Consider the following 481,701-nt stretch of genomic DNA (forward strand, 5'->3'; position numbering starts at 1 on the left):
ATGGAATATTACTCAGCCACAAAAAGAAACAAAATTGAGTTATTTGCAGTGAGGTGGATAGTTCTAGAGACTGTCATACAGAGTGAAATAAGTGAGAAAGAGAAAAGCAAATACCATATGCTAACACACATATATGGAATCTAAAAAAACAAAACAAAACAAAATGGTTCTGAAGAACCTAGGGGAAGGACAATAATAAAGACGCAGACATAGAGAATGGACTTGAGGACACAGTGTGGGGGAAGGGTAAGCTGGGACGAAGTGAGAGAGTGGCATGGACATATATACACTACCAAATGTAAAATAGATAGCTAGTGGGAAGCAGCTGCATAGCACAGGGAGATCAGCTCTGTGCTTTGTGTCCACCTAGAGGGGTGGGATACGGAGGGTGGGAGGGAGACGCAAGAGGGAGGAGATATGGGGATGTATGTATATGTATAGCTGATTCACTTTGTTAGACAGCAGAAACTAACACACCATTGTAAAGCAATTATACTCCAATAAAGATGTTAAAAAAAAATACTGCAAAAAAAAAAAAAAGACGTAGCCAAGAGTTTCAGCTCCAAGGCCCTCAAAAATTCTGTTGTAATAGTAAGATTATCTGAATTCTTTATGTATTATGTTTATCACTTATAAAGAGGTACTGAAATATTTACAGATTATGATATGATAGCTGAGGTTTCTGGCAAAATAATGCAGTAGCTGGGGGATATGGAAATAGAAAACAATATCAACATGAGCAGTCATCAGTTGATACTCGTTATAGCTGAGTGATGGTATATGTACCACTCTTTAGTTTTGCATATATTGAAAAATTCCATTATAAAGAGTCTTTTTTTAAAAGAAGAACTCACTTGAACTATAATCATTACAATAATGCAATTAATAGTACCTGGCCACTCTAAGGTTGGTGCCCTACCCTGATCGTCTGTCTCTGCACCTTCTGTTTCTCCTACAGCAGACTTCATAAGGTGTAGTTATTTTGTTTACTTGATTTTAGTCTGTCTCTCACTGAGCTTTAAGTTCAGAAAGAGAAACAGCTCTAATTTACTACTAAATACTCAGCATCTAGCCCAAGGCCTCTGCTGAGTGGGAGCTAAGTTAGTATTGGGGAAGGAAAGAAGGAAGGAAGGAAGGGAAGAAAACCATACTAGCACCACAGAAGGCACTTCATATGTCATTTACTATCTTATTTCATTTAATTCCAACCACCCCATGAGAAAAACAGCCATTAGAAAAGATATATACATGCCTCGCTCTAGGTCATGAGCTGAGAAGTAGCAGGACCAGGATTTGGAAATGACCTGGATCTGCTTGGCAGGACTGAGAACACAGGCATGTGCCTCCACAGCACTCCAAACACACCTGTTGAGTGCAAAGATGATTTCGGCTCACAGAGGGTGAGAATTGAATCTCGACTCAACAAACAGCTAATATGAAAGCAGGCCTGGCAGATTGAAATCAGTCCTAAGTTAGTCTTTCTATTATTGAGTTTACTGTTTAATGAACTCACTTGGAAAACACATCTCCTGGATGGCCCTCCCTGGTATACGATATCTACCAGCAAATCGAAAAATCTGCCTGATGCCCAGACCAAATATTGGGTAAATCACTGCCCCAAATATGTACTGAATATAGATTTGACTTAATGCCAATGAGTTTCTGAAGATACAGTACAAATGTTACATAAGGAACGAACTGAAAAAAAAGAAGGAGCAAAGCAGAAACCCTACAATCAGGATAGAGTTATAGTAAAATAGGGTCAGGCAGACCTCGACTTAAATGTTGCCGTTCAGTTACGGAGAAGCTCTGGGAAAGTGACTTACCTTCCTTGAGTCTGTTTCCTGAGCGTGAGAGAACTTACGTAATGAGCGTAATGAGAACTTCTAAAGTTCTCATGGGTATGTAAGATACTTTTAGATGCGGATTGAATTTATCCTCTTACCTTTTTCGGCCCGCGTTGGTTTCAGCGTATGGGGCACGTCTGCCTGGCCAGCTGAAGATCTTTGGTGTAAACAATAATTTAGCTACTCCTCTTCAAATACAACTCTGACCTTCAGGCGTTTGAACTGATTGGTCAAGAGATACTCTGGTGTGAGGCTCATTTATTCCATCAAAAGGGTCTCCATCGAGGCTTCCCTGGTGGCGCAGTGGTTGGGGGGTCCGCCTGCCGATGTGGGGGACGCGGGTTCGTGCCCCGGCCCGGGAGGATCCCGCGTGCCGCGGAGCTGCTGGGCCCGTGAGCCATGGCCGCTGAGCCTGCGCGTCTGGAGCCTGTGCTCCACAATGGGCGGGGCCACGGCAGTGAGAGGCCCGCGTACCGCCAAAAAAAAAAAAAGTCTCCATCATCCTTAGTACAAATGTGTCTCCTTGTAACTTCTAACTTTTAGTCCTCGTTGTGCTCATCTGAACCTAACATAAGTGGTCATGTCACTCTTCCACGTGACTGAACGTCAATATTTGACAGTGGAGAGTGACCCGGTGCTTCCAGGTAATCCTTCCAGATAAAATAGCAGTGCCATCCACCTCAGTTTTCCTTGATGATTATTATGCCTACACTGTTTCATAGTAACTCTTTAGAATGAAGTATGGTTTTCTAAAAACTCAAGGATGACACACAGCTACATCTCAGCAATGAGAGTAGAAACTTGGTCAACCATTAGTGTGCAGGCTTCTTGTAACACATGTGTGCAATTTTGCCTTTTCAAAAAAAAAAAGAAAAGCAGCTCAGGTGATGGAGGAGGCTTCCTGGGAGATGAGGTGTCCATCAGTGTGCGTGAGGCTTTTTGTTTGAGCTAGTCAACCAGTTCAGAGAAATGAAGGAGTCACCCCAGAAGGTTTCCTCAACCTATCCTGATAAGGATAAGTTTAACATCCCCTAAACGACTCTTGATGTTACTCCAGAAAGGAACCTAAGGAATGATTCTCCCTTCCTTGCTTGTGTTTTTTAACTGGAAGACTGGGATCTATTGCTTGAGCAAGATATAACCATACCAAATTAGACTATGCTGGCTGGAATAAGAAGCATATACATTTTAAAGGAAATAAATGGTTTTAAAGCATGACACAAATTAAGCAATGTGAATAATTACCATCAAGCTTTCATCATCATTTGGGATCCATCTGGGGAAAATGACAGAGGAAAGGAGCTTCCCTCCACAGAAGAAGCCCTAACAGGCTCAGGCTGAGTCTGGAACAGGGATTCTCAACTCTGATTACAGTGGATTCACCTGAGGAGCTTTTAAAACTAGCCAGGCCCACTCCCACATGAGATTCTAATGTGCAGTTAGGGTGGAAAATCACTGGCCTAAAAGGAAAATGGTGGCCTGTGCATGCTGGGGTCACCAGGGGACTTGGGAACCCCTCAGAGGTAGGGTCACCAGTCTCGGCAGAGAGCAGCTAATTCTGCCCATTATCCAAGTGTCTTGGTCCCCTGAGCCTCTTGTCTCCTCAGGTGAATGAAACCCTGGTGGCCCCAGGTGACCATGCTTGTCACCACTTGGTATGGACTCCAAGCAGGGCAACATCATTCTCTCTGCTTGTTTCTCCTGCATCCTTCCTTGGCTTCTAGATTTCCCCAGAGGCAGCCATAGGACACAACGCTAATAGGGAGATACAGGCAGCTGTGGTAATAAGGCCTCCCACCATCACAGACCTCCTTCACAATCATCCCTCGCCTAGGACTGGTCTCAGGTGTAGATAGAGCAGCCTGATAATAGCAATCACACTGATGATTTATGAAGTATCTGCTAGGCGGCAGGGAGCTAGAAGCTTTCCATATATCATTTCTGAAAAAAGATACTATCTTCACTCTGTAGATGGGGATATTGATGTTCAGAGTGATTAGGCAACTTGACCCAAACACACATGGCTGGGACTCAAATCTACCTGGCTCTTTCCAGGACACACTGCCCGTCTTTAAATCTTGCCCCCTGCAGTTTCTTATCCACATCCTCAAATTACATGAAGTCCAACCCATGAGAAAACGAAAAGGCCTCTGGGAAAGTGGAGACTGTGGGGCAGAGAGAGCGGTGAAGACTCAGTGCCTGTGGAAAGGAGGCACTATTGACGGTGACAAGGAAAGGAGGAAGGGACAGGACGAGGGCAGAGGGAGGGATGAGCTGGGACACTTGTGAGAAGCAGAAGCTGCAGGGCACCAGCCGCTGAGGAGGGAAGGAGAGGGGAAGAGAGAGGGCCCGTCTCAAGAGGCCAGATAAGGCCAAGGTACGTTAACATGTATAAACTGAACTTTGTTTTCTCCCCTTAGGACCTGCTCCTTCTTTGGCACCTGCCAAGCAAAACTCACTTAACTCTTATCAGATTTAGCCAAATCTTGGGAAGGCCAGTAAGTCAAAGGCAGTGAACTGATGTCTGGTTTGAGAATATCCACGTCAGAAACCTGGTCAGAACATGGTGAGGGGGAATGGGTAGGGAGGAATGTGGGAGCGCGTTTGGGGACCAAAAGTGTTGTAAGTAAGGGGAAAAAAAAATAAACAGAAGTTAAATTTTACTCTGTGCTGACCTGGATTCCACTCTTGTGACCCTAGCTGGAGAAAAGCCCTTTGTCCCATGGCAGCCAAGTGTAGGGCCAGCTGCTACCGTTCAAAGTAAGCCAAGCGGTGAAAAATCTGTTGGTTTGTGCATGCGACGTTGGTTCCTGAGATCGGGTTGGTCCTTCCCTGCTCTCCTCCTCTCTTCTCCAGGCCAGGGGAGATGGTGCTGACACAGGACCTCCCTGGAGACCCAGGCTGCACGCTGCGTTCTCAGGCCCCTCCTTCGGCTTAATCAAAAGCCACCTGCAGGAAACTGGTGGTCAGATGGACTTTCCCACAATCCTCAGTTAGCATGACGTCAGGTCAGAAGGTTGCCCTGGAAGCCAATAAAAACAGAGCCAGACACATTTTCCCTGGGGGACTGATGTCCAGACGGGTTTCTCAGCTTAGCTGCTGCCCACACATCCATGCTGTTGAGTCAAGGCCGGGGGTTGGTTTTCTAATCTTCCCGAAGGTAGACAGAATGGTTCCCTCAGCAGAGACTCAGACTGAGGGTAACTGTGGGAATCAGGGAAGGGGAAACCTCTTCCTTGACACCCTCCCTGTCCCTGTCGGACAAAGAGGGGAAAAAGAATGTACTATGAGGTGAAAATGATGCCTGAGGAAGGAGCACTGGAGGAGTTAACCTGGAATATGGTGCTAATCAGACAGGAGTCTGAGATTTTTAAGTAACCGAAGTCTACTTCATGCACTTTGAAACTCCACATGACAAGTCTTTTGGGAGCACTGAGGATGGCCTCAGTCCACAGGGTCGTCCATAAGTTCAGCTACAGAAAGACTGAGAGAAACAAGCTATCCAAAACTGCTAACAACAATGGCTAGCACCCTTTCTGGTCCATGTGTTACGTATCAGGCACTGCGACGGGTGCTGCTCAAGCATGATCTCGTTTAATCCTCCACAGCAACCATTAAAGGTAGGTCTTATTGTTCCCATTTTACTGAGGGTAAATTTTAAATGAGGAAACTGAGGCCTCAAGACTTTTAGTACTTCCCCCACAAACTTACGCTCTGTGCCAGGCACTTGTCATACCTTACCTCGTTTACTTCTGTTGAACTGGAGTCGCCCTCAGATTCTAGTTAAACAGGAAATGCTGCAAAGGCACTAGAAGCCCCGCCCTGCGCCAAGGAAGGAGAACCTGTAGGAAGGAGTAAGCCGGTTTTGCGTCCTCTTGTGCCTCCAGGTGCAAATCATGGTGCTGGCACCTGGTTGTGGCCAATAAAGTTTTTGAAGGGAATGAAAATGATCACCTGGGCCCCAGCTTAAAGGTAAATTTTATTCCACAACTTGGAAACCAAGAAGCCTGCAAAACGGATGCCCAAGGATCAAAAGCATGTATCTAGTGCCAGGTTATATGAGATTAATAAGTGTTTCATAAGTGAGTGGATGAATAAATGAATGATTTCTCACTCAAAAGTGTGGCAGGGCAAGGCTGGGCTACATTCCAATACCCATTCCTACCTGATTTTCCGTGTTCGTAGTTTTCCGTGTATGTATTGCCGTGTCTGTGTGCCTCTCTGCTTAGAAGCATTTGGCTTAGAAAAATCAGGCCTGAAGACAAAGCTTAGCGATGTGAAATTAAGGCTCTTAGCTATGCCTTATTGAAAAATCACAGTAATGATTTTTTTAATCCCATGATATATTTTACCCTCTTATCTATATTTATTTCTTCCAGTAAACAAAAAAATTTAAACAAACCCAAGGAAGCTTCTAGATTCTTCTTCCCCTTTTGCAGGAAAGACAGTTCTTCAGACATACTTTCTTTAAAAATAAAGTGCATATAATTGACCACATTCAAGACTTAGAGTTCTCTATTTGTGGAAGATTCTGAAAATAGAAGCATCTGCCACAATATCAGGGCTTTAGAGCTGAAGCGTCTGTCCAAACTCACAGACTGGTATTGCAAAATATTGAGGTAGTCTCCAGCATGGCTGTGATGAATTCTGGAAAAGGCGGCCATTTTCATTCTTGAACCCTCCACCTGGCTTTGCCTCACTGTTGACTTCCGGACCTGCCCGCAGCACTATGTGCGGGCCTGTGCAGGGCCACGCACCATCAATGGAATCCACTGTTTCCCAGCGGGGCACCTGCATGGCAGCCGCAAACAATGAGGCCATACCATAAGCCCCTCCTCTCTCCTCAGGGCACCCAGCGTGAAAGAAAACTTGCTGAGGGAGGCCTGGAAGCCCACTTGCACCATAATTAGACTGCTTGGCCAACAGTAAACCACCGACATCTCCAGGTGAACGCAAGAAACTACTTCCCAATTTTAGGTACCTGCAAAGCTATGGGCCAAGACAGTGTTAGCATGGGACTTGAGCTCTCTCCTCTTGCCGCTGAATGAATGTTAGGAGTGAAGACTGAGGAACACTACCAGGAGCCCTAACTCTGCCTCTGACTTCCAGTTTGGTTTGGTTTTCACAAGGGTATATGCATCTTTAAGCCATCCTCAGGTCTGTGAGCTCATCAAGAGTGGGACCCCATAACACATAACCTGGACCAGATCTTAGCTAGAGCTGCAAAACACTGTATTCCACGCTACAAAAAGTCTTCTCTGAGGAGGTGATAGTGCTATTATGACAATAAATATGGTTCAATTTAAAAATGTTTATTTATGACAATAAAAATTATTCACCTTGAAAATGTTTTACTCGTTCAATATCTTTTAATGATTTGTTGGTTTATTTGAATGTAAAAGACATAACGCAAAGGTAACCATCATGGCTTTTGCAGTCAGGCATACCTGGGTTCTAATCTTGGGTCCACCACATCAAGGATGCGTGAATTTGGAGTAAATTGCTTAATCTCTGAATTCCTCTTTTTTTCATCTGAAAAATGGGGATATTGACAGCTAGAATATTACTGAGAATTAAATTAAATATAGTATGTAAAATATTTAGCACAGGCCCTGAACCACAGTAATAAGTCCTTAATAAATGATCACTATTACTCTATTGTTTCAATATAAGCCCAATGATAAATTAGTAAAGAATATGATGGTAGAATAACATTTTGAATGACACTGAGTTTCCAATGTCCACCTTCACCAAAACTTAATGAGGTTTATAATTTTGCAATTAAAATTGATGACAAACTATCCTCACATAAATCCTGGAAAACAGAGAAGGTCAATGATTGCTTTAATCTGATTAAAGTTGCTTTAGTTCCGATTTGAGGGTAAGAGAATTCTAAGATCTTCAAGTTCTATACTATTCAAAAAAAGATAACCAAATGATTTCGTCAGACCAAATTGTAAGACACATGTTAAGCAATTTAGGGCTGCTCATTGGAGGATATTTAAATCTATCATTTCCACTGTTTGTTTGAACAAGTCACCTCACCTCTGTGCCTCAGTTTTCTCATTGGTAAAACAGGAATAGGATTCAATAAGATAATAGAAGTAAAATACTTGGCCCAGGACCTGACTCAATAATCATTCAACAAATGTAAACTATGCCCACTCTTGTGTTACTGCCAACAAAGCTCTTTCCCTCTTATTTGAAAGTTTCCTGCACTCTGTCATCCTGTTATGTACCTCTGTCACTGTTGGGGTAAATCTTGATATTGTTGATTTGGTGATGATTTGTAACATGTGCTATCAGACTTATTTCTCCACACAAACCTCCTTAAAACTGGATGGAGGGGCTTCCCTGGTGGCGCAGTGATTGAAAATCTGCCTGCTAATGCAGAGGACACGGGTTCGAGCCCTGCTCTGGGAAGATCCCACATGCCGCGGAGCAACAAGGCCCGTAAGCCGCAACTACTGAGCCTGCGCATCCGGAGCCTGTGCTCCGCAACAAGAGAGGCCACGATAGTGCGAGGCCCGCGCACCGCGATGAAGGGTGGCCCCCGCTTGCCGCAATTAGAGAAAGCCCTCGCACAGAAACGAAGAGCCAACACAGCAAAAATAAATAAATTAATTAATAAATTCCTACCCCTAACATCTAAAAAAAAAAAAACCAAAAAACTGGATGGAGAATGTGCCCTGAGAGTTCTCACGGGAGGGGCAGCCAGTGGAAACAGGGCTCCAGAACCAGAAAATCAGAAGGGGAAATCACTGAACCTGGAGCAACCCATGCGGCTTTCGTTAGCACCAGGTAACATACTCACAATTTAATAAGTACTCCCAGTGAGGACATAAGCTCGAGCAGAACCCAGTTTTGATTTCAAGCTACTCAGGCAAGAGGTCAAGGAGAAAATTAATACAATCTCTGCCAGACCTGACGGTTTCTCTTCTCATGGAGGAGAGATCATTCCAGTGCTACACCTTTTATCCCAAGCCTTAAAATAAATCTGGGTCTTTTCTGCTTAAGGAATTTATATGCAGTTTTACAAGGAGATAAAAGTTAAATGTAGCTATATGTTTAGCTGACTAATCAAAATAAGAGTAGATAAAATCAGAACTTCTCTGAAAAACTGAAGGTACATATATGTCGTATTTATGAAGAACCCACAAATATATCCGAAAAAGTCAAGAATACTTAAGAATCCTTTCTTTCATCTCTACTGTATTCCATCTGCTCTAATTAGTTAATCAGTTAAAGGCTAGCTATAACCTTGACTCTCATGCAGCTGGATCTAAAATGGAACAGGTACAAAAAATTTTCTGTGATCTTAATCCTTTCTTATGACCTACAAGTGATATTTACATTTTTTTGTTTATATCTTTATTTTTTCCTTAATTTGATTCTTGCTTTTCCTAGGCTGTGCCTCATACATTAAAATATTTGCATTCATTAAAAGTCATTAATTATATTCTAGTTTGTGTATGGACTTTCTTCCAAATGAAGGAAGCAAAGGACACTATGATTTCCTTTCCTTTCCTCTGCCTGTGTCAGCTATAAGATATGAAGAAAAATTAATTAGGCTTAACCCTTGACTTCTCACTATGTGTGTTTTTCTGAAAGCTTCTCTGAAATGGAAAACAATGTTTATGTGTACAAATAGGCCAGGATATTTTTTAATCTATGTTATTTTTATTTAATCTGAACACTAATTTGGAACTGATTGCTTTGCTAGATTATGAAACAACCCAAACAATATTTCACAAATAAAAGTTCACAGTGAAATTAACGGGCAAGCCACATATATGCCCGCGTACTCCTACTTCTGCACATTCTTGAAATTCCAGTTTACATTTAGTTTTGCCTGGAATATTATTTAAGTATTCTGGACATTTTGGTTTAGTATTGCAAACATTAGGTTGTTCGTGTATTTGTGTTTTTACAAATTAGACAAGGAACCGCAGTATAAATGGATTTGGGGCTGAAATTTCTTTTAAAATATTTTCATTTGAATTTCTCATCATAATGAAGTTCCATCAGTGCCCCTCCTCTTATGTTTCTCTGGATAGGTGTAAAGCCACTTTATTTTTGTACTAACAAAGAGAATTTTGATTCTGGAATAGTAAAAATGTGAGAAACAGTAATTGGGAAAAACATATATGATCAGGACAGGGTGGATTTGACTCACCTTCTAAGTCTCTCTTTCTGAGGAAAGTGTCTTTTCCCTGTGTACCATGAAAGGTACTGGGCGGCTGCTGGAGGGTGCTGGGCATGGATCCAGGGCAGCCCTGGGCTCATTTACATCCACGGTCACACTAAAGGGGGTGGGGAAAGCGCTGAGGGGGCTTCTGGGAGACAGAACAGCCCCCAGCTATTGTTGTTAAATGTGGACACACCCTTCAGGTTGCCAATCCCCACGGTCCCCATTTGTTAACTCTGCCTGTTAACCCAGTTATGCTACCTGCCCTGCCCCCCTGCCCTCAAGCTGTGACCATTTGCATTTTTGACCCCCGCAGCAATAAATTGCACGCCGCAAGGACTTCTTCATATAATCCACCCAGAGAGGAATCATTTATTGTTAAAAAATAACAGTGGTGAGAACTTCTTGGAAAATGCAAGTTTCCCACCTCTACTCTGCCCTCCATCTATCCTTCAGGCCCTTATGTGGACTACTTTGGTCACATTAAAATCCAGTAGCCCAGAGTACCCCAGAGGGGGGCATTTTGTTGACATGGAGGAAAGGACCATTTTAGAATAAGAGACACCATGAGGATCACTGGAGTTTCCAACCCTGAACAGAAAGAGCAATTTTGGACAACCCAAGGATGGTTTGGGGGCATTTGGGACTGGGTGAGCAGGGAGTGAAGGGAGAACGAAGAAGAGGGGAATTCCACAGAGGGAGGTGGCCTGGAAGCAAAGAACAGAACGTTTGCTTCCTTTCCTGTGGGAGCAGCTACGCTGTCCTGTAAAGACTTTGTGGGGCTCCTCTGTATGAAGTCTGGAAAGCTGCATATCTCAGGCTTATCCAATCTCTCCCAGCCCATTGCAGATTTCACCTCCTTATCCAGTCCCCACCTTAAGAGGAAAGAATGGAGTGTCATGTGAGCGGAGCACAGATGCCAGCTGTCAGCTTGTCCAAGGAGGGAAGAGAGTCAGATGCTGCACTCTTGCCTGGGGCTTCCTCAGCCCACAAGGTCCTCCGTTCAGTTCTCGTGACTTTTCTCTATTTGAGAAAACTTCTATTCCTTGCAAATTCTTGTGTCTCCTATAAAATAAAGCTACTTAGAAAATTAACAGACTTAAGAAATCAATGCTTTTCTTCCCTCACAAAGAAAGGAAAGTATTGACATCACCTGAAGGGAACTTCTAGAAGCTAAGGTCAGGTCATTTACAGACGCGCAGTTTCCATTCAAGAAATGGTCTCTTGGAAGGACTCTGTTGGAATATGTATCAGTAGAGACTTGCTGGCTGCCACAGAATTAAAACTAAAAGGGAAAGAAGTAATGTTCTCCAACCAGTAGCAATTCAATTATTTCAATAACACACAACACAAACACACACACACACATGCAAAACCAATTGCTAATGAAAATAATTCATATCTTCATGTCCTCACTCTAAAAGAAACGAATCCATTCATTTCTGACTAATGTGTCACACTGCCCAATGATGAAGCCAATAATAGTAATGATAATAGTAATAATAAGTAACACATTTCCAGCACTGAAAGAGCTTTACACGCACAATCTCATTCATTCTCTCAACAGCCTAATGAGACACTCTCACTAATTTTACAGACAAGGGAACTGAGGCAAAGAAAGTTTATGTAACTGTCTATACAGCTGGCCAGTCCCAGCATTTGGAAGCAGCCAGTTTAACTCTAGAGCAGGGACTTGAAGTAACTGTTGTGTACACTTCCTCACTGCTGTCTCTCTTCTATCCCCAAATCTTGATCGATGCCAACAAAGCCAAACATTTTCATCAGGGCAAAAAGTCGCTCTATACGTAAAAATTTTATTTCAATTATAATATTCTTAAAACTACTTCCCAGGACATTTCTTAATCTTCTAAAAAATCCAATTACCATCTCGTCTTGGAGCCGTCCAGGATTCTCCATTTTTTTTTCAGTAGATAGCGGTCAACTGATTTGCATGCAACTCTACACACAGCATTGTAAACCCACTGTATCAGGGCGGTTTGGGGAGGTGAAAGGGACCCGAGTCATGAATTAAGAGGTGGTGGGATCAGGCAGTTGGATCCGTTTCAGCAAGTCTTTGATTGGGATGGTCAAATTCCAGGCATTTTTATCTCTTTTCAATGAAGCTTGCATTAGTTTTGCTTCATTTGTGCACATCACTCAGATGGATCGCAAAACCCTTTAAGCTCATTCCTTTTCAATTAGCTATTTTTGAACTCCAGCTGACTCCGTTCAGAATTGCTGTATTCAAGGAGTCTGGATTTGGGACCCCATCCTCAGTTTCAGCTCGCGTCCCACCTCCCTGTGCATAAGGAACATCGACCCTGCTCGCACTGAAAAGTAGCACCGCTTCTTGGAAACCTAAGATGCTTCTCCTTTTCAGGCATTGGGAGAAAGAAATTCTTCTCCTCCAGTACTCACAAAACCACTAAACCCACAGCCACAGGGTGGCCCCAGGACTTACCTTTTCTGTTGAGTGTGTGTGTTTGAGGCCCTTGTGGTTTTTCAGTCGAGGAGACCACAGTCCAGTCATCCCGAGCACACGTTACATCTTCACCTCATTGCTGAAAGGCCTTTCTCAGAGAGTGGGGGGCTGAAATTCTAGATCTGCACTTGCATTTCTACTGTCATTGTTTAGAGAGTTTGGGAGGATGATACGTAGTAGGAATTGCAAGAAGGGTTTAAACATACACACGTGCCCAGTGCAATTGGAAGTACCGAACTGAAATAGTAACCATCCCAGATGCTAAGAAATTAAACCCATGCTACAAAATTCCCAGATGGAAGGACCAAGATCCACTTCCAAGATATACTGACCCCAACGCTAACATAGGAAGAGCGGCGGGAAGAGGTGGAGGAGGAAAATTAAAACATGAGGCCAGAGTCTGTAGCATAGCTCATTTTATTGTTTAAACAGTTTTTGCATAGGAAATATATCTGCTTCCAGTAATTGACTGCAGTATGAGCAGCTGCTAGCAGTATAGGCTGGATATAACAGTAACAATCACATTAAGTCAAGCTTGATTTACACCAGTTTAAAACTTGTGGCAATTGAGTTCATTTGCAACCCACAAAAAGTACCCAAAGAACATTATCCTCCAACCGGGCACAATAAAACCTTCGCTAACATTCTGGCCCAGTCTGGGGCTGATCCCAGAGGTCTGAACGCCAGAAATTAAGTAACTGTCATATAATACATCCTACTGCTAAAGGTTTGTTACACGGAGATTGTGCATGTGCCTCCTTTTTGAAAAAATTTAATTAAAATACAAGGTTCTGTATTTATGGCCCATGAGGACAAAAATGCCAAAAGTTTTAAAATGGATCAACCCTGGTGTGTAGCTAGCAAGCAATAACTGACTACTCGTCACCTACAGTTGTACTAAATGTATCTAAAGAAACACACAGTCCTACAAAAGTTGTTCTCAGAGAAATAGCATTGAGGTGAGGGCACCTCTTCCCAGGATGCTAAAAGTTCTATGTGATATAAGCACAAATTAACAGCTTGATGAAGACATAATCTAATGCAGCTTTGAGAAGCCTATGCCTGGGATGGAGTTACCCCTCACATTCTACAATGTTGTAGAGATTTTTTTTTTTTTCCAAGAAAATGTCATTTGAAACATATTTACAACTGAACTCAACAGAGACTGTGAAATTGAACAGGCACTGCTCATTTGTTTGAGTTTTTTGGTAAACATTTTGCTGGTTTTTTTTTTTTGTTTGTTTCTTTCTCGTTTTGCATCAACTTTTTTTCAGTCCATGCAACTTCAATGCCCTCGATGAAGAATGCATAATAAGCCATACTTCTTAAAAAAAAAAAAAAAAGACTTCCTTCTGCATAAAGAGATATATTTGCCACATCAGTCCCTGTAGCACAGTTTTCAAAACCATTCTGTCAAAAATACAGTAATACAAGACTGGCTTTAGTGTCACCAGCTCACACTGCCTTGTGTGTATGTAGGCCACCATTTGTTACTGGTACTGTATCATGCAATAAAAGTTATCAGAGGCTGGGGCTGGCGTGCTCATAGGCTAGTGGCACTGAAGCGTTTTCACAATCTCAACAATTTGAATTGCAACACACAGATATTTCTAAAGAGTCTTAACTAGTGAACCCTTTTATTATTTAAAAAAAAACAAAAAAAACAAAACTACTTACAACCATTGAAGAAAGAATTGCAACAACAACAAAAAAATGTAAAAATTGACCGTCTCCAACTTGTCCCCTTTGACTATATGAACAATGTCACCAACAGATCTGTGGCACGGACACAGTACAAAGAGTTGTCATGGCAATGAGTTTGGCTGATGCAAAGGTCATTGTGCAGGGTCAAAGGGCAAAAATCAGTGGTCCATGTTACCCCCCAACTGCAGTGCTCCACCCCACCCACACAATTTTTAAGGAATTAGAAAAAAACAGGGGAACTACCAGAAAGTGCAAAATATGAAGAAGGCAGCTTTCAGCTCCTTCAGCATGGAGTAGAACATTCAATTTTGAGCTTTTACAGTTGGACTTGAATAGCCTGCACATTTAAGAAAAAAAAGTTTGCAATAGAAACCCAATTTTTTAAAGTCCAGGAAGCATGCAGCTGGTTAATGTTAACCAAAGACCTTGACAGGAACATGTAAACTATACTGAATGTCATGCTTGGGGCCTATCTGCCAGCAATATTGTAGAGTTGTTTCATTACAAATGAATACTGTACACTGAATATGGGATAACTTTCTGCAGCCTTCGTTTCACACGGTACATAGAGTTTGAATCTAGGTAAAGAACACATGTCCTGGTGTCACACCGCTGAAGATGTCCCTGTGCAATCTCTTTTGTTGAGTCCTTATGAAGCTACAAGTCACAAATCCAAGATTCTGCTCCCTGAGGACACGTTATGTGAGACATAGCACGGTTTTGTCATTTTCTGCCTATCCTGAATGCTCTGTGAAACAACCTTAAATACCATCACGTAACAATCACAAAAACTTTTGCTAAAGGCCGTATATACTAATAAAAAGACAGTGGTGCTTCCGACATTCTGAAATGCTCTGAAAACCAACTTTTCCAATACTAAATACAACAAAATAACCTTCATAAAATATAACTTTTCTCCATTTACACTTTTTTAAAGGATTAGTATCCTATGCTTTTCAAGCACAGGAATCTGTGAAATAACTCCTAACATGGACAGATTTTTTTTTTTTTTTAATACATAACTTAAGAGCCTGGAGAGTTTTAACTCAAGTCCAGTCTCCAAACAAGGAATATTCTTGTTTACTTTAAAAATGGAAACAACATATATAGTTCCATTATAATTGTTAAAAAGTTAGCTTTACAAACATGGGAATTTTAATTTAAAAAAAAATTCTTAACAAAACTATACAGTGTACAAATTACTGTCTACAAGGTAGGCGGTTCATGAAGAAGACCTTTCGCTCTTCTTGCTACTCGCAGCTTCACAGATTCATTCACATATTTTTTTTTAATGGAGCTGCCCACCCGAACATTACCCCATAACTATATTGCTATAATTAAGATTTTTGCCATGTCTTTATGTACAGTCTCCTTCACTGCCTTTTTCTTTTTTCTCCTTAGACAAGCCTCAAACGCTCATGTCACTCCAGAGGAAACACTTCAGAGGCACTGTGAGGGGTGGGCTGCAAAGCAACGCAGGGAAAGCTGAACAGTGCCGCGGAGCCGGGGCTGGAGACGCCACCCCCTACTGATGCCCTTGGGTGACCTTCACCATCCTGTAGCTCTGCAGTTCTGGGGAGGGGAGGGGCGTGCAAGACCTGCAAGGGGGGGGGCCCTTAGTCACAAGATACTTCCTGGTAAAAAGAGGAGGAGGCCGAAATGGATTTGAGATTATATAGAGAGTAGTATCTTTTTAAGAGTTTTATCTCAAAAGGAAAGGAGAAAAAAAAATGATTAAAAAAAAAAAAAGCAACACTTGAACTAGGCCTTTGTATTCAAGAGGCAGGCAGGAATACCCACAGTGTGTAACTTATTTAGCTAGAGCTGCTCATTCACTGGCAAAAAAAAAGAGAGCGACTCTGCTCTTAAAAAAATACTGCGTGTCCTGTGAGGTTGATTTGTTCACCTACTAGGTTGAAGAGCTTGGCTGAGATGATCTGTTTTCCACCAGGGCAAGTCATCACAGAAATGACTGGACTTCCTTTTGAACTTGCGCTCCTGCTGTGCTTTTCAGCATTGGGGCTATCAAACTGAATGGGCTAATCAAACACAATTCTCAGGCCCATAAGCATTGTTCTAAAGTATTCATTATTAAATGATATGCTGTGAGAACAATAGACAGTTTATTTTATTAGGCCATGGCCTGGGGGAAGGGGGTCGGGGGCTCCTCAGGACAGCCCACCATGTGTCACTAATTCTAAAAGATTTTCCCCCTGGTAATGAATTCCCTCAATGGGACTGGGTGGGGCGGGGGGGGGGGGGGGGGGCAGGCAGTGGGGCAGAGTAAAGTAGAACCAGCCTCCATTCACCCTCTAGCCCTCCGGGGAAATTAAATCCAATATATACTTGAGGTACCATCCCTTAAAAAAGAAATCCCATCAGCATCTGATGGGCTTAATTCATCCACAGGAAAATTCATTTCTAAAAATTCTCTATTTCCCTTCTAGTCTGGTTCTCTGTTTAAAAAGGGCAGGTAAAATGAAAACTTAACAAGACTTATTATTTTTGTTCCTTAAAAACTGAACTTTGATTTTAATCTAGAAGTCCGAATACATGTAATAATAGCCCTCTGTTCAATCTCCTGGATATTAAAAAAAATTTCCAAGCGCACTACCGTCCGTTTGAAGTAGTGAGTCCCAGGTAAATCACAGACTAACATTCATGAAATGAAGAAATGGGGAAGGAAAGTGGTGGGGAAAGGATGCGGGAGCACCCCCTCCAGCAGGATGGCATAGTTTAGAGGAGAAAGTATGCTCAGCCCCGAAGCTGAAACATCTGCTAGATGTACTTTTCAACGACTATCTTTGCTAACTATGAGACAGGCTCACTCTCCACTGTGGATCCGGAACTTTCAAGAAAAACGACCACGCCCCCCCTAAAAAAGATAAGACCGTTTGTTTTAAGCCAAGTCTGCCTCCAGGTGAATTGGTTGTGTTTGCTTGCTCTTACTCTGTTGCTATGAAAAGCAGAAAGGAGTTCCGCTTGCACCCCAGGTGGGGAGTTTGAGAGGGAAACCTGTGAAGTTGAAGTTTCTCACAGTAGGCAGAACAGTCGCTGTGCAGCCCAGGCCCATCTCAGGGTGCACTGCTTCACAGCTACACTGTAAAGTGTTAAAAATCCTCCCACCCACCCCAGAATATATATATATGTATATTAAAAAAAATCCCCTGTCCATCTCTCAGTACACAAAAGGACCTCATCACACTGCAAAAATAGCAGTACCCACTTTGGTCAATTAAAACAAACAAACAAAAAAAAAGCATACATTATTTTTTTTTTAAATCTGTGTACTTACCTATAATAACCAATACAGCTAAAAGCACTACCTACATAGGCAAAACTTGGTATTGCATAATTCGTATAAATTTGAAATCCCTCCCCCCCAAATATTAATTGGAAGATGAAAAACATGAAAGGTTAATAGAAAAAACACCAAAATACTGAAAATATTGCTGGTCGATTACAATTTTTAAGCGGCAACTATACACAGCCATGATATGCTTTATAAATGTGAGATAAAGGTATAACTGTCTAAAAAATCCATGATGTCACACATTTTTCTTCGTCTGGAGTACAAAATATTTTGTCATAAAAATGGTAAAGATTTAAAATGATAATAAATGCAGCAAAACAAGTGTAGTGATGTCACTTTTTTGTGTTTTTTTGTGTTTTTTTTTGTTTTTTAGATTTCAAGGCAAGGCACGTAATGTGGACATTATATCTTCGTGCAAATTAGGATTACTGGAAAGAGTATTTTTAATTAAAATTTTAAGAGACATAGAGGCAAAAATGTGTCTGCCCATGCACACCACAGATCTGTCAATACAAGAAATTTGTTGAACAAGGCTAATGTCTGAAAGCACCATGCAAGTATTCAGCACCCTGATTACATCTGTTTTCTCAAGAGTGCATTTTTATATCCTACACCCTGGCGTTCCCAGTTTGTAAACTGTAAGCTTTACCCTTGTGACATGGATTTGCCTGCCTCTTTGTCTCTAGAATGCAGATTTTATAGAACCTTTTGTACACCCTATGGGTTCTTGATGCAACCAGTAATTTTAAATAAATAAATTCTACCTCCAAGGAGGCTGCAGCTAAACCAACATAAGTGCTGTGTTTTCATTAATTTTTTTTTTCCTCAAGCACATGATTTGTCTTGATTTAATGCCTTTTTACTGCCCTCAAAAACTGAGGGGAAAATAAATTCGTTCAAAATTATTTTAAATTCTTTTTAATCCCCTCAATTTAGAGTCCAAGGGCTGAAGGACTTATAATCATGATTCCCCTTTAGATATAAATTTATAAATTGCACTTGCCTCTGTTAAGTGTTTCTTTTGTGGGGAAACTATTATATTAATTTTTACTGTTGCATGCAGAGATAACACTTCACCTACATAGAGGCATTTCTTCCATAGAGCCTTTGTGTTCAAACTGTTTTTTTTTTCCTTTTTTCTTTTTCTTTTTTTTTTCTTTTTTTCTTTTTTTTTTCTTTTTTTTTTTAAGATTTCAAACTGGGTTACACACTGGAAAAGGCTGGGTTAAGGGCCAAAATTTAATAAATCTGTACTGATAACTAAAGGCTACAGAGATTTCATATATATTTTTTTTAACTTTTAGAAATCAGAGTGCTTATAAAATGGCTGGCTCATGGCTCTGTCACCCAGCACTTCTGATGCCGCCTCCTAGCCTTAGTTGGTGAGATAACCAGGAATAGTGATTCCATGCGTAAACAACAAGAATACTAAACCAATAAAACTAGCTTATCATGCAAATATTAAGGCATCTAGAAAGTCAGTTAAAATATATTGTCATAGAGACAGAACATCTATTTCCCAGCGGACTTCATGTAACAAAGGCTACTTTGCAGGGGCTGCGATCTACCATCAGTGAAATATCATCGACCCTTTTTATGTCATTACAGTTTCAACCTTAAGGGAATTAGTGATTGTAAGTGCTGCGATTGCTGGTCTATTATCTTCTTTCTTCAGTTTCTTTCCTTTCTCCCTTTTTGTTTGTTTTATTTTGTCCAGTCTTCTCTTTTCCTTTTTTTTTTTTTTAATTTCTTAAACTAGTGTTGTATTTCATGTTTCCCTCAGTTGCTTGTTTCTGCTTGAAGGAAAGGTTCTCCGATTATGTTCAAACCGTAATTTTGGACATTTGCCGGTAGGATGGGTGTCCTATTTGATACTTGGAAAGGAACCAAGCTAGCCCAGGTACCAGGACTGTTGGCAGGAGAGGGGCAGGAGGGAAGGAAGAGAAAAAGAAAAAATACAACGTTACTCTACAGCAATATTAGAAATATAAATTCCATAGGCATCAAATTACTACAATAGCTTTTTTCCAAATTGCAGTTTAATATGAGATACATGTGCTAAATTATAAACATTATACGTATGTAAGCTACATGGTCTATTTCTTTCACGGATGGTAAGACTGTGAAAAAAACTCGAGTAAGACTCATCCATAGTTATTAAACTCTGATTGAGGATACTCTTCCTAAAATACTTGGTCTACTTTGATGTAAATATAATATGATTTTTTGTCAAAAAAAAAAAAAAGAGAAAGAAAAGAGCAAATCTACAACAGTGCCAACATACTTTGCAAGCAATACTCTGATCTTGTTTTAATTCACCAGCAATTGTGATGTATTTCAATTTTTCACCTGCCTATCGGTTGAATAAAATTGAAAGCCGTAATGAAAGAGATTTTTTTTTCCCTTCACAATAAGAGAAAATACATTTTTCGGAAGGCCAGTGCATAATGTGTAGTTGGAAGCTGACACCAGAAGCCAGGGCATCCCCTGTCCCTCCGCATCAGTCATGTCTCCACATCCCAGCTGCTGTGAGTTTGGGAGTCTGGAGAGCAGCCTGGGAGAAGTCCCACAGGGAGGGAGTAAGCAGAGGAGGGGCTTGCCCCTCTCCAACCAACTCTAATTTCACCGATGTTGTATTTGGGGATGTATAAAACAAAAACAGTTCAAGAAACAGTTCTCTAATTGCTACTGGCAAAATCTCTCATTAAACAAGTATCATACAGAGGAAAATAACACGACACCTACGTGTCACAAAACAACCCCATAACATACATTCTGGGTATACCTAATCAGATGCATTATTTGTTCCAACATTCAACTAGGAACTAATGTCAGCTAAGTAACAGCTGCATAAATAATCATGAAACAAGAAAACATCCAACTGACAATTCCATACCCAGTTTTGTCATCGTCTGGCATGGAAATACAACTTCAATGTTTAAATTTAATTTATCCTTTAAATTTAATTTATATCCTTTTCTTTACTTTTGGAGCCATGAGGTGAGATAGATTCTACTATGGTAGGTATCAAGCTAGACACCCTCATTTTTTCATATTTAAATTCCAAAGGTACAAAAACCTTTATGGAATATTACCTTGAAGGAACAATTTTCCTACCTACTCCCTCTACCCCCCAAAAAGAAAAAGCGTGGATTAAAAAAAAAAAAGAACTTGATATGTAACTTTTTACTCTCATGACACTTTTAAACAAATAAAGAGGCTCATTATTACGTCTAGGTACATATTTCTGAGTTAATATTTTAACAGAAAAATATTCACAATGACCTTTTATGCTAAAGGGATTTTGTGATTAGAGTATGAGATCCATAATAACAAAGTCCATTTCTCTTTCTGTTCTCCATCTAATATAGTAACTGGTACATGGTAGGTGCTCAGTAAATTTTTGGATTAACAGGCAAATCAATTAAATATTCCAAATCACACCCAACTATATATTTTTTAAAAGTGTTGCTCATAATCACATAATTTCACGAGTACATTGCAGTTTGGCCCCTATAGTAAGAAAATAGGCATCTCTGAACTTAAAATTAGAGATGTTTAGTATCAACAAAAATTAACTATGCAGGAAAAATCATATAATACTTGAAACAAAAACTTCAAATGAAAAGATACGTCATTATAGGATAAAAAATCATAATTCTACAGAATAAAAAGTTGTTACTGAAACCTTTTCTAAGAGACTTAACTTTTCACATATTTCTCTCTTCCCTCACACATCTTCAACAATTACTTCTGCATTTTGGACCACTGATTGGGCCACTGATTGGGAAGAGTGTTACATGATTCATCATGAAACATTTTCCCTCCACTGTCCTACCGCACTTGATTACATAGTACTTCTATATAGCACTACCTCATATCATAATTATCTGTATCTATGATTATCTTACTTACTGAAAGGTAAGATCTCTAAAGAAAATGACCTTATCTTATCAATCCTTATTGCTGACCATAGCTGATGCTAATTATTTCTCAACAAATAAATGACAAAAATGGATCTCCATTATTTTTAACCTAAAGCAGGAAGCATGTATACAAAACAAAAAGACTAGCTCAAATTGATAATCCTTGACAGTAAAAGAAAATGTCAACGACAAGTAAATAACTTTGCAAAACTAACGAGTCCCAAATTAAATGGGCTCTAGGAAGTCATTTAGAAACTGCATATTTTAGGAAAATAAAGTGTATTTTAATGCTTGAAAATAGATGTGACTCCTTAAATGGAGAAGTCTACTGATCAATGGCAGAAAAGACAGGAATTCAGGGTTTATTTTGCAATAGCTTTCTTACTCAGTTCTTTAGAAGAGACATGTATTGTTAGTTTATGGAAAATCCTTGATAAAAATACATAGATGCTAGTGACTAACAGGACTCTTGCTGCAGAAGAGCTAACAAATTCAATTTAGATGTTTATTTAAATCTTTCAAACCTCCCATGCTACATTATGACCACGTCAAAATTGCAGTGTGTGATATATTTGTCAATACTGTTTATGAACCTTTGGGGGAAAATAAATCTCAGACATTAACACTATGCAGACCCCATATATGAGCTTACAAGTCTCTTATTGCCAATCTGGAGGTTAAATACAGAACTGTAAGGCACAGACATTTTTTAGAGCTTTTTGGTAGTCCCGTTGAAAAAAATCTGGTAAAACTAATTCAAAGATTACGATAACAGTGCAAAGAAAAATGTTTAGCCAAACAAAATAACTTAGATCATTTAATTTCTAAAAGACAATGCCTCAAATCTCATAGTTTTTCAGGTAGAAATTTAACAGTGCTTTTTACATATCAACTCTCTCTACATAAGTCAATGTCAGTGATTGCCAGCATGGATAAAATAAACACACTTTCATATTTATGTACATATACAACTAGTTACATGTAAAATGCTTAATCGTTTTAATTTCTAATAGAATGAAAATTATATGGATAACCTTATGTTCAATCCAATAATCTGTGTCTCTGTCTATTAAGAGATGAGAGTCTCTCAACTGAAAGATTTGAAAATATTCAAAGTCAAATTAAGCTACTTCAGCAATATATCTTCAAACACTCATTTACTTGGTCTTCATTACATTTTCCATTGCCAAATCACCTTTTTTTTTTTTTTTTTAAGGCAAACAGAAGATGAGCATGACTGAAAGTTGAAAGCACAGCTTTAAAAAATATTGGGCTTCCCTGGTGTTGCAGTGGTTGAGAGTCTGCCTGCCGATGCTGGGGACACGGGTTCGTGCCCCGGTCTGGGAAGATCCCACATGCCGCGTAGCGGCTGGGCCCGTGAGCCATGGCCGCTGAGCCTGCGCGTCCGGAGCCTGTGCTCCGCAACGGGAGAGGCCACAACGGTGAGAGGCCCGTGTATCGCAAAAACAACAACAACAAAAACAAAACAAAATATATATATATATATATATACCTGCCATACTAGTAAAAAGAGAAAAGAATACAAGTACTTTGTGGAAAATCAGGCACAAAACAAAGCCCCAAATATTTTGACGATACTTTAACACAAAGCAGCATTCACCCTAGTGACTTCTACTCTATGTACGCTCTAAGTATATAATGAGATATTTCATTAAAAATAAAATAAAGTTAAATAAAAATTACAGGAAAAATTAATACATCTGATATCATGGATCATATTTTCATATGATTCTGATCAAATGTATGATGTGGCTGCCGCCCCCCCACCAAAGGAAAGAAACAAACAAACAAATTACTTTGACCTTAAGATGCATTAATGGTAGGTGATGGGACGGCTTCATTTTATACTGATCAGACTATCTCAGAAGCATTGTGTTTCTTCTAGGCATCGCTCTTCAAGAGAAACAAACTCTATGGCATTTCTTTGGTGAAGAAACTCACCAAATCATGTCATTTGAGGAACATTAAACGGAAACAGGGAAGACATGATAGTTGAGTTGAAAAGAAACATAGACTTGTTCCATACGGTTCAGGTAGACAGAATTAGCGTAAAGGCAGAAACTTCCAGAAGATACCATGCTGAGGGCCTACTATGAACAAGGTGCTATCTTGGGCGTTTTACATATGCTATGTCACTTAATTTTCTCAATGAACTCTTGAAATTGCCATCATTATCCCCTTTTCACAGATGAGAAAGTTGAGGCTTAAACTCATCCAAAGTTACCCACCTAGATCTCAGATATGAATCAGTTCTGATTCCCATGGCCATTTAACTATTATACTGCTTCCCTGGGAAGTTAGACATTGACCAAACATTCAAAAGAACTTATGAACAGAGTTTTCTGAAGGCAAAATGTATTTGCTTCAGGAGACAATGAATTTCCCATGCCCCACACAGCTGGCTAGTGCTGCAGCAGACTTGTGTACAGAATATGTGATCGGTCTGGGTGATCTAGCGAATATGAAATTTGATATATCTATCTCCTTTGAAAACAAAGCTAATTGAGAGTGACGTTATGGTGAGGATTAAGGAGGAAGAAGATACCTCCTTCTTCTTTTTAAAAATGATACACTATTTATATATTTCTTAACCGGGACAAATTGGATAAAATGGCTAGTCTTTGTATCTACAAGAAGTAAAGAGACTCTGTACCTTTCAAAGAAAGAAACTGAGAAAACTCCTCTGGACAAGTCAACATTTGACTTGGTTGTGCTTTATAAAAATTATGCATTCTGTGACTGTGTATTCTAGGCCAAAAAGGGTTGGGTCCTTAGCTTTTAACTTGGTACCCACGCAAGAACCATGGCGTACCAAATAAACATATATGGAGTCATAAGTTTAGTAAAGAACCAAAGTCAAAGGCTTCCTTCAACTATTTGTCCTGAAATAAAAGCTAATTGAAAAATGGCAAAATTCATTTATTACTAGTCTGTGTGCATCTGATAATGGGTTGGGCAACCCATTTGTCAAACATTTTATGAAATGTCAAAGTATCCAGTGTACTAATACTTTTCAGGGGAATAATCGTATCACCCATTCAGATTTTACATACTGATTTAATCATACGACTACCATATTTGCTTTAAAGATAGTAAGTACTCTTTTAAGAAGCTTAAAAAAATATTACGGGAATGAAGCCCCAAGAACTGTATATATTCATACGTACCTCAACTGTACCAGTAGCCACATTACTTATAGACAGCAATAAAAGTAAGCAATGGCCCAGAAAGCATGGAAAATAAATTCAATAAATACCTTAAGTTAAAAGCAGGATTTGCCCTTAATTCCACTGTACCTGTTTCAAATACCCCCAAGAAGGAAAGTTTATTACTTCCTTGGCTAAACCTTTCTAATTTTGTTACTATAATATGAACACACAGGTATTAGTATCTCTCCCAAAATGCACAATAAAAAATTTTCCCTATTAATAGCTAAAATCTACCTGGAAAAACCAATCAAGGGCAGGCTAATTAAGTATTAAGTTAGAAACCATGCTGTCCTGGATGTGTGCATTTGGACTGGCGGCTTATTTCAATATAACACAAATGCTGCAGACTGTGTCTTATGAAAAAATGCTCCATCAGACCAGGGGAAGGAATATATGGGTAGTATTTAAGTACCCATATATTTAGGAATTATTATATAAATTATTATACATAAAGAATAGATCTAAGAATTCATTCATGTATTAGAACAAAGAAAATGGTACTTATTAAATATACTGGTTGCTAGCACTTACCTAGTGTGTGCATTTGCCAGGCACTGATCTATGTGCTAGACCTACTTTAAAGCTTTCAATCCTCATAACACACTTATGAGAAAAGTACCATTATTATTCTGACTTTACAGATGAGGAAACTGAAGCTGGGAAGTTGTGTCTTGCTCAACCCCTGCTGCTGTTAGATTGTAGAAGCCAGGATTTGAAATCTAGCAGCGTGGTTCTAAAACCTACATTCTTACCCACTACACTTCACCTAATCTCCCTCTTCTGTGAAACACACTACTTATATTACTAAGCAAGAATTCATATTATCCTTGAATTATACAAGAGATTCTATGAATTGAGGCCCAAATCATTTAGGCACACTGAAATTCCCAAAGAATATAACTTTTGAGTCCAAATTTCAACACAAATACCTGTATTTTATTTATCCAATTCCAGATCCTTTTCAGCTGAAGGCAATATTTACCTTTTTCGATGTACATACAGACGTGGCTGTATGTCAGTAACTTGCTTGTTGCGTTCCACTTCTGATGCAGCTAGACTAGAAGTGAAAGTGCTTTACACAGGTCTTGGGTTTCTTCAATTTATTTCCCCCATTTTTAAGTATCATTATTGCCATCGGAATGATCCTATTTGCATGCAAGATGATTCCTAATGATTATTACTATTTGTAACAATCTGTATTGGAAAGCTCCCTGGCCGGCTCTTACCTAACTGCAAAGTACTCTTGCGGGCTCTCTGAGAAACACCAAATATCATAAACTGCAGGTGTCTCAATGGAATTATTCTAACTGCAAGCAAGAGCACTTCATAGTAATGAAAGAGAAACATATCTGTTTCTTAACTAAGTAGGTAAATAGCCTGCTTTATTGCTAGCTACTCCTTGGGGACCAACGATTTTGAAAATAACATATCCAATCGGTAGGCTATCAAAGCTCATTAATTTATATTCAGTTGTTTCAGGTGGGTTTTGTTATCAGGGCATGCTGGATTGCGTGTTAACTTTACTATGTGTGAGTACTAGCATTTTCTAAATAAAATAATGGCATATGCCAGTGAAATATGTCATCCAATGAAAAGCACAGGGCAAGAAGAGCCTTTATGTATGGGGCTACTGCAGCTAACTACCTAATGTGTACATTATAATGTCTGTACTCTTTTAGTAAACAGCCCTTACAAAATCCTAGAAGACCCTTCAACAAGGCAATCTATATACTTGAAAGTAATAAAAACTTATTTCCTTAAAATGTTTACTTTAGACATAAGTAGGAAAAATACTCTTCCCCTAAACAGACCAAATTAAAAAAAAAAACCTAAAAACTGTGTTCCATATTTTTCATGTTTTAGAACTGAAAGTGGAAGATAGAGATTTACTATGAAGACGACTAATTGTAAATAAATTACTGTACACAGACGCTTATGTATCTAACAAGCTATGTAGCTGTGTGAGGTTTTAGCCAATTAAAAATATAGAATTATGAGGCTCAAAGTAGCGATTTGATCTCCTCCCACAGACTGCACCACAGCGGAGAATCCTACGTGTGGATTTCCATCCTCTTTCTCTAGTCTGTATTCCTTTCTATCCCCGGGCTCCTTTTCAGTGCTATTGTTACAAGTGCTACAGCTCCCCTTATTAGCATATGTGAGTCTTCAACAGCAGACAAAATTCCCTACAAAAATAGTGCTTCCAAATAGTGCCTTTCACTAGAGAAAATCACCCAAGGCATACCAAATTAAATAGAAATGTAAGTTTTATACAAAAGCAAAATGTGATTCTTTCCCAAATGATTTTCATTGAAAAGCAAAAATCAGTGTTATTTGCACAATTTCACCTCTAAAGGACAGAACTTTTCTGTCTCAGAATTCCTAAGCATAAAATCAAAAATGATTAAGGAACTGAACATGTTTTTATGTTATGCCTGCTACTCTGTTCACATGTGCAAAAAAACCTTCCTTCTCATAAAACAAAGATTAACAGAGGAGAGAATAATTGTAGCTGTCTGCAATTTCTGAATATTCAAAATTTGTGTTCTTCAATTTCTTGAACTTTTTCTCCTTTTGTAATTTGTCATTACGTTTATTATCACGTTTACTCATTCATATGCTTTGCTATCTCAGTAAATACGACTGAAAATTCACTATATACCTCCTAACAGCACTAGCAAACATGAGAATCAAAAAGTAAGTTACTAAAGGGTGCGCTGGCCACTGACAGAGCTGATTTCTCAGGGAACTAATACATATGTAAATATGGTACTTTCCATGAAACATCTTCAAATCAAGGAGGTGTTTAATATACTTCTTTCATGGCAAAGGGTTAATCAGCAAGGTTTACATTTGGGAATTTTCGGCATCATGTTCCTCCTTCTCCCGCAGTACAGCCAAAAATCATCTGACAGGAAACGTAAGATTAAGTTTGTCCTACCTAAGCGAACAAAGAGTGCTCTGAACAGGCAGAGCGGGAACTTTTCTAATCCTGCTGGAATCTGCAGCGCTGCTCAGAAAATATCGCGGAAAAAGTTGTTTTCTCTCCTCTAACATCTTGTCTCTGGGTCATCCCATTTTGGTCCCACTGCAGATCCTGCTGCTTCTCCCATAAAGGTTAACTTAAAGCTCCAAACATAATCATGTGGAAAATGGACATTATTGATTCCTATGGTCCATTGTTCCCCTAGCCTAAGTCCCTGAAGTTCAAGTTCAATCTGGAATTACATCATGTCTGGTTTCTCCTGGTTACCAGACGGCTTGAGACGTGACCACGGCTACAGAAAAAACAAACAGCCTTCTTCACGCTTCGGCTCCCCTATCGATTCAAACGTAAACTTTTTTTCTTTCTCTCAAGTATGCTTCAAGTATGGAGCATGGTTAATTTAGAGATTAAGCTCCAAATTAGATTATCTAATGGCATCTTAATGGATTGCTGACCCATTTCCTGTGGGATGGCAGCATGCAAGTCTGGCTGGAATACAATTAATTTCTTAGGAAGTCTTCTGAAGAGTTTCCTAGATAAAAAGGAAACGCTGTGTTGTGCAAATCTTTCTTTACAAACGGAGAAAGTTAGGCAAAACTGCAACAAATCCCAATGTATTTTTCAACAGCCAGATGACAGATACTGCGTGTGTGTAAACACCAGATAAAGATCAGTTTTAAGAACGATCACATTAAAATTTTTGATTTCATAACAGGTACAAATAATTTTTAGGTAAATGGAGAAGTAATTCTTTTAAATAGAATATCCAAGTACAAAGAACACCACTACTTAGCAGCCCTGGTTCCCAAACAATGGTCATGTGCAATTTTGGCTTTTGCAACTCCCCTCCTTGAACAGGATTCTTCCGTTCATCTACCTTATCAGCATTTCTATCCTAGTCCCAGAGTGGTTCTAGGGGCCCAGAATGGTGTGTAAAAAGTTGAACATTTTGAACACACTTTAGAGCTGACAGCTGAAAAGGAAATTCAGCACTCTGAGAAGAAAGTTCCCCCCAGGAACTCCAGGAACAACCCAGCTGTTGTACCGTAGTTATGTGTCAAGATAACAAACTGAAAGCAGGAAATGCTAACCTAGTGAATTTGTAGGGATGGTCTAGGTATAACGTTGAAATACAGGTTAACTATTAGCATTACGTAAAACCCTTTAATTACATATTACCCTTATCATACATGTGCTGCATGTATACACACACATGCACATGTGTACATGCATGTACACACATACATGGCACACATATATTTACATACAAACATAGTTTGCACCGCAATATTGAAAGTTATTTTGTTTAAATATTCATTCTTGAGTCGTTGAGGACATGTATCTTACAAAGAAATTTTATGGACAAAGCAGTGAAAATGGTACATGGTTGAGGACAGGGTTATGCAAACAGGCTTAGATGTATGAAATGAACGCTATTACTCCTTCTTTTTTTGCCCTCCTTCTCCTGACCAACCAGATTCAAATAATCTTTACTGGCTGCTAAATTTCTCCTGGGAAATCAAGCAACTCTCTAGAATTGCAGTAATAAACGACAATTTCTTACAAAAACACGTGTAAAGTAACTACAGAATGAAGTATTCAACCCATAGAAAGGAACTGCTAACACATGTAACATGGAAAATGGCTGATAAAAGTCTCTTCGGTGCCATTCAATTATGGCATCAGCAGAAACACAAAAATCCCTCCAATTATTTCAGTAAAATCTTCATTTATTCATTATTTCAGAGGCTGAGCAAATGGTTTGTGTAAACATATCCTTCAGTAACACACACATGTTTATTTTAGCCATCTGAAGGCTGCTGCTATGTTTATAGAAGCCATCAGACACATACAGCCACTCACTTGTGGCTTTGCCTTTTCTTGAAAGGGGTGAAGAGGGAGAAGAGGGAATGAAACAATAAATCCAGTTTCTCTTTTGCATAAAGCACTACCTCCAACGTTTTTAAATAACTTCTGTTTATGTTATTCTTGGATTGTCCTTTGGCTTTCTTGTTCATTCAATTATATTGCTCTTTCATATTTGCTAGTACAAGCTATGTTCTGGCTATAGTTTCAAGAAAGAAAGCCAGTTAGGGAGTTAACTGCTGTACTTGTTTATACCCACGTAACTCACATATGTAGCAGTGTAATTTGTCCACATCAGAGGACAAAGCACAGACACAACAGTACCCTTATGAACAACATAAGCAACTCATCATCACCTATTACCCGGCTAAGAGCTGAGCCCCTCCAGCCTCAAGCAGAAGTAAGCCCTCCACCAAGGGATTTCACTCTGGGTTGACTGCAGTACGTGACCTTTGGGTTAGAAAAAAATTCACATTTTCAAGACGCAAGCAACACACACACACACACACACACACACACACACACAAATGGCTCACAAAATTCTAAGGTCAAAACAACAGAACACCTTCAGGGTTGCAACTTAATAAGTCTGTGAAAACTTTCCAACGGAGTCAGCTTTGGTTCCGAAGAGAATGTTTATACATTGGGGGTGGGGGGCGCGTGGAGAGGGAGGAGGGTGGAGGAAGTCTTCCAGTTTTGATTATACTCACTCAGCTCCCTCAGCACTGCCATTTTCAGCCCTGAAGAAGGAGCTGCTTTGACATGGAAACACCTCTACAGAAGGATGGGCACATGGCAGAAAAGGGGGCGACCATGGACAAGTGATTATACGAAGAAGGTAACGGTAGCAAACAACAATCAAAACAAAGCAAAACCAAAACACCTTCTTTGCTTTGTCCTTTGCTACCACAAAGTCTCCGGGGATTGCCTTTTGTTCAAAACAAAAAGCAACAACCACAACCAAAATAACGTGATATTTTCTTTATTCCATTAGGACAAAGGCAAATGATTTAATTCTCTGGTTGGATAGACAGACATTTCTCATGTATTTTTAATTTATTCAGATCATTCTAAAGTTGTAGCAGTGCCCTGAAGATTTTAGATGTCTGTTATCTGCCTTAAAAGTAGTAGTGTTACAGACATTTGTGATTTCTTTTTTCAATATCTTTTCTAGGAAAAAAAAAACTACTGAGTTTCCTAAATAACTATAAGACACACACTACACACCATGAATAAATTACGAATATGTTATGCCACAGACATGACCTATTTTATGATCAAATATGGACTCCACGTGTGCCCATTTTTGATAAGTATAGCAAAGCAAAGCAAATTCCTGTCGCATCTGAGCACGTTTACTCTGAACTGTATGATACTTGGATTTTAAGAACGGTGAGGGTCTGTATCAGTCACAGTGTGTCTGGGACTGCCCACCACAGAGATTCAATAAATACCTGTTGAATGTATGAACGTGATTCCTGCCGTTATCAATTATGTGCCCTCTGAATCATGATAAAAAGAGAAGAAACAAACCAAAAGCTACCTTCGTCAAGCTTTTTGAAGCACTAAGGCCATTCTACATATCATGATCTGCTAATCCAAAAAAATTATTTTTGAGAGAGAAAATAAAAGAAATCTTAAGTACATGAATTCCAATTTTTTTTTCTGATTATGACCTGAAACTGATGACCACACCACTTTTTCACCAAGAAGATGATTTGTAAGATGAACAATGCTCTCCTAAGAACTGAGTTTAGTCGTCATATTAATTCACTCCAATACCTGTGTTCTGTGGTGATTCACTGTCCACTCACCTTTTCCTTTTGGGGATAACAATGTTTGAGTTGAAACATCACTACAAACTAGGTACAGTTATAGTTTAAGTCTTCAATAATTTATATCCTTATTTCGCTTTAATGTACTTTAGCGATACTACCCAATTTTAGATAAGTAAATGTCAATCAGTAATCCACAGATTGGGAAGTTCACACAGCTATAGCTACATTTAAAAACACAAGTTCTTTCCATCTGACTTGCAATTTTTTCTAAATATGTTAAGGCTTGTATGTAGAAATGGGCCATTTAGCCAACCAACAGAGCATGGAATATAAGGATAAATAAAATTAGATCCAAACATTGTGTTATCAAGTTGAATCAAATTAAATTTTAAAATACTTACTAATAAAGACTATTTAAATAAATAGTTTATCTTCTTTCACTGAGTTTATCTTCTTTTTTGTAAGTATATATTGTATTTTTTCCAAATGGAGGAATAATATAAGCTTCGTGGAAAAAAATCAAAATAGGTAAAAATGTACACATTTTAAAGAGGATGTTATACTAATCTTTAAAAAGAGGAAAAGTCATATGGTATTCATTTCAGGTAGTGAATTAATAAAAAGTCAACAGGCTTTTAAAACAGAATCCAACTAATTTTCTTAATTTTTACCTGAGAAAAAAGTGGCATTTCATTAATTTCATTCTTTGAAACTTTACTCTTCAGCAGTTTCTATGAAGCATATGGAGATGCGCAGCACGTTTACAACTGATACCCAAGTATGTACTTTTAACACAGGGATGCTTAGTAAAGAGAGGATGACAGTCATAACACAGTTGGAAAATTATGTTGGCTCTACTTTTGTTGAACTCCTTATGGGATTACCTCACTCTCTTCTGTAAATTTTTATCTCATTACATAAGATTATACCATGAATTTTAATCATTTAATTTGTCAATTTGACACAATTTATTCTTTATTGAAATAATTCATAAGAAGCTGAATTAGCACTACTTACTTTCTAAAACCAGTACATGAGACAATATCAAAACTAGTTTCGAAAATGAAGTTTTAGAATGATTTTCTCAGCCAACCAAATAAAGTCAGCTCTCAGTGATTCACATCAATGTATAAAAAGAAGTTAAAACTTTACTTAAACAAAATTCCTTCTCTAGCTATTGATTCCAACAATCCCCCCACTCCAAAATTCATGAGTGTTGCTAATAACAGTTAAATTGACTGATTTGAAATTTTTCTTTTAGTTAGCTTTTTCCCTCTGAGAGGGGAGTAAATGAATAGTAAAATGGCTTAAAGTTAACAGTAAAGAAAAAGAACTGAAATGAGAAGAATCTATAATGTGAAAACCCCATGCTTTTTCCTCAGACAGCTGAAAAAAAATCTTCCCTAAAACTGTGATTTCATTTTTCAGTTCCTAAAATCTAAGTGTCAAATCCCCTCCTCCCCACCTCCCCCCAGTATTATAAATCGTTTACAACATTTGACAGCACTTAGGAATTCCAGTCACCAATTAGCATATGCTCTAATCTCCAATTAATTTGAAGTTGCATCTAAATGAGAAATAAAGGAAGAGGGTAGGGAGAGAAGGATGATATAGCCAAAACAACTAAAATTTTAACATATATATACTTTCTGTAAAGCTAGTTAGAAACACACACTATAGCTCATGTAATTTTAGGTGTAAGTGTAGGGTTGGAAATAATTAAAATGTTACCTTTGCCAAGTAATTCCCAATGTATCCTCACTGGTACTGGGGTATAAATGCCTGCCGTTTTGATTCATGGTCCAGTCACAAATCCTCAGCTGTCAATTGAAACCTAGCAGTCAGATATGGATCGAGCAGTACTACAGTTTTTAGTATTTAAATGAACACATGCAAACTAGTACTGTACATGGCATTAACCTTACTTTCCCAAGAGGCAACTTAAAAAAAAAAAAAAGAGCAAAAGAAAACCTTACTCTGAAAAGCAAAATTCCTAGACTGTTTTTCAGAAAAAGCTATTGCAATATGCTTCTCTATTAATTAAAGCATACAAGAGAAATGAGTGCTTAGAACATAACAATTAGACATTAATTAGAGTACAAAATGTGCTGAAATAAAAGCAAACGTTAATGTTCAATAGAGAGATATATTTTAGAAAAAAAATTGTAAAAGCTTTTAAAAATATGTAACATACCAAATAATCTGCACTGAGTAAAATAATCAATAACTTTTAAGCATGCAGTTTGCAAAACACAGAAGACATGCAGTTTAGAGGAGAAGGGTCCCACCTTATGAACATCCTCCCTAACTTATGTTTAGAAGCATCAAGGGATTCAGTTTTAGATGTTTACTAATTTTGTTTTATTCAAAGTGGCTTTTTTTTTTTTCAGACAGAGTTGATAAGAGTTTCTACTTTTATTTTAAACTCGGAGTAATGGCATTGGAAATACTTTACCACATCTGAATAGAGTGAGGAATGCGCTGAATACAAGCTGAAACGAATTCTTCCCAGATCTCCAAATCATCAGCTCTGCCCTTCAGAGGTTGTTCCAGTAACCCTATCCAGCTCTGTTTGGTTAACAGCTGCCCTACAGTGCTAGCAGATTTATTGAAAAGATATATTGCTTATTTTTATCCTTAAGAAAGTAAACTTATCTGGCTTTGGGGGGAAAAAACACACTAGAAAATCATGGGTTTTAATCTGTAGAGAGCTATGCTGTAAATTAACTGAATCTTGCATTGAAAAGATGACTTATTCAAAGCAGTCCACTAAACCTTGTTTGCTGCTTTTCAGTAAGAATTTCTAGAAGATGATGATTGGAGCCAAAGTCCCTTTAAACTCATGATAAGTTATTTTAATCCTTTCTGATAACATTATGGCTAAAAAAAAAATTGGCTATTAAGAATCTTTTCCTTTTAGACTCTAGTTTCTATACACTCTAGGTAATAGTGATTCTGGAGTTTCAGAATATTTGGTTTTGCTCATTTTTCTACAGATCTATGAGGCTCCAAAAACACCACCTAAAATTCCCCAAACATGTATTTTAATTATACTGATATTTCAGGTAAAAGTAATTTTATAAATTAAAGAACTGAAAATTAATTAACCAATCAATTAATTAACTAATTAAAAAGCTGAAAAAATTCCCTTAATGTAGACAGATAGATAGGTTGAAAGATATGTAGATTTTGCTTAGAATATATGTCATAAATAAGCCATATATCAGTAAAGAAATTAAATTAGAATGAAAAATATTCTTAAAATGGACCTTAATGCTTGCATAAAGGAGAAAATTTTATGGCAAGATTTTTAAAAAGTGCTCAAAATGGAGCATCTCATCAGAAATGCAATGTGATGGGGCAATTTGAAAAATTATTTCTTCAGTAACAGTAGTCAGTTGGCTCCTTCAAAGTATATTCTTTTCAAGCAATACTATGAAAACAATCTAAAAATAGTTCAAGAAGCTTGGCTTCGTATAAAGATTACCTTAAGGACCACTCATAGATTCTGCTCTAGTCCTAGTTTTGAGTCAAGTAAACATTCTGAAGAAGAGAGGCAGAGTAGAGCAGAGCTCTAGGCAGAGCACATGTTAATTCTGCTAATAATTAATTTCAGGTTAGTTTCTATGAGCCTCTCAGGTTATATTGGAGAAATTTTCATAAAGAAAAGCTATTTTCACAAAGCCAGGTGACCTAAATATCACTCACTGATTGGCTTGTTGTCTCCCAGACAACTGGAGACACTGTTGTCTCCTTGGAAGAATGCATATGTAAATCAGTTAGTTTTTTGTTGTTCATGTTGCTAATTTTTTGTTTGTTTCTTTGTTAATCATCCCTCCAAAATGTCAAGAGGGCTGTCTTTGGCCACCCGTTGAACACTTAAAATCAACATACTTTTGGACTTTCTCTCCTAACAGTAGTCTCAAAGGGATGAAACCTGACTACAACTATTCATTTTCAACCATACTTAAGGTACATATGATCAAAATACCTTCTCCCAAACAGATAATTATACTTAAATACAGAAAAAATGATCACTGAGTATATTTAACAATCTACATGCCAAAGAAATGGGCAGGATATCAATTAGTATTGAATTAATTTCCTTTCAGTTACTGAAAATATAAAATAAAATTTAAATTTATTTAGCTATTTAGATTGTGGACTGGCATTATCAACATTTCCAAAAGTTTCTGAGGAGAAGTACTTATACCTGCTTATATGTTATAACTTACTTAACCAGGTTACTTGACCAAGAGCCTTTGAATTAATAATTAACCTCTTGATTAAGCAAAATTTTAAAGGTGATCGTGTGGACAGGGGAAACAATAAACAATTAAAATAGAAACTGTATATTCACTGAAAATTTCCATGATACTAATTCCTAATGAAATCAATTCCTAAGAATCTTGTTTGAATAAGATAGTCCTGACTCAGCAAATTTTGAACAGATTCTCAGGTGATGAAAGGTTAAGTGTATTTAAGCTTCTTTTTGGAACATGTTAAATATTCTTGGTATTAGCATAATTCAGAATTCCTAACCAAAACGGATTTTAGTTTAGACTTTAAATGTTTAAAATAATAGGTGATAATCTTATTTAAGTTTAGGGTAGTGATTCCTCAATTTCTGTCCTGTGAGAGGGTAGGTGTTATGTAATTTAGCTATCAATTCTTTTTTTAAATTAAATTTTAAATCTTTAATTTTAAGTGGTACATAAATACATGCCTTTCATTAACATAAAAATTTTCTGCAAAGCTTCAACAACGCCCTAGTGATTTTTCCAAGTATTTTTCCTCAAAAAATAGGGAGATACTTTTTCCCCCTATAGTAATCAAGTTTAAAACACCAGGGGCAAAGTAGTTTAGAAATTTAGTTTGTTAAAGTTGTGTTTGTAGCAACTCGTACATTTGTAACAATACAGACTCTTTGACAGATCTGATCATATGCACATCCTCACAGAAATGCACACATATAAATAATTTTAATTCTTTAATTTATATGCATCCACAAACATGACATAAGATTGTCTAGAAAATTAAGGTAAATTTTATATTAAAACAATTATGCCCAGATTTCCAAAAGCAAACAGAAGGTGAGGTAAGGAAGTTTAAGATTCTCCTTCAAAAAAGCTATGAGTGAAGGGATGGGGTTGAAAAAATCCAAACTAAGAAAGAAGTGAAGGTAAAGTTTTCACTGCATATGTTCTTAAGATGATGTCCCTAAAATCTCTGGAATGAGAACCTTGTTCTTAGCCCAACTCAATGAGTTTCAGAAAAACAAGCATGGGGACCACCTAGTTCCCCTCAAAAATCTGCCCAAGGGGAAACACCTAAGATCTGGATCATTATCCTTGCCTACACGACACTCAAATATTCATGCAGGTAGAATCAACATTGCCTGTGATTTCAGAATAAGAGTTTGTTTATTCACATGACGGCCCTCCATTGTTATTAACACGGGCTTTTGTTAAATGCCTCACAATTAGCTTTGGGAACAAAAGAAAGAAGGTAAGAAAATGTTCTACTTTGCTGGACTCAGCAAACAGTACTAACAGTCCCTTATGATGACAACAGCTTTCCGTTGAACCAATAAACCATTAAACTGTAAACAGAATAATCAACACAGGTAAATTTATCTTTTTGCTTTTCTTTTTTTTAAGCTTACAGGGACCCTCAAGGGAATATCTTGAAAGGTGTGTTTTATGTTCTTCTAGGTTTCTTCATTTCTCCAGATAGCCCCCAAAGAAACAGATTTTTGGGGGGTGGGGGTGCTTTTGGGGGTGGGGTGATTAAAACGATTAATCCTTCAGGATTCATATTTTCCTCTTAACTCTTAGATTAGTTGATTTTTATTTTATTAATCACCTACCAGAGAGCAAATAAAATGGCCTCTGAATGAAAAGGATGTAGCTTTACTGAACAAACAAAATGGTCAAGATAAAATTGGGATACAGGTGGAGCATGTAAACATATAAAAATGAAAAAGATATTCAAGGTCATCCTGGTACCTTAAAGTTACATCTAATATCAAATTCTGAAAACCGTGCTTCTTGATATTTAATAAACACGGTAGGATTAAGTTAAATGTGTATGCATAGTTCATGAACTAAATAAACACTACTGACCATAATCATAAGAACTAGAAAATGAAAAGTTTTTTTTTTTTTTAATTTTTAAATGGAGGCTACTTTCATCTGTAAAATTTAAGATTTCAGGGGAATTTGGAGATCATGTAGTTCAACCTCTTCATTTTCCTTTCCAAGATAAGAACAGGACAGAAAGGTTTAAAGGCCTGTCCAAGGTTAGACATGTCCTGTCATGTCACTAAAACCACACCTTCTGACTCCTAATCCCTGTTTGTCTGCCACGACACAAGTTTGCCTGTCATTATTCTTTTCCTACCCTACTTTTCATGTGCAGCTCAAGAATATTTAAGGCTAAAATGTCTATAATTATAACTCTTCATAATTTCCTTTATTTCCCTGATTCTGCTTAGACCTTCTGAAGTTAAAAATTTCAGAAAAGAAAATTGTCTCCCTTGTGATTGCATTGACTGAAATTTAAGGTTAGAGCAAACGATTTTATTTTTATGTTCTCTAGAATAATTTATCTGGATATTAGCCTTTGATACCCAATAAAAGTAAGTGAATGAATGAATGATAAAAGACAGACTTTGGAAGGTTTTTTATTTTATTTTTTTTTATTTTAAGAACTAGCCAAAAAGCTAAACATTTGCATAGCCATTATTTTGAGTGAAACTTCCTTTAAATGTGTTTCCTTTCCAGCTAGCATATGTGAAAGGTGACCTCTTATCCATTTACATACCTACCCAGAAGTCATGTGATAGGGTTTTACGTCAAGCTGTCAATTATGATAACAGACACAATAAGAACAGCCCAAGTGTTGATAGCCTGCTTCCTGACTTTATTGAAAAGTTTGTTGATAGTCTACTTGTGGCCTTTCAATTGCTTGCCTTTAACAAAAGACTACCTTGCCAGTGGTTTTAACATACCTAGCTTTGGCTTTGCCATTTGTCAGGACAAATATTATAAAGAGATTTCAATGAATATCTTAGATAAACAAACATAAAATCGTACAGAGGCAACATCTTAAAAAGGCCATTGGGTGTAACAGAAATTTTTAGTGTCATGAAAAGTCCTTTCAAATTCTAGTTTCAAATTTTTATCAAGAAAAGTGTTGAAATATTTTCATAGAAAGTAGCCCAGTGACTGAAATTGAAATAAGAGCATCATACAATCATGCAAGAGATGTAACATGCGGAAGCCCGGGCACCAGTAAAATCCATGCAACTGTGAGAAGTAATGCAAGGACTTGAGTCGATCAGCCCACTGATTCATTAGCTCTAATGATAAGTAGCATATATAGTCAGGAGATTATAATTTTGAGGTTATGAAAACAAGCCTTGTATTTTATAAACTAGAGCTGGCTTGACTTTGTTGTCTCAGGGAAGGCAAAAGTGACCTCCCATTTGCTCCATCTCAAATCTCAAATCCATATCAAAGGTTAATATGTACCTTAGCCCAACTCAATGAGTTTCAGAAAAACAAGCATGGGGACCATCTAGTTTCCCTCAAAAATCTGCCCAAGGGGCAACACCTAAGATCTGGATCATTATCCTTGCCTACACGACACTCAAAGAGTAATAGTATTTGACACTCAAAGAGTAATAGTATTTGAATAGTAATTGATATGAATAGTAATCGAATTACTTCGAATACTAATCTTTTATTTCCAAACAAGAAGCTTCTTAGCTACAAACTTTTTTTCCAACTTGCAATAAGGGCTTTGTAAATATGTTGTACTGATGTATAACAGTAAGGATTTATACTTTTATTATGGCCTTACACTCTAGTATAACGGTGATCAAATTAACTAGACCTTTTTATATTACCAAACTTTCTATGACTACAAAGAAAGAAGGCCTGCAATTTAGCAAGTTCATTATGAGGCTGATCAATATGAAATTGGTGCTAATTCAAGTAAGCTGTCTCATATTTGCCATTTATACTAAAATTGTTAGACTGGATTATACAAAAATTTCTGTATTTTCTAAGCAATACCCACTACTCTGCTATATAATTCCCATATTCTTGGGGAGATGAAATTTAGGAAGTGTGGTTTCTTCACTGCCTATCATAATGAATGTGCACAGTGTGTTCAGGAAGTATAAGGAGGAAAGGAAACACCGCATTTTACTAAACTTCTGTGAAGTTAAGCCAGAGAGGAGGTCCTTGACACTTCTGAAAAAGTTCCAAATCATAAAAAGACATTTCTCAGCAGAGACTAAAGAGTTCGGTTTGCCAAAAACCCACAAGTTCTTCAAGCCACCACACCATCGTCCAACAGAAAAGTTAAAGAATGAAGTTCCAATTGAAGTTCTGATTTTAAGATTTCCCCCATGCCAATAGTGAATGCATTAAATAAGCCAATCATCTCAAAGACAGTCTAGTTCCAGACCTTGAAAAACACTCAAGATTGAGTTAAGAGATAAAGGGAAACTTTAAAGTTCTGATCAGCTGGCATGAGCTGATTATTTTGACTAATTAGAGGACTGTTTTTAATGGAAAATAATCAATTGTTTTAAAGAAATCTTTTTTGAAATATTCTTCAAGATTATGTGATTTTATTTTTCAGATTCAAATGAGATATCACATTAAGAATGGTAGTGGAATTCCTGTGTCAGAAAAACTATATTTCAAGGCAGTTAGCAACCAGTAATGATCAGTAATAACCATTATAAAAAGGAGCACAGTGATGTATAATTACTAATAACAACTGCATGTATTCCAAGTTAATGGTTATAAAAGCTTATGCTTTTAGTATTCAGATTTGCCAAAATGAATGTATTACTCTTACCAGTGGAGTACAGGGTTAATTTTAATATTTCCCATCTTAATTTAAGAAGTCAGTGTCCTTGTGTGTTAGGAATAATTATATTGAAAGCTCTGCTTTAGTGTCATTGTGTGGAAGGATTATTTATAAGACAGTCAAAATTATTCAACAATTTTAAATTTATTGTTATCTCTAATTTATGTAGGCTATATTAAAGTTCTTTTCTAAGAAAAAAATAGCACTCAACAATGCACATCAATACTTTTCATAACCTAAAAGGATAAATCTTTATAAAGCAGTCGCCAATAAACTGAAGAATGTACCTGGTGACAATATTTATTCTTAAGGGGTCATGTATATTAAAAGCTAAGGGGAATGTTTAAAAGAACTCTCTCAGACTAAAACCATTGCCTTTCTAATTTTGAATTTCTCCCAGCTAATATAAAATGATTGATTACCTTTATTTCATGTACCCCTTGATTTTTCTTTCCATTCATCACTGAGTACTTTAAACCAAATGCATTTAAAACCTGCTGCTAGAAGAGTGGTCTCTTTTAAATCTTTGGAAAGTAATGAAAGGACACAGTAAATCAATCTCATTTCTGCTGTACGAAAGAATAACCTTTACTCTACTGAAGTCATTTAAACTGTTCCTGTCCCTCTGTTCCTGGACAGTAAACATAAAACTTCATCTCTAGGATTCTGTTAAAATTTGAAAGGATTAAAGTAATTGAAAGCTTTTAACTAGAGCCTTAGTTTAGTAATCTACGTGTATAGTATGATACGCATATACACTCATTTTCTGCATGCCTCAAATTGTAGCTTATTATGAATTGGCATATAGGGCTTCTTCAATTCAAAAAGTAGCACTAATTCTTTCACTATACAGAGGACAAATTATCTGTCTGTATGGCACTTAAAACTGAACATTATATTTTTCATTATGAAGCTTATATAATTTTTCTTTCAAAGATCAATACACATTATATATTCCATAAGTGTACACCATATTTGACCCATCTAATCATATTTATATTGTAAGAGGTCTTCACTTGACATTGTCTACTTAAATAACAAGTGGCAGCCTTTGATGAAAAAAGTTTGTAGTTCTAGAACTCATATATATATATATATATATATATATATTTTCTTTTTTTTTTTTTCAATTAAAATGTGCTCAGAACTCTATCTACGTTAAGACTAGTATTTTCCTGATGCTTGTTAAGTTTTCTTGATTTATCCTTGGACATGTGAAAGAAGAAATAACTTTTATATAATCAATTTTTGTGATCATAATTACATGAGGCTCTAATGACAGTCATAAGTTATAAATTAAAAACTTAAAGCTGCCTTAGGTTAGGACAGGAGGATGGGAAGATTGCTTCTAAATACATGAAAGTGGTTATAATATTCTAAATGTGTTTGGGCTAAAGGTTTAAATAACAGAGGCACGATTCTATGAATTAAAAGTTAACTGAAAACTAGAGACATGTCATTAAGAATGCAAGTCTCATGACAAGAATATTTCTGAAAATATGCGAAATGAGTTGTAAGAGAATAAGTTTCTAAACCTATGAATCCTGCATATGTTTCTAAAAAACACAAGGAACATATACATTTGTCAAATAGAACCATATTACAGTAATTATAGCATATTTCATATTATAGCAATTTTAGAGGTGAAAAAAGCAACATTTCAGAAAATTATGTTGAAAAGCCAATGGCTGGCAAAACCACTAATTATTATTTGGTATTTTCATAACTGTGTACAGATGTTTTCAGTTAGCTCTCACTCTTTTGTTTTGTTTTGTTTTGCTTTTTTTTAAACCTGGCAAAACATCAAGTATCTTGAATAAGCTATCATCTTTACGATTTTCTCTGAACTCTGCATGTGGTGACCTTTAATATAAGCAGTCTGCCACCTTGGCCTGCAACTGGGCAGGACTTGAAAGTTCCACATGAGGCACAGATAGGCATGATAAGCATAAACTAGGTGGACAAGTCTAGAACAAAAGAAGCTGGCATGAGTACCTGCGCAGGCTCGCTACATCTGTAAAAACTCAGTTGCACATACAACTTATATTATAAATGAAGAGCAAGCTCATTAATACCAGCTCTTTCTGATTCATTATAGATATTTTCCCTATGCAATATTTTGCACACTGTTAATTTCAAACTGCTCTGCTATCAAAACTTGAGAGCAGCAAACATATGCGTCATAAAATATATTTAAATTTGGAAGCGTTTAGAATGATTTCTGTCATCCCGTAACTAGAATCGTGGGATTTCTGTATTTGTATGGTCCACGCTTTTGACTATGGCTAATTTGTTTATAAGCTACCATTAATCCTGGCTGTATATTTTCACAGTTTGGGTAAACACTTCATTTGCATTAAATTTACAGCATTAATGAGATGTGAAATTTAAAATGCTACTTGAAACATAAATGAGGTAAGAAAGCAGAACCAAAAAAAAGTGTTTTATCACATCCGAAATCAGTAAACCGATTTAAACCTATTAAAATAGGAAGGATGCGTCGCCTGAGATTTTAGCTTCAAAACTCATCTTCTTGGACTAAAATACCAAAATGAGGAGTAAAACATCTGGAAAATATGAAAGAGCTCAAAAAAAAACACAAATTGTGAATTGTGTAGTGCTCCTACTTTAATCGGCTTTTAAATCAATTGACAATTTTTGTCTTTGGAAGGTATAGGCTGGTGAGCTCTCAATAGCCAGTAAAACAGAAAAATACTCTGGCTGAAACACTGTTTATTCATGGATGTTATGAAATATGCTACAGAGAAGGAAAAGGTCTTGAGCCAATTTGAGACACCCTGTTTAGAGAGGCGAGAAACAATGGATAAATGAGAAGATATTTTGGAAAATGAAATGATCAATTTCTTTCTCAGAAGCCCCGTGAGCCCCGTTCTGAGTCAAGATCTGAGAGGCAGCATGGAGAAAAAGCACCAATGCAAAAGCGTGGCTACACCATCACACCTGGGTGAAACTTGCCCACCTGTTGCTGATGTAGGAAGGATGGGTCTCTTGGGCTTAGTCCCACATATCGATTGGCTTGAGATGTGCCTGAGGCTGTGTAGGCTGATTAAGGAAGAACAAAAACAAAGATAAAAATTGCGAACTATCAAATGAACACCCTGTCCACGCCAAAGAAACCCAGAGAAGTGGGACTTGCAACCAAAAAAAAAAAAAAACCAAAAACAAAACACAATGTCTTTCTCTCCTCTTTCGTGTGAGTGAATACCACTGATATAAATGACAGTTGACCTCGAGTTGACTGGTTTATCCCCCTCCCAAAAAATCTATCCAGTAACCATATCCCATCCTTTGGTGTGGGCATCTCACACATGCTCTGGTTACAGTCTTGCAGGAGTACCAAGGACTGGCTAAATAGAAGGGTCCCTTTCCTAGATGTACCTTTTACAAGATCCTGGTTGTCTAATAATGGGATAATCAATGATGGTCTGTGATTCTAAATGTAAAAGCAGACTGAAAGTCTGTCAGGAAAAAGTGAAAGGTTTAAATGATGGGATTTAAGCAGATGTGCTTGAATGATATAGGATGAAAAATGTCTTACAGAAAAGTCTTACTAAAAAGAATATCTAACATTATTAACATAAAGGAGAAGGCTATTTTATTATATCATATAGAATGAATTAGCTCAGTATTTTATTTAATGTGAAAATGCCCTTAAGTTTGATAGAAATGTTTCTGAAAAAAAATCATTTCTTTTCCAGAAGCACAAAAAGTCAATTTTTTTGTGATTGGTCCAGAGAGGGAGTTGACATATGGTGAATACTCCTTAAATTATTACGGTCTCACCTTGCAAGTACTTTTTGTACAGGTACTTTTTGGTGCAGAGTGAATTTTTCAAAGAAAACATCTCCCTAGTCCTAAAGATGTTTGTTCTTTTTCACAAAGGAAAGGACTAATGTATCTTCCCAGCGCTAAGCAATCCCATTGTTCCATGTCAGAATAAACAGAAAAAGTAAATTTTCATCACTTATGTTACATCTATAGGTCTGAAGAAAGCTATAATATTTGGTTTAAAACCATCAGATTAATGAGGAATCCAGACGTTAATTCTTAAAAGGCGTTTTTAAAACGAATACATTAATTCTGCCATGTTCATTTGGCCCATTGAGGCTTTTTTAGGTCAACTTTTTAAAACAGTGAAGATGCTCACAATTCACCTTTTAGTTATTCCTGAATGAAGGGCTCACTCAAGAGCAGCCCTAAGCAGCCAGTGTCCCCTATTCAATCTCCAGACCTCTGGAAGTCAACACACACCATTGAAGAAGAGCCTCACCCTTAGAGAGTGGGCACCAAGTCTGTGCTATTCTTTCTTTTCAACCACGAGAAAGAGGTTTCCTTGGCCTCTGTGTTTTCCTTAATTTTTCTGATTTATGAATTCAATGGCTAATTTCTCATCAGTGGCGCCTGGGGAGGGGCAGCGACAACTTTGTTTCTAGGAAAGAAAAACGACTCACTATATCGCTTTTGTGCAGGAGTGGAAAATGGACTGATGCAGCCATCTTTATACAACCAAAACATTCCTTTGAATATTTTATGATTTTATAAGTCAAATAAGATCTCTTTTTGATCAACCTGTATGTGAGTATAAGAACAATTCATTAACAAACAGGCTGACAGTACTCCCATAGGTGAGCTGTGATCGTTTCGGTCTGATCTTCCCTTGAATGTAATCTATTAATGTCAGTATAAGAGTAGGTACCAGAAGTTTCTGCAACTTTCAACTACTTAAAAAGCTTTGCTTTTTATTTGCTTTTATTTAAAGTGTTGACTTTGTTTGCTCAAAGATGCCCAAGGCATCCACTTTTAAAATTTGGATGTAGCATTTTAGTGACTGTAATGTACATAGCTAACCTGTAGCACAAAGGATTCTTTTTCTTCCTTGACTGGGTCTCATCCATCTGTGCATTCAGGGAAGTGTTCACTAGTGTAGGACCCTCTATCAACAAACCAGTTACTGAGAATTAATGATTACTGATGGGAATTACAAGCTTGTGTGGTTTTATTATTTGATGGGGCCTCATGAACTTTGAGAAAGAAATGCCGAGTTCACTGTACACTCCAAGTATTATCCGTTTTTCTTGTAGGGTTCCTTCCTAGTCTTTCAGAGGCCACAAAAAAAGAGCACTTTCCAATGGCCAAGAAAGAAAGAACCAGTGGTACTTCTAAATCTCTGTAATTTCACACAGGAATTTCCAGAGCATAGGGATTTTCTTGTTCTAAAAATGAAAATAGAAGCTCTGGATTTAACGTATAAGTATAATTGACGAGAAGCACGCTAATGCCTCCCGACTGGAATTTTATCATTCCACTTTACCAACCTGTGCACACCAGCTCCAGTTCTAAAAAGCTGGCAGTTTGGATGAAGCCAATTGAAAAACTGGGTAATAACTCCTGTGTACTTATGAGTACTCTATACAAAGAAGCGAAGGAATCATTTGGGTTATTGGTATGTGCGATGTAAATTCACTGGCTAAATCTCTGACATTTAAAATGTTATGGCCACGCTAAAAATCCTAATACCTGATGCACCATAATAGGCTAAATAATCAAAAAAAATTTTTTAAAAGTTGCAGACAATGAAAGTGCAGGTAGCTTACATGTGCCTAATACTCAGCTCTGAAGTGTTTTCTCCACCCAACATTGTGTGACTGTTCCTCACAATGACATAACCTGCAGTGATGTAAACATGCAATTATCTTACAGAGGTACTGGTTCAGCCTGCCTTGTGAAGGGGCTTAATTTCTATAGGAACGCTCCAATAACTAACAATTACCTAATCTCTCTTCGGGTGATATAAAAACCTTGTACACTGTTATGTTATTCAGTGCATTTTCAATGTATACCTTGAACAAGCAGGCATGACTTATTATTTATGTTATAGCTATTTACTCAAACAAATAAGCTTCTCCCTTTTCAAATAGGATGCACTGAGTGAAATTTGATAAGAGAGAGCTTGCGAGGGCCAGGCCACATTCATGCCTGCTAGTTCCACATAAATGAGAAATCTCCATCGGGTCGGGTAGCTGGAAAAGTTGCCATGTTTTCCACCTTGGATCAGATATCCAACGGCGCCTTTGATGGACATTTCTCATTTCCTACAGAAATACTTACTGGTTGCTGTAGGTGAAGCTGCCTCACCTTCAGTGGATGTAGTGATGGGTTTAGTATCTGTCATGGTCAGGGTCACAGGTCGCACTGCACTGGGATGGGGAGAGGGTGCCAAGACAGGAGTGAAATGGCCAGGCACTTTCCCTACTACTTGACCACTGCTGTTAGGCTACAAAACAAAAACAGAATGCCGGGTGAAACACTCCAAAAGGCAGTCGTCTCGTCCAACAACTCCACTCAGCACACACAGCTGAGTGGACCCCGCGTGCTGTGTGCAACCGCCACACAAGCTCTCTCAGATCTGAGTCAGAGAGGCTCGTCAGTGGTTAGTAGTCATAAGAAGCAGCAGCATTTAAAGAAAGTCTTCAGCTTCAAAGCACTTTATATAGGTTCAGTCATCTTTACAACACCCCGAGAGCCAGGTAGAACTGATCCTTCCACTGAGTTGGACAGAAAACTCAAGTGGAGACTTCAATGCTGAGCCCGAGGCTAAAACAGAAGTCCTTACTGAGCTAGTGAGAATGAGAATCAGTGCTACCTTCTTATCTGCTCTTCATGGTCACTTTTGGCTTTCAGAACACAAAATTTACCTAAATGATGATATCACTGAGACAAGGAAGACAAGAATTTCTAGGAGACCAAAGGAGTCAAACTCAACAATTCCCATCATTTATAGTCAAGGCCCATCCTTTGGCATACAAAAATGCTAGCCCTTGCTCACACACAGGTGCACTCAGAAACACACATCAGGCAATTTTGATCTTAGAATCTCCACTCGACTTGTGACGATTTACTAATATAAGCAGGTAGAATGATATTTTAAATATTTAAAATTCCAGCGTCCACACAATGATATAAAACGCTGAACTAGGTCCAACCCTACACCTACAAATAAAAGATTTCCAACGTAAATTAAAACGTGCTGAAGTGAAGCAGAGGGCAATCAAATATACTCTGCTTTTTGAGTTACTCTTCCATTGCTGGGCATGGAGAGTGACACAAAACACTGATTGTTGACATCTGTGAGAATCAAAGAGAAAATCCGCTAGGCAGTGTAGAAAAGATATTATTATCTGAGTTTTAGCCTAGTGTCCATAGTGGGAGACAAAATTCTAAGGGAACACTGTTTGAAGAAATACTGGAATGTACTTTTCTAGACAGAGAATGGTATTTTTAATTATGCTCATGTTGGAATTCACCAGTACATAACGTACACAACAATTTGCTATGAGGGTGTTCTCCACAAATGTTTAGTCTTTATAATCTGTACCACTTTCAAAGTCAAAAAAGCAATGAAACAGAATATTTATCTAAATGCCTGCACATAAATTACAAGTAGACGTTTCTTTAAAGAAAAAGATAAACAGCTAAGAACACTTCACTATTAGAACTTAGAGACATGAAGTAAGTCTTAGTTGGGTGCCTCAGAGGCCACATTATTTATTCTATAAAGAAAATGAACTTTTGAATATCCTACATATTCATCATGAGTAAATTAAGTATTTAAGTCAGGAAAACTGACCAGATTTTTTCCCCCTATGGAGACCTAGGAGAGAGTTATATCTTAGACTAATTTTATTTAAAATATTCCATTAAATAGCATGACTGTCTCACTCTAATCGGTGTAGCAGCAATGCAATTAATCTCCAAACTGCTGTGGGGAGGACAAAGCATCTCAGTTGCTCGACTTAACAGTCAAAATCAGTGCAGCCCTGGGGGATACTGGAAAGGAACAGTTGACAACAGGTCAACAAGTCCTCATTTTTTCCCGATTTTTAGAGCTAAAAAGGTGAATATCAAGAGCCCTATTTTGAAGTGCAAATTACCTGGTTTTGAGTTGAAGTTAAACATCAAAGCAGATATAATGTTCCTGCAAAAACAACTCTGCAGTTTATAATAAAGACCCACTTTTCCTTTCAAAGGGAAAAAGCAATTTGTTTCTAAAGAAGACCATCAACTTTTGGTTGTGCGACCACTGCAAAAGACTGCTTTGTATATCTCCCCCAAGAAAAAAATAGTGATCATGTTTTATCATCGGTGGTACATTCGATGGTAAAAAGCCTTTCTGTATATTGTGTTCACCAAAACAGTTTGACAGCACCTACCTGAGAGCATAGAAGAGAAAAATAACAATATTGTCAAGAAAATGCTGCCAGCAAATATATTACCTTGCCCACCCTGCAAGCCTTGTCTACTGGAATTGAATCGACATAAACCAACAAACAGATGTTTCTCTCATTTAAAAAAAGTGAAAGTGACAAAGAAAGAACTCCCAAGCCAATAGAGACAACTTTCCTGAAACTCAGGGTCAGAAGAATGGAAAGGTTATTTCTTTTCAGTTTTCTGTTGGTTCAAAACAGATGAAGCTACACTATAAAGCTTGTCTTTTAAGGTTGCTAATAGATGAACTTTCATATTGTAGATATGAAAAGAGAGACATCTTATCTGAAGATGAACAGCATTAGGAAAGGATTATCCTACTTATAGTACATTGCTCCTATTATACAAAATCCTGAGAGGGAATTTTTTTTTTTAATTGAGATGAGAGTAAGATGCTTCTCAGAAGCTCGGTCTTTACCTTGAAAATATGAAGAAAAACTGAGAACAATATAGGCAGATTATCACCTAACATGCCCTCTTAACTTATAAAGAAATTGAAATATACGTAAAACAAGCACTGAATAATTAAAGAAATGCAGAACACTAAGGCCCTGATTTTAATTTGCATAATTTTTCCCCTAACAGCGCCTAATTAAGACATCAGTTAAAAAAAAAAATCCAATGGAACTCTAAGATTTTCCACACTGAATTAACGTTAAGGACTTTTAATGGATGTCTTAATTAGACTTTGTTATTCATGGAAATTCTACACAAATTAAAATCAGACCTTGTGTGCACTGTTCCCAGCTGAGTCTAGCAAAATGCTCTATGGAACTGAGACTTTTGAATCCATGCTCTGACAGCAAATTTTACTTCTAAATTGATATACCAAGATCCTACTGTTTTACTTAGTAATTATTATTACAGTCATTAAAAGTGCTACACCATTTGAACATTTTCTTCTAAAACACAAATCATTTAACTTTAAATTCAAAATTCAAGAACAGTATACTTAGTTTAGCATTACTAGTCAATGGAGCTAAAAGTACAGATAACTTAATGTTAAGTAACCCAAATAGTGCTGGACATGTTGTTACTCACAAAAAAAAAAACAAAAAAAACCCAGAAGGGACCATTTTGCTCCGTGTTAACAATTAAATTAAGACCAAAGGGAATTTTTTTTTCAGATCTTTCTTTGTTAATTCTAAATTAATATACACATACCGTTTACTGGCATTTTAGTAAATGAACAGCATTAATGACAGAACACTTATGAAAATCCCGCAGAACGTTAAAAAATGTGAGAAGAAGTGGACAGGAGTCTTGGAGGTAAAACAGCAGAGCCAAATACCAGACCATAAGATCGAAATTACATTACAGATTTTTGATATTACGATGACTGATAGAGCCAGCTTTGGCAGACTGTCTACTTGATTGTGGAAAATCCTCTTATACCAAATCCCCATGAAGTGACCTCTCCAAAGGAGAAACCACATGTTTAGGGAATGAGGAAGGCACATGAGTCACTACACTTATACAAAGAATCCTTAAAGCCACTGCACAGTGTTTACCACTATAAAAATTAAAAAAAAAAAAAAAGACTTCTGGTAATGTCACTCATTATGAAACATAGTCATGTCTGAGCAAAGAATATTCAAGTAGTCATCAAACACTGAAAATGTTTACATTACCAAAGCTTATTTTAATACCTAATAGTTGGTCTATAAATACAACTGGAAGGTCTTTTGTGTGTGTTTATTTTAGCTCATACTTCGCTTCTGCCTGAAATAAGCACTTTGTCTCTGTGTCAAACCAGGTATTTCAGAGGTGTGAACTCCAGCTCAGAACATTTTTGTCAGTGGACCTTCTGCATTAACTTTCTCTTCACTCAATGAAAATCCCAAAACATCAAACCAAGAACATCTTCACAAATGTGCCCCTTCCTTTGGGGCAACATACTTCCTACCTGTCATTCAGCCACCTTTCAATAAAAACTTAGTGAGTCACCAAGAAACTTCCTGAAGATGGATTTCAAAAGCTTGCTGTTCTGCCAGACACACTGTCTAAGTAAGCTTCAGGGCTTACCGTTAGACCTGTGCTTTAATTATATGTTCTCTCTCATTTTTACCTGGCTGGTTTGCGGACTGGATGGGTCATAAGAAGGTACATAGTTCTTCAGAGTATCCTGAGGATTCAGGTGGGGAGGATATCTGATTGTTGGATGAGAGAAGTAGCTCGATGGGGCTGGAGGGAGAATAGCTTGTGTTGGAAATGGCAACGGTGAGGGTGGAGGTGGAGTCCGAGTTGAGATGACTGCAGGAGACAGGAAAGAAGAGAGGACTCATTAGCTGTTGGCCATACCGCTCCATCCCAATCCTACAGAATCCTGGGAAACTATACAACCGAAGGCTCTTCATTTCCTCCCTCTGATTTAACCAAACTCTCTTAAAATAAGCTAGTCTTTTACTATTAATCTCTATGCCAGGACTGCTAAGCCCACACAGATATCACCTCCAGTCTAGGGAACGAACAATCTTGCTTTCTAGATCTATGAATGGTTTTAAAAAAAGAAGGTTCTCTTTTATAGGTTAAGCCAATAATTCATAAAATATTTCTTTAAGCAAAGTTATTTCCCATCAGAACACATTCTTTGATTAAAAAGTCTTTGTCTCCTAAGTACAGACCAAGTCACAGCATTAAGTAGAGGGCAGGGGACCCACACATTTTCTAACAAAATTCAAAACAGAAGTGTACTTCAATTTTAAGTAAATATTTTGCATTATTTAGACGGGAAGCCAATAATTAATAATGTCCTGAATAATTAACTGATCATTCTATAAATGCTTTGGAATATTTGAACATAAACCTGGGAACTCTTTTTTTAAATGAAAAGGTTCCTTTTAAAACCAAAAGAGTTCTATTTTCTTCCTACTCTAACTTTTACTACATGTAGCTCAAAAGACATTATTGAGATAAGACCAAGAACAAAACCCTCAGAAATGCAAATTTTAACTTTCATATAGGCATATTAACTTACCCATAAATCACATATTTTATAAAGAGAAATAATGTACAAAACATATGTGATGTACATAATGTTTAATTTTACTGTAGTTTTTCAAAATTAGTGTGATCATAATTTATTATTTAGTTTTTAAAATATGATGCTTAAGTTTAAAAATGGGGAAAGAATACAATTGCACAATCATTCTCTCCATAATGTTAAATTTGTACTTTACATAAGTACAATTTAAGAGTATCAACCAGTATAGATAGAAGTGAAGATTAACTGTCTATTTCTGTTCACTATTTTGATCCAGATCATAGGAAATTTATAGGATAAATGTTTAGTGTTTTATGAGACAATGTAGCAAACAATATGAAAAATAAATTCCTTCCATGACCTATAAATGAAAACCATCTGGAATGACTTATTTCCAGCTTTGTAATTACGTACAAAAAAAATTACCCTTAAGGGATATTCCTTATCTTCCCCAAAGAAAGCTTTTTCAGAAGATACAAGAAATTTAAAATGTACATCATAGAAGAATCATAAACATAGTTTTATGGTCACAACTCTGCTCCCTGAATGTCCAGGGAACTCAGAATCCTCTGGATTGTTGCTACAGTACAGATTCCTGGGCCTAACCACAGACGTACTAGATGAGGACCTCCAGGGGTGAGGCACCAGAAAGTGCATTTTAAACAAGTGCCCCACGTAATCTTTGCACACACTGAAGTTTGAGCATCCTCCATCAAAGGGATGCATTTCAGAGAACAATTACCTATTTCTTAAAACAAAACTCCTTGTTGAAATACTACTTTATTTAAGGAGTATACACACTTGAATGTGTAATTTAAGAAAATGCCAACGCCTCAATTAAATTGCACATCTTTTGACTCAGTGTTGAAGTGCTCTTAATCTCAGCTCAATTTAACCACGGTCTTTACTTATATCTGTACACAAACCCTTGGAGGATATATACATAGCTCCATCATGGGTCCTCTGGGCTTTAAGATCATTTGGCATCAGTAGTTTTGGAAGAGATCTCTTTTGATCTGAACTGGTACATAGCAAATCAGAGCTCAAATCTCTGGGCTCCCAAGTACTTATGCTCAAATAAGCTCTGGCTGGCCTGATACAAACTAGATAGAATGCAGAATTCCCAATGAAAGTAAAAATGGCTACTTTCTCAATAAAAGTCATTCTAGTCCTTTAAAGAAAGAAAAGCAAACTACAAGGCAAAAAATGTTTCCCTTCATTATGAAAGAATTCATACATACATGCATGCATACATGTACATTTATGTATTCCTTGCCTAGATATTACAAAGTCTTCCTAATTGCCTCCTTTCCTCCAGTCTTGCTCCTTCCAATATATCCTGTATAGTCTCAAATTAATAATTTTTTTTAAAGTATCATTTAAATCATGGAACTTCTCTGCTAAGAATCTTTCAATGGCTCCCTACTGCTTCAATAATAAAATCCCAACAACTTCACAGGTTTGTACAGACCTCAAGTGCTTTAAGACCCAGTCTTGCTCCACTTCTTTGGCCTCATCTCTGGCCACTCTCTCCTATTCAGGGCACATTTCAACATTTGCGGATCCTTCAACATACGGCAGTTCCTTGCTGCAATGACCTCTACTGCATTGATACACGCTGTCCACTCTGCCTGAAATGACCGCCCCCCGGCTTGTTCCTTCTTGTGGTGAACTCACTCTTCAAACTTCAGTTGAGAACACACCTCTTCCAGGCGTCTAATCCTCCTCCAAGGATGTAATCCTGTCATACTCGATGCCTGGCTGATGATAGGGTCCCTCTCTCTCCCCACTATGCCATGAGCTCTTTAAGGAGAGAAACTGTTTCTCATGATAAGGTGTCTGCCACAGGCCCTAATATATTACATATTGAACATATATATGGTAAAGGACAAAGGTGGAAGGCTTATCTAGATCGCTCATGGTTTATTATGTAAAAATGTACTCTTGAATTTTTTCCAAATATTAGAAATATGAACACTTTAATCAGATATGGGTGATTTGACTTCTAAGTTAATTTTGCCCAGATACTCAACATTACAAATGTATGAAATAGTTACTGACTTTTTTCATCTATCTTAGCAGTACAATAAATGAATGTAAAAAATTTTATATACCACAGCTGACTTGTATATTCTTCTCTTAATTTTATAATTGTCTTAATGGTAGCATTGAAGGCCATGCATTTTTAAGTATAGGGACAATACATATCAATATATATTTATAGACCAAAGCTAAGAACTTTATTATAAACAGATGTCATATCCCTTGAATAAAGGTTTAAAAACTAGATTCAGTTTTTTTGAAGAATAAAGAGTTGTCTCACCATAAATTTAAAGCAATAAGAGTATCACTATAAACATAATTTTTTTTTACATAATAAACTTTCTCCACCTAAAATTCAGACTACTCCTTTCTAGGGTTTAAGAGCAATAGGTAAAAAGTATGGAGTATTGCTTATGAATTATACCTCATTTTCAATTTTAAAAGAGGATTTAACATTAATTGTTCCTCAAAGTATAAATGTGAAATATCGGATTCTTTTTCCTATTTAAATTATGATATTAAACATAATATCAAATGTACTAGCCCACAGGAAGGATTTATGTATATGAAATAATTGTCAAAGAAAAGTACTTCTTTTATTTTTCTGATTAATTTTACTCCCAAATAAGTAGCTAAAATATTGATTTCTGTAGAGAAAATAGTATCTATGGAAATAGTGTCTATATATCAATGCTGCTGGAAATACTCTAACTCAGCAGCATACTTGAAACTCCATCTTTCTCTTTAGTAAAATATATAAAATTAGGACCAACCTGGAAGCTACTGTTAAGATAACTATATATTTTCTTATCTTTTGTGATTGTAATCTTTCCAATACAGGCAATTTAAAAATACATTATGTAGATGCTATTTAATTGTATGGCTTTAAAATCTTTCCTCAAATATTAATAAAAATTTTTTGGATCAGATTACGACCCTCCCTCTTTGGTTGAGAAAATAGGTCACCTTAGCTATAAGGATAGAGTTTTGATCCATCCTTGAGGGTTTAGGCTCTGCGAACAAGAGGGAGGTTTCTCTTCTACGCTTGAAACTCCTTACCACTGTGTGCAACTCCAGGTATTCCGGGATGGTGGTGCTGGGGGAAAGTGCTCAGTCTTGGGGAGGAATCTTGTGGAGATGTAGAGCTGAACAATGGCTTTTCAGGCTTCTTCATAGTAGTCGGAGAAGACATATCTGCCGAGAAAGAGAGGAAAGCCCAAGCTTTACTTAACTTTCTTAAGCTACAAGGTTCACATCAACCTAGTAAGAGATCTCATTTTCCAACATTTTATGATTTTTGTACTTTTTGCTCTTTTACAAAATACAAAACGAGGGTCAAAGACCCAGCTACGTTGGAGCTTTGAAATATCTGTCAGAAACAATCTCCACTGAAGCTAACCCAAGGCTTCATTAACAGTACCATCGGAATTATTCTGACCACTAAATAAACTTTGAACTTCTGAACAACTAAGCATCACGTTTCCCTCGGTCCCTTGGTTCACATCAAGGTCTTTTTTAACCTCAGCATTTCGTTCTTAAATGTATACAATTCAGGGGTTTGTGTTTTGACCGACCTAAAAAATAGAGAAAACCTGGTGCAAATGTGAAAAACAAGCCTTGAGTATGCTGGTAAGTATAATCTATCACTGATTTAACATCTTTTATGGAAAACTCATTACTTGTTTGGCAAAAAAGACATTCCTTAATATGTTCATTCTGCAAATATTTATTGGGTTCCTCTATTTGCCAGGTAAAGGGAGGATGTTACAAAAAATAAAAAAGTAATTGCTGCTGTAGGGATATTCACGGTCAGCGAAGAGAAAAATGGTAAGAAGAAAATGGTTGTCAACAGTTGAGAAGGAGAAAGTGTGTTGAGAGCAGAGGTGCTGTGGTGTTTGCTGCTAATTCTCCAGCCTCACTGCACAGGGGCAGTGATCACCTCAGCTTCCCCAGGTTAAGGATGGTACCCCCAGTGACACCATGTTTAAAACATGAAAAAAATAAAAAATAAAAAATAAATAAATAAATAAAACATGGATGGGGGTGACATTCCCAGAAGGAGGAAATGTTCCAAAGGAGGGGGGCATAAAATATGTAAGTACTACACATAGTCTGTGGAGTGGTGAAGTACAAAGATGAGAGAGGGAGCGAACAGCTGGCAGGACCCACACAATGAGGGGTCTCAGATTTCATGTATAAGTGTCTGAATGCTTACCCTGATAAGAAAACACTATTGATGGGCAAAATAGGATCATATTTGCTGTGTAGAGCAATCCCTCCAGAAACTACATGGAGGATGAATTAGCTGAAATAAAGACAGTAATCCTGGATACTACTTAAGAAGATAGATTAATTACTACATTCATTCCATAGATATTTACTGAAGGTCTAGTGTAGCCAGACTCTGCGCCAGATACTGGGGACACAACTGTGACCTAGATTTGGCTTCAGCCCCTATAAAACCTGAAATCTAGACGGGATACAGACAAGTTAAAAAGGAATTATAAAAAGAGCTGTGACAGGAGAAGTATTCAGGGCTTCATTCACTCATTCATCCCACAAATATTTAATACTGCCAAAAGACAGATATGAGACTTGAAATAAGAGTAGAGATAGAGCTAATGCAATAATAGATATTTCAACAGAATTAACCCAATTCCATAAATAACTAATTTAGAAAGTCATCATCTTGGGTGACCACGAGACTGTACCATACAGCTAGTTGGAATACGGAATTCAGGAGGGAACTCCAGTTGGTAAGGAGAGATGTGCCCTTTTTCCAACACCTAGAGTAATGCTGATTTTTACAGAGGTTTATAAATGTATAGTAAAATGTTCCAAAAATCACATGAGCCATGAAGTTTAGATTTCTATTGTCAGAAACTTTAAATATATACACAGGTAGACAGAATAATAATGGATTCTTCTCCAGTACTCATCACTCAGCTTCTTTAATTATTCAATTATTTCATCTTTACCCCATCTATACTCCCTCCCCCTGCATTACTTTGAAGCAAATCCCAGGCATCATATAATTTCACCTATAAATATTTCAGTTTAAGAAATATTTTCGTATTTCTCCTCATAAAAGGAGAAAATTTTATTAAAAGAAAAAAAACCCAAGACTTTATCACACATAAAATATATGTATACAATTTGCATTTTTAATTAAGAACTTTTTTTTGACATGAGAAAAAAACTTCATGGTGCTATTAAGATAAGAAACTAGTTATCACTGTTTTACCATTTAAAAAATTACCTAAGCTCTGGTAAAGGCATCCAATAAAATTAAATATGTTTTCAGCACACTGGCATGTAAAGAATACATATGCTACTGTAACTACAGTAGACATCACAGTCTACAAAAAAATGACAGGCGTACTTGTAGCTGTAAGCTACAATTTGTGACTAACTGGCTGTCACTAACCTATCAGAACTTTGATGAGTGTACCATTTCCTTATATCTTTCTCAAAAAGAAAAAAAAAAAAGGAAAGAAATGTTTACTAACAGAACCACAGCAACTAATGCTGCTACATAAAAAAAAAAGAAACTTTTTAAACCATTTAAAAAATAGACAAAGGAAGTTCATTTCAGCTAAGTTACCTTAAAAATGCCAAAAATAATATTTGACTCCACTTAAGAGCTATGTGATTTTAAAAGGTAATACACAGGGCCTTCCATGGTGGTGCAGTGGTTAAGAAATCCACCTGCCAATGCCGGGCACACGGGTTCGAGCACCGGTGCGGGAAAATCCCACATGCAGCGGAGCAACTAATCCACTGAGCCACAACTACTGAAGCCCGTGCGCCTAGAGCCCATAGCAACAAGAGAAGCCACCGCCATGAGAAGCCCACACGACACAACTAGAGGAAGCTCATGTGCAGCAACAAATAAAATAAATAAATTAATTTTTTTTAAAAAAAGGTAATACACAAATATAGGTTTTGGCCTGCTGCAAGTTAATCACAGACATATAGATTGTCAGAGGTGGAAAGAACCTCTATAACGTCCCTCACTTTATAGATGATGTAATAAGTTTCCATTCCAAATTTTTAATTTAAAATTAACTCTTAGAAAAAGAAACTGGTAAGTTTCTATTGACACTCTTATGCTTTACTTGTGCTTCAATATAAATTTTGAATTAAATTAACGTGGGTAAACGAGTTCCTAAAGACTCCACAGTATAAGTAATAAAGCATATACTATACATCATTTAAAAACAATTAAATATGACCAGAGTTTGGGAAGCAGAATGAGTGTCATTCTAGTTATGTCATTTCTGGAGAAGATCAACCAAGGCTATTGCAACTACTACAACTATTTCAGAATTTTCATTAAACCCAGGCGAATTCACATGAGCCTCTTTTCATAAAGGGCATATAAATCAGGGGTGTTTGTACAGAGAAATTCAACAATATAGATGATTATGTAATTTTTGAGAAACGAAGCCTTTGCATTTTCTTAGTCAAAATGATACACTTGGCTTTACTGGGTAATTATTACAGGTCCATTTATTTTCTAGTTCTCTTTAGGCATACACTGAATAATAATGGTACCTTCATGTTCAAAACACACAGGGGAATTATAGAGGCCAACACTGCAGAAACAAAATAAAATTCACTCTTCAAATTGTAAAAGGCACCATAAACTGCCTTCTTTTTAAACAACAAAATTAGCTTAAGGTAAGTAAAAATAAGAATGGGAAGGTCCACTGTCCATAGTGAAACAGTTTTTTTAAGAAACAGATAAAGAATGGCAGTATTAAAAAGTAGGCTTAACTGCCTTTGTTTTCCCACTAAATGAAATTAACCTTGGGCTCATTAATCAATAAAAATATACTGCTATACAGCCTGTACAAGGCACTAAGTACTTAAGGTGACACAAAATGAGCCCCCTACCCCCTCACAAAGAAAACAAAAAAAACTCTCTGGCTTGAAGAGAGAATAAAAGTAAAAGGTCAATTATCTGGGAGAAATAAGGGTAGAGTTTCTAGCTATTGCATTTTAAGCATGAATCAAGCTCGCATTGTTTTTATTTTAATTTTATTTTGAATGTCTGAAGTCCAATAGACCTCATGCCAAACTGAAAAATGATATCGTTGCTATTTTTAATGCTCTAGTATGCTACAGAAAAAACATGTTTGAGGAGTGGATAGATGGAAAGATGTTTTTACGTGACCTTTCTGTGGAGAAAAACAAATGTCATGCTTTTCACAATCTAATGTCCTTCAAGCAGGAAGAATCATACATAAAAAGATTACGTTGAAAATAAGTTGAATAATAATAAAGCTGAATAATATATAAATATACAATAAGTTGAATAATAATACATACTATCAATGCATAAGTTGAGGAATACAGGAAATAAAGAAGTTGCAGAGAGAAGCCAGATGATAAGAAAAGGATTAGCTGGTGTTTTTACTGGTGGGAAGGAGGCAGGAGCTGCTGGTGGTGGAGGAGAGGGAAGCAGAGGACAGTGAAGGCTTGAAATCAGGCAAAGAAATTTAAATGTGATTTGGAAAGCAGCACTATATAAATGAATTGACTCCCAAAGGGAAAACTTTCCAAAAGCTCTATTTTTTTCCATTCCCCAACTCGGCCCATTTGATTAAATGGTTACATCAAGAATTTCCTGTCTCTTCTCTTTCTTAAACATTCCTCGTCGTGGTTCATCATAAAAACAGTAGTTGGAATCATCTCCTTCAGATGATACCTCCTTCATCCTAACACCTAGCATGGTACCACATTTTTACTTTAATCTTTCCTTATCATTCTGTTTTATTTAAACTTTAAGCTAATTTGTTTATGGCCTCCTGGAGGAGAAGGGGGGCCCGAAGGGATGTGCTTCTAACTCTGTGCCTTTCCTAGCATAGGACGGTCTCTTGGGCTAGAAAATTGTTTTTCTGCCCTCTTATTCCATTTATAGAACAATATTTTATCCACTGAACCAACTTGACTTACTTTCTCTTTAAGTAATCCCTCTTAAAGAATTTTGGCGGTCTAGATTTCCTTAATGATCCTATGATTGTGTCTTATATTATTTGATTTTTTTTCATTATTATTTTGTACTTGTTATATCCGTAGCATGTCTATACGTATGCTTAAAAAGTTGACTAATGGCTTACCTCCTACAGAAGATGATTTCATCAAGGGCACAAAAAAAAAATGTGGAGGACAAGATCATGCTACTCAGGAAAAGAATTTTTTAAAATCTAGGATTAAAAGAAGGTAGAAGAAGTGGAGCAGACACTGTGTCTAGGCAGTTTATTTTAGAATCTCTTGCATGTGAAAGAAGCTATCTGGGGGAATGATAACCAGTAGCGTAGGATGAGTGAAATAACCACAGTCAGTCTATCTTAAAATGTATGATGCATGAATAGATACCACCAGATGAGAAGGAACTGAATGTAAAGCAAAGAGAGAATACAAAATCAGTCACTGAGCTTCTAATAAGTGTGAGAAACTAAGGAAAGGCATCAAGTTCAAGATGTTAAACAAGACAACCTGCTCCGTGTCCTGGTGATGCTTACGGTTCAGCAGAGAGGACAGACATTAAATACAAAAATTCATTAAATAATTGCAAGTGTGATAATACTGGATTATAGAAAGGATTCTTCTTAATGGCCAAAAATTAGAGACGCTGTCTTTTTAAAGGAGATTCACATTGATGGTGCTCGTCTTCAGTGTCTACACCCATGTTTAGATTTATAATTGGACAATTAGCTATGGCTTTAGAAACCAATTGCGTAGTTAAATACATAATAGAAAACTACCATGTAAGAAAAAGTTCATGTAGGTTACTTATATAAGTCAGTTCCTTTAGACTTACGCATGCCTTTAAATAAGTATTTTGCAAAAGCAAGTTATCACATAATTTTTACTAGCCATACTCTTAAGTTTTTTTGGCACTCTGACATACATACATCCTAAGCCCTGATGTGTCATTCATTCCACCGCAACACTTCAAAGAGATAAAGGCTTAAGCAAATAAAGAGTTAGATCAACTCATCTCCCAACAACGTAATTTCATCCACAAAGGAAGAGCATTGCTGTGAAACACAGCGTATGTACTCGACTAGGCGGCAGCTTGCACAAATGGCGCTCCAGATGTATATCTGTTCAAGTCAGCCCAAGGCAACAATTTTGATCAATTCTAATGTGATAAAAGGCTGCAGGGAAAGTGTGCAGAAACGTGTTTACGTCAGCCCTTAATTAAACTGTTGTTCACTTCCAAAGAACCTTAGGAAACACTAATGAGACACGAGTTTTGGCAATTTCTTCATCAAAGCAAAGACCCCTTCCTCAGTCTGTAGCAACCTGTCATCCAAGTCGCTCCCGGGATAAATGTCACATGACACTCCAATCAGTTAGCCACCTGTTAGTAGAACTTCACTGAAGTCAACTAGTGATCTAGGGCAAGCTCCAACAGCTACCTCAACACCTGCCTGTCTGGGGCACCTGCTCCTTTTTCACATATAGGAGAGCAATATGTTAGCTTTTCCAATATGCTTCAGTGGATTAAGGTTACAAATCGAATGTCTATCGCCTACGTAGAAAACACATCATTTTCTTTAAAAAAAAAAAAAATTCCTTTTCTTCTTCCCTACATGACACTTACAGTTTATAACTATTTGAAATCAATTATGTAAGAGCACACAAGAATTCTTGAATTTCTATGAAGCTGTTCTTTTCAGCATAGCATAACACTAACAAAATATATTAACTGTGCCATTCCTATGATTTAGAAAAACATATTTCTATCTAGTTAACAAAGAAGCAAATTGCCTCAAAATCTTTTAAAATTCCAATATTTTTACATCTTCCTAAGTTGTCTTTCTTATTTACATGTCATACTTGTAAACAAGTCTAAAAGAAGCCTCTTGATACAAATCACCACTTGCCGACTTCTCTTATTTTCCAGTATTTAATGTTAAGGTATATTTTATTATGAGTGCTTATAAAGCTATAATCATTGTTAAAAATGTCTTCCTTATTTTTTACATTATCAAGCTGCTGAGAAGATGTTACAGGATTCTTTTTTTGCAGAAAAAACTCAAGGTGCAATGAAACTTTGGTCCTTTGGTATGAGCATGATACAGATCAGAGAAGAAAAGTGCATATGTGGGAACATTTAGCTTAGGGAGTCCAGTGACTAGGATTTGACAAGATTTTATTATATTGACAAGTCTTACTAACTTAATACCCCTCATAGTTTTCCAAGTTTCTTTATTTTTTACAGGTTTTAGGCTTCTCTAGATTTTAAAGAGCTTTATAGATTTATAAAAACTCTGGATATAGAAAAGCTCTTCAGAGACCAAACTCATTGGAAGAAGGCAAAGGTGGTTAACACGCCCATTACTCCCTTGAAACTCTGTCAAGCAACACAAAACAGACTGACAAGTGAACATTAGCTAAACTGGGTAATTTCTGCTTTCCATTAAAATGTTGGGGTGAAAGCTGGATGACAACATGAAAAAGGAATGACCCATCTGTATAAAATAATAATGCTCTTTATAATACATGAGATAATAAATGAGAGGCTACGAAAGCTGGTGTGTGGGATGAGTTCAGGAGCTGGAAATCTGATACTTGTACTTCAGGCCATAAATCCGGAGTCAGTCCTGAGACAGGGAAACAGCTTGGGCCCTGTGCCTGGAGGACAAGGAGAAGGCAGGGAGGATGACTCTGCCGACTGAGCACTGAAAGAGACCCAGGCTTCCCCTCCTCTGCTTTTGCCTGGCAGTAAATTGTGTGCAGGAGAGGAAAATTTAGAGGAGACGCTATTTATAACTGTATAAGTGTTATGAAAAATACTGCAATTACCAACTGCAGAAGATCCCGGCCCAGAGCTTTGATGGATTTATTTCTATTGTTTCTCTGTGGAGAACCATACTGATCCTTACTTTCCTAAGTTTTACCTGTAGATAAAGGACCCATGTGGGGATACAGCCACTGTGGAGAACAGTATGGAGGTTCCTTAAAAAACTAAAAATAGAACTACCGTATGACCCAGCAATCCCACTACTGGGCATATACCCTGAGAAAACCATAATTGAAAAAGAGTCATGGACCACAATGTTCATTGCAGCTCTATTTACAATAGCCAGGACACGGACGCAACCTAAGTGTCCATCGCCAGATGAATGGATAAAGAAGATGTGGCACATATATACAATGGAATACTACTCAGCCATAAAAAGAAATGAAATTGGGTCATTTGTAGTGAGGTGGAGGGACCTAGAGTCTGTCATACAGAGTGAAGTAAGTCAGAAAGAGAACTACAAACACCATATGCTAACACATATATATGGAATCTAAAAAAAAAAAAAAAAAAAAATGGTTCTGAAGAACCTAGGGGCAGGACAGGAATAAAGAGGCAGACATAGAGAATGGACTTGAGGACACGGGGAGGGGGAAGGGTAAGCTGGGACGAAGTGAGAGAGTAGCATGGACATATACACTACCAAATGTAAAATAGATAGCTAGTGGGAAGCAGTTGCATAACACAGATAGATCAGCTTGGTGCTTTGTGACCACCTAGAAGGGTGGGATAGGGAGGGTAGGAGGGAGATGCAAGAGGGAGGAGATATGGGGATATATGTATATGTATCGCTGATTCACTTTGTTATAAAGCAGAAACTAACACTCCATTGTAAAGGAATTATACTCCAATAAAGATGTTAAAAAAAAAAAAAAGGAACCTATGTGGGGAAGTGCCCCGAGGGAGTGAGTCTGTAGGACAAGAAAGGAGAGAGACCAAGTAGGTGTCTTTACTTGAAAGCTTTGCATATTCCCTGAGGTACCCTCTCCATTTCCCCATTTCCTTCACAATAAAATGGGGCTCTCTCAGCTCCTGGCAAGCAAAGATGTACCGTGATGCCCAATGGTTTAAGTGACATATAAATGACAGAAAAGAGGTGCATGGGTAGAGTCACAAGGCCATAGATTCACTGTTCTTTAAATATATTTCAGAGGACATGCTTCAAAATTGCTTATAGAGCCATGTGCTGTGTCTAAGTAGTATGGATATGATGGTGGAGTTAAACAAACCACTCAGGCACTGCTAGTGAGAATATAAATTGATAAGACCTTTCCAGATTTTGTGCCAATATTTATCAAAAGCCTTAGAAATGGACATAATATTTAACTCAGGAAATCTACAGTAGGAATGTATTTATTCCTTTAACAAAATTTCATTGAGCATCTATGTATTTGGTGACTTAGTGCCAGACAGTATGCCAGGAACCGGGGACAATGAATAGAACTAGACAGGAACAAAATGATCAGATTTAAGTACAAAGATTTGTATGCAACGATGTTCACTGTATCTTTATTAACTATACAAAAACTTGGAAACTATCTAAACATCCACAAGTAAAGCAGACCTTCAAAACTGTATGGTATAGCCAAAGGGTGGCATACTATGCAGCATTACAAAGTGGAAATTGAATGACATTGTAACATGCTATTATATTATAAATAAAAGACCAAAAAAAAAAAAACAAACAGAAAAGAATTTACAAAATAGCATATATTGTATAAGCCCAATTTAGGGCAAAAATTTTACTTGACATAGAATACATAGAATATGCATAGAAAAAAATATATAGAAAATAGACTGGCATATAATATATCCAAATATTAATGTGAGTTATCTCCATGTGATAGAATTACAGGTGACTTTAATTTTCTTGTTTATATTTGACGATTTGTTTTTCAAATCCCCCACAAATAATTTTTACTTTTATAATAAAAAATGGTAAAATATATATTTGGAGAAAAAAATACTGCCTGTAGGTCCATAGAATATTATAAATAGTTCCCAGTGATGGGTGGACAACACAGGATCTTGATACTGTGCCAGACATTATGCTTTAAGAAGGAAATGCCTCACTGGTCTTAGATACTGGATGCTACAAAAATGTAAAATGAAACGCTTTAATGTAACGTTTGCAATTTAGTTGGCTAAAGGCAAAACAATATTTTTGAGAATACAATTGAAAAGAAATATCTGAATATCTGTTTCTAAGGACTCTTTTAGATGTAAAATTTTATGATTCTGTGGCAAATGTGAATAAGTCCTTCCTACACGCTCCAAGTTAACGAAAAGCTCTGAATGGTATGACAAGACATATGGACTTAATCCCACTACAGTAGTTTGATGATGATGCCAGATGATTCAAAAAATAATTAGCTGCCATGTTAAGAAAGTATCTCCATATATATATATTTATCACACTCTAAAATAACTTCAGAAAATCGGCAAGCTACATTAAGGAGAGATAAGATATCATCTTCAATTAGATTTCTCAATCTTTTTTTCTTTTAAGGAAATCAGTTCTTTTTCAAAGGAAAAAACAGAAAATATGGTAGCCTTTGTGTTAAATATACGAAAATTCTTACTTTAATCTTTGAGTTATTTAATCTTAACTGCACAAGCATATTACTACATCCTTGAGCAATTTAAAACCTTTTGTGATAATTTAAGTCTCTCCATATAGTATATTCCAACCCAAGCCTGTAAGTAGCATGTTTCTGCAAGTCTCTGTTTATCACAGCTCTATTTTAAAAAAAAAAAGTCTCCAGGCTACACCAACACCCAATACCAAGTTAAAGCTCAAACCCCTTTGAAGCTCACGAACACCTTCCTGAGACATTAAAAAAAAAAAAGCCTTGAATAATGAAGAACAATGCTGAAAGAGTGAATACTGAATAAATGAAAACTTATTTTTAAAAAATACTTCAAAATACTTTTGTCCATTAAGCAATTTCATTTCAACAGACAGACGATGATAAAGTATCTTGAGTAATGTCAGAAAATCTAATTTGAAAGGAGGAAAAGCACCAAACAATTATGCAAGATGTGGAGTATATTTTAGATGCTTATTAAATATTGGCATAGGTAAATAGCTGCTATTCGCCATGCCTCTGGGGAGAACCTCTGGGCTATAGAGGCTTATTAGTGTTAAGCATCTGAGAGCCATGGACTATAAAATAAAATCAATACCGTAACCTTAACTGTAAAAGTCAGAAAGATACTGGAAGAGTTCTCATTTAACAAGATTACAGATGACTTTTTAGAGAACATTTGGGGAAAAGCCATGCGTTTAGCAACATTTATGCTACAAGACATCTCAAGGTTTAGGTTGTTACTAATGCCGTTATTATACATGCTGGTAATGGTTAGGGTTGATTTTACTGATGTGTTATTTTAGTGGATTTCCAGGAAAGTCCTGGAAATGATCTGGAACTTATTTCAAATAAAATCATTAAACTTAGGTAGTAAACTAATTGCTTAGGAACAATTATGATTTGATGTGGTTTAGTGTAGCAGACAAAAAAAATCATGAAAAAATTTTAAGGTCGTCACTTTGGCAGCTCAATGCAAATATGATTACTCTGCACAATATTCCGTTTCTTTTAATGGAAAAGTAGTCAAAACTGGTATAAGTTGTAGTTTTTAAGTTCAGTCTAAATCTATATTTCTCCTTTAACAAATGTAAACGAAGAAAAAAAGAACATCCTGTCAATGAAATTACTATGATGGCATATTTATTATCTTAATGGTTTTAGAAATCACGTGAAATTGATCAGTAACAAAACCTCTATTTGGTAATGGACCAATTACATTTGTGAGATAATGTCAATGAAACAGAATATTGTCACAGGATAATGGTCTCCTATTGCTATATCCCTAGTCATTTAGAGAAAATATAAATGTTGCCGTCTGGCTGAGTCATTTATTTTCAAAGTAGGAGACACAGATCCCATAACAATGTTCTGTTATAATAACTCAATCTCTCTCAATCATTTGTTGTACCAGAATGGTGCAGGACAGGGCTTGTATTTGTAAGAACTGCACATTCCTCAGGTATAAGGCAAAACATATGATGCCTCCAAGCACCTAAACAGCCAATTATCAAGTTATTCAACAAGAGCATTTAAAATAAACATCTAAAAAATAATTCAGGAAATGGAAAATGTTCAGAGTCTTCAAAAACATTCATGTTAATGAAAGCTCAAAGACTCAAGTATTAAAGATCTATAAATACTCTGACTTCAATTAATTTAAAATCCAGAACATTAGAACACAAAGGAACCTTACTATCCAACTTTATCTCACAGATGAGAAAACTCAGTTTACTGACATTAAGTGTTCTAAGGCCATACCACTATTTATATTGATAGTTTCCTGATCACCATTATAGTGCTCTAGGCATATGGCAAAAAATTAGAATAGAAAAGAAAAAAATGTATACAGCAATAAATATATAATTTTTATATTTTGACACACATAGCTCAATTTAAACTGAATGTATATCACACACCTCAACTAAAGACATTCTAGACTTTAGGATTATTTATTAACATCTTATTATTTAAAGGAAAAGAGATTCTTAACCTGAGTCCAGCCCAAGAACTGCACTCATGAATTCCTGGAGTCTGTGAACCCTTCTGCTATTATATGTATTTATTTGTAGTAAAGTTTCATATGTGTTAGGAAAAAAAAACTGTCATAGAGGTTTTGTAACTAGTTTGCAAAACCATGAACATAGCATGACAATGACTTCTTTGGAAGGCAGTATATACAGTAATAATGAGCGTGGATTCTGGAGTGGAAGAGACAAGGGCTCCCATTCTATCAATGCTAGTTATCTGTGTATCTATGTCAAATTTCTTAACCACTGTAGTGATGAGCTTAATGAGCTGTAAAACGTTTGTTTGTTTTTAAATAGGATTGAAAAGAAAAATATATGTAAAGTCTTAGCTCAATCCTGGAAGGGAGTAAGTGCTCAATAGATGGTAGCCACAAATGGAAGGAGGGTCTGGTTTTCCTCAATTTGAATGTATTTGTTGAACGAAAAGATTTAAATTTATGTGGTGTATTCAACAAATAAATGATATACAAAAGTGAGTAAATATAAAAATAGTTAATAGAACTATTATAGGTTAAAGACAAGTTGAAAATACAAATATGGTATTGGATCTGTTTGGGACCTTCATTTAAACAAAACAACCTATACGATATTCTGGGGAATTTGCACATGGGTTATACAGTATATATTAAGGAATTATTGTTATATTTGTTAAATTAATAATGGTATTGAATTGTATTAAAAATGATAATCATTGTCTATTAGAAACTTAAGTATTTATAAGTAAAATGACACATTATCTGGGATTTACTTTAAAATACTTAAAAAACTGGAAGATACTGAATAAAACAAGATGGGCAAAATATTGATAACAGTTAAAGCTAAAAAATGGTACATGGAAGTTCACTTTATGATTCTTTCTATTTTTGACATTCTCTATAACAAAAAGCTTTTTAAAACTTTAAATATCGTGCTTAAACATTCCATCCAAACCAGCTCTTCTCCACATTTATCCATCAAAAGCACTCATGTCTCCCTTTTTTTTAGTTCAAAAACTTAATCATGGCACAAATATTAAGAGGTTGATTTTTTAAAAAAGAAGATACACAATTTTACCATCTTAAAATTTTGTTTTGACAATTCTTCCAGACCTGAAAACTCATAAATTCACCTCTACACTTATTCTAGTTCTACAAGGTCTAACAGACTCTTCCATGAAGCTCCCTAGAACTGTCCGCCTGCCAAGACTTGTTAAGCAGTGTTCAAATTCTCCTAGTCCATTTCTCCCTATGTAGGTAAGTTTATATATTGCTTCCCCTAGGTGGGTTGCAGGATAACAGAAAAATACAAAAATATATATATCAGGCTTTGAAAAAGAAGACCTAGGCTCTGCTCTTAATTATCTGGACGCTATGGATGAGACAGCCTCTCTGATACTTAGATTGCTTATCTGTCAGATAAGGAGCTTGAACTATGTCTCCCCTAAGGCTTCTAATAATCTGTGTTCTATCCCTGAAAAATCAACTTCTTATTGTATATGATATTGGTGGTATAATAACTCAAAAGAAACTGGCTTTCCAAATTACTTCAAAATAAACTTAAATAGGAAATTAATGTGTAAATGGATTTGAAATAAAACCTTTTACCACTCTAAGAAACTTTTCATTGTACACTATGATAACGAAGCACACTGTCTCCCATGGATTTTCCACTTTCCTAATTTAGACTGTGTTCTACCAATCTAGAGAGCCAGTGTCACACAGCAAGTTGTTATTTTTTTCAAACTAATTATCCACGATGGTTTTTCTACAAAATGCTGTATTTTCAAATCATTAAGCCTCCAGAGGACAGAAATATGAGTATCACTTTCCCCTAGTAAGTAGTATTGTCCCTTCTAGCCATGTACACAGGTTGCGTCCCATCCAAAATGCTCTTCCTGATTAGAACACATGAAAAGAGCACAAACATCTGTTAATTAGTAGGCCAGGTAAGGAATTCTGATGAAAGCCTTCACCAGCAACGTACTGTCTTCCTTTCTGTTTGAAAGATGTTCACAATGTGATTTTTCAACTACAGCAGTGTAGCCGAAGAGAACGAAATACACTACGATGAAGGCATCCCCAGAGTTTGCCTCCAATAACATAATATATGGAGAGTCATTGCAAGTTCTGTAAGAACTGTAAGTTCTTGATTTTTGATATATTTTTTAATAATAAGCTAAACAAAAAAACTTAATTGTACTTAAACATTAAATTCAAGCCATCTCTTCACATGTATCCATCAAAAGCGCTTGTATCTTTGATTCTGTCTGGTTCAAAATTTGATATTTGAACATTTGATATTTAATCCTTGTGATACAAACTCTAGGAATGTAAGGAATTGCTGGTGCTCTATCTGGTCCCCAAAGGGAGCTTAAACATTCTTCCAGGAGATTACCAAGCTGTTTTCTTGCCATTTTCTAGGACTTCATTTAATGTCAGTAGTTACTCAACTATTTGTGAAAGCTGCTCATTCACCCAACTTCTACAGCTAGAAAAACCTTGAGAGTTTATCATTTGTCAGACTGTAGTTTGGGATAGAGCACTGCTTTCCAAAGTCTGAATGTAGGATTAAATCTCCCTATAGATTCTTAGATGGGGGAAAAAAGGTTCTGAAGTCGCAAACTTAATACATATTCAGTCAATATCCACTCATGGATATTCACATTCACAGCACACAGTAGTATATTAAATATTCTACAAACTCACTTATGAATAAAAAAGTTTAAATTTTTGTTTAAATAAAAATTTCCAAACTTGGTTGAATGCTCTTGTATCTAGCATTTTTTAACTTACGAAAGGTTGGTCTCTGAGTCCGGTTCTATCAGTGTCACCACACTCTACTGACTGTTATTTATTTCCTATACTTGATTAAATGCATGATACTAAGCTGGCATTATTACTCTTTAGCCCCCAGTGTCCCCTTGAGCCCTTTGGCTTAATTCATTATTTATTTAATACCATATCCTTACAGAACTCTATAAAGTTCAGATTAAAATTGAGCACAACATATAAGAATCTATTACTAATGAGAACATTTGCAAATTTATCACAAATAAATCTCTAGGGCTTGGAAATATATTAAAACTTCAGAAAAACTAGCTGAAGACTTATTTGTACGACAGAATTTTTTTAAATAGTGCTTTTTTCTGGTACCTATAGCAACCAGAATGCGATGCCTAAATATTGCCTATTTGAGAGTCCAGTATAAATTTTTAAACTACTCTTAAAATTGTAATTACATTCCAATACACCTCTAAGTAGTGCTAGTTTTTGCTAACATACCAATTTATTGATTTTTGTGTAAAGATTTATTTCTCACAATGCTTAAAAGTAAGTTGGGCACGGAGACAGTCCCCTCATAACCTGATTTACATTATTTATTTTCTGTGAAGAAACTTTTTTCATAAATAATAAAAATTTATATTTCTGTTCAGCCGGTCATGGGCTAGAAATTTAATTTATTCATATTTATGTGCCCAATGCCTAGAAAAAGTCCTGGCAAATAACAGGCATTTGATAAATGTTAATTTAGTTCAATTATCACAATTCTAAATGTGTAAGAACTAATAAAATTTTACTGCATTAAAAGTCTTTCTGAATTTACATTTTATCTAAGATTACAAGTTGTTTAAATACTCATTAGACTAAGAAGCTGTTAAATTTTCCATTTAGAAAGCCCAGCTGTATATTACAAATATATTTACCATATCACTAAACGTCTATTAAATAGCATTTTAGGAGTTTTATATTCAAGCTTAGATGGCTCGGGGACTATCAGAATGGCAGGGACAAAGTGATACTAACAAAGAATTGTTTCAAATGTTCAAGCATACCAATTACTAGTCTGTTAAATTTCCAGCCACAAAAATACTACAAGCTTTAGTCCCAAGAAAGTAACTTTGAGGAAAAACCAAGACCTGCCTCTATTTTTCCTCTTACATCAGAAGTTACAAAGGACTACTGTAATGATTTCAAGAGAATTATATCAATGAGGAATTTAGTCTGTGAACTGGCTCAGGTGGGAAAAAATTTAAGGTAGACAAGCTCTCAGATGGAATACTTTGTGGGGTAAGTATTAGAATAATAAAAGAAATTTTCAACATGCAAATTGATAAGCTATCCTGGTTCTATTCATTTAACCATTAAAATGATGGAAAGCAGTATCCAAAAAACAAAGTTTTCAATAGAGGTAGAACCAGTCATGAGGTTTAAGACTAGGGAATTCATCAAAGAGACTAAGCAAGAAAAAAATATTCTAGAATCTAGGAAAGAATGTAACAGCTGCTGTATATCCCTTTGTTACTGGCCCAGTTTTCTTTTTCTTCCTTTATGTATCAAAGAATAAAAAGTTAAAACATAAACATTATGTAATGTAGATTCTAACAAATTTAATTTCTATCACTATTGATCAGAAGAAATTTAAGCAAATTATAAAGATTCCTATGAAATGTTTTACCCTATTAAGCAGTGTTCAGTTTGAAAATGTTCATGTCTATATTCTACAAAATTAAAATTACAACTCTTTTATGTCTAGGAAATTGTAACTTTTTTGTGCTTTGAAAAGCCACAAAGATATAATTATGTCTATAGTATGCTAAAATAAAAACACTTTTTTCATTAAATTATTAAAATACAGGAATATTTGTCACTGCATGAATCTAGATTTTGTATTAAAATGTTGCCTAATTTTTTAAATGAAATGAGTATAATCATTTAGTTACACTATATTCTTTATTTTTGCCTACTTGGAATAAATCTCAAAGGTTTAGGTTTGTGGTTCAGATTATAAGGGAAGGTGGAATGCCACATACTCTCCGTAATTTTGTTATTTTGGATTCGCACATTTCGCTCAGTTTTGTTAAGGGTTACGGTAAAAGTAGATGTTAATGCAAAGTTAACACAAATAACTAAGGCAGACCCAGGAAATAATTCACAGTGAATTTTAAACATTTCTGCCAATTATAAGCACAAATATATTTTAAGCAACCAGTAAGTAGTTATTGCATACAATTAGCGCACGGATTTTTAGACATGTACTAAAGCTATTACAGTATCGAGTGGTACTCAATATGCCCTTTAGAAAACTCCCTTCATGACAGGCAAGTATGTCTGAAGAACATTTGAAGATGGACAAGAACAACCAGGGCATTTTACTTTGCAAGTTTAAAGAAAGCAATTTTCATCAAACAGAAGGACTGCATTTGGCTTAGCAAATTTATAAAGATAGTACTGTCCTGCCCTCATGTTTTCATTGTAGTTGAAGTCTTCTTCCCACAAGGGCTTACTGTGCACGTTACAAAATCTTCAGTCTTCAGAATTCAAGTGACAGACTATTTTTTCTAAGCACACATGAAAATGGATCATTCTTTCTTACTCTTAATATTCCTTTACAGACTTCTCCAATAATTACAGTCATCTTGACAAAAGAAAATCACCAAGACAATACAACAATTTTACAAAAAGAAAGAATGACAGTTTCCCTTCTACTTTTCAAAAATGTTTTATAATACGATTTGAGATTGGCTTTATTCAATAGGCTGAAAGAGGAATCAATTCTTACAGAGTGACACTCTCTATAATAAAGAACACCTACACTTCTGCACAACACATCCATTGCCACACATTCACAATGTTAATGTTATTACCATTAGAATCTTTTCCAGAACAATTTTCTGATGAGGAAAATATGGCTTTGTTTAGAAAAAGCTGACAATGTCAGTAAAACAAGCAATAAAATATAAAGGGTTGAGGGTTTTGTTTTTATTCTTACTTCTGCAAGTCTGGTTAAGTCCCTGTTATTTCCTGCCTTTGCTAATGAAACTGGTGTTCTGCCTATCAATGGTTCATGTAGCCAACAAATATTTATTTGCCCCTACTAAGGACTAAGTGTTGTGCATGGTTCCCAGGCACTGGTTACACAGTAGCCAAACAGATAAAGTCCCCGCCCTCATAGTATAGACAGATTTAGACAATTAATCCCATAAACAAATACGGAACTATTTTATAAGCACAATGAAGGAACTATATTATAAGCACAATGAAGGAACAATACAAGGTGTCAAGAGGTAAAGACCTGATTTAGATTGAAATTCCTCAATTTAGGCTGGGACCTGAAAACTGACCAAGAATTTGTCAGACGAAGAGACAGAAGAGGAGCCCTCCAGAGGGCATGGCTTATATGAAGGTCTTCGGTATTGCATTTCCAAATCTAAACAAAGCAGTAGGCTCAAGTGCAAGAAGGAAGCAGACGGCCCCTGCTGAGGCTGGAGCAGTGGTCAAGAGGCCAGAGGACAAGATAAAGGTCCGTGGATCACAGGAAGGAATTCTGAGCTTCTCCTAAGAGAAGCAGGATGTGACTGAAGTAGGGGAGTGATATGACATTATTATGTTTTAAAAGATGGTTCTGTCTAAAGAATAGATTTGGGAGGTGGAGTGAGATCTCAGAGCCCAAACTCTCCAGCTGATTTTCAAATCCTTCCTTAAAACGATCTCCCTTTATTTCCATCCACACACACAGCCTCCCACCACAGGGCTCATACATGGCCATTCAGAAATTTACTTCCCCACCTCAATGCTTGCCTGTGCTTTTGTCTGTGCCCACGCTGTCCCCTTCTTTACTAGTTAAAAATCTCAGCATGCTAAAGGAGACCCATCTGACTCAATGTCAATTCCTCCATGAAGATGTTTCACCCTTCTTTAAATGCTATGGCACTCGGTAGGAAAACATGGAGCAGCAGAAAAGGAGTCCTGAACTTTGGCTTTAACTGCTAAGCTTCAGAGCTATTTGGTCTCCTGAGATTACTGGACATGCAGCTCCTCAAGCCTCAGAGACACACGCCCAAGTCATGGGCTAAAAAACATTGAGAATGAGCTCTATTTTTTTTTTTTTTTTTACATTTTTAATAAAATGGAGAATTTTATCTAAAAGAATTTTCAAATACATTTTGTGCTGCTGATATGTCATATTTGCATACATACCAACAAAAATTGTTAGCTAATCTTTGTTTCCATGTTTAATAATCTCCTTCTGTGGCAAAAAGGCATGAGTATGTCAGATGAAGTATATTTAATCCAATAGATTTTAAGAATGAAAAAGAGCAAAGTATGAATTCAGAGAGCCAAATAATACCTATTTCTTAAAGTTATATTTTTCCCTAGAGCTGCCCTAGAACTGGGTTATAGTTTTATCTAGATAGAATAACTAGATTGACTCAGACACCAAGTGTCTTACATTACACTTATTTATTGTTCATGTTGTACCTACTTCCAAAAGGAAGTATGGCTTCCTTTAAATGGGAACTTTCAGTAACTAGTACCTGCGAACCGCTTAAAGCCTGGCTCCTCCTTAAAATACCCCATTAAGAGGAGCGGATTGATTTGACTGAATCAGAACTTGTGCTTCTGCTACAATCCAGCCAACTAATGTAGCCTGGTCGTCATCAGTCACACACACATTGAGGGTTCTAAAAAGATCATTTTGTCTAAAAAAAAAGTTTAATAAACACATAAAAATATGGGAATTTTGTAACTTCACTTTAACAAGATTTGACTAGTACATGACCTTAAAAATAATTTTATTGCAATCATTTCATGAAAAAAATATAATCCATATTGATTCAATTATGAAATTTTGACTAAATGAAATTTGTGAAAGGAGCTGACATTTTACTCTACTGTTCCTAGAGGCAACGCCTTATTACTCACCTTGATCTCTTTCATGCCATGTTCGACTTCCAGCAGCTGGTGAATTCGGAGAGGGATAAAAGTCTCCTGTAGGACTTGGTTCCATATTTTCATCTATGGATATAGTTTTGGGTCTTTTGCTGTTAAAATATGACAAGAGTGAATGTTAATGGGATTTCCAGAAAGATGTGTAGCATCTGAAAATACATAATCTGAGAATATTCTTACTGTGGAAATTTCCGCAAACACAAGTAACAGTATCTCAGAACCACTTTGAAATAATGGTGAGTATTTCAGACATCAATAGGAGTAGCAGACATTTCTAGTTGTATGTAACATTTACTATAATATATCAGAACTGTACCTGTCTAACAAATGTGTTTATTATATTTACATGTTGAAATATATTTCCAGTAGTAGAACACTATTTTCAGTACTAAAAAGTGAATTCTTAATGTGATAGGTATACTAATTTAAAAATTGTTGTCGATTGTACCTGACTCATAATTATTATCAATATGAATAACGTTCCTTGGTACGGCACTTGCCATTAAAAATGTAATCCCTTCATGTCAATTCAAAGATAAGTAAACTCCTTAACCTTCCTAAACTCAGTTTAATCATCTGTAAAATGGAAATAATAAAAAGGGGAGTGGTTGAGAGGATTACATGAGTTATTAAATGTAAAGCTCATGCACTTAGTGGCTGGCATTCAGAAGACACTTATAAAATAGTAATTATTAGTAACAACCCTATTTTTAATAATATTAAAAATTTTATAGTACTTTACTGATTACAAACTATTTCATGTATCCTTTTTTTAAAATAGATCTTTATTGGAGTATAATTGCTTCACAATACTGTGTTAGTTTCTATTGTACAACAAAGTGAATCAGCCATATGCATACATATGTCCCCATATCCCCTCCCTTATGGGCCTCCCTCCCATCCTCCCTATCCCACCTCTCTAGGTCACCGCAAAGCAGAGGGAGATCATGCTGCTGCTTCCCACTAGCTAACTATTTTACATTCAGTAGTGCATATACACCAATGCTACTCTCACTTTGCCCCAGCTTCCCCCTCCTACCCCGTGTCCTCAAGTCCATTCTCTGTCTACATCTTTATTCCTGCCCTGGTTCATCAGAACCATTTTGTTTTTTTTTTTAGATTCCATATATATGTGTTAGCACATGGTATTTGCTTTTCTCTTTCTGACTTACTTCACTCTGTATGACAGACTCTAGGTCTGTCCACCTCACTACAAATAACTCAATTTCGTTTCTTTTTATGGCTGAGTAATATTCCATTGTATATATGTGCCACATCTTCTTTATTCATTCATCTGTCGATGGACATTTAGCTTGGTTCCATGTCCTGGCTATTGTAAATAGTGCTGCATTGAACATTGTGGTACATGTCTCTTTTTGAATTATGGTTTTCTCAGGGTATATGCCCAGTAGTGGGATTGCTGGGTCATATGGTAGTTCTATTTTTAGTTTTTTAAGGAACCTCCACACTGTTCTCCATAGTGGCTGTATCAATTTACATTCCCAACAGTGCAAGAGGGTTCCCTTTTCACCACACCCTTTCCAGCATTTATTGTTTTTAGATTTTTTTCCTAAAAACTTAGGTTATTGATCCTTTATTCTTAAGATCAACCATGAAAAATAGGCCATTGCCAAATTCAAACCAAAATAACTTTCAAAGTATTATAATATATTTTAATAAAGAAAACATAGTTTTGTCTCAATTACTAAGAAAAGTGAATATTTAGAGCAGAGATTGAAAAGCTATTCTATGCCACATGCCATATTGCTTGATATACTGCTTTCAAACATCTTCACCAATACCCTATTAAACAGTAAGTTATGAGTAGAGAAATGGATACTTTTTCCTTAAATTAAAAAAAAAATCTTATTCACACCTATGGAAATAAAAACTAAAAACGATATCTTCTGAATGAACTTTATACAGTGATAATAAACCTAATGTCATAGGATTTCAGAGTTGTAATTCACTTTAGAAGCCATACACATAAACCAATCCTCCATTTTCTTACAAGTGGGAAGACAAATTTGGAGAAAATCAATTGCCCAGGGCATGTTAATGGAAGCAGTCTGACACAAAGTAAAGACTTCTGACTTCTGAGACTGTGCTCTTTCTACTACACTGTTTCCAAATCCTGGAAGCATGTGCATGTCTGGGTATATGCATAGATACATTTGTGATTAATATTTGACTCACAACTCCCGGAGTATCAACATGATGCAGGAGATGGCAATTTCTATCCATGCTAAACCACAGTGAGAGTAAATAGTTTCTTTGGTTTCTTTGTAGGGTATCCAAAGTTAGAATGTATTTTTTAAGCCTCCTTTAATCTAATTCTCCCATCTGTAAATCAGCGGTAAATATGTATGGAAAACTTGAAATGAGGGAGAAAAGACTTTCATAAGGAAATAATAGAGAAATTTTTTTAAACCTTTTTTATTTGAATGACGTAGTATCTGATACTGAATGATCATGAGGAAAGATCTGTGTTGACAGCATACCAATCCACCAGACAAAATAAAAAATTACTATTCGCATTTTAAATTTAGAAAAACTAAAGCATTTTTAACACTTCACCATATCACAGTTTTAACGATAATAAACCCTATTATCTTGCTACGCAATCTAACTATATGAAAATATAGTTTGACCATAAATGACATCAAATTGAACTTAGTTAATAAACAAACAAATGTGCATAGCCCCACAATTAATTCAAATGCAATTAATTTTTGTTTTTGAGAATAGGATAGGAATATAGTTATCCAGATTTTTAAATTTTTTAACAGTTGATACTGTGAAATATATGTTTTGCTCTGGAACTCAAGTATGATCTTCTATCTGATCGTGGGTATATTTAATGCCATGGAAATGAGATTGCTCTTCCTATATTGAAGATTCAACTCAAAAAAACCCAATAAAGCTATAATATTTGTCTTATTCACTCAGCCCTCTTCTATCATTCAACAATAGGGGAACATATGAAATCCCATGTACTACAACTTGCCAAGTTAATTTTCCCTCACTTAAATAGGAGATCTCTTTTTAAACTCCTGTGGGACTGAAAGTTACAATCAGAAGGTCAAGAGAGAAATATGAGAATGTCAGCAGAGAACTAAAAGGCAGGGTCACCTCACTGTAGCTGTTCCCCAACAAAGGCTGGTTAGGCCAAATCTCAGAGCAGGTAATACTTTCACTGGTAACTGAGAGTTAACTAAATTATTCAAAGAACATCAACTAACTGAAGAACTTGGCAAACCTGTTGCCTAGAATAAGGCCTTTTAAGGTTAAGTAAATGACACATTTTATTTTTCATGTTTCATTATCCCCAGCTTGGACATGGTATTAGGGTAAAAGTTGGATGAATCAATCCTAAACCAGGGATCTTTGCTATGGCAATACCATTTTTAAAGTCACCAAAAGAATTACTTATAGAGTTATAATACTTCATATAAGGGGATAAAAATATTAATACATTTTCATAGTTCCCTTGTCTCCCCAAAAAGCCTCTTTAAAATGCTTTGAACAACAATTTAACTTTCAAATTTCAAAATAAATTTAACCAGGAAAGATGAAAACTTTGTGTAAAATCAGCAAAAATCTTGAACTCTTTGCTTTATTTCCCCCTTCTCTTTACCTGTGTACCTATCTATCTGCATGTCTACTTATTTACCTATTTGCATATAGACTGAGAACAAAAGCAGCTCCTCTTTCAGTTACCTGCTTGGTGGAGAAGACAGCGACCTCTGAAGATTGACCCCCGAGTTCATGTCATGATAGTATGGTTGGCTTGGGATTTCTCCAATTGGGAAGTTGACTCCAGTTCCCTGGGTTATGGGTGCTGAGGAATGAAACAACAACACCAACAAACATTGGGAATGCCATTTACTGTTGTCATCTCTATTCAAATGTAATAATCTAATATTTTCCATGCCTCTGGGCAAGGAGGAGGGGAACTCTCTTTACCTTAAGAATCTAATACCAGCCTTTCACTGGTTAAGACTTGCAAACATCCTCACGATGCCAATGTTCAAGTGTGGAAACTTGAGGCACGCTATCATCACTGGTTACCCCTTCTCCCACTCCCACTGCCCAAGCTTCTTCACTCAGTCCTTTGTGTTAGTCGTCACTACACCTGTCACCTCACTAGTCTCTAGATGCCCCACAGGGAACAATATATGTTGCCTATCGCTCGGCACCAAGCAAGGCACTCTGTACTAAGTCAGATCTCAAAAACCAAATTATTGTTAAATAAATCGAATTAGAATAGTTTCACAAGAGGCGATTATTATTTTAAAATAATGTTAACGTTAATGTTAGAATGCATTAGAAATCATATTTATAATTATTTGATATAAAAATAATTCTTGTATTAGGACAGGTATATAAGTAAAATTGACAAATATGAAATAAAAGTCAAGATTCTTTTTCCAAAATACATACTCAGGTTTCATATATGAATGGTGAGTACAGTTTTACTCAACAGCTATGTTTTGTTTTTAAAAAAGTTTGTATGCCCAATTTCATAAGTCATTTAAAATATACTCATGGAGTTTTATACTTTAAGGTATTATTTTATAAATCAAGAAGTCTTTTTGAGTTTGTTGATGTATTAAGAACTGAAAATTTTCATGTAATATTGGTTGTTGTACAATGGATTACATCTTTTCAAATTTTTAAAATTGGTTTCTAGACATCTTGAATAAATCTGTCAGACAGCATGTTGTGTTAGAATGAGTAGGATCTTGGGAGATAGACAGCCTTTTAGTTTTAACTCCCTCTGCCACTTATTGGCTATGTGCCTCAGTTTCCTGAACTGTAAAATGAAAATTAGAATAAAATTAGAATAAAATGAAAATTAGAATAACATATGATTATTTTGAGGATGAGATGAGGTAAGGAGTGATAAAAGTCCAGCATCATGCCTAGTGTATAATGGATATTCAACAAATGTGAATTCCCTTCTTTCCTTGCTTTCTTCCCTGAAATTCTTCCCTGGCAACCTAGAGTGGTCAGCAAAGATGAAACAGTTCAAAAACCCACGCAAAGCTGGTGAACTGGTACAAATGAACCTATTTGCTGAAGGTTTGTTCATTCAATAAGATATTGCGAAAAAAAAAAAGATATTGTGCCCATTACTGGCAGGTGCTGCAAGGGACCCAAAATAGTCTAAGATAGTTCCCGTGCTTAATAAGACATACTGGGCAACAGGTTGGGTAAACAAAATACTCATGAAAAACACAGAGATACCAGCATAATGCGTTTTATAATGAAACTTCCAAATGAATGACATGATCAATAAATGCTATAGGATTTCAAGGAAAGAAGAATCTGATACAAGCTTGAATGGTCCAAGAAATCTGTGGAAAAGTCACAGCTGGCCCAGGGCTTTGGAAGATGAGTAAGGTAGTAAAGGGAGGTTACTCTAAACAGCAATTACTACAGGAGCAAGGTCATGGGCAGAGATGACATACAAGATGGAGGCCAGCCAGGTTGGTGTCAAAGGACAATGCTTAAGAATAGTTTCTATTTTTTCACCTGTTTTTATCAGGCCTTCAAGATCTCCAATGAGAGAAAGTGTATCCTATGTGGGGTGGGAAAATTCTGGAGCCCTTGAAATTCACGCTAAGAACACAAAGTCTACTTAACCTTCCCCTCTCTCCAAACTAACCACACGTTGAGTAAAAAATTCCAAAGGGACAGCCGATTTTCAAGGAATTTTTCTTACTTAGAATTTTTAATAAGCATGTGAAATGTGTTCACTATCAGTTGAATCATACTTCAATATCTCAGGCAGGCTGAGACTAACAAAGTATTTTTAAAGAAAATACGATTAGGAGGTGCATGCTTTGGAGAGAAACAATCAAGGAATACACAACGATTATCTCTCCCCATTAAAAATTAATCAGTACATACGAGATTAGTCTCAGCTCTAACACTCTGGAGTTTCTGCTTCTGTTAGGTTGTTCATATTATATAATATGCTTCAGTCTCATTTTACACAGAAAATATTAGCGTTCAATGTGCAACTATGCCTAATGGCTCGAGTTCTTTGGACAGTTAAAATGTAGCTGCTTGTTGTGGCTTGAGGTACACCAGAGGTTAAAAAAAAATGCAAGGTAAGAAATCCCGCAGTAACCACATGCTTTAAAGTTTATTATTAGAACCATGTTCTATGTGACATTGGAAAGCAGAGTATGTGCTGGAAGGAGGCATTTGAGGGGCTCAGTGAACGTAAGCAATCTGTTTGGCTTCCAACAGCAGTGATGGATGCAATTCAAAGAACTGAGTTACCAACGGGAAACTTACAGGTTATATCTTATATCAACTATTTGCAATTTATTAAGCTCATGCAATATTTAGGCAAAGATTTGTAGTTTCTATTTAATAAACATATGGCTTGATAGTCAACACAGATTGCTTGACCGTATGCATACTAGGTATAATTTATAGGAAAATGATAATTAAAAATCTTTGGAAATTTTGTTTTTTTCTAAGTTTTGTTCCAGAAGGATTCTTCCAAAGTATCAAGAAGGCAATAGTGGAATCTAAACAAACAAACAAACAGAAGACCAAACTCAAAGAAAAGGTTACCAGAGGTGGGTGTTGTGGGGGGGAGGGAGAATTGGAGGAAGGTGGTCAAAACGTACAAACTTCTAGTTATAAAATAAATAGGTATTGGGGATGTAATGTACAACATGAGGACTACAATGAACACCGCTGTAGGATATACAGGAAAGCTGTTAAGAGAGTAGATCCTAAGAGTTCTCAACACAAGGAAATAACGTTTTCTCTCTTTTTCGTATCTGTATGAGATGATGGATGTTGACTAAACTTACTGTGGCATTTCACAACATACGTCAGTCAAGTCATTATGCTACACACCTTAAAATTCTACAGCGCTACATGTCAACTAAATCTCAGTAAAACTGCGGGGGTGGGGTACAAGACGGAAAATCAAGCTCTAGTCATGGCTTAAGCGAAACAAGAACAAGAACACCTTGTCTACGGATTTACACACGAGCACCGTAAAATTTAGTGTGCATTTTTACACTAAACGGGAGATTACGGAAATTAAAGTAGATTAATAGCGAACATGGCCAGATTCTAAAACAGCACACAGGCACAAAATTTATCTAATGACAAAGTGCATGAGAACAGCAAGTCCCAGGCAGATGTGCCTGTTTAAAAGCCTCTGGAAAAACTTACATCAGACGCAAAGACCAGTGTTAGCACCTCTCCCAGAGAGCAGCAAGGGGCCCGAAGGCTGCAAATCATGTTTAAGAGGCTGCCAATACCCTCTTAGAAACCAAGCTCAGAAGAACCTCGGACTCCAAGGGTTAGAGGCCAACCCTTAATCTCTCTTATTGTTCTCCTCACTCCAAAAGCTGATCCTAAATCAACTTTTAAGATGGTGATAATATCATTCACCAGAAAGATCACTATCCTAAAACTGAATAGCTTCATTAGCTAAAGTCAACATGCACATTAGAGGGTCATGTGAGAGTAAAACCCCAGAGGACAGAAACCATTAACATACCGTAAACCCTCAAGAAGTCAGAATTTGTGATATACAGCGTAAGGGTTGTGCTGAAGTTGATGTTTACTTAGCAAACCCTTATTTCATAAACAATGAAGTTCAATTGTGTAAATAAGATTATAATGTGGATATATTAAAACACTTAGGAGAATAACTTCTCAAGCATTTCAGAGACACCTATTTACATATGCAGTAGAAAATACATGTTTGCTGAATAAAGTAACTAATGAATGAATACAGATAATTAATCTACTAATTACAAATTAGTAATGTTTGTTATAACAGATAACTTAAAAACCTCTAGGAGATGACAATATGAATCAAGAAAGAATGAATGGTATATGTTAAATTTGCCTCATTTCTGAACTATTATAGAAAGGGTTTTTTTTTAAAGATTTTTTTGATGTGGACCATTTTTAAAGTCTTTATTGAATTTGTTACAATATTTCTTCTGTTTTATGTTCTGGTGTTTTGGCCACAAGGCATGTGGGATCTTAGCTCCCAAACCAGGGATCGAACCTGCACCTCCCGCTTTGGAAGGTGAATTCTCCACCACTGGACCACCAGGAAAGTCCCTAAAAAGGTATTTTTTTTAATCTATTTTTATGTTTCAAATTCAGATTTCTCAAAATATCAATCTGGGCTTTTAAAAGTTCTCATGTGGCTCTCCTACAGCATCTAGCATAATGTTACCTATAATGAGGAACTAGTAATATTTTCTGACAGACGACTCTACTGTCCTTCTCATAAGAAGGGTGAAAATATATCATAAAACTGAGAAAAGTACAAATTTAAACAAATAATTTCATAATGTCTCATAACTGTAGCAGCATAACCTCTCTGCTAAAGAGCAGTATGGGGAAACACACACACACATACACACATCTTTAAATACCCCCTTCCTTACATGATGCCATAAAGTAGTAGTAAGTAAGTCAGGCATGTTCCTTTCCAAATTAAAAATAAACATAAAAAAGTTCAAATATCAGAGGCCTTTGCACAACACATATTGATCAGGAAAAACAAACAAGGCTCATCGCCTTGGTGAATGAAGTAAATGAAGTAGACCATCAGAATCCTCTTGCCCAGCAAATATGAACCCTATAGGTACAGGCATACAGGATATTAATTTGGTCTCCTACACTGCCCCCAAGTCAACAGACCCAGGGCAGAAGTCTTTGGGGCATACATTTATCCACTGCAGAATTACGTCAGAAAGGATGCTACTAAAGTCTTAAATGCTCATGTACAGAACTCTCTGAAATACAGGCTGTTTGCACTAGCCACTTCAGAAATCTGAACTATTTGAGAAACTGCAGTTCCAAAGACAAAGTCACCTACTACCTTGGAGATTACTTCACTCAACGTCATGCTAAAGCACTACCTATACTTACCCTTAGTAACTCATTCTTGTTTGTTCTTTTTGGATCATCATAATTCTTGTTCATGACCTCTGAATTTGACCCAAGTGAAAAACACAACTTAAACAGGCTCCAGAGTGCCCCTACATCATCTGAATAAATCACTCCAAACTGTGACACTCTCTATCAAAATGTCAGGTGAAAATACACCCTGCAAAGTTACATAAATAAGCTAAATCAGAGAAGAGAGCAAGTAGAAATGAGTCACCCCCTTCAGCATAATCAATGAGATAAGAACTGCATCTTACATATATTTGCACACACCAGTAATAACTAAAAGAGTTGATCAAGGAAACGTCCCCCTTGCTTAGTTAGCTGGCCAGGTGAACTTACTCGAGAAAATTCTCACCCAGCCTGTCAAGAATGGTGTCTCAGGTGAGGTGTCCAATGGAAACAATTGGACATTGTTTTGGATAACAATGCTTTCTATCTATATCCAGCTACAATCTGCAAAGTTAATTTCTGCATCCCTCTACACTCTGCATGTTAGTGTGTATATCCTGTACATCTCCAAGCCCTCACCAAAATGTTAGCAAAATGAAAAAGCACTTATCTACAGGAAACTTATGTGGGTTATCATAACAACACTGAGTACATTTAATTAATCACACTTCCTTTGATATAAATGACCATCTATGGTCACAGAGTGAACAGTGAATTAAACGAATACCGATAACACAGCAAGCAGAACAAACCGCAAATTGTTTTTGTGCTACAGAAAGTGTTGATTTAAATGCAAATATTTTAGAAAACCAGACAAAATATGTTCACTTCTGATTTCATCAAAAGGTCAGAGATTTAAAAACTCAAATTCTCCTAATACACAGTTCTCTTCATACTGTATTTAAGGTTCAAATGTAAAATATTTTAAATCATACTGTATAGTTAAATAATAAGAAAAGAGTTTACTTACTTCTGGATACCCTCACAAGTTCTGATACATTGAAGACTCCAGATTTTACAAAACTATCCTCAAGGTATCCTGAAAATAAACATCAAGATGAAAGAGATCAACATAAGCAGGAAGCAAATAAATGATTAAACACTAGAATTTGTTCAAGTGTTTTAAACCAAAGGTTAGAACAAAACCCAAGTATGCTTACAACGAAGAACTGTAAAAGCAAAACTCTTGTAAAATGCAAACTGGGTCCGTTTAAACAAACGTTTAACCTTTAGAAGCTAAATAACCTCTCAGGAAAATTTTTTAACTTTCCAATGGTACAGGGCAATTGGTATGGTTTTATTTGCCACTGCCCACGCATAGGGAATGAAGGTTCAGAGGCCCTCAGATCGGTAGCACCTGGTAGACTAAAGTCCATCCATTAAAAAAAAAAAAGAGAAATAAAGAAAAAGGAAAACCACAGCCACAATTAGCACCTTGTTGGAATTACTCCAAAGATCTCTTGAAAACACTGTTCTTTCACAAATCCTTCCCCGATTAAAAAGTGAGTTGCTGTTACCAGCACTCCCACCGTTGTTCCCGTCATGGATCACACAAAAGCAGAACCCGTACATACAGCAAATACTTTACACAGACCTATTTCTGTGCACCATTAATATACCTCACATGATTTCACTGCTTTCTCACCCTTGCTGCCACTCCCTGGGACTCCCTTCATGTCAAGAACTGGATCCTTTTTCTGGCAAATGTGGTGAAGCCAGACCTCCAGGAATGCCTCCTGACCCTTCCGTGACCTCCAGGTCCAGGGCCCACAGTAGCCGTGGGCCACGGGTCAGGAGCCTGAGTAAGTCAGACATGCTTGCTAGCTGGTCTAACTCTTTCCAGGACTGCAGATGGGGCCACCAGTCCTATCCCCAGGTTCTCATCCAGAAGAAGGAAGTGTAGTGAGGGTAAGAGGGAGGGAACACCTTAGGTAGGAGGGATATGGCTACTCTCTGCTGCCCCAGGGAGAGAATAAGAGTGTGAAAATCCTCAGAATTAAAATGCTTCCAGGAAAAAACTCTAAATTCCAAGAACCGGCAATTTGACTGGATGTTCCATAAAGCTTCAGGGCTGACCAAGAGATTAGATTCGGGGCAGGGATGAGAGAGGTCTGGGTGTTTTAGCAACATGGCTCACTCAAGTCAAAGAGCTGGGGTTTGACTCCTGACTACAGTTTGCCAGTGTGGCATCCTGGAATAATTAATCATAATAATTAATAATTCTAAATTAATAATAATAATAGTCCTGGAACATTTAGACTCTTTGTACTTCAGATTCCTCATTTGTATATTAGAGATAATAAAATTACCTACCTTACATCGTTGTTACAAATAATAAGTGAGATAAAAATATAAAACCCAGAGTAGGCACTGAGTAAATGTTACCAATAAGTTAGGATTGGCCTATGGAGTCAGCAATCACCCATACACTGAAATATGCACACTGAATTCCAGACACGCTCAAGTTATTTGTAAATCATCATTTAGAAATTTTACCAGAGAGAAAGCTACCAGCCCACTTTTTAACCATACACAGCATGAAAAGACAGAAAGTCATTCAATTAGCATATATGCCTCACTGCTGTGAATAAACAGGGGTGCTGCGTATGTCTGAACACTGTTTTATATCCATCCATCTACCTTCTTTAGAAATAGCAAAAGAATGAGAAGAAATTATGAGATCTCAGTTGGTGATAAAACTCAGGTCTCATGTTAAGTCACTGCTCTGAAAAAGATATACATTTTTAAGAGGATAATAACAAAGTGTCCCCACTTGATGCAGCTCTATTTTAAGAAACGCCTACTTCTTCAGCAATTAATTTTTCACCAGGTTGAATTCATTTCAGTGATTATTGAGAAATTTCCAGGTAGACAACATTGTACAAAGTGCTAAAAGCCACTGAGACATAAAAAGGACATTGACTCCCTTTGTGTGGCTGGAGACATGTGTTACATAAACATCTATTATGTTTTTAATTTTGATAGGTTATCATTGTATACAAAGATTTTTATTGCTTTTGTTGTTTTAAGCATAATAGATTATACTTTATTTTACATGTGGTAAACATAACATTTTATATATGACAAATACATTAAATACAGAGAACTTATTTATCATGACTACAGCCTGTGTGCTTAACCAATCAGACAAGATTATTTGTCCTTCCCCAACCGTACTCTGTAAAGGCCTGCCCTCATATCTTTCTAACGTAGCTGCCTCTGATCAGAAGGGCCCTCTTTCCACAGGCTCACCTCGCAGCCTTCAATGTCCAGCTCAACCACCATCTGCTCCATAATCTGCTTTTCCACCCTCCCCTCCCAACTCCTGTGCCACCTAGAAATAATCTCTTTCTTCTGTATTCACATAGCACCTAGTTTGTTCTCACTTTATATCACTTTGCACATTCAAGTTTACCAAGATAACTGTTTTCAAGCCTTGTGTTTCTTCTTATTTGGGGGAGTGACTGGGTTTTGTTCATCTCTATATCTCCCTTAACAACTAACTCATCGCCCACATTACAGTAACTACGAAACGCTTGCAAAACAAATGTAAAGTTCAGCTTTTTGAAACATGGTCACAAATGAACACCTTAACAATTTTATAACAATGAAGATAAAGATAGCTTAAGATCGAAGGATAACTCTACTGACCCTTGTTATTTTCTGGAACTTGTTTGCCGAGGAGTTTATTTAAGCTTTTGGGCAAAATGGGAAAGCATAACGATTACAGTCAGATTATATCTCTGACTTTGTTGTGTAATTAATGTACAACTTTAGGCATGTAGTACAAAATAACTACCAAGGGACTAGAGGGGTTCAAATAGTTCACAAATATTTAAAAATCGATGAATGAGTGAATGAATAGTGAACATTTCATTTATATAAATTATTCCATGTGTAATACTTAATAACAATTCAATACATGGATATTATCTGAAGTTCATTTCCTTATCACTCCAATGAGTAGTTAGGACTCCATTTGCTTCTAAGTCATGCCCATTAAGATGGAGTGATGTGTGGTCCTGTCACGAGCCGAATCCTAAGGGAGGGAAGAGCCACCTCGAGGTAATCCTACCAGCAGGAAGACAGCAAGGCAATCACACACAGACAGATACAATGACCATCTCATAGAAAAGGGAAGGCAACTCAGAATGCTGAGGGTGCTTCTCCACTCCCTACCCCCAATTCCCCAAGTTCTGAGGAATTTGGATCTACAAGGAAAACTGAAAGATTTTACTAAAACTATGAAAGACACTGAAAATATGTCAGAACTGCTTTCGCACCCACTAGCCAAAACGCAACACCATAGGTCCCACTGGGCTCCACTCCTGTGTGGAGCACAGTGAGACTTCAGTAAAAGGAGGGCTCCCAAGGCTAAGTGGTGACAATGACCTTATAGGAGGGGGGGGGGGTGGGAATCAGGCGGCTGGGTAGCCTGGGAGAAGCACCTGAAGCAGATGGCTGCCCCCTTCATGCATCTTTGCACGCAGCACAGCCTTTACAATGGACAGACATTACCCAAGATGAGGCGGGCTAAAGAAAAGAAACAGTGGATGACACGGTACTTGGCCAGCTAATAGTCCTTGCTCACAAGCATACGAGAGAGTACTTAAGGACTCTGGCAAAATAACTGGAGAGGATCATGCAGGGGGTCAGAAGCCCTGCTATACAATACAGAGGGTAACACTCAGCAAAATGCAGGTGCTTGCTGTTAACACAACCCCATGTGTAACCTCCAGGCTTCTGGGGCCTTCTAAAAACATGGTTTTCATGTGTTACATAGACCACTGTGAATCTAAATAGCTGACACAGAGGCCAAAGATCTTAAAGCAATTTGGAGACATTCATACAGTAAATTCCCTTCATCTACCAAAGGAAATATGAGCATCTCTGAGACAGAGCAGCTGCTTAATGGTTACTGAGCAATATTACACAACAGCTTACACCAGGAAGCAAAGAACAACTTAGCATTTATGTGATGCTGTATTTACACTACATGTATGCTTTTTAAAAAATAAAATTGAGTAGGAAATAAAGACCTCTGCAAACTGAAAATTCTCAAAGGCAATATCAAATTATATTATTTTACTGTTTTTATTTTTCTCTAACAAAAGCAACAATAAATCACTACTCAGAAGTTAATATAGTGTTTAACCTCCTTTACAAACAATAACAGAGGGATGCAATGGCATATCTAACTGTTAATATCTCAAATTATAATCAGCACCATTTAAATGTTAAACAACATTTACACAGAAAATCCAAAGGAAGACTGATAATGGCTCATTTTTATGGTCTACTGTGTTCTATTCTTGAAATTAAAAAAAAACACAGAAAGCAGTTATTAAATTCATGAAAGCTGTCTTCAAGTATTTGAAGGACTGTTAATGTAGATGGTGGATTAGACTTATTCTGCATAGTTCCAGGAACTGTTTTTTTGGCTCAGTAAACAGATTTGTCATCCAATAAGAAAAGTCCTAAAAAGGAATGTGAGACCTTGCAAAGGTAATAATAACCAACACATGCCAAGCTACTGCACTAAGTTCTTAGAAAGCATGAATGCACAACATGCCCACAATTATCCTCAAGTTGTTACTATTTTACAGAATGAGGAAACCTGTGTCTACAAATATAGGGGGTTTCCCAGCGGATGTAAAGACCCCTCCACTGGATTTAAGAATTCTCACTTTGGGTAGGAAGTTGGATAAGAGCACTTCAAAAGCCCACTGCAACTCTCAGATTCCACTTTTTTACACGGCTGTTTTCCTGTTAGTTTTCTTGCATTGCTCCATTTGGAGAAAGAAGAGAACACTGGGTATCTCACAGGCATGCTCCAGCCCTAGGATTCCAATTGTTCACTTCCTTCAACTGAGAGTAAAAGATGCCTAAATTGTTTTGTTTATAGATGTAAAGGGGGAGAAGATAAGATTATTTCATACTAGCTCTTTGCCAATCTTCATAAAACTTCAGCTACCAAAACTAACCCATTGGTGATTTTTCTGGTAGGGGTGTTATAAGACAGGACTCTCTTCAGTTTCTCAACTGATCTGAACTGTCCATGGTTAAGGATGGAAACTGTGATTATAAAATAGATACACTAATCACAGCAAAGATAACAATTCTCTGCACAGAGACTGAATCTCAGCCTATAGCTAACATTTTAGTATAAATTTACAATTAAGTTTGTCCTTCAACATGAAATGTAAATATCTGATGGTGATTGAAATGACCTGGTAGAGTCAGAATTTTTCTGACTTTAACACACTCTGATAGTAGTATATTAATATATTATTTATGTTTTTAAGTATTTCCTTTGAGTCCATTAAACTTTTCCTACATATATATAATATACATAAATATGGATTTTTATAAAATTGAGATTAAAATTTAAATAAATGCATATCCTGCCTTCTTCTAAGTAACATTGTATCTTTCCCTTTAGATTAAATACTTTTCCAAAAGCATGATTTTAATGCCTGCACCATATTATACTGCATGGCTGTATCATACTTTATGTGACCATTCTCCCATTGTTTGGCATTTTAGGTTATTTCCCAGTTTAAAAAATATTATAAACAGCACTGCCATTAACATCATAGGACACAAATTTTTGTCAGCAATTCTTATGATTTCCTTAGGCTGGAGTTCCCAGAAGTGGAATTAGCGGGTCAAAGGACATAAACTCTTTTAAAGCTCTTGGTAAAAACTGTCAAGCTGCTTTCCATAAAGGTTTTTGCCAATTTATACTCCCTCAGGCACATCATGAGCGTTTCCATGTCACCACCCTGCTGCCAGGATTACATATTAGTCATATTAATGGGATTTGTTTTTAACTGTGGCAAGTTGATAGAGAAAAGATATCATTACATTAATGTTATAACTTTCATTTATTTAATTATAATGTTAGATATTTTCATATACATATGCATTATTTCTCTGAAGAGAACTTTCAAAAATATGTAAAATAGGAATAGTGCTAGCAGGAATATTTTATTCATAATGTTAATGAGAATACTTCTAGAGTTTCACAGTTAATAATTTTGGCCATTAATTGATGATTGATTTTTCCTTATCATCTGATATATTCGTTTATTCCTAGTTTTCTCAGAGTGTTTTTTAAAGTTTTCTGATCAGAATCGTTGTTATTATTAAATGTCTTTTTGGCATTGTGAGATTATCCTTTTTTTCCATTACAGCATTTTTTGTTGTTACATATTACAAATTCTTAGATTAAATTATTTTTGTTGGTCCATGGAACATAGCTTTTTAAATTTACTGTTGAACTGATTTATTAACAGTTTTCTTCCAAATTCTCTATATGTAGTTGGGATACTTTTGTGGGAATCTTTGTATTTTATTTGCCAAGTTTTCATACCAGGGTTATATGCATGCTTCATAAAATGGTTTGGATGACAGTCATTATTTTTCATAAAAAAAAAAAAAAAAGTTGAAAGTTTGGAAAAACTCACTGGCAAAATCATCTTTCCAGAATGTGTTTCAGAGAAGATTCTTAGACAACTCCAAGTGTTTCACGAAATTTAATCTACTCCTATTTTCTGATCTTGAGACAATTTTATTACATATTATTCAAGAAAATCAATTCTTGCAGATTTTAAAATTTCTTAGCACAGATACTTTATGGTTTACTAAGTGGGCTATGTTTATTTTTACTTTATTGAAATTATAATAAAATTAAATTTTATAATATCATCTTAAAATATACTACAATTAATATAATTATATTAAATTACATTAAACTATACTAAAAAATCAGCTCTGTCACTTACTATGTAAACTTAAGGCAAGTGAAGCAATTTTTCTACGTCCCCCCATTTCTCTTCTCTAAAATACCAGATAATCATAGTACCTGTGAGTCAATATGAAAGCTGTATACTATTTTCAAATAATGAGAGACATTTCATTTTAAAAGCAGGGAAAGGGAAGATAGAACTTCCAAATTAACAGCTAGGAAACAAAGTACAATGAATAGGAACTTAAGAAAGTCAAAATAAGAACATAAGGTATAAATAAGTGATTAAAGTAAAACAAGAGGAATAAAATCAAATATATCAATCATTATAACAAATGTAAGTGGACTGAATTATCCCATAAAGAAAGCATTAGATTAACTTAAGCAAACAAAATCCAGCTACTTTTAAGGAGCATACTTAAGACAAAGTGAGAATAAGAACAAAAAGTTGAAAATAAAATAGTAGGCAGAGAAGTCAGGCAAATTCACACAAAAAGAAATCAGTGTCAATCAGCAATGGTTTTAAGATGGAATTTAAGATGAATTAAAATAAACAGGTTAAAGAACATTATGAATGACATGCACCAAACAATATTGTGGAGAAATGCACCAATACATGCACCAAACAAGGTACTGGTGCAGCGAACAATATTGTGGAGAAATACATAAGATAAAATCTAATAATATACAAGAAACTTAATAAAAATATAATTTTTATCACCAAACAGTATTGTGAAGAAATGCATAAAATAAAATCCAATAAGATACAAGAAACTTGATAAAAATATAACTATAGTGAGAACTCTGAATACATCTTTTAGATTTGACCATGACTATTAGACAATTAGACTTATTTTTTAGAATGTGTCTTTTAGATTTGAATATGACTATTAGGCTATTAGACTTATTTTATATCATTCAAATACATCTTATACTCTGTTGGTATATCCATGGAAATTTTATAAAAATTGATCATGTCCTTGACCAAAAAGAAAATGTTAACAAATTCTTAAAAGTGGAGAATTTTTCAGGCCATTCTGTTTATCTTTGGCAAATAAAACTAAAAGTTAAAAAAAAAGTGACCATATCTTCTGAACTACATGAAAATTAAGAAAATAAGCCATGAATCAAATAGAAAATCAAAAGAAAAATTGTCAGCCATCTAGAAAGCAATGAAAAGAAAAAGACAAAAGAAAAAGGAAAATTGTTTACCATAAAAGAAAAACAGCAAAACAATCCAACAAAAATTCAAAAGGGAATTAAAGATAAAAGCTGAAATTAATAAAATAGAAAAAAGAGGAATATTTGAAACAATGAAAGGAAAGATGATTCTCTGAAAGGACAAGCAAAACAGAAAAATCATTTGCAAGCTTCATTAAGGGAAAAAAGAGAAGGCAAAAATATACAACTACAAGAATAGAAGGGAGACATAACCATAGAAACCAAATGCATTAAAAGAATTATGAGAGATTAACACATACAACTTACTGACCGCAACTTTCAAAACTTAAAGGGGCAATTACTTACTAAAATAAAAGTAACCACAATTGTGCAAAGTGGACCCTGAATAGAACACTTACCTAGTGCAGTGGTCCCCAAAATTTGCTGATTATTCGAACCACCTGGGGTTCTTAAAAAGCAATTTATGCGTGGCTTCCACTCCCAGCTATGCTGATTTAACTGGTATGGATATGACCCAGACATGAAGATGTTCTAAAAGTTGCCCAGGTGATTCCAATGTGCAGCAAAGTTTGGGAACCACTACGCTAGTCTCTTGTTATTCAAAATGTGGTCCCAGAACCAACAGCACTGGCATAACCTGGAAGCTTGCTGGAAATGCAGAAGCTCAGGCTCCACCAAGACCCTCGAAATCAGAATCTGCAGCTTAATGAGTTCATATGCACTTTAAAATTTGAAAACCCTACAACAGCATAAAAAGGAATTTTTAAAACCACTTTTAAAAATGACATAGGTACAGATGGGTGCACAGCTGGATTTTATCTATCCTCTACCTTGCCTTCAAATTTCAATGCTATTTGCACTCTCCCAGGCTGTAGAAAATGGTAAGTTACCTTATGAAGCAGGCTCTGTCATAAGCCTTTATTAGGCCAGCAAAACTTAAATAACTAAACTTGGAATGTCCCTTATCAAAACAAAGCAAGCAAGCAACCAACCAAAGATCAAGCAAACATGTAAATGCAACTTCAGGAATCCTAAACACAGCGCTGGAACCGGTCAGAAGTCTCACCCTGGCAGTCCTCTGACTGTCTTCAGCGAATTAGGCCTCTTTCTAATACTAACTCGTTGGAACTGATGCACTTTGTTTAATGTATGCTGTCCTTTTTTTTTTTTCTTTTTTTTTAGCTGCTTGTTTGGAACAAAATGAAATGCATATTGCATTGTATCCTTCCTGCTTGCTATTTTTTCTCTTAAGTTTAAAAGTTATGCATTGAAGATAAAGTATACTTAAGGAGAAATGTGCACAAGAATACCTATTAAAATAACTCCCATCAAGTTTGATGGTGTAACTTCAAGGGATTAACAACTAACTATTTTGGATGGAAAAAAAAAAAGAATCCTAAATAAAATTGAATATATTCAATTCATATATTCAAACGGAATATAACAATGTTACCAAAAAAAGATACACTATTATCATTAGAGTTTATTCCAGGAATGAGTGCAGTTCACTATCAGGAAATCTAGCGATGTAATAGAGAAAAAACAAACAAACAACAGTAACAAAAAACAACAACACATGATCATATCAATTGAGGCTGAAAATGTACTTGACTCCGAGAAGAGAAGCAGGCTTCCCTAATAACAAATCTAAGCAGAAATAGAGATAAAAGCAAACAATAAAGACTCTTTAGCAAAACCAAAAAAAATTATACTAAAATGAGAAAATTAGTCTGCCATTCCTAGTTACCCAACCTCTTCAAGCCTCCTCCTCTTTTCAGTCCTTAAAAATGTAATCTGTAAATAAATTGGTCACAAAAAGGCAAACATTGTATGATTTCACTTAGATGAGGTATCTAGAGAGTCAAACTCATAGAAACAAAGGAGAATGGTGGTTGCCAGGGGCTGGGGGGAAGGGGGAAGAGTGAGGTGTTATTTAACGGGTACAGAGTTTCAGTTTTACAAGATGAAAAAGTTCCAGAGATTGGTTGCATAACAAAGTGAATAAACTTAACACTACTGAACTATACACTTAAAATGGTAAATTTTATGTCATATGTATTTTACCACAATTTAAAAAAAATGATCTGGAATTTGAGACCCAGAAAACTGTTATTAATTGCATATATATACATATATATATATATATATATATATATATATACACACACACACACATATATATATATTCAAGAACTACTTTTTACTTTGGAGTTTATGTCTATAATCTTATTTACAATAATTACTTAGATATAACTTTCTATTTAATTATTATTCTCATTATCAGTCTACCGTTATTGCTATATTTATATTTATAACGATCAGTATATATCTGAGGACTTTCCTCAACCTAAATTTTTTCTTTTTTAATTTTGGTGCATCACTTTGTCAACTGCAACAGGTTTTCAAGTAAAATTTTTACAAAGAAAATGAGGGACTATTTTTCAAGACCACAAATAGTAAAGACTCTATTTCTATCACCTTTGACGAGAAATAAAATTCCTTGAACATTAAAAGAAATGCAGGTAACTTTTTCCTCTAGGATAATTACAAGATTCTTCTTTTTACCCATGAAATACAAAAACTGTAACAGGATAATATTTAGATATTATTACTATTGGCTGGATATGTTAGCCATATGAACCAGCATATTTAGATTATGTTTAGCTCATAAAAGTTTTCTTCATTTGTCCTTGATTCTATTTCTTTCCTAAATGCTCTTATTTCTCACTAAGAACACCTAAATAAATGCTAAATTTTCTATTCTTCCATCATAAACATTTTTCTCACCGTTTTTAACCTCTCTGTTCTTTTCCTCTGCTTTTGGAGCAAATATCTGTATCAGTGATTATTTCCACAGCATCAGTTCTGTTTTTTATTCTTCCAATCCAGATTTTAACTATATGAAAGCAGTTTTAGTTTTCTTGCTAGTCTTTTTTTTTTTTTTTTTTTGTGGTACGCGGGCCTCTCACTGCTGTGGACTCTCCCGCCGCGGAGCACAGGCTCCGGACGCGCAGGCCCAGCGTCCATGGCCCACGGGCCTAGCTGCTCCGCGGCATGTGGGATCCTCCCGGACCGGGGCACGAACCCGTGTCCCCTGCATCGGCAGGCGGACTCTCAACCACTAAACCACCAGGGAAGCCCCCTTGCTAGTCTTTCTTAACTCACATGGTACTCTGTTCACTGAAGCTATTATTTTATCTGTTCATTTTTCATGTAAGTCCCTTTTTCTAAGCAAACAAAATGTTTTCTCTGAAATTTCTTCTAGTTCTTCATTTTCAAAGATACGTTCTTCTGGATCTTAATGACAAACCCTTTCCCTTGTTCTTCAGTATTTTCTCACCAAGGGCACAGTTGGCTGTTTTCTTTTTACTTACAGGGTAGTCTATCCAAATTTAGGGTTTTGCCTCAAAAAAGCATACTGTATTTTTAGGTTGAGATTGAGGGCTCTAGAATTGACATAATTGGATCTTATCATTTACTAGCTGGATAACTTTGATTAAATTACTTAATATAAATAAAGAGTAATAATAACCATAATAATGATGATAATAAAATAATAGTGGCTATCATTTATTCAGTGTTACATGCCAGGCTCTGTGATAAGCGCTTTAAACTCTATCTCAGTTCAATTTCCATACTTGCTCCTTTTTTTAATTAATGACTGAATAAATACTTAAATTCTCTACCTCCAATTCTCATTTGTGAAATGGAAATAATAATCGTAATACTGAACTCACAGATTTGAGGTGAATATTAAATAAGAACGCTCATATGAAGTGCTTAGGGTTCAATAAATGATTGTTGGTAATGGCAGTAGTTGTAGTACTAGTAACAGTGTTAGTCGAAGTTCCAATTCCGACCAATTTCTAGTGACTGCGGGTCTTTCATCTAATGAACCTCTACTATAAAGCGGTGGGCTCTTCTCACCCCACCCCTAGATATGTAAGATCCTACCGAGAAGTACATGAAAACCCTTACTTTCTGGAAAGACAGATGGAACCAAGTTTACAGAGATCCTTATCTGTGGTGTTAGGAATTAAGACTCTAGCCCAGAGTGGAGAATTTTTGAAGGATTCCTGTTAGGAAATGGAATCAGACTGCTAGATGTCTTCCCATACTCTTCACTCCCTCTCTATAACCCATTTCCTAACCCTGTTGGTCTCTGGGTTTATAGCCTTTTAAATTGATATAGAAAAAGCTCTGAACCTAGGGAATGATAATGGGGTGTAATCAAACTTTAATGTCTATAATTTCTCAAGGAATCAACACTGCTATCTTTCATGAGATAAAAGATAGGAAAACCACCACGTTTTAGATTAAATGCCACTACACTGGTCATATAGTTATGGGATAAGTCTCTGAGATTCTAATAAAAGGCTCTCCTTTAGTCTTAGTTTTAGTGTGCTTAGAAAAAACTTTCAAGGTTTTACATATACTCATGGAAGTTTTAGTGAAGAGTTGGGAGAATATGAATGAGAAGTTAAGCCAGAAAGGTGGACTTTATACTAGATAGCTAATGATAATTATTTTGCTGTATGCCTAAAAAGACCTGGATTTAAATCTCACTACTCTTAAGTCAAAATTCTAGCAGCCTTTTTTTCTTGGTAGAATTTGACAAGCTGATTCTATTTACGTGAAAATACAAAGGACCTAAAATAATTTTTTAAAGTTATTATAAACACTTATTATAAATAAGTTACGGAAATCAAGAAGAAACTTGATATTGCAAAAGACAGAAATATAGATCAATGAGATGGACCAGAAATAGACACATAAATATATGGCTATGGATATTTGGTAAGTGTTTATTCCCTTCATATATATATGTGTGTGTGTGTGTGTATATATATATGTGTATATACATATATAATATGTATATATTATATATAATAGGTAGATATGCAATTTATTCTATGTCAATTATACCTTAATAAAGTAAAAATAAATAAATTACCTCCTTAACCTATAAACAGTAGTCTCGAAATTTTCAGAAATCAGTATTTCCACATCACAAAAAGAATCACAAATGAATAAGGAACAGTCAATGTAATCAGGAAAAGTTTTGAAAATAATGACTTCCATTACATGCAATTTTTGCTACTTCTAGAAAGCTACCTTACCTGTTTCCACATTCATAATCATGCAGACGCTAGGAACATTCTGGTACACTCACTAAACAGAAGCATAGAACAGCAAACAGGACTTCGCTATAATTCATTTGATTGGGAGAAGAGAACTGGATCCGTCTAAGACTGGTATTCTAAATCAGTAATCATATCAGGGCACTGCAATTCTCAGTCTGATACGTCCCTACAAAATGCATCATCAGACCACGCTACATGAGTTAGGAGTTCAGAACATCTCCGAAACAGTCATATCTAGGGTGTGGTGTACCTACAGGGCAGAAGCAGCCCACCATAACTGTCTCTATGAAACACCCTGCTTTTCCTGACTTAGGTCAGGTTCTGGGGCTGGGGATGTAACCTCAAGAACAAGTTACAATTGATGTAGCCTACTGTAGGTCTAAGCCTCTATTTCATAAATCTTGAACACTGCTGAACCGTCTCTGGCCAGGCATTGCCTTAGATACGGGGTTTACAAATAGAGTTATACAGTCCTCACCTGAAGGTGTTCAGAATCCACTAAGTGAAAAAGACAAGTAAATTGTGATATAGGTGCCGTTAAAGCTGTAAAACTGTACTACAGACAGGGTCTGGAGAAGTTTCACTGATGAGGTGTCAAGGGGGTACATGCATTCTAGGCAGAAAAACAACACAAAGACATAAAGGCTAAGGCTGGATGCAAGGTCCACGTGGGCAGTGGAAGGGCAAGGAGAGAACACACCGTGAAGGGCTGTATTAGACGCCATGGAAAGATTAGGCTTAGCCTAGAGTGGGAACCTTTGACACAGATAGGGGAGGGGAATGAAATAATCAGACTTGCACATTCTGAAGATCACCAGATGTATCACAGGGATAAAGACCCAAGGCAAAAATACCAGGCACAGAAATTAGGAACATTATTAAAATAATCTAGGTGCTCTAGTTAAAAGGAGAGCATGTCAATATTTTTTAAAATAACACATTAAGATTCAGCACTTAAAAAAATATTTTGCCTTCCTCATCTGTTATAAGAGTAACCCCATCAGTGGTCTTTCCTTGTCTCTCTACTTGTCTTTCTAAATGCTCTCTCAAAAACTCATGGACACTCCATGGTTCACCAGTCAACATTATATACTTACTTATTTAGAAAACATTGCTCGGCTTGAAAGAATTCAATTCAGAAGATGACTACAATCCAAAATACGAAATTTTGAAACTAAAAATCCACTACACTTACAAAAGTGCCACAAAATAAACAATGGAGCCAGTATCTTACAATAAATCACATCACTCGCCATTGGTGTCCGTCAGTGGCCTCTGTACCTCACCAGAAAAAGGGGCTCCACTGACGCAGACTGCAGCTCGTTGAGAAATGCACACGTAAACTCGTATCATTTGCCACGTGACTTCCTGTGCCAGGGCTCCCTGGGGCCTCTTCCTTGATCTCCTGAGGTCTCTAAACCCCAGACAAACCCCCCAAATCTCAATCTTAGCCCTGCGTCCCAAACCCTTTTCTCCTGATGGCTCATAAGCACTTTAAAAAAACCATTAAAAAATTACAGCTTTATTGAGATATAACTCTCATACCCTTTTAGAGTGCACAATTCAGTGGTCTGCAGTATATTCAAAGAGTCGTGTATCTATCTAATTCCAGATCATTTTCATCACCTTAAAAAGAAACGCTATACCCATTAGCAGTCATGTATCCATTTCCCCCAACATCTCCAAACCGCTGCCTTTGTGGATTTGCCTATTCCAGACATGTCATATCAATGGAACCATACAATGTATATATTTTAAAAATACATCATGTCACTGTTTGTTTCATGTCATTAACAAGTGCACATGATGATTTTAATGATGATAAGATCAAATCTGAAAGCCAAGTGGTTTTTCTGTGTTCTTCCTCCTGAATGCCTTGGGGAAATGAACATGCTCAGGTATGGAATAGCGGTGGGGAAGGGGATATCTCTGTTGGAGTCAAGAATTAGAAATATTTCAGTGCAAACAGGGAAGTGTCCCTAGTTCTATTACATAAAATAAAATGAAAGAGTGCAAGGCCACTGAAGACCAGCACACAAGTTAAAAGACCCAAAGTTATAACAACTTTGAAAACCAAAACCTGATTTTTTTCTTAAATTCTATGACCACCAATGATACTATTAGGTAAAAGCCAACATGAGTCAAATTACCACACAAAAGTACTTGCTTAAGTTACTTGGTACCTTGATACTTTCTGATAGTTACAGAAAAAGAAAAAAGAAATGAGATTTTAGTTGATCTGCCTAATAAGTTGAAAACACATTTTTTAATCTTGTGAGGTAGAAACAGATGAAAATCTAGGTAGCTAGATATATATATGTATCGACTTAGCATTTTATTCTGCTTGCAATATACAGAATTGATCCCTCTTTCCAAGCATGATGCTCTCATATGCAAGGTGGGGTCCCCTGGGTGCCTTTGTATAGGACGATACTTCCAGCAAGCTTAGCTTCTGCAGAGTTCAGTGATTTTAACTAGCCTGGAGCAAGTCCACTCTCTCTGTGATATCGAACAATCCCAGCTTTCCAGCTGTGAGAAGGAAAATGATTTGCATTATTAAATTGTAGCCATATGCTACAAAAGCCGACCTTGTAAATATGGAGAGGGAAAAGAATTTAAATTGAGAAGAAACTTCAGATGCAGGCGGTCATTGTAAAAGGAACCTGAGATATTTGAGGGAAAGAACTACTCAGGGTAGCAGGCACAGCCATAACCTAACCTAGGCTAATTATGAGGGAGACCTCTTTCCACACGGGGACTCTAATCCTCCCTGTGGGCAACTTAGGCACTCAGCAAAAAAAGAAAAACACGTGACAGTGATGCCTTCCAAAATTTAACAAACTGCAACTTATTTAGCTGCGAGACCTCTTGAAAGTTTTCTGGAACTAGGGGCAGTATAAATGAAGGGCCTACATCAATGTATTAAATTTTCACTTGGACTCTATGTTACCCCGTGATGATGTCATTTCAGATAGCACAAGATCATTCTATGCAGTTACAAAGTGAGGAAGCAGGAAAAACAAAAGCTTGAATAACTAGCTATAGCCCAAGAACGAGTCATTTCTCTCACAGCTTTGTGAAAGGAGAGTATATCTTAGGTTTAAATTACACTTGTGACTGTGTACCAAGTGAGCCCCTGACCTGTGCAAATGTAAAGCACATGAACCTCAAAAAAGGGAACGGAAAGCAAGATGGAGGCCACTGAGCTCCCGCGACTGCAATAACCTGGCACTGAAGCCTCTTCCTTCATTCCTGCCCTGATCCCACAGCCTCAGAAACTCAGCTGCCATCTCTCCCCAAGCTCATTCCCACTGAGGCAAGGGTCACTCAATAGGCCCCTCCATCGCCTCTCCTCACCCCCTGTCCACTGCCCCTTGTCCCGGCAGCCACAGCTATTAAAACTGCCCCCAGGGACTCAAGCGTGGTGCTCTCTATGAATGCCAGGGGACCCAGACTCTATCCTGCTAAGTCATCTCAACGAAAAGATTTCTCCTCTCTTTCTCTTCGTGGCACGCTCACCAACACTTAGGCCAAGCAGAGACAAGGCCAAACTTTTCTCATTTTTCAGAAGGCGATGCACCACAATAAACTGTGTTATCTATTGGGGGCAGGGAAGGAGAGGCAAGGAGAAAGGTGCCAATAATGCAGTGGGATTACCACTGACTTCAGGTTTTGACCCACGAAAAAAATGAGTTTTAACCCACATTTGCCAATAACTAATTGGGACCTTGGGCAAATCACTTAACCTCTCTGCGTTGTTTTCATAAGTAGAGAAGTTGGACTAGCCGTCGATAAGCACTGACAACCTGATTTTTTTTTTTTTTTGAGTAATGTTTCCAAGCATGTGTCAAACAAATAAAGATACTGGATTATAGTAGTAAATTACTCATTTAAAAACTTTAACTGTCTCGGGGGTGGAGGGGTATAAAATATAAATATAACATAAAGCAACAATCATAATACAGGTAGAGAGGCCCAACTCTGCCTGGGAGAATCCAGTAAGACAGATGGAAGAGTTCGGACATAACAGATGAACAAGTGTTTGTAGGGTGGATGCGGCAGTTCTGGCAGAGGAAATAGCAGAGCACATGGATGAAAGGGAAAGGAAAGGAACCTAGTATACTTGGTATCTGATACTGAACAGCATTTAAAGCCATGACACAGAATATGGGTATATAAGGAGTGAACCATCAGTTTTCAAGAAAGTCAGATCTGTGTTTTATGAAGTGTATTCCTACAGAGTCTTAGAAAAAGAAAGAGCAAGTAGAGAATAGAGATAAGGTTTTTGCACTACTGGAAGCAAGAAATCATGTGTAGGGCCCAAAGAAGGGTAACAGGAACTGAGAGGTGGGGTGGATTTTAAAGAGCTTCCAAAAGAAAAGATGAATGGATACGTGGGGGATCCTGAGAAAAAACTTATGAACTACTCTAGCCGAGGGTGTCTGGGGAGATTCCTGTGGCCCTGTAGAGATAAAGTCTGGTAGAAAAGAAAAGGAATTGAATTTTGGAGTTGTCACCCATGCGACCTATACGGAAACGTGTCCAAAAAGAAGTTGGGCACGAGAAACATTAGGAGAGAGATCTGTTCCAAAGGTATGCATCTAGGAATAATAAGAGGTGAATGAAACTTAAAAGTCACAGGGGGGACTGAAAACACACAGAAAACTAAAGACAGAAATCTGGTTAATAAGTAACTGAAAGAAAACATTATGGTTCCTGGATTACCAGGAAAAGGCCCTGTTTTCAAGAGCACAGGCAACAAAAGCAAAAATAAACAAATGGGACTACATCGAACTAAAAGGTTTCTGCACAACAAAGGGAACAATCAACAGTGAAAAGGCAACCTATAGAATGCGAGAAGACAGCTGCAAACCATAGGTCTGATAAAGGGTTAATCTCCAAAATATATAAGGAACTCCTACAACCATAGCAAAACAAAACAAAACAAAAACGACTAATAACCTGGTTTAAAATGGGCTAAGGACTTGAATAGCCTCTTCTTCAAAGAAGATACACAAATGGCCAACAGGCATATGGAAAAAGGCTCAACATCACTAACAATCAGGAAATGCAAATTAAAGTTAAAATAAGATGTCACTTCATACCTGTCAGGATGGCATTATCAAAAAACAAAAAAAGACAGTAAGTGCTGTGGAGAATGTGGAGAAACTGGAACCCTTGCACACTGTTGGTAAATGCAAAATGGTGCAGCCACTATGAAACATAACATGGGTGTTCCTCAAAAAATTAAAAATAGAATTACAATACGATCCAGAAATCCCACCTCCAGGTATGTATCGAAATCAGGATCTCAAAGAGATATGTGCACTCCCACGTTCACTGCAGCGCTATTCATAATAGCGAAGATGTGGAAACAACCTCAATGTCCATCCACAGATGAATGGACAAAGAAAATATGGTATATTCATACAACAAAATACTGTTTAGCCTTTTTTTAAAGGAAATTTTGCTATATGCAACAACATGAATGAATCTTGAGGACATGATGCTAAGTAAAATAAACCAGTCACAGAAAAACAAACGCATGTCCATCTATATGAGGTACCTAAAATAGTCAGTATCATAGAATCAGAGTAGAACGGTGGTTGCTAGGGGCTGGGACAAAGAGGAAATGGGGAATTGCAATCAACAGGCAAAAAGTTTCCGTTTGATCAAGATGAATAAGCTCTAGAGATCTGTTGTACAACATTGTAACTAGAATCACTTAAAAATTTCTTAAGAAGGCAGATCTCATGTTAAGCGTTCTTGCCACAATCAAATTTTTAAAAAAAATTAAAGCAAGGATAAAGTTTCAGTAGAGCGTGGTCAGGTGAACCAAATAAATGTTCAAGAATACGGAAGCAGGAATAGAATGGAAAGGAAACACTGGACTCAGGTCATAAAAAGTGAATTTAATGAGAATCATTTCAAGTGGGGACAGAAGTCCAATTGCAGGAGAAATTAAGTAGAAATTTTAGTCTTTTATATCATGTCATGAAAAAGAAGAGCAAGATGGGTCACTTGGTTGAAGGGGGTTGCCTGAATGAGGGACAAAATATGCATTTTTTTTTTTTTATTTTGCGGTACGCGGGCGTCTCACTGTTGTGGCCTCTCCCGTTGCGCAGCGCAGGCTCAGCGGCCATGGCTCACGGGCCCAGCCGCTCCGCGGCATGTGGGATCTTCCCAGACCAGGGCACGAACCCGTGTCCCCTGCATCGGCAGGCGGACTCTCAACCACTGCACCACCAGGGAAGCCCAATATGCATTATTTTTAAAGTAAGAAGTTGTCAGGAAGAAGTTAATAGAGTAAGGGAGATATACTGAGAGGACCAGGAAAAGTAAGGGACAGAGAACATTTTCAGTGGAGAGAGACAAGTTGGTAGTTTCAGAAAGAAGGAGCACTATGGAAAGGCAAGTAGGAAAAATATTTATACAATGTGAATACAAGAGACTAAGATATAAAGTGTTGCCAGGGGAAAAGCAATCTCAAAAGATACATTTGTACTCTTTCTCTTGTCATTATTAAAAACTATGTAACAAAATTCCATTCCACGTTTCCTGGCAGGCCAAAAGGCTTACTTTAGGAAAAAAGGACTACCTTAAAACTCAAATTCTATTCCACCGTGAGACTTGAAAATATCTGTTTCTTTTGTCTCTTTTATGTAACCTCTAACATCCTATTCTTATGCATCTTATGATCTGTGACTCTGTTTATGTCATCTAGGGGAGTGCAGTGTAAAAATTCAACACATTTCTATTGGGATTCACAACAAATGATACTTCTTGCAGAAAGTCTTCTTGATCAACCCAGCTGGAAGAGGAAGTAGGATGAAAGAGCCCTCCCTTTTACCTTTTACCAAGCACCTGCTACTTGCCAGGTATGTTCTCCCATCTAATGTTTACAACTGGCATGGGTATAATTGACTGTGCTGAGTTCCAGAGAAGGGGGCTGATTTGGTCACGGCCCTCATGATCACTGTAAAACTTAGAACCTTGATTCAGGGGAAATTTTTAATTCCAACGTTCATATTCGTTGCACTTCACCACACTCCTTACACAATGGCTGGAAACAGTATTTCACAACTTTGAACTCCCATGACACTTGAGTTGTAGCACTAAGTAATATTAGGTTTCCACAATATGTATAGAATATTGTATGTACTTATGGGCTGAAACTTTGGGGAGAGCAAGTTTTATGTGTAACTCACTTTTCAATCTTCCACAGCATTTAGTCTAATGCCATGAACAAAATAGATGCCCATTAAATATCTGTGGCTGAAAAATCTACCTACAGACAGCTCTTTCAGGGCTGTTTATTGTTCTTGGTGTGGAATGGTGGAGGACAAATGGCTGTCTCTACTCATATAGAGCTGAACCAATCCACGCCCTGTCTCCTGGAATGTAGTATTTAATTCTGAGCTCAGCAACCAGTTGGCACTCAATTAGTAGTATTCATGGCCTAACAGGGTGGATAATTGGGGCGATATAGATAAACCCGCTTCTTTCATGTCCTTATAAAATATTCCTAAATTGTCTTTCTTTTCCCCCCAAAACTAATATTACAAGTGATCAGACTGGACCCATTGTAGAGGCTGGGCATGGTGCCAACTGCGATGTAGATCAACTTTTGAGGAGTGAGTTATACATGAGCAGCCATAATGCAACCTGCAAAAATAAGTAGCTGAGGACTATTGCCTCCTGGACCTTTTAAGATTCATCTGCTAACAAAACTCATTACCTATCCTCTCCTCCTTTACTCTGAGTTCCAACCTAAATTTGAACATTTAAGAACTTTACTAATGGGATGTCTTCAAAAAAGTTAGAGGATAAAGAAGAAAAATGTCTCTGAAACAAAATCTATTAGGAAAAAAATCCTTTGATTTTTGTACTGACTCCCATGGACTTCATTCTCAAATTACTTAAAAGCTTTACCTATTGTGTTGGCCCAAAAGTTTGTTTGGCTTTTTCCATAACATCTTATGAAAAACCCAAACGAACTTTTGGGCCAACCCAATATGATGTCAGGTCTTACCACAGTTAACCCATCCTTTTACTGTCTTTCTATTTATACTTTTATGACTAGAAAGCCTGTTTATAGTCTGTTGCATATTGTAAAGAGCCGAAGTTTAGAATCAAGTATCATGAAATAGTGCATTACCCCCCATAAAAAAAGTTGATTCTGGTGGATATGATAAATAAGGATATGAGAATGAGTGGGCATGAACTTATTAACTGAGGAGTGAATGGACTGTTATTAAAAAAAAAAGAGTGAATTTTCCCCTTTCTTTGACCTTGAACACGATATTCTAAGATAAAACATGCTCTATGAGGTCATGCAGGGCCTATGCAAATATATCTGCCTTCATACGCAAATAGCAGAGAAAAATGTTGTATTATTTCTGTAACTATTAGAGAGTACTGTTTGTCCCAAATGCTAAATTTTGACAAAAACAAAGTGAAAAGTCAAACAAACGTAGGCCCTAGTGATCCCTGCAGATGATGACTACAACTGCAGATGCTAGTTTTCTTGATAATTATTTGGTTGGTTTTCATTAGTTTCATGACAACCATTTGGTAGCTTCAATCTCAGTATCTATAAAGTAGAGTAGGGGAGAAATCAACCTCAAAATTTGTTTGATTTAAAAATTTTCTTAAATGCAAGACCAGCATATTATTATAGTTAATGATACTATTACGGGTCAAAGGAGAAATCAAAAGAGAAATAAAAAAACACCTTGAGACAAATGAAAATGGAAATGGAACACACCAAATTTTATGGGATTCAGCAAAAGCAGTTCTAAGAGGAAAGTTATTGTGACAAAAGTCTATCTCAAGAAATAAGAAAAATCTAAAATAACCTAAATATACACTCAAGGAACTAGAAAAAACAACAACCAAAGCCCAAAGTTAGTAGAAGGAAGACAAAACAAAGATTAGAGCAGAAATAAATGAAATAGAGACTAAAATGATAACAGAAAAGATCAATAAAATTAAGAGCTGGTTCTCTGAAAAGATAAACAAAATTGATAAACTTTTATCTAGACTTACCAAGAAAAAAAGATAGATGCCTTAAATAAATAAAATCAGAAATGGAAGAGGAGACATTACACCTGGTACCACACAAAGTATCATAAGAGATTACAACGAACAATTATACTCTAGCAAATTGAACAACCTAGAAGAAATGGACAAATTCCTAGAAACATACAACCTACCAAGAGTGAATTGTGATGAAATAGAAATTCTGAACAGACCAATTACTAGTAAGGATATTTAATCAGTAATCCAAAACCTCCCAAAGAAACAAAAGTCCAGGAACAGACTGCTTCACCAGTGAAATTTTTTTGGACATGTATTTCCTTGTTTAGAAATTTCTAACAGAGCTTCCCTGGTGACGCAGTGGTTAAGAATCTGCCTTCCGATGCAGGAGACACAGGTTCAAACCCTGGTACAGGAGGATCCCACATGCCACGGAGCAACGAAGTCCATGTGCCACAACTACTGAGCCTGCGTTCTACAGCCCGCAAGCCACAACTACTGAAGCCCACATGCCTAAAGCCCATGCTCCACAATAAGAGAAGCCACCACAATGAGAAGCCCACGCACAGCAACGAAGACCCAATGCAGCCAAAAATTAATTAATTAATTTTTTTAAAAGATGTTAAAAAACAAAAGAAATTTCTAACAGAGCTATCATTAAGTACCTTTGTCAGGAGATGCCTACAAGAATCTAGACTGGAAAACGGGGACAGGCAAGACTGTCAGCTCTTCTTGCAAATCCACACAACATTGGGACAATCAGCCCAGCCTTTAGGTGCAAGGTGATGGATCACCCAAGGTACAGCCCAGCATCCCCCATGTGCAGATCTAGATGAACAGCAGGAAACTTCACAGGTGTAGATTTCAAGTGCAACCCCAAATGACGAATGACTTTCTTTGGTAGTGCCCAAACAAGACACCAGAACAGAATCTGTAGAAAATCAAATCTATCATGATCAGCATTCCTACCTGAATGCAGTTAACCTACCAAACATTCAAAGAAGAATCAATACAATCCTTCTGAAACTCTTCTAAAAAAATCAAAAGCATGTCCAAAGTCACGTTATGAGGTTAGCATTACCTTGGTACCAAAATCAGATAAGGATGTCACAGGAACAGCAATAACAACAAAAATTATAGGCCAATATCCCTCATGTACATGGATGCAAAAATCCTCAACAAAGTATCAGCAAAGCAAATTCAACAATACGTTAAGAGGATCATACACCATGATCAAGTAGGATTTATTCCAGTGGTGCAAGGATGGTTCAATAACCACAAATGATATACTACATTAAGGAATGAAGCATAAAAATTATTTGATCATCTCAATAGATGCGAAAAAAATTTCTGACAAAATTCAACATCCATTCATGATGAAAACTCTCAACAAAGTGGGTACAGAGAAAATGTACCTCAACATAATAAAGACCATACATGCAATCCAACAGCTAACATCACACTCAATGGAAAAGCTGAAACCTTTTCCTCCAAGATCATGAACGAGACTAGGATTCCCACTCTCTCCAGTTTTACTCAACATAGTACTGGAAGTCCTAGCCAGAGCAATTAGGAAAAGAAGAAGAAGAAGAAAAAACAAAAGAAATAAAAGGCATCCAAACTGTAAAGGAAGAAGCAAAACTGGCACTATTTGCAGATAACATGATATTTTATATAGAAAACCCTAAAACTCCATCAGAAAACTGTTAGAACTAATAAATAAGTTACAGGACATAAAATCAATACTCAAAACTCTGTTGCATTTCCATACATTAATAATGACCTAAAAGATAAAGAAATTAAGAAATAAGGAAACAATCACATTTACAATTACATCAAAAAGAATAAAATATCTAGGAATAAATTTAACTAAGGAGTTGAAAGAACTGTATATTGAAAACTACAAGACGTTAATGAAAAAAATTGAAAAAGACACAAATTAATGGCAAGATATTCTGTGCTCATGGATTATGATAAATAATATTGTTAAAATGTCCATACCACCCAAAGCAATATACAGATTCTATGCAATCCCTATCAAAACTGCAATGGTGGGCTTCCCTGGTGGCACAGTGGTTGAGAGTCCACCTGCCGATGCAGGGGACGCGGGTTCGTGCCCCGGTCCGGGAAGATCCCACATGCCGTGGAGCGGCTAGGCCCGTGAGCCATGGCTGCTGAGCCTGCACGTCCAGAGCCTGTGCTCCGCAACAGGAGAGGCCACAACAGTGAGAGGCCCGCGTAACGCAAAAAAAAAAAAAAAAAAAAAAAAAAAAACTCCAATGGCATTTTTCACAGAAATAGAAGTTATAAAATTTATATGGAACAAAAAGAGATCCCTAATAGCCAAAGCAGTCTTGAGAAAGAAGAACAAAGCAGGAGGCATCTCTCCCTGATTTCAAACTATATTACAAAGCTATAGTAATTAAAAGAGTGTGGTATTAACATAACACAGACATACAGATCAATGGAACAGAATAGAGAACCCAGAAATAAACCCACATATATATGGTCAATTAATTTTTAACAAAGGAGCCAAGAATATACAATGGGAAAAGGACAGTCTCTTCAATAAATGGTGTTGGAAAAATTGGACAGGAGCCAGATGCAAAAAAATGAAACTGGACCACTATCTTATTGTACTCAAAAATTAACTCCAAATGGATTAAAGACTTGAATGTAAAACCTGAAACCATAAACCTTGTAGGAGAAACACAGTAAGCTCCTTGACATAGACCTTGGTAATGATTTTTTAAAATCTGACACCAAAAGCAACAACAACAAAAGAAAAATAAACAAGTGGGACTACATCAAACTAAAAAGCTCTGCATAACACAGGAAACTATCAACAGAATGAAAGGCAACTTACTGAATGGGAGAAAATATTTGTAAATCATATATCAGATAAGGAGCTAATATCGAAAATACTTAAAGAACTCATACAACTCAACAGCAAAAAATCAAACAATCTGATTTTAAAAATGGGCAGATCTGAATAGATGTTTTCCAAAGAAGACATACAGATGGCCAATGCAGGTACATAAAAATATGCTCTACATCTTTACTCACCAGGGACATGCAAATTGAAACCACAATGAGCTATCACCTCACACTTGTTAGAATGGCTATTATCAAAAAGACTAGAAATAACAAGTGTTGGAGAGGTTACAGAGAAAAGGAAACCCTTGCGCTCTGTTGGTGGGAATGTAAATTGGTAGAGCCACTATGGAAAAGAGAATGGAAGTTACTCAAAAAATTAAAAATAGAACTAGCATATGATCCACAGATTCCATGTCTGAGTATTTATCCAAAGAAAATGAAAACACAAATTCCAAAAGATATATGCACCCCCATGTTCTTTACAGCATTATTTACAATAGCCAAGAAATGGAAACAACCTAAGTGTCCACTGATGGGTAAATGGATAAAGAAATTGTGGTATGTATGTGGTACATACATACAATGGAATACTATTCAGCCATAAAAAAGAACAAAATCTTGGGCTTCCCTAGTGGTGCAGTGGTCGAGAGTCTGCCTGCCGATGCAGGGGACGCAGATTTGTGCCCTGGTCCAGGAAGATCCCACATGCCATGGAGCAGCTGGGCCTGTGAGCCATGGCCGTTGAGCCTGCGCGTCCGGAGCCTGTGCTCCGCAACGGGAGGGGCCACAGCAGTGAGAGGCCCGTGTACAGCAGAAAATAAATAAATAAATAAAAAGAACAAAATCTTGCCATTTGTGACAACATGGATGGACCTTGAGGGCATTATGCTAAAGTGAAATAAGTTAGAGAAAGGCAAATACTGTATGATCTCTCTTATATATGGAATATATATAAATATAAATTAAAATAATATCTTAAATGTAAGATGAGCATATTGCTATAGCTGATACACCTTATTTAACTTATTCAATTATTTTTGTAATTCCATTTTTGTTCCAGGTAGGATATAAGGTGGCTTATTTGACATTTACCCAATATATGATCTTAATGGTCCCCAGAGGTTTTGCCCCACTATACACAAAAGCTGCCCCACAAAACAGCACAAGCATCCTACAAATTTTGCAAAAAAGAAAAGTAGGATAAGTCCATGTCATTCTAGGTCAGAAAGCTCTGGTTAATGATACTTGGAATGCTTCAGAAGTTTTCATCACAGAATTTGCAAAGTGTCCTAAGATTCAATGTTTCTTTGTTATATTTCCTGCCAAGAGAGAGCTCCCCACAAACCTACAGTCTTCCTGAACTCCAAGAAGAGGCATCCACTTCTAGCTGGCTTAGAGGCAAAATCAAACTTCTAGATTGCCTTGTTTTCCTTGGATATCAAGCACTCCAGCATTAGGTAACTGATTAAGATTGGGAAGTCTAAAAGTTCATAGCCCAAGGGATGTAGAGACACAAAATAATATAGCAAGTCAAAGTTCATTTCAAAAGATTATAATCCAATCACACACATCTTCTAAAAGCGAAAGTAGAGGTTTTAATCATTGTAAATAAAATTAGGTCTGTGTCTAAGTTCTTAAATTAATGGTTTGCTCTCCTTTGCTCCACAACAGTTGTTTGCTATAGTTGAAAGAGGACTCTTGCAGGTCTACTGCTTAGAAGGGATTAATTTACTGTTCAGAAAGAAGTATCTAGATATGAACATATAACTTTTGACCCCAACATAAATAAGAGAAATGTGCATCATACAAAAAATGAAGTAGCCTAGTGGTTCTTGACCAAAATAACAATGTCATGTCCTTGGACAAAGTCAGACCTTTTGGACACCTTAGCCCAGAAAAGAGTATGGTGCCCATCCCCACTATGTAACAAAGAATAAATACAAAAAATTAAATCACGAAATAGTATAAGGAAATACTGCAAAGACTATTTAAGTGCTTTTAAAATAGTAAAATAAACCTACTTAAGCTCTTTTAAAAATAAGTAGCAAATATTCTTCCTCCCCAAAAATGAGTCGCTTTTGTTCAAATGCACGTGATTAGCTTGCTAACTAAGTACAAATCCCAATCAGGAAACACAAATTAAAAACTAAAGGCCTATCTGTAGACTCCATACTGCAGTCTGAAGAACCTTAAGGTCACCCTTCAGAAGTTCTTCTGAATCAGATAGTCATGTCTGATGCTGGAGAAAACCCAAGCCAGAGGGATGCCCAGTTTGTAGGAGACCCATGCATCTGTACTTATAGAATGACTGGATGTGATCCCACCTTCATGTCAACAGTGGTAAACTGATTTCAAAGAGCCTTTACCTCCAAAAGGGCTTGAATTTTTGCCATCTCTTCCCAAGCTGTTATGAAATAAACACAGAAGTAGATGGTGGCAATGTCCAGGGGTTGCACATCTCCCAGTGGAAAACTACTAGTGACAAGAAAGAGCTGGAACTCAAGGCAATCTTTTTCAAAAGTTTACTTTCTCTTTGCTATAACAATACAAACAGCAAAGTGATTCGACTGTTTCATTGCTCATGGTAGTAGATTGAATTTGCCTGTAAATATATCATGCCTACTTGATACGGTAATTCAGAGATTTCACATTTCAGCCAAAGCCAGAAAACAGAAATGAAAAGAGCCTCCAAGAGATAAATTATGCTCTAAAAATACCAAACATGCTTATACTTATGAAAAGAGCTTTTAATAATAAGTATAATTTATCCCAATTGACTGCAAAACAAAAACCTTAATAAGTTATGATTTTTCGCATTTCCAGTTAGATACTATTTAATATTTCTAGTGATTTGATTTATGTCAAGTTATTACAGAACTCTTACTTCCATCAAACAGAATTCCTTCATAATCTCTAAGGTTAAGTCCATAATATAATGATACACAAAGCATGTTGAAACGATAGAATGCTTCTGAATCATCAAAGAAAATTCTAATTTTATTCCACTTAATTTTGATATTTTATGTTTCATTATATTCTATCTCTGAAAAACTGGTAACCAATGTACAATTTACATATACATAATATTCAACTAATCATAATATATATTTACCTACAACGTTCCAGTTTTCAGACATAGTTCACAAAAGGTTTGATTTCCAAGGAAAATTTAAGAGGGAAAATAATAGAGATGCTTTATCTTGATTGTTTCTGCTACCCATATTATATGTAAACAGATAAATTAATAGGTGCTACACTGAATGTAGTAAAGAAAATTTAACCAAGCTTCTCAACAAATATTGAAAAATCATATTCTGTCATTATATAACTATTCAGAGATTATTCATTCAGCTCAAGTAGAGAACATTTTAAGTGAGTATGATTCTTTCTGTACATGTTCAGAAATGCATTTCAAACAATAACAGCTTTATTAATTTCAAACCAAGCTGTCATTCAAATGCAAAGAGCATATCCTTTGTTTAGTCTGACTTAACAATGCTTATCAACTCTTTTTCTAATAAAGGTCCCCCTCCCTGCCAGTTCTTTGTAAAATGAGTGAAGAAGCTTTTAAAAAATGTTTGGATACAATTCACTTTTGGTTATCATGCTACACAGAGAAAACATTAATAACTAAAAAGAAGAAATTTTAGTAAAGTTGAAGACATTACAAGCTAATAAATTTTCTCAAGTTCAGAAAATTTCTGACAAATTTTATTATATTCTAAATAGCTCGCTTTCTTGGCCCCATCCACACAAAAAATAAAATAATCAATTTAACTGGAAGTTACATTTAAAATTTTTCAGTTTTTTCAATGTTTTGCTACCAATTTTTAGTCATATTAAATGACTTGGATGAAAGTAAAGAAAAATCAACTTAGTATACATTTTATATCTATACTTAATTAGAATATTTTATCTTTGAAGGATATACTACTTTTGTCATACAATCTGATTTTGTACGATACAGAATAAGTTAATATGCAGTTGGAAAATTTTTTTCGAAGATAAAAATAGAGAACAAAATATAAGCAAGACTCAGAAAGAAAAAAATATATTCTGTTTTGACTTTGCATTTTTACTTACATATTTACTTGTTATATCTTTCTAACATCGTTTTAAAGCAAGAATGCTCTGACACATTTTCTTGTAGTTTTGAGGGTTCTTCAGCCTCACATTAGCAAAGTATTATGACAGGAAGACCAAGCAATTAAGGACCTAAAACTAAGTCTACCTGTGGAAACTTTTATGATTCCCTTTTATAAATTTGGGGGTCTATTTTCAATGAAAAGCCAAATGAGATCATTTTGGAGGTGGAGGTTATATGTGGTCAGTTTGAATTTTTTTACCTGTTTGTTTTGTTTTTGTTGCATTCTTTTACTAAAGTCACAGATATAATTAAAATTTTTATGAGATTAAAATATTAGAAACTCTTCTTTGCACTAGTTTTTATCTCATGAGAAGAGATACTACTCCTAAATCAGTCAAAATTCTATATCTGCAGCTTTAGGAAAAACAAAACCATGAAGACGGTATGGTTTCTTATAAAAGCCATTTTCAGATCTGGAACAACTTCTGAAAATAAAGAGAGTATTCGACATACATTATACTAAAGGAAAAGTCTTACTTTCATTATTTCCTGATTCTTGGAATCCCATTAAAAACATTATGGAATAAAAACTCATTTGCAAAAATCCCGCATGAAGACATAACCACTACCACCACAACCTACTTTTTAAAGTAATGAGATTTGATAAACTATAATAAGAGTATGAAAAATTATACTTTTTCCTGTGCATTTTAAAAGAAAGATTAGAAGGATTTTTGGCTTTTCAAACAACAGTGACTTTTAGCACCTGAAAGATATACAGCTATAAAATACATGCATATTCATTTTCAAAGAAACACCAACAAAAAGTAAAACATTAGTGATTAGGTACATACTGATGACGCCAATGTGGAAGTATGTGCCACTGTGAAGGGCCTAAAAAGAATCACATCTTGTCCTGATCATACCTGCCTGCCAGAACAAAATAGGCAGCTGACCAATTACGGGGTGTTTATCTATACAGTGGTACCTTTGTTCTCCAACAATGTCAGATTGCAAACGTCCTGGAACACATATTTACCTGGAGGATTCTTGGCAGGATCATTGTGGCTTGGACTTCCTGATTGTCCAGAATCTGTAAAGAAATCACAGAAAATGTTTTCTTTTTAATTTGTTTTGAAAGAATTTCACAATCCTCAGAAGGACTTAAAAAAATTTTTTTAACGTAGAACAATGAAGTCGAGTGTTTGAATAAAGTATACTTTCCTAAGCCTTTCAGGAGCAATGTTTTATTTATTAAACTAGAAGAACATCTATATATATATATATTTTTTTTTTCGAGAGGAAAAAAGTAGCGATCTCTAATATTTGTGGGGTAGGGCAAGGCTTTTTTAAAACAAAAGGTCTGGCGACGAAGCCACTAAAGGTGGTTTGAAGGTTGGGCCTGTCAGGAGCAGTAGGAAATAAAGCAGATACATTCCCTAAAAATGCAATCTGAGTGTAATTAAACATGCTTTTTAAAAAAAACCTGAAAATGTTTTTATTCAATGAGTAAAAATACATAGAAACTAGAGTCCGTTTTTCCAGGATTTCAATCGCATACACACATATCCACTCCAATAATCCCCCAACCTACTGGATCCAGGCCCAGGTTTGACTGCATCCCATGATAGCAATCGATTTGCAAACACCAAGAAAAGCATAAATTACTAGGTAGAAACCATCACGGCTTTGTGGAGAGCAAATTGTTGGATCAATTTAATTTCCATCTGTGATAGACGGACAGACTCGGCAGATAAGGAGGAAGAGATCAATGCAGAATATCTGAATTTCCTATCCCACATTGTTCTTCATCGATGCTACAGAAAGGAACATGGAAGCTACAGTACTGTTAAACATGCCTTTCCTAACTAACCTGACACTGTTGTGTTTTGCTCACTCCCCTTTCCTCCATGTCCCCTCTGCATTTATCTATGTCATTTGCGCCATATTATTATACACTTACTTGCAAGTTGTTTTGTACTCTTCTTTTATTGGTTCTAGTATTTAAGTTTTGTCTCCCCAACTAAACTGCATGCTCCTAAGCAGAGGCAGAGATTCTGTCTACTTCTTTTGTGTTTTCCTCAGTGTGCTGTTCACGGCTATGAATGCACTGGGCCGGATGGTTCAGATTCAGCAGCTTTCTTTGCTTGCCTAGAAAAGGCAATTTTGAACTTGATAGTGAATTTCAACAAAATTTCATAGGCGGCCACAGACAAGTCTCTTTCCTGAAACCTGGCCATTATACCCAAGACAGGATCCAGTCTTATTTAAGCAGAAAAATCTTATGCTGGTTTTTTCAGCAGAGTTATTCTGCTCTTCTACTCAAGTTATTAACATACTGCAACTGCTGCTTCTACTATTAACTGCAAGGACATTCTGTTGACTTCTTTCTGTATAAAACTTGGTTATTTATTTCTGCCCTTTGCCTCATGCCTGCTAACTAGATTTAATACTGAGATCGGAACTGTGCCCCTTCATCCCATTTCCTTGTCTTTTTTCTTTTTCTTTTCTTTCCTTTTTTTTTTTTTTTTTTGTCCTAGAACAGTTTTTATAAAATCTCAGTAAATATATTTAATGATTCCCACATTATCCTCCAATTTATTTCTTATTTCCCCAAATGGAAAAGAAACCGGTCAGGACTACTCCTGCAATCTCAGTTCTGGCTAGAGTCTTCTACAGATAGTCAAAGAGAGTTAGGTACTCTCCAAAAGGTTTGTCTCATCTCCCATGAATTCTATTAGTTTTTCTGGAATTGAGGCAAGACTCAGTGACTTATAACTTAGGAGATCAATCTTTCTCTTTCTTTATTCCCATAAAAGATGGCCCAATACTGGCTACTTTCCAGGCATGGAGTATGACAGTTACATAAAAAAAGAAAAATTATATGATTTTGCTATAGCCTCAGCTATTTTTGCCTTGAGTTCCTCTGACAAATGTCCCCCAGAATTGATATGACATTCCAGCTTAATTTCTCAAGTGACTCTTAACATTTTGAGAAGTTCCATTTATGCAGTGTGTACCCACTGACCAGAGCCTCCCCACATTTTATTTTTCCCTGTAAAGCTACTTCACATTTATGGAGGTCTAGATATTGATCCCCCATGGTGGCTAATGACACCTTCACGATGACACAACATGAGGTAAATTAGGGTTGTCATCAGAGGACATGAGCTGTCCATTCTAGGTGAGCCTTAGTATTTTTAGTTAAATCAACTTCAAAACAGAACCACAAAATTCTTTCCCAACATCTTGTTGCTGAAATTTGGATCCAGTAAAGAAAAATGTCTCTTCCATTCCTGAGAAAGTATTCAGTTAGAACAATGACACCCCATTACCACAACATCCCATTTGGAAAACCCTAATTTTTTTTCTGCTTCAAATTACCCTTTTCCCCTATTTCCAACAACTGCAGACCAACTTCTTCAACTGAAATAAAAATGTAATTTCTGAAAAATAACCCACAAACATTTGAGGGAAAGCTAAAGTAGACCCTAAATTTGAGGCATACACTTGCTTTTAATAATAATAATTCCACTTTCTAAAATAATCTGGCATTTACTGGCACACATGACAGATTTTTCCCTCGTAGTCCAACGTCTGTGCCCTCTCATGCAGTAAACAGCATATACTGGATCCCCAAAACGCAGAAGAGGCCCCCTCAAGGAACGAGCAAAAGAACACTTACTTTTCCAACTGTAAATTCTAACACTCTAATCTACTTTTAACTCTTATGTCACCTTATATCGGTCACTTCATTCCAACTGCTGGAAAAGGAAGTAACCAGGGAGTCACAGTGGGCAGAGAAACCAAAAATGAACTGTTATTGTGGTGAACTTCAGAGAAAGAATTACTTAGACCACATCTAAAACCCTTCCAATTCACCACCTAGGTCAAATTACTCTATACCCAAAGGTTTTCCTTAACTGCTTCCATCATTTGCTCAAGTCGTGTGTATGTGTGTGTACTTCATATGTTACAGCGAATCCCGGCTCTGTCCCTCACTAGTAATGTGATCTTATACAAAATTACTTAACTCTTAGGGCCTTGGAGTCCTGCTCTTTAACTGTAATACTACCTACCTTATAGAATCATTGCAAAGATTTTACTATATAAAACGTCAAGTACTGGTCAGACACATCTTACACAATCAATAAATGAAAGCTATTATTAAACAGAAAAGACACACTCAAAAAATGACTAATATTTTTAACGGACTGACTCTCAGGAAGAAAGGGAGAAAAGGGATATGACTAAATTTGCCCATCCCAGTGTAAGCATCTAAAACTGTCCGTGGTGAATCAACTGAAGACGGACGAGCGTGTGCCCTCTTGAATTCCTCTGTAAGTGCTTTAGTCCCACCCTCCCCAAAAGGGAGGAAGGCAGTGCTGCCATTTCGAGGCTCTCAGGGAGCTGTCATGCTCAAAAGCCAGGAGATACCAGCCATGTGACGAAAATTACCTTCTAGAAGACTGAAGTCTTTGAAGAAGGAGGGCGGTAAGAATGGGACTGCGAGGTGCCCAGCACACTCAGTCTTGAGGCTAGAAAGATTTTGATGCAGTGGAGAAAAAAGGAGAGGAAGGGGTCTTGAAGGCAGCAGACCTAAACCAGTCCTCTGTCATTCCCCCCACATTTTATTTCCTCTTCCCTGATCTCATTCTATAACTTCTACATTTCTTTGTCTGTCTCTTTCTGACCTGACTGGACAGAAAGTAGGATTGAAATACATTTTGCATATTTTCCAACATTTTTGTTTTAAAAGTGTGAATTAAACATATTATATTTCTTCTAGGCAACAGAAGAGTTAATGAAACCATTTCTAAATTAATGCTTTTAAAACTCAATCAATTCCTCCCTCCCCCAGGTTAAAGATTCTCTAGGAATAAGTAAAGGTTCTCATCTTTACATGGTCCTTATTAACTTTCCTTCAATCTTTCCATCCACTCCTTTTTAAAAAGTAGCCAATCTTTCATGGCTCTTCTAATATCTAAACTTTACCTAAGGAGTAACCAAGTTTCTCTAATGACACAATTTTATGGAAGATCCTGGGATACTTAAGTGATCTAAATGGCTTGTACAAAGTTACAAGGCAACTATTAAAACATGTGTTCTCTACATGGGCCACCCATTCAGACACACTGCCTCTTGAGTGGTTATGATGCAATCTTAAAATCATGCAAATCCAAATGACCTTTCACTCAATTCAAGATTTCTGGGAACTTTATCTTCCCCTAATCTCCCTCCTCCTTCCCACCATTTACCAATATATTCAAAACCTTCTTCAGAAATTTAAAAAAACCTTTAGCTAGTCTTTTTAACTGAAGTTGGAAATAATTATTATTATCATTGAAGTCTATACACTAATTGATGCTTTAGAAAGAGGCCAACTCTAAAAACTTTAGTTTGGATTTTCATTGCTAAACTGAGGAAATTCTAATGTTCTACTGATAATCTAATGGAAGTCCAATGAAATGTCTTTTAAACATATAAGATAATAAATAAATACTGACCTGTTAAATGTTTGTATTAAGTACTAACATGCTTGGGGGGAGGGATGTGGAGGGGGATGAACTCAATTAACTGATGTGGTTGGATCATCACAACTATGAAAGGTTTTTTGAAGGTCATTCATGTAAGTTTCAATTAAGTGAGAATAAGATTTATGAAGCACGTTCTGTATTCCAGTTACTAATGTTTGGAACATATTAGGTTCTCCATAAATGTGTATTAAATTTCCATTTAATTTACAATAATGAGCTTTAACATATTGTTTTAAAAAGAATATACCTTCTATGCTATCTAGAAGCTCAGAGCTTGCTCAGACAGAAATGTACAAATTTAAAAAAAAATACACTGTGATAGGTGCTATAAATGAGTACACAGCAAGAGGAAATAATTAGTTCTTCCTATGATGGATGGGCAAGGGCATGTCATAAAAGATATCAGAGGGAGGTGACCTTAGGAACAGAGTCTTGAAAAATAAACAGATCTCACATCTTGCTGGTACATATTCCTCTCTACTAACAAGGCGATTTCTTCAAAACCTAAAACTGATCAAGCTTCTTCCCTGCTAAAACTCTTACATGAGTCCCAATACATACAGAAAAAAACTCCAAAATTTTAGGATGTCATTCAAGGCACTTTGATCTGGCCCCTACCAACACCTGGGTCATACATTAGCCTTTCAGTTCCATGTGTGTCACCTCCATTTGATGCCCCTGAGTCCTTGCACGCAGTGTCCGTCTTTTTTTCTCCCTAAAGTCCTCCATGTTGAGGTCATCCCTTTTAGATTCTGAACTATATGAGGGCAGGGATACTGCCCTACTTAGCCTTATGGCCCTAATCTTCGGTACAGCGCCTGACACACTTGTTTAAGTCAAATGAATAGAAAACAATTGGTCTATAAACTACGGAAGTGCACAAAGAAGACTAGAAAAAAAGGAAGAAACACTAGGCATGCTGCCTCTGTGCAGAAACATCTAAAAATAAATGATAAAAATGAACTCATTTATAAAACAGAAATAGACTCACAGACATAGAAAACAAACTATGGTTACCAAAGGGGAAAGGTGGGGGAGAGATAAATTAGGAGTTTGGGATTAACAGATAAACACTACTACGTATAAAATAGATAACCAGTGAGGACCTAGTGTATAGCACAGGGAACTACATTCAAAATCTTGTAATAACCTATAATGTAAAGGAATCTGAAAAAGAACATATACGTATATATATGTATAACTGAATCATTCTGCTGTATACCTGAAACACTGAAATCAACTATACCTCAATTTTAAATAAATAAATAAATCCTTAAGAAATTATCCAGTGGGAAAGAAAATCAAGTAGACAAACTTTTGTGACAAGGAAAGGGAATAGAGACACAATTCCCAGAGTGGGTCTCCCAGCCTAATGTAAGGCTCAGTTCTGCTTCCCTTCATTTCTGAAGGAATATTTGGAAATGGGAGGGGGTAGATAAGAGGCACTATTTTGAGTCAGAAATTAAGGTTTGGCTCTCTCCTACAAAGGGAGGAGATGCTTGTCGGGGGAGGTCCAGGGAGCAGGCCACTAGTTTGCAAGCAAAAGGCCAAGAAGCTTTTGATGACCCTTATATATAAGCTGTCTTTCTACCCAAAAACGACACATTCCAGGAATTCATTTTCTTCTCTGATACCATGACTTGAGGGGCATGATTTTTATTTATTAAAAAAAAAAAAATTTGAGAGGCATCATTTTTATTTATAATCATTCTGGTGCAAAGAAGGAATTGTACAAGGTAACCTGTCAGGTCCCTTCTGGCTCTAAAATTCTATGACTCTATAACAATATAGCTTTTATATCAAGGGATATCAGAAGAGTAAATGAAACCCACACTGTAACCTGTTAACCTACAGATAGCCTCTTGCTAGAACTAAAATTAGTCATCATGTGATAAAGGGCCCCTTTGTCATATTCTTTGGCTTTAAGCAGGTAAAGAAATAGCCCATTGTCAACTAAAGATACCATGAGAGTTTTCTAGAGGCTTAGAATAGTCCCCTTCTTTCTCTCCAAAACATTATTAACTACTGACATACTAAAATAGCATATTTTTACAAATTAAGTATATAGTATGCCAGAAAGAATCACTTAAGAAAGAGAAAAGCCAATGTAAGAAACAAACAAAAACCTGAAAGAAGGGATACAAACCCATGCACTTTATAACAGGGAAACACAAAGTTAAGACAAAAACATCCACCTTTTTCAAGGAGAGAGGAGAAAACTATTCTTCTCAGACGAATCTCCCTCTCCGTTTGTGCAAAATGTCCTGCCTCCTTCTTGGCAGTTTACTTTCTACAAGGACTGATTTCCCTGGGAGTTATAGTGAGTTAGGTTTATGTAATCACAATTCTGATTACATAATTTGCCGTATTTTTTCTGCAGCACGTTAAAGATCTATACAGCTTCAGTTTTAATGGAGGACTGTTTCATCAATTGGGATGCCACAAAACTAAAGTTTTATAATACTTCCTTCTTCCGCTCTTAAATGGTTGAGAATAACACAAAGAAAGAATCTGGGAAAATTAAGCACATTCTTATCTCTCATAAGCATGTAAATGTGCGGGAAAATGCTCATTCTCTCCTTCTCTGATTTGGTCTATCTGTCCCTTCTCAACAGGAGATTACGTTATATGGCATCCACTTCTCTGCAAAACTTGGGTAACTAGCTATCCATGGGAAGCGTTAACTCTGTCACTTGGTTAATGGAGTCCTTGACATATTTTTGCTGAGTCTGTATCCATTCCCCTAAACCCGGTTCTGAGCAGGAAGAGACATTAAACCTCTCTGAATACTTTTGACAGAACCAAAATAATATTTGGGAGACATGGTTTCTTACATATTTTCAATCATGCTTTTTAATCCATATTATTTTCCATCTGAAGACCCATACCTTCAGATCTCCCTTTTTATTGGTTAACATGGATTTTAAAATATATCTTCTATACAGCAAAACTCAGAGATTTAAAAGAGGTTGCTATACTGAGGCTCCTTACAGATAAAGTAACTTATTTAACCAAAGAAAAATACAGTACAAGAGAGTAGACAGGTACTATACCCTCTATTTCTTTTCCCTACACATTCTACTAGTTCTATTATTAAACTTTCTTTTAAAGAGCCACCTTTTTCTGCTTAACAGGAGCATTAGGTTCAAAGCATCCTATCGCAAGGATTAAAATAAGGATTTGTTTGGGCTCAAGACCAAACTTTGTTCACAAGGAATTAGCCAAAACCATAGGGCACTGAAATTTCAGGGAAAAAAAGAAAATCCCACACCCATTTGAGAGCATATCTGTTCATGCCAGGGGACAATTCACCAATGCAGACGGGAAGACCCCTGCACAAAAGTGTGAAACCTGCCAACATGTCTGACCAGAGGTTTGTATTGCTTCATTAACTAGCACCAAACCCCCGCAAATGAAAGCAGGGATAATCGTATCTGACCTTTCTGGCCTCAGATTAAGTTCAATGACTCTCTACTGATCCAGGGATTGAGTAAACCAAAGGCCACAACCAGGATCGTCTAAACTTCTTGTTTTTGAAGCCGTTAGCCTTTAGAATGTAAAGATACCATACTGGTCATTGTCAAGATTGCAAACTTTCTAGAGTGTGTTTTCAATTAAGTAAATAAAATGTGGTAATTAAATCAAGATTGCGTAATATGTTTTTGATTTGTAATCTCATTTAAATTAATTAACTGACTCAATCCCTGTTTAGTTTTTAAACTGGCCTAGTTAGGGAAAGAGTCCCTGGAAGCAAATCCAGTTTTCTATCTTTAAAAACAAGGCAAAGCAATCTGGCATACTTTAAAAATGAAAAAAAACTTAGATGCACCAGCAAAATATAAATACAGAGGCAAGGGTGTTAGCATAGAAGAAGGAGGAGTTTTATGGCATGATTTTGACTAAAAAAATAGATCTAGCACTAGAGAGAAATAAACCAAAACATTATTTATTCAAAACATTTCTTTTCCAATTTTATGAAGATTGCATGTTTGTTGGAAGCAAAACATTTCCAGCTGTATTTTAAGTTTCTGAGGAGAGTTGTAAGATTTATAATCTTTCCTAAATGCTGCCCATATCTTATAATATGAGATGAACACGCCACTGCGTACTTTAAAAAACAATTTGCCAATGCACTCTGCCACATGAAAACAATGAAGTCCTTTCCAAAACCCCACCAGATCCAGGAGGAAAAGATGAGATGAATGTTCTGTCTTTCCCATCTGGGAGACATTGTGGATTTCAGCCATACTATGTAATATAATTTTTTTTTTCCCTTGGAAACCGCGAAACCTGCATTTTATAGCAAGGTATGTAGTGCAAAGAGAATGCTGGTGAAATATGAATCTGAAAATGAAAACCAGAATGTCATCAGACTCAAGAGCATAATCGTGGAGGCAAGTTGAAAAATCAATGCAAAATTTCAACATAAACGAAATGCAACATTTGTGATCCTATCGGTCTGAAATTTTCTCTTAAAAGGAAAGCAGGGGAAAATAAATGCTCTTTTACCACCGAAATCCTGAACAGCACTAATTACACTGCCTGGCACAGTAACTTACTTATCTGCTTTATTTTGTCCTGGGGTCTTCATGCATTATTCTAAGTCCTACACCTAGCACATTCTGGGTGTACGTGGCCCTTCTGTGCTATGTCGGTTTTTTGTATTTCCCCAAAACTTAATACAATATTGTTTATCTAGATTAAAACCAGACATAAGACTTTCTAATATTTTGTTGGCAATCTTTCTTCTCAGGGAGCAGGACGTGTTTTCTCACAACTGTCTGGAGAGTCAGAACTCCTGGGTTCCATTCAGTAACTGCCAACACTTGTGCTCTGACCCTAAGCAAACCACTTCATGCCTGAATCAGTTTGTATCTTGCCCAATCACTTAAAACCGAATAAGAAAAGGTAGGAGTTTTTGGCCTTAGTCATTTCCAACAGGAATAAGAGGAAAAAAATAACTTTATACAACAGTGAAAATATGCACAAATATTTGTGCGGAAAGGCTAAGATTTGTTTTAATAGACTTTAAGGTTTAATTTCCCACACTCACACCCACCCACCCCCACCAAAAAAAAACCCTCCTAGTTAGTCCTCCTCCGTTTTCACTGTATACTTCCCCTTGAAAACACTAACAACGCAGGTAATTAAAGTTCTGCATTAGTGTACAGGTCTCCTGTTGGAGTGTAAAATTCATGGGTCAAGATACATGTTAGCCTTATTCACTGCCTGGCGTTTATATCTGCTGAATAAAGGACCACTCTTTACAGTGAACAATACCTTGATGGCTGATATCACTTAAAATACTTTTCATCTTTCTGAAATTATAATTAAATTGGCAGTAATGCCAATCGTAAGTTTTACTTGTTTGGTTATTACCTACATATAGTCTATTTTTAAGTGTCTGTGAGCTCTCTACAAATATAAATTTAGCAACTGATTCAGTCAGTGACCAAAAAGTCATATCCTTATTTTTTCCTGTGCTCATTTATTCACTGGCATGTGTTCTTAAAAAGAAATGTTTTACCTCAACAGATTTCTCCATTATTTAAGGTAAAAAGATACTTCGCCAAATCATTAAATTGTTGAAATCATGATATGAGCTTAGAGAAAAGAAATCGGTGGGTTTTTTATATACCCTACTAGTTGTATGTCATTAATAAGTTGCCCTTGCTTTATTATTAAATCACGGCTCTTAAGTCTATGATGATGTATTCATATAAAAATAAATGTATGTATTTAATCAAAGGTGTACAATACACAGCAGAGTAACAGAGTAAGATAGAGATAATATATTTCTACCATGGTCAAGTAGATTTGTACGTCAGACGTTCATGACTGCTTTTGTTTATAAAATAATTTTATCATAATATTGGAGGGAAAAAAATCAGAGAAGTCACTTGATGAAACAGGAAGCTTGCTGATGTGGCAGATAACGGTATTAAATGTCCTAACAGTTCCTTGATAAGTGGTTCAAAGAACTTCTGTCCTCATGGTTTCAGGACAAAAGCTAATTTACCAGGAATAAAACTACTTGAATAATACATCATGTGAAATTTTTTTTAAAGGATAAAATGAGGAAACAAATGAGGAGATAGTAACTTCCTCCTGCAAATGAAAACTGCATGAGAGGAAAGTAACTCAATTTTACTGGTAAAATAAAAAACCAAAAAATGGCTAACGAACATGACTTTTCCTTCTTTTTTTCAAGAGAAGGGTCGGGATTATTCTGATAAGTGGAATGATATGTTTGAAAGAACTCTGAAAAGTTTGTAACTCAACAGAAATATGAAGATTTGTTATAATTTTATGGGGCAGTATTTTTTCAAATGATCATTTTAAGAGGAAAGTTAAAAATACAGGTAACTTTAAACAAGAATAATAGAAAGCCTATTATAGCAGCCTACTATGGAATCGACTGGCTATTTGGAAAACAAGAAAAAATGATGAGAGGCATGCCCACTTGCTTAATCCACTTTAAAGAAGGGAATCGAGAGTATAAGAGCACGGAGCTGTGAACCTTGTGCTCAAAATTCCTTCCATTTTGTCATTTTACTCAGTTTATCTTTAATGGAGATTCAAATGGACTCCTTATGATTCAAAAATCTCTAAGCTATACCTAAAGAGTATGAAAAAGAACAAGTTTCTGCATTATGCCCCATCCGTATGTCTTAACCCTGAACGGTATCAAACCTATGTAATTTTATACATCAAATGCCTTCCAGATGTGACAAAATTTTAACACAGACCAACGTCAAGTTCTTCACTGTAGACTCATCTCCCATGCTCACAAAGATTATTTCCATTGCACATAACATTACACACGGCTAATGTTCAATTTTCCAAATTGATTATTATGCTGCCATTTCAAAAATGACATTGCCTTCCAGTCAAACAACAAACTACAAGCTATGCTGCATACCCAACCTCCCCCTCAAAATCACAAAAGAACCAAGAAACCACATCATTATTTCCAAGTTGTAGACAATGCTTGATTACAACGGCAGTTGAACTTTTCCTGGTCCATTCCTGATACCTCCAAAAGATGGAGAAAGAGAGGGTGATTATAATTTTTTGTCAGAGCTACCAATTACCATCAGAACAATTGAGCCTGTCACCTGTTGTTTGGGGTTCTAAAGACTGGCTCTAATTAGAGAAGATCGAATACTTCCTGACATTTACAGTATGTTAACAATTGAAAATTAACCAACAAGATCATTCATGGAGAATTTTCAAAAGCATCTAATAATACTCTTGATGAAAAAAACATAAACTAAATTTCCCGGTAGGATAAAAAAGAAATTTAGTAACTCAATGCCAGTAAGAAAAACTAGTATGATAAGGCTTTGGATAATATCCTGAAAACTTAATCCCTCCCACAAAATTAATGCTTTGAACCTTACCGCAATTCCATCCCCCCACCCCATCTCCAAAATCAGAATTGTCATGTAGTGATAATTTGTCCTCCAAGACATCCCTCACTCTGTTCCTGCAAACTACATTTCCCAGCTTGTTAACAACTGGCTTCAAATTAGAGCCATCCAATGGGAGGCTCTGGTGGGAGTTGTGGAACTTGGAGAGTGGGAAGACAGGAGAAAGGGAGGTGTTTCTTCTCTTTCTACTTTTAACAGGTATCTCCAAGCAATGGCTGTCTCCTTTGTGTTCTAGCTTCCACAGGGTGGGCCCCTCTCCCTGTGGTCTCCAAGGGCTCTGGCAACACCACCTCCTCCTCTTATCCCGCCAGCCTTAGTTGCAGTAGTGGGTTCCTACAGATGCTAATGTCTGGGTTGCCTCACTGCCCCTTTGGGTTTTTACCTGTTCTAACATCATTGTAATTGGTCTCCCCTTGGTAATTCTTTCTAGTGGACTCGGGTAGGAGCTCTATTTTTCTGGATCCTGATGGATACATGTACTTTTTGACATATTCATCACTCTAAAATAGATGTCAGGTAATAGAGTTAGAGGTAGTGGACTAAATATAATCCATGTAGAATATTAATAAATTTCAAGTCATTGTTATGATTTTCATTAAAAAGGTGACAAAGCACTGTCACCGCTCAGTACGCAGTACAAAACTTTATACCCCAATGTGTTTTATAATGCACGATATTGGCAAAGATAATCAACGTTAAAAAAGATTAATTTAATTAATCAGATTTTCAATGCCAAGCTCTAAATCCATCTCTTCCAGCAGATCCTCTGCTATTCATACCCACCCATCCAGGTTTACTATTTCTTTTTACCTACTCAGACTTAGTCTTTCCATCCAACTTTTAACAATTAACATGATACCTGGGTTTTTCCTTGTGTATGCGATTTTCCTACAAACATGACTGTCTGCTCCTTGACTGGATCAAGTTATGAGCCTGATAATTTTTATAGAACGTTGCACATTTATTTCTATCTCATAAACAACTTTGAGTTGCTTATCAATTATCTGAATATCTAACAATATCATGTGGAGATAATAAAAAAGTTGTCTTAAATATAGACCAACATATAGCAATCTAAGAATAATATATATTTGAAAAGAGAAATAATTTCAGCATTACTCTTTTTTCTCTAGGAAATAGTTCACTCACTTGACGTCTAGCATTTTCACATTGGAAAATTCATAAAATAAGAATAGACAGAAGCATTTTCTTCAACCAGAACTGCATAATCTATGGCGCTTTACTAGAACACGCCACAAATAGGCGATAACAAAAATGTTTCTGTTTGTATGTATAGGGAAGTATGTGAACTCACAATACTACAACTTTACCATCACAAATGCAAGCAGTATGGATATGCTCAATATTTTACACTGTGATAGATAACATCCCACTAGAGAGAAGTGACATTGCAGAAAACATAAAGCATCAATTCACGTGGTGCCGCCTTTTTCTGATGAAACTTTAACAGGGTGGCACCAGTGCTTGGTGGGTGTACTCAGTTGCCAGCACTGCACTATAATACCACGACCCTGTGCTTCCTCTCAGTCATTTTGAACTTTCCCACCCCCCCATCCCGAAAGTTTTATTTTCATGGTTCTTAAACATTAGTGCCCTGGTTTGTGATAATTACCGCCAAACATCGTATGGAGAGGGTATCAACTGAAAAATCACTGTTTATTAAATTTTTTTTAAACTTGAGCCTGAAATCTATTTAGTCAATTTTTGTCACTTAAGGCAAAATTTGTAAATTTAATTCAATAAATATTTATTGAAAAAGAAAATGAGTTATAGTCTAAATAGGCATAAAATGAGCATGAAGTAAGATGAACAATAATTTCTACTTTTTGCATTTTCCCATCCCTCCGTTTTATTTCCAATGAGAACATTATAGCGCAATGAATAAGCTAAGAGACAACCTTCATAACATGACAGTAGACATATTGCACAGACATTGAAAACTACAGGAATAATGCTGAGACCACGAGATAGAGACAGTCCTTGAATTTCTCTGGCAACATGGACAAGGGGCAGGAAGCCTAATGCCAGATAGAAAGTGAATCTAAATGTTAACCAGGTTTTTTTTACTACGCCCACAGTATTCTATACTTAAACTTTTGCTATAAGTTGCCGTCCAAAAAAAAGACAATAAGAAATAAGGAATTATCCCCAGTTCTTCCAATGTACTCTACATCTGGATTCTGTGATTTAAGAGCCATCACATAGGAATATATAACTCAGAGACAAGATAAAACAAATGAAATTGAATTGCTTACATTATACCAAGCAGATAACTGAAATTATGACAGATGTAACTGGCCCAGAGATAGGTGTAAAGAGGCACCCTCCTACAAATGGGCTGATAGAGCAAAGAAGAAGTAATCTCCACCTTCAAACAATGTATTTGAAGATCTGGTTGGAAGCCAATAAACAGAAAATCTCCATCCACTTACAAACGTCACAGCAGATATAAAGGAACAAAATAACACTGAAACGTTTATAAGGAAATGATTTTTTAATACTGGAGGCAGACTGTATCACCTCAACCCAGTGGCATGAGCGTGGTCTCTCTCTTTCTCATTTAAAGAGTAAATCTTTTAGTGTGACATTCCCTAAGTTTCTTTATAATGTGCTATGCTTGACCTGGAAAGAAATTTTCGGTCTTGGCATGTTGGCTGAGAATGCCAACGCAGGTACCAGGGAGTGCTAATTGTGGTGTCTCTCTGCCCAAGGCTTAGACTGAAACCATTAATTTACTTCATAGGACCATTCAACTCCTGGAAGATGAGAAGGACTTTTGGTACCACTGACCTAAGCAGAACTGAAACCAACTAACAAAGACAGCAAGGTTGGAATGTTACAGCTTCCTGTCATGAACCTGAGAAGCTCTGTCACCTGCCTGAGGGGAGCATAGCCCTTCTCCCTCCCGTGACACTGGTTAAGAAATGAAAGAAAGAGCAAAAGCTACTTAAAAGAAAATGATGCTTGCCATTTTTACATCTTGTTGACAAAATATTCGATTTTCTAGCAGACTCTATATCTAAGGAACACTTTAATGAAGTAAAGACGGGGTAAAAGTCTAGCTAATTTTGCAAGGACATAAAGCAGAAATAATCTCTAAGAAAATGGTCATTTCTGGGGTTTGCTTGAAAATATAAACTACAAATGAGAAGACTTTTATTGGGCTGCTGCATCATTCTCATTTATTTAGCTTTGTTTACTCAATGGCAATATTAGTGATGGCAATGAAGTCAGGGTTCCAGACCCAACTTGAATACCAAAGTTAGGTTACCCCAATCTGGACCCCAAGCCAAAGCTTCCTCCTCACATTAGGCTCCCACTCACAGTGACTCTTGTGTTTTCAAAGTGACCACACTGCTCAACTCTCTCTTCACTGAGCAGGAATCTTTCGTGGTATTATGGATGTGTATGTCACACCACGAAAACCAAAATACAACAGACAATACAAAAGAGGAAAAAGGAGCCCAGGAATCCAGTAAGGACATTTGGAAGAAAAAAGAGGGGGTGCTTAAGAAAATGGTTTTCAAACTTTCCTTTGAAAGGATAAACCAACCAATAATAATAATAAAATAATTACTGAAAGTTTTCTATTAGTATCATCCAGCAATTACCAACACTGGAATAAATTAATTGATATAATCCAATCAACTGGTAGAGAACAGTACTTATCTCCTCAGTCCATTCGCCATGCTAAAAATGATCCTAAAAGGTGGATTTTTTCCCTACGTTACTTTACAAACAAGCTCACATTGGCTGAACTTTATTTTCTGCTCCCCTGTTTACCTGGATTTGTTTTCAGCTTAACATTCATTAAGCAATAAGACACAACAAGAGGTGCAGTGATGATGAGATAGTCTCAAGGCCATTACTCTTCCCATGAGATGAACAGGGAGGATCTATGATAAGTGGAAGACAGCTCCATTTATGTGGGTTAGAAGGAAGAAATAGGAACTTACTCTAGAACCTCCTTTGAAAAGCAAAGAGAGAGCTTTAAAACCTCATGTATTTCTATTGTGCCTAACTTCTCATTTTTCCCAATAGAAGGCAAGGTCTGATAATTTGGGGCATTTCTGATTTTTCAGCTCCTGGTTGGGAAAAGGGATTCCTGTTCAAGGGAGGGAACATTACCACTCACGACTCCCCTCCCCCATGCCAGCACACAGGGCTTTTAGAGCCAACAGCCTTACACCAAAATACGCCACCTTTAACCACCAAGCCAACAAAAGTAATTAAGAACATTGCGTTAATTGCGTCTCTTCCCCAGAGGATGTGTCCTCCAAGGCTCTCTGAAATCAGACTAGGAGATTAGTAGCAATTTTACTCTCAAATCTCCTATTCCCACTAAAAAACAGGGCCTAAGTTCCTCACACCTACCCTCAGAATTATAGAGTCTATAAGTAAAAACCTTAAAAGAAATCAGAATACTTAGATCAGTTCTTTGTTAGGTAGTTTATTTAACCACAGAAACTTTGATCATCAGCTTCTTGACTGGTTCAAAGTTTGCTGTCAATCTCATGGAACTTTTGCAGTTTAAGAATTGTAAAGAGCTATAAGATGCTTAAATGTATTGTTTAAATTCAGAATTATAAATGTAAGTTTTCATTGGTCTTTCACTGCTGATCAAGATGACTGATAGTCTGGGCTCCATCAATCAAGAATTTGCAAAACCCATGACACATGAGTTGGAACAACTAGCTACTGACAGTAAGGTTCTTTCTCACCTTCCATTTGCACGAAGTCATAAAGATAGCAACAATGCCTTACAATTTTCAAAGCACTTTCACCCACATGATTTTGCAATCTGAAAAGAGGTTGGCTTTATTCTCATCCTTTCCAATGGCCAGGAAAGAATGTATGTAGCTTGATAACCTGCAGAGTAAAAGGAAACCTGGATTCTTCTTTGCAGTTCCCCTACTGACTTTCTTGGCGACCTCTGGGATGTCACTTACCCTCTCTCTGCCTCAACTGTCTATCTCAAATGAGCTATAATAAAACTTTTTTATTCCAGTCCACTGGGTATTGGAACAATGAATCTGATAGGACATCTCTAACACACTTTGATCTCTATAGGGAACGCTGCCATAAAAATAAAGACATTGTCGTGATTATTCTAATTGAGTTATTTGCAAATGGAGCTTCTTGATGGAGCCCAGCCCTCAGATATAGAAAAGTAAATTCTGCCAGTCCTCTAGGGTGCAATTGCCTCATGGCAATTATACCCATAACCACATTTCCTTATTACTGTTATAAAAGACTATGGTTCAAGGGGAAGCAAAGGGGGAGTTTAAGGAAAAATATGCTGTTTCTTTTCAATGGAAGATGCTGAAGTTGCAAATGTGGAGCCCAAGGCTATATGTAAACTTGGACAGAACATGTGTTCCACATTAGTGGAGCGTTCGTTAGTCATGTCAGAAAGGCAGAGGTGTCCCTGAGGCTGCAGCTTTTCAGCAAATTTTGGAAATAATTTAGGAGAAAAAAAGGCAAAATTACAAAGGTAACCTGGGCCTAACTCTAGGAGTGCTATAAAACAAAGAACCAAAAAAGGTTCAAGGCTATACCATCCTTACCAACAGAGGTAGCATATCACAAGATACAAGAAAATTAAACTGAGCTTAGGGAAGAAATGCTATGGACAATTTTACATGAAAAGCCAAAAGAGAATATTGGGGCTATGTTGTACTTTCCTTGAATCTACAGGCAGAACATACAGTGTTTCCCCTATTAAATGACAACAGCCATGAGAATTACTAGGTGGCTCAGTTCTCCATATTCCTCCAATGGACTCTTTTCAAAATAAAGAAAAAAACTGCCTTGTATTTTGAAATATTAGCAACATGAAACTTTCTTCTGATGAGAGGTATCTCTAAGGCCCATCACACTACAGAACTCCAAGGAACATCACAGTGTGGACTGCAGCGGGGAAGACAGCTAGAGTTGTTCTGTATACAACCTGTGGTGGCCCTATGTGTCATGGGGAAAAACCTTTTTAAAAATCTTAAAATTTAAGGTTCAAATAAGGGGCATTTATTTAATGTTTCTTACTAGTATTTTTTTTTAATTTCAATCTTCCGAAAAGCATTTGTTGTTGGTGGTTTGCATACAATCTAAAGATTCAAATTAAGATCTAGGTCTCCCAATAGATTGGGATTGACATATATACACTAATATGTATAAAATGGGTAACTAATAAGAACCTGCTGTATAAAAAAATAAATAAAAAGAGTAGAAGTTGAAAAAAAAAGAAAAAGATCTAGGTCTCCCAAAAGATCAACTGAAGGAAACATGTGGGACCATTTGCTGTTTGGTGACAATAATGCTACTTGCCTTATCTTCATTTCACAATCAGTGACACCTTCAGTCTACAAGTTTTAGCGAGCATCAGAATCATTTGAGATGCTTGTTAAAGATTCAGATTCCTGGACCTCACCCCCAGTGGCTGTGATTCCTATAGCAGTGCTGGGGCCAAGAAATGGCACTTTCAACAGGCACCCCAGGTTAACTCCTTTGTGCACTGTTCTCACACCGCTTACGAGGATGCTTTCTCACAAACCGGAAAGCAAAAAGTAGCATGCGACTACAGAGTCCTATCAAAAACAAACAAACAAAAATGCAGTCCTCAAGCCAAGACCAATTTCCATTTTAATCTCTCTCTCCCTGCCACGGATGCACCAGCAGTTAGCTACAGCCAAAAATCACATGCGTAGAGTGAATCCTAAAAAGCAAACTAAATCCAAATCCACATTGAACCATTCTGAACTCTATCACACTTCACAGAGCTTTAAATAGAATTCTACGAGAAACATCATACCCTGACTGGCCAAGGGATTCTTTGGGTTCTGTTGCTTTATCCAAGTGATCCAAAGTGACCCCAGGTTCCACGCTCTGCGTGTTCAGCTGTACGCTTTTCTCCAAGTCGAGCACAGAAGGATTTAAAAGAAAACACAAATATTGGCATAGGTGACTTGAGGTTGCTTGACCTTTCCGAAGGAAGATTTTTGGCAATGGTGTCTTGGCAGCTCCCTGGAAGGCCAGGCCAGGACACAAAGAGGAAGACAGGAAGCCGGGAACTGGCCATGTGTCCTTGGCAGGCAGCAGTGCAGCAGGGTGAACCACCCTCATCCCTGCCAAACCAGAAACAGTGGGGAAAGCCCAGCTAATTGGCAAGTCACAGCCGGCTACAGTGTACATCCTCCACTTTAAATGCCTGATAAAGTTAAATGGTATGCCAGACCCTAATCTACTTAAACAGGATCCAACTTTACTTTCGGAAACTTGATTTGCTCCTGTTTGTGCTTCCTTGAGGAAGTGGTGAAGCAGCATCTTAGGATGGTTGAGGGCTGGAGAGATAAAACCAAGTAAAGATGAACTGGAGTCCAGTACATTTTGCTTTTTGAAAGGGCCATGTATGTTCATGCTTTCAATTTTAACTAACAAGCCTTCTACTTGCTCATTTAGTTTCATTCAGAGGAAACTCTGAAGTCGACATTGCGTACTGAGGATGGACCTCAGTACATTTGAAGGCAACAGGCATTTAAAAAAAGGAATTAACAAAACCCATTAAGATATCCCAGGAGACCACAGAACTGCACCCAGTTTGCAGTAGGCTATTGTTTTCACTTACATGTTAGTTGGCGCAAACATATTTTCTAGTAGAATCTGTATGTACTAGTATAATATCACCATTTTTGGAGTCTTTTACTGCTCAACTGGGGAGTCACACAGGGAGAAGGGTACAGTAGGAACTGTGCAAATATATTGCTCCTCGCTGCTGCTGTTAACACGGTGAATTCTGGGACCTGGAACTGGGAGTGTAATTTCCCCCCAGGGGAATGTCTGAAGGCTTGGGAAGAGCAATTAAAAGGGTGTGCTCAGTGGTTGGGAAAATTTCCTTTTATTTTCTACGAAATTGTTCATGCCTTCTCCAAAACTCACACAAAAATTTCAAAGTAGCTTCTGCTTCTTTCAATAGAGTAGCCGATGGTGAAGTTAGATGGAAAAATTGCAAATTTCCCTCAGAATTAGAAGAAGAGATTACAAAGAAACATAATCCATTGCTTTCTGCCAGATATTTCTTAAGGTCTACAGAACATTCATCCTTTCAGCAACCCAGGACCGCAGTCTGACTGAATCTGTTTTGGTGAAGTTACATGCTGAAGGGTAAAAGACAAGGGCAAAACTTAATACTCCCTGATCACCATTTAAAATGAGCAAATATTAATAATAATCTTTATGCCCAATACCAAGCTCTCAGAGTCAGTAAGTCTAGATGTGTCCTAACTCCAAAATTACTATTTCTATAAGCTGCAACTTACCTTGAACTTCCCAAACTCCACCTAATTGACTTTGGACACTAAGTATCCCCAACTTTGAAAAATTCTCCTTCCCTTTTCCTTTGGGAAACCAGTCCTTCCTAGTTCTAAGCCTGTCTTTCTGGGGCTTCTTTCCAATCTCTATAGCTATCTCCTCATCTGTAGACCTCTTACATGTTGGTGACACCTAAGACAACCCACCGAGTGGCCCCCCATCTTGTCTTCATTTGTTCCCCCTGAACAAACTCAACCAGCTCCATGTTTACAAATATTACCCATTTGCAGGGGACTCCAAATCTCAATTTCTAGCCCTAACCTCTCTTTTTAACGGCAACATCTCTCCCAGTGTTGCTAGTGCACAATCCGGGCACACTCTCAGTGCCCCCATCCATACCAATTAAGGGCACCCATACCCACTCAGTGGCCCAGGGTGAAAACTCAGGCATCTGGAAACCCCATCTCACGTTCAACTGTTGGCCTAGACTCTATCTCCTACGTTCACTCCCTCATCTCCTTCTGAAATGCTGCTAAAATCCCTCATTGAGCCTTCATGTGTCCTCTGACAATAGCCTCAGCCTCCTCAGGCCATTAGCATTTATCATTCACAATGAAGCCAGACTCCAACCTCTGCACTTCCACCAGGAATCACATCACTTCACACCTTAAAACACTTCGATGGCTCCTTATTGCCCAGAACAACCCATGACCTCTTCATCATCTGGCCCCAGCCTAGCCTCATCGCTCACTACAGCCATCAGACAACCTTCTTCTTTCACCCCTTCTTCCATCTATGCCCAACTTCCCAACACGTAAACTCTAGTACACTCTAGAAATTCCTAGAATACGCGGTGCAACTGCAGGTCGCTATGCCTTTGCCCACATGGTTTCTATTTCTGAAATATCCTTTCTTCACAGCTAAACAAACTCTTAATTCATCTTTCAAAGCCCTTGAATTTTGTCTTTCTTTTCTGAACCTTACTTTCTCCCTCCTAAGGAGGCCACCCCACCCCAGGGCCCACAGCAGCTTGCTCATGTCTCCAATATAGGACTTGAACACTGCATTATGGTTGGTTGCTTTATATGCTGCTTCCCTGCATAAGACTGTGACCTCCTTATATTGCATTCACCCTGTGTAATTCTGGGAATTCACTTAAGCTGCAGAAAGGCTGTTATCTTGGATATACCATCCATGAAGAAACTGAGACAAAGAGCTTTAATTCCCCAAAGAAAGACGAGGCAATCTATAGAAAAGCTTCACAATGACCTACCAGTTTATACAATTAATTAAAACTCAATATTTAGGATTCTGACTTGTACTTACCAGATTTACCCATCTGTTTGTTTACAAAAACAAAACAAAACACAAGACTGAGCGCCTACAGTGTTCCATGTATCATCCCTGGGGCTCAGTCTACAAAGAGAACAAAACATGATTTGTTCTTCTCTTCATGCAGCTTACAATTTAATCTGCATTGTGCTGAATTTCATCACTTACCAGTAGGTAAAATGAGCTCTGTTTATAATTTATAAATAAGCAGTATCCTCAATTATTACATTTTTAAAAAATTTTATTTACTTATTTATTTTTGGCTGTGTTGGGTCTTCATTGCTGCGTACGGGCTTTCTCTAGTTGTGGTGAGCAGGGGCTACTCTTTGTTGCGGTGCATGGGTTTCTCACTGCGGTGGCTTCTCTTGTTGCGGAGCACGGGCTCTAGGCGCGCGGGCTTCAGTAGTTGTGGCACACGGGCTCAATAGTTGTGGCTCACAGGCTCTAGAGCGCAGGCTCAATAGTTGTGGCGCATGGGCTTAGTTACACCGCAGCATGTGGGATCTTCCCAGACCAGGGCTCGAACCCACGTCCACTGCATTGGCAGGTGGATTCTTAACCACTGCGCCACTAGGGAAGTTCCTCAATTATCACATTTTGAAAATAAAATTAACATGATACACACAGATTTAGCTGTGAGACAAACATTTTTTTTGCTTGATTTTTGTTTTTAACGAGTAAAACATCTGAGAGAATAAGAGCTGTTCTAAATGCCTTGTTTAGCTGTGATGAGCAGACAAAACACTGAGACCACAGCTTTAAAATTCTCTGATCTCCACCGTCTCTCAGGTAGCTGAAAGGAATCTGTTGACGAGCTTTGGATGCTGAATAGTCAAATACAACTTCAGATTGAAAATTACTTTACGGTCACACCCATAGATTGAGTGATGATGGAGCCAGATTAAACGAGGGACTCAAAAGGAGTCCTGAGAGGAAAATATTATAAGAATGGTTTTCTATTATGGAAATCCATCATTACGCGAAATAAAAAGCTAATTTTGAAAAACCACAACAAGGCAAAGTTTCTAAATAGTAAGACATGAAAATACAAGTTGAAAATAGTTTTCTGTCTTTAAAAAAAACTATTCATATGTATGGCACTTATATGATATTCTCTAATTTATCTGAGAAATGTGGAAGCAAATCTGTGCAAAGAGATATCCTGAAATGTGATGTCATATTCCTTATGAAAAAAATTTCCTTTTCACAATGTCAATTAAAACCACATTTAGCTTTAAAACTGTATGACCTCTACCATTTTTTAGGTTAGCTGAAAAGGATCTATTGACTAGCTTTGCGAGCTGAACAGTTGAATGCTACTTTAGATAGAAAATTATTTCTTTCACGCTATAAGAATAATTATCACGGCGATTACACAATTATTATAATTATATCCGTAAGAACTGTTACTGGGAATTTATCTCTGAAACAGTCTCATACATTGCAGGAGCCATTTATCTTTTTTAATGATCACCAACACAAGTGTCTTTTTGTAGCCATGTAAGTGATTTTACCTCTTTCTATTAATATCCTCTCGCAGCCTTCAGAAGCCAAAGGACACACCTCCACATTTTTTCCCTTAAAGCCATTGTTTCAGTTAAGCCAGGTCTGTGGCAGTTTTTGAGACAGAAAGCTTACACTTCCCCTTCATGGCAACACAACTTCACCATGTGCTTTCCTAAATGGATGGAACCCCCCCCCAAAAAAAACCCTCCAATCTGTGTTTCATAAACTGTACTCTAAGAGAAGTAGCAATAAAGTTTATTACAGACCTAAAGTATCTGCATAAACCCGGTTAATTGAAAAGTGGGTGGAGAAGGCTGCCAAATTAAATGTTTACATTAGCACAGCTGTATTGTAAAAACATTCTGCCCCCTGTGCTTTGTAATTATAAGATATTTCTGGACTGTGTATCTCTACAAAGTTTATCTCCACTGCCAAGAGTGTCTTGGCACGGAGCGGCGGCAGCTCTTGGCAGCCAGGAGCCCTGTGCGCGGGCAGGATCTAAAATGGCTGCCAGGCGGCCTCCTGAAATGTCGCCGGCCCGGCCTGCCTCGCCAAGGGCAGAGGGCAGCGGCGGCCGGGCGGGCCCACAGCGGCCTCTGAGGAAGCCAAGACGCACATTTCCCACAGAAAGAAGTCCTGCTACCACAACTGGTTTTTTTTTTTAAAGAGCTGCTTGAAAAACTAACTACAAAGTAATACTGCAAGGCTCCAAGTTAAAAAGTGGTGACAGGGGTCTTTTCTGAATTCCGCTCGCCTCCATTTTTCAGTGACGCCTATGCCCACAACGATTGCTGCCCATGAGAGAAACTCGCGTAATTTTGTGGGGAAAAAAAGTAAAGTAAGAAGACCACACTACAGGGAAATATACTACAGAAAAGCATGAGCAAAGGCCACATTTTCCCATTTGCAACGCATGATTTTGACCTGGATTTAGAGTCTTTGGCAAAGCACATGTGTACGCAAAATGAAAACCAAAAAAATATTTAATTTGCTTCCTTCTCTTTCGTTAAGGGGCTATGCTTCTCTGATATCATTAAAGTAACAAATTTGAAGGGGGGAAAAAGGTTTTATACCCTTCTAAGGCAAACGTACATAGCACAAAACCCACTTAATTGTAAAAACTGAGCCCAAATCCATAGTGAATGCAAGTTCCAAGGGCTGACCAAAAGGAGGGAGGGCCGGGCAGAGGGGGGCTGCATGGAGCTCCAGCCACCCAGTTTGCTCGTGGTAGGAATGTACAAAACATTTGAATTACAAATAAAGGTAAAATGCTTCCGAGGTACAGCTAGATCTCGCAAGATACGTATTGTCTCTGTCCTGTTTTTTTCTCTTAAACTTAAGTCCCAGCTAAAATGCTGTGTCCACAGCTGCCAAACATTGCATAATGAGGTCATTGGATTTTTCTCTTTTAGGGTGTCCCACAATTTTAAGCTCAGTTTGAGAGACACAGTAGGCCTGGTGTACTATCCTATAATCATTACTGGCAGCGATTACTGTTCCGTAATTCTAAGCTTCAAATGAATCCAACATTGCCTCTGCCGAGAGATAATTCAGAGGTGAAAGATGAATTCCATAATGCTGACATAGACCGGTGGCACTCATTATACACATAGTGCTTATTCACTAAAGGCCCAGGCTTTCTAGCTTTAATTATAAGTCCACACACTCAGTGCAGCCACACCAATAATTTCTACTTCATTTTTAAAAATCCCCATCATAACAGAAGAACCTCTAACGTCTCTTTAATGGTATATTTTGAATGCTGTCTTTTCCCCAGTACTCACCTGAAATATATATATATATGTGTATATATATATATAGGCGCCCACATATACATACTTCTTGGACCTTTTAAAGGCAGAAGATTTTCTCACCATTATTATAATTCTGCGCGAAAGACATATAGGAATTTTTAGCCGTTGTTTAATTAGTTATCAGGAGAGTCAAAGTCACTTAGCTGTATAACACCAGGCCACTCTTAAGTGACTGGTGAACCAAAGTTGGTGTGTTCAGAAAATATCTCTAATTCACTGTTAACTTACAAATACTTTCAAAACTTGAGTTTTTTTTTACTTTCATGTGAGTTTATGGTTTGATGCTGCTAACTTCTAACTTTCCTTCCTTGAGAGTCCCAATTCTAAAATGACAAACTGTTCAACAAACAGAGGAATTCAATAATGTTGATCTATCGCCTACTATATGCAGAGACTCTGCTATAGTACACAGAAATATGAGATTAAGACAACATGTTTTACACAAAAAACTAAAAAAGTTTCAGATTTTGTTTTTTTCTTATGTGGGTCATTTTGGATACATATTGCCAAGTACAGTCTGTGTCCCCAACTAAAATATAAGTTTCTGAAAATCATACACTTTATGTCTTGTTGAGTACACAAGACACTGAAATACATTTTATAAACCCGATCCCCACACTGGAAAGGATCCTAGTGAGGATCAATGCAATTAGTCATGCAAAGCACCAGTGCCTCATATACTGTATGTTCTTAAACGTTCTCATATCCTCTCCTCAACAGCAAATACCTTGTGGATAGAGAGTAATAAGATAATAGTAAGGCTAACAGTCAATGGGCATTTGTTTACATATCCAGCAGTGTTCTCAATACCATATGTGGATTTCCTCCTTGCAATAAACACTGTGAGACAGGTACTATTATTATCCCCATTTTCAGATAAGAAAACTGGCCCAGGGCTACTCTTCAAACAACTGAAACAGGAATTAAGCTCAAGCAAATCTGACTCTGGAGTCCCACCTAAATCTGCTGTTTTCTCAAATTAGAAGTGGCACCATCAGACCCAAAAAGAAAGAAAGTCCAGGTAGAGGTTATTCCTCTACAGTTACAAGGTTCTTTGGGCAACTTTCCTAATTTTTGACACATAACGTCCCAATGTTCCCAGCGGAAGCCTCCCTTGAGTGGAGCCTGCTGATTGTGGTGAGTTTATGTTGTGGTTTGGTAATGTGCACAGGCTGGGAGAAGGATGAGACCAGAAAACCCTTTTTGCCCGTGGCAGCCCACAAATTGAGGACTAAGTCGGTGCATGCAGTTGAAAGGCAAAGGGCCAGCTCAGCATGAGCAGCTCAGCGCCTTGATAACATGTGACCACCAGACACCCTTTTCAAAGCCACTGCCCTCTTCATTCCCCACAAACCTCCTAATCTCCCACCAAAGTCCTGAGACTTCACCACAGGATCAAGTAATTCCCCCTCTAAGCCACATCTCACAAATGACAGCCTGATTCTCCCCCTGTGCCATTTTTCCCATGAATGTTACTGCAGTCTTAGCTGTACTTAACCAGGGTTTAGGGTCTGATCATTTGTCTACTGATACAACACGGCTGCAGAGGACAGCCAGCTTCCCCTGCCACCTGAGATCCACCAACTCCACTCTCACCATGTCCTGCTCCTTGGGTGAATGAGATTCAAAGAACGAGTACAGGTCAAAATACTTCTTTGCTTCAGATTAGGTGGTTAGTTACAACACAGAGCACAGAATTATCAAACTTACAAAGTCAAGGACCACAGGATGATGCCTCCACTTGAAAATATGGCCAGCTACACCCAGTGTTCAAAATCTAAGTTGAAAGATTATTTCCCATTCCCCAAACAGCTCTATTCTCCCCCAACCCAAGTCACTTTGAATCATCTTTCACATTTTATTCTCATATTTGTAATCTTATTTTAATGACCTCAAGGTAGGTCATTTTTAAAACTCAAGGCAAAGTGCTGGCTCATCTTTAAGAGAATAAACCACTAGGTGTTAAATTCAATGGCTGTTTGAATTCTCATTGCAATCGGCACCCATTCTAACATCAAGATTTAATTCTCAAATAGAGAAATAAATTACGCGTATTTCTAAATTTGTTAATTCAAGAAAATTGAATTATTCTCATTTCCACTACAGGCAAAACCAGAGATGACTCTATGTCTCAGAAACTTTAGTATGACTTAAGATTCATACTTATTCATACTAACTTACTTAAATCTATAAAAACAGACATGGCCTAAACTTTTATTCTGCTGCTTTGCAAGTGTAATATACTCACATCCTCTTGGTAGTTTCACTTACCAAAGTTTTTTTTTTTTTTGCGGTACGCGGGCCTCTCACTGTTGTGGCCTCTCCCATTGCGGAGCACAGGCTCCGGACGCGCAGGCTCAGTGGCCATGGCTCACGAGCCCAGGCGCTCCGCCATGTGGGATCTTCCCGGACCGGGGCACGAACTCGTGTCTCCTGCACCAGCAGGCGGACCCTCAACCACTGCGCCACCAGGGAAGCCCCAAAGTTTTGTTTTAAATAACTCTTCACAACTACTTTTTATAAAATGGTGTAAAATTTCCCCATATTATGGTCACTCCGACCATAATATGAAAATCATTTTGCCAAAAAATTCCCTGGACGTTTTCCTCATTTTAGGTTCCTGGGGTTATTTTCACAAACTGAAAAGGACCATTCAACATTCTTTTTTTTTTTTTCCGGTACGCGGGCCTCTCACTGTTGTGGCCTCTCCCGTTGCGGAGCAGCAGGCTCCGGACGCGCAGGCTCAGCGGCCACGGCTCACGGGCCCAGCCGCTCCGCGGCATGTGGGATCTGCCCGGACCGGGGCACGAACCCATGTCCCCTGCATCGGCAGGCGGACTCTCAACCACTGTGCCACCAGGGAAGCCCTCAACATTCTTTTGAAGGTATGCAGTATTCTATTTGGGGGAGAAAGTACATATTTCAAAAGATGCAAAAATATTCATCCTTTTTTCCAATAGCTACAGCATTAAATTTGACTAGACCTACTGATTCATTCAGTCTGTTTTAAAATTTATTTTCAATATATGATTTCTGCCCTCATTCCCTACTTGAAACACTCCATCTCTAGGGCGGTGGGGAGAAAATGTCAGAGGTGAAAGAACAATAAAATTGTATGAAAATAAAAATGTTTTCTGATAACTGACATGTCAGAACAGAGTAGACAGAAAAAAAATATTTAATGCTGCCTATTCATATATCCCTTTCCCACATGATCTGCACAAAATTATGTTATCTCTGTCTAATGAAGAATCAATAGATCTTAGGCCAATTTTTTTTTAATAAATAATGAGAAAATGTGGCAGATTATGACTAGGTTTTTCACCATGGGTTTTTTTTTAAATAGTCATTTTTACCACTTGCTAAAGAATGTTCATCTCATCATTAAATAATTATTCACATTTCAAATACTAAGCTGGTATTTCTTTAAACAAAGTCCACGTTATTACACTGCTGAAAACTTTAGGTTTGAGGAAAAAAAGAATCAAAATTGATCAGTGAATGTAATGACGAGTCCTGACAAAGACTCAACCTTTATTAGAAGGCAATTGATAGAGAACGTGGCTTTAATTGTGCATACATATTTTTATTCATTAAGATGAATAACCAACAGAATCCCATACTATGGTCTCCCAGCCTTATAACACATTAATAAAGTTCCTTAAAGGTTTTGGCAGGGGGCCAGCACAGTCCATTAACTCTTTGCAAGTTGTAAAAAGAAGTAAAGTCATTTCAGTCTGTTTTGTGGTTATGAATGAAACAGCAGGCAGCCTGTATGGAAACGTCACTTTGGATATGGTATTGGTAATAGATGCTTTGCTGCTCAATCAGAACAGTGTGGGGAGAAGTTAATGCACCTTACACAACCCAAACCCTCATGCACTGCAAAGCTAATCTAGTTAAAAGTGGAGGGAAAAGAGCAGAGGACTCCAGGTTCGGAAGATCTGTTCATCTCACTAATACTCTGTCACACTGCATCTGACTAATCTTGCCCACTGTGAAGCCCAAAATTATAAAATACATTTGAAGTGATGAGGACTGCTTTTCCCTGATTATTCTTTTTCCTAACAAAACCTGGGGCATCCACTTAGTCAAATCTGGACTGTAAATTAGTAAAAGGTCTTTTAGTTAACGTAAGAGGCAAAATTCTACCTTGTAACTCTTTGTTTTGCACCCTTGTATTGAGTCATACAAATCACTGCAATGATTGGTAGCTTCAAGTTTGTCTCTGACTTGCCTAACGATTTGAATTGGAGTGCGACATTCTCCCCAAAGCTCTGCAGGCCCATCTGTTCTCATTTTTCATGACACTACAAACATTTTCTTTTGGAAAAAGGATTCAGTATTTTGCTTCCTTTTCAGAATGAAGAGCGGAAAACTTGAATGAAACTAAATATATAGAAAGGCATCCAAGTTGTACAAGTAAAGTAGTAAATGTGGAGGGCATTTAAAACATTTTTCTTCTGCTCCAGTATAGAGACAAAAGTTCCTATTTTCTCTTAAAAAATGTTTTTTTCAAAAAATAACTGGAAATATTTACAAGATTGAAAAAAGAACTTAAAAAGAGATTAACGACCTTGAGTTTGAGAACGCCAAAAATTCAGAATAGCTTTGCAAATTGTTTTTGGCATTTCAGTGATGAAGAAAATACTAAAATATAAGCATACACAAACACACACACACACACACACACACAGTCTCCTTTAATTCCCAACCCAAATATGAATAGCATCATTAGTCAGTAACTTCTGATTGTTAAAACCACAAATTGGCTGTAGTGATCTGTTGCTTCATATGAGGCCAAAAAATAAAATTTCAAGCAGAAGAGGTAATTACAATAAGTAGAAGAGAAAACATCTTCATTATTTTAATTTTGTTCTGTTTAAATTTTTAGTAAGAAAAAAACAGAAAGAATATTTTTAACTTTCAAATGTAAATGTTCTTGAATGAGTCCTAAAAAAAATTCCCATTTCAAATTTCATTTATTCAGAGTCAGTTTTAATATGTATCAAGATAGCTGTATCTCTTGTACACTGCAGATTTTCCAGGAACTTATTATGTAATTTATTTCTGACTCAGTAAAACTAAAGGAAATCCTAGTTAACAGGTTGAAATTGTATTGAAATCGTACATCTGCATGTACATGATTATTTTGTCTCTGTTTAGACTAAAAGCCAGATACTTAATAATTATTTCCTAAAATTTAGAATATTAATTACATACTTATATTTCTACCATGTTAGGAATCACTCCAACCTGGGGAAAACCCAAGATAAAACTGCAATCTTTCATTTAAAAACAATACTGCCCTTAGCTTCATGTCCATGATACTGTATTTTAAAAATATGTATTGTGTGTGTTTAATAGTAATACTACCTGCGCTAATGTTTTTCAATCTGGAATTAGAATTAAATTACAAAAATTGCATTCAAAAAACAACCTGAATTCAGATATTAAGGGATCTGGGAGGTTTCTTAAAAGAAATACTCTTCATTTCCTACAGCAATAGTATGAAACTACATAGAAATGTACAGAAACAGAATATATGGGCTATATAGATTTGGTCTACAGTAGTTAATTTACAAAGTAAAATAACATATGTAAAATGACCTTACTATAAAAAGGAGTGCAAATGGAGAAAAGCTTTGACCACTACACTGTCTACCTCTAAAAAAATACTAGGATAGTTACTCAAGGCAAGGAACCAACAAACTGTAATTCAAGTCCAGAAGACAGAGTGCAGAGGCAGGAGCAAAGCAAGGTAAAAGGAATAGGTGATGAGGGTGAGGGCCAGAGGTTTGTTCACTTATCACAGAGATGGTAACCACCCTGCGCGTCTGCCCTGATGGTCTCTCCACCTCTCATACCTCCCCAGGCTAGGGGGGACCCTCCAGGTCAGGTCTCTCCTGGACCCTACAATGAAATGTGAGTTGAACCATATGGTGCCATGTTATTGATATTAAAAATGATTAACTTTTTTTGTGACCATGATATTGTACTTAAAGGAAAGGAAGTATATACGTTGGAAAGATCTTCAACATCAATAATAGATAATTAAAAGATTAAAACATTTAAAGAATTGTCTCTCAGTTAAAAAGAATATCCCCACCAAAGGAATACACCACTGGGCTTTATACATAACTGCAATTTAGCTGGTATTAAATGGACTATTGCCTTAGTGTTAATGCAAATAAAGTGCCGCTTCTTAAAGAATGAGTGCCACCTCTAGAGGTAGACGGGCATTCCTTAAAAATGAACTGTTCTCACACCAAAGAGACACAAGTTAATAAAATCCCAGAGAGAATCTAACCTACAGCTATGAAAAACTTCTATGACCTGCTTACGTGAGCAAATCAAAAGACTCATATTAAGAACCAGCATACTTATATTTAATTGATGAAAGCAAAACTACTCCAATTCATTTTAAGGTACGGATGAGTGACATAAACCACTCATTGACTTAATTTTACTTAGAAATTTCTTAAACACTTTTGTTGCTGTTCTGGAAGGTTATGTAAATAATGATACGCTCCTTTAATTTTTAAACTCAATCATTTCTTAAAGGACAAAATTAAAAATCTTAAAGGACAAAATTAAAAATATTAAAGGAGAATGCGTTGGTTAAGTATCTCTATGAAAATAAGAATGAAGAAAAAGTTAGAAGGGAACTAACAGCCTAAGGTAAGATTCAATACAAAATATAGGATTAGAAATTTCAAATCAAAAATTTCCTTACTAAGTCTGAGTGGGTTTCCTACTTAGTAATTATGTGAATCATTTAGGACATCACCTGAAAAGTTTTATAATTCTTCCAAACAAAAACACGTTTCTAAAAAGTCTACTCTTATGATATTGCCCATCATACATGTTTAATAAATGTTTGCTAGATAAAGGGACTTATATTGAAACTATGTGATAAAAATAATATCACTCACATTTATAATGCTTTACAACCTACAAATCACTTTCACATAAGCTACCTTATCCTAACAACGGTGTTGGGTAGGTATTATTAACCCCATTTCATAGATAAGGAAATTAAGGCTCAAAGAGACTGAATGTTTTACCCAAGGTCACAGAGCTATTAAATTCACTGCTTAGAGAGTAATTAAAGTTTCGAGAAGTCACTTCCTTCTTCCCCGTGCCAGTCTCAGAGACACACAAACATAACATGCGTCACGTGAAATATACAAGCAAGTGTTATATATCAATCATTGCATACTTACATTATTTGCCTATTTCCATTTGTACTTTTGTAGGCACTGTTTTGGAAAGGTAATATAACATATAATTACATCTTCCTTTAAAAAATGCTCTGATAATCCTCTCACTGCCTAGGAAGTTTGAAAGAGCAGAGAGGAAGAGCAGTCAGGAGACTCCTGTCTTCATTATGGCCCACCACTAAGTTCGTCTTTGATAAGTTACTTATTCACTCTGGCCCGCAGGTTCATCATTAATCAAATAAGTGATTTATGATAAACACTAAGTTCCTTCTGTCATCTATTCTCCACAGTAGTGGTTCTCAAGCTTTAATGTGCCTAAGAATCACCTAGAGAGCTTGTTCTAATCTCGGGTTCATCCTCAGAGATCCGATTTCATAGGTCAGAATGGGGCCCTAGGACTCTGCCCTGCTAAGAAGCTCATGCGTGGTCTGATGCTTCTGGTTTGGGAACCCCACTTTGAGAACCACTGCTTCACGCTAACACAAAAAGCACTTCAGAAAATGTAAATCTGACCATGGTACCCTTCTGAAGCCTTCAGTGGTTCCCCAAAACCTGAACATAAAGTCTGAAGTGCTTCCTGGATAACAGGACCTGGGCATCCTGGTATCCACCCAGGCTGGTCCCTCAGGATCCCTCTCGGGGCCACCTCATCCAGGAAGGCTTTCCCGACATCCCAGGCCACTAATCTGAGTTGCGCGCCCCTCTGCTGTGTCTGGTGAGGAAGCGTGGTTCCCTCTCTCCTCTTACACGTACATAACGGGAACCATGAACTTACTTATCTCTGTTTTCCGTGCACTGGTGTTGGTGTGTAAATATCCCCCCCACTCTCATCCTACAACATTTAAGAGACAGTGTCCCCCTCATGTCCCACCCTTTTGTTCAATATTCCAATGCTACCTTCCATCTATACGTCAGCTATCAAACATTTCTATTGTTTCTAGCAGAGCCTCCTCTACACTTCCCCACATTACTCTCCCCTCCCCCTCCCCCAAGTCACCACATCCTAGCCCACCATCAATGCCCCTTCCTTAAGATGTGGCCAAGATCAGGAAACCCCAAAGAGGACACTCAGTGGAACACATCCCTACATATGGCATGACCTCCCCACTCCTCTACCAGCCTGTTCCACTCCTCAGAGGACTCCACGTGGTCAAGGACCTCCAGGTACACTGGGCTGGCTTCATGTCCCAGACCTGCAAAGCCACTTGATTGGATGCCTGCTATCACTGTCCTGAAATTCTTCATTTTTGAACAGGAGGCCCCCACGTGAGGTATGGAGCTGGATACATCTCACATCGCCACCTACCATTTTGACCTGTGCTGCTCCAACAAGCAACCTAACAGAAAAATCCTCCATGGAAACTTGAGAAATCCAGGCTCAAAGTTTCCCTCTAAGAATTGGTCACATTTAAGTCTTTCAGATTAAAAAAAAAAAAGTATTACCGATTATATCCCTTCCTTTTATACTGACAACCAGAACACTTGTGTTCATTTGATACTTGTTAATCTAGCAGGCAACATTATTGAGCTTTATAGACTACAAATTTGTACTCTTTTCCATATTTGCATTCTCCATTTCTATTTCCTTGGTCCTGGTTGTCTTTCCCATTTGAAATGTATTCTTATTTTACTGAATATGAAAGTCTTGCTGAGACCTGCTTATTCAGCAGTGCAGTGAACATGTGAGGGAGGCATGCACTGTGAAGGTGGTCATCCTGGATAATTTATACTTAAAAAGATGCTACTACTTAAAATATGCTTATATGTCCATTAAGAAAATCTGGAAACAGAAGAAATTTAGGAATGAGTGTAAGGCTGAGAGAGAAACGAGAGGAGGAAGGACATTTGCTTTTCATTTTTACCCATATGCAGTATTTAATGATTTTTCTGTAAATGTATTAATTTTAATTTTTTAAGTAAATAGCTGGGTAAAAAATAACATGTCAAGCTCATGAATGGGGTGCTTAGTAAGGCAAGAAATAGAAGAGTAATGGCTAAAGCAGTCTTTATTTAATCTCCAAAGATACCAACTTTCACATAGGTTTCTATAGATTTTCTAGCGTATCTGTAACCAAAAAAAGAACACAAAAATACTTAAAACAAGGAGCTTGAAAAATTCAGTCTCTGGTGTACATTTAATGGTGTCCAATGAAAAGCAGAGGTGACAGCACTGAACACCTGCACATACTAGTTGAAGGCTATCTTATGAATAAATGTTAAAAGTTAACTAATAAATAAGGAAGGATTTGGGTATTTGGGGGTAAAAAAAATGAGAGAAAGCAAATGTGTAAAAAGTTATATTGACCTGAGAATTTTTGCTTTTTCTAAATTTAAAATGCATCCTGACTCAATTGTAAAGAAAGTAAAAAGTACATCATCAAAAAGTCATAAGAAAAAGAATTAGAAACTGTTACATTAAAAATTATCAGATAAACTCCAGGGATTATTCTCAAGAGTCAGATTATTCTCAAGAGTCACCATTTGTTAACAGTGGTTTTCTCTGTATGATATACTGAGATGGAGTCTAACTTCCTATGTTATGCACTTCTACAATACTGCAATATTACTACAAAAGCAACTGTTACTCTTGTTATCAAAGCAAAATTTAATACAGAATTCTCAACCTTCTTGTCCACTTGTTTGCATTGTAACTTGGATAAATGTCCTTTAATCATCTTGTAAAAGGCAAATAGTAATCTCTTCCAAGCGGGACTGTAGCGAGAATTGAGACACTTCATGTAAATTCCCAGCACAGTGCCTTGTTCATGGTGAGTATGCAATAAAAAATAGGTATTATCATCACTCTTAGGAATGAAGATAAAGCTGGTATAATTCAAATTTAGTCAGATATAATGGTCAATATGAAGAAATAACACAGATTTGTTTTGTTTAGAAAAGATAGGCTGGCAGAAGTTACCTGAAAAGCTAATTGCTGCTGGTCAAGAATTTTTGTTTTTGCATTTTTCTAAAATAACTTTAAATAAAAAATAAAATACCTAAATCTTTAAAATTAATAATCATTTGCAAAAATATATCAATTGACAAGCAAGCTGGGCTTATGCCACAGGGAAGTTCTGTACTAACATGGAGACATATATTAGTTTATCCAGTCACTTTGCTGACCCCAAAAAGTCCCTGTGAAGGCGGGGCATAAACTAAAGAAGTTCTGGTATGAGAAGGGCCCAAAGCAGGATTCAGGTGGGTCCCGCCAAGGTTCATCTGTATCCACTGGTAAGAATGAAGGTGTTGTGTGTGCGCGCGCGCGCGTGTGTACAAAGTTGCGGAGGAGGTAAGCTTCCACAAAAATGAGTGAACCCCAGAAGAGAGATACTGCATCCTCCAAAGGGTTCACATCACCCAGATCACAACACCAAGGTCAGGGCCACATAACAGTCACTTCAATTCCATCATACTCATGTGACACTAAGGACTATGTTGTATTTGCCAAAATTGCTTTTAGAGTCTTGCTGAAGAAGGGGAAATAAGTATAATTTTCCAGTACAAATCTGTATCAGACAACCCCACAACTAACAGTCATTTATTTCACAAGGACTACTCTAGCCTATGTACAGGACATGGTGCTTCACACTGGACACTACAACAGCTATCCCCATCTGTCTTCTAAAATATTGCCATAGTAGCATACCTAAGTTATGAGTAATTTTTGGAAAGTGCTGTTGGGCAGAACTTAATAACATTAAGTGGAATATACGTGAAATGATTTAATATTTGAATTCATAAGCATGCTATGCCCCAAAGTCATATTCTTTGTATTGAGTTGACCACTTTGATCAATTGCCTTATGATGGCCAAAGGAAAAAGAGTAGTAATTTCCAAACCTTCTGGGCAGTAACTTTTCCCAGGTTACATCTTTTACATATATTACACGCAACCCACACTAATTCCTATTTAAAGCAGACAGAATCTGAATTAGATTGTCTTACAAATTATTTCTGGAGTGGGCATGAGCAACCAAAAGATAAGATATCAATTATCTAATTATTTAATAATGCTGGGAGATAGAAAAAAAGATACAAACTAAGCAAACTAAATTTACATTATTTTGGAAGACTCATAAATCCTGCTCTGACTGGCCATATTACTAATTATTTCATTTAAGACCACTTCATTCCCCCCAAAGATTTTTGGAACACTTACCAAAAAACACATACCACTGAGATCAAACAAACAGGACAGTCATTCTGAGTGAAGGGAAAATTAGGGTAAGAAAATAAAATATCTATGGCAGTGAGGGGCACAAAAATGTAAGCCTTTAGGTCCTGCTACTTTGCCAGTAAACTGTACTTTCGGAAACAGACTCGGCTTCTTCTGTGATTGCTGAGAATCCCTCTATTACTCTGTGGAACTAACGGCATTTTTAAGAAGGCAAGGATTGCTGAGCCTAACAAGGGAATAAGAATGATGAGGTGTGAGCTACAAGGCAGCATTTGGGAGGGATACATTTTCCCAAAGGAAAACTGCTGAAGGAACAGGCCAGTTGTCCAGGAAATATAGACAAACATGGTCACCATATTCAAGCCAGATATAAAATAAAATGATGATTTTTTTTAATATTTACAATTGTTTTGTTTCCATGATACGTTCAAGAGACTGACTCCAAATAACAACTTCCAAAGCGTGTTTCTGTTTTCAGTGCTTTTCTTGAATTACCATAAATGCTTTTCCTCAAGTAGCACCTGATAAAACCCAGATTCTACCCACTGGCATTCTATCCAAGCCAACAGAGCTTCAATAAGCCTCTTGAAAAAGATTTTTCATACATTAATCCGAGACTTTGAAGGTCCTGGGCAAGCAGGAGTGAGGTATTATAGAACTCTGAGTTGGACTCCTGGCCACCTGAGAGACCAGTAACTACCCATGTCACTCAGCTAGTCTACAGAGATCCCTTCATTTCTATATTTGATTTTGGTATTTAGTTTACTGGAGGTTTTACCAAGGGCCAAAGAGGCTATTACTACTGCCCAGATTTGGTCAGGGGTTTGGCATCTGACATGCACAGTCCCTTTTTTCCCGTGAGCTCAGAGTGGAGAAGTATTTATTTTAAATGCATTGGTCTTGATCATAGCTGATGCCTAGATTTCTATTAAGCCTGTAATCTTGTAAGTTCAGACACTTTTCAGTTATTGATCTACCATCCACCCAACCACTGCCATCATAAAAGACACTTATCAAGGACCTATTTGTTGACATTGCCCTTGGAGACACCACAGAGAGTGATTTTGAAAGAAACACTTCCTATCCTCTAGGGAACCTAAAACCTTTCCTCTCTTAGTCTCCTACTAGCTCTGACTGGAGACCATTAAATTATCACCTCAGTCTCCAACTACAAAAACATTTCTTAAGTGCCAGTTCTTCAGTAAAAGGTGGCTAATGAAACTCACGCAGAGAATCCAATCTGGTAGAAATTTTGATTGCTTTAGCCTTTTTTCTCCCCTAAGATGTTCCATCCTATGGAGTTTGGTACATCCTCTGACTACTTCCTCTCTGCCACGTTTAAAGGCTTTTTTGTTTTTTAAAATGTGGTATGTTTAGTACTACCAACATTTTCAACAAGAATAGCGAATCTAAGGTGCGAATAATGGTATTATTTACTATCTTGATAATAAATATTACTATTTATTATCTATATGTTAATTTAGGTTAATAGATAGAGCTATATTGTCTTCTGAGAAATTTTAACATAGAGTCATCTTGTGGCACTGGGTTAAAAAAAAGTTTGGGTTGAAAAGATTTTTGCAAATAAGATGTGATTTAGGGTTACCATGTCAAAACTGTGAAACTAAAATTAAACCTACTAACTATTTTGGTTTGCAGACTCACTTACTCAAAATTACAAACAACTCTACATTTGTTGCAAGAGAACGAATTCAAGCTAGGATTTGTTCATTCACATGTTATTCCTGTTTTATGTGCGTTTTATGGAGGAGGCATGTTTGCTGGGATTTGTTTTGTTTTTGTTACCTTTACTAAATGGTGAGTAATGTTAAACTGCCTACAAACACTCCAGGGCAGAATTCAGGAAGAAAGCTTGAATAAAAAACACTACCTTTGATGAGATTTAAGAAATCCGGGGCTCTGCAGATGACAAGAAAATGGCATGTTCTTGTTTATACAGTGGAATTAAAGCTACGGTGAATAAAACAGTATATCAAACATTCTCCTGGAAGAGAAGAAGCCAATATCTTGACCCGTTACGTCAGAACCCACCCTGTGACTCTGAAGGCCAAGGTTCCATGCCTGGGAACTAGACTAACTTCCCTGTGAGAAGATGAATCTTCACACAAGCTAATTCTCCATCTCCAGCCCTGGGAGAGCATCAAAGCAGCCCTTCGTCCAAGATAAACAGTCATCTCAGCATATCATGCCTTCTTCACGGTGAGCCAAGGCATCTCCTCCCAGCAGGCTGGGGTCTGATGGGCTCATCAGCCTCCGTTCCAGGTGGAGAGAAGGCAAAGTCAGGGAACAAGATCCCATGACACCTCTCTACCAAGGATTATCAGACACCTGTTCTAAATTTTTATCATTTATTATTACTGATCATAATGACCATGTAGGTCCACCGCAAAGTCTTACGCCACAAAAAGAACACAGTCCTTTCTAATTAGCACAGGCATCATAAACAAGGTCAAGGCACCTCTCTGAAGCTGTCATAAAGCCCTTGTGATTCACAGGCTCAGAGATGCTTTGATTCTGTTTTGTGAATTGGAGTAGGGGAGAGACTTAGTATTCTCAAATATCGTAAGGGGGTGGGGGGGAGGGCTAAGAGGTGGATTATTCTGCACAAGGGGTCTTCCTTCCTACCAGACCTAGAGTTCTGGAGAAATCAGGAGCCCTGCCCGGGAACCCTGGTTTCGTCCTGCTGTCACTCTGGATACTGGACCCAGTGTCCTAGCCAGTGGATCGCAGCCCACAGCTCTCACATCTCTGCGCACCCATCACCCCCACGTCCTTAACACTCACAAATTTCACCCCTCCCCACGCTTCCTCCCCTTTCTCCGGCCACTCTCCCAGCTCTTTACTCTTCCCTAAGGAACCCTCATTTCCCTTCTAGAAAACCTCCTTCAACAAAGTGTAAATTCCTCACTTCTGGCCCATCTGGTCACTAAAACTCAGCCCCGTCCAGATGAGTTTCCACCACCCAGAGCTTCTGTTCTTCATCCAGTGAGATCTAGCCCTGCTCTTCCTCCCTCGCCGCCCCCCGCCCACGAACACACATCCCATCCCTCCTTCCTGGCCCTCTCTGTCCCTCCCAAGGAGGGTTTTCTGCTCTGAACTAGGTTTTATCCTATCTACAGCCCATCTAGCTTCCTCCCAAGTCCATGAGCTTCTCTAGAACTACAATTCACAGTGAAATTACTAAACTTTGTATGCCCAGGTCAAGCCAAATATTGACACATCAGAAGTCCTTCTGGCCTCCTGACCTGACCCTCTGGTTGATACTCTCACATTTCACTTGAAATCCAGAATCCTCTCCCTCGCAGCCCGGCTACTGTCCTGTATCTCAAAGTGAGAGGTTCCTCTTGGCTTGAAAGGTTAACCTCTCTGCCTAAATTCCAAAGTCTGAAGTCTCCTTTTCCTTGAATAATATTACAAACAGGTGTTATACATTCAGTACCGATTATATGCTGGGTACTGTGCTAAACATGCATTATCACAGCCAGGCCTCACAGCAACCCTATCGGGTATTGATAGATTAGGTTGAAACATATAAGGTTTCAGATATTCAACTGGTTTTGACCCACAGAACTGTTATTATGCATTCATATGTGCAAAATTACTAGCCCCATTATACAGTAGGAAAAACTGACACTCAAGGAGACAAATAGTTTCCCCAACATCACACAGCTCAAACACCTAAGACCTCAAAGCTCATGCCACTGTACCACACTGCCTCTGGAGCATCTTTTATCCCCCAACTTTGCACAGAACTGGCTTTGTCTGCAGACCTTTATGGAGGTAATTCTGATTTTTCTCTCCATTAGTTCCTTCAACAGCCAGGCTAAGACCCGTTTACACGACTGAAGTTTTCCTAATGAATCCCAAACCAAGCTAATCCCAGTCTCCCTTGAATCCATGAGATAATCTCATGAGCTGCCCTTTCTTATGCCCTCTACCCCTCTACTCATTCTTTACCAATGGGTTGTTTCTTCTCAAACTAAACTACATACTTGGCAAAACTAAGAAACTCTAGCAGGGATGCCATTTCTCCTCTATGAGCCTCTGTTTTCTCATTTATAAAATGAAGGTGTTAGAAAGGTCCAGCAGTCCTCAAACTGGCTTCTGGATTCAACAATAAAGAGGAAATCGTGAATTTAATTTAAAAGTGAAGCGCCAGCACATGATTCAGAGCGGGAGGCACAGAGAGACCATCTGCTTAGCACCACCCATTATTTCTCCCTCCAAAACCACAAAGGAATACTATCCTGGCTCCTAGCTGAAGGTAGCAAGTTGTCAAGTCCTTTTGATCCTTGGATCCCTATTTCCAATGCCCTGAAGCCCTTCTCAAACTAAACTGTACTAAATCAGTACTGAACAGGACATAAGCAGTACTAAAGCCCTTTGATATTGCAAAGACTTCCTCCTGTGTCAATTGCTTCCAGTCTCTCATTTTTTCCAAAACACTCTCTACATTCCACTATTGTCAACTTTCTAGAATGCTGCTTGGAACACATAACTCTCTTGCTCAGATACCTGCAGTTCTGTGGAAGGCAGAATTCTAAGATGGTCCCTTAAATTTCCTGCCCCCTGGTCTACATGCTCTGCATAGTCCCTGGGACTGTGAATATGATGGATTTTAATCCCACGATTAGGTTATGTTACGTGACACAGTTGACCTTAAATTAGGGAAGTAATCCAGGTGAACCTGATCTAATCACATGAGCTCTTTAAAAGCAGAGCATTTTCTCTGGCTCATCTCAGAAGGTAAGTCAGAGAGATTCAAAGAAGGAGAAGGAATTATGTGCCATTGCTGGCTTGAAAATTGAGAGAGCTACATGGTAAGGATAGGGGACGGCCCTCTGAGAGCCAGCAAAGAAATGCGGACCTCAATCCTCCAACCACAAGAAGCTAAATTCTGCCAACAAGAATGAGCCTGAAAACAGACTTTTCCCCGGAGCCTCCAGATGAGTACTCGCCCCAGCAGCCTCCTTGATTTCAGTCTTATAATAGCACAGAGACTGTACACACTGCTCTGGACTTCTGACCAACAAAACTGCATATTAATAAATGGGTGTTGGGCTTCCCTGGTGGCACAGTGGTTGAGAGTCCGCCTGCAGATGCAAGGGACACGGGTTCGTGCCCCGGTCCGGGAAGATCCCACATGCCGCGGAGCGGCTGGGCCCGTGAGCCATGGCCGCTGAGCCTGCGCGTCCGGAGCCTGTGCTCCACAACGGGAGAGGCCACAACAGTGAGAGGCCCGCGTACCGCAAAAAAAAAAAAAAAAAAAAAAATTGAAAATAAATAAATAAATGGGTGTTGCTTTAAATTGGTGGTAATCTGTTACACAGCACAAGAAACATATACACCTACTGAATAAAGTCACTTCATATAGCGTTCGGGGTCCTCAAAGGCCATTTCCTAAACTCCAGGTTCAGCTCCCCTGACAGGAAGTCATGCATTTCAAGCCCCAGTGAGCTGGACCACTGTACCTTTGCCCATGCTACTCCCCTAGACAAGTCTGTTCTTCTCTTTATCCACTGTGTTTAGGAACCCGCATTCCATGCAGACCAGATCAAACGCCTTTTCTGTCCTAGAACTTTTCCTAGTCTTTGGACTCAGCATTAATCCATTCCTTCTTTCTGCTGCTCCCTTGGAATGTTACCTGCAGCTCTGTCTTCTGAGTTACACAGCCAACCAGGGGCTCAGAGAGGTTAGGCACTATGCCCAGATCATAGAACCATAGAGCAGGGACTTGAAGACAAAAATCTTAGTCTATCCTGACAGAAGCCAGGCTGCACTCTGTATACTGTGAGCAGCAGAGCAGATCTCAGAGCTGATCTACTTTAACCAAGCCCTCCACTTACTGATAAGTGACTACATTAGATTCCAGTTCAAACTTCTATGTTGAATTGTTTTTCTGAATTGCAACCTATTTGCATCAATTTTAGCATGCACAATTCCCACCCACAGTTTCCAGAAGAAACACATTTAGATATGAACATTGTTAAAAATTAGCATTCCAGAATTTTTTATTTTATGACATTTATCTATGAAAATGTAACCATTCATTATTTAATAATTACACTGGCTTCCTTTATACTTCAAGTTCTTTCCCTGTTGTGCAATTCCACGGGAGAGAGAAATCAAGAAGTAAAATTTTGAAAAATTACATTTGACCTCAATGGTTAAAAAAAAGGAAAAAAAGGAGGAAGTTGTGTTAAAGGAACAGGTTAGAGCCAATCTAATTTCAATGAAACGCAAAAGCAGAAAAACCTTCCTATTAGTTCTAGCTCAATTCCTCCACACCTACGTCTGATAAGGAAATGGCAGTGCCTGTGACTGATAGAGAAGTGAAGCAGTAGGAATCCACCTGGTCTCACAGGCTCTGGCCATGGCTTCCTTCCCAGCCACCCTGTATCCTATCAGCACCTCAACTACACTCCAGCTGGCCAAGAAGCCACTGATGGGCATTCTGTGTATCTTCTGGGATTTTGTCCTTCAAGCAAATAGGCTTCTACCTAACCCATAAACAATCTAAACAATACTCAAAGACATAAGCTCATAATAAAATAAAAGAGTCCCTCCTTAAATCCATTCTCATCCCTTACTGTATTTCCCTGAACAATAAACAACTTTTAAGATCTTTCTGGCCTACTCAGAAGGCCATATTCAACAAGCATAACAGTCCTAAGCTAGGACTGTTTTTTTGTAGCTTAAGTCCTAAGCTACAAAAGCTATGCCACACTGAACAGCTATATGCCAACAAATTGGACAACCTAGAAGAAATGAATAATTATTAGAAACATAAAGCTTACCATGACTGAAACAAGGAAAAAATAGTAAATCTGAATAGTCCAAGGAGATTGAACCAGCAATCAAAAAATCTCCCAATGAAGAAAAGGCCAGGACCAGATGGCTTCACTGGTGACTTTTACCAAATACTTAGAGAAGAATGAACAACAGTCCTTCTCAAACTCTTCCAAAAAACTGAAGAGGAGGGAACACTCTCAAACTCCTTTTATGAGGCCAGCATTATCCCAATACTAAAACAAGAAAAGGATGCTACTAGGAAATAAAACTATAGGCCAATATCCCTGATGAATATAGATGCAAAAATTCTAAATAAACTAGCAAACCAAATTCAGCAGCACATTAAAAGCATCATTCACTATGTTCAAGTAAGATTTATCCTTGAGATGAAAGGATGGTTCAACATATGCAAATAAATCAATATGATATATCAAATCAGTAAAATGAAAGAATTATATGCTCATCTCAATAAATACAGAAAAAGTATTTGACAAAATTCAACATCCATTTATGATAAAAGTTCTGAACAAATTAGGCATAGCAGGAACATATCTCAACATAATAAAGGCCATATATGACAAGCCCACAGCTAATATCATACTCATTGGTGAAAGGTTAAAAGTTTTTCCTCCAAGATCTGGAACAAGACAAGGATGCCCACTCTCACCACACCTATTCAACATAGTACTAGAAGTCCTAGCTAGAGTAATCAGGCAAGAAAAAACAAGGTATCAGAATTGGACAAAAAGAGGTAAAATTGTCTCTATTTGCAGATTTTATATATAAAAAATGATTTTATATATAAAAAAATCCTAAAAAGTCAACAATAATAACAACAACAATAAAAAACTTAGATCCAACCAATGAATTCAGTAAAGTTGCAGGATACAAAATCAACATGCAAAATCAGTAGCATTTCTATATACTAATAATGAATTTTCTGAGAAAGAACTAAAGAAATCAATCCCATTTACAATGGCATCAAAAACAATAAAATACTTAGGAATAAATTTAACTAAGGAGTTGAAAGATCTCTACTCTGAAAACTATAAGACATTGATGAAAGGAATCAAAGCAGATACAAATAAATGGAAAGGTATCTTGTGTTCATGGACAGGAAGAACTAATATGGTTAAAATGTCAATACTACCGAAATCATCTAGAGCGGGGTCCCCAACCCCCGGGCCATGGACCAGTACCAGTCTGCGGCCTGTTAGGAACCAGGCCGCACAGCAGGAGGGGAGTGACAGGTGAGCGAGTGAAGCTTCATCTGCCGCTCCCCATTGCTCTCATTACCACCTGAACCATCCCCTCCCCCCTCCCATGGAAAAATTCTCTTCTACAAAACCAGTCCCTGATGCCAAAAAGGTTGGGGACCGCTGATCTAGAGGATTAATGCAAGCTTCCAAATGCATTTTTTACAGAAGTAGCAGAAACACTCCTAAAATTTATAAGGAATCACAAAAGACCCTAAATAGCAAAAGAATCCTGAGAAAGAAGAACAAAGCAGGAAGCATCACACTTCTTGATTTCAAGCTACACTGTACAACTGTAGTCATCAAAACAGGAGGGTACTGGCGTGAAAAGAGACAAACAGACCAATGGAACAGAATCGAGAATGTAGAAATAACCCCAAGCATATATGGTTAACTAATATTTGACAAGAAAGCCAAGCATACACAATAGAAAAAAGACAGTCCCTTCAATAAGTGGTACTGAGGGGTGGGGGGGGAGGGATTGATTGGGAGATTGGGATTAACAGAGGCAAATGATTATGCATAGAATGAATAAACAACAAGGTCCTACTGTATAGCACAGGGAACTATTGGGTTGGCCAAAAAGTTTGTAAAACCCAAACAAATTTTTTGGTCAACCCAATATATTCAATATCCTGTGATAAACTATAATGGAAAAGGATATAAAAAGGGATGTACACATATGTATAACTGAATCACTTCTCTGTACAGCAGAAACTAACATAACATTGTAAATCAATTATACATCAATAAAATATTTTTTAAATATAAGTAGTGCTGAGATAATTAGCTCTTAACCTGCAAAAAAATGAAACTGGTCCCATATTTTATACTACTCCCCAAAATTAACTCAAATTGAATTAAAGACTTAAATGTAAGGCCTGAAACCATGAAACTCCTAGAAGAATATATAGAAACAAAGCTCCCTGATATGGGCCTTGATAATGATTTTTTGGATATGACATCTAAAGCACAAGCAACAAAATCAAAAATAAACAAGTGGGACTACATCAAACTAAAAAGCTGTACAGCAAAAGAAATGATCAACAAAGTGAAAACCATTTATCTGATAAGGGGTTAATATCCAAAACATATAAAGAACTCATACAATTCAGTAGCAAAAAATATATATAATTAAAAATGGGCAAAGAAACTGAATAGACATTTCTTCAAAGAAGATGTATGAAAGGCCAACAGGTACATAAAAAGATACTCAACATCACTAGTCATTAGGAAAATGCAAATTAAAACCACAATGAGATATCACCTCCTGCCTGTTAGAATGGCCATCATCAAAAAGACAAGAGATAACAAATGCTGACATGGATGTGGAGAAAAGGGAATTTATCCAAAGATAACAAAAACACTAACTCTGAAGATATCTGCACTCACATTCATAGCAACATTAATTACAATAGCCAAGACATAGAAACAATCTAAGTGTTCATCAACAGGTGAATGGATTAAAAAGTTGTGAGATCCATCCATCTATCTATCTATCTATCTATCTATCTATAATTCAGTCATAAAAAAGAAGAAATCCTACCATTTGTGACAGCATGGATAGACCTTGAAGGCATTATGCTAAGTGAAATATGTCAGAAGAGAAGGACAAATGTTGTATGATCTCACTTACATGTAGGATCTAAACAAACAAACAAACTCACAGAAAAAGAAATCAAACTTGTGATTGCCAGAGGCAGAAGGTGGGCAGAGGGGGAACTGGAGGCTGGTGGTCAAAAGGTACGAACTTCCAGTTACAAGACAGATAAGTACTAGGGATGTAATGTACAACATGATAACTATAGCTAACACAGCTGTATGATATATAGGGAAGTCGTTGAGAGTAAATCCTAGGAGTTCTTAATACAAGGAAAATTTTTTTTTCCTTTTTTTCTTTATATGAGAAAATAGATGTTAGCTAAAGCTGTTGTGGTAATCATTTCACAATATACATCAAACCATCATGCTGTACGCCTTAAACTTATACAGTGATGTATGTTAATTATTTCTTAATACTGGGGTTGGGGGTGAAACTACACCAGCATTTGCTGAGACCTCTGTTCCACTGATACCACGGTTATTTTCTGGACTCCACATCATAGTTCCGTATGGAGACCCTATTTCCCTAATCATGGAAAACTATGATCTCACCACTAAAAATAAACAGCTAAGAACCAAAGAGAATAATTGCAATTGAAAGTGTCCTGAACAAAAATCAAGCTTTATATGATCTCAGTTTAATCATCTGCCCTGTGTTATTCTTTTCCAGAATTATATATTTTCCAGTTTCATATTTTCTTTACCACTAATGTAGGTATATAGTTTCTTCCCTTCAAGGACATTAAGCAGTTTTTGAGTTGTATAAATTTTCCTCTGAAAGCATTTTTTAAATATGACCTGTAGCTTTGTTTACTTGAATGCATTTGATTTGGATATCCAAGGATTTAAATCCTAAGGAATGCTATGAGAAAATAAATAAATATAAATGCTGTCCTTGAGAGGCCAGTGATTATCTGGTACTGGATTCATCCTTACACTATATTCTTCCTCAAGTACAGGGCACTTTATGTATTTGAAAGCAATAAAGTGAACTCGGGATGGAACAAAGTGATGGATTGTTTCTGGGGTTTTTGTGGTTTTATGGCTTTGGGTTTATAAGCAAATTTTGTTTTATGAAAACAACATGAAAAGCCTGTCATTGTTTACGATATTAAAGTCTAATATAAAAAAATAATAACGTTTTCCAGCTTAATAAGCAGGCATTAAGCTTAGAAGCAGATCTAGTTCTACCAAACTCTCAGGATTCACTCCCAAAGTTGCTGTCATTCTCTACAAAAAGATCCAAAAAGTATTTGGAAACACAGAACAAAATATTTAAAGGTCCAGGCCAATATAATTGTTTCTAATGAATTTTTCTTTTACATTGGTTGTACATAATATTTGGTCATTGTGGTGAAATATGTGTTATTTCCTTTTGAATGGATCTCATTTCAACAAAATTGATTAGAATAACGACTTAGAACATTGATCCGGTAAATTTTTTAACACTAGTTCAGAAGATTCAATTATTGTAATCTTCAATTGGCTCTCATTGTTCAATAAACATTGACAAAATAATTAATTGAGAAGGTATGTACTCTACATTTTAAAGAACATGTTATTTTTTTCTAAAATCATTTAATGATGACAATTTGGCTTTGTAACAAAACTGAAAATATTAATTCATTGAGAGATGAATCATCTCTCATCCAGTAAGCCAATAAGCAATATTTAAAGAATATTTTTCATTAAAATCTATTCAGTAAAAACACCCTCAAGAACAGCAACGAATATATAAGACTATGAGTCTCAAAACAACAAAAAACAAAAAAAAATTTAACATGACCTTTATTAACTGAAGCATATATTTTTAAAAGTATTCCAGATAATTGCTAATCACATTTTAAAAATAAACATTAGATTAATACAGCCAAGGACACCTTAGAAATGAACAATTAGAGTTATTCAGATAATTCGGTCTTTGCTATGGACTAAAATTTTTAAATGACTTTTTTGTTTACATTTCAAATGGCTTTCTAACTTACAAACTCAAGGTGTGTTTGTGTCTCTGTGTGTGTGTAGAATCCTTCCTAAGGATGCCCCCAAAATACTACAATTTTAAAACCTTATTTTTCAGTTCAAAGCTTTCTGCCACTTACCACTGTCTAGTGTATTACCAGTTCCTTGGTAAAACTTTATTCTTAGCCTGTGACGTCCCTGTGGATGACTGTGGAAAGAGCCTTTGCTTTTTATTCCTAGAGGTTAATATAAGACATAAAATTTTACTAGGTACTCAGAAACTGTTTATTGAATGAACCAAAAATTGATGAATTTTTTTAATCAATGAACATTGTTCTGAAATATCCCTCTTTAAACTTGAAATGCATTATAACAGGTACTATACAACAAAAGCACAGCTGCTTTGGATTTTCATGAATTGGATATTTTCCCGAACCTAAGTAATAGGAATCCTGTCATGAAAACAGGAAGATAATAACAATACGTTGTGACTTACTTATAATAATTTTTTTTAAATATCTATTTCCTTTACTGCTATATAATTGTTGATGAGAACAGTCACCGTGTGAGAGGGCATTGATAAATAGGCATTTATAAGAAACCTCACAAAAGTTGGCTTTCTCAATACAGACTGTCAAGGTGGATACTATTATTATCAGCCCTATCTTACGGGTGAGGAACAAGAGAGGCCTCAAGAGGTTAAGTAATTTGCTCAAGTTAATGCTGCTGGTGAGATGCAGAGAAGAGCCTCCCAGGTTTCCAGAGCCTGTGTTCCATCCACTGAACTACCATGTCTCCTGGTACTTTGGAAGAATCTATATCTATGAATTTAATTTTACATAATTTCTCTTTCCAAGTGTACTTTAACATAATACCTTTTAAAGACAAAATTTCATTTTTAACTCATTTTGAATCATTCATTTACTCTTCCTTTAATCAGATTTCTCATCCAACTTTGCATTTCTATGTATCTTTTTAAAAATTGTTATAGGAACAGTAGAAGTAACTGTAAAAATATACTGTGTTGAAGCTGACTTCAAAAGTTATTATATAGGAATAGAAACATACACATCAAAGGCACTGGACTCGATATGAACCTTATTTTTCTTACTAGTGCTTCCCACATCTCAACCAAATAATCTTCTACTTGAGCCCATGTACTAAAGCCTACCTACTCCCACTACACACTCAAATTTAGTGGTCAAAATAGCAAACATGTCGCTCTTCACTTAATGTCTTTTTTTTTTCGAATTTTATTTGATTTTTTTTTTTTGATACAGCAGGTTCTTATCAGTTATCTATTTTATACATACTAGTGTATATATGTCAATCCCAACATTTAATGTTTTTGAAATACGTCAATTACATATAAATTCAAACTGCCTGTAAATTGGTGTATGCAGTTTTGCAAAGATTCCAGTGAAAAAGCTTCCTTTCTGGCCAGCCTTTACCATTACATAAGAAAGGATCTCATGGTTTGCCTCTCTCAGTCCATCTGGGGTCTCTCTCTGTGACTGTATTTTAATCTTATTAGAATTCATCACTAACGTGGTTTCTCTCTCACTTGAACCCAAATCAAAATCAGCTTAATGTCATGTTCCTGGTGACTCAGTATGAAACAGGGACATGTCAAAAGATCTTACATTTGGGGGATCTTAGAAATTCTTGTTTTCCTTTGACTTCTTTTAAATTTTTTTAGGTGATAATTTTTATTACTAACATTATTAGGTATACTACCTACTTATAAAAAGGCTTTGGGGAGATTTATGAGGAAAAAAAAAAGAGAGAGAACCACTTAAACTCAATTAGAAGTATCCTAAGTATCACAAGAAAACAGAATACGTAAGATTTAATTTCATATCACCTCTGTATTCACATATGGGTAACCCCCAACTTACTAAGGAACAGAGCTCCAAAAGCTCATAGGCGAGTCAGTGGTCTGGACCTCACATTGAAATCTCCTATCAAAACAATATCATACAAGGTGACTAGGTTTTCATACCAGCCCACAAAGCCCAACTCAACTCTGAATGCACTTCAGCTATGATACCAATAGTACCAACATGAAATTTGAGTCTAGGGAAGCTGGCTTGAAGACTCATGCCAAAGTGGAGAATAAGTCTCTATACAGTGAATTCATTCATTCTACAGACATTAATTGAGTACCCAGAGGCTACAGAGGGTCAGTTTTACATGTTCTAATTCTGGAATTAAAGAGACCTGATCTTTAAATATTAACTGGAGATAAAATAATGCCTTAAAAGAAATTAAAAAAAAAAAAAGAAATAAGATAGGTAAAGTCCTCGGCACATAAAAGATGAACTAATTTTAGTTCCTTTCCTTCTTTCCCAAGAGACAAAAAAGAAAAGGGGGGCCGTAGCTTTCTCTATTTAAATTCCTAAAGAAAGCCAATCTTCACTTCCAAACCCTCTTCTCTCCCTGTGGGCACTCCCATCTCCCTGACACCCATCCTCCCAGGCACTGTGCCCCATGCCAGCCACCTTGGATTTCCCACTGTTCCAGTCACTAAAAGCATCACCTCTCAACCTAACCTTGTCCTCATTCCTGCAGCCACTAATGTCCACCAGGTGCTAAAAGAAAAGCAGATGATATGAATTTAAAACAATTGCTTTTGGTAATTGACATTTATTTTTTAAGAAAATGTCTGTCAATCCCAATGAATTTCTAATTAGTATAATGTTTCAGACAGTGTAAGAGTGATGTAAAAGAATTCAGGAAGACTATAATTGGAAGATGTTTGGGGACGGGGAGACAGCCATTCCTTTATTCCTTCAGAGTGAAGAAAATGCAATGAAGACTCATAGAGTTGTATGGAAACACAACTTCAAGGGGGCCCACATGGATTGGAATGTCCAAGAAGACTTCTATGTTGAAGGCCTTTCCTAGGATATAAGCCCCATGAGAGCAGGGATGTCATCTGTTCAAAGCAACCCTGAATCTCAAGGACCTAGAATAACTTCTGGTTGGCACTGAATTGAAAAAATGTGGAAAAAAGAAAGCACATTGGCTTAAATTTAGACCCTGACGAATGAGTAAAACTTAACTGGGACACATGGGATTAGTAGAAGTGAAGTCCCTTAGGTAGAAAAGAGTAGGGCTCTTTGGCAAATTTAAAGAAGAAAAAGGAGACTGTCAGAAGATGAGTCAGAAGCGCTAGGGAGAAAAGTAAGAAATGAATTTGGAGAGGTGGGCAAATGCCAGATCTGGCTGGGCCTTTCAGGATGTATAAGAATTTAAGACATTTTTTCAGAGACTGCCTAACTCCCTCATCTTGAGGCCCCAACTTGGACTGAATGTTCCACAGCCACAACATGTCTGATGCAGTGGCAGGGAGAGTCTGGTGTGGGAGGCATGGAGGAAGAGCAGAAGCAGCCTCTGTATGTTAGGAAGATGAGTAACTCGAGCTATGCCTTTAGAGCCACCATACCTGTACTAGAACACATTGCTAATGAATAAATAGACCATGGATATTTGAGTCCTTGGCCTAAGGCTCTTCCATGAAGAAAAATCATACTTTGAGGCATTGTTTATATGTTCAGACTGCTTGCTAGCTAGCCAAGCATGCTGGGATAGTTCATTGAAAGAAAAACCTGAAAAATGAAAACATTGTACTCCTGAATCTCTCTCTCTCTCTCTGTGTGTGTGTGTGTGTGTGTGTGTGTGTGAGAGAGAGAGAGAGAGAGAGAGAGAGAGAGAGAGGGAGAAGGCGAGAGGGAGAGGGCAAGAGAGAGAGGGAGGGGGGAGAGAGAGAGAAGGGCAGAGAAAGAGAGACAGAGAGACAGAGAGAGGGAGAGAGAGGAAATTCTGTCAGGGGGCTGACTTTAAAAGAATGGAGGATTACACACTTCACTGTTCAAGGGTGACAGAGAGAAAACGAAGCTGGCACCAAGCAGGAAGCCCAATCCCGTCTGAATAAAACATTGCACATTTATGCAACCCCTGGTACCCGATCTTTTATCACAAACTATTTTGATTGCAAAGAGAGAAAAGCGCTAAGTAAAAATTATTTACTCTGGGTCTATTATGAAAAGAACAGATTAGCTCCCTAACACTTCGTTCTTTTTGAAGGTGTATTTTCTACCTTCCCGGTATGATTTATATTAATGAGAGGTTTAAAACAGGTTTTAACTTAAGAATGATTGCTGATGGTGAAGTGAGTAATTATACACCTTCTGACAGGACACGTGAATGGCTCATACAAGGGAACTGCATAACATGCCAAGCTAATCCTCCCTGCATAAAAAGGGAGAATACTTTGCAAGCTGGCCGATTTTAAGCTCCAGTTAACAAAAACCCTTTTTGTTGGAGCCTAAAACAAGAATGGGTTAACAAAAGCAAGGAGGAAAAAAATCTCATTTTTTTCCCTTCTTCACAAAATATAGTATTACAGGACTTAAAAGTTTTGAAAGGCCACGATGCGGCTGAAAGACCTGAGAAAGGGGCAAGGTCTGGGCCAACAACGACAAACCGAAAAGAACGCAAGGAAAACCAGAACCTCTTATCAGTAGGGAACGTTACGATGTGATTCTAGTTTATTGTCGTTGTTGTTTAATTTTTTATTTTTAACGAGTTAAAGGTGTAGCGACAGGGAAGGCGCCAACACTCTCTGGCTAGGTAGAGATGAAACGGGTTCATGGATGTCATAAAGGAAAAACCTTAAGCCACGGTGGGCGAGTCAACAGTGTGTGTGCCATTTCTGCATGGCTGCGTTTTTCTCATACAAGAGCCACTTCTGGACAATAACAAGACCCCTAAAGCATCTGCTTAGGGATTACGACCTGGCTACACTGAGAAATGCTCAGTTAACACAGGGCGGCCGTGGGCTTAACTCTGTGCGTGCCTGGCCTGCCCACCACCAAACACACAAAATGCACAGTGGTCCGAGATGCTCTCTGAAGAAGACACTCAGCTGTTGGCATCACTCACCCGCTCAGGGAAAGGCAAGGAAGAAATAAAAGCCACCACATTTACTCCACATAATGGGAATTGAGAAAAGGAAGACTGGAAGACAAAGGTTAGCAGGTGAAAGGAAGGAAGCCCAGAGGTCCATTGAACGTCTTAGAGGGCTAGGGATCAAGTCTTAGTATTATATTCTTTTCTAAGATGGACATCACCTTAGAAATTTTCAAATTAGAAATTTAACAGAGTCCTTATACTCCTATGTCTCGTAAATGATTCCTAGAATCCTAAAGTTTGACAAGTTCCTAAGATGACTTGAACTATTCGTCCTACTTTACTTAAATATTTAGATGGATTCATTGGCCGCTGTGGTGTCTTCTGCACCTACAGGGAGCTATGATCACAGAAGTCAGGAATGCCCCCACCTACTTGCAGGGTCCCCGGACACAGAGCCCAGGGCTGCCAGGTCTCCTCTAGCAAACTGACACGCCCAGCAGGACAGGTCAAGGGGGCAGGCCTGCCTCTGGTTCCTTCCTTCTGCATTTGCTCTTGACAGGACAGAGCAGAAAGTCTTCACTTGTTAAGACAGCCAAGGCAAAGAACAGGAAGCTGAAGTTGTGGCACTTCCTAAACTAACTGTATTACTACTGCTCTTCAAAAGATCCTTTATACACATGTGGTTTAACCCTAAAGATAGTAAATCATGTTGAAATTGTGATATCCACACAAATATAGCTTTAAAATACTCTTTCCAAATGCAAATAATAAGTAAATCATTTCCATTCCTTCATGGGTAACTGGAAACTGAAATTTCTAGATGTGGAGGGATTTCTCAGAAAGTGATCCCCAGAATTTTCATGAAAAACATTTAACAATTTACCATAAAGAGGTTTGAGGTTCAGCATTCAGCTCTTTTGCTGTTATTCTTTAATATCTGTTTGCAAACTGCATATATTGCAAAGTGAGCCTATATACCAGGCAGAATTAACTAGTACTGTGAGCTGAAATATTTCAGTTTAATTAGAGTCCATCAATTTTGATCCGAAATAATGAGCAGAGGACACTTTTGTCATCATTAGCACTCATTCCAATACTCAAAAGGAAAATTGTTCTGAAATGTATACATCTTCTTACATATCTAAAGCATCTATTGATTATAATTACCAAAACAAAAGTCAAGGGCAATGCTTTTTTATTATGTTATACGTCAAGGAAAGATGCTTAGAGAACTTCTGTAACCCTTGGAAACACAGCACTGGAGCCTGGAGTCTTTTGACTCACTGACTCACTGTCAAACCTAGGAGAAATTATCCTGCAGTAAAATGTCAGAGGATTACTCTCTAGATTGGATGGCAGAGAGATTAGAGTTCTCAGCATCAGAAACATTACAAAATGCACGTGCCAGAAAAGTACATGCAATAAAAGTACTGGGAACAAGAACCCATTAATTGCAACATGTAAGAGAGAAGCTACCGCTTGATGTAGCAGGTTAGGAAGGAATGAGACTGGTGAGAAGAGGCATGCAGGGATATTATTAATCTATTTTTAAATTTTTGTTTCTTTATTCATACATTCATTTAAATTTTTTATTTAATTATTTTAAATCTTATTCAAATAAATTTAAACAAAATTTTATTTCTTAAACTGGGTGATGCATGCAAGAGTTTGTTGAAACATTTCTATTTTTGTATGTCTTAAATATTTCAAAATACATTTTTAAGAAACTGAACCAAGGGAATTAGAATAGGAATAATGAGGTGAAATCACCGGATCAAAGAATTGTAGGGAAAAAAGTAGCTTCAAGGATGTACACTTGGTCTCTCTGAACAGACCAAGAACAACCTAATATTTTCAACTTTAAATCCTTTACTATAATCGGGGTTCAGATGCGGCAGTCTTAGTATGCAGGCCTTCACAACTGGTAGGAGCTTAAGAAATATACGTCTATAGATGATAATGATAATTTTACTCAAATAGGACATTACGGAGAATGTTAGATGCTTGAAAATCAATATAAAGAACAAATACTATGTCAGAAAAAACAACCTCACGTATAGTGTAAGAGCCTCCAATGGAAACTAATAAGGAAGACTGGCAGACTGATTCTTTTGAGAAATTCCTAAAACAATGTTTTTGCAGATTTGCCTATTGAAGCTCTACCTTTACTGACCTTCTTTCCAATCCTGAGCTCTCTCTGAGTCTTCATACATGCTGTTTCCTCTTCCTGGAATACCACTGCCCTTCCCCTGGTTAACTTTTGTTTTTTCTCTTTTTTTAACGTCTTTATTGGAGTATAATTCCTTTATAATGGTGTGTTAGTTTCTGCTTTATAACAGAATGAATCAGCTATACGTATACATATATCCCCATATCCCTTCCCTCTTGCATCTCCCTCCTGCCCTCCCTATCCCACCCCTCTAGGTGGTCACAAAGCACCGAGCTGATCTCCCTGTGCTATGCAGCTGCTTCCCACTAGCTATCTATTTTACGTTTGGTAGTGTATATATGTCCATGCCACTCTCTCACTTCATCCCAGCTTACCCTTCCCCCTCCCCGTGTCCTCAAGTCCATTGTCTACGTCTGTGTCTTTATTCCTGTCCTGCCCCTAGGTTCTTCAGAACCATTTTTTTTTAATTCCATATATATGTGTTAGCATACAGTATTTGATTTTCTCTTTCTGACTTACTTCACTCTGTACGACAGTCTCTAGGTCCATCCACCTCACTACAAATAACTCAATTTCGTTTCTCTTTATGGCTGAGTAATACCCCATTGTATATATGTGCCACATCTTCTTTATCCATTCGTCTGTCGATGGACACTTAGGTTGCTTCCATGTCCTGGCTATTGCAAATAGTGCTGCAATGAACACTGTGATACGTGACTCTTTTTGAATTATGGTTTTCTCAGGGTATATGTGCAGTAGTGGGATTGCTGGGTCACATAAAAATCTGGAATGCTTTACGAATTTGCATGTCATCCTTGCGCAGGGGCAATGCTAATCCTCTCTGTATCGTTCCTATTTTTTTAGTATATGTGCTGCCGAAGCAAGCACCCCTGGTTAACTTTTATTCTGGCCGCCTTCACTGATCTGGTGTATGTGTCTGTCTCTTTTCTGTCCCCGTAAGATTCTATATTTCAACACCATAACTTTCCCCATACTTTCATCAGACTTGACTGACTGTCTCCCTATATCCATATCCTACAGTTACTTGAGGTACTAATTTCCATAAAGCCAAGAACTGTGTCAGTCTTCTTCATCTTTGCATTTCCACTATCCGTACTACTACTGAGTGGCTGGCTGAATGAACTCTATGACTATTCTAAAATCTTTCCACTTTCTTCTTCAATTTAAAGGATACACAGAATGCTCCCATGTACAATATATTCATTCTCTAACACCAGGAAGTATACAGGTATGTAAATCTATGTGCATATCAATATATATGATTGTCAGATGAAAAGTTACACAGAACAAATAACTTTCTTATACAGCTTGACTGATATATACTAAGGTATGTGTTGAACGTTGAAAGCAGCTGTTGACACTAGTTTTTTAGGAAATAATCACTAAGTCTCTACATTTTATTTCTTTAAATTCAAGCTCAGAAAAGTTAAAAAAAAAAAAAAGATCTGGTGTTCATGGGATACCATTTAAAACTTGGGAGGCAGCCTGATGGAGTAGAATGCGTTCTGTATTTAGGAACTCAGTTCTTCTGGACTGCTCCTTACCTAGCCTAGGTGATTCTTTTAGTGCCAAAGGCCTCAGGTTCCTTATCTGTAAATGATTAGATTAGATAACAAGGGCAACAACCAATATTTATACAGCTGTTAGTTGATGACTTTGACATATGCTATCTCATCCTAAAAGACCCCTCTGGGTTTTCATGTGCTGTGATGTCAGTTTTACTCAAAACTATTATTTGGTTATATGCCATTTACCAAACTAAATCCAAGAAGTAAATTTGTTCAGGTAATTAATTTCTTATTAAAAAAAAAAAGCACTGTTGTACTGCAATAGCTAGAATGACTTAAAATGTAATGTTGAATAACAATTAGGTGCTAAATCACCTTCAAAGAACCGACTACCTTTTGTTTTGCTGCTCACCGGAAGCATCACTGGGACCTGCCTGATAGTAAAGATCAAGGGGCTGGCTTTATTTGCCCAAGGAGAAAGAATCAGTCACCTCTGCAGGAAGGGTTCTGTCAAAAAGAATGCCTGTCCCTACTAGACTGCACCGCTTCTCCCCAAGGCTTGAACTTGAACTACTTAACTCTACAATACTCATAGAGTTTTTAATGTAATTACTACTGAAAGCTCAATGCATTTATTTAAACTCAAATTAAAGAGTAAATGACTAATTTCCCCAAAGCAAGTTTTGATAGAAGAGAGGAGTCAGCTCCGTGAGTGTCTGGCCTCTAGTATGAAGACTACACTGGGTATTTTAAACGCAAATTTAAACCATAAAAGTAATACCGTAGTAATCACTCTACCTCCATCTTGCATCCCTACAACAAAGCTTCTTCACAAAGATATACATATACATTATAGATAACAATTCTACATGGAACTGCTCACTAACAGCTAAAGTAAACTGGTATCCTTATGAATGTAAGGTCCTCTGTACTGTTGATTGTAGCTACTGCTTTTGAATTTATTTTCCAAAACTGACTGACCACAAAATAAAACCATCTCTTTACAACTTCTCTTTTTCCTTATGTTTGCAGTCTCCAGAGGAAGACTCCATAATTTCATCTTGAGAACTTCCTTGTCAGTAATCGTTAGTGATGGAGACAGAAATTAAAATTGATTATTTGAATTCTACAAGCTGCTTATGCTCGCAATTATCATAAAACTACGTTATACCCAAAATGCCCTCATCCTCTGGGAATGTGGGTGAGGGGTTTACACGAAATAGTCCATTTATGTTTCTCCAGGTTTAGGCCAATGTGTGTAGAGTTGTATGGAAACTTAAAAACACATTCTTCTCGGCTGGATTAACCGAGGCAGGAAGTCACTATCCTCTCTTAGTAGACCAAACAATTCTCACTTCATCGCTAGAATTAAATTCCAGAGAATTTTTTGGATTCTATTTAATGAATGAGGATATATTTTTCATGTGGTGTCATTGTTTTACTACTTCCCATGTTTATTTGGACAGATTCAAGCGCTGGGTAGGAAATGTATTGGTTGGCAACTTCAGTTTTGGAAGAGAAAGTAAACACATGCTGATTAGCAAACAGTAAACTCTACTGTGTTTAATTTTGGCTTCTCTTAAAAAAAAAAAAAAAAACACAAAAAAACCACTATTTGGTGTTGTGTTCCAAGTAGGAGCATTTGTCCCTAAGTTCTTTCCTAACCCCTTACTGGAGGGCTTCCAGAATTACTCTCATTTTTTTCCCTTCTTCCCCTAACACCAGTGGCAAACGCCAACATTATTTAAGAAAATACTTGTACATATGGTATCCTCCTAGCACAGATTTGCCATCCAGTTGAACAGTAGGGCCACTAACCCACACAAACTAAACTGCAAAATTATGAACTGCATAAACATAAACAATTATTTCCAGCTCTGATACATTCAAGGTAAAATCACACTTCAGAAAATCCCAGAAAGGCTACTGACTGAAAACTATCAGGTCTGATAATTGAAGGTGGTAAATATGACAATAAGCTAGAATTTCAAATGCTCTCTTTAGAGCCAACTTCTTTCATTTATCTCATTCGCTTGCTTTACTACAGCCGCCAAATTATCCTTCAAATTTAAGTTTATCCTTAAGCTTATCCTTAGCTCTCTCCTCGTCTATCCTCAGAGGCTCATTACAAGCAATATCACCGAAAAAGTGTCCAGGAACAGCACATACACGGAAAATCCTGAGTATCTAAGATATATCCCTGCCCATCGGGCACAGACCCTTTTCATTATTTCAGAGCTCCGTTTCATAAAAGAAAAGTCATGTTTGATCTTTTATTCCTCGTGATTAAAGCTCACTTACCATTCTTCAACTTCCCATGATGCCTCTGAGGTATGCAAAATGTTGTCCCCACTCATCCAATGGGAAAGCCAAGGCACCCAGAAGCTATATAACTTGTCAAACGGCCCAGTAGAAGAGGTAAGCGCCATCTCTATCAGGTCTACGTTGTTTATTCAACAGGCATTATTGTGAATCTGCCAGGTTCTGCATTGTGCTAGGTACTATACCTATGTTCTATTATGTTCTAGGCCCAGGCAAAAGAGTGTTAAATGATGGAAGTTCCAACCCACATGAGGCTAACAGCTGGTGGGGGTGAGAAGCAGTAAACCAGGAAACAGGTGAATATAAAATATGCCAGGGAGCTATAGGGTGAACAGTCAAGCAGAGTAAGGGAAAAGAGGCTTGGAGGAGGGAGCAATGGATGGAGTGGTGGGAGAAGGCCTCTCTGAGCATACCTCTGAATGACGTGAGGGGACAAGCCCTGCAATGATCTGGGGAGAAAGGCTTACCCAGCAGCAAGAACAGGGAGAGCAAAGTGCTGGAGGAGTGGCGAGAAGGCCAGCGCTGCGGATGCTAAGAGAACAGGGGGAGTGTGACCTGGGCAGGAGAGGGAGGCAGGGGCCAGGGCTTACAGCCCCAGGAAGTCACCATGAGATGGGGAGACTGCAAACAAGTGAGACTAAGCTAGAGAGAAAGAACCAGGGTGATGAGTTTGATACATAAACTCGTAATTAAAATACACTGCATGAAAAGGAGGGGGATGCTTCTCTCTGCCATCAGGTGGAGACTATATAAGCACAAACACACAGAATGGCCCTGGTCTGAATTTTTTACATGCTAGGAAACATTTTCTCGCTGGCTGATCCCATCAAATACAAAGAAGTGGCTCAACAGCATCCAGTACCTAAGAGAGACCCAAAGCATTTCCTTCTGTAAAGCTCTGCAGCTGAGGGCTTACATCCGCCTGGTCCAATCAGTTCATTTCCAAACAAAGGTAGGAAATGGCTGCATCCTAGGATTTCATTGTGGGCTCATGAGTCAGTGCTTTGGAACTTGGTGTCTTTGGGAGTGAGTGTCTATTCTTCACGTCTCTTGCCACAGGGGGAAAAAGGTACAGATAAACAGTAACACAACTTCACCCTACTGAGATACGAATCTGTGGGCTTTTCCACCCCTTCTCAAAAATAAATGAATGAATGACCGAAATTCAGGTCCTTCTTGTTTTTTTCTTTCTCTCTCTCTTTTGTTTCCTAATTCCCAGCTCTCCCATGTGTTTCCTAAACAACATAAAGTCAACTGATGGTGAAAGTACACCACATGGTAATTATTTAAAGGCTGTTATGTTAGACCATGAAGTTTAAAAGAAATTTGTATTCTATAAAAGTGGCCAATAATGTATCCCATGACATAGGAATCTAAGAAATGAAAATTAAGAAATCTGTTGTAAAGAACAAAATGATTCCCCATGATTTAACCCAAAGATTTGTGGTATTTTACTTTCAAAATGTTAGAACAGTAATTTAACTTTGAAAACTATTTTTTATAGAACAGTTGCAAAGAAAACAATATATAAATTGTAAGTGTAAAGTAAGCAAAGGAGAAAACAGTGTGTGTGTGTGTGTGTGTGTGTGTGTGTGTGTATTTTAGGAATATTATTCTAAATAAAAAAAGCTTCAGAGGTATACTTAACCTACAGGCTATTTTCTTCAGGAAAAAGTACATTATAGTAACACCTGGATTGACACAGCACTCCCATTTCTGATGAAAGTTATAGAAGGAACTACGTACTGTATCTGATCTAATATTAGAAGTCACTTATGATCTATGATGGAAAAGGGAAAGAAAATAAGATGAGGAAGCAAGGTTTAAACGAGAATGAGAAAGGGGCCCCTGGTCTAACATAAATATATTATAAGCATATCAATCCACAGACCAGCCAAATTAATTTATATATAATGATATCCTTGTGATCAATGTGACGTAACCACAAGAAACTTACATGATTATACCGAGAAAGTTCAGAAACAGGATCTTTCCATCTAAGCAAAGTAAAAATTATTTTCATAACATTGGAGAAATCTGGTGTTTTCTACTCAGGCAGAATGGATTATGAAAACAATAAAAAGAGTCTCCAGAGAGACAGAGTGAAAGGGTTTCTGTGTTAAGGAGAATATTACACTTCACTTTTCCAATGTGGAAATAAACTGAGAAAAACTGAGGGGCAAAGGTGAGAATGGAGAAAAATAAAATCCCAAAAAAAAAGAAAAAAAGGAAAAATGTAATCATGAAACAGGACTATAGTTTTAGCTTATATTAGTTTTTGTCCTTCCATTAAAAATTATACCTTAAAGTTCATTCCTCTTGACTATATTGCCAATTTCTCAAATAATACACCGGTAAAGTTCCAAAATCTCATTAGACATATAAATTACATGGATAAAGGTTCTTGTATAGCCTGTGGAAACATTTTAAACTTCTTGTGTAATATTATTTGCTTCAGCAAAATTGGGCCTAAAGTTTGGAAAAATTCCTAGAGAGTGAAACATGCCCCCCTCCCCTCTCTCTCTCTCTTTCTCTCTGGATAGTATTACCCTACTACATACCCAGCCATATATCTTTACACTCCAATTTCCTACCTATTCCCCTATCCATACATGTATAATGCTTCCATTTTGAAGCATATGGCTGGGGAGCCAAAAGAATTTAAATTGCCTTCAAAATGTGCATCGCATTATAAATGGTGTGAAAAAAGATCTCACTATTCAGCTCTCAACTTGGAGCATAAAGCAAAGAGGAAGCAACACAAGACTGCTTCAAACTTTATCCAAAAACTCAACAGCTTCACTTGTTTATAGAGGTACAAAAAGTATGCGACACAGTTTATAAAACAAGAATGGCGTACTGTATGCAAAAGTAAAGTTAAAAGCAAAGTATAGTAACAGCCCTATCTCGTTACAAACACTTGGCAGAGTGTCTAAAGTACCATGGTCAAAAACACGATACTGTCTGAGCTGAACTTCTGCCAGAAAGCACTCCCTAAGTCCAAGTCTCTTTAGCCATCATCACTACCTCATTTGGCAATCTCTCCCACGCCTCAGTTCATCTACTCAAAATTACTCCACAGAAACACAGAAAGCAGACAACCTCTCTAGCTATACAGGCTCTAAGTATCACAATGTGGTAGCACTGGCAAGTGACAGTGTAAGATGCAGTGCTAAGGTTAGGAAGCCAGGACCAACTACACTGCATCCTCAAAGCTAATTTGCATATCAAGTTGAGCTGGGCTGTCTTAATTTTTGGTAATCCAGGGTTTCTTCCCTACTCTCACAGTAATTCCAAAGGGTCTTTCTGAATCACAGCAGCTGAGAAAGAAGGCATATGGTAAGAATACACTCAGGCACCAAATATATTGTAGGCAAGTGAGGAGCAAATGTATTCAGAAGTAACCTTCCATTTAACCATTCCAGGCAGAGCTTCTGAATAATTCCAGATCATCAAATACTGCAACCCTAGCTATATATGCATGGCATACCAGGCAATACCAAGGCTAGGGAAATGTCAAGACTTAGGTAGTAAGTCGATAAGCAGAATATGTCAATATGGGCATCTACATCTACACTTGGCATTTATAACGAAAAACATGGCAATGTATAAGACAAAAGTACAAATGTGGCAATGAAAAGATAAGTGATGGGAGAGGAAGAGCTGCATGAATTATTAATATTCTTTGGGCACGGTGGGACTGGCTTCCAAATTTTTCTTTAATTCACTGTTCTAGCATATTAAATAATTCAAAAACACAGATATTCTGATCTTAAGTTTACAGCTTGCCATATTTCCTAGAAAATAAACAATAATTAACAAATTTCATGGTTGTCCACCCCTACCCCCTTCTCTTCAAGAAACTTTATACTTTGAAATGTAGATACATAAACTACTTTTGGATCAGGGCTCACAGATATGTTTCCAAAGGAATAATATGTACAGGTTAGTCTGGTATATACCAGATGTAAGAAAAAGTAAATTCACAACCAGAAATATCAGTATTTAACAGAAAACTATATTTTTAATTAAATCTCATTCTTCCTCTCCTTACAGATACAGAATGTAAGAAAACCAATCACAAGTATAATTTTTTTGACTTTTACCTGAAAAAGAAAAATTCAATTTGACTCATGAATCTAGGTTTCCTATATACATAAGGTTACAGAGATAATAAGATGGTCATCTATAAACTGGCTTCTCTGAGTGGGCCTCCTACCATATGCTGATACTCAACAAAAAGCATCTGTATGAAAAGACCAGAAAATTGCAAATGTAGAACTTACAAGGTAAACTAGGCAGAAAAAGGCTGCAAAGCCCAGGTCTCCATCAGATGCTTAACATGTTAAGCCTCGATTACCAAAAACTTTAAGAATTCTCAGTAAGCATAACTAGTGAGTCTTCACTTATCAAACCATTCTACATGCAAAGTAAGCACATTACCTGCACATTGAAATCATTGATGTGTTCTTTTCTCAGATATTAGAACATGCATGAGAGTATTAAAAACAAACTACAAATCCCCCCTCTCCCTAGAAGTCTTAAAAGTCTAAAGTTTGTGTTGTATTTATCTTTTCCTACTCAAGCCTACAAGGATTTGGTCAGACTTATAAAAGTTATTAAGAAAAGTCCTGCAGGAAGAAATAGATCGAGGATTCAGATCACCCATGCCTAACCTTTTCAGGGCACCATGATCTCTCCCCTTGTGCTCTACGTCAGAGATGTAGTGAAAGCCAAGTTTTAATTTAGAATTTAATAAAAATTGATTAAGCATCATGGAGCACAAACAAAGCTACTCCATAAATCTTTCAGCCCTTTTTGTGCTAGGAAGAAAGCAAGCACTGTCTGCTGAAGCAGATGACAGATGCTGGCTTAAAGATAAGTATTATTTATACTTCTGTACCAGATTTCTTCTTATGCATATCTTATCATGCATGGGTATATGATCAACAAAGCAATTTTGTATCAGTCCGAGACGTTCGAATGTACCCTGGCTCCATGGGAATGCGTTCACGAGTTCAGGCCTAGGGTTCAATTAAACCAAGGTGGAGAGGGAAGAAAGTTTTGAAAGAAAACCAAGTATCAAGATGGTTGTTATTTGAAATGTTCTTTCACACACAGGCTAATGAATATATATGCACTGAAAATAACTTTGTTCTGAACATATGCCTATGCATTTTAAATAAACGATGCATGTTGGAAAGATAAGAGGGTTTACCAAATCTAACCACATCAAGTTATCTCTATATTAAACTGCAGTTATTTGCACAGTATGTTGGTAAGAAGACAGCACCTTGAAAGAAATCCAGTACTTACATAAAGAGATCACGGATTTAACCAAGTTTGCGAATATTTTAGTCATCAAGTCTACAGTTTAAAAACTTAAATCTCATTCTTTCTCTCTCTATAGACACAGAAACTATGAAAACCAATCACGTGATGAAAATTCCAAGAGGTTTTCTGACTTCTAACAGAGTGAGGATAGCCAACGATTGGAAAGAGCAGTAGAAACTATTTACCTTACCTTTTAAAAAAAGATCATATTCTGCATTATAAGGTACTTGAAAGTGCAGAATCTGGCATGTGACTCCAAAACAAATGTAACTGAGAAAGAGAAGCCACCAGGTGGATAAAAAACAGCAATCACAGCTGTCTTGACCTTCCTTCTCTACCCCAATTCCTGACCCCTTCCAGGATCTAGATTAAGGGTAGGCTTTCCCTTTGTTGCTTTTTTTTTTGAGGGAAGATAAACTGGACATAAATGAGTCTTCAAGTGCAGCCAGAAAATCAATCTATGGTTAGATTCACCTAATTAAGGTTCAAAAGTCAAACAAATGAACAAACTTGCGTTCATCCATTTCTTTATATGGTATCGTATTGTCCTTCATTTCCCTCACCATACTTCTTCTAACAGTTCTTTCTGAGAAATCTCAACCTAACCTCAGATGGCCTGAAAGCTGGAGATACTCACCCACTCAAAGGCCAGGAAACCACAAGTGCTAAGGCTCGGGTGAGAGTAATTGTCTGGGTGAGCCCAGAACAGAATCCTTGCTGCTCAAAGGTGTCCTGCACAAGGACCAGATGAAGCCACAGCTACAGCTGCAAACATACACCAATGCTTTAACCTGACACCAATAGCAAAATTAAACTGTCTGGTTTCTTAGAAATTACTGTATAGATATCTCTTGAGAACTAGCAATGCACTAAAACAGGATACACAAATCAGTACTTTTATGTGGTAATACTAATCTATCACATGCAATAATTTTTCTTTCCTGAATTATATATGAAAATACATCAATAAGAGTGCAGCAATTATGAGCCAATATTTTCAGGAATTACTACTGTGTACGTGTCTTAAGCATACAACGCAACATGAAATCACTAAACCACAGAACTGCTAGAAATATCCAGGTTTCTCCTTCCAGTTAAACAATGCCCTTTACTATATAAAAAGTCAGGTTGTAGGGGAAATGGTAGAAAAGGGTTATTTTTAAATGACCTTACAACAGAAAATAAAGTTAAAATATACACCACATATGTATAACTGCATCACTTCGCTGTACACCTGAAACTAACACAACATTGTAAATCAACTATACTTCAAAATATGTATGTGTGTGTAGACATATATGTGTATGTGTGTGTATACATATATATATATATATATACCATATACTAGTGCAGTTGGATGGATATATTTTCAATCAGCTGATTTAAATGATACAAGTTCAAAAAAATGTAAATCATCCACTTATCTTCTCACCCAAGTAAGAGAGAAAGAATTACATGTCTTTTGAGTTAACGGGGATGACTACAGTTAAGTTTGTTTCTTTGTTTGTTTGTTTTTTTTTAACATCCTTATTGGAGTATAATTCCTTTACAACGGTGTGTTAGTTTCTGCTTTATAACAAAGTGAATCAGTTATACATATACATATGTTCCCATATCTCTTCCCTCTTGCGTCTCTGTCCCTCCCACCCTCCCTATCCCACCCCTCTAGGTGGTCACAAAGCACCAAGCTGATCTCCCTGTGCCATGCGGCTGCTTCCCACTAGCTATCTATTTTACGTTTGGTAGTGTATATATGTCCATACCACTCTCACACTTTGCCACAGCTTCCCCTTCCCCCTCCCCATATCCTCAAGTCCATTCTCTAGTAAGTCTGTGTCTTTATTCCCGTCTTGCCCCTAGGTTCTTCGTGACCTTTTTTTTTTTCTTAGATTCCATATACAGTTAAGTTTTGCAAAAAACTTTAATCTCTATACTATCCTGCAGAATTCCCCCCTCCAAAAAGTAAAATCAAATAACTGCTTAGTATGCTCTGCGGTATTTGTAAGTTCGCAAAGCACGCCTAGTTCCAATGCTCAGCTGTTTGGCCTTGGATAAATTATCCAACCTCTCAGTTTGAATTTGCAAGTCTGCTTAAGGATAACAGGCTTAAGGTCTGAATTAAATGAGATGCAGGAAAAGCATTTAGCAAAATACCTGGAACATAGCAAGCACTGAGAAAACAGTAAGTACTGTTATTATTATTCTTGCTACTATTGTTCTTCTTACTATTAAAGAATTCATGATAAAACTCACTGGCCAGACAGGTCTAACATGTGCCCCTTCTCTCATCTCTTTGATTCTATGACATTGAGCTGTCGTGATTCTCCTCCTACTTCTGGGACTTCTACTTCCATTCTCTTTGTTAATCCCAGTGCTTCTACCATTTCCTTAAAAGTCAGCCTTCCCCAAAGCTACATCCTTGGCCCACTTTCTCACCCTCTGCAGTGGCAATCAAACCCTTGGCTTCAAAGGTCTGAGATAACAACAAAGCTGTATTTTCATTTGTCTACCAGACATCACCACTTGGAATGTTCCTAAGTAACCAAAACACCAAACTCATTCTCTCACCTCCAAATTTTGCATCTTTCATGCTCCTTGTCTCTGTTGAGGGAACTGACATTTACCAAGATGACCAAGTTAGAAACCTCAGGGTCATCCCCAATTCCTCTTCCTATACCCATAGCGTGTCCCCCCTTTCTAGTCCTACCAATGCAGCCTTTTCCATGTCCTTGCTTCTCTCCTGATTTTCACAGTAGCCCTAGTGCAGCTTGGTTGTTGTGTTCAACAAATATGAATAGAGCACCAACAATGTGCCAAGCACTGTCCACTTTGAATGCAAAATAGAACAGAACAAAAGAAAACAGGAAAAAAAAAAACCATGCAAGCCCTTCTGTCAAGGTTCTTTGTGTCAAGTAGTGGGAGAGATTTGTAAACACATAATTATACTATGATGTTATACAAGCAATAATAGACCCACGTAAACTATAGAAGGAGGGCACAAGAGGGAGAGACTATTCTATTTGGACAGGTCAGGAACACCTTTAGCGTGGACACTGCTCCAGAACAATGTTTTGAGGGTGAATGGGAGTTTGGTGGGTACACAAAGAGAGGGAAAGGCATTCTACGTGGCAGGAACAGCATGTGCTAGACCTCCAACTTTAGGCTCTCTAGGTTTTCTATATTTTAAGACTGTGCCTGGCCAAAGCCCAGGTCGAACTATGATACTTCCCCTTTTCCATAAGGCCTTCCAGGGCTTTCCACTCTAGAATAAAATCCAGATGGGCAGGTAACTGAGGGACTTCAAATTCTGATTCAATTAGCTGGGAGACAGCTTCCACTGGTCTCCATACCCGCTTCCTTGGGTACAGCAAGTTCTATCATATAGGACTGTGTCCCAGCCATCAGATAGGCCTCTCTGCCTTATATCTTGTGAAATCCCATTTATCCTGTGATACCAAGATTCACTTTTCTGAAGCCTTCCCTGCCCAGCTGACCCTGGGTTATTTCTTCCTCTGAGTTTTCAGATGCTTTGTTAATACCTCTATTTCTACACATCTCACATCTGGATTTGTAGAGTGAATACCCACATGTTTGTCACATCATTTTCTAAGATCTGTTGCTCTAACTGGGAACTTCAATGAGTAATTGAAAATCACCTTGCCCAAAATTAATAAATAAGTATCAGGAAATACCCTAGGGACTTCCTTGGCAGTCCAATGGTTAAGACTCCATGCTTCCACTGTAGGGGGCCCTGCGTGCTGCATGGCGTGGCCAAAAAAAAAAAAAAGAAAAAGGAAATATCCCATACCAAGCCCTCTTATTCAGTGCCGTTAACAGATGTAAAGGGTTAGCCCTCTAACCCTAGCAATGCAGATGTGTGGTTCATATAAAACCACTAATATCCTACTGCCATGGACTGAACTGGGTCTCCCCCAAATTCATATGTTAAAGCCCTAAACTCTGATGTGGCTATATATCAAGACAGGGCCTTTATGGAGGTAATTAAGGTTAAATGGCGTCATACGGGTGGGGCCCTGATATGACAGGATTAGTGTTCTTTTAAGAGGAGACCCTAGAGAGCTAGCTCTTACCCTCTGACACGTGAGGGCACAGCAAGAAGGCGGCCACCTGCAAGCCAGGCAGGGAGCTCTCACCAGAACCCGACCATACAGGCACCCTGATCTCTGACTTCCAGTCTCCAGGACTGTGAGAAAATAAGTATCTGTTGTTTAAGCCACTCAAGCTCTGGTATTTTGTTATGGCAGCAGGACCTAAGACACATACCCTAGTCAAAAGAACTTGAGCAATCCAGGATTAAATGGTGGGACTGATTTTTCAAATGTCTGGTGTGATGCTCAGTATATATGACTTTTCAAGCAAACCAATTAATCTCCCAACAGTAACAGTTTTGTCACCAATTTACAGACAGAGGAGACTAAGGGTGTGAGCCCTTCCATGAGTCATCCAATAATCCAGTGAGAGCCGGTGCCCATATTGGAACAGAATTCTAAAGTCCTGGCTTTCAAGACCTTGCCCTGGAAGAGAAGCCTACTCTACGTCCACAGAAAAATGTGCCAGTAATCTAGGCATAAGTGGCACGGCTCTGCACTGCCTCAGGCCCGGAGGGCTACCTGACACGGCCTGGGCACTGTTGCAGGGCAACATGACAATCGGGGATCTGATGTCTCCAAAGCATGGGCTTTGGAGTAGGAAAGATGGGGGCTGAAGCCTGCCTCCACCACTGACTAGCTGTTTAGCTTCAAACCAGTTATACAATCTCACTAGATGTCAGTTTCCTAGTTTATTAAAGGAGGATTTTAATACTTACCTCGTAGGGTTATTGTGAATATCAGAAGTAAGATACAGAAGGATACAGCCCACTGCCTGACACAGAGTCAAGACAATACTTAGCTGGTACCAAGCCTCGCTGTCACCTCATCAACAATTTCACTCCCACCTAAACTGAAAGCAAGAATAGGTGATTTACCTCTTCTTATCTATAGTGGGATTTCTGCCTATTTGTTTGTTTGGTTTGGGTGTTGACTGTACACCATTTACGACTTCCTGGTAGTAATATCAATAATTTTCCTCCGGGGGCCACTCACCCACCCCCCGTCTGCGATCATGTCCCTTAGGTGTCCTGTCTTCATCCCCCTAGCTCCAAGAGCAGGCAGGCGAGTGGGCCTTGCCAATGACCATGCTGTACCAATTCAGTGACTGGCTCAGGGGGCTGGATGAGAGCCATCCCAGGAACTTCTGCTGGAACTGTTGAGAAGGGATCACTTTCCTTCCCACTGGAGGCGCTCAGCTGATGGAAGGTAAACGTGCAGCTCTCCACCATGAAGGGGGAGCCTGCCCAAGAAGGAAGGTAACCAAGACAAGAGCGTCGGAAGGGAGTCAGAGAACCTTCCTTGTTACATCTTCAGAGGACCTGAATCAAGCTACACCTGAGGATGCACTGAACTTTTCAGTTAACATCAGGCAGTAAATTCCCTTTCTCGCTTCAGCTTGTATGACTTCAGTTCCTGACACTTACAATTAATATACAACCTGAACGCCAGCAAGAATCTGACACTTTTCAGTGACCAAAAGGACCCCTGGAAGTAAACAGAGAGAAAAGTTAGGAAAGAGAGACAAAGCTACAGGCAGCATTTTTCAGGGAATGTCAATGGGTTATCACATACCTAAAAATGTTAAGTTAAATCAGTGGATGAAACTACGGGAATGTCCATGTTAGTGTCAAGACAGCCTGAGACATTGGTTAATTTCTCATAACGTTTCAGTAGACAGGTTCTGGAAACCATGGGTATGCACTAAACTAGGCTGTCAGTGGCATTTTAATGACAGGGGAAAAAACCCATGGGATATCTTTAATTTAGTTCACTGAACTATAGCATTAATAATAACAGATAATTTTGTTAAATTCTCAACTGTGTCAACCAAATGTTTCAAAGTTAGTATTTCCAATCACGTATAATATCTACTCTGGGGAGTAGATATTATTATCCTCACTTTACTGATAAGGAAATTTAAGACTCAAAGAGCTTAAGTCTACTGATCAAGTTGAAATAGTAAGTTGTGGAGCTGAGATTCAACCTCAGATCTAACTTCTTGATTTTCTTAAGTATTACCAAGAAATGGTATTACCCAGAAATGTCACTGGTATACAATAAGATCCCCTTGCTTTGTGTCGTTCTGTCATCATTTGCCTCTCCATCAAACTATTGACCATAATTCTTCATTCTGTGTTTAGTTTTGTGAGCATCTGATTAGAGACATCTTTGTCTACCACTAGACTAGCAACTCCCTGAGTGCTGGGCAAGCACTGCTTTGCTCTTCACTGTGTATTGCCTGGTGAAAGCAGATGCTAAGGTAAGTAATGTTTAAAAAACAAAGGAGAGGGAAAAGAGAGGGAGGTGGGAGAAGAAAGGAAGGAGGAAGGGTAACCTACATCTCTGGACCACTCCTTCACCACCCCCAAGTCCATTCTTGGGGTAAATGAGGGCCTGGCAACAGTGGTGATTCTGTCCCCACGCAAAGGGCTAGACAGACGCATCCCTGGACCATGAAGGAATAACATCAGGAATGTCAAACTCTTGTGGGTATTTCCACTGGCTCACCCCCCAAACCACACCCGGCAGGAACAAACACACTCAAAGGTGTCACCTATCTGTAAACCCTTATTCAAAACCCCTGAGTCGCTTTCATCTTCTCTTGGTAAGTCTTAGGGTGACAAGCCAAATCAAAAACTCACTGAAACGTTCCGTTAACTATGCACCTGAGAGGCTATCACTCTCAGTGTTTAGCTCTGCCGTGGAGGGGGGTTCTTTTGAGGCTATGGCCTATGGAGCGATATTGTGCTGGGGGAAGGGAGACAAGAGGTGTGGGGGCCAGGAAGAGTTCATTAAACAACATCTGAGCATATGTTAGCTTTCCATTCCCTTTACATAAATTCTCTGATGGCTAATGTCACAAACCTCCTCAACATGAGAGAGGCATTGTACCATTCCTCAAGTATGGCTTTCTGGAAGAAAAGATCAGAGTGGAGTCAGAATGAAAGCCTGGACCCAAGAGGAAGAAAGAAGTCCAGAACCTCAGCTTTCGCCATTAAAACTCCCAAATGTGGACCAAGACACACAATGTATCACTGGAACTGCACTCCCACGATAGGGCCACCACTGCTGCCATCTGACTATATAAGGGAGTATTGAAGTCCCGTCACAGAACTTTGGTGGCTAAGAGAGACCGTCACCGTATCTGCAGAAAACAGTGTACCTTAGGGGAAATACCAGTATAAAGCAAGATTAAACATACCAAATTCATCACTGGGAGAACAACATATAGAATTATTTGATCAACCTGTTTAACTCTATCAATTGTATTTTAATTTACCTTTGTGAGAAAAGGAATAAAAGATACTAACGCATCACCTTTCCCAGAGAAAGATAAGCAGATAAGCCCCTTGAGAAGTCAGGTTTATCCCCAAAAAGGGGTCTCTTTGGACTAGGACACACTGACTGCAAATACTTCCTTTCTTCTAGAATACTCTGAATTATCAAGTTTTATTGGAAAGAACATGCATGGATACATCGATCATACTAAATAAACATTAAATGTTCATAGTTTTTCAAAGGCTTCTCTTAGGTAATATCTATTTCCAAGGGATGGCTGAGATGCAAATCTGACTTTCTGCATAATTAAAAATGATGGAATTTTGTTTAAAAAGAACAAACTAGAAACTTCAAGGAAAACTCATCCACTTGGCATTCCTTTGAAACATACACATAAAGGGCTTTACAGAGCTCCTCCTTGCCTATAGGTGTTTGTTGTGCAAGACAGGAATTCTGTGTGCAAGAACTGAATGAGGAATTGGAACCTTCCCTCCAAAGTTGTACCTAATTGCTTGCCATGATATATGGACAGCAGCTAAAGAGTTAATCTTTAGCAACTCTGCTCAAAAATCCTAATGGCAGACTGCCCATCATTCTTTTAGACAGAGCTTGTCAGGAAAACTAGGGCAGCTTGTCCAGCTCAGCAGTCAACTGATTACTAGTGAACTCAATGGGGCTCCCAGCCAACCCCTGAGATTGCTGCCAGACCCTTGGGTATTCAAAGGCCAAGTTCCAATGTGGTTTACTTTGCCAGAATCACATGATGTCAGTGCTATTTTCTTCTGACCAGACTAACCAGTCATTCAGGTTCCTGCGAATGGTATCAGTGAGCGAGGCCGGCACTTCACTGGTAGAGGTCACGGAGACACGGAGGTGCTGGGCCTTGTCACCAGGGCCCAGGGGCCTCCGGAGCCTCCCGTGCAAGGGCAGCTGATCCGTTTGTCAGTCCCAGCGACCCAGATCCTGCACAGCGTCCTGTGCCCCGGAGTCCACTCCACGACCAGGAATGACTCAGGCTCCCTGGACAGGGGACACTTAGAGCCGAAAAACAAACAGGTCCAACTTTTATAAATAACCAGCTGGGTAGGAAAACAACAGAAAACAGGCCTTGGCTTTCACTCCTCTTACATTTATTTGAGGTTTAATAGGCGAGCTGCACAAACTCTGTGGGATTTAGTCAGCTTTATCCACATGTGCCCACATTCCCTACATGGTAGTAAGGCATTAATTAATTTTTACATCTATCTGGAGATGTTTCAATTGCTACAGGATTTGCAAGACCGCATGCATCCAAGGGGTAGCCAGTTTTTAAAACTGTGGTTACCCTTATCTCTCAAAAAGAGAAACCATTTCACTCCCCAAAACACAAGGAAGAGAAATAAAAATAAGACCCACTTTTTAACCTTTCCTTCCTCTAGGAGAAAGTATAAGTGTCAGGAAGAGTAAAAGGGCTGGTATAGCCTGTGGACTTCCCTTTCAAAGTCTGGAATTTATTTCCCAATGCTTTAAGTACCTTAAACTATTTCCAGTTTCCCTCTTTATTATTTCTTTCTTAGGGCACTGTGAGACCTATTTATGATGAATTCATTTTAAAAACTCATTTTTAAAGAGGTTAAGTCTTGAAAATATTTTAAAAGTTAAAAATATTACACAAAGATTTTCCATTTTATCATGATATTTAGGTTTTTTCTTTTTTTGATATTTAGCTTTTTCCATCCTTTCCCTTTCCTGTTGGTACATAAAGCAGTAAAACTGCTGAGAAAAAATATGCACTAATGTAAGAATTATGACCATTTTTAAACATCTACAATTTTTAAAACAAAACAGAAACTGCTTCAGTTTTAACATGCAAAAGAAAAATAAAGAAAGATAATAATTCCATTAACTGTACTATTAGCATTAAAGACAGTCCATGTTTGATGAATGAATGAGTGAATGAATTCTCTATTATTCACTAATGGGTACATGCTTACTAAAAATTACCTTGGGGAAGCCTCTGAACAAAGTGACTGAGAAGATGATTATGAAGACAAGGTGTCTTAAGGTTTCCTAATGGACCCTGCCATGTTCCTCTCTGCCACAGCTTTGTTGTGGAGGCAGGTGGCAGTGGACAGCCTATCCATCTCCTTGCAGCAAAAGACTGCACCCATGACAACCACCTGTATTAAATCCAGGTAAACCTTTACAATCAAACGTCAATCTGTCAAGGAAGTTGCTCAGTAAGAAAAGACTGGAGAGGGAGGGTGAGAGGGAGATGGGAAGGAAGATCCTTAGGACAGAAGGAAGGAAAAGAGACCCCCCCAAAAAAATTATTTTTACATCAACGCTTCATAACTTTCATTTATTCCATCCATGAAAAAAGTTTAAGGAGATTAGCAACAACTTCAAAATCAATGTGATCACCACTTATTCAATCAAAATCAGGCGCTATAGTTATCTTTCCCTGATGGTTGTAGCTCATCTTTGACTATTCAACTTGTCTTTTGTCCTGGGCTTTCACTTGCTTCTCAGATGCATCATCATAGTATACCTCTAACATAACATCTTTAATGAACTAACAAATGTTTGAAAGAGAGAAGCTTGCTAGATACAAGTTCTTTGGTGCAAAGGGACTAAGCAGTCACCACCAATTAGATTATAGCTGGATAATTTGACAGTTCTCAAGATGACTGTTTCAAGGAAGGCTGGAAATGTACAAAGAGAGAACAGCCTGTATGTGTGTCATGTGTGCTTTTCTCTGACTAGGACAATACGCCCAAAAAAATCCCAGAAGGAAAACAGAAAGGGAAATTCTGATCCTTTTGACAGTGAAGAAATAACACACGAATAAAATGTTTTAAGTCAAGTTGTTTGAAATTCTCTTCTGAGAATAAGTAATATCCTGGGAGCTGCCTCCAGATACCTTTGAGGAGTTAGTACAGTAAGTACATAGAGCTCAGGCCAAAGTTCAAAGCCCCCCATGAGGTAACCACACTGTATTTTTTCCCATATGGCCCCTGCTGCCCCATGTATAAGTTCTGTATTCCAGCCACACTGCATAACTGCTCCTGCATTTTCCCGCCCTTTGACTTTTCCTCATGCTGTTCACCTGGTCTAAATGCTGCCCACACACTTGACAAAACCCATGTCTTGAGATCAATTAAAAATACCACCTCTCTGGGTGTGGAGAAAAGGGAACCCTCTTGCACTGTTGGTGGGAATGTAAATTGGTGCAGCCACTACGGAAAACAGAATGGAGGTTCCTTAAAAAACGAGAGTTACCATATGATCCAGCATTCCCACTCCAGGGCATATATCTGGAGAAAACTCTAATTCGAAAAGATACACGCACCCCAATGTTCATAACAGCATTATTTACAATAGCCAAGACAAAGAAGCAACCTAAATGTCCAGCGACAGATGAATGGATAAAGAAGACGTGGTATGGATATATACAATGGAATACTACTCAACCATAAAAGAATGGCACAATGCCATTTGCAGCAACATGGATGGACCTAGAGATTATCATACTAAGTGAAGTAAGTCAGACAGAGAAAGACAAATATCATATGATATCACTTATATATAGAATCTAAAAAAATGATACAAATGAACTTATTTACAAAACAGAAACAGACTCACAGACATAGAAAACAAATTTATGGTTACCAAAGGGGAAAGGGATGAGGGAGTGATAAATTAGGAGTTTGGGATTAGCAGATACAAATTACTATATACAAAATAGATAAACAACACGGACCTACTATACCGCCCAGGGAACTAGATTCAATATCTTGTAATAAACTATAATGGAAAAGAAACAAAAAAACACCACCTCTCCATAAGATGTTCCCTTCTCCCCCACAACCAGCAGAGACTCTCCACTGCATCTCAGTAGCTCCCACATTTATACTTCTCTTAAAGACCAACATGATAGGGGTTTACATTACTTGCTGATCTACCTCTTCCACCCGACACAGCGTATAAGCACGGAGACGTCCACCTTCAGGGACTTGCACTCTAATAATTGCTGACTGCAAGTGAACTGATGAGGCTCATTTATTTTACTGGACTCCAGTGCATCAGTTCTCTAATAGCCGCCCAAAGGCCATCCACTCATCCAAAAGCCAACCTGCTGAAATACCAGTGTTTATAGTAACACACAGCTATCTGAGCTAAATAATTGAGTTATCCAAAGCTTATTAATGTCTCACCAAGAACAGAATTGGAATAAGGTAGGTTTTTTTTTTTTTTTTTAATGTTGTTTGGTTGGCATTCTGTGTGCTTGTGTGTGTAGGTGTGTGACATGTACGTGTATATGTGTCTGTTAACAGGCAGGGGGTAGAGGGCTAAGTGATAACATTGATCTTTTACCCCTATTCAGTGAACTTGAGATAAAAACATTAAGTTACAACCCTCAAATCATTAGCATATGAAAGGACCGAGCTTGTTTCCAAATTTGAAAATGAAATAAACTCGGCTGAGCCAGGAGTCAACTCCCGGGTACTTTCTGTTCTGCAGCTGCAAGAGAATCTTGCCGAATGTGGTGACCATTCTGCCCACAACAAATTAATGGCATATCCTTAGTGTAAAACCACATGGGGACTAAATCTCAATGGTAATACATACCAATGACTTTGAGCCACGAACCTTGCCTTGTTTTACTCTTCTCATGAAATGAACACGTGGGCAGTGACTGGGGTCGGGGTGGGAGGCGATAACCTTCATGTTAACCAAGCATGATCTAAACATGCAGGGCATACTGATGACCAGGCAGAAGGGGTAAGAATCTAATATAATTATTGTGGACACGGATGTGCTCTGATTTCTTTAAAATACTTTAAGGGTAGTAACAGATTAACCCTCCTAACATCTTTTAAAAGATAACAAAAATTATGATTCACTTTTACTGATGAAACAGCGGAGGGTAGAGAAGTTGCACAAGGTCACTAAAAATTAACTTTAAACAATTCAGTTCATTGACGAGCCTTGGTGTGCTTCGTAAAGCACTTAATAGACTACGAGGATGTCACACAGGAGAAATGATCAAATGATGGTCTGACTGCCTTTCCAAAACCTCAAGTTCGACTCTATCCTGTTCAAGGTAGCTCGAGATTCCAGGGACCCCTTAGCCTCCCACCTCCACCCCCCAGTCATGCTAATACGGAAGTAGCGAACGACACAGATTCTGGAATCAAAGTACCTCGTCTACACCCACCACTCATCAGCTGTGCGATCTTGGAAAGTACCTTGACGTCTCTCTCATACGTAAAAGGAAGGTAATAATGGTACCTGCAGCCCTATATGGATGTTGTGAGAATAAAATGAAACGTGTTATGTAGCTTCTGTTGTACCAAAACCATTCATTTTGAACTACCTTTTCCAGAAGCCTCAAACCAACAAAAATACCCATCAAACTCCAGAGAGGTTGAATCTGAGGGTAACAAAATTCTTACTGAATTCCTGTTCTTAACGATCTGGGTTTTCATCTTTCATCTCCCACCACAATGCAGTTACAGAGGGAAACAATGTGGCAAAAAAGGCATGAACCACATACTCATTGTGCATATTTAGAAATAAATACATTTCCTTCAAAATTTTAACTAGACAAGCTCCCCTCCTTAAGAAAGAAAATCTTTTCTTTAGTCCACACGCCCAATTTCATTGCTATAAATCAAGAAGAAAACATAGGGAGGTTGGGAGGGAGGGAGACACAAGAGGGAAGAGATACGGGAACATATATGTATAACTGATTCACTTCGTTATAAAGCAGAAACGAACACACCATTGTAAAGCAATTATACTCCAATAAAGATGTAAAAAAAAAAAAAAAAAAGAGGAAGAAAACATACCAGGAGAACGGGATAGAAGGAAGAGAGAAAGACTCATAGAAAGATACAGAGAAACAGAAAGAAAGAAAGGAAGATGAGTGAAATATAATATTCATATTCCTGCCTTGAGTCCACTAACTTCCAAAAAGAAAGAGTACGTGCCACACCGTGAACACAGTTTAGAAGCACGAGACTGTTTGGCAGCCACAGTTACAGAACCACGAGAATCAAGATTACTTAATAGTCATGAGCTCATAAATTGGACCCAAGGTGACAAGAACAGTTGGGTGAGAGGGATCTGAGTTGAGGGTGACTTCCTCCAACATGGTGCACATTACAGAGACCCTCTTCAAAAGCTGACGAGATAGACAGCAGTCTCAGGCTAACTTCCAGACCTGCCTTCGAAAGAGAACCAGGAACTAACTAAGCTCCCGCGGCTTGGTTTGACCTGGCTTTGCCTCTACCCCAGTTCTGAGGAGATTCTGCTGTGCCTCATCAGAACTGAGCAGAGCTGAGAGCACCTAGAGGAAGAGCCCACCTGCTAACAAAGCCTCCGTCACTCGTAGGGATGAGGCAGTTTTTCCTAATGGTTTTAGCACCAAGCGCTCCAAAGCCAGACTGCTCTGGTTCTAAACCTGACTGGGACACCTACTAGTTGTTTGGCCTTGTGCAAGTCAGTTCTATACAAAGCCTCAGGTTCCTCACCTATACAATGGGAATCAATGCAAGGTTACTGCGAATAGTAAATGAGATGATACACGTGTATAACGGAGGCCAGTCCCAGAATGTCGTGGACACGAGGTGACTGCTGTGCCTTATTCCAGCTACTGCACAGCTGCAAAAGCACGTGAGACACCGGAGGTGCGGCTCTCTCACAAGCTGGATATTAGACTGTGAATGCCCCAGGCCGGCAAAACCCAGCATCCCCAGTGCCTCACTCGGGGTTAAATGAACAAGGAAGAAAACCTCAAAAATCTTTCAGTCATAAGGAGAAAATTCCAGGGATGACGTCTACAGAGCACCGTCTATGGTGTCTTTGTCTGAATTTATTAATACACGTAGGCAGAATTATTTGTCACAGTGCTAGAGAAAGATAAGATTTTTTTTAAAAGGGACAATGGCTTTTTTAGAGCATTATATCACTATCTCCTATAATTAGGTTTTGTTTAATGCAACCGAGTAAACTGTCTGAAAAGTGTGGGCTTTTTTCCCCCTCCATTTACATTTTTAGTGGCGCTGGCTGTTGTTGTCAAGCGTCTTGAGTGCTTTTTTATTGACATAGTAAGCTGTAAAAGAACCTCTTTGATGACTCATTTTAGAATATAAATTCAATGGAAGCAAAGGTACCGCTTATCGTTACTGAGAACTTTCATTCAGATCTTCTACTTTTATAACTGCTCTGATCTAACAGGGCAATTGATTCCAACATGCAATTTAACCAACAGGCTGGTTAACCTTGGATGCTTATTAGTAAAGGAACAATGCTTTCAGAATTATGCTGAATAATTCAGCCCTTCCGGTCAAAGACGTTTGCTGGTAGGTGAGAACAGGATGGCGTTTAAGTATCTGAGAACATTCTACCCACCTGGGGTACGTGGCCCTGTTCTGCTTCCGCCACAGAGCAAGGAGCTGGCATAAAACTAGCCCATACTTCTTGGATGAACCCTGAGGAGGTCTCACGACTACATGCCTCGTGAATTCTCTTTCTGCTGCTGCTACCCCAGCAATATATTTTTGAGTTTGCCCCTGGACGTCTTACAGTGGAAACCGTTCTAAATGAAGAGTTTGCTGAATGGTGATGCGAAATAGGAAACTACTTTGAGCAACAGTCCCACTATTCCAGCTGTTTACTTTTCTGTTATACCTTCATTTCCTAAGTACTCTTTTTGGAAAGTTTTACACAGTGGCTTCAAAAATCAGGTTAGTAAGGATGTCATTCCATTTTAAAGCACATCACATGGAAACATTATAACAATAATAGACACACATGCACCTGTCTATGTACACATTCACACACACACTTGCTACACTTGAAATTGAACCCCAGGACTAACAAACATACCATCCCTAGCTCTTTTTACGACACCCTCTTTCTAGGACCTGCTTTCATTCAGGGGATGCTACAGAATACCAGTGCTGCCCCAGACCAAGTTCTAAGGTGCATGAACTATTCATAAAAGTTCTATAAGGAGAGAGGGACAATTCTATAACCAAATTTGTCATTTTGCTGAGGACAAATTCGAACCACAGGCACACAAGACTGAAGAGAATCAGTTAGGTATTGTATGAACCTGGCCAACAATTCAACAGCCATATCTCAGAGTGATTTTGTTGTTCTCTCTCTATTCCTTGTTACACAGAAAGCTCATGAAGCTATAACATTGTTTCTTTGTTTAAAAAATAAAAGGCCGGGGCTTCCCTGATGGCGCAGTGGTTGAGAGTCCACCTGCCGATGCAGGGAACACGGGTTCGTGCCCCGGTCCGGGAAGATCCCACATGCCGCGGGGCGGCTGGGCCCGTGAGCCATGGCCGCTGAGCCTGCGCGTCCGGAGCCTGTTGCTCCGCAACGGGAGAGGCCACAAAACAGTGAGAGGCCCGTGTACCACACAAAAAAAATAAAAATAAATAAATAAATAAAAGGCCACTGAAAGAAAAGCCAATTACTTGTGATGGTAATAGAAGTGAAGAGAAAGTGAAAAGGCCTACAGAAGTGGTGCTTCTTGCCCCAATACAGATACGCGGGGAAGAAATTACATTCCACAGAGCTACCTGTAAGTTTAGAAACTCATGATCATCCTTGGAAAAATCTCTCATAAATGTCAAGAGTCTATTATATATCAAAATGGTCTAAGTGTTTAGGCATCATGGAAATAAACTGGACCTAACTATAGATCGCCCTGAACAAAATCCTACCTTACATATGATGGAGGAGAAATTTCTCACACAAGTGGGGGTCCATTGGCTTAGGCTCTAGAAAAAGGGGCCCAGGGGTACTGTGATATATCATGGTTGGAAGGGTCTTCTGTCTGGATGGAAATCAGGTATTTTGAATTTGAGAACTGAGCATCCAACATCACCTCCAGATAGGTTCACACTGGTTCGAGTTTGGTTTTTGTAGAACAGCCTCTGATGGCAGTTTAAAGTAGGGGGCTCCGAGGGAGCGCTCTCATGAACAAGGGCGGGACTGAACTGCTGGATCCTCAGAGGACCCACAAGACACAGGGGTACGGAGCACAGGTAGGAGGAGTCAAAGTACACTGACGTAAGTGAGGGCCCATGGACTTCAGAGACATGGATCCAGTTACTTCCAGGCAGTGAAAGCTAAAGGCAATGGAGCCTGCTGGCCTCCTGCTGAACAGCTCCCCTGGGCAGCTCAGCATCCGTGTGATTGCACCGAGGGCCCAACTGAGGGCTGACTGCAGATCACCCCAGACATCAAGACACATTAAGAAATGTGTCCAAAGGCTTCCAAACAAAAATGCTTCCTTTTAAAAATCACGTAACTGGGGCTTCCCTGGTGGCGCAGTGGTTGAGAGTCCGCCTGCCGATGCAGGGGACACGGGTTCGTGCCCCGGTCCAGGAAGATCCCACATGCTGCTGGGCCCGTGAGCCATGACCGCTGAGCCTGCGCGTCCGGAGCCTGTGCTCCGCAACGGGAGAGGCCACAGCAGTGGGAGGCCTGTGTACCACAAAAAAACAAAAAAAACAAAAAAAACAAAAACACACGTAACTGTCCTTTAATCCTTTTATATAGCTTTTATAAAACTCACTAGTCGCTTTCTAAAAAAAAAATGTTATTGGGCTCCTAGAAGGAAAGGATCGTCTAACTTTTCCCCAAATCTCCCTAAATCTCAAGGTGCTTCAAATGCTAGGGACTTTCCCCTCTTCTCTAGAGTTTTGATTTCCCATGGAAGACAGCCATTTAGAGAAGTCACTAGCATGCAGATACATGCTGTCAAACTTTTCTGGCCGCACAGCTAAGGCCACATGTAGGTGTGTGAGTGGACAACATCTAGTACCAAAACTATAGCTGATTTCCATCTAGAGTGACCAGCAAAATATAGACTCTTGCAAGAGAGGTCAGACCCTGCCATCTGGAAGACCAATCACAGATTGATTGGCTTTAGACAGAGGTAACAGGCGGGTACGTAGTATAGCCCCATGGGACCTGCTCTTTCTAAATTTGTGGACAATCGGTTCAGAGAGCTACCCAGATAGTGACAAAAGGGAGCCTGTATCACTGATCCCTGCTTCTCTATCACAGTATATTTTGCCCTTTTAATGGCAAGGAACACTTGGGTATACTAGACTGGTGGGATCAAGGAGAGGAAAGGGAAAAAAAAAAAAAAAAGCCAAGACAGCAGAACATAAGACTAAAAAGAAAACTCAATGAAGGGGAAGAAAGAAGGAACTCAAAAGCAGCCACATCTCAAACTTTTCTTTGAAAGTAACTGTAGACCATTCATATCCCATGTCAGCCCTTAATGAGGTGGCATAGCTGACTTGGTCACATTCGTCTTTTTTCCCCCATATCTACTCAGTTCACCTCCAAGATTCGCACCTGCCTTCCAGGGCTCCTCCCACTTGTCGCCCTCCCCACCGCGGCCTCCTAAACACAGGCCACCGATCGGATGGCATATTTCAACCCTGGCTTTGATGAAGAGGGTCAGTTTGGCACACAGGTGATTTCCTTGTAGATTAAGAACATTTACTTTCTTCCTGCTGGATCCCTCCCAGAGATACCATCAAACCTCTACCTACGCAATTAGTTTTCACAGGTGGCTGTTTTGCCTCCAGTAAAACTACTTTCTTTCTCCTTCTGCAAGTCAAAGCAGAGCGAATGCACATGAAAACATTTCAGATATGAAATAAACACTTTCAAAAAGGCAACTATGATGCAACGTACCGTTCCTGACTGACCCAAGTCATAGAATGAAGTTCACACACCAGGATCAAAGTTGGGAGGAATCATTTCTGGGAGAAGGGGTAGAAGGAGATTTGGAGGGGATAGAGGGCAGGAGGAGGGGAAAGAAGGGTGGAGATGAGGAGAGGAAGAAAAGCCACAATTTATGCTGGTTCATAATCAAAAGGGGTTTTCCGAGGACTTTTCTCCTTTAGCAAACTCTTCCTGTTGGAAGTCTGTACTCACCATACACAGAACTGAGAGAGGGGGATAAAAAGACGTTCATACACGTGAACGGTAGTGGCTGAGGAGCCGGTTGTGCGTTTGTTGGTTGGTTTTGTTCCTGTTGCACCAGGACACTTTCAACATGAAACTACCAAGTTGTGAGATGTTGTTTCTCTGGTCCTTTTTCTAGGAAAAAGCTCCAATTTTTGAGGCAGCCACTTCCAAAGGAAAAAAAAAAATTCAATGTCGACATAAATCCCTTGAACTAAACATCTGTTTAAACTGTTTCTAGGTCAAGGGTCTAAAACTGTGAGACGCTAGGGGTGCAGACATGATTTCTTTCCCAAGGCCTCCAAGTGCTGCAGCCTGCACACATCCCGCAATATTGTTTAAACATCTGGCCTGCTTCCCCCAAAAGGAAAGGCCTGATAGGGTGGGTTGCTGTGGCTTTTTATTTTAACCTATAACATGATATTGTTACTTGTGCAGCCTCTAAATAAACTACTGTTAAACAAGGTTTTGTTTTTCTTTTCCATTAATGTATTATTTAAATGTTTCAATGGCATTCTGAATGGCATAGGGGGGTTTGTTTCACAAAAGCTGCAAACTCAAGGATGATCATAAAGAAATGGTTGCCATCAGTTCTTCCCTGTGCAGGAAAACTCTTCCAGGATTTTTCTCCCCCATTATTCTCCCTCATTGCTCTGACAAAATAGAGCAGATACCCTGATTTTAAGTCAATTTCTATACCTGTATTTGTATATGGAAAAAAGACTTTAAAATATTAAAACATAAACTCATTCCAAAAAGGTGGGGGGTAAAGAGAGAAGAGGGATGCAGCTTCCCTTGTGGCCTGGCTCAAACTCCTGATATATATGGAATTCAGCACCGGTGACATCAAAGGGAGCTGAGTGGCCATTCACAGGTTTGCCACCTAGATTCCTCATATTACAGCTCAAAGAATTTGCCTTATGTATTCGTTATGGAGAACAATTATGGATCTCAGTGATTAAAGAGCTCAGGGAAAGCAAGAGGGAAAGTGAGCCCCAGACAAATGGAGCAGCACATTCAGTGAAAGTGAAAGTGAAAGTGAACGGTGCAAATACGAAGCCCAAATACCAGAGTTTGTGCTCAGGCTCTGGCAGCTACTCATCCCCCAGCCCCTAGAAACTAGTATTGCTACTGTGTCATGTTTCTGCCCCTAAAACATGCTGGAGGTAAAAAGGCAATCCTAGAAAACTCCCAGTTCAGTGAGAAAGAGTGATTTTGCTGATGCAGGGCAGAACAATAGTCCATGGCTGTCAAGTATCATAAAGGGATTAGAGCTGTGTTTTGATTTATTTTAATGTACAAAGGAAGAAGGGAGACAAACTTCAGAGGGTTTGCCTCTGGCCCAGACTTCCGGCCTTAGGGAAACAAATTTCCCAGTGAACATTACAGAAATATAGAAATGCTCATTTAAAAGCGACCAAAAAAAAAAAAAAAAAAAAAAAATATATATATATATATATATATATATATATATATATACCTTTCTACTAAGACTAGATATATGTTATATTACAAAAAGTCAAATGCTTTTTTCCTCCCTCTCTGCTACTAGGGGAGGTGGTCCATCACACACCACTGCCCAGTCAACAGCCATTCTTATATCCAGGGAAGATTATTTCTATACTTAGGTCACTTTTTCAAAATTCAAAAGTATATGTCTGGGCTTCCCTGGTGGCACAGTGGTTGAGATTCCGCCTGCCGATGCAGGGGACAAGGGTTCGTGCCCCGGTCGGGGAAGATCCCACATGCCGCGGAACGGCTGGGCCCGTGAGCCGTGGCCGCTGAGCCTGCGTGTCCGGAGCCTGTGCTCCGCACCAGGAGAGGCCACAGCAGTGAGAGGCCTGTGTACCACACACACACACACAAAAAAGTATATGTGTAATAATAATGTTTTTAGGAATAAAGAAAGTAACTACAAGAGGTTAAATAATTATCAAAATAGAGGAACCCCTAATGTCTGTGTACCTAGGAGCATTTAGGTGAGAAAAACACATTTTACGATGGTTTCTCAGGAAAATAAAAATAATCAGCGATGAGTTTTTATGTGTCTCAGGATTATCCAGTGTATAAGACGACAAATATTTTCATCAATTATTCAAAGGCTCTGTTCTGCTGTCTTCTGCTACAACACTATAGAGATACTCTTTCCTGACTATGTCTTATTTTCGACAGACAGTATTTCTAGGAAATGGAGAAGAAAAGAATTTCAAACAGTCCTGAAAATATGAATTTTTAAATCCCAATCACAGGTTGTTAGAGCCAATAAGAAACTTGAAAGGAAATCTGGGCTACCCCCCCACCTAAGGCAAAGTCACACCTAGAGCAACCTAAGCAGATAATCATCTAATCTAATTTAAAAATAAATCAGGTTCCATAAATTCCCTCCCTAACGCATTCCTGTGCCTAACACCCTTCTACTCACGAAATTCCTTTTCAAGTTACAGCCTAAGCACATTCAGTCACCATCAAGTGAATAAGAAGATAGATTTAGTGGATAACATGAGAAACTCTGTAAGATCAGCCATAAAAATTACTGGATCAGAACTGATTTATTTTGGCTAGGTATATGTGGGCCATCACAACAAAGTCCTTTGGATCAGGATTCAGCGCAAAGGCAGATGCTTCCCACTGTGGATTGGAGATTATATCATATTTGCAACTAGGAATATCTATCTATCTATCTACAAACCACAAATAGTACCCAGCTATGAGGGAGGTATTATGGACTTAATATTTGTGTACACACCTTCCCTAAATTCATATGTTGAAGCCCCAAACCCCAGTGTGACTATGTTTGGAGACAAGGTCTTTACGGAGGTAATTAAGCTTAAACAAGGTCACAAGGGTGGGGCCCTGATCCAAGAGGATTAGTGCCCTTATAAGAAGAGACACCAGAGATCTTTCTTGCTCTCTCTCTGCCCTGTGAGGACACCATGAGAAAGCAGTCACCTACAAGCCATGAAAAGAGGCCTCAGAATGAAAAATAACTTGCTGACACCTTGAACTTAGACATCTTGGCCTCTAGATCTGTGAGAAATAAATGTGTGTTGCTCATTCACACACATTTGGTAATGGCAGCCAAGGTGACTGAGACAGGAGGCATATCATGAACACCCTTATGTTGATGACATGTCCCTCTCTTTAGACACTCATTTGTCTTCCCTGACATCTCTGAGACAGAATTCCTCTCCCAGTTAGGATGACTCCTTCTAGTTTATTTCATTCATTTACCAAATGTGTATCGAGCACCAGCTATGTAGCAGGCATTGAGCTCCGTGTGAGATACCTTTGTGAATGAGTTTACAGGGCAGTGGGGAGAAAAAGAACGAATGAAGCAATTCTAATACTATGTGATAAGTCCTATGACAGGGAAGTACAAAGTGCTGTAAGAGCCCAAAGGAGAAGCTACCATCTCAGACAAGGGGGATCGACTTACTACAGTACAAAATGTTTCAGATGGGCCCTGAAGGATGAATGAGAACTAGTCAGCAAAAGGTTGGGGAATGGGGGTTTTGGTCTGATGACAGTGTACATACATGCCGTGGGCTGGGAGATGTGGGTTCCTCTCCCTTAGTCACTCACTGTAGACCTCCCTCAGGGGTCCATCTGCAGCCCTCAGATCTTCTCTAGAAGCAATCTCTCCCTTAATAGCTCCGTTTACTTCCAAGTCTTCAATTATATTCAAATCTGAATTCCTAACCAGAACCCTCCTCTTGTGCTCTAGCACTATTTTTATTTTATTTTATTTTATTTATTTATTAATTTATTTATTTTTGCGGTACACGGGCCTCTCACTGTTGTGACCTCTCCCGTTGCGGAGCACAGGCTCCGGTCGCGCAGGCTCAGCGGCCATGGCTCACGGGCCAGCCGCTCCACGGCATGTGGGATCTTCCTGGACCGGGGCATGAACCCGTGTCCCCTGCATCGGCAGGCGGACTCTCAATCACTGCGCCACCAGGGAAGCCCTCTAGCACTATTTTTAATTGACTGATCATCATTTCAGCAGGGCAGGTGACCAATAGCTTGTCTAAAATCTAAGTCTTTATCCCTTCCTCAGATCTGCTGTTCCCCTTGGATTGCCCATGTTTGCAAATAGCCCCAGGCTTCTCCCAGTAGTGTAGCCATCTTCTCCTCCTCCTCCCCCCTTACCCTCCATGTCCATCCATCACCGTGCTCCCTTTCCTCAATATCTCCAGAATGTGCAGTCAGGTCCCAAGCACCAGATTTGAAGACTAAACTATATTGATTTATTATTACAAATAATGACTTGACACTTCACTTAATCAAAAGCTGCAAAAATCCATGAATGAAAACACAAAATCCAAGACATAAAGACAGACAGGAAGTGGAAGTTGCTATCATAGAATCCAAACAGAGATAAACAGACAAATGAACACAAATTTTGAGCTCTGAGCTTTCTATCATACAGGGAAAAGAAGATGATGAGACTGACTACACAATTCCCATCACAGGATGAAAAGAGGCATGCCAAGAAATCTGTTGCTTGGAAGGGATTTCTCAGAGACATAGAATACTAGGGCGTTGAACAAGGGAAACAGAACAACGTAATAGGAAAAAGCAGGTTTTGTAAAATAAGCAAAGATCTGCTACATATGGATCTTTTACATATAAAATATTTCTTAAATATTTCATTTACAGTGAAGCCACCTAAAGTTAAATCATGATTCTGCAAATTCAGTCTACACAGGAGTACAGTGAAATGTTTCTTATAGAGAGCTCTCTAACAATCATGAAAGCCTCACCTGTCCCTGAGACCATCTCTGTAAGGGCAAATGCCTCGAAGGGATTTTTAACCAAAGCTATGTTTGTAACTGAGGTCACAAATTAGTACCAAACATACTAGGATACTAGACTACTTCTCATCTTTTCCTATTTCATTTCCTCAGCAAAGCTTTCCCAGAGGACCTTATCTAACAAAGACGCCTCCCACACCCCAGTTTAATCTATATACTGACATCGTATCATTCTCCTTGTTTCCTCAAAGCAGTTACCACAATCTGAAATGACTTGTTTATTAACTTGTTGATTTGACCTGATCATTCTTCCCCAACAGAAGGTAAGCTCCCTGAGGGCAGAATTCATGTTTGTCTTGTTCAAAATTATATCCACAGCCCTTAGAAGTACCACTGGTTTGTAGGAGGTGCGCAATTAAAACTTTTTAAATTACTGAAATGAATAAGGATGTAGTCTATGCTTTCTGTTTTAAATCTTTGTATGCTACACCCCGTACATATGGAAAAGACAAAGATAATATTTTATATGAAAATTTTAAAGCTTGGCTTAAAAGGTCCTCTTCCCCGACTCCATTTTCTCCCTTCTCCAATCCATCTTCCATTTTGCTGTCAGAGTTGCCATCTATAAGACAATCTAATTATAACTGCTCCAAGATTTGTGAAGAGCTACCCACTGGCAACTCTTCATAGTGGCAACTGAAGCCCTCAGCAACCCGAGTCTTTAAGCCTAGTCTTCTACAAGTCTCTTCACTCTTCCCACACAAGCGAAATCTACTCACTGTCCCCCTGGTCATGCATGGCCCACAATCACCAACATGCCCATACCCATCTCCAATGACTTACCTTTCCTTGTGCTAATCCCAGCATCCAGGAGCCCCACTCCTCACATTCCTGTCTGAGGAAACTGTACTCATCTTTCTAGTTCATTTCTTAAGGCACAAGAGCCTTCTCTGGACTCTTGTGAATTACTAAGTCCCTCCTCTCTTCTCCAATAGTACTCTTTACCTGTCTGTATGGCACTGTCCACCATCTGTTCTATACGATTTAGGTGGTTAGTTTTATGCTTCTGTTTCCATAACTAGATTAGATTATGAACTCCCTGAGGACAAGGACCAACAACGCTTCATTGATCTTCATAGTTCCCCAATCTTTAGCACACTGCTAGGCATATAGGAGGCACTCAACAAATGTTCATTGAACTTAACATCTGCATAATTAGAACAACTCAAGAGGCATTAATGGTGACTGCTCTGGATTTCAGTTTTACACAATTGAAGGCCTGGGTGTAGCACCACCATTTACTAGATTAGCTGATGGATTTCAATTTTGAACAGTTGAAGGCCTAGGCGTAGGGAAACCATTTACTGTATTAGAAGCGTATGAATGTCTACTTCACTAGCTTACAGTATCATATTAGTAACAGTTGCATGTAGTTCTGTTGCAGAAAAATTATTTATGTTCCAGTATACAAATACGCAGTTTTTCCTAATGATGACTCATGTTACAAGGTGCTCTACTATATTAAAAACATTTTTAGAGACTCCGTCCGTAGACCGAACTTTTACTTTTTAATCTGACATCACATATCACACTGTATCTCATTCTGTGCAGATTTAAAATGATTCAGGGACTTTTTCAGCCGCATTTGCTGATAAACAGACAAAATTTTCAAATTCGGCATCAAATGTAGAACTAGTTTTTTTCCCTCTCTTTTTTAAGATTACAGAATTCTGAAAACCTTATATTTGAAGGAGTTTAATAACTCTAAGTACTTGGTTGAGAACTAAAAAACTGTGCCATTGCTTTCAGTACTACTCCCCCACCAAGATGAGGTCTGCCAAATTACAACATCATTTCCAAAAGTACTAACAATCAACAGAGAGGGCAATGAATGAATTCGCCCATATGCATCTGTCAGGCTATTGAGCGATAAAGCATACAGGCTGAGAGAATGGTATTGAGACATATGTGTTCTTACCATCTGCACATGGTGCAGCAATGCATTTCACACATACGACACACCTGAAGCCTAATTTTGCATATGAAGAAGAAAAGCCTTCATGCCAACTCTCAGCACAGCTCACGTCGTATCTATCAGTTTCACAACTGGTGGCTTTGTGTCACTTTATGTTCCATGTGCCCGTATGTCCAAAATATTTTTCCTTGTGACAAATGATTGAGACATAGAATCAGGTATTTTTTTTAATCAGAGAGGATACTGGCTTTAATCTTACGCTAATAAAATCTCAGTCACACTAAAACAGAGTATTTGGGAACAGACTTGTTTGCCTTCTCAGAGCTAGTTAATTTTTACTTTAATCATACCTCAGAAGACTAAAGAAAGGAAAGGAAACTGAACTGCATAAAAAAACAAAGTGGCAAGCTATGTATATTAATTTTACATTAGATATTTTGGAAGGGCAATGCATTATTTATACAGGTGTTACCTGACCTCTGTCCAGGGAGTTATTCATTTTAACCTATTAATAAGCACACTATAAACAACAATGAAAGTTACGTGACCTTACACAGCTGTCTCCAGCCACTGTACTTCCATCGTTAAGGAAACTGTTAGATGACCCTGTTGTCAGAACACACTAAATCTGTCTGAATAAGGGAAAACAAGACTTTTTCTCCAAAGGATAAAGCAAAAATCCTGGGCAGAATTGCCGCTCCCACTGTACAGTCACCCTTGTTATTTATCATTTATTATTTACCTATGTTTTTCGTATAAGCATTACAGGAAGCTTTTATGCTGCTTGTGGCACATAATCAGTTGCTTATTGCCAAGGGAAAGACTTTTTCCCCAGAAAGACAATCTGTGCACACACTAATTTGAAAGACAGGATAGGAGCTGCAAGTGTTTTAATAGCCCATTATCAAAAATTATCCCTTGGCTATAAAATCCCCAGACCATTGGCTTGAGATCAGCTCAAAGAAAAATGAGATTACAGAATTTAATCTAGTGAAGGGGAGTGAGAGATGAGTTTTAAAAAGCCTTAGATCACCAAAAAAAAAAAAAAAAAAAAAAAAGAAAGAGAAAAAAAGAGCAGACAGAACCGAGATCAGCTTAGATTAAACCTTCCACATGTTTACCTCATACAAATCTGACACGTTCCAAGATTGATTTTAATTTTTAAAAGTATGCTGTTACTTTGCAACATTTTAATAAAGAGTGGGGAAGGTTCAGAAAAAAATTATATGGTGAGGTGACAGGAAACAAAACAGCATTTTGTCTTAAATTTGCACAATCTAATTTATAGCAATAAAGCAGAACCTATGAGTTCTGGTAAATGTCAGGGCTGTCATGTCCATTACATATGTGGGTAGGTATGAAGCAGAGTCTCCGTAGGCCCTTCAAAAATTGCACACAGCCGCACTAATGCAAACCAGAAGTCTCAGACTGCTGGATGAACACTCGGATTCATTCCCATGTGGATATTTAGAGAGGGTGCCCTCCAACCCCACCCCGTCCTCATTTATGTACATTTCAAGAGACCAACGGGAGGCCATAACCATGGAGGTAGCTCGTGAGAAGACAACTCCCACCCCAACAAAATCTGGCCCAACCCCTGTAAAGCAAGCAAGAGTCCTGTAGGACCTCCCTCTCCCCCCCTCCAACCTCTGCTCTCTTACATCTCCTCCCCCTTCTCCTCCCCCCTCCCCTCCCCGCAAGCATCTGCCTTGCCCAATCTCGCCTGGGCCAGCTCCAATAACAACATCTGCTTGGCAGCTTTTCAAGCCCACGGATAGTTATCTAACTGAGGCTTTTGTGCTGTACTGTTTATTCTATGTGAAGAAATGCCTCCTTAGTTGAAAGAGTACTTTACAAAAACTGTGCAGCTATTAGCAAGTGAAGCACAAGGCTAATAACCCCCACCTGCTCATCAAATTAATTATGACATCTGAGTCATTATAACTCAGAAAGAAAACACGACTGCAGATTTGTCACATGTAGGAATAAACATGTATTAGGACCAGAAAAAAAAAAAATCAGACCAAGAGACTCAACTGGACAAAACACATGCTTCCACCTTGCAGAAACTGGAAATATGGATCCTATCTTCCCAAGTGAACGGATGAAGAAGGATGAGTGGTTGGCCAGACAGCCACACTCATGTTAAATGAAGCAACATGAGATAAAGTCAGGGAACATGGAACCTCAAGGAGAACACTTCAGGAGTCAATAATTTCTTTAAACAAACCAAAACACAATACAAAGCCATCCCACCAAAGAAACTATGCTGTTCAAAATGAATGTGACCCCCTGTCACTTGGTCCATCTTAAGTATACTCGCAAGGACCCAGGAGAGAGAATTCTTTCCTCTAGGTACAGAAGGATATTTTAGCAATGCTAATAACAGTCTAGGAAGAAAATACTTTCAAGATGAAAATAAAAGCTTGTCATGAAGTTATTTAGCATTTCCTAGTTTTATGAGTGCATGGAACTGGCATTGTCAAAAGGCAAATTCTGTTCAGTAGCCATAAAAAATATTAAAATTTAAAGTCAGGCATTTAACATCATATCTCATAGTCAAGAGTGTTTTGCTAATATTTCATAGTATTGAAAGTGGCAAGTTTTCAGTGTATTTTTTCAATAAACTTAAAATAGCTAGCAATCTCTTTCTTATTTGTTCTATATATTTCTGGCATTTGCAATGATATCATACCTTTTAAAATATCTTATCCCCAAATTTTGAATGTTTTTAATCATGATTTAGAATATAAGTAAATTTTAACAAAAGTAAAATTGTTTCAAATAGAACATGATTTAATAGATGATGACCCAACCAATACAGCCATGGCATATTCTTTGTCATTATTTCAAAAGAAATAAAATTCTGAAAAAACATTTGCATGAAGCACAATAAAAAGCACTCCCACTTAAATACTGGCAACTATAAATGTAAAGCCTTTTCACCTTTCTGCGGTATCTTTGCTACTGAAAGAACTTTTTTTACATTTTTGGAGTCCTTGCGCTGCCTATCAGAAAACACGAATCCTTCTTTAAAAGCATATTACTATTTTGCTAAATGATATCAGCCTACTACATTTTACAGTCTACCTCTAGGAAAGTCATCCCATTATAGCAACAGCTATAACCAGTTCTGGCAAATAAAGTTCTTTTCATTCTGTTTTATAAGAAGCAAAACCCACAGAAGAGTTCATTTTAACACAGAACACATTAAATTTATAAATCCTTTGAGGTTTAATATAAAATGAAAGCAAGTCTCAGGAAGCAATACAATTCGTTTTCTTCTCTCTCTCTCTCAGTAAAACAATTTTGTATCAGAGTCCAGCGCTGAGTTGATTTATGTAAATGTGTTACTTAACCTCAACTTAAGATATAAATCCAGAGCAAACATAACAATGGCAATCCTGACACTCTACTTTGCCAAATCAGAAGATTTAGTCAGCCTAGACTAAAAATGAATTAAGATTATATGGAGAGTGTCAGTCCTAAGCCAAGAAAACATGCACAGCCAGAGCAGGCCAGGGAGATCACTCATTAAGTAATCAGCAATGCTACAGAGCAGTTGCATGTCTGGGAAAACACGTTCCGAGTTTTAAACTCCGCAGCAAATCATGGCACTCTTTTTGAATGGGTGCATTTTCTGTTTCTTTCCACATCATCAATCCTGAAAAGAACCTCAGCTCTCTGTTTATTATCCGCATAACTGTCCACATGCTGAGCTGAAATAGGACTTGCGTCCTTAAAGGTAACATGGGCCAGTGCCCCAGGTGGAGATGGACTCAGGGCTAGGAAGAGTTAATGCCTCCCTCCTGAAAATAATCTCCAAGTTGCTTTTTAACAACTGCTTCCCACAATTATCAAATTCCTTTACCATGACAGGTAACAGCTACATATCCCAAAGAAGTATGATTGTGGACTCTCCAGCAGCAGATCTGTCTGTGTCTCCTGAGACACACACACACACACACACACAAGTCACAGCCATGCTGGTCAGGCATGCTGTACAGAAGTCTGTCTGGCCAGGCCTGAAAAGTCAATACATTATTTTGTGAAAAATATCCTTAGCAAGTATCAGTATTTGTTGTCGGTTGGCCTCTGCAAATTCTAAAGGCACACCAGAAAGAGGGCTACAGAAACCCCAGCGGTTCCCAGATCATACACAGTACAGGGATTCTCGTAGCCACTTAATCTCAGCACGCACCTCCACCCCTACTTCCTTCCCAATGGTATGTGGTCTTGAAAACACAAATGTTCACGTTTCCTGAAGCTAAGCTGCAAAGGAAAAGTCCCCTCCCAAGAGGCTGAGCTGTAGGCCCTTAGTGCCCCTGAAATTGTTCACTCCAGTACAACATGATGTGACACTCACCACAATTAGCCACAGGGAAACAGTCTTTTTTTCACCTCTGATGTCATATAATAGATAAATCCATGATTTGAGATTGTATCAGTGAGCCATGTTATCTACAAACAAAGTATTTTAGGAAGAGTTTAAGAGGGCCACATTCTTGCAAGGCTAATAACTTAAAGTGTCTAAGGGGCTGGGGTTCCTCTAAATCTCATCTTGAGATACTCTTGGTTGAGGGGTAGAAAATGATAGGTGCAAATGATTTTTCAGAAATTAGACATTCTCACTGGTAGTTCTTCATTCTACGTAATCCTTTCTTCTCTCATTCTCTACCCCTTCTCTGGCTGGCATTTTTCTTCCCTGTGTGCATACACACGCGCGCACACACACACACACACACACACACACACACACAGGAAGACAGCCATTAATATTAAGAACAGTCTTCTGTAATGTTTTTCAGAATTTCTCAGGGGCTTAGGAGGGCTGCAGCCTTGCCAAAATTACAAGCTTTCCTCTAGTCAGAAGGGATGTCTTTTCAAAGCCCAGCCCTCATTTTTCAGTCTGATGTAAGTAAATTTACCTCTGTGTGCTGAGCTGAGCAGCTTTTCTTTGTCGTTTTTGTTTTTCTAATAGCTGCTGCTCTGGCAGAGCTATTCATTTCAAAGGGAAGTTAGAAGCATTCTTCACTCTTCCCCTTTTAGATTATTTGCAGTTACTGACTCTTCTGAAATCTTAGATTGGAACAGAAACCTAAAGCATAGCACCATTTGAATGCAGCAAATCACCAGCATTCCTGGGATCACATTTCTCTAGAACAAGTATTCAACATGAGGCATAAGAATTAAGTCTAAATAGGTTAAAATTCACAAAATAAACAGGGAGCAGTATCTGTTTTAAACAATGGTTCTCCTCCGTTCTGATAGCATGTTGAAGGATAATCATCTTTTGGAAACATCGTTGAAGCACCCCACGAGAGGTGGCAGAGTTATGTTTGTTTTTTAGCAAAATTAACTGATTTCTTGAGAGAATCAAGTCAGCTGCACAGAGACAGTTAACTTTTGGAAACACTGTTTAGGCAACCGGTAAGAGACAGTGAAGTTCTGTTTTTCAGTTGATTTATTTCAAGAAAAAGTCAAATCAACAGTCCCAGACCACTAATCTGATAAAATCTCTGATAAAATCCAGTGCATGAACCATCGCTTAAAGTTCTTAATCTGTCCCTGCCTCAGTCTATCCAATGGACCTTAGTTCACAAGGGTGGACAACACTTTTGGTCCTTTTGCTGAGGGTTTACATGGACTGGGCCAAGATGGCCTCCCCCTCCCTAAATGCACCGAGGTCTGTAAATTCTCCATCTGTGTCACATATTTACATGAGTAATCCAGAGTGCATTACCTTTCTGGTTACCTCATGTTAGCTTCTTTGTCAATCAGCATGCACCTCCTTTAATGAACACACTTGGGTTAACGATGGTTTTAGGGTCTTCGTAATTGTCAATCTCGAAGTCACAGTAAGAGATAACAGAAAAGGGATATCAGTGCCCTTGGAGTGAACAGTGAGGACAACATACATGGAGCCCTGGTGGGGGGACCCTGCCAGGCCAGAAAGACTCTCATGACTATCTCCTGAGTCATCCTATTCACCAGCATTGCCTCGAAGAATAACGAACATGTATGTAAGTGAAAACCCTTTTACACACTGGGGATTTAAGGCCTCAGCAACTTTATTTCCTCGTTGTGCATATTTATCTGAAAGGTCATGAGTATGGAACTCTCCACCATTGCATGCTAAGAAACTGATGCAAAACTAAGCCTGCAGGAAAGGGGAAAGACGCTACCTTCCTGGGGCAATTTTCAAACGTCACTACAAATAGATAAAGCAGGGAGAACGAACTCCTTCTTCCCCTCCTTTCCCCATGCCCCCCCTTTCTTTTGTTTTTTACTTTTGCGTGAATTCAGTCACCTTAATCTAATTCTATTATGCTTAATGAAGCCAAAAGACTAAAAGTTGTTGATGTTCAAACCCCTACCAGTATACCACAAACTTCCTTGAAACTAGGAAGAAAAGAAAAGAACTCATACTGAGAGAAGACCCTCAACCCTATACAATAGCTCAACCTATTACCAATTTGCGTCTGTAATGTGAGAAGATGCTTACAAAGAATTACATGGTCAGGTACTTCATATTCATTTTCTGTTGTTTTTTTAATTAAGCCCCAAAGTTCTAGATTTACCATACTCAACTTTTGAGTATGAGATGGACAGCCCAGCACTGATATTCTTTGGACTTGAGCCATTTAAAATGTAATAGAAAAAACAGTTGGGGAAGGATCCCATACTTAAGCCCAGCTCTCCACTACCTGTTGGGTGACGACTTAATGGTTCTCAGCTGTAGAATGGGGACAATATCTATCTCACCCAATTGAGATAAATATTAAATAAGATACTGTAAATAAAGGACAGAAGTGTAAATAATTTATAAAGTATACTTTAAGCCCTTAATAAGGAAATACATTAACATAATCCACATGCAATTACCTTCACAGCAGTATGGCTTGCAATTCAAGGGATAAAAGGAGATGAATGACTGAAAGGGATGGATCTGAGAAGGCTGAGAGGTAGTGTCCAGGGCATAATTTGTGGAGTCAGACAGGCTTCAGATTAATCCTGCCTTTGCCACCTCCTAGCTGTGTGACTTTGGGAAGCTTATTTTAAACTCTTTGGACTCTCATTTCCTCTTCTTTAAATGAGGAATAATAATGTCTATCTTGTAAAAGAAGCTGGGATGTTTAAATAAAATACTACACATAACAGCCCCTGACTTTAAAAAATAATATTCATGCAAGGGGAAGTGGACCACACCAAAAATTTCTTATGGACTGTTTGTCTTCCACATCTGTCTTGTTAATGCAACTTCATGTAGTTACCTTCTAAATATCTTCAAGTATTCTGGATTAAATTCAGATTATGTGCTTTTAAAAAGTGTATCTTTCCTATATCAAGCAGAAACGTGGCAAAGGAAAAATACTTCTGTAAAAGAATAAAGTATCAACTTAGGAAATTTCTTTATGGTGCTATGAAGAATTTGTTTTCTCATAATGAGTTACTATTTGTGACCCGTCTGTAAAAAATAAAACCTCAAAACACATTTTAAAACAAATAGGATATTTTAACCTTCCTAAAGGATAAACCGTTTTATATGTTGTGTTTTGGGGAGCTTTTTTAAGTAATACGTTTGTACTTAACCTGAAAGGAAAATAGAAAGTAACTACCCAATAATCAGCTATATTTTTTGCTGTCTACGATTCAGGATTTTGAAACAAAGTCCTCAAACCCCTCCCCTGAAACAAGTATAATACATATGGTTTGCTAGCATAACTTATTTTAAGCATCTTTGGGCAATATGGATGTATGCGCACGCTCACACACACGTGCACACACGCAGACACACACACACTAAAATTTTTGAATCAATAAGTCATTTGGAAGAATCTCCAGAAGTGTGCCGAGGCATGTTTTTGGTGTTTTGCCAAATTATGTGCTTCTGTTTGTGGCTTTCAAATATGGATTAGACAGACGCACAAGCATGCACTGCTTGGCAAGTGGCAACAATGGTCTAGTCTGAATTTAGTAATATAAGCTTCTCATTAGTCCTCTTAGGTGAAAGAAAGAATTAACAACAACTTGTTTGAGCTCTACCTTTATATCCCTTTGTCCTCCATTCTTGTTCACTTGCCATAGATTAGAAGCCAAAGGAATTTCCGATGTCCTCTGCAGATAGACCTAAAGCAAGGGCTTCAAACAGGGGTTCAAATGTCGAGTACATTTAAACTGGAACCTGAACTTTTGTTCATTGTTAGCCTAAAGCTATAACTCTGCTTTTTCAAATTCCCCACTGTACTTGAACATCCAATGTGCCCTCTTTCTTTTCTGACAAAGAAACAAAGACAGAAATTACCTAAAGAGATAAAAGGTCACTTGAGATTTCTGTTTCTCATGTCTTCAAATTATCATACACAAAAGTAGACTTCTACATGACAAAGGGCTCACAAAGATGTGTCTGTCTCTATGATGGTTTCTGGGAGAAGCTGTGTCCTTAATGCCCTATTTACACCACAGTCACTCCAAACTTCAGAGTCAGCTTCTCAAGACGATGGACTTCGGTGCTAAATTCAGAAACATTTCCAAAGCAAAGCGAATCCCAAATTCTGTCACAACCATCCTCATGACAGTATGTCTTTCTAACCACGACCAATAATCATTAGGATCGTTGGCCCTCCTCCGGATCACCTTAGAGAACACCAAGGGACGTTCAATTGATTTGTAGTATTTGACATTTTCTTCTGTTTGTGCGTAAGAATAATCCTGATATCTAATAGAAAAGTTCACAGGAACCAAGAGGTAAAAAAGATTAAATGCTGACAGTGGCCCATTGTTAACTGAGTCCCCCGTGTGAAGCTACAGAAAGATTAATTTATACAGCTGCTGCTCTTTGTCATGACACTGCTAACAAGAAAAATGTGTTCAATCCAAGTCTTACTTGGGACCTCTAAACCTGGACAGTTCAACGGTCTGAAACATATGTGGAAATCAACAAACAACACTAGGGAGAAGGAAGACCAGTGTATCCCCTCTGGTTGTCTCAGAGGCCAAGGAAAGAAGAGATGTGAGCCTCTGTGTGAGCACAGCCTAGAACATTCAGATTTGGGGTTTAGAGAACAAAACATGTAAAACAAAGGTGAGCTGGGGATTGGGGCAGGACCCTGTAAGGAGCATTACTATGGTGTAATGTTGGGACTGCGCAGTAGGGAATTTAGACCTTTAAGCTCAGCGTGATTCATAAATGGTGACTTTCTCTGGAGAAAGTGAAAAACTAGGACTCAAAGAAAATATCTCCAGTCAGGGAATGAGACGAAAACCATGTCCTGTGTCCCTTACACTTTCCAGCAGAAGTCTGCTCTGCCTATCAACTATAGGCACACTGAGAAAAAAAATGTGTTAATCAACTTTAGATTTTCAGTAAAACATCTAAGAGAGGCTAAAAATGCAAAACAGGCTCGATACAAAAACATTATCTGTAATACGTATTAATCAAGGTATCAAGAATAAGTCAAAGTTCATAGTCTCAGGAATTTTTCACTTTAGTGCATTAAGAGAGGGTAGACAACAAAAATATATACATCTATATATATTTACACACACACACACACATATATGAGGGGAGAGCGCCCAATTCAGTTCACAAAGCCCTTCTATACACGTTATCAAAATGTATCCTCTGAATGACTGTTAACCCTAGCACCATTTTACAGATGGTGAAACTGAAGCTTAAGTATCAGTAACATAATGGAACCAAAAAGGGAAGCCAGGTCTCCCACCACAGCTCTTACTTCTATATTAATAGGAGGATATTATGTCTACCGATCCCCATGAATGAAAAAAGTATATCAGGCCTGAAAACTGTGAATACTATTTTCAACACTAATAAATATATTCTCAAAGTTGTATCCCCTTTCCATTACCTTCCACACAAACATTTTACCTAAGACTTCACTGCTAAGCTTGAGAGCTTACTGAAAACCCAAATATAGGGAAGTTGAGGCTAACAGCGATCAGACTGTTTCCATAGAAATGGCAGGTCAAAGGGCTTCAAGGACACTTCAGGGAAAGAGTTCTGAGGCAGGAGGAATTGAAATACCATACTTCAGCGAACAAAACATAAATCTAGCTTGAGGTAAGTTGCTCATCTACAGCTCAATGAACCTTAGACGTTTTCCTGGATGAATATTTATGGGCCATACCATGTGTGGCTTCTAATCTGAAGTTGCTCCTTCTACACACTCCTTTCTCACTCTTCCTCTCCAGTTCATTATCCTATTAGGAGCTGGCTGAGGAGGCCATCTTGAGACTCATGGAAAGTACAATTACCATTAAGCTCCCGACTGCAAACAATGGTCTTATAAAAATAATGCAAACTCAAGAGGTGAGAATGGAGTTAGATTCCTTTTGCATATTCTTCATCTAAAACCATCCTCCCGCCCCCACATCTTTGGTGCATTTGACTAAAGCATCAAAATACACTTTCAACATAAGTAGCAGAATTGCTTTGCGATCAGCTGAAGTGCCCATTCCAACCCTATTAACTTGATCCAAGATGGTACTTCAAAACGACACACTTTGGAAATGACAGGTAGAATCCAGTATCCTATTTCTGAGGAAGAGAAATTAATCTTGAGTCCTATATATCTAGTTTAGTACAAAGTCTGCTAAAGAGGTTATTCCTACCCTGGATTAGCTTCACTAAGCCAGCTTAAGATCTGATCTAAAATAATAGATTAACAAAATTGCCTATGTCCAAATCCTGATTCCACCACTTACTTGTTCTGTGACCTTGGACAGCTGATTTAACCTTTCTGTTCCTTGGTTTCCTTACAGGTAAAAAGAAGATAATAACAGAGCTTGCCTCACAGGCTTGATGTAAGAAACAGTTGACTATGTGTGTGTGCATACGTGCATTCAACACATAAACCCACACACACACTCACAGACTCAAGTGTTTAAAAAGAATGCTGGTATCTACTCACTCCATCAAATCTTTACTCAGATGTTGCCTCCTCAGTAAGACCTATCCCCACCAATTTTAGCAATTCAATCTTCCCTACCCTTGTACCCCCATTTTATCGATTTTAAAACTAGATGCGAGTATTTCCCACAAGATCAATGCTCCTACGTTCAGTATTCAATTTACAAGAGTAACATGCCTTAAGAAAATGAGGCATCTCATTGGCAGTTCATAAAGAATTCCATTCCTCCATCAGCCAGTGTTAGAAAAGGTAGGACCCAGAAGACAGCTCGGGGTGGGCACATAGGTGGGGTCTGTGGTTCCTTGGAGGATGCATCTCTTTTGTGACCGATGGAACACTCTCCTCAGTAAATAGCAAAACAAAAACAAAGTAACTCGAGATATGGAGAAGGCCCGGAAGGGTTACAGACCCAACTGACAACAGTGGTTTCCTCAGAGGATGAGCAGAAATAGACCAGGAGGAATTTTAGCTTTATTTATTGCAGCTTTTACAATGAGAAACTATTTACGTATCACTGTGTAACTGAAAAATGATATTTAAAAGCCTGGATATAGTGCTACCCAAAGTCCTACTCTGAAATTTGTGACATTGAAAGAAGTCTGATATTTCTCAGTGAACACTGCAATAAAAGTGAGTTGCAGCACTTATGTAAGGAAAAAAAAAAAAAAGAAGAGTCAAATATCGTATGAAGCCCCTGTAAGTCTTTATGGTATTCATGTAAACTCTGTATGTTTTTTTGGTAAATATTCATTTATTCATTCTAACTTTTCCTCTGTGCACCTGTTTTCTCTATCCAGTACCAAAATACATGCACACGAAGCCTCAAAACTGTGCACTGTTAGGCCAAATATCTTAAATACCTACAGACTACTAAAGGAAAAGCAAATATTTTATTGTTCCACAAGCATACTGACACGCACTTAAAGCGAAAGACAAAAAAATGTAAGGGTGCCTGAGAGTTTATTTATGTTTGAATAGAATTTTCTGCTATAATATTTCTGATGTTCATTTCATATCATATAAGACCCACAGCTGAACACACCCGTAAGTGTGTTCACTTGACCCATAAGTGAATACACACAGTTAAAAGAATGATTTTCTATAAATTAATCTCTAGTTTTATGGTTCAATACCAAATATGCTTCACATTTATGGTGGTTCCCTTTCAATCACCTCTTCCAAACTATGGACTCAAATCAGTACTATTTCGCAAGCAAAAATTCTCTTTTGTATTTTACATCGTGGAGGCCATTAAAAATATAAAAAGGTTTTCTTATAGCAATTTTTCTGGAGATTTATTAGACTGCAATACCTCACACGCAAAATAAATTAGTGATCCATAAATTGCATTGCTGCTTCTTTGCTGCAATACGTAAGGTGAGCCAAAATGGGAAATTACATATATTTTTCTAGATGAATCCTGTCAAATAATCATGAGAACAGCAACAAAAACAAAACAAAAACAAAAATCTGCATTGCAGTTGCTAACTTGAACCATGCCAATGAACATTCAAAAGATTAATCAAAGGCTTGACAGTTGTTAACAGTTCACCATGGTTCCCACAATTATCCAATTAAACATATAATGCAAATAGTAGAAGTCTTATGGGTTCCATAGAGCATGAATATCAGGCTGCTTCAGAAAACTATTAACTGTAATGTACTGTCTGCTGAGTCAGAAGAAAGTGAAAGGAGAACCAGTAGGTTTATAGAGGAAGGCAAGCAGAAGAAAAATAGAGTGGAGAGACACGTAACTCAACCACCCTTTATGTGGTCATATAAACACAACAGACAGTGGTAAAATCTAGAAAACAAAACTTAAGTAACAATTATTGTAAAACCAAAAGAATGCAAAGCAATGATTTTACCCTATAATTCCTACTGGCTGCACGATACCCACAGCATACTTCAACCACACTTCTCTAGTTTGCTGCTACGTTAGAAACATGGATGTAATTATAGTTGTTGGCTTTTGACTCTGTCTATAAACCATGCAGAGATAAACTGCTATTAGTGAACATACCAACTCCATATAATTGTGTTTTGACATTATAGGTAAAAACAGTGAGAAGAAAAACTAACCACAGCAATTATAAACAGCATGCTCAAGGTCACGTCAGGTCACTTATGACCCTGACTAAACTGCTGTAATCCCTAAACTGCATTTTCACACGTTCAGATGCACGCACACGCGCGCACACACACACGCAGGTGAATATCCCATACTTGTCTTTTTTAGGGAAACAAAGTGAACATAAAAACTACTAAATTATATGTTCAGAAATACCCAAAGGAATACAAAATATGTACTGTATCGGTCAAATATCTGTACTTTTTACAAAACCATTATATTTTAAAAATCCAAACGTAAATTTTAGAAGAAACATTTTGTGGTAGGTGTTCACTCTAAAAAAATACTCTATTTTGCAGCTGTATCGACTCAGGGGAAAAGAAGAATTGAGGCTATTTGATTCAGTATCAAAACTTCTGCTACTGTATAAGTTGGGTTTAGGTTGCCTTTTTTGGAGAGTAATTTTTAAATGCTGAATCCATCTACTTACACTTATAACATTTCTGTAATGATTATCCAACTATTTACCTCATTTTATTGGCTACAGACATAACTATTACATCCATTTCGTTTCTTTTTATAATTGTCAGCCTTCCCCTCCCCCAGCAAAGTGGTAGCAAAGGGCATCAAGAGGGCAATAAATACTCTATAAGCATTATTTAAGCATGATACTCGGAAATAAAATACAGTATTGTTTTCAACGACTTTTCCTCTAAAGTATAATATGGTTTGTACCATCAGCAACAACATAAGTGTGAAAATCACAATAACATTATATTATATGTGGTGGCCCACATTGCAGAGGTCCAATTTATAAGTGAAGTGATTCATTTTCAGAGATTATTTATAGAAGTGGCAATATACATACATAATCTTTAGTATGTGTTGATGCCATTAAACTCATCTCATCTATTTGTATATTTCTTAAAAGTATACAGAGATTTGTTTGGGGTTTTTTCCGTATGCTTTTCTTACTTGATCTCCTTAATATGCTGATCAGGAACGCAAGAGGATTTGCTTTTATTACAGATCAGGAAACAGGTTCCTGAAGGTGGGCTTTACTTGCCCAAAACCACAGGACAAATGAGAAGCCAGGGAGCCAGGTGTGCAGGGCTCCAGTGCCCGAATACCCAGATTCAAATCCCTGCTCTCTCTCTTACCCACTGTTGTACAAACTCGGGTCATGGCTGAACCTCTTTCTGTCTGAGTATTTCCACTTCTAACAGGATGATGATGATGCTAAGAGTGATGGCTTCCATGTCAAGTACTGGTGAGGATTAAATGAGAAACTCTATGCAAAGCCTTTTAACACAGTGCCTGGCATATAGTAAGAGCTTAATAAATATTAAATGTTGTGACCTTGTTATGGTTACTGCCATCTTAGAGCCAGCTAAGACAACTCTGACAGGGTTAAAAAAATAAATAAATAACCCCATAAATATCAAATCCAGAGATTAAAGTTTGGCACACATCCTAAAAGAAAACTGACATAACTAAATATCCCTGTAACTCTTGACTGGGGCGGGGAGGCTGTGGGGTTGGCAGGGCCTGGTCTTAGGGAATGAACTGCACTGGCTTCTCTTAAAGGTTTTCTAACAATATACTCATTGATTGTGTCATCCCACCATTCACTGGACACAAGTTTAAGGAATTTAGATTAAAGTGAGAAAAAACTATACAAATTAAAACTGTGGTGAAATGGCAACAGTGCACTAGTGTCTGTACCCACTTTATCTTGAAGATCAAAGTTCCCCTGTCTTAACTGCCACATTCCAGCCCAGACAGAATAGTTTCTGTGTAACTAACTGGCAAGTCTAGCATCTTGACTGAAAGTTCACAGTTAAGGCTTTAACATAATGTCTTGGAGGACAATGGACTCCTCATTCAGGGCAAGAGCAATCCCGATGGTGTGCAGGGCTGCACGAACTCAAGCTGATTCAGCCTGGGCTTTCACTGGTCTCTTTATAAAGTATCTCTGAAAAGAAATCAAAGGAATAGGAAGAGAAAAGTATCTACATTCATGTCTGGGGGCAAATATATAAAGCCAACATGTTTAAATGTTTTGAGACAATGTCTAAGAACACCAGAGAAATTTCTGTCACTTGTTGCTCACTGAGGGACAGAACAGCAGTGTCTGAGGAACAAGCCAATGCACATCTAGGCAGCTAGAAAGAAGAAATATTTACAGTGCACAGAAAAAATATATGTAATTATTTCTTACTCTAGGTAGGAAGGACCACACTCAGATTTGGTGACAGCTCTTTAACTGACAGGTGTAATGATTATAAAATGCAACTGACATCCCTTGAAAATGAAGAAAGACCCTTCAATAAAAGAAATTGTTCTACTTGGAGATGATTAAAGAACAGGCTTTTTAAATGGAGAAGTAGTAGTAGTGAAGTTGGGAATATGAGATGTGAAGGGGACAGTCATGGGTTCAAAACTTAGCTCTGTCACTTACTTGCTGTCTGACTGGAGAGTTCTTCAACATATTTAACCTCAACTTCTTCGTTTATTAAATGATGATACCTACTTCTTTGGGTAACCATAATGATTACATTAAATAATTCATGTGATACACAGGACACTCTCAACACACTGTAGTTATTTTTGTTATTGCTGCTATCAGTACCAATCATTACTACCGTAACAATAAAGCAGCAATAATAAGAGGGATCCCTGTCTTTTCTGAAGAGAAAGTAGAGTCATTTCTGGATGCTTCCATCACATTATCCTTCTCAAAGTCTCACTGTCTTATCTAAAAAGGAAATGAATCCATTGAACCAAAAGGTCAATGAAACATATAGGAATAGAGGATGGAGGAGTGTTTGCTCTGCAAACCCTAGGATGACTTACAAATCTCATAACCTCTGATCTAAATAATCCACAAAGCAGGCACCAAAAATTCAAACACAGTTTTGTCTCTGTTTAGAAAAATTCTACAAAGAAACTATAATGGAAATCAAAATACCTGTCCTTCGTTCACGTACCTATTTTCTTCAGAAAACTCTCATCACAGAAGGAACCCAGAGTAAATTTACTCAGATGTAAGCAAACGTCAATGAACCTGAGAAAAATGTCCCAGCTCTTCTAACAAATAATAATGATAGAAGAAAAAATATTCTGAGACTTGTAAGGAAAACCATTAGTTTAGCATGGCATGAGTAAAGTAGGGAGGGTTTTTATCATAAACCAATCATAAAGGCCATGATGCCTATTCTTGAAGAATTGGATTACCATGTATGGCTCTTGACTTGCTTAATCCTCTCTTTAAGGCTGTTTTATCTTCCCTATGTATCCTTTGTGGTCTACACAATAAACACATCCAATTTCAGGGTCTCATACAAAAGCACACTAGAATAAGAGGAAACAACAAATGAGAAAGACTGCTTAGCTTAGGAGAAAAGACTAGCTTGGAAATCACTATAACTTTTACTTTCTATATCCGAATTAATTATTCAGAATTGAAAGAAACAACTTACAAGTCAAAGATAAAAAAATGATCATTTCAATCCTTTTTAAAATGTGTGAATAAGTTAAAATGAGCTTATCTTTTTAACATGCAGAGATTATTCCTCACTCTATAACATTCTCTTTTATTCCTTCTGCCCTGATGTGAATAGAGTAACTTCACCATCTAGAAGTAGGGTTAAGAAAGAGCTCCAGAAACAAACCACACGGGTTTAAATTTGCTCTGAGTCACTAAACTAGGCCACAGGGTTCTCATTTGTGAAAGGACAGTAAAGTACCTCACATGGTTAAGGAGGAATAAACAAGTCACACAGATAAATCTCTCAAAACAATGCCTGATACATAGTATGTGCTCACTAAGTGTTAGCTGAACAACTATATACTAAAAAGCAGAGTGGAAAATCACCACAGCCTAGAAAATCCTACCTTCCTTTACTCAAACTATCTGTTGAGGCTGAAGTCGCTAGGCAAGACCTTTTCCAAGTCATTAACTCATTTAGCCCTACTGAAAGCTTTTAAGATTACTATCCCCATTTTACACAGAAGAAATGGAGCCTCGGGAACTTTAAACACTTAGTGAGAGTCGTACAGCTAAAAATGATAAAAACAGGGCTTCCCTGGTGGCGCAGTGGTTGAGAGTCCACCTGCCGATGCAGGGGACACGGGTTCGTGCCCCGGTCTGGGAAGATCCCACATGCCGCGGAGCGGCTGGGCCCGTGAGCCATGGCCGCTGAGCCTGCGCGTCCGGAGCCTGTTGCTCCGCAACGGGAGAGGCCACAACAGTGAGAGGCCCGCGTATCGCAAAAAAACAAAACAAAACAAAACAAAACAAAAAACAGAGTTTTAGGCTCAGTACTTCCAATTCCAAACTTATGACACTGTTTTCATGGCTCCTTCCAGCAAATTTCAACTCCCTGTGCTTCCAGTCACTTCCTCCAAAATCACAGTCACCTCTCAGGCTGCCATGTTAGCTGCAAAATCTGCAGCAGATCTGCTGACATCTGAGGAGCTGGAGAAATTACTGAGTGTACCTCCAATGCCACACTTCTATTCTTCTGTTTCTTCTATCTATTGCCATTATCATCGCGAAGCCTAACACGTACTCACTCTTCCTCCAAGCTTCACTACCGTTCCTGATTCTCTCACCTCTGAATGGTCCTGATGCCGCTCAGAGTCCAGTGCAATGGCTAGGGCTAGGCCAGAGTTAGGAGCAAGGCCAGAGTTCAGAAAGGCAGGCATCCTAACATGTGTTCAATTTCCTGCAAGAAAAACTACACACTGTAAGATGTCATAGAACATGCTTGTTATTAGCATGTGTACCCGACAAAACTATTTTTTGTCATCCAGATGAAAAAATCATGCTTGTTCATCAAAATCATCTATTCCCATGGCCTCACTGTTTTCTCAGAAATTGTCACAAGTTTTCCTAAGTCATTTCCTTCAGATGATAATCACTAACATTACTCTTTCCACAAGTGTTTACTAAGCAGCTAATAGCAACTTTTCAGTTAAGAAAAATAATAATAAACATCGGATGATTCCTCTTAAGTTGTCTTTCCCTATTGAAAAGTTAGTACAATGCTCGTCTTCTCTATATTGAAATCCCCATACCCGGCACAGTGCCTGATACACAGTGGGTACTCAATGAATATTTGCTGAGTGACTAGGCAACTTGTTTGTAGATAGGAGGATGGCTTTAAAATGCCATCATAAAATGGCAAATTGAGACCTTTCCTTTTAAATTTCAGTGTTTATAATCTCGCTGTATCTGCACATCATAATCAACATTCAACTATACAGTCAATACTGTATATATCCCCTCATGAGGAATAAGGGGAAGAGAAGTATGAAAAAAGATCTGTGCCCTCTAAGAACTTATATTCACATCTTATTTGTCTGAGGAGGTGAGGAAGCATAGAGGAACTTAGCATTTCACACACTGGATTCAATTCTTTCTTCAGGGGTTAAGCCTGGTAAACTTTAAGGCTTGAAAGCTAGTTTAAAGAAGTTACCTATGTTATAGCTACAGCCAAAGGATTATCAAAGTTTTCATTTATATTTTTTCTCTAATTTTCTATGAGGAAACATTATATTCTAGAATAGGTTATCATTTACAGAGAGAAAAATATATTAGGAAAATTCAACATATGAAGCTGGGGGTTATTTTATTGTTGGGTGTGTCACTGTATCGATCCATTGCTCTTAGTAAAAGAAGTATAAGTTTGCATCAGATCAGATATTTCAGCCTGACTATAAAACATACCTCATCACACTGAAACAATTCTTTTTTTCTAGTGAGTTGGAGAGCCACACTTGGTTTTTAAAATAATAACAGTGATGTAAACTGGACACGAAACTGAATTCACCTAACTTTAGAGTGTATTTTAAGCAAAATATTTTTGCAGCATATTCTGCTTTCCAGATTTTTTAACTGCCTATAGAATTATCTTCTCAATTCTAAAATATCTAAAACAAATTATTAGATAAATTAAAAAATATTAAATAAAACATTTTAAAACAATGTATACAGGATTACACTGAAATCTGAAGCTAAGCTATATATAAGAATAATGTTGTTTAATTAGAATTATTAGAATATTATTATCTACCCTAAAAAAGAGATTAATTAATCAAAGCCATTTAGTATTGAGTATTTTAGCATCTGGGTTACAACTTACTATTAGATTTTTCCCTTATTAATAAATTATTAAAAACACCAAATCTGTTAGGCTACCAAAATAATAAAATATATAATTCTCATATAGTATATGTCATTGCCAAATAGAATTCATTTATATAAGATGCAGATTCTTGGTTATCTACCTCATTTTGTTTTGTTTTTGTTATATAACCCCTGAGAAAACTCTGCTTGAGATTCACCTCCTCTCTGTGACCTTTCCAGTGCAGTCCCACAGGGTCTCCACCCAGAGAGCTAGGCAAATCCAACTATATATAGTAGTTGGTGAGACCATTAGTTAGTTGTATACTTTTTCCACTATCTTGGTCATTTTTCTTTCTCTCACTACAGGTGACCATTATCCTCTCTTTTCTACTGATAAATTATTTGGGAAAGGTCATCTATATTTTCACTATTTTTTCCTAACCCTTTAAAATATTGAAATGCTTAGTACAGAGCTCCCACTCAATAAATGCATTTCTCAACTGTTTTTCACCTGTATATCAAGTGTTTTATATTTTCCTTGAAAGATACATTTTAATAAATCCATACGTGTCCACTTTCCTGACTATATGATATATGCAGAATCATATTAATCACACACCAAATAAAAAGAATTAATGTACCATATGTACGTACACACACACACACACACACACACACACACACACACACACACTCTTCAGGAAAACCTAATAATGACTGGTCAAATGAATAATAACAGGATAAAGATTATTACCGAATAACTATTGAGGAAAAGTTGCCAACACCAAAATTTTTTAGGCACTTAAAATATATGTTAGTGAAATGATTTTTTAAAATTATGTAATGTATTTTTAATGAATAAGACAAAGCAGTCCAAAATTATTCTTCAGAAAATAATCTTACACAAAATAATAAGATCTCTCTTCTCAGCTTTTTGCGGGACTATAATTCAGCGCTATCAGAGACACAAAGGAGAAAAAATATATATCCCCATTCGAGCCCATGAAAACGTTTGGGATTTTAAAGTCTCGGTTTCCTGCATAAGATACCAGTGCCTCAGGTATTCCCTGCTAGGCAACAGTTACAGATATGTTCTTTTTTCTTTCTGATTATGTTTATGTCTGAGATTTCCTGATAACCCAAATGAAAAGCCTTATGAAAAATGGATAATGTAAAGTATACTGGATTCTAAGCAGAAATTTATACAAGAATCCAGCATGTCTTTACGCTCCTAGGTAAGGCTATTTCGTTCAGTCACCTACAGACACTGAAGTGAGCATTATGATTCACTGTGCTTCTATATCGTTCATTTCTTTATGGATCGATTTTGAGACATTACATAGAAACTAAAATATTTTAATTTTTGCTATCATAATATGTTTCTTCCTACTTTTGGCAGAGTACTGTCCCTAATTTAATGCTCTGCCCCACAAAAGGGAGATCAAGTCTTCCAGAATCCTTAGTATAGGTGGTAAGCATTCATTCATTGAACAAATAAATACTCAGTACCTACTATGAGCAAGCACCATAGTGGTCGCTAATTACAAGTCACAGCAATAATTGCAAACATCTTACTGAGTATCTGCAATATGACAGGCATGGTGTTAAGCACGTCACAAGCATTTTCTCATTTCACCCTCACAACCCACTGCACAGCTCAAAAAACTGAATCTTAGAAAATATAACCAATTTACCTAACCACATAGTGAATAACAGTAAAACAAACATTTAAAGCCCCAGCTTGATTCTAGAATATGTTCGATTGCTAATACAGATACTACACTTCATATGGTTTTATTTTACTCATTCCTGAAACTTAAAGCACATATAAGATACAGACACTTCTTATACAGTGACCAGTCACCAGTGGAGATATAAAAGAAAACAAAACAAGTCTCAGTAAAAATCAGTTCTTCCCAGTTTGAGGAACTTTTAAACTACCACAGTAGCAGTTATCTGATTTGCCCTTAATGTTCTATATTCAGTTTAAGTAATTTATATTCATTCATTCCATAAATACTTATTATCTATTTTATAATGTGCTCCCACAACATTTCTACTGATTTTGCTGTCATTCACTTACATATACCCGACTTTTACTCATCTATTTTTCCATCTACAATTGTGCCTTGAAAACATGGTTTCAAGCTTTCCTCATAAACTCTCAAACCAGAAGTTAGCTGCTAAAAGTAGCTGATATTAAACTTTTTCTAATACTGCTAATATCTCTGCTTTAAAAGTTATTAATCTCTGCTATACTCAGGGGTGCCTTGATATATGTAAGTACATTACAGGACACTCATAATTTATAGACAAATCTTTCACGTTATAAAAGAATTCTTACCTTAGCAAAAGGATTCACTGAAAGTTTCCTTTTAAAATTGAATGCCTCTTGTGAATTTAACATGTTTGGGTTTCTAAAATTAAACTAAGAAAAAATTCTTAGAAACATCTCAAATAAAAGAAGGCATATGAATGTTTGTTTTAAACTGGAAAAGAAAAGCAGTTTTTTAAACTAAGATGAGAGATATGCACCACACAAAGGAAAATGGAGACATAGTAATTATCAAGCTAATCTGAAAATTGTAGACATCCAGGAAGCAGAACTTAAATCAGCTCCTCATAACCAGCTCCCATTTTTTCTTCCAATACCTGACTTTCAAGAAAAAGTTTTTCTTACAACCAGTCTCAAACATGACCTTTAATGGTTACTGGAAATCTGGCAGTACATTTTTAATGGATCCTTTCTGTTTTCCAACTACGATCAAATCCATATTAGTTGACCATAACTTAATCAGTTTTTTTCACCCACTGAAAAAGATAAAGATAGTCATCCTCATGAAGACCATAGCTATAGGGTGACTTCAATAGAATATATCCTATGAAAAGCTATAAAAGAAAAAAACTGAACTCTTGAATCAATTGGTTTCAATAAATTACAAATGATAACACGTATCTTTTAATCACAATTTTTCTCTTTGTACCTAAAAAAACTTGCTGCTATGTTCACAAAATAACACTTTTAATTATTTATGCTTATTTATGCCCATGTAGCAGTAAAACTAATGCAAACAACCAAAGTGGCTTTGGGCCTCTCTTAGACTCAGTACCCACAGCTGTAAAGTGAGAAGGTCTCTAGGGATTCTTCCAGCTCTAAAAATCTATGAGTTAAAGACCTCTTTCTTTAAAAAGCAAGCTTTTTATCTAGATTGAACCAAATGATTTGACTATTGGACTTTGAATTGAGCAACATGAAAGTGTTACTCAAGAGTCAGGTTACACATTTTCTATTTCTCTTTAATAAATAAAACGTATTAAAATCCCAGATTTAACAGGAGTATGCTAAACTTCATTAAATATTGCTTAATGTGAAGGGGATCTTCCCCCTGCCAGGGTAACCAGAAGCCAAATTCCTAAGATGCTGGAGCTAAGAGGGATAGTGGAAGTCTTCTGGCCAACTCTGTCACTTGACAGATAAAGAAACTGAGTCACTGAGAGGTACTTGCAGGTACTTGCAGAAGGGAGGGCTACCAATTTTCCTCCCTTCCGCTTCAGCACGCTGCTTCAGTCACTATGTGGCATAGAGTGAAACTCTACATCAGTAAACAAAGGAATAGAAGAAGGTTAATTCCATTACCAGGTCACTAAATAATTTAGAGCCTTTTTTTTTTTTTTTAATGCAAAGACCTTATGTTCAGAAACTTACAGTTCAAAGTATGTTAAGTAAAACCATGTCCATATGCAGATATGTCTTCTCCCATATGCATCTTAAGAAAATAACAAAGAAAAAAAAATAATTTATCATCAGCCCCTAGAAACAAAAACTGAAATTAAAAGAAAGAATGGAGTAAATCTAAATTGTATATTTTCATTCCTTCTAAAAGGATTAAATAACAGAATTCTAAATGGTTTGTTTGTACTTTCCATGCAATATGTAGATTAACCATGAAATTCTGTTTGGGACACTTTGACATCTGTTTTCAGTGCATTACAATGAAATCTGGGGACTTGATACATACATTTGCTGTAATAAAACTGTCACTAATCAGTGTTTTCCAAAATATTGCCCATAACTATTACTATTCAGTAGTCTCATTTGCATGATCTAATATTGTTGCTACATCATGTTTTCCCTGACAATGTGTTAGCTGGTCCCAGGCACATGCTCTAAAATGGCTGCAAACCACTCAATAATCCCAGCACTTCCATGGTACTCTGTACATATGCATGCAATCTGCCCCAGAAATGAACTAATACTACATCCTTCACAAAATTGTTTCCCTGTAACTGGAATACCCAAGGTTGAATTCACATCCCCGGGTGTGAAAAACTCAACAAAAATAAAAGAACCCACATAGAGGAGGAAATTATGCCTCATGGGGCTTCCACAACAGAAGATGTAAACACAATCCTAACTCAGAACTCTCTTTAACAAATCTGTAATAATTCTGTTTGAATAGTGAATGCCCAGTCTGTCCTTAACTTAAATCATGTCCATGAAACACAGAAGAAGATTGGACCAGACTTTGAAATTGGGTCTGCTTCATTTTCTCCAGGATTAATAAATAGCTGTATCAAAGCAGGGACCAAGCAAGAAACACCAGCTCACAAGGTGTTAACACACCTCCTGGATATTAGATTGAACAAATGCTTCCATTTCATACTGCATATATCTGGTGTGTCACGTGCAAATCTTGGACCTCCGGCGGAAAGCGATTCTTTTTTTTTTTTTTCCTGAGATTTTTCTTTTTTTTTTTTTTTTTTTTTTTTGTTTGTTTGTTTGTTTTTTGGTTTTGGCAGTACGCGGGCCTCTCACTGTTGTGGCCTCTCCCGTCGCGGAGCACAGGCTCCGGACGCGCAGGCTCAGCGGCCATGGCTCACGGGCCCAGCCGCTCCGCGGCATGTGGGATCTTCCCGGACCGGGGCACGAACCCGTGTCCCCTGCATCGGCAGGCGGACTCTCAACCACTGCGCCACCAGAGAAGCCCGAGATTTTTCTTTTTAAGTGGACCATTTTTAAAGTCTTTATTGCATTTATAACAATATTGCTTCTGTTTTATGTTTTGGTTTTTTGGCCATGAGGCATGTGGGATCCCCGACCAGGAATCAAACCCACAACCCCTGCGATGGAAGGCGAAGTCTTAACCACTGGACCGCCAGGGAAGTCCCAAAACGTTATTCTGAGAGCCCAAAAAAAGGTCTTCACCAAAAAAACAAAAACTTATGAAAAACAATTTGCCTACCTATGCTAACTCGAAATGAATTCCATATTTTATCAGTACTTAGAATCATATTCATTTTCCTTAATAGTCCAATATAATTTCATTTTGTCCTCCTATGAACTCATCTTAAACCTGAAATATGTTTCTCTATACACGTTTTATATTATATAAATGTTGGATACAAAAAGCAGATTAATTGTAGGCCCTAATACTGTGTTGTTAGTACTAAGAAGTCATTCCAAATGTTCCAAAAGGGATTAATGTAGTATAACAAGTCTATTTAATTATTGTAAGACCAGTGATCCTCATATTACTATAAGCAGCTTTTCCCTTATTTGGAGACTGTAAATAGAACAGATACTGTTACATGATAACTGTAAGTCTTAACCAAAAATATTAATGCTTTACCATCAGGAAATTTAAAGAAATATGTTAGCTTCACCAGGAGGCTAAGAAAGGCAACCAGTATTTAAGAATCATGTATGCATCGATTTGCATACATGGTCAATGCATATTGACCATTTCGGGTCAATATCAACTTTAAATCCTAAGTGCAAACAAAGCTTTTCAAATGTATTAGAAGGACAAAATACTAAATCCTTCTGCCATCAACAGCAATCCAGTTTACACACGTCAAAAAATTCTGGATGTACTTTTTTATGTACTAAATAAAATACATGCTTCTTGATTTTGAACGGAATAGCAACATCAGGTATGTTCTCAAAAAGAAAAGACATGACACAGATTATTAAAAATTATGTGCCATAATCAGAGCAAGCTAATCAATGTCCTGATTCTACTTTCTGCACACCCTAGTTACCCTTTAACAGACAAACAGTGAGATAACTTTTCCTATTAACTCCTGGCCAGAAACCCTAAGTATAATTATAATTAAAATGCTGCATAGAAGAATATGAAATTTTTTTGCACTGCATCAGTGTGACGTGTGATTTAAGATATTTCCCTAGTAGAGACTGTGGGTATGGGCTAACCTGTCCACTTTGCAAATCTGCTGTACAAAGTAAGTGAGAGGATCAACCCACCGCCCATGGGCAAGAAGCACCATGACTGGTTCCCCAAGGAAAATCTGGCCCACAAGAGAGGCTTCAGGACCACCGGATCCAACCAACCAGAGCCACAAAACTCAAGCGCTAATCCTAAATCTAATTTGGGAAGAAGAAGAAGATGTTTTAACCACTTCCCATTTGGCTTTCAATTGTTCTTAGAAAAAGTGACATCACTTTAAGTAAGAAATATTAACTTTTTTCCTCTAAAGATTATTTAATTAATTTTCTTAACACCATAAAAAATGACTAGTGGGAAAGACTGACTTAAAGAGGAAGAGTCCAGTGGCAATAAAGTGAAAACAATTCACATAACTAATGAAACATTTTGAGTTTTGACCCAACTAGGGATCGTTTTTAAATAAGACACTTTCAGACTTGAGTCTAAAAACCAGCAGCCTGCTCCTCTAGAACAATCCAGTCCACAACATCACCACTTCTGTCCAACCAAATCTAAAACATAAGTGTAGCTCTCCCAAATGTTGGCAATTTCATGTTTTTATAACTAAAAGTCCTATGTTTTCACTGGAGTACAATGAATTACAAGTACTTCCTACTACACCCTTCACTTAACACAAAGTTATTTACTCAAAGAGCCAACTAATAAAATTATTTTACTCCTTCCTTTCAGGGACTCCTAGATTGATCAAGAAATTAACTCTCTGATAAGTCTGATATAGAGGACTGCTAAAACTGTACAGTAATTCTACTTTAAGTTGATATAAAAACCATATACAACTAGGAACATGTTCCTACTAGGAAATATCTATACACATCACTGTGACTGGGACTTTTCATTTTCTCTTTGGAGGGTCTTATCACCTGAGATACACACAAACTGATGACCTCTTGCTGCAACACCTAATCACTCATTCTCTTCACTATTGGGCATCTCCTCCGGATGTCTATATTATGCCATGTTCCTTTATAAAGAGCAATAATCACTCTTATTAATAACATCATTGCTTTTACTTACATGAATTATTTCATGTAATCCTCAAACAGCCCTGCGAAGCGGGCATTCTAATCCTCATTTTACAAGACAGAAAACTAAAGCACGTGGAGCTTAAGTGACGTAGCCAAGGTCACAAAACTGATAAAGAGAAGAAGCAAGACTACGAAGACACGTCACATTCATGCGCTTATTTTTCTATGTTCTACAAAAACTAAAAGGCAGGAAGAAGGGAGATGTGCTCAACTGTGAAGGAATCCAAAATCCAAAGCCGACAGAATATTTTAAATGGTATGTTATTTACTCCTCAATCTATGAATGAACCATCCTTCTTAAGTCATTCCTGAAAGATCTAGGCCCTACTTCTCTCTTTTTTTCTCTACCTTCACTTCTTTTCAACTCTGCAACACACACACACACACACACACACACACACACACACACACACATCAATTACACATGATCCAGGAACTTAGGCTCTTTAACTCAGCAGCTGCGATTTGTTTTACATCATTTCGGTGGAGGAACTGAGGCAGACTTCTGGAAGAAATCACAGACATTTTTTAAATCCTTGGGGGCTGGCCGCTGTTCTTGTATCACAGTCCCACTGCATATGACCCATTAGCCCACTAACCACATCCAAACTCGATTCTTGGTGGACTCCACCAATGAAAACACCAATGAGTGAGCAGAAAGGCATGAGAGGTGTTTTCAAGTCTAGATTGGGTTTTATGGACAGGAGAGAGACACTGAGGCTATTGACCAAAATCAGACGTTTCATTTACCTTTCTTCCTTGGATCCGCAGGATGCTGGATTATCAACACAATTAATGCTGAAAAGCATTTAAATTCCTTGATCTTGTGAACATTCCTGGGGGAAAAATAGTTTAAAACAGCAACAACCAAAAAAAAAAAAAAGAAAGAAAGAAAGAAAAAGAAAAACTCTCTCACCTGCCATTTCAGATATTTTTAAAATGGGAATAGAAAAATTGCATGTTTTCTTCCAAGGTTCTTGTGCCTGGACCACATTGTCTCTCATCTGTCAGTGTATCCACACACATGGATAAACAGTATGGGACATACAAGTAAGGAAATGCGCATTCTAACTTAAACTTCCTTTTTTCCCTCTAATAATTTAAAAATAAAATGTAACAGCTTGGATTTTAAATATTTAATCTGGCAAATATAGGAAAAATCATGAACTACAATGTCATATGTGGCAAAGAAAAATTTGGTAGGATAAAAATATCTGTGTTTTAACATTTTAGAAGGCATTTCCAATATTTTAAAAATAAAATTATTTCACTGCTTCGGAAGAGAACAGAGGTAAAATTCTCTATTTTTGCATAGGAGGGTTTCATAAAGAAGGGAAAAAACAATTTTTATATTTGTTAAAATAAGCATTGAATTTCACATGCTGGCAAATGTCCCCAAAGAAGTAAAAGCTTCAGATTTACCAATGGTTCACTATGCTTTGAAATTTAGCTATCTAAGTCGCAAGAATAGGTTTCCCCTAAAACTATAAGATGGACTGTGTAAAGTTACGACATGACTCTCATTTCTTAAAAATTTTGTTTTAATCCTACATGTTTAGTATACAGCTTTTTCCAATACCAGACAAGTTTAAGAGGTGAAGTTTATAAGTCAGTCATTTTAGGACTTACGCATTGCTAATCCAAAGCATAACTAAATTTACCAGTTTTACCCTATAGAGCGACAATAAAATATTTTTATTGTAACAGCCGAAAATGTTGAAAAGCAATTATTAAGGAAATCATAAATATAAAAAGCTGAAAAGCCAACCTCAGAAGAGAGGGGAAAAGGAAATGGTGATATGAATAATCATAAAACACGGAAACTGAAAATCTAGGCAGAAGAAATCCAAATCCCTCTAAATGCCAGAATACGACCCCCCACCTCCTGGAGCAAGGAGAGCTGCAAATCTGTCCCCATCGCTGTCAGCAAACAAAAGAAAGTCACTTCTACGGCTAGACCATGTCAAACAGAAGACATCGCTACTGCGAAGGGACGCCTGGAATCCACTGGGGTGTAAAGTCAGGGCTGGGGCTTTTTGTCAGCTATTACCATAAAAGAATAAGAGGAAACAGTGACATTACTACACAATAGAAAGGTCAAACAGCTTGCAGCCATTTCATGACCCAGACAAGTCAAGGTCAAAGGATTCAGGTAGCAAGTTAGCCAGGGCATAAGTTACAACACAAATGAATTGTTTTAACACATCAGCTTTGGTCAATTAAACCTAACAAGGCAAGTTGCATCACGTAGCAGGGTTCCTGACACTAAGGCCAGAAGCTGAGACCAACCTCATAAAACAAGGCTTTTAACATAGCATAGCAAATTTAAGGTAATCCATCCAGAAACTGCAGATGTCAGAATAATAAAATACAAGTTGTCCTAAGCAGGAACATTTTTCACACTTCAGAATTCACTAATAGAGGGGTATAGACTTCATATTGACATACTCGGGTTATTAACATGGGCACAAATGTAATCCCCTACTCACACGAATTACAAAATACACCCTATTTCAAATAACTATCTTAACATCTGTGCTGATGATCAGATCTTTGTCCTAAGCTCTACCATTCCCTGTTAACAGCAATACATTTCCCCATGTATATTTTTCAATGTGAGTTTTGAAAAATGAAGTTTTAAAAAAAATCCTCAGCTTCACACTGCATCAGAATATGTATTAGTGTCACAATTATGAACTGATGCTTGTTAAATGCTTTTGTGTAGTTTTGTGGGAGATACATGTATTTTACAATTCAACTCGATACTATTTATTAAAGTTTCTACTTTGAGACATGGAGTTGACGCTAGCCAGAATTTTAAAACTGCACTATATTTAAAGAATTTTTTTCTCAAAAGCAATTCTTATTTTCTTTTTTTGCGCTTGTTTAAACAAATCCCATTTTCAACTGATTTGTGCTTCATCCATAACTTACTACATGCTCTGAACTGCCTTAAAATGGGATTCTGAAAATAAACAACCTCCAGGCAACTCTCAGCTAGTAAAATTACTTCATCCATCACCCCATATTTTCAATTATATAGTTCTTATTCAGAGTTCTTTAATTTGTCTGTGATTCATCAGTGCCGTCCTGTTTAAACTATCATCGTAAACAGAGAGAATATGTGTATCTAAGTGTTTTATTATAAACAATATATTTATGCACAAGAAGAGTTTGCATTCCCCTCTTAGAACATTGCTTGATGTAATTTTGAGGGTATTTTTTTCTTGTATGTGTGGCCTTCAATTCAGCCTCAAGGTCTTTCCACCTCATTGGTTAATTGGTGGCCATTTCTTCCAATTTTCTGAATAATATAACAACCCAAAAGCCCAAGCATTCAAGTCCCATTAGCCTCACATCCTATACCATCCAGTCTAACACAAACTAATCCCGCAGACTCCCTCCTCCACAGCACGCACTTAAAGTTCGCAAGTTCTCTGCAGTTTGGTGATTTTTTCTCTATGCCAAATCCCAACAATGGAATTCAGTGAAATTAACCACATCACATAATTAGAGTTCAAGGACCCAAGAATGTATTTTAAGATGAGACGACATACCACGCTGCCACAGAAAAGTGAGCTTGAAGAGGAAGCTCCCCTCTTGCTATGCTTGGCGCTGAGGCATGCTGCTGTAATAACTCCTGTTTCCCATCACATAACCACTAGTCCTTGAGATTTCTAAAATTATTCCTTTGCCACAAGGATGGAGGGAAAAAAGGTTGTAAAACTGCTTTGAACATAACGTTGGCTGATCACTTGCTCTGTCACAGCGCATACATGGACAAACTCCTCAAGCGTCACAAGTTCAACTCTCCTCAACTTCAAACTAGGAAATGCTACCTTTCCACAAACTGCAGAGACACTTCCACCTAAAACTAGTTTCAGAGCCAGGGATCACTCTTGCCTTCGCCCATCTTTTTCAGATATTTAATAATTCCCTATCTTAATGAGCGCCCCTTAGGCTACTTCCACTCTCTGAAACCTTAACCTTCCAACAAAGCAATAATGATTCTTTTGATTATAAAGTCAGTTATCATGCAAGCCACTGGGATGACAGACGTGAAAACCTATTTATCTCAACTTTTATGAATTCCAGAGAATTCTGGCGCAGCCTCCCACTGGGTCCCTCCCTCTCCAGGTGCTGAAATTCCAACTGGTTGGCAGGGATGGCAGGGGTAAAAGTGTCACAAAACAGTTTTTTTAAGCCCACTGGTCTAGTTTCTCAGTTCAGTTAAGCAGAATGAAAGTTTATGAGACAGACTTTACTCATCAGATATGTTGGATTGTTGTTCCAAATTATAGTGCCAAACTTAAGAGTAAAAAGTTAACGGAGGGGGCTTCCCTGGTGGCACAGTGGTTAAGAATCCGCCTGCCAATGCAGGGGACACGAGTTCGAGCCTTGGTCCGGGAAGATCCCACATGCCGTGGAGCAACTAAGCCCGTGCGCCACAACTACTGAGCCTGTGCTCTAGAGCCCGCGAGCCACAACTACTGAAGCAAGCCCGCACGCCTAGAGCCCATGGTCTGCAACAAGAGAAGCCGCCACAATGAGAAGCCCACACGCCACAATGAAGAGTAGCCCCCGCTGGCCGCAACTAGAGAAAGCCCGCGTGCGGCTTTGAAGACCCAACACAGCCAAAATTAAATAAATAAATTAATTTTAAAAAAAAGTTAATGGAGGATTAAAACTTTAACTTCCTTTTGGCAGTTTCCTTGTAAATTCCAAATTTAGGGAAAAACAAGTAAGTAAATAAAAAATCCTACGAAATCTATAGTACAGCTATGTGTGGATATACCTCTTAGGTTACCACTTTAGAACACAGAAACTTTAAAGAATTAAAGCAGTGGCAACAGGCCTCCTCAATGGCTCCTGCCCAGCTGAGTCTGCAGGCACACACCCTGTATCTGTCAGGGAGCACCCCTTGGGAGACCTAAGCATCATCTCCTGTCATTGCACTGTTCCCCCAAATTACCTTGATTCCTGAATAATGAACATCATTTTGGTCCTTTTGCATATGGAGTTATTTTCCCACACAAGAGGCATAGTGCACTAAATTTGCAAATCCAAACGTGTAATCTAGATGAATATTTTTCATTACAAAATGTATAGTGCAGCATATACGGCGAGAGGGTATCATGCAGAGAGTGACACCCAATGCTGTCAGCAGGACATTTTACCAACCTTTGCTGCCTCCAAAAAGTGGATCATTACATACTTTTTAAATATTTGAAAATCATAATTGATATAACAAATGATATACCTCTCTCTCCCTCTCTCCTTCTCTCTCCTTCCCTTTTGAAAAGTGAGATCATATTAAGAGCAATTCAAGAGCTTGGTTTGCCATATCAGAACACAGATGCCAAGCTTTCCCAGCTGGCAACTGGGGCCTCCGAGTTTAACTCTTGAATTGTCCAGCAAAGCTATCAGGGCAGGAACATCATGGCAGAGAGGGCAAACTTCTGGCCTGTGTTTTCTTCTTATCAGTGAGAAAATTGCTACGTATCTCATATTACAATATATGTTCCCACAAAGGTCTCATTAAGCCTAGGAGCAAGACAGGCCAGTAAGAGCCCTTCTTTATCTGCTGAATTGTGCGAGAGCCAGAATGCAAACAAGTGTGCACTAGAGTTCATAAGTTCAGTCAAGGACAGGACGCTAGATGGGAAAACTTAACAGTGTTCCCCTAAATCAAACATGCATACAACTGTCATGCTTTCTGAGCATTTCACAATGTAAGCCCACCAATCCGTTTTAACAGATTATGAAAGCTTCCTTTTCCCCATAATGGGAATCTGCAAATGAAGTGAAATTTATTAAAAGGTTAAAATATGCTGTCAACTTGCAAACAATGATCTACTTAAGCTTTTCATTAAAAAAAAAATAATTGTTACCCAAAAGGATTCTAAAAGTCAGTAACTGAGGGAGGAAAACAATTCTTCCCATTTGCTTCCTCCCTAATGAGATGTGACAACCAGGAAGGATTCTATTTCAAAAACAATAATAATGATTACAACTTCCCCTGTAAACAAGTCACGTTTTTCACAATGTTGAAATGCACTTTGATCATCATATCAGTTACCAATAAAACAACAGAAGTTACCATCCACGATTTTAAGGATTCCACAAGGCTAAAAGGGAAACTCCTCTCTCGTGAGAGCCACGAGGTTCCAGGCCTCTTTAGCACTCCAAAACATGTTTAATAAGAGTGCAAAACACAGTCCAAAAATCAGTCAGGCTGAGTTGAAACTCGAATCTGTTAAATACATGACAACAGTTACTCTCTCTTGAGATCCTGAAACATCTTAGTGTGTTGTGACCCATCTCTTTCTTCAAAACCCTTTCCTGCCTCAGAGAAAGCCCAGCCCCCTACCCCACGCCACTCTTCAGACAGGACACAGTGTGGCCACTCAACGCCTCCACAGGCCAGACTTCCTTCTGTGTAGCCTTTTGGGTAGCACTGCTAATCCTTCTTATTAATTAACGAGATAATGGTGGTTAACCAGAAAGCAATATGAATGCAGACCATCTAGGAAACTTCAACCAAAATGATTTCAGCCTTTTGGTTGGTCTTCCTGACGTTAGGTTTCCTCATGAAGGTTTTCTCATTTCTTTTTTTTTTAACGTTTACCCTGTTACACATTACTAACTAGAAAAAAAATAGAAAGGTCCTCTCAGTGGGTTACTGTAAAATTTGGAAGTGTGGAAACTGAAGGAACTAAAAATTGCCTAAGAAATACGCAGTGATGTGACTGAAAGCCACAGTCAGTCCTGGCAAGTGCATTCCATGTCACTGCAGCCAGCTAGCCCTCCATACCCTTCCCAGAGCACACCCAGCATCCTACAGCGTACTTCTGTCCCGGGAAGGTGTGCTGCGCGAGGCTTGCCTGGTTTTTGTTTTGTTTTGTTTTGCTTTGCTTTCAAGAAGGCAGTAACAAAGACAATATGGGGAATAGGTACCACCTGCCCAAGAATCCCTGGACATCTTTAATATCTTGGGGAAAATGGAGGCCACTTCAGAGCTGTTTTTTCCTTTAATCTGTCACCATCTTTGAAAAAAAAAAAAAAGAAACCTAAAAAAAAAAAATAGATAAAAGGAAGGGTTTTCTATCAGCTAAGGTTTGCTGCAGCAAACAAGCAAGCAGCTCTCATTCAGGGATTGTCAAAAACTTTTCAGTGTGCCCACTGCAATGCGGATGCCAACCAACGAATCAAAGGCATTCAGCAACTAGACAAAGAGGGTCTGATGCCAACCTCGGTGCCACTGGCAACCATTATTGGCATCCAGCACAGTGTCTGCCTTTTTTTTCCCCCTCGCCTGGCACTTCACAAACAAAATGGCGGTTCTTGTAGCAACGAAACAGCCGAAGCGCAGCCCTCTGAATCAATACCGTCAAATGATTTTATGGATTTAAACGCAGGGACTCCCACATGATGTGTATATTTTAGGTAAAGTGGGGGGTGGTATCATTTTATAAATGACTATATTGAACATGACCCTTTCCTAAACATGGAGCAATACAAAAATGGACTAAATTGTGGTCAACCAGACTCTAGGCACAGAAGAGGCTGAATAACAAAGAGATTTATTTAGCTTTAAAGGAAATTCTGCCTTGTGGCCATGGGATGCACAAGTCTAATGAACTACATATCAAAACTGATTTCAAAATGCATACATTCTCCCCAAAACTGTATCAGATGCAGATGTAGCACTAGAGCTTGTGTCAAAGCTCTAGTAACTCTTTCCACATTTCAAAAAAAGATGAGGCTGAGGCTGCTGGGCATGAAAGAAAAAAAAAAAAAAGTGTGGGTTGAACCAAAAGAGAAAGAGGGAAAAAGCATAGGAAGTTGGTCAACAATGAACTTTATTATTTGTTGGTCTTTATGTCATCCTCCAGAAGAGATGCAGTTTGTGATCTTGTATAAATAACCAAGAGGACTATTGACATTTCTAGATCTGGAAATTGTCAATATATTGTAACATCACTCCACACTGCAATGCGGATGCCAACTAACAAATCACAGGCATCCTGAGCTAAACAAAGAGGGTCTGATGCCAATCCTGGTGCCAGTGGCAACCATCTTTGGCATTCTCTCTGTTCTTTCTCATGTTTTCCTCCCAGTCGTTTAGAAGTGGGGAGAGAAAGAAAAAAGGGGGGAAAGGTAATTCTGTTGCTCATTCTGTTGCAAACATTACATTTTTCTTTTCTGATTTTTCTTTCATGTTTTTCTTTATACTTTTTCACCTGATTGATAAAACATACTTAAGTGGGTTTTCATGCACTTAGAGGAGAAATAAAAAGTCACGATGGGAGATAATGCAGCCCTCTGACTGACTACAGACTTATATTTTAAAATTCTTTCTTTAATCAAATGCACTGCAAAATGACATAATTAACCTACATTTGACCAAAGGAAAAAGATATAAATTTTGAAAAAAGGAAAACACAAAAGCATCCTGATGTGACTTTTTCAAAGAAACAGCCAACAGATGTTAAGAAGATATGGTGCACTCACAGGTAGCAGAAGATATAAATTAGGTGCGCAGTGTAAAATAATAAAAGGTTTTTAAAAGAGAGACTAAAAACAACAACAAAATCAATGTTTTATCTGAAAATGTGGTCTGCAAGAGTTGCTTACAACTTTATGACTATCATGACCGATGGTGCAATGCAGAAGGCATTTATGCATTTTTCTTTCTTCAATCTATCTTCACAAATCCAAAGGATATGTTCTTTATTGTCAGTTCATCAACCAAGAGAGTTGGCTGCCTGCCCCAGGAGTGAATGTACATGCGTGCACACCTCAAGGACTAGCCTTCAAGCAATTTAAAAGGCAAGCAGCAGTGAAGTGCTTGCAAACCTTCCCTCCCTGCACTAAAAAGTTACATGACCCACTTTCTAAAACTTTACTTCCAGCCTTGACTTTCACGACAGAGTTACAACACACTGACAGTCAATCCAACACATATATACAGCCCACCTTAAAATGTCACCTCCTAGACAGCTGTCAATCAAATTAAGTGTCATGTGTTAACGTGCTTTTATTTGGGGACACACAGGGAAAAAAAAAATTTTTTTCCCCAAACCGTCATTACTTGGACTTAAATTTTTCAGTGTATAGAAACAGTAAATGCAATCTTTCATTAAAAAAAAACAATATTTCCAAATGTATGATATCAAGCACCATTATTTAAAATCAAACTAGAAATTTTTAAATGACTTGTAAGCATATCTCTAAAACTATACCAAGGAAATACAAAGACAAAAAGCACATAGTAAGTACCTAGATTTCTGAGTCAAAAGAGTAATTCTGATATTTTATATTTTGGGATGATGATGAAGTTCATACCATTTACTAAATCCCACACTTATATAACACATATCAGATAACCGTCTGCCACCTGGCTATCTGCAGGCCACTTTCCCTACCACCAGGCCAAGTTAGAAAATGACCCACCACCTATGGCACATTAAACTACAGTCCACTTTTGGTAGGTTGTTTTTTAAAATGTTTTCCTATGGACTGTGCTAACACAAGGACATCTATATACCGATACATTTATTTGAAGCATTTCTTTAAACCTCCTTAAAGAAAATATATTAAGAAAAATAAAAATAATAAACATGTTTCATGAACCCAGAAAACACTCAGCAAAATATATCACCTATTTTTGAATCATTCAGGCAACACTTACACCACTCTCTTTATCAAGGATTTTTTAAAATAGGTACGGTATGCGGTTTCTGCATTCTTTTTGAGATTTATTTTAATCCAGTGTAACCAGTCTACTTTCTGTTTTTGTTCTGTAAGGAGAGCTGCGACTTCCCTCCTCGGTAAGTTTTATGAATTTACACTCAAGTAAACGAACAATATTAAGTGTTCCCAAGTCACTCTGGGAAAATATTATAACATAAATTATTTAGATAAGAACTATGATCCCTTTAATCTACAGCGAATATTACACAATCAAAAGTAGGTGTTGATAGAAATATTTAAATTAAATAAATCTAGGTCTACGTAAGGTATACTTTCTGATACTGGCTATCTTAAGCATTCTGTAATAGGAAATGTTAATTCTATTTTTTCAAGGCAGTAGCACTAGATCCGTGAAAAAAGTTGATCTACCTCGTTAGTTAGGAGGTTAATACAAAGAGTGTTAAAGAACGGTTTGACTATTCATAAATCAAGTTACATTTTCAAACTGGGAAAAGATGACTAGATGTAAAGAATGTAGCCGAGGACAAAAAATGAAGTGTAATAAACACTTCGGACTATTCTGTGTCTTTGAAAAAGTGTATTATTTCAAAGACACTTGAAAACACATCTCTTTGTGGTCTTTAAATATCCATGCCTATCCAGGTAGGAAAGCTCCATGTCTATTTCCATAGCTTGCGCATGGCAGTGGACAAGCAAGTGGAGGAGGGCATGCCACTCTCCCCAGAGCAGGTGAACGAGACCTAGGCGCCTCCAGGACCATCTAACCCAAGCCAGGCGTTCCTTGTGTGGGGTTTGCGGGCAGTGTGTGCCGGGCTAGAAGAAAGAACAATCTGCTCCTACCTTGCTCCTGCACGTAGTATGCCAAAAACAAATCAAGCTCCTTAACTGATACTGTGATATGATGTGGCTGGACACAAAGTGCTGGGTTTGTGCAATGTGGGGATTTCATGAGCCGCTCTCCATCGGTACTTTCCAAGGGGATGCCTTTGAACAGGATCACCATGACTAGATCCAGACGCCAGACTTTGTCTGCCTGTCGCAGGCAGTCGATTCTCCTAATCTTACCCTTCTGGTCGGGATTGGATAAGACACAGCACGGGTGCTTCTTGCCAGTCACGGTGAGCACAAAGTCCTCTCGGTACTCCTGGCGGATATCTTTGCGCAGTTTGGCCAGGAGCCTGGATGCCCACTTCTGTTTGATTTCAGGCTTTTCGCTGAGAAGCTCATCTTTGACTGCTCTTTCTTCATCCTTTGACATTCGCTTCTCGTGCTTTTTAAAGTATTTGCGTTTCCGAGCCTGCAGGTTGAACCAAGTATAGGCAATTGCACGGACGTGTGGAAGTAGTGCCTCGATGAATGGGTGAAATTCATCCTGTGGAAGATGAGGAGGAAAAAGAAGACATACACAGTCAGTTTAGTTTTTTAAAGGCTCCAAAACATCAGACCACAACCCCTTCCCAATTCGGTACCAAGAGTTATGCACAAAAATAACATTCTTTTCTTATTTAAAATTATCAAAATAGCAGGACCAGAAGAAAATAAAGTATGCCAAGCTGCCCCCTTTCCACCAAAACTCACAGGTTGATTCTCCCTCCTAAAAAAGAAAATAAGGTTTATATTTGTATTTCCACTCTGGCCCCATCCCCCTCATTCCCACCATGTATCCTACATTCTTTAAAACGTAAGCGACCAAGATGCTTGGCACCTAATTCAATATTTAAATATTTGATTGACCAACTAACACTAAGCAGTACCATTTTACAAAGAACACAGTGAGATTTTTTTTTTTAATCGGAGCAGAGCTGTTCAGAAGGCAGGAGCGATGCCACAGTTCATTTCTCTTCTCTGTGGCACAGAAACACAAAGCATATAGATGCTCAGTGTAATGCCACACAGTTCCCGCTTTTGGAGCATGCTCTCAGCAAGAGGCTGCTGGTGGCACAAAGAGCATGCGCCATTAAACTTGATCCATTTTCTTATCAAACGTCCAACATTCCAACACTGAAACAGCACCATTCCAAGAGTGGTAACTAGAGAAACTGGTATACAGTGAGGGAAAGTGGGCAAAGGACACAGCTTGTCGTATCAGTGTCCTGAACAGAAGGTTTCCATACTTTGAGCAGCGCATTCCCTCCCTCTACCAGCAACGCTGGCCCCCAACACACACACACACACACACACACACACACACACATGCGCGCGCACACGCGCGCTGCTACTCTCTAACAGACCCACAGACACGCTTTTGCATTTTTAAATAAAAGTTTCTAAAGTTGAAACAAAATTGACTCGGATGTTCTTCCGGCAGCTTTCCTATAGAGTCTGAAGCCCCACAGAGTCAGTTAATTTGTTAACCGATCACATGAGTGTGGCAATTATTCTAAACCCCTTAAAAATCAATCTGAGGTGAACAATGAAAAATGGCAACTTGGCACCAACTTTACATTCTTTGTGTCTCTGCATGCAGTGGCAGGGTGACACCAGGAGTGCACCGCTGGTCACTCCCTGCTTTTGTGGAATCAATACAATTCATCTGCTACGCCTCTGAATTCTTGGACAGGGCTGTGGGTGCCCGTATGCATGGACTTGTGAATCTGCACGTGGAGAGATCCCGTCTTGTGAATTAAGTGGTTTACCTTAGGCTCCTGCGTTTTTCCTGCCTGTTTCATGTACGCCTTTTATAAGGGAGGGAGGCGGCGACGAGTGGCAGACAATTTGCACCTCCAGTTATTTCAAGTTACTTCCCAAAGCAGTCAGTATTTCATTACTTCCTGCCATAGGTAAAACCTGTCTCCTAAGCTCAGGCCTCTTACTGTTCCGAGAAAGAGCTTAACATCCAGTCGTGCACACTGTATGCAGGCAATAAGGCCAGATCTGAAACAAATGAGAACTTCCACTGCGGCCACTTTTCTGGTCACTGTATTGTCACCTCAACCACAAAATAACTTTCTCTAACTGTTTATATCCCAAGTTAACATTGACATCTTAGGGCTGGTCACCCTGAACTATGTGGAATAAATTCTGTTTAATCAGCAGACTGATGAATTCCATCAGGTAAAAATGATGAAAGTATCACAAATGACACTCTAACAAAGAAGACACCCCCAAACTCCCATAGAGTTATGAACTCATTTTTAAGATCAGATTCAAAGTTTCAACACTAAAGACTGCAGCATGTTCGCAGTCTGCAGTTCAGATCCGGAAGAGGTGTACATCCCATCCAATCAATAATGCAGTTTTCAAGTGTTTTAACATATTGCTGTAAAATGTTTCTAGAGCAGAATAAACCTAAATCAAAATTTTATAACAATACAGAATGTAGATGATTACATCACAGCATGAGGCATAACCAAATGCCATAGAGGAAATCATTAAACCGATCAGTAGTTTCCAGCAGAGATTTGAACAATTCAGTTACTATGCGAGCACATTAAACTAGGCCATGGAAAGAGTTAAACCACAATCTGTTCTTTGTGTGGGAAGGCAGCCCTGCTCACAGCAACCACAGCCCATGATAAGACCTCCCTATCTCCATATACTTTCTGATGCCATGCTTTCAGCATTCACTGTAACTACAAAAACTTTGTTTATCCCCCTTAGAAATAGATGCAAAAGGAAACCCTGCTCAAGGAGATGTGGACTCAAACATGCTTTGGGAACTCACTTCCTATATTCTGACTTTAACTATGATTTATTGATATGATCAAAAAACATACATATATACTCATGAACTAAAAACTTGAGATGTAAAGAGTACATGGGGGCGGGAGGAGCTTTGCCTCACTCACTTTACCCTTGCCATACTTTTAAAAATACGATATTATTTTAACAGATATTAAGCAATGTGTTAACTTCTAAGTACTTTTATCCTTAAGTACTATGTTCAGTAACATTTCATTTTCCTATAAAGACATCAAACATACTTTGATTAAATTTGTTTGAGCTTCCAATCATCTATCATGTAACAGATCTCAAAATTTTAATAACTTAGTTAAACAATCAAAATGCAAATGTGAGGGCTGAATTTGGAATTTCTTAGCAAATGCACACAAAACAATGTTTTTTAAGGTTGCCTTGAGTTTGTTGCCAATGCTGCCAAGTAATGTTTTAAAACATACTTTTTTCCTATTGATAAATAGAAGTAGCAAACTTTCTCAGTCCACAGTTGCCTTATAAATATCTTTCAGGGCTTTACTATTATGTGAATTCCTTTCAAGCAAAACACTTACTTCTGACATGGAGACATATCCTCAAAAAAGTGATAAGTAGAGATTTTCAGCAAGTCACATATATTTCCGTGTTACCATGACTAAAATATCATCTCTCAAGTATGACTGTTTTCTAATGCTGTTACAATATATTTTTAGTGATTTTGAATGATATGAATGTGGAGCATAGTAATTTGTCTTCATCAAAAAAAATGTGATTAAGGTATTCAGATGTCCTAATTAATAGATTATCACAATAATACTTTAAACAACTATGAAAATTATTTTTTAAGAAAGCAAAGCATGTAAATGATCTAAGATCTAATGGCTGTATGCTAAGGTAATATGCCACCTTGCTCTCTCAGAATTTTTATTAAAACACATTGGCATTCAGTAATGCCAATTTTTTCTCTTTTTAAACTTCCTTTAGTTGAACTAAATTGATAAAATAAATAGCCTCGTTACAAATTTCAAATATAAAAGTAAACAGTCCTAATTCTACTGGAAATATTTCTTTTTCTTCACAGAAACAGCGGTCTCCATGAAAGGGATGGAAAATTAGACCAATATAGAGGCAGAAGAATAAATACTAGATGTTCTTGGACCACTGCTATATAACAGTAAACCATTTTTTTAAATGTACCTTAAGAACTTGAGAAACAGCGAAAGAAGAAAAAAATTCAATGCAATCATTCCAAGTGAAAGTTATACTATTAAGGATTTACATTATTTTTAGAAAAAGCAAATACAAAATCATATCATGATGGTTCTTAATTTTCTTTAAACATCTGATTTATACTGATACATAAATACAGATTTATATCCAGGTACTGATACTTTTGAGTAACACTTTGATAAATATCAACTTTAACTGTAGCTCCTTCTGAAAATTCTTTCTAAAACCTAGATATCCTTTTGTGATAACTGAAACACTTAGTAAAGTTTCCAATCAATTAAGAATGTTTCTCTATTTTGTATTTACATACCCTAAAAAATGTTTTGCTGACAAAACTAAACTACTGGTCTGATATCAAAGTAACACCGTTAATGTTACTTTTGCAACACCTTACACTACCTATAAAGTCACACAGATATTAAAGTGAGAATTCTAAAGCTAAAATTTCTTCTCTAGTCTAGACCTTAAATCCCCAAAACAGTTTCAATATGTCAACTTAGATTTACATTATTAAAACAGTAGAGAATATCAGTCATCATGAATTAGTGTTGGTAAGCATGCACCCTTGAATACTAATGTGATAGCTGAATGACTATGCTGTATATGCTTGTAATATTCCATATGTCACGATGCTACAATATTATTTTTAACTTACACAAATTTAGATAAAGCTAGTGACTTTTCAATACATATTTAGAGGAAACCGAAAATGCAATGTAATCGCTAGCAATGTTTCTGAAAAGCCGATGCTGGAAATATGAACTAATATAGAAAAGCAATCCTTCACATGAGAGTAAGTGGTACAGCACTTTGCAAGTGAAAACCTTAATTTGTTTTATTTGAACTATGCTTCAATAACGTAAAAATAATGTCAAATGGATGTGGTTTACCAGAAAGAGGGAAAAAAATCCTGCTGATGGGTAATATGAAAGGTAACTTTTGCAGCTGAAGGCAATTCGTTATACCTGAAACAGTTTCATCATCATATTTATTGGCCATTATTCACAGCCTTAAAAATACAAATAGCTCAGCAATTCATTTTTCCAGTTTTGTTAAATTAAAGTGCACGTTTACTTGCTGAAAATAGCCATATCTAAGTTAATCATACTCCGATGCCAAACAAAATATAAACAATAAAAAATGTGTCAGCCAAAAAGCTACAGGACTGTATCCAATCACTGAATAAGCCTTATCATTGTTTTCATCTTCATTCACAATTTATGAATGCCTCAGTCCTTTTGAATCACAATGGCTTCTAATTGTCATACAATTGAAACCTTAATCATTTGTTCATCAGAAAAAATGCATCATCATGATACTGGATTTTTAAAAAATTGTAACACACCTTAGACTAGGCGACACTTCTTCAACTGTTTAGTTTTTAAGCCAACGTCAAAGAAAATGGTTCTCAATTACTAATCGTGACATATCCTCCTAAAAGCTGAAGTCAACTGCCCCATACCTTTAGAGGTTTAAAATACTGCTTCAAGTAACAACTCTGGGCTAAGATATTTAGTCAGCTCGTCAGTTGGTTAGTTAGCTGGGCAGCGATGAAAGATGCCCCCAGGTAAGTCTGTTTGGTCTCGTCACTTTTCCATTTGACCGACTGGTTTAAACTATATAAGTTGTGTTCCTGCAAAAGTATAAAGCCACTATTTTATTTCACAACACTGTTCCTAAAGTCTTAGGACAATTTTCAGAGTGAAAAAATTTTAAATGACCTTACTTTCCAGCATTTCTTTCTGTCCTACGCCCAAATATCGTCAAATGAACAGGTCTCCACAAAATGAACATGTTTTAAAAGTCCTTAACTTTCACCACGACCAACTAACTCGAGTCCACGTACAGACCGCCTTTGTGGCGTGGTCACTGGACGCCTCAAAGTGCGGATCGCGATGGACCTGAGTTTCAGATCCCCAAATTAAGCAAAGGAATGGGTCCCCGGACCACAACCTCCGAGTCGCTTCGTCTCCCGCCCACTGCCTGCAGCGGAGTCCAGAGGCGCCCACAAGGACTCCTACTGGAGTCCCCTCGCCTAAGTTCACCGGTTGTTTATAAGGGCTCTGTCCTCCCCTAAAGCTCCTCTAAAGCCGGAGTCCGCCTCGGCGCGCAAGCGAGGCGGCGGGCACCCTGGGCAGGGGTACAGCGGGCACTAGTGGGGCCGCGCGCGGGCTAGCGCTTGCGGGCCCGGGCCCTGCCCATCCCCTGCGGCCTCGCCCGGCCCAGCCGCCCTGGCAGGGCGCGGGCGCCCGCTCTCCGTGCCCAGGGCGCTGGGCTCGGCGCTCGCGGTGGCCGTGGGCTAGGGGCCGCGCGCCGGCTCCCGCGCCGCCCTGCAAACCCCGCCGCAACTCCGGGCCACTTCTTCTGAGGGGGACCGGGGTGTGCGGAGGTTAACTAAAGCCATTAATTGTCCGCAGACGAGAGCAGCAAAACAAAACAAAGCCATTTCGGGCTAGAGAGAAAGCTCGAGAAAGTGACCGAGGCATGTACCTGAGTGAGACAGATGGGAGAATACATCATGACTTCGCCTTAAAACGCACTTTCCCGGAGATGCCCAAGAAAATCTTCGAGAAGCAAGAATTTCATCTATTCATTTTACAGTCATCTGAGCCCCGCGATGCGATCAATCAGGACGGGGCTCTGCGCTGGATCACCGCAACTTCACAACAAACCCAGTCCTCCTTAAATAGCCAAAGATTCAAGTTCACTCGGCGTGCTAGATTTCCCGGGGTGAAATCCAATCTACACTTTTAACCCTCCTGCAGTCCGACCGCGCTGGCCGTGCTCGCCGAGGCCGCCGCCGCCGCCGGTGTTGGCTGCTTTTCGCCTGGGTTTGGGGATTTGTTTTCTGTTTTGCAGTTGTTGTTTTTGTTGGGGGCTAGGGGGTGCGCGAAGATTCGGTGTGGGTTGGATTGGGGTGGTGGTTGGTGGTGAAATGCTTTTTTAAAAAAGGCGGGGAGGGGGGCGCAGGAGAGAGGGCGGGAGGGAGAGCGAGGAGAATGTGTCACCGCGCTGGGAAAGTTCAAGGTTACAGCCCCGAGCACTGCGGCAGGATCCCGGAGTGGCGACCGCAGGCGAAACTTTGCCGCGAGCCGACCATGTGTGTGCGCGAGGGGGAGCGTGAGCGAGTGCGCGCGGGTGGAGGGGCGCGCGCGGGAGAGGGCCGGGGTGGGGGCGGGGTGGGGTGGGGGAGCCGGGAGAGGCCGGGGTGAGGGAGGGGGCGCGAGCGCAGGTCTCCCGGGCGGAAGAGGCTCGCGGTGCGCGGTCCCCGGCTGCAGCCGCCGCTGCCCGCGCAGACTCCTCCACGCCCGGCTGCCCTCCCGCGCGCCTCGCCCCGCGTCTGACCCGGCCGAGCGAGGAGGCTGCTGCTGCTGCCGCCGCCGCCCAGAGGGATCGGAACGCGCTCCTGAAAAATCCCAAACGATAAATCCCGCTCTCCCGCTCGGCTCCAAACTCCTCTCTTTTCTGCTCTGGGCTCTTTTTTTCCCCTCCCTCTCTCGCTTTCTTTCGTTGCAAAACTTGGAAGTTGAAAAATTCACCGGTTCCACCCTCTGGACCCCGGTCGAGCTCTCTCCAAATCAGACTTAAGGATTGTTTTATTATTTAATTACACAATCATCGCTTTACTCCTCCTCCTGCAAACGCGCATTCCTTTTGCACCAGCCTCTCCACACCCCCCGCCCCCCACCTTTCTCCTCCTCCTCCTCTTGCTTCTCTCTCTCTCTCTCTCTCTCTCTCTCTCTCATTTGTTAAAGCTCTCATACCACTGCAACAGCACCACGACTTTTTTTTATTATTTTAAATAGATCTTCTTTCCGCCCTTTGGGCAAATCCCGCATCCCCCCCCCCCACGTACACACCCCTCGAAAACCCGCCCTGGAAGAGGTATTTCGGTGCTCGCTGCGGACTCTTTAAACCGCGGGAACCTCCGAGTGGGAGAAGCACTGAGCCGGACTGGGCCGGAGAAAGGAACGAATGGAAAATTCCCTCACACCCAGGCCGCCCCGGGGCCCAGGCTGGGGCGCCGACTCTCGCACCCCGGGCGGGCGCGGTCCGCAATGCCCGCCGGCTGAAGGGAGGAGGGGGAGGCGGGGGCCTGAGCGAACTTGGTCTCAAGTAGTTGGGGCGCGCCGGCGCGGATGGGGGCGGGGCCCTCCGGGGTCTCCCTTGCGCAGGCCCGCGTCCCGGGGCAGCTCCGCAGAAGCGGCGCGCCTCGCCGCGGTTTGCCGCCCTCCGTGGCGGTGCCCGGTGCACGTGGCCTCGCTCGGAGCGGGAGGACCGGGCCGAGCTGCCGCCGCCGCCACCGCCTCCGGCGCCTCCTCCTCCTATTCCTCCTCCTCCCGCGGCTTGCTCCGCTCTTTTCCTCCTGCAGCCCCTCTGGCTCGCCCCCAATCCCCACCCCCCCGGGGCCCGGGGCGCCAGCGGAAAACGGCTCCCGCCCCGCCTGGGTGCAAGCAGGGTGGGGCCGCGGCGCGCCCGGGGCTGCGGGGCGGGCGGGCGGGTGGGCGCGCACGCGAGCGGGGTGCGTGTGCCGCTCCAGCCCTGCAAAGGCGGCCGCGCCCGCCAAGCTCCCGCGCGAAGCCCCGCCCCCACCCAGCCGCCAGCCGCGGGCCCCGAGTGAATGAACTTGATTTCGGATATTTGGAGGCCGGCGGTTTGCCTTGCACCCTTTCTGCGCGCGCGCGCGCGCACGGGCACTGGCACACACAGACACACACTCTCACATTCACACCCCGCCCCCCAAATTCCGGTTTTCGGCCAGGGGTGGGTGGGGAAGAGGTGGAAGCAAAGGCTGTGCAGACAATGGAGAGAGGAAAAGTGAGTGCCAGGGGCTCCGCGTCTACCTAGCTGGGGGCCGCGGAGAGGACTCGACGGCCCCAGCCCCGGGGCGGGGCCGCCCCCACCTCCAGCTGTGCTCTGATTTCCCTTTCCTCTTTTCCTCGCTTCCCCCCTCTCGATTTTTCCCCTCAACTTTCTCCTCTCTCTGTCTCTCCGGCTCCTGCCCACCTCCCCCCACCCCTTTATCACCCCACCCCGAGGACCCGAAGGAACCAGTGACTTTTTCCTTCAGCAAGTGGGAGTTATCCACATCAAGCATTTCACAACGACACATCAAGAAAAGTAGGCAGGTTCAAGTCAACCATGAAATGGTCACTTTTTAACCCCGTCCTGTCCTCATTAGGGAAATGCTCAAACACAGTCCGTTTTCAAAGAGCACTCTTAATGAGGCGAGCCTGCCAAGTCCACCAGCTGCAGGCCCCGTAAACCAAGAGCCCAAAGAAAAAAAGCACTGGCGAAAGAGGGGAGTTGAGAAGGCCAGGGGTGGAGGTGGGGGGAGCGTTGGTTCTGGGAAGACAGGTAAAGTCGGGAAAATTTAGAGAACTCTCCCGAGTTAACCCTTTAGGGCACACACCACCGGGAGCGGCCTCCCTGCTCCCCCCGGAGGCAAATCCTCCAGTCAGGTCTCTGACAACCTTAATTTCCTTTGTGTGGGTCATTTCTTCTTTTTTGAAAAGCCAGGATAAACTTGATCGTCTTTATAGATGAAAGAAATGAGGTGACAGTCCACGTTATAAATACTCGTTTCTCTCTCAGAAAATTTTAGGCGATCTCATGCTAGATTTAAAAAAAAAAAAAACACAAACCCAAAGCATCACTTTGTATTGCACATTATGCTGCATCCCTTTTCTCACCCTCACACCAGAGTCTGAGGGGAGGGGGGCGGGGAAGCGCTACTGATAATACCAGCTTTAACTACTGGAGTTTCCCTTTGAACAAATATTCAATTTAACCGGAGTTAATTTACCATAAAAGACATTCCCCTTGGCACGAATGCACTCCTGTCCTTGAACACACCTCTTTGAATGCCTGAACTCGTACAGAAGCCATTATTTCGAGGTCTCTTTAAAAATCAAGCGCCCATCTCTCTCTTTCTCTCCCTCCCTCTCTACTTCCCTCCCTCCTCACCACACCACCCCCAGTGAAATCCTGGCACCCAGAGAGCGCTTCGTTCAGCCAGAGATCTAGAACGAGCCGCTGTCCCCTAGCAAAAGAGGCCCAGTGCTGAGCCCTGGGCAAGTGTCTGCAGACAACGCTACCCCTCCTCCCTTATTAGTTTCCCTTACCAACAGAAACGGTTTCCTTTTGCCACCCAAACTAGGTCGCATCCTAAAGTTTCTCACAAGCTTAAAAAAGAAAAATGAAAAATTGACAACTCTTACACAGAAGAGGCCACAAAAGCTGCAGCAGCGCCAGGGGTGAAGAAGCAGCGACAGACCCAGGTAAGACCCCAGAGAAGTGAAGACGTCTGGGGCCTCCCAGGCCTATCACTGAGGGGTTCAAATCGCTCCCTGTTTGTAGGGCACTTATGGTTGGGCACAGTTGGATGAGCATGGAGGATGCTTGGTAGTTGGCGGTTTGGATCTGTTTGTGAGGAAAAGGAAAATAAGAAAGGAGTAATGGTGAGGAGGGGGAAACTAAAAGGAAGGAAAGAATGGGCAACAGAGACATCCGGAGTAGCTTATGGGGTGCTCATTTGATATGGCTTTGACTGTCCTCTCAGGCCTTGGAGCCATGGGCGGGATGGCTGACCCCCCCACCCCCGCCACCCCCAGAACACTACTTCTTGTACAGCTAATGCCCAGGCCACTGCAGGTCTTCCCAGGATGAACTCTAAGAGAGGCTTCTGGAAAGAGGAGCTGATGGATTGGGGTGTGTGGAAGGAACATCTGTCTTCTCTCAGCAGGACCCTTCACTATCTGTGGTTTGAGAAATGCCAGTCTTTTAAATTCCAGGTAGAAGAGCAGAGAGAAGGAAGTGAAAAAGTACATACGGTATTTTAGCCACTTTCCCTTTTACCCAGCATTTCTGTGCCATGGTAATTAAGAGTGGTTTTAAAGTATCTCTGAAAAGCTTCTGATACTATCAAAGTGGGCCAAACACTTTTTAGACTGGTACTTACCTCTCCTAAACTGCCTGTTTTCTTCTCTCTCTCACTCACTGAAAGAGTTAAAGCAAGTCAATTTCATTCACCCCAAAATCTGGCTGGAAGAAAGAAGTAAAAGGCTTCTGCAGCAACAGGAAAATCTGATATTTCAGAATCCCTAAAGACCTCCTCCCTAGACCACCTATTCCCTGCCACCTTATAGAGAGAAAAGTTTCTTTTCTGACAGATAGTTTATTAATTTCAAGAAGTGCTGGAGTGTCTGTGCTTCAGGTGACTGGATTTTTCAAAACTCAATTGTATATTTGAAAAAGTAAGCAGTATTACCCAATTGGAGCCTTTCATTGACCTCCAGAGAGGAGCTTAACATCTCAAGGGTCTTCTAATATTGATTTTCTTTTAACCTTCTCCCTTCTAAAGAAATTCAGTGACAGGTTGTGAATCCTGAGCAGTTTAAGGAAAGGTTCTTGGAGCTTAACAAAGCTGTCATTTTCAACACACGCGGATGACTTTTTTTTTTTTTTTAGCTCTTGCATGTGATTAGAGGGGAGGCTCAACAATTCCACACACCCTGGCTGCATGGCCAGTATCAATATTTTAAAACTAAATACAAAAGAGACAGATGACCTCCTGACCCCCAGGAAACAGGCCTGCAAGACTGCAAGTATCCACTACACCATGCCCAGGGATCTTTTCTTCTTCCAAATGAACCATAAAAATCATACACGTGTAGCCTGTAAAACACAATTTTATATCCACAAGCAAGAACATCAAAAATCCACTCAACAATGCATATATAAACAACCAACAAGTACTGAAATTGTCTGCACTTGATGGGAATTGCAAAATCATGCCCAGCTCTCTCAGCCCTTAAACTACTACTGTCAAATTAGGGTAGTGATTTTTCCGTACTAGAAAATTCACAACCGGTTAGCTTCCCCAAGCCCCACTGCCAGCACTTTGCCTTTCACTGAAATGAATAAATAACCGTGGACTTTCTTCCCATCCTCTGGGAGCTGTTTGGTGTCCCCTGAGGACAAAACTAAATGAGAAAAATGACGCTGTTAATAATGTCGCTGCTGAAATGCCTGTACTCGACTGTTTAAAAAAAATACCATCCCACTAAGTGTGCCTACATTTCGGGCACATTAACAAGCCACCACTGAATCTGAACACAGACTGGCCAGCATTAAGATTAGCTGGTTTCCACTTCTGTACAGAAATGAGGCTAGTTCATCAACAGAGATTCCCAACTTCTGAAGACATTTGCTTTCTGGGATTACAATGTCAGCAGTTGCCCTGTAATTTTTGCATGATTTATTTTAAACTTTGAAAATCATGGTAATAATTGCCTTGCTTCACTCACAATACTTGAAAAGTTATAGGCACTTTCACGTACAGTCTTCTTTTGAGTTCTTTTGAGTCACATACAGTCTTGAGAGTTGTAGCTATTGTCCTTTTTCAAGATAGCTGACCTTTAAAGTAAAACTGTACTATCATTTTATTTCTACATGTAAATTGGCTTCTGTTACCCATCTACATGTGCCTCTGTGACATGAAAACAGATGAGTTTTAAAGATCTGTTTAGAAAGCTTCATCCAGAATGGCTAAGTCGTCTTTACATTCTGCATTAAGTGTAGAAAGTGCGTTGCAAACCAGCTCAAACTTTCTGCACCCCTTTCTCTAATTCTTTCCTTGAAAACTGCCTTTCTGTTTCAAAACCAAAACAATGCATAACAACAGGACTGTGCATTTTAACTTTCAAAATAAAATTTAGCCAACAATTGCATAATTACAAAGATAGAAGACAGTTGGGCCTATACAAAATATATATTGATATTTAAGTAAACTTTATCTCTGAAATATATCTGAAAAAATTTCACAATACACAGTAAGTTAATAAATTCCAAAGCAATAATATTGTCAAATTGTGTGATGTCACAAACTCTGAAAGCAAAGTTACAGATGTTCGTGACATTACATTCACCAATAATTATACTGCTGCTCAGTCTGACCATCTTAAAATTAAATGGATGCCTCTGTCTACTAAAGAATAAAAGGAATTTATTTTGGACATCAAACAATGAAACTGTCACCATTTATTGTATGAAACACTCAGCTAATCAATTTCCTATTAAAACAGCTTTCAACAATACTCAGCTTTAAAATTCATCAGGGCCAGTAAAAACCTTTTGCCAGTGCACAAGAATGCAGTCCCAACCACGGACGATAATTACCCTTCTAATACTTTTATTGCCCAAGCACTTTTTCCTGTGCTCCCCATCAGTTAGGCAGGAATCTGCAGTATAGTGTATCAGTGAGTTGGAGTGATTGACCTTTGCCCACATATGATTTAATAGGGACTTTTCAGCACTGGAGCTTTCTGCATCTCTCATACCATTAAATGAAAACATCAAACCTCAGATGTAAAACTGGAAACCACAACGTTTTGTGTTTCACAACTCTTTGCAGTTTTTACTTAGGCTGCCTAAAGGTCAGCTTCTTCGCCTCACAATGCTCTCCCCCATACAGTAAATATACTCAAAAGTCACACTAATTCTCATTTTGATTAAATCTTGAACTCCCCAGTCAGATACACACATTCATCCTGCTTATTTACATTTGCATTCTTTTCTAACCACATAAGCAAGTGTGTATGACTTTCTGGATTTATTCCATTTTAGGGCTGATTTAAATATCTGTTCAAGTATGGGTTCACTAGTTAACTTTTTCCCGCCCGTTGGAAAGTTAAAATTACAAAGGATGGTGTTATAGGATCCTGTCAAAGAAAGTTAGAGTTAATCTTGTGTATTTTGGCGCCTTTTCCCTGCCAGCTACTGTACTTGGTTGGGGGAGCGGGTTGGAGATCTTGTCTGTCCCATCTCAAGTTCAACGGCAGTTCTACTAACTCCAGGAGAAGAAGGCCATGTTCACAGCACTAATAATAATTCCAATCACGCCACTTCGGCATTTTGTGTCAAAGTCGAAACTGGCTTCCCCGCCCCCTTCAACCTGAAAGCTGCCAAGTCCTCACACACTCCGCATTCAACCACAACTTAATGGATGGGATATTGTGCATTAAAATGTGTTCCAGACATACTGGCGAAGAGAGGACAAGGAAAAAGGGAGACAGACACACACACACAGTTAGGCAGAAGGGAAAAAATCCTAGAGCAAAAACAGCACGGCAGGAAAAAAAATTATTAACAGGAGCAGGAAGAAATCCATCATAATCTTTTTTTTTTTTTTAAGGGAGGGGGAGAGTGGGAGGAGGGCTAACAATTCTATCCTGCCACTTCAGGAACAAGGGGCTAGGGGTAACTAAACTTTAAAATGAAGATTGACTTTAAAAACTCCAGTACACCAGAGCTAAATAAAGACACTTTTAAGTGAGCATATGTAACAAATCTGTGCATATTCACCTTAAAGAGAAGAAAAATGCTCCAAAAAGAGAGAATGGGCTACAAGGTACAACTAAAGTATCATTTGTACAGTAATTTTTTCCATCATGGGGGAGAAGGGGGGGGAGTAGGGAGTTGAAGCAGGAAAAATGCTACATTTCACACTGTTTTGGACTCACAATGTCTCTATAAAAGTGTGACATATACACTAAAGTTGCCAAAGCTTAAAAAAAAAAAAAAAGCATTAAGGCTGAAAATCCAACACTATGGCCCAACTTGTAAAGAAGAAATGACATTTAGGTAAAGTCTCTTTACAATGTACAAACAGTAAAAAATCTGTCTGGGGATGGAAGGGGATGCAAGGGACAAACAAGACAAGCAAATAAAGCCAGTCATTGCAAAGCCACATACCACCGCATTCTATTACGTTAAATAAAAGAGATGTTGAGTCTGTAAACAGAACTCTGGGCCGCTGACTTCACGTATCTGAGGTACAGATTTGTGGACTTTCTCAAGGGTTGTTTTGGTGTCGCTTATTGTATTTATTAATAGTTTTTATTTTAAAGCGCAATCCAGGAGTTAGTCTCTTACTTTTGTTTTTAATTATTATTTCTGCAATGCCACAGTTCTTGGCCCAAAGAAGAAAAGGCGGCAAAAGTCAAGTCTAAAAGCAGGCAGCCCCTCAGCCTGTCTGGGTATCCAGTTTTGCTTCCTCTCACTTGCAGAAGACTGTTTCTCGAGGTAGACTTGAAAGCCGTCCAGAGTGGGGGTGGTGTGTGTGTGTGTGTGTGTGTGTGTGTGTGTGTGCGCGCGCGCGCGCGCGCGTGTGTTTGCTGGGTTTTATTGTTTTAGCAGGGCTGCTCTGGGGCTGCGGGCTGCCTCCCCGCCCGCGTCCGGGCTCCGAGCGGGCTAGGCAGATGCAGCCGGCGCGGAGGCAGGGTCGCGCGTTCGCCCTTCCCCGCCCTGGGATCGGCCGGGCCGGTGGCGAGGCTACCCCTGACCGCGGCCACCCACGCACCCTTTCCGCGCCCCGCCCGCGCTCCGCCGCCGGCACCGCCGCCTCCCCGGCTTTCTCTTTCTCCGGCCCACCGCCCGCCCGGCCCCGCCCCGCCCCGCCCCGCCCCGACCGGCCAGGCGCGCGGGAAGCGCGGCTCTTCGCTTCCGCCTGGCGGCGGGAAGGAAACCAAAAGGAGGAGCCGGGGGCGGGAGCGCGGCGATGCATATTCATCAGGGCGCCCGAGGCGGTGGAGGCGGGAGCGGGCCCGAGTGGGTGTGGCGGGCTGCCCGGCGCGGGGGCCCCTCGCGAGTGGCGGCTCAGCTCTTTGTGCCGCCCGGGCGGGGCCGGAGCGCGGCGAGGGAGTGCGGCGCCGCCTGCCTGCGGGGCTGCCGGGCTCCGCGCGCCTTTGTGCTACCGCGCTCGGGGGCCTCCCCGCGGGCGTGCGCGAGAGCTGAGCCGGGCGGAGCAGCCGCGGGAGACTCATCACCAAATGATAATAACGAGCACGGGATTGGTGCTCTTCCCTACTAGCCGCCACGTTTTCGGTCCCCTTCGCCAGGACACGTTTGTTTGGGTGTAAAAGGAGTTCTGAAATGTACCTCACTGCGTAGCGTTATCATTTATAGGCATGCATGTGACTGTCAATAATTCAGGGGTAGGTGGAAGAAATAATCAGCCCCAAAGAAATATGCAACCCCTGGGTCCCCAAGAAGTAAACACTCTAGATGAGATGTGGTAGCGGGCTCATGTTCATAAAGCGGTTTTGATTAATATTTTTTAAACTTAAATATATGTAGGTTTTTTGCTTAGTTTGCAAGTAATCCAGTCATTTGCATTTTAAGCATCTGTAGTGTGGTAACATAATGTTTAACGTTTAAACCAAGTTGTTATATAGCTCTGATTTAAAACTGAAGTATTAAATGTAAAAATATAGCACTCGCCCTAAATTTACTTAGTACTAACCCACATGTGTTTAGAAAAGATTTTATTACAGAGATCCTGACTAATTATGTAATTGCACAACAGGCAACAATAGCTTCAAATATCCTCTAAAAACCCTGTTCAATTATGTGATTACCAGTGGGACCGGAATAGCTCCCAATGAATTGTTCTTATCTTTCTACTAAATGTGAGCATGTCAGTATTTTAATCCCAATTATATTTACCCTCAAAGTCCAAGAGAACTTAAACAACATTGTTCAGGTTCTTTGTTCCTACAACACGCATTATAAAACAAAGAAGACATTTTGGCCTCATTATCCAAAAATAAAAAGTTTTTTTCTCCTGTACCGGCGTGGGCACACACACATGTATACATGCATATATTACATACATGTAATATGTACATATTATGTAGATGTTTGTGAATAGTATACATATCTCATTTCAACGATAAGTGCAAAACTGAGAATTGGATTGACCCAAGTGAGCTTTAGAAAATGCCGAACTTTAAAATGGGTTATTACCAGTTCCCAATTTCCCTTCAGAAAAAAAGTAACAAGTGTATATCTATATAGCTTTGGGAGGGAGATGAAGGATGGGGACACACACACACACACGTATGTATGTATCTCCACATTTAGCTATAACTTCCCAAGGAAAATTAATTTTTAACATCTATCTTGTTCCAAGTTAGGTAATTTTAACCACTCAGCTAGTATAGCTCTAATTCAGTATACCCAGGCAGTCAATTCAAGTGGGTAACAAACAGATCTGTTTCCATTCTAGGATTTCCTAATAGTAGTTTCATGGTTCAGTAAATCACATTTAGCACTAACGAATCAAATATAAAATATGAAAATTCAATATGGCTAAACTAAAATATATTATTTAGGGTGGTGGAGGGAGTGTTTAAGTGAGCAATGTTATCAAATTCTAAGACTTTTACAAGTGTGCCTCAGAAAGCTTCTTCTCATAATTATTTGAAGTCCATAGCAGAGTTACCAATCCTTCCCAACATCTATTTCATGCAAAGGAGAAATGACATTACAGAGAGAATCCAGTTTTCTTTAGGAAATATCCTAAGACACGAAATGGGAAAAGGAACAGGAAAGGGGAAAGGGAAGGATTTCCTGTGCTTCTGGTGATGACTTGAATGAATCTAGATTTAGTGTCACCTGTCAAAGAATTTCTTCCTAAGTATATTACTTAGTAATAGAATGTACCATTGTATCTTATGTTCAGCGTTTCATAGATTATCTTTTTTTATTTGAGTGTCATTTGTTTCTTTTGACATGTGAAGCTTACAAGAGTACTCATTCGTATGTATACCGATCACTCTTCTGTCAAATACATACACAGATTATAATTAAATGATATCCAAATTTTATAAAATAAGGAGATTAATTTTCAACACGTCCTATAGAAATCGGTCTCACTAATTTGTAGTCACCTCAGCGGGTTGTTGCTCCTAAATCTTTTAATTGGCTAATGATCATGGTCTTCTAGTCTACAACACTGGTTGATTTTCCAGTTTTCACATTTTTTGACATAAATAAATATGTAGAAATTCAATTCAGGAGTGTTTTAAAATAGATGCTTCTATTAAAATTATCTTGGTTAGAAGCCTTTCTTAATGTACTTAAATTTCAGTATCTTTTTATATTCAACTTTTTATAAATTATAACTAATTATTCGTTTTAAAAAAATAAGGAGTATCTAACGTTACTTAGGCATTTTGGCCTTCTGATACATCTAACTGAAGTGATTCCAGTAGAAAAGCTAATTTTTTTCTGCCTTTAGTTACAGGCACAATTCATTCCTTAGAACTAGAAGATTCTCCACTACACTGAAACTTTAGATTTTTTGTTTTTTTCCTAAAGCCAATTAACTGGTAAAGCAGTTTCTCTGTTTTTTTTCAAATTAAGAATTTTTTAGTGTACAAGCAACATCTGCGTGTGTTTATCTTTGAGAATAATCACAATATATTTCTAAAAGGCATGCAGTATTACAATGCTTTATGTAATAATTAAGTAATTCCTCTACCCCATCTCAACCAGTAATTTTCAGTCATTACCCCAAAGGTTTTTATTTTGTCTTATTTCTCTATTTCTCAAAAATATAGGAGGTGTGTTTTTATTTCTATTATTTTTATGATTAAAGGGTACACACTAATTTATTAAATTATTTTATTTAGTCCAATATTGTACTAGCATTTGTGCAAACAGTGTACGTAATAAACATGGAATATTTAGAACTCAATACTAAATAAAACACAATACCATCTTTTAAAACAATTGAATGATTACATTTTAGAATTAAAACTATGTAAGATATAAACCTGTGTAAACATTCGTATTAAATATTACCCCTGGGAAATAGTTTCAATTATTTCTTAATTATTTTAAAAATATTTAGAGAGGCTTAAATTAGGACATTTATTGTATAAAGTGCCAACTTCTGGCATTTTGTTGGCATTCCATAGCTGAGAGCTGTCTCCATACAAGTTTTATTGAGGAGAGGAGAATGGATATCTAGAATATTGTTGTGTAAGAGGGATACCCAAGTATAAATAACAACCTCTGGTGACTATTTTTATTGGTTACAGCCGTCTTTAGCTATAATCCGTTATGCTTCTTCTTTAGACATTGACTGGGAAAATAAACAGTGTCTTTGCCACGAGACATAGTTGCTCATCACACAGAATTATATTTGTGGAAAAGACTTCAAGAGATTACCAGATAAGCCCTCGCAATGGGGTCAAAACTCCACACTGCCCAGGACAGGCACACCAGGTCACTTTCTAACCATTGAGAGTATGGGTACAAAAATAAATATACACATGCAGTGTTCCTTCTTTCACTAACTGCACGCTGCACCTGTGCACACATATATCTGATGACATCTGCTAACATAATAAATATCAAGTGGCCTGTAGTGTCATCAAAAATCTGAGGTGGTGGTATGGCTCACAGCCTCCTCAGCCCCAGGCTATGGTCTTGGTAAATTTCACAGGCTAAATAGAGACAGACTCAGACTCATTCTGTACATGAACCAGAGGTTTTCAAGGGCAGGTTAAGGTGGTTTACCCAAGGGAAAAAAAAAAAAGCCTCTAGTTATGACTCAGTGTGTGAAAAATCTGCTCTCTGATTCAATGGTGATAAATCAAGGATATCTCCCAGCTTCAAAAAAAGATCATTTTTATCTCAATTGTTATGAATTCTCAATTTCAAGGTTAAATTCTCAACCTTTCTTAGCCGGCATATGTTTTTAAGACTTAGTTTAAAAAAAAAGACACAAAAAACTATGAGCAATTAAATCTTCATAACTTGCTTACTTTTATATAACCTTCGAATTTTAACCATTAAAATATCCATGAAAAGAAAACAATAAGTTTGAATGAAGTTAAGCTGCAATGATGATTAAATTGAGCAAAGAAAAAGCAAGTGTTTTCTCAAAAACTTTTCAGGATATTTTGTGCCATATGTAAGGTTTCTGAAACAACAGAATCACTAAGGTATTTTTTTAACCATTTTCAAAAAACAGAAGCATCTGGCAATCCAGAAATCAGTGAGGCAACAGGATGCAAGAAAGCGCTAGACAGTCTACTGATCCTTCACTACAGTGCTGGCAAAGGACCATCCTGCTTTTTGCTCAGTGGGCCATTTTCAATGAGAAAGTGAAACTCAAGTCCCCTACATCCACATCCTGGGGCTGACTGTCCTCAGTGTCAAAGATTCTTCTTGACATATCTGGATCATGGTGGTATTATTTTAATTTGCCCACTACTAAGGAAGATCAATAACCACATTTTTGTGGATATATTCCCCAACTAAGAAGGCCTAGATGCAGTCCAAGGAGTAGAGGAAAAATGCAATCTTTCTACAAACATGCATCACATGTTTAGTAACGGGGCTGGACACTACGCTGCAAGGATGGGTAGATTTTTAAGAATTTCTGCATTTATGATAAAAAGGCCTTCCATTCCTTTGTGCTAATATTCTCCTCTAAATTTGTTTATAAGAAAGTAACCTTCCCAAGGTATCTTGGAAGCCTTCAGATAAATACATTAAATAACAACGTTCGGTTTTCTGCTCACTTTACGGGTAGTTGATGTGGATTTATAGAATGAAACCAGTGTTGATAGAAAGCAAAGGAAAATGTAATTACGGACAATAAGTTACCCTTCCCACCCCACCACCCAGAAAAAGCAAAAAAAAACAAAAAACAAAAAAAGCCTTCTATAATATATTCAGAAGCCAAACTAACAAAGTTGGGAAACTTTTGATACCACTATACTTCATGAGGTGGGACGTATTTTTATAAATGACGGGGCGACGGGGAGAAAGCACAGTGTGAAGTGGGAAATTTCAGGCACAAAGAGTTTACCTATGTGCAACTAATACTGCCTGCTTTTTAACAAATTATTGTTTAAGCATGGTTGACAAGCAAATACAGAGGTCAGGACAGAAATAGAAGTTTCCAGAACATACCTAATATCCCTCTCCCTTTTTCTCCTCATGTCTGCTACCATTCTGAGCTGCCCTTAATATTTCTTTTATCTTTTTCTTTTCTGTTATACAAACAACAAAAAAAAGAGCAGAGATATTTTAAGTGAAAATTAACAAATATAAAGGACATCCACCTACAGTCCCATCACCTATACATTTGTTTTGTTTGCACATATTCCAATCCAGTATTTACTTACACACACATAAACTATTTGCATGGTTAAAATCTTAAGGTGGATAGAATTTTGTTTTGTACATTTCCACTCATTTACATTATTGACATTAGTGAAAGGACACAAAATTTAAAATGTTAGAACTAGAAGAGACTTTGGGACTGCTAGACAAGAGATAAAGAAACAAAACTGGCAACATCCTGTGTATTGCCCTGTCATATTTTGAATGTTGGATTTCACTGTCAACATGTTAAAATTGGGATATTTTACTTGAAAATCCAGATATCCTGCTGCTTTTGAAAAAGTGGGAGGGGAGACACTTTGGGGACGAGTGTTGCACACAGGCTGGAGGAGAGCAGCTGCTGCCCCTGTTAGATGGGGCTTGGTCTCCACAGTCCCGATTACTCCCTGTCCCATTACACCGGTTACCAACTCGCCTCTTCTTTCCCCGAGTTTACAACCCTGATCTACGCCAAATGCTCTTCTTGTAGATGAAAACGGGAAAACAAGTTTCAGAGGGGTAAAGTGACTTACTTAGGGCTACTAAGCTAAATGTTAGCATTGCCCACATTGTAAAAGAGGCTGACTCTTTTACAAGACTCTAAACAAGCACCACGTGTATTCACGTTTATTTCCGAGCGTGTGGGGAAGTGAGGTTCTGGGCGCCAGTCCGATAACCTCACTAGAACTGCCTTGACCACAACCTCCTTCACAGACTGAAATGTCCCAGGTTAGCCACCCACGACCTTTTTGCTCCAGGTCATAATTAACATTTGATGTCCATAAGCCAGACACCTATACGCCCATAAATCCTGGCCGTGCTCACAGTGACTCCTTTCTCTCATTAAAAACAAAATATCAGAATGCAAGTGAAGGAAGCTCATCACTTTATGGAGATAACATCCAATCTGCTGCTGTTGATAAAGGAACTACCTAATTAAAAAGTAAAATAAAAAACTTTATGATATTCTTATCAGACCTACCTCATAGAGGCGTGATGATCTACCAACACCCTAGCAGACAACCACTGTCCTAGAAAATATAAAACTCCCATATCTGTACAGAGACTGTATTTTCGGAATGTTAAACCAGGACACATGGTGCCAACAAGAATCTTTTTTAAATGAATTTAAGATTTTGGGAAAGTTGTACAAAAGTTTTAAAAAATGATTCATTGTTAGCTGTGGTTTAATAAATGGGCTTTATGACAAACGATAAAAATGTAGACCATCTAAGAATGCCTGGTCTCTATATCTCTGTGGGCAATTCTTAGAAATTTGCCTAGAAAGTGGGACTTGATGTCAGTAACCACTGTGTTGGATTGCCATTAAGTGTCCCATGCAGTTTGCACTTGCTTGTAGTGCTTTGTTCTCCAGACGGAACACCTACTCTCCAGGTTCTGTTCCCAAATGGAGAAGGACCTGAGAACACACAGACCACGTCATGGAGTCAACACAGTAAATAATTGAGAAGCTCCTGCATTATGTACTCGTTGAGTCTACAGTTACTCTCTTGGCAGGCACAGAAGTGGTCCATATTCAATCAGGCTCTAGGCTCATTCACAGAAGCGGTCTTTTTTGTTTTTAATTTCTATTTTTTATTGGAGTATAGTTGATTTACAATGGTGTGTTAGTTTCAGGCGTACGGCAAAGTGACTCAGTTATACATATACATATATCCATTCTTTTTCAGATTCTTATCCCATACAGGTTATTACAGAGTATTGAGTAGAGTTCCCTGTGCTATACAGTAGGTCCTTGTTGATTATTTTCTATCTAGTAGTGTGTATATGTTAATCCCAACCTCCTAATTTATACCAAAGGGGAAAAGTGGAGGGGGCGGGGGATAAATCAGAAGCAGCCTTAATGGCTCTCATTCTGGCCAAAGCACCACCTTAGCTGAGCAGCACTAAGGAGCCCAGACCCTCTGTGCCCCGTTTCCCTTTCCCTGAGGACCAGATATGCACATTTCTTCTGGAGCATTTTAAATGAGTATCTACAAACTGGATCTTCTCCTCTACTATGGCCAATGGCAGCACCTAAGTTAAGCAAGGTCTCCCTTAGGGTGATGGTTTTCCATGTTAGGTTAAAATGAGTGTCATGACAAGTGCTAATATTTACCATATACTGAGAGGTCTAACTATGGCTCTGCTCTCTGCTCCGAATGTCACATATATTATCAATTTTTTTTTTTTTTTTTTTTTTTTTGCCGTACGCGGGCCTCTCACTGTTGTGGCCTCTCCCGTTGCGGAGCACAGGCTCCATATGCGCAGGCTCAGCGGCCATGGCTCACGGGCCCAGCCGCTCCGCGGCATGTGGGATCTTCCCAGACCGGGGCACGAACCCGTGTCCCCTGCATTGGCAGGCGGACTCTCAACCACTGCGCCACCAGGGAAGCCCTATCTCAGCTCTTTTAAAGATGCAGAGCCTGAGGCAAGGGGAGGTTAAGTCACCAACAGAAGGTCACAGTGCTCCTAATCTCAGTCTTTCTAATTCCAAAGCCTGTGGCGATAGCAGACCAGTACATGCAGCAAGAGCACAGGGCAAGTGTGTAACCATCTAGGTGAGTGTGGCCCCGTCACAGGTGTTGCCTTGGGAGGCTTCACAAGTATTCCTTAAAGCATTTTTATCACTGGTCTTTTGAAATTGCCTTTAGAACCCCAGGTACATTCTTTTAATATTATTGATGGGATAGATCTTCCTCCTTTAAATGTGGGATTTGAGTTTTGGATATATCCTTGATTCACTCAATACACTGTGGTGATTAAAGAACTTATCAAGCTGGGTAAACCAGTTTGGGTTGAAAACAAGGCATGACACAATGTAACAAGATGATTTTCATTCTCCAGAGTGTTCTGAAGGTAACGGAATAGAGGATTTAGAGTTGGACTTAGAGGCACCTGGGTTTGGGGTTCAAATCCTGACTTAGCCACCTAAAAGCTACGTGTTTCTGGGCAAGGCACATAATAATTCTTAGCCAAGGTTTCCTCACCTTCAAAAACAGCATAAGAAAATAATACGCGCATCAGGGTTGTTGTTTGAGGATCAAAAAATATTCTTTGTCAGGATATGTAGAAAAGTGTCTGAAATTTAGTCCTTTCTCAATAAGTATTTCCTGAATCTGACTATCAGATTATTATTTGTCTCTGTCCTTGTGCTTCCAATGTGGTGAGAGGTGATAAACAGGGGTTAACAGAGTCTGTGACAATGACCGGACCCCAGCGCCCCTCTGAGTGCCACTGGGGCTCGTGTATAGCATTTATTTGCAATTATACTTGAAAAATCAAGAGTGATGTCCCTCGTTCCCTGATGCTAGGGGAGATGGATTGAAAAGACGGTGTGGTGTGGGTTGAAGTTTATGGGACGCAGTTTCTATCTCAAGTTTACTCCTCGGCACCCTCTAGAAATGTGCAAAAAATAATAGCATCTTAAGCAAGTGCCCCTTCCTACACATTTATGGACTGCCTACCCTACAGCGGGTCCTGGCTCAACGTGGGACAAAGGGCACTACTGTTGTCACAGTTTCCAAAGGGCTGGTTTAGTGACAGGCATAGAATGATGCTACCCATATTATAAAAGCTGAAAACACCCCAGAACCCATCCACATATACAGTGTCATTCATCAACTGAATAAGATGATGTAACTCTATAGGCAACAGATGAGCACCTGCTATGTCCAGGAGACAGAGTGTGAACAAACCAAACAATTTTCTAGCATAGAGGAAAGAGACCTGGAATGGGGGGGGAGGGGAGTGAACAGAGATAGAGAGTTTGTGTGGTGGTGTTCCAAATTCATACGCCTGCTAGGCTTCCCTGTAAGGTCAAAGAGGGGGTCTGAGAATTCTGGAAACCTTGAAGGAAACTGTTTATCAAAAGAAAGAAAGAGAAGTGTGCAAAGCTTTTCGCTACATACAGTCAATCAGGGGCATCTAGCGAAGATGGGGGATGGGAGCAGCCTCTGGGGGCTGTAGAGCTTTGGCAGCTGAGCTAGAACCACCCTGGGCTCTCCTTTGCAGCAGCCTGCAAGTCTGAATACTTAGGGTCATGTTTTTCTTTTCAAGCTGACGTATGTTCATTTACGCACTGTAGCATTTATTAAGCCCCTTAACTCATTTAATCTTCTTAACCATCCTATAAGAACAGCTACAATATTGTTTCCACTTTACAGATGAGAAAATTAGGGTAGAGAGAGAGTAAATAACTTACCCAAGGTCAATAGCTTCCAAGTTTCAGAGGTAGGATTTGAACTTACGTAGTCTGGCTCTTAACCACCAATTTTATGCAAACTTTTTCCTCTCCTCCACATGCTCCTCCCCGCAATAGAGTGGCTTTTTGCCCAACTTTAAAATCTTTCCTCCTTTCCTGCAGGGCTCATTCTACGTCCCCCAACTCCCAAACAGGAAGCCGTAAGTGTGGGCAACCTTAGCACAACTACAGAGTGACACTAAAGGCCATCAAGACTTAGTCACTAAAGAGAAAAGAGGCACTTCAGCAGCCTTGGCTTCATTCTTTGGATCCCTAAGGGAGGAGACCTAAGTGACTACCCCCTCTGTCTCTCTTCCTGGCTTTAAAAAAATAAACTATCGTCCACTCATATGAAGGAATGTTATACAGCAAGGAAAAGCACAAACTTCTCTACAACAGGCATGTAGAAAAGTTCACATCATAAGTTTATAGCTAGGTGAATAACCCATGTCACCAGCATCCATATTAAGAAATGGAAAATTACTGGCAATCCAGAAACCACATCCCATTCTCCATTCTCTGCCAATTACTACTCCCACCATCCTTCCCAAAGATAACCACTAACCTGATTTCTAACAATACAAAATTGTATTGTCTGTTTTTGAATTTTATATAAAGGGAAGCATATAATATTCACTCTTTTACTTCTGAACGGTTTTGTTCAACATTTCATGTAAGAGTTCTTCCTCCTGTTGGAAAAAACAAAGTTGTTTTGTTTTTCCACATTGCAGTATGGAATTCTATTGTATGCATACAACACGGTTTATCTATTGTATACTTGACAATCACTGGGTCTTTTCCAGTTTGGAGCCAGTACAAATAAAGGGAATAGAAGCATTCTTCTACATGTCTTCCAGTGTATGTATGTATGCATTCTCTTGGGCATAAACCTAGAAGAATTTCTGGGTTATGAAGTAGCCTATGAACAATTTTAGTAGATAATGCTAGATAAATTTCCAAAGTGATTGTACTAATTTACACTCCCACCAGCAGTGTAGGAGAGATTTAGTTGTTTTACATTTTCCCCAACACTTTGTATAATCGGTCTTTTTTATTTCTGGATTATAGTAATATCTCACTGTGGTTTTAATTTGTATTTTCTAGTTGACTAATGAGGTTAAGCTGCTTTTCACCTGTTTATTGGCCTTTTTTTTTTTTTTTTTTTGGCCGCGCAGTATGCAGGATCTTAGTTCCCCGACCAGGGATCGAACCCACGCCCCCTGCAGTGAAAGCACATAGTCCTAATCACTGGACCGCTGGGAAAGTCCATTATTGGCCACTTGGATATTCTCTTTTGTGAAATGTCTGTTCGAATATTTTACCCATTTCTGTTGGGCTCTCCTGTTGGTTTTTGGTTTTTTTTTTTTCCCTTACTGATTCGTAGGAGTTCTTTACACATTCTGGATATGAGACTCTTGCCACTGCTATCTGTTGCAGATTCTCTTCCCATTTTGTGACTTGCAATTTCACTCATTTAACGTTGTAAAAATTTTGTGAGTTTTTTTTTTAAAACTGTATTAAGGAATAATTTCCATATAATAAACTGAACATATTTGAAGTGTACAATTTGTTGAGTTTTACTGTATGAGTAAACTCCTGAAACTATACCTCATTCAAGATAGGAACCGTTTCAATCACCTCCAAAAGATTTTCTGTGCCTCATGGTAACCCCTCTCTCCTGCCTTCCGTCCCCTGCAAGAATTGATCTGCTTCTGTCATTATAACTTGGTTTGTATGTTCTAGAATTTTATGTAAATGAAATTATTCAGCTTGTATTCTTTTTCATCTGACTTCTGTCATTCAGTATATTTTGACATTTATGCATGTTGTTATGTGTATCAATAGTTCATCTCTTTTTATTACTGAGTGGTGTTCTATTGTATGTTATATCACAATTTATCCATCACCTGTTGATGGGCAATTAGAATGCTTCCAGTTTGGGGCTATTACAAATAAAGCTGCTATGTACATTTGTGTACTAGACTTTGTATGGACGTAGACTTCTACTTCTCTCAGGTAAATACCTAGGAATGAAATTTCCGGGCATGTGGTAGATATCTCTTTAAAGGGTCAACTTTTTTTTTTTTTTTTTTTTTTGCGTACGTGGGCCTCTCACTGTTGTGGCCTCTCCCATTGCGGGGCACAGGCTCCGGACGCGCAGGCTCAGCGGCCATGGCTCACGAGCCTAGCCTCTCCGCAGCATGTGGGATCTTTCCAGACCGGGACACAAACCCGCGTCCCCTGCATCGGCAGGCGGACTCTCAACCACTGCGCCACCAGGGAAGCCCCTAAAGGGTCAACTTTTTAAGGAACTGTCAAACAGTTATCCACAGTGGCTGTACCATTTACAATTCCATCAGCAACGTATGAGAGTTCCAGTTCCTCCACATCCTCACCAACTTAGTATGATCAAGTCTTTTCGCCTTAGCCATTCTAATAGGTACGTAATGTGGTCCATTATCATCTGAACATTTGTTTCTCTAATGGTAAACTGTGTTGAACATCTTTTCATGTGTGTATTAGCCATTCTTATATCTTCTCTGGTAAAGTGTTCAAAATCTTTAGCCCATTTAAAAAACTGAGCTGTTTCTTTTCTTTCTTTCTTTTTTAATCAATTAATTATTTTTGGCTGCGTTGGGTCTTCGTTGCTGCACGTGGGCTTTCTCTAGTTGTGGCGAGCAGGGGCTACTCTTTGTTGTGGTGCACGGGCTTCTCATTGCAGTGGCTTCTCTTGTTGCGGAGCACAGGCTCTAGGCGCGTGGGCCTCAGCAGTTGTGGCTCGTGGGCTCTAGAGCACAGGCTCGTGGCACACGGGCTTAGTTGCTCCACGGCATGTGGGATCTTCCTGGACCAGGGCTCGAACCCATGTCCCCTGCATTGGCAGGTGGATTCTTAACCACTGCGCCACCAGGGAAGCCCTGTTTATTTTCTTATTGTTGAGTTATTAAAGTTTTTTTGTATATTGTAGATACAAGTCCTTTATCAGATATTTGATTTGCAAGATTTTCTCCCAGACCGTAGCTTTGCTTTTCAGTCTCTTAACTGTGTCTTTTGAAGACTAGAATGTTAAAATCGTGAGGAAGTCAAAATTATGGATACTGCTTTTAGTTTCATCAAAGACATTTTGCTTAATCCAAAATCACTAAGATTTTTCTCTTCATTCCTTTTGGAATTTTTACAGTTTTATGCTTTATGTTGAGGTCCATTTCGAGGTAAATTTTGTATATTGTGTAAGGTATGGGTTGAAATTCATTTTTTCCCATATGGATATACAATTCTGTCAGTACCATTTATTGAAAAGACTATTTTTTTTCTCCACTGAATTCCCTTTATACTTTTATCAAAAGTCAGTTGTCCTTATATGTATGGGTCTATTTTCCGGACTCTCTATTCTATTTCATTGATCCATTTGTCTCTCTTGATGCCAATAACACCGTGTCTTAGTTACTATAGCATTATAATAACACTTGAAATCAAGTAGTGTTAGTTCTCTAAATTTGTTCTTTGTTAATGTTGTCATTTTTTTTTTTAAAAGATTTTCTAAATTCTTGGATTTTCACTAGAACATGTTACTCTAGTTCTTTTTTTTTTTTTTTTGCAGTACGCGGGCCTCTCACTGTTGTGGCCCCTCCCGTTGCGGAGCACAGGCTCCGGACACGCAGGCTCAGCGGCCATGGCTCACGGGCCCAGCCGCTCCACAGCATGTGGGATCCTCCCAGACCGGGGCACGAACCCGTGACCCCTGCATCGGCAGGCAGATTCTCAACCACTGTGCCACCAGGGAAGCCCTAATGTTGTGTTTTGATGAACTCTTCTGTTGTTCTTTTGATGTACTCTTCTGGTGTTTTGTTTTGCTTGTTTTTTAACAAGTTTTCGCTAAGGGACCTTGAATCCACTCAGACAGACACTCTTCTTACTTGGAGCAAGGGGGTGGGAAAGCCCAGGTGGAAGGTGAGCGGGAAGGGCACCTCCGATTCATAGTAATTCTTAGAAGTGACCCAGCATTGCGCCAGCTGTTTTGCATACAGCCTCTCATTTTATCTAAGATCCTTGTAATTTCCCTTCTAGGCATATGCTTCAGAACAGGGTCACAAAACCTTTTCTGTAAAGGACCAGATGTTTTAGAGGGCGCCAACTTCCCGGGCTTGGACCCATGCATCTGCACAGTCCCACAGGCTAAGAAAGGTTCTGTGCTTGGTTGCATGCTCTGCTGTCCCCATGTTGAAACTCTCGATAGCTTTTTTCTTTAAACGAGGCCCTGAATTTTCATTATAAACGAAATACTCTGTAGCCAATCCAGATTGTAGGCTCTGCGGGCCGTACAAGTCTCTGACTCACCTGCTCGTCTCTGTCCATGTCAGAGGAAAGCAGCCATAGATGATATGTAAAGAGTGAGCCCAGGTGTGCTTCAAGAAAACTGTATTTCTGAACGCTGCATTTGAATGTAGTATCATTTTTACATATCATGAGATTTTTCCTCTTAATCATTTGAAAACGTGAAAACCTTTCTTGGCTCCAAGGCCATACAAGAACAAGCAGTGGGTTCTACTTAGCCTGTGGGTGGTAGATTTCTGGCCCCTCCTTGGGGAAAGTCCTGCACATGTGCAGTAGGCGAGGTGGACAGGAAGTTCACATCAGAACAGTTCGTGAATGCTCCAAACTGGAAACAAACCAAAAGTCCCCACAAAGGTAGAATGGTTAAATACAGTGTTGTGTATTTATCCACAACATATGATTGAAAGAAAGAAGCAAGTCACAAAAGAGTATACACAGTATGATTTTATTTATATAAAGTTCAAAAATAGGCCCACAGGGCTTCCCTGGTGGCGCAGTGGTTGAGAGTCCGCCTGCCAATGCAGGGGACGCGGGTTCGTGCCCCGGTCCGGGAAGATCCCACATGCCGCGGAGCGGCTGGGCCCGTGAGCCACGGCCACTGAGCCTGCGCGTCCGGAGCCTGTGCTCCGCAACGGGAGAGGCCACAGCAGTGAGAGGCCCGCGTACCGCAAAAAAAAAAAAAAAAAGGCCCACATAAGCATTGAAACTAAAATAAAAAAATTAGAAGCAAGGAAATGATCATAAGAAACATCAGGATATTGGTTACCTCTCAGGAGAGGGAGACGATAGGGAGGAGACTTCTGAGGTCCAGGCAATATTGTCTTTCTTGACTTGGGTCACGTTTACGTTGTTGTTTATATTTATCCTTTGAACTATACCTTTTATGCATCGACTCTGAAATGTATATCTCATCCTTTTTAAAAGTTCAGTTCCTGGCACTAACCCTAAGTTGGCATTTGGAGCCCCATTGCATAGTGAGGTTTGTGGTGGGCCCCAGGGGGCAGCTGCATGCCCAGGCCACATGTTTCCAGCTTCCTGAAGCTCCTCTGATATAATTTTGAAGACCTTTGGCATCCTTCTGGCCCTGGGCTTCCACATTTGCCAAGAAGAATCTTGGCTTTTATAGCATTCAAATGTTTTTCTTTTCAGTTTGCTTTCGTCTCAGACACTAATGCTGTCTGCCAAATTCCCTCAAGGTCAAATCCACGTTATTATGGGTTCCATTGTCTTGAAGCCTTTCTTGTTTGCAAATTCCATTTTTCCTAATTTCAAAATATAATTATAAATAATTCAATCAGATTGAATTGGGCAGTGGATGTGTGTGCTGGCTACTTTCCCTTTAACCCTCTGCTCTTCAGTGTTTATTCCCCTCTTAATATTTCTACCTTCTGGCTCTCTATGTGTGGCTGTATGTTGTCATTAGCTGGGCAGGGCTAAAGTGAAAGAAAGGAAAAAATCTGTACTTGTGGTTGAAAAGGACATGCATTTAGGAGTAAACCAACCACCTCACTCAACTTATCAGCTGTGTGTTCAAAGCCAGTGACCCAACCTCTCTGAGTCTTTTCTTTCGTTAATGGAAGTGAGGGCTGAAAACTATGCGAGAAAACCACTGTGAGAATTAGATGTGTGAAGGTTAAACAAGAGAGCCTGTGAAATGTACCTAGCTCTGCACCTTCTGCTACTGCAGGACTTCTGGAAGGGAGGCAATACATTTTAGTTTTCTTTCTCTCTCCCTCCTTCCTTCTTCTCTCCTCCCTCCCTCCCTCCCTTCCACCCTTTGCTTTTGCAAGATTTTTCTACCTATCTCATCAACCACATTTATCCAACAATTCCCTAATGAAAGAAAAGGATAATAGGCAGGTTGGGGACAGGAAAAATTAAAGGTGAAAGATTTTGCTCTGCAGCCTGAGGAAAGAGCACAGAGCACACTTTAAATGCCCACTTCTCTTTATACTCCTCCTTTTCCCTTGAACTCAGAAGTCTGCTCACACCTAGAAATCCAAGAACCATAGCAAGGCTGCAGTCAGAATCTTTAGAGAGCCTGAGAGAGCTGCACCATGATTTTAGGGATAAAAATTGCTTCCATGTAAATCACTTAGAACCTTATCTGGCATACTGTCGGCACTCAGTAAGTGTTGGATATTATTACTGTTATTATTGTTGTTATGATTATTATTGTTGTTCAGGACAAGCATCCCACTACAGGCTCTCGAAGTTGTAAGGCCATTAGCTGCCTTGTTTGCCAATTGCCTGCCCAAGTTACAAATCATAGCAATGGTTGTTTCTTTTAGCATTTCCCAGCCTCCTGTGTCATTTCCCCCCACCGAAGGTTTCATTCTGCCTTTTCCAGAACAAACATCATTATAATCACTTCTTGTTCACATCTCTGATATCCCCATGGCTCTTGTTGCTCTCACTGGTAGTAGCAACACCTCTGAATTTACTACCATCTGCAAATATCATTAGCTATTGTTTATTCCCTCTCCCACACTATTAATGAAGATGTTAATTAAGACCAGAAACTAACACTGACCCCAGCAGCAATCCACTAGACATTTATCCAACTGGATAAACTTCTGTTAGTCATTACCCACTGCTCCTAGACATTACCACCACTCCATTCCCTTCATCTGCTAATTTGTAAGAGACCAGGGGAGAGAATTAAGGGAGCCCAGTATTATTTAAAAATTAACACTCTGATACTTAGGGTTTTTGGAAAGGGATTTGGTGGAACATCAGAAGGGCAGTTGTCAGTAGTATGCGTGAGTGAAATGAGCCAGCCTCCAAAAGAGTTTGGTAACTGCCTGGCTCCACTTATGGGTGTCTGATAATTTAGCAACACACTGTGAGGCCGGAGGACACTAGTACAAATTATAGAGTTTGCTTTCAGCTTCTGCCTTTTACAGATGATAGGACTGAGACCCAAAGAGGTAAAGAGACTTGTCCAAGGTCACTTGCCTGGTTCGTGTTAGAACCTGAATTGGAACTGGGGGCTCTAATTTCCTGTCTCATGCTCTTTGCAGGAGCCAAGTTGATCACGCTTCACAGAGGTTCTGTTCAGACACCTGCGCATTAGCATTTGCCCACTAAATCCTACATGCATGGAGCAGTGTCCATCAACTTCATCTTGTCCTCAGCAAATCATCTCTTATAGTAGGAGTTCTTTACATACTTATTAAAGAAATGAGCATTGTTCACCATGATGCACTGTTCTCTCAACATATAAATTAGTGCTTCTCAACCTTGGCCAAACATTAGCATCACCCAAGGGAGCTTTGAAAAAATACCGATGCCCACAGCACAGCCCTTGAGGTCTGGATTTAATTGGATCGAGGAGAGACCAGGCACTGGTAATTTTTTAAAGCTCCCCAGGTGATTCTAATGCAGCCAGGGTTGCGAGCCACCTCCGAGGATAAAGTGTTTTTCCAAAGATTCCTAAATTGGGAAGTTTTTTGTTCTACAGAATGGGGTCAGTACAGAACTGCTGTAACTTGGCAATTAGGAGCAAACCTTTCTCTTAAACAGGAAACTGACTGCTCTTCAAACCTTTTCCTTGCAAAGAATGCAAATTACCTTGCCAACCCAGAATGATGTTGTTTGGAATCTATTAATCTGGTGGTAGTATTTACACCTGGCAATTTTTCCAGACCTTAACTGTGTAGGCAGTAGTGCCAACTTAAGGCTCTCAGGTGGTCCCAAAGTGAGTAACTGTTTTAGTATAAAAGCTGGCCCACTGGAAGCGAAGCTAAGTCAAGCAAGGAACAGAGGACTCATCAGTGTTTAGGGGTTTGCTTATTTAGACATTAATACTCATTGTACCCGTTGCAGTAACAAATGCCTTCCTGCCGCTGGTACGGCAATGAAGCCTTAGCAGATGAAGAATGTAGGTCAAAGACAAAATAAGGAAACATCATCTCAGGCTTCTTCCTGGACAAGAGCCCAAGAAGAATAAAAGACAAGGCTCTGGAAGGCTTCAGAGGCTGCTAGGCTCCTGGCATCATACTTCGTGGTCTTTTCCGTTTTAGGGGAACATCCCTACATGACTATGTGCCCAGCAATACTCAAACCTTTCAAAGAGGGGAATTCAGAGCACTCGTGTTTGGTTGTACAGGTTGTTCACTGTCCAAGGGTGCCTGGTGCATGGGGGTTGAGATGTGCAGTGGGAAGAGGTGTTTCCAGGAAGGACAGATGGTTCTATTTGTAGTTCGCAGAAAGGCCCCACATGGAAATTGGGATGCCTGAAGACGGAGAAAGACAGACACAACAGGTTTCCACATCCTGGTCATAAGTAGCAGGGGCCTTGTGATGAAAACAGGGAAGGAGAGAGAAGAAATGATGCAAAGTGTTGGAGAGGGACCTTGAGGGACTGCCCACCCTCACAGAATATGCCCCGAATCAGTGCCTCTCAATGGCTGTGAAGGCTGAGATGAGACAGGAAAATGTACAGGAAGCCAGTGAAACGTGGAAATGGAGTAACTGTAGAACAGACAATAAGACGCGCGGAAAAAGGAAGTCCAAGGTGGGAACATTTTTCACATGTTCACTCTCTCACCAACTGAAGTTGGGGCCCCAGCCATGCATGGCTCACAGGCTTGCCCGCTGCTGTCACAACCTGGCCCAGCTTTGGGGAAATAGAAAGGAAGAGAAGGCAACCTAGCAACCGTCCCTGGTGGAGGGTCAGGACAGGCGCCTCCGCCAGTGAATTCTTCCAGATGCCCTGAAGTTTTCTCCCAAGACACTGCCCGAGAAACAGCTTAGCTAGAGAGTGGGTCCTCTGGAGGGGAAAAAAATCAGTCATTTTGACAAGGTCAACATATCAAGAAAACAGCTTTCCCAAGTGAGAAGTTCTGGGTCAGGATCACAGTTCATTAGAACCTATGCTTGTCTGCTTCTCACTTCTTAGGTTTTTTGGCCAGGGTGTGATTTTTAGTATGTGCCCCCAAACAGAGGCTCTGTGGGCACATGGTCTCTAATAAAAACACGTAAATGGGTTGGATTTTGGATAAGGGTTCTCTCCCTGTTAACCATTGAAAAGAAAGAACTCTAGGGGAGGGACTGCAATACTGGAGCCAAATAATGCCATCCAAGGACAAATTAGCCCAGGTGGTATTTGGGCATAGACTATGAGTGGGCTATGCTGTGGTCTGCCCTGCTCCAATACTGGGACTCAGAGAGCAGTCAGGTTTCCATTAGGGTCTGAAAATTGGGGCAATGTGGATGATTTCCCCCTTTGCTCGCACCTTAGAAAGCTCAGGGAGGAAGCCAGTGGACTGAGAAGGAAGGGAGGGAGGGAGGGAGGAAAGGAGTTAGGGAGGATTCATTTATTGAGTACAGACTGCTTGCCAGACATGGCTCTTGGCTTTTTCATACATGCAATTCCACTGAATCTTTAGAAATACCACTGTGAGGTAGGTAATGAGTGCCTACCTTGCCTAGCTAATGAGTGGCCAGGTTATGTTCAAACCAGGTTTGTCAGATTTCCAAATTCCTCCCTCTTCCTCTTGTCTCCATGAACTAAATCTACATACATATACACCTGTATATATGCACGTGCATGTGTGTTTTATCACGTCGGCGTTTCTTAATACTGCCCTTGTCACCAAACAATGAGGGTAAATTTCCTCTGTTTTATATTTTTCTGTTCTTTATAATCTTCTCAGGCTAGTTGGTTTTCCTCTCTTCGGAGTCGCCTCCAATGTTGTTTTCATCAGACTTTGCCTGTGTGTTATTGAAGAAAGGAGGAAAAGAGGAAGGGTGGAGGCCGAGGGAGACCATTTGTCCTGGTTCTGTTGCCTACTGGGCATGGTTTGTTTTCTTTTATTGTTGGGGGGAGGAGAATGCCACTGTTTGCCACCCTGTACCACCAACTGTGGGAATTCTCAGATCTCCTTTAGATAAACAGTTCAGCCCTCTTTAACCCACAACCTGCTGATAGCTGAAATCCTCCCTTTGCTTTCAAAATAGCCATCCCTGGAGAAGCTTCTTTTCAAGCAGCCATTCCATACTTCTCTTAAAGAGGCATTGAAGACCTTGCCCCACTTTCCAGGGGCCCCTACGTTTTTGGTTTTTTTGGTTTTGTTTTGCTTTTTCCTGAGAGGAAGTGGAGAAGGGCTGGGGGTGGGAATGCAGTGATGAGGCTGCACCTCCCTTCCCACTGGCCACCTGCTGCCCAGGGGAGGAGAGCTGTGACCAGTTTCTCCCCGAGTCCCCACCCCATGGCTCCCTGGAGCAGACACAGATGCTTCAGGAGGAGATGCTATCACAAAAGGGTTTATTAGGGAAAGAAAGTGTGAAAGGGATGGGGCTGTTGGCAGGGACGCCTGTTCCATGCTTCAGCCTCTGCTGTCTGCAGGTTTTGTTGATCGATCCTTCCCTTTCTTTCTCCACTCCCTACTTTCCAAGGGTTTATAATCACTTTACAAAGAAAAACAATCGCCCGGCAACGATGTTTAGAGTATTGTATTAAAGTTTGGTGGAGAGGAGGGAAGAGGAAGGAAGAGGCTGGATGGTGGAGGGCACAGGGCGGGGGGGATGACACTGGCTGCTGAAGACAGCGAGAGGAAGCAAAGGCAGGCAGGCAGGCACGAGAGGCCCCCGAGCAGCGGCCACGAAGCGGAGAAAGGGCTGCCGGGGACAGGGGGGACCAAGGGAGCCTGAGGCCTTATAGAAAAAGAGCAAAGACCTGAACAGGAGGAGCGGTTAAAAACCAAAGTGCAAATGGACCTTGGGGTTCTCCTGGCAAAGAGCACCACCAACAAAATACAAAATAGGCCACCGCGACAACCCAGAGAAACAAGTGCCGTGGAGGCCGTTCGGAGATGCCACAGAAAAGGCCCAGCAAGTAAATATAGAAAGGGCAGAGTATGCTAATATGCTGAGAGCCTTTAAACGGGGGAGTGGGGCGGGGAGAGGGAGAGAGAGAGAGAGACTATGAAGGTCTGAGACAGAGCAACATCAAGTGAAAGCAAAAGCAGCACAGAGACAGACAGGGACAAAACACACACACACACATAGCCAGACCCCATAGAGGGCCACAGAGAGAAAGACAGAAAGGGCTGAGGGAGGGGAGTGACAGGGGGCGAGTGGGGTGAGAGGGAAGGTCTCTAGCCAAATGCGGGGGACTTGGCAGTGGGACAGCGGCAGCCAGGCGAGGCAATAACTGCACTTGCTGTGTCTCGTCTATTGTTGTCTGGGGGGGTGGGGGTGGAGGGGGCAGGGGGAGTTGTTTGTTTGTTTTGTTGTTTGGCCTCTTCGTCTCTTTTGTTCCAAGCAGTTAGTTTGCTTCTTTCCCAGACACTGGGCTGATGGAAGAGCTTTACGGATTTTTCTTAAAGAAACAGGATTAGCTAGTTTACCAGTATTAGTAATTTCTCAGTCCTAACCAGTTCCTGCCTAAGTGACCGTTTTCTTTATTCTTTTTTCTAAAGGATTATATTAAGAATGGAGAGTCAGTGTTTATGCTGTTTTTTTGTGCCTGATTAACAGGAATGAACTGGTCAATTTCACCCTCCCCTCTCAACCCCTTCCTAGGGGTTTGCCAACACTGCAGGGGGGAGGAGGAAAGACAAAAAGGAGAAGAAAATCCTGCAAACAAAAGTAATGGGGAACATACATAAATAACTCCAAACACATTGGTAGATGTTCTACTTTTTTTAAACCTAAGCATCAAGATTCGAAATATAAACTTGAAGCCTTAAATAATCAGAAGAGGGGCTTTGAAGGAAGAGGGTTGGCTCGGTCATCCCTCCCCTGACTCTGCCAAGGCACTGCCGGCTCCCTCAGAGCTACACCCGGGCTTTTCCCAGGCTCCATCCCAGAAGATAAACAGCACAGCCCACCGGCTCTGGGAGCCTGTCCTGGGTCACTCCCCACCCCCTCCTTGGCCTTCCTGAAAGGAAATGACCATCCTGCACACTCAGGGAGCCGAGGTGCCAGTGTCACTACGCTGAGTGCGGAGTTGCTTTCTATTCATTTGAGGAGAGGTAGGGGAAAGGGGTGTACCGCAAGCCTTTCACTTCTTTGTTTCCACAGAGACTCCCTGCTTCCTGTGCTCCTAGCAATTTAACTAGCTTTTGGTCTACAGCAGCTTCTGTAGGAAATGAAATTTTAAAACACCCCCAAATTCATCTCTGTTGCGTTTTCAATTTCTCTCTAATCCTCCCATCCGAAGCACAGCCAGCCCTTTTCTTAATCTTGTCTTTCTCCTCTCCTCTCCTGCCTTAAACACTCCCAATGAAATCTAGGGTGCTGGAGATTAAAAATAAATACAACCCTAGGACTCTAGAAGGGTAGGCGGGGTAGGGATGGCAAAGGGAAGTGGGGGGCTCCTTTGTGAATGGATCCTTTATACTCAAAGTAAACACAGACCACAGTGGATGCTTCTGCCCTCCGAAGTGTGGCTGGGTATCGCTGGCTCTGGGGGGTTAAGGTGCTTCTCCTTCATCCCGCCCTTGAGGAGTTTGGGACTTACGAGACTGACGATTTCGTCAGCTGCTCAGACTTGGGGGTGGCAGGGTGAGGAGTTAAGAAGCAGGGCTGCTTACACTCACAACTTTAGCCGCTGCCCTCCTCCTCTACGTTAATTTTTCTTCTCTCGCTTCCCCCCCTCACCCCACTCGCCACGCCTTTTAAAAAGCCGCCACAGGCATCTCGCAGACGGTGGCGCCTCGTGGTTTTTCTGTTATTGCTGGGGGGCCATTTGAACGGGCGGGGGATACCTCCCGCCTTCCCAGGCTGCCCTCCGCTGGGTTTTCTCCGACACAGCGTTGGTGGCAACGTGGACCAGGGCATGCAGGGACCGGCGGGGGGTGGTGGAGGGGGGTGGGGCGATGTGGCGAGAAGGGGGGACCTCGGTCCCAGGCGGCCCAGCCCTAGTGGGGCCTGCGCGAGGCGCGGCCTGATGGAGCACCGGGCGAGTGGCGCACGTGTTCCCAAGCTCAGGGAGGTCAAAGGGAGGACACGGTGGGGGCAGGTCTCGGCAGCTCTCGCGGGGAGGCATTTGTAGCCACCTTTGCTTTGGGTAGACGTTTCACATCCGCGGGCACACGAGGTAATAGACATCCTCCTAACCTTGAGCGTCAGGCAAACTTGATTCTGTTGCCGGGGACGCTGGCGCAGCCGGGCTGAACCCATTAGCCCCTACGGACGTCGCGCAGGGCAGGCGTCGTCAGCGACCGACGAGGGGAGCGCATCCGGCACGTGGAAGGATCAAGGCAGAGGGCTGGCCCCCGACCCTGGCGGGGTCAAGTACGATCCCCATCCTATGCCGGTGGGATTCAGAAACACCGGGCGACCCCAGGCCGGGGAGTCCACCCCGCGCGGGTCCGCAGCGGATTTCGTTTCACTTCCCCGCACTCGGTGCGGCGCACCCAGAGATCCAGTTTCCCCGGAACGTTCCCGTTGACTTGGTTTGAGAGTTAAAGCCCCGGGGTAGTAAGGCTGGCCGCAAAAATCTCCAACTCCGCTAATCCTAGACAAAATAAAAACATAATAGGCCACAAACCAACCAACTCGGGGCCCTTCCTGTGGGTGTCTCTCGGCGGGGCACCCGTTGCTGCAGGACCTGGAGGGAGGGAACCTCTCTACCTCGAATTTTCCGTGTGTAGGAAGCCCCCAGGAAGGTGTTAGAACGGGGTCTCCCCCCTACTCTTGTCTCCTAAACAGGTATAAAAATATCCCCCGCACTGGCTGCATCCGCAGCTCTGGCGGGGCTTGGGGGCGAGGGCCGGGGGGAGGCACAGGAGGCTTGCCTTGAGGCTGAGCTCCAGCACGAATTTGCCCCACACCAGGACGGAGGGTCTCCTTGGGAGACGAAGCCCAGGCGGAGAAATCGCGGCCTGGGGACCCCTGGCCTCACTCAGGAAACAACCCGCCCGGCGCGAAGGATGCGTCTCCCTAGCCCAGCGCCGGGAAACTGGAAGGCAGGCGGACTCTTGAGGCTCCAGCAGGATATAATCTCAAAGAAAAAAAAAATCTTAAAAAAAACCCCCTAAATTTGCACAAAACTAAACTACAAGCCCACAGGTCCCTGCGCCGCAAACGAGGTGGGGGAGGAGGGGGCGGAACGGCCGAGGCGCAGAGTGGAGGATGCGGAACGAACTCCGTCCCCTGCAGAGTCGGTGCCTTCGGGGGCTCCACCACCGCGCGCTCCCACTCGCAAGGTTTGGACTCACAGGGGAGGCCGAAGGTGGGAGGGAGAGGAGGGAAAGAGAGGTGGAAGGGGCGGGGGCGGGGGGGGGTTCTTTTCCTCCTCTTGCCAGCGCCAGACGAGGCGAACTAGAGGTGGCAACGCGCTAGAAAACTTTGGAAAGTTTAGGTAGCACGGTTAGCGGAGGAGGCGCAGGGCGTGCAAGCTGAGCTAGGGCAGGCGTGGGCGAGCTGGCTGGGTGTCATTGGGAGGCCAGGTCCTGAGGCGGTTAACGATCCAAGTCTCCCGGATCAGGTCCGCCCACGGCCCCTGAGGTTTCTAGGGGCCAGTGACCCTGGGGAGTTTGAGGGCGTTTCTCTAGGGGACAGAGCAGGCAGAGCCGGGGTTCCGCGGTGAGTGTTGGTGCGGAAAACACTACCCCACGACAGCACAGAGCAGCAGCGGGAAAGGCTTGTCTGCCAAAGCGGGAATTAGATCCGCCGGCTCAAAGGCTCGGTCGCCCACCTTCTGCCACCCGGCGAGGGCCTTGCGCGCGCCAGGGATCTTTCGGGGTGACGCGCTCAGTTTCGAGTCGCGCGCCGGGTCTCCGTGCACCACGTGCGCCCACGGCCTCTGGCGGGGACATTTGGGAGAGTGTCCCTGAAGGGGACGGGGCCACGCAGCCAGGATCAGGCTTCTGCGACGTTCCGGCCTGCGCATCCTTGCTGGAGGCAGGACGCAGTGGCCCAACCCAACTTCTCCCTGCGCCCTGGGAAGGAAGTGTAGTGCGCTCTCTGGAGCGCAAGGCCGCCGCCCATTCCACATACCGCCTGGCATTCTGCTTTTCCTCACTGCGCACCAGGGAAAGGCATAATTCAATAATATCATCCAAGTGCAACACGGCCTTTTCCTCTTTTGCTCTGGAGCCTAGGGCGTTTCGAAGGGGAATCTCCCAATTCCCAAATAAATACCTATGGGTCTAAAGCCGAGCTGGGTTCTGTAGTAACTACTGGGGGGGAGGGAGAGTTCAAATCGGATGTGAATTTACAGCCTGAAGCGGTTTATTTAGGCTCATCGAGTGCCATTCCAAACGGCCCAGCTCGCGCTATTTCGAAAGAAGCTGGAGATTGGAGAGAAAACAGGGTTATTTAAGATGACTCCCAGAACGCGACTTTCCTTCGCCGGCTCCCTGTGCGACTGCGTCTGGGCTCCCGCTTAACGCAGGCTGAGCGGCCCAGCCTTTGATATTTAAGCCTTGCCAGCTCCCGGGTGAAACTACCTGTTGGGAGATTCCGCAACCTAGGCATTCAGCCCTCCTATACCCCGTGCAAAATCCTGGCAGCGATGAGGATGGTTCTGGGCTTGGCACGAGAAGGGAGAGGGCAGAAGAGCCGGGAGCAGCGGACAAAGTCCCTGGCAGTGCCCAGCGAGCTGCGCCCGCGCTTCTGCTTGCTCTTGGGGAACTGGTAATAGTACGCTGAGTGGGGCCCCTGACTTCAGGGATGGGCCCAAACTCAGCACGATTCTCTAAATTCGGAAACCACGAAGCGGTGCCGTTTGTGCTGGCACCTCCGTGCAAGCCTAACTTTAAAAGACAAAAAGCCTCCAGGCGGCTTCCTCGGCGCCCACTCCCACCCTGCACTCCAACACCCCGCACTTTTCCCTGTACCAAAATTCACCTTACTACATCTTGGAATTCGGAAAACTCCTCCGACGCTTGGACTCGCTGCAACCCAGAGGCTGCTTAAAGCTCTTGCAAGAGTTGCTTGAGGGAAATCACTGTGTTCTTGCGAGCAAACAGAATCTCTGTATTTTTAAACAACCTAACTGGATGAGGGAGCGGAGCTAAGAAGGACAATTGGAGCAATCTTTGCAGCCTGTTGGAGGAAATTTCGGAGACTGGGGACAGGGGGCTTGTCTTTCACAGGAACCTGTGCGAAGGACAGTTCGGGCCGGGGCCCTGGGGCTGGAAATCTCACTTGGGAAACGCACAGCCCGGGTCTGGCTCGCGCGTTTAATAACATTCTTACCGGCAAACTCTCCAGCAGATCCTGCCCTGACATTAAATTGGGGTGGGTGTGGAGACGCAGGCTGGGCTAAACCGGAAAAATTTCCCCCAGACGCTGAAGGCGCTCCGCGTTGTGTCTCCGACGCGGGTTTCTGCTTTCTGATAGCGAATTCCACTCCGTTTTGCGAGAGGTGGAATTTGGGAGAGGCCCCACGGAGGGGCGCGTTTGGGGTCGGAGGGGACGGAAAGACTTTCTTTATAGCTAGGGGTACAGAGGCGCTTTATTTCTCGGCGCACGCGCTTACATCCCCCATTGTCACAAAGCACTCGGCTGAAAACGAAATGGGGACAAATATTAGGCAACTGCAGGAAAGGAGGGGTGGTAATCCTCTTCTTGTTTAGGATACTCGTTTTGACAGCGAAGGCTGAGGGGCTACACGGAAGAACGAGAATTTATTCATGAGAATTTATTGCACAGGGATGAGAGTTGAGACTTCGAGCCTAAAAGACAGCTCAGAACGTTTCCCGCGCCGCAGTCTCTTTTTACGATCCTGGCAATATTGGGCTGTTCGGCCCTTAAGTCACACCTCTAGTCCCAGACCTTAGTGGTATTTCCCGTCCCCGTGTGCCTTCTTCCTGTGGCCACTCATCTCGGCATCCTTGCCCAGAACTAAGGGCGTCTGGAACAACTCTCGCAAACTTGCGCTTCGCAGGGCGCACACGCACCGGTGGGCTCTCCCCGCGCGGCCCGCTCGGCTGCCCCGGGGACCCCTCGGGGGCCTGGGAAACCCGGAGTATTTTCCAGCACTCAACCTCGGCGCTCCTGTTCTATTTCAGTTCAGTCCCAGGGGCACGGACCCAAGGGTAGTAAACAATGCTGCTTACTAGAGATACAAACGGGCACAGGAAAGAACCGTGCAGAAAAGCAAGCGCGGAAAGCATTTTAACAAGTGGACAGACGTTCAGAACTGCCTTTGAAAGTGACTTCTAACGTACAACAGAAGGCGTTTCTCTAAAAACACTCAAGTTCGAAGAATATAGGTTTATCAAAGTATGATGATTGGAGCAGTTTTTATTTATTTGGTTTTGCTCTCTGGAAATCAGGCAGAGTTGCTGCTACCTGCCGAAGCCTCTCTACCAGGCACCTCCTTCCTCCTCCCTCTTCTCCCTCCCTTAGATCGCTAGGCCTCATGAAAAAGGGAAGGATCTTCCAGGTGTTGGCATACTTTGGAACCGTTATTTCAGATCCCACGAGAATTGAAAACACTACTTTCCCTTCAGGCAGAGACAACACGGGCTTTGGGGGGAGATGTCATTGTAACAGGCGAGGCCAGATAATTCAGAGATACAAAAAAAAAAAAAAATTACACGTTTTCTTCTGACCTCCAGAGTGGGGTCTGAAGATTCCTCCTGGGGAGCGGGTGAAACCAATTTCTGCTCTGCCTGATGGCCTTAAGAAAGGGCCTCCCATCTGCTCTGAACACCCCCCTTGCAATGTCAGGAAATCTTCCTGCCTGCAAATATTGGCAAGAGGCTGCTACGACAGGCGGTGCTGCTTTAAATAGGAAGAAGACCACAGGGCAAAAGGAGTCTCAACCTTCCTACCCACCAGACCACCTGCCTCCCATCCTCAAAGGCCCAGCACTGGCGAAGGAGACTATAAGGAAAAATCTCTGATTCTGAGCAGGGTGGGAAATGAATCAGTGTGTGTTCCAGGAACATGCCTCTATTGGATTCTCAGGAGCTGGGCTGCCCCAGAACAGGTCTCCCCAACCCAGCTGCTGAAGTTTTAGTGTCTGAGCATCTGCACCCTCCATGACCCAGTCTCTCCGCTTCTGTTGTGGTGATTCAGTTAATGCTGGGAGAAACTTAAGAGGTTCCTCCATCCAGTTCTACTGGGCGGCTCTGCTTCTGCTTGTGCTAAGGAGAGGGTCTAGTCTCACCAAGGCCAGCCCTGTGCCCCGCACAGAACTCTCAGCCTAGGAGATTGGACTGGGGCTGGCTCTGGCCGGGCCAGGGGGCTCTGGCCTTGAATTTCATCCCCTCTGCCAACCAAGGGCATCTCTTTTGTCAGGAAATAATCATGAGGCCAACTACACCCAAGGAACAGCCTAAACTGTCTTTTCCCACCTCCCCCTGCCCTGCCCCAAGCTGATGACCTCACAGTGTTCACACATTTTTGTTTCCTAATTTAATTCCTGTATTATTTTAGAACTTGTTCCACTGTCTCTGGCCCTTTCCGCCTTTCAACTTTGACAGCTTTTGACAGCTTTTAGGAAGGGTTTCTGCCTGATGAACTCAAGCTTGAGAGACCTCCTTGCAAAGCCTGTGGCTGAATTTTAGAAGGTGCCTCAGTCACTTTTGGGGGTGAGCTCTGCTCTGTCCTTCCCCCAGTTTTCCAAATCAACTGGCCTGTATCTTGTAATTTTACAGATGTGGAAACCAAGGCTCAGAGGAGGATTTGACTTACTCAAGGGCATACAGTGAGCTGAGAGCAGAGTCTGCATCAGACTCCGAGTTTCTCGATTTGAAGTCCATTTGCTCAGTTTTGAGCAAATTAATTCAGTTAATTTATTATTGCTAATAATAAACTACTGTTCGGGAAGCATCAACTCCATACCAGACTACATGCCATGCCAGACACTTTACATAAGTCATCATGACAGCAATTCTAAAGAGCATCATTAGCCCCAATAAAAATTAAAAAATAAAATTAGAAAAGTAATGATATGCATAAATCAAAATACTTCCAATAATACAAAGGGGCATAAAATGAAAGTGAAAGTCTCCTACTCTGCCCTTCCCCCCTGCCCAGAATACCACTGACCTTTTTTGCCCTTTAGTGACTTTCTCCATATCTGATAGACCTTATCATTACTTTATGAATGACGAGAGGTCGGGCTCACATCAGGCCGACTGGCTGGGGCTACCTGTCTCCAGGCTCAGCACTTCCATTCTTCTGCATTAGCTAAGGTGAGTGGGGAGAAAACGGAAGTGAAGGAAGCCAGAGATTAAAAAGAAGGGTCAGGTTAGAGTTAATATCACCCCTTCCTTTCCTCTCCTCCTGCCCCATCCAGGCTCCCACTAATGCTACAGTTTTTCAGGAGCCCAGACCATAGGCTCTCTCAGGGCAGATAACCTGATGCTCATCTGTGATGTCAACTAGACAAGCAGCTCTTCTGAGGCCCCTGTCCCCTAAGTTCTGTCACCCAAGTGCTGCCCACACCCTCTACTAGCTCTAGGACTGGTGCAAACCTCTTAGGCTTGAGAGTTCCCTGCCTGTCTCTGCGGGTTGTTCCGAAGCTAGAATGAGAGGCAGGGAAAGGACCCCGTAAACTTGAAATCTCTCCACGTAAATAGAGCAGCTGCCTTTCAAAGGCCTGTATAGGACCCTGTGCCCTATTCGTTCAGAACAGTGGATTTTTAGGGTTCTTTGCAAAAAGGATGTGTTTGGGGGATTTGAGGGTTGGCATTTTGTGAGTTGTGCCTGTGGGGCAGCGCTAGAAGTATGTCTTAGAGAAGAAGGGGCTGTTCATTTATCCCTGAAAGATGGCAACACTGAGTCTTTGGAATCTGAGTGGATTTCTTTCTGCTGGAGAACAGATACAGCCAAGCTGGTGAGGGCAGAAGGAGGCAGTTACCTTGCCTGGGTTGCACAGTGGGGTGTAAGAGGTGTGGCTGAAAGGATGCTTAAGCCGGTCCCTTTAGGTAGATGTCTACCTCCCAAGGCTGATCTGAGACTGTTTAGGGGCCAGAGCGGTGGTGAGGGTGAATACCGGTGGGCGTGAGCTTCCCAGAACCAGTCATTTCATTTGTTTGTTGTTATTTTTTGAGTGGAAGGGAGGGGTATTAAAGGACGGATGTGATCGTTTTTCCAGGGAGCTAGTCCTGTCATTGAGGCCCCTTCATTCTGGAAGAATCTTTAGAAATATCCTCAATTGAGGGGCCTCCAAGTGAGAGCAAATGATAAGCTGCGGCCATGGTCTCCTAAGCTTTGCAGAGGAAGAGCTGCTGGGGAGGGGGGTCTGGTGTCTCTGAAAAGCCTGTCTACAAACATGCCCAGAGCCCGGTGACACGCACAGATATGAGATGGGACGGAGGGAGACTGAGCGTCAGGCAAGAAGAAGAAAACGGTTTTAAAGTGAATGAAGGGAGCTGGGTAGTGGACGGGTTCCAGAAAGAAACCGTGAAAGGAGGGCAAGGCAGATCTTCCTGGAGGCCTAGCCGGGCTGCAGAGCTTGCCTTCAACGCCGGTGTCAGGACAAAGGATGCTGCGCCCCCTGGTGGCACAACCGGCAGCCGGCGCCCGCACGCTACGGCAGAGACGGGGCGGCCAGACCCAGGGACCAGCTGGAAAAGTCGGCGGGTCAGATGCCTCTTCTTCTGTTTGCTAAGGGAGTTGAAGTTGAAATAGCCTTTGCTTTCTCAACTCTGCAGTCTAAATAGAGACGCTGGTATAAAGAGAGAGGGTTTTGTGATTGTGGTATGCAGTTTAGGCCGATAGGACAATGCCTGTTTGGAAGTAGCCTGGTAGGGTGGGAACTGCCCTGGCTGGGAGAAAAGACCTGCGTTTTAGGTGGAGTGCTGGTCTGGAGAGAGTCTTTAAAAATTTAAGAACCTCCTTTTCCTAGTCTTAACACAAACGGGGATACAGTAAGATGTTTTGAAGGTCTCTTCCAAGCTCCAATACTGGGATTTATGAGATAATCATTACTCTTTTCCCAGAGCCTTGCACATTTGACATGACTTTTTTCTGTTGACACACAGGTGCAAATGTTACATGTTTCGGCATCATACGTTCCCTGGTTCTGAGCAAAGATTTTTGTGGCTCCTTTCCTTTTAAAAATGCAAAATAATCCTCTTTTCACACAAAAGCCATCCCCTCCACCTTTTGTGGAGCCTCTTGCAAAAAGCAGCAGGGTGAGCGCAGATCTTTAGTCTCTGCTCTATTTCTTTTAAAAATAAAGTAGGAAAGTGTTGTGCTGGAAATTATGCTGCTAAGTGTTACATGTGGTAGGTGTGAATGTATGTTTCAATAGTTCCAGGCACAAGACCAAAAACCTCCCCAGAATTAGCAGAATTTTCAGCTATAATCTGGCTAACATTTCTGCAAATAGGTACAAATACCAATTTGGGAGTATGCTGCCTCCAAGGAGCTGTATAGTTGGGTTTCCATTGAAATTTGGGGCCATCCCTTAGATGGTCAGGTGATTTTAAGTAGGATCGCTGAAAGTTCCCTCGCTTGAAACCTGCAGATCGAGTCCGAGTAGCCAGTTATACCCCACGGCAATTTCTGCTCTGCACTTGAAGTCTTATCGCCATAGAATGGGTACATTTTCGTTTTCGTTTTTAAGAAACTGATTATAGTGCTGCAAAGGATCACTTGAGTAGCAATCTTTTTTTTTTTTTTTTTTTTCTTCTGTACGTGGGCCTCTCACTGCTGTGGTCTCTCCCGCTGCGGAGCACAGGCTCCGGACGCGCAGGCTCAGCGGCCATGGCTCACGGGCCCAGCGCTCCACGGCATGTGGGATCTTCCCAGACCGGGGCACCAACCCGTGTCCCCTGCATCGGCAGGCGGACTCTCAACCACTGCGCCACCAGGGAAGCCCGAGTAGCAATCTTAGTTTTGCCGAGGTAGAGAGAGTGTGCAGCCACTGTCCCATGGTAAACAGTGTCACCATGCCATACGCTACCCCGGAGGAGACAGGTCCATCTCTCTGAGAGGGGAAGCAGGAGGAAAAAGAACAGCCCATGCAACGTGGCGGATGGCAGCTGCTGAGGACCAGGCTAGTGCTGTGACTTGGAGCACTGTGCCCGCTCTGAAGTGAGCAGCTGTGTACTGGGCTGAATTGTGCTGTGTCCCCTCCAAAATTCATACGATGAAGCCCCAACCCCTAGTACCTCAGAGTGTGACTCTATTTGGAGAGAGGACCTTTAAAGATGTTATTCAGGTAACAGGAGGTCAGTGGGGTGGGCTCCCATCCAATGTGACTGCTGTCCTTATAAGAAGAGGAGATTAGGACACAGGCAGGTACAGAGGAAGAGCCTGTGAAGACACAGGGAGAAGGTGGCCATCAGTGAGAAGGCAAGCTCGAGACCGAGGCCGTAGAAAAAGCAACCCTGCTGACACCTTGATCTGAGCCGTCTAGCCTCCAGAACTGTGAGAAGATAAATTTCTGTCATTTAAGTCACTCAGTCTATGGTACTTCGTTATGGTAGCCCTAGTGAACTAAGACAAACGGCAACTTGGCACCAGCCAATTCTATGCTCCATTTAGGGATGCAAACATAGAGTTACAAAATTTTTCTAGTTTTCAAGAGAGGTTAGGAGTCTTTTGCTTTTTAACTCTTGGCAGCAGGGCTGGTGGCTTCACAGACATGCAACCTGTGCAGTCACACAGGACCTGGTACTAGGAAGGGCCTTGGTGCTTGGTTTAATGTGAAATTCTTAAACTTTGAACAAGGGGCCTGTATTTTCACGTTTCACTGGACCCCACAAACTATGGAGCCAGTCCTAACATGAAGTTTGAATAAAGTTTAAGGTTAAATAAAGTTTAAATAAGGCTAAGAGTATGAAACAAAATGTGTCTGAGGCTGGATGCAGCATGGGACACGTGTATGAACTTTCTTTTGCTAAATGGATTACGATTTCCCATTCTCCCAGAATCCCTGGGAAGAAATTTGTAGAGCCCAGAGGCTTTCTGGGGGTTGGAAGAAAGGCACAGATATTCCCCAGGTGTGAGATTCTACATGAGCTAGTGTAACCCTAACCAAAAAAAAAAAAAAGAAACTTGTTTTCAGGGATGGGTAATAACGTCACAATAAGAATATGCTGGGGCTTCCCTCGTGGTGCAGTGGTTGAGAATCTGCCTGCTAATGCAGGGGACACGGGTTCGAGTCCTGGTCTGGGAGGATCCCACATGCCATGGAGCAACTAGGCCCGTGAGCCACAACTACTGAGCCTGCGCGTGTGGAGCCTGTGCTCCACAACAAGAGAGGCTGCGATAGTGAGAGGCCCGCGCACCACGATGAAGAGTGGCCCCCACTTGCCACAACTAGAGAAAGCCCTCGCAAAGAAACGAAGACCCAACACAGCAAAAATTAATTAATTAATTAATTAACTCCTACCCCCAACATCTTCTTAAAAAAAAAAAGAATATGCTGAAAAAAGGGGAGGGATAAATTGGGAGACTGGGATTGACATATACACACTACTATATATAAAATAGATATATGTATATATATGTATAGCACAGGGAACTCTACTCGATACTATGTAGTGGCCTGTATGGGAAAAGAATCTTAAAAAAAAAAAAAAGAGTGGCTATATGTATATGTATAACTGATTCTCTTTGCTGTACACCTGAAACTAATACAACATTGTAAGTCAACTATATGCCAATAAAAATTTAAAAAAAAATATGTTGAGAAAAGGCCCAACACGAGGAATTAAGTGTTTGGTTTGGGATGGAGAGCTGGGTTGGGCCCTGCATATGCCTGATGCTGGAAGCTCTCCCAGAGCCATCCACCTGGGCACCGAGGTGGGCTTTGGGAAACTGGAACTGAGTATGTTCCCCAGTATGACCAGTAGGACTCTGAGGGGCAGTACAGCCCACTGTATAAGCAACATGGAGACACAGCAAGTGACAAAGTGAGAGGGACTGGCTAGACCCCAGTTTTCTGCCCACAGCAGGGGAGCAGGATTCTTTCTCCTTTGGGCTGAGCCAGTCCCGAGATTCTGGAGAGGTTTTCAGTTGGGCTGGGTTAGGAGTGCTGAGTTGCGAGAGGGAAATCTGCACTGCCTGTTTCAAGGTGGGCCTGAGCGCTCCACTGTAAATGAATGAGATTCTTGAGGGTCACGGTGCATGCCATGTCGGTTGACTCTCGTCTGGAAGGGAAAATTTTGCCCCTGGTGAAAGGAACATCAGTCATCAGTGAGCAGAGTCCCGGGGATATTATGGAGAGATCCTGTTTTTAAGGCTCTGCATTGATTTATAGAAGCTCACTGAAAATATTATAGCGGAATGTTTGGTCAGGAGGTCTACTTTTCTAGTTCTATTTCTGCCTGGTACTGGCTAACTGGAGAGTGTACATTTTAAAAAAAGTAATTTCTTATGCACATTTATGCAAACTCCCTCAGGGGAATGAGTGAAAGACTGTTTGAGACCCTCTGAATTTCTTGGAAGAAAGTTGCTGTATAAATTAATATAGAGCTTTTTTTTTTTTTCATCCCAGGTCTGCACGACACTTGGAAGATAGATCACTTCCCATCATGCAAGGGAGAAAATGAAGCTCTCCACTGGTCTTTATCAGAGAAGCTAAAAATTCCCCCTCTCTTTTCTGCAAGTTTCCCAAACCCCATGACTCTGATTTCCAGGCCAGAGAGTAAGGTTTAATTTTTATTACTCTTTATACTTTGCATATGGAGACTGCCTGAACAGCACTGTGAAGTACTAGTTATTATGAGCCTGTTGTGGGCAAGGCCAGGCCTTGGTGTAACAAGAAATTCAATCACACCTGCTCAGTGATCTGTGGGCCCCAAGTCAGCTCCTATGTTCTCCTGACAAACAGCGCCCTCCCCCGCCCTAGAGTTGGTGAGCAGACTCCTTCTTTGGGCTGAGCCAGTCCCAGGATTCTTAAGGGGTTGGGGTAGTGACCCCAAATTTAACAGAACTGGAATTCTGTATGTGGCATTTCTATTTCCGTTCCTAAACGGTAGGGAAGGAGAACGAGCGTGTGGAAAATAAGAAACCTCGTCAAAAATTTTAACTTAGAAGACCACTGGGTTAAGAGAAATGAAAATTATGTCCATATAAAAGCTTGTCCACAAATGTCATAGCAACATTATTCATAATAGCTGAAAAGGAGAAACAGTTCAAATGGCCGCCTGGCCACCAGCTAATGAGTGGATAAACAACATGTGGTATATCCCTACAATGGATTACTATTTGACAATAAAAAGGAATGAAATATTGACACATGCTACAACATGGATGAACCTTAAAACATTATGCTAAGTGAAAGAAGCCAGCCACAAGGGAACACCTATTGTATGATTCCATTTATATGAAGTTCCTAGGCTAGGTATACCTATAAAGACAAAAAGTAGACTATTGGTCACCAAGGGCTATAAGTCAGGGTGGAGACATTGGAAGATGACAGTTGAGTGGGTCAGAGTTTCTTCTGGCGGGTGATGAAAATGTTCTAAAAATAATTGTGGTGAAGGTTGAACAACTCTGTGAATGTACCGAAACCATTGGATTTTGCACTTTAAATGGGTCAATTGCATGGTGTGCAAATTATGTCTCAATAAAGCTGTTAATCTTTTTTTAATGATACTCTAAAAACGACCATTGGTTTATGTATTTTTCTGAAGTTGCTCACCTTGGGATAAATGTGTCTAGGCTTAAAAACAGATCGTATGAACTAAGTAAAATGAGAATGTGGAAACAGTGATTTTTCTCCTAGGTAGAGAGACTGATTTGCAGAACCATGTGTAGCCACAACAGTTGTACCAGTAAATGTTTTGGACTTTGCTGAACATTTTTCTCCTTAGCCTGAAATCATTAATACCTGTTTGAATGATGATACGGAAGTGGCTTTGTTGTTTTTGTCTTTTCCATATTCCTTTCCCTTTCCTAACTAATAGCACCCCGATTTTCTCTTAAGGACCCACCCACCTCATTTTCAGTCCGTGTGGTTGGCATGTTGCTGCCCCTGTGCCTTAGGCTGTATGACTCCGACCTGATCAATTAGCAAATTCTACCCAGTGGTGTTGGAGCTGGCTCATACCAGCTCATCTGAACCAACCAGTAAATTTTCAGGAATTTTGTGAGCCAGTTGTTAAACGTTATCACCATTAAAATTTAAAGTATATATATTTATAATTAAATAAATTATATTTAAAACAAAATTAATAGGCACTCAAAACTCATCACTTTCTAATTATTTGAATACATTATACTCTTATCTGTGCTCTTGAGGCTACTGACATCTATTGGGTCTGGATGGTGGAAGTACTATATAATGGTCCGCGACTGTGCATCTTATCCCAACTCCAAGTTCAGTGACTTCCTGTTGATAACTTGAAATTGGACATGGTGGCAGTATTTAAACCATGGAGGTTAGGCAAATATTATATATGAGGGGTCCCCCTTTTTTGTCAAGGAGATTGTTAAACATTTACCAGCTGTAGTGGCTTGAATGGTGTCCCCCGCAAAAGATATGTCTGTACTCTAATCCCTGGAACTTGTGAATATGATCTTATTTCAAAAAAGGATCTTAGCAGGTGAAATTAATTTAAGGATCTTGAGATGAGATCATCCTGGATTATCCCAGGGGGCCATGCATACAATCACGTGTGTCCGTATGAGATCAAGGCAGAGGGAGATTAAACACAAATACACAAAGGAGACACACAGATAAGAGACGGAGGCAATATGACCACAGAGGCAGAGATCTGAGTGAAGCGGCCACAAGCCAAGGATTGTCTGGAGCTACCAGAAGCTGGAAGGGGTAAGAAACAGAATCTCCCCTAGAATCTCTGGAGGGAGAATAGCCCTGCTGACATCTTGATTTTGGATTACTGACCTCCAGAAAAGAGGAAGTAAATTCCTCTTATTTTAAGCCACCCAGTTTGTGGTAATTTGTTACGGCAGCCATAGGAAACTAATGTACACGCCGCAGCATTATACATGGCTCAGGGATGGGCATGTGACTCATGCTAGGACAATGGGAGGTCAGCTTCTATTGTAAACAAAACACTCTGCTTCTACCAGGGGTGGCTATGTGGTTCCATCTTTGCCACCATATTTATTTGCCAAACAAGGAAAACAGCACAGAAAGTGGTAAAGTTGGGATGTAGAGAAAGAAAAAGAGAAAGAGAGAGAGAGTCCAGAAAATGTCATTTGAGAAGCTAGATCTGTTCTACCACTGAATTTTTTAAATTCTTTGAACAAATTAATTTCTTTTCTTTCTAAACCAAGTTCTTATCCAATAAAGCCATGTTAATTTTCAGACCACAGATAGGGTTGTAAATACAAACAACTGCTATCATTTCATTAGTTACTATTTAAATCAAGCATAACTAACAAAGAAAATTAAAAAAAAAAAATATATATATATATATATATATATATATATATATATCAAACAGTGAACAATCTGAGATCTACCTGAATTCAATCGTGTTCACTTGTTCCACAATTACTGAGCCAACCATGTCTAAAACATTCCATTCAGGACAGATAGCCATCTAAGAGCTTACAATTTATTTGCCCGTAAGGAGCTGTGTGTAGCCCACATTAATGAGGTTGCCAGCAGGATTAACTTTTCATTACACAGTCCATATTTTTCCAGACAGTGCTAAATTCACGTAATTTCATTATTTTTCCTAAAGAGAATTTGTTTAATGCACAACTGAACTATTTTAACTTGTTTATGAGATTACATTTAAGTACATTCACAGATCTCTGTGAATAAAAAAATCTCTCGGAATTTTTGGGTTGGGAAAATATAGTGATTTTCAATACTATTGTACCTTTGGTAATTTTGTACCTTTCAGCAATTTTCATTTTCCATTCCCCTTAGTAATTTGTTAGTGTGGACAAGCACATTTCGAAAGGAGCATGCCTCAGAAAATCCTAAGGACAGACATACTGTATTGAACTATTTTTAAAGTAAAGAGAAAATCTTTTTATCTTTAGCATTTCTGTCTCTAACCATTTTTCCAGTTCAGGAGGTTTAAAATTAATTCTGTCCCTCATAATCCTATCTCTTACCTCTATTTTCAAGTACCTTTGTTTTTTGATGAGCACATTTTGGATGAATTCCCAGTCAACTTTTAAAATTTAATTAAACTCGGCTAAGTTTAACTCAGATAGCATTAACAGATAGTTTCTTGATAGCTGATTAACTGGGAACCCATCTTTAGGAATTCTAAGAAAAAAACGTTGCTGGGCGTTGTTTGTTGCTAAAAGTTCTAATACTGATGTCACTAGCATCAATAAACGAATGCCCACTTGTTTTGATTTAAAAAGGAGATGAACTTTCAAATGCAAATATCCAAATATTACATTATTCTGAGTATTTTATACTTGCCAGCAGCATTACTTACCAAAAAAGAGAATTGGAGTATTTTCAAGTCAAAAAACCCACATAAACCATCAAACACATAAAGAACAAGCAAGCAGACTGCACACACACACACACACACACACATGCAGGCACACACACACACGTATGTGAAGCATAGGGAGTAAAAGATTTTACTGAGGACATATATCATACATTCATCGGTCAATGTTCAAGCCTACTCTCTTAGTCTAGAACAGTACTCCTCCTGTACAAAAAAGTAGCCACCTGGACTTCCCTGGTGGCACAGTGGTTAAGAATCCACCTGCCAATGCAGGGGACACAGATTCGACCCCTGGTCTGGGAAGATCCCACATGCCGCGGAGCAACTAAGCCCGTGCGCCACAACTACTGAGCCCGTGTGCTGCAACTACTGAAGCCCACACGCCTAGAGCCCGTGCTCCACAACAAGGGAAGCCACCGCAATGAGAAGCCCGCGCACCACAACGAAGAGTAGCCCCCGCTCACCGCAACTAGAGAAAGCCTGCGGACAGCAATGAAGACCCAATGCAGCCAAAAAAAAAAAAAAAAAAGTAGCCACCAACAGAGAGGGATGGACTGGGAGTTTGGGAATAGCAGATGCAAACTATCATATATAGCTAAACAACAAGATCTTCCTATATAGCACAGGGAACTATATTGGAAAAGAATATGAAAAAAGAATGTATGTATAACTGAATCACTTTGCTGTACAGCAGAAATTAACACAACATTGTGAATCAACTATACTTCAGTAATATAAATTTTTTTTAAAAAGGTAGCCACCAAAATTTTGGGGGAGATTAGAGTCGTTATCTATTTGGACTTGCAAGAAAACATGGGAAAATCAAAACTTAGCTTTCAGAATCCCCATTTTTGTAGCCCCCTAGAAGCCTAAAATAAAAATTGAGAACACATAAAGTTCACCAAAGACAGAGGTAAACAGACTCAAAATAAGTGTTTAGAAAGCTACTTTGTTCCCATGAACAAAAGCAGCATTTAAATAGTACTCATTCTTGATAACGCTGGCTATGGAGAACTCAAGCAAGTTTGCTTTTCTCCTAAAGCAAAAAAAGAAACTCACTCACCACCAAAGCTGAAATACAAGGAACCGGAAAAAATCAGTGATTTGTTCCCTGATGGCAGCTTTATGCCAGAGATACAAGAGTTTCTTTACACTAAATTGTTTTCTTCATGTGGAAAACATTGATAGGAATCTAGGTGAGTGGATATAATTAAGTAGTTGTGTGGCTCTAAAATGCTCTTTTTTCCCCATCTAAACACCTCAACATCTGCCCAGGAACCAGAGGAGAGGAACAGCCTTCGAAGAGTTTGGCCCCCGAGATATTTCCAAACTGCCAGGACGAAGGCTTGGAACAACTACAATAGGGAACCATCCTGTCTTGGACCCGAAGCTAGATTGATGACCTAATCCATCTTTCCGTCTCTGACTGCCATAGTTTTATGAGCATCAAGAACTGGGCATCTGCCATAGTCAACAAATAGAGCTTCTCCAGCCACAGAAACTCAAGTATCCCCCAAAACATAGATCGTACAGTCTCCCAGGGCTCAGGGTGCTGCCTCTAGCTTTCACCAGGTATAAGATGGAAATGCTCCTCTGGCAGGATAATTCTTAAAAGGAAGCGTGCGTGTTACCCTCCATGTTATCTTGGCTTAAGAACGCTAAGTCAGTGCAGACCAGATTGCTGAGAAACTAGCAAAGGATGGCTTAAGGGCCCTCTTTCTCAGGGACCCCTTCCAAAGCCCTATACCTCATTTTGTATTTGTAATTTTGCATTCTTTTGGTTGAGTCCCCTTAATTGCATAAGCTATGGAATCCCACCCCCTCCCGCCCCACCAAATGGGGATCTGCCCCTGTAAATTGCACCAAATCTTACCTTGAAAAGAGTGTGAAAATTAAACACAAACTCCTATTCATCTTTTATGGATACCCTGCTCCCCTGGCAAGTCACTGTTGACGATGAGACCCCTTGGTTTGTGTCTCTGGTCCTCAGCTGTCCTCTCAACTAGAGCAGTGGTTCAAAAACTGGCTGCCGTTTAAATGTATTCTCCTTAGCTCCTAGTGGAAAGAATACTCCATTGTGGGCTAACTATTACAACGGCTTACGGACTCTAAAGGCCAGAAGAATTTCCATGTGTGGTCCTCCTTTTGGTTAAGTGGCATCACTGCTCCACATTGGCTAAGTTTTGTTTTCTACTCAAGTTGACGGATTTGGAGTAGGCTTCTACACTTTCTTAACAGGGCTCTCGAGGGGCCAAGTCACAGCATCATCTATTTTTTTTCTGATTACAAAAGTAACAGCATGTATATAGTATATATCCATAAATAACTTGAAACATTATAATATATAGCACAGAAAGTGAAAATCTTTCATAATCCCACACAGCTGAGAAAACCAGTTAACATTTTTTCAAGGCATATATTAAAATTTATTTATTATTTTACAAAAATGGGATTATATTCTCAACTTCGAAGTGTGCTATTTTCCACCTAGCAACATGTCTTACACATATTTCCATGCCAGTCTGTAAAAAATGATCTTCCTTTTAATCTTCTTTTTAACGGCTCCATGGTATTATATTCCATGGCCGAACCAAACTTTTCTTAACCAATTGCCTGTTAGTGCACATTTGGGGCCTTTCCAGTTTTCCCCGTAACACAGATTCTTGCAAACATCATTTTACACTTACATCTTTGAGCAGTTGTAGGAGTAGTTCTCTATGATGAATTCCCAGAAGGTGGCTTATTATCGGGTCAAAGGGTATGAGCACTTCGTTTTTAATAGCTAGTGCCAAATTGCCCTCCAATAATTTTATACCGATTTATACCCCCAACCACACTGTAAGAAGGAGGCTGTTTCCCCACCCCACCTTAGCAACACTAAGATCATGCAATTTGGGGATGTCTGATGTGAGTTAGGAGTTAAGAGATTCAGCCTGTGGAGCTTTTTCCCTTTGTGAACAGCTAACAAAGACATCAAAAGTCTCCCCCTTTCCTTGATGAACCCTCTGCTCTGAGTGAGCCAATACCCAGACAGACATCTAGCTAATGTGAGAGGTGAAAATTCTAACACCTAATGCTTGCGCCTAGCTGGATTAGAGACAATTGGCCAGTGAATGCATAAGCAAATGTGTGAGTTATAGAATACTTAATAACTTAATTATGAAAGAAATATAAAACAGTCCTGACTTGGGCACCTCAGTTTTAACGTAAACAGCACATTTGATCTCGTAGCATCAGAATATTTACATCTGTGCAATTCCCGGAATTCACCCCTATGTTTAGTGGAGCAAAGTCATTTGAAAATCTATTCTTTAAAGGTATGTGAAAAGTGACTTTGAGTCAGGCCATTTAAGAAGAGCAACGTTTGCCAACATCCAGTCTGAAGGAGCTCATTCGGAGGATTACCATGGTTTATGTCTCCAGAATCAGGATGAATGGGCATTAGACTGAGAAGAAACTTTAGGAGTTATCCAGTCAAAAGATTTCGAACCTCTGCTCCACGAAGATTTGGGGTTGCTTTAGGGAGACAGAAGTTGACAGAGGAGTAAGGCAGCAGGGGTTAAAGGCACATGGTATTCTAACCCTAATTCCCCAAGAGCCCCACTGGGATCTGCTTCATATGGTGGGTTATACAGTGCCTTATCTGGAACAAGTTGATCCCTTACTTTCCTCGTCTATAAAATAGACATGATAACAGTGCCTATTAAGAGTAGTGAAGATTAAATTCAATAATGCTGTACATGTCAAGGGCTTAGCCAAATACCCTGCACATGCCAAGGACTCAGTGAATGTTTACTAATGTATTATTTACGATTTTCCTTTGGAAACGGATTCTGCCGCTAAAACATACACTTGAAAACCACCCATTTATTTTTGTCATCTTGCAAATAAGGTGGTTCTTTCAGATGGAGTGGTGTTAGATTTTATTTCCTGCTTCCCAATCCAATGATCTTACTCTGAGACCCCAGTCCAGTTTCATGGAGACTGCTGGGGGCTCTGAGGATAATCGGCCTCCCACACACCAGGTGGCTCCACTCCCCAACAATGTGGCCAAGATCACAGCTCCTCTGTCTGCATTCCCATTGATTTATGGAAGACATATCAACGTACGAAAAAAAAGTTTCCCTTGCCCTGTGGGAGAAGGTCCCTGCAGGTTCACCATGAGAATTGAACATGGAAGTTACAAAATGTTAAAAAGATTACCTAGTTGCCATCTCATCCGTTATTGTGAGGACAATTGAAAGGAGTTCAGAAAGGGACACTTAAACCTTCTAAGACTGGCTGCATTTTCTCTTCTTGGCCAGATGTTTTTAAAAGGAAGAATTCATCCAACAAACATACACTCTTATCAAGCCTTTTCTCAGGAAAGCTTGTCTCTATGTAGGGGAAGTTTTCCTAATGAATCACAGACATAAGGCTGGAGGGGGAGAGCTTCCAGCATTTTCCTCTTTGAATGGTCCAACATGAGACCAAAATCCAGGGAGTAAGGAGCAAAACCTTCCAAACCGTGTATCTTTTCTACCCAAGAACTCCTTCCATGCCCATCACTGCTGCTGCCGGAGAGCCAGACGTGGGTTTGGGGAGGGGCTTCTCTGTGTCAGGGCCGTTTGGGGTCTGTGCTAGACTTAGGAACAAGTAGACATAAAAGCTGTAGAATTAAGGGTTGAAAACAGCGTTTAATGAAACCCCTCCCTCCAGACGCTCTTGATCAAAGTCCCTCCTTGCACTAAGACAACCGGTCTACAGTTGCATACATAAAACTCTGGCAACACTCTGTCCTCATGGCTTTCAACAGAGGCTTTAGACCTCTGAAACTGGGCATCGTCCCAGAATTGAGATCCAGTTGCATTACGCATACCAGAAGACACACCACCACAGCCGAAGCCCGTGCAACCACTTTCTTTTAACCTTGCGTCTGTGAAAAATTACTTTCCAAAAAAATAAGTGAAACCCGATGTCTTCTCCGGGTGGTTATTTTTGCGCCTATGAAGTCAGTAAAACTCTCCAGATTTATTAGACAGCCCTGCTGCGGAAGACAAGACCACTTCCTATTCCCCAGCAGAAATGTGTGCCATTCCTTTCTGTAACCTTCTGACCACAGCTTTTAATTTTATTCATTTCTTTTATTTTTCCCAGAAAATTTGTCAGAACCTTCTAAGATAAGTGGCTTGGCCTGCACTAAAATCCCAATCTCTGGCATCCAAAAGTGACAAAATGAACACATTTCAGGCTCCTCTAGCTTTTCTTCTTTCCTTCCCGTTTTAGAGAGACCCTCGTTCCTTTTCATCAGAAACAGCAAAGAGTCTGGCTGTCTCTCCTTCAACCACTCTAAACACCAAATGTAACACCTACCAACAAGTTATACTCCTGTGGGCGTCCACTAACCATGGGATGATGACCATGATAATGACAACTGGAATCAGCTCCGTTTACTGCCACAGTATTTATTGAGCCCCTACTGTATATGCCAGGGTTCTCCTGGGTATGGAGACGCAAAAATGTAGAGGATAATGTACATTCTTTCCAGGAGCTCAAGGTCTACTAGGGGAAATAAACATGTTAACAAGTACAAGTCATTTAGTGTGACAGGTTTACTAATAAACAGAATCTTGTGGGATACAAAGACTAGGACATGGAAAGGTAATGAAGGGCTTCTCAGAGGAGATGACTCTTGAGCTGTGTGTTTAAACATGAGTAGGAGTTCATCAGATAAACTTAGGGAAGGGCATGCCATGCAGAGGGACTACCAATTGCAAAGGATCAGAGGTGTGAAATAGCTTGGCGCATTTGGGACCTAAGATGTTCTGTGCGTTGGGAATGAAGTTCAAAACGTAAGCAACCTGTGTTCATGCATGAATGTGGGTAGACTTTTTAGGCGAAGGGGAACTACTGAACAGGATGAAGACTTGGCGCAGTTGTGGTAGCGTGATCAGCAGAAACAGGACAAGTGGCTGAGTGCTACCCAAGGGAGAGATGAAGAGAGCCTGAGCTATGCCAGTGTGATGGGAATGGAGAGGAAGATTTAGACTGATAGCAAAGAGGAAGACATAAAAAGGTAGTAGAATCGTAAAGATTCCCACTCCAGAAGGACTTTTAAGCAATTGCATTTCATTATTTAACAGTGAAAATTACCTCCAAAATGCTTTTAGTATTGTTGACTCACTAATTTTTTTTCTCCACCTACTTCCAAAACTGATTTGAAGTAGGAAAGAGATTCTGTAGCTATAGCCAGGGCCACCGTGTATGACTGTGTAACCTTGGCCATCTATGAACTAATGAAGAGCTTTTGTAGTACATTATACCTGGTTCAGTCATTCTGAACATCATGTAAAGAAACTCATACCAGCACTATCTTGACTAGCTTGAATTTTGATTATCCGCGTGTTAATATGCCATATATCACAACTTACTTTGTACTTCCTGGATGATAACTTCTAGTTCCCTTACTCATAGTTTCAGGGCACTGAGAGAGAAGGTGCTCTTGGCTACATGCGCTCATTTGGTTTTGGCAAAGGAAAGAAGGTGAAGTGCAGCATTTTGGGAATCAGAAGACCCTTGATTTGTTCCCTATGAAATTGGGCAAGGCACGTAAGCTCAGTTTTCCCAACTGTTTAATGGCCCAACATTAACGTCTACCTCCTAGTTTTGGTGTAAGAATTAAACGAGCCTATGAATAGAAAGTGCTTGGCACATAGTAAGCTGACGGGTCTTAGTACGCTCTATGCTGTGCTGGGTGCTTGAAATATAGTATCTCATTATAATCTTCTAGTTTTATAGAAAAGGAAATTTAAGCTCTTTGAGGGCCTTTGTTTATCATTATATTTCCAGTCTGCAGAATAGTGTCTGCCTCAAAACACCTAAGTGTCTTGCTAAGAGGGATTAAATAATAACTTGTCCAAAGTCAAACATCTAGTAAATAGCATGATTAGGATTCAGACCTAAGTCTGCACGATTCCAAGTCCAGTGCTCTTTTAATAATTTCCCAGTTTCATTGTATAAAAGACAAGGACATGGAAGCTGACTGAAGTGCTCTCTTGTGCCTTCTCTTACTACCAGTTCTCAAATGATTTGATTATTATCCTTTAGGGTTCTCAGTATAAGTAGTTTCCATCCATATCATTTAAAGGTCATTTCCAGAGTATTTATACAAGGGTCAAGCTCATGGCTTACATTTTTTGCTTGAGCCCCATTTCCAGTTTTTAATGCTTTCTAGGTGAGGTTCACCTACTGGAGTCTACAGAAGGCATTTCAGCCTTCACATCTCCAAGCCAGGGCTCATCCACCGGCCCCCACCTCCCCCTTCTCCCACATTCACCCTCCAGAAGGCGTGCTTCCCCTTATGTCCTGATAGATGACATTTTTTCCACCCAGGGACTCAAGTGAAAGATTCTGGCTTCAATCTTTACTCCTCCCATTTTCCTTATCTGACTGGTCACCAGGTTTTATTGTTTCTACCTCAGAAATGGTTTTCAGATCTGACTTTTCCTTTTCACCTCAGCTGCTACTCTCTAATTCAGTACAGTGGTCCCTCGGTACCGGTAGGGGATTGGTTTCGGCCCCCATGGCCCCCACCAGAATACCAAACTCCAGGGATGCTCAAGTCCCTTATATAAAACAACAAAGTATTTGCATATAACCTACACACAGCCTCACATATACTTTAAATCACCTCTAGATGACTTATCATACCTAATACAATGTAAAAGTTATGTAAATAGTTGTAAACACAATGTAAATGCTGTGTCGATAGTTGCTGGCAAATTCAAGTTTTGCCTTTTGAAACTTTCTGGAATTTTTATTTTTCAACTATAACCCATGGATATGGAGGGCTGACTACACTTCATCATCTTTTGTCTGAAGGGTTTGGGCAGCTTCCAAGTTGACCTTCTTCCCTTCAGTCCCTTCCCTCACCAGCCTTTTGAAGGCAAAATGATCTTCCTCTAACATAGAACAGATCTGACACTCTCCAGCTCTAAAACCTTTGGCAGTGCCCCTTACCTCCAGTGTAAGAGGTTATACTCACTACTATGTAATATTTTATTTAAAACCGAGCCCAGTCAGATTTTCCTGCCACTCTTCCCATGAGTCACTAGCTTTAGCTATACTGAACCACTTGCCCTTCCCCAAATGCCCAACATACTTTGGGACTTTGGGCCTTTTTTCCAGCTGCTTCCTCTGCCTAGAATGACCTTCCCCTCCTTTTTGGCCATGAAAATTCCTGCTCATTCCTTAAGGCTCAACCCAATTTCACATCCAGGGTGAGGCTCTTTTCACTTCCCCCAGCTGACTCGAGGAAAATTAATTTTCCTTTGCATTCATCACAGCACTTCCCACATTTTTATTAAAATTAGTTCTTTATGTATTAATGGTCCATGGAGACTTAAGGTCAAGGACTACTTGATTCATTGATGTGACCCCTGTCCCAATATAAAGCTAGTTAAGTTTTTTTTTGTATTTAGGGAAAAAGAGCACATGGGTCTTTTTTTTTTTCTGTATCTTTATTTTTAATTTTTTAAATTTTATTTTATTTATATTTTTATACAGCCGGTTCTTATTAGTTATCCATTTGCACGTTGGTCTTTTAAAAAAATAAATGAATAATAGTATAAGTAGTCAAAGGACGATAAGTCATGTGGAGGGTGGGATGATATGAGATGTTAGGGATTTTGGTCTCATTCATAGGAGGCACTCAATACATGTTAGTTAATTCATGAACAAATCTACTTTATAAATACTTGACCTCACTCCAGGCACAACTTTGCTTAATAACAAAGGTAAAGAATAGCTATGAAAAGGACAGATTGGTCTCAGGATCACATGAATCTGGAAATCCATTAAAACCATATCACTCCTAACAGTGAGGTTTCTTTAGACTTGCCTGCTTTCTTACCCTGCTATGGGCCACCCTCAACATAGGATGTCTTAAATGTTTTAAAATCCTTCTTGGAGTTCTATCCATCTCTTTGTTTAAAATGTAATTTCCAACCAGCCAGAGGGCCAACATTTTCTTATAGTTGTACATAGCCTGTTATCTCTGAAACTTTTGTCAACTTTTCCTCTTTATATGTCAGCTTTGGAAATGAGTTTTTACTTTTCTGTTGTAGGAGAAAACACTCACGTAAAGAACTGTTAATACTAAAAATATCTAAATACCTACTTCTTAGGGTATACAGTCTACAAATCTCTCTTCAAGGCTATTCGGTGTTTTACAGGACCTGTTTTAATGAAAGATCTCACTGGATTAGGGAGTCAGAGACTTTAGGTTCTAGTTCGGACCTGCCTCTAGTCACTTGAGTGATGGCTGGGCAAGTCACTTAAACATAAGGTTGCAAATTTGGAGCACCTAGGCCGGACTTGGACCACAGATGTATGTTGTTTACCCCTTACAGTGTTTGAATGAGGTGACAATTTAATTGGGAGATTTTATATAAGAACATAGGTTTTTATTTTCTCTTGAGAAATCAGCAGATCTGGCCACAGGGGTCCCACATTCCTACTCAATTTGTAGTAGCTTACCCCTTGAACCCTCTAACATGGCATGGGCTCTCCAGGGCTCCAATGACTTCATCATTTTCTACTGACCTTTAGTCTGCCCTACACAGAAGCAAAATACCAATTTCTATTTGTCTATGCACTTGTACTCAAGGGTGATATTAAAAACATTTAAGTACTAAGGCATGGGAACTGACCCATCAGAATGGATACCTCTGTGCTAGAACAACATCCAGGGGACGCCCTGCTCTCCCCAGCTGCCGTATCGTGGGGAGGTCCAAGAGCTCCTAGAGAAAAGGCAGGGGCAGCATCATTTAGTGGGCTGAGAGCAGCCTCCATATGCCAAATGCAAGGACTGTGCTGACCTCAGGGGCACACTTCCGGAACTTAAGCCCTGCTTGATCTGTTGTTTTCTCAGAGTAGAGAGCGATATTCCTGTATCCATGTCTCTTATTGAAAACAAGTAAATGAAAGGAAACTAGATTAAAAAAAGGTAGAATGGTTTTCTTGCCCTTGGTTGCCTTGTTCATCCACCAACTGGCCGCTACAGCATATGAGTTTGATTTCCTGGTACAAACCAATCTATAAACTCTTTTCCAGCCTAAGCATAAGGAACCTCTAATTTTATCCATTTTATAAATGGAGTGAAAATTTTGCAAAACATCTTGAAGAATTTTGCAAATCATTGTACAGAATTTATATCAGGTCTAAAACACTGCTCGAAATAATAAATCACCAATAAATTATCTCCATTTTCTTACTGGGCTTTTCAATTTTAAAAGCACTCTGATATTTTTTTGTTCTTTTTAAATTTAGCCATGGCTATTTTTCAAATGGAATTAATGACCAAAAGCTAGCCTCAACCTCTAATTACAGTAAGAGACACTAGACAGGAGTTGTTCCAGACACTGACCCATCTTGGCTCAGGGAGAGGCTCTGGGCAGTTTTACTATGTGCTGGCTTAGTACCTGGGGCCAGGAAACATCTGTTATAACATGCGGTCCAGTGGGTACTCTGCTTAATTATAAAATGGCATTGCAGTGTCCCTTTGAGTTGGCTGGCCTTAGCTTCTAATGCTATACGATCAAGCAAAATGCAGTTCTAGATGTTCCGTTAACTGAATATCCAACCCAAGTGTTGAAATGCTTTGAGAAGAGTGAAAAAGTTAAACCTTTGCCCTCAGGAAAAAGGTACTGGGAAAGACAGAACAAAGAAATGATTTCTAAAAGCAATTGAGAAGCTTAGATCTGAATGGGCGTTCCTTATATAAGGAATGGGGGAGCTGATTCAGGGATGACTCACACTTCTAGAATGAACTGTTTATATAGGGCTTCCTCCTCTTCCAGGAATCCTGTTTGGAAGCTCAGGGACAATGACAATTGAGAAGCAAAGGGAAAACTGGAGAAGAGTGAGGGAATGCTTGGAACACCCGGAGGCTCATTCACCTTGAATAAGAGGACACGTTTCTGTCCCGAGTCCACGCAATCAGTTCTGTCCCAGGACTTAGGGTTAATTCTTGGAACACATACACTTGGGAATTCTTCCTAATGGCCTCAAACTCTTATTAGCCCTTATGAGAACTTACCTTCCCCAATCCTCTAATACGCTGAGGGGAGAACACAGCCTATTGTCAACAGTGTCTGCTGAGGAATATCTTTTGTCTCCTAGCTTGTTGTAATCACTTCCAGACCAGGGGTAAATTTATGATTTACATAATGTTGCAGAGGCAGAGGTCTTAAGGACTTTTTTTCTCTAAATCTTTCTGAATTATTATTTTAGACTCATTGCCAGGTTTTTTTTAAAGGGGGAAGTTGATGAACTTTTAAACATGTCATTACATGCTCTGAAATAGCAAATCTTTGTTCTTGCAGAGTTTCTTGTGGAGAGTTTACGGGCTGTGTGTGTGAGTGTGTGCGTGTATTTAGAAACAGGTAGAAAAGGAAATGGGTGAAAAGGAACACGTGAGGTTCACTGATAAAGTTAAATACATGCTGCGTGTTTCTGTTAGAACAAAAGTTGGCAGATTTGGGGGGATCTTACCCAACATTTGGGGTGGGTTTTGGAAGGGCAGCTCTATGCTCACTTTTCATCATGTTTCAATAATTAGGGGTAGGAGCTGAAGGGTTAAGCCCTAAAGCAAGAAAATATCTCTAAGTCAGAAAACAAAGGGAAACTTGCATATTTCTGAAGATGACATCGGATCAGCCTGTGGATTTCAAGCAATTATGCGATATTATGATTCCCACTGAGCATGCATTAGTTGGAATCCTGTTCTTTTTATTTCTCCATGTCCCGGGGTTGTACACTGAAAGAGCGCTGTTCAACCTCGCATGTCAGAATTTTGAAGGAAAAATTATAGTAAAATATGTTTAAAACAGTGGGGCCTTATGTGAGTGAACACAACATTTTCCAAGGCTTTCAAAAATCCTTTTGTTAAAAATATGGTTTTTATTTTGTTTCTTTTTTCTTTCTTTCTTTTTAAAATTCTTTTCTTTTCAGTCAAGCTTTTACCTCCTCTCCTTCCTGGAGAAAAGAAGACAGAGGTTTCAAAGGATATCCATAACACAGCCTACATTTAGGGCCTGGGGACTTACAAAGGCTTTGTTTTAAATGAGACACCCCACGTGGAAAATAAACAAATGAGAAAAGTTCATCTGTGTCTAGAACTTCAGTTCCAACAACTGTGGTGACAGTCACACTGTCTGAGTAAATGTCCCCCAGAGTTGTCTTGTGAACAAAATGATGATTAATTGGGGATTCTGTGAGTTGAAAGATGGGTTGTTCATAAACGGGAGGAACTTTTCTAGAGCACGAGGAACGGAAGACTCAGCTTCTGGGTTGCTCTAAAAGGTGAAATGTCCTTTTTAAATCGAATTAATTAAAAACAAAATAAAACAAAAAGCAGGCACAGCGAAGTGCACAGATTAGGAATGATGGTGGATGAGTGTTATATTCATTTTATTCCACCATATTCTTTCTCCCAAAGGAGAGAAGTAACTTGTTTGATCAGTTAGGAATTGCATTTAGCTGTAATTGATAGAGATTTGACTTCCATGGCGTAAACATGTAAGAGATTATCTCTAAAAGAAATCCTACCTCTGGCTCACTGGGGCTCATAGCATGGTTTCTCAAAGTCACCAGGGACCCAGGCGCTTCCTAGCTCTTTGCTCTTCCATCCTGAGGCCACGATATCCCTCTAGTCATCTATATGTTCTCTCCAAGCATGAAAGAGGAAAGGCAAGGTAAAAAGGAAAGCCCTCCTAGCTTGGTTAACTCCCTTTAAGGAGCTTTCCCAGAAGAGCCTCAGAACATTTCCACTTACAATTCATTAGCCAAACCTTTGTCACCTGACTGCACCTAGCTGCAAGGGAGCCTGGGAAATGTAGTCTTTTAGGAAGAAAAATTACTGCCCTAAATGAAATCAGGATTCTATTACTGTTAACAAGGGAAGAGCAGGTATTAGATTCAAAACCAGAAGTCTCTGTCATACTCATATAAAATATACTTAATGCCAATATATTATCCAAGGATTATTGATTGCTTCTGTTTGAATTACATAGTGTTTAAGGCACTAGTTTAAGAACCCAGTTTTGCATTGCATTTTATCAGTGCACATGGCCAAAATGAATTCTTTGGCACACCTCTGATCTTTTCCTCCACTACTGGTGAAGTTTAAGCTACAGAAGTTTTTGGGTGCATAACTAAAGAGCAGAAAATTCCATACACTCCTGAACCTCCAAATTGAGCAAATACAGTTTCTTGTCTAGAAATTAATTATACTAGAGAAATGATTGCATCTTCTTCAATCTTTTTCTTCCCCACATTGTTGGAGCTTAAACTTCCTCCATCATAAAAAAGTGGACATTTTAGAAAATTTGTGGGTTCATAATTGGAGAACAGGAAGAAACTGTAAAGACTAGCAACCAACTTAGGAGACACTATTTCCTGCACGACTGATTACCCTCCCTTGAATTTCTTCACTCCCCTGTTTTACGCTGCTTAAAATTCTACCAATTAAAGATTCACTTTGGTTCCCAGGCATCCCCTTCTAAAAATGCCAATTTTTAAAAAGAGGTAAAGTTATTAGTCATTCAGAAATCAGTGCCAATTACTTTAATCAGATTGCTTTCCTACTGGCTATGATACAACTTCACTGAATGGGAGGTATTTATTTAACTAGTTTTTCTTCTCACTTGAAAAATAAAACACACTGGTGGCAAAAAATTCAATCTGAACAAAAAGATATACTGTGTAAATAAGTCTCCCTTTCACCCCAGATTCCAGGAGTCTTTTCCTTGCTGATGTAACAATTACTAAACATTTCTTGTGAGTATTATCTAAAGATGTATTCTGCATGAAGAAGCATACACAGATATTAACACACATATACACACAATGCAGATATATAAAAATCCTTTTGTTTTACCCAAATAATCATATACTGTGTACATTATTTTGTACCTTTATATTTATTTAAATATCATTGAAGAATTTTTTTTTTTTTTTTTTTGCAGTACGCGGGCCTCTCACTGTTGTGGCCTCTCCTGTTGTGGAGCACAGGCTCCGGACGTGCAGACTCAGCAGCCATGGCTCACGGGCCTAGCCGCTCTGCGGCATGCGGGATCTTCCCGGACTGGGGCACGAACCCGTGTCCCCTGCATCGGCAGGCGGACTCTCAACCACTGTGCCACCAGGGAAGCCCTGAAGAATATTTTTTAATCAGCATATATACCTGCTACATTTTTAAAAATCCCTGTTAAAATAGGAGTTTTTAATGAGGGAAGTAATTCTATATTTTTGGAGCATGGAGCATTTTGCTTTAATATTTTATTGTGAAGGCAACAGTGTCCTGGCACCTATGAAGGAAAACCTTTAGAGAAAGGAGAAGAATGGATTGGCCTGGGATTCTAATTCCCACGTGTGACACTTCCTACAGGAACTAATGTTCCAAGTTCCTAATAATTAAGTTGACTGCACACCTAGATTTCCCTAGGATAGCCCCCATTTATGCTTGCTGTCCTGGCATAATTTTTGACCACTTTCATACTCAAAATGGTCCCAATTTGGATGACAATTATGTAATCCCCATTGTAATAACTAATTGACAAGTAGTTAGGATCGGCTGCAAAGATTAGAAAGGCAGCCTAAATTACCTGACAGTGGCGAGTTGTCTACTTGGGACCCTGCTTAGCCACTTATGAGCTTCATGATCTGGGGAAGTTATTTAACTGCTCTTTGCCTCAGTTCCCTCAGCTTTCTAAAGGGAGTAATAACTGCCTCATAGTGGAATTATAAACATTCGATTAAGTAATGCCTGGGAGGGGCTTATCACAATGTCTGGTTCATATTTAGGGCTCAATAAATGTACCCATTTATATTATCATTATATTTTCACCATTTTCCTCCCTTCCCCTGCCAGACCACTTCATTCTTACAACTGTATAAAATTCTATTGACTGAGATTCATTTAGGTGAACAGTCATCATCTTCTAACAATGGATCATGATATAGCCATTTAAGAGGAAAAATTAGGTGTGTACAGGACAGTGATTGTTAATTGGCGGGACCCATCATCCCCACCTACCCCCAGCCTTACAGAAGAGGGAAATCAGAGTGTGGTTTGAAGGTAGAGCAGCACTTTGTACTTCGGACTTGATTTGATTTGGGTTTGACATTAAATGTTTTTAATTTCAATAGCATTAGAAAAGGATGTGCGCGTTTTCTCTAGAAAAGAGGAGATTTATTCGAAATGATGGAGAGACACCGCTGTAGCCGTTTGTACTTTACCAGCAGAGCTGTATTAATCTGTTGTTAATGGAATTACTTCAAAAAGAGGGCTCAGGAGAACTGACAACCAATCACATAAGATGGTAACATCTTAACATCATAAGATGGTGTCACTTTCCATATATTATTTCCCCCAAAGCATCCCTTAATGGATCTCCCTCTGGCAGAAGCTACATATCAAACAACGAACGACAATTGTTTGTTCAGACAACCTGGAAACTCCTGAGGCCTTTTAGGGAAGGATAAAGGAACTCTGACTCAGTAGGAGTGGGAGTGGGAGGATGGAGCTATTGAAAGAGCAGGAACAGGTATTTTTCCCTTCACATTCATTTTCTTAAAATTGAATTAGGTTTCTATGAAAAGCTGGTTTGTAGAATAACAACCTCTTTATGGTTTTACCAGCTGAGACATAAAAGGCTATTTGTGGTGTGCTGTAAGTTCTGAATGCAGGTGAAAATTCCCTACTTACTGGTTATTTTAATGATAATGAGAATAATATTTTGTACATAACCTGACCCATTTAACCAGGGATCTTAAAATCCTTATGTCACTGTGGTATGGCATCATTTTGACTCTGGGTGAGAGGGTTGCCTGAGAGCTTGATTAATTTTCAAATTACAAAATTCCCTTCTCCTCCTTCTTAGGTAATTTTTTTTTAATTAAGGGGAAAAAAAGCATCATTTGACCCTTTGAGGACAGGATATAGGAATATTTCTGGCTTCTGCCATTACTTCTTATCCAAATAATGTACAATTTTCTAGATATATTGGAAAAAAGGGACTCAATCCAGTAACTAGACTCACCTCTGAGCCACAGGCTAATGGAAAATTTTAAATGGCGCATAGCGCCACAAAAAACAAACACACAAAAAGACAAACAAAAATACCCTTCCCTTTCACCTAGATCTAGAATGCTTCTGGGTCTTTAACCATGGCAAAGTCTGGAAGAAGCAGCCAGGGGAAAGACAGTTTAACCACACGACTTAAGGTGGCACAGGGGTTACAAAAGGTGAATTGAAAGTTTCGGGCTAAAGACAAGGAGCAAAAAACAAACCAGGGACCAGTCGCTGCCTAATACTTGCACCAGATTTTGACCCGATGAGCTGGTGATGTAAATAGAAAAGTCTACCCGGGCAGGTCAGAACGAAAGGGAAATGTCTTCACTCACTTTGAGCCAACCTTGAATTCATCTATTCGGAAAACAAGAAAGCAGAGTCATCCTCCCAGAGTTGAGACACTCTCTCTCTCACTGTACAAGGGAGATGGTTAGAGGGGGTTCTGCCTGAGAAATGCCATCTCACCTGGACTACCCCTGCCTAGAGCCTCGTAGCAGAACACTGAGTCATTGCCGAGAGCAGTGGTGGAAGGGGTACCATCTCCGGGGCTCTCTGCAGGGCTTGGTGTTTTTCATCATAACCTCGAATCCACACAACTATGCTGCAGAGAAGGCTTTTCCATCCCTGCTTCTCAGAGCAGGAATCTGAGGAGGACACACAAAGCCACACAGCCAGGAAGGGGCAGAGCAGTGACTCAAACCCAGGTCGGGGGAAGCTGGATTCTGCCACTAGCCCACCTCATCTGTGCCCAGATCTCTGCCACACTGGGGCCCAGGTTCTCTGACCCTGGATTTTCCTCGCTGTGGTCACCTGATTTCCTGTGCTCTAGATTATCAAAGCATCTGCAGAGTGAATCCCTTCTCAACCATTTTGCGTACAAACTGCAGTGGGTGGCTTGCCCTAACAGGGCAAGTCTCACTGCATTTGTGGTTTGTGGCCACCTCTGACTAGCCCACAACATCCAGTTTATGTCAATTTATGTTCCTGTTCCCTTTTTGGCTAGGGAGGGGGGGGTCACATCTTGGCCCTTTGCCCTCTTCCCCCTCTCTTTTATTCCTGGTCTGCAGCTTCTCCTTTTTTTTTTTTTTTTAAACCCATGGACCTCAGCCCTCAATCCCAACATGTATTTATGACTAAAACCCACCTATGAGCAGGTGGTTGTCACACCAGCGCCAATGGGGGTGTGGAGATGGCTGTAACTAGCATCGTCCAACAGAACATTCCACAACGAAGGAAATACTCTATAATCTACACTGCTTCACACAGTAGCCACTTGAAATGTGGCTAGTGTGACTGAGGAACTGAATTTCTGGTTGAATTGTAGTTTTAATTAAACGGCCACGTGTAACTCGTAGCTACTATAGTGAATAGCACAGGATGGGCATCCAAGGAAGGCTGAAAGACGGCTACATTTCTGGATGTCTTGGGATCTTAGGTCATGCCCAGGGCTCACATCTTACTGCTGGGAAACCCAAGGATGGGCTGCTTCATCAGTAGGAAGTCCCCAGGGATCCAGAGTCATGTTTAAAAATAAATATCCAGCTTGGTTTAGAACCAGACATGGAAATGGGAGAAGGAGCAGGTCTGGTTGGGACTAGAATAGTCGGTGGGATGGGAGATGGGGTCAAATTAGAGAGGGAAACATGCAGAACAAAACTTTGACCTTTTTTACTTGCTAGCTGTGTGATCTTGGGCAAGTTACCTACCCTCTCTGAGCCTCGGATTCCTCATCTGTGAAAGAGAGAATAACATAATAATGATAAAGATAAAAATACCTATTTGTGTATCGTCTAACTTTGTGAGTAAGCACACCATCGTGGACATAAAAAAATTTTTCTAAACTGTTACCTCTCTTTAAATAGTAAGTAATTATCATTATTTTGGGCCAATGTCTGGAAGATCTAGGGAAGTTGTAGATACACAAGGTGTGAATACATCCAGGCAGCTGGTGAGATTTTGTGACTAACAGCAAGCGAGTACTGTTGAAAAAGGGGTGTTATATAAGTGCAGGGGGGAAACATTTTATCCAGGGCTTAGGGAAGGTTGGTAATATACTTGGGGTTCGGTATGGTTAAGGTGACATCAGGCAAGGAGACAGGCAGTGACACAGCCCTGTGGAAGCGTGGGTCCACTGGAATGTAAGCTCCCAAAGGTCAAGATAGCAAAATAGTGGCTTACATGTAGCAACCACTCAATAAATATTTGTTGAATGAATAAATAGATAAATAGGCGTGGAGTATCTTACGCCCTCCCAGCTCAATCCACTTACAGAGGGCAGTGAAATAGTGGTGCCACGATGTTTCGCACAAAGCACCGGCCGTTCACGTCTGATTTAGCTAAAAAAAAGGCAAAAAACCTGAGCATTTGCTTTTTATCAAGGGCAGTTAAAATAGGCCCCTGTTGTTTGTTTCTGACCATGTAGTTTGTCTCCCTTATTATAATCTACAGTCTCTGAGGGCAGGGACAAATGCACCTGGCCCCTAAGAGTTACCCAGGAAGTGTCTGAATTATCTTCCTAGAAGAGTTACAATCTGGGAGATACTTTTCAGAAGGCAATTCTTTTCAATGGAAAGAAGAGGCATCCTGAGAAGTGGATGAATAATGACACCACTTCAGAGAACACAACAGGGAATGCGGAGCTTCTGTCCGATTGTTGACCACACCAGGCAGACAAAGAGCGATCCCAGAGAGAGAAAGGAGACGGAAATCCCTCCATATGTGGTTCCTGTTTATCTGGAAGGTGACTTGACAGAACCACTCTTCCCATTGGAATGTAAGTAATCACTGTGAGGGGAGGGACAGGGCTGTATTTTGCTGGCCACAGGGCCACCACAGAGTTGGGCACACAGGAGCCCTTCAATAGGGAGTTGCTTGGGACAACCCATTTGGAAAATAGTTTGGTATTATCTAATAAGACAGGCACACCCCATGGCAGAGCAATTCTACTCCTAGGTCTAAATCTTTAAGAAACTCTTATGTAAGTGTATCAGGTTACATGTGCAAGAAAGTTCACAGCAGCACTGTTTGTAAGAGCCCCCAGATGGAACCGACCTAAGTGTCTCTCGACGGGATAAAAAAGTTGTGATGTATTCCTTTAGTGGAATACTGCACCACAACAAAAAAAACTGGCATAAATGAACTACAGCTGCAAGACTGGAGAAATGCATCAAAAAGGGAATGAAAGCCCAGAAAAGAAAAAGCAAGCAAGAAAAAGAAGACCTAGTAGAAGGTTCTGCAGACAGGGCAACCCTGGTGATACTAGATGTCTTGCATACTGAGGTTCTTGGGCTGGGCATCTGGAAGCTTCCCAACAGTGCACAACTTGGAAAGAAGCAACGGAGAGACATCAGCTTAGCCTTGGGCTCAATAAAACAAAGTGCAACTCTTAAGAAGAGAATTATTAGGCAAGAGGAAGATGATAAAAATTGAAAACAAAAGGTAATAGGCTCACTCCGTCCTTGAAACCCTTCCTAATAGCTTAACAAAAAAGAACTTGGTAGCAAATTCACTTAGAAATGTCTGTAATTTATCATCTATGTGAAGTTTAACGGCTTAGTTTACCTGTGTACAGTTTTATTCATAAAACGGATATTGAGTCACTCTCAAGTAAATCTCCTTTTTAATAAAAGGACCCGATACTGAAATAGAAGTGGATCCTAATACCCCACTGATTACTCTTTTGATGCCAAAGAAAGGGTGGATCTGTTTGCCTTCTAGGGTTGAGAGGAAGGAGGTGTCCCAGAATTAATCATTCAAATAGGGCTGCTACACCAGGAGAAGAGAAAAGAGTGTCAAGTCAGTGTTAAGAATCTGGGAAGGCTGCCAGCATGGTGTGTATGATTAGGGTGGATAAAAACATAAAGAGAAATATGGTCCAGTGAGTATTGATCTGTTTCCTTTTCATTTTTAAGGGTGGTTTACTTTTGAACAAAAATTGTGTGATTTTCAAGTCGCTATAAGAACATAGCTGACTCACAGATTTCTTTTAAAATCAGAGTTTCTGTAAGCAGCACGCTGACAATAAGAGAATTTGATCTTATGCCCTTTTTAAGCATCTTTCATGATGGCGGAGAGTACGCTCTGAAGATTTCCATGAGACCTTCTCATCTATGGCCACCTTGCGGAGAGCCACCTCTATTGCCATATCTAAAGCCCATTAACATTTACAAATTAAAAGCCAGTGGGAAAGAACATAATCTTGGCAACTGCCTCTTGGGAAATCTTACAACTGCAAGAGCGCCATGGAAGAGTGCTTTAAATACCATCGTGGTTCATCCAACCTCCTCACAATTGTATAGGAGGGCATGTGGCCAAAGGCCTTGCAGGGAAGAGATCGGGGTGCCCAAGCTCATGATTGGTTGGGGGAGAATGATGCTGAGCGAGCCACTTAGCCCACTCTTGCTTCACGAGGAGTACGCCACATGCTTCTTTGCACATTCTTTTAAATCCTCGTGTGGTTGGCATTTGGAAAAATATCGACTGCAACCAGACGTCGCAATCCTGATGACAGCTCTTGAAATCCCGTCTTTCTCACAGCAACATCTACTGTCAGCTCCCCACCCTTGTCACCAGAGAGCCTTCCCCACCCAAGTTGCGCTCCAAATAGAAAGAATTTCAGATGTGCTTGTCCTGCTGTCTCCTCCAAAGGCCTTGACAAATATTCAGGTGGTAAATAGCTCGAGAGAAATGCTGCCGATAAAATTAGTTCAAATATTTCGCAGAAAACAAACCTGACACCATCATGATACTTGATAGCTCAGCACTTCCGAACCTTTCCAGACCCTCTTGCCTTCAAAGCCCAAACGTGGGGTGAATTGGGAGATCGGGATTGACATACATACACTACTGATACTAAGTATAAAATAGATACCTAATGAGAACCTACTGTGTAGCTCAGGGATCTCTACTCAGTGCTCTGTGGTGACCTACATGGGAAGGAAATCCAAAAAAAGAGGGGATATATGTATACGTATAGCTGATTCACTTTGCTGTACAGTAGAAACTAAGACATTATAAAGCAACTACTCCAATAAAGATTAATTTAAAAAAATTAAAAATAAATTGCCTTTATTTTTTTCCCTTTCTAAAACCAACCCTTGCCACCTCCTTCTCTCAAAAAATAAAATAAAATAAATAAAAAAGAACAAGATGGTGATAGGATTGTCCAACCAGGAATTTTACATTACAAATAGCTGTGCTGAAGGTTAATATCCAAGGTCAGGTGTTATTAATATCCATTTGAATTTTGTTCCTCTGGTCTATGATCTCGTCTGAGTCACCTCGTTGATTTATGACGTGGTAGTCCCAGACCATCATTCATATTCCTGAAATTCTATTCAGGCCTTGGTATCAAACCCTCTCTTTAATACCCTTTTTGGTTGTGTCTGACCCGCAGCTTTATAGCCCTTCCCCTTATCTCCTTCCCACAGGTACCCCTATACCTGGTGTCCAAGGTCATTTGATTGATTTTACACCCTGCCATCTTCTCCTTTTCCTTCATTTTACTGTAGAAAAAAAATTTTTTAACTCTTTTCTTGAGAAGTATTTCATGGGATTTCTCTCCCCAAAGCCAGTTCTCCACCTTGATTTTCAGGTAAATGGCCTCTTCAAGTATTGTACATAGGCCTGCTAATTTGTCTGTGTCCCACATGAGGCATTTATTTTCTCCTATGTAGCTGAAAGTCTTGGGCTCATACCCCCAGCAGGAGCTGACAATTCTCAGGACTTACTATGTGCTAGCCACACTAAGGGCTGGGGGCTTTGATGGATTCTCACGTAATCCTCACAACAATCCTATGGGGTAGCTGCCATTATTTTATTCACTCAGCAGATGAGGAAATTGAGGTTCAAGGAGGTTACAGAAACTTACCCAAGGTCACCCAGTACTAAGTGCCAAACTTCGGACCTAAGCTTTCAGTCTTTCTATTTCTGAAGCTTGTGCATATTATTACTTTTGAGCTGCCTTCCTCTATTATGATGATGATAACTGATGGGTGGTCATTATCCCTGATACAATTGTTATACAAAAGTGGGCTTGGAGGTCTTTGCAAAACACATATTAACACTAAAATCATATCAGCATCTGGTATACTTATATAAAAACACTTTTTCTGGTACATCTAAAAATAAAATTTTAACCATTTGAAGAGTAGCACATGCTAATATAGAAAGTTCTTAATTAGAAGAAAGAAAAAAAACCCATCAATATTCTTAGCAGCTCAAAAACCACTACAGTTAACATTTTGATATATACTTCTTGCCATTTTTCTATGCATAATTTATATATTTGTAGTCTTCTGTATATATAAATTTGAATCCTGTATTTCCTCCTCAGTATTATAATAATCACTTCCCCCCAGGTATTTTCTACTTTTTTGATTGCCATAGTCCCTAACTGCAGTCAGAGACACAGTAAGATCCTGGTCAACACACGCTGAATCATAAGATGAAATCTAGTCATTCATTATTAACTTCATCAAGTTATAGAATAGGTAATACACAGGCATGTTCAAAATTTCAAATGTGAAGAAAGATATGTAGTAAAAATCTGCCTCTTACTCTTGACTTAGAAGGATACTTTCTTGTACAGAGTTCGGAAGTCCAAGCTCCCAATCGTCTTAGTACCCACTTCTTGGAAACATATATCTGGATAACCCAGTTCCTTAAATTCTGGATTCAAGAAATCAAAGTCCAAAGAGACATTTTTCCTCTAGCAAAGGTCCAACTTCTTAGTTTTTGTCTTTTGTCCTAGAATTCTAGGTCTTCAGGTAAGTGACAGACCCTTCTAAAGACCCACACCTACAGAACTCAATAAACAATCATAATCCCATACACATAAAAATCCTCGTATCTTAAAGAGATGCATACATAAAGGACAAGGAAATAGTTTTATTACGCACCCTCATAGAGTAAAACACAAGATTCCATCAGGAAACAAAAGGAGCCTTATTATTTCTCTTCGCTACATACCAGTGTGTCGAGTTCAGTATAACCGATGTTGGTGCTTCCATATTCATACATTTATTAGACTGTTTAGACAAAGTACCAGCACAGGGGAAGGCTGGCTTGGAGACCCTAGATGAATGTTTTCTAGTGTAGAGATTCTCAAAGTCTGTTCTATAGGATAATAGTTTCTTGGGATGTTATTTAGGTGTTCCACAGAAAAGGGGGATTCCACAGACTAATAAGTTTAGAAATTTTTAAAAGAAGGAAATGAAAAAATGAAATTGACGAAAGAATACTTTCTAAAGAGTAGGATCCCGCAGAGCACACCTTGGGATTCTGGCAGCGTTGTCACTAAATAGGTATAAGGTTTGGGACTAGGTGACTAAATTATTCATCACTGTTTGTGTCAGCTTACTTAGGTAACCATTTAATTGATATGAGAAAATTATTTTTGGACCAGTTTTTGCCGATAACTGTTAGAAACAGATCTCGAAGACCTCTGTAGCCTTGGGTTCAGACCTGTATTCTTTTCAACCTGGCTACACTGCTTGAGCAGCATGGCGAGCATGGTGACAACATTCAGTACTGAAATATTATTACTAGGCAACCATGAATCTCAAGTTTTTTCATTGGAAACATAAACTAGAAAACGAAAACTTTTAATGAAGAATGATCTTAAAAATGAAAGGTAAGTTATAGTTTGCAAATGCATATAACCGACACAATACTAATATCCAGAAAACAATCATTGCAAATCAGTAAGAAGAAGAAACAATTCAATGGAAAAACGAGCAAAGGATAGAAACAGCCAATTCACGAACCACAAACATATGCCAATAAACGTGTGAAAGGACTGCCTGATTTATCAAGAAAATACAAATTAAAACAAGATAGCATTTCATATCTATGAGACTGGCAAAAATTTTTCAAGTCTGGCAACGTGGGCGTGTAGATTGGTACAATTATTTTGGAGAATAACTTAGCAATAATTATAGAATAAAAAGTGCTTATTCTAAAACACAGAACTTTCAGGTCTAGGTACATTTTAGGGGGCAGTGTTTTCCAACCTCTTTTGCATCATGGCACACATAGAGAATGATGATATTCATATAACACACTGGGGTAACCTGAGGAGGATGCTCACAGCAGGAGGTGACCCATCCAGGGCTCTGTGTTTCCCTCAGGTCCCACCTGGCTTCCCTGAGGGCTCAGGGACCCCAGGTCTTCTACTCAACTGTAAGGTACTCCTGTACTGCACTGGTTGGAAAGCTCTGCCCTAGAGAAGCTTGCTTTGTACGCTCAAAGAGATGTGTACAAAAATGTCCACCACAGAGTTTTTATTATACCCAAACCAAAAAAAAAAAAAAAAACCAAAGTGGCAACAACAGCTTAAATGCCCATTAGTAGGGGAATGAATAAATAAATTCTGTTATACGAGGGAACACGATATAGCAGTTAAAACTCATGAACTTGAATACAGGGGTGAGTTGCAAAACCGTAATGTTGAGTAAGGAAAAGCAAAATGTAAAAAGATCTATATACTATATATCATAATATATGCATGCAAAATTTTAAAACAGACAAAACTGTACATACTCACATACCTGTTAGGTAAAGGTATGAAATTATTCATGGGCGGGGTATCACCACCTTCAGGGTAGCGAATGACTCTGGAAAAGGAGGGAAGGCAGTGGGATTTGATGGTGGGTGAGGGACTCAACGGATATCTGTGCCATCCTATTTCTTAAGAAACAAAAGTAAATGAAGCAAATGTGGCTATAAGTTATGTGTTAAATCTAGGTAGTAAATACTAGGTCTCTAATATATTTTCACTATATTTTTTGTGCATTTGAAATATCTCAAAATTTAAAAAAAAAACCTAGATCTATGGTTTTAAGCCTGTATACACATTAAAATTACTGAGGAGTTTAAAAAATTTCCCATGACAGGGTTGCATCAGAGATGAACCAAGTCAGAAACAAGATGTTTCTTAAGATGGGGCCTGGACGTCGGTATTATTGAAAAGCTTCCCCAGTTATTCTAATGTTCAGAACTGCTGAATTAGATGATCTCAAAAGTTTCTTTCGAACAATATTCTCTTTTCCTAAGTATTTTAATTTCACTGTTTCCTCATATGGTTTCAGGTGAACACAACTGTATGAAAAGCCAGGTTCTGTTAATATTCACTGAGAATTTTCCTTCTATCAAAACCAGTTATCTTTTCCGGGTGCTTATGCATCTTTTGTTTTCTAGAACCACATATAACTCCTCTCCCATTTAGTTCATTCATCTCTCCCCCTTTCTCCTACCACCTTTCTGAGACCATCCCAGCAGGAAAGTCATCCAAACTCCACAAACTTAGGCTCTGAGTCATTCGTATGCATTGCTTTTGAACATATTAAATAGATCCATATGCTTATCTATAGTAAGATATAGGTTTTTCCTTCACAAAATAGAATACAAAAAAAAAAAAAACCATTCCAATATGTACACTTAAAAAATTTTAAGTAGGCATCTAAAATGAAGCAGAAATTAAAAGTAACTTGGGCCAGAATTTTGAATATTAAAACATTACAGCAAATGGTAAAACATAAACCAAATATATGTCTATTTATATCCAAAAAAGTTACTCTTTCCCTGCCACATGCACAGAGACAGCTCTCATAATGGCTCCACTTCAATCAGAGTTGGATCACAAGTAGAACAGTAACGAAAGTGGCCGTTTCCAACATTTCTACCCCGAAAGGCTCTTTATTATCCTCTCCAACTTCAGAAATTCCTATGAAGTCATCATCAGCCAATCGGAGTTTCAAATGGTTTGAAATAACTCATGTAGCCAGCCACACTGAGTTGATATAGAATCAAAGAAATGTGACATTCTCCTTAGCCTGGGCAGTTGTGTCATGGTTAAACGTATGATTTCCATTAGATTTCCCAAAATGTGGAAAAATCGCTTTCAGACCCTCGGCACTACCTCTGGGGATGCTTATTTTAGATTACAACCACTAACTAAAGTGTCATTGTCTTGAATACACCCTACCAAAATCTGATCTGAGGGACAGTAAGAAAGGGAATGCTGAAATACAATGTATGTCAGCAGACCAGGGAAACTTCCAATACTACTTAACTGTCATTGGAAGGCAGACTGATATCCCAAGAGGGGGAAAAAGAAAAGCAAGAAATGCCATAGTTACAAGATCAGACAGACCTGAGTTTGAATCTAGGTTTTACAATTTTCTAAGGCATGACCTTGGTCAGGTTACCTAATCTCTCTAAACTTCAGTTTCCTCATGTATAAAGTACAGAAAATAAATATAGTTACTTCCATAACCAACATCCAGATCTTGGTTTCTAATAGTATTCTCCAAGAAGAGGAACCAGGACTCCTGGTTCCTGAGAAATGCCTAATTCCAAGGCTGGGGCAAGTACTACATAAGATGAGCCTGGAAGCCAAGTGGAGCACCTTGCAGTGTCAGAAAGTAAGAAAATACTCCAGAAATAAACAAAACAGGGGTTGGGGGTGTATGCCAAAGGGACGTAAGAGCCAAATGAAAGAGTTCCCAATGACCAAAGCTGAGATAATTCAATCAACAAAATAAATAATGTGGTATTGGATTATAACCAAAAGTATAAAATAAATACCCTTAGGTCTACAGTGATATAAATAAATGATTGAATGAATACATGCGGGAGAATAGACAAGTCACCCATATGGGAAAATTCCAAATAATTCCTGTAGATACTGCCCCCTCACATGGGCTGTGCACAGTGATTTTCTTCCAGAATACACTGTTGCGGAAAGGAGGTAGGGGGTAAGGAGAGTAAATTTTCAGTGGAGAAACCTGACAGACACTACTTCAGCCAGGAGTTCAAACAGCTTAACATTATCAGTGATAAATCATGTTGAGAGCAGGCACTCTTTTTTTTTTTTTTTTTTTTTTTTTTGCGGTATGCGGGCCTCTCACTGTTGTGGCCTCTCCCGTTGCGAAGCACAGGCTCCGGACGCGCAGGCTCAGCGGCCACGGCCCACGGGCCCAGCCGCTCCGTGGCATGTGGGATCTTCCCGGACCGGGGCACGAACCCGTGTCCCCTGCATCGGCAGGCGGACTCTCAACCACTGCGCCACCAGGGAAGCCCGAGAGCAGGCACTCTTGATACGATGTGACGAGAATGGCACTTTACCTCTGTGGTCTTCCTCCAATATAATTATGAGAGAAATCCAAATTGAGGGACATTCTACCCGAAAAACCTGACCAGAGCTCTCCAAAACTGTCAGGGTCACCAAAAACAAGAAAAGGCTGAGAAACTGTCACAACCAAGAGAACCTAAGGAGACAGAATGACTAAATGCATTGTGAGATCCTGGGACAGAAAAAGGACATTAGGTAAAATCTAAGGAAATATAAATAAAGTATGGACTGTGTTTAATAGTTATGTATCAATATTAGTTCATTAATTGTGAAACATGTACCATACTAATGTAAGATGCTAATAATAAGGGAAACTGGGTGGAGGAGTATTCAGGAAACCTCTACACTATCTTTACAACTTTCCTGTAAGTTTAAAATTTTCTAACATTCAAAGGTTATTATGAGAAATATTAATAGTTACCTCACGGGGTGGGGGGTGAGGGTCAAATTAAATGACAGATTTAAAGCATTTAGCACAGTGCCCGGCACACAGTACAAGCTAATACCTGGGAATTATTGTTGCTCAGCAGATTTAAGCAGAGTTAATTCATGAGCAGCTTACCAATTCATTCCAGAAGTAGAATACTTATATTACTTGGGGAGCATTAAGAAAGAACTAATGAATCCTACCATCTTACGTATTTACTTGTGTTTTTAAGCATCAGTAATCTTGAGAATTCTATTATTGTTATCTTTGCTGGGCGAGTCTATCCTGTCACTTTACTTTTCTAGTATTATTCTGCATGTCACGATAGAACTCTGAGTAATGAATTGGACAACACTTCTGGATTATTAAACTTTCTCTGCACAGAGCTGGGCAATGCTCCTTCTAATAACTTTCCTCTAATTCCATCTCCTTATCCAATGAATTTAACTTTAGTCATTTTATGAGAAACATGCTGCATACACCTCCAGCACACTGGACCATCTCTGCACTGCTACAGCCCTGCATGTGTCCTAAAGAGTGCATTTAACCATCTGGTGTTTGCTTCCCCCCCTCCCCACCCCCCCAAAAATCTCTGTCTCCTACTTATACATCCATCCCTTCTCCTTTGTCCATTAAGCCTCTTTGACCCTGCTTTCAACTCAAATTGGAAGTCACAGCAACCTCCTCTGAGTGTTTGAGTTAGCTTTGCTTTTGAGCACTGGAGCACATTACTGCAGGCGTTCTTCATGATCTCCCAGTCTGTCAACTCCCTGTGGGCTAAGGCCAACTTCAGCTCCACCTGGTAACCTTCTCCACATTTAGCACTAAGTTGGGCACATCCAGTGCTCCAGCAAACATTTATTAAAGTGATGCTAATTTGGATGCCATCCAAAAAGCAACTGAAGCACTCAAATGTGGGGATTCATCTCCCTTAGCAGAGACACGAGAGAGGGATTTCCTGAGGTGTCTAGGGACGAGTCCCAAGAACCTATGATAAAATAAAATACAAATAAAAGCCTCCAGTGACTGCCTTCTTTTCCCTAGCAGTTTTTTTAGTTTTCATAGTATATTTCTCCCTCTTCATTTATCAGAATCAGTCATCTTTTCTTTTTATTTCTTATTAATGCCACTTACAGTATTCCTGGCTAACTAGCAAATATAGAAATGGTTAAATCCAACAGGTTCCATTTCTTCAAGACCAAGGAAGGGAGTTTTGAGGTTGGACTGCTGATTGCTAAATTATACAAATAGATAAAAGAAGACTCGTATCATCTATCCATCCATCCATTCAACCATCCATCCTCTTTCAACAGCATTTACTGATTGGTGTGATATGCTAGGTGTTGTGCTGGGTACTAGAGATTCAGGGATGAATAAGAAAGCCCCTGCCTTCGAAGATCTCCCAGTGCAATGCAGGGGGGATGGCAGGGGGGAGGGGGAAGGGAAACAGACAAATAAATAAATACAAAGGCAACATGATAGGTGTCATCATAAGAGTAACGTGGACACTCTACTTGCCGGGACATATTCGTAGAAAAATGGTTGGCCAAAAAAAAAAAAAAAAAATCACTGACTGTTTCATAGCTTTCTTCAAATAGCTTCCTTGTCTTGCAGAGGATACAGAAGGCTGAGAATGAAACCTTGCCTCTGACATTTCCTAACTCTGACCATCAGCAAGCCACTGAACCACCCTGAGTCTTAGCTTCCTCCTCTGTGCAAAATAGTATCATTGCAATTATTGCCTAAAAGTATCTTAAATTTACTGGGAAGATCAAATGGGAGATCTTTGTAAACTCTAAAGGGCTGTAAGAATATGAATAACTACTGTCACATTTATTACAAGGCAAAGGAGAACATTTTCACCTTACAACCTCCTCTGCCCAACTCAATCCCCTTAAGAACTGAAAATTTTGTACGGTCTATTTAATCGATCTCCACTTTTCTGCTTTGACTAGACTGGTATTGGGTGGCTTCCTCAGACCTCTGGGTGCCCAAATATCAACACATTCTGTGAGAGAGACCCTGACGGGCAGATTTTAGGCATCATTAGAGGCGCCGCCCCCATGGCTACTGAGCCATGGGGTTAGCAGTTTGGGTGGTCTGATTTGAGAACCCTGTTTTTCAGTCTAGTCAGAGACCAGTTCATATCCTGGGGCAACAAAGAAACAAAAATTAAAAATCAAGAGATGCCACATCTTAAAAAAGAAAGCTTGGATCCCGTTTGAAAAAGGTAGTAGTGATTAAGAAGGGGAATAAAGGCAAGAGATGGTGAGTGCCGGAATACCGTCTCCCACAGGCTGGCACGGGCTTGGCGTCCTGGATAGATCCAAAGCAAAAGGGCCGACAGGATGTGGAGCTTTTCTTGTGAGCCCAACAAATGTAAAGATCCCTTAATCCACACCAAAATAAAACTGAAACGTAAGCCGACAGGAGCCCGGACCCAGCGTGACCTCTTCCACCGCGTCACTGTCCGTCCTCCAACCTACTGAGCTCCCGGGCCATGCTGGATTTCACCTAAAAAATGCTCCCTTGTCCCACCCCTCCCCCTCCATATTCTTCTGACATTTTGTGCCACCCAGACAGCAGCCCCAAATGCCTCCTTGGGTGACATCACAGATAGCCATGGGTTGCTTCTGGTATCCCATCTGTTCCTGCAGGCCTGGCCTCCGCGAGGGCGAGATGCGAAGGGAGTGTGGAGTGGAGGCTGGGCGGGGGCGGGGTGAGGATCGGGCCTTTGAAGCTGTTTTCTATCGGGCGCTGCAGCTGTCAGCGTTGGCTGCGGAAGCCCGTGATTGTCCTTGCAGCTCCCGTTGCCCGCGGTGCACTGTGCTTTGGGATATTAATTGGGCTTTCATTATGCGAACGTACCCAGAGGCTTTTGCGGTTGATTCCTATATCTATATTGATTCATAAAAAATGCCAATAAATAACAGCTCTCTCAAAGCAGCTTTGCATGTTTTGGATAATGAGTTGGTTGATGTCCCACCTCCCCCACTCCCCCATTTTTCTTTCCTTTTTTTTCTTTTTACCCATTACCGCATAATAGATCACAGAATCTTTAGGACAATGGACAAGCACATGGGCTAAATCACCTTATTACAGTTCCATATAGTTGAAAAGAGGCTTAATGCTAAATTATCAGATCCCGGCTATTGTGGAAACCGAGAAAGAATAATGCTCCCAAATAACCCGGTGGTGCCTCTGTGGGCTCATTGTCTGGGGATCTATTGGCCCGCCTGCCACGGGAGCGCTCCATTGACTCAGCAATCCCCTGAAATGAACAGTGCGGCCCAAATTCGGGCTGGAAGTGAGTCTCTTTTACTTTTTGGTATATTGGAGGTTATAGGATATTTTCAGGCCTGGTCTTTCAAAAAAAAAAAAATCTTGTTTTATGTTTGTGGGTAACTGTGGGCAAAACTATGTTATTAGATTCGAAACGCCCCAAATTCGGCATGTCACAGACGACTTGGGCTCACAGAATTACCGTATATTATCCCACATAAAGTGGAGATGAAAGCAGAAATTGTACATCCGTTTCATTTCACTGAAACTTTTCAAAGGAAGGAAGGATGTTCATTAAAAGTTAACAGTGACACAGCTGTGCAGAACTCTCAGAGAAAATGTCATTGTCACGGGAGCCTGACTGTGACCAAGTATCATTCTCCGTAGCAGAATGTGAGGTTCCTGTGGTCTGCTGAGCTGTTAATGGCATTGAAAAAGAAGAGCGGTGCCCCCAGGAGAGTGGCGATGCAGATGGATTTTGGAAGGCCATTGTTCTAGCCCGCGTGCCATAACTTTAGCAAGAAGTAAATATAATTTTGTTTCCAAAAGCTAGGTAGACTCAGAGATCCTAAGGAAACTCTTCTCATTTCTGGGAAGATGGGTTGGACATCATTTCTTTGTAATAAACTATGTCCAATTCTCTGTCTCTGTTGCTCTCTTTCTTTCTCTTTCCCTTCCTCTTTAAATAAAAGGCCCACAGATATTAGATGGGCAGCAGTGGAAATGCAAGACAAACAAACAAAAACACCCCACTGCCTACTAAAACTGAACTTCAATAAGATTGCTCTTGTCCTGCTCCACTGCCTACTGTTTCTGCAGTATTATATTTGGTTGTCTCTCATACAATCTCTGAGAAAAACAAGAAGACAGGGTAAACAACAGAGGCTTAGGTAAATATGCAAAGATAACTGTGTATTCTTGCTATTAGATACATTTCTCTTGAACTGCTTCATGCAAATGTTCAGCAATGGCCATGGAAATTTGGGTAGTAAAGATAATAAGTGATAATTTGGGGGGAAACAATCCATATTTCTCACTTCCAAGAGATTTTAAAATATCCAATGTGATACTTCTCTTTATAATTTGAAAAATGGGTTCGTTAGAGAATAAACATCTATTTTTTTTTTCAAGATTTGAGAAATTCTTCACAAGTCTCTATCTGACTCAAGACTAAAAAGAGACTTGGAACCAATTTAAGAAAACCATCAAATTCCTCTTCAAGACCACATTAAGTAATGATTATACCTTCGTACCAATATCGTCTTTCAATTTAATGGGGAAATAACAAGACAGCCAGCAAAATCATGCAAAACCTTTATCCAACTGAGGTGTTCTGCTGAAGTAGCTATACAAATGCACCTCTACTAATTACGGTATATTAATAAGTAGGAAGATAAGATTACATTCAGAAGGGCACAAAGAAGATGTAATGGGCATGCACCGCCTTTCAGGGCACACAAGATAAAACAGAAAAATGACAGATATTCAAGGGATGGAGCCGTTCTGTCATTCTTATGGTTTTCTCACGTTGCTCAAATGGATCTTCACCAGTATAACGTTTCTTATAATGGCCTCCATTTATTTAGTGCCCACTATGTCCCAGGCTCCATGCAATATGCTTATATAATATGAATATTTCCCACTCCATTATCAGAAATGGCAAAGACCAATGGCTCCTTATTTATTTTTAATAAGGACTTTGGAGTGGGGTGTAACAGCAGAGATATGAAAAGGACAAAGAAAGGTATTTATCTGCATTTGGTAAATTCTTTTCCATTTTTCAGCTTAATTTCTTCTTGACTAAACTCACAGCAACTTAGGACTTGCGGGAAGGGGATAAACCTCAGAGTATCTGTGCTATTTCTTCTCCCTGAAATGTCTGCAATTTATCCTCCGGCCTCTTCTATTCTTTCCCTCACGATTTCCAAACAATCCTATGCCAGCCCTGTGAAAGCCTGGAAAACCAGCCCTGCAAGTGGAGGAGCCTTCCCCAAAGTGGTCATATTTTCTGAACCTCAAAGCAAGACACATAGCCTAAGAAATAGGGGCATTTGAAAGAAAAACTGGCTCAACTTTGTGAAATTTAGACTCTCCCAGAAAATCCAAGGCATAGCGTTGACATTGTTTTAGGAATCCCTGGGTTCTAATTCAGGACTGCACACCCGACAACCCAAAATTCAGCAGAGACTGGAATTCTTTCCACGTCCTGAGCGGATCTCTGACTAGGTTCCTGTAGGCTCTGCCTCTCTCACAGTTGGGCCATTTGAGAACGTTTGCTCCAGGTCACCTTCTCCTGAGTGACTGTCTCAACTTCACAGGCATGAACAAACAGAGGGTCCCACAGCTTGAGGGCGACTGATGTATCTTTACGGAGCAAAGCAGGCTGCTAAAAACAAAATAGAACAGGAACAAAGAGTTCCTGTACATGCAAAGTCTCTGCTCCACTCACAGTCTAGCTCTGACATATAAGTCTTTTAGATGGGTGTCAACTCACTCAACAGTAATATTCTAGAAAGCCATTCAGCCAATGTGTTTGAGAGACAGGGATCTGATAACCTAGCCACTTGCCGCATATGGCTACCGAGCATTTGAAATGGGGCTAGTGCGAATTCAGATGTGCTGGAAGTGAAAATACCTGCAGGATTTCGAAGATTTAGAACACAGAGAAAAAAAAAGTAAAATATTTCATGTACAACTCTAAAATATTGGTTACATGTTGAAATAATATTTTGGAAATATATTACTGGAATTAATTTCATCTGTTTCTTTTTTTAATGTGGTTATTAGAAAAATTTTAAATGACGTGTGTGGTTTATGTTTAAAGTTCACATTTAAGGCTCGCATTATACATCCCCATTGAATATCACTCATCCAGATAGTTGAACAGAGAAACAGAACATGATTGCATAGGTCAAGGCAACAGATTTTTAGAAATTACCTTTGCTTTGCTCTTAAGTTTGCAGTTGACAATAATACAAAACTCCTACATACACGATGAGAAAATATTTTACGTGCATATCTTTTGTACAGATATATTTTTTTATTAGCACTGAGTCACTTTTTAAATTAAAAAATAGGCAAAGAATTTTTAGACAATTAAAATATCAGCTTGAAATACAGACTTGCAGATACATAGTCTTCAGTTTTTAACTTTTAGCATTCTCAGAATCATAAAAAAATATTTTTTTTGATCTCCCAGCCCTCAAAAGATTATTAAAATAAGTTTACTTGGATTCGATTTTTAAATTCTTTAAACTCAGAAGTTATGTTCAAGTCAAAAAAAGTCAATGTTATGCATTTCGGGAATATAGTCACTACTCTGAGAAGAAATAAAATATTACAGTATGCAGTGGGAGATGTTTAAAAGTTGCATACACATTCTGGGTTTTATCGTTATTCTTAATAATTCAAGCACGTTCTTGTTTTTTTTAAATTAAGCAACTTGGTAAATAAATATTTAACATTTAATTTAAGCAACAGAGTTTTGCCAGAGTGTACTCTGTGCCCGGCCAAGACGCGCAGGCTTCAGATTCTTTCACCCGCATGTTGAGATCATCTTATATGACGATTTTACCTTGGTGCATATAACAGCTAATCAGCTATAACAAACAAGTGCTAGATCAAAGGCAAAAACACACATTTTTCTTCACTAGCAAGTCCTGGGATTTAAAACTTCAATATCACCTCTAAGGCATGCTTTCATAATAAGTAGTATCATACAAATATCAGAACGCATTATAAACAGTAGCTTTATACTGTTTACTTAAAATCATTTCAGTTTATACTTACAGTAAATACTTAATCTTTAGACATAAAATGTTTTCACACAAGGACAAGATTCTTGCTTGATAAATGCGCAGGGATGCTATATTTCTTACTCAGAAAGCTTAAAAATATGTGTATTCAGAAATGTTTGCCGTAGTACTTGCAAACCCAAGCTTCTTCATGCTAAAAGAGATCAATCCAAGGCTGACACCAAAGGGATGGTGTTGCAGAATAAAAAACTATATGTTTTTTCCCTTTGGAATTTTTTTGTTTAATTTTGGGGTTTTGGCCCAACTTTGGATTGTTGAGGCATCAGGTAAGAATCTGTAAAAACATATATCCTCCCCAAGCTGAGTAATATACAGACCACAGCTGTAACCGAAGTTAAGCCACCAGCTAAGAATAAAAGCACCAGAAAACAAACCAACCAAAACCTAAAGCAAACAACATGCTTATCACACAATAACTATTGAATAATGCAAATATTAACAACGCAAACCAAGCAGGGGGCCTCCATCTCAGGAAGAAGAAAAGCCAGCGAATAGAAGGCAGTGATTGGGAAATCAGGGCAGCTCTTCCTCCTCGGTAGAAAAAGTGGATCAGGACTGACATCTGCTGGCCTTGTTAATGGGATGTACCCATTGAAACAAGGGTCTTGGAGAACAAAACATTCTGGTGGGGTGATACTGCATCACTGGGAGGGGGGGAGGAGCTTGGCAAAGGCCTTCCTGATGGGCCGCCTGCAAAGTGACCAATCAGCGGCCGCCCCTCCAGAAAAGAGTAGCCTCAGTGTTTTCCTCTCTTTGATGTTTCACCTTCATAACCAGGAATGTTTTTCCAATCACGCTAAGAGGGGACAGAATACTACATAGGTGGATTTCTCATTAGAATTACACGTTTTGAGAAGTAGTGGTCAAGGAGATACTCAACAGAGCTGATGATTTCAAGTCTTTACCAAAAGACTCATTGGAGATTAAATTATTTTAAAAGGCTAAATGTGTGTCCACAGCCTGACAAGCTCGGTGGCTTTCACCCTCTTGAAACTTCATCAAGTCAATGTCCTAGATCTGACCTTTGTCATTCCCTCTTGTACTCCCATCACTTCTCCCCTGGAATCCATCTGACTGCACAGATATCAGGTTTGGGAGATTTTGTCCTCATGAGGACTTGCTTCCAAGCTCTGCAGTCTTAGTTTTCTAAGCACAGTGTTATCCACCATTGGGAAAGGCAAGTTCCCATTGTCTTGGAAGGTATGAGAAGCCTGGGACAGGGTCTATCTTACTCAAGTCATCTTCTGGGCATCTAGCATGGTCCCTACTACATAATAGTCACTCAAAAAATATTGATTGCTTTACTTTGAAAGTTTAATATTCTATATTCCCCCATGTTGCTTTTAGGAATGTAATTTCTTCTTGGTGGATCTGAATAGAGCTGAATATTCTAATATTTAAGTAGATACACTGGTTTTAATTGCAAATAAGCGATGATGCTGAGTACTCTTTGAGTCTCTCACCAGTGCTCACTTCCCTACTATTTCAATCTCATCTCTTATGGGAGGCACAATCTTACTGTTTGTAATAGTAAAATCAGGTCATGGGTTGTAGAAATTCTTCTCCAGAACAATCCTTAACATGCTTCCTCTCAACGATAAAAGTGAAACTCGTGGGCCAGAAATCTTTCCCCCTCTACCCTTTGCTTATATGACTTCTAAAGTGTGTCAAAGTATATGTGACTGTGTCATACACATGTGTGTACCTTCTGGTATATGTGTGCATGAGTCTCTGGACATAAACAACTCACTTAAAAAAATATTTTTTATAAAGCATATAGAAAAAATGAAACCTGGAAAACTCTCCCAAAAGACAGAAGGAGGAGAAAGCCTGAAACTTTGCCAGTGAGTTTAAGAGGCATACTAATGAGGCACCATCTTTAACAACACTAGCAAAAACTATCCGGCCTAGGACAAAGCAGAGTCAAACTGCCACCTCAAACGGCATTTTGGAAGGTGGAGGCCAAATAGTGCATATAAATCATTAGCTTTAAGGTGAAAATTATTAGCTTATGTCAAAAAGTGTACAAAACCCATTTTCTCTTTTCACCTTCTGTACTTTCTTCCCAGCTAATGCAAAAGAAGAACAAAATAGTTTCACTTTTCTTAAATATAGCTGGAGTAAAGGTTCTGTTTTTGGGGGGTTTTTTTAGAAAAAACTCTGAGAAGATAATTCTGAGTATTTATTCCAATGGTTAACACTGTTATGGATTTCAGAATTTATATATATATTTAAAATCCTCTAAACCCCAGTATTATTTTCAGATTAAAAAATAGATCTTAAAGAAAATAAAGGGCTTAAATTATTGGGTTGTATCATCTCAATATTTATAACTCTAATCTCAACAGTTTTGTTGAAAACATGTTAATTTACATTTTGAAAAAAAATGAAGGGGGAGATTAAAATCATCCTGCCAAAACCTTTGCAAAGCATTTTGCTTTTTATATACCACGGTAACCTAATAAAGACACCATCACTTGACAGATGGCGTGGCATATTAGCCTCGAAATAAAGCACTAGATGCCAAAATTATTAACTCCAACATGCTCAGCAATAAAAAAAAATAATTTCTGATTCTTTTTTTTAAACATTTTTCTCTTCCCTTATGTCATCCTGCAACAAAAAGTACTCAACTTGTAAAAACAGAAACAAAACCACCCTTCAGTACCTACTCAAAGGCCGTTTGCAGTATACAGGAAGTATTTGACATACGGAACCTGGAAAAGATCACCTTGGTTAATAGTCTCAGTCCTCTTTAAGACCATTTCAGCCAACACATAGAGACTCTCCACTTTCGCATGGTTGGAGCAGAACATTTCTTTTGTCATGCTATTGCATCTTTATCCCTGCCCCCCTCCAAACATATAGCTGATGGGGTAAAGATTTTCCTCAGCTCTGTACTCCTGAAATCTAAGCCTCGTGGCTATGACATGATGTAGTAGGGGTAGGGCTAGGTCTCCAGGCCATGATGAGCCCTGCTCAAAATAAAGTCTTGTCTCTTTAAGAGATGATGGATTTTTGCATGCAGCCTCAGCAGCCAACGCAAGGCACTCACGCCAGGTGGCAATGCTCCCACATCCCTGTTTTAGGGTGTGAAAGTAAATGTGGGGTACCCCTTTCCCTGAAATTTCTCCTGCTTTTATGGAGGCCGATATTCTTATTTTGTAATTTTTTAGAATCTTCATTCAAAATTTGAGTGACACTGGATTTTCCCTTCCCTTCCTTTCCTCCTCATCTTTCTTCCTTTCTTTCTGAAGCTCTCATTCGGCACATCACTTTTTAACCTCATCTACGTCAGGACAAAAAAGGGAGTAACACACATCACAACTTTTTTTACTAAAATAATACAGAAAGAAAGAAGGTTATCTTGTTTAGAGAGGAAACGATTAAATGTTTTTGCCCCCTGTTGGCCTGCTGTCTTTTAAAATATTATCATGTTATTTCAGTGCCACCTAAAATATCTACAAATGCAAACCTTTCTCTGCCAAAGAGATGTCATAATTTGCATTCCCAGAAAGGAATTCTATGCTCAGATTCCCATTAAACAGACTCAAGGCCACTAACCGACTAAGGAAACACCTCAAGGAGAACGTTCCAAATATATGGACCAAGGACATGAAACTCTTCGGATAATTTTTTTTTAATTTCCAGATTTAAAACTTAGTAGGTCCTTTCTGAAAGGTGACACTTAGAAAAATCTTAAAGATAATCTGGCAATATTTACTGCTCTTTCCTCCCACCTCAGGTGTTCACTTTCCTTTCTATCATGTAACTAGATGAGTGCTGCCACATCCAGAAATCAGGCAGGAGACACTTCCAAGCTGTGGGCTTGATATGTAATATGGAAGCTATATTACTCTTTTTGTTGTCTTTATAGGTTTCAACAGTCCCTACCGGCTGTCAGAAGAGCCAGGAACAGAAGCATCAATAAGCACACTTACTGGGTCAAGGATTCTTTTAGTCAGTAAATATTTGTTGAGTGACTACCAAGTACCAGACATTATTCTAGGCACTGGGGACACAGTAGTGAACAAGAAAGGTCCGGATGAAGGCAAAACCTCAAAATTCTCATTGGACAGGAAATAAGATCACACACACACACACACACACACACATACAGAATAAAGTAGGTCACTTCCTAATTTTTAAAATAATCTCTCCAACCAGCTTGGCATTTGGGGCTGAAACTTCCATCATGGAATTGATTCCTTTGATTTAGCTGACTCTCTGTCTTTATTTGGAGACTATCTCACCTTAGGAGCTATAATGGGGGAAGGATCTGTCGCTCACTCTATGAGCTAAAAATGCAGAGTTGTTTTCCCCATCTTCTTTGCAATAAGAGAGTAGCTACATGATCTAAGCTCAACCAATCTGATATGTTTGCTCTTGGCTTTGACTTGGGAGCTAGTGAGTTAAAGAAACTAGGACCACAGAGAACCCATTCTGGGTGTGGATGGTGTAATAGCAGCAGCAGTGTTATCCTTCAAGGGGCAGCCACGTAATGACAACATCCTGCTTTGAGGCTGGGGGCATCAGTGGTACAAGCTTCAGCGTCCAGCCTTTAGCAGCAATAGCAATGGCGCCCTCACTCATTTTTTGTTCGCCACGATTTTGGCAGGGGTTCTAGTTTATGGGAGAGACTCATTAGTTTTTCACCCATTTTCCATTCCTCCTGGGCATACAGCTGGATTATATCTTTCAGTCTCCTTTCTGAGTTAGATGTGACCTTATTACTAAGTTCTGGCTTCTTAGCCATCAAAATAAAGATGCCACTTCCAAGGTGAATCCATAAAGACCTCCCACCAGATCCTTTATAATCTCTCTACGTCCATCTTTTTTTTTTTTTTTTTTTGCGGTACGCGGGCCTCTCACCGTTGTGGCCTCTCCCGTTGCGGAGCACAGGCTCCGGACGCGCAGGCTCAGCGGCCATGGCTCACGGGCCCAGCCACTCCACGGCATGTGGGATCTTCCCGGACCGGGGCACGAACCCGTGTCCCCTGCATCGGCAGGCGGACTCTCAACCACTGCGCCACCAGGGAAGCCCTCTACCTCCATCTATTAAATGACTGACAATACCCAGAATAACCTGGAAATCACATGTTTAATACGGCACAGCCTCCATCAGCCTGGGTCCTCGAATGACTGCAGGGAGTGAACCCTCCTCATCAATTAGATTTCAGTAAATGTGAAACTTCTATTGTATTATGCCATTGTGATATTAGGATTTATCTTTATAGAAGCTAAATTTTCCTAACTAATGTACCCATTTGTACCAGAAGTGGAATGTTTCCATAACAAAAACCTAAAATGCATGATTTTGAGTAAGCAACGGCGATGTCAGTGGCAAGGAAACTGGCTTTGGAGGCTGGAAAGACGAAGATCTATGTTATGCAGTGGAAAAATCTTTGATAAAACTGTCTCTTGATATAACTCAGAAGACAAGTCAGGTGTATGCTGATTCTTTAGCTCTAGGGGAAAGGGTTGGAAAACAGAATGTTTGTAGCAATTTGCAAAAGAGTGGATGAACTCAGGCAAGAATTGGCTTGCTTTCAAACAAAAGTGAAACCGAATGTCAGAAGCCAGAGCTGCTGAAAAGTTGGAAAAATTGACTGCTTCCAAAACTCAAACAGTAAGAAATCAGATTGAATATGACTTAGCCCTGCAGCTACGATCAAATCAAGGGTGTGGTCTTCCTGTCTAAGCTTGATGGCCTTAGGCTGTAGATGGAGACAGTCATTGTGATTAGGAAGCAAATCATAAATCGGGTTTGACAATTATGACCAGGAAAAGAACTTTGGGTACAGTTACTAGCACATGAAGCTGATTGGAAGCAAATAGATTAGAAGTCTACTAGGTTTCTGAGGGAATTATACTGCCAAAGAAACCATGAGCTTGGACTAAAACAAGCCTTTGAATATCAAAATAAATTTTGGGCCCCTAAATTTATCAGCAATATATGGGCTTTGAAAGCTATGCAGCCTCCAAGGAGGGCATACTTTCCTCCAAACGTAACAGAGATGGCCAAAGAAGAAACTTCCAGACAGTGGAGCAAGGACCCATGAAGAACAATGGACAAGAGAGTTTCTCCCAGGAAGCAGATCTAGGGTTTATTCTAGAAGCTTTCTTCACTCCCAGGGTAGGGTTTTCAGGAAGCCTGCCCATTAGAATTTAACATCTTTACGTACCAGTGATCGCTGGCTATCTTCTCTTTTCCACAGGGGTGGGTTTACTATCGTTTTGTTCTTGTTCTCTCATTGTATATCAGATACTGTTGGGAGGAGGTAGTAAGTGACTTGTCCTTCTAGGTATTGGTAGCTAGACCGTGAGGAGTGATGGACCTGAACCTGATGGAGAATACCGAACATCCCTAGAGAATCTGAGCTTCGAGCCAAATTCAGTGACTGGACAGTATTTGGGGTTATCTTTCTCAGGGAGGAGATGATTGTGTTCTCTTTGTGGACGGAAGCATGGCCTAGGTCTTTGGTGACAAGAGGATGGGCTGGAACAGAGATTGCCTAGCTGTTCCTCTGTTCCTGGGCCCCAGCTGGATTATATTTCCTAACCTCTCTTACAGTTAAGTGTGGTCATGTGACTGAGTTCTGACCACTAATATGAGAACAGAAGTGATGGATGTTGCTTCCAGACTTGGCCTATAAAAATTTCACACGTGGACCTCCACTCTCCCCTTTCTCCTATTTGCTGACAGAATGTTGAGGCTCAAGGCGATCTTGGGAGTCGTATGTTGAAAATGTTAAGGCTCTCATCGGCTTGAATTCCTTAGTGAACGCATGGAGCAAGCCCTCACCTCCTTTCCTTTGATTCCAATTGAACTTTGAGTGAGAAATACAGTATCTTGTCTTAAGTCACGGAGATTTCACAGTTTATCTGTTAATACAGATAGTACGTCTGTATTACAATGTACTGGTTGCTGCCTTATCTTTATTCCTGCCCATTTTCCAAAGCTGGTGTGGTCTTGGCCACGCTGTGAGCTTCTGAATATCCTTCCAGTTTATTTCTTTTCTGTTTGTCATTCAGAATTGGTTTACTTGTTTGCAACTAAAATCTTTGATTGGTAGATTAGTTGTAAAAGTTAAATAGTGTCCTTAGCACAGTGCCTGACACCTAACCATTCTACAAATGTTAAATTTCCCTTTGGTTTAACTGGAAGAACCAGTTTATAACTTCCATATGAGTCAATAATAGAATCTATAATAAAGTCAGATAATATCTCAATGCAAATCAAATTGTTGTCTCTGATTCACTGACCAGCTGACCATGCCTAGAGGAAAATGTTGTATGTTATTGGTAAATTGCGATGAGATGGGGAGAGGAAGTCTCCAATGTTGCTGAGCTGGGGTAGGTCTGAGGAGTAGGTAGTCAGGTGCATGTCGCTGCTCAACTCAGGGGCTGAACTCAGGTGGGAATGAGCATTCAAAGGAATCAGATGGGAAGCAATTTTGTCCACTTAATTTTTCCAAGGGCATCATTACTATATAATAATCCAGATACTGTGGAATAAAAGTTCAGAGCCTTCTCAGTATGGGAAACGACAAGTGTTACTTGAGAATAAAACTTGATACCCAGAAACCACACGAGGATGTAGAACATTTCCAAAGGAGAAGCCCTCAGTTCCTATGGTGTAAGTTTGTCTGCACAGGACAATGTTAATGAGGAAAATATACCTGCAGGTAGGTAGAATTATACCTTTACGGTTATATTTTAGACCATAAGGTTTAGTTAGTTTCACTCTTGGTTGCAAGGGATAGCCAATTACATTAGTTCAAGTAATTAAGACTTATTATAAAGACCCACATGATAATAAGGGAGATGGAATTTCCCAGAAATCCAAGAATATGAGCCACATTAGCTAAATTTCATGGATCTAGAACCATGAGATCATTCAGAATCTAAGTTTATCTCTAAAGACCGCTGAAACCTGATTCTGTATATCTTCATTCTCATTCTAAACCATGAACATATTTCAGCTACTTTTTTATATCTTTCTTGCCATCAACTATGACTGATTAATTCCATATTTCTTTGCTCTGTACTTAGGTTGTAGCTTTCTTCCACCAATAGGGTCCAATATGGTGGCTTGAGCTCCAGCCATCACATTCAAGTTTCAGAGACCAAGATAGAAGAAGGAATAGAAAAGAAAAAGAGGCAAAATGAATGTGCCTCCTGTCACTGAAAATAAATTCCTGGAAGCCACCACATGATACTTTTGTTTATATTGTCTTGATCCGAATTTATTCATGGGATGCTGAGAAATCTAATCTTTATTTTAAATGGCCAAAAGTCCAACAAAAATTGTTTTATTAGTGTGGAAGAAGAACATTAGAGATTTTGAGAGGTGAGGAAAAAAGTGAGATGGAATCAAAGAGGGAATAGCAGCCCTTAGAATTGTACTTAGCTTATTTTATTTAACAAACACTGAAGTAGTACTTATTAGGTTTCAGGCACTGTTCCAAAATGCTTTACAAATATCAACTCTTTTAATCCTCATAGCAACCTTATGAAGTAGGTGCTATATTATCTCCATTTTACAGATGACGAGACTAAGGCACAAAGAAGTTAAATAACGTGCCCAAGTCACATAAGCCATTAAATAGCAAAACCTGGGCTTAAACCCAGCCAGTCTGGCTCAAGTACTACCACAAAGTTGGGATTAACAGAAGGATGCTCCTAGCAATATGCTGGTAAATATTTAACAACTGGTTCTCCGGGGGAGGGGGGGGAACCCTGATTTATAGTGTTGGCTGATATCCGTGGTATAAATACTCTCGCCATAGATAAATAACCTCAAGAACGTAGATAAGAGCAAAATGTAGCCAAATAATTAGGAAGTGATGAGTTTTGAGAATTTATTATGTTTTCTTTTTCATATAATTGATTTAATTGTAAGTTACATCACTTAGTTTTTAACACTAACTATGTTTAACCATAGGTTCGCAAATTTCGTGAAAATTTAACAGTTGGGTCTTACGAACAGGCACAAGTCACCTTCAGCACAGTTTGGCACTGGATGTGGCAGTGACAGAAAGTCAGGAGTCAGAGGACGAAGGTGATGAGCAGTGAGAGGGTGGGTACTGAGGTTATGTATTCCTGAGTCCTCAGGTAGATGCTGCCCTTGCCTCCCTAGGAGCATCCATCCACCCTCCTATTGCAGCTATTTGGGCACAGAACAGCGTCCACCTTCTCAAACTTGACATCTTTCCTCTGCTCTGGGGCCTAGAACGCTTGGCTCCTCCTGATTCAGACTTAGAACACAGATGCATACAGGAAGTGATGAATTTAAAACCAAGTCTCAGGACTTCCCTGGTGGTCCAGTGGTTAAGATCTCACCTTCCAATGCAGGGGGTGTGGGTTCGATCTCTGGTTGGAGAGCTAAGATCCCACATGCCTCACGGCAAAAAAAAAAAAAACAACACCAAAAAACAAAACGAACAAAAAACGTAAAACAGAAGCAATATTGTAACCAATTCAATAGACTTTAAAAATGGTCCACATCAAAAAGAAAAAAGTCTTAAAAAAAATTTTTTTTAAATGAATAAAATGAAGTCTCATTAGTTTCCTTCTCATTTATGTTGATATAAGGAATATCAATTTTAAAGATTAAACCAGTCTCTGGAATTAGTCTTTTGTTAGAGCTCTGTTACCTTGGACACCTTGCAAATGTCAGCAATTTTTACCAGACCTATAATGGATACTTTAAAAATGTCAATTAGTGAGAAGTAAAAAGTAATGAACTATGGTTCTTGGAGATGTCTGTTTCCATTTTGACAGCGTTATAAAAATGAACAAAAATATGAAGATGCTATTCATTTAGAAATCTAAAGATCCCTGTCCTTCCATTACGTCTCACAAAGTTGTTATTAAATGAAGACAAAAATAAGTCTTAGTGAACACACATTACTAGATACTGGCAATTTTGGTAGATAGTTGTGGGTACTGATTCTTAGACCATCTTGGTCTCAACACTGCATTATTAATAACGACACACATTATTACTACACATTAATACACATCCATATCTATGACCTATACAATTTATCAATTGATCTTTTTCAGAGGTCTTAGTAGAGTTCAGATAAAGCTCCTGATGCTGGGGAGTGGGGCTCACAGCACTCAAAGAGTTTAGCATATTCTGTATCCCACTTTCCTCTTGGCTCAGAAAATGATGGGGCCTTAAATTGCATGAACCCAATATGGGGGCAGCTGGCCATCTTAAGCAGCCAGAAAAGGAAAAAGATTGTGGCAGAAGAGAAACCATCCCTTGTTACTGAATGGGAGAGTTACTGTGAATTTTCATGCATGATAGAAGGATCCTGTGGTCCTGGGTTCTATTTCTCCTTGTGGTCTTGGTCTCTGTTGGGGGCCTTCCCTGATGCTCCTAGGCTGGGTGTAGTGGTCAGTCTCCATGATGGCTCCCCAAAGCCCCCTCCTGGTATTTATGCCTTTGTTTCGTTCCCTCCTACCTCGTGTCAGAGTTGATCTGTGACCAACAGAATACAGCAGAAGTGACGGTAAGTCTCCTCTGATTGTAGGTTATAAAAACACTGTGGCTTGGGACTTCCCTGGTGGTGCAGTGGTTGGGAGTCCGCCTGCCAGTGCAGGGGACACGAGTTCGATCCCTGGTCCAGGAGGATCCCACATGCCGTGGAGTAGCTGAGCCCGTGCGCCACAACTACTGAGCCTGCGCTCTAGAGCCCGTGCTCAACAAGAGAAGCCACCGCAATGAGAAGCCCGCGCACCGCAACGAAGAGTAGCCCCCGCTCGCCGCGATTAGAGAAAGCCCACGTGCAGCAACGAAGACCCAACACAGCCAATAAATAAATAAGTAAATAAATAAATAAATGTTCCTTTAAAAAAAAACCAAACCAAAACAAAACAACCACTTTAGCTTCTGATTCTCTCTCAGATCACTGACTCTGTGGGAGGATGGCAGCCTGAAGAGGCCCACATGGTGAGGAACTGAGGCCAACAGCCCTGTGAGTGAGCTTTCTTGGGAGGATCCTTCAGCCCCAGTCAAGCCTTCAGATGACTGCAGCGCTGGCTGACATCTTGACAGCAATCTCACGATCATCTCTGAGCCAGAATTACCCAGCTAAGCCACTCCTTGACTTTGGGCTCTCAGAATCTACATGAGATAATAAATATTTGTTGTTTTAAGCTGCCAAGTTCAGGGTGATTTTTTATGTAGCAACAAATAAGACCGGGGCTTAGGTTATCTTTCCCTATGGTCCCACATAATTTATTACTCAAGACTGCAATCACTCATTCATGTGTCTGACTCCTCTGGTGAAACTTTTCTGCTTTGGGGGAAGGAATCCAGTTGACTGTCGAACCTCCGTACCTAGAATAGTGCTTAGCACATAGTAGGTCTCAATAAATGTCATTGAACAAATGAATAAAGTGAAATGAGATAACGGACATGGTTTCAGACCACATCACGATTACTGCTCGCTAAAGAATAAGTCAGCACAGGTCAAGTTCGGTTATTCTCTCGAATTGTCAGAAATTCATACTGAACATTCATTTCCTCTCTTCTATTGTTACTGGCCTCCCTACCATCCTCCCAAATAACTCACAAGTCAAGTTCTATTCTTCTGTCACCACCACGGAGATCTTGGAACGGTAATCTGGGGTCTGAGGAAGGAGCAGGATTCAGAGGAGAGAATGAATGCTTCGGTGGTTTCCTCCCAATTCGAAGTGAAAAAGAAGAATTTCTACGATTCCCCAGACACAGGAGACACTCCGCAGAGGAGACTGCTCAAGGTGTGGGATATAGAGTTAAACTAGACCAAGGGACAAAGCAAAATTAAGGGTGGGACATGGGGCTTTTAGATTTTTTTTTTTTAAGGAACTTTTAAAAATGTTTGTTAAGAAGAGGCTAAAAGTTCACTTACTGCTCTAAGTGGTGTGGTGTCTGGTTACAAACGTTCTAGGACAGGCACTTCTACTTCAAGACCCAGCCCTGCTCACCCTAGGAGAGCCACATTAAAACCCTCCCTCCCCCTCCCCCCAAGCCATACCTCTCTAACTGGCAGAACATACATGGGAGGTTTTCAAAGAACCCCTGGATGGCTCTGAAGTCCCATCAGGCACTAACTCTCAGAATCTGTTGATAAAGTCTTAATTAAACACTATGAAAAGACCAAAAAGCCTTTAGTTCGAAAGGAATAAACCTCCAGTGCAGTGCATGATAACAGAGATCTCATTTTAGGGCAGCTGGAACCTTCCCAGTGTGCTGAGAAACCACATCATTTGGGGGAACATGATCAGGCTAATTTAAATACCTTTTCCTCTTTTTTTTCCCACATGCTCAGGCATGTGGGTGGGGGGAAGTATCGTCTATCGCGTGATCACTTCCCATGCAGAACATTTTGGGGGGAAATACACAGCACTCAGCTTGGTATTGTGCGTGGAGTCCTGAGCATGGAGCAGGATGGTTTGATTTCAGATCTCTCATCTGTTATTTCTAATTGTTCAACCACAGGCAGTTAGCTTTTTTGAGTCTCAGTTTTTTTAATCTGTAAAGTGAAGACACTAGTAATTACCCACTAGCACTCACTAAAAACATGTTAGCTGAATCTGAATAGGGTTCTCAAGGCCAAAAGAAATACAAAAGCTGCAAGTGGAACTTGGGAATGCTTGATTAAATCTAAGGCCTGCAGAAAAAAGTAAACCATAGGATGCCTACCAGCTTGGGATGTTGCGCTGCGATTTCCAAAGGTCATTTCATATCTTCTAGGATACATAAACACAGCAGGACCCACAAGAGCCACAAAATGGTACTTCCGTTGACAATGTCAAGCTCAGTCTTTTGTTTCTACATTTTCAAAAGAATATTAATAAAACTTAGAATATGCTGGTAAAAGCCACTAAAATGGAGACAACATTGCAAATGATTTGCCAAAGTTAATAGGCCTAGAATCCTATTTGGTCCAAGAGTCTGAGTTTCTACTATTTCCTTCTTTATCAAGTTACTGAAGTGTTCACTTCGGTCTACTTGGCACTTACGGTTATCATTAGGAAAACTACCTCTTTGACGTATTCACACAGGCCCTCTCAGAAGTCTAGTGAGGCCCATGCCATGTCCAGGTTTCATAAGAGCTAGACATAATTCTAAAAATGGAGATACACGGGAGCATAATTGGACACCAAAAGGCCAAAAAACTTGTTTGCCTTTTGCCCTCCCCCACCTTTTTTTTTCAAATTCATTTAATAGTTGAGCTGATAATTTTACTTCTGGGTACCTCAGCTTCCTCATCTGTAAAACGGGGTTTTTATCTGATAGGCCACCTAAGAGGATTAAATGAATTAGTATATACAAAGCACTTCAAAGTGTGACTGACACAGAGCGTACGCTAGTAAATGAGGGCTGTTATTCTAATGATCAACATTAATTTTTAAGGGAAGTGGCTTTTATGTAAACGTTTGAGAAGATTTCAAGCATGGTCCTCATTCACTAAAATCTGAAATATTTACAAGTATATAAATACTAGGTCCCCTTTGATCTTGGCCCTCCCAGGCTAAATGTCTCTCTGGAGGCCTTCTCTCATCAGCCTTGTACAGTTCCCCCTACACACTGCCAGGTAAGTCAAATCAAATGGTTGTTCTATTCGTTTTTCATGGCTGAGTAATAAATTACCACAAAGTTAGTGGCTTAAAATAATACACACTTATTATCCCACAGTTTACGTGGGTCGGGACTCTGAGCACGGCTTGCGTTGGTCCTCTGCTTAGGAGCCCACAAGGCTGAAATCAAGTTGTCACCCAGGCAGCATTCTCATGGGAAGGCTTGACCAGGGAACAATCTGCTTCCAAGCTCATTTAGGCTGTTGACAGAATTCATTTTCTTGCAGTTGTAGGACTGAGGGCCCTAGTTCCTTGCTGGCTGTTGGCTGGAGACTGCCCTCAGCTCCCAAATGCCACCCATAGTTGCTTGCCGTGTGGGCTTTGCCCACATAGCCACTGGCTTCACTAAGCCAGCAAGCAGAGTCTCTGGGGGCATGTTCGCCAGCCAGACGGAGTCTTATGAAACATGACATAATCACGTGAATGGCATCCCACCACCTTTACTATATTCTGTTGATGAGAAGACAGTCACAGGCCCTGCCCACACTCAGAGGGAGACAACTACACAAAGCATGAGCGGAGGAGGCCACCTTCGAGGTTTTCCACCACTGCCCCAGAGGGGAAAGGCCGGGCCCAACTTCCATTTAAATTCCCCAATTCATTTTCTGCTCCGACCACAGAGGTCAGACAAGGTCTTACAGTCCATTAATTAGAAGGATGAAAGGTAGGGAAGGCAAGGGAAAGTAGAAAGAATGGAGTTTAAGAGAAGGTCAAAGAAGAGACAGCTACTCTCTCCATGTAAACTGTGGAAGTGGTGATGTCAATGTCCAAAAACAGCCCCTTAAATTCCCAGAGTCCCTCCAAGATGGCTTCGGGGAAGGCAATCTGAGTAGGCACCTGAGGTGTTTGAGGTCCAGGCCTAAGTCAGCCATCCTTGGACCTATTGGAGTCATAAGGATGGAAACTGGCCCCTGACCATGAACAAAACTGTTTGCTGTGTGGATTAAAGGGAAGATACTTTTGACCTTCTTTAAATCCATAAAGGATTATTATCAAGACACAATCCAATTATTCTCTATGTCTTCTGAGGGGGAAATGGGGGAAATGGGCTCCAATTTCAGCAAGAAGAAATCTGTATAGACCTAAGGAGAAAAGTCTTAACAGTAATGATGATTAATCGCTGAAACAGGCTATAAAAAGAAGCTATAAAATATCTGTCTCCTGAGTTGGAAACAAAATAGGCTAGACACCTATCTAGATGGTGGTCCAAAGGCAGTGAAGGAGATGGTCCAGACCTTTCCTTATGCACATAGTGACACCTTAAAAATAAACACTTAGTAATGTCTTAGTCATTTCGGGATGCTATAAACTAGACTGAGTGGTTTATAAAGAACAGAAATTTATTTCTCAGTTTTGGAGGCTTGGAAGTCCAAAGTCAAGGTGTTGGCAGATTTTGTGTCTGGTTAGAGTTTGACTCTTAGTTCTTAGATGGTTACCTTCTCTCTGTGTCCTCACAGGGCTGAAGGGGCAAGAGAGTTTTCTAGGGTTTCTTTTATAAGGGCACTAATCCCATTCGTGTGGGCTCCACCTTCATGGCTCCACCTAATCATCTCCCAATGGCCACACCTCCTCACACCATCACTTTGGGGATTAGGTTTCCACATATGAATTTAGAGGGGAACGTTCAGTCTACAGCAATTAAATAAATCGAAGTCTGTTTGTTGCTCTTGATGACCCACCTGATAACAGTATTTTAAAAACTGAGATCCTGGGACCAACTGTGTCAATGTCATCTGAGGTGCTGTTTAAAATGCCAATTCCTAGGTTGATCTAAGGATGTAACGAGTTAAAATCTCTTGTGGTGGGGCCTGGGCATTTGCTTTTTTAACAAGTGCCCCAGGAGGTGTTGATGTACAAATTAAAGTCTGTGAACCACTGTAAATGAAATATAATCCATATCAGAAGTTGAATTCCTTCATTCCAATATCCTTATCCCTACACCGCCACCCCCAAGCCTAAATTTCAAAGGCACAAATATTGTTTCCTCCTTCGAGCAGCCAAAAAGCATCCCATAGTCCCCGGACTTCCATCCCTAAATGCGGTCAAGCAACCAAACTACGTGGACATAGGCAATGCTGCTGCCATGCTGGTTCCCCAGGGAAGTTACGTAATAGGTCTCTGGCACATAACGTGCTTACTAGAGTTACAAACGAACCCTATCTCCACCTCTCCAGGAGACCTGTGTCCTGAGCAAAACCACGAGAATATGTCTGCTGCTCATAGCCCAGGGTAGGGAGCAGGGGCATGCTTGGAAAAGCGTGTGTAGTTTGCTGCACGGAAACTCGGGGAGCACCATCCTACTCAGGGTGCAGCTGTAGTCTGAACTCTGTCTCTACATACTGTACTTGAATTTTGCAGGACCCTATTAGGGTCCCCAGAAGAGCTCTCATATGAAGTCCAAGAAATCTGAGGAAAACGTGGAGCTTACATGATGAACTAATTTCATTTCAATAAAATTCCCATATTACATTCAATGCGCCTGGCTATATTAAGTTTTGTCATAAACACTGGGAATACTTCCAAATTTAGGCTTGCACAATTATTTTTATTGGTGCGTTAACTAAAAATGGTATATGCATAAGTCAGAGTGTACATTTGACTTCATCTGGGGAGCCAAAATGAGCTTTAGTTTGATTTATAGTCATTTTACCCCTGTAAATGAGATACAGGAAATCGGGGTTAGAGTTTCTGATCACAGCATTCCTAAACCCTCCGCGGGTTCCATCCCCAGCTCTGCCATGTATCTAATGAATTTAAATTCCAAATGTCTATCGGCAGCCCACAAAGTCACCAAACAAAGAGGCTGGCTTACTTTCAGACCCAGAGCCATCCAAACTGGTCAAAAAAAATAGAGGTTTGTTGCACTAAAGTGAGACTGGGGAGCTCTTGGTGCTTTGAAAGGTTTTAATTGCGATGGAAAAAATCCTTTCAAAGATTTTTTCCCTTAACATGGGCCCCTTGGAAACTTTTCATAGGGGAACTGTAAAATATTTATACAGCTAGCAGCACTGTTGAAAAAAAAAAGCAAGCAAGAAAGAAACATAGCGCTGAATGAGAAGCAGACTTGAAGTGAGCCCTGCAGATTCAGGCGATCCAGAGAGGGAGGTTCCTGTGATTTCAACCCCTGGAAAACAGAATTAATCCCTCCCAGCCAGGCCCACAGACAGGGTCGACATTTTGAAATTCTTCATTTTGGAACAAGGGGCCCTACATTCTCATTTTGCACCACTTCCTGCACAGTATGGGGCTGGCCCTGCTCACAGAACTTTCCCAGGATTGCTGTTTTCAGACATGGCAGTATGGTTGTCCCTTCCCTTCTCTGTTGGCTTCTCTTTTGCTTTCCCTCTTCTGCAGGAACCTACAATTCTGATGCTCCCCTTTGCCTGTCCTTAGTGGCATCAGCTACACTTCCCATCGGTTTGTTTGGCTGGCAGACATTCTGCCTGTACAGCTTCATCACCCCAGGACATAGAAGGCGAACAATCTATATCAGAGTCCTAGAAAACATGGCACTGTCCTTGTGAATGGGCCAAATATTGGAGAATTTGAGAGTTGAAAGGAACCGTGGTGATCTCACTACATAGAATAAATTTAGTCCTGGAAAGAGGCAGGAAATTTCCCAAGGCTACTTTGTTTAGTAATATCAGGTTAGGGACATGGCTAGCTCATTCTACAACATCTGTAAAAAGGGGTTAACATGGACAGTTAGAGTCCCCAAACAGCCCCCAAACTCATGCGAACTCCTGCTTCAGTATTTTCTCTAAGCTTTCATCAACAGCGACATTATTAAAGAGAGGGCTGAAAAGAAAATTGCTTTCTCCACAACAACTTCCCAAATATTTTCATTCCCTCCCACACACACTTTATCTTTTACTGGTGAGGATACGTGGTAGTTTAAAAAACAAAAAACCAATAGATGTAAATCGCATGGCCTCTTCATGGCTCCAGCCTACCATCAATGCTAACAACCCAGTAACCTGTGGAAAGGAGGAGAAGAATCCAAGGGCTCAAAAAACCCACAAAGTAGATAATTAACACCAGAGAAATCAAGATTTGGCTACGTTCCGGTAGCTAAAGTACTAAGGGGCAGGATGAGACATGGTCCTGAAACCTTCTAACAGGTGACAATGGGTTACAGAATTACCACAGTCTTGCCAATCAGAAGGGACCCTCTTGTCTCAAGGCTGACTTAATTGCCATAATTCAATTAACATGCTTCCACTAATTATATAAGCTTTTAAATGACAGTTCAACAGCAGCACCACTGAGAGTAAGCCAACTTTTTTCATTTTTAACTTAATTTTAAATTAACTATAAGTAAATTGCATTGATTTCTTTTTCACATCCTGCCTGCAACTGTTTTGCTGTAGAACTAGCACATAATTTTAAAACTCTTGATCTTATGTAAAAGAGGCATTTAATACCACATGAAATAATGGTAGTATACATAAATATAGAGAAGTAAGCTTTTTCTTTCCTCCCTCCCTCCCTCCCTCTCTTCCTTCCTTCCTTCCTCCCTCCCTCCTTCCCTTCCTTTTTCTTCATAGGTGACAGTTCTAACCAGATGTTAAATGAGATAAGTAGTAGTCACACCAACGGAAAGAACATTTACTTTCCAAATGCTTGGCCTAGAAACAGTGTCTTATACATGTCAAGAAATATTTGTTAACTTCATATCAATATTAATTATTGGATGAGATGCTTTGGACATGATAGAAAAAAGTTGAAAAGGCATCAAAGCCCTAGTCCCTGATCTCAAGAGTATAGACATTCCTTCAGGAGATAATACGTAAGTATATGAACATAACAGGTCATTCAAAACCTAGCTGGAATTTAAGATACTAAAGGAATGCATAGCATATAGTATATAATAAAAATATAAAAGGAATGTAATGGATACTAAGAGGAATACATACTATAAGTATCAAAATGGTAAATCAGATTACCTCTTCCACTGAGGAAGATAAGAAGATGGGCTATCAATAATAGTTAGCATATCTACATATGTAGATATGATATGAGATATGAGATCTCTACATATGAGAGTTGACAAATGTAAATTGCCTGCTACAAACCAGTGGACAGTGGATTTATCACAACTGGAAACATTTCAGCAAAGCAAAGGATGCCATACTAGGATTGGGCAGGTGCTAATTTGCATAGCAGCACAGATTCATTTTTTAAAAAATAATTTTTACTGAAGTATTGTTGATCTACAATGTTGTGTTAGTTTCAGGTGTGCAGCAAAGTGATTCAGATTATATATATATATATATATTCTTTTTTAGATTCCTTTCCCTTACAGGTTATTACAAAATATTGAGTATAGTTTTAGCACATATTCATTTTGAGATACCTTTAGAGGTGACATCCAACAAAAGTATATATTCTTTGCACCAAACCATACCCAGTTTTTGCATCTTTTCATGATTTTTGATTGAGTAAAAAAAATATATAGATATGTCAGAATTTTTATAGCTATTTAAGACTCTAAAGTCAGTTAATCACAGAAGAATTAGAAGTAATATTTTTTTTTCCTGAAGGTTATTTATTCCACTTTTCTACTTAGCACTTCATTTTATTCAGATCAAAATTTTCTCTTACGTGTTTTCAACTTAATAATGTTACAGGAAGTATGAAAAGTATAGGAAAACTCATATTCCCATTAATGTTATCAGATAAACTGGCTGGTGTCAGCTCAGTTAGTTGAAAAATCAAAAGAGACATTTTAAAATTTAGGTAGCTACCATGCTATGCAGGGTTATGACGGCAAAGGAGACCTTGGCCCATGAGGATGGGACTAACCCCTAACCACCTTCAGGTCAGACTAACCATCACTTCCTTGTGGAAACTGTCACTTCCTCTCCACCCAGACATGAGGCCTCTAGGTATTGGCTACTTTTCTCTATAGAACACCGAACACTTGAAATTGATTAATTTCAAGCAATCATTGAGTGTTAGCTCTTCCCAATAGGCCATGATCTCCCTGACGGTCAGTAGAACCTGTTTGCTCACCACCATATTTCCAGTCTGGCATGTATTCTAAAAAGTCTCCTGTAAACATTCTTAGGGAGTAAGAAAAAGAAAGTAAAGCTCCTTCCTAATTCTGCTAAGGTCCATGTATTCATTGTGCACCTTTCAATTGCACCTGATAAACATCCAGCTTGAACTACTTTAAAATTTAAAAGTCAGTAAGGCTTATAGGCCAATAGGTTCTTAAAACCGAAAAAGTATTTGCTAAAATTGAAGGGAGGGGAGGCTGGTAGACACATTAAGCAATGATGCTCACAGAGTCTCCCAGCCTGGTCTGGAAGCAGCAGAGGCGTTTCCACAGTTCTGGATTCTCAACAACAGTAGTCTTGGTATGGATGGCTTTTATTTTATTTATTTAAGAGCCATAGGGATTCATGGCAGCTCAAATTACCACTCCTATCTCTAACGACTCTTTCCTGAGGAACAAGTATGCCCAAAGAGCAATAGCAATTTTACAAATTAATTCAAAGGGTGCTACCAATATAACTACTTTTGATTGATTGACTTAGAAAATAGAAAATAACGCACATATCATGTTTTGTACTTAGAAAATAGAAAATAACGTAGAAAATAGAAAATAACGCACGTATCATGTTTTGTACTTAGAAAATAGAAAATAACGCACGTATCATGTTTTGTACTTAGAAAACAGAAAATAATGTAGAAAATAGAAAATAACGCACGTACCATGTTTTGTACTTAGAAAATAGAAAATAACGTAGAAAATTGAAAATAACGCATATATCATGTTTTGTTTTGAGGAAGACTGAGAGAGCAGGAGTGGCAATAGGGTTAGGAGCAAAAAGTGTTCTAACTTCATTCTTTCTCTTTTTTTTTTTTTTTTTTTTTTTTGCGGTACGCGGGCCTCTCACTGTTGTGGCCTCTCCCACTGTGGAGCAGAGGCTCCGGACACGCAGGCTCAGCGGCCTGTGGGATCTTCGCGGATCAGGGCACGAACCCGTGTTCCCTGCATCAGCAGGGGGACTCTCAACCACTGCGCCACCAGGCAAGCCCTGCTCTAACCTCATTCTTAAGGATGCTTTATTGCTCCTCTACATGAAAGCACAGAGTGGCCAGTAATATCTGATTCTTCTGGGGCCCTGGAACTCCCTACTGTTTTCCTGTGTGCTCACGGTGTTTTCTCACACTGAAGCTACTCGTGTAAATCAATCCTGCTTACACAGAGATGTGTATGATGAGACGGATTTTTTTCTTTATGAGTTATACTTTCAGCCCACATGTGGCTGCACATGAAATATCAAATTTTCCCCCCTTTTTCACTTTGCGTGTCGAGTCAGGCCTCTCCTCTGTTTACACAAGGTCAGAAGAAAAGTTTGAGGAAGGTAAAAGGGTCGCTGGGCCCATTATCCCAGCGGTCTATGGTTTTCTCTTGCCATCTCCTCTCATCCATCATTGTCCCCCCCCAAGGAACTCATCTGTATCCCCTGAGATTTGGTTATTTTTCCTACATAATGCTCCTTTTAGGGAACGTATTTTAAGATCATTAAGTTCTCTGCAAAGCAGTTTTGCCAGAACTTTCCCGTTGATCCCAATTTTCTGTCTACTCAGATTCTGTTTTCTCTGTTGAGGCCGTGCAGGGAATATTCTTTCTGATTGTGGGGAATGGTACAGTAATCTTACACCATATATATTTTTATACTGAAAGACATAAGATCTTTATTTTGCATTCCTTAACCATGAGCCGTCATCCATTTCCCATCCATCACAAGGGCAACTCAGGCCGGCCTTCTTCTCCACCAGAGAGTTCCTGGGAATTAAGACCTTTTACCTCTCATTTTGGAATAAATGGGGTTATGCTTGTTTGTTTATTTTGGTATAAACGCTCATAATTTCTAGCGTCTCCAACTGTCTAATTCCAGGTATTTCATGCTTCTAACACTGATGTCACATCTCTTTTCATTAAAAATAAGCACAGGGTTTGAGAGAGTAGAGAGAGGGCCCAGTTAGGAAACAAGAAATAGAGACACAATTGCCTTAACACTTTGCTGACTTAAGGTGGGATGGAGGGATAGAGGTATTCACTGATTCTGGGGACAAAGAATGTCAGCGTCTTTCATCCCTATATTCTGCAGGACACTGTTTCCAGAAGATGTGAAAAACAGTGCTCCATGGTCAAATAACTTTGGGAAACTACGTGTTCCCAGAACACGTATATTAAGGGCTCTGATGGTTTCCCATTAAACAAACCTATTTAACCTTGTTTAGCTCAGCATCCCCTAAATTTATTTGAGCTTGAAACACTTGTCACAGTTTACCCAGAGGTGACCTGCAGAATGACATTCCTTGGACTACCCAATTAGAAGACAGAGAAATACAATTCTATTATCTTACAACTGATATGCTCTTGGTAAATATTAAAGACATGAATTTAATTTCCTTCTTTTTTATTATTTTTTAATTTATTATTATTATTTTTTGCATTATACGGGCCTCTCACTGTTGTGGCCTCTCCCGCTGCAGAGCACAGGCTCCAGACGCACAGGCTCAGCGGCCATGGCTCACAGGCCCAGCCGCTCCACGGCATGTGGGATCTTCCCGGGCCGGGGCACGAACCCGTGTCCCCTGCATCGGCAGGCGGACTCTCAACCACTGCGCCACCAGGGAAGTCCTAATTTCCTTCTTAAATCATTGCTTCACTGCATCTCTCAGAGACTTGAGCCAAGGGGCTTATTGACTCAGAGGCCGATCTCTGAGGGTAGGTTCTTGGCATCTTGAGTGAGATAATGGGCAGGAGAGACAGGCATTATAGAGAGGGAAAGGATTTTTTAAAATTCCTTTACCTCCACGTTGACATATCTGGGGGTTAGGTTTGATGGCCTGGGTAGAATTTTACCTAAGGGACATCTAGGTAGGAAGAAGAGGTGGAGAAGGGAAGTCCACTCTTCCAGGTCTGCCAGCATTTGGGGGATAATTAGAGAGAGAGGATGAAGGGTGAACTGATCAGGTCTGTTCCAATTTCCCCTCATGAGCCTTTGGACTAGAGATGCGGGAGAAGACTGGGTAAATATGGAGGGCTCAAGTCCCTGATCCCTACCTAGGAGACACGGTGTTTAGTCTGTGGTGTGGACAGGCAGAGTATCTGAAATGAATTTTATTGCTCTGCTCTAGGTTTTTGAATGACATAGATGACCCACCAATTCCCATAGTGCTCAGATGAATTGAGACTCAGTGAGTCTTCCATGGGGCCCGACAGGTCATGTGGCAGAGGTTCAAAGGGATCCTTAGCACCCGAGAGAGCCAGGTTGTGGCTGAGTCGGCCAGGAAGGGCCACGAGAACCTGACCAAGGTGAAAGGAGCCAGAACACAAGGTTCGCCACCATTGCCTTCAGCACGTGTCCCAGCAGGAATAGAGGGCAAAACAGAGATGCTGTGTGGTCTATGACCTCCTCCCTGAACCCCCAAAATATCACATGAGCCCTGCGACCTGCCCCAACCATGCACCTGAGGCCACCGTGTAGAGAATTTGGGGGAAAGGGGCAGAAATAATGAAGACTGAGCATTAGCTATAGGGAATATTTACATCTGGGGATTGGACTAAAATTTAAACTGAATTGGGCAGTTAGTTATTTCCTGCCTTTCTACCCATAGGGTGGGGCTTATAAGAAAGGCCAGATTGATAATAAGCAATATAAAGAGACTACATTTTCGTTGCACATCTGGATTTTAGTGTGATCGAAATTTCAAATATTGCTACATGCTTTTTCTGTGCGTATATTCACAAAAGCTTATCTCAGGCCACCTAATCCCCAGTTTTACGTCAAACTGCAGGACTGCCATAATGTGTCAAAAGCTTACTGTGTGGAACCGTAATATTGGTTTGCTTGGCTGTCCGTCTTATTGCACCATGAGCTACTTCACTGCAGAGGCCTTATTTCATTCATTTTCCCCCAACACATAGAATAACACCTTAATAGAACAGATATTCAATAAGTGTTAGTTGAAATGAATGAATGAGTGAAAGAATGAAAGAAAAATGCTCAGCCTCTGCATCTCAGTTTGTTTCTCTACAGGGGGGAATCTCACCTGGGTATTCCTTTCTTTTAACTGAAGTATAGTTGATTTACAATGTTGTGTTACAATGTTGTGTTAATTTCTGCTGTACAGCAAAGGGATTCAGTTATACATATATATATATACATTTTTTATATCCTTTTCCATTATGGTTTATCACAGTATATTGAATATAGTTCCCTGTGCTATACAGTAGCCCCTATGTTCATAGCAGCACTACTCACAATAGCCAAGACATGGAAGCAACCTAAATGTCCACTGACAGATAAATGGATAAAGAAGATGTGGTACGTATACACAATGGAATACTACTGAGCCATAAAAAAGAACAAAATAATGCCATTTGCAGCAACATGAATGGACTTAGAGATTATCATACTAAGTGAAGACAGACAAAGACAAATACCATATGATCACTTATATGTGGAATCTAAATACAACATAAATGAACCTATCTATAAAACAGAAACAGACTCATAGACATAGAGAACAGACTTGTGGTTGCAGGAGGTGGGGTGTGGGAGAGGGGTGGATTGGGAGTTTGGGGTTAGCAGATGCAAACTATTATATACAGAATGGGTAAACCTGGGTATCCTTTATGATGACAGGAAGAAAAATGAGCTTCCTTGGAGAGTTTGGTAGCAGCCATGTTTCTGTATAGGCACAACATCCTTTCTTCTTTTCTTTATCTCTTTCATCTGTTTTCAACGGCTTACTTTCTTTTCCCTTTGCTTTTCTTCCCTGGGAATGCTTTGGAGATGAAGGTGATACTGGCTGGGAGGATGGAGGAGTGGTCTTGTCTGGGAGTGTTCCCAAATCCTCCTGAATTGCGACTCAGGAAGAATCTTAAATTTATATGACAAAAAAAAAAAATTTATGTGACAATTTTGGGCTTAAAGGAAAAAGAGAGTCTTCTGTTCATAGTATGATAACGTTGCTAATCTCTAAATGACTTGCCTGTAGCTGCCTTCATCTTGTACCCTCTCCCCCTCTACCACCGTAATCTCTGTAAGTCAGATACAGGCTGCACGTCTTGTTTATATAGCTTCTGTACCTCCTCTGTGTTCCCACGAGGCTTTATGGTGACACGTTCTGATGGACTGTAATCAAATTTATGCCTATTTTCTCCTTTAGATTGCAAGCTCATTCAGAGCTTGCTTTGTCTTCATTATTGCATCTCCATGTTTTACAGTATGGGCATTTAGTATACGTTTGCTAAGTGATTAAACTAGATAGCTTATGATTCCTTAAAAGCAGGAAAAAAGAAAAACTTACTTTCCAATGCGTATAGACCTTTCTATTTCCCGGCTGCTTCATCAAGCCTAGGAGATGTCATAGACTGTCCACCTTGCCCTCACCACTCCTCTAGCTGAAAAGATGCTTGGGTATTTCAGGGAGTGCCCAGGAGGAAAATTAGAATTAAGTCCATTTTTATCTTTTTGCTTGACTGCTTTTGTATGTGCCCTGTCCTGGGAGCCTCCTAGAGTTCCTAAAGATGCAGAACTCCCAAGCTGCTAAATGGCGCTGGGCTCCCTTCAAGACTCCCTGCATTAGAGCTGGGCTGACACCCAAGAAAGATGGGAACAAGGTTTCCTCATTTCTGCTTATGCCCTTCCCACAAAAACCGGAAGAGATGAGTGTATTGGTAGCTTTCTCTGTAAGAATCCTTGACCCCTTTTGGGTCTCAGTGCCAAAGGGAAGCTTTCTCTAGACTCCCAACTAGGGACTAAAGATCTATGTGTAGTGGTATCATACCTGTGGCTTTCCTTTTCAGAATCTTATCATGCTGCATTGCAAGAGCCAGTTGACTTATCTGTTTCTTCCATTACCCCGAAAGCTCCATGAAGACAAAGATACTGTCTATTTTGTATACTCTTACCATCTGTTTACCTATCATTATATCTGGCATATAATAATAGTAATAATTTAGCAATTATGATAATAATAATAGTTACAGTGAATACTGTACTTTTTCTGAACCAGACAGTCTTCTAAGTGCTTCACCTATACTAGATCATTCGCGCCTCACAACAACCCTTTGAGGGAGATACATATGGATAAGCGGAGGCACAAAGAAGCTTAGTAACTTGTCGAAGGTCACCTCGCAAGTAAAGGGTAGAACTGGAATTTCAACATATGAATCTGCTTCCACAGCTCATGTGCTTTACCACCAGACCACTCCAGGACACTCACTCGATTACATGGTACTGTACTCTACGTTGAAACTCTGGGTAATGGGCTCATTTGTGGAAGCAAATGTAGTCAGACTGGCCTGAGGACACCACTTGCAGGGCCCTGAGGGGACTCCCAGCATGTCAGGGAGCACAGAGTTTATGAAAGGAGCAGGGAGTGTGAACAGGACGTAGGAGTATAGAAGAGTGGATGGTTCAAGAACCTGGAGGAAAGTCAGGGGCACAATTAGAGGCTCATATAAGTGGGGGGTTTGAAGGAGACAGAGTTAGGTCTAAAGGAGATTTTTGAATAAATTTCTACCTTAGGCAGTCTCTAGAATTCCCATACCACCTCTTCTAGAAAACCTTCAGTAAGGATCTACATTATGTTTTAAATTCGGCTTTCTTTAAGTGAGACCCCTCACGAAAGCTGGGAGTCTTACTACATGGAGTTCCAGAATTGACTCAGCTTTTATAAGCAGTCTGTGAGGTGTGTGAGTTCACTGCTATAGCCTCAACCTTGTCTTTGCATCTCTTGAGGGAAGAACAAGGAGAAATGGTGATGGTTGGCACTTGAAACCAGCTGTATTTAGGATTTCTGAACAAGTTCACTCTTGTTTTGGAGTTTGGGATACATGTATTCATGAAACTGCGAAAAGGAAAGAGGGGAGGAAAGGATGAGATGGTGCGGAAATAAGAATAAGAGAAAGTGAGGGAGGATGTAGGAAAACCCGCGTCTTTGATTTGTATTGTGCGATTTCTGAAACTGCTCCAGCCTCGATAAATCTACAGGATTTATGTGGCTTCATTAATCACATTTTCTTTTGAAATGGAATTTTCTGCCTCGGAGCCTTTGAACGTTGACGTCCAAATACAACATATTCTTTTAAAATCACCTCTGGATAAAGGCAACACTGTTGGGGTAATTCCCCCAGATTGTAGGCGGAATCTGTTTGGTCCTCAGATCTTGATGATAATATGCTGAAAATAGAACTTCCCTTCAGAGAACAGAAGAATGCTGGTATGATTAGGATCCCAGTTGCAGACACCCTGAGCCAGGAGTCCGTGGAGAGAGAAAAAAAAAGGAAGAAAGAAAGAAAAAAAAAAAAAAGCCCCTTGTCTTTGATGAATAACAAGCAGCGCCATCTAGTGGCAACTCATGTTTATCTTGGAGTCGTCTTGACCTTGACCTCCCCGCCTAGCTCTTTGCTCATTATCAAACAAGCTGGAAAACAGAAGTTCATCTTTCCAGTGGCAACGTGATCTGAAATCTGGTGGAAGGGCTTAGGTGAAGACACGAGAGTGTTAAAATTGCTGCCGACCAGAGGTTGCACCCAAGGCATGTTTTTTGGTTTGTTTTTGGAGGGGTTGACTTTTGAACGCTGGTAAGTCCACAAAAGCGACAGAGAAAAAAATTTGTGTTCTCTGGAATCCTTCCCTTCACTGTCACCATCCCCAGGAGTCACAGCAGATATGCATCACCTTATCTAACCCTCATATTCCCCCTGTGTTGCTAATCAACCGAAGCACAAAGTGGTCAGGTGCAAAGTCAAGCTGTCAGAGCAGCAGAGGTTGGATTTGAATCCCCATCTGCCCAGAAAAGCTTTCGCTCTGATTCAGCTTTTGTGGGAATTTTCCTCCGCCAGTCAGTTCCCTGGAAGGCCCACGTTTCCAGGCCTTTGCCACGGATCTTCAGCCTTTCAGGGTGATGTGACTGAGATAAGTCACAGCACCGTAGAACAGGCAGGGGCACCGGAAAGGTGTCTCATGCTTCCTCTCGGCTGAGCTATCGAGAGCAGAAACAGCCCACACGTCGTCTCTCAGGGCTCGGATCCTGCGGGTGAGGTTGCTGCAGCTGATGGTGGATACGTGCTCTCTCGCTGCAAGTCACCACCAGCTGCCACTCCTGGGGACACTGCCACTCCAATGAGCTAGGCCACCTCCTGCCTCCACTGTGGGGATGGCAGCCACACCTCCAGCCATCGTTTCTGCCCCACACTGCTCCCTTAAAGTGAATTCCATCCGTTCGGATGTGGTTCTAAGAAACCACTTTCTATGCATTAGTGTATTTTTATTGCACAAAAACAAACTTTACCTTCTTTATAATTAGAGACTAGATAGATGTTGATTTTGAAATAATGAAGTACTCGTTTGATTACCAATTTACTTGAGGCTTTTCAATGGATGACTTGATCAGAAAAATAAATGTTAATTTGTTTTATTTATGAAAGCTCACTAAAGTATGGACTAGAACATAGTGGAATATAAACTCTCTTCAATTCAACAGGTTAATGATGGAGATTAAGAAAACAGGTCTGGCCTACTCTAGGCTCTCTTAGAGAGCAAGAGAGAGGCATTCAGCTAAAGCCATAAGCTTATGGTAATAAAGCAAGCATATGTAGCTCTGCATTTTTAATTTAGCTACTCCATTACAGTTACACAGGTAAAATGTTTTACTTGAGCAAACTCTGTAGGCCACTGCAGCTACACCAACATAAGGGACATAAAGTAATAGGTTATACAGAGAATTAACACTTCCTCTTGCTATTTTAGTTGATGCCTAAGAAAAGACGACAAAGGAGGTTTCCTGACTTTTCAATAAGCAAATTATTTTACAATTTGAATAAACAAATCTAAGCGATAACAATGTCCTTGATTGGTGAGAGCTACAGCTGCCAAACCCATGCGATCAAAACAAGGATTCTGTTATACTCTAATGTTTCATCCATAATGTTAAAAAGTTGTCAGGGAGTCTAGTTTGTGAATGACTTACTTTTGCCCTGAAATCCTTTACAGTTGACATTTTGGAGAGACATTTTCTGAAGGATTAGATCAGAGTCACTCTGATTTTCCATCAGCAGGTATTGGCTTTGGTATAAAATGCAGGCAACGTGAGCATGGAAGTAACAATGGGGTCTGTTGAGATATCTGTAAAATGCTTTTTAAAAAACTAAAAGCACGTGTTGTCTCGAAGTTAATATAATTAAAAATTAGAATTAATTTCCTCTGATAACTCGGGCTTTAACATTTCTGAAAACCAACTTGATACGGGTTTTAGAACTAAAACTCAATTTTTTTCAACATCAGCAAGAAGTAAAGATAGGAAACCCAATGTCAACAAACTCTCTGTTGATGAAAACAACCCCTGATTTTTATGACCCTCGGTCCTGGTGACCATGTAAAGAGGGGTGAACCAGGATGGCAAACTTGAATAAAGATCTGGTCACTTAGTGGACTCTGACGTGTGCTACCCCTGGTTTAGCGTCTACACCATCACTTTTTAAAATGTCTGAAACCATGGCGAGGAGCCTGTTTCTTAATGGAAATCTCACTCTAGACGTTCTACCCATGGCGGCCGGGTGGAGGAGGAGGACACCATGTGGCCCTGAATGAATAAAAATAAATATTATTTGCTGCAACCCTACTAGGTGCCAGTGTTGCATTTGTATTACGAGCCTCAGTACTAAGTGTTTTTTGTTTATTTGTTTGTACATTCCTCTTTTAATTCTTGCATTAACTCCCTCCTCTTTATTTATGTGAATCTGAGAGCTTAGGTAACTTGCCCAAGTTCAAGTAGATTTTTGCCTGCAGAGTCAGAAGACTTTGTGCTCTCTCGTGGCCAGGCTGGGAAAGTAGTCACCAAGGGCAAGAAAGCACCCGCACCCTTTGGGTGACACAGAGCAGGGAGAACATGACGTGCTCGCTTGCTCAAGCAGTTCCTCCGACTATGTCCCTAAGCTCCAAGTTGAGTCCACAAAACTGTCATATTCTGAAACCCTCCACTATCCGCCCCCCAACTGCTTTGCTTGTTTCACAAGGTAATAGAGATGTTAATAGTTTGGGAACTGAACTCATGGCTTTGTGGAAATAGACAGCCACCAAATGGTGCAGTGGGAATGCAGTGGGAAAATAGTGAGGTGGTCCCAGGGCTGGCAATTCCCTCACTTTGGGACTGGCCTTAAGACAAGGCAAGGGCACTCTCTGCGCTACATGACTCTGTCCCCATGGACATCACTGATTGGCCCAGTAATGGACACCTGACCCAAACCAAGCCAATCAGATCTCTCCCCAGAATTTTTTGAATAGTACTTAAGGGGCTTTCCTGCAGGCAGCAATGCTGTAAATGTAAAGATCAGGAATTGCTGCTGGTTGCCATGTTTCCTGCCATGTAGAAGTTAGTTTGAAAATGTACAGCCAGACACTATCAAAATCTTAGAGGAAAACATAGGCAGACCACTCTATGACATAAATCACAGCAAGATCCTTTTTGACCCACCTCCTAGAGAAATGGAAATAAAAACAAAAAGAAATAAATGGGACCTAATGAAACTTCAAAGTTTTTGCACAGCAAAGGAAACCATAAACAAGATGAAAAGACAACCCTCAGAATGGGAGAAGATACTTGCAAATGAAGCAACTGACAAAGGATTAATCTCCAGAATTTACAAGCTGCTCATGCAGCTCAATATCAAAAAAACAAACAACCCAATCCAAAAATGGGCAGAAGACCTAAGTAGACATTTCTCCAAAGAAGATACACAGACTGCCAACAAACACATGAAAGGATGCTCAATGTCACTAATCATTAGAGAAATGCAAATCAAAACTGCAATGAGGTATCACCTCACACTGGTCAGAATGGCCATCATCAAAAAATCTACAAACAATAAATGCTGGAGAGGGTGTGGAGGAAAGGGAACCCTCTTGCACTGTTGGTGGGAATGTAAATTGATACAGCCACTATGGAGAACAGTATGGAGGTTCCTTAAAAAACTAAAACTAGAACTACCATACAACCCAGCAATCCCACTACTGGGTATATACCCTGAGAAAACCATAATTCAAAAAGAGTCATGTACCACAATGTTCATTGCAGCTCTATTTACAATAGCCAGGACATGGAAGCAACCTAAGTGTCCATCGACAGATGAATGGATAAAGAAGATGTGGCACATATATACAATGGAATATTACTCAGCCATAAAAAGAAACGAAATTGAGTTATTTGTAGTGATGTGGATGGACCTAGAATCTGTCATACAGAGTGAAGTAAGTCAGAAAGAGAAAAACAAATACCGCATGCTAACACATATATATGGAATCTAAAAAAAAAAGGTTCTGAAGAACCTAGGGGCAGGACAGGAATAAAGATGCAGACGTAGAGAATGGACTTGAGGACACGGGGATGGGGAAGGGTAAGCTGAGACGAAGTGAGAGAGTGGCATGGACATATATGCACTACCAAATGTAAAATAGATAGCTAGTGGGAAGCAGCGGTATAGCACACGGAGATTAGCTCGGTGTTTTGTGACCACCTAGAGGGGTGGGATGGGGAGTGTGGGAGGGAGGGAGGGAGACGCAAGAGGGAAGAGATATGGGGGCATATGTATAACTGATTCACTTTGTTATAAAGCAGAAACTAACACTCCATTGTAAAGCAATTATACTCCAATAAAGATGTTTAAAAAAAAAAAAAAGTAAAACGTAATACCAACCTAGCAGATGTCCATCTCAAGTGGCCCACTGTTTTCCCTACTTTCCTTTGTAATGCGTTCGGTTTTAGTTTGCCTGGTGAATCTTATATCAAAATGTGTGAAAATCGCAACGTTGTCCTTTTGGGATAAACAAAGGAAAGAAATAAAAGTAACATTGAAGGGAAAAAAAAAAAGAAGTTAGTTTGAGAGAATAAAGACAACATTCAGAAAGAAATGTGGGATGAGATGGAGAGGTGTGTCTTGATCATCTTTAATAACCTGGTTCCTATTGTTTCTGAAGGCCCCTTGTACCTGTGCCTGGATCTATGCCTCTCTTTAAATCAGTACATGTTGTGTTTCTGTCACTTGCAACCACTGGATTCTGGCTGACACAATCTCCTTCCTCAAATGATTAATTCATTGCATTTTCAGTCTCCTAACAGAATACAAAAAGCCTTGGGTTGGGCTTATTTTTTAAGCTGTTTTAAATTAAAGAACAATTGCAGTTCAGCTGTCTTCTTAGAAGCATTATTAGTACCAGCCAGCTGAGGAGGTCTTGCAGACTTGAGGCAGAGGCCAGGCGAGGCCCTTTGGAGATAGGAAGGCAGAATTTGTGAGAAATACGAGGCTGAGGGGTGGGATGGGGAGGTTTAGAGAATAAACCACAGGAAGAAGAGACCTCAGAGTGGAAAATGGTTTTGGAAGTGAGTCGTGGAAGAAACAATAAATAGACATATATATATATATATATATATATATATTTTTTACTTCATGACAGTCTGAGGCCAATCTTTCTGAGCCCCTAATCAAATAGAAATGGCTCTTTTTTTTTTTTTTTTTTGGAAGAGAGGGGCGATATTCATTGCAATTTTTCTAGAATATTATTTCTAAGAATTCACTGACTCTGGAATTTCTAAGAATTCACTGACTCTGGTCCTACCCTCAGCATATATTTTTCTTTGAAATTGTTTTTAGTGTTACATAAATGACAAACATGAGTTTTTGCTCAGTCATCCATAAAATAGGGCCTACAGGCCTTAAGCACCTTCTAGTGATCCTTCATTTAAAACATGGCGGACTATAATTTTAGAGCAGTAAACCTCATTATAACATACTTATATTTGACATTTTCAGGCTGTATTGTTCACGTTTTTCAGTCCTGGAGAAAGGCCCATTAAAGCTGTGTTCCTCACATTAGTTCAACATTTAGCCATTTATAACACAAACCCCAGTCTTTTGGAAAATGTCAATTAAAAAGTTCCACCATATGTGGACATTATTTATTGCTTGAGCCCCATTGTCTACTTACAATATGCCCTTTATCAGACCCAAATGCCCACTTCATAGAATTTCGTTTTGAGCAACAACTGACTTCTTACATTATCCAATGAGGCAGGAAAGTTAAATTACAGCCAGTTCATATCATAGAAACAAAACGTTTCCTGCAATTACTGATAAGGGACAGTTCATTTTCTCTCTGTCATCCTGAAAAAAACCTCCTAACAACAATTCATGCCTGGTTAAACAGGATTTCCACATCTCCCGCTGACATCTTTCCAAATAATTCAGGGTTGTTATTACTGTACAGCCCTGGCAAGGCTCAAAAGCAAGCAGACTTGACGAGTCTGCTCAAAGCAGAGCTTAAGTAGTTGTAATTAATAATAATTACATGTCCACTACACTCCAGTTTTATCATATTATCCCGTCAAGGCAAATAAAATAACCCACATACAACACGCTTGCAACAGGATTCGGGCATTAATGAAGCCACTCTGCATATGTCATCTCTCTAAAGTTTAAAATATTTGTAGCAGTTTCTGTTTTATTGATTTTTATTATTCTATGCCTGGTTGCAAAATGTTGTTGGATGGGCTACAGCTTGGGACCTGCGCTATTCTCTTCCAAAAGCCTTCTCCTCTCCTGCCGTGACTCGGATTCGAACCGAGGTTGCTGCGGCCACAACGCAGAGTACTAACCACTATACGATCACGGCGAGCTACAGGGGAGCTGAGCACCAGGAGTCCTTTAAGAGTCACTGTGATATTAAAATCTGTGGAAACACTGCCATCTATTGCCTAAAGATGTACATTTTCTTAATATTGGCAAAGAGGAGCAGTGTTTCAGTAATCTCCAGTTATTTAAAGGAACAATAACAAAGTGTCTGAACATGAAACTAATATTGTCTCCTTGGCTGACGGGCGCAATTGTATTACGTAAGATTCACTGGAGTCACCGTCAGGAAACGATAATCTAAGTAACAAGGCTGAGAGAACCCAGCCTGTTCACTCAAGCTTCCTACTTTTAACCAATAATGAATATAGATTTCCCACCCCAAACTGCCACCACCAATTACGCTGCATTAAATGACACATGAACCTGAGCCTCTTTTGTGGTTTCTTCACTGCTAGCCTTATTTCCATGTGCTTAGGCAGCAGAGACATAAAAAATATGGCAAGAACAAAATGGACTGAGGACTGGAGAGAATCAGGGAGGCTTGTTCTGCCCTATTAGAGGAAGCCAGGGTGAGCACACCCTGACTGAGGAAAGGCCTTCTTTCAAATCCATTGGTCCCTAAAGGTTTTTTTTCTTTCTGGAATATTTGTCTTAAGCCACAGTAATGTCAAAAAAAAAAAAAGCTTTCTGATAACGTTAGCAACCCACCACACAAAGAAACTGGAATGCTCCATGCTAAATAAGTTTCAAGGAGACATTTTAAGGAAATTTCCTTGTTATAAAAAAATTAAAGTTGTCTGGACAAGCTATCCCCCAAGGTTTGAAAACCTTAAAAGGAAACACACAGAAAAACCTCTTTCTAATCACTGGATTGTAATCGGGTGTCTCCTTTAAGCCTTCTGAATGGAGAGGCCCTGGGAGCAGCTGGGGCTAGTTGGCACTGTGTATGGGATGGCAAGAGCCGAATCCATCTGTTGGGTGGCTGCCAAGAGCTCCAGTGCTTCTGGAAGGAGGATATTTCTGCAGATAAAAGCTTCAGACACAAATGGTCACTCCCTCCCTCACTCCCTCCCCTCTGATCATCTATGGCCCCTTCTCTATCTTCCTTCAAACTCTCACAAATCCATTTTTCTTCCATGGTCACAAAGAAAACTATTGCCCTGAGTTCCTGAGCAAGCCTTATACATTCTGGGCAGGAAGCAAGGCAGTGCCCTATGGCCTGAACAGGAATGCAGGTGGGGGAATTTGCTAAGAGGTCAGTCCGTGGCAAGAAGGCAAAGCAAATCTCCTGGCTGGCAAAGGGGAGGTTCCCGAAGCACCATCATTTGTGTACCACTGTCATAATTTTTGCTATGGGCGCATACCAATTGAACAATAAGGGAAATCTCTCTCTTTAAAAAAAAAAAAAATCAACTCACAGAGTACAAATTGTGGAAACAGACTTCTAGAGTCTAATTTTGGCTCTGTCACTAAGTGGGGGAACTTGGGCTGCTTCTTGAACCTTTGTGCCTTGGTTTTCTCATCTGTAAAGTGGAGATAATAATGGTAACTACTTCATAGAATTCTTCTGAGGACTGAATAGGTGATGACATGCCAAAAACTTTAAGGAGACCTGTCACATGGTAAGCACTGTAGAAATGACAGTTATATTATTTTGTACCATTCCATAAATTGAAAAACACCATATCATGTTCCCTAAATAGAGATCACTATGAAATAAACTATGAAAACAAAACAACAGAATTAAATTCTAGCCAGATATTCTGAGCCCAAGTTTTGCTTTCAGTTAAAAAGGAAGGTGGGCAACAGTAGGAGAGATGTTAAAAAACATATCAGCCTCTGATCAAGGCTTCTCTTCGACTCATCTGAATAACTGGAAGAGATTTGAAAAGGGAATAACTTTCTCTTCACAGGATGCAATATTATGAAATGTCACAGTCATTACCACCCCTGAGATTACCTCACACATTGCATCTGTCAGGCTAGGTTATGCTATGTGACAACCCCCAAATCCCAGTGGCTTCAAATAAGGAAAGTTTTCCCTTGCTTTTGTTCCATGTTCACTGCAGGGCCCTGCTCTGCGTCTCCTCACTCAGGGACCCAGGCTAAGGGAACAGCTACTTCCATGAACATTTTTTCATTGCTTTACAAATGGAAAGAGAGCTCTGGAGTGTCTGGAACTAGCAACTAAAAGCTCTTCTCAAAACTCATTGTCTAGACTGGGTCACGTGACTCTGCCCTGCTACTAAAGCACCAAGAAGAGCACCGGGCCATGTGCCTGGAAGGCAGAGTTGGAAATCTTAGGTGAACAGCGTTCCTGACTTCCAGCCATGGCACTAGTGGAAACGCCAGCTTGGAGAAGTCTGGGAGGCTGTATGCCTAAAGGCAGACATGACTGTGGAGCAGGACCTCCGAACACGGGAGAGATTCCCAGCTTCTGGGTTCACCAGGTAGGGCTTTTCTTTGGCATCTGTATGGGCTTCCCGTTTAGTTGATGATGTCAATCATCTTGTGGTGGACTCTGAAATATTCCTGCCTATTAAAGGGGAATATGGGCTTCTGAACAGCTACCGGGCTTTTCTCCTGACCATCACTGTCTTCTTAGGGATATACATTAAGATTTCTTCTACAAGCACCAGTACGTACAACCCACTTCAAAGGGGTAAATTGATGGAATCAAAACATGGTTTCTGATGGCATTTCCAACTTCTTTGCAATCTACCAGGTGATTATTTTTTCTGACTTTATTATGTCAACACTGATGTTATTATCACTCTCCCGCTAATATATCACTCACAAAGACTTGTTGGGGACCAACTATAGTCCAGTCATTTTTCTGGATCTTAAGGATTCAACAGAGAATAGGAGAGACATGTATCATTATTTCATGCAGTTTTGTTTAGTGAGACAGATGCAGGTGAATAACAGATGAATAACCAGATGGAATATATGAGGTGATGTCATGGAAAGGAATACATATACACCTATATTGCTTAAAGTTAGTTTTCAAGTTAGACTGAAGTAGAGAAAGCCAGGGAAGGCATAGCACCACGTCGTGGAGAACCAGAGCGAGAAAGAGAGAAAGCCTGCTTTGTCTCAAGTCCTTTCTCCAGTCCTTCTACCTATGTGACCTTGGGCTAGTCACTAGACCTCGCTGGATCTCTATTTCCTCATCAGTAAGGTAAGGGGAGGGCTTTCCTGGTGATGCAGTGGTTAAGAATCCACCTGCCAATGCAGGGGACATGGTTTGGAGCCCTGGTGCGGTAAGATCCCACATGCCACGGAGCAACTAAGCCCGTGTGCTGCAACTACTGAGCCTGCACTCTAGAGCCCGCGAGCCACAACTACCGAGCCCACACACTGCATCTACTGAAGCCCATGTGCTCTAGAGCCCGTGCTCCACAACAAGAGAAGCCACCTGCACACCGCAAGGAAGAGTAGCCCCCGCTCACCACAACTAGAGAAAGCCCACGTGCAGCAACAAAGACCCAACACAGCCAAAAATAATAAGTAGATTTTTAAAAATTAAAAAAAAATAAGGTAAGGGGAATTGGACTAGAGGATCTGTCAGAATGTTTACGTTTCTGATGTGCCTTCCATTTAATTTAGAGAAATACATTCACAGACAAGAGCCAAATGTAAAGATTTTGAAGGGAAAAAAGCGATCCAAACAGATGAGTCCTTATAGCTATACTTTTTTTCTTAAGTTCACAGAAGCTGTCCTTTTTGTCTGCTTCTAAATGTCGTGAACCTTATTTCCCTGGCTGTGGCAACATATTTGAAATACAGAGGGGTTGGTCTCTGGATTTAAGTTGCGCGTCAAGAAGAAAGTCTTGCTTGTGAGGAGCGTTTAGCCACGGAGTTCATTCCCAAAGAATATTGTGGACTTCCTTTTTCAGGAAGTTTTTAAACTTAATACGATTGCTGCTTACCAGCGTCTCATTGTTGGAACTGATGGAGCTACAGACTTTCTGCCTTTCCTCTTGCTGCCTGAGTACAAGATTTTCCCTCCGATGGAGTCATTCCTTTCCCGGATTTTTCATAATGGATTCCAACAGGGGAGCAGGGACTGACAAGAGGGGCCCTGGGAGGCCTCCACCCGCCCTCCCTAGCTGAGTCTTTCCTCCAGGGTCGCCCCTCCTACCTTTTCCCAGACCCAGCTCTGCTTCCTCCTCTTCACCCTCTTCTTAGCTTGCCTCCCCCCTCACTGGGGGTAGGGAAATGACAGTCAGATCCATCACTGGGCTGGAGGCCAGGAGCAGCAATCCACTGGGTTGCGGCTGGCCCAGGGCCCGGTTTTCAGACAAAGACAGGTTGGGAACCCCCTGCAAAGAAGGCCCCTCTGTCCTCTCCTGCCAAGCCCTGTTTCCAGCCAGGGCCCAGACAGCTATGACCTTATAGGGACCTTAAAACCACTTCTTTGTTGGGTTCTTTCTCTAACTTCATCCCCATCCCAGGGAGCAGTGTGCGTGCGTGTGTGTGTGTGTGTGTGTGTGTGTGTGTGTGTGTGAGAGAGAGAGAGAGAGAGAGAGAGAGAAGAGGGAGAAATGGAGGGAGGGAAAAGCTGGACAAATTTGGTACACATAAGAATTTGATCCATGTAAGGGAATCAAGGATCGCTCACACACACCCCTGGGAATACTTTGAGGGGGGAAAAATAAGGTGGCTGACAGCAGAGGAGGTCCAAGTAAATGGTCGCTCCCGATTTCACACTTTCAAGCATGTCACCATTACCATAAAGAAGGCTGACAGCGCCACGGTCTCAGGTTTGACCATCTCCATAGCATTTCCTGCGTGTATCGGAAAATTTTTGATCATGAGAAATCACAAAGCACGAGAGAAAATGCTTTATTTTCAGAATGCTCGTAACCACAAAATGTTCTACCAGGTTACATTTTGAAGGGCACACTGCCTGGAGTGCTTTTCCCCCTTGCTTATTAATGAATTTGATTTAACCAAATCAGAAATCTTGCTGTGGGGAAAGCAGGAATGGCGAGGGTGGGAGTGGGGGGTGGAGGGAAGGCTTGTTGGTTGTTGGTTTAATTTTAATTTTTTTTGCCTGGAGGCACCATTAGAAAACTCCAGATGCAAAGCTTTCTAATAGAATTCCTCATCTGATACAGCCCTCTGGAATACGTGGGCCTAACCTTTACGATGTGGCGGGCCAGGCCTCTATTTGGAAACCTTATGAGGGGGGCCGATCCATTAGTGATAATATGAACAGCTGAAGGCCTGCGGCGGCAGAGAGTTAGGAAAAGTGGTGGCAATGGGACCCCCTTAGGAAGGGGGAGGGTGGAGAATGGGATCGCCTAAAAGTGGAGAGGCAGGGAATGGCCCAAGACCACATTTTCTCGTCCCATCATATTAGGAAGTTAAGGTTTTAAGAAAAAGAAGTGTTGGCAGGATGGGGACCAGTTAGCATTCTGGATTTATGGCCATGAGGGTTCTAGCCAATCACCTTGGAGCTATTTTTCTTAAAGAAACTTCAGTATAGGCTGCTGGAGATTCTGGGGCTGAGAGCCTTGGAGAAATGATTTAATCTCTCTGTGCTTAAGTTTCCTTCATAAAAAAGGAACAATTGGGCTTTCCTGGTGGCGTAGTGGTTGAGAGTCCGCCTGCCGATGCAGGGGACACGGGTTCGTGCCCCGGTCCGGGAAGATCCCACATGCCGCGGAGCGGCTGGGCCCGTGAGCCATGGCCGCTGAGCCTGCGCTCCGCAACGGGAGAGGCCACAACAGTGAGAGGTCCGCGTACCGCAAAAAAAAAAAAAAAAAAATTCAATGAGTCAGTGCTTCATAAATATTAGCTATGTTTTAATCAGACCAGACACGGGAGGGAGCTGCTGTGAGCTCCAGGCCAGGATGAGGAGGTGTCAGAGGGGCGGACATATGCCAGGACCCAGAGGTGGCCTGAGGTTTACTGACTGGACTCTGATTACGATGATAAGTGGCGTCCGGGCCAAGTGGCTAGTCAGATGCCAGAAGGAAGAATGCCTCAGGGTCTGGACAGGTGGTTCCCATCCCAGAGATAGGGGCGTGACTGGGACACATAGTGAGAGTAAGGAGAGAGGAATAAACACAGCGTCAGAATCCAGAAGGCCCCCAACGTGGAGACAAGTTTCGGGCTGTCATGTTGTCCCTTCTGCTCTACGGGAGCCAATACTGGAACCAATTTAGTCAGGAGATGTGTGGCATGGGAGTTGGAGGAAGAAGGGATGGTTAAGACATGTAGGCGCCGAAGTCATCCCTCAAAGCCCCTCTGTGTAGAAGGATCAAGGCCCTCGGCTCAATAGCTGGGCCTCTTCTTTCTCTGGATCTTTCTTTTTAATAACGGCAAGGACAAGTTTGCCCTTAACGTGACCGAGCTCTCACGCATATGAGGTACCTGGCCTGAGTTGGGGTAGCGTTGGGGGGAAACCCATGACACACCTCTGCAAAGGAGTGGACTATATCTTACTCATCTTTCTCTCTTCCCCACACTTAACCTTAGTGCCTAGGACGCAGCATAGGCTAACTAGATTAAAAAATTAAATTGGCCTGGTTGTGCATCAGAACTCCAAAGTTTGGTCTCCCTTTAGAGCTGCAGGATGAGCTGCTAAATGCTTAAGGGCTTTTAAATTGGCCTCTTTTCCTTAACTTTAGGTGTTTTGTTATCAATGAGCTTAATTTTGCCTTTCCTGCAATACATATCACAAGTACACTTATGTTGAATTGCATATGGGTCTTTGTCTAATTCTGACATCCTCTGTGAATGTCAATAATCTTTGGGGCCATCATCTCCCCTGAGGTGGGGCTATGAAATAAACAAGCACCATTACAGATCTGGAAGGGTCGGCTACCCAACTGATCAGACATCAGTAATACGGAGATTAGAAATATGGGAAAAATTGTGCAGCTAAGCATCCACTGATCTCTCAATTCTTCCATCACGAGAGAGAGAGACAAAGACAGACAGACAGACCGACAGACCAGGGAACTGGATAGCCTGATGGCATGAACATTATTACCTGTTCATGCTTTGTTCTGCTTTATTCATGATGAAGTTTCTACTCTGAGAACATTCATTTAACCTTCTTTGCCTCACTGACTTAAAAAAGAATCATAAATCTGCTCCTTGCCTACTATACAAAGGTATTAAGAGAAAGATGTGAAACATTCACAGTGGCTGGAATGACGTTACGTAGAGCATACCACTGCCATATTTTTTTTACTATTATCGTCATTATGGTAGCCACTATTGATTTGGAAGATAGATATTAAGTTTACAAGATGAAACCAGATTTCTACCCTAGGTAACCCTAGAACCATAAAGATATCTTGGATGAAAAACCTGGTCCCCTGACAACTTTCCCTTAATTATCATCAATTCTTTGAGTGGGCTGAAACGAAGAGAGAGAGAGAGAGAGAGAGAGAGAGAGAGAGAGAGAAAGAAAAAAAAAAGGAGGGAAAACCAGCCTAATTGAATGTAGGATAAACTATTCATTAGCAAGCTAAATAGCTGCGACATTTAATAACCTATAGTGCCTCATGAAAAACTAAGACATTGCCAAAAGTAATTGAAGTTTGTGATTCTCTAAATTGTTATTTAAAGCAGAGTTTGGCAAGGCTCTGTGGGTCTGCACCAAGTTTAATTGCATTTTTAAAATTCCGGGTGCTGATTGAGTTCCCGTACGCGTTATTTGTGTGGTGAATCCCTTTAGAGTACACTTGCTTATAGTGAAACCTTATGCAAGGATTTTAAAGTTCAAAGCATGTAGGATCTATCTATGTCAAAACCTGTGCTTTACTTTCTGACCTTTTAACTGCTTGATTCCCAGCTTGCGTATAACTCCCAATTCTTGCCCTTCCTGTCCTGATTTATTTCTAATGAGATGGCCTGAATTTTTATTCCTACCGCAAAGAGCTTGCTGGGGGGTTAAGATGGACTTGACCCAGGGAGAGGATGTCCCCCAGTGATGACTGAATGGGCTCTGGGGCAGAATCACCACGCAGCCATGTTTGCCTGTGGAATAAGCAGCAGTTGCCGTGTATCCTAGAGACCATTAAATATACACAATGCATTTAGTACAGACCTTTCACACAGTACATTTATGAGCGGCATCTATGATTGTGTGACCCTCACAATGACTGAAGGGCCTTCTCTACTCCCTGTAATTTCCCATGAATAATTATTTTAAAAGAGCTACAATTTGTTAAGCACATATTAAAGCAGCAGGCACCATGAAAAACATTTCACAGGAATTAGCTAATTTCATCTTCACAGGAGGCTTAGGTATTACCTTAGGTATTATTATTTTCTCTATCGTACAAGGTGCAGAGTTGGTTAAGGAACTTGCTCAGGACCACACAGGCTGAGCCACCACAGCTGGGATTCGAACCTACCAGACTGATTCTGGATCCCACCTGCTTCACCAACATCCTCCACTACATACCATTTACACAGTGCTGTGCCCCACGGGTGAAATTTCCTGATCTTCTCCCCATTAAAATTTTTATGCCCTATGTCCTATCACACAGGAACCTGGATCTCTGATAGTTTTAGTTTCCTACCCTGGAAAGGAGATCACAAATAATGGCTTCCACAGGAGGCTGTGAGCATTAAGAGAATGAGCAAAAAATGTATTTGGTAAAATGTCCAGCAGTACACACCATGTATTAGTTTTCTGGGGCTTCTATAACAAAGTCCCACCAGCTGGGTGGCTTAAACAAGAGAAATTTATTGTCTCACAGCTGTGGAGTCTAGAAGGAGTCAGCAGGGCTGGTTCCTTCTGAGGGCTGTGAGGGACCGTCTGTCCCATGCCTGTCCTCTGGCTGCTGGTGGTTTGCTGGCAACACTTGGCATTCCCTGGCTTGCAGACGCATCACCCCTTCAATTTCACATGGCATTCTCCCTGTGTGCTTGTCTGTCTCTGTGTCCAAATTTCTTTTCTTTTTTCAAATGACGTCAGTCATATTGGATTAGGACCTATCCTAGTGACTTCATGTTAACTTGATTATTTTTATGAAGACCCAACCTTCAAACAAGGTCACAGGCTGAGGTACTGGTGTTATCACTCCAACATATCTTCTGCAGGAAGATACAACTCACCGCCCCCAAACAAAACCATGAGCTACTATTTTTACTAGTAATAATGGTATTAATAGTGTTTGTAACAACAAACATGTCACTTTTATCCAGTACAGTGTTTGCAATCTGCCAGAGACTGCCACACCCCATGCTTTAACTCAGGGCCATGATTGTGACTCAACCAATCCTGGGCAAGGTGGCAGGAAAACTTTTCAGAAGGCTTTAAAACAACTCCACCATCCCATGACTCTTCCACTTACATGTGGTGTTGCCTTCCTCCATCCCAGAATAAGTAATGGGACAGTAGGAGGCAGACTCACAGAAACGGGAAAGGTAGATCAAGGCTACACAGCTAGTTATGGCAACACTGGGACTAATTGGTTTGCCAATGCCTTTTTTTTTTTCTTGCATGTAATGTGAGTTATCACTTTCTTGCTCCTCCTTGGCAATCTCACGCCACCCACCTCCACCCATCGTGCTCAACCATTACTTCCTAAAGATGGAGTCCCGAATCAATGCCTCCATCTTCAGTTTCTTTCCTACAACACAATCCCATGTGTCTAATTAGCTACTTAGCCTCCTCACTGGAAGTCCCGTAGGCATCTCAGGTTCATGGTCCAAGCTGAAGGCAGGTGCCTCCTAGCCATCCACCTTTCCTCTCCTTCTATATCACCTTCCTCAGGTAAAGGCATTGCCATCCCCTCAATCTCCCAAACCAGAAGAAAACTTGCTGCCATCCTCAGTCCCTCTCTCTAGCCATGCTTCTCCATCCCATTTGTTCTAACCTGACACCAATTCCAATGCATTCTACTTCCTACACTCCCAGGAATCCTTCTTGGCCGACTCTGGCTTGTACACAGATGTATCCCCCAGTGCCGAGCACAGTGCCTAGTACAGAGTAGGTCATCACTTAATATTTATTGTATGAATGAACAGAAAATAAAAATTCATCTGTGACTCCTCATTATCCACAAAGTCCAAACTCTTAAATAAAACATTAAAGGTTCTGCAGTATACATCCCCAAACTATTTCTCTAGTTACATTTTCTACAACTCTGTTCAGTCCCCCAAACTAAGACCAGCAAAGAAAAACTATTTGTCATTTTCCAAGCATGCTTATGATTTTCATGTCTCTAGTTATGCAAAATTGCATATTCAATATGCTGGCTTGAGGTGTCAGTGAAATAGCCAGATTGAGATATCAAGCAGTCAACTGGATATATGAACCTAGAACTCAGAAGAGAGACTTAGGGTTGAAATAAGATGCTTGAGAGATGCAGCATATAGGTGGTATTAAAACCAAGGCAATGAATTAATTCACCTAGAGAGAGAGTATATTAAGAAGAGTATTCACAAACTCCACATACGTTCTCAAATCAGACCTGTAGTTTTAGGTGACAGTACGTCATTCAAGTAGCAATGCTAGAAGGCAGTGTCTAGAAAGAGCTGACACATGAGTTACAAGAAGCAATGAAAATAGAGATTTGGAAGTCATCAGCATAATGGTAATTGTTGAAGCTCTGGCCAAAAAAGAGTGGATTATCCCTGAAGATATTATCAACCTCATGCCAGAAAGCAAGATTTGTTTTCATGATCAGATGCTGGAAAACTCAGAAATGCAACCAGAAAAACAAAACAAAAACAAAAAACAAATGTAGATGGTATAGCTACCATTCCCTTATACAGACATTTGACATTGACTGAATTTTTTCCTTATCCCCGTTCACTCTTTGACTATTAAAATATTGTGAAATATGTCATATGTAGATTATTAATAATTAAAAACTGGAAAAAAGCTCAACCAAGTCAGAAAGAGAACATTGTTGGGACCGTCTAAGCCCTTATTTTAGGCTCTCTACGTCCTCATGGAGAAAACCAGTATCCTCACTTTTGTGATAATCATATCCTTGTTTTTCTTTATTGCATTACCACCTATGTGTGTATTCCTCAACCATAAATTGTTTCATTGTGCTTGATTTTGAACTTTATGTAAATGGAACAATACAGTATGCATTCCTTTGCACCTTGCTTCTTATTCGTCTTAATTATTAAATTAACCTGTACATTTTGGGGGGAGTTTCTATGTTCATAATCATATATATCACATGCAAACAATGATCATTTTGATAATTTCTCTTCTTTTCTATTTCTTTTCCTTGTCTTATTGTGTTGGCCCAAGATATACAGTACAAGTTTGAATAAAAGGGATGATAGCAGACATTCTTGTCTTTTTCTGATCTTGAAGAAAATGCTCTTAACATCTTAATCTATTACTAAATATGATATTCACTGTAAGTTTTTGTAGGTAACTTTTTTCAGGTTAAAGAAGTTATCTTCTACTGCCAGTTTGCCTAAGAAATTTTTATCTCTTGTAGAACTTAGATCATGCAGTGAATATTCAATTTTAGCAAATACTTTTTTGGTATCTCTTGAGATGATCATACACTTTTTCTCTTTTAGTCTGTCAGTTTGCATACTAATTTTCAAATGTGAAACCAAACTTGCATTCCTGAAATAAACCCAACTTGGTCATGATGTATTTTATTTTGGGGGCACTGCTGGTTTGGTTTTCTAGGATTTTCTGTAGGATTTATGCTATGTTCTTGATTGAGATTGGCATGACATTATTTATTGTTTTATACAGCCAGTACTTATTTGTTTGCTTACATATTTACCACTTTCTGTGTTCTTCCTTCCTTCTTGCGTCTCAGATGTTTTATCTGGGGACATTTTCGTGATGCCTGAAGAATATCCTTTAGTATCGTCATTAGAGAGTCTGCTGTTTTCTGTGTCTGAAAATGTCTTGATTTAATCTCCATTTCTGAAGTACATTTTCACTAGGCATAGAATTCCAGACGTCAGTCCTTTTCTCTCAGCATATTGGGGATATTATTGCATGTTTTCTGGCCTTCCTGGCTGAGAAAGGAGATCCCAGACTTGTCCCTCTGAAGATAGGCCTTTTCTGTCTGCATCCTTGCAAGCTCATTTCTTCATTTTGGCTTGGCTTTGTTTGTTATGCTTTCTTTTTGTTTCTGGTTTGACTATAATGTGTCCAAGTATGGATTTTTTTTTAAATTACACTGCTTGGGATTAGCTGGATTTCTGGAATCTCTGAGTTGGTGCATTTCATCAGTTCTGGAAAATCCTGAGATTATCTATTCAAACGCTGTCTTTGCTTAATTCTTGTTCTCCTATCTATCTAGGACTCCAGTCAAATATACATCATGCCTTCTTGTTATATTCCCTGCGTCTCTGTCTTCATTTGTATTTTTTATTGTTTTGTTATTCTGTGCTGCTTTCTGGATGATTCCTACAGGTCTCTATTTTAATTTCTACAGTTCACTTTCTTTTCAGTTTTCATTAGTCTACTGTCAAACCCACCCATTTCACTTTTTTCCATATATAACATTTATAGTTTGTATCAGCCTGTGAAAATGTGTATGTGTATTATACCTGCAGTAATATGACTTGAAATTACTTAATATAATCATACATTTAAAAAAAATCGTGCTTTAAAAAGCTAATTTAATGGACATAATAAAAATAGCTGGGCCCACAATAGCTAAGTAAATACACTCGTCTCTTAAATAAGCAAACGTTATTATATAATCTTTCAGACGTACACAAGAGTAGAGGGAATAATATCTAAAAAAAACTCCACATGCCCATTATTCAGCTTCAATAATTATCAATATTTTAATAATTTTATTTAATATTCCCCACAAACGTCAGACAAATTTTTCTTAGAGCTTTTTTTTTTTTTTTTTTCCCGGTACACTGGCCTCTCACTGCTGTGGCCTCTCCCGTTGCAGAGCACAGGCTCCGGACGCGCAGGCTCAGCGGCCATGGCTCATGGGCCCAGCCGCTCTGCGGCATGTGGGATCTTCCCGGACTGGGGCACGAACCCGTGTCCCCTGCATCGGCAGGCAGACTCTCAACCACTGCGCCACCAGGGAAGCCCTCTTAGAGCATTTTAAAGCAAATCCCAGATATCATATACTTCCATCTGAAATGGCATTTGATTGGCACTCATCTCTAATTGATAAGAAGATTTATTTTTTGGTGGAGAACCATCATGCTATTATCACACCTAAGAAAACCAACAATAATTCCTTACTTCACTGAGTTTTTTATTTAAAGAATTTTATATTTCATCTCTAGAAGTTCAATTTAATTCTTTTAAAATGTGCTGCTTCACATTTTATAGTTTATTATTTCTTGCACATATTTCCAAATTTTTCATTTCTTTAAAAATATTAAACATAGTTTTTTTCTAATCTGTATCTTAGCCTTCTATGATCTGAAGTCCTTAGGAGTCTGTGTCTGTTCTGTGTATATGGGGTTTTTTGTTTTAACTCTTGCTCATGGTGCTTTATTTCCTCGTGCATTTAGTTAATTTTTATTGCAGTCTGCTCATTATTCTTGGAATTGTTTTCATGAGAATTCTTTGGGGCTGGGAAAGAAGATGTGTTCTTCAGAGAAGATCTGCATTTGTTTCTACCTTGCTTTTCTGTGGCATGACTAGTCTGGGGTCACTTTCAATGAAATTTTTGGCTTGAGGCTCTTCAGGCCACTCAGGGAGTGTGAATTCAGGCTGTAAACTTGAGATAAGTTGTAGTTTCAAGTTCCCAGTAGTGACTATTTCTTTTCTTTTCTCACCTTCTCTCAGCTGTCACAGTGTATTTTTTCCCCTAGCAGTCCTCTGATGGAGGGTGGGAGTATAGAGAAGTGGAAGAGCTGCTTCCAGGTCATTTTTACTCTGAAGGTACAGTTCCTTTGGGATAAAAGTTTGTGGACTCTTCATCTTGGTCAGCCCTGGGATTTGTCTCCCATTCCCCGTACCTTGGAAGTTGTGAAAACAGAAATTTGGGTTCACCTGGTTCAACAAATGGCCTCAGTTCCTGGGCTGAAAGTTCCTTCCTTTCTTGAGAGTTCATTGATAGATTTAAGATGGTGATATATTTTAGACAAGAATTTTAATTGTCTACAGAAGGAAGGTTGACCCAGGTGCCTACCCTGGAAATGGAAGTTCTCTATTCATCCTTTGAGCCATACTGATCTGTGCTTCTGACCAATGAAATCAGAGGAAACTTGACCAAGAGTCAAAAAAGTATGCAACTTGTGGTTTGACCATACAAATGGGATTGAGAAAAAGCCTGGTTCTTGGCAAACATACAATATTTGAGTATATGGATCTCAAAAAGTTAACGGCCAATGAACCGAAATAAAGTCTTGGAAGCTAAGTTCACCAGACGTAGTTTCTTGCAGTATATAAACCTTAACTATGTCTTACAATTCTGTCTTACGTCCTCAACTAAACTAATTCTTTGAGGAAGATTTGTCATCTACTTACGTATCTCTTAGCACCTTCCATAGTAGGCATAGCTACTAGCTGAATTAAGGAACTATATTATTGTAGAAAAAAAAGTTTTTATTTAAAATCTAAACTGATTTAACTGTTTATGTATTCGAAGAAGTTGGGAAGGGACTGTCATAATTCCCATGGGAATGGTAGTAACATTTTTCCAGTGCTTTCTTTTCCTTCAAGGATCTAGCGGGGATGGGGAAGGTACTGCCCGGAATAGATGCTTCCTTGTTTATCAGAGGACAGTAATGAGTCCTTGGATATGCAAAGGGAATTCCAAAGCTAAGTATGGAAATAAGGCTAGAAACAACTAGAATGCTCTGCATAAGACAACGGTAAGAATTTTTATTTTGCCTTGCGAGAAGAGCAAAGAAGAAAGAGTGGGAGAAGAAAGGTGGGTGGGGTGGTAACTGTGCAGGATGCAAAGTGGCCCAATGACTTTCCAGACCATCGATACCTGATATTCCACTTTAAGGTTTTCATGTTTCTGCAATGAAAAACCTCTTCTATCTTCCCAGTCTCCAGCCATGTCAGCTACACTTGCAGAAGTTTTATATGAGCATGTGTGTGGAGTCGGGAGTTGCTGGGATGGTGAGGTACATGTGCCAATCAAAGAAATGGAGTGGCTCCCAGTTTGGGTTAATGCTAGAGTGGAATAAAGGCACAGCACTATGATAAGACAGTAAAGAAAAGGAAGTTGGTGGAATGGCGGATCAAAGATGAAGGTGGCCATGAACTTTAAGCCCCTGAGAAATCTGACACAATTTGAATTCGGATTTTAAAGGGCAGGATGTTTGTCCCTAACACCTGTGTCATTATTAATATTTATACTAAAGTTCAGCAGTCAGCAGTTAGTGTCAGGATCTAATAATTCCCCAGCCAAGGTTTTACTTCTCCCGCTAGGTGTCCAGCAGTTGTTCTCAACCTTAGATGCACATTGGAATCACTGGGAGAGTTTAAATTTACTGACACCCAGGTCCCACTCCAGATATTCTAATTTAATTGGCCTGAGGTGGGACCTGGGCTTTGGGGCTTTCAGAATATCCCCAAGTGACTGTGATGTGCAGGCAAGGTTGAGGATCTCTGGCATAAAGCTATGAGTATTTTAAGGACAATCGGAAACATTCCAATGAAGGGACAAAAAGTGATAGGGAATGTATGAGTTGCAAGTATGATCATAAAGGAGGTTACTTTTTTTTGAAATGCATTATTGTATCATGTAATCCCTGCACCTGTGGGGGCCAAAATATAAAAATGCAAATGACAAAAATATTTCTTAGAGCCTCTATATAAATGAGAACAAAAATCACCTATACCCATTCAGCCTACTATTTACATGAACACAATTTACTGTTTGACTGCATTTAATCTAACTTTACTTTTTCAGGAAACTCTTGTCCAGGAAGCTGAAGTTGCAGGTAATGTTGTTGTTCATTTCAAGAACTTTCCCCAAATTCATTTATTCTTTCTCCATTCAGCACCCCTTTCTCAGGACAATAAATAGCTTCAAAACATGATTTACTCCTCAAGACTCCTTTTGAAATCTTCCCAAATCTGTGTCCACCAATATTTAACCATAATTTAATAAATGTTGCCCAATTCTAATTAAGTGTCCCCTTATACTGCACTGAAAGATCAACCTTAACTCAGACCCCCCAACTCATAAATAACCTGACTTTGCCCTCCCCTCTCCTGCATGCTACTAAAACTCTGTCAAAGTGATGCTCTCCTTTCCTTTGATTAGCAGCAAACTGGACTTTGTTTTATCGACTAGGCATAAAGTATTTATTCACTGCTTGTTCAGGGATGCTCATATATTTCAGTTGAGAAATGTCCAAATGTCTTCTTTCAAAACATCAAATAAAATAGCTACTATCTGGCCAGTGCCAACTATGTGATTTATAGACATTGACTGTAATCCTTCAAGGTTGGTATTGCTAAACATATCTTTCATATATGAGGTAATGAGAGTCAGAAAGTTTGGAACTTTACCGAAGGTCACACAGCTATAGTTAGAGCAGGGATTTTGATCCAGGTGTGTTTTTTGTTTGTTTGTTTGTTTTGCGGTACGCGGGCCTCTCACTGTTGTGGCCTCTCCCGTTGCGGAGCACAGGCTCCGGACGCGCAGGCTCAGCGGCCATGGCTCACGAGCCCAGCCGCCCCACGGCACGTGGGATCCTCCCAGACCGGGGCACGAACTCGCATCCCCTGCATCGGCAGGTGGACTCCCAACCACTGCGCCACCAGGGAAGCCTCTGATCCAGGTGTTTTTGATTCTTACACCTGAGTTAGCTCCACGGCAGGTACCACGTTGCCTCATTGAGGACTGATCTCTCTACCTCGCTGGAGTAATCACTTGAGGTCTTACCAATTTTAATGAGTCATCACCGGCCGCCACCTTCCCAATGGGACACCACCAATGTAGCCAGACAGATGAAGTAAAAGAGTTGCTTTGTAATTTTTTTCAACTACATTTCTATGTTTTAATTCTTTAGCTGGACAGTGTTTACCAGATTATTCTTTATTACATCTTTGTGTACCTAATATACTTTATGTTTTCTTCCTTTTAAAAAGTTATTATGAAGCATTTTTAACATGAACAAAATAGTCAGCATAGTATACTGAAGATTTAATGTGTCCATCACCCAGCTTCAATATTGATCAACTCTTGGCCAATTCTGTTTTATATATATTCCCATATACTCCTCCTCCCAATATTATTATGAAGCAAATCAAAGCTGAAATAGAATTTTTTCATGAATATTTTAGTATATATCTCCAAAATATTACGACTTCTCCAATACGTATCTCTGAAAGATAAATACTTTTTAAAAAACAAAACCACAATACCATTTCAGGTCTAAAACAAGTTGACAGTAGTTTGTGAATGTCCAATCACCCAACTGTCCCATAACTATCATAATATTTTAGAATTTGTTTGTACAATTTAATTAACTTCCAGTGACTCAAGATTTCTTTCATCTCCGCTTTGAGCTAGAGCATGAAAACTCATCCTAATGGGGATATTTCTCTTACAATGCAGCATCTATTACCCACCCTCAGTCCCACCAAGATATCAGTTCTCAATGTTTTAATTTGAATTTTCATGAAAATTTGAATTTTCATGAAGTCTAATTTTTTCAAGTGTGCCCTTATTTCTTTCAAGTTCTGAACCTATGGTCCTATTTTAATTTTCATGTCTGGACCAGATAATATCTTTATGGGACTCAAAGCTCCTTGAGGATGGCAGAGGATGCAGTTAAGAGGTATTATCAATACAAATTAATCTGGGAGGTCTGCTCTAATTTTTCATGTTTAAGTCAATAAGTACTTGGACATATAAATCTGACGTTTTCCTGTAGCAATTTACATTCCTGTTATTAGAAAGCATTTATTTCTTATTCCTTCGTGGTTATCTGTGTTTCTAATGAGCAATAAAAGAGTTGTCCACAGCTGATGTGAACCAAGAGGGAAAAACTGAGGGATTATATAGTTAGAGGCACAAGCTCCTTAAGTTCCCCAAGCAGTTTTAATCAAAGCCCACCTTTACCGGTTCATTGTATCCACGGCACTTTTACATAAAAATGTAAAAAAGAAAGAAAGGGAGAAGGAAAGATGGAGCAAGGGAAGGAGGTAGAGAGGAAAAGAGGGAGGGAGGGAGGGAGAAACTGGCTCATGCCTTTCAAGTTAGATGATGATGAGTTCATCTTGTCTTTCTTAAGGAGTGGTAAAGTCAGCAGCCTTACAGGTCACCTGTCAGAACCTAAGGAGGAAATCTCAATCCTGGGACTTTACAGTCTATTCTGCCTTATTCCCTAGTTGAAACGTCTATCCCTGATGAGGAGTCCCAATTTGGCAGTAGCTCTGTAAGCTAAACAAACGTCTGCCAAAACACTAGGCAGATGGTTGTCAAATGATTTTGCCATTCCCAATATGAAGATCACCGTGCCCCGCTGACGATGGGGTTACATAGGGACCAAAGCAAATTAACAGGATGAGGGGGAGAATTCTATCAGTTTGGACCACACAAGTGGTTAAATAAAAGCAGGAACAATCAGAGCACTGGGTTTTATTTAGATCAGAATGTGCTTTCTCAGAGGGATTGGAAGTATTTGCAATATGATTTGTTCTTTTCTACTCACACTGATTGCTTTGTACCATGGTGCCTGTTAAGAAACCTCATGGGTTCAGAATCCCACCACAATGTGGCACTGACTTTAGAAGTCCCATGAAGGTGGGTTCCTGCTCTGAGCGCCGAATCTTGTTCAGGGTGTTTTTTGCATGGAAAAGATACTTGGTTTTCTCTGACTACCTCTGCTCAGAGACAATATCTCTGAAACTACTCTTGGCAGAGGATAAAAACTGACACCATCCAGGCTGTGTATTTATATAACAAACACTTGGCAGATTTCTCATTCTGTGCTTAACTTTGACATGAAGTTAGTCAGTTATGTTTGAAGATGAAATGAAATTCTTGCCAACCCCATACTAGATAGGGAGAATTTATCTCCAACCATACTATGATGTTCCCTTAATACCTTTCAAAAACACAAGTGCTTACATCCTAATCGGTTTTTAGCTTAAGATCTAATCATCCACTCTTGAATTAAGATGCTTGAAGGAAGCCAACTCATTTGGAACTAAGCACTTTAATGTCAACAGAGACATATGGTATGGAGACGGAATTACAAAGGCTCTCTTCTGAGGCATCCATTAGGAAAGGAAGACTAAGACCCCAGCATCATTATTAGTTTACTCATTTATTTCTCAGTAAATAATTGAGAGTATCATCATTTTCTGAAAGTGGAAATAGTTGAATAACTACATGTTAGGGATAGGGTACCTTCCCATTCGAAATGATTAAACCATTCCCTCGCTCTATAATTACTACCAACTTCTTTTGTAAATGGCATTACATTTTTAGACCGAAGAAAGTACAACATGTATTACACATACTGTGTGAATATACAGGTAGTGTAGCCACATGTGGAACGGTACATCTCAGTCTAATTATAAGTTGTCACTTAGGGTCCCTCAAAACCAATGAAAATGTCAACATAATAATGTAATTATAATATTATATCTGACCTGTCATATGGGAAAAACATATTAATAAGGAGTTGTGGAATTCTGAACCTTCGAGGAGATTATCTTATTGAATTTAGATGCAGAAAATCTGCGAAATAGAAGTATGCAAATTCTGCCCATCTTGGTCAAATTAGTATGTTCAAGAGTCTTGAATGACTTCAAGTTATTCAAAGCATTTGACTAGAAGGCAACCCTTTCTCTTGCCTAATTAACTTCTATTAACTCTGAAATATCTCTTGGTGATGGTAGGAAGGGGGTCTTTTAAACCACCCAGACTATGTTGGCTAACTCATTTTAACATCCTCTAGTTCTCTTTTGGAGCATTTGTCACAATTATGTTATTATTTGGTTAATGTCCATATTTCTTGCTAGTTTATAAGCTCTGTCAGATTAGTACTACACCTGTCTCTTTCACGAATTTATTGCTGTTGTACATTGTACCACCTATTAAAAATATTCAATGCCTTTCATTAAAGGGCGCCGTCCTCTCAGAGCAGTCTATTTCCAGTTCTGTTGATCTCAAGCTTAGTCACGTGTCTTGTTTTGGCCAATAAAATATGAGCAGAATTGACACATGCCACTTCTAAAGAAAAACTTTAAGAGTTTCCACATGGCTTTACCGTTGCTCTTTCCCTTTGCCATGAGACCAGCATAGCCCAAGTAGGGCAGCTCCTTTAACCTGAGTCCTGAAATAAAGATTTGGAGTGCAGTCAAAGCCGAGCGGGGATGGACATGTAACAAGAGCAAAAAATGAACTTTTATGGTTATAAACCACTATGATTAGGGGTTATCCGTTGTTGCTTAACTTTGCTTAATTTGATTGATGCAAATATCCAACGACTATCAGAATGTCTGGCACACGGTACGCATGCAATACCTATTTGTTGACAGACTGGATCAATCCGTAGAGATCATATGATCTAGACACACAAGAAGTTCAGGCATACGCAGGTCTAAAGTAATAGGAATCTGAGTGCGCGTCATTATTTCAACCACAGAAGTTTGGGTTTAATGTAAATGTAATTCAATGTTTAATTACCTGCTTTTGAAACCTAAGCCACTCAGGTTAAATACATGTGTGTAAAAAAAGTCATGCATAATTGAGTGCCAACTGGTGAGGTGGAAACAGTGATTTCATGGAAGTGAGGGAACAGTGGAGTGTCACACTAGCCAAGCAAGATTTCACTTGAAGATGTGAACTGGATGAACAAGGGGATTTGTCAGGGCTTTTAGTTAGTGGTTGGGTGAGAAGAGGACATGGCAGATTTCTGAAGGGAAAATACATGAAAACAAGCAAAGGGCTGGATTGGGAAAACTCAGGGATGGGAATTAATGAAGTTGATGCTTGAGGCAGATTAGTCAGGTGGCAGAGTGCAGAAGGCATGGGTTAGAGAACTCAGAGGCTGGAAACAGTTAAGAAACCAGTTCAGAAAACGCAACATCATAAAAGTGGCAATTCACTCTCAGTCTATAAATTCAAAGTGATCTTAATAAAATTACAAACAAGATTATTATTAGTTTTTTTTTTTTTTAGGAACTAGGGTAGAAAATTCTAAATTCAGATAGAGGAATACATAAGAAAAGACAGGAAAATTCTGAAAAACAATAATAAGGAGATATTAAAACATGTAAAATCTAAATAATTAAAAGAGCAATTTGGGCAGGCAGCTCAATGGAAGAGTTTTGAAGATCAGAAACATGTATAACTTCATTTGCAAAATTAGTATATGGGAGGTGACATTAAAAAATCAGTGGGGAAAGATGGCTTACTTAGTTGAGGTGACATCTACAAAAACATTAGGTTGGACTTGACCTCCTATCTTGCACCAGAATAAATTCCATGCAGTTCAAAGAACTGAATGTACTAGATTGAACCATATGACCATCTCTTGTAGTAAAAATAGTCAAATTTTGATTTTATACCTCTCACTTCATAAAAACTGAAATTGTGGAAGTACTCAAAGAAACCTCAGGGGTTTTTTTTTTGAATCTTGAGATGGGAAAGACTTTTTAAACTGTTATACAAATTTTGAAGGCCTATAAAATAATCGATGGCTAAATTCAACTACCTAACAATGAACTTTTCTGCATGGAAAAAATCACCATAAACAAAGTCAAAACACGAATGACAAACTTGGAACAATATTTTCAATTCTTGTCACGAATATGGGAGTAATTTTTCTTTGTCTTTAGATAAATAACTTTTATAAATTAATATGCAAAAGACCAATAACCCAATAGGAAAATGAGAATGGTGTATGAACAGATACTTGAAAGGACAAGAAAATCAGCTGGCTCTTATTCATATGAAAGGAGGCTCCGTCTTACTCATTATATGCAAATGCAAATCAAAATTAAAGTAAGAGAGCATTTTTTACCTATCGGATTTCAGAGATCTAGGAGTTTTATAACACACTGTATTGGCAAACTCAAGCGTTTCTAGTGGAGTCTAAATTGGTACAGCTTCTACGGAGGGAAATTTGGTCTCAGCAATCAAAATTACCTAAGTACATAGTCTGACCCAACCATCCCATTTTTGGGAAATTATACTAGAGATGCACCTGCACATGTGTGAAATGACAATGGCAAATCATTAATTGCAGCATTGTTTACAAAAGCAAAAGACTGGAAACAACCTGAAGGTCCATTACCGGCGGATGGCTAAATAAGTTAGAGTACAGGTTCACGACCAAACACTAAGCAGCGGTAACAACCAATGAGAAAACTCTTAAATCCTGACGTAAGACCATGTCCAAATCCTGTTACATGAGGGAGGAAAGGAAAGGATAATGTGCATTGTACACTACCATTGATCTTAAAAAGGCTAAAAAAGAATGTATAAACAAATATATCTTATAAAGAACATCTGAACACACATAGTTTTCATAAGTATAAAACTTCTAGATAAGAACATAAAAGATACTAATAGCATTAGTTGTTGTGGGAAGGGGAACTGGAAAGCTGGGAATAGGAGGAAGTGACACTTTTCTTGTCTATCCTTTGCACTTTTTCAATTTTGAACCATTTTCATCTATTACCTATTCACAAAATTAAATTAAAAGTGACAGATCAGTTAAAACTAATTGACGTCAACATCCTTTGAAAGAGAGCTGTTCCTACTGCAGATAAAGTAATATCGGACTTGTAGAAAGCAAAACAAAACAAACAAATCCAGACTCAACGTAATAAATGACCATAATATTCTACGTGTGGACCTTTATGTAATTACAATAATTAAAGTAAATGAATGTGTAGATAATCCATTTCCCCCACTGCAGTTAGAGTGAACTAACACATACATTTGATCATGTCATTCCCTTGCTTAAAATCCTTCCACGGCTCTCCACTGACCTGAGAATAATAAAATCTGAGCTCCTTAATGTAACACTCAGGCTTCATTATTCCAGCTTCATTCCTCACTCTTCTACTTTTTTTTTTTTTTTTTGCGGTACACGGGCCTCTCTGTTGTGGCCTTTCCCGCTGCGGAGCACAGGCTCCGGACGCACAGGCTCAGCGGCCATGGCTCACGGGCCCAGCCGCTCCGCGGCATGTGCGATCTTCCCGGACCGGGGCACGAACCCGCGTCCCCTGCATCGGCAGGTGGACTCTCAACCACTGCGCCACCAGGGAAGCCCTCTTCTCTCTACTTTTATCCTGAATTTGCCTTTAGGAACCAATCTCCACTCTCGACCTTAACATATATCTGCTCATCTGCCACATTTCCTTTTTTTTTTTTTAACCTTAGAAAAGTCTCAATTTCCCTCCTCCCCTCCCCCACCTTGTTTTCAGTAATTAAATATCAAGTCACCCTGACGCCCAAAACTAGCTAGGTCTAGTCTTCTCCACAGTCACTTAACATCCACTTAACATGCTAGTCCTTACCCCACTACAGTAGCTCCCCCCTTATCCATGGGGGATATGTTCCAAGACCCCAGTGGATGCCTGAAACTGAGGATAGTTCAGAACCATATATATACTGTGTTTTTTCCTATACTAATGGGTGGTTAGAGTATAAGTGAATACGTTTGTCAAAGGGATGATTCACCACCTGGGCAGACAGAGCAGGAGGCTGCGAGACTTTATCACTCAGAATAGTACACTGTTTAAAACTTATGAATTGTTTATTTCTGGAATTTTCCATGTAATATTTTTGAACTGCAGGTTGACCATAGATAACTGAAACTGCAGGTCGGGGGCACCACTATATTGGTAATTAATACATTCATCTCCTTCAGTAGATCGTGAGTGCTTTGAGGGACCCCCATGCTTGGTCCAAAAATCAGCAGAGTTGACTCACGCTAAATGTTTCTTGAATAAGAATACAAATGAACCAGTGTTGAAGGAATCCAACCATGAGGTGGCAACGGGGATAGAGTAACACAGGTGATAGGGAGAAATCATGCAAAAGAAAAGCAGATAGTACTTGGCCACAGATGTGCCGTAGCCAATGAATCGACTTTGTAAAATTCCACCACAGTGGATATTTTCTGCCAGGCCTAATCTTACAGATCAGAAGCCAGCAGGAGTCCTTTTCCCCCCTGTAGAATTACAGTGTTTCTTCCCCCATAGAAGTACAGGCAACAGTGTGTGTCTTCCCCTCCCCGTTCCATCAGTCAGCCCACCCTGGTCCTTCTTAGGTACTAACACAAAACACAGGAAGCCAAAGACCATACTCTGTGATCCAGGTCTGCCCTTTGTTCCCTGTAAGCCGTGGAAACTTTGGCTGTGACAGTTACTCTTTCAGGTTTTAAGTGGGTGCTCTAGGGCCACTGACCCCAAATGGTACAAAGGTGTACGAAAAGCATCAAGGAATCTTCCAGAAGAGTCCAATGAGCAACCAAGGGATGGCAAAACAAGGAGAGAACTGGATTCGAATGTCATGCATGTACATCCTTGCTGACACTTCCTCCCAGGGCATACAGGCATTTGCTCCAAAGAGCACCAAAGGCAGAGGGAACTGGATGGGGACCTCTGGGAAACCTGGGTAGCATGCCCTGGCACTTTAGAAAACATATACCTGCAAATTTTGCATTCTAGCTCATAAGTTATCTGGTTATATTAATAGAAATAGGTTTTAAATTATTTTCAAATTACTCAAAAATCTTTATGTGCAATCAGTGCTTTAGGTTGATAGACAGAACACATCCTCTAGTTTCTGCTTCCCAGCCCAGTGTACTGTGTGGTACATCACTGAATTCTTCCAGAATGTGCAGAACCAATAAGAAAGGCATAGGCCTGTTCGATTTTTATCCTTGGCTTTTAGATTTCTTAAAGGGACTCTCATTTGGGAAAATTTTCTCTCCTTGAAAGTGAGATTTTTCTTGTCTACCAGGACTGAGGGGCCACAGTCCTATTAGAAAGTTCTGGGGATCTCAGCACAGAGTCAGAGCCCATCAGTTTGCTGTATTAATTTTTCATTGAGCTATAATCATTAAAAATCATGCAGTGCTGCCCAAAGGCAAGAGAGCACGCTGTGTTGATTTGTTGCCAAGGCCGGCCACAGTGGTTCCTATGTGGGGAGTGTGTGTCCAACAACTGTTCAAAAGTTGACATTCAGACAGTGGGACTGTTTTACCAAAACACAAGGACGTGAAACCTGTGAGTATAACTTAAAATACAGCCTATGGCCATAGCATGAGAAACTGCAACTAGCTAGGAATAAATCTAACAAAATATATAGATGTCTTTATGGGCATAAGCACCAAAGAATATAAATGTAGCCCTGAATAGAGAGCTATACCGTGTTCTCAGATGGAGAGACTCAACATGTAAAGATGTCAACTCTTTCTGAAGTAGCCAATGCAATTCCAGGGAAAATCCCAACAGGAATATTCCCCTGTGCATTTAATAAATACCCTAGAAAAACAGTCACTCTCTTCACCTATCAATGTCAGGATGGTGATGCTGTTCATGACAAAGAAAATCTATAAACCCCTTTCCCATGTCGAGTAGCATAATTAAGTGGATTTTCCTCACATTTTATTAAAATCTGTATTTTGGGGGATATGAGGGCCATTCAGATAGTTTACATTATTGCAGTCGTTTCGTTTTCTCCCTTCTTTTCTAAAAATACAACCTGTGTTGGCATCTGAGGCTGCAGATCACATGTTGCATTTCTGCAGTGAAAAGTCCTGGAAAACGGGAAAAAAAAGCCCGCTTTCTTGCCAACCCATCACTAGCGACCTATTTCGTACACAACTGAACAAAACTGGTGGGATTAGGTGGAGAATAAAAAAAAAATGCAAGTAATAAAAATTGAAAAAGAAAGATCGGGGTGATAATCTAACAATGCCTTATAGGTGATAATCTAACAAACCCTTACAAAGAGTTTTCATTTGCATTATCTCATGTATTTATTGCAACAATCCTGTGAATTGGATCGGGTATTTTAATTCAGTCTACTTGGTTTATTTTGCAGATAAGGAAGGAGGCACAGAAACTTGTATTGTAAAACCAGTGAATGGCAGAGATAGGTTACGTTTTCTCTCTTAGGCAAAGCAGTCTGTGGAAAGAGCCAGGACCTCAGATTCAGGCAGGCTTGCATCCAAACCTAGAGAGTGTGCATTCTCATAACGGGAGAGATAAGGGAAGCCTTCATGGTGGTGGTGGGAACTGTGATTTGAAGCAAAAACAGAACTTCAAGTGTTAGGAGGAAAATGGAGGGCATTTCTGGTGAGGAAAGGAAGCATGCTGACCAGAAGTTAAGAAGGAGCCAAGTTGATGTGGGCCCAGCCAGGAAATGATCTCAGAAACAGAGGGCTTATGAAGAGAGGGTTACAAGCATGGAGGCTGGATGGAAGGGGTCGCAAGCTTGGTGGAGACCCCGAGGGCCAGCTTGGAGAGCTGCTCTGATTGACCAGAGCCCTGAAAATTTCAGCGGGATAGGTAGCATGCTTTGGGAGCTGACAGACCTGGATTCTTGTCCCGACCGCTTACTTGCTGGCTCAGTGATCTGGTGAAGTTACTTATCTTCTTATGTGTCCAGTTCCTCATCTGTAAAATGCAGCAATATTACCTCATATGATCATTATGAGGGTTGGATGAATTACTGAATGTTACATGGTACCTGTCGTGTGGGATTTACTCAATAAATATGATTATTGTGACTATGAACATGAGAGTGACATGGTGACAGGCTACTACATACATGAGAAAGGTCAGTTAGATGTTAAATAATCCATTAAAAAAGTATTGCTTGTTCTCTTTTCTCCACCCCCTCTTCAATATAAAATTAAATTAAATTAAATTAGAAAAAAACCAGAGTAGCTAAAGGCAAAAAAAAAAAAAAAAAAGTATTGCTTGGTTGGGAAACCAGTCGGTCATAGACAAGACATATTTTACAAACTCTTCACTGCAGATACACTGGAGTGGACTGTGCAAGATTTTCACTATTTAGGGTTCATACAGTCAGAAATGGAACCGTACCATTACCTTCCAACCCCTATCCTCACCCCGCCAAAAATATAAGTGGAGGGCTTCCCTGGTGGCGCAGTGGTTGAGAGTCTGCCTGCCGATGCAGGGGACGCGGGTTCGTGCCCCGGTCTGGGAGGATCCCACATGCCGCAGAGCGGCTGGGCCCGTGAGCCATGGCCGCTGGGCCTGCGTGTCCGGAGCCTGTGCCCCGCAACGGGAGAGACAACAACAGTGAGAAGCCCGCGTACCGCAAAAAAAAAAATTAATTAATTAAAAAAATAAAAAAATATATTTATGTAAGTGGAAGTATTATCTACGAGCTGTCCATTCTGGCTGCTTCGAATGTTCTTTTTCCAAAAGAAGGACTAGGAAACATGATGGAAGGTCTTGGAGATTTCAGTTAGGAAGAAAACAAACAGAAAGAAAGCACACGAATTCACACTCAAGTGCTCCGCTAAGTGAGAAGAACATATTTCAAAAAATAAACACTCTGACTAATCAGAAAGAAATCTGCTCTCAACTCAAAGGCCTCTGCATAGATATTAACAACATGGAGAGAAGAAAATGGCTCATTAATGATTCATGAAAATTGCTGTCACCATCAAGCAAAGCAGATTTTGCGATGGATAAAATGACTTGTTTAAAACACACACACACTCTATTGCTATCCGAACCCCCTGCCGCTTTGTGCCTTGTGCCTTTCTCTCTGCCTGTCATAGTGTAAGTCACCACTCGAGGGAGCCCACGTTTCTTCAGTCCTGGGCTCACTCCAGGCACCAGGATGCACTGAACCACGACGGGGGGCACATCACTCTGTTCCTCTGCTGCAGGGTGGACATTGCGGGTGAGATAATGCTTTCTGGTGGGGGCCGTCCTGTACACGAGAGGATGTTTAGCAGCATCCCTGGCCTCTACCCACTAGACACCAGTAGCAACAGCAACCCCCTTCCGGTTTTGACAATCAAATACCTCCTGGCAATGCCCAATGTCCCCTAGGGTGGGGATATATAAAGCTGCCCCCCGGTCCCTGGTTTAACCACTTCTCTAATGGAGCTCATGAGTCCCCCCCAGACTCTGGTCTCTGACAGAAGAGTGTGGCAGAACTGAAAGAAAGTCGAGACGCCAGCTCTATTTGTCTCGCTCTCCTGCCAGCAGCCCAGGGAGAAGCAGAACCCAGGAAGGAGTGATCTGGTCCCCTGGCGGCCCCGAGGCTGTTATCAGAGACCCGGCATCTCAGGCAGCCTTTATTAAGAGAGGAAACACTGTCAAGGCCTGTCTGGGGTGGCGTGAGCTGAGACGCTGCTGTTCTCTTCAGGCTTTTGGTAACAGCTCAAATGATTTGTTAATTATTCATTCCTATTTGTCATAAAATCCTGAGGCGCTGCCAGGTGGTAGCATGTGGGCAGTACTAAGGCAGGGGACATGTCTTTTCTCATTTTCCAGTAACTATCAGACATGGAGGGGCTGGGCTGCCTGGAAGACACAGGCGGGACGGTGGGCACCTGCCCTGGAGCATGCAGATGAGGGGCCTGGAACACGCTCTGCACAGCACCGTCCCCTGGGGCTCTGTGTCCTATGTGCCCCTCACGCTCCCTGCTCCATTTGCAGTGGAGATCATAAGGCCAGAGGAAAAAGCAATCAAGATGGGGGCTTCCTGCACAAAAACAAAATCTGAGGCACTGGGGCCCTCCCGTTTCAGAACCTTGCCTCCTCCTCCCCGCAGGGGTGGACACAGTCCCACCGGCAAGGGCCCTCTCTTGCCTTTCCTTCCCCCGCCGTTCTCTGCCCCCCAAGGCCCCTTTTGTGATGTCTCCTCTCTCTTTATTCTCCTTTATGGCTGCCTTTGATGTTCATTTTAACCAGATAAAAAGATGTGGCTTATGGCAGGGATGCTGGGGCTGAGGTGACAGGAGATACAGTGTAATTTGCCCCAGATCTTGAAAACACCCAAGGGAGGATGGCCTTGCTTTCAGCCCCGCGGAAAGAAAACCAGGAAGCTGAACTATACCTTGCCTGACAAGGAGCCAAGGCTCTGAAATTCAGTGAGTTTCTGTGAAGTTAGGAAGTTAAATTCCAGAGTTACAGAGATTCCCCATCCCGGGAGCTAGAACCAAGGCCTTGGTGTGGGAAGGAGCTGTAGGAGCCCAGCGTGCCAGGCCGAGGGGACAGGGAACCAGCAAAAGGGCATCCTCACACTAACGGCTCAAGAAGTTGGGGGAAGTAGTGGCTGCTTTCTTGAGAATCTCAGTAGAGTTTATCACTTGGCAAGTTCACCCCAGCCCTGGGTCAGCAAGGACACCGTGGGCTGTCCTGATTGGATGAAAAGGCTACTTCTGTACCAAAGGGCACCAGCCTCACTTTTCTCTGTGACCTGCATCCACCTGGGGTGCTGGGAAGTTGTCCTCATTCCTGACACAGCCTGTGCACAGTAGCCAAGGAGCTCACACTTGGATCCAAGCCATCATCATGGCATGAAGAAGCCTATAAAATGTGGGGATGCCTCGGTGGGAGAAACACTGCACACAGCAGCCCAAGAGAGGATGGGAGAGGATGGAACCGGTCTCGAGGCTGCCAAATGAGCCTGTGGCTACTGCTTCTATTAACACTTCCTGCATGTCTGTGGGTGCGTGTCTCTCTTCTGGTGCAGAATTTTATAAACTGTTTATTCATTCAGTATTTATTATTTATTTATCCAAGAGTCATTCATTCATTCAACATATATTTATTCATTCAGTAATAGTTATTTACCCATTCACTGAGTATTACTGATTCAATATTCATTCAATAAACATGTATTGAGCCCCTACTATGCCCCAGGCACTGCTTTTGTCTCTCGCGATATACCAATGAAGAAAATAAAGATTTGTGTCTGTGGAACCCTTGTAGGATGTCAGGGACCTTCTATTTGATTCAATCCTCACAATAAATGTTTATGGGAAGCATTCTTTTTCCCATTTTACAGGTGAAGAAAATGTAGGTATTAAATGGTAGAAATGCTAATCAAGCCAGGTCTGTGTGACTCTAGGTCTGTGTTCTTTTCAACCTGACGGCCATCCTCTGGAGATGTCACTTTACCCAAGGAAGAGTAGTTCGCTTCGCAGTAAGGATTCAATAGTTTCCCCAGATCTTACGTACGGAAATTATTCTCAGAGAGGAACAAACCAACTTCCACACAAAGTGCCAAACGCAGAAAACCAGCCAATTCAGCCGACCCACTCAAACTGAGCGTGAAAGGATGGATGTTCACTACGAAGCACTCAATTATCAGATCTCAGTCACATAATAAGTATTTAGCAAGACTTTAAGATAAGTGAATGAATAAGGAGCTTTCAAGAAGAAATTTACAACAAAGGTAACCAATGCAGATAAAATGCTTGTACTTGTTCCTCCTTGTGGAAGAGGGAATAAAGCTAATTAAAATAAACGTCTTTGCCAGTAAGATAAGATGAGAAGATATGGGTCTAAGGCATTCAGGAGTAGTGAACATTTTCAACATCCCGCATAATATAGACACAAGAAATACATACTGATCTATTGACCGGGACCCAGGGGGAGTAGAGGGGTGGGAATGGGTTTCCCATTTGGTTTGGAGAGCTTTAAATTTGTTGCACTGTTTCTGAGTGTGTGAAAGCCACTGTGCATAAAAAGACTCTCACTTCGTTCCTTTACTTTGTGCTCCTCTCAGGAAGGATTTGGAACTTGAGGTATAATCCACTTGATTAAGATGCTGACAGGGACAGGACGGAAGCTGAGGTGAAGACAGAGAGGGTATGTATGAAGAAGGAGCTGATGTTCATGAGGGATTTTTACATGCTAGGTGTTTTACATACATATTTCATTAAATTTCAAGACAACTTCAAGAGGTAGATATGATCACACTCACTTACCAGTGAATGACAGCTCTAACAAGTAAATTGCCCAAGATCTCACAGCTGGAAAAGTACAGAACCACATCCTCCTTCTCTACTGTTTTCCCAAAGAAATCACAGGTCCTTTTCATTTTAAGGATTTTATTGCTAATCACCATGATGAAACAGGCAGGGAGGAACACCTCCAACAAGTGTGAGGAGTTACAAAGTCTAGCCTCATAAAATCTCTTTCTGAAACCAGAGGGAGAGGGGGAGCTACCATTGGAAAAAAAATAATTCCAAAGATACTGGTAGCTTCTCTCTTCCCAGCCTCTGTCCCCCCACCCCATGCCCTCCTTCCTCCCTCCCCATAACCCCGACCACAGCCCATCCCTAAGTGTGCCACACTCAGCCACACAGGGAACAGCGGTGGGCCTGGGACAGGGAAATCTCCACTTCTCGTGTTCTGCACACTCCAGGTTGAACCCTTGCTGGCCTGTGTCTGCGTTTGCCTCTTTTCTGTTCAAGACTATTTTGTGATGTCCAGTTTTTTCAAAGTTGGCAGGTGTGCAAACATTGGGATATAGAGGGGCCAGCTGAGCCTGGCAGGGCCCTGAACTCCTTTAGCAATGGGTTGACTCAGAGCCCTCCTATCAGAGGCCCCACCTTGACCCTTCCTACCCAGTGGGCAACATACAGGTTTGGCAAATCACACTCTCAACCAAAGGAACCGGGGCCTCTGGAGTCATCCGGATTCTATCAGCTCCCAACTGCATAGTCTATGGCGGGTTTCTGGGACTCAGTTTCACCATCTGGCAAAGGGATACAGTAGCATATCATCAACCTGAGAGAGTGAGGGTGAGGATGACACAGGACAATCATCATCGGTGTGGTGCTTCCCAAACTCTGATGATGAGAATCACCCAGACGCTTATTGATGTACAGATTTCCAGGGCTCTTCCCTGGAAGCGTGGCTGTGGTGGGATTAGGTTGTGGCCGATGGTTTGGTTTTATTTGTTTATCGATCAATAGATGGATTGATAAGCAGCTCCAAATTATATTCTAATACTCAGAATAAGGAAGGTTTGAGAAACATTGTTTTTAGTGATGGATAAATATTCATTGATCAAGATTGTTATTCTCTCTCCTCCTAACCTCTGGCCAACTGCCCAAATCCCAGGTATTTAAAATTCTATAGCCCTCCCAGTTTGCTGTATATTTCAAAACTCTGGAGAGGGCTGTTTCCTCAGGACCACAGCTTTGGTTGTGGCTCTCTTGAGAGTCCCACGTTCCCACTGATATTCTTTAGGAACTGAGTCACTGGGGTTACCTTTGCCCACCGTCGTGCTCTGAACACTTCCAGGTTTGGGTGTGACTCAGTCTTGTGCATTTTACTGGCCTCTTTGCTTAACATGCATGCTCCTAACTCACGTAGTAGGCGCCTGTGACTAATTAGTTAGAAGCTGGGCATGTGGGCTCTTCTGCGTTTAACTATGTTTCCACTTAACCTCTTCTTTCTACCCCCGTCTTATATTCCCTTCCAGACGTTAGATCACAAGAACCTGATTTGCAGCCCACAGTCCCCCATCTTTGTTACTGGCTGCTCACCTTGGTTCTGCCTGGCAAGATTTCCAACTCTAACTCAGGTAAAGGACTGAGAGAGAAAGACTATTAGGAATGAAATACATAAATGATTATGCTTTTCCTAGGTGAGTCTCTATCATAGGCTTGAACATTTCAAGTCAAATATTTTCCAAACACTCTATTTTTATCGTTGTTGAGGTTAAATAACTACATTTTCAATTTTTTTTTTTAAAGGACTATATCAGGGATTATCACGTGGCATACAACAGACTGGCAGGCACTACAGCAGTGAAGTGAGCTACGTGACCCTCAGCAAGTTCACTAACCTCTCTGTGCCCCAGTGTGTTTATCTGAAAAGAAAGATAAATTCATATGCTCCTCCTGGGTTGTTGAGAGGGTTAACGTGAGTTCATGGAGGTAAGATGTTCAGCGCAGTGCCCGGAACAGTGTTGGTGGTAGCTGTTACTGTCATTATGGCAGCCCGTGTTGCAGGGTCTGTGGGCAGCTTTGTCTGTTGACTCCGTTTTCTTCTCTTTCTACTCACTGGCTTCCCTGCTTGCTTTGAGTTCCTGCTCTCTCGTGGCTCTGAACTGCATATGGTTTTTGTTTGCCACAGTTGTGATCTTTCCACTTATTCTGATTTCAATTTCATGATCTCACTTCCAAAAGGTAACCTTTCTCTCTTCCCTGATTCATCCCCCTGAAAGAGAGAATCTGATTGTCCTATCTCACCTTTTGTCCCTTCTGTGGATGAACTCTGTGGGGTGGGATGATCATCCCCAGACAAATTAGCAATAGCGGGGTCAGAGGAGTCGCAGGTACAAAATCTGGCTGCTAAGGCAGCGGGGATTCAGGGTGGCTGATTTCCTTTAGTGAGGGTGTGAGCAGGCAGGCAGGCAATGATTAGCATCTTGTAGCATAAATTCGAGACCATATGTCCTCAGCAATTATATTCAGAGTTTCTTTTATGAACTCTGACTTCTGTAAGAAGCAGGAGGTAATGCCTAAAAGAACACGGGACAACAAACTGGGGGAATGGAACCCAGACTCTTTCCATAATTTGTTGTAAGGCCTTTGGTAACTCTTTTTATCCCCCATCTCTTCCTCATCTGCGAACAGAATGGAATGGGATGGATGAACTCCCACCCCATTCCTTTCTTGGAGGTAGAAATTTCCTTCTACCTCCAAGATGAAAAAGAAATGGAAATGGAGAGGCATGGTGCCTAAAATCTGATCTTGGACCAGAAATGGTTAGATAATTGAGCTTGATGCCTAGTTTGAAGCATTAATTATCTGAAGAATTCCATATGTATCGATATTCTTGGAGACAATTATCTATACGGTAAGCATATGTTGACTTAGCATAAGGTTGCTATTAAAAAATACTGTGCAAATGAAATATAAATTTCTCTCATCATAGGAAGCAACAAACTCCAAATCACCGATCCTGTCTTTCGCTTAAACAGGTCTGATGACAAAGCTCCAACTTCCTTCCTCGTGGCACCAACGCTGCAATGTTGCTTAGGATGAGAAGTCTGCATGAAAGCTGGACTGCTTCTAAGTAGACCTGCCTCCTCCCTGAGGTCAGGTGGTGGCTGGTCTTTAACCACTGTTGTCCTGTAGCTGGGCTTATTTATAAACAAGTCGAATCGTAAAATGTAAACCACAGGTGGAATGTCCCCCAGAAGTATTTTGCCAAGGCTTAGGCCAAATATTGATTGAATAGGAATAGAAATGTGCAGTCAATAACACCAGGAAAATGAAGATGAAATTTTTTTCCATCACCAAGTTAGCAAAAGACTGCAAAGCGACTAAAATTATAGCCACTGTTTAGGAAGAACAAGAAATTTGCTCATCTTTGGACATGGGATGCCTCAAACAGACTTTATCTATGTAGCTCTTTTCACCAGTTGAAAGTAGAATTTAAGGTTTTTCTGGTTCCACTTTTTGCTGCTTAAAAAGTAGCTGACACCTACTCTCTGGCCTGTCAGAGGGCCTTCAAACTCACCCAGGAGGTTTGGTCTGCCACTTTACCAAACCAATTAGTGATTTTCTGTCTCAGAGTGGCCTGACACTCACAATGGTTCTGTCCAGTCTGAGCTGCCTCTCTGCTGGGAAAAGAGGCTTCATCATCTGAGACTCCTGAAGTGACTGGTCCAGCATGTTCATCAGATGGCGTCATCAAGGTCTCCTTGCCCCGAGCTACTTGGCCAACCTACGCTCTGCCTTCAACCCAGACCCAGAGGTTACATTTTTTTTCCCTCGGTAAGTTCCCCTGCTCTTTAGACTGCCCGCATAGCTCCTGAAACAGGCATTTTCACACTTAAAAGTAGTGATGATGGAGGATCATGGACAATTTGCCCTGATCAACGGATTACTTATGGATCATGAGTTGACTGAAATCTTGAGATGGCTTTTCTGTCCCTCATGATACTTTTCAATACAGTGTCTTCCTGTTGATACATTCATTGAAGTGAGCACTAACTATGCACATACATCTCTGTGTTCTGAAATGGTCCCAGGCTGGGTCCAAGTCGTGGAAGAAAATTTATGGTTCTCAATACTCTCTAGCCTGGTGCTACTCAAAGTGGTGGTCCATGGACTAGGGCCCATCTGCAGACTCTTCTGTTCCAGGCTCACGGTGGGATAAGTACAGAAATTGAGAGAAAGGGTTTAGAAATGTCACAGCCATTTTACAGAATGACTTTTATGTATGCTGAATGCAATAATTAAAATATGGAGCTTGTATTTGTATGACTTTAAAATTTCATTGTCTAGGGACTTCCCTGGTGGCGCACTGGTTAAGAATCCACCTGCTAATGCAGGGGACACGGGTTCGATCCCTAGTGATCCCACGTGCTGTGGAGCAACTAAGCCCACGAACCACAACTACTGAGCCTGCATGCCACAACTACTGAAGCCCGAGCACCTAGAGCCCATGCTCTGCAACAGGAGAAGCCACTGCAATGAGAAGCCCATGCACTGCAGTGAAAAGTAGCACCGTTCGACGCAACTAGAGAAAGCCCATGCGCAGCAATGAAGACCCGACACAACCAAAAATAAATAAGTAAAAATAAAATTTAAAAATAAATAAAATTTCATTGTCTAATAGTTCATTTTCATTACAATTTATGGTCTCTAATACATTTAAAACAACCAACTAAACCAAAACTGCTTCTTCCCCACAGATAATTCTAGAGCAATGCTTCTCAAACTATTTCAGCTTTTCTTTCTAGCTTTCATGAGCCACATTAAGTATCTTAACATTTAGGCTTTACAAAGAGAACCCAATGTTCAGCACCTCATGGTGTAGACTCTCCCTCACCCTACACACCACCCAAGAGTAGGGAATTTTCATAGTTCTGGAGGTGATGAAATGAACACTTCTCAGCTCTCAGAGGCCTGGGGTGTTGCAGAATTCCCTCCTCAACACTACTGGGGAAACAATGAAGGACAGGTTATGTCTCAGTAGGGATCCCTGGGAAAATCCACTTGTATAATAAACATTATACACATCACTTGTCACTAAAGGATATAATGTTTGACCTAGTGGTAGTAGAAAATCAATGGTCATCCGACACGTGGCCAAGATTCTAAGACTAGAATTAAAGGCATTCTTTCGGATTCTGTCATTTAACAAGTTTCAGAGAAGAAAGCCTTGAAGTGGTCCAGTTCAGTAAAGAAGTCAATCCAAGCTTACTAAAAATGGGCTCTTTGCAGATGTTGGTACCGTTCATTAGCAAATTCATCAGGTGAAAAGGAGTCCGTTTTTTACTAATGTGCTTTTCAGCACTCATTTCTGGGTTGGGTTTTCATAGCTTCCTCTCCCAGCATCACAGTCCTGCGATACTGCTCCCCTACCTGGCTCCCATTTCACCCAGGCCATACCACCCACCCTCCAATCCCCACATCAGTCATCAAGTCCCATGTATGTACCGCACGGCATTTGCCACACATGCTCTCAGATAGTGCTCCACAAAAAAAGAATCCACGTGCTTTGAATTCCTTTTTCATTTCATCTAGGACCATAAAGATTTTTCTTATGTCACCACTCTGTGAAAAATTCATAGATTTGTATTCCAATTATGAAAAGGAAAGATTTCCAATGGACAATGCATAGCTTTTTTTCAGTAACTGTTCTTCTTGATTTTCACCGTCACCTTATACTTGCAGGGCCTGGTACTGGCTCCACTTCACACGGGAGTCACTGAACAGCATCTTCAGGAGGCTGTTTGACGTGGTGTGAGGAGAGAGTGGGGTTACACACCCCTGAGATCAACTTCACACCACAGGATTATAAGGTCCACGCTAAGTACATGCGCTCTGCTTTCAAAGAGGATTTTTTTCCTGTAACATTTACCGAACATTCAATACATGCCCAATAACTAAATTAATCTTCATAAAAGCTCATGAAGGAGGTACAATTATTATTATTTTTTAACATCTTAATTGGCGCATAATTGTTTTACAATGGTGTGTATAAAGTTTCTGCTTTATAACAAAGTGAATCAGTTATACATATGCATATGCCCCCATATCTCTTCCCTCTTGCATCTCCCTCCCTCCCACCCTCCCTATCCCACCCCTCTAGGTGGTCACAAAGCACCGAGCTGATCTCCCTGTGCTATGCGGCTGCTTCCCACTAGCTATCTATTTTACGTTTGGTAGTGTATATATGTCCATGCCACTCTCATACTTTGTCCCAGCTTACCCTTCCCCCTCCCCATATCCTCAAGTCCATTCTCTAGTAGATCTGTGTCTTTATTCCTGTCTTGCCCCTAGGTTCTTCAGAACTTTTTTTTTTTATTCCATATATGTGTGTTAGCATACGGTATTTGTTTTTCTATTTCTGACTTACTTCACTCTGTATGACAGACTCTAGGTCCAACCACCTCACTACAAATAACTGAATTTCATTTCTTTTTATGGCTGAGTAATATTCCATTGTATATATGTGCCACATCTTCTTTATCCATTTATCTGTCGATGGACACTTAGGTTGCTTCCATGTCCTCGCTATTGTAAATAGAGCTGTAATGAACATTGTGGTACATGACTCTTTGAATTATGGTTTTCTCAGGGTATATGCCCAGTAGTGGGATAGCTGGGTCATATGGTAGTTCTATTTTTACTTTTTTAACGAGCCTCCATACTGTTCTCCATAGTGGCTGTATCAATTTACAATCCCACCAACAGTGCAAGACGGTTCCCTTTTCTCCACACCCTCTCCAGCATTTATCGTTTCTAGAGTTTTTGATGATGGCCATTCTGACTGGTGTGAGGTGACACCTCATTGTAGTTTTGATTTGCATTTCTCTAATGATTAATGATGTTGAGCATTCTTTCATGTGTTTGTTGGCAGGTGTATATCTTCTTTGGAGAAATGTCTATTTAGGTCTTCTGCCCATTTTTGGATTGGGTTGTTTGTTTTTTTGTTATTGAGCCGCATGAGCTCCTTATAAATTTTGGAGATTGATCCTTTGTCAGTTGCTTCATTTGCAAATATTTTCTCCCATTCTGAGGGTTGTCTTTTGGTCTTGTTTATGGTTTCCTTTGCTGTGCAAAAGCTTTGAAATTTCATTAGGTCCCAATTGTTTATTTTTGGTTTTATTTCCATTTCTCTAGGAGGTGGGTCAAAAAGGATCTTGCTGTGATTTATGTCATAGAGTGTTCTGCCTATGTTTTCCTCTAAGAGTTTGATAGTTTCTGGCCTTACATTTAGGTCTTTAATCCATTTTGAGCTTATTTTTGTGTATGGTGTTAGGGAGTGATCTAACCTCATACTTTTACATGTAGCTGTCCAGTTTTCCCAGCACCACTTATTGAAGAGGCTGTCCTTTCTCCACTGTACATTCCTGCCTCCTTTATCAAGATAAGGTGACCATATGTGCGTGGGTTTATCTCTGGGCTTTCTATCCTGTTCCATTGATCTATATTTCTGTTTTTGTGACAGTACCATACTGTCTTGATGACTGTAGCTTTGTAGTATAGTCTGAAGTCAGGGCGCCTGATTCCTCCAGCTCCGTTTTTCTTTCTCAAGATTGCTTTGGCTATTCGGGTTCTTTTGTGTTTCCATACAAATTGTGAAATTTTTTGTTCTAGTTCTGTGAAAAATGCCAGTGATAGTTTGATAGGGATTGCATTGTATCTGTAGATTGCTTTGGATAATATAGTCATTTTCACAGTGTTGATTCTTCCAATCCAAGAACATGGTATATCTCTCCATCTATTTGTATCATCTTTAATTAGGAGGTACAGTTATTAACAGAGTGGTTAAGTGACTTGCCCAAGGTCACACAGCAGTAAATGGTAGAGCTGGGAGTTGAACCCAGGCAGTCTGGCTCCAAAGCCTCACCTCTCAGATTCCCCAGAAGACACTTTCAAAACACAGATCACAGCTTTTGACTATCAAGGTGACAAAAAAAAAGAGGCTGTGGAATCTGTATTCTTAGCCTCAAGAAGTGAAGAGAAAACCTGCCATCCTGAATAGTTCAGTCAAGGAACTGAAAACCCATAGCCGTCAAGTGCCAGAGGCAGCATGAGGAAGTAGAGAGAAAAGGCCAATATTCTTTGCCCAATTAGACCATTTGGGAAAAAACCCTCAAATTTAGTTGGTAAAGAATAATAATAAATAAATTTAACCAAGGAGGTGAAAGATTTATATACTGAAAACTACAAGATATTAATGAAAGAAATTAAAGAAAACACAAACAAATGGAAAGACATCCCATGTTCATGGATTGGAAGAACTAAATTTGTTAAAATGTCCATACTACCCCAAACAATATACTGATTCAATGCAATCCCTATCAAAATTCCAATGGCCTTTTTCACAGCAATAGAACAAACCATCCTAAAATTTATATGGACTCACAAAAGACCATGAATAGCCAAAGCAGTCTTGAGAAAGAAGAACAAAGCTGGAGTCATTGTTCCCTGATTTCAAATTATATTACAAAGCTATAGTAATTAAAGCAGTATTATATTGGCATAAAAACACACACAGATCAATGGAACAGAATAGAGAGCCCAGAAATAAACCCACACATATATGGTCAGTTAACTTATGACAAAAGAACCAAGATTATACAGTGAGGAAAGGACAGTCTCTTCAATATATGGTGTTGGAAAAATTGGACAGCCACATGCAAAGGAATGAAACTGGACCACTGTCTTAAACCATACAACAAAAATTAACTTAAAATGGATTAAAGACCTGAAACCATATAACTCCTAGAAGAAATCATAGATAGTAAACTCCTTGACATAGGTTCTGCTGATGATTTTTAAAATCTGACACCAAAAGCAAAAGCAACAAAAGCAAAAATAAACAAGTGGGACTGCTTCAAACTAAAGAGCTACTGCACAGTAAAGTAAACAAAATGAAAAGGCCACCTGCTGAGTGGAAGAAAATATTTGCAAGCCATATATCTGATAAGGGGCTAATATCCAAAATATATAAAGAACTCATACAACTCGATAGCACTTTGGTATTGTTATGTTTTACAAGATGCGGCCGTATGATACATATTGTTCTGAAATTTTCTTTTTTTATCTCTCATCAGTATGAGACAGAAAAAAATATCACTGATAACATACGATGTCATTTAAATCAACTTATGGGTAGTATTCTACAGTACGTTATATTTAGGAATCCCCAGTACATATTTAGCTTTCCCTCCAATTTTTCACTATTTTAATGAGGCAATGAACATTCTTGCACATGACACTTTCACATGTGTATGAGTGGATTGCTATAGAAGAGTCTTAGAAAAGCCCTAGAAATAGAATTACAGGTTAAGAGATAAGCATGTTTAAAATTTTGATAGACTCTCTCGAACTGTTCACAAAGTAGCGTGTGTATTCATTCCCATCAACAGGGTTCATGTTGACAAGGGGTATTTTTAAAGCCTCTTATAACAATTTTAGACAGTCGCTGACATATTACATCATCCTTGAAGATGCTAAGTGGTTAGGATTAGACCAGGAAGTGATTCCTAAACAATGCCACCCTAAACCCACTGTAAATCTACATAATAGGAAAAAATGATAGGAAATAAAACTCAGTAGGGATCCAAACTCCTTGACCTAATGAATGAAAAGAGAATCTAGGTCTGGTTAGTTTATGTTGCTAATCTTAGAGACGTTTACACTGAATCTTGGAAGAAAGGTGCAAACAAGCACCCCATAACAGGATTACAGGAGGCCCAAGACTGTGGGTCAGTGCTTCAGCAAGTAGTGGTGGAATTGCCCTTTTCTCCTCCTTTTTATGGAAAATGACCTCATGTTACTGAAACCCATACTAGCAGATTTCAGAAATGAAGTCACAACTGAGAAAGAGCTATGGAAGTAGCAGTAAATCTATAGGCATGAGTATGCTGAGCCTTTGGCCACATTCCTTCTGACAAGCTGTCCATACTGCTGAGACTTACCCCTGGGAGCTGTAACCTGCTTCACCCACGGGACAGTGTTTTGTACATGTTAGCAAAGTTTCTGGGGTAAAATGTTACCACTGAGTACTATTTTGGGAATGGAAACAGGAGATCTGATATCTGGCTCAGTCAGCTGCCCCTCACTGGTGCTTTGTCCTTAGGTCACCTCTAAGTGTCTCATTTTCTTCACCTGTAAAACGGGCCCTGTAATGCCTCACATACCTCCCAGGCAAAGTCCACATGAGATCATAGGTATGATTACAGTTTTTAGCACAAATTGGATTCCCAATGTGAGGATTTGTTAGGAAAGGAGCCTCTCCTACAGGTCTTTGTAAACACCACGGCAAAACAAACAAAGAAAACCCTAGTCAATAAGTCAAGAGAAATGATCCTGGACTTAGGTAGTGGTGGTGATAGTTGTACAATCTTGAGAATATACTAGAAGTCACTGCTTGTAAAAAAAAAAAAAAGAAGAAGAAGGAGAAGGAAAGAATGAAAAAAAGGAAAAAGAGAGACACCTTTCTAAAATGGAAAGACAACAAAAGGTGAAGGAAAATCACTTCTTTGGAATGTATTTTATATGTCAGGCCCTCTTCAGTCCTTTAGATATGATGCCTTAATTTCATCCTCCCCATAGCCTGAGATGTAGAAATTATTATCCATATTTTGTAAGGAAAATGAGAGAGAGTTTCAACACCTTGCTCAACATCACAAGGTAATTAATTACCTTGCCTAGGATTTGAATCTAACTCTTCTTGACTCCTAACCCTGAGCCCTTTCGATTGCACAGTGCTGCTTCTAGACCTCGTCAGAAGCTCAAAGCAAGTCAGAATCATCAGTGACATCAGACCCATTTTTTTCAGTCTCCTTTCAAGAGACTCTACGTGGAGGAACTTGAGGGCTCGCCTTGACCTTAACCCTCAAAAGTTAAGTGACGTGTCCCTGCCTGGGAAGGATAGTCTATTATGTGTCTAGTGTTTATATATTCATTGTAACCTTCCTGGGTCTATTTGCATTTTCAATCCCAAACCCTGTTTTGGGTTAATGAGCCCCACAAGTTCCCCAGCCAAACGTTTACTGGCTTCCAGCTTAACAAAAGCTGGTATCTAATCAATGTAGACGTTGAAACAAGTTCCATGCTGGCAAATTCCCAAAGCAAAAGGAGGTAAATGAGAACAACGTGAATGAGTCAAACAAGGGACCCACCATGGGGGAACAGTTTAATCAACACTTAGAGAAACACGGCTGCCTCCTGCTGAGATGCAACTACATCTGTTATGTAGATGTCCTGGTGCCTTTAACCATACCCTCTTCCTCAAGTACAAAGCCATTCTGCCTCTCACACCACTCCTGCTAGAGAAGTTGAGAAATCTCAGATCCAGGCTTTTTAAATTAAGTTTAAAAAGTAAAGGATAATAGCAGACACTGTGGGTGCCTTACCCACGACCTCAGGAAAGCTCACTGTGAACCTCATGACAGTAGTAAAATCGCTGAGGATTTCATCACACCGGGGAGTATGATAGACCCGAGCGCAAGGCAAGCTGGGAATTTTAGAGAGCTAATCCAATGACTGTCCTCATCCAGTGACTAAGCTGATGGGTAACGAGTTTGAAGGACAAATAGCCAAAGACTGGGTTGATATATACGAATAAGTCTCTCAGCATTTAACCCCATGGCTGGGATAACTCAGAGGCATGCGCTACACAGTCCCCCAGAGTTCTGGGCAACTGTTATGATACGGCACCTTTATTGGCATCCTTCTCTTCCCACTCTCACATCACTTCCCCTCCTGCTGTTTCCTGGAATTAGCTCCCCAAAAGTCTACTTGCATTAGAATCTTTGTCTCAGAGTCTCCTTTAGGAAAAACCCAAACTAGATAAGAGTGACTCACACACTCTGAATGAAAAAGGGTATAGTCATTAAGAAAATAAGATATTCAGTAGCATGTAATAACCAATAATGGAAAAGAATCTGAAGAATATACATATGTATATATATGTATAACTGAATCACTCTGCTATACACCTGAAACTAACACAATGTTATAAATCAACAATACATCAGTAAAAATTTAAATAAATAAAAGAAAATAAGCCTTTGACCTTTCTCTTTATTCCTCCTGTTGGTTTTGGATTTCTTTCATCCCTTCAGAAATCTTCCTCCATTGACTAATCACCTAAGGTCCTAAGGTTTTGCCTGCCATCTGTAAATTGAGTGGTACCCCCCTCCATGGCCATGCCTACAGACAGATGGTAGCGTAGCACTCACTAGGTCTCTCTTTACTTGAAAAGTTGAACATGGCAACACACAGAACGTTAGGCTTAGGCAGGCAAGAAGCTGAGACCTAGAGGGGCTCCGTATCTGTCAGAGGCTCACCCAACCCTGCTAAGCAGGGTTCCTTCCTCTGCCTCGCTGGTTCTTCCCCCTCACCTCATTCCCTGTATGGGTGTCACGTGCACCTTTGGTTCCTATCCAGGTACCAGTCTGGCTAAATTACTCCCAGACCCCTTCACAGTTCTTTACCTCCAATGACCTCACCTCCACCTTCTAACCTCTATCTTTTAAGTAAGAGTTGAAATACTGGAACGAGCCCAAAAGAAAATGACCACCAGACTCTTCCTGAAATGCCATGCTCTAGGCGATTACTCCTTTCTCCCACAGACAAGACTTTTTGGGTTACCGAGCTGAAAAAATTCTTCTTCGTTCATATATCTCATTTTTGCTAAAGTTCTTTACCTGTATCAGAAAGAGCTCCTCTGTTTCTTTCCTTTCAAACAAATCCCTGCCAAATACAGTGCCATGGCCAAGGAAATCACCATATCTTTGCCCCTTTCTGATGACACTGGGGCAGGAGGGGTGATGCTCATCCCCTCCCGCTCAGCTCAGTGCCCTCCCTCTGGGGTACTGCCAGCTTCCCTCACTAATTCACGTTTGCAGGAACTCTCCCACAGGCAATTCACTGTTCTTGGGAAGATGAATTGGGAGTGGACAGTTTGGACATTATTTAGTTTCTCTTTTGATTGTATAGAAGAACACAAAGCAAGGAATGCTTGGGAAGAGTGCTACAAGGCAGTACTCAAGTGTGTCAGTCTGTGCAAAGCCTTTAAGGGCTTGCATTGTTTACTAAACTGTGACGGCCGCCTCCTAGTTATTACAGGGAATGCTGTTTATATCAATATTTAAATATGCTATTTCCCCCAAATGAACCACAACGGCCTCATTTAAAGTTATTTTGTTACGATGAACAGATATTTGGACAATTTAAAACTCCACCTCCTATACAAACAACTCCAATAATCCCTCAGTGTAGCATGTAAATACAGATTTAAACAATTTAAAAACACATTGACTACATAATTTTTATTTGTTACTGCTCAAAAGAAAAGACTTTTTATTTAGTGTGCCAAATGATGTGAATTTAGATGCCTTCTGAAAAGGATGCATTATTCATGTGGAAGAGAAACAAAATCAATAAATGAAAATTCAAATAAAAATAAAAGCCATTACGATCCTGCACTCAGACAATGATCATCTTGTGCATTATTTACTCAAGGAAAGGACAGGAAAATGGCCCTTTTGGAACTGGGCTATGAACTGAGTCATATTCAACTTCCGCTGAGGCTGTTTGAAAATAAACAGAATTGTATGTTTCTAACATTCTGTTCAGTTTCTTTTTGTTTGTGACTGTAAACTGATTTTAAAATTCAACAACAAAATACATTTGGGAGATTTTTAAGATGATGTTATTATTATTTTTCCTATTGTTATCACATTACTTATTTCATTGCTACAAGGTATATAGAATACATTAAGGTCCTGAATAGGGTTCTAAGGAAAATCATATCTCTGCTTATGTGTGTTTCTGTAGTTGGTGAGAAAAGGAAGGGTATCCATACTGGCACATCTTGGGAACCTTCCTGAATTTTCACACAGGCATCAACAGCTGTCAGCAGGTCGGATGACCTCTTGGTCAGATCTTGCCTCTGACACCACCACTACTCATTCTGTAATTTTCATCATTAACTTCTCTAAGCCTTGGTTTGTCACCTGTAAAATGGGGGTTTAATGATAGCATCTCCCTAATAATGTTGTTGGGAGAATTCAAGGAAACTTTTAGCCCAGCACATGGTACGTGGAAGTTACCTGACCGATGTCAGCGATAAGAATATCTAAGAGTGACACTGCCTGTCCTCACAGTCAGTTGACTGGCAAAGCACATGGCTCACCTTCCTCAGCAACAATGAGCATGTGCACTTCAGTTTCTTGCTGAAGAATATTATGTTAGACTCTGCTGCCCATTTCTTATCAAACATTATGAGAAATAACGTTCATGGAACATTGCCTGAAAATACCCTACATTTTATCCTTAGCTCAAGACAGATCAAAAAGCTACACATGATAGAATTTATAGAACTGATATTATCGAATTCACTTTGTTGCACTACATTTCATGCCAGCAAAGGAAACAGCTCTAGGGAATTAAATATTTATTTATCATGGGGATGTCTACACACGTTATTACACGGTCCCCCCTTTTTTGAAGACCCTTTAGTGCCCAAGATTAGGAAAATATTTTCCTCATTAATTCATTCAAGGACCGTATCTTGTTCACTAGTTTGGGCATTGTTCTGGGTACTAAAAATACAATAAGTGAACAAAAGAGACCAAAACCACCACCCTGAGTCATGGAGTTTCTAACTCCTTGGCAACTGGTTTATTTTTATCTTATGGAGGCTGCAAATCTTATAACTGACTTGGTTCAACAATTTGTTTTGGCTTCTAGGAAGTTCAGAGCCAAATGATGCAGGTTCTTGGAGGATACAACCTTGTGTACTATCTTTATTCCAGTTTTCTCATCTATTTCTTTATTATTCTGCTGCAAAATGTGTGTTTCCACAAGCAACCTCAACACCTTCTGGGAGAAACAAAGATAGGAATTTATAAATTCATCCAAGAAATGAATAAACAAACACAACAATGCAAACATAGGTCTGTGTGGATTCAAATGACTGTAAATCAATTTTACCTACATCTTGAACTACCATCTAAGTTTTACTTCCATTACCTCCTACCTCCAGCCTCAGGGCAGTAATGCATTGAACTTCATTCACTAATTTAACAGATAATCACTGACCATCTGCAACATGCCAGACTCTACTCAAAGTGGAGGGACTCATAGTTCACAAGACAGATTAGGTTAATGCTCTCTGATCCTGTATCTGGATGGAGGCCTCAGAAAGGCTTGTCCAGTATTCAAAGACCTCTAGGAAGGGGATATTACACGTTCATTTCATGGCTGGTCCTTGCATTGAAAGTCCCTCTCTGAGACAGCGGCACGGACATATATACACTACCAAATGTAAAATAGTTGGCTAAGTGGGAATCTGCTGCATAGCACAGGGAGATCAGCTCGGTGCTTTGTGACCACCTACAGGGGTGGGATAGGAAGGGTGGGAGGGAGACGCAAGAGGGAGGAGATATGGGGATATATGTATACATGTAGCTGACTCACTTTGCTATACAGCAGAAACTAACACAACATTGCGAAGCAATTATACTCCAATAAAGATGTTAAAAAAAAAAAAAGAAAGAAAGTCCCTCCCTATTTAGTGCTTATATTTGATCTCAGCCCTCAGGTTGCAAGTAAGGCCTTATTTTGTCCTCAGAGGAGATTCAAATTTTTAATCGTGTCTATCATATTGCTATGGACTGAATATACGTGTTCCCCCCCAAATTCCTATGTTGAAACCCTAATCCCCAATGTGATTGTGTTTGGAGGTAGTACCTTTGGGAGATAACTAGGGTTAGATTAGGTGATGAGGGTGAGGTCTTCTTCATGGGACTAAGGCCCTTAGGAAAAGAGGAAAAGACACAAGATGGACTGACCTCTCTCCCTCTCCCTCTCTCTGTGTGCACCAAGTTAGGCTATTTGAGGACATAACCAGAAGGAAGGCTCTCACCAAGAACCAACCATGCTGGCACCCTGATCTCAGACTCCCAGCCTCCAGAACTGTGAGAAATTAATGGCTGTTGTTTAAACCACCTGGTCTGTGATATTTTGTTACAGCAGCCCGAGTGGACTACGACACTATGATGAAGGAATTCAGCTGCTAGAAGATGCTGTACCAGTCGTCGCTGATTAAACTACACAATACACCACATAGAACGGGGTTAATAGTTGTGTTTGCATCTCTTTATTCAATAAGATTGTGACTCTACTAAGTTCTAGACACTGCCAGGAGCTGAGGATGTAGCAGTGACTAATCAATACAATCTCTGGCCTAACAAGTTAATAAGACATACTGACAAGTAAACAGGTAATTACAAAAGAGTGCTGTGAGTATTAGAGCAAGGGAAAGGACAGAGTGTTAGGGGCACACAGAGGAAGCACACCCACCTGGGGTGTCTGCAGGGACTTTCCCAAGGCAGTAATGTTTACACTGAAATTGTCAAGATAAGTCAGAGTAATCCCCATGTATATGGGGAAGGAGGGGAATGCCTTCCAGAGCTAGGGAAGAATTAATGGAAAGGAAGACTTGGAGGTTAGAGAGAGCATGGCTCCTTAGGAAGAGCAAAAGTAGTACAATATGTATGGACGAGGAGGGAGGAGATCCTAGGACAGAACTTTCAGGACCAGCAACTTTCACAAATAGGGGAGAACAGTCAATGCCATCGGCACTGAGTGGCCCAGAGGGGGGAGAAAGCCCAGGAGGGTTCATTGTCATGAAAGTCGAGGCTAGAGACTGTTCCAAAACGGGAGAGTGGTGGCCTGGGTCAAAAGCTGAGAGTAAGGAGGGAAAAGTGCCCAGGGATTAAGCACAAAGGAAAAGGAAGTGGCTGACAAATGTGAGGAGAGAAGTTTCAATGAAGTGGTGGGAAGAGGTGTCATTGCTCTCTCTCCCATCTACCATAACGGCCTCAATGAGAGGGAATTTAACTAGACATCAGGTACCCTTGCAGGTGAGCCCTTCGCTGCATAACTGTAGCACGTATGGAGTATTTATGCATATAAGTACGTACACACACACACACACACACACACACACACACACACAGACCCAGAGGCATGTGCAGGGTAGACCAAAACGCATCAACCATGATTTCTTCTGCATGGTGGGGTATGTCTGGGTCATGGGATAACATGCCATTTTTCGTTATTTATCTCTTTTATAATTTACGTTTTCTAGATGTTAAACATCTATTATTCTTGTATCATAAAAACCACGAAGTTAATTTTCAAAATTGATTTACATGCATAGGGGATGCATGGCAGATATAAAGCTACAAAGCTGGGCTGCTTTATCTCTGAACCAAAACGTAAATGTAGCTCTATTTTCATGTCGGTTTTTCCAAATGCATTTCTCTGTCTTTCCTTTTTTCCCTAACTAGCGAGGTTTCATATGCTTGGATACCAGGGAAAGTTTTATCTAAATAAGACAAACTGGCTTTATGAGGCTGAGAGACATCTTCCAAATTTGGGTAACTATTATATTGAAAATGTGCCCTGAATTCAGACAAGCTTTGAGCACATACAAATACTGCCTTTTCAGAGCCCTTCTTTCCTTCACGCAGAGCAGAAATTTTACAACAGAAATTGTTAAGGTAACATTTGCCTTGCTCGGTTTCAGCCAAAATTGGTAAAAGGGCAGGAAACTCAAAATGACATGTTTGCCTTATAGTTACCTTTGTTTCAATTAGAATATTTAGAGCAAGTAAGTATCTGGCAGAGAAAAGCACTTTTCAGATCTAATGGAAAGCAATAGGCTGTTCAAATTTAAAATCTTTTAGGAAATAAACGGGTAACCCTCAGATCGCAGAAGACACACAGAGAACTCTGCTGACTTAAGCAGCCTCAGTGTCTAACGCCCAGCAACACACTCCCTTCCCCCTCCCCCTCCCTCAGCTCCTTACCAAACTCCCAGAGGGATGGCAACTAGGTGATTCTAAGTGGAAAACAGAAAATCAAAAAAGACCCTTGCTGGAACACATCAGACATGTGATTAAAGAGGAAACCAGCACTGTTCCTTCCTTCCTTCCTTCTACACGCCACACACCTCCCACGGCTAACTCAGCAGCAGTACCATCGCTTTCCGAGCTCATCATTAGCTCCCACAAACCTTCGGCCAAGCAAGTAGTCTTAGACTGGATTAACAAATTTGTTCAGCTTTTCGATTTGCTTATTTTTTGTCTCCTTCAATCACAGCATACACAACGTTTATGAATATTTTTTAAAGGACACACAAAAAGCAGGATACCCATTGTACATGTCCTGTGATCACAACATTTGTATAAGATGATGAATGCCCCATGGTAGCCTCTGACTGGTGTTGCATCAGTGAAACACAATTCAGATGCCCAAAATGACTAAAAACAATTGCAGAGCTTACAGGTGTTTCAGAAATAATGGTAAAGAGTTTGTGTACGAATGCTGTGTGTGCCACCTAGATGGCCCCATCCCAGTGGGAGATATTCATTCCTCCAGCTTCCAGGAACGTTGCCTTTGGTGAGAGGGAGTTGCCCCGCCCAAGGTTATGCCACCATTCCCAGAGACAGGCTCTTTTCAATGGCTGGTCTGTGCTGCTACGTGAACATTCAAACCCCTTGCCTTGAATTGGGATAATTAGGAAGGGCCATTCCAGTTCTAGAGTTCTCCTGGGGATCGGCTGAGGTCTTCGTTGAAACTTTGATGAACATCACAGTTCATCTTTCCCCTCTGCCTGATACTGCTTCCCATGCTCTCCCATGGGTGCTCTTCCAAGAGCATCCCCAATAAAATTCCTGCAAGCCAATATCCATTGAAGACTGTTTCCTAAAAAGATCCAATTTACTATAGCATGGCAGACTATTATTCGCAAATATACGGCTTTCCCTCTCTGTGGGAATCTTACAGCTCCATACCTGTTGATGTCAGGCTGGGCCATGTCACTTACGTTAGCATAGAAATGTGAGCATAAGTGAGAAATGCCACTTCTGAGCAGAAGCTTTAAGAGCCATCAACTGCTTCTACCGTCTTTATTCTCCTTCTGCGTGTCGTGATAGGAACATATAGGATGGTCCTTCAGCCGGGGCCCAGCAATAGAGTATATAGAGCTAAGTCAGACGTGGCCCACCATCGACATGTAATGTAAATGAAAATTAATGTTGCTATAAGCCACTGAGATTTGGAGATTATGGAACATTGCAGCATAGCAGTCTAAGCGAGGTGAGATAATAACCTCACCAAATTATAACCTCAAATGATTTTTTTTTTTTTTTTGTGGTACGCGGGCCTCTCACTGTTGTGGCTTCTCCCGTTGCGGAGCACAGGCTCCGGACGTGCAGGCTCAGCGGCCATGGCTCACGCGCCCAGCTGCTCCGTGGCATGTGGGATCTTCCCGGACCGGGGCATGAACCCATGTCCCCTGCATCGGCACAACCACTGATCCACCAGGGAAGCCCTCAAATGATATTTTTAAAAGTTCCCTTTCCCCATTCTTTTCATCCTCAATATCTCTAACATTTAGACGTGTCCTTGAAATGTCTCTTTGCAGAGCTGAATTTCAACTGCCTACCAAAATGCAACTTCATCTCTCTTGATCCCCATGAGCAAAACAAGGTCAAAAAATGAGGAAGAAACCTCTGAATCTCCTTAGATGTTAGGGTGGATAGGGGAGCAGAGGGGCAAGAAAAGAGAGAGGCCTCGCACCAAAAGAGAGACTGCCCTTAGCAGACTGTGGTTGAAGGAAGAAAGGAGTGGAAAAGTGTGCACTTAAAATTTACCATCTTTCCATTTATCCTGGTTACATTCATGCGAGGGAGGGGGAACACGACACCAAGAAATATGACCAGGATGTTGGCATTGCTTGGCTTGCAGCTATGTAACTCCAATCTCAGCCTCCATCATCACATGGGAATCTCCCTGTGCATCTCTCTATCTCCGTATCTCTTCTCTTCTCATAAGGACACCAGTCATATTGGATTAAGGGCCCAGCTGAATCCAGAATGACCTCATCTTAGCGAGTCACATCTGAAACAACCCTAGTTCCAAATAAGATCACATTCTGAGGTGGGGGTTAGGAGTTCATTATATCATTTGAGAGACACAATTAAAGCCGTAACAACTGGCTTACTAATAAAGCCTTGCAAAATTTATAGCTTTTAGCCATCACAGACATCTTCAGAAGATTAACAATTCAACATGTGGAACATCTAATTTAATATATCATTGAGAAGACAATGCATTAGTAATGATATGAAATTGCATGATGGATAGCGTAAGACATGAATTACTCTTAAGAATAGTTTCTTTACCGCACTGTAAAGTACCCTGTACAGGTATTCAATCTTTCCATGTCCACCCAGCCTTTCCTGAACACGCCTTTTGCACAACATTATAACTAACTTTTTAAATTGCTTGTCAACAAAGAAGCCTCATGGTAGGCCTTGTATGTTTCATGTTCATAAATGAATTGAACAGAAAATCTTTCTTAAAAGAGCAACTAGATCTTACGTGCTATGAGACAGTGGATGAAAAATAATATTATTCTGAGTCACTATAAGGGAAGACTATCTATACATGACAATATTATCAATACGAAGAATTCTCATGAGAAAGAAAACAAGTAATAAGGTCAGATTTTAAGATCATAAGCCGTAAAAGGTATATATTTAAAGATGCAGAAGTTACTGAGGATGATGGGTCTAAATAAATAAAAATAGAAGAACATAGAAAGGAGAATCATTAAGGGAATTTTAAAAAGCTAAAATTTTATATGAAAATGAACTGAAGACAGGTGGAAAAGAACTTTTTTTTAAGAAAAGGAGATCTTCGTTTTAAAGTGCTGAATTTTACCTAATTACATTCTAAAAAAGACTAGATGCCACACTTGTTCCCAGCTACGTGACTAAGCTTTGTGATTATATGGTACACATCAACTTCAATCAGCCGTGAAAACTTTAATGAGAACCCTAGCTCAGAAACAAGTAGTTTTTCAGAGGATGATGCAAATTCAAATAGAAGAAGTGTAAACTACACAAAGCAATCATCTTACAAAGAATTCTGCAAACATCAACAGGTGCAAATCATGCATGATGGTGTAGAATCACATTGAAAAAATAAATTATCTTCTGGAAAAGAAAAAAAAGAAAGAAAAGAAAAGAAATATGACCAGGATGACCGAGACCCAGGGGTTAGCAGTATTTGAGCAGAAGAATTATGGGAAGATTTTCTTCTACTTAGTTTTCTGTAATTGCAACAGTATTTCTAACGAACACATTCTTCCGTGGCTAAAAGAAATCAAATACTTTTAAAAGAGAAAGATATCCTTCAGCAGGCAACTGCCGCTAACTGTCCCAATCCATGTCCCCATACTATCTGATGGAGGGTCCGGAGGCAAGCTCAGGTGATGGGGGACAGAGCTGGAGGGAGAAGTTCTCAATCTAGGAATAAAAGCATGTATCAAAACCAGGAAGAGGGCCCAATGCATAAAAGTGTCAGGTAGTGTGGAAGAACACAATGTGCCAGGAACAGCAATACCCATGCTGGGGCACAGAATGTGAGCAAGAAGAAGAATGATGGAAGACAAGGCCAAGACAAGCTCAGGGGTCTGGCGTGAAGGATTCAAGGTGATGGGCAGAGGTCTCTCAGAATCAACTGCCTGTCAATTGCACTGTGGCATTCTCAAGACAGTCACAGATTGCTGTACTAATTGTTACAGCCACTATGGAGAACAGTATGGAGGTTCCTAAAAAAACTAAAAATAGAGCTACCATACAATCTAGCAATCCCACTCCTGGGCATATATCTGGAGAAAACCATACTTTGAAAAGATACATGCACCCCAATGTTCACTGCAATAGCCAGGACATGGAAGCAACCTAAATGTCCATCAACAGATGAATGGATAAAGAAGATGTGGTGTATACATATATATATATATATATATATATATATATATACACACATACCCACACAATGGAATATTACTCAGTCATAAAAAAGAATGAAACAATGCCATTTGCAGCAACGTGGATGGTCTTAGAGAATATCATGCTAAGTGAAGTAAGTCAGACATAGACAAGTATCATACGATATCGCTTATATATGGAATCTGAAAAAAAAAGATACAAATAAACTTATTTACAAAATAGAAATAGACCCACAGACATAGAATATACTCTTACAGTTACCAAAGGGGAAGTGGGGTGGGGAGGAATAAATTAGGAGTTTGGGATTAACAGATACACACTACTATATATGAAATAGATAACCAACAAGGACCAACTGTATAGCACAGGGAACTACACTCAATATATTATAATAACCTATAAGGGAAAAGAGTCTGAAAAAGAATATATATATAAAAGGAATATATATACATAAGGAATATATATGTAATATATATGTATATATGTATTTTATATGTATGATCTATATATATAAATAACCAAATCACTTTGCTGTACACCTGAAACTAACACAACATTGTAAACCAACTATACTTCAATAAAAAAATTTTAAAAAGCACAAAGGGACAAAATCCTGGTAGGATAATCCAGAAGTTTCTCCGTATCTTGGGAAAACTGCTCCTTAAGTTTCTTTCTGTTTTCCTCACACTGGTCAGGAGGTTAATTATTAATTCAAAGGCTCATTTTTTTAAAAAAATCCCAAGATAATAATGACATGTAACTTCTATTTGCCCTACAAAATCTGTATCCATTTTTTTCATGAAGGAGACTAAAAATATCAAAATCATAATGATAAAGAGTTAATGGGGGCTTCCCTGGCAGCACAGTGGTTGAGAATCTGCCTGCCAATGCAGGGGACACAGGTTCGAGCCCTGGTCTGGGAAGATCCCACATGCCGTGGAGCAACTAGGCCCGTAAGCCACACCTACTGAGCCTGCGCGTCTGGAGCCTGTGCTCCGCAACAAGACAGGCTGCGATAGTGAGAGGCCCGCGCACTGCGATGAAGAGTGGCCCCCGCTTGCCGCAACTAGAGGAAGCCCTCGCACAGAAACGAAGACCCAACACAGTCATAAATAAATAAATAAATAAATAAAGAGTTAATGATGACTCTGTTTCTGAATCCATGTTCTATGAATGGTTCATCCCATTTGATAGTGTCTCGGAATCTCATGCATTACTATGGAACTTCATAGTTTACAAGGCTCCTTCTAGTTCATGACCACATTGAAATTATTCCTCTCAACAAAGTTGTGAGAGGGACTTCCCTAGTGGTGCCGTGGTTAAGAATCTGCCTGCCAATGCAGGGGACAATGGTTCGAGCCCTGGTCTGGGAAGATCCCACATGCTGAGAAGCAACGAAGCCCATGCACCACAACTACTGAACCTGCGCTCTAGAGCCCGTGAGACACAACTACTGAGCCCGCGTACCACAACTACTGAAGCCCGCACGCCTAGAGCCTGTGCTCCACAACAAAAGGAGCCACTGCAATGAGAAGCCCGCACACCACAACGAAGAGTAGCCCCGCTCGCAGCAACTAAAGAAAGCCCACGCGCAGCAACGAAGACCCAATGCAGTCAAAAATAAATAATTTAAAAAAAATGTTGTTAGAGAGGCCTTGCTGTGTCCATTTTACAGGTAAAGGGACTGAGGGCTGTGACATGAAAGGGGGCGTGTCCACCATGGAAATGCGTTGAACCTGATCAGTTCTGAATTTAAATTGTGACTCTGCTACTTAGCTGGGTAAACTACTTAATCTCTTTGAACCTCATATTCTTAATGTTTGACAAGAGATGGTGAGTATGCCTCACAGGGTTTTGTAAACATTTCAATGAGGTTTTAGCCCATGATAGCAGGGCTATGGCAGCAGTGACTGTTCAAGGGGCAGAGCTCAGGTTGGAATGCATTTAATTCTTAAACTAAGGCAGCGTTCTCTCTCCTTTGCTACAACACAGATACGTCCACAAGGATAGGGTGGAGGGCCATGTAGGACTGCATTTGTCAGGTCTCTAAGAGACTTGGCCTGGCTCCCATGCTTCAGGCTTGTGTTGTTCTACCACGTTTCAGGAGACACTGTCATTATTTCAATAGAAATCGTCACACCACATTATATGAGGGGATAGGGTTATAGATTTTGTTGTAGATTTTGGATTACCAGGAATAAGCACTGATAATTGAGGCAGAAATATTTTTGGCTTGCTAAATGTGATTTCACAGATTTTTAGAAAGGAAAAAGCATGTTTTCATGTAAGTTTATCATTAGGTCTTTTAAAAGAGGAAAATCTCTGAATGTACTCCACTGTTAAATTCTCCCGCAACAGCATAACCTTGATGCTGAAATCATCTATTTCAAGAATGTGTTAGATTATGAAATAAACACTGGAGGGGCAAGGATGTCAGAACTCCTTTATGTTCTCAGCACTAGGAACAGAACACTTTGGGCTCCTACCCATCTCAAAGTAGGTGTCTGTTCATTTTCCTTGGACCAATATTGAATCTCAAATAAAAATACAGCTGAACGGACCCTTCGCAGGACGAGGTTGTACATGAGCGTGTCTAGCACAAAGTTAAAAGTATGAAAGACTTTCTTTAATCTCCATGCGAGGCTCTTTTCCTTCTTCCCTCCGTACTCTTCCCTTTGCAGGTAAAGGTTGTTTTACAATATGGGGAAGATCTTTTGAGGCCAAAGGATTATTATTTATTTCTCATTAATTAAAGTGGCAGAATCAGAGGACCAGCTTCTCCTTTGAAGTGAATCAGCTCTTTTAAGTTAGATCAGATTTCACATCAATGAAAGCCACCATCATTGAGCAGACCTGTGGAAGTTCACCTCTTCTTTAAAACTGTTTAAGGGTTTGGCTGACACGTGAGCAATTTTCTTAAGGGAGGGAATTTCCTAGTTTGTCTTTCATTTTAAGAATTCCTTGTGGGATGTTGGAGTAGAATTCACATTTTCAGTCCTCCACTCATTAGGCAAGTACTATTTCTCCATGTTTAAATTCAGCAAAAACCAAAAACAATAAAAACCAAACAATCCCTTTCCTCATGGAAGGACTTTTTTATTCAGGGGATAAATAGCACCGTCATATTTGACTCAACATTTTCAAAGTTCTCATTAGGAAACGTTGAATGCTTTGGGGTTAGTTGTCAGATTTCTTGTTCTCATTTTTGGCTCTTTTATCATACTACATGTCAAATCATAAAGATTACATTTGCATTTTCCACCAGCATCACGGAACAATGAAGGGGTACTTGGACTGCTGCTGTGTGCAGAGGTCCTTCTGAGCCCGGACTGGCTTCCTCCATCAGGGGATTAAGTTCTTTTCACATTAAGAATATTGCTCAGATGCAGTGCTACAAAGCAGGTGAAGTAGTGGTTTCTAGAGTATAGTTCCATGGTTTTTTACTCCTTCTCTTATGGCTAACAAGATACCTGCTTTTATTTCTGAAAGAGGCACTCAATACACCCACTCCTTCCTCTAGGAAAGACTACTTGGGTCCTTTCCTCTAGGCATAAACCCTACTGTAGAAGGACTGGTTACTCTCTTGCTTGTCCTGAGTGCTCGGACCTCTGAGGCCATTCAGACCTGGCCTTTCCCAGTTTTCCAGTCTCTCCTCTCCTCAAGAAATGATGCCCTGGGGCCTTTCCCACCTCGGCACTCATTAACTCACAGAACATTTGCGTGATTAAAGTCATCTAACAGTGGTGCTGCTGTGCCTTATTTTCTCCTTTCAAACCATGCCTGTGGCTCTTAAATTTTTGAAAAGCCATTTACTGATTCCAAACACATTCTCCTTAATCTTCAATGGGGCAAAATGTTTAAAATCTTCAGACTGTATTGACGTTTGTGATACAGACAAAATGATCTGCTACCTTGTCTTCTCTCTATTCACAGCGGTCCTGTTAACATCCATCTTCCGCTTCCTGTGAAACCAAATACTGGGGAGAAAGTTTGGTCCAAGGAAGGTTACTACTGCAAGTAGACTGTATCCACAGCTTCTGGGAAACAAATCGCAGGGCAAGTGATGCCATGTTCATGGTTCTGAGAGATTGCAGGGGAGGTATGCTGAGGTCAAGGGGAAGGAAAAGTCAAGTTCGTCTCATACATCCCAAACAGACATACAGGGATTCCAGGATCAGCAGAGTTCCTCAGTGTTTTTGCCAACATCACAGCAGCAATAGACTGAGAAGAGAAGAGAACTTGGTGTGTGTGAGTGACAGAGAGCTAGAGAGCAATTTTAATTGCTGGACTCTTTGGACTGGTCCAATGCCTAATTTCCTGAATTCTTCACTAAAGACTGCTTGTCTTTTGAGGGCAAAACAAACCATTCCAAGCACTGACTGGGAGCGAACATAAATCTGTACATTCTTTCAGGTTTCCAGGTGCAGTATAATTATAAATAAGGACTGGTTGAACCAAGGTGACCCTAATTATCTTTATTAAAAACACAGATGGGAGGCAACAGAAGCTAGTGTATAAGAAAAGCCTATTCTTAGGTCAGAACTATGTTTAAAGATAAACTAGGGAGTTAGAAAATTCCATTATTTGTACATTCTCCTGTGTTTAATTTGTTTTTCACAGCTTATCTTAAACCTCTCCTGCTCTAATTCAGAAATTATTATGGTGTAGTGGTTAAGGCTCTAGTACCGACTAGAATTTAGGTTCCATGTCCTCCACTTACTGATTGTGGAATATTGGGCAAGTTACTTAAACTTTCCAGGCCTCAATCTCTTCATCTGTATTATGGGAACAATAAAAGCTACCTGGTAGGGCTGTTGTGAGATTTCAAAAAGACAGTGCATCTGAAGTGCTTAGCTCAGGGCTTGGCAAGCAGTAAGCACTTAATAAGTACACTCCACTGTTGCTATTATTTAAGTTGGATGATTTTGTTGATTTCAGCCGCAGTGAACCCACATGAACGGCTTCACCTTCAGAATCTGTGAGCTCCCCATCTCTTTCCTTTCCACCATCTCAGTTTCTTCTTGTCGTGACATTGGGAAACCTTAGCATGTTGTGGTTTGTAGCCCATCCAAGCCACTTCCATATCTCCTAATAGGTGAAGTACCAACACAATCCCTAGGGCATTTACTGCTTCCCAGCAAAGAAAATGTCTAATTAGAAACATTGAAGACTTTCCTTCCTAGAGCCAGATTCCTCCCCAAGGATTGTCTCAGCCAATTATGGCTGCAGGGAGTTTATTAGACATCTTGGGAAATAAAGTAACAACCATTGCATTTTACTTTGTTTTCCAGGAACATAAAATGGTCTACACTTCCTGCTTCGTTTGTGACACATGTAATGAGCACTCTGTATTTCCTTTTCTACAAACTGAGGTGCTCACCGGGTCTGCAAAGCTTAGTTCGTTGCTGTCTTTCAAGGCCAAGCTGCGCAATGTTCCACACACTCAGAGGTGCTATATAATCATTCTAGAAATCACAAGGTGCCCACAAAGTCACGAGAATCTGCACACGGGTTGACCTTGCCCAAGGTGCATGACTTGAACGGAATGCCAAATTTTATAGAAAAATACTTTGGGAAATGGAGCCTTAAGTTATATGCCAGGTATTCAGGTTTCTGGGTTTTTATTTGCTTGTTTTTTGGCCGTGTTGCGGAACCTGCGGGGATCTTCGTTCCCCAACCAGGGATTGAACCTGGACACATGGCAGTGAAAGCGTCAAGTCCTAAAAACTGGACAGCCAGAGACTCCCTAGGTTTCTGGTTTTCATCTTGTTAGTAGGTAGGAACGCTGCCAAATGTTACTTTGTTTGGGATTATTTCATACTATATCCTATCAGTGTCACTCCATTGATTTTGGGGGAATCCCCTATGAGCTGACCATGGGGCAGGTGCTAAGGGACACACATGCATAAATAAAGGTCCTTACAAGCAATGTCTTAATGTTCAAGTCATTTTGGCCAAGGCAGTCCTGCTGGCTCCTCCTAAATGGCAGTTCATCAGTTTCTGGGAGGTTGTGCTCTAGGGAATCACTCACTCATGGTACAGAGTTTGGGATCTCTAACTGAAATTCTCTGATCTTCAAAAGGAGGTAGGGAAAGGGAGGAAAAGAACTAAAACCTACTGAATTCCACTGTGCGTCTGACATTGTTTTAGAGACTTTTCAAATGTCACCTTATAACACATGAGGCACTTTATATGCCTCATAAGAACTCCTTTGAGGGAATTCTGTAATGCACTTGTATTCATCTTCCAGCATCCCTTCCATGCAGTAACCATCCCTTACATGTACCTTTATGCCTTTAGCCCTGGTGAGTTGTCAATTACTAAGCCCTAAGCCCGTGGACACTGAAATGGTTATTTGGTCCAGGCTAGACTGAGCAGATTTCTTCTGTGAGTTACACCTGCTAGAGGAGCAAAGATCTCTTTCTTTAGACTGGCTCAGTAAGGGACAATTCTCTTGCCATTGTTGACAGGAATTCTCAGGATGAAATAACATCCAGAGAGAAGTAAAACTGAGAGATTGAGAAAGTACCAGAACTTTGAAATATTATTTGAGCTCCTGGTTCTAACCTTGCCTGAAACTGCACAGACTGCCATGGGTTTCGCACTTTCTTCCCCTGAATCCAGTTTGTTTATGTCACTTGTAACTATCAAAAGAGTCCTAGACAAATAAAAGAGCTATTATATTCATTTTACGAGTGACCACACCAAGGCTCAGATAAGAAAATTTTCTTGCCCCCGAAATGGCAGGGCTGACATTAAATCCAGGTCATTTTATCTCCAGAATTTGTGCTCTTTCTATCCTGATGCCTCCCTCGAAGGTCGGGCGGAGTTGTGGAACACTTTCCAGACATCTGAATTCTCCAAGTTTAATTATGTTTGCAAAACAGACCGAGGGTCTGCTGTGGATTTCACATTTGGTGTGAGCCAAAATGGGCCCAATCAGAAAAGCTTACTAACAAAAGGCTCTGGAACGGAACTAACCTGCTAGCACCACGTGACTCCTACTTCCTGCTGGGCACTTAGGTGAGCAGGGACGACACGGACCGGCAGAACGCTAAATCCCAGCAGAAAAACAAGTGGCTATGTTCTCAAGGACTACTTCACACGATGAAAAATAGCTCAGGCCATCCCAGATGCAGACCAAGGATGTACGGAGATGTGGGACATGGACTTCGGAGGAAAGCAGGGTGTCCAATAGTTCCAAATCAGAGGAAATGTGACAGGGTTCTTGTTGGGGGCAGAGATACTGGGAAATATTAGCTGCAGTAGCTAGTCTAAGAATTGTCTGCAGCCATGGGCAGCCCTGGAAACACTTAAGGCTACACTGGTCACTTCAGTCACTCCCCCACTCATTCATTCATGCATTCATTCACTTTTGCAGCAAACATTTGTTACGCACCTATTGTGTGTCAGGCTTTCTGCTGAGCACTGGGAACTCAGCAATTAAGATGTTGTTCCTGCCTTCACGGTTTTACAGTTGGAGGCCACGTATGCCAGTCATTGGTGATTGTGTCTGTGCATGTGGTGTGTGTGTGTGTGTGTGTGTGTGTGTGTGTGTGAGAAAGAGAGAGAGAGGCAAAGAGAGACGGAGATCTGGAATGCTGATACTGAGGATTTCAGAACCACCATTTATGCCAGTAGAGGTATCTCCTTCTAAAATCCATCTACATAACAAGTACGCCTAGAAGGAGGAAAGCCTTATCTAACTCATCTGTGTGAGTAGAAATTCTGATGGCTGGCAGAAAGCCTTGGGGTTGAGGACCAGGATGGCAGAGGTGGAAGGAGGAAGACTCAGCCCGAGGAGAAAAAGAGCTTCTGAAATGGGACCTGTGGAGGCTGTTGAGGACAGCTGTGCTTGCTCCTCTCCTGAGGCCCTACTTGAACAAGGCGGCCAGCTTGGGCCCAGGACAATTACTGGAACAGGGAGACAGCTGTCAGCCCTCGATGGGTGACTAACTGCCAGTAACACTGTATGGAGCTTCGTGGATTATAAAAATCGTTCTCATGTACATTATCTCACCTGCTTTTTATAGCAACTTGGAGAGGCAGCTCTGATTCAAGTATTTTTTCAGTTGAGGAAAATGGGGATCACGGAAGGGAATTGACTTGCCTAAGCTCACCCAGCAGGAAACATGGCAGGCATGGAAGCTGAGCCCCAATCTTTTGGGTGCAAAGCTCATGCCTTCCAACTAACTGCAGACCTTACTTCTGCTTCAACCCAGGAGTCTCTGCGCATCAGAACCACGCAGAGGGAAAAAGAGGCTAATTAATAGTCAGAGAGCTATTCCGGTGGCACAGTTCCTATTTCAAGAATACTAGCCTGAGGGCAGTATATTCCATCAGACTTTAAAAAGCATGATTGCTTTTTACTTAAGAATTTGGCTAATGAGCATTTCCTTGAAGAGAAGGGACTCAACTGAGATAACATGGAAAGTTCCCAGGGCAGAGCCATTCACAGAGTAGGCACTCAACTGTCGCTGAATTCAAGATCTATACCCTGTCTCTCCAGCCATATTTCACAAGACTTTTTCCAGCAGTCACACTGATCTGTTTTAAATTGCTCCAGCACATGCAGCTATTATCATGATCCCAGTATAACAGATGAGTAAACAGAGACACAGAGAGGTTAAGTAATTTGCCTAGGGTCACACAGCAAGTCAGCAGGGCAGTGAGGATTCAAACTCAGGAAGTCCACCTTCATAGTCTAGGTTTCAGCCCTGTACCTTCTTCAAGGCATAAAGTGAATGAAGAGGAAAGAACATTCCAGCATGAGGAAAGAACATGCATTTACCTCACAATATTGTCATAAAGCTTTCATGAACTTATACATAAAAAAGCAATTAGAATAAGGCTGGCTGAATTAATGTTAGCCATCATCTTGCTCACGACATAGAGTTCACATCAAGAACCAGTTTCTCAGGGAACCTTCTCAGTTTCTGCTGTCTTGATCAGTTCCCCTCTTACAAAAGTCAGACTACCCTTTAGAGCACTGATCTCAGTCTGTAAATATATACCCATTTGTGATTTGTTTCTTTCATTTTCTTCTGTTCCCCAATGCCCAACCCTTGCAAAAACAAAACAAACAAAACAAACAACAAATCCCAACATAATAAGTATTTCTTGAATGAATGAGTGAGTGAATGAAACATTCCTTGCCGCCCTAGAGCCCTACATTTTTCTCCTCTGGGTGGGAGGAGAATATTCTTCTTTGTTTCCCTTCATGCCATCTCGGACTCTCACGCGTTTCCCACAGCTAATCTACATGGTGTTTACAGGTGCCTTCTGAAAACCGCCTACTCCCTGGTTTCTAAACTCAGCTAAGCTCTGTCTCTGAAATGTCAGCCTCTCCCGTTAAATCTTTTTCTCAAAAGCAGTGAGAAATTCAGACAAGGAAAGTTTTCAGTTCCTCTCCGCCTCGTGCCAACTGTATAATGACTCTGTGGGATTGAGTTTATTTCCAAATCTAGATCCACTCTGAGCACAATGGAGGCTTCTAAACTCATCCCAGTGGATCGCAAACCCACTTCTGACTTTTAAAACTTACAGATTTTTCTGGGTTTTGATGAGTGGCGAGTGGGAGCAGAAAGTTCCAGAAAACACAGTGGTGTCATTTCTGTTCATCCTGTCCTTTTCTCCTCTTGTCTCAGTGTGGTCCTTTAGAAACTGTACTCTCTTTCTGCTCCGTGATTGTACTCTTTAGAGACAAATACTTGCCTTGCCTTTCAAACAAGCTGTTTTATTTCTGGACGCTCATAAAATGAAGAGGTACAGATTCCTTCAAACACACCTTTTTGGCTTCCTTAATACAGAGGTTTTCTTAATAGCCTTCTTGTGTTCTTTGATCCCTTAAACTTAGCATTTAAATTTTCTTTCTTCTGAAATCACCCAACTCACCAGCATGAGTAAATGTGAGTTTTAATCCTCACTTTGCTGTGTTACCTTGACTTTTTCATTTGTAAAACTGACGATACCTACATTACAGGCTAATTGTGAGCCTTGAAAATGAGATAATGAAGAATGGCTATCATCAAAAATACAAGAGATAACAAGTGCTGGAGAGGATGTGGAGAAAAGGGAACCCCTGTGCACAGTTGGTGGGAATGTAAATTGGTGCAGCCAGTGTAGAAAAACAGTATGGAGGTTCTTCAAAAAATTAAGACTAGAACTATCATATGATCCAACAATTCCACTTCTGGGTATGTATTTGAAGAAAATGAAAACACTTAAAAAGATATGCATCCCGGGCTTCCCTGGTGGCGCAGTGGTTGCGAGTCCGCCTGCCGATGCAGGGGACGCGGGTTCGTGCCCCGGTCTGGGAAGATCCCACATGCCGTGGAGCGGCTGGGCCCGTGAGCCATGGCCACTGAGCCTGCGCGTCCGGAGCCTGTGCTCTGCAACGGGAGAGGCCACAACAGTGACAGGCCCGCGTACCGCAAAAAAAAAAAAAAAAAAAAGATATGCATCCCCATGTTCATTGATGCATTATTTACAACAGCCAAGGTATCAAAACAACCTAAGTGTCCATTGATAGACAAGTGGAAAAAGAATATGTGGTATGTATGTATATACAACGAAATATTATTCAGCCATAAAAAAAGAATGAGATCTTGCCATTTGTGACGACACAGAGGACCTCGAGAGCATTATGCTAAGGAAAATACATCAGACAGAGAAAGGCAAATACTGTATGATCTCACTTATACGTGCAATCTGAAAAAAGAAAAACAATAAAACAATCTCATAGATACAGAGAATAGATTAGTGGTTGCCGGAGGTGGAGGGTAAAAGAAATGAGTGAAGGGGATCAAAGAGTACCAAAAAAAAGAGAGAGTGAGTGTGTAGCAGAGCTGTAAACAGGGCATTTCCTGGTTTCTGCTGAAGCTCCAAAGCCAAGAACGATAGGTGGCAAGGACTCCCTCCTTCTAGATAGAGATGCTGGACCATCTAGGCAGGATTTTCCCCCAACTCTTCTGTGCCCTAAGCCTGTTTCCTCCTGCAGGGGTGCATTGAGAAGCATCCAAGAGGAGGACTCTCTCAGAAGAGCCACAGAGGAAAGAGCCACAGAGGGTACCGAACCCAGCTTCCAATAACACCAGGGATGTCACGGTCCTTCCTCCTCTCTCTCCACCCTGGAGGAAACAGAGGCTGCTGGGCGAGTAGGGGAGCACGAGAGGACAAACAAGTTGGAAGAATAACTATGAAACAGGCAGGGCCGTCTCACCTATCCCATTGCTCACTACAGAATTCATGAGTCAGGTACATGCTGCCCAGGGAGAGCAGCTTTGAATGGGATGAGAAATTGACATCTAGATATTGGAACAGCCTGACAATTCAAGTACAGGTTTCTGCACTAATCACTTATCCACAACTTTTGGGGCCAGATAGATTTCAGAATTCCTTTTTTAATATTTAGAAAGGGTATATATTATTTATCCTGTTATCAGTGGGTGTAGGGCAGCATCCCATAATGAAACATGTCAATATTTCTGCAGCAAAATATACTGTTATCCACACCAGGTGGCAGTACATAATGACAGCAACTACCCTCCCATCAGTTTATGTCATGTTTTTTTGCTACCAAATGACTCTGTAGCAAACTTCAAAAAAGTTTTGCTTTTTAGAGCTTTGAGGATTCTAAAATTGTAGATAAGGAATTGAAGAAAGTTTCCCCAAAGTGAAATGTTTATTGATGCTTGAAAGTGACCCGAGAAGCCAAAGAATCTGCCCAAGATATCCTCCAGGGGCAGGAAATCTAACAGTGGGAGTTGGAAAGAGAGTAGCGCAACAACCTTTCTGCTGGAATCCATCAGATTCCACTCATCCAGGTAATCGGTTCCTTCCATAAATATATACGTGCTTTGCCTCTGCATTTTTCACACAGCAGGTGAGCAATACATTTAGCTGGCCTCGTTTTTCCTTTACTTCTTCATAAATACTGGTAGATAGTCCAGATCCTTTCCCAGATGGGAAGCTTAATGAAGCTTGAGCTGCAGCATCTCACTTTGAGGGGACCTTTTCCAAGGATGCAGGGATGAGGCAGTAACTGGAGCACACCCCTGTCTCAGGGTCACCATCTGGGACCTGGGGGCAGCTGGACTCCCAACACAAACCCCACAGATGCCACCCCCATCCTTCATGACTATCTGCCCCTGGGTGGGGGGCTCTTCAACAGTCTGGACTCGGAATTTGTCACCAAGAAGAATCAGCAGGATTGGCTTGTCTGCTCCCTCTTTGGGAGTTTGCTTACCCCACCTCTAGGACTTGGTGGGGGGCTGGGGCTGAGGAGGGAGTGCGGGGCACAGCAGGGGCAGACACCATGGCGATGGACCAGCTACAACAGGCACTGAAGGGGGCCCTGTCCGGGGATCAAAGGGCTGGAATCCTTCTATGGCTTGGCCTCTGACACCCACCAAGAAATACTCCCTGAGCCGGAAACCACAGAGGAAGTGGTGGACGTATCATTACTGAAAACAAGTTGTAAAGCTGAAACTTCTCTATAAGGTAAGTAATCATTTTTTCAACAACTGTGCTAGAAGCCAGGATTATCTTTCCATTATCCCCATAGAGAATTGTATTACAAAATTGCTATATAAAATATGCAGCCAAATATGAAGAAAAGAGGACTATTGAAACATGCCAGGCAAAACTAAAACATTACTTATTTTCCTGGATTTTGTGAAGCTTATGATATATATGTATATATATACATGTACATATATAAAGTTTATAATTTGGTATGCTTTCTTTTCTTATTCAAAATAACTATTCAGCTTCATACTAATTTTGTACTTATATTTTATTCTATTATTAAGTTTTTCTTTTTTTTTTTTACAGAGGGACCCCAAACTGTACAAGTTTCACATCCTACAAACTGAAGACACTCGATTTCCCCCCTTATACTACTATTAACCTGAATCTTGCATTTTTATTTTGAGCATTTTCTATGCTGGTTGGGGGAGGGAGATTACCCAAAGGGGTGCTTGGGTATAGTGGAAGATTCAGCCTCTGAAATGCATGGACCTGCTACCCATAAGGAAGATCCAGCATGAGCCATGTGAGGTGGTCTGGAAGATGGAAAGATGTGCCCAAGTTCAGACCTTCAGAGAGAAGCTACTTGCCCTTGAAGAAGGATGGGAGGGGGACAGGCTGCTGCATGAGGTTGAATGGGCATGTCTCCTAACTCTTTCTGGAGAGGAAATGGATAAAACTCCAGAGATGGTAAACATGAAGGCTTAATAAGGATAATATAATATGAAGCAAATAATTAGTGGGGACTATTTCTGGAGACACTGTGAAGATAAATGAATACGGAGAGATGCTGGAAGCACATGTTTATTGCAATTTTTGAATTACGTACGTGATTAGATTTATTCTAGGTAGTCTCACCCTTTACCTTTTCCCCATTTCCCCTCCTCGCTCCTCCTCTTAAGTGATAAAGGTTTCAAAAAAAAACACAGAATTTTCATTGAATTTTGTTGTAACTTGGAGAGAATGGGTAGGGGGCTAGGCCGAAAGAGAAGTGTTTTCTGGAAAGGTGGGTGTTGGGGGGTAGTTGCTGATAGGAGAAAACAAGCATGGGTTTGTTAGGTCTTTTGAGGAAAGAGAGAGAAGAATGATTGGATGGCGGAAGGAGAGAAAAAGGGGCCATTGGAACAGACAAGGGCACTCCATCTCAACAGATAAGCGCTCTGAGGACCTGCCAGCGTCACCAGGCTCCTGAGGCGTCAGCCTCCATCACACAGGCTGCTTGCATAGGAAATGGACAGATGACAAAACTTTCCTTTCTGTGCGACACAGGCGATGCACAGCAGTCCAAACAGTTTGGCATATAAGTATAATGCTCATGGAGCGATCTATCACATGGTGTGGCGGCAGCTGAGCACGGTGGGCACAGATGGAATTTTCTGTCCAGAACCCCCTCTCTCATTTCCCCTGGAAACTCCCCACACCTGGTCCATAAATCTCCTTTGGGAAATTTCGTTGCCTTATATCACCTCATCCTTTTGGAAACTGCTGACTGCTCTAGGGGTGGGGATCTATGCCAAGCCAATCTAATCAAAGCCTTCCCAGCAACTTAAATAAAATCTGGAACTGACACTGACAGATCCTCTCAGACAGGGACAGTTGTATGACAGAAAGTCCAGGAAGTGCTGGGCCCTGTGTCTCATCTCACCGAGAAAGATTCTCTGCAGCCAGTGGGAATGAAGGCAACACTCTCACTGTACCTGGGATGTGAACCCGAATGAGAACCAGGTGGTATTTGGCCTCTGGTTCCAGCATGGTCCAGCTCTATGCCTCTGCTTCCTACACTTTGGTTCATCCACATTTCCTTGGAATCCATGAAGCAGTTAAGTCCCCCCTTTTGCCTGTACTAGTTCAAGCTGGGTTGGGTTACTTAATACCAAAGGAGTCCTAACATGCAGCTTAATTAAAACATTTGATTAGTTGAGCGCTGGGACCTCTTTACTACAACCTTGTTCACAAACAAAAACGTATTAGTTTGGTCTCCCACCTTAAAAAATAAAAGATACTGAACGTAATGTCTCTTTGATGATTTAGTATCTCCTTGGTGCTATCAGTTATTTAGAGCAGCGAGGACAAAGGCGTGAGAAACACAGACATACTGACTTTAGGAAACAGAAGAGATATTACTTAAAATAAATGTTTGAAAGGAGTTGTTTTCTTGAAGTGAGTTGTTCCCTTCAGCAGGCATTTTTCAAGGGCTTACTCTGTGCTGGGCACTGTTCTTAGCACTAGGGAGATTATCAATCAGCAGAGCAGACCAAAAGCCATTCCCTGGGAGAGCTTATATCCTAGCCTCTTTCTCCCACAGAAGTAAATCAGAAACCTTCTGGATAATGTAGAATGCCAGTTAGTTGTGTGCTAATTAATTTGGAAGCCTAGGCACCTTTGTCAATGGTCAACCACACGTTTCACAGAAGGCGGATGATGAAGAGTCCCCTCCACCCACTTTTCCCACCCAAGATAATGTGGCAAAAAATACTTCCTTACGTTCTATCAAGGAGGAACATACCATTGTACCATTTCTTGCCTCTGCTAAATTGGGCTCCACTTCATCAAACAATTGCACTGTTAAAACTTATTATCTCCCACCTCCTTTGGTCTCTGGTGCTTTCTGAAGCATATTTTTACCTGTGTCACTGACACCACTATCATAGGCCAGTGAAAGTCTACCTGGCGAATGGCAAATATAACCTGCTCCAGGCAGGGAGTACGTGCATCAACAGTATTCTTGGCTCCCCTTTGTGCAATTTCTTTCCTTGGGTCCAATCTGGAAGTCATTCCATTTGTCAAAAGGCCAGCGGGTGATGAAACAACCCTCCCACCGCTGAAGCACCAGGGCAACACATAGAGGGAGAGAAGAGAGGAGACAGAAAGCCATAGCACCCAGACCATGTCGAAAATGGCCCTTCCTGGTTAAAAACTAGCGGGTGCAGGCAGTTTTCCGAACGTTTTGAGGAAGCAGCTTTTCTTCACCATGGAGTTAGAAGGACTCGTTTTAAGTGTGAGATGTGATGGGTTGGAGTTTAAGCCTTTGAATTATCTGCAATTAGCCATAAAAGCCCTGATAGAAGAGAGCAACATCTTTGTGCAGACAGACATGCCCTGGGACAAAAGCTACAGAGGAAACATGGAAAAAAGCAGGAAGAAGGCATCCCATGGAGACCTTCTGGTCGAAAGAGACCAGAAATCCACCTGGTGCTAGAATAGACACCATTTTCTTTGACACTGTTGATTAAAGTATGCTTGTGTTTGGTTGTGTTTGGTTGTGTATGCTTGTGTATGCTTGTGTTTGGAAAAAAAGTTTTGTTGATTTTAAACCAGTGTGTTAGAGAGGAAATTGGATATTAATATCAGAACCACATGTGTAGTATTTGTAGCTTTTTTGCATATAACATGTATCATAACTGCAGGGGAAACTGTATGGATTCATTCCACAGAGGACATTCAAGTAATCTCTCTTTTGTCTCTTCATATCAGTTTTAAAGTGAGCCTTTTTACCAGTTGAAAGACAAATACACTTCATTGTTTTCTCATTGTATAATATTGCAGAATTCATGAAAGCACTACAAAAGAAAAATCACATTTTAAAAAACCAGCGACTCTTATCCCATTGTGGAGGAATAACCACTATTAAATATTTGGTGTGTATTCTTTCGGTCTTTGTTTCTATGTGTTTTTGTTTCTTCTTAGTGATCACATTGCAATACTGAATTGTAACCTTTCCTTTTTCTACCTCGGTACCGTGTAATGAAGATTTCCCCCACAGCATTAATATTTCAGATGATTCCAGCTTTAACAAAGCTGCTTCAGTTCCCTGTAACTAAATTTGTGTCTCATATTCAGGGTAATTTCCTCAATGAATTGCTAAGTCAAAAGATGTGCCAGTTTTAAAGATTTTTGATAAATATTGCCTATGTGTCCTCCAAAGGGTTTGTGTTGTGCCTACCAACTTACTCTCCCAGCAGCAATGTATGAAAGGGACTCTTTCTCCTTCTAATACTAGGAATCATCCACTTTTTACCAACTACTTAGGAGGAAAGTAGTTGCTCACTGGTTAAATTTAAATTTCTTTGAATCCTTGTAAAGATTTTCCCATGGATTCATTGTCCTTTAGCATTTCTTTTTTGTGTGTTGTATTACCTCTTTACATTTTTTCATAATATTCTCAAATTATCTTGTATAGTAATCTTATAATTGTTTCTTATTACATAAATTGTCCATTCACATTTTAATTTATACATAAATTGTAAATTAATATATATGTATTATATATAAATGTATTGTTTATATTTATATATCATTATTTTTTTATGTAATCAACTTTATTGACTTTTTCCATTGTGAATTTTGCTTTTATGATACTTAGACAAATATTCACATCTTCCCTAGTTGTTTTATAGTTTCTTTTACTTTTTTTTCTTTTTTCTTTAATTCTTGGTTTTTACTCTTTAACCATTAATATTTTATTTTAGTGCGTGGCATAACTCTTTGGATGCAACTACTGATATTTTTCTAAATAGTTTTCCAGTTTCCCATCTCCATCTATTATGTAGTTTATCTTTCTCCATTGATCTAAAAGGCCCTCTTGTCAGTGTTTCATCTAAGAATAAAGATTTAGAATGTCTATAGTCAAGTCTTTAAAGAGTTTCTCAGTAAAATTTGTACTTTTCTTCACCTACACCCTGTACCTTACTTGTGTAGTTTATTCCTAATTATTTCACATATGTATTACTATTGGGAAGGAAATTTCTTCCCATCATGTTTTCTTACTCAGTATTTTTCAAGATGTCCTCTGAGGAGCAGGAGTCCTAAGAAATGATCTGGAAAAGTTTCCACAGTCTGAACAGTTAAGGAAAAACTTCTCAAAGCCTATGTATATTTGGCTGGTGAAACTTCAAGAGGAAGCCAAAGTATGAAATGTTTCCTAAATGCGTTTGGTGTAGAATCTTAATTTTGAGGAGCATTTGTAGATTTCAGAGGGACAACTATTTTAGAAAACACACTCTAGGAAATTTTGCTCAACAGTGTTATTATGTATGATTTCTGCCTATTACTTTGAGCCAGATATTGATAATATTAACAAAGTGTCTTCCTATTTCTAGGTAGACCTTTGTTGGCACGTATCTAGATGATTATATGATTTTTTTCCCCTCTTTTGAACTACCAATGTAGTGGACTAAACAGAAGTCTTAACATTAAACTAACCCCAAACCCCTATAGGAAAAAAAAACCCTACTTGATTCACCAATTTATTATGCTTTTAATATAGTGCTGGACCCACCATATTAATATTTTACTTCGCTTCTTGCATCCCTATTTATAAATTAAATTGGAGTAAATTTTCTCCTATCTTCCCTGTTTCTCTTTCCTTCTATCTTCCTTCCCTCCTCCTCCATCCCTTCCTTCTTTCCTGCCTTCCTTTCTCTGTCATGTTTTAGCGTCAGTTAGGCTAGTTTTATAAAATGATTTGAATAGCTTTCCATATTTTATATGCTCCCAACATGGAGATTCTTAGAAACTTTAAAAGAATTTTTCTATAAAGTCAATTGCCAAGTGTTTTTTTAATTTAAAAAATCTATGTTAACTTTTAAAAGGGGGTTCCTGATGATATGACTGCTTAGGTTTTATACTTCCAGACCTAATTTTTAGTAGCTTATATATTCCTTAAAAACATCTGTTTCATGTAGACTTTCAAATATGCCCACACAGAAATTTATAAAACATTCTTTTTATTATTAAAAATACCTCTTGGGCTTCCCTGGTGGTGCGGTGGTTGAGGGTCTGCCTGCTAATGCAGGGGACACGGGTTCGAGCCCTGGTCCGGGAGGATCCCACATGCCACGGAGCGGCTGGGCCCATGAGCCACAACTGCTGAGCCTGCGCGTCTGGAGCCTGTGCTCCGCAACAAGAGAGGCTGTGATAGTGAGAGGCCCGCGCACCGCGATGAAGAGTGGCCCCCGCTTACCACAACTAGAGAAAGCCCTCGCACGGAAACGAAGACCCAACACAGCAAAAATAAAAATAAATAAATAATTTTTAAAAATACCTCTTAACCCTATCTTTATACATTTATTATTGTTTTCTCTAGTTTTCTCCCCAAAGGACCAACTCTTTTTCATTCTATAGTTTTCTTCTTTCTAAATCATTAATTTTTTCTTTAAAAAAAATAATTCCTGTGGGAACTCTCTTTAGGTTTATTTTGTTTTCACCCCCATGTCCCTATGTAAAGGCTTAATTCAGTTATTTTAATTTTAAATAAAAATAGAAATGAAAAAGAATGAAAAGCTATAGTTTTTGTTTGACTATGATTTGACTAAACCTTGTAAGTTTTGATAATAAATGCAGGATACTGGTGAAAAATGCAAATCCTGCAGCTAGATTGTTTTATCTGAAATCCATCTCCATCACTTATTCTCTGTGTGGCCTTGAGAAAGTTACTTGACCTCTCTGTGCCTCAGTTTGTTTATATGTAAAAGGAAAATAATAATACTCACTTCAGGATTTTTGAGAGAATTATAATATATGCAAAATAATTATAATAGTGACTGACACATAGTAAATACTGAATAAATATTATGTTACCTTTTTATTTTTTTAACAATTTGTACTTTTACTCTGAATTCTATTTACTTCAGTTATTAGGTCTCTAATAATTTTTATTAATTGCTAGTTTTTTTGTCCTACAGCTCGAGAATTTAGCCTATAAAATTTATGGCAATGTAGCTTTTTTTTTTTTTTTTTTGCGGTACATGGGCCTCTCACTGTTGTGGCCTCTCCCGTTGCGGAGCACAGGCTCCGGACGTGCAGGCTCAGCGGCCATGGCTCACGGGCCCAGCCGCTCCGCGGTATGTGGGATCCTCCCAGACCGGGGCCCGAACCCGCGTCCCGAACCCGCGTCCCCTGCATCGGCAGGCGGACTCTCAACCACTGCGCCACCAGGGAAGCCCGGCAATATAGCTTTTGAGGTAGATGGATGAAGGAGGAAGCGAATTATATTTATTGAACATTGCGAGACATTGTGTTGATGGGGCTGGTTGCTTTCAGAGCTCTAACACGGGAATGCAGAAATCTGATCTATGTCGGTCTGTTATCCAATCCTGCAATTCCTCCACTATGATGCTATACTTAAGTTTCATATTACGCGTTTTATCTTTGGAGTGCAAATGCACGCCCACATGTTCACCATCTTCCTGGGTTTGCACACCTGCTTGGCTCTCTTCCAGAAACTAGTTTTCAGAAAACAGGAGAAAGACACTGTGGAACTACTCAGGTACTAAACAGATATTCCTAATATTCCTAGATTCATTTATGAAAGAGGAAATGGCTTTCTCACAGGGCTTTTAAGCAACTTAACAAAGAAGAGGACCTCGCCTCTAAAGCTAATTCCAGGATGAATTTCTCATGAAAAACCTAAAACAGGGGATGAAGGACAACCGAATGAGACGTGGTGAACACTTAGCACCCGTTTCACTGAAGAGCTGGCCAAAATGGTCTGATCTGATGTGTGCTGCAAGGTCTTTCTGAGCTAAAATACCCTTTCTATTGGCTTCCTCGATTCCTCTCCTGAAGGTGCCAGTTCTCAATCTTAGCTGCTCATTTTTAACCACCTGGGGAATTTAAAAAAATATATGGAGGCTGGGTCTCACGCCAGGCAGATGAATCAGAGTCTCAGTAGAGCAGGGACCTTGGGCATTTTTTAAGTGATCTTCAGATGATTCTAGTGTGTAGCCATGGTTGAGAGCCACTGGATAAAGACATTCTTTCCCAAGTCCAAAACAAAAATGGCAGATTTCAATCTTAGCGATTAGCTTTGAGTCATCTTCCAGTTTAGCAGAGAACAGAATAGGCTACGGGACAGATACATTTCGGAAGGATTTAGAAGAAGCTTGGAGTTTGGAGACTTGGCCAGAAGGATATAACTGGACAGGTGAAGTTGTAAGAGACATTGGGCAGCTACCGCTAAGGTAGGAACTTGGGGGACATGGGGAAGGACGTGGGGTGGGGAAATGTAAAGGGCACAGATGGAGGAAGCCAAGCAGAGGAGAAAGGGAGCATCTCTGAAGGGCTGAAAATGCACAGGACGCCGCGCTGAAACAATATGCTTCCTAAGGTCACTCACTTCTCACGACCACCCTCTAAAACAGGAGTTATTTCCCCCAAGTTAAAAATGAGGCAGTTGAGACTTAGATTTTTTAAGCAACTTTCCACTAACGCATTTGGCAAGATGGCTTTGAATCCGTGCTCGTTCCTCTACCCACAAGTTTCTCTAACGTGGTGCCAGGGACCCTACCCTCCTCAGACCTCCTGAAACTGAATCTTGAGTCCAGGAATGGGCATTGTAACAACTTCTCAGGTGTGATAGTTATACCCCTAAATGCTTGAGGCCTGGTATCTCACACACCAGCTCTTCATAAATGTTAATGACTCTCAGGGATCGTGTGAAAATGCAGATTGTGACTCAGTGGGACTAGGGAGGGGCCTGAGATTCTGCATCTCCAACAAGCTTTTGGGCGATGCTAAAGCTGCTGATCCCTGGGCCACACTTTGAGTAACGACTCCCTATACCCAGCTGCCTGGAACCCCACCATACTGAGGCCAAAGCCTGAATCCCCAGCGGTCGGGCTTCCCAAGCAGCTAGGCCAGCCTGGACATTCATAGGCATGTCTGCTGATGGCTGCTCAGCCGGCTTCTCAGCAGGGGTGAGCGCTCGCCTCGCTCATCTGTCAGAGGGGAGAGCCAAAGTCATTGGCAAGCACCTGCTCCAAGCCCTCAGGAAGCCAGCGCCGAATATAGCCGCACAGCAGCCGAGCTGCGGAGAGACAGGCTTTACAGGCAATTGCCTGTAACCACAGTCCGGCACCGGCCCCAGCACACAGCCTGGAACCAATTCCATTCCTGCCAAACGGCTGGACCTGGGAAATTGCAAGGAAAAGAGCTTAACCACCAGAAAGCTGGGGTTGAGATCTTTTTAGTATTGTTTTTTCTCAATCAGTACAACATTTGGGATCTATTACCGTGACTTCTCGGTTTTCCCAGTGTGTGGGCGTTATGGGATTTCGCCTTCATTGGGGAGTATTTCAGACTTAGGAGTTTAATTCTGTTATCTTCCTTCCTTGATCATAAAAACAAAGGCACTGGGCTTCCCTGGTGGCGCAGTGGTTGAGAGTCCGCCTGCCGATGCAGGGGACACGGGTTCGTGCCCCGGTCCGGTCCGGGAAGATCCCACATGCCGCGGAGCGGCTGAGCTCGTGAGCCATGGCCGCTGAGCCTGCGCGTCCGGAGCCTGTGCTCCGCAACGGGAGAGGCCACAACAGTGAGAGGCCCACGTACCGCAAAAAAAAAAAAAAAAAGGCACTGACCAAGAACTTGTTACTTCATGAGGGAAAGAAATCGTATTTCTCTGTTATCTCCCAAAAAGGGCTTGGCTGTTTCTGAAAAATTAATCACCCTATCTTTTACACGTTTAAGCTCCTTGGCATTGCACGGGAAATTATCTGTTCCACACTTGAATGAAGCAAAAGCAACTCCATACGCCTCGTCCTTAATCTCTCTTAGTTTTCTTCCAATTAGATGTAATCTTTTTCCAATACTCTAATTAATACTTCCACATTAAATATTAGGGCTTGTAAGAGAAAAATCAGCTGTAATATAGTTGCATCGAGCCAAACAGGATTTTCAAGCCCTTGCCCTTAATCTTTCTTTCAATTTTCTGCCATTTAGAAACAATTTTTTCCCCAACACTCTAATGAATGCAAATGATATTCGTGATTAGTTAGTATTATGCTAATCTGAGCCTGGAATTTACCTAAATCTGCATGGTGTTGTCTGAGCACCAGATTGCTTTGGGTTTCTGAGGAAAATTACATTAGCCTGCCAGATGTACAAAACATGATAGAGTAGAAATCTGAGCAAATAATCAAGATTACATTAGTTTTGGTTCTTAATGAACAACTGTTGGCATTAGGGATTACAGACAAATTATGGTTTTCCTCTCTGAGCTCAAGCAGCTAAGCAGCTGTTGTGAAGGTCCCCTCTTCCTGACTACCCCTAAATAGATTGGGAGCCCCTAGGGCAGGGGGAAAGCATCTAAAATTTCACGTAATTTAATTTGTTCCATTACGAAGCAATCATCACTCGGAGGCCCACAGCTAACCTCTAAATTTCCCCCCCACCAACCTCTCTCTGGAATGCAGGAGAAATTCAAGTGAGTATCTGGGGCAGAAATTCAATGTGTTTTTCTTCTCTCCCGGCTTGGAGGGACGTGGGTTACATGCCACCAAGCCGTACCTGCTTTCTGTACCCTTTGGGCCACTTTCCAAAAGGGTGCCTGCCTAATTCCTGCTACTTGGGTGACACAGATGGAATGCTGCTGATAAGGATTATGTAGGTAACACAGTACATCTGGCTACAGTCTAATAGGCTGGGTAAGCCAGAAACTTGCAGAAAACAGCAGCCATCTGAGCTTAGACCCTTGTCCTGTGTCATTCGATCTATGTCTGTGAAGTTTCACTATAATGAAATCCTTGTCCTGCAGTGGATGTGTGGTGTGTGTCATCGTGGTGCCGATGGTGTATAGGTAGGGGTGTTTGCATAGCCCATGGCCCTGTTCCTGGACATTTTTTTCGTTAAATCAATCAGCAAAATAGGGCTGTTGGTGTGGATTTTTCTGCTCAATTTAAGTGCCCTCACTTAGAGTATGATGCCTTCTTCTATGTGTTATTTTCAGGTCAAGAGCCATGCTTTCTCTTGCCACTGGGCTTTTATACATGCTGATCCCTCCATAGAAATGAATCTTCTGCCCTCCCTCCTTTGCCTCTGCAGAAACTACACCACCTCCAAGATGAATTAGGTGTCTCTTTTACATAGTCTCACGACAGCCGATACCTCACCAACAAAGGACTTGTCCCACTGTACTCTACACTCGATGTAAGCTCCATGAGGAAGGGAAGGAAGTTTGCCTTATTCATACAACATTTTTTTTTTTTTGCGTGCTCCGTGCAAATTTGTTGACAGTGAGTAGATTTATGCAGTCATAAATGCAGTGTTAATAGGAAGACAAAGGTTTGGGTCATAAACCATTGTAAAATGGATGTTCGAAATGATAAAACGCTGGCAACAAGGTCATCACAAAGATATTTATGTTCTGTATAGAGGCTAAGGACCTGTCAACCCATGGCCTTATGTTTGGGAGGAAGATAACTAATGAAGAACAGGTGTTTGAGTTTATGGGCACAGGCAGCTCTTGACTTTCTCTAGCTGGCTGAACACAGCTGCCTTGAGAAGGGAACTTCTTTTCCTGCCTCCTGTCCCCACCTCTGTGATCCTTCCCCACCCAGTGAGAGGCCCATTGCTGGTGAGAATCTCATTTTTTTTTTTTTTAAATCAACACCACCTATTATTCAACTAGATAGCCTAGATTCCCCAGCTGTCATCATGATCCAGTATCCAGTGGTGGGATCCCGGATGGACTGATGGGATAGAAAGAATAGAGTAGAAACAAGAAAGCGGAGTAGGAAGATGTGAGTTAGGTCCACCTCTAATCTTAACCTTCAGCCCTCACTACCTCCGTCCCATAGTTTCTGGGCTCAAGAGGGGCACGGGAAGAAACCCTGAGAGAGGAAGATGGAGAGAAGGGGAACCCAAGTCATAGAGGAAGGAAAGCTTCTTCCTTCCCTTCCTTGTCGATAATAGGATAATAGGCCAACTTGCTGGTTCTCAGCTCCCCTCTCTGGATGAGAGTAGTGGAGTCTACTCTCACTCCCTTAGCGATGGGGAATTCCTTCTCCCCTGAGAGAAAGGGACTGATGAAAGGAGGAAGGGCCCTTCCCCTGAAACGGAAAGGCGTTGTGCTCCTGGCCCTGGTTGCCTGGAGCCACTGTTGCACCTGGTACACTGTGGGTGAAACTGTCTTTGATGGGTCCTTTGAGGACCTACTGCGCACGTTACAGAATTTCTAGTGACTGACGTCTAGTGCACTTTAGAGCACAGCTCGTTTGTAAGTGGTGTATGTGTTTAGAGGCGTCTCTATGAAAAGCAGAACGGGCTTTTAAAAATACATTTATGTATTATTATTTAATACATTATTATTAGATATTTATAAAATTTATAAATTGTGTGTCCAAAGCGCTAATGATGGGCTAAGAAACTGGCACTTAAGGCAAGCTCAAGTTCATTCAACAAGTCTTAGAGATGACCCTCTGAACAAGGGTACGGGGGGTGGGAGAGAAGTCGAGAAGAAACACGAGGCCACATAAAACATGATCTCTTCTCCAGAAATTTACCATTGAGTTCAGGGAAAAAATGAAATCAGTGATACTAGTCGTACATAGACTAAAATGGACAGGAGCTCAGAATCTAGGAGAAATCACTTTGTCAGAACAAGTGATGAGCGGAGTCTTTCGGGAACTGAAATCACTGACTTGATTGCTAAGAATCATTTCCCCAACATGCAGTTTCCATGGCTTTTTTGGTGGGAAGGAGGGGTTGATTTTATTTTTTAACCTTATTTTTTGTTTTTCCTTATGTATAGAATTTATTTATTGGAAAGCACTGCAGTTATATTTTATATGCAGCCAATAATCAATATTAACATGAAGACTTTCTGTATACTGGGCAGGTTTATGTGTATCAACTCACTGAATCCTCACAACAAGCCTTAAGAGCAGATCCTGCTACCATCCCCATATATAACAGTCAAGGAAATTGAGGCACAGAGAGGCTAAGTCACCTAAGTGTATCCAGCTGGTCGATAGCATATTTGGGATTTGATCCCAAAGGTAAGGTAGTCTGGCCTTGGAAGCCCGGACTCTTAATGGCTTTTGCAAATACATGCCATTCTGACTCCCAACCTAATCTGAAACACCCTCTAAAAGCTATTTTTATATCCTATACTCTCCTCCATTTTAATTTTAGCTGCCCCTCAGTTCTCTACTTTATAAATATTATAAAATGCAGATTGGTGAGAATATGAAGTTTCCATATTCTAAAGAAAATATTTATACTTTCTAACTTTCATCCATTCCATATGAGGTTAGGTAAAGTGCAAAAGGTATTACCTTACATAGTACCTCAGATTTCCTTCTACTAAAAATTTCAGGGGAAAGAAAATTCTTTAGGAAAACACCTGTTCTATCCGTCTTCTTTGATTTTTACCAAAAGGACATTTCTTTATGTTTTTAGTGGGAAATTAAACATTAAAGTCTGTACACGTTATTTTTCCCCCTCACATTCTTCCATCACCTTATTTGCAGAATGAGGGCCCATTCTGTTGTGCTAATTCTCTGATGAAGATAAGATTTCAACATGCATTATAAATATGGACCCAGCCCAGGAGCCATCACCTCCTTTGAGCCCTTCCTGTTCTGCTTCCAAGGGCTGATTCTTTTATCCTTAGAGCAGCTCAGAGGAGAAACACCCCAGTGGAATGTTCTACACTGGGGCCACAGAGCAAGACTGCAGGCATCCAAATAATCGTTCTCTTCTAATGAGTATGAAAGTCCTTTAAAAGGTGGGGCTCAGATAATAAAAGACCTCTAAATGCAAGAATCTGAAGCCCCTCTATGCAGACAATGAATTCAGCCTCAACAGAGAACTTTCACCTTCACTCACTGTTTTTCAAACCGGGTATCATGACCCATTAGTGGGTCAAGGTACCAATTTAGTTGGACAACACCTTCATTTAAAAAGATGAAATAGAATAAAATAAAAACTATTAAAAGTGCATTTCAGGCATTAGGAGTAAAGAGCGTTTTATGAATGTTTCATTTTCATTCTATGTATTTATGTACGTGCATGCTAGGTTATGACGGGAAGCCCATAAGAGTTGGAAACCACTGCATTTCATTTGCTTCCTACAATGGCTCAAAGAAGCAGGCGGGACTCACAGGTTAAATGGCTTCCTTATGCTTACAGACCAGTTCAGGAACATCCATCTAGTTCTTTTGATTCTCAGTGCCACTGTCATTCCACTGCCCCCATTGATTCAGGCCAAGAAAATGAAGCCAAACAAAAGAAAGAAATAACACTCTGTTAACCCAGCAGTGGATGATGCTTCTAAGGTAACAGGAGACAGAGCAGGACAAAGGATTCAGAAGTCTCTCAGCCTTTCTGAAACTCTCAACACTAGATTCAAAGGAAAGTATCCAAGAACTTCCAATTAAAAGACGAATAAGTTCTGGGATCTAATATACAGCACAGTGACTATATTTAAAATTGTGCTATACACTTGAAATTTGCTAAGAAAGTAGATCATAAATGTTGTCACCATACACATACACACACACAAGTAACTATGAGATGGAGGTGTTAAGAAACCTTATTGTGGTAATCATTTCATAATACACAATGCATCAAATTATCACATTGTACACCTTCAACGTATATAATGTTGTCAAATATCTCAATAAAGCTGGAAAAATAATCAATCCAAGAACTATTTTTTAATATTTCACAAGGCCTTTCATAAGTGGAATAAGGCTTCTAATGAAAATGTCAAGTTCCTTTGCTTTGGCTAGAATTACATCAACTCTGTGTTGTAACATGGGTTGTAATGTGCTGTTCAGACGTTCTTTGATGTCTCTGGTTAGTCCCAGTGTAGTGGGAGGTGCGGACGCCCTGATTCTTCATCATGGCACTGCCCGTTACCAGCTGTGTAAATTTGGACAAACTATTTAAATCCTCGGAGCCTCAGTTTCTTCTGCTATAAAATGGGAGTTACATCTACTCTTCAGGGTTGTTGCAAGAATGAAATAAGATCATATATACGAAGTGCCCAGCGGAAAAGCTGGTACTTAGGGGTGCTCAGTAGATTGTCATGTCTAAAAAAATGCAGTAACTCACAGTCCAATAAAGGCAACTTGCTCAGTTAATGGAATCTTTCAAAATACAGGGTAGACGTGGAAACATAATGAAAGAAGTACCTTTAGGGGCAATGTTGAAAACTGATACCGTACAAATCACGTAGCCCCTAAATGCTGCCTATTTGCTGAGAGACTGGGATGCTGTTTTCTTACTCCTTGCCTGGGGAGATGGCTTTGGCCAAAACTTTTTGGTTGCTCAATAATTACTCACTTTACCGGTTGATAGTCCTACAGCCAAGAGTTTAGAGAATATTAATCAATACATCGGCAACATTTCCCTATACCCATGCTGTTGTTTGAAATTCCCTATTAAAGCTTAGAAAAAAGCCAATCTCCACAAGCAAATGTTTTCAAAGCACCTGATAAGAAAAGCACTTGCGAGGGAGATAAAGTGAAGGGAAACATCCCAAACCGACAAATGTGGCTGGTTCTGAACTGATGGATTGATTTGTTAATTAATTTACGATGGCGCAACAATAATTACAAGCTACTGTTTGTCAGCCAAATCACTTGTGATGAAGTCAAAGGTTCACATCTGTGTGCATGTCCCAAGGATCAATGCATCAAATTAGCTCGGTTGGCTTTTCTCCACTAAAAGCTAACATGTGTCATCAATATTCCAGCGTTCGTGTGTGTAAACTAGTTGATTGAACATTCATGCTACATAAACATGCTGTTTGTATTATGTGGGGTACCATTTATAAACATCTCTGGTGCCAAAATAGAAATAGCCTCACATAAGATAGTTAATATCTTACTGGAAAAATAAAATGGCAAGTTAAGGTTATTCCTTCTACTTATGGATAAATAAAAGCACTGTTGCCTCTTCAAAAGTCTTGGTCATTATTGTATGACACAGTATTCTATTGTACAATTCCTCCTTAGAGAAAATCCGAGGAAAGTTTACAGACAAGGTGAAAGAAGTTTGGTGAGGTTGCTCATATCCTTCCGTCTGTATCTACCCAAGGTCCACATTTGAGAAATCCAAGTTTACTTTCCTCTGCATAACCTCCACCAGATTAGCTGTCCACATCAGCATTAAACCTTGACACTTGGTCGGAACAGCTGAAGACACCTGGAAGGTAGAGTGAAGACTACTTATCTTGTAGTCACAGCTCTTCCACTGCTCCTTCAAGCCAGAGGCTCTGCTTTGGAAGGGAGAACAGTGCCCCTGGTTGTAGCAGCAATCGGAGCGTTCGGGAACAAAAATAATGATCCACAATTTTTTCTACCATGTCTCTCTACTGTCATTTCACATTAAAATATCCCAAAAGAAGCATGGGAGGAGGCGAGTAAACAGAAGCAGTTGTCATGCCACTAGTTTCTATTAGACGTGGAAATGAATATTATATATAGGGGCAGTAGCTGGCCGAGAAGGCTGTAATATTTTCTAGGGGACTCCAGAATACTCTCCGAGATTCACTTTATGGCAGCACAAGGAAAGGGGTCTTAGGAGGAGGGGTGGGTAGCCTTCCAGGTTCTGAAGATCGGGCTGCAGAGTTTCTAATGCCGGAAGAGCACTCCCAGTGCTGGCTTTGGGAAGCAATGTTCTCATTTGCATTTAGACATAGACTTACAGTGTCTGAAAAGGGCCCAGTCCAAATAGATGATTTTTTTTTCACTTTACCTCCTTCTCAAAATCATTTAGAAACCTTTACTTCTTAACAAGTGCTTGGGTACCTTCTTTCTCACTTTCCCAAAGACCCATGTCCCTCCTACTCTACTAATTCCATTTTAGGTTTTAGCTATTCTCAGTGTGTTTCCCTGAGCCCTCACCCAAACACCAGATGTTAAAATGCCAACCCACAACCGAGGCCTTTTCCAACATCACAATAAAGATAAGTGCCAACCCACAACTGAGACCTTTTCCAACATCACAATAAAGGTAACACACATGCAAAGGTGATTGAAACCTTAGAGTGGGAAAATAATCAATCCTCTTAAATGAAACTTATTTCATCAAAAATAAGAAATTAAACAAGACTTCCCTGGTGGCACAGTGGTTAAGAATCCCCCCTCCAATGCAGGGGACATGGGCTCAACCCTGGTCTGGGAAGCTTCCACATGCTGCAGAGCAACTAAGCCTGCGAGCCACAACTACTGAAACCCGCGCGCTCTAGGGTCCACTTGCTGCAACTACTGAAGCCTGCGTGCCTAGACCTCGTGCTCCGCAACAAGAGAAGCCACCGCAATGAGAAGCCCACGCACCGCAACGAAGAGTAGCCCCCGCTCGCCACAACTAGAGAAAGCCCACGTGCAGGAATGAAGATCCAACGCAGTCAAAAAAAAAAAAAAAAAAAAAATTAAACAAAAAGTTCACTTATTCCAAAGTCTCCTTGCTTTGGTCATTTACTCCTCAAAATACATTATTAGCCTTTCCCCAAATCTCTAATTTTGTAGACTCCTGATAGATCTTAGACACTATGGTAAAAGTAGAGTTGAGAATATAGGAGATCGTGGATGTGGACAACAAAAGTTTATTCCCCTGCTGCCTCACCACTTGGTAACAACCATGAGACTGTCTGCTGGAAGGGAAATATAATTTTGCTGCTTTTAGCTTCTGGGCCTTCTTCCAACTCTCACCCTCAGCTTTAAAACTTTGCTGCTAATTTCACCATAATTCCGACATGCTTCTAGCACATTTAAGTTTCATCTTGAAAAGGGCAGTGTGGTGTTCATAACTTGAGCCACAGATTAGAAGCCCATCATTGATCAACTCAGAACTTACTGTGTCTCTTAGTAAAATGGGTTAGCAATAGTCTTGAGGCAATTTAACAGTTATTTATTAAGGGCCTTTTATGTGCAAAATACTGTTTAGGTTTGGTAAATAAGACCTGGTGCCCATCCTCTTGGGGCTTATAATTTTGGTTGTACATCTCAGCAACTAAATAATATAAGACAAATCTTATATTCATACATAATGTCATAAAAAAGTAGGTTCATTTGTACTGGAATAGTCACAGGTTACACACAGCATAAAAACATATTCAATATGCTAGGGTGTCTCAGTTTAAACAGTTGCTGATGATATTGTTACTTCTAACAATCGTGAAAATGAGAGGAAAAAAATCCCATATACAGCATACTGTGTTGTCCGTTACATTATGGGACAAGCTAAATCATTCCCATTATAATACATGCTAAGTGTGAGTTAAAATAATAATTTCATCAAAGAATTACTATAATCTGAGTTGTGTGGTACAAAGAGCAAGTTTATATCAATGAAAAATCTAAGAGATGAACTGCAAGATGGTACAGATGACCCCTGGGAAATTTTCCTTATTTCATGTCTTCTCATTAAATATACAAAAGGAGGTGGTGGGTATTATTATCACTGCTATTGCATGGGATGTTGGTGAACTAGTAGTGCATTGTTATGCGAAGGATTAAGCCCTCTGAGTTTAGCAGCAGAATTTGCATCACATAGCATTTTAGACAGCTAGCATTTTTCTCTGTGCCTGGTGGAAATTTACCATTAAATCCAGCTCCAGAACACTGGCAAAATTCTGGGAAACTTTTCTTCACCTACCCATATTTAACACCACCAGATAATAATATGTGTACCTTCAATTAGTTTTGCATTTTACAGTTTAAGTCGTTTATTTTATATTATCTCATTGGAGCCTCACAAAAACCCCATGAGGTAAACAGATATCAAAACTTGAAAATGGAAATGCTTTGCTTGCCAATTTCTCTTCAAAAAATTTCCCCCAGATGGCTTATGACTAGAGCGAGTCTAATTGTCTCGAGGAAAGATGAACGGAATCACATTTCCAAAGACTTCAGCCACCTCCAATCCCAGAGCTGTAGAATTCTCAGACTCAGCTCGAGGGGGAGTGAGCTGACCCACCGGACGCACAGGGAGAGCTGAGCCTTGGAAAGAGGTCGGGCTCAAAGCTGGAGGGGCAGGCAGGTGCAGAGGAGGCAATGGCAGAATACACGACCGTGGTCACAAATCATGAGCCATAACCCAGGTCACTGGATGAGACAGTCGACTGTCGGGTTCTGGAGGAGGCGGAACAGACAAACCCCCCGACCCCGCATTAATGGCATCCACTCCAGTAAGTGTCTTAACCTCAGAGTCCAGTGGCCCCATCTGTAGAGACGGGCTGATAATTCCTATTTCATTGTGCTATGCTGAAGACTGAATGAGATGACAGATATAAATTGCCCCCCACCAAGTACCCAGCAAACACCTGGCAAATAGGAGGCCCTTAAGAATCACTGATTAAGTCTTTTGCCTTTAAAATCGTAGTATTTAATGTTTAAAATTACCTTAATATGTAACATTGGCCATTGAATCTCGCTAAACCCAAGGAAATACTTCAGGAGGCTCTGCTTTTAAGAAATCTGTTACAATTTGCAATGAAAAATACTGTATTTTTAGGATTCATTTAATGTACGTGGTTCCCACCAAAAAAGTTTAGATGAATTCAAAAAATCAACGTGGTTATGAAAGCCCCATAGGAAATGCTAGTTACATTTACTTAATCCACCCTATGTATTTTTGGAGCACCTACTAAGTGCTCAGACTAAGAGTCTGTTTAGTCACAGCTTGTTGTAGCCCCTTGTACCGTGAACTTGGGATTTACAGTGCAATCACCAGGTGCCTCACCGATGCCATCTCATTCATCCTCACGACAGGTCGGAGCAACAAGTAATGAGTATGATTATCTGCACTTCACAGCTGGTTCTCCCAGCCGTGAGAGGAGCAAATTCGTTTGCCAGAGGTCACAAAATCTACATTTCCCAGGATTCAACCCTGTGCTCATAAACATATCCATTATGTTATAACCTCAGAAAATGAACACAGTAGTGAAAAGTTAAAAAAAAATAACTGCTTTCTGAATAAAGGTATTTTTTAGAGAGGTGCCCGGTTGAAATTTATATTAGAGCAGTAAGAAATGAAAATTGTTATCAAAGCTGTCCATTATATGATACTCTAAATCTGCCCCATTATAAAACATGTTAAGTGTAAGTTGAAATGACAATAATGATCATAACTAACATTTACTGAATTTTCTCCCGGCTCTTTGCTAAGCACTTAAAATGCAATGAGATTTTAAATGCTTAGTCAGTGAAATACATAGGATAGCTACACACAGACCTTAATAGAACTTGTTGTGAAAAGAACTTTTGCACTGAAGTGCATTACCCTGTTTTGCACATGGAGATGCAACAGAGGAAGGTAATTCTCTTTCACTGGCCTGGTATATTTTTACTGGTATATTTTCCTATATCCAAATTCACTTTCTCAGCCCCTCAGAATATATATTATAAACATAGTACAGAAAATGTCACAAAATAATCTCAAGGAATTAAAAAATGCCTAAAAGGTCACTACCTTGACACTACCTTGACATCATTCAGCCATGTTCCATAAATACACGGTAGTTTCAATGACGTTGTGAGCATCATATATCTCTCTTTGTTGACTAGTCTCTAAACTGGAAAATCAACACCAGCTTTCTCATAGATTGAAGAGATAACACTCCTTGAGAACATGACCCTTTGCTTCCAAATAAGAACAGGAAAAAAGGATAGACTGGCACTTGTGTTTCCTTACTCTCTGATTAAATTAATAACCATCTGATCACTATTTATTAAGACAGGATCCAAAGGATATTTTCCTTATCCAAAGTTTATAGGTTGAATTTGTTATGCAAGCACGTAAGTGAAAAGAAATCATAGAACATGAAATAAAAATCTGAGATAAAAGTGTCTTGGAAGAACATTAATGTATTTGTGTTTATCTAGCTACATCTTCCATACAGTTTAGTTTTATTTAAATACGCTAAAGTGGTATTTCAAATGAAAACGTATCAGTAAAGAATATAGGTATGGAAGATGTGTAATAAAAAATGTGCCATCTACCTATGATAAAATTTGAAATATTGACAAAGTATGAACATTATTTACAGATGCTGAAATCCTTTTTTTCATTCAGACATCACCATCATCATTACTGTTGTTTTCTGACTCAGGAACTGATATTTAATCAACTATTCGTCTTTACCCACATCATTAGCTGCACAGGAGATGGCTTAGGTAATGGTAATGTTAACATTTACCTACAAGACTAAGAGAGAGTACTGAAAAGATGTATGAACTACCTTTGACAATGAGTGACAAATCTGGAAATGTAATATCTACATGTTTACCAACACTATGGAGGAAACAGAAATTATTCAGAAGCCTTTACTAATATCACGAGTATCCCCTGCTTATAACATTGGGACATGGGTTTAATTCCAACATGGAGACATAGCCTTGCTTGTATCTGCATCTAGAACACTATCTGGCATATTGTAAGTTCTTAACAGATATTTGTTAAATGAAACATAAGTCTCATAGCTTTTAATTCTGGAAATAGATTCAACGTATAGACATAATATCTTCAGGCAACTAGTTGACATGGTTATTATCTGTATGGTGTGTATTAGTTTCTATTCCATTTCTAAAGGAAATAAAATAAAATTCAAAATTAAATAAATATTGAATTTTGATTTTTCAGATATACCTTTGCATAGCCGGTAGGTTACAAAGGAGTGTGAATGTAGTTAGTAGGCTAGGCAGGAATTTTTTCATATGATTTTAACTTATTCATTAGATTGTTTAGGAACTCTTGCTTGTAGTGAAGTAAAATAAAATACCGACTGTAACATATACTAGTTCTAGCATTTGTAAGAAGATACATTAATTTTAGGATTTTCAGTTAAAAATAATTAATAGTAAACCTAAGTTCACCTCAACTTCTCAAAGATTTTAGAGAAATATTTGCCGTGAAAACAGTCTCTTCAATGTCACTGTACCTATACTGATGCTTGTTGTCAAGTCATTTAATTAAAATTTGTATGGAGAACAGAATTTGACTTTTAAAACAGTGATAAATTTATTAGTATTAGTATTGTCTTAAACCAAATGATAAAATTATATAAAAGTATCATATTTTAACACATCAACTTCTCAAATAGAAAATTAGTTTCTTTCAAGAAAAATTAAAAGTATATTACATCCAACTAGATTCATTGGTATTCAACCAAGAACCACCTTTGTGCCTTTGATAATGTGAGAACGGGTTAAATTTTTATGTTTACCTGCCTGTTTCCTTTGATTAATATTTACGAGACCGTGAGAATTTCAAGTCTCAGACTAGCAATTAGTTTTCTGAATTAATTTTATGGATTAATATTTATATAATTGTCTTTCATGATTAAGGTAAATTTACAAATGTTCTGTCCTGGTTCTGTGGGATCAAAGGATTAGTCTTATGAAATTTAGAAAAAAAAATAATGTCTGGTGCATACCCGTTACCCTGAAGTTTTAAATAGCTAACAAAGAAGTTCTAATAAGTCTCACAAAGGGCTTTAAATAAGCAGTACAAAATAGAATGGAAAGTCCAAAATTTTTTTTAATTTTTCAGTAGTTCAAAAGGAAACATACAGCATCATCAATAACCATTAATGAAACAGTGCTATTTATAAGACACATCTTTAATACATTCCAAGTGGTATTTCCTTTTAAGTAATGTGAAAGGTCATCAACAGAGCTCTAAATATAGCCAACCAACTTTAATTTAAACTGCTTACATGATTTTTCTCTTTGAAAGAACAGGCAAAATGATCTAAAGAAGTAAAACATATATGGTTGCCTTATTAAAAAAACTGCATGTATGTACATATTCAACATACACACACACGAATTCGCTCTTCTTGTGTTTGTTTATTTTTAGCTGTCTCAATAAAATGTTTTTCCTCCCTCTGTTTTACTAAAACATGCCTATCTAGGAAGGAAAACAGATGTAGAATTGGACAACTACGTCTTGTTTGGGTTTTTTCCCTGTCAAGTAGAATTTATGATCATTGTCACACAATAAGAGAATCTAAGTGAAACAGACAATAAGTCAGGAAGCAATTGCCGGGATACTTGAACACCGTAGCTTTGGAATTCAGGATTTGGTTACTAAAACTTCATTTGATTAAGCCAAATAAGGATACAATATCCTTTCTTACACAAAAGTCCCAGAGTAATTGTAAAAATAAAAGAAGCAATGTCATGGTGAGAGAAGAATCACAATAAACTAGTTGGTAAGAATCTTAAAACACCTTTTAAAATTATTCCTTAAATCCAAAACAGGGGAATCATGGTATAAAGTAGCTCGCATGCACTTTCCTCCCTCTTCTGATATATTATTAACAATAAGCAATAATTTAATTTAATTAATTAGGTTTTCCATGAATCACGTCATTCCAAGTTTTCAGTGACACATAATATATTAACTGCTTAGATATTTTTTCCCATGTTAACCAAGCTTATTAAAACTGAATTGTCCTTAATAAGAAACTTACATATTATTCGTGTAACCTAACGAAGGTAAAATATGAAAATAATTTATGCAAACATTTTTCACTTAATATTTTACCTCTGAACCTGTCCCTATACACATTCTGCATCTTCTCAGGCAATAAAAGAACATAATTTTTTAAAAAATGAATAATCAGCTTACACAAACCTTTACAATAGTATTCACAACATACTTCTCTTGGGAAGCTAAGATCTCTCTGCACAGAACCAGAATGATGAAGCTTAAGGGTGAAATATTTACAGTGATTATCTCAGTCTACCCATGTGAATCTCAGTTTTTAAGTATAAAAAAAAAAGTTAGAGTAAAACCTTTGACTTTTTTTTCCAACAGAAAAGAAATGTTTCATTTAGTAAAAACATTGATTTTAAAACTCGCTTCTGGGAACATTCTAAAATGATAGCGAAGAGGCACAGTAACGATTCAAACACCACTTCCAATTCTTGGTACAGTCATGTCGAGCAAATCTTTTACATACTCATTTTGCAATATCTTTCTCCAAATTATCTGCCAGTTATTTTAAGAGGTCACGGCACCCATGCACAAACCAGTGCTAAAGTCTGAGAGATACAACCATCAATGAACATTTGCCACCGTAGACCTTCTATCACTTGTAAAATGTATTTCAACTGGAGTAAAATGGTGGAGGGAGAGGGAGAGATAGAGAAATGGGGAGAGAGAGAGAGGGAGGGAGGGAGACAGACAGAGAGAGAGAGGCTTCTGTCTTTCCTTGAGGAACTGGTCTTTCTTTCTGAAACTCAAAACAGCAACAAGTAGCAGCGGCGGAAAAGTTTTCCCTGCAGGCTGCCACATCTCACATTGGTGAGAAGGCGCAGGGAAGAGCTGCAGTGTACAGGGAAACTTCTGCACACTGAGCCCTCAGGAAGAGCCCAGAAGCAACAGCATAGCATCCACCTTTCGGGAAATTCAAACACATTAATAAGAAACCCTCTTGCCTAGCAGCGGCAGCAGCCCGGACTAATCGGAAGGTGCTCTCTTTCATCTGGGCACGGGAGATGGGCTGACCACCAGGGCTGGGCTGGCCATAGCCCTCCCTACCTAGAATAAAGTGCCCATTGTTTCACACTGTACTAATTGAGGGAAAACAGCCCTTGCAGTAAGCATAATAGTTATCAAAGCCAGCAAGCAAAAAGCAATCAATATGTAAATGAAAGGGGCAGAAGGAAAGAAAAAGAGGAAGAAAAGAAGAGAAAGGAAAAGAAAGAAATGGAAGAAAGGAAGGAAGGAAAGAAAAAAGAAAGGCAATAAATGCTCAGATGAATTAACCCAAGAATGAATTTAATATTCATACTGGAATGCTTCCCTGCAGAAGGTTTGCCCATTCCTGTCACGACTATTGCATACAAGAGACCATTGTCCACAAAACAGAAATCATTAGATTGAAATTTTTCATGTAGCAGTTTTTTGATCTGAAAGGTTTCCTTTCCCAAAACTAGAGCCTTGAATCCCAGCATTCTGATTAAAGAACGTTACGACTTCTCTCCTCCCAATATTATTTTTAAAGTTCAATCACCGGATTCATCAATGTCCTGAATTTTTATGCTGCTTTTTCTCTTCCCCAAATTTGCAGCTGGACAAATATGAGGATTAAAAAAAAAACCAGCAACAACAAACCCACACACATTTGCCAGAGCAAAGAAAAATAATGAACTGAATATGCATATCCTCATTAACTAAATTTAATTACACTGAGTGGCATAGTAATCAGTGGTTGCTCCAGTTACAGTATTCATTGAAAGGGAGGTGGATTCCAAATTAAGGCGAAGCGTGGGGGACAGTCGCATACTGATGAGGGAACCGCACACAACATGATACAATACACTATCTCAATCATTATTCAGAGAAGCTGCAGAAAGAACTACATTACCCTGTTCTAAGACTAATGCAAGAACAATTAGGCAAGAAGGCTCCAGTCTCCCACTGACTGTCCCACCTCCATACATTTCACACAAGCCAGCCCAGGGCCGACTGTACCATTTGCATTTTTCTTTTTTTCAAGAAGTGAACAAAAACTCACACTGCCTTTTTTTAAAAAAAGCAGGTCTATGTCCCTGGCCACAATAGCGGGGAAATCCTATCTCGCACACTGGTGTGCGGAGCCACCCCAGGCTCCCACAACTTCAGCTTGAACTTTCTGCAGGCAGGGAACTTTATAACATGTGCATGGAACAATAAAGCAGGGGGGCGGAAAGTTTGGGGGCGGGTGGGTGGAAAAAATGGGATCCCATCAAACTTACCATCCACCAGGTCCTGGCTGACATGTCATAACATAGCTGCCATTTTATGGAGCTGTCCGATGTTTTCCCAGCCATTATGCTGTCAGCAATCTTCATCAGATGCAGCTCAATGGAAGATAAGACACCTAATCAAGAAAACATCGGCGGTGGCTTTCTGGACTACATGTAGGCCAATCCTTATCACACTGCATCATGGGAAAAGCTCCTTTATTAGCAGGAGGAACTACTGCAACCTCACAGATAGAAAGACAAGGATCAGTTCTTTTGCCTTTTTTTTTTTTTTTTTTTTGGTCTAAAGGGATTGGTGAAAGTAGCTAGCGTTCTTTGTGTATCATGTGTACAAGAGTTAAGTATCTTGCAAGTGGGCGGCTAACTGCTTTGCTGGGGCTATGCAGACTAAAGTTTATTTGCATTCTTCTCTGTTGTATATTGTTTGACATGGTCCATGGTCCTTGCTGAGCAGATGAAGGGAGGGGAAGGGGGTGGGAGGGAGGGGAGAAGGAGCGGTAATTGCTCAGAATTAATATCTCCCCCAACAAAGACATAACAGTTTCATTGACACAGTCAGAACACGGTTCAGATGTCACTGCACACACGGGTGTGCGGGTGTGTGTGTGCGAACACACACACACACACACACACACACAGTGGAACACACACACACACACAGTGGAACACACAGGTAGCAGCTGCAGCTGGATTCAGACGAGGTTGCCAAAGGCTACAAACTCCATTCTCATGCTGGACATATGGAAGTAGTTTAACTCTTTGAAATCTCTGTTCAAGAAGAGCCCTGCAGTCTGCAGAGATAAATCAGCATTGAGAACAGTTTCTCAGTCAAGAGGCATCAGGCCCAGGGCTCTCTCCCTTCTGAAGATAGCCTAGAAACACTTCCTTCATCTAGGAAGACCTGATAAAAATGAGAAGGGAAGGACAGCGTTTGCCCATAATCCCAACTCCAGACTTAATTCCTCACTTAGTCCTTCTCTGTCCTCCTCTTGGAAAGGGATTCATTTATTTTCCCCTCAGCACTGATCATTTTTGCTTCATCCTGGACTTAGAATTAGTTCTTCCAGTCCGCACACACAGAAAGTAGAAACTACCATTTACTAATAAAACCACTTGCTCTGAATAGCTTTTTCTTTTCTAAAGAGTAAAAAAATCCGAATACTTCAGGGAGAATCTTAAGGAGTCACACAATTAGAAATCCAGGCCAAGTAGATGGATTGCTGCCCTCTCTTTTGCTAAAACACAAAAAGGCAAAGATGCCTCCATGCGTGGCGGGCGATACTGATTTCCAGGGCCCCTACGGCACACCGCCCCTCCAAGCCACCTCTCTGAAGTCACCTTTATCTTCAGTGTGCACTGCTAGTATTCCCCGAATGACTTTCAGGCTTAGAATTTACATTTGCTGCAGACAGTTTAAACGGACAAACTCCTACTTGATTCAGACAAAGTGAAGGGAGAAAAAAATTGCTGCATTACCGGCGTTTTCTTTTCTCTGCATGCGGTTTGTGTGAGGCTGCAAAGGCAACTTGTTTCGGCCTGTGAACTTCAAAGAGGAAAAGCGCCTGCTGTGAAGAGCCCGGTCCTTCAGGTATTTTTATATTCACTGAGGAGGCCTGTCAGCCAGAGTCTCAGGACAGGAGCTTACGGAGGCCTGCCTCTGGGCTGGCGGCAAAATCACCTGCCCTTCGCAGGCCCGGCTGATCCTCTCCCGGCCCCAGACTCTGGCTTCTACCTCCTCACATTGGATGTGTTTATTCTCAGGATGGTGGGGGGGAGCAAAGGACAGGAATGCCCCACCCAGGCCTCTGCCTTTGAAGTATCCCGTGACCCCAAAGCTTCCTTTTTTTTCCTTTCTCTTTCCCCACCCGCTTCTTCATGTCTTATTCGTTTGGGGTTTTTCTGTTTGTTTTTTTTAAATTTTGAGCAATGATTGTATCATAAGCCCAGTAATGGTAATCACGATTTCCCGTTTTAATCTGCTCAGCTAACAGCAGCTCCGCTGAACGCCTCCTGTGTGTCAGGCAGCCCGTGGACACGGGGGCTCCAGAGGTTAATGAGCTACAGCGTGCGTCCCGTTCCTCTCAGAGCCCTTTTCACCCAAAGTCGTGACAGGCAGGGCGGAGGGGAAGGGAGGGGCTCAGGCAGGTATTTCCTCGGGCTGCTCGGGCCCAGCAGCTCCTTGGCACCCAGGACCTCACTCCGCATGCATGCCAGAGCCCTCACTGGGGCCAGCTGGTGGGGCTGGAGGTGAGGCCAGCGTGGCCTCCACGCTTCCTCCCTCTCCCCTGCAGGCAGCCCCGGCCAGGGCCCACCTCTCTCAGTTGCCCTGTGTGGAAGGAGGACCCCCCTCTACCTTTTTCTGCTGCGCTGCCTTCAAGTGGCTCTTTTGGGGCAGAGCCTGACTTTGGGGTGCTGATATGAGACCACTCCTTAGCCACCAACACTTCACTGCCTGCCTCAGAATCCTTTAAGAATCTTGGCACACGGCACGGCTAACGCACAGGTCTATCTGCTGAGGGTCCGTTATCATTGTCACTGTGGGGACACCTCCTCTGGTGAGTTGACAACAACAAGTGGCAAATGATGAGAGATGACGGGGAAGCAGAGGCCGGTGGGAGTGAGGCTGCGGCATTTCTCTACGAACGTGTGACCCGTGGGGAACAGAGACACGGGGGTAGAAATAACAAAGCTGTGCGCTTCACTTGCTCGGCTGGGGAGCACCACGGAACAGGAGACCGGGGATCCCTGGCGGAGCTAGAAAGGGATAAACTCAGCATCTGGGGTCGTATTCACAAGATGCATACCCAGGGGCTGACCACTCACCATGTGCGGTCCTGGAGAGCGTCTTTTACCGACGTGAAACTTCCTAGCGTGCCAGTCTAGTGCACGCACGGAGAGATCAGGCGAACGGACTCATGGGTAGAAGCCGGCGTGATTGGATTCATTAGCCGAGCTAATCTCACCTGACTCAGGTCAAAGGTTAACTAGATGTTAAAAACACCAATTAAGCTCGCAAAGCACTAATGACTAGCGAAGAAGATTTGTGGGGAGATAAGTAGAATATTCCATCCCACCTGGTTTAAAGCCCTAAAATGCCTCCAATCTCAGTCTTTTCCCCCTCAGATTGCTCTGTCCATCATAGCATCTGTCCATGCCCAGTTCTCTCCCTGACTCCCAGGCTCCCCTCCCCTGTTTCCAGCCATGCTGCCTGTAGTCACCTTCCCCAGTTTCGACACCTCACTCAGTAGAACAAAAGCTTGGTAAAAGCCAGATCTTTAGCCCAAAGCAATTACCAATTATTGATCTATTATGTCCTGGGGGTGCTTTCATGTCTTTCTCACAGGCAGATAACCTCGGGATGACCCCAGCGCTAGGATGCCCGCCACTGCTTTTGGGGATTCACAGTTTCTCCTCTTTGAGAATGAGCCTGGGGCGAGGTCAAGGGCTCTGAAGCCACGTGGCCACGATTCAAATAACAGGGTTGTGACCTACTAGCTGTGTAACCTGAGGCAAGTCAGTTAACATGTTTGCCTCAGTGTTCTCATCTGGAGAATGGAATTTGTAATAAAGAACCTCATAATTGACAGAATTCCATCAATTACTGTAAGTACAGGGCTTAACATCCTGCCTGGTGAAGCGGACCTATGTGTGTGTTTGTGCCATTATGCTCTATTTACAGATAAGGAAACAGAGCCCCATAATTTGACCCAAAGCATATAGTTAATAATTAAGGGGGGATGAGAAAGGAAGAAATAATTCTCTCCCTCCCAAAAAAGAGAGCTATTTTAACAACATATAAAAAAAGAGAGCTATAAAGATAATCAGAAAAAAGAGAGAAATAAAGAGATACAGAGATAAAAAGAGAGAGGGACAGTCAGAGAATGAGAAGCAAAAATGAGGCCCTCTGGTGTCCCCGTAGCCCCTGGTAGGGGCTCCTGAGCCCACTCTGCTCACACTGACCCTCCCCTGGGCCCCTGCTGGCTTATGGTCCAGCCCCTGCACGGCCCCTAGGCTGTGGGGTTACCTAAGTCCTGTTGGGATCGGTGGACGAGAGTGGTCACTACTCAGGGCTCTTGACCCATGGAAGACTACAAGTTTAGATGCTATTTGAAGAATCATTTTCTTAAACTATTGTGGTTTATTTTATTTTTAGGTTTTTGGCCCTGATGTTCAATTCTAATCTAATCTAATGCTGAGTAGGTGAGCCCTGTGCTCAATAAATAGTATCCTTTCTAGGGTCGTTATGAGGATTGAATAAGACCGTGTAAAGCTCCATCACAAGCTATAGGTATTTTTAAAATCAGTACAAATTACAGTGTTGTGTTATCTACTCCAGCTCCATTTTCAAGGTTAGGGAACTGAGACTTCTCAGAAGTCACATGGACAGTGGAAGAGCTAAAATTAATCTTTTGCTCCCCGACTTCTTCATCTAGTGCTTCTTCCCCTCTTACCACCAGGAAGAGAGACAGGATGAAGATGTGGTTTGGGGGGTTAGTTTCTTTTTTGTTTTTGTTTTTAATGTGCTGGACATTACACAGGGGATGAACTGGTTAGCAAATCTGAGAATGAACAGAGAAACCCAGTGAGAAGGCCTGAGGAAAACTGATGAAGATTTTAATTTCCTAAGCCATATGCTCTAGGAGGGCAAGCATGGTGACGCCTGAGTCTGCACATCCCCATGCCCAGAGGCTGACACACGAGTACTCAAATACTTGTCAAATGAATGACTGAACTCAAACAGTGGTGATGGGAGTGGAGAGTTATTATTATGGAGAAGAGAAGGGCAGGTCTTGGGTGTGTGGGCTGATGGAGAGAGGGGTGTACAATGCCTCCTGGGGTTCAGGCTTGGGAGGCCTAGTGGATTCAAAATGTAAAAGCATGGGAGAATGGCAAGTCCAGCTAATAGTAGGAAGTGAATCTTTTCCACTAAGAAACTGTTTGGAAGAGTCAGACACATTCTCCAATCATCTACCTAGACCTGACAGAAAAAGCCAGGCTTGGGTCAGGAAAGTTCAGTAAGCCTTCCACTGGGACCACGGTCAGCTGAGGGTAACAGAGAAGGGAATTTGTGGCATGTGAGGGGCAATGAGGCAAAGGAGTATTAAATTATTCTGATTCTCCTCTGAGGGAAGGAGTCCCACTTTCCAGCCTCTGTGAAGATTCAGGGAGAGACCTTGACCTTTTTACAAGCTATTTCCCCTCACCCTCGGGTGCTATCATCATACACTGCAATCCCCTCAGGTCAGAGCCCTCCTGATCTGAGCTGGGGGAGATGAATCCAAAGGGTGAACCGAGAAAGTTTCCTGCCCCAGGGGCTGCCCCTCCAGTACCTGAGCCCTTCAAAATGGCAGCTGTCATCCACAACGCTGTACTTCACCATTCCCTCTTGGGGATGCTGTCAGAAGGGAGTCGGCGGCCTCCGGGCATCTCCTTTGGGAGGAAGCCCGGACTGAGCCGATCCCGTGCCCACCCACTCGGGAGGACCCCGCTCCCCTCCACCTGCTGCCATGGCTTCTGGTCACCTTCCCACTGTGTTGTCCTGACTTGATATTAATTGGTCTCACCCATCCCTAATGACTCCCAAAGGAATGCCCTGAGCCCTGTCCAGCAAGCTGGCCAAAAGGTCATTTTTGAAACAAGTGGCAGACTTCTTACCTGTTCAAACAAGGAGATTGAGGTTTGAATGGAAACAACTGGTTATTAAATTTGGAGATACACCAGTAATGGCCCACCTGAAGCTTTTCCTGAAGACAGGTGTTTGTTTCCAGAAAAGGATAATGTGACTGAAAACAGGAACCAGCTGAGCTTTCCTTAGAACATGCCTTTTTTTTTATAAGTGAGTCTGGAATTGAAGTGTGCTCATTCTTACTAACTTTTCTCAAGTAAATTTCCAAAAAAAAATGCCACATTTTCTGAATATGAGTGTTTGAAATATTTTCTCTTTTACATACCTGTTTACCAGAATTTGCGGCAGCTCTGGCCACTGACACAGGAAGATTTTTGACTTAGATTCTGGAAAGAAAATAAGGTTGCTGTATAGCATGATCCCATTTTTTGATAAACAGCTCCAATTGTCTTCATATATGCATTTATGCATATAAAACTGCTAGGATATTGACAGAATTATTAATGGGAGAAACTTGTACTTTACATACTTTTGTACTCAAATTTTATGTTGCTCCTATGTTACATTTATAAATTAAAACAAAAAGTATGGTGAAGGGGGCATGGGACCTTTCTGTACATTATTTTTGCGACTTCTTGAGAGTGTACAATTATTTCAAAATAAAAAATTGGGAAAAGAAAGTAAGTTAATACACTTCCAGCTAAATGTTTGAACTTCTGACCCCTAGAGCCAGGGATGGATACTCTACAGAGGACTGTGGTGCTATAAGCGTCCCCTGTCCGTGGGATTGTAAGAGTACTTTCCCTTCATGCTTTTGAAGGCAGAGAATAAGATAAAGTGGCAAAAATAAACAAATGGGACCTAATGAAACTGAAAAGCTTTTGCACAGCAAAGGAAACCATAAAGAAGACGAAAAGACAACCCTCAGAATGGAGGAAAATATTTGCAAGTGAAGCAACTGACAAAGGATTAATCTCCAAAATTTACAAGCAGCTCATGCAGCTCAATATCAAAAAAAACAAACAACCCAATCCAAAAATGGGCAGAAGACCTAAATAGACATTTCTCCAAAGAAGATATACAGATGGCTAACAAACACATGAAAGAATGCTCAACACCACTAATCGTTAGAGAAATGCAAATCAAAACTACAATGAGGTATCACCTCACACCAGTCAGAATGGCCATCATCAAAAAAATCTACAAACAATAAACGCTGGAGAGGGTGTGGAGAAAAGGGAACCCTCTTGCACTGTTGGTGGGAATGTAAATTGATACAGCCACTATGGAGAACAGCTTGGAGGTTCCTTAAAAAAACTAAAAATAGAACTACCATACAACCCAGCAATCCCACTACTGGGCATATATCCTGAGGAAACCATAATTCAGAAAGAGTCATGTACCACAATGTTCACTGCAGATCTATTTACAATAGCCAGGACATGGAAGCAACCTAAGTGTCCATCGACAGATGAATGGATAAAGATGTGGCACATATATACAATGGAATATTACTCAGCCATAAAAAGAAACGAAATTGAGTTATTTGTAGTGAGATGGATGGACCTAGAGTCTGTCTTACAGAGTGAAGTAAGTCAGAAAGAGAAAAACAAATACCATATGCTAACACATATATATGGAATCTTAAAAAAAAAAAAAGGTTCTGAAGAACCTAGGGGCAGGACAGAAATAAAGATGCAGACATAGAGAATGTACTTGAGGACACAGGGAGGGGGAAGGGTAAGCTGGAACAAAGTGAGAGAGTGGCATGGACATATATACACTACCAAATGTGAAATAGATAGCTAGTGGGAAGCAGCCACATAGCACAGGGAGATCAGCTCGGTGCTTTGTGACCACCTAGAGGGGTGGGATAGGGAGGGTGGGAGGGAGACACAAGAGGGAGGGGATGTGGGGATATATATATATGTATAGCTGATTCACTTTGTTATAATGCAGAAGCTAACCCACCATTGTAAAGCAAGTATACTCCAATAAAGATGTTAAAAAAAAAAAGGAAAAGAAAGATAAAGCGGCAGCGAAGGCAGAGTAACAATATATTGCCATGTTGCCCCTTTTTAACAAGGCAAATCTTGCCAAAAGATAGGAGAGTTTCACAACTAAGGCTCCTAAGAGCAATCAGGGAGGCAGTACAAGTTCAACATATGAATAATACAGATAAGCATGAAACCCCAAGCCGGAGAGCAGTGAGAGGCGGCCTGGAGTGCCCTCCCGTGTAAAAGTTCTTAGGAGGGAATACAGAGGACTGCTGATTTCTTAATCACTGTCAAAGCCTCCTACTGCAGGGCTCCTTAAGGGCAGGGTTATGGCTCTGAGGCTGCCATTAAGAGACAAATCTCCCTGCTGCCCCAACACCTGCCCCCTCCACTCCCCTCCTCTACACACTGTACACAAGGAAGGGCTGGTACTAACCAACTCAGGGAAAGGGCCAAGGTGAAGAGAAAGCCTCCAAAGGCAGTCTGGGGGAGGGTGGTGTATGTTTGGAATTAAAGGAGGGAGGGAAGGATGGACGGCAGAGTTTCACTGTTTCACTTGCTTTTGCCAGTCACCATTTCTCCAGCAAATATTTATTGTTTACCTGCCATGTGCCAGGCACTGTGCTAGGTGCTGGCGAGCAAAACTACACATGCGCCTTTCCCTGGAGCCGCTAACAGTCTGGGGCTGGGGCGGGGGTCAGGGGATGACATTAACCACATGTTCACGCAACAATTCACGCAACATGTCCAGAACAATTTGTTGAAAATGGTTGCATTGTTTTTGTATTTTTGACAAACATTTGGTCTTATACTCGTGGATGAATGGCTGGACTTTCTGTTTACTTGTTCCATTGCTAGATTTGTCTATCCTTTAACAAAAAATACACATCGTCTTGATTACTATCACTTTTTTTTGTTTGTTTTTTTGTTTGTTTGTTGTGGTACGCGGGCCTCTCACTGCTGTGGCCTCTCCCGTTGCGGAGCACAGGCTCCGGACGCGCAGGCTCAGCAGCCATGGCTCACGGGCCCAGCCGCTCCGCGGCATGTGGGATCTTCCCGGACCGGAGCACGAACCCGTGTCCCCTGCATCGGCAGGCGGAACTCTCAACCACTGCGCCCCCAGGGAAGTCCTACTAGCACTTCACCTTTGAGAAGTGTCAGCCTATCAACTTTGTTTTTCTTTTTCAAAAATGAAAAATGGCCATTGTAGGTCCTTTGCATTTCCATATGAACTTTATAATTGGCTTGCCGATTTCTGCTTAGATTTTCACTGGGACTGCACTGACTTTTCAGATCACTTCAGAGAATATTGACATCTTAACAATTTTGAGTCGTCCTATCCATGAATATGTTACATATTTCCCTTTATTTAGATTTTCTTTAATTCTTCTCAGCAATGTTTCATAGTCTTCTGTGTAGAGGTCTCGCATGTCTTTAAATTTATCTCCAGGTGTCTTACGTTTTTGGATGCCATGGCCAATGGAATTTTATATTTTACTTTCCAACTGTTCATTGCTATAGAAATACAATTGATTTTTATATATTGACTTCCAATTTCTAGCAACCTTGCTAAATTTGCTCATATTTATGTAGTTGGTGTGTGTGTGTGTGTGTGTGTGTGTGTGTGTGTGTTGTGTTTTGGTATATTCCTTAGGATTTTCTTTGTACACAATCAAGTCATCTGTGAAGAGAGTTATACTTCCTTCTTTCCAAACTGTATATTTTTATTTCTTTTTCTTCCATTATTTCAACGACCATAGCCTGCATTACAATGTTGAATAACAGTGGTGAGAAAATACATTCTTGTCTTATTCCCATTCTTGGAAGGAAAGGCTTCAGTATTTCATCATTAGTATGATGTTAGCTCTAGGTTTTTCATAGTGACCTACACTGAGGAAATTCCCTTCTATTCCTAGTTGGGTGAGAGTTTTTTTAAAATCATGAATGTGAGTGGAATTTTGTCAAATGCTTTTTCTGCATCTATTGAGATGATCATAGAATTCTTCTCCTTTAGTCTAATATTTTGAATTAATAATTAATTTTGGAATGTTAAACCAATCTTGCATTCTTGTGATAAATTCCAGTTGGTGAAAATATTTTTCTTTTTTTTTCTTTTAATTTTATTTATTTATTTTTGGCTGCATTGGGTCTTCGTTGCTGCGCGCAGGCTTTCTCTAGTTGTGGTGAGCGGGGGATACTCTTCTTCGCGGTGCGCAGGCTTCTCATTGCGGTGGCTTCTCTTGTTGTGGAGTATGGGCTGTAGTTGCGTGGGCTTCAGTAGTTGTAGCTCGCGGGGTCTAGAGCGCAGGCTCAGTAGTTGTGGCGCACGGGCTTAGTTGCTCCGCAGCATGTGGGATCTTCCCGGACCAGGGCTCGAACCATTGTCCCCTGCATTGGCAGGCGGATTCTTAACCACTGTGCCACCAGGGAAGCCCTATTATTTTTTTTACACATTGCTAGATTTAATTTGCTAATATTTTGATAAGGATTTTTGTGTCTGTATTCATAAGGTGTATTTTCTGTAATTTTCTTGTAATCACCCCGTCTGGTGGGTTTTTGACTTTTTATTTTATTTTCTTCACACACATACACTGTATTTTATTTTTACAAGAGATAAATAAACTGACACCAAGCATTGTAAATGGATGACCACAACAAAAGCAACAATGATTGCAATTACCAAACATGAAACACACTCATACTATGTCATAATATTGACAATCAGTCCAGTAATCCTCCACTGTAACAGCACCTTTACTTTGCAGTGAAAACTGATTTGTATATTTTTTGCCTCTGAGTCCTTGTGAGATTTTTTTTTATTCAAACAGAAAGTCACAAAAATTATAATCATCCTCATCAGTTCACTCAGTCCCATGTAATTAATTTTTTTTTCATCTTGATCTTTTGTTAGCACTTCTATGAATTCATCAGTTTTCCATTAGAGTTCTGAAAATGCTTATTCATTCAGTTCAGCAGTATAGTCAGTTACCAGAAACCTGTACTTGTCAGAGTCTTTACCATGAATTCCTTGAAGATGAAACCCTTTTATAGGAACGTTTTTGCGAAAGCATCAGAGTACACCCAGAACTGTCTGTAAATGACAGAAGACTTAAAAATGACCACGGTTAAAGATTTGATGAAAGTTCATAATAATGCAATTGACAAGGAAATTTAGTTATTTCTGAGATATACATTTTAAAGTAATAACTAGAATTATGACTTATAACATTATACCAGAACATATAAGATTTTTAGAATTTTAGATTTTTACATGAAATTTCTAAAAACCCTGTCTGTTTTTGATATCCGTGTAATTTCAGCCTCATTACATGAACTGGGAACTGTTTTCTTCCTCTCTATTTTCTGAAAGAGAGTGATGTTATTTCTTCCTTAAATATTCGATAGAATTCACCAGTGAAGCCATCTGAGGCTGGAGTTTTCTTTCTGGAAAAATTTTAAATTTAATTCAATGTCATTAGCAGCTATAGGCTATTCAGACTTCCTATTTCTTATTGTGTCAATCTTGATAAAATATGTTCTAAAGAAATGTAGTCATCTTATCTAAGTTTCCAAATTAATTGGGATAAAATTATTTATAACATTCTCTTATTATTGTTTTCATGTCTGTGGAAAATATACTTCATTCATGAAATTGGTAATTCTTAAAATTATTTACCATATTCTCTTATTATTGTTTTCATATCTGTGAAATATATCATAACAACTCTTCTTTCATTCCTAAAATTGGTAATTATTTTTCTCTTTTTTCCTTGATCAGTCTAGCTAAGGTTAAATTAATTGTATTAATCTTTTGAAAGAACCAGCTTTGACTTTGTTTCCTCCTTGCTCATGTTTTCTATTTCATTTATTGCCACTCTTATTTTTAGAATTTCCTTTTTAAAAGTTAACTTTGGGTTTAATTTTCTCTCTTCCTAATTACTTAAGGTTGACCACAGATCACTGATTTTATACATGTATTCCTTTCTGATATAATCACTCAAACCTACAAATTACCCTCTAACCACTGCTTTAGCTTCATCCAACAAATTTGATATATTGTCTTTTATTATCATTTGTTTCAAAATATTTTCTAATGTCTCATGATTTTATTTTAGTTCGTAGATTACATTCTAGTATATTTTTAACTTTGCAAATATTTGGATATTTTACAGATAGTGTAATTATGTTGACTCCTAATTTAATACTGTGTGTGGCCAGAGAACATTTGCTATATATTTTAATTCCTTTAAATTTATTGAGACTTCTTTTATGGCCTAGACTAGGATACTATTATTCCTTGCTTTTAGAGAGAAGCCTTTAAAAAGTGGTCCTCTGAACCTCTTGCTCATGCCTTCATGTTCCCACCCTTTTCCACATTCTGATCTCTAAGCTTCTCATCCTGTCAAGGGCCAAACTCTTTCTTTTCTGTAAACTAGACTTTAGAGTTTCTCAAAGACTTGCAATCAGACTGATTCTCTGAAAGACAGCTTCTAGGAATATATCCCAAACCTCTAAGGAAATGGAAATCTGGGGGCAAGTTTATGTTTCTAAAATATCGTGGAAGAATACGTGGACTGAGAATAATAATAGTAATAAAATAATAATAATAAAATGTGAAACTCCTTAACATCTTCCCCAGTGATCTGCATCTTCAATGGTCTCTGAAAGAGCATCACGAGGGAAAGAGAGCCTAATATTAATATCTTGAGGGTATAAATTGTATTCACCACCCCAAATATCTGTTTACAATATAGTTTAGTGGGTTATAAGGGGAAGATAATACCATTCCGTCTCTCCAGCGGAAAACAAGTGTGTTCCTGTTCCCATTCAGCACTATTGCCAGATAGCAGTGAAATGTCTGAAAGGGAAAAATCAGAATGGAAGTGTAGTGGAAATTACTAGTGTAGTGGAATTACCATCACTGGTATCCAGGTAGCCTCTCATTTCTGGGCACAAGGAAGGCTACACTTCCCAGACTTCTTGCAACTAGGCAAGACCCCATGATTAGTTCTGCCCAATGGGATATAAGCAGAAGTTATGTGGACGGGCAGCCTTTCAACGCCTTCTTGCCCTGACTTGGCAACAAATGATATTGCAGGTAGTGAAAAGACTTTGTCAGTGTAAGTTCCTGAATGGCTACTGACTGCCTATGTGGATGGCTTCACTCAAGCCCACTCTCTTTAGATACACAACAAGAAGTCAACTTTATTTTGTTAAGCCATTGTGATTTCAGGATAAAATTGTTGCTGCAACCCAACCTAGCTCTTTGCTACTCAAAGCATTAGAAATGTAGTCTCAGGCTCTACCCCAGACCTCCTGAATCAGAATGCACATTTTAAGAAGATCCCCAGATAATTCATGTATTAGTTTTCTGGGACTGCCATACCAAAATACCACAGAAAAGGTGCCGTAAACCACAGAAATGTATTTCTCACAGTTCTGGAAGCTGGAAGTCCAAGATCAAGATGTCAGAATGACTGATTTCTCTTGAGGCCTCTCTTCCTGGCTTGCATGGCTGCCTTCTCATTGTGTCCTCACATGACCTTTTCTCTCTGCATGTATTCATGGTGTTATCCTAATCTCCTCTTCTTATAAAGACACTAGCCAGATTGGATTAAGACCCTTCCTAATTGCCTCATTTTAACTTAATTACCTCTTTAAAGGCTCTATCTCCAAATATAGTCACATTCTGAGGTATTTGGGGGTTTAGGGTGTCTACATATGAATTTGGGGGGGGGTGACACAATTCAGTCCCTAACAATTCATATGTATTAGGAACACTGACCTAATCTATCCAAAATGTATAGCAAGTCATCCTGAGACTCTAAAATGACTACTGTGGTCTGATTTGTACTTCACGCTAAGGTAACTACAAGGCTCCTTCTGACTTTGGGTGTTTTATCATTATTTAGACTCACCTTTCCACCACTGTCTTTGGAACAAGTAATCCTCAGATTGCAACCATATTCTGCTTCTTAGGGTGGATAACAAATCAATGATACATCTACTGAAATGCAGATTTCATTCTGGTGGTATGCTCTTGAAATCACTACATCAATTCAAAAGCTAAAGGATCCTTATTGGATGTTTCCAAAATAAAACAAGAAGGCATGTTATTTTCTTTTGCAGAGATCCAAGCTCTACCCAATGGTAGGCATCACACAAGGGAGTTTTCAAGGGAGTTTACTGACTGTATGTTGAACATTTACACTAGACAGACATCTTCACTATGGTGCCAAAATCTATATACTGAGGTCTAAATTTAGATTTAGAAGGGAATCATGCAAAGCTTAAAAACATATTTTGTCATTCCAAACTCACAGACTCTTGGTGATATAAGAACGCAAGCCAATTATGTTTCAGTGCATGGGCTGGCTTTACAACGTGCCCACCAAGTGGCTGTTTAGACTCTGCACGAACAGCTCCAGTGCTAGGAGTCCACTGCCTTCCAAGCTGGCCTTCTCTCTCTCCCAACAGAGCTGACTGTCCTTTATCCATTGTTATTCTTGTGGTCATGTCCACTGTTCCCAGTCATGCCCCTTTGGTTACATAGAAATCTAGTCTTTTCTCATAAAATTGCCTTTCAGATACTTGTACTTTGCTTTATAATATTTCCCAGTTTTCTCTTTTTCAGGCTAACCACATCTATGTGGCTTTGGGAGAAAAAAAACAAAACAAAAACAGGAAATCAAACACTCTTTTAAATCCTAACACCATACTTCATAATAATATGAACAAAACAAAGGGTTCCTTATAAAACTACCATTTTATGACTCTGAGCATTGATTCTGCATTCCCAATTGGCAGGTCATTTAGCATTATTTTAAAATTTCACAAACTGCAAGTCCAGAGTGCCATTAAATGCAGAGAACTGACACCAGGGAGCACAGCACAATGGTCTAGAGCTGTGCTATCCAATATGGTAGCCACAATCTACACATCTGAATAGAGTCAGGCAGACCTTGGCTTTAACTCCAATTCTGCCACTTGGAAATATTACTTAACCTCTCAGAGTCTCCACTTTTTCCTCTGTAAAATGGTAGTAATAATAAAACTCAATTACAGAACTTGCTTTACATTACCTGTTCTTGACCTCATATGATAATGTGAATAAAGTGTTTAATAAAGTAAATACATATTCCTTATCAGAAGCTGAGGGATCAAGTAACAGGACTAATGGGAAACATAAAGTTAGAGACAGTCCATTCAAAACCTATGCAATTTTGTAACCAGAGCACCAACAAAAAGGTGATCCGTGGTAGCTGGGGAGATAAATTGGACTGCCCAGTAGGCAGGTCAGTATGGCTGGGGGCTGTCATCTTAGATATGAAAAATATACAAAAGTAATAGAGTGGAAATGCTGGAAATTAGAGCAAGGCTGAAAAGAGATGAAACAATGCAATCAGAAGTGGAGGTGTGAGCCATGGGCTGCCACGAAGTTGGGCATGGGAAGAGTACATACAACCTGCTATGAACTGGAGGCCATGTAAACCTGGGGTGGGAGCCCAGGGGTAAGTCTCTATCTTGAATATTTAAAACTACAAATGATAGGGACTCCTGCTGCTAGTACAGCAGCAGGCTACTGGTTCTTTCTCTCTCTCCCACCGAAGATTATAACTCTACTCTCACTATTCCAGGACCCTTTGCCATGGATGAATTGTGTATGAACCAACACAATTTCCTCATTATACCAATGTGAACCTAAAGTCAAGTCCTGGCTCAACCCTTATAAGCTTTATCAACCGCATATATTATTCAACTTCTCTGAACTGCAAGGCCTTTAGGAGAAGGACAGTGTTCCATGCCTGCTAGTTGCATGGATTCTTTGGAGGTTCAGATAAGAAGCTGTGGAGTGCTGCACAAATATAGATTTCCTGGGAGGATGGAGTTTGAATGAGGTCAGTTTGGCTCATCTGTGACAGGGAGACATGGGTGCTACCAGCTGCAGTTCAGCTCTCAAGAGTTTCAAGATGATTTAGGAGGCACAAGGGTCCTTCTTTGCTCCCTTCTCCTTATGTCACCAAGAAACACAACTCCAACTGCCCTCCCCTATTCTTGCTGCCTCCCAGGGACTCTGGAGCCTTGGACAGGTGCAAGGGTCTCTTATCAAAGAACTCCACAGAGTTCTTTAGATTCTCATCTAATGAGAATTTACTATGTACCAAGGATTGTGCAAACTTTTTCCATGAATTTCCTCACTAGTATTATTTATCATATTTCTCCTGTTGGAAACTAAAGCTGAGTGCAGATGAGTAAGTGTGCCCAACGTCATGGGGTGAGTTTCTCTGTAGAAGAGTGTGATTTACATCCAGGGCTCTATGTTCCAGTGCCTATGTTGGAGACCTTTGTGTGTGCAATCATTACTTCTTCTCTGAAGACTTCTTTGGCCTTCTCCAACCAAAGTTGACCAAGTAACTGTAATGCATACTTTCCTCCACGGTTTTCACTTATCACACTGCAGTGTAGATATGTTTGCTGGCCTGTATCTCTAATTAGGCTTGGATTACATCCTCCTAAGACTCTGTCCTCCTAAACTCTGGACACATAATAGGTGATGAGGATATAATGAATAAGCAAATAGTTTCTGCACATTATATTTGAAAGCATTAATTTGACTTAGTAAACTGGCACACCATTCTCCCTTTGCATTTAAGTACTGCCACCTACCATCCCCCCACATAGTAGTACTTTAGCTTCCAACCTCCACTCATGGGGAGGGGTGGGGGGCAATAAGTGGAGTTCACTAGAACTACGAGACAAGTTCTATGTGATTAAAAATAAAATGTTGAGGGCTTCCCTGGTGGCGCAGTGGTTGAGAGTCCGCCTGCCGATGCAGGGGACACGGGTTCGTGTCTCGGTCCGGGAAGATCCCACATGCCGCGGTGCGGCTGGGCCCGTGAGCCATGGCCACTGAGCCTGCGTGTCCGGAGCCTGTGCTCCGCGACGGGAGGGGCCACAACGGGGAGAGGCCTGCGTATCACAAAAAAATAAATAAGTAAATAAAATAAAATGTTTAGTTTAAACATTATTTTAGTATCACTGCTATCTGCTCCTTCAATATATTTGGACTTAAAAGATAATAAGTTATAAAGAAAAACAGCTAGAAAAATGCGTAACTCAATACGATATGGATTTCCAATAGAAAATAGAAAGGCACAGATTTTAGAGAGCACATTTAAGGGAAATGTGCTTTAGTCTGATTTTATATAGCTTGAGGAATTTATTTCCATACTTACCGCACGGTATTAAAGTATACCCAAAATAGATAAATCTTTGGTTACTCCAGGAAAGTGGTTCAACTGTAATTATGGATTAACACATACCCACAGTTCATAGTTGTTACAGTTTAGCATCAGTGCAGCCATTTACATTGATAATAAATGAAACACTCCTTTTTTCCTTCCCCCCAGGCACAGTGAATGACTCCCAGTGCAGGATTACCTTCCACTAAGCAGAGTTCATAGCTCCAAGCCTCAAATCATTTGTAACCATTAGGGAAAATGTGAGGCTGAACCAATTAAAAAAATAAAAACTATCCTGAAGCTCACAAAACCACATAATTACACTGCATCACTTAGCATTTTGATTGTTTGAAAAACCTGATACAAAGACCCAGAAACTGCCCCAAAATGCATCATAAACATGGTGCCTTTACTTATGTAAACTCTAGGCAAAGACAGATGCAGAGAGAGGGAGATAAGTAGAAATGAAGAGACAAATACTATTGCTATTTTCTCATTATAAGTCCATTAATTATTATTTTTGCATTCATTGGTGTTTTGCATTTTTAATAGCAAATTGTCATTTTACTTGTAAAAATACCCAGCAGTATTGCCACACTATTCTTTTCAGAGTGTCTATTTGTAGTGAAAATACACAGACCACTGGTAGAGATCAGATGATGAAGTTTGACACTAGATTCTCCTTTGACCTAAGATATATCACTTAGTCATTTTTGGTACTCAATATTTCCATCAGTAGAAAGGGGCTGTCTGCCTACCTCAAGATTAGTCACAATTTAAAAAGGGAAATTCAGCTTGTTAGTCAAAGCCACAGTATAAATACTAAGCAGGTATTAGGGAGAGCGTGTGGTGCAACGTGTTATCTCTGCATTCCTTTTCGATGCTGAGCCTGAACGCATTTTCCCTATCCACTAACTCTGCCATCTCCCACCTCCCCATCAGTGCCATGCCCACGCACTTGGCAGCATTAGTCCTGTCCCCAGTCTTCTTAGGTTACTTTGCTTACTGAAAAGACAAAAGTCTGTCTGTAGCCAAGTGCTCTCAGGTTTCATCCACAAACACAGATCCAGCATGGGAACCTAAGATAGAAAGGTGCTGTGACAGAAGCAAAGAATAAAATTATAATGAATGTTTCATGGAGGCCAACAGCCGCAGGGAGGAAAGCAGAAAAAGAGAGAGACACGAAAGGGGAGCCCCTGTGGTGACCTAAATGGGAAGGAAATCCAAAAAAGAGGGGATATATGTATACGTATAGCTGATTCACTTTGCTATATGGTAGAAACTAACACAACACTGTAAAGCAACTATACTCCAAAAAAATTAATAGAAAAAAAAGGGGAGCCCAAGAGTAGGGATGCAAAAGACACAAAGCAGAGGTGAGGTGAGAAAAGAAATGAGCACGGTATTGGGGACTAGGGCATAGATAGAGACAATGGCTTTCTTTAAAAGTTAATTAAAATATTACCTGTAGAAATCAAACTACATTCACTATCTCTTCTACATAAAACAAAACTCTCCTTATTATTTCTTTTAATCCAAGTAGACAAATGAGACAATAGAGATACCCAAAGAATTAATATTAAAACCTTTTTAAAATCATCAGAAACAAAACACTAAAAATAATCTAATGTTCACATTAAAGTATAACCTGCCAGACAAATTCATAGCTTGTTTACTTAGGTTTTGAGTTTTTACACAAAAGGAGATATTTTACATGTCTTATAATATTCTTTTCAACTTAATAAGCACATCAAGAATAGCTTCCCATGTCAGTAAACATATATCAATGCCATTATTCTTTTTTTTTTTTTTTTTTAATGCCATTATTCTTGATGGTCATCTCACTTTTTCAATGCATGAATGAATGAGATTTCATTTAACCAGTCACCTGCTGGACATGCAAGTGGACTGTTTTTTGGCAAAAGTGCCTTATCAATTAGCTTTCAGTGGGTAAAAAAACCACCCCAAAACTTCACAGTTTAAAATAACAACTGTTTTTTGGGGGACTTAATTAAACTCAAAAGCTTTTGCACAGCAAAGGAAACCACAGACAAAACGAAAAGACAACCCACAGAACAGGAGAAAATATTTGCAAAACGATGCAACCAACGAGGAATTAGTCTCCAAAATTTACAAACAGCTCATGTGGCTCAATATCAAAAATACAAACAGCCCAATCAAAAAATGGGCAGAGACCTAAATAGACATTTCTCCAAAGAAGACATACAGATGAGCAAGAGGCACATGAAAAGATGCTCAACATTGTTAATTATTAGAGAAATGCAAATCAAAACTACAATGAGATATCGCCTCACACCGGTCAGAATGGCCATCATCAAAACATCTACAAACAATAAATGCTGGAGAGGGTGTGGAGAAAAGGGAACCCTCCTACACTGTTGGTGGGAATGTAAATTGGTACAGTCACTATGGAGAACAGTATGGAGGTTCCTTAAAAAACTAAAAATAGAACTACCATATGACCCAGCAATCCCACTCCTGGACACATATCTGGAGAAAAACATGGTTCAAAAGGATACATGCACCCCAATGTTCATTGCAGTGCTACTTACAATAGCCAGGACATGGAAGCAACCTAAATGTCCATCAACAGAGGAGTGGATAAAGAAGATGTGGTACATATATACAATGGAATATTACTCAGCTATGAAAAAGAATGAAATAATGCCATTTGCAGCAACATGGATAGACGTGGAGATTATCATACTAAGTGAAGTAAGTCAGACAGAGAAACACAAATATCTTATTATATCACTTACATTCAGAATCTTTAAAAAAAAAGATACGAATGAACTTATTTACAAAATGGAAACAGACTCACAGACTTAGAGAAGGAACTTATAGTTAACTGGGGGGAAGGGGGAGGAGGGATAGATTGGGAATTTGGAACTGACATGTACCCACTGCTATATTTAAAATAGATAACCAACAAGGACTTACTGTATAGCACAGAGAACTCTGCTAAGTAATCTGTAATAACCTAAATGGGAAAAGAATTTGAAAAGAATAGATACATGTATAGGTATAACTGAATCACTTTGCTGTACACCTGAAACTAACACAACATTATTAATCTATATGCTCCAATATAAAATAAAAAATTTTTTAAATATGAAAAAAATAAATAACTACCTTTTTTTTTAAGCTCACAATTCTTTGAGGAAACCGCAAGAGTTGGCACAACTGACACAATCGGGGCCTCTCTCCACACAGCTTCTCTTCCTCTGGTGGGCTGACCTGGGCTCCTTCACATGTGTTAAGTTCAGGTGAAATCACACAGGTCTCCTGGGCCCAATGGAGAAAGCAGCTGAGCAGGAAGAGAAAGCCCAGAAAGGTGGGCAGTGCTTGGCCTCAGGACTGAGGCCAGAAGAACAAAATGGAAGCTTAGCTTAGTGGAATTCAAGTCTCAGGGAAGGCAGAAACTGCATACATCCCACTTCCAGTTGCCTAGTGTGATAGTTAACATATAATGATTAAAAACTGTGTGCAGTTGAGTAAACAGTACACGTGGTAGGGCCTTACCGGGTGGAGGTCTGAGGAGGAATCTGGAAGGGCTATGCTAAAAGCCCCAACAGCTGGGATTCCAAGGCCCCAGAACAGGGTCTGGTACCCAGGGAGCCCTCGGCAAACATCCATCACATGAACACCTAATAGGGCGACTAGACTGACAGGTGAGGAAGTGGCCCAAGATACCATGTGTCTTGATTTTGATAAACAGTAGATGAGGTCTGTGAGTATATCCTGTGGACAAGGGCACTGCACAGTGTGGGTGGTAGTTCCATTATGTGTATTTTTACCTGATTGACCAAATGTACCCAAACTGTGGATTAATATCAATAGTTCAAGGTATATGTCATAGGGCTCTGTCTTTGGTTTTGTCTGGTTTACTATTTTCACAATTTGAAATTTTGTTTCTCCAAAGTAATTCCTTTTATAAAGAAAGTTTTGACAGACCTCAGTGTTTGACTTAAATTATTTTATTATAGTATTACTTAAATACAGGCACAAATAAGATTAAATGTTGCTGGTGGCTTTTATATAACTCCAAAGCTAAATGTTAAAAATAAAATGCAAACTCCGCGAAAGTCAAGTGAACAGCATTAATGTGACAGGTGATGTTCTCTGGCTGACATGAAATCACTGGCTTACCTCAAGTGGTCCTGACGGCGACAGGCAGGTACTTTTGAGCTCCACGTGGCAATCCTGGAAGGGGCTGGGGATGTCTGTGAGTCATCCTTCTGCAGCCTGATACAGTGTCATTGGCCTCAGCTCAGCACACATGCATCATTTACATGTCCAGTTGTCTAGTTTTCTTTTCTCATCAGCCTGGACCACTTGTTACAAGCACAGTCTTAAACACTAAAGCAAACCCATGCACCAAAGTACCATGTTGATCTCAAGACAACTAGAGCTTTTCATTTTTTATATGGTCATTGAAAGGAAAGAGAAAATATAAGATTCCTGTAGAGAACACATTCAACTCATTCAACCAAGAATGGCTGGACTTCCCTGGTAGTGTAGTGGTTAGGAATCCACCTGCCAATACAGGGGACACGGGTTCGATCTCTGGTCCGGGAAGACCCCACATGCTGCAGAGCAACTAAGCCCGTGCGCCACAACTACTGAGCCTGCGCTCTAGAGCCCGTGAGCCACAACTACTGAGGCCATGGGCCACAACTACTGAAGCCTATGAGCCTAGAGCCTGTGCTCTGCAACAAGGGAAGCCACCACAATGAGAAGCCCGCACACCGCAACAAACAGTAGCCCCCACTCGCTGCGAATAGAGAAAGCCCGTGTGCAGCAATGAAGACCCAACACAGCCAAAAATAAATAAATTAAATTTAAAAAAATTTTAAAAAAAGAATGGCTGAGCACTGACTAGGCACCAGGCATTTTCTAGATGCTGTAGGTACAGTGATGAACTACACAGAGCATGCTCCTGCCCACAGGATGAACTGAACTAGGGATACTAGGATTTGCAGGTGACACCGGATTGGGACAGAGAAGCAACACGTGAAAACAGGACCTGGATTATAAAAAATCATTATATTTTTTCTCATTATAATACTTTAAAATTCCTAAATCAACTACCTGTTTATTGTTTAAAAAATTGCAAGTGATACGGGAGTCTACAAACCAAGAACTGAAAGCTACCCCCTCTCAATACCCTCTAGTCCCACTCCTCAGGAGTCACAACTGTGCTGACTTGAATTTTCCAAACTTTTCCATGAGATCAGAAAGCTCTGAATTAAGTTCGTTCTCTGAGCAGAATTCCTTTAGTCTCTTGCCTTCTTCTCCCCTCGATGGCATTTTCTAAAAGGTGTCCTTCTTATGTGAGAGAACCTTCCTAGATTGAAGTTACAAGGAATCACAGAGACTGGGCAAAACTCTTCAATTGTGTAGAATCATTACCTTGTTCTAAGTTTTGTGAAAAGGATTAAAAGTACTGCATGCAAAACACCTGGTATACAGTAGGCAATAAACAGTGATTGCTATGATTACATTTTAAAATATTGGTTGTTCTTAAAATGCACTGGCTCTTCCAAGTGTAGTGTTCTGTGTCTTGATTATGCAGTGATGGTGGTTCTTTTTCTGACAACCCTGGAAAAACAAAGTGTCCTTTAATATGGCTGCCCATCAGGGATTATAGCTTTCCATAACCTTTGGAACGTCACTTCTCAGTTGCACTGGCATTTAATATAATATCCCCTTGTTCTCACAGAGGAGATGCTGGAGGAAGGTGGAGGTTTGGTCATTTGAATTGAGATAGGCATTAGTGTCAGGACCATATTTCTTTTCCAATTCTAAAATCTAATTTCCTCAGAACTGTGTTTAACAGTTCTACGTTTACAGCTCGAGTTCCTGGCGTCCCATCCGCTCACATCACTTAGGTAATGCTTGGAAAGTACTTCGAAGGAAATGGGCCCAGAAGTGCTAAGTAGAATTACACGATATGAGTCGACAGTTGGGAGCCACAGTGAATAGATAAAATCTCCTGTCTGCACTACATTTCATTTTCTCTGGTAGATTTTATGGAACCCTCATGTGTTGCACTGGAAATAAAGCAGGAAGTCACATTTTTATGAAAAATCTGTGTGTTGAATATTGAACAAAATAACAAAGTAGTGAAATGGATTACTTGCACTCAGTCACCAGTCGGGCTTAATAAAAATAGTCAGAAATTAAGGGTCAGTCACTTTCCATTCTGTAATACTTTTAATAAATAACAAAAAATAAAGACAGGAGAAGGATCATGGAGGCGGAACAGCTTTGGAAATTTTTCTTATTCAGGGAAAGTGGTTCTGGAGAATTTGAAAGGTTCTTTGTCCATGGAGAACGTTTACTTAAGAATATTCACCCATACATTCATTTGCACATTAATTAAGTCAACCTTTACTACATACCTTCAGAGAACCAAGTGCTGGGCTAGATACTGGTGTAGAAGGCATGCTCTCCTGGAGGCCAGATAAAGTGTGTCCCTGCAGAACAGAGAGAAGGGAATCCCTTGGGAGGTTCATAGAAAGTGTCCCTGGACGAGGTGACATCTAAACCTTCACAACGGTGAATAAGTGTTTTCCAGGTGGAGATGGAGAGGAAGGGATTCCATGGTGGTGGAACAGCAATAACAGAAGCCCAGAGGTACAAAACACATGGAAGGGTGAGGGAATGACAAGGTATAATGAACTGGAACACATCGTGTTTTGCATCTATGTTCCACGGAAGAGCCATGTGGCTCCTCAAAGCATCCTGTGCAGCTCCACAGGGAAGAAACCACCACTGCCCACTGTTCCTGTTCTGGGACTGCTCTCTGTACTTGCAAGATGAAATGTACATAATTTGGAGACGTTTGTTCATTATCTTCTGTAGAGCCATCGTCATCATCCCATTATATGTTGATGGAGAAACCTATGGTTTATGAGTGCTTTCCAGCTGTGTGTAAGTTTGTGTAAGTTACACAAACCAGTAACAGAGTAAACTCTAGGCCATACAGCCCAAAGAGACATGTAATACCTTGACACGGGAAATAAACTGATGACTTATTAAAATAAAATAAGTTGGTATTTACTACTAATAGTAAATAAAGAGGAAAAGTGTTTTCTCTTCTCTCCAATGCCAGAGTGATATATGTATTTTGCTTCTGAGTGTCTCCCCCTAACCTCATCTCTATTCCCCCCAAATTGGAAAATCAGATGAGGAGACAGAGGGGTTCGGGAAGCTGAAGTTGAAGAACATAAATAAAACAGATGGACTACTTGACATGTGTGAATATACTGAGGGACTATTTTAACTTCTGGCAATGAGCTTAGAGCTAAATCATTGATCGGTGCATAGAAAAGTAAACGATTTTAAAAATCATGGCAATTATGAACTCCAGGGAAAATAAAAAGTTGTTCTATAAAAGAAATGCAGTCATAATATATACCATGGCTTAGCTGTGAGAAAATATTCACCTAGTTATATTAATGTAAAGACAACATGTATATATCAAATTTATGATATAATTACAGTGAGAGGATATGGAAGGGAAAGTTGATGTGCATGAATTGGGAATGCAGGAGAGGGTATAATAAAGGTAACAGTGTTAAATCTGAAAAATCAAAACAGGGCACTTGATCATGTTATTTAGAAGCACAGAGGTAAACACATAAAAAACAGCTAAAAGTTGAAAATGGCTGCTCATATACAAATGGCCAATAAGCACATGAAAAGCTCAATATCACTAATCATTAGGCAAATGTAAATCAAACCCACAATGAAATACCACCTCCCACCCATTAGGATGCTTCCATCAAAAGTAAAGAAAAATCACAAGTCTTGGCAAGGATGTGGAAAAATTGGAAATCTTGTGCACTGTTGGTGGGGATATAAAATGGTATAGCCCTGTGGAAAACAGTATAGCAGTTCCTCAAAAAATTAAACATAGAATTAATGTATGATATGGCAATCCCACTTCTGGGTATATACCCAAAAGGATCAGAATCAGAAACTTAAAGAGATATTTGTACACCCTTGTTTATGGTACCATTATTCACAACAGCCAAAAGGTGGAAGCAATTCAAATGTCCATCGACAGATGAATGGATAAACAAAATGTGGTATATTCACCCAATGGAATAGTATGCAGCCTTAGAAAGGAAGGAAAGTCTGACACGTGCTACAACACGGTTGAATTATGCTAAGTGAAATAAGCCAGGTACAAAAAGACAAGTACTGTATGACTCCACTTACGTGAGGTACTAGGGTAGGGTCAAGTTAATAGAAACAGAAAGAATGGTGGTTACCAGGGATGGGGGGAAGGGGAAGGGGGAATTGTTGTTCAATGGGTATAGAGTTTCAGTTTCTGAAGACTGTACAACAATGTGAATGTACTTAACGCTACTGAACTGTACACTTAGAAATGGGTAAGATGATTTTATGTTACGTATATTTTACCACAGTTAAAAAAAAAATGTTCCTGAAACAGAGAGGTGAATGGCCAAACTTGTCCCTCGGGCCATACTTTGTCAACCCCTAGTCTGAGATTGGAGGTAATGACATCAAAGAGTAGACAGAAAATTTTTTGCCTTAAGAGCTGGTGAATGCTGTGGAGGCAAGCCATTTCCAGGGCCTCTCTGCATCTCTGGGATTTAGTCTTGGGACGGTAAGTCACAGATGCCCGGCACACATTCCCTGAATGGAACTGCAGCTCCTCGACGGCGACTCCTAGAGAGGGTTGAGTCTGGAGTGAATCAAACAGGGAAGGTAAGGAGTAAGAAACAACGTTCACGCTGGAGGAAAACTGGTTTCGGTAACACCAAGGCTCTCCCTCAAAAGTAAAAGTTCCAATCACCTACATTAAAAGCATCCTATGTTCAGGGACCCTGTGATAAGCCTCTGGAAAGTCCTCGTGTGTATCTGCTCCACAGAGCTGCTTTGTTTTCAGTGCTGACTGTTTTTAAGGTATACTTAAGACCATGTCAGAAGATCTTTGGAGAGGGTTTCCAAGTGTCCTGCTGTACTGTAAACGTAAGGTGTCTAGGTTTAAAATAAGAGAATATCACCAGTGACCTGAAGACCCACACTATATGCATCCTCTTGGGGCCACGTTACCTGAAGTGGGGGGTGAGGAGAGGGGGTGGCTCGGTTTTCTAATGCACAAACCCTGGCAGCTGTCACCCTCAGTGAGTGACAGCACTTATGTCCTTCCACTCATGCCCACGCTTCCATATTCTCTCTGAACTACCTAACTGCACAGTACTTTTATCAAACCCATTTCTTTAAAGGACACCTCCCCTGAAGTTTGGAAAATATTTTACTAAGAAATGGAGATGATACAGAATCACTGAAGAATATACTTACGGTCCTAAGTCCTGTAGCTCCTGATTTGAGTTAGCTTATTCCTACAGCACCAATGCATCCTGTCTCCCTCCTTGCCACTGTGCCCCATGTGGTGTCTGATTCACACTGTGGTCCCGGCACCCAGACCCCAGGGTTTGTCCTAGGAAGGGGTGTTTTTTCTGGTCTCAGTTAAGCTCCTTGTGTGTCGGTCCTTCTGGGGACCAACTGGCTATTGGCTGGGGGAACTGAGAAGACTGGGTCACATGTCAATCATTCTCCAGAAGGCTAGCTGAGCTCATGCCACGTGGGCATGTTCCAAAATGGTGAGTAGAAGATGCAAGGCCCCTTGTGGCCTAGTCAGAGCTGTACACTGTCCCTCTGCCACATTCTATTGGCCAGAGCCATCACCAGGCCAGCCCAGATTCCAGGGGCTGAGGAAAAGACTTCCTTTTGGTGGAGGAAGCTTCAAAGTCACGTTGCAAGAACTGTGCATCAAGGGAGGAAAATAATTTGGTCCACTTTTACAACCTATCGTGGGGGCCATCTACTCCCTTATTTACCCCCTGTCCATTATACCCTATACTCCAGCCAAACTCTAATCCTCACTTCCCAAACATGACGCAGATACTTTCAGACATACATGTTTCTGGACTTGCTAATGTATCTGCTCGATTGCCTACCTTTCTACTAGGCTTTAGGCTTTTTGAGGTCAGAGTGAAATCTTAATTTAACGCTGGGCATTCAGAAGACATTCATTCCCAACATGCAGAGAGGTAGGGAGTGGAGATTAAATTACGGCCACTTCATAAGGCAAAAATTTTCTCCCTTTATTTATTTTTAATTTATCGATTTATAATTCATCTTGTTGCTAAAAAGAATCTAAGTTGACTTGTAAAAACATATCCAGTCAGAAGTAAGTGAAGAAATCAGGGCAGATGGGAAGGCTGTGTTTAAAAAGTCACACCAAAATATTATTTAAAACAAAAGAAAGAAGGGTGGGGGAGAGAGGGATGAGAAACACAAGCAGGACAGAAGGAAGGAAGGGCATCTAAGTCACTCAAATGGTCAAAAGAATTTGCCACATGCTTGCGCTTCATCCCCAGCCCTACCATCCACTTAGGAAATCTCACAGCCAGCTCTTCACTCAATCTGTCCTCCCCGCTAACCAGTTCCTTCCCTTAGCCGATGGCCGATGCCAACTCATCCTATAAGACCAGGCCACTCAAAGTGTGGTCCGTGGATGTGTGCCAGTCTAGGAACAGTTTTCTGTTTGTTTTTTAAACCAGTGAATTGAGGTAAGTCTGCAAGTTGAAAGACAGCATTTAGAAATGTTTTGTAGTAATATGTTAGAGTAATTTCATATCTTTGTACTCTAATCACAAAGCTGGGCTTGAGGTTTTTTTAAATTTATTTTGCTTTCCTAGTCAATCATTTTTATTGTATTTGCATGGCAGACTGAAAATTAAAAAGAAAAAAGGATTAGCCCTTTAGTATAGATAGTTTGAAAAGCTACATTAAGACTCCTTTCCAATATCACCTCCTCCAGGAAACGTCACCATTTTCTCCCAGGTGGGGTGGGTGCTTTTCCTCCCTACTTCCACATAGCCAAGCTGACCTTGTGCAGTAGTTTTAATTATCTGTTTATAACTGTTTCCTCCAATAAACTGTGAGCTTCTTGAAGGGCAAGCACTATATCACTATATCTTAGTTATCTTCGCATGCCCCACACTGAGAACAATGCATGGCCCACAGCAGATGTTTAATAAATGTTTGCTGAATATAAGAAACTGAACCGTCTCACTTGGGAATATACAGCCAAAACGGGACTCAGTGCTACCTGCTTATCTAAGTTTCCATTATTAATCAAATCACC

The 481,701-nt window shown here is 39.9% G+C and overlaps 1 protein-coding gene, 2 long non-coding RNA genes and 2 other non-coding genes across 17 annotated transcripts; 1 reads left to right on the top strand and 4 right to left on the bottom strand.

The window, feature by feature from the left end:
- Positions 1-12,916: 12,916 nt before the first annotated feature.
- On the bottom strand, positions 12,917-453,833 carry NFIB (nuclear factor I B). 13 transcript variants are annotated; one of them, XM_067744397.1, is made up of 12 exons: positions 453,616-453,833; positions 240,978-241,509; positions 114,692-114,745; positions 84,544-84,612; positions 78,390-78,510; positions 74,643-74,761; positions 54,581-54,715; positions 50,564-50,748; positions 46,339-46,504; positions 43,190-43,272; positions 33,052-33,140; positions 12,917-19,443 (listed from the first exon to the last, which is right to left on the bottom strand). In XM_067744397.1, exons 1-12 carry the CDS (start codon positions 453,709-453,711, stop codon positions 19,314-19,316), a joined length of 1,779 nt encoding a protein of 592 aa, XP_067600498.1. In that variant the 5' UTR covers positions 453,712-453,833; the 3' UTR covers positions 12,917-19,313. The 13 variants fall into 13 exon arrangements, with proteins under 13 accessions (XP_067600498.1, XP_067600503.1, XP_067600497.1 ...); XM_067744402.1 differs by having other exon boundaries at positions 241,203-241,509; positions 453,616-453,740; XM_067744396.1 differs by having other exon boundaries at positions 46,366-46,504; positions 453,616-453,740.
- LOC137228487 (U6 spliceosomal RNA) lies at positions 170,494-170,603 on the bottom strand. Its single transcript, XR_010945277.1, has one exon. It is a non-coding gene; the product is annotated as a U6 spliceosomal RNA (small nuclear RNA).
- Positions 248,001-292,234, top strand: LOC137227846 (uncharacterized). Its single transcript, XR_010945028.1, has 3 exons — positions 248,001-248,121; positions 251,182-251,302; positions 290,933-292,234. It is a non-coding gene; the product is annotated as an uncharacterized lncRNA (long non-coding RNA).
- LOC137227847 (uncharacterized) lies at positions 276,822-282,988 on the bottom strand. The gene is made up of 2 exons (XR_010945029.1): positions 282,721-282,988; positions 276,822-280,033 (listed from the first exon to the last, which is right to left on the bottom strand). It is a non-coding gene; the product is annotated as an uncharacterized lncRNA (long non-coding RNA).
- On the bottom strand, positions 362,878-362,949 carry TRNAH-GUG (transfer RNA histidin (anticodon GUG)). The gene has a single exon. It is a non-coding gene; the product is annotated as a tRNA-His (tRNA).
- Positions 453,834-481,701: the final 27,868 nt, after the last annotated feature.

The sequence above is a fragment of the Pseudorca crassidens genome, chromosome 7 (genome assembly GCF_039906515.1).
Source record: "Pseudorca crassidens isolate mPseCra1 chromosome 7, mPseCra1.hap1, whole genome shotgun sequence".
Taxonomy (NCBI): Eukaryota; Metazoa; Chordata; class Mammalia; order Artiodactyla; family Delphinidae; genus Pseudorca; species Pseudorca crassidens.

Bases quoted from the DNA above. Each gene is read 5' to 3' on its own strand.
- NFIB (XM_067744397.1), bottom strand. From the start codon at position 453,711: ATGAAGATTGCTGACAGCATAATGGCTGGGAAAACATCGGACAGCTCC. The intron at 46,505-50,563 runs GTAAAAATGAGA...TTTGTTTTGTAG, and splicing joins CCAGTCCGCAAACCAGCCAG to CCTAACAGCAGTGGTCAAGT. The intron at 43,273-46,338 runs GTAAGTATTTCT...TTCCTTAATCAG, and splicing joins AGCTTCACCTACAGCAACCA to CCTACACAGCCTCAGGCACA.